The sequence below is a fragment of the Canis aureus genome, chromosome 18 (genome assembly GCF_053574225.1).
Source record: "Canis aureus isolate CA01 chromosome 18, VMU_Caureus_v.1.0, whole genome shotgun sequence".
NCBI lineage: Eukaryota > Metazoa > Chordata > Mammalia > Carnivora > Canidae > Canis > Canis aureus.
The window spans coordinates 37,415,091-37,928,207 of record NC_135628.1 but is presented as its reverse complement, the minus strand read 5'-3'; the positions used below and the strand labels follow the sequence as shown (position 1 = coordinate 37,928,207).

The window sequence follows — 513,117 nt, the reverse complement described above, 5'->3', positions numbered from 1 at the left end:
TCTGAATTTAGCTCTGGTTCTGTCTCTTATATGGGGACCTCAGTCTTCCATTTATGAAATGAGGGAGTGAATTTAATTAGCTATCAAGATCCTTCCAAACTGTAACACAAGAGCTAGGTTTACAGTGCTCAACATTCCGAGCTCTCTGTCCCAGGAAGATAGTCACTCAAGTGGCTTTATTCTCTTTATTTCTAGTTTCTACCTCGTGGTTATGACCTATGTTAAGTTGATGTTTACCAGTGCAAAACATACTGCAGAGAAGGCACTCCACTCCTAGACAACTAATAGGCTTCTCAGCAAACTGCCTCCAAGATAGAGTACCAAGCTGATCAGAGATAGCAATATAAACGTTCATGTCATAATTTATAATCAGCCTTCTTAGGAAAGCACTTTGACATTTACAGATCTGCTTATTGTAATAATAATAGCTTCCATTTTGTGAACACTTTACCAGGTTCGAGGCACTGTGCTAAGTGCTTTGTACACATTATGGCACTTAGCCCTCCCAAAGCGCCACCACCTACATACAATAAGTGTTGTAAGATTTCACGTTTTGAGGATGAGGATGTTGAGGATGAGATGAGTGAGGTAACTGTCATACTAATGCTAGAGAATGCCAGAATGATATCTTAACTCAGATGTATCTGACCCCTTAGCCTCACTTACAACAACTGCATCATTAAATTTCTTATCTGTGTGAATGTTCATGTTTTTATTGTCTCTGCACCATAACACAGTTTTTGAGGAACTGAGCAAATTTTGTGAGGCTTCATTAACAGAAAGAAAAAACAGTGGGTATCATGCAGAAGCACAAATGAAATTTCCCAAGAAGCAACCACATATATACTTAAATAGCCCATGAATGTTAGCCACACTTAACACTTTTGTGAAATGAGAATCCATGGACAAGGAAGTGCCATTTTTGTGGATGTTCATCTCTCTTTTTTCTTGGGGTAGAGTACAACCTCCTGAATAACATACCTGAAAGAAGCAAACAGGTAACTCCTGAAGGGGAGATATGGACTAAAGCCCTCCTGATTTGGAACTGTTCTGACTGAAGTTGGGGATGGGTTGGAGTCCTGCCTGCACATCCTTTTCCTTCCATCCCCCCAAGTCAAATAGGGTAACCAGAACCCAGAGTTTTCCTCCTTTCATTCTCGGAGTGGCAATCAGCACTAAGCTGATTAGGTAGATGACTCCAAAGAAAATCTTTTGTCCTGTCCATTTATATAAGGCAATTTGCTTTGCACCCAGAGAAACAGGATACCACGGGTGAATACTGCAGTCTTGAATGGTCTCAAATTAGTGTGCAATTGGACATACATAGTCCAAATAAGAATGCACAGATAATGATGATGATTCCAAGTCAACTTGGGGTCCATGCCTTTCTGACAGTTGTTCTGTAGCAAAGTCTTTTTTTTTTTTTTTTTTTTAGAGTCTTCGTTATGCCTTTATTATTGCTTACAGGGAGCCTACCTCCTTTATACACCCACTTGACAACATCTACCTTAATACCTCTAATTTTTCCCATTACTTGCAGTGTACAGTGTTGGCTATAGGAAAGTCTTCATAAAAGAAAAAAGAATGCTATTTTTGCTATTATTACTGTAATGGCCTAGAGTTTATCTTCGTGTTGCAGCTAGATATCTTTCATTAACCCTGAAGCCCCCAGGAGGATTCTTGGCCTTTGCACCATCTGGGCTTGTTGGCACAGCAGGACAAAAAGGAGACTGGTCCCTGGCCAAAAATTTATGCTTGAAAAATATGGATTTACTTTAGGGGCAAATGGCTCAGGAAAATTATCACGGGCTAAATCCCTGAATATAATGAGTCTCACAACCCACTGCATAATGCCTTGGCCATCAACAGCAACGTTTACCAATTGTTAGAACCCTGAGTTGGAGAACTTTCTCCTCCAGGTTTGGGTTGGTTTGCCTGAGTAACTGGGGATTATCACACAGATTTTAGTGACCTATGGTGCATGTTATTGGTACCTGATCAAAATATAGGCAGTAATATAAGAAGATATCATCATCTGTATGAATACATTTCAGAAACTCAACACCCATTTGAGTGGTCTAGTCAGCCCATTTGGGATTATTAAGAATATCCAAAAAAAGGAAAATTTTTAAATAATTATCAAATTTCTAGAACTTAAGTGTTTTCAAGAAGATTAAGTAACTTACTATGCCACATTATATCAACCGTTTACAACTCTGGTTTACACAACATTCTCCCTAATTGAGGTAAGAGAGCCATCTGCTTTTGAGTTACATCTAAATCATATAGTTTCTCCTGTGCAATAGTTTGTTTCTTCTGTCCTTTTAAATTCTTTACTAAAAGTAAACTATTCATGGATAAAGTTTACAGTGAAAGAGACCTGAGGTGAATTAATATTTTTACTATTTTGGGATATGAAAAATCTTTTAATCTAAAACTCTGCACAAATATATCTATTATTAATCATTATTTATTGTTTATATCCAGAACGATAGATTCTGAAATTACACCTATACAATTTTTAATGTACGTAATTTTAGTTAGATGTTTTCCATTATGCTAATTAACCAAATTCTATGCTAATTGACCAAATTCAGAAATGCCAAATACACAAACTAGGACAGACCCTGAGTCTTGAGGGACTATTGGTCGAAAAAAGATATTCGGGCACCACCTTGTGGGCCTTTGTGGAAAGACACAGCGTGAGAGTCCATTTACCTACTATCATTAAAAGATTAAAATTCTTAATTGCCTATGATTCTGAACAGGTAGAGTGTCAGTTGCTCTCTAAAAAATTTTCTGGGTCGAGGAATAAGAGAATAAGTCAAAGGTGTGACAAACTACTTTTATATATGAATCAAGAAACTAACATCTGATGAAATCTCAAATGCATTAACTCATATTTAGTTCCTCCTATATGTGAGGCATTGGATAGAAAACAACTAAGACCCAGGTCTCTTCAGCCCAGTGAAAGAGATAAGGAAGTAAAAGGCAATGGCAAATTTTACCAAAAATATTTGTTTAAGTAATCAAATGATGAACGCTGGTTAATGATACCATGTTGTTGTGTTTGGAGGCAAAGTGCACTGTTAACTGCAATTTGAATAAAGGCCTGGGTAGACAAATAAATACATGAGAGAGCAAATATGCCAGTTACAGACCGAGTGTTAATCATGGAATCTAATGGTGGATAGTGAGTTTATTTTATAAATCTGTCAACTTTTCTGTATGTTTGAAAATTTTTATGACAAAATATTGGTTAAAAAAAACCCAAACAAGGCAGCTCCGGTGGCGCAGCAGTTTAGTGCCTACCTTCAGCCCAGGGTGTGACCCTGGAGACCCGGGATCGAGTCCCACATCAGGCTCACTGCATGGAGCTTGCTTCTCCCTCTGCCTGTGTCTCTGCCTCTCTCTCTCTTTCGCTCTGTATCTCTCATGAATAAATAAAATAAAATCTTTAAAAATAATTTTTAAAATAAAAATAAATAAATAAATAAATAAACCCAAACAAGTAATGACAACAAAATACAGCAATATCTATAGAAGAGACATGTGAAGAGGCACCCAGTCCAGACTGTGACATGGAGTTTGGAAGTGCAGGGAGCAGAAGATAAGTAAGCATTTCTTTGTTGCCATGTTAAACGGTTTAGACTTTATCTTGAAAGCAACAAGGAGCCACTGAACAGTTTTAAGCAGAGGAGTGACATGAGCATATTTTCATTTTAGGGAAATCACTCTGGTGGCCTTGTGAAGAATTAATTGTAGAGAAGCAAGCCTGGAGACTGAGAGACCTACTAATAAATGTAGCAGAATACCAGTGAGAGATAAGACTCTCAAGTACCAGCAGTGGGGATGGAAAAAGTGAACAATTCTGAGAAATAATTGAGGAAGCAGAATCAAAAGGTTTAGTATCTAATTGACCTAGGAAAGGGAAGGAAATGAAAAAGCATGGTATCCAGTGATTTGCTGAAGAGTGTTTAACAATTGGTTCTCTGGAAAAAAGTGTGTTTGCATCTGTATACAAGTTCATATAAGTTTATTAAAATACTACTAATATAAAGAATGTGTGGTATTTAATTTACAAATAATAACAACATATACAATTTTCTGTGTTATAAATTCCATGTAGCAAGTTGATTCTCATGGAATGCTTTTTTTTTTATTATTTTTGTCAATTTTTTTGTCCTTACTCAATCTCTGGCTGCAGTTGATACATGACGGTAGTTCTGACAGGGATGCTTGCTAACTGATCTTTCCATTTTCTTTAACAAGGAAGTATGCCCTTGCTTTCATATTTCCATTGTACTTATGTGAATAGGTAACTTTTGGTATCTCTTTCCTCCCATTATTCACACCCCTCCATAAGAGAAGGAGTTAGATTTATCCTGAATGATGGGGGTGATAGTATAACGTCCACTGGTTCATGTTTCCTGTCTCAACATCCATCATCACAAAATAATATTTTAATAGTCTGAGCATTTACTTAACTTATACACCATGTGTGAAGGCTTCTCATGATATATAGTATCATTCCCTTTAAAGTATTACACATGTAACATACACTATCATATCCCATATTAGAAAAGTTCCTTTTTCTTAAGACTCTTACTACCTGACAACTGTCAGAATAATCACAACTCAGATAACCCTTCTGGAGACATTTAATGTACAGCCTGCAGAACTGTAGGCTTCAGCCCTGTGTAACAACACACTGTGCACACAATATTTTGGTATGGAGTCGCAAAATCTTTCTTGTAATTTATTATTACATTTTATAATTTTTATTAACTTATTAAAGACTTGAAACTTCAGTTGCATACAATATTTTGCTCACCCTGATTCCATTTGAATGTCACTAATCCATTGAAAAGGCAGGACTCCACAGGATGTATTATAAAACAATTTTATTTTACTCCCCACTGTCCCTTTGTCTCTATTTTTGAGGGTAGGATTTTTTGTTTTATTTATGTATTTAGGGCAGCCCTGGTGGCTCAGCAGTTTGGTGCTGCCTTCGGCCCAGGGTATGATCCTGGAGCCCGGGGATCAAGTCCCATGTCAGGCTCCCTGCTTGGGGCCTGCTTCTCCCTCTGCCTGTGTCTGCCTCTCTCTCTCTACTAGCTGTGTTTCTCATGAATAAATAAATAAAATCTTAAAGAAAATAAATATGTATATATGTATTTATTTATTTATTTAGCCACTTGGATGAAATCACAGGAAGGTGCATAAGTCTTTGGGTCAGTGTTTTTTATAAAAATCACTTCTTTCACATTTCATCATAAAAACTATGTGCTTCCCACAATTAAAATATCTATTCCCATGCAGTAGGCAATACTCTGCGCTTGAAGATTCTCCTCTCCTCGGCTGGGGCCTGCTTCAGGGCTGGAAGCCTGCCGTGGAAAAAGGAGCATAGTCAACTGTGCTCCATTTCCACTTTGTACCATTTCCCCACTTTGTACCTCTCTGCCTTTCACACTCTCATGCAGAGCAGTTTCTGACTCTTCCAGGTAGACCAGCAGGAAGGAACTACTTAAGTCAACTGCCTTGCTCTGACTTTAGAAGGTATTTAAGTGATCCCTTTCTCCATTGTGGAGCTCTCCCTCGTTCTTTGGAGCCTGCTACACTGGGGATCTCTCATCACGTTCTTTTAAAGCCAGCCAGGTCTCTTCTCTGGCGGGTGTCCAACTCCACCTTCTCTGACCCCAGCCTGTTACCAGTGGAACACTGCCAGTGTCTCTCAGCTGAGGTCCTCTCACTCCTGCAATTTTCTTATTTGACTGTGCTACACTGCTCTCTCACCCTTGTGGCCCCTATCCTGTCTGCAGGGCACTCCCAGGCATCATTCACCCTGATAAACTCCAGAAGTGAAGGTTTCCTCACCTCATCTTTCAGAACAACCAGCCAGCCTTTAGAGTTGTCCAGCACGGCTTAGACAGTGGACGGACACATTCTCTACCCACGTCTCTGTTCCAGCTTGCACAGATCAAGCTCCATGGACAACAGCACTCTTAGATCTCTCCTAGGATATTAGGAGTAAGACTCTTTGAAAATGAGTTTCTCCAAAGAACTCTCTCTCAGACTTTTCAGTTCCGAACTCTCTTCAGGAAGGTTTGGGGTCTTCAGGCTATAAAATCTGTTCCAGTTCTGCAGGTGGTAGCATCTCACTTTGGAACATGGGAGTATTCATCACCTATTGTTCTATTCCAGTCTGCTGGGGGCTTAACCAGTTACTACACATGGCCAATTCTATTTTTAACATCTTATTACTCAGACAAATATGTTGTATGAGCATGGATAAATCCTGAAAGAGAAACAGAGAAATGAAAACAGTGGTGCATGATAGGAATACCTAAATTTTAAGACATTTTCTTCAATATTGTTTTCACAATAATATTTTTAAATTTTTGAGTTGGAATGGTAGCATTCGTATATGTGTAATTTTTCGTCATGCATTTCTTATTTTGATTCAATAAATAATGGGGAGAACAATGATGACTACAACATGTATCCTATCCTGGAGGAATTCACAAACTATGTAAGTATATTGCAATGTAATAGGTAATAGCATTACTACAGTAGTGTGTGTGTGTGTGTGTGTGTGTGTGTGTGTGTGTGTGTGTGTAGAGACAAAGAGTCTGATAGAGGCATAGAAGACAAGGTGCCAAGTAGCTTAGAAAGGCAGACATTACTTCCAGCTATGGGCGGTATTAAAGAGGAACTGAATAATACATCCTGAGGGATGAATAGAATTTAATTTTTCTTGGGCAGCCCGGGTGGCTCAGTGGTTTAACACCACCTTCAGCCCAGGGCCTGATACTGGAGGCCTGGGATCGAGTCCCATGGTGGGGTCCCTGCATGGAGCCTGCTTCTCCCTCTGCCTGTGTCTCTGCCTCTCTCTCTCTGTCTCTCATAAATAAATAAAATCTTAAAAAAATAGTTAAAAGAATTTAATTTTTCTAATTCTTAGAGAAAGGCATTCCAGGAAAAAATTGGAACAAGTCATGTTACTGGGAGGTGGTTGTAGAATTCCTCAGTTTTGTCTTCTCAAAGGAAAGAATTCAGTCAAGAAACCCAGAAGAATGGTAAAGTAGCAAAAGTTTTTCATTTAGCAAAGTGAAAGTACACTTCAGAGTCAGAGAAGCAGGCTGACCCAAGGATGGGTAGCAGTGTGCTGAGTTTCTCACTGTATTCTTTTATGGGGTTTTATTTGGTCTCCTCCCTCTCCCCCATCCATCTTGCTATTATCACTCCATCCTTGGATCTGTCTTGGTTTCCTCCCCTCTAAACTTTTGGGCAAGTTTGTGTTAGTCCTCTTCCCATGAGTGACTAAGTACAACTCATGGGTTGGGGGGCCAAACCTCAGTGCAAGTGGCATTATAATGATGTTATAATAGCCTCAAGGTTAGTAGTGGACAGACAAGATCTTTTTTAAGAGCACATGCTTCAGGGATCCCTGGGTGGCGCAGTGGTTCGGCGCCTGCCTTTGGCCCAGGACGCGAACCTGGAGACCCAGGATTGAATCCCGCGTTGGGCTCCCGGTGCATGGAGCCTGCTTCTCCCTCTGCCTGTGTCTCTGCCTCTCTCTCTCTCTCTGTGTGTGTGTGTGACTATCATAAATAAATAGAAATTTAAAAAAAATTAAAAAAAAAAGAGCACATGCTTCAAAGTTGGGGAAATCCCTGTAGCCCGTATCTTCTGCTTATCAGTCTGTGCTAAAAAGCAAAGCAAAAGAGATTGACCTAAGGGAGATGGGATAGTTTCTTGGATGGAGACTGAATGGTCCCTAGCAATTGTCCATCTGTTATCCTCCATTCTCTCCTCCTGCTTATGTACATCTAACTGCCTACTCTACCAGGCATGATAGAAGAAAAGTGCTATGTAAAAGTAATTAGGAACAATTCAGTAGAGCTAGAGCTAGTATGGGTAAAGGGAACAAGTGGGAAAAATATATTGGGCCAGAAGGGGGACAACATCATGTTGATAACTTTTTTTTTAATATCCTAAAAGCTTTTATGCATGTTATATGAAGAGGAATATTCACTATTTATGTAACTTACTAATCTTTAAATCATTAATAGCCACTTTACCTCATTTATACAATACATTAAAAATATATTAATTCAATAAGCTAGATTTCCTCAAACTCATAAACATTGTTGCAAACTGAATACTTTTTTCCTAGTTTAGAGTATCAGATTCTTTTAAATGTTTTTCAGAAGAAGACAAAATACACTCCACTGTGCAATTCTAAAATTGATTGATATAGAAGTTTCAAAAGGGTTAGACCTTAGGAAGTAAATTTGTTTCCTCATCATTTCTATCCTGATTCTAATTCTGATTCTCTTTATACTTCTGATTTCTTACCTCTTGAGTTTTTTCCTGGGGTTGCAATTATACTTACTAAGAAAATCAGGGTTATGGGTGGCGCAGCGGTTTGGCGCCTGCCTTTGGCCCAGGGCGCAATCCTGGAGACCCGGGATCGAATCCCACGTCGGGCTCCCGGTGCATGGAGCCTGCTTCTCCCTCTGCCTGTGTCTCTGTCCCTCTCTCTCTCTCTGTGACTATCATAAATAAATAAAAATTAAAAAAAAAAAAAAAGAAAATCAGGGTTAGCTTCTCAAATAAGCTGCTGATGGTCCATGATTTAGAACATGAGATTCAAATCCATTATCCATTTGAAGGTTTTATTTATTTTATTTTATTTTATTTTTAAAAAAGATTTTATCTATTTATTCATGAGAGAGAGAGAGAGACAGAGACAGAAACAGAGGTACAGGCAGAGAGAGAGAGGCAGAGATACAGGCAGAGAGAGAAGCAGGCTCCCCGCAAGGAGCCTGATGCAGGACTCAATCCTGGACCCCAGGATCATGCCCTGTGCTAAAGGCAGACTTGCAACCGCTGAGCCACCCAGGCATCCCCGTTTGAGGGTTTTATAGTCACACATTATACATTACTTCAGAAACATTCCAAATTATTGATCAGTCCAATAAGATATGCTTTGGTTTTTCTGTGACCTGATCTTTTGCTCAAAATAATCCTGATTCTGAATGCATCACCTTCATAGTTAGAGATTTGTCTAACTTTCAGTGACAGTTCTGGGAATCTTTTCCTTATCTTACTACCAAGAGAAGTCTGCCTTTCCAATTGCTTTGGGCTTTGTCTGGCTTAGGTGATTCTAAAATTATTTTGATCCATTGAAAATACAAATTTTCTTTCTCATTGACTGTTAAGACTTAAAGAATTGACATCTTAACTGCAGACTAAGGAATTTGGATGCTGGTCTGTAGGGAACATGAACCAATGAAGAGGTCTACCTAAGAGAGTCACTTGAGATGTGCTCATGAAGATCAATCTAGCTACATGGGGGAGATGAAAAGGTAGGAACAGGGGAATCAGAGGTCAGTAGGGAGACTACTGTCTGGGTGAGCAGTAATTAAGACCAAAACTAGGGCAATGGCTATGGGAGCAGAAAGATTAGCAGAATTTAGCCACATCATCTGTTTCAAAAGCTCAAACGTGATTTACTCAAATCCCATCCAAGGAGACAAAGAGACCAGGCAGCAAGATAGCCTGCATTTCACTAGGATTAACAGTGCTGATCTGATAGTATTTTGATGGCTGCTGTTTTAGTGCTTCAGTGCTTATCAGAAGGGATGAACAAAGTTTCTCTGTCAGTTTGGGCTGCTATAACAAATTACCATAGATTGCATGGCTTGTAAACAACAGACATTTATTCCTCATAGTTCTGGAGGCTGGAAGTCTGAGATCAGGATACCAGGTTCTGATGAGGACTCTCTTCTGGATTTCAGAGTGGTGACTTCATTATGTCCACATATGCCAGGAAAGGGTTGCAAGAGTTCTCTGGGGTCCCTTTTATAAGGGCATTATTCCTATTCATGAGGGCAGAGCCTTATCTCATGAAGGCCCCATCTCCTAATATCATGACATAGGGTATTAGGATTTTGACATATCGATTTTGGGGGGGCACACACATTAATTCCATAACATGAAGTTACCCACAAATGAAACAGAAAGCCTGTGAAGAAGCAATGAGCAAAGCAGGAAATGTTAGCATCACTCGTGTTGCAGTTAACATCCTAGAATGGCTCCAGTTACTAAAACATTTAGTATGCTGCTTAAACCTTATTATTTCTGCCCTAACTCCATAGGTACAGGATTATGATGTTATCTATCACTATGGAATTTAGCATCCTGATTCCTCCACTATGCTCTTTAAAATGATATTCATTATTTTTTTCTCATTAAAAAATTTACATTTTTATTTTAGAAAACGTAGAAAAGTATAATGAAGATAATGATGACCACTTTTAAACCTACCACACAGAGAATCTACTAACAAAATGTTGCCATTATTCCTTCCAGCCTTTAAAAAATAAGGTTAGAATTATGTGTACTCTATTTGGTACTATTTTCTTCCTATAACAATAAACCATGAGTGTTTCTGGCATCTTTAAATGCTTTTCTAAAACAGAGTTTAGCAAACTAATCCAACCTGCCACCTGTTTCTATAAATAAAGTTTCCTGTAACATAGCCACATCCCTTTGTTTATGTTCTATCTACGGCTGCTTTTGCACTGCGATGGCAAAATGGTGTAGTTGTGATGGAGCCAGTGTAATTTAAAAGGCTGAAAATATTTACTATCTGACCTTTTACAAAAAAGTTTGACCACTTCTGTTTTAAAAGATTATTATTATTTTTTAAATATTTTATTTATTTATTCATGAGAGACACAGAGAGAGGCAGAGACACAGGCAGAGGGAGAAGCAGGCTCCATGCAGGGAGCCTGATGTGGGACTTGATCCCTAGTCTCCAGGATCATGCCCTGGGCTGAAGGCGGTGCTAAACCGCTGAGCCACCCGGGCTGCCCTATTTTAAAAGATTATTTTAGGAGACCGACGTTGAGAGAACGAGAGGGAAGGAGAGAAAATGATGTCTATGGATTACAGTACCTACAGCCAAGCTGCAGCCCAGCAGGGCTACAGTGCATACACCGCCCAACCAACTCAAGGATATGCACAGACCACCCAGGCGTATGGGCAGCAGAGTTATGGAACCTATGGACAGCCCACTGATGTCAGCTATACCCAGGCTCAGACCACTGCAACCTATGGGCAGGCCGCCTATGCAACCTCTTATGGACAGCCTTCCACTGGTTATACTACTCCAACTGCCCCCAAGGCATAGAGTCAGCCTGTCCAGGGGTACGGCACTGGTGCTTATGATACCACCACTGCTATGGTCACTACCACCCAGGCCTCCTATGCAGCTCAGTCTGCATATGGCACTCAGCCTGCTTACCCAGCCTATGGGAAGAAGCCAGCAGCCACTGCACCTGCAAGACCACAGGATGGTAACAAACCCGCTGAGACTAGTCAACCTCAATCTAGCACAGGGGGTTACAACCAGCCCAGCCTAGGATATGGACAGAGTAACTACAGTTATCCCCAGGTACCTGGGAGCTGCCCCATGCAGCCAGTCACAGCACCACCATCTTATCCTCCTACCAGCTGCTTCTCTACACAGCCAACTAGTTATGATCAGAGCAGTTACTCTCAGCGGAACACCTATGGGCAGCCGAGCAGCGATGGACAGCAGAGTAGCTATGGTCAACAAAGCAGCTATGGGCAGCAGCCACCCACTAGTTATCCCCCCCAAACTGGATCCTACAGCTAGGCTCCAAGTCAATATAGCCAACAGAGCAGCAGCTACAGGCAGCAGAGTTCATTCCTACAGGACCACCCCAGTAGCATGGGTGTTTATGGGCAGGAGTCTGGAGGATTTTTCCGGACCAGGAGAGAACCAGAGCATGAGTGGCCCTGATAACCGGGGCAGGGGAAGAGGGGGATTAGATCGTGGAGGAATGAGCAGAGATGGGCAGGGAGGAACACGGGGTGGAATGGGCAGCGCTGGAGAGCGAGGTAGCTTCAATAAGCCTGGTGGACCCATGGATGAAGGACCAGATCTTGATCTAGGCCCACCTGTAGATCCAGATGAAGACTGACAACAGTGCAATTTATGTGCAAGGCTTAAATGACAATGTGACTCCAGATGATCTGGCAGACTTCTTTAAGCAGTGTGGAATTGTTAAAATGAACAAGAGAACCGGACAACCCATGATCCATACCTACTTGGACAAGGAAACAGGAAAGCCCAAAGGTGATGCTACAGTATCCTATGAAGACCCACCAACTGCCAAGGCTGATGTGGAGTGGTTTGATGGGAAAGATTTTCAAGGAAGCAAACTTAAGGTTTCTCTTGCTCGGAAGAAACCTCCGATGAACAGCATGCGGGGTGGTATGTCTCCCCATGAGGGCAGAGGGATGCCACCGCCACTCCGTGGAGGTCCAGGGGGCCCAGGAGGTCCTGGGGGCCCCATGGGTCGCATGGGAGGCCGTGGAGGAGACAGAGGTGGCTTTCCCCCAAGAGGACTCCGGGGTTCCCAAGGGAACCCATCCAGAGGAGGAAACGTCCAGCACCGAGCTGGGGACTGGCATTGCTCCAATCCGGGGTGTGGAAACCAGAACTTCTCCTAGAGAACAGAATGCAACCAGTGTAAGGCCCCGAAGCCTAAAGGCTTCCTTCCACCTCCCTTCCCGCCCCCGGGCGGTGACCGTGGCAGAGGCGGCCCTGGTGGCCTGCGGGGAGGAAGAGGTGGCCTCATGGACCGCGGTGGTCCCGGTGGGATGTTCAGAGGTGGCCGCGGTGGAGACAGAGGGGGCTTCCGTGGTGGCCGGGGCATGGCCCCAGGTGGCTTTGGCGGAGGAAGAGGAGGCGGTCCTGGTGGGCCCCCTGGACCTTTGATGGAACAGGTGGGAGGAAGAAGAGGCGGGCGTGGAGGACCTAGAAAAATGGATAAAGGCGAGCACCATCAGGAGCGCAGAGACCGGCCCTACTAGACGCAGAGACCCCACAGAGCTGTCTTGACTACCAGATTTATTTTTTAAACCAGAAAATGTTTTAAATTTATAATTCCATATTTATAATGTTGGCCACAACATTATGATTATTCCTTGTCTGTACTTTAGTATTTTTCACCATTTGTGAAGAAACATTAAAACAAGTTAAATGGTAGTGTGCCGAGTTTTTTTTTCCTTCTTTTAAAGATGGTTGTTTAAAGACTAAACGATGAGAACCCTTGTGAGCATGCTCAGTATCATTGTGGAGAACTAAGAGGGCCTCTAACTGTAACAATGTTCATGGTTGTGATTTTTTTTTAAATAAAATTCCAAATGTTTATTAAAAAAATTATTTTAATAACACTTAGAACTGCATCAAGTGGCTATTCCATTTGATGGTTAGAAGCACAATGCTGGGGCCATATTGTCTAGGTCCCTAACCTCACTCCACCACTTAAGAGATATCCTGGGGGGTGCGGGGGGGACTGGGTAGCTCAGTCAGTTAAGCAGCTAAATATCTGACTCCATTTCGGCTTAGGTCATGATCTAGGTTTGGGATATTGAGTTGGATCAGGCTCCGAAGTGGAGCCTGCTGAAGATTCTCCCTTTTGCTTCCCCCCTCTCCCCTCATTCCCTTGCTTAAAAAAAAAAAGAGGGGGGGGGGGAGGGAGAGATCTTGGGCAATTTATTTAACATTTCTGTGCCTCAGTTCTCTCATTTGTAAAAGGGGAAAATAACAGTATCATCCTCATAAAATTGTGAGGATGTGGTGAAGTCCACGGTGCACCTCCTGGATGTCTCCTTTCAGTAATGAATAACTTAGTCTTTCAGCTGCTGGGAAAGTTGTCAGCAGATGGTCTTCAGCTGTCAGACATCTTGGGAGATTGCCTTGATAGAGGAAACTGCCTCACTCACAGCCACTTGTCCTTTGAGGGACAGGTCGTATCAAAAACATGTCTACTTCCGTGGGGTAGTATAAAGTCCTGGGTCCTTGTCCCAACTCAGGATAACTCTGGACAGCCAATCCAGTTTCAGAGTTTCTCATGGATTGGCTGAGGTCTTTGTTGGTACTGAATTACACAGCTCTGCTTCTCCCTCTGCCTAGTCCTGCACCTTCCTCCTTCCTTCCACAGGTCTTGATCCCAACACTCCTTTATAAATATCTATGTCCTAATCTCCATCTTAAAATATGTCTCCAGGACACCCAACCTGAGCGAGACAGTGTTAAGTGAGCTTATGTCATAAAGCATCTGTCACGTAGTAAAGGCTATATAATTGTTGATTATCAAACAAATAAGTAATTCTGGTAGAAAGTAAAATGGAAATACAAGATCAAGAAGAAAAATAGAATAATATAAAATTTCCTACAATTAAAAGAATAGCTTGGTCATAAAAATTTTAAATGAATGATTGTAAGAAACTCTCACTAAAGTATTTAAATTTCATGAACTACATTTTAAGTGTGATGCAACAGTTTTATTTACCATTTAAGTATTTTAAAAGTATTCAAAATCATATCCTTGGAACTATGTAAATTTATTATGACAATGTTAGATGTACTCCTCCAAAATATATGAATAAGAATATTGATTGACCAAACTGATTTGGGAGTATGCTTGAATACTTTTTGAAGACCACTATTTTAAGATATCTCAGATTTTCCCATCCACAACTTTTGTAAAAAGATTACCTAAGCCATGTCACATATTTCCAGGGCCCTATTTTCCCTTTGATGCCTAAAAACAAAACTTGCTCTCTGGTACAGACTTATTTTGTGCATGTAGAAATAAAAGGAGTTCAAATTAGCCAGTCACAGACTCCACAGAATATCCCAATAGTAACTGAACTGCTGCTGCTAAAGAGCAGCAGTAAATAAGGAAATGAGCAGTTTTTCCACTGTTGTCCTTTATTGGTTTAAAAACCACACACACACATACACACACACACACACACACACACACACAACACAAATTTTATCCTGGATTGCCACAATACAAGTGAAGCTTAGAAAGAACAATATCTTGTTAAGGACACAAAAGTTTAAATTAAAAAAAGAAAACAAAACAAAAAACCCATAAGACCAAACTATAGCAACTCTGGCATCCATCACAAAATCCCTATTTGATAAAGACAACTAGTGTATCCTCAGGGCAGCCTGCCAAATTCTCTGACACAGTTTAATCTTCTACAAAGTACAATGCACTTTCCCACTAAGTAGCTATTTTTGAATACATACCATGCAGCAGGAGCTACAGGAAATCCAAAGTTCTATACTACAAGTTCACTACTCACAAGGAAATGGATGGCAAGGAGCTTCTCTCCTAAGGAATCCAGGTTTACTAACAAGGAACACCATTTAGTAGAGAAGGGGAATGGATTTCCAAGTAGAATGGGAGAAGTGTCACTTACCTTTCTAGGGATTCTAGAGTGCAAGGTATTGGTAGCAGCATGAGAAGAATACACTTTCACCAAAGCTTATATGGGAAAGGAAGGAAAGAAAAATATATCAGCTGGAGGAGAGCATAGAGCAAGATATTGTTTCAGGATTTATCCAACAAATTTTTATTGAGTACATACCTGTTCTATGTACTTTTTAGGTTCTGGAGATTAAGCAGAGAATAAAAAGGCAGAGTTCCTGTGTATTAGAGAATAGGCCAAAGTGCCCTAACAAGTCCAAACAAACAGTAATTTTTTTTTTAAAGATTTTATTTATTTATTCATGATAGTCACAAAGAGAGAGGCAGAGAGGCAGAGACACAGGCAGAGGGAGAAGCAGGCTCCATGCTGGGAGCCCGATGTGGGATTCGATCCCGGGTCTCCAGGATCGCGCCCCGGGCCAAAGGCAGGCGCCAAACCACTGCGCCACCCAGGGATCCCACAAACAGTAATTTTTAAAAGAACACAGTTTGTTTTCTCTTGTGTAATGGTGCAGAAGTCTATGGTTGATCCAAGGGAGGAGGTAGCTCAGCTTTCTGAATTAGACTGGGATTTAGACTAGTGGGGCAGTTTTGTTTCCCATAATACATGGTCTCCATTTCTATACCATGTTTCTTTTTGCCATATCCCAGACAGCTGGAAGGGGAAAGAGGAAGTAGACGTCAAGCAGCTTCTCTTTTAAGATGAGAAGTTAGTCACTCCTAGCTGAAACGGAGGCCTTTCAAGGAACTGTCCTCTCTAATTGGCTCACCAAGCGCCTTGCTGACATCTGGGGGTGGAGGTGCAATGGAATGAATCCTGGGGTGTGGAGCATGTATTCTAGCAGGGGAAGACAACTATAGGCAAGTAAAGGGCAGTTTTGGGGGTGGCATGAAGGCCCAAGAAGAATAAATTCAAGGGAAAACACAAGGATGTAGGATTGGAGAGAGCCAATATGGCCTTCTCCTGTGAGGACAAAAATGAGTCTGATTTGAACATATGCTGAAGGCAAAGAAGCAGTAGAAATGGAGAGGCTTAAGACACATAGAAAAGGAGAAAACTGATGGTGCAAGGTCCCGGAAGAGGAGAAACCTATGCAGTCTCTCCTCTTACTTTGTGTCAAGTAGAAGAAGGTAAGAATGGGAGTGAATGATGATGTTGGGGACGGGAAAGAGAAGTAATAGGAGGCTGTGGGGAATTCCTACCTAATAGCTTTAATTTTTTTTGAAGTAGGAAGCAATGTCATCTCCTGAGGGTAGACTAGGTCTGTGGTAGGAGCGGATAAGGAAGAGACTTTTATTGATCTGGAAATTTGGGACCAGGGCCTGAACCATTGAGAAGATGGGCAAGAGAGTGCTTGAAGTGATGCATCCTATGGTATCTCCCTGCAGCTGTACAGCCCTTTCTTCAGCCTCCACTTCTCCGAAGGCAGGAATGGGAACCAAAAACCTAGAATCCTTTTTCTCCTTCACCGTCTTAAGCCAATCATTAAGCTCTGTTCATTCCATCTTCTAAATATTCCCTACACACTTCTCTCCATCCCTACTCTCCATCCCACAGGTAGTTTGGATTACCATTATCTCTCACTGGGATACAGACCCCGTCCTTCCCTTTTCTCCCTGAAAAACTGATCACACCACTTGCCTAGTTTAAAACCTTCAATGACTGCACCATGGCCTTTAGGAAAAAGTCCACCCAAACGTACTAACTTCGTTTCCAAATGCCTTTCTGGTACAGCTTCTTGATCTCCTCCCTCTTCCTCTGCTCATCCACCCATACTTCACTGTTTTCCCCATTGAGATGCCGTCCCTTCTCAGCCTGCACTTGCTCTTCCTCTGCTCTAGAAGGCTCTTCTCTTCCAGCCTCCTCCACGGTTCCCTTTCCCAGTGAATCCCACATTCATCCTTCCTGGGTGGCCTGGGGGTCCACAAGGTAGCGTTCCTGACACCCCGACACTAGGGGGCGCCCCTCCCACGGAGCACCGTGTCAGCCCCTAATACGGCATCACTGTTTTCTGCCGGGACCGCAGTCATTTTTAGTTCAATCTAGTGTCCCCAACACTCCAGCAATGTGCTGGGTACTCAAGACGTGTTTGTAGAATGAGTAAATGCAAGAATAAATGGCGAACCACACATTCCCTGGATTTTCTTTCTCCGTCGACGGCCTGCAATAAATTGTCAACGGAAATTGGAAGTGATCAAACGAGCTGAAGTGTCTGGAGGACTTGAGATAACGCGTCTCCGAGAGGCCGTGCCCTGGGGACCGTCCCGCAGGCTGCAGGGGCGCGGGCGCTGGGGCGGAGGGCGGGGCCTCCTGAGCAGTGGCCCCGCCCCCGGGGCGTGGCTACTCCCGGGCGGCCGAGGGGCGGGGCTCACGAGCGGGGGGACTCCCCTTCCAAGGCCGAGGCGCGCCGCGGTGGGGTCGCGGGTCCCGGCCGCGGGCCCAGGTCGCCCAGGTCGCCCGGGTCGCCGGTCGCGCCGCCGCGGCCGCCATCTTGCCCGCGTGCGGACTCCCACGGCGGGAGGGGCGGCGACCAGGCCGGAAGTGGCCGTGCGGCGGCCGCGCTGCCTCCTCAGGTCTGTGCGTTGCGGCTCTCGGGTGGCGACTCGGCGCTCCTGAGGCGGAGGCCCCGGGCGTGGGTCGGCGAGCGCTGCGGCCGCCGCGAGGGGCCCGGGCAAGCCCAGTCGGAAGGCCCGGGCGGGGACGGCCCCCGAGGGCCTCCTGGAAGCCGGGGCGCGGGGCGTCGCGTTCCGCGCTGAGGGCTGACGGCGGCGGGCGGCGGGCGGCGGGCGGCGGGCTGGGCCTAGTAGGGAGCCGCGGAGCTGCCGGCGGCGCCCGGGCGCGGGCGGACCTCGGCGGGGGCGCGGGGTGCGCGGCGCAGCCGCTCGGGCGGCGAGTTGGTGCGGAGCCGCGTCAGGCGTGGGACGGGAGCTCGGCCGGGTGTGTGGAGCGCGGGCGGGGCCTCAGGTCCTGAGGCGGCGGGGGTAGCAGGGAGCCGTGCTCTCCCCGCGCTCGGTCGGATCCTTCCTAAAGGGCCTGTCACGCGGTTAACTCGCTGTCTTTTCTGCCTGTACGGGTAAAGGAAAATTCCATGAGAGAATGAATAAAGTCTTTGACGAGTGAGTGCCGTGAGCATTGCTAAGTTGCTTAGCAAATGACTGCGTTTTACAGATTTTGAAGTTTTTACAAATTTCAACAAATTCCGAAGGGAAATTTATGCAGTGCATCGCCCTAAGATCGAGAGGCTGAAAATGTCTTTGAGCTGCTTGCTAACTTTCGTTAGTGTCATGGTAAGAAAGGTAGAAGACAACGACAGAAGGATGTGAAGGGGTAGTCGGACACCTTGCACACTTAGTATTCTGGATCTTCGCTGCCCAGTAGAGACGCGGGGTTGAGCCCTACTGTAAGTGCAAAATGCACATTGAACCTACCAGACTTGGCACCAAAGGAAAAAAAAATTCTCAATGACTTTTTTTATATTGGCTATATGTGGAAAAGGGGTATTTTTTTTTTTTTATATGTTGAGTTGAATGAAATATATTGTTTAATTTTCATCTCTTTTTCAGTGTGGCTGCTAGAAACTTAAATCATGGCTAACACTGTATTTCTGTCAGACAGTGCTGTTATATTCTGGTGAAGAATACAGAGTCAGCACGGCTTTCCTTTGCTCAGAAACCATTGATGGGAAGTGAACACTTGTTAAACTCGAAGGTGAGGATGTAAATTATGCTGTAATTATTGCAGATTTCACCCCCTCGCCTTCCACGGTTCAACATTTCCACCATTTGAAAACATTAACTTCCAGGGCTGCTAGTGATACAGCTGTGTGATGGGAAGAGCTCAGTTTGTCACGACTTTGTGAGATGGCAATAGGGTGGGTTCTATGTCTTCATAGTCTTGGTGTATCCACGGACTTGTTAGAGTCTAGCCGGTGAGTGGTTGGAAGTCTTCCCTCCCCAGGTTCAGTTTTCTTTGCTCTTCACCATATTCCATATTCATCTGTGTTCAGGAGCCAAGATCCATCTATACTGTGTGTTGGATTGTAAAGAAACACATTTCTTAAAAGGGCGTTTAGGGACATACTTCTCTATTCAGGGCCAGCTTTGGGTTGTACAGCCCATGCAGTCACATAAGGCCCATCATTTAAAAGGGCTTGGCACAGTTTATTGCTGTGTCGTCACTACTTTGAAATTCTTAATAATTTTTTAATAAGGGGGCTCTGTATTTTCATTTTGCAGTGCATCTTGCAAGTGATGTAGTTGGTTTTTTCTTTTGCTGTAATTTAGGATGGGAGTTGGGAGATATTGGACAAGAAGAACTAAGACATCTGGTCTTCACTTTACTCCTATGTGAATTGAGAGGTTTTACCAATCTCCCTCCAGTTTTGTGATTCTGTATGAATTACTATAATCAGATTTTGTGGCTGGTAATATAGACATTGTACATGCATAATTACATCAGAAGAAATGCTTATAGTCCTCCATTGAGAGTCATGCAAATCAAAGACTTTTTAAACTATAATAACACTTTATTTTTTTAAAGTGGATTTTTACATGTGCCACCAAGTTTTCTTATAGATTATCCATGTAAAGAATATAAATTATGAGAGGGAGGCTTCTATTGAAAGTGTGATTATTTCAGCATTTATCTTTTGATAAGATAGGCCAGATACTTCCATTTAAGAGGTTTCCTCTGTTGTCTGTGAAGACGTGTGTGAACCCTTACTTGTCAGTATCTGTTCTTCTTTTTGTTGTTTTAGCTACTATTGCATGAAGTGCCTCTTCCTTCTTATTCCTAAATTTTTAAATTCTTTTTAAGATTGGACATAACTTCAGCATTGGAATGCAGGCTTTATTAGACCAGTTTATTACTCTTCTTGGGCTGCCATAATAAAAGACCGTAGAGTAGGTGGCTTAAACAACAGAAATTTATTTTTTTCACAGTTCTCACAGGTTGGAAGTCCAAAATCAGCGTGCCAATGTGGTCTGGTGGTGGTGAGAGTTCTTGCCTTGGCTTATAGAAGGCTGCCTTCTCACTGTCCTCACATGGTGGGGAGGGAGCTCAGTTGTCTCTTCCTCTTCTAAGGGCACCAGTTCTATCAGTTTAGCACTCTACCCTTACGACCTCATTTAATTCTAATTACCTCCTTAAAGGGTCTTTCTCTAATACTGTCACACTGGGGATTGGGAGTGAACAATTTTGGAAGGACACAATTTAGTCCATAGGAACCAGGGAACTTATGTTTCTGTTCATTACCATGTTCTGAAAATTTAGAACAGTTTCTAGCACATATACTATGCCCAATAAATATTGACAGAATAAATGAAAGACAGGTATTAGAGTGATCCTCTCTTAGAGTAGCTCACTGTGGGCTCTTGCCCATCATTGGAACCAGTTATGACAGTGGACACTTTGCTCTTGACTGGAGCCAGTCTTTAGTTGAAAGGATGATGGGTGGAAGCATGAGGAGATTGGTAAAAGTTGGATATAGCAGTGTGAGAAATGTCAGCTGGAGCATTTAACAAATAATTCTTAAATATCTACTAAGGGCCTAGCCCTGGGGTGGGTATCAGAGGTATAAACGGAGAGCAAAAGGTACTTTTCTTGCTCTTGTGGCACTTATAATTTAGTAAGAGAGACAGGATGATTTAAAGGGAAGGAAAACTTTTCGCCGAGAGTACTAGTTAAGTAACCTGACCAGGGAGGGGATGGAGGATGTTTGGCATGTGTTAACTTGGCCAAGAAGGGAGGGAAGAATGCTCCAACCAGAGAGAACAGCATTTGCAAAGTAGTAGTGATGGGAGGCAAAGGGGGGTGGATTACATTCGAGGAACTGAAAAGAAGGAGTGTGTGGCTAAAACACAGCAAGTAGGAAAATGTGTGACTTGATGCCAAAGCAGTAAGTAGAGACCAAAGCATTTAGGATTTTATAGGTTATATTGAAGATTTGGAATTCTATTCCAAAGAGCATTTGGAAAGCATTAGAGGATTTTAAGTAGGGATTGTATAAACTAAGCTTGCATTTTAGAAAGGTCCCTGTGATACTACATAAAGATGAATTTCATAAAGGCCTAAGTATACACATGAGTAAAAGAATTGCTAAATTAACACCATAAGTCAAATGTGTTGTATACCTTAATTTCTTGTGGAATCAGTCATCAGAGATGTGAGACTTTGCAGCCTTTGTGGAGGAATAAAGAGTAAATAATTGGGTTGGTGTAGGCTTGGGGAAGGCATACCTAAAGTGGCAAAGTAATGAAGAAGTTGAGGATCTAGTAAAAAAAAATATACTTGAGATGACTGATCTTGAGCTTCAGAACTCTCAAGGAAGGAAATAAACCAGTATAAAAATTCTTAGAGGTTTTTCCCAGTCATCTAAATTGTATGAGTGTATTGAATTCTAGATTGATAATTCTTTACTGAAAGTTTCACAAGATTAGAAGATAAAGCAAGTATGTTTGAGCTGAGTTTATTTAGTGTATCTATATTAGGAGGCTGTGCCTGGCTCTACATCTGATACCGGGGATCAGGGGATGAATGGACCATAACTTCACCTTTTTAGAACTGAAGCATTGTTGTACAGAGGGGCACCTCGGTGGCTCAGTCTGTTAAGTGTCTGCCTTCAGCTTGGGTCATAATCCTGGGTCCTGGGATGGAGTCCCACATCGGGTTCCCTCCTCAGCTGGGAGTCTACTTCTCCCTCTGCCTTTCCTCTCCCCATTCTCTTTCTCTCTCAAATAAATAAAATTAAAACAAAAAAACCCATGGCTGTACAGATAGATTCCAGTTGCCATGAAGATACTAAAGGTCTTTGTCCTTTTTTAATCCAGACTATAACCTCTAGCCAGAACTGGTTAGAAACAGATATTTAAGTGTTTGTTAAGTAGCTTTTGTTTTTAAAATACCATTTTTTCTTTTCTCTTTTTTTTTAAGGCGTATGTATTAGAGAGAGTGTGTGTGTGTGCCTGCATGTGTGAGTATGTTGAGGGGCAGAGGGAAGGAATCTTCAAGCAGACTCCCCCTACTGAACGTGGAGCCCCAAAGTGGAGCTCAGTCTCAAGACCCACGAAATCATGCCCTGAGCCGAAACGGAGACGGTCACTTTAACTCACTGAACCACTCGGCTCCTCTAAAATACCATCTTTAACATAGCTGTATTTAGTTTGTGCTTCAGTGGCTATTATCTTTTCAAAATCATATGTCAATATTAAAGTTTATAGAGTCAAAAACTTTAGAGCCTTTAATGATCACTTAATTCAGTTTCCCAAATGCAGTATGTCCACTGATCATAAACAGAATGATTTTAGGTAAAACAAGCATTTTTTAAAAATTCCAATATAGTTAGCATATCAAGTATTTTAATAGTTACACATTTAATTTAATGTGTGTTAGAAAAAATATTTTTAACATACCATACTGTGATTCATGGACTTCATAATGAGGTTAATATCAATTTTATGATTTTAAAAATAGTCACTTTAAATAAAAAGATTAAATAAAAATAGGTGGTACATGATGAAGTTTAGGAAACACTAATCTAAACCAACTCTTGTTATGTAGATGAGAAAATAAAAGGACTCCTAATGACAAAGGCCTTTCTGTGGTATATAGCTAATATATGTCAGAGCTAGGGATAGAAGTTAACTTGGCTCAATACATGCTACTGTTTATTCTGCCCTATAGGGCTGCTTCTTATTGTTGATACTTGAGGTAGAGACCTCTGTTTTTATTTTTTATTTTTTTAAGATTTTATTTATTTATTCATGAGAGACACAGAGAGAGAGAGAGGCAGAGACTCAGGCAGAGGGAGAAGCAGGCGCCATGTAGGGAGCCTGATGTAGGACTCAAATCCAGGACTCCAGGATCATGCCCTGGGCCAAAGGCAGGCGCTAAACTGCTGAGCCACCCAGGGATCCCTAGAGACCTCTGTCTTAATAGTGGCATTGTACTTTAAATCTTCACTGTCCATTATGGTGGCCACATGTGGTTATTTATATATTAAAAATTAATGAAAAGTAAGATTTAAAATTTGTACTAGTGACATTTCTTGTGCTGGGTTAGCCACATGTGGCTAATAGCTGCCCTTTTGGCAGTACAGCTGGAGAACATTTCTATCACTGCAGAAAGTTCTATTGAATAGTGCTGCTGTAAACTATTGCTTAACATGATTCATAACCCTTTAAAGTTTTACCGCCTTCAAAGAGATGATGCTTATTAATTTGCTCACCATACTGAAGTTAATATTGACTCTGAGATTAATGAAATTACTAGTAACATGCAATTAAAAAAATTATCGTGGGAAATAAGGCTAAAATGTAGTTCTCAGAATCTTATACCTCATCTGATTGGGGGAAGGTCTTTTTCCCTTTTTAATCAATAAATTATGGTCATTAATTATAGCAATTAGAAGAAATATATTGAGAAATACAGTACTCATATAGAGAATTTCCTGACTTTCCAATAGTTTATTCATCTTAGAATTCTATTTTGTTAAAATTTTAAAACTTTTCATTTTAAACAGATTTTCAGTGAATGGACCTAACTGGACTCTTTGAGCATATCAATAAACATGAGCGGTACAAAACCTGATATATTGTGGGCACCACACCAAGTTGATAGATTTGTTGTATGTGACTCTGAACTGAGCCTTTATCATGTGGAATCTACTGTGAATTCAGAACTCAAAGCTGGATCTTTACGTTTATCTGAAGACTCTGCAGCTACATTATTATCAATAAATTCAGATACACCATATATGAAATGTGTTGCCTGGTATCTCAATTATGATCCTGAATGTCTCCTAGCAGTTGGACAAGCAAATGGTCGAGTTGTACTTACAAGTCTTGGTCAAGATCATAACTCAAAGTTCAAAGATTTGATAGGAAAAGAATTTGTTCCAAAACATGCACGGCAATGTAATACCCTTGCATGGAATCCGTTGGATAGTAACTGGCTTGCTGCTGGGCTAGATAAACACAGAGCTGATTTTTCAGTGCTGATTTGGGATATTTGCAGCAAATATACTCCTGATATAGTACCTATGGAGAAAGTGAGACTTTCAGCAGGTGAAACTGAAACAACATTATTAGTAACAAAACCTCTTTATGAATTAGGACAGAATGATGCTTGTCTCTCTCTTTGTTGGCTTCCACGAGACCAGAAACTTCTCCTTGCTGGTATGCATCGTAACCTAGCCATATTTGATCTTCGGAATACAAGCCAAAAGATGTTTGTAAATACAAAAGCTGTTCAGGGAGTGACAGTAGACCCCTACTTCCATGATCGTGTTGCTTCCTTCTATGAAGGTCAGGTTGCAATATGGGATCTAAGGAAATTTGAGAAGCCAGTTTTGACTTTAACTGAGCAACCAAAGCCCTTAACAAAAGTAGCATGGTGTCCAACTAGGACTGGTCTGCTTGCCACTTTGACAAGGGATAGTAACATTATTAGATTATATGATATGCAACACACACCCACTCCCATTGGAGATGAAACTGAACCCACAATAATTGAAAGAAGTGTGCAACCTTGTGACAATTACATTGCTTCTTTTGCTTGGCATCCAACAAGTCAAAATCGAATGATAGTTTTAACTCCCAACCGAACAATGTCTGACTTCACTGTTTTTGAAAGGATATCTCTTGCCTGGAGCCCAATTACATCTTTAATGTGGGCTTGTGGTCGTCATTTGTATGAATGTGCAGAAGAAGAAAATGATAATTCTTTAGAAAAAGATATAGCAACGAAGATGCGCCTTCGGGCTTTGTCCAGGTACGGACTTGATACAGAACAAGTGTGGAGAAACCATATTTTAGCTGGAAATGAAGACCCACAGCTCAAGTCACTCTGGTATACCCTGCACTATATCCTTTTCATTATGAATTTCATGAGATGAATCAGGTAGAAATGTTCTTAAAGTTTGCTGAAAGGTCAGTCTGTAAATTTTATTCTGAATGTTTTATATGCACATGCAAGTTACATAATGCCAAAATTACAAAGTAAAATTATTTAAAACTGTTGAACTTGAAATACTGCTTTACAGATTGTATAGAAGGAAGAAAAAAATATTTTTTTTTTGAAAAATATATCTTTACAATAAAGTAGAACCAACTTTCGCTGACACCTATTATGAATTGGCTCCAAATCAGAGTAAGTTTAGCTTTGAAATATATTATTATACATCGTCATTAGTATTTCCTATGCATTTAAATACTTATGAAGCAGTATACAGAAGATATGGATCAGAAGTCTCCAGGAAACAAAGGATCATTGGTTTATGCAGGAATTAAATCAATTGTAAAATCGTCTTTAGGTAAGAAAATTCTATTTTATTTTCTGAAATATAATTTTGTAGTCTTATTTTTCACCCATTATCCCCATCAGTTAGCTACTTCAGAATAGTGTACATAAATATTTGTTGGTTTTTTTGGGGTTCCTGGTTAGATATTTTAGTGAATTGTTGTTCTAAATGCATAATTTATATCCTTAATTCTTTTTTGGGAGGGGGTAATATCTTGGTTCTTTGAAGTATACTGTCTTTCTAAATCTATTCACTTATTCAATGTTATTTTTTTGAAGACCCACTTTGAGAAGTCTTCCATTAGATGAGTTATAGGATCCTGGTGGTTAGTTTGGATTTTATCACAGCATTTTGCTTTTTATAAAAGCTAAATGAAAAGACATATAATTGAAGGAGATCTCTTTTTATTGTCTTGCCCAAACACTTTGACTTAGCTATTTGATGGCAAGGTCTGGGTAACTACGTCATGAAGTATGACCTTACCTATAGGAGCCTTACTTGAGAGAGTCCTTGATGATTAAATGAATGTATGAGTTAATGTAGGATTAAAATTGATCAACTATTTAAGAATAAAGATGATAGAAGAGCTAAACTAAGTTTTTCACTGAACAGTTGTTCTTATTCATTTTTTTTTTTTTTAAATAGAATTGTGCATTATACTATAATCCTTTCCCCAACCTAGGATTCAGGCCACATTACATTCTCAGTTATTCTGAGGCTTATTATTGTTTTTGTTGTATTTTGATATATTTTAGGGGAAAACCTACAAACTGCCTCTGAAGAAAAGCAAGAGGAAAAGTAGAATATCTGTATATATATTTCTGGTGCAATAGAAACTGAAAGTCTTGAGTCAAGGATGGTCTTTACCCAGATTAAAAAACTACATTGGAATGATTTCCTCATTGCTAGACTTTCAGCTTTTTGTTTCGGTTTAGATATTTTTGTTTCTATAGCCCCAAAGTAAACAGTAAAAGAAATAACTGTCAAAGATGGCACATGTGGAATTCAGTTTTTTTATCTGGCCATACTTTTTTCTCTAATTGTATATCTTATGATTCAGCACATAGTAAGTCAACACATTGAGCCATCTTGCTCACAGTAATCCAATACACAGGTTTATTAGAGCTCACAGTGCAATTTTAATGATAGTGACAAATAATATGTATTGAATGCTTACTATTAATTGGATATCATGCTAGTTACTTTCCCCATGTTACTTTATTTAATTCTTATAATATGAGGTAAATTTATTCATTGAGCAAATATTTATTATTTGCTTATTATGTGCTAAGAATTGTCCTTGGAATAATAAGATATAACTTAAGCCTCTTCCCTCATAGAGACTGAATGTGGATATTACCCATGTTCTTGGGAAGTTTACATTCTAATACTATTTCAGAGTATGGACAGATAACTAGGCTATTTACCATGAGGAATAACAAACAATTATGTATAGAAGAATCCTAATCTGGGTGTAAGATTTGAGAGGGTTCCCTTGAGAAGGTAAAAGCAAAGACAAGCATGGTCCAAATAGGGAAGCAACATATGCAATTAACCCAAAGGAGAGGGAGCATAGCACATTTCAGTATTGGTGGAACTGTGTGAGAGAGGAAATGAGGAAAGAATGGAGACTAGAAAGGTAAGCAATGGGGTAACTCAGGACTTAGAAATCCTGAGAATTTAGGGAGATTTATCCTGTAACAAAGAGAAACCACGGAAATATTTTAAAGAGTATTGGCAGAATTAGATTTGTCTCTTATAGGTGTAGCTATGTGTGGAATGAATTGGAGAGAATCAAACAGGGACCTTATGCCCACAGTAGTTAGGGGCACCTGGGTGGCCCAGTCAGTTAAGCATCTGCCTTCGGCTTGGATGGTGATCTCAAGGTCCTTGGATCGAGCCCCACATCAGGCTCTTTGGTTCTCCTTCTTTCTTTGCCGTTTCTTCCTGCTTGTAGTCTCTCTCTCTCTCAAATGAATAAATCTTAAAAAAAAAAAAAAAAAGCTATAATAATTAGGCAAGACAATGAGGGTGTTCCTACCAAGGTTACTGGTAGAGGAGCTAAATAAATGTGGATTAAAGTGTGACAACTTAATGATTGAATAAAGGTAATGGAAGGTAAAGTGAAAGTACACATATATATATAGCTTACGAAACTGGGTTACTACTGGTACCAATTAATTACATAGGATTAACAGAGGAAGAGTTCATTTGAGAAGAAAAAAAAAGCTTGTTTTGGAGAAAGTTGAATTTGTGATAGCTGGGTAAAGATGTGCAGTAGGCAAGAAGTTTAGAGTAGGTTGAAGAAGTAAAGTCATCCATATTAAATAATTCTTCCAGGAAATTTGACTAAAGGAAGAGAAAAGGTTTATAGTAAAAGCAGCAAGTGAATCTGGAGGCATAGTAGGGTTTTTTTGTTGCTTTGTTTTTGTTTTTAACATGGGATTGATTTAAGTAAGTTTAAATGCTGATGTGAGGAAGCCCACACAAAGAGGTTGAAGATGCAGAGAAAAGGAAGTGAAGAGCAAAAATCCTAGAAATAGAAGAGAATCGGATCTGGAGCACAGGTGAAAAGACTAGTGTTAGCTAGGAGGCTGTACACTTTGTCCATACCGTCCAGAGGGAAAGGGGAAAGGTATACATGTTTGATAAGGTTCAGTGACTAGAGACTGAGGAGTTTCCCCCGATGGCTCCTCTTTTCTCAATGTAGTAGGTTTGCTTATTGAGAAGGAGCAGGGAGGTTGTAGAGAGAAGACACTGAGAAGAGGAGCCAGAGTGGTCTTGAGAAACAAGGGAGGATTGTGTGGCAATGTTATTTTACCAGAAGATAAAGGACAGTGGGGGGAGAGAATTGGGACACTGGCAAGAGAATGATTCATTTGTTGAGCTTTGGGAGGAAAATGACAGAAGACTGATAAGTAAAAATATGGGGGGCCAAGAGATTGTGAGGTTGAAAAATTTAGAAGTGAGATTTCTGGAAGGCTATATGAAGTTGTAGTAAGAAAGTAGTTCTTTTGAAAGAGGAACAATTTGTAGTAGGTCTGTGAAAGGAGTGGGTGAAATCTTGGAGGTGTGAACCACTGGAGATAAAGCAGCAAAGGAACAGAGACTAGTTTATTGGGTGGGCTAAGTGTGAAAGTCAACCAGGATGAGAATGCATGCTCTAAGGGAATATCTTGTACAGTCTTGTGGAGAAGTGTTCATGATGTTAATAATTATAGTTCTTTTGTTTTAGGATGGCAGAAAATTGTATAATAAACGTTGGAATATCTTGTACAGTCTTGTGGAGAAGTGTTCATGATGTTAATAATTATAGTTCTTTTGTTTTAGGATGGCAGAAAATTGTATAATAAACGTTGGTCAGCCTTCCAATATTTTTAGACTTAAGGGGTAAATTCTGTTCTAGAGAACTTGTCATTCAGAATTACTTTAATGAATAGAATAAATAAGGAAGTGTTTTTAACAACAAAATGTTCTTATAAACACTGGATAATTTTACTGCTTTGTTATATAGATGTAAAAATGCAACAAATTAATATCTACAGGTAGCATAGTGTCTGATTACTTGGTGTAGTATTTGAAACCAGTTTTTAAAAAATGTTTTTGAATGTCTAAACTGGTTTCTCACACTTGTCAATAAAATGTCAATTCTATTATCTATATATAGCACAATCTCAAATTTAGGGGATATAGTTTTGTCACTTTAATATTACATAACAAGCATAAATAGATTTTAATCTTTTTCAGATATAAATTTTAAATTCATGTACATGAATTTAACATGTACATGTTAAAAATGACAGTACATTTAGAAGTGTACAATATTATCATATTGCTTATTTGATAACCCTAATTAACCTGTCACATAGTTATCAAGCGATAGGAAGGCCTCTGGGCATTACAGACATAATAACCACATTTGACTTAAAGGGTATTTTTCTACCTCCTAGTATAAAACTCTTTGGAGTCCTATGTATTGATCTTTATTCCATGACACAGTTTCTATAAATAAAAACTCTAAGAAAACTGGAATATTATTAAGCTGTGAGAAAGTTTGAAAAAGGCTTTTTGTTCAGCTATTGAAAATTGTTATTTTTACCATTTAATGTCTTCAACTTGAATCCAAAATTTATAGGGGAGCTATGAAAGCACATACCTTATGTATATCTACAGCTTGTTCTACTTGAAATGTAATAACTCCATTCTCTCTAAATTTAAGTTTTTTACGCAGAAAAGTAATGTGTTTAAATTTTTAATATGCATGTTTTATTTTATTTTTGAGATTTTATTTATTTATTCATGAGAGACATTTATTTATTCCTAAGAGACACATAGACAGGCAGAGACATGGGCAAAGGGAGAAGCCGGCTCCCTGCTGGAAGCCTGATGCGGGACTCAGTCCCAGGCCCCAGGGATCACGACCTGAGCCAAAGGCAGACACTCAGCCACTGAGCCACCCAGGTGCCCCTAATATACCTGTTTTAAATTAATCATTTGTTATTTTCTAATAGTTCTTAAAATTTCACTTTCATAAGCTAAAAGTGATTTTGTCTTGAATAACTTTCCTCATGGTTGCAAATAGAGTAGCATGCTTCCTTTTTTTCCAATGGGCAGGTGGTTGTCTTAAGGGAAGAGAACTTTTCAGAAGTCTCCTCCTGACCCCTTGACCTAAACAGCGATGGTTTCAACGGTACAATTAAAAATAAGTAATTTAAAGTGTAATTATTAAACTGTTTTCTAAATTTCCAGAATTTTACAAATAATTCATCTTGAAACTTTTACATAAAGCAGTGATATATAGCTTAAAATATGTCCTAACATGAATAATATTGTAGGCTTTTGCCACAGCCTAACATCATATAATGAAACAAGCTATTTAAAAGTGTGAATTAGGTTTAGCAAGTTCAGACTTTGGCTATATACTGATTTTACTCTGTGCATGTATTTAGACTAAATGAACTTTAATAATGTGTTTTGCATTATTTATATATGTATATGTTTGCTTTGTAAATAACTGATTCAGTTGTTTTTTTTTTAAGATTTTATTTATTTAGAGAGTGCACGCACACAATGGGGAGGGAGAGGCAGAGGGAGAGAGAGAATCTCAAGTGGACTCCATGCTGAGAGTGGAGCCCAATGCAGTGCTCCATGCACTGAGAACATGACCTGAGCCAAAATCAAGAGCTGGACATTTAATCCTCTGAGTTACCCAGGCATCCCCTGGTTCAGTTTTTAATATTTTCTCAATTTTGCTTGTGCTCATTTCTTTAATGCCTTGATCAGATGAGTGTAGTTAAAAGTCAACTTTGGACAGTATATTAATTTTTATATTATGCATTTATTATCTTACCATTTCCATGGTCTGTGGAGTCTGGGCATGCCTTCACTGAATCCTCTGCTCAGGGTCTCACAAGGCTAAAATAAAGATGTTGGCTAGGCTTCTTGTGGTTGGAGTACTTATCTCAGTTCACATGGTTGTTGACAGAACTGGTTCTTTGAGTTAGAGGACAGAAGTATCCTTCCTGGCTGTCACAAGGGGCTGCCATGAGCTCCCAGAGGCTGCTGGTGCTTCCTTACCACATAACCTTCTTACAACAAAGTAGCTTTTCCTTCCAGTCCAGCTAGAGAGTCTCTCTCATTTCCTGGATTCTTTTAAAGGTATCACCTGGTTACATCAGGCCCACACAATATTAATTTCCCTTTGATTAACTCAGTTAATGGAATAACGACCTTAATTACGTCTGCAAAATGCTTTCACTTGTACTAATGTTATTTAGAAGCAAGTCAGATTTCACCTGTACTCAAGGGGGGAGGGGATTATGCAAGGGTGTGGTTATTAGGGGGCAAGAATCGTGGAGACCATTTTATACAGTTCTGCCTACCACAGACAAGTTGAATTATTTCTTAAAACCTATTTATTATTGATCTAGTTATTTACAAAGGTATAATAACTGTATTATATGTAAGTGGATAAATGTAGAATTACTCTAAGTTACTCCTAATAAAAGATGTTAGTAATGTTGGACATTCTTGCTGCCTAATTCATAATTCAGTTTTTTTCTGAAAAATAACAGGTAATTCTACAATGACAGTTTTGATGATACAATGTCCTAGAATGAGCAGCCCGAGTGGTTCAGTGGTTTAGTGCTGCCTTCAGCCCAGGGCCTGATCTGGAGACCCAGGATCGAGTCCCAAGTCGGGCTCCCTGCATGTGGCCTGCTTCTCCCTCTTCCTGTGTTTCTGCCTCTCTCTCTCTCTCTCTCTCTCTCTGTGTCTCTCATGAATAAATAAATGTAAAAAAAATCTTAAAAAAAAATGTCCTAGAACATTTAAGAATTTGAGTTGCAATTAAAAGTCAAATTTCATCTTTTTTTTTTTTTCATCTTTATTTTAGTTTTATTTAGTACCATTATGATCATCTGCCTTGATTGAAATCTAAGGCTGGAAGAATTAAATTCCTTATGAAAAGAAAATGAGAATATAAAGTCTTCTGATATTGTGAAGAAGAAAACTTCATATCATTCCCATTGTATTTTAGCTTTAGTATTTAATTTAAACTTTTGAAGTACTTTTATATATATGATCTCATTTTTTCATATATTTGCATATATGCATACAAAGAGGTAGCAAATGGAGAAGGAGAGAGAATCTATTGAATCTTAAACACTGGAGATAACCTTTCAAATAGAACAAGACGCCTCCCCTTTTGGAGCATATGTTCTAGCAGGAGAAGAGATAGGTCTGAAAATTAATAAAATATAAGAACTTACATTAGTTCTGAAGGAAGTATAGGAGACAGTCACATTAGATAATAACAGGTGCACTCAGATTAGGTGGTCAGGGAGGCTTCTCTGAAGCAGTGACTCAGCCCATCAAGCATTAATTGTTCTAGTAGCTTTTTTGGTATCTCAAGGAACTGTTGTATTTAACAACATGTAAAGTATGTTTTGTTTGTGGCATATTTTACACTTATGGTGTCACGAATTTGTGGTTAAGTAGCCAAATATTCAAAGCATGCTGTCGAAATATCTCTGTGTAAAATGGACTTATTTTTTAAATATATTTTTAAAAATAATAAAAAAACAACTAATATAAAAATGCTTCTCTTTTTAGGAATGGTGGAAAGCAGCAGACATAATTGGAGCGGTTTGGATAAGCAAAGTGATATTCAGAATTTAAATGAAGAGAGAATCTTAGCTTTACAGCTTTGTGGGTGGATAAAGAAAGGAACAGATGTAGATGTAGGGCCATTTTTGAATTCTCTTGTGCAAGAAGGGGAGTGGGAGAGAGCTGCTGCTGTGGCATTGTTCAACTTGGATATTCGACGAGCAATCCAAATCCTGAATGAAGGGGCATCTTCAGAGAAAGGTACTAGGTTATTATATTCTAAGATAATTGCAGTTTTTAGAATTCTTTAAAGAAAAGATACTGATAACTTTCAAATATTTAGTCAATATTTTTCTGTAAATTTTTTGAAAGACAAATTAGTACAGAACTGTATCTATGAAAGTAAATATTAGCCCATTCCTTTTGTTTATGCCTTGATTTATGTCTGTAAAGAAGAAAATGTGTCTTAAGGGCCATTTTTTAAAAAAGATTTTATTTATTTATTCATGAGAGAGGCAGAGACAGGCAGAGACAGGCAGAGGGAGAAGCAGGCTCCCCTCAAGGAGCCCGATTAGGACTCCATCATAGACCCCGGGATCATGCCCTGAGCTAAAGGCAGAAGTTCAACTGCTGAGCCACCCAGGCATCCCTTAATTGCCATTTTAATAATAATATAGTGAATATTCAAATGCATCCATTTTTAATGCATTTTCTTTTAAACATAGTTCACAGATTTTTGAAAATGTATTTTCTTGGAGATTAGGACTACTTCATTTTGCAAGCATTCTTAGGGCAAACATTTGAGAGTTTTTATTTCATCTTTTAGATGGTTATTGGCTGACTTTTAGGAAACTCTGAATGACACTATTAGACTAATGTAGATTATTATAAAACTTACACTTTGATCTGCAAAAATGCTTCTACTTGAGGCTGGTGATTTAAACATAGTTTCCCCCCAAAATAAATAAGTAAATAAACATAGTTTCCATTTAATTTTTTTTTAAAGGAAGAAAATACAAAATGTGATAAAGTTTTTACTCTGATATTTTGTAAGAGAATATTCAGGCAAATAAATCTCAATCCAGAAATTCAGTTTTTTTACTATCAGGGATATTTCACTTGAATAACTAAGATATATATAGCTATTGATGTTTAATACACCTAGCAAATTATTTCTGATAATAAGAATGCTTAATTCTTACTTGATATTGAAATCATTACAGTTCTGTTGTGCCATAGAGAAAAACATGAAATTAATTGTAATTATTTACTTGCAATAAGAAGTTGAAAATCTAATGTTTTGCCCAGATTGGCCTCTTTCCTTCACTTTTGCTCCAACATAAATCTTCCTTATTTGAGAGTACAATAGAAGATAAAATGATGAAAAAAAAGAGTTGATATTTAAAGCCATTTCTAACTATGATTTTGATATGAACTGGGAGCATGGTACTTCCCTGTCATGTATATGTGGAAAATTTGGTGTTAGATTTAAACACCCATATATCAGTAGGGGGAAAAGTATCTTTCCAGTGATTTTAATAAGTTTTTAAGGACTAAAGAAAAGATTTATATGTTCCTTCTACCTGGAAATAAATTGTTTTGAGCAGGATTCAGGAAGATATTTCTCTGTTGTGATGGTAGTGGTTGCTGTTAATCTTAAAAGACTTTAAATCCAATTTAATAGAGTAGGCAGAGGAAGCAAGCACAAAGCAACTTGAGGAAAGTGTTTATAGAAATGAAGAACAAGGCTATTTAATACCATAAAATGGGAAATGCTCTTTTATTTGGAAAAGAAAGAAAATGATTAGGACCCAGGAACAGAATAAGAACACTGCTATAATAAATGTACAAAATACTAAAGAGTAAAAGTTAAAGGTGAATTTAATTTTCTCTTGAAGGTGAACTTATATTAGAAGAAACCTAGGTGTAGTCCATGGGGTTGACTACCAGGTTAGCAGCTTATTAGTGACTATTTAAACTGCTAAGAACTAATGTTTAATAGACTATTGATAAATACTTTGTTGAAAATATGTCTAAATACAATGCTATGGTAATACTGGTAATTAATTTTGTCCTAGAAAAATAAAGTCTTATACTATGATAAGAATGGTGAAATACTGGTTTTCAGAACATACACTTAAGTATATGCATTATATATTTAGGAGTAGGAAAAGAAAGTGATTTTGAAAATTGTAGTACTGAGGTACAGTAATATTTACTATTGGTGCTTTGAAATATGTCCACATAAATGAACTTGATAAGACTGACAGTGATTCTGGTAGAATGGCATCACTTCTCCATTTCGGTCCTAAATAATAACATTGTATAGCAACTTGCCTGGAATGAGAACCTGAAAATTTAAAGATGTGCTCGTCCTGGACAGGGTTAGTAATATGGGCAAAAGTTTTATAAGAATGGAAATGTTGCTTGTGGTCCTTGCCAAATATTCCAGTCTGGATCAAAGCCCTTAATTCTAGTGGGCTTATTTTGCTGTAGGTAAACATGACCCTCTGATCTTTACTTTGTGATTTAAGAACTGGAAGAGGGGGATGAAGCTTTTGATCACTTTGATTAGCTGACTGTTTTTAATGTGCAGGTGATCTGAATCTCAATGTGGTAGCAATGGCTTTATCGGGTTATACGGATGAGAAAAACTCTCTTTGGAGAGAAATGTGCAGCACTCTACGACTACAATTAAATAACCCGTATCTGTGTGTCATGTTTGCATTTCTGACAAGTGAGACAGGATCTTATGATGGAGTATTGGTAAGCTAATTTCTGTTTGACAGGACTCCTTTAAGATAGTTTTATCTAGTCTTGCTAAAATTTTCAAATGTCTGTTGCCTAAAATACTATATTTTGATGTATTTTGTATAATTTAAAATAAAATATCTTAAATATTTTTGACAGCTCTTGAATGTCATCCTACAGTTAGCTGATAACAAACTTGATTTTTTAGATAGTTTTAACAATATAATTGACATAGAAAGTTAGGGTTTTATCCTTTATTAAGAGTAGAACTAGAATTATACAACTGTATAAGCATAAATTTTATATTGAAATGTAATTTTTTTAAAGTGCCTGTCTTTTTTTTAGTTAAGTAAGCAAACTTATTTGTGATCAGAATGACTATATATCTTGTCTGAGTTAGTATTTGCATTCTCAGACATTTACCAGTTTGGAAGATGGACGATCACACTACTTCTAGTGAAATACTTAATTTTTTCATTATTTAGTCTTTCATTGCTTTTTCCCTCCTGCTTTAACCACCTATAAGCACATCACCAAATAGGTTCTTTATCACAAAGTGGGGAAAGAAATAATGAAGTGAAGTGTGCTTGTAAGTTTTTTTTTGTTTTAAGCTTCACATTAATACAACTTTTTTTGCATTGTTGGACTTCTTTCTACCACTGACAAGAGCTTTCTAACATGAAATTTATTTCTGTGTTTGCCATTATAGCACTTCATATAAAGACACATTGTTTGAATAATTGATTTAAGTGTCTCAGTCCCTAAGAATTTATAAGAACCTGTATTTTATTGAGGTATCTTAATGAAAATTTCAATAAATTTTGTTAGCATCCATTTTGACAATTCCTTAATTTATATACTTTGTTACTCTTAGTAAATGAACTACTGAACTTTTCTAACCACTTCAGATTAGTATCTGAGAATATGTTGGGTTTTTTGTTTGTTTTTTACTATTACTTTTTTTTGTTAAACAGAAGACTTCAGGTGTTGCATTTTGAAGAAATAAAATACTTTCAGGAAGTAGTAAAGTATGGTGAAGACTAGAAAAAAGTGGATTGTTCAGATTTTAAATTGATAAATATTCTTTAAATATTATATTTATTTTAAGTTAAGTGACCTATTATAAATACTCTCATTTTCTTATATGTAAATTTGGGTTATTAGGTAGGTTATCTTACCTTGAGTAGGAAGTTCATATTTCCAAACTGCTTCAATAGTGTACCTAATTTTACTTCATCTGTAAATAATTATAATTAACATATCTTTTGTTAAAAATTGTTAAGTTGTAGTAATCTAATGAAAGTACTGAACTGGGAAATCAGAAGATGAAGGTCTGAGTCCTTGCTCCAACACAGTTACTTCATTCAGCTGGCCAATTAACTTCTTTGGGTTTTAGTTTTCTGAGCTATAAAATGGGACAGCTAATATTTATAACACTTTCCCCATCAAAATCGAACACTTGCACCCGAATCTAAAGAGTTAAATCCAGCTTGTACCAAACATGCTCCCTAATAAGGGCAGAACCGTATTTTATAATTGAGAAAACATGCTAGGATAGGTACCAGTTGAAGTGATCTTATGTTTAAGCAAGAAAACTACTTTTCATAGAATGACTTCAGTGGAAATAGGATCTTTTTCCCACCTTTAGACTGTTTTCTACTTACCACAAAATTAATTACCTTTTTACATTTATAGAAATTCAAAATAGTGTTTTACAATACTGGCAGGTATACAAAAATTTAAGTTATCACAAATACCCCTGAAATTTTGCCACAAATCACCTTTATAACAGTATTTTGCTCTGGCCACAAAGTGTGTCTTGTTGGTTTTCTTATAAGATTTTATTTATTTGAGAGAGAAAGAGCACATGTGGGGGAAGGAGTGGTGAGAGAGGGAGAAGCAGACTCCCCGCTGAGCAGGGAGCCAGATGCAGGACTCAGTTCCAGGACCATAGGATCATGACCTGAGCGGAGGGCAGATGCTTAACAGACTGAGCCACCCAGGCACCCCATGTCTTATTTATTTATAAGTGTATATTTTAAAACTTACCACTTTGTATTTAGATACATGTGCTGATAGTCTTTCCAAATTCTGTATTGGTATATTGATACTGGTATATTCACTGGTAATTCACAGATTTCCTAGACTTACTGATTAAGTTAGCATCCCAGAAAAGATTTTCTCAGTTTCTCCAAAATTAATTTCTATGTTGGAAGGATTACATGGCATCTTAAATCTAATAAACCATACATCATTGCTTATATTTTATGTTGCAGTTATATAAGACTGAAGTGGAATGTTTTACAACTGAATTGGTCAGTATTTAAGATGTAAATTTTTACTTTACAAGAACAATAATTTTAGAGCTGAGTTTCCAGAGGGATACATTAAGAAAGGCCTCTTAGGCTCTGCCAGTATATACACAATAACTTACTAATACATTTGAAAATAAAATTACTATTAGGTTAATAGTCTGCAAGAATTTAAAACTCCTAGCTCCCACAAGTAACTTCTTGCTCTTCTTTTCAGTATGAAAACAAAGTTGCTGTACGTGACAGAGTGGCATTTGCTTGTAAATTCCTCAGTGATAGTCAGGTAAAAATTGGTTTAATTCTATATTTGAAGTGATTAATATTTACTGTTACTGGATTAGGAAACTAATCTTCATGTACAAATATGTGTATGTAACATATAAATTCTTCTTTAAAAATAATTTATTAGATCAAGATACTGTAAACATGTGTATTGTAACCAAAATTGTTTAAGATTCCTGACTTAATATTTTAGTTTATTTTTGCTTTTGATCTAGAGATAAAGACATTAAATTCACCGCTTAGGGATGCTATAAAAAAATTCCTTCATTCCTTCCTAATACAATAAATAAGTATTGAATGCATATGCTGTGTATATAGTGACAGAGAAACGCCCATACACCATCAGTAATAAAAGGTGCTAAGCACTATAATAATGAGCAGGAAGTGCTGAGGGAACAGAGAGGAATATAGACTAGAATTTGGGGTGGGATGAAGTCAGAGACCTTACCAACAGATGATTATTTTTGATCATCTTCAAGTTCCCTTTCAACTCAGATTCTATGTTTCTATTACAATAAAACTTTGCAGAATACTGAGGGACAGTTCTCTTTAAATTTAAAATAATAAACCCTCTATAGTTCTTTTATAGAATAATTACTAAAATATAATGAATGCCTTTTTTAAAAAATATTTTAAATAACCAGGAATGCTACATTGTAATTTATGACAGATGCAGACTTCTTAAGAGATCACATCTAGATTTTTGCGAAGGCTTTGTTTTAAAATGTGTTCCATAAAAATAAAACTATTCCAAAAGTATAAGTTTTGAAGTACAGAGTATATAGTGAAACAAATTGCTTCAGAAAAATCACTTTGAATTTTCCAGTTAAATAGATATATTGAAAAGTTGACCAACGAAATGAAAGAGGCTGGAAATTTGGAAGGAATACTGCTTACAGGCCTTACTAAAGATGGAGTGGACTTAATGGAGAGTTATGTCGATAGAACTGGAGATGTCCAAACAGCAAGTTACTGCATGTTGCAGGTTAGTGCAGTGTGGTAGCAGCTTAAAGAAAAACAGTGCTTAACCACCTTCTTCCTTCATTGAGTGGGTATGCCTTTTGCTTGTTTAGGATCTTTATAAGGCATTTAACTTTAATTATTTTTACTCTAAATTTAGGTAATTAACATATAGTGCAATATTGGTTTCTATGGTAGAATTCAGTGAGTCATCACTTACATACAACACCCAGTGCCCATCACAAGCGCCCTCCTTAATCCCCATCACCCATCTAACCCATCCCCCACCCACAACCCTCAATCAACCCTCAGTTTGTGCTCTATTTTTAAGAGTCTCTTATGGCTTGTTTCTGTCTTTTTTTTTTTTCTTTTCCCACTTCCCGTGTTCATCCGTTTTCGTAAATTTCACATATAAGTGAGATCATGTGACATTTGTCTTTCTCTGACTGACTTATTTCACTTAGCGTAATATACTGTAGCTCCATCTGTGTCATTGTGAATGGCAAGAGTCCATTCCTTTGGATGGCTGAGTAATATTTCTGTGTGTGTATCTGTGTGTGTATGTGTGTACACACACCACGTCTTCATCAGTTGATGGAAATTTGGGCTCTCTCCATAGTTTGGCTATTGTGGACATTGCTGCTCTAGATGCTGGGGTGCATCTGTCCCTTCGAATCTGTATTTTTTTATTCTTTAGTTAAATACCTAGTGTAATTGCTGAATAATGGGGGATCATTCTATTTTTAACATTTTGAGGAACCTCCATACTGTTCTCCAAAGTGGCTGTATCAGTTTGCATCCCCACCAACAGTGCAAGAGGGTTCCCCTTTCTCTATATCCTTGCCAACACCTGTTGTTTCTTGTGTTGTTAATTTTAGCCATCCTGACAGGTATGAGATGGTATCTCATTGTGATTTTGATTTGTATTTCCATGATGATGAATGATGTGGAGCATCTTTTTATGTGTCTATAGCCATCTGGATGTCTTCTTCAGAAAAGTGTCTATTCATGTCTTCTGCCTATTTCTTAACTGAATTATTTATTCTTTTGGTGTTGAGTTTTGTAAGTTCTTTGTAGATTTTATTTTTTTTTAGGATTTTATTTATTTATTTTGAGAGAGAGAGAGAGAGAGGCAGAGACACAGGCAGAAGGAGAAGCAGGCTCCATGCAGGGAGCCCGACGTGGGACTCGATCCCAGGTCTCCAGGATCATGCCCTGGGCTGAAGGTGGCGCTAAACTGCTGAGCCATCTGATCTGCCCTCTTTGTAGGTTTTCGATACTAACCCTTTATCAGATATGTTGGCAGATACCTTCTCCCATTCTGTAGGCTGCCTGTAGTTTTGTTGATTGTTTCCTTCACTGTGCCAAACCTTTCTTTTTTTAAGATTTATTTATTATTCATAGAGACAGAAATCTCTATGAATCTCAGAGAAAGAGAGAGAGGCAGAGACACAGGCAGAGGGAGAAGCAGGCTCCATGCAGGGAGCCTGATGAGGGACTCGATCCCGGGACTCCAAGATCATACCCTGGGGCAAACGAAGGCAGGCACTAAACTGCTGAGCCACCCAGGGATCCCCTGGCTGAAGCTTTTTATCTTGATGAAGTCCTAATAGTTCATTTTTGCTTTTGTTTCCCTTACTTCTGGCAACATGTCTAGTAAGAAGTTACTACGGCCAAGGTCAAAGAGGTTTCTGCCTGTGTTTTCCTCTACCATTTTGATGGTTTCCTGTCTCACATTTGATCTTTCATCCATTTTGAATTTATTTTGATATATGGTATACGAAAGTGGTCAAGTTTTGTTCTTCTGCATGTTACTGTCCAGTTTTCCCAGCACTGTTTGTTGAAGAGACTTTTTTCCATTAGATGTTCTTTCCTGCTTTGTCGAAGATTAGTTGACCATATAGTTGTGGGTCCATTTCTGTGTTTTCTATTCTGAAGTTCTATTGATCTATGCATCTGTTTTTGTGCCAGTACCAACTATATTATCTTTTTTATTTTTAATTTTTTTTAAAGATTTTATTTATTTATTCATAGAGATGCAGAGAGAGAGGGGGGCAGAGACACAGGCAGAGGGAGAAGCAGGCTCCACGCAGAGAGCCTGATGTGGGACTCGATCCAGGGTCTCCAGGATCATGCCCTTGGCTGCAGATGGCGCTAAACCGCTGCACCACCAGGGCTGCCCCCAACTATATTATCTTGATGACTACAACTTTGTTATAATACCTTGAAATCTAGAATTATGATGCCCCCAGTTTTGTTTTTCAGAATTGCTTTGTCTGTTAGAGGTCTTTTGTGGTTCCACACAAATTTTAGGATTGTTCTAGCTCTGTGAAAAATGCTGGTGGTATTTTGATAGGGATTGCATTAAATGTGTAGATTGCTTGGGGTTAGAAGGCATTTAACTTTAAGCTAATCAGTTATTCTGTAGTAGACTTCTACCTTATCTTACTATCCCTCAGCCAGTTTTTCCTTCCATTTTGGGAAGTGTCCGTGTTGAATTTACATAAAGCTCAAATGGAGCAGAGAAACCTCTTTCTAGTTTCTCCAATTCACAAAACTACTTTCTATAAAAGAGTTGCCTTTCCCTGATCTGAACTATGGTCTCACTTGAAGTGCAGAAAGAAGTTATACCACAACTTCCTTCCTCTCATTTTACCTTTTTAATATTTGGGGTAGCCAGTTCATCAGTTTACTCTCAGTTTTTATTGTCTAACAGTTAAAAACAGATTTCTGGCAAAAGTTCTCTTCTTTACTTTTGATAGAAATATGGTGAACAGTTAGAGCATTTCCCTGAGATTTCATGTAGCCCTCCAGCTAATCTTATCTTCTCATGGTGTCCTCTTTCCTATCCCCATCTTTTCATACAGTTGATAGCATGCTGTATACTGGGTAAATGTAGTAAAATGCACCCTCGGATCCTACCTTCTTATGAACAAACAAACAAACACAGTATAAATTTACCAACTTATCAGGCCACTGCCTGTGGAAGAAAAGGTGTCTTTCTGTAGCATAGCACATCATTTTTTTTCTTACTGAAATGAGATTATATCTATTAAATCAACTGAGATTACATGTATTAAATCATCCCAAATCTCCCCTGTGTAAGGTTTCATTTTCCTTTGGGCTGCTTTTGATTTTCAGCAGTTTACCCTTGATGCTTAGTTGTATTTCTTTGTGCCCTGCTTGTGGTTCAGTGAGCTTCTTGGATCTGCAAGTCTGTGTTTTTCATTAGTTTTGCAAAGTTTAGGGGTGTTGTTTCTTTATATATATTTTTTTCTGCTTCAATCTCATTCTCTTCTCTTTTTCAGGCTTCTATTACCATACATTAAACCATTTGATAGTGTAGGTATCTTAAACCATTTGATACCTGTAGGTATCTGAGGTTTTGTTCATTTTCTTTCCATCCTTTTTTTCTCTGCTCCTCAAATAGGTTAAATGCTGTTGATTTGTTCATTGACTTTTGTGTCACCTGATACTAAGTTTTTCAGTGAATTCTTAATTTCAGTTACTGTACAATTTAGTTCTAGAATCTGTTTTTTATAGTTTACATTTTTCTTTTTCTTTTTTTTTTTTTTAGTTTACATTTTTCACTTAGATCCCTATCTGTACACTAATTAAAATACTTTTCCTTTAAGTCTTTGAACTTATATCTTATAGCTGCATTCAGGAAGTTGCCTGCTAACTTTGATATGGGCTATTTTAGACTTGGTTTCTATTGACTGCCTTTTTTCTTGACTTTGAACTACATCTACCCGTTTCTTTGTGTCTAGCAGTTTAATACTAGATGTTGTGTATTGTATATTATAGAGATCTGGGTTCTTATTACATCTTCTGGAGAATGTTGGTTAATGCTTTTGGAAATTCAGTTATTTACTGCTCACTTTGGTCTTAAGTTTTGTTACTATGGATCTTTGAGAAGCCCAAGTTACTTCCCAAGCCTTTCCAGTCTTAATCTTTGGATTGTTTCCTCTGCAGATTTTGTTGGAGCTTAATTTTAGGTTTATTTGGGGGCAGATCTAGAGAAGACTTAACAAATATGAATTGACCAAATTCTTTCTTAGTTTATCCTTACTACTGCCATGAAAGGAGAAAGAGTGGTATATGAAGATTTCTCTTTTTTTCTGTGAATTTTCTTTTTAAACTAGGGATTATACTCTACTTTAGCACTTAGTTCTGGCTAATTGACCATTATTAGGACCAGAAGAGATGTTTACTTTTTTAAGAAGTAAAATTTAAAGTTATCAGCTAAGAGTTTTTCACATATTCTTTTAGCTGATTTAACTCTGGTAACAGAAGTTAATACCTAATTAATAGGTGAAAGATAAGCTCATTCTGTCTTGATAAAATGTCTAAAGATAGATTGTCTAGTAGTTGTTACAGGTTTCTTCCCTTCTTCCATAAGTAAGATATATGCTAAGTTCTCTCTACATTTTACTTTTCTGTCTGGCCCCCCAAAACTGGGTTTCACATTGATGCTTATGGCATCATCAGAGGTTGAGACTTTCTCAACTTTCTTCATCATGTGAACTTAAGGGAGATATCATGTACAGGGCTAAAAGCATTCTATGAAAACCCAAAGCAAGCATAGGTAAAATGTGAAATGTCACAGCTGCCAGGGAAAATAAAGCTTTAGGAAGTCTTACTGGCAAGAAATTGAAGTTTTTATTGAGAAGAAATGTAAACTTGAGGTAAAGAAATTGTTGCTTTTCATTGTGGCCTAAGGGCAAAAGAATGAAGAACTTTTTTGATTTGGTTTTGGGATTTTGTTTTGTTTATTCTTTTTAATTTTTAAGGTGATAAATGTATGTTTTAATTGAGGGAAAGAGAATAGACAGGTTTAACTTTCAGATAAATAGGTATGCATAAATAGCAACTCTATTCACAGTATATTGGTAGATACAAAGGACAAGGCTCAGTATTTTCAATGTGATGAATCAATTTTGGTATGTATTTGAATTAGATAGTAAATAGATATTATGAATGCAGAAGTTTTAATTTAGGGGACAAAATATTCACATCAGTTTTTATTGTATTCAAGTAGGAAAGTGAATTGTTTATTTTTGGGTCCTTAAACTTAAATAAGAGATATGGAATTACACTTCCTGGCCAGGTATAATGATAATGTATATAGCACATATTTATGTCATTAGTAGAAGTCAATTTAAAGTAAATTCAAAAAAAACTTCTGTCAGTTATTTTATTTATATCCTCAATATGAACCAGCTTTTGGCGGAAAGGGAGCCTATTTCTTCTGTGTGACTCATACTCACATGTTACCTGGAATCCTCTGGCTTAGTCACAGAATTTTTAAACAACTGTATTAATTTGTGTTTTCTTTTTAGGGCTCTCCTTTAGATGTTCTTAAAGATGAAAGAGTTCAGTACTGGATTGAGAATTACAGAAATTTATTAGATGCCTGGAGGTTTTGGCACAAACGAGCTGAGTTTGATATTCACAGGAGTAAATTGGATCCCAGTTCTAAGCCTCTAGCACAGGTAAGTAAGTACATTATTTTGGAGAGAATCATATTGTAACATATACTTAATCCAGCCCAAAGGGAAGTGTTCACAGCATTATTACATTGGGTAAATTTAGAGTTCAATTTAATAAATTATCATTAGCTCATCTTTGCTTATATTGAGTTCCTCTTGATGTTTTTATACCACAGTGCATTTCATCCTTGACCACCCTGTTTTTTTTCAGTCCTGCCACTTCCTGACAGTCATCTCAGTGTCAGCTTTAGTCTGAGCTAGAGCAAACCATATCAGGCCTAGAGGGTCTTAGGCAACCTAAATAAATCCTAGGGCTCAGCTTTTCTAGTATATTCTAAGCCCTTTCGGAATCTAAACTATTATACTATCTTATAAATTCCATTTATGAATTAAATTTATCTGTACTACTTATGTGTAATAAAGCACCATTTGCTTTTTCTCTAATAGTATGTACATATATCTATATATCTAACTAAACATGGAAATTTTTTTCTTTTGGCATTAGTTCAAAAAACATGAGCTCATTTATCACATAAAGCACATGACATGAAATCACTATCTAAATTTGGACATTAAATACTGGGTATATCCTCATTGTGAGCACTGGATGGTGCTGTTTTCTTATTTTAGAAAGTTGAGAAATTAGTCATTATATTAAAACAACCTGAGTTTTTGTAAAATAGCACTGCATGATAATGTTTGTTGTTAATCTGTGTAAGTGTTTAAGAGCCTAGGAATTTAATGTAAAGGCAAAATAAACAGTTTCTGTTGCTATTATTCTAAAATCCTAGCTATTTAACATTATAGGGTCTTTAACTCCTTTTTATCTTTGGAAATGAATATTTTCTTTACAAGAAAATTTTGTTCAGGATATTGAATCATTGAACTTTAGATCAGAACTTATATTGGGTTGTTTTGTAATATTCCAATATGAATTCTAAAGTCTGTCATTTCTAAAATGTTATCTAACGTTTCTAAGTTTTTCTTCAGATGCCATGGTATTAGGAAGAATATAGGTAAAAAGAGGTAACAGAGAAGTACTCAGTGTCATTGCTAAGTGGAAATCCTAAATGAGAGCTACTCAAAATATCACAGATCACAAATTATTTTATAATAAAAAATAAAGTTTAAAAATTGTTTAAGAGTAACTTGTTAGGATTAAACTTTAAATTTATTTTCTTTATAAAGTTTGTATTATATTTATTCCTCCTTTCATTTGTTGTATAGGTGTTTGTGAGTTGCAATTTTTGTGGCAAGTCGATCTCCTACAGCTGTTCAACTGTGCCTCATCAAGGCAGAGGTTTTAGTCAGTATGGTGTCAGTGGTTCACCAACAAAATCTAAAGTCACAAGTTGCCCTGGCTGTCGAAAACCCCTTCCTCGATGTGCACTTTGCCTCATTAATATGGGAACACCTGTTTCTAGCTGTCCTGGTATGACATCATTCTATGATATATTTTTTGAGCTGAAATTGTTCCTACGTAACTGATTTACTGTTGTCAATAGAAGTCATACAGAGTTGAGTTTATATTATAACTAAGAGCAAGCCGCTCTGCTGGCTTAAAGGTTTTGTATTTCCTGGAATTTATTTTTATTTATTTATTTATTTATTTTAAGTTTTTTTTGGGGGGAAGAGAGTTTTCAGTAATTTTTATTTTTATTTTTTTAATTTTTATTTATTTATGATAGTCACACATAGAGAGAGAGAGAGAGGCAGAGACATAGGCAGAGGGAGAAGCAGGCTCCATGCACTGGGAGCCCGACGTGGGATTCGATCCCGGGTCTCCAGGATTGCGCCATGGGCCAAAGGCAGGCGCCAAACCGCTGCGCCACCCAGGGATCCCCATGGAATTTATAAAAATCAATACATTAAAAGTAAAATATTCATATCACAAGTAACCTCACAAATGCTGGCCAATTTAAAGTTTGTGAAAAGAGCTTAAATATTAAGTAACCCTATAATTATACTATTTTCTTACCATTTTTTCTAAGAGGGGTTCCCTCACAATTTATGTTTAAAAGTCACTGTGCCCTCATCTATTAACAAATACCTTATATGCATAAAGAGCTTTCGATAGTCTCAAAGAACTTTCACATTCTCTCTTTTTGAGTCTTCAGAATCTACCTGTGAAATACTTAAGAGAAAATGTTAGTTTAGAAATCAGGTCCCTTTACCTCCAAGTTTTGGTGCTGCTTCTGCTATATACCAATTACCTAGTGGATCTATGTATTTTTTTAATGGTTAGAAATGTTAGGATTATTGTTTACTACTTACAGTAAACATATAGGAAAAAATTTTGAAAATGGTAGATAATTGAATATAAAATATTCAGTGGCTGGAAATATTTGAGCTATTTATGTAACTTAAATCATACTATGGCAAAATTTTTAATTAAAAATGTTTGAGTATTAATTTAGCATACTGGTATTATCAAGAACTGGATCTGATGTCAGAATGCCTGTTTTATTAGTTCTACCTGTGTGACATTCAATCTGTAACACTGAGAGTTACATATATATGAGTTATATCTTTCATATAAGGTGTTGGACAGAGAATCTTTCTAGTTATGAAATTTTGTGATTCTATTCAGCAATTGGTTCATGTAAATAGTTTGTTTTATTTCATACATTAACATCTTTGAAAGAGGTTTGCCAGTATCATTGGATGAGTATTTTTCAAGTTAGATGCCTTTTTTTAAATAAAGGCAATATGTAATGTTTTCAAATTTATAATAATAGTTTTGATTTAAATTTTAATCAAGAATTTTCATTTTATATTGCATAATGATTACTTTTATGGTCCTGATACTAGTAAAAAAAAAATAATTAGGAATAAAAATCCACTACAGTGAAAGAACAAGGCAAAATATTGCATAAAAAAGTTATATATGAACTGGGATACATAAAAATAGTTAAATTCAATACATCTTTCAGACTATAAGCCCCAGGAAGCCATAATGGTCTGAGTGCTATTCCATTTTGCTAGATAATTAGCTTTTCAATCTTTTTTATTTTTGAAATGGGTCTGAAGAAAAAACAAAACATTTCAGCCTCTCTGTTATGGAGACTGTTAATTTAATGAATATTCAGCACTCAGGTTCATAAAATCTTAACATTTTCCCATATTTGCCTCAGAAATGTTTTTTGAAATTTGCTTCAGTAATAATTTTTTGTACATATTTGAACACTTGGCTTAGGTAAGACTGATACCCTGAGATGAATCAAAGACCCTTGTGGAGTTTTTAGTGTATAATGAGCACAGGTAAGAAATGATATATTAAAGAAAATAGTCCAGAATCCCTTATCTGTCATTCCAAAATCTCTAGAAAGTTCTGAAAATCTAAAGTTTTTGTTTTTTTAAATCAAATTTACAATAATTTCATATGACCAAAACAACAACAACAAAAACCTGTTCAGAATTGATTTGCATACAGAGTGCTGCCCCAGACTTTCCTGGAATTGTTATATATTGTTTGCTCATTATTTTTTTTAAATCCCAAATATTCTATGTTCTGAAACACGTTTAGCTCTTTGAAGTGAATAAGGAATGTTGTATAAAGAAAGTGTTAGGATTTTTGAAAGCAGGAATCATTACTTCTGTTTGAAGGGTATCTGGAAAACTTCAGAAAGAAGATGGCTGTTCAAACTGATCCTTTAAAAAAGTTTGGGAGATTTAAATATGTGAAGATTTTAGAGAAGCCTTTCCAGGTGTAGACAAGAGTGAAAAGCATGAACTAGGATAAAGAGATTGGTGAATAAAGTACAGAGAGTATATGGGAACTAGCAGTTGCATCTGCATGGTGAGGGCCTTAGGAAGTATACTGATAGAAAATAGTGTAAGAAAATGAGGGAAACCTGAATACAATCTTTAAAGGATTACTGAGCCAAAGTACAGTTACCCTTGAACAACATGGAAGTTAGTGGCACCAACCTCTGAATAGTCAAAAATCTAGGTATAACTTTTGACTGCCCAAAATTTAGCTACTACTAGCTTACTGTTGACCGGAAGCCTTACTGTTAACATAAACAGTCAATTAACACATATTGAATGCTTTGTGTATATTATATACTGTATTCTTACGGTAAAGTAAGTTAGAGAAAAAATGTTAAGAAAATCGTAAGGAAGAGAAAATATATTTACAGTACCATACTGCAAGAAATCCAGATGCAAGCACATCCATACAGTTCAAACTCAGGTTTTTCAAGGGTTAGCTATAATAAGCATATTCTTTTTTAGTGTATAAAATCATAAGGTTCTGAGTTCCAAAATAAGACAGGAGCTGATAGAAATAAAGTACTAGCTCAAGGCTGTAAAAGATTGAGGTGTACAAACCCCCTGATGCTTTGCCTGCAATTAGAGTTGTCATTCATCCATCACGTTTCATAATCCAAATGGCCAGAATTTCCATAAGCTTATTTAACTGATGGTTGCATATTTTTATACTCAGTTGTGCTTTAAAGATTGGAACTCTATTGAAACTTGGTAACACTTATGGTTATAAATGTTTGTAATTATTTATGAATATTTATAGCTATGTTTGGTTATAAACATTTAGTATTGTTTAGTATTTAGTATTATTGTTGAATAACAAGTATCTATTTAGCACCTATTGTCCTAAGTGCTAGGAATGTTACAGTAAACAAAACAGACAAAAATCCCTGCCCCTAGAGAGCTTAATGTATAGATGTAATACCTTTCTTAAAGTTAGATTATATATTCATTTCCTTCCTACTCTTCTTTTATTATTAATTATTATTAGACTGTGTGAAACCCTAGTATCCCTCAACTATTCTATAGCACTTTGTAATTCACTATGAATCTTCCAAAAGTTAAAATTATTTTTTAAAAAAGTTAAAACTATTTGATCTTTTTTGGCACACGGTATTACATAAGTTTCAGATATACAGCTTAGTCATTTGACAAGTTGGTATATTGTTCACCACAAGCGTAGCTACCATCTGTCCTGTTATATCGCTATTACAATATCAGTGACTGTATTCCTTATGTCTGCCTTTTATTTGTGGCTTACTCATTCCAAAATTGGAGACCTGTATCTCCCTTTCCCCTTCACACATTTTGCTTAACTCCCCATACCTCCCCTCTGGCAACCATCAGTTTGTTCTCTGTATTTATGGGTCTGATTCAGCTTTTTGTTTATTATTTATTTATTTATATTTTAGATTCCATTTACGAGTGGAATTGTATGATGTTTATTTTTCTCAGTCTGACTTATTTCACTTAGTAGCATGATAACTCTCTAGGTCCATCCATGTTGTCTCAAATGGCACAATCTCATCTGTTTTATGGCTTTGTAATATACTTGTATGTGTATACCAAATTTTCCTTTTCCATTTGTCTATTGATGGACACTTAGGTTGCTTCCATGCCTTGGCTATTGTAAATAATGCTGCAATAAACAGGGGTGCATATATCTTTTTGAGTTAGTGTTTTCATTTTCTCTGAGTAAATACCCAATATTGGGATCACTGAATCACATAGTAATTCTATTTTTAATTTCCTGAGGAACCTCCGTATTGTTTTCCACAGTGGTTACTCTGTTTGCATTCCCACCAGCACTTCACAAGAGTTCCCTTTTCTCCACATCCTCATCAACACTTGTTATTTCTTGTCTTTTTGATTCTAGTCATTCTGACAGGGGATATCTCATTATGGTTTTGACTTGCATTTCCCTGATGATTAGTGATGTTGCATCTATTCATGTGTCTGTGAGCCATCTGTGTGTCTTCTTTGTAAAAATGTCTATTCAGATCCTCTGCTTGTTTTGTAATAGGATTGTGTGTTTTCTGGTGTTCAGTTATATAACTTCTTTACGTATTTTGGTTATAAACCAACCCCCATCAGGTATATCATTTGCTAAAGCTATTTGATCTTTAAAAAGCCTTTTCATGTGGCAGTAGGGTAGACCTTAGTATTTTCAGCTTCATCAGAGAAACATAAGGAGTAAACTGTTCCGGATCCAGTCTGTTTTCCATGTGTTAGAAGTTATAAACACAAAATAAAAATCACTTAATGAACTATATGCAATACAGAATAATTTAAAAAGTCTGTATTTTCTTTCTTTTTGTTTTCTTCCTATCCCGTTTCATTATTAATCATTTTTATGAAGCTTTTAGGGAGAATTTCAGTGTATTTACATCTTAGCCACCTATACATCCTTTTTACTTACTATCGTTAGCAAAAACAGATAGGTATTTTAAGAAACTATTTGTAAGACTAATAACCCTGTGGTCATTAACTTGTGAGCAGCAGTAGTCTAGATAAAATTTTTAATGTAGCATCATGTTAATAGGTATACAACTGTGTAATTAAACTTAATATTTTTACTTATTTTTGTATTCTTGTCTCTAATTTTATTCAGTCTCAAAATATTTTAATTTGATCTGTTTTAGAACAAAAGAAAACATAGTAGGATGGCCAAAATTAATAGAATGAGCGTTTTTTTACTGTCACACACTTTGTTCCACTTTACTATTGATTGACACTTTGGTTGTCAATCAAACTCTTACTATTTTTTGCTATTTGACTTTTATTTTATGAACAGACTTTTACTATTATGAACAATGCTGTTATGAACATTTCTGCATAGGTCTCCTGTTAGCATGTACAAAAGCCTCTAGTGTATGTACTTAGAAGTTAGTACTAAATAATACTAGTTACTAATTTTTCCTTTGGATTTTTATGTCTGTTCAAGGAAAGAGATTGACCTATAATCTGCCTTTCTCAATCTGCTTTTGTGAGCAAAGTTATACTAGCCTTAGAAGTGCATTGAGGCATTTTCCCTCTTTTACTAATTCTTTGAAAGAGTTTATGTAGATAAAAATTACCTGTTCCTTTAGGACTTAGTAGAACTCACCTATATACTGGTCTTAGTATTTTCTCTGTGGGAAGATTTTAAACTGATTGTTTTTCTAAGGTTGTTAATTCAAATTGCTTCTTAGTGGGTTTTGATCATTTAAATTTTTCCATTTTTTATTGACTATTAAAAGTATAAGGACACTCCTCGTATCCAGTAGTTTTTCAATCTAAACTAGATCATAGCACTAAAATTGCTATTTTGATATGATGTGTAATTTGTATTTTGACATAGTTTTAGAAATATTTTTTAAGAAGCTTTGAATAAAATATTTTGACAGAGTTAATGAAGATAATTTTCTTTAACCCATAGGAGGATCCAAATCAGATGAAAAAGTAGACTTGAGCAAGGATAAAAAATTAGCTCAATTTAACAACTGGTTCACATGGTGTCACAATTGCAGGCATGGTGGACATGCTGGTCATATGCTTAGTTGGTTCAGGTAATCAGTACATTTCTTTTTATAATAGGCTTGAGTTAGAGGAGATAAGGCAGATGGCCTTTTAAATAGTTGAGGTATATATAGTGAAGGATAAATTTCTTCTTTGCTAAAAAAAAAATTCTTTTTTGCTGTCACTTGAGTTAGCAGAAGTGGTGTCAACACTTCTGTCATTAGATATCCTATGTAATCTTAAACTATAAAATTAATACTTATATATAGGAAACAGTTTAAATACTATATATGAGTTAAATGTTTGAATAGCATTATTTGGAGAGGAGATATATTTATAGTTTTTTTTTACAACTAACCTAATATTCTATCATAGTATATAATTGAAATTAGAAATTAAATGATGGAGTATACATATCAAACAACTATATCAATTATTGTCTAAATAAACTTGTTATATAGTAAGTAAGCACTTCATGCAATAGAGACTCAAGCCATATTTAACTTCTACTTTAAATAGTGCCAGTGGCTCTTTTGCTATAACTTTTATACTCCGTGTGTCTCATTGGCTTTAATTAAAACTCTGAGCACATCTTTGTCACTTTCATAACTATAAATCAGGTATCGTGTTATATATTTAAAAGGTAAAGCTATTCATTTTTCAGTAACTTTCTCCTTGATGGTGTGTGGGCATGAATGCTCATCAGTCATTTTTTATTTAGTTCTTTTCATGTTTTTTGTCTTTGGGTTTTAATTCCTGTATTTTTTCAAATACCATTGTGAAAATTGCATTCTGCATATAGATAGGTATATAGATAAATGTTTGTATGTATATGATTAATTTAGATTTTTAACTTTTACTTGACCTATTTTTTTTAGGGACCATGCAGAGTGTCCCGTTTCTGCATGCACATGTAAATGTATGCAGTTGGATACAACAGGAAATCTGGTACCTGCAGAGACTGTCCAGCCATAAAATGTTATCATCTAAAGAGAAACCTTCAAGTGTGGAGCTTTCTAATAGATGTCCTTCATAGCTCAAAAACGTACCTCAGAACAAGTCACTCATGACTTTCCTGTAATGGGAAAATAAATCATTCTATCAAATCAGCAATTTGATGTTTGAGTGATTTTGATGTGCTTCATAGAGACAAATGCTGCTGAAGTGAACATTGGTGTGTGGGCATGAATTCTGTTCAGTAGGTTGAAAAAGTTCATTTTGGAAGAGTTTTTTAGGGTTTGTTGAAATTATGAACACTATGCAAGCAGTTTCTGGGCTAACCCAGAGCAGACCTTGAACCTGTATCTTCTAAGCTGAAATTGGCTATCATTTCAGTAAAATCTGTATATTTTTTAAAATAGAATAAAATGACCAATTTTTTACCTTTAGAATTGGAGAACCCCTACCCCACAGTGGAGAATAAATTTCATCAAGGAATGGTTGGTATATATTTCTTAAGGAGTCTTTTCCTTCATACACTTTCATTTCAAGATAATAAATCTTTTGGTACAGGTCATTATTGTCTTCCTAAGAAAAACCAAAATTGAGAATGTATCTTACAACTTTTTCTCTTCTGAAGAGAAAAATATATACCATTTCAGGGGAACGTTTTATAAAATCACCAATTCTTCAGCCTTTCGTTTTCCAGTGTCTTTGTCTCCAAAAATTTCCTCCCTATTAATTCATCATTTTATGTTCATCATCTCAGAGCATTTTTCTGGGTGACTAATCAGCTTAATCTGCTTCAGTGTTTTCTATTGTCAGACTCCCTCCTGGCTTCAAATACTCTTGTTTTTTCTAAGGTAACCTGGGAGATGTTGGGGAGAACAGGGTCACTTTGGAGATAGTTATGCTTTAAATGTCAGTTTCTAAAAGTAAGTATTTTGGGGCCAATTCAGGAATTTTATTTAAAATTTTTATTTTCAAAAAAAATAAAATAAAATTTTTATTTTCTCTTTTCACAGCTAACCAGTTGGAAGAGAAATACAAAGGATTTGTAGCTTGCTTCTCTGTTGTCTGACATATATACAGAGTACTCAACTGAATTTTGTAGTTGAAGTTGTATTCATAAAGTTAAAAGTAAGCATAAAAATTTTTGAATAGATTTTGGAGAAAGAAATACCTTAAGCTAAAGAATTTTAGAGCTTTCATGTTAGTAGTTTTACTTGGCGGAATTAACATTGATTACATTAGTTTGAGGTGACTTAAATACCGAACAAAAGTAGATTCAATTTACTTTGATCTTCTACAGAAGGCCCTTTTCAGGTAAAACCATTGTATATCTATTTTATATCTACTCACCTAGATGGCAGTCTTCTTTTAAATTGAAAGAGTTAGGAATTGGTGTATTTTTTGTTTTTACAAAGATTGCTATAAAAGAGACTTTTTCCAGTTTTCTTTTAAGTAAATCTTCCTGACTTCATTTTACTAAAATATAACCTTTATCTTTACCTTTAAAACTGCTTCATGTAAAGTGTTCCTTTCCAATTTTCTGTGTCCTAAATATGCAAAGTCAGCTTTAAGTAATGTCAAACTATCATAATACATTTTCATTTCTTCTTAGCTGAAGTTTGATAAAATTATTGAATCTATATTTATAATAGGGTTATATCTAAGATATTTATAATTTTCAGAAATACAATATAATAAAAACAAAGTCTAGAATATAAATAATCTGCTTGTTTGTAATCAAATAGGGTGACATTTCTAAGATTGTTAATGCCTGTGTGTTTTCTCTGAAGCCCAAATACTCATGTCTGTTATATTCGTTTTGCATTTCAGCATATGTGGACTATGAAAGTAGATTCAAATTATTTTTCCGTTTTGATTACTGGTCACTGATATTTGGGATTATAAATTCAAGATATTTTACCTAAACATGTTTAATATAAATGTTTAATAAAAGTGTTTTTATTACTTTTTTAAAAATTGAATAAATTTGGGTTGAAGTCAGCATGTTTGATCTAGAAATTATCTTTGACTCTTCTACAAATAACCCAATAAAATAATATTAGTACTTATTTTGATGGCAAATTTGATACCCGATCTTAGAAGTAACATTTTTTAAGGCTCTTTTACAGTTTAATATGCTTTCCAGAATAGTTTATTCTTTAAAATGGTATATTTTAAAAGTAGCTTCCATTGTCAGTGGTATTAGAGTTAGAAGGGATATAATTCTGAATGTAATTATATGGCCAAATTTAAATTCAGGTACTCATTTGACTACAAATATTAGAAGTATGGGCTTTAAAATTTAAATTGTAATCCTAACCCCAGTGTAGTGGCCAAGTGACCTGACCTTTATGGGCCTCAATTTCCTCAATGTTAAACAGTTCAGAATACCTCCTAGGATGGTTAGAAGTGTTAAGTGATGAAATGAGAAGTACTATATACCTGTCACATAGTAAGTAAGGTAGTAGTTAATAGTTATTGTTACTTTAATCTTACTGATTAGTTATCTCAGTGCATTTTAATTGAATATGGTATAATTTTTTTTTTTTAATTTTTTTTTTAATTTTTATTTATTTATGATAGTCACAGATAGAGAGAGAGAGAGAGGCAGAGACACAGGCAGAGGGAGAAGCAGGCTCCATGCACCGGGAGCCTGACGTGGGATTCGATCCCGGGTCTCCAGGATCGTGCCCTGGGCCAAAGGCAGGCGCTAAACCACTGCGCCACCCAGGGATCCCGAATATGGTATAATTTAAATGAAGGATTTACATTTTTCTAAGGAGTGAAAATTTCCTAAGGGCTCATTTTCTGAAATCTGGGTAAGTTATAGCATTTTTTTTTTTTTGAGATAGAACTTAACTACTTTTGTTTATCCTATATTTAGAATAATACTTTTTGCTTTTTGAGGAAAAACAATAATACTTTTTGCTTTTTTGAGGAAAAACAATCAATTAGGAGTTTGATGTGATACAGGAGTGAACCCAAGGATTAAAATTAAATTTTCAGCACATCTGGACAGCTGACTGGTAACTCTTGAAAACTTGAGGTTTTCATATCCATATTCAATTCTTTTTTTTTTTCCATATTCAAATCTTAAATCCAGGTTGTTACTTTTCTAGGAGAACATATTTATCTCTGTGTAATCCTTCCTTTTCTGCTATTTCGTTACACTTAACGTTCATTTCAGTTAAAATGTTGAAGTAGTAGTAGTAACAGGAAGTATCCTGTGAGATTTTTTTTCTCCCTTGGGATAGCTATAATTAAAACAAGTTGGGCACAAATTAGTTGTATTTGTCAAACATTTGCTCAGAGGCATCAGAGAGGTGGGAGAGACATGTTATCTAATGGTGAGACCGGTTCAGCGTCCTCACTTTGTGCTTGTGATCCACTGGTCGTGGCAGAGATGGGGCTACCTGGACAGCTGATCTTGAAGTCCACCACTCTTAACTCCTTGCATTACATTATATGCCTGTTTTCTCTCTTGCCTAAAAGTTTTGAAATTTTTTTTGGCTGAGTATAAAAAGCAACACTTTATGAAAATGTTACTTTGTATAAAATATTAATTTTTCCTGAGTCTAGGGAGAGAAGGAAAGCTTCCCAAATGTTTTTAAAAGCTTATGAATCCAGGTATCAAATCACATGGATTGCCCAAAGAACTGCCTTCACTTAGGAATATACGTGATAAATTCCTAAGTAAAATGAATAATTAGCCCAACAGTCTATTAATAATAGTTACTGTTGGTGCCTATTCTGTGCCAGGTACTATGCACATTATACCTTTTGATCTTCACAGTAGCCCTGTGGGGCAGGTATACTATTACCATTACCATTCTGTACATGAGGTAGTTGAAGTAGCAGATCCCATGGTGTAATGGTTAGCACTCTGGACTTTGAGGCAGTTGAGGTGTAGGGAGGTGACATCACTGTGCTAGGTTATACAGCTAGTCAATAGCAGAACCAAGATTGAGGGTCCAGTAATCTGACTTCCCAATCTTCACTTTTTAGTTAATATTTTATACTTCTATGTACTAGTTTATGGGCTGTATATAAGATAATCCACTATAACAAAGAAAGGTTTATTATATTCAGTATTAATACATCAGAAGAGAAAAACCATGTCAACAGCTCATTGGATGTAAAAGGCATTTGATAAAATTCAAAAATTGATTTCCAGTTTTTTAGATTTAGTTACTACATGCAAAGGAAGTGTTTTTCCTCCATTGTTTCCCTCCTCTTTTACTATGTATCTCTAACAGCTGGCATCATGCCTAGTGGAGAAAATACTAAAATCCTTCCCATTTATGGGCAGGAATAAAACAAGGATCCTGTTGTTACCACTGGTTTTGCACACAGCAATGCAGAAGAGGAAAGCAGGAGATACACCTTACTGCTTTTCCAAGTCCTTAAAATTTGGTGTGGCAAAAATACAATAAACAGTTAAAGAAAAAAAAAAAAAAAACAGTTAAAGATAAGCATGATAAACTACAGCATGCATGACAAATACCCTTAACTCATAAGAAACATTCTCAAATCCATAAAGACACAACCAATGGATATAATTGATCAAGAATTATACAGCCAAAATAAATTAAAATGGCCAGTATATATAAATGTGCTGATTAAAACAACAGGATACTGTTCACTTGCCTGCATAGGTTAAAAAGAACAATGCTCATTTTCATGGACGTGGGAAAGGAGCATTCTGAGATAACAGCTTGTAAGAGTATATGTATTGGTACAAGTGTTCTCAAGGATTTGTGAGCAATATGTATCAAAAGCCTTAAAAAGGTTCACACCCTTTGACACAGTATATTAGGAATATTTTCTAGGAATAGAAAAGTGCACAAAGATGTATGTTTCTAGGAAGTGGTTTATCACAGCATTGTTTATAGTAAAAACTTTTAAACCTAAATAATAAGAGTAAAGAAATTATGTCCAGTTGACATAACAATTGTTACTTGACAATGTTCAAATAGCATATTTTTATTGATAAGGGAAGATTCATGATAATGGAGAGAAAGGCAAGTTATAGTACGTATAGCATATAAACATTTGCATGAAAGACTTGAATACAAAAATTTTAACAGTGGTCATCAAGAGTGGAATTTTAAGTGACATTTTTCTTCTTATTTGTATCCTCTAATTTTTCTATAATGTAAAAGTACAAATAAATGAATGCATATCACACATAACTGACTTTTATTAAAGTTATCCATAATATGGTATCTTGTTACTATCATAATTAACAAATATTGGGAGTTATTCTGTGCGGTAAAGAAACTTGCTACAAGGTATTATAAAAGTTAGTATTGAAATCTAGTTGGAAAAAAAATCTAGTTGAAAAGCATTTTTGTAGATTTCGTATTTTGCAGTAATATATAGGAATAACAAGAAGATGCAGATCTTTCTCTTAATATTATCTCTCTCATCATATTTTGAAAAAGTACATTTTGCCCTCCATTTAGCACATTGGGAAATACATCCACAAAATAATTCTGGTTTTCCTAAAGTTAGTGGTACATAATTAATTATTTCAATATTTCCTCTCCTAGATCTTTCTCACGAGATTTCCTAACTCCTCTGTTTTGGCTCTAGGCCTGTGGCAGGAAACATATCGTCCATGTTTAGAATTTAGTTGATTATTGTCCAGATCAGCCTAGAGTGCATCTTACTCATTTCCAGTAATGTAACAACTTGTATTTAAGCAATAATTCTGAGCATGCCTGTTTGTCCATGCTTCTAACTAGCAAGCATTTGTGTGCCCTGGTGTACCAAACACTGTGAAACGTTAGGATTTCAAAGGATTGATGGGCAGCATAGGTTGCCTTGGAAGTTCTGTGTATCTCATGGAAGAGGCAGTCATAAACATAGTTTCAGCAGACACAAATCTATTCAGGTTAATATTTATCCTTGCTGTAAAGTATTTTAGCATCTTTCTTATCTCTTTGGACAAGCCAAGAAAAGTTTAGTTTTCCAACTTTGGGCCTTCAAAAATTGTTGTCTAATTAGAAATAATTTAATGAAGTAGAGTTTGTCCATAACATTTTCCAAGATGTAATTTTCTTACTGATCTATTAATAGTCCAAAGTTTTCAACTGTCTTGTTAAAAACTTAATTTTAGGGTTAAAGTTATAGACAGGAATAAAACAAGGATCCTGTTACTTCTGGTTCTGCACATAAGAAGAAAGTACACCTTACATCTTTTTTAAGTCCTTAAGGTTTGGTAATATATGTAATGTATGTAATGTTGGAAGTAGCTGCAATAATATAATTCAGTACATGATGTAGTCTTTCATCATTCAATTTATGAAAAGTATGTTGCCTTAAATTTTATAACGAAATTGAGATGTAGGAATCTAATTAGTTGGGCTCTTAAAATATAAAGTCATAAAGACAAGGTAGTCTGGGAGCATATGAATAAATTAATGTGTCAGAAACTTGAAACAGACATTTGCATAAGAATTCATACAAATTTTTGGTCGTACTTCTTTTTATTTAGAGAGTATTAGCTCCATTTATATATACAAATATACATGTGGGGTAGGAATGTGCATGGATGTATATGCAAGAGAGTCTGGAGTTGGAAATAGCAAATGTCAAAAGTCATGTTTATTCAGATTTCTATCACATTGCAGCTACATATTTTGCTGATGACAATTTAAGAAGTTGCCACTGACAAATGTGAAATTATCCTTTTTAGCAGCAAGTAATTTGATAACCAATTATCTCAGTAAAAATTTGAATGGTACAAAGTTCTTGTACTACATATATAGATAGATAGTCTCTCTATCAATTTGGAAAGTTGTATTATGCATTAAGAAGGTATATTTAATATTTGTTAGTTAAACTAGGGGTATATATCTTTATGATAAGTAAATGTTCCCCAAGTAGGTAGATATATAATTAATGGAGCAAAACATTCAGCAACTTGATAGATGTGGGAGAAGTGACTCTTGCAAAAGTAATGCATTTTTTTCATCTTAAATCTTACCTTTCCCTTTCATTCTTAAAAAATGGAATGTTGGGGGATCCCTGGGTGGCGCAGCGGTTTGGCGCCTGCCTTTGGCCCAGGGCACGATCCTGGAGACCCGGGATCGAATCCCACGTGGGGCTCCCGGTGCATGGAGCCTGCTTCTCCCTCTGCCTGTGTCTCTGCCTCTCTCTCTCTCTGTGTGACTATCATAAATAAATAAAAAGAAATTTTAAAAAAGTTAAAAATGTAATGTTGGGTCAGTTGTGACTCTTAAATTACCATTTCTTAAGATCAGTAGATTTCTGAAATACATGATATTCCTTTCAGGAATGTGAATATGACTCTCAGTGAATGCTAATATACGACTGGCTTCCAAAAAAAGAATATTTTTCCAGGCAGAGAACATTATTTTCTACTGGAAATATTAGATAAATTGGAGACAGTAAGTTGGGGCAGATTCTTGAGGTCATTTGATATAACTATTCTTTTGGTAACATTGTTCACCTACCTTAGTATTTAAGTCTAGTTTATTGAATTCTGTTACACTGTCTTCAGAAATTGTTATATCAATTATAGAATATATTCCTTCTGGGGAGCTGAGAAATTAAAATCATGTATCATCCTTGCTGATAAAACATATCCTATAGGGAAAAAATGGCCAAAAAGTTATTCAATACCTCTCTTGGTTTGCCTTTTGTATACTTCTCTATTCTTTTAGAGTTCATTCCCAGTATGTGGAATTCTACAGATTTCTAAATAACTTTTCAAATATTCCCATGCTAGATTTTGAGTGGTATATATTTTCTGAGGCAGAGACATCTGAGCAGAGTGAAAATGAATTTTCATAGAACAAAATTGCCAAGCATATGTGACGGAACTGTAGGGAAAAAGAGCATAACTTTAATCTTCAAAGAAGCTTAAAAATAGCTCCGCTGTTATTATGCATGAGGCCTGACAATTGACATTTCTCATTTTGGCAGCATTCACCCACAGCCCCGTATCAGCAACTGAGCACATTTATCTCTGGGATAAATGATTAATGAGCTGCCTATCATTTCTACTTCTTTTGTACCAAGTGGCAGAGGCTTCAGTTGATCATATTGCAGCTATCAGCATCATTATTGAAATTGATTTTGCCACTAGAAGGTTGTGCTTGGACAATCGATTACCATTTAAATAAAGGAATTAAGTTATGGCATTTAAAATAACACAAAATCATCTCTTCTGAGTTGCTCTGTCACACCTGGTAAGGTTATTTTATTTAGCTTATCAGTCAGCATCATAGAAACTTAGATTGAGGAAGGAAACATGGTAGGCATCAAAATTCAGTTCTTGTTTTGAGTGGAGCCCACTAATACTTCTAAACTTCTGATTCTCTTTATTAATCACTGTCACATTGTATGAAATGTAAACTTAATGAAATTGTGCAATTTGCATGCAGTGGTGAGCAATAAAGTTGCCAAATTACTGACTTTAGAGAAAAAAGTAAAAGAGTAGAGTTAGACATTTTTGAAAGGCCAGAATTAATCAGAAAGGGGAGAAGTTGAAGGATCTAGATTGACAAATGATACTCAGTTACAGTGAAATTAAACATACTTTTCAGCAAGCAAATGTGAGAAGGAGGAGAAAGAACATCATCATTTAGATGTCTTGGTGATGTAGGCTGTACTTCTAAAACAGATGGCATCCGATGAGGGTCTGCACAGGCCTATGGAAAACTGCACTTTGGGAAAAGTGATACACCCAAGGCAAAAGGGCTTGAACTTAGACCTTTTTTAGCATTCTGCTCTCAGGATTCCTGTCAAGAGGTCTCAATGTCACTAAACTTAAAATCCCTTCCATCTACTTTTGTCTTGCAGCGTATGACACTCTTCTGTTCATTCCACTTACATTTTCCCATTGTTTCCTGTCTCTGCTTTCTTCTGAATTTCATGAGACCAACTGTTTAATCTCTCTGTAAATTAAGACAACTATCTGAACTACATTATATAGTTCACCCAAAGTACTTGTGTATTTTCTTCAGAGCTAGGACTGGTTATACAAAGAAACAGCCATCACAGCTTTTTCCCAGTCCAGCTCCTTCTGCCCTACACTTGATTAAGGTTCTTTCCAGATTCTAGTAGTCTGTTGGAGATGGTATTGTGAGTTTTCATTTTTCTGGTTTGTGTATATTTTTAAAAGGCTGCTTTGAGAACCACTAACTAGAGGACATTTTTACCCAAAAATATTTAATACAGATAACTGAGTCCTGTATTTTGTGTTTTGTTTTGTTATTCAAGTATGGTTAACATAGAGTGTTATATTAGTTTCAGGTGTGCAATATAGTGATTGAACAATTTTATACGTTTCTCAGTGCTCATCAAGAGAAGTATATTCCTTTTTTTTTTTTAAGAGAAGTATATTCCTTATCCCCTTTATTTCCTCCATCCCCCTGGCCACTTCCTCTCTGGCAACCACAAGTTTGTTCTCTGTATTTAAGAGTTGTTTGCTTGTCTGTCTCTTTTTTTTTTTTCTTTTTTTCCTTAAATTCCACATATGAGTGAAATTGTATCCTATCTGTCTTTTTCTGCCTGACTTATTTCACGTAGCATAATACCCTTTAGGTTCATACACATTACTGCAAATGGCAAGATTTCATATTTTATAACTAATATTCCATTTATATATATATATATATTTATGTATATATATATACACACACACATGCTACCTCTTCATTCATCTATCAATAAACACTTGGGTTGTTTCCATATCTTGGCTATTATAAATAATGCTGCAATAAACATAGGGGTACATATATCTTTTCAAATTAGTGTTTTCTTTTTCTTTGGGTAAATACCCAATAGTAGAATTACTGGATCATACTGTAATTCTGTTTTAATTTTTTGAGGAAGCTGTTTTCCACAATGGCTGTACCAATTTGCATTCCCACAGTGTACAAGGGTTCCTTCCTTTTTCTCCACATCCTTGCTACCACTTATTATTTCTTGTGTCTTTTATTTTAGCCATTCTGACAGGTGTGAAGTGATAATGTTGCTTTAATTTGCATTTGCCTGATGATTAGTGATGTTGAATGAGCATCTCTCCATGTGTCTGTTGGCTATCTGTATATCTTTGGGAAAATGTCTACTTAAGTCATCTGCCCATTTTTAATTGGATTATTTGTTTTTTTTTTTGTTTTTTTTTTGGTGTTGAGTTGTATAAATTCTATATTTTGGATATTAACTCCTTATCAGAGACATCATTTGCAAACATCTCCTATTCAGTAGGTTGCATTTTTGTTTTGTTGATGGTTTTCTTTGTGGTGCAAACCCTTTTTATTTTGGTGTAGTTCAGTAGTTGAATTTTGCTTTTGTTTCCCTTGCCAGAGGAGACCTATCTAGATAAATGTTCCTATGGCTGATGTCAGAGACATTACTGCTTATATTTCTTCTAAGAATTTTATGGTTTCAGGTCTCCTATTTAGGTCTTTATTCCACTTTGAGTTTATTTTTGTGTATGGTGTAAGAAAGTGGTCTAGTTTTACTTTTTGGCATGTAGCTGTCCAGTTTTCCCAAACACTATTTGTTAAAGAAAGTATCTTTCCTATTGTATATACTTGCCTCCTTTGTTATAGATTAATTGACCATAAAAGCATGGGTTTATTTCTGGATTCTCTATTCTTTTTTAAATTATTTTTAAGATTTTATTTATTGATTTGACAGAGTGCACAAGCAGGGGGAGCGGCAGAGGGAAAGGGGGAAGCAAGCTCCCCACTGAGCTGGGAGCCCGATGTGGAGCTCATTCCAGGATCTTGGAAATATGTCCTGAGCCACTGGCAGATGCTTAACCTACTGAGCCACCCAGGCACTCGTGGATACTCTGTTCTGTTTCATTGATCTCTGTATCTGTTTTGTGCCAGTACCTATAACCTTGAATTAAATCTTGAAATCTGGGATTGTGATACATCCAGCTTTGTTCTTTTTCAAGAGTGCTTTGGCTATTTGGGGTCTTTTGTGGTTCCATGCACATTTTAGGATTATTTTTGTTCTAGTTCTGTGAAATATGTTGTTGGTATTTTGATAGAGATTACATTAAATCTGTGGATTACTTTGGGTAGTATGGACATTTTAACAATATTGGTCCTTCCAACTCATAAATATGGAATATTTTTCCATTTGTGTCATTGTCTGTGTCTTTCATCGATGTTCTGAATTTGTCTGTTAGGTCCATCTGGTCCAATGTGTGATTCAAAGCCCTTGTTTCCTTGTTGATTTTCTGTCTGGAGGATTTATCTATTGATGTAACTGGGGTGTTAAAGTCCACTACTATTATTATATTACTATTAATTTCTCCCTTTATGTCTGTTAATAGTTGCTTTATGTGTTTGGGTATTCCCATGTAGCATGCATAAATATTTACAATTGTTAATATCCATCCTTTTGTGGATTGTTCTCCTTACCTTTATGGAGTGTCCTTCTTTGTCTCTTGTTACAGTTTTTGGGTTTTTTTGTTTTTGTTTTTTAAAGATTTTATTTATTTATTCATGAGAGATACAGAAAGAGAGAGAGAGAGGCAGAGACATTGGCAGAGGGAGAAGCAGGCTCCCTGCAAGGAGCCCAATGTGGGACTTGATCCCAGACCCTAGAATCATGCCCTGGGCCAAAGGCAGATGCTCAACCACTGAGCCACCCAGGCATCCTGACAGTCTTTGTTTTAAAGTCTATTTTGTCCAATATGAGTTGCAACTGCAGCTTTCTTTTCATTTCCATCTGCATGGTAAATGTTTTCCCATCCCTTCATTTTCAATCTGCATATTCTTCAAATCTGAAGTAAGTCTCTTATAGGCAGCACATAGATAGGTTGAGACCTGTGTTTTAGAAAGTGTCAGAATATGGTTAAAGTAAGAGTAAGCACTGCAGTGATATGAAAAATATACATGGAAACAGGAGTTCCACACGGGGACCCTTAACAGGCTTGATTTATATGTTAGAATTCCTCATTGACAAGTAACTCATAAGTTACAAAAAGGTGAACAGGTTAGGCCAAATTGTGCCTGATCTGGTATGAGGGAAGGACCCCACCCTTCTTTAAGACCATTGACACAAATTGCTTATTAATCATTTGCTTTTCCTCCAAACACTTTTCAGCTCAGTATTCAGGGTATCAGCTACCAACTGGTCAACATTTATCTTGTTTCAATAGATGAAATGGACCAGATAAATTCTTCCTTGTTAGTATGATGTATATTATATGAACTCAAACAGTGATTTTTTTAAAGCTAATTTTTGTTGTAAAAATGATGCAGGCTTGGGATCCCTGGGTGGCTCAGCGGTTTAGCGCCTGCCTTCAGCCCAGGGCCTGATCCCAGAGTCCCAGGATCGAGTCCCAAATCAGGCTCCCAGCATGGAGCCTGCTTCTCCCTCTGCCTGTGTCTCTGCTTCTCTCTCTGTGTGTCTCATGAATAAATAAATAAAATCATTTTTTTAAAAAATGCAGGCTTATGGTAAAAAAAAAAAGTTACAACTAAATGTAGAAATATATATCTTAGTTTTTGCTCCATTATCCCCATTATCTATGTACTACCTTCCAAAACTCCCAACTTTTATTTCCCAGGGGAAACTGCTTTAAAGTACTTATACACACAGAGATGTGCTATACATAGACTGCATCTCTCTGTGTGTCAGTCTTTGCCTGTCTGTTTTCACATGGTACTATATAAATTCCCTCAAATTGCTGTTTTTAATCTAAAAATATATCTTGCAGACTTTTGTTAGCTCATTTGTACCTATTTTTCCCCTTTTTTTCCTTAATGGTATGTAATCAAATATATATATATATATATATACACACACACACACACACACACACACACATACATACACACACACACACACTCCTTTTGGAAATGTAGGGTGTTTCCATTTGTTGTTTTTGCCATGTCACAGTGAACATCCTTGCCAGTATATCTTTGGGTATTTCTGAATAAGCATATCATCTGTCAGATAAAGTATTAGAAGGGGAATTGTGGAGCAAAAGCTGTATGTATTTTACATTTTGATAGCCATCACCAAATAGCTCTTCTATAAACTATAAATAAATCTATAAACTATAAATCATTGATACAGGAAATGCCTATTTTCCCTAACATCTTCAACTGCAGGCATTGTAAAATTTCTAATTATGGCCATTTGGGAGGTGGAAATCATAAAAATATTTTAAGTCCTATATATATATATATATATATATATATATATTCATTATATATTCATTCAGTTCTGAGTGAGGTTAAGCATAGAATTTAACTATTCACAATTTATTTACAGTGCGCTGCCTATTCATTTCCACGCTCAAACTTTTATGTTTACGTTTGAGAAAAAAAAATGATGGAAAGTTGTTAATTGGATTTTTTCTCTCTTTATTCATCTTTTCTTCTAAAATTTCAAAATTACCTTTGATGCATTTCTCTGTTTTCAGGGTTTTAATATTTTTCTTCCACACTGATCAGCCCCTTATGCCCCCTCACCCAAAAGAGAAAAATAATTACCTTCTCTTTCCTTTTGTCTTCCTTCAATTGGGATGGTTCCAGCATTGATCATATTAAAACATTAAATCGTTTCAACATTTGTCAAGGGATACAGTATGTGACAGTAGAGATCCTATTTTGAAGTCAAATAGAGGTGATGATTTTGACTATCATTCAGTAGCTATGCAACGTTAGCCAAATGAGGAAATACCTCCCAGCTTTGATTTTCTGATAGAGGGAGTGAGGGGCTTACACCTTAAAATAAAGGGCAGACAGCTCATAAGAAATCTATAAAAATGGTATCTGTTGCCATTTGTGTAAAGAAATGTGGAGCATGTAATGTATTTTGTGTAATTGACTTAGTTCAAAATAAGCAATATATCCAGAGTGTTTTTCCAGTTTTAAGTGTTTGGTTGCAGTTCGGATGAGGAGGACTAACAGTACTGCCAAAAGTCTCTGATCATCTTGGTTCAGAGATGATTTTTGTCATAATGTACTCCATCATCTTGTTACCACCTAGTGTGAGTTCTTAGTATTTATCTTCTAAATAAATACAGTGGTTTCCACTGTAGGTGACATTATGTGTTTAGGGTTAGCAGAATGTCTCGTTTCCTCTTTTGAGGATACCTTTACATGCTGACAGGCCAAAGTGACCGTACTTGGCTGATTTATTTGGAATGAGTCCTATTGGAAATTTTTCCTCCTGTTTACCTGAGAGCTAACTACTCAGAAACAAATCTCTATTGTGAACACTCTTTCATTTAATTTTTGAATAGGGAGTTTATTTACATGGTTCAGATGGTTTATTTTACCCTCACCCACTGTCTTTGAGTTTCTCCTACCCTATTCCTACCCTTTTGGAGTTAGAAATATATCAGGGAGACAGACGAGTTGCTAATAAAGTCTGACAGCATATTCGGGACCTTCTCATTCTTAGTGATTCTTGGTGGGGTTGTAGGTTTCTGGCAGGGAGGGTATTTCAGAATCCTGACTGAGAAGCTTCAGCCCAGGAAATTTTAATATTTATCAAAGGAAGACTTAAAAAGTTTGAGAAACAGTTAAAGGAATAAACTGCAAAGATGGGATAAAATGGTTCCTGGGCTTATTTCTTGGAATCTCTATTGCAGTAATTACCCAAGTGTGGCAACCGCCTAGAGGTTACTTATATGAAAGTGTACCCTGCAGTAGTTTAAATTTGGTACCTTGGCCCCTTCTTAACAAAATGCATGGGTGAAAACTAACAGTAATACTTTCATCTGTACTGAATCTAGTAGAACTTACCCATTTCCAGGTTGTAACATGTTGTCTATAATGTAACATTATTACAATTACATTCATAATATATAATTGTAACTAGTTGTATACTGTTACACAATATCATTGTGCAATGTCTATTGTAATATGTTGTAATATATCCAAGTCCTGTATGAGTAAAACTCTTATTTGCATGCCTACATTCTTATATTATGGAAATGAGTAAGTTTGTTTCTTAGTAACAAGTTTCCATAACTCATAAACACTAAAATATGTGTATCTAAAGTTTCTCATCAGCACTTTTGAAGTTTTCAACTAAACAAAGCAATCTGTCTTTCTATTTTTCATGAAATCATTTTTCTATCTTAGCATACATTCCTTTTTCATTTTAAAATCTGTAATCTTCATTATATAACCTGAAGACTATTTGAGTGAGGTAATTCACTCTTCCCTTTGCTGGAAGGGGGAATGTTTTCCGTGCCACCATGTAATTTGCTTTGCAACAATTATTGCTACTTGTAACCTGATACAGTGATCACAGGACACACGTAGCTAGATTTAGAATCTGTTGAAAACAGGGAAGGCAGTATGACTGTTTCTAAATGTCATTGACTTCATGATTTTAACTCATAAAAATTTTTAAAGTTCAGATGCATCAATCCAAATCGTTCATTTCTGAAATGTACTTTAGATAAATCCCTCAGTGTTCTGATGTTGCAAATGGCTGTCTTTATTACGTCCCTGAATCCCTGTAGTTTCCTAACCTCATTTCCAGTGAGATAATTTATCAGATGACATGTCTAGATCCTATTTTTAAAATTATAGAAGCCAAATGTCATGTATTCCAGGCAGTTTAGGGAGTCATACCTAAAGGCATATGGTGCATATATGCATATATGCATAGGTGTTGTATAATCCTTTCCAGGCTTTTGATCAAGAAATAGTTGATATATATGTAACTGATGTCTTTTACCAGTTGTAGATGAAATTTACAAATGTTTCTTTGGCTTTTTTTTTTTCTTTTCTTTATCCTTTTGGCCTGGTCTTCCTTTAAATAAGTTCTGAAAGAATCAACTGTGAATCAGATTAAACAGGGAGCATTATTTTTGTTTAAGCTATTTTAGGTATAGTTTTTGAGTTCATATGTACTGATAATGTATATTCTCTGTGTTGCTTAAAATGTTACTAAATTTGTACCTCAAATAGTTTTAAGTTATAAGATAAAAGCTAAAGGAAGAAAAGCAACATAGAACATATTCTATTCATCTTGGAATGTTAATTTTAAGTTTTCCTTAAGAAGGGTGAAAGCAGGATATTAGTGCCAGTTTTAGCAGATTAATGTTCCTGTGACAAATGACAGTAATCAATTATCTGACTGCCCCATTCTACCTCCACTAGTAACTCAAGTTCACATTTGGAAAAGTCATATTGTATGAATTTATGATGAGAAAACAGAGGATAGAAGCCTTTGCAGCTGCCTTAAATTCTTTTTTTAGAAACAAGTGGGATAGAAATAAATACCATATCTCATCCTGAGTTGTTTTCATGGCTTAATCATACTGCTGAGAGTGAAGGAAATTGTTCAGTGGGTCAATTCCTTTAGGTCACCAGGTTCCAAAAGAAAAGTCTACAAATTCCCCTGGTTTAGAAGCAATGGTTCCTAATGGCTAGCTCCTCCTTTGGTCCATATTATGTTCATCTGGAAAACATTTAGTCATTTCTGAAGAGATTCCAAAATGAGGCAGCCCCTGGTCCACTGTCCGCCTCTCATAAAAGGTCAAATATATGACTAAGGCATAACATTTCTGAGCCATATGAAAGAAATAACTGACTCAATGGGACCTGAAAGAGATGTATGCTCTCATCAAGCCCAATGTTTGCCTAATACTTAGAGCTTCTCAAAAGCTACAGAAAAATATTAAGATGTTTAAATGAAATGTGATTTTAATTTTCTTATGGTTATGCTAAATTTATTTGTTACAATTTGGCTTTAAATGCTCATTATGTATTAAGTGAAGTTGAATTAATGAAAGTAAATAGTGAGTCTAAATAATATTTAGTCCCTAAATAAATACCTAAGCTAAAAAATTAAATGACCTAGCATTTAAATCATATAATTACTCAATAGAAGAAATTCTCCTTGTTGATTATCTTTCAAGATTTAGAGTGATATCAAGATCTTTCAATGAAACCACTCATTTAAACCTATTATTATTCAATAAACTTTATCATAACATTTTATGGTGAGAGAATCTTAAGCAAAATAATTGGCTTATTTTCCTGGGTAGTATTTTAAACTCCTGTGAAAAATGAATAGTCTCTTTAAAACAGAGGCTAATTAAGTCACAATGTCATGTGTGGTCTTGCTAAAACTATTAAACTTACTGCTCATATATTTTCTTTTCTTTCAACTTGTGGCACCCACGAAGAACATTCTCAAAATTTTCTCAACTTTGCATCTTAACGCATTATATGAAATCCACAGAGATTGTTGTTCTTTAACTCCCCACCTACAGAAATAATCATGGTGAAAAATTTTTTTTTTTCATACATGAAAGCCACTATATTTCAGTCCAGATCTTGGAAAAAAAAAATGAGGAAATGCTATATAGAACATAGTGTTCTGCTTCTGGCATTTTTGTATTATTTAAAGAAAAAAACAATAGCATGCTAATGACGAATTTAACCCTGGCGGTCAGGATGAATGTATTACACTATAAATTGTTCATAGTTTATACCTCTGGTCTTAATTAGCCATCTCAAAACCTATGCTCTAAGTCAAGTGGGGTCATAAAGAACATAAGTGGCTTACCTCAAACCAACATCACAATTAAAAAGTAACTTAAAGCATATGCTTTATGATTACTCTGGATTCAGCATCATCTTTTTAAGAAAGATAACCGGTGGTATCAGATTATTAATTTTCTGTCAGCAACAGATGAGATTCAAATTCCATGTGAATTATATAAGGGAGGAAAGCAAATTATAGTTTCACCAAATAGAACCTACAGGATTTGGCTGTTTGTAATCATGGTGAATTTCTTTGAAACCTTAGACTGGTTAAATATTAAACAGCTCTGAGCCAGACACCTTTAGAGATTATGCTAAACTGCTACAGATTGACATTTCAGGGGGCAGGGACATTTTTTATATGTATCTCTCACCCAGGATTCAACCCAAAATGTTTATTGAGTATTAATACATATTGAGTATTAATACATATTAATACATGCAGTGGAACTTATGAATATTTACAGCAAATGAATACCTTAAAAGACAACTTCAGAATTCTATGAATTTAATAATACTAGTTTATCACTCAGACCGTTTAATTCACCCTATGAAGAGAGATGCTTTCAGAGTTGTTTTAATTTTGCCTTTGTCAGATGAGGAAAAAAAGATCATTTGGAGAATATCTGAAAAATTACTACTGAAGACTACCATGTTGTAGTTCATCATCCTTCACGTTCTATTCTATGTGATAATCCTTTTAGAATTTGATATTAGGGAAAAGTTTGATTATTAATGAGTTTAAGGCTATGAGAATTGTATGGCTTATTGTTCCTTCCTTTTCCTAGATTCCCTGGGCTCCTGGAGCTAAATATAATGCCTACATGTATTTCCTATTGAGTGCTTTTGTAGTTATGTCCTTTTTTGATGTTTCCCTTTTTATTTTTGTAGCCTACTTAGAAATAAGGGTGATATATGTTAGTAATGGCAGTGTTTTATACTTTACATTTTAAAGATTTATTTATTTGAGAGCTCACATTGGAGCTGGGGGAGGGGTGCTCCCATCAAGCCACCCTCCATGCTGAGTGCTGAGGGTGGGCAGGGGGTGGCTCAAGATCAGACCCAAGCAGAAACCAAGAGTGGGGTGATCAACTGACAGAGCAACCCAGGAGCCCCCTCAATGTTTTACCCTTAATCCTTATCTGTACTTGTTCATTGAGCTTTGGACATTCTTGACTTCTCTTTGAAATTCTTCTTCCTTGCCTTTCATGATACTCTGTGAGTAAATATTTATTGAGTGCTTACTAAGCGTCAGGCATGGCTGGGGTCCTTCTCCTGACTCAGTCATTCTCCCACTGCTGTTCCATAAATGCATAGTTCCCTTGTGTCAGTAGTTATGTGGTTTTCTCACTTTGTATGCCATCCTTTGATTTAGGAGCAATCCCTTACTTGGAACTCTTGGGGCCAGGTGTGCTTCAGAATTCAGAATTTCTGGATTTTAGAAGTCCCAGGTTGCATCTGCCCTATGTTTTTAACACCTTCCCCAGGGACGCCTGGGTACCCGGCTCAGGGCATGATCCCAGAGTCCTGGTGAGGAGCCTGCTTCTCTCTCTGCCTGTGTCTCTGCCTCTCTCTCTCTCATGAATAAATAAATAAAATCTTAAAAAAAAAAAAAAAACCACCTTCCCCAGAGGGCAGCACCCTTTAATCAAACATGTTAATATTTGTGCAGTGGAGCTTATGAGTATTTACAGCAAATGGGATAAAAACTACAAAGAGGCTCACTAAAATTCTCACCAGTTTTGTTGTCAAATGAGTTTTGTCCGAAATTTAGGGAAAAGCTGTTGGATTTCGAATCATTGTAGATTTTGAAATCACAGATAGGAAGATCTCTTAAAACTACTCTGCCTTCAGCTCAGGTCATGATCCCAGGGTCCTGGGATTGAGCCCTACATCAAGCTTCCTGTTCAGTGGGGAGTCTGCTTCTCCTTCTCCCCCCGGCTCCTCCCTCTGCTCATGCACTCACTCTCTCAAATAAAAATTTTTTAATAAATATTTTAGGCATACTGTCTCTGTTTTTAAAGATTTTATTTATTTATTATAGAGAGAAAGAACAAGGGCGGGCTTAGTTCCAGGACCTTGAGATCATGACCTAAGCTAAATGCAGATGATTAACCATTTAACAAACTGAGCCACTCAGGCACCCTTAGGCAGGTTGTCTCTTAAATCTCTGCCTGTTCTTACATTTCCAAGTACCTTCTGGACATCTTCACTAAAAGGGCCTATCAACTACTTAAAATTTGTATCGAAGTGAAATTTTTGCCTCCTTGCCACCTGACCTCATCCTTGCCTCTTATTTTGTTCAGTTCCTAGCATTGTCACCGAGTCCTATGGAATCCATTATAATATATTCTGAATTTCTTGCTTCCTGTCTTTGTCATCTCATCTATTATGACTTAGGTCTTCATTAGCTCTCCTCAGCCTGGGCCTCTTGCTTCTCAAACCAGGCTGGATGGACTAATTTATTCATATACTATGTTAGGCATTGAGAGATACCAGTAAGACAGATGTTTTAGCTACAGGTTTTTCATCTACAAATATCTCTACATTTTTGGGAAAACTAATTAGAGGACTGGTTAAACACTTGGCACCATGGATATTTTGCAACCATTATAAGGGATGAGATAGTTCTATATGTCATTTGCCAAGACACATAAATGGAGAAATGCATGTTGCAGAACAGTATATTGAGGTCCTACAGATATTTATGTAGTCAAAGTTCTGGAAAGTTATCTACCCATCCATAGCAGTGTCTTTGGAGAGACGCTAGGAACTTTACTTTCTGATTTTTGAAGTCTTTAAATATATATGCAGTAGATCCCCCTTACTCGCTTCACTTTCTATAGGTCCAGTCAGTTGCAGTCCAGAAACAAATGAGTCTACTTTTAATATATATTCTCAGGTCAGTAGTAGCTCAGGAAATTGAGCTCACAATGCCTTTATTCACCTCGTTTTATCTTACCACATAAGCATTTTACATCTCACATCATCACAAGGGTGAGTACAGTACAGTTAGATATTTTGGGAGAGACCACATTCACATAGCTTTTATTACTGTATACTGTTGTAATTGTTCTAATTTATTATTAGTTATTGTTAAACTCTTACTGAGCCTACCTTATAAATCAAACTTTATTATAGGTATGTATGTATGTATAGGAAAAAACAGTATAGTTAGGGTTTGGTACTATCTGAGGCATCTCCACGGGAGGTCATGGAACAGTCCCCATGGATAAGAGTGGGGTACTACTGTGTGTGTGTGTGTGTGTGTGTGTACATATATATATTTAATTTTTTTAAATGAACAACCTCTATAGGTTCCCCACTGACTACATGAGGTCTACACTTCCTTTTTTTTTTTTTTTTTTTTTAAGATTTTATTTATTAGAGACACAGAGAGAGAGAGAGGCAGAGACATAGGCAGAGGGAGAAGTAGGTTCCATGCAGGGAGCCTGATGTGGGACTCAATCCCGGGGTGTCAGGATCACGCCCTGGGCCTAAGGCAGGTGCTAAACCGCTGAGCCACCCAGGGATCCCCAAGGTCCACATTTCCAATTAGTGGTTGCACTTCACAATCTGACCATATCTCACCTCAGACCAAATCCTACTGTCCCCTTGAAATTACATTCATCCAGCACCGATCTTCTGTTCCTGGAACACACTAGGCCCTTTAAGATCTGGGTGCCATTGAACTTACTCTTTGCTTTGCCTAGAATGTCTGGAAAGGAAAACATTCTCTAAGCTTCCCTAACAGGCAAGCAGAGTTAGTTACTTTATGTTATATTCCTTTCTTTATACCTCTTATCAAACTTAACTTGCTCATAACCTTTTACATTTTCAGATAAATTGTTTATATATTGTAAAGATATAACATATTGTTTATATAAGTACATATGTTCTAAAGTTGATTAGTGTTTTTATTTATACATATATACATACACATATTCATACAGTAGTATATATACATACAGTAGTCCCCCGTATATAAATATATTAATATAATTAAATGTTAAATGCTGATGTTAACCTTGATCACTTCATTAAAGTAGCATTGATTAGGTTTCCCCACTGTAAGCTTCTCAGGAAGTTATCCCCTTTCCAAACTTCTTTGGTTTGTGAACTTTATAGTACGATGGTTAGAACTGATGTTAAATGCAACTGTATTAGCTGGGAAACCCAGAGAGGCTGGAAACTGGAAGGCCAGTTACAGTTAGTGCTGATAACAGTTCAAGTGAGAGATAACAACTGTCTGAACTTGCAGTGGCAGTGGCAGTGGAGAGGACTGGAGATACCCAAGCTTTTATGGGCAATGGGGTGGCTTACAGTAGCTTTAAAGGAAACAGACCAAAACCATAATGAGATACCACTTCATATTCAGTGGAATGGCATAATCAAAAAGTCAGATTATATTAAGTGTTGGTGGGGATATGGAGAATTTAGAATCCTTAAACATTGCTGCTAGGAATGTAAAATGGTACCGCCACTTAGGAAAGGTTTGGCAGTTCCTCAAAAATTTAAGCATATTTACCATTTAGTGCAGCAGTTCCACTAAATAGGTATATATCTAAGAGAAAAAACATGTACACACATAAACTTATACATACATGCTCATAATAGCATTATTCATTATATCCAAATGGTGGAAACCACTTGAATTTTCAAATGATGAATGGATAAAAAGTGGTATATTCATACAATGAAATAGTTGGCCATAAATAGGGATGAAGCATATAATAGATATAATAATGAACCTTGAAAACATGCTAAGTGAAAGAAGAGTCACAAAATATCACATGGAATTCCATTTCTTTGAAATGTCCAGAATAGGCAAATCTATAGACAGAAAGTAGATCAGTGGTTTCTTTGGGCTAGTGGGTGGTTGTGGTGGTGGAGGGATTGGGCATGATAGGAAAAAGTACAGGGTTTCTTTTTGGGGTGATATGTTCTAAAATTGATTATAGTGTTGGTGTACAACTCTGTGAATATACCTAAAAGCCACTGAATTGTATAGTTGAAATAGGTGAATCATATGTGAATTGTATCTTGACAAAATTATTTACAAAGAACACACAGAAGGCTGCACACATTCAAACTACACTCATTGAAGCTAAAGTGCTGGTGGAATATCTAGGTGCAGATGTTGAGCAGCTCAGAAGTGAGGTCAGGACTGGAGATATGGCACCATAAATAGAAAGGATTCACTTAATGGAAAGCAAGATATCCTATTCATTTAGTCCAATTTACTAAGCATAGTAGTTCAAGGGAAGGTTTTAAGTAGGACACCTTATTTATTTTAAAGATTTATTTATTCATGAGGGACACACAGAGAGAGGCAAGAGACACAGGAAGAGGGAGAAGCAGGCTCCCTGCAAGGAGCCCAATGTGGGACTCGATCCCGGACCTCGGGGTCACACCCTGAGCCCAAGGCAGATACTCAACCAATGAGCCATCGAGGCGTCTGAAAGTAGGACATTTTAACAGAATTGTCAGAGGTTAACACAACTTAGGACACAACTTTCTCTGGCATTCAAGACAACACTGTTTTTGAGACTGGTTGATGTTCTTCTTAAACCTAAATTTCAACTGTAATGGTTTTCACTTCCTATGTTTTACTATAAGTGGCTAATGGCAAGGTTCCTTAAGTAATTTGTAGAATATTTTGGGATAAAAGTTGAAATTGAAGATATTATCAATTTCAAATTTTGTATACCCAACGTGGGACTTGAATTTACAACTCCAAGATTAAGAGTCACATGCTCTACCAAATGAACCAGCCAGGTGTCTGTAAAGTATTTTTGGTATAACTTACAATCTAAATGGATTTAGAATTTGTTTATCCAGGGCACCTGGGTGACGTATTGGGTTAAGTGTCCACCTTCGGCTCAGGTCATGATCCCAAGGTCCTGGGATCCAGCCCCATGTCAGGCTCCCTGCTCAGCAGGGAGTCTGCTTTTCTCTCTCCTTCTGCCTGCCACTCCTCCTATTTTTGGTCTATCAAACAAATAAATAAAATCTTAAAAAAAATTATTTTCTCAGTGAAGAGAATGAGTCAAGTCATAAAACTCGACTGGCCAAATGAGTCACGTTATTCTGCTTTACTCTCTATCCTACACTTGCCACATCCCTACCTGCTCACTCCTAATGTTACTTTGTGGTATGAAGTATAAGAAAACAGGAATTTCATACTGACAGTTGAAAGGAAGAAAAGAAAAATTAAATGATTTCATCAACTGTTTTAATGATCAGATATCCCTTATTTGGCATTAGTAAATTCAGTTTTAAAATGCTGAGAAAGAGGTACTGTGATGGTTAATATATCAACTTAACTGAGCTAAGGGAAGTCCAAATAGCCAGTAAAACATTATTTCCGAGTTGTGTCTGTGAGGGTATTTCCTGAAGAGATTAGTGTCTGAAATCAGTAGGCCTTTACCAAATAGGTGGGTATCATCCAGTATGTTGAAAGCCCAAATAGAACAAAAAGGTGGGGGAAGAACGAATTTGCTCTCTTCCAGATCTGGGATGTCCACTCCTTCAGTCCTCAGATATTGGAGCTCCTGGTTCTTGGGCCTTCAGACTCTAGGATTTACACCAGTGGCCTCCCAGTCTTCAGGTCTGGGTCTGCCAAGTTATATCAGCTCCCCTGATTCTTAGACCTTGGAACTCTAACTGTATTACCCCACCAGATTTCCTGGTTCTCCAGCTTACAGATGAGTGATGCTGGGGACTCCTTGGCTTCCACAACCATGTAAGCCAATTCCTATAACAAATCTTCTCATATACACACACACACTTAAGGTATTTATGGTTCTTTTGGTTCTGATTCTCTGGAGGATTCTAATATTGATACTCACAAATTAGAAAAGATGTAGAATTCTGTTTCCTCTTGTAATTCATTTTTTTTTTTTTTTTTTAGAGTGTCAAGGAAGTAATTCACATAATGTAGTTTATGAAGTAGCAAGGAAATTCTTTACAGTCAGCCCGGGGTTTCATTTGGTAGGTCTAAGTTCTGACCTTACAGCTATGAAATTCCAAGTCTGTGTTTGAATACATGACTACATGACTAAAAGAATAAGAATGAAATTATCAACAGTATGTACCATTTCAGCTTTTATTAGTAAAACAGAAAACTAAATTCAAGGTGACTGCTTTGTTCTTGCATCTGATCTGACCATATTACTGGAGATGGGATTCTTTAGGAGGACTTAAGTTTCAATATACAGACAGGTTTCATCAAAAGTGGGATATTGCAGTACCTCATAAGGTTAGGTAAATGAAATAAAAAAGAGAACAAGTTAAATATTAAAAATCACAGAAATCTCCCTCAAATATCAGGGGTTTACTATGACAGTCTTCAATGTGCTCATCAAGATCAATCATATTGCACAACCCCCAAAGGAAAAAACTGAGGAAACTCATGGGTAATTTTCACAGCTTCATTGTAAAGGCCAAGATCTGAAAAAAACATTTTAGCAAACATTTAGCAAAGATGTAACATTTATTTTCTAAAAGATTTCTACCTATTTTTCTTTTCTTTACCTTTTAGAGATCAACTTATTATCACAATCTATCTTCTAAAATAGACAAGGATCAAATATTTATCTGTGGCTCTAAAAAATAAAAGACATGGGGTATAGGCAACTATTCATTTTGATATGCATTCTCCAGGCAGCTCTTGCCTGGTTTTAGGTGTTTTGCATTATTTGATGCTTTTGATACATATGTTAAAACAAACAAAAAACCATTAAATTTTTGTTTGCAATATGTTTTGAGTCTCCCTTCCCACAAAATAATCTTTACTGAGTTTCCTACATATACAAGCATTACTTAAAAGTGGGCAAAAATGTTCTCCCATTTTCCTCTGGGTTCAGAAGATTCCATAGAAATTGAAAGATGGGGACAGCCCGGGTGGCTCAGCGGTTTAGCGCTGCCTTCAGCCCAGGGTGTGGTCCTGGAGACCTGGGATCAAGTCCCACATCGGGCTCCCTGCATGGAGCCTGCTTCTCCCTGTGCCTGTGTCTTTACCTCTCTCTCTCTCTCTCTCTCTGTCTCATGAATAAATAAATTAAAACAAAACAAAAAAAGAACTTGAAAGATGGATGATAGGACCGAGACTCAAGACCAAGACATCTCAAGCTAAAAATAAAATAGTTTTCCTCTTAATTACATGAAACTACTAAATACTAGAATGCTTTATTTACCGAAAGGATGGTTATCTTCTTTAAACTGGACATATGATGCACACATAATGGTTGCCTTGGCCGTTACTCTTCCAACTACTTCCACGATTCCAGAGATTTCTTCATCAAGCTAACACACAAAGAACAAATTGTCAACTTGGTGTTGTCACATTTTTGGTTGATAACTGGGAAAATTGTTACAATTTACTAATTTTTCATTTCATGTGACAAAAACATCTTAAAATTTATCAATGCAAAAACTGAACCGTAAGTTGTTAAAAATGTTTGAATACTTAATGTCAGCATGTCCAGTCCTATTACCTTTAGCAGTAGCTTCAGGTCCAAAGATCCAGTTAAGTGTTTAGTTGAAGACAAAATCACTTAAAGATAGTGAGAATGTCCACCATTTCTACAAGGAATAGTTTGTTTAAAAGAACCCATTGAAAGGAAACTTCTATTTTCTATCTCTGTATTCTGTATATGTTAATCAAGTAGCACATGGATTTGTCTTCATAAAAAAAAAAAGAAAAAATTTTTGAGTACAATAAATGTAAAATCTTAGAACAAGTGATAACTGAAGGTACATGTAAACAAAAATAAAAAATACAATTTTAAAAATGTAAAATTCTTGAGGAAGGATAAAAGGATTTAAACAAAAGATTTTTTTAAAGATTTTATTTATTTATTCATGAGAGACACAGAGAGAGAGAGAGGCAGAGACACAGGCAGAGGGAGAAGCAGGCTCCATGCAGGGAGCCCAATGTGGGACTCGATCCCAGGTCTCCAGGATCATGCCCTGGGCGGAAGGCAGGCGCCAAACCAGTGAGCCACCCAGGGATCCCACAAAAGATTCTTTTAATGTGATTTTGTGGTCTTTCATAGGAATAGGAATTATCACCCAGTTAAGGGATGTATTAAAAAATCATGGAGCCCAAAGAATTACTGGTTAGAAATGTAAAGGGATATAAAATGTAAGAAGAGGAGCTAAGTTTAATTTTAGAGCAGAGAAGTTTTATAAGCTGGTCCTTTATCCATCTACTCCAAGAATCAGAAATATCAACAAGATACAGAATAAACTACAAGATACATAGAATTAATACTTAAACATACGGGCTCCATCAACTCAATGGTTCCATTTTTTCCTTCTCCATCAGAAAGAATAAACATTTTTCCAGTGGGATGAATCTAAAAGAGAAACACAGTATTAAAAAAAACCAACCACATAAACAAAACAAACTTTAAAAATCTCATTAAAATAAAAATATTAAAAGTTTGACAGAAGATAAGCAAATTGTCCCAAACATATTTAGTCAATGCATACAAATCAACTGTTTTTGAACAAAACCTGGGGCCCCTGGATGGCTCAGTGGTTGAGCCTCTGCCTTTGGCTCAGGTCCTGATCCTAGGGTCCTGGGATGGAGTCCCCCAGCAGGCTTCTCACAGGGAGCTGCTTCTCCTTCTGCCTGTGTCTCTGGCTCTTTCTTTGTGTCTCTCATGAATGAATGAATGAATGAATGAATGAATGAATAAATAAATCAATCTGGCAACCCTGTGCTAACAACAAATTAAAGGGGATCCATCCTAACGGTGGGATCTTCCAGTATTCATGAGTTAAACAGTATGTATTACACCACAGGGTGTGTTTTAAAAATTACACCTGCAGGGGGGTGGGGTGGGGGTGGTTCCTGCTTGGTTAGGTCCTAGAGCCTGGCAGTATTAACGTCAGGGTGGTGAGTTTGAGCTCTACCTTGAGGGTAAAGATTACTTAAAAAAAAAAAAATTAAGCATGATGAAGTAAAGAGAACTGGTTGTCAGAAGACTTGGGTTCTACTACAGATAGTTGTAAAGAGTGCGGTCAGATCTGGTTTGAAGCTGTGGCCTTAAGCAATTAACCATACACTACTCCTACCCAGTTTCCCCTACCTGCGGGGTCGAGCAACACCTATTTCGGATCAAGGCTGGAATGAGCTGCTAAGAGTTTACCCTAGATCCCCCCCGCCCCCCAAGCTTTCTCGGTTCACGGGTTCCCAAGCTTTGGGCCTGCCGGTCATCAGTCGGGTGAAGGTGCTGCACTCTAACACCGGCATAAGCAAACAGACTGCTGTGGGGTCTGGAAGGGACGATCGAAGAAAGTTCATGGCGAAGGGACTTGAACGAGAAAACGAAGTTTGAGGAAAGACAGAACTGCATGACGAGCAGAGCAGTTGAAACGTCTGGCTATCTAAGACACGGAGAGTCAGGTCTCTAGTTTTCTTCTCGTTATCTACAAAACAGGGGCCAGAGTGGAGGGCGCTAGGATTAGAACGCAGCGCTTTCGAAAACGTCACGACGCCGCGCCATAAAACTGGCGCCAAAATGGGGCTGCAGTGCCTAAAAAGAGCGCAAAAAGTCCCCTTGCGTCAAACGAAGCACCTAGGAGCGCAGCGATGCTCCACGGCCCGTCCTCCTGCACCCTCCCTTGCCACCCTCAGGCTGCCGCCCCGGCGGCCACGGGGCCCCCCTCGTCCCCCCGGTGCAAAGCAGGGAGCCCAGGGCAGCGACGGCGCGCACCTTTTCCAGCCTCCCCACGAAGCAGACCGGCTTGTCGATGAACTGAGCCAGCATGCTGGCATTGATGCGCGACTTGGGCAACTCCAGGATGTCCACCATGGCTGCGGCGCGAGCCCCGCGGCCGGCAGGAAACCGACGACCCAAGCGGCGCGCCCTGCGGCGACCAGGGGGCGCAGGACGCCGGCGCCAATCGGCGGGGGCCGGCACTCTCCCTCCACCAATCAAAGGCGCGGAAATTGCGATCGCGATCGCGCAGCCCCCGGAGCGGCCCCGGCAGGGAGGGCCGCTTCCGGAAGTGGGGATCGGCTGCCTAGCGACGCGCGGCGTCCCGGAAGTTGCCCGGGTCCTCCGCGGACTGGGCCGCGGAGGCGGGGCTTGGACGGGGCGGGTCGGCGGCTGCCGCCCGGCGAGATCCCGGAAGCAGGGTGTTGGGCTCCGGTGCGGTGGCGGCGGGGGACTGCGGCGCAGCCTCAGGTAGCTCTTCTCGCGGGACGCGCCGCAACCGCGCTGTTTCCCTTGCTCCCCGTCCGTCGACGGATGCGGAAGAGAGAGGCGGGACTCGGGTCCTGCCCTGCCGCGGCTTCCCGGTGCTGCGCACCGGCTCTTCGCGGTTCCCCGCCTCCCTCCCCGCTTCCCGGGTCTGCGTGGGGAGCGCGGGGTTCGTGCTGCAGTCGAGGGATCGGGCGTGTTTTGACACCGGCCCCTCCTGGGGACGGCAGGCGGGGTCGCCGGTGACCCGTCACTGCCTCTGTCGGGCTCCTGCCGCTCACCGGCAGAGGGTCTGTGACTTCACGGCTCAAGCTGCGTCACTTGCCCTTCTGTCCCTCACCTGTTAGCAGAAGGGCTCACCTGATTATTTCTACGACCCTTTCTAGCCCTGACAGCCTGGCCGCCCTAAGGACGTGAGACCTCCTCCGAGTTAGCAACAAACTAGCTTTTGGGAATGGGTTGTGGTTGGGGGCGGGGGGAGGATCACCGAGCTGGGAGAGGAGACGAATTTAAAGAATTGCTAGGTCCTGGACCGGTGAGCTCCTCCTTGAGATATGATTTCCCTATCAAAAAACGAAGGGGTTAGATAGCAAGATCGTTTTTGCAAAGTCCCAGCGAAGTTTTTGCCCATGTGGTTCACGGACCCGTCCTAACTTCCCGGTGATGTTCCCCCCGTTGCTCCTCGCGCCCCAGGACTTGGAGGCCGGGAAGGTCACCTGTTTCAGGGACATTCGGGAGGAGGGGGGATTCTTGAATCTGTCGCTGGTTCATGTTTTTGTTTTTGTTTTTGTTTTGTAGGTTTGGGGACTTTTTTGCTGGGATTGGTACCGCCTTGCCAGGAATTTTCTAGAATGAACGCTCATTAAAAAATGGGGGGAAACCAACAACTTTTCATTTGGAAAATGAGTGTGGATTTTCCTAAATCCTCCAGGTTGTCACTATTCAAATTTAGGTACTAGACGGAGTCTCCCAGGATACTCCCAATTTTGTCTCATAGTTGCCTTAAGCAAAGACTATTCTTTTGGAGACTTCATGCTGCAATTTAAGATAGAGATCTAAGCACCTTAATTAAATGATAGGCTCCCTCGGTGTTTATTTAGCTGAATATGTTTGTCTTTTAATTCCATGGTCACTAAAACAGATTTAAAGGATTCCGTTAGTACGGTGCATGTTGTTTGTTGCATTGCAAGAATGGTTGTATTTTGTACAAATCAATCGAGTCTGCATTTTTTTGAGCAAAGCCTTGACGTCTTTTGCACTTCGGAGTTGCTTTGGAAAACAAATTGATGTTCATTATATACCATAGATAGAGGGTACCCATGAATATCTTTAATAGCAGCCCTTAACCTGTCAGATGCTAATGTCATTATTTTATTATACTTAAAAGGTCACTTTTACATACCAGTGGCCTTTTCTTAAAATTAAAAAAACAAAGATGAAGACTTAGAAGATAATTTTAAACATCGTTTTTTGGATATTTTTTGAGTATTTTTTATATTGTTTTTTTTTTAATTTATTTATTTATTCATGGAGACAGAGGTGGGCGGGTGGAGAGGGGCAGAGACACAGGCAGAGAGAGGAGCAGGCTCCATGCAGGGGGCCGCACATGGGACTCGAATCCGGGACTCTAGGATCGCGCCCCGGGCTGAAGGCGGCGCTAAACCGCTGAGCCACCAGGGCTGCCCATGAGTAATTTAAAATGTATTATGCAATACGTAATGCACATAGACGAGTATATTATGTATCCTTTGCAGAGAAATTAGATGAACTCACATGGATCCCTCATTCATCTTAAGAAATGTAACTTACGGGCAGCCCTAGTGGCTCAGCGGTTTAGCGCCGCCTTCAGCCCAGGGTGTGATCCTGGAGACCTAGGATCGAGTCCCACGTCGGGCTCCCTGCATGGCGCCTGCTTCTCCCTTTGCCTGTGTCTCTGCCTCTCTCTCTCTCTATGTCTCTCATGCATAAACAAATAAAATCTTAAAAAAAAAAATGTAACTTAGCCAGTTAGTAGTTTGCACTTCTTCAGTTAAACCCTCCTCTAGAGGAACCACAAACACTATCTTGACTTTTTTGTTAAGCACCCTAGGCTTTTCTATATAGTTTTATCACACATCTCCGTATTCTTAAATGGTACGTTTCATTTTGCTGGGTTTGACCTTTATATAAATGGAATCATACCATATATATCCTCTGAATTGTTTCTTTTGTTTGTTTTGAGATTAATCCATGTTGAAAAAAAAAAAAAAGAGATTAATCCATGTTGGCATATGTGGGTAGAGTTCATTCTTTTCATTCAGCTATTTTACTCTGTTATTGGCTGACATTTTGCTTGTTTACAGTTCTTTTCTGTTGCTGTGAATGTTCTTGTACCTATTAGTTGGAGCAGTTGTGCAAAGGTATATTAGTAGAATTGCTGGAAGATACGGTGTGCATCTTCAGCTATACTAGTAAAATACAGTTAACCTTTGAACAACAGGTTTGAACTGCATGGGTCTACTTCTATGCAAATTTCTTCAATAAATATAGTACAGTACTGTAGATATATTTTCTCATGATTTTCTTTTTTATTTTATTTTTTAAATTTTTATTTATTTATGATAGGCACACAGTGAGAGAGAGAGAGAGAGAGGCAGAGACACAGGCAGAGGGAGAAGCAGGCTCCATGCACCGGGAGCCTGACGTGGGATTCGATCCCGGGTCTCCAGGATCGCGCCCTGGGCCAAAGGCAGGCGCCAAACCGCTGCGCCACCCAGGGATCCCATCATGATTTTCTTAATATTTTTCTTGGCTTACATATTGTAAGAATACAGCATATAATATGTATAACATACAAAGTATACATTAATCAATTGTTTATGGCTTCTGGTAAGGCTTCCTTTTAATAGATTATTAGTAGTTAAGTTTTGGGGAGAGTCCAGAATTATATGCGGATTTTCAACCGTAGGGGTGGATGGGATGCATGTACCAACCACCCGTTGTTCAAGGTCAACTGTACTGTGCTAGAAATAGTTGTACCAATGTATTCTTTTATCAGAAGTATAGGAGAATTTCAGTTGATCCATATTTTTGGCAACTCTTAAAAGTTTTTTTACCCCTGATCTGATGGATGTAAAGTGGTTTCATATTGTGGTCTTAATTTGCTTTCCCTGATTACTAAAAGATTGAACAGGGGCACCTGGGTGGCTCAGTGGTTGACCATCTGGCTTGGGCTCAGGTCATGATCCTAGAGCCCTGGGATCAAGTCCCACATTGGGCTCCTGGCAGGGAGCCTACTTTTCCCTCTGCCTGTGTCTCTGCCTCTCTTTCTGTGTGTCTCATGAATAAAGAAATAAAACCTTAAAAAAAAATTGAACAACTTTTCAAATATTTAATGGCTAGTTGTGTTTGTCATTTTGTTGTTATTGGGGTTTTTTTATGTCTTTTTTCCTTTCTTTCATTGGAAAGAGTTCTTTTAATATAGTTAAAATGCTTTTCCCTTTTGTTTAATATAGTTGAAAAAGTCCATTAAAAAAAATCTAAGAATAGGAACGCCTGGGTGGCTCAGCGGTTGAATGCCTGCCTTCGGCTCAGGCCGTGATCCTGGAGTCCCAGGATCAAGTCCCACATCAGTCTCCCTGCATGGAGCCTGCTTCTCCCTCTGCTTGTGTCTCTGCCTCTTTCTCTGTGTCATTCTCATGAATAAATAAATAAAATCTTAAAAAAAATTAGGAATGTTTTCATATTAAATGCATTATATATATTTATTTATTATTATTCTTTAAATATTTTATTTATTGATGAGAGACACAGAGAGAAAGAGAAAGACACAGAAAGACATAGGCAGAGAGGGAGAAGCAGGCTCCATGCTGGAAGCCCGATGTGGGACTCGATCCTGGGACCTCGGGATCACAACCTGAGCCAAAGGCAGACGCCCAACCACTGAGCCACCCAGGCATCCCGACATTATATATTTAAAACTGTAGTTTTGCCTTTCCTTTTTAAAAAATACTCCATCATTTAGAATTGCATTTTTGTGCATGTTGTCAGGTAGGTATCCAATTTCTTTTGTTTTTTTCATTTCCGTTGTCCCAGCATTATTTATTGATTACATCACCATTTGCAACCAACCTTTGGCATCACCTAAGTTTTCATCTCTGTGTGTGCTCCTCGGCTCCAGTTCTGTTCCATCGGTCTATTTGTCCCTGCACCAGGACCAGTCTCTTCAGTACTGTAGTCTTATGATCATTTTTGATGTCTGGGGGGCAAATTTTTTGTCTTGCTGTGTTCTTCAGGAGTGACTTTGTTATTCTTGTCTTTGTGACTGTCTATAAATTTAGCTTATTGAGGTCAACGAAAAACCATGTTGATATTTGATCATAGTTGCATCAAATCTTTGGATTGATTTCAGAAGTAACATCTTAACAACCACTCTTACTCTTTTTGACCTAATTAACATCCTTCCAAAAAATTTCATAATTTTCTATACAAAATTTTTGACTTTTAGATTAGATTTATTCCTAGCTACCTTGCTGTTGTTGCTAATATAAATGGTGTGTGTGTGTGTGTGTGTGTGTATATATATATATACATTTTTTTTTTTTTTAAGGTAAAGATTTTAACTGATTGTTGCAGGTACACAGAAGTGCATTTGACCTTTGACCTTTCTGGCCATCCTGCTAAATTTTTATTTCTAGTAATATACTATAGGATTCTTTTAGGTTTTCTTTTTTTTTTTTCTTTCTTTTAGGTTTTCTAGTCATATGTGAATAATTATAGATTTATTTCTTAACCACTCTTGCATATTTTATTATTATTATTTTGCCTTTACCCAGTTTAGAGCTTCCAGTACCATTTGCATAGAAGTAGTATTTCAGGTAAGATGGTGCTTGACTGTATAAGTCAAAATATCTTAAATACACAAAGTCTTAGTTTCACATGTTAAAAAAGTCCAGAGGCATGCAACTCAGCATACAGCTGTGTGTGGTAATGCCTCTAAGACATCAAGGACCCAGGTTCCTTTTGTTTTTCTTGTCTATGATTCTCAATATCTGGCTCCATCCTTAGGCTCACTTCATAGGCCAGGAGAGGTGCTGAGCACCAGCCATCTTGTCTCCTTTCCAGGCAGTGGAGAAGTGGGCAGGCAAAAGGGACACATCTCCCTTTAAGGAGCCTTTCTGAAAGTTCCTCACAACTTGAAGTTCTACTTATTAGGTTAAAGACTTTCCCTTCTATTCCTGCTTTGATAAGAGTTTTAATTGAGTGGCTGTGGATGTTTGATCAGAGCTATTTTTTTTCCATAATTGAGATGATTGAAATGAATATATTTTCCAGTATTAACCCACTCTTGCATTCCCAGAAGAAACACAAGTTGGTTATATTTTCATTTATTATGTATTTCTGGATTTGGCTTGCTATTGTTTTGTTCAGGATTTTTGTATCCATATACATGAGTGAGTAATTTTTCTTTATTGTATAGTCCTTGTATTAGTAAGGATATACAAGGATATACAAGGATATACACACCCTCATGAAATGAGTTGTAGAGTTTCCTGTATTCTCCAGGATTTTTTGTGAAGCTGGAATTATCTGTTCATTGACCGTTAGAATTCATGTTTAAAACATTCTGGGGGACAGCCTGGGTGGCTTAGTGGTTTAACACTGCCTTCAGCCCAGGGTATAATCCTGGAGACCCAGGATGGAGTCCCATTTCGGGCTCCCTGCATGGAGTCTGCTTCTCCCTCTGCCTGTGTCTCTGTCTGTCTGTCTCTCTCTGTGTGTCTCTCATGAATAAATAAATAAAATCTTAAAAAAAATAAAAAATTAAAAAATAAAACATTCTGGGTCTCTACCTATTGCTTTAGGCATATCCCACAAGTTTTCGTCCTATCAAGTTCTAAATATTTTCGAGTTTCCATCATGTTTCTTTTTTTGACTCATGGGTTTTTATTTCCAAATGTAGAGGTTTTATTTATTAAATTTTATTGTGTTCTTAATTTTTAACATAATTGCGTTATAATCAAATGAAGTGTTCTGATACTAGTGCTTTAAACTTATATGAGATTTGCTTTAAGGCTTATCAAGCACATGTTTTGTAAATGTTTCACATATGCTTAAAAAATGGTATTTTCCAGTTGGATCAAGCTTGTTAATTGCAGTATTCTTTTTTTTTTTTTTTTAATTTTATTTATTTATAGAGACACAGAGAGAGAGAGGCAGAGACACAGGCAGAGGGAGAAGCAGGCTCCATGCAGGGAGCCCGAGGTGGTACTCGATCCCGGGTCTCCAGGATCACACCCTGGGCTGCAGGCAGCGCTAAACCACTGCGCCACTGGGGCTGCCCAGTTAATTGCAGTATTCAACTATTTCATCTACCTTTTGTCTAGCTAATGTTTCAAAAATTGAGATTATTGTATTAAAAGTATCTTACAGGGGATCCCTAGGTGGCTCAGTGGTTTGGCGCCTGCCTTTGGCTCAGGGCGCGATCCCGGGATTGAGTCCCACGTCCGGCTCCTGGCATGGAGCCTGCTTCTCCCTCTGCCTGTGTCTCTGCCTCTCTCTGTCTCTCTATCATGAATAAATAAAATATTTAAAAAAATAAATAAAAGTATCTTACAGATAGTAGCAGTGGCAGTTTCTCCTTGATTCTGATGATTTAAAAAAATTTTTTTTATTGGAGTTCAATTTGCCAACATATAGCACCCAGTGCTCATCCTGCCAAGTGCCCCCCTCAGTGCCCATCACCCAGTCACCCCAACCCCCTGCCTACTTGCCCTTCCACTACCCCTTGTTCATTTCCCAGAGTTAGGTGTCTCTCATGTTTTGTCACCCTCACTGATATTTTCACTCATTTTCTCCCCTTTCCCTTTATTCCCTTTCACTAATTTTTATATTCCCCGAGTGAATGAGACCATATAATGTTTGTCCTTTTCCGATTGACTTATTTCACTCAGCATAATACCCTCCCGGTCCCCCCATGTCGATGCAAATAGTGGGTATTTGTCGTTTCTAATGGCTGAGGAATATTCCATTGTATACATAGACCACATCTTCTTTATCCACTCATCTTTCGATGGACACCGAGGCTCCTTCCACAGTTTGGCTATTGTGGCCATTGCTGCTAGAAACATCGGGGTGCAGGTGTCCCGGCGTTTCACTGCATCTGAATCTTTGGGGTAAATCCCCAACAGTGCAATTGCTGGGTCGTAGGGCAGGTCTATTTTTAACTCTTTGAGGAACCTCCACACAGTTTTCCAGAGTGGCTGCACCAGTTCACATTCCCACCAACAGTGCAAGAGGGTTCCCTTTTCTCCAACATTTGTTGTTTCCTGCCTTGTTAATTTTCCCCATTCTCACTGGTGTGAGGTGGTATCTCGTTGTGGTTTGGATTTGTATTTCCCTGATGGCCAGTGATGTGGAGCATTTTCTCATGTGCATGTTGGCCATGTCTATGTCTTCCTCTGTGAGATTTCTGTTCATGTCTTTTGCCCATTTCATGATTGGATTGTTTGTTTCTTTGCTGTTGAGTTTCATAAGTTCTTTGTAGATCTTGGATACTAGCCCCTTATCTGATACGTCATTTGCAACTATCTTCTCCCATCCTGTAGGTTGTCTTTGAGTTTTGTTGACTGTTTCTTTTGCTGTGCAGAAGCTTCAATAATTCATTTTGCTTTTGTTTCTCTTGCCTTATTCTGACGATTTGTATAATCTATTTTTGAAGATTCATTATTCGACACATACAAGGTACGGATTTTGAAGTAAAATGATGAGATGAAGTAACGACTATCTCAAAGCATGCTTTTCAGCTTGACTTTAATTTTGTCAGCTACTTCTATAGACACAGCTTTTGGTTAGAATTTGTATCTTTTTTTCCATCCTGTGCTTCACCAGGGGGAGACAGGGTGTGGATGCTCATTTCTTTCTCTCTCCTGTGGCCTATCAGAAAGCTGACTTGGCAGGTCTCAGCTTTAGGGAAGAATAGGCTGATAGCAGCCTGTGTGGCCCAGTGGTTCCCTTCCCTTAACAAGGCACTGCCTTCACTAGGAGGTGTCCATTGTGACAGAAGTGCCCAAAGGTGTGGGGCTGGATTCCTTTCTGTGGCAACACTGGTGTTTGGCAGATCACGAGTGCATTGCCACTTTTCTGTTATATTTTCTCGTGTAAAATATTCATACTGTATAGGGTGCTTGTATTTGGGTGTGTGTTGACCTGATAACTTTCAACTTTTCTATGTCCTCCTGTTTTAGATGTGTCCCTTGTAAACAGTGCATATAGCTGGAGGTTTAGTTTTTCTTTTGTCTATTTACATTGATTGTGGCTACTAATATTTTTAGATTTGTTTCTATAATCATTTTGTGCATCTTGTGTGTTCTTCTTTTCCTGTTGTCTGTTTTTTCTTGTCCTTTGCTTTCTTTTGACTTGCCTTTTTAATTTTTTTCCTTAATTCCATTTTATTCCTTTGTATTCGTTCAAATGTTGTGTATTGCTTTTACGTTTTTTATGGTCATCTTTTAATATGTCTATTAAAGTCTTAAGTTACTTTACTTTGTGTCAAGCAAAGAACCTATATCTCCATTTACCTTTTTCCCTATTTAAAAAAAAAATATTTGTGTATTTATTTTAAGGGAGAGAATGAGAGCAGGGAGAGGAGCAGAGAGAGAGGGAGAGAAAAACCCAAGCAGTCTCTGTGCTGAGGGTGGAGCTCCACTTGGGGCTTGACCTCATGACCCCAAGATCATGACCTGAAGCAAAATCAAGAGTCAGATGCTTCAACTGACTGAGCCACCCAAGCACCCCTTCCTATTTTTTAAAAAAGATTTATTTATTTATTCATGAGAGACAGAGAGGTAGAGACACAGGCAGAGGGAGAAGCAGGCTCCCCACAAAGAGCCCAATATAAGACTCGATCCTGGACCCTGGGATTACTCCCTGAGCTGAAGGCAGACGCTCAACTGCTGAGCCACCCAGGTGTCTCACCCCTTCCTATTTTTATGCTGCTGTCTAGAGTTTTAGTTCTGTCTTGATTTCTTATAACTCCACAAACTTGGCATCATTATTGCTTTATGCAGTTGCTGTTACTTGGAATTATTCACATATTTATCACTTATAACTTCGTTTTACATTTCACCCTTTTTTTCTGGTATTATTTCTCTTCTTTTTGAATCTTTGGTAATAAACTTTATTGGTCCCGTTTTTCTGAATATGTTTATTTTATCATTGTTCTCAAAAGATAAGTTTGCCTCTTCTTTCTGTGGAATAGAGTTCTAAGCAAACGGTTACTTTCTTTCAAAACTACTTTTGTGTTGTTTTACCCTTCTAATAGTTTTCCTTAGAACTGTGACTATGTTGTAAGCTGTCATGTCTCTTTATCTGCTTGATCCTCAGTTTGTCTTTGGCGTGATCCTTAGTTTGTTTTTGGTGTTCTGCAATTTTACTGTGTAATGTATCCTGATATAGGTTTCTCTCATTTAGTTTGCTGGCTGATATATTGTGCTTCAGGAATCTGATAATTTTTGTCTTTATCAGTACTGGGATGTTTTTAACCATCATTGCTTTGAACATTGCCTCTCTCCTATAATCTAGATCCTTCTGGAACTCAGAAGTAAGAAGAATGTTCTCATGTGCTGTTGACCTCTGTTTTAGGATTCATTGGTTTTGATTCTTTGTGTTGAATTCTGGATAATATCTTTCATATCTTCCAGTTTACTAATTCCTTATGCAGTTGTGAGTCATTTGCTCTATCTAAATGCCCTTATTTATTTATTTATTTATTTATTTCTCTTTTCTTTTCTTTTCTTTTCTTTTCTTTTCTTTTCTTTCTTTCTTTTCTTTTCTTTTCTTTCTTTCCTGTTTGGTTCTTTTTACAAATCTTAGTAGTTCTTATTGATATTCTTTTGTCATTGTTTCAGGTTTCCTTTTATTTCTTCAAATATTACAGAATATATGATAAATCTGTTTATAATTTAGTTTTGCTACCCAAGGTCTTTATGGGTCTCATTCTGTAGGGTTTTGGATTCTGTTGACTTTTCCTTGCTGTGACTTGTTTCTTCATTTGTATTGTAATTTTTGATTATGAGCTCATGTTTCTTGGAAGTTTTTGGTGAATTCTTTGAGATTTAGTTTGAGAGTTTGTTTCTTCACAGATTTGTGTTTCCTACTTCTCTAGGTGTTTGGGCCCCAGAGGTTGTCCTTGTCCCTGTGGAGCATGGGTCATTAAAACCCAGACTTTTGCCATCAGAAATCAGCAGTGGCCACTGGGTAAACAGTAGCTTTAGGACTTGCATATACTCCTGTGGATTTGTAGGTTTATATCCTTTCTGGCTTGTATAGGATTTCTTTAGTCTTTTGTTGGCTTGGGCATACATTAAAAAAAGGCATATTTATATTTAAGACATTACCACAAATACTCTTCATCCTTTCACACAATCAAAAACAAATATAAGCTGGTTTAGAATGTGCATTCATTAGATAGGATTTCAAAAGATATAAAATGTGTCAGGAAGCATAGTAATGAATTCTGGGTCAGTTGGACTTCTTGGTCCCTTTGATTGTGTGATTCATGGAAATTTGAGTCAGACTTTGACATATGGTTGACAGAGCTATTGCCAGTTTTTATCTTATGTTTCTTTTTGTGCATTTTGATGAAAACAGGAAGGAGGTAAAACAGCCAGCTTTCTTGTTTTCTCAGAAGTCTGAAACAAGTCTTAAGACGGATAGTACTTTATGACTAGACTATTAGCAACTTGTTAGGCACTTACAGTGTTAGTGCCAGTTTTACACAGGACTCAGCACCATGCTTTGTACCCACTGGCATGGGAGAGGTGATAGAGAAGCAGGTCAAGATGCAGCATCTAGACTGGGTACTTCTTCTTTTGGAGAAAGTGCCTTGTCTTTTTTTCTCCTCTAGGGTTTAGCACCATGCCTGGCTGGTATTTGGCCTTCAGAACATCTTGGTTGAATGAATTAAAAAGTGAGCAGTTGAAGAAGCAACTGAATTTTAGCAATTTATTTATTTATTTATTTTTTTAAGTAGGCTCCAGGTCCATCATGTGGCTTGAACTCATGATGCTAAGATCGAGAGTCATATGCTCTATGGATGGAGCCAGCCAGGCACCCCATAACAGTTTGCTTTTATTTAGAGATGAAGTAAAGACTTGTGATGATACATTTAGGTTGTTTTGAAAGTCAAAGGACCCCTTCTTTTTTGTGAGGGGACAGGGAGAGGACCGCCCTGTATGCACCAGGCAGCAAGTTCTTGCCAGACAGTGAATCTGCTGGTACCTTGATCATGAACTTCTCAGCCTCCAGAATTATGAAATATAAATCTACTGTTTGTAAGTTAAAAAAAGAGAAGAAAAGAAAAGAAAATGACAGACTTTTATAGGCAATTTTGGGAGTGAGTCCTTTTGGAAGTTGAATGTGTTGGCTCCTGTTGTATGTTAAATATATTTAAGTGAGCAGATAGAGCAATTTGAAAACCTGCCCTGAAGGTTTTATTATTATTATTTTAATCTATTTTTTTTATTCATTCTAGGTTTCCCTGTGCTGTAGAGAGTTGTAAAGAGGTATGACTTTACACCATTCTCCCTTAAGACAGAATTCTCCCATAGAACATTATTTAAATATGCCCCAGGCTATTTTTTTGTGAAAAGATGCTTTAAAAAAAAAGATTTTATTTATTTATTCATGAGAGAAACAGAGGGAGAGAGGCAGAGACACAGGCAGGGAGAAGCAGGCTCCATGCAGGAAGCTCGATATGGGACTAGATCCCAGGATCATGCCCTGGGCCAAAGGCAAAAGCTCAACCACTGAGCTACCCAGGTATCCCAGGAGATGCCTTTTGATAGAGTTGTCTGAAGTCTTTTTCAGAATGTTTTTCATTTCAGAGTAGCAACGTTGAGTACAGTGGTTAGAAATTCGTATTGTGTTACTAGAAATCTGTTATTTAAAGCAAAACTTAAGTAGTTTTGGGACACCTGGCTGGCTCAGTTGGTAGAGCATGTGAGTCTTGATCTTGGGGTTGTGAATTCGAGTCCAATGTCAGGGGTACAGTTTAATTTAAAAAAATCATTAAAAAAAATTCTTGAATGGCTTTTTTTTTTGGTGGCAGTTATATAGAATTATGTGGTAGCTCTTCTCAAACATAAAAATTTATTATTGTATCATTACATTAGAAGAGTCAGGGTAACACTAAAACTTGACTCAAAATTAAGTTCTTGGTCAGTGAATAAGATCCAAATGATAGAAATTCTAAGTGAAATTTGTTTAAGCTCTTGAAACGCAGCACCTTTATCTTCTAAATTTCTGTATCTCCCCATACTACTTAGCATCTTTCTTTAGAAAAAAATAAATCTATAGTTTTCACATGTCACCACATTAAAGAGGGAATTAAAAAAATAAAACCTCTTGAAATTAAGATGTCTGCTGACTGGAGTACATCACATGATTAGGTAGGTAATCACACCCATCTGTAGAGGAGCAGGTTATACTGAAGAATTATCTGGCCAAATACTAAGAGTGAAGAGCTTGAGAAACCCTGGTTTAATGTAATGGGAGATTTTACCTTCCTTCCTGACCCTCCCCGCCAACTGCCAATTTTAAATTCTAGTTAGTTAACATACAATGCAGTATTGGTTTCTTGAGTAGAATTCAATGATTCATCACTTACATACAACACCCAGTACTCATCATAACAAGTGCCGTCCTTGTTAGGATGAGCATTACCTACCCATGATGATATCCATCACCCATCTAGACCATCTCCTACCCATCTCCCTCCATTAACCCTCAGTTTATTCTCTATCTTAAGAGTCTGTTATGATTTGTTTCCCTTTCTCCTTTTTTCCCCTCCTCCCATATGTTCATCTGTTTTGTTTCTTAAATTGCACATATGAGTAAAATCACATGGTATTTATTTTTCTCTGATTTATTTCACTTAGCATTATACCTTCTAGCTCTATCCACATCATTGCAAATGCAAGATTTCATTCTTTTTGATGGCTGGGTAATATTCCACTCTATCTATCTATCTATCTATCTATCTATCTATCTATCTATCTCACATCTTTATCCATTCTTCAGTCAGTGGACGTTTGGGCTTTTTCCATAGTTACTGCTGTGAACATCAGGTGCATGTACCCCTTTGAATCTGTATTTTTGTATTCTTGGGTAAATACCTAGTACTGTAATTGCTGAATACTTGGGTCGTTCTATTTTTAACTTTTTGAGGAACCTCCATACCGTTTTCCAGAATGGCTACAGTTTGCGTTCCTACCAACAGTGCAAGAGAGTTCACCTTTCCCCACATCCTGGCTAATACCTTTTGTTTCCTGTGTTGTTAGTTTTAGCCATTGTGACAGGTATGAGATGGTATCTCATTGTGGTTTTGATTTGTATTTCCCTGATGATGAATGATATTGAGCATCTTTTCATGTGTCTTTTAACCATCTGGATGTTTACTCATGTCTTCTGCCTATGAATTGGATTATTTGTTCTTTGGGTGTTGAGTTTGTTAAGTTCTTTGTAGATTTTGGATACTAACCCTTTATCAGATATGTCGTTTGTAGATATCTTCTCCCATTCCATAGACTGCCTTTTAGTTTTGATTGTTTCCTTCACTGTGCAAAAGGTTTTTATCTTGATGAAGTCCCAATAGTTCATTTTTGCTTTTGTTTCTACTCCCTCTGGTGACATGTCTAATAAGAAGTTACTATAGCCAAGGTCAAAGAGGTTTCTGCTTGTGTTCACCTCTAGGATTTTTGATGGTTTCCTGTCTCACATTTTGGGCTTTCATCCATTTTGAATTTATTTTGGTGTATGCTGTAAGAAAGTGGCCCAGTTTCATTCTTCTGTGTGTTGCTGTTCAGTTTTGCCAACACCATTTTTTGAAGAGAATTTTTTTTCCATTGAATATTATTTCCTGCATTGCTGAAGATTAGTTGACCTTATAGTTAGTTGTGGGTCCATTTCGGCATTTTTCTCTTCTGTTTCATTGATCTCTGTGTCTATTTTTGTGCCAGTACCATAATGTCTTGATGATTACAGCTTTGTAATATGGATTAAAGTCCAGAATTGTGATGCCTCCAGCTTTGTTTTTGTTTTCAGTGTTGCTTTGACTCTTCAGGGTCTTTTATGGTTCTGTACAAGTGTTAGGATTTGTTTCAGCTCTGTGAAAAATGCTGGTGGTACTTTGATGGGGATTGCATTAAATGTGTAGATTGCTTGGGGGTAGTATAGACATTTTAACGATGTTTTTTCTTCTAATCCATAATTATGAAATGTTTTCCTATTTCTTTGTATCCTCTTCAATTTCTTTCATAAGTGTTCTATAGTTTTCAGCATAGAGATCTTTTACCTGTTTGGTTGGGTTTATTTCCAAGGTATCTTATGGTTCTTGGTGCAGTTGCAAATGAGATCAGTACCTTGATTTCCTTTTCTTTTTCTTTTTTATTGGTATATAGAAATGAAACAGATTTCGGTACATTGATTTATATGTCCTGTGAGTTTGCTGAATTCATGTATCAGTTCTAGCAATTATGTGGTGGAGTCTCTTGGGTTTCTACATACAGTATCATATTGTCTGCAAATAGTGAAAGTTTGACTTCTTCTTGCCAGCTTAAATGCCTTTTATTTCTTTTTGTTGTGTGATTGCCAAGGCTAAGATGTTCGGTACTATGTTAAATAGTAATGGTGAAAGTAGACATCCCTGTCTTGTTCCCAACTGTGGAGGAAAAGCTCTCCATTTTTTCCCCATTGAGGATGATATTAGCTTTGGGTCTTTTGTATATGGCCTTTATGTTGTTGAGCTAGTTACTCTTTCCCTACTTTGTTGAGGGTTTTTATCAAGAGTGGATACTATGTTTTGTCAGATGCTTTTTCTGCATCTATTGAGAAGATCATAAGATTCTTTTCTTTTATTAATGTGGTGTATCACACTGATTGATTTGTGAATATTGAACCACCCTTGCAGCCCAGGAACACATCCCATTTGATCGGGGTGAATAGTTCTTTTAATGTACTGTTGGATTTGATTTGCTACTATTTTTTTGAGAATTTTTGCATCTATGTTCATCAGAGATATTGGCCTGTAATTCTCCTTTTTAGTGGGTCTTTGGTTTTGGAGTCAAGCTAATGCTGGCCTTGTAGAAGGAGTTTGGAAATTTTCCTTCCATTTCTATTTTTTTTTGAAATTTATTTTTTCTTCTCAATTTGAGAAGAATAGGTATTAACTCTATTTTTTAAAAAAGATTTTATTTATTTGAGAAAGAGAGAGAGAGAGAGAGCACGAGCAGGGGAGGAGAGGGAGAAGCAGACTCCCTGCTGACCAGGGAGCCCAACACAAGGCTCAGTCCCAGGACTCTGGGATCGTTACCTGAGCTGAAGGCAGATGCGTAGCTGACGGAGGCCACCCAGGCGCCTCTTCACTTTTCTTCAAATGTTTGGTAGAACCCCTGGGAAGCCATCTGGCCCTAGACTTTTGTTTATTGGGAGATTTTTGATTATTGATTCAATTTCTTTGCTAGTTATGGGTCTGAATAGTTTTTCTATTTCTTCCTGTTTCAGCTTTGGTAGTTTGTATGTCTCTAGAATTCGTCCATTTCTTCCAGGTTGCCCAGTTTGTTGGCATATAATTTTTCACATATTCTCTTATACTTGTTCGTATTTCTGTGGTGTGGGTTGTGACCACTGTCTTTCATTTGTGATTTTATTTATTTGGGTCCTTTCTCTTTTTCTTTTTGACAAGTCTAGCTAGAGGTTTATCAAGATTATTGATTCTTTCAAAGAATCTGCTTTTAGGTTCCTTGATCTGTTACACTGGGTTTTTTGTTATTGTTGTTTCTATATTGTTTATTTCTGCTCTAATCTTATTTCTCTTCTTCTGCTGACTTCAGGCTTCATTTGCTGTTTCTTTTCTACCTCAATTAGGTGTAGGATTAGACTGTGTATTTGAGACTTTTCTTGCTTCTTGAGGTAGGCCTGTATTGCAATATTCTTCCATCTGAGGACTATTTTTGCTGTATCCCAAAGGTTTTTGACTCTCAGGTTTTCATTTTTATTTACTTCCATGTACTTTTTAATTTCTTCTTTAATTTTCTGGTTAACCCATTCATTCTTTAGTAGGATGTTCTGTAACTTCCATGTGTTTGTGGTGTTTACAAATTTTTTCTTGTGGTTGACTTCAAGTTTCATAGCATCGTGGTCTGAAAATATGGCTGGTATGATCTCAGTCTTTCTGTACTTCTTGAGGGCTGATTTGTGACCCAGTATGTATTCTGTTTTGGAGAATGTTGCATGTGCATTCAAGAGAATGTGTATTTGGAGAATGTGTATTCTGCTGCTTTAGGATGAAATGTTCTGAATATATCTGTTAAGTCCATCTGCCCCAGTGTGTCATTCAGAGCTATTGTTTCCTTGTTGATTTTCTGCTTAGATGATCTGTCCATGGTTTTAACTGTTAAAGTCTCCTACTATTATTATATTATTATAAATGAGTTTCTTTATGTTTTTTTTTTTATTAATTGTTTCATACATTTGGGTGCTTCCAAGTTGGCAGCATGGATAATTACAGTTGTTAGATCTTCTTAATAATAGTGGCCTTCTTCATCTCTTGTTACAGTCTTTGGTTTGAAAATTAGTTTGGGGGGTTCTGAGTGGCTCAGTTGGTTAAACACTGGACACTTGATTTCATCTCAGGTTATAATCTCAGGATCATGAGATCCAGCCTCACATCAGGCTCTACACTCAACACAGAGTCTGCTTAAGATTTTTTCCCTCTCATTTGCCCCTCCCCCATCTCTTCTTTTCTCTCTCTCTCACACACACAAATAATTAAAACAAAGAAAATCTAGTTTGTCTGATAAGTATGACTACTCTGGCTTTCTTTTGATGTCTGTTAGCGTGATAAATAATTCTCCATCTCACTTTCAATCTGAAGGTGTGTTTAGGTCTAAATGAATCTCTTGTAGGCATCATATAGATGGATTTTGGGTTTTTTTTTTTTAAGATTTTATTTATTTACTCATAAGAGACACAGAGAGAGAGAGAGAGGCAGAGAGACAGGCAGAGGGAGAAGCGGGCTCCATGCAGGGAACCCAATGTGGGACTCGATCCCACGTCTCCAGGATAATGCCCTGGGCTGAAGGCAGCGCTAAACCACTGAGTCACCAGGCTGCCCTGGATCTTGTTTTTTTTTTTATCCATTCTGATACCCTGTGTCTTTTGATTAGAGGATTTAGTTCATTTACATTCAGAGTGATTATTGAAAGATATGAATTTAGTACTGTTATATTACCCTTAAAGTTTGTTTTTCTGCTAGCGTTGTCTGTTCCTCTCTAGTCTTTGTTGCTTTTGGTCGTCTCTTCTCCACTCATAGTCTCATTTAATATTTCTTGCAGGGATGGTTTAGTGGTATGAATGTCTTTGTCTCTCTTCATCTCTCCTCCTTTTGTGAATGACAGCCTTGGTAGATAAAGTATTCTTGGCTGGATATTTTTCCCATTCAGCACATTAAATATATGTGCTGCCACTGTCTTCTGGTCTGTCAAGTTTCTGTGGACAGATCTGCTGTGAACTTATCTATCTTACCTTGTACATTAAGGACTTTTTTTTTTCCTCCTGATTTTAGGATTCTTTCCTTTTCAGTATATTTTGTGTATTTGACTATGATTCTTCTTGGTGATTGTTGGCTTTTGTTGAATTTAATGGGAGTTGTCTTTGCTTACTAGATTTCAGTGTCTGTTTCCTTCCCCAGATTAGGGAAGTTTTCAGCTATAAATTGCTCAGATAAACCTTCTGCCCCTTTTTCTCATCTTCTGGAACTTCTACGATATGAATGTTATTATGTTTTAAGGAGTCACTGAGTTCTGTAAGTCTACATTCATGATCCAATACTTTTCTTTCCCTTTTCAGCTTCATTATTTTCCATAATTTTATCTTCTATATCACCAATTCTCTCCTCTGATTCATCCATCTTCATTGTTATGGCATCTATTCACGTTTATATCTGGGTTATAGTATTTTTAATTTTGGCCTGACTAGATTTTAGTTCTTTTATTTCTAAAGTAAGGGATTCTCTAGTGTCTTCTGTGCTTTTTTTCAAGCCCACCTAGTGTCCTTATACTTGTTTTAAATTCTGGTTTAGAGGATCCCTGGGTGGCTCAGCAGTTTAGCGCCTGTCTTTGGCCAAGAGCATGATCTTGGAGTTCTGGGATTGAGTTCCACATCAGGGTCTCTGCATGGAGCCTGCTTCTCCCTCTGCCCCTCTCTCTGTGTTTCTCATGAATAAATAAATAAAATATTTTATAAGTAAATAAATAAATAAATTCTAGTTTAGACATCTTATATTTGTATTGATTAAGTTCCTCACTGTGACTTTTTCCTATTCTTTCTTTAGGGTTGAATTCTTCCATCTTGTCATTATGTCCAAGAAAAAAAAAAAAAAAAAGAGGAAGCTAGATCCTATGTGTTTTGATCAGCTTGTTAAAAGCAGCTGGATCCAAAAAAATATTTTAAAAAATAAATTTAGAAAATGAAAAATACAAGTAAATTAAGTAAAAAATACATACAATAAAAAGAAAATTCAAAAAAAATTTAAAATTAAATAAAATAAAAAACAATACAAAGGAAGGGAGATCCTGTTTCCCCTAGAGCTGAAGCTTTGCAGCACTCTGATCTGTAGACTTGGTGCCTGTGGTGTTCATGCTGGACCTGTTGCTCTGGTTCTCAGGTGATCTTGCCCTGTTGGAGATGGGCTCACAGCACACAAGGGGGCGGGGCCTGGTGTGAGCGGCTTCAGCCTCCACTAGGTGGTGCCCTTTTGCTTCCTGAAGTTTTTCAGCACTGGTGGGCGAGGTGGAAGTGGCATTGCCCTGTTCTCTCCTCCTAGGATGGGGAGCTGGCACCTGCCACCCTTCAGGAAGCCCTCCCAGGAGAGCACACAGCCACCTCTCCTGTGTCTCCTGTGTCATTTCTGTGTCCACCGTGTCTGTCTCTGCCTGCCAACTGGCACTGCACTCCCATGTTTCACCTCAGGCATGGACTGGGTTCCCAAACTCCAAATTTTAGAGATCCCGGTGGGCAGGACCCGTGCTGATCCCCTGGGGGAGGGTCTGGCTGCACCGTAGCTGCCCACAGGTTTGTCCCAGAAATCGGGTGTGCAACCACACAGTGGCTTGGAGTTTATGGCAAAAAGTGTAACAGAAAGGATACCAAGACTCGGTGCCTGTGTTCTGATGCTAGCCAATGGGGCAGCTCAGTGGTGCCCTCTGGGTACCTTGCCCCTAGAGAGGTCACAGCACCCCCTCTCTAAATGTACTCTAACTGGGGAACTGCCTCTCCATGTGAACCCAGGGGATCCTCAGACCTCCCTGCACAATCCTAGGTCTCTGTTCTCCTTACCCACCGGAGCATTGCTAAGACCCAGGCATGACCCTGGTGATGTCGCAGACCTCTGAAACTTCACACTTTGTGGCCTCTGAAACTTCACACTCTGCACTCCACTGTTTTTATAAAAACTTGCGATAGTCTACCCCTCTCCTTTCCTTTGCCCAGTCAGTGGTTTTGGGGAATAGTTTTTCTTGTGCAATTCTCTGTGTGCCCACTTCCACTCTTTCTCTCTCACTCCTCTCTCTGCAATTAGGATTCTTTCTCTATCGCAGCACCCACATCTCTTATCTTCCCCAAATCAGTTCTCTGCAGTTCCTACCTTTCATGATGTGGTGGTTTGGTTTTTTTGTTTATTTTTCAGCTCTAGTTGTGCATTTTTTACTCTTTCTCAGCCCTCTGATCAGTTGCTTGGGTATTCAGGATGACTTGATGGTTTTTTATCTAGCTGTGTTCCAGGGAGGAGGCAAGCCTTGGGTCTCCCTACTCCTCTGCTGTCTTCACTCCTCTAAGATTTTGCCTTCCTATATTAGTAGAATCAGGGGAGACATTATTATGCTGGTTTAATTTATTTTTATTTATTTTTTCATGAATAAGGACAGGGGAGGGGGAAAAAGCAGCCAGTACTTATCACTGCCAGGATACCAGTCTTGACTCTGAAAATAATAGGGTAGCTAATTAGAAGGGGAAAAAAAAAACAACAAAAATCCCCAAATCCAACAACAACAGCAATAAAACTACACAAAACCTCCCTTATGATTCTAACAGAGACTTTGGGGGTCATGTTTATTTACAGAGTAATGGAGGAGAGTAAAATTGTATGAGGTCAGTTTTACCCTTAGACTGTCTGTATGCAATGATGTAAATAAAAAAGATATGAGAAAGAAAGTTCTGTTCTAAAACCTTTTTGGGCCAACTTGTGACTTTTCAAGATGACTGTCATATGCTTGAAAAGTAATTCTGCTAAAGAAAATTCCAGAAAATTAGTAATTTCAGATTATGTAATGCTTCCAGGATAGCAGGGTTTTATTATTATAGCAACAGCTAATGATTGCAAACAGCTCCTAGTGGAGCTAATGAGTAGCTGGCAGTTGAGATTATCAGAGGAAGCCTCTGTGCTGTTCTCCATGGCAAGTAAAGCCAACTGTTAAAAGTCACTAAGTTGTGGAGATAAACTAGAAACACTCCCCAACCCAGATCAAGAAAAGAAACCCTACAAAATGAAGAAAAAAAATCCCAACTTGGCCTCTGTGTGAAATCTTCACTGTGAAGTTCTCTGGAGTTCTTTGCGCTCTTCCAGAATCCTGTTTTACCTGGTGCTGTATAATTATCAATTTGTAGCTCAAGATCTTCCGACTTTCTAAGTATTTTAGATATTCTGTTTAGGCCAAAAATCATACCTGTAAAACTTATCAATTTGCTAAAAGCAACTATATTAGTCATGTTAGGGAAGTGAGTTTTATTAAATCATTTCCCTTCAGTTTTTAATGGCTGTTATATATGCACATGATGTCATTTTCCAGTTAGGTGACAAGCGAAAAGGTTAAAAGTGTTACATTAAAGGACAGCTCTCTTCAAAATGAGATTGCCACCACTACTTTGTATTCATCCGGTTATGTTGTAAAAGCTGCGCTGCTGTACATCTCTGAGCTGCTCCAGACCAGCTGAAGTGGAATGGAAATACTAGTTCAAGGAGAAAAAAGAACAATGTAATATTTCCTACTGTTAAAAAATAACTTGTTCATGTGTTTTTTTAAATGGTTGATGGTGTGTATTAAAATGCTCTGGTGTTCATATTCCATTGGATAAGTGTAAAAGAATGTTATAAGTTTTATTTCAACATTTGAATAATCATAGTGTGCTATAAACTACATCCATTATAATTTTCAGTGGAAATTTTTAGATGTTACCTTTAAAAATGCAAGGGGGTACATAATGTTTGGTCTTTTCAGAGTTATGTGAGCACTGCAATATAATTAGTGGCTTTGAAATTTTTTGCCTGCAACTCACACTAAGAAATACATTTCATATCGTGACCTAGCACCAAAAGCAAAAGTTCATAAACCATTATTTGGCAAATGTGATAGTCTCTGATGATCTTTTTGCTTCCTTTCCCTTTCTCTTCATCTTCTTTTTTCTTTTTTCTCCTATTTCATTCCATTTAAAAATGTGAAAAAAAAAAAAATGTGGCCACGACCCATTAAATTGAATTTACTTCTACTAAAGGGTTGGAATTAGCAGTTTGAAAAATAGCTGTAGATCCAAGATTAAATTTTTTGTGTTTTTTTGTCTCCTGAGTGTTTTTTTGAGGGGGAGAGGTGATGGTTTGAGCATAAAATTAGAGAAGTGGAAATAAAATTTATGTTAATGTTCAATTAATTGTCTTTTAGACTTCCGGGGAGCTTGTTTATGACATCAGCTTAAAGGCCTTTTTCCTTGCTCCCTACTTGTTTATCCTCATATTTCCATACCTTTCCCCCATGACACCAATGTCACAAACGTTCAAAAAAAAAAAAAAAAAAAAAACCTATCTGGGATGACAAAACAAAGGCAAACCTTTGGGTAATCATTGGTAGTACAAAGTTAGTGGATAAATTTTAAGAGGTTAAAATCATCTCTCTCATAGTAATGTAAAATCTGTCAGACTACCAAACTCATCAAGGAGGGAACTTGCAAGATATTATGACTGGTTCAAAAGAGAACTCAAAGTATCACCACACATTTGTAGTCAAAGGCAGGAATTTTGAATTTATAAATGGATGCAAAACTGGTCACTATCCCACAGAGCAGTAATTAATGCATTTTACCAGATTCATTTCTGTGGACAGGAATTACTCACGTGACTATCCATTTTCTACAAGTTACCTCCTACAGAGTGGTGATATAACCTAGTCAAAGATGAAAGTTGGGTACGCTAGCCAGAATGTCCACTAAATTCCAAAGCCTTTCTCAGTTTTTCTTTATGTCAGTTAGGTTTAAGCTATTATGCACGTTCCTGGCCTAGGTTTAACATTTAACATAATGCAAATACTACAAAAGAACTGTACTGTGAGTATAAACTGGTCATGCATCTTGGTGACAATAGGTATTAGGTTTGGTGTATATTTTTCCATATTTTTGTTTTCTAAAGTATAAACATGCTCATCCCCTCTGCCCCTTCACACACAAAATAGAAATTACTTTTATAAATAGAAAGCCTGCTAGTTCTTTTTTAAGAAACAAATAAATTAGAACTATAGACAGAGTAAGATAGTATAAAACAAATACAGTAAAAAAACATACTGTAAAGAATATATAGATATTAAAACAGATTATTAAAGAATTATAAGTAAATCATATCAGCTACAATGATTTATTAAAAAAATGAGGAAAAATAAATCACTTCAGCTGAAAGGTTCTCTAAGAGGACTGGGCCGGCAGGAGCTGGAGTTGGGGGGCCTAGGATCCTAGTCCCACTCACGGGCATTAAAACAGGCCCTTCATAATGAGGCAGCTTTAGACTTTCAAGGCTGTGTTCCACTGAGCTTTGTAGATGCTTTGGGATCATCTGCTTGGGGGAGAGATGAGCTAACTACAGCTTCAGCCTGGTCCTGTTTGTGTTTCGTGGTTGTTTCTGTTTTTATTATTGTTTTTAGCTTGGCCATAGCAGTGAGTGAAACTGTGAGTCAGGGCTTTCCCACCTCAAAACCATCAAAAGCTCTTTTTAGCTGGTTCCTGGATCCAGCCCTCACAAGCCTTGTTTTGGTGAAGGGCTCCTCCTCGTGGCTCCCTGGATATCTCTCTTCCTCCCTCCGTCTCTGGAAGTGCCTGTGGGAGACTGGGCCGCTCTCTCCCCTTCTCCCCTATCTCCCAGGAGGCTGGCTTCACACAGACTTAGCTGCTTGGCATTTGAATTTACCACCCCGGGTTATGCTGAAGAGGCCAGTTGTTTTCTGCAGTTTTGAAACCTGAAACAATATAGTCGAGTTTAACATCTGAATCCTGATAAGACAGTCAATTATGTTTTTGAAAATAGTGAAGAAAAGCGAGTGTACATGCCACTCTGGTGACAATTAAGGGGATGCATTTTTATAGTATAATTTGAGATCTTAGAGATCATGACTTCAATTCCTGAGCTTTTACATTTTCCATTTGAAAAATCACTGATGTTCATGATTTCAGTTACCACTTACATGCTAACAAGTCCCGTTCTCTGGGTCACTGGGTCCTATTTTCCCAACTGTTTACATGTTTACACCTGGGCAAGTCTCGTTTCCCTACATCTAGTTTGTTCAAAACAGAATTCATTATATTTTCTTCTCTTAAAATGAGCTTCTCTTTCCTACTTTTCTTCATAATACTACTTCCGTCAGTCCCTCAGGCTTGAGATTTCACTCGCTTTGTATTGATTCCATTCCATCTGCATTTTGTAGAGCTGGGGAGTCACAAGGTCCTCCTCCACATTTCTGCACATCTTTTTAGTTCAAATGTCTCCTATCTTAATCCAATCCCATTTTGCTACAACTTTCTAACTTCTTGACTCTGCTCTCCACCAGCCTCTTCGGCTCCTTTCCTCAACCTCGTAGACGGTGCAGTAACATTAAATAGATCCTGATCCGCTACTGTGGATATTCTAACATATTCTTGATTTTTCAGCCCTCTCAATGATTGGTCTCCACCTTTCTTTTGCAGTTTCAATTTTCTTTAAAGATTTTATCTATTCATTGAGAGAGAAAAAGAGAGAGAAAGAAGGAGAGAGAGAGAATGAGCAGGGGCAAAGGGAGAGGGAGAAGCAGACTCCCCACTGACCAGGGAGCCCTATGCAGGGCTCAATTCTAGGACCCTGGGATCATGATCTGAGTTGAGATACACTCAACCACTGAGCCCCCCCAGGCACCCCTGCAGCCTTAATTTCTGCAGTTTATCCACATGCCTCTGTTGAGGTTAATCCCTTTGCTGTCCTCCAAATGCTCTGTGCTGTTTGTTCATAGTGACCCTTCTTACAGGAAGGGCCTTCTCCTTGTTTTGCGTCTGTGCCCTACCCTGCAGGTGACATTGAACTCAAGGCTACCTATTTGTGAAGTCCATTAGGGCTCTTCTCATTCTCACTCATCCTTCTGGAATCCTTCTGGAGCAAATATGAAGGGAAAAAACATATGTATGTGTGCATACACACAGGTATCCCCTTCTTTTTCAGAGTTCATATTATACTACTCTGCTCTTATGAAAGACATACCTTCATACCTGTTGTGGTTGACTGAAACAAGTCTAGAGAGGATTTTCCACTTGTATGAAAAAGGCAAAAAGTAAAAATAGGTCTCGGTGTTTGTTGGCAGCAAGCTATTACGGAGGCAGTGTGTGTGCTCAGCAGTGAGAGGGGCCCCACCCATCTCCTTCTGGGAGCATCTCAGCATCCAGCCCCCATAGCTCTCAGCTGTGTCCCTGAGCATCTGTGCTTTATCTGGATTTATTTTGTATATCCCTTCCTTAGCAAGATGTGTCCTAAGGTACCTGAAAAGCTTAAGAGAAGTTATTTTGGAGGCCTGGGAATGGTAAAAAAAATTTCCATACAGATTAGTGATGCTTTTTCACTTTCTGCCGTTTTGGCTTATAAAAAGCTTTTATAGAAACAGTCTACTTTCGGATAGCAGGGGAAACTTGTGTGTTATCCTCATTACAGTCAAGTAGCTGCTATTGATGAATCACAGATAGGAATGGCAGTGTTTTTGCATTTTTGCATTATCTAGTAGTCTGTTGTAATTGAAAGAAGACAAATTGAGAAAACCAGGTTGCCTTCATCCTTTTGTATTATACTTAAAGTGTAAGCTTTAGGATAATAGGGAAAAATAAATCTATTACTTGCCCTACCCTCTGCCCCTTCAGAGCAATGGGATCTGCTCTAGTGATCAGGCTAGCCTGTTTATATGCAGTCTTTGTATATCATTAAAAGTGAAGACACTGTCCTTTTATTTCTCGGTTTTGTGTGAATGCACAGAGAAAAGAAGCATTTTCTTTTCTACAAAGACTGTATCTGTAACACAGGGGTTTAAGAGATGCAAGACAGTTTCCTGAATCATGGTGAACTAAACATTTATATGACTTCTAGGATATTGTGCTAATGATGAATTTTTAAATTAATTTTATTGGGTTATTATTGACAAAATAAATTGCACATATTGAAAATGTATTATTTGATGAGTTTTTTTTATTTTTTATTTATTTATGATAGTCACAGAGAGAGAGAGAGAGAGAGAGAGAGGCAGAGACACAGGCAGAGGGAGAAGCAGGCTCCATGCACCGGGAGCCCAACGTGGGATTCGATCCCGGGTCTCCAGGATCACGCCCTGGGCCAAAGGCAGGCGCCAAATCGCTGCGCCACCCAGGGATCCCTATTTGATGAGTTTTGAGATAGATTCATGCTCCTGAAACTGCCCCCACAATCACTCTAATGAACATGTTCATCAACCCCAAAGTTTCCTTCTCTGTAATCTCTCCTTCCATCCCTCTGCCTTGCTCCCCATTTTTCAAACAACTGCTGATTTCCTTTCTGTCACTATATATTAATTTGCATTTCCTAGAAGTTCATATAAATGGGATCATACGGTATAAACTCTTTTTTTGTCTGGCTTCTTTCACTTAATTTTTTTTGAGATTCATGTGTGTTGGAGTATGTCTTAGGACTTCATTGCGTTTTTTTGCTAAATAATATTATGGTTATGCCACAGTGTGTCCATTTATTGATTTTGGACATTGGTTGTTTCTGGTTTGGGGCTCTTATTAAAAAAGCTGTATGATATTTGCATACAAGTGTGAACATATGCTTTCCGTTCTCTTAGGTGAATACCTAGAAGGAGCAGGTCTGGGTTATATGGTAGATGTATGTTTATGTTTTCAGGAAGCTGCCAAATGATTACTCATAGTGGTTGTACTTTATTACATGCCTACTGCAGTATACAAAAGTTTCAGTTGTTCCACATTTTTGCCAACACTTGGCATGGCAAACCTTTTAAATTTGAAATATTTTAATCGGTATCTAGTGGTATCTTACTGAGATTTTAATTTGCATTTGCTTATTGACTAAGGAAGTTGAACATCTTTTCATGTGACTGTTTGCTATTCACATATCTTCTTTGTTGAAGTGTCTGTTCATATCTTTTGCCCAGTTTTTATTTTTTTCTCATTATTGAATTTTTAGAGTTCTTTATATTTTCTAGATATGCATTCTTTTTATTTTATTTTTTATTTTTTTATTTTTATTTTTTTTAGATTTTGTCTATTTTTGAGGGAGAGAAAGGGAGAACATGAGCAGTGGTTAGGGGCAGAGGGCACAGGAGAAGCAGCCTCCTCCTTGCTGAGCAGGGAACCTGATGCAGGGCTCGATCCCAGGACCCCAGGATCATAACCTGAGCCAAAGGCAGATGTTTAACCAACTGAGCCACCCAGGCACCCCTAGATACATGTTCTTTAATGGATATGTGATTTGCAGGTATTTCCTCCCAGTCTGTGGATGGGCAGGTGAATTCTTCATCCCTCATCTATGTTCAGGTTGCTAGAGGATTCCCATATTTGAGAATTAGGAGACATTCATTCTGAGTTGGGCCCCAGCTCAGTCAGGCAAAAGTGTTGCTGCTGGCTAATAATGGATTTTTTAAAAAATATTTTATTTATTTGACAGAGAGAGAGAGAGAGAGCACAGTGGGCAGAGTGGGAGACAGAGGGAGAGGGAGAAGCAGACTCCCTGCTGAGCAGAGAGCTGGATGTGGGGCTCGATCCCAGGACTCTGGGATCATGACCTGAGCTGAAGGCAGACGCTTAACTGAGTGAGCCACCCAGGTGCTCCTAGTAATGGATTTTAAGAGTAAATATTGGCTTTTTTTTGTTGTTGTTGTTCACTTACTATAGACAATTTTTAAGATACTGAAAATTGTAAATAAGGAAATGAGATTGGAATATGCTTGGGAACTCGAAGCCAAAATCCAGCTGTCAAGGCCATGCACATCAGAAGCCTGGGTGCTTAGGTCACGATTCATTAGGCTTCAGGCAACAGGATTATTACCGACTTCCTCCACTTTGGGGATGGAGCTCTTAAATTACTCTTAAGTTTGCTAAGGACTGCCTCAGAAATATGGTGGGCTGAGGCTGCAGTTATTCTTCCTCCTGGATATAAGTTGGGTGCTGCATCTACAATGCTTGGTCTGTATCTGGCCTAAGCCCTTAATAGATGTTTATAAAATATAAATACAAAATAAAGGAAGTTCTTGAATATAGATGTTATGGAATTAGTTACGCCTTCAAAACCTAGAGCTGAGCAAGACTTGGGAAGAAGGGATTGATAAAGTCAGAAATGGAATTAATCAAATGTATGTGACTAATTCTAGGAAATATTACATTAAAGTCTAACACAAATGTCTAAGTGTTAAGGACTCCTTGCCTGTGCTGCTTCGTTCATGAAAAGCTTTCAGTTTAGTTGCAAAAGGACGTGGTTTAAAGTTCTAGCTCTGCTGTTTAGCAGCCACATAGACTTAGGCCAATACTTAATCTACTTTACTTCGATCCTTTCACTTACACATTGCCATTACTTAAGTGTACTGGACAAGGTGATGGAGATTATAGGAGATAGGGTACATACATAAGGCAATTTGGTAATAACGACTGACACAGAAGGAATTTAGTAAATGTTAGGGGTGTTTTAGTTGCTCCCCTTGCCTTCCTTGTTTCTAGTCATAGGTAGGACAACTCAGTCTGGCTGCTGGGGTGGTGATCTGCCCCACACAGCTCTCTCACCCCAGGAATAGTTCAGAGAGGGCAGATCTTAGAATGGTATTGCCAGCTCACCAGGATACATTTTTGCACTGCTGTGTGTGTTTTTCAATGATAGGAAAAAATGTCATGGGATAAAGATAATTAGGTCATACATTAGAGCATCTTTTCGTGCATGGAGTGATTTCTTAAAGATGTATGGTTAGACTGATCTTACATACCTGGTGGAATTAGACTACTAGTGTCAGCAGTAGTATTGGTCATACAAGGGAATCCCAGGACTTGTATTGTAAAATTGGAACCTTATTCTCACGAAAAAGCATCTTGAGGAAAGAGTCAAGGTGGTGGTCAGATTGATGGAGTGATGGGCATGAGGGTGACGGGTACTTTTGTAATAATTTTAGAGTTGTTTCAGATGGATATTTATAGTAAACCATTCTTTGCTGCCATTCTGAGTTCTTTCATTCTGTGTTGACTTCCTTTCTCTTACTCCTGGTCTGTTTCTTCCATGTCTGGAAGTTTCTTGACTCACGGAATCCATGTTATCCTTCCTTTTCTAATGTTTACAGTGTTCTAAGGGAAGGGATTATAATATGCATTGCCAATCAGTCACGCTAGCAACAAACAGATGCAGCCTGTATGTAGTTTAAATTAGAAGTTTTAAGTCGTGAAAAACTTAAATGCTTTACTTAATTACTTAAGTTATAAATTCTGTACCAAATACTTGAATTAAAGAAAAAGATTCTTGTACCACACCTGAGTTTGGTCTGGCTTTTATTTATTTTTATTTTTTTATTTTTTTGAAGATTTTTATTTATTTCAAAGAGAGAGCATGTGAGTGGGGAGGGGCAGGGGGAGAGGGAGAAAGAATCTGAATCTGAAGCAGCCTCTGTACTGATCATGGAGCCGGACATGATGCCACATGCTTAATTAAGATCATGACCTGAGCCGAAACCAAGAGACAGATGTTTTAAGTGACTGAACCCTCCAGATGCCCCTTGGTCTGCTTTTATAACAACATATTTAGACTTTGGGGGCTTGAACCTGACTTATCAGAACCACTTTTATAATTTCCATGTTCCATTTCTGTTTTGTGGCCAGACATGAGAAAGTATTGGAAATTTGAGTCCTTTTATTAGAAGGCTTTTCTATATATGTTAGAGCAGGAAACTCTTTCCAAAGGGCTTTTCCTTCTCTGTGTTCACAAAACTCCTTGATGTAGCACCCTAATGGCATGTGACACAGTGAACTAAGCAAGCTATGTGGCCACATCTCCCTCCAAGCAGGAAGCAAAACTACAGTCCTTTGTCTCCATAAGGCAGAGAGCCAGTGAACAACCCTTATGTTTCCATGGTTCTCATTTGTGGTCATCACATCCCCAGCTCTCCTCATTGTAGGCACAATAACCCACCCCTCCCCCAGAGCTGTAGCCCACACTGCCCATTCACATTCGAAGTCCAGTATCTCCATCAGGTCCAAGTGTGCCATCTCTTGGTCTGGAGACGGTGTGAATTAAAAAGACCCATCGCCTCCATCCCCTCCTACTCTGGGGGAACTGGAAACCATACTGCCCAAACCACTCTCAATCAGAAAGAGGATGAATTGGAGGTATTCAGTAGTTATGGAGTGGTAGTGATCCTGAAATGGAACTGAGCAGGGTTTTGGGGGGACCCCCACCTTGGGTTGGAGGAAGCCCATTAATTATGCCCAAATTCTTTTTCCTGGGAGAGGCCCCCCAGTCCTTGTCCTCCATGCCCATTGGCTCCAGCCTCTTGGAGTTTCTTCCTTTTCTAGTAACTTCCTTGGCTACCACTGAAGTGGGCACTGAGCAGTTTTTGGGGTCTGAGCAGTTCTCTCTGGCAAGTTCCTGTCTGTAGGGCTGTTCTAAATATCCACTAGTCATAGTCTTCCTTAAAAAAAAAAATTATTTGGGGGGTGAGGGGAAAGGGGCAGAGGGAGAGGGAAAGAGAGGATCTCAAGCAGACTCTGCACTGAGTGAAAGCCTGGAGTGGGGCTCAATCCTGTAACCCTGAGGTCATGACCTGAGCTAAAATCAAGAGCTGGCTGCTTAATCGGCTGACCCATACAGGTGCCTGGGTCTTTTTTTTAATCCAGATTGGTAGTAGTCATTTTGGCCATATAGCTCTCAAACATTTTGTTGGCTTCTTAGCTGTTTGATTATAATTAGCTTCATGTGTCAAAGGCCAGACCTACAATTTTTGGTAGAGATCTCTCAGATTTGCTACATTCCTCAGCTTTTCCACCCCACAGGTGCCCTCTATTTCCTTATTTACTTGGGGGTACCTTTTCTTTGCCAGGTTTCAGCTGAAGACTACCTTCTTCTTCTGTTTTTTCCTGAACCATTTTACCCCAAGTGAAGGAATTGACTACATGCCACATTGATCCGGGCTGAAGTCTTAATATCAGGTGTTAATGGTTGTACTCTTGATTTGATGCTTACTTGAGGTTGAGTTTTAATCAGCTGTTGTTTCTTCAGAGGCTTCTCCGTTTCATTGGGTTGAGAAGTTAGTTGCCTTTTCCAGTCTTTCAAGTCTTTAAATCTGAGCTCTATTTTTGTCCATTCTTGCTTGTACACCAACCAGTTCTCTGATACCATTTCCTTCTTGCAGGGGGTTCTGTTCATCTTACTCCGCAAAAGCATCTAATCTCATTTCTCACCAATCCTGTATGGCCCGTGTTTCCTTGTGCTTTGCCCAGAATGCCGAACTATTTCCAGACCTTTCTTTTGGACCCATCACTGTATCCTCTTAAGTGTTTTCTTTGAGGATTTTAGAGGCTGTTCCTTTTCCTTTACTGAACTATTTTCTTGATCACATGCCTTGTGTTATTCTCCAGTTTTTATTCCTTTAAAAGTAAAAGCAGCTAGATATGTTTTCTAATCAACAGATAAGCTCCATTACTGTCCCCACAGGTCCACAGCTCAGGGCAGGTCGACTTCCACAAACCCCAGTACAGTTCTCAGTTTCCAGAAGGCTTTTGCTCAGATAAAATCTTTACCCTCCCTGCTTGATTTTCTGGTATGGGTAGAATATATGAAACATAAAATGCGGAGCGCTTGCTGCTACCAGGACTTATGTTGCTTTGCTTATGGGGACTGTCCTCAGATGTGAGGTGTCCTCCCAGGTTCCCTCCAAATTCCTTCTCAGTTCTTTTCTAGGAATTGTTGTCCTTCCTGAATGTACAAAGATGGGAGGAGAAAGAGGAAAGTGGGGTGTGTGTGTTGGGGCACACAATCTTACCAACACAAAGATCTGCATTGATGGGCATTTAAAGTTGGTTGCAATGGATACAGTTGGTCCTTGAGTGTGTGAATCAGGTAACCAACTGCAGAGGATATTTCAAGTGCCTTCCTTTCTTTTTTCAGGTGGCCTCAGTTTTATTTATTTATTTTATTTTTTAAACATTTATTTATTCATGAGAGACACACACAGAGAGAGGCAGAGACACAGGCAGAGGGAGAAGCAGGCTCCATGCAGGGAGCCCGATGTGGGACTCGATCCCCGGTCTCCAGGATCATGCCCTGGGCTGAAGGTGGCGCTAAACCACTGAGACACCTGGGCTGCCCATGGCCTCAGTTTTAAAATGCTTAAGCTGGTTATGACACGGCAGGAAACCTGGACAAATTTTTATTTTGTTTTGTTTTTCCTCTCCTCAATCGAGTGTCCTCTATTTATAGTTAGTGAGATCCTTACATATTCAGGTGTGATCTTTTGATTTTAGTTTTACATGTATAATTCTTTGGGTTATTTCCTGCATGTTTAGTTTTACATGTATAATTCTTTGGGTTATTTCCTGCATGTTCAGATGTTACATGGTTCAAGGCATACATGATTTTGTCCTAGAAGTCCATGCCCCTTAATTTCTGGGTTCTCTTCTGACACCTGGAGAGGGCTTATGTTTTTAGGTCTGGTAATAGAATTCCTAAAAGTAATTATTGTGATATCTCTATGTTTGGCTTTTTATTAAAAAGTGTAAGAGTTAAAAAAAAAAAGTGTAAGAGTTTTACACTTTCATCTGACCTTGACATTATATAGTGTTTCTGTTTCAGACAGCGGCGATGTTTCACTTCTTCAGAAAATCTCCGGAATCTAAAAAGCCCTCTGTACCAGACACAGAAGCAGATGGATTTGTCCTTTTAGGTGAGTCTTTTTGAGAAACAAAATCCTAATTGGTTAAATTACTTTTACTTTAAAAGATTGCTTGAAACTTATGTGATGAATTTTAAAAATTATTTCCTACTAATTCCAGAATTCATTTATGTATATGAAATCTATAAAAATAGGGATTGCCTGGGTGACTCTGCAGTTAAGCGTCTGCCTTTGGCTCAGGTGACGATCCTGGAGTCCTGGGATTGAGTCCCACATCTGGCTCCCTGCATGGAGCCTGCTTCTCCCTCTGCCTGTGTCTCTGCCTCTGTCTCTCTGTGTGTCTCTAATGAATAAATAAAATCTTTAAAAAAAAAAGAAATCTATAAAAATATCTATAAAAATAAAGGTCATCAATCACTTAAAATATTATCATCAAGTCATATACTTCTTATATATTACTTTGGCTGTATACTTTAAATATATAAAGTCATCCCTTTTTTTCCCATATATGTTAAATGGTCAGCCTTTTTAATTGTGAAAAACCAAATGTCTTGAAGGATCCTTGATAGATTCAAGTTCTGTTTTATAAATAGTACCAAACCTTGTTCTTAAATTAGCATCTGAAATTAAATTAGGCATCCAATAAATAATTTACTGAATAAAGTATACTTTTAAAATATGTTAAATCATGTCTCCTAATGTTTGTTAAGACTGGTTTATTTTCTATTAAAAAATTGATACCGCTAGTATGATAATTTGGTATGATTTACGCTGCTATTATAAATTTTAGAAAAATTTCTTTCAAACAAATACTATGCTTTTTCCAAAGGGAATTCTGAAAAATAACATTTCCTTCGTGTTGTTATGTCTTTCCCCTGAAGAAGAGATTTGCAGTTTTTGTATAGTTCTTCCGAGAAATTCTCTCCCCAGAGGGTGGTGAGCCAACACCTAGTGTTCCCACATAGCACGCATCCTCTTCCACTCTGGACTTCCTCCCACCAAATTCAGTTCCTTTCCTGAGAGGATTTACATGAACTTTTAGGTTATTTGTTCCCTGGGATGTTTCTCAGGTATCTTTCTTTCCAGATTCTCGTTTCCTACCTATTATGGTCTTTTTTTTTTTTTTTTTTAAGATTTATTCATTTATTTATGATAGACACACACACACACACAGAGAGAGAGAGGCAGAGAGAGAAGCAGGCTCCATGCTGGCAGCCCGACGCAAGACTCGATCCCAGGACTCGAAGATCGTGCCCTGGGCCAAAGGCAGCCACCAAACCACCGAGCCACCCAGGGATCCCCCCTCTTATGGTCTCTATCTTAGTCCAGTCAGATGGGGTTCCCCTAGCACTGGCAAATGCTCTATATGTCTTGAAACATGGAGGATGGCTTCTTGGATTTAAGAGTGATCCTGAATTTTTTTTTTGGCTTTCTCAGAGCTAGAGTTCATACCATGCCTCTTTCCCAACACTTTTAGAAGTATAAATGGGCAGGTCTCTGCCTCTTCAGCCCTTCTCTTTGGGATCTGGTCTCTCACAGAAAGGACACAAGGGTTTCACCCATCTGGCCCTCTTCCATTTCTAGGCCTTAATCTCTGGGAGAGCAGATTAAGAGTTTTCTTGTGGCTAAACATTACCTTAGAATATCCCATCTTTTCCACAGTCAAGTTCTGGCAGGCCAGAATATGCAGTGCTGGCAAATTCCCTTTCCCTTTTGGCAGTTTTTCTGAATCTGCGTCATATGTTCTGGGACAGGGGCAATAACTCGGGTGGTCAGAGTTGTTTTCTCTCTGCCCAGATCCCCTACACCTGAGGCAAAATAGTGAGGCATTGTTTAACCAGGGCTGGTGGTTTTTCTGGAGAACTTTCTCATGGGTATAAATGGGAGTGCCTTGCACACGACTGCTTATCTGGCCCTTCTTGCCATGTCAGGTATTTGTGCTGTGGCTTCCAGGTCAGAAGTGACTGCATCAGTCCCAACTTCTGTTCCTTGAAAGCTGCCGGTGCTGCCCCCTCTTACCTCCTGGAATAGCCTCACTAACTGAACCTCAGTGATGCCGCTGGTCTGCTTCTTTAGGCCCTTTCATAAGAAACTCTTCTCTCAGAAATTTGCTTCAACAAAGCCTGGTTTTCCAAACTGTGTTCTGTATTCCTCTGTAGTCTTCACATATATACAGAGAACTTGGCTGTTTTCTGTTGTTTCATGACTAGAAATAAACATTATTCTTTTTGTAACCAAATAGCCATCAAAGGATTGTGAGTTTATGTCCAGACATCTTTGAGAGCACATGTGACTTTTAATGCTGGCCCTCAAAAACTCTTTATACGTCTTCTTCACCTCTCTGGCTCTGTGGCTTGCCACTTTGCAGCATATCAGGGGTGAGCTTTAATCACAGCTGAAAACGCTCCAGCTATTGCTTTTTCTAAAATCTCCAAGTGTCTGGTAGCTCGAAACATGTAGGTGCTTCACTTATAGTGAGCTAGACCAACGGGGCCCAGTTTCTGGGGTAGTTTGCCACAGCAGGTGAAACTTATTTGCTGTGGACCTTTTTCTCTTCTAGAAGAGGCTCTGGTTTAAACAGTGCTCTTTAGCTGAGTCTCAGAAGTCACAGAAACTTTCATATTTGTTAACTCATGAGGAAACTTCCAGCACTTTATTACTCTAATCTGCTTTCATGTTCTAGCTGTGCCATCCGATCTGCCTAAGCTCTTCCCCAAAGCTGATATGCTGTACTCTAAGGGCATTTTCCCAGGACCATGGGGGACTGAGTTGGGTAGGTTCTGTTCCTGCGCTGTACCTCACCTGCAACATTGGTGTCCCTGGCAGTCATGAGGAGGCCTCACGACCCTTGTAGTTCCAGGACAGCGGTGTGTTTTGAAATGCAGCTGGTGGTAGGCCCGCTTTCAAATGTTCCAAGCCAGATGAGTTCCCCACATGTCTGTTCGGCTCTCTCATCCTTCAGCTGCCATGAGTGTCCATGCTTGTCTGTGGTTAGCCCTATTTCCATCCAGGTAAAAAGCTCTACCCCTTCACCACTTGGCATGAAAAATCCCTGCGTCTCCCTCCCATTCTGTGAGCTTAGTCACTCTCTTGAAGTTGTGATAGCAGTCAGCCTCAGCATTGGCTCTCTCTTCCTGTGTCGTCTTTCTCTTTTCATCCGTCACAACACCTCCCTTCTTCCTCAGGAACACCTCAGAGGCACTGCAGTGAGGTGCGGGTAAGAATCCTGACTCGAGCCAGACACGTTGGCTCTGTATCGTGGCTCTACAGCTCGCCAGAGCCTCCATGAGAGGGGAGGCTGAACTTCTCCCCCTCCTCCTCAGGCCTCTGCGTAGGCCTGAGAAGCACATACACATAGGTCGTGTTAACAGCATAGAACGTACAGGTTTTTACAGGTACATGGGAGCCCCCCTAGGGAAATGAAGACCCAAACAAGTGGCCAAACCTGTGTGCTTATATACGAGGTTGAACAAAGAGGCCATTGTGGAAAAGAGAAGTGTGTGGGGAGACTAATGGAAGATAAGAGTTATTGTGACAGGGTCTGTTTGTATGAAGTTCTCTTGGCCTCGACTCTCCCCCTCCAGTGATAGGAATGTTTCTTCCCTCCTGGCATCTTCTATAGGGGGTTTTATCTCCTGCTTTCAGGAAGGAAGTGGGGTCAGAATGCCCTTCTTGCACCTACTGTTTTTCAAGTGCCTTGAGCTCAGAATAATCCTGATGCCAAGGTGGCATGTTTTGGGGTGGTATGTTTGCCACCCCTCACCATTTTGAGCAAGTTATATAACCTCCAGGGGTGGCAGGGCATTTAGAAAATGAGCATGATAATAGTGCCAGCCCATAGAGTTATTGAGAAGATTAAGTGGGTTAACATGCGTAAGGTGCTTAGAACAACCCTGTCAGTGAAATGGTAATATTATGTCCACTTATAGGTGAGGACTTAACTTTTCTGAGTTCCTCCAGCTAGCATATAGCTGATCTGGAATTACAGTCCAAGCAATCTAACTTTGGAACATAATCCTCTTAACCACTAAGCTACCCATTTTTTTAAAATGTCATAATATTTTAAATTTTAAGACATTTTAAGCTCTTTAAAAAATTTTGACATTGTGTTCCTTATTGTTTTAAAGAGCAAGTATTGTGTTTCTTTGTTTTTATTTTTTAACTAAAAGAGTTGGTTGTTGTTCATAAAGTTGGGCTTTAATTTTGGCTACCTCAAACTTTTCAGTATGTAATATTTTAAATATTTTTAAGTATTGCAGACAACTATAATCTCCTTAATGAGGTTGAGGTTGGAAGATGGTATACATATTTAGTTAGTAAAAAATGCTCTGACAGGGACTTAATTGATTTGACTAGTAAAAGTCAGGACAGATTATTAGGAATATAGTAGGCTGTCTTTAAAAATAGAATGGTAACCTCTTTTTTTAAAGCTGATTTGTTCTGCTAAGTTGTTCTATTTTATCATGTGATTGCATACTGACAAATGTAATACCTACTTTAGTCTCAGCGCATACTGTGTAAAATATTTTGGAAAATGCCAAATAGGGATCCCTGGGTGGTGCAGCGGTTTAGTGCCTGCCTTTGGCCCAGGGTGCGATCCTGGAGACCCGGGATCGAATCCCACGTCAGGCTCCCTGTGCATGGAGCCTGCTTCTCCCTCTGCCTATGTCTCTGCCCCTCTCTCTCTCTCTCTCTCTCTCTGTGTGACTATCATAAATAAATTTAAAAAAAATCAAAAAAAAAAAAAAAAAAAGAAAATGCCAAATAGGTCAAATGGTAGATATGAAATGCCCTTATTAACATGCCCCATACTTGCACACATATATTTTGGTTATCATATATCCACATAACTTTCTTTGTCCGCACATACAATAGATACATTGCTGGAAAATAAATGTGTATGGTGGACTTTGTGTATTTCGGAAGTGATATAACTAAGTAAAGATTTAGAAACAATTATATTTATGGCAACAACTGCCTCTTAGTACAGATTCTACAGAATTTGTTAGATTATCTTTGTATGTGGTCTTTATAACCTGTTGCTAAAATTATGTTGTTAAAGGTATAAAAATTATCTCTCTTCCTACTTGAGAGTAACTTTTATCCTAGGCAGGCCTTCCTGCTTAACACAAATTGGCTTTAGGTCATAAAGATTAGATGGCATCGCTGAGTTGCTAAAGTCAACACCCTGTGACTTGAAATTGAGGATCCAGGCAAAGCTAAGGCATTTTGTTGATAATAGGAATATCTGGGCTGTTCCTATACAATTAGCTCACTTTTAGACAGAAAGCTTTTTCCCTGTTAAGGTTCCTAAAGCTTTAACCTTTGTGAAATGTCGAGTGTGCTGAGTAAGAATAAGGGGGAAAAAAAGCCTCATAGAAAAACATCCTTTCCCTTGTAACCAGTTCCTATTCACATAGGAAGGTAATAGCTATTCGTTCATTCAGTAATGATGTTGAAGTAATCCTCCAGGGTACTCATTTTACACAAAAACAAATTGTAGTTTTCATTTGCATCACTGGGTGGCGATTTTTCTTAGTTTTATACTACTGTTTAAAACCCCAGCAAGCGTGGTACTATTTGTAATTACCAGGGTTTTCTCGTGTTATGACATGTTTAATTGTACTTTTAAGACGTTATCTTTAAGTTGATTACAAATTTACTACTGTACTGTGCAACCTCATAGTTATTTTAAATTAAGGAAAAGGGTATCTGTTGCCTAGATGTTGGCATATAATTCCTTCCAAAACTAAGACAATGGCATGAATTAGCTTATTATGTTATGGCAAAAAGAAGGAAAAATAACAGCAACACCCCCCCCCCAATATAAGATGAAAAAGAATAATTTAGATTACAGATGTTATGTTTGCTGACATTGCTGTCCTACTGAGTAGGACTTTGGAGCAGGTGGAGAGAAATCGGGCAAGGACAGCCCCTGAGATGGAAGGGCAGAGGTTATGGTACAACTATCATTCATCATGGTTTTCAGAATATTCAGGTGCTTCTGAAAGTGGGGGGCATGAGGACCCATAGTTTCCATCAGGCTAATTATTTTGTAAAACTGAATCGAGACACACGATTTAGCACTTCAGCAGCTTGGATTTCATCTTTTAAGGGTCGATATTGAAATATGTTACTTAGTCTCACTTTCTGTGTTCTGGTTGAAATGATAAATCAGATTTTGAAACGTAATGGGTTATTTTGAAGGTTGACTCCTATGGAATTCCTCTTCCTCAGAATCATTCAAACCATGTATACACACTAAAGTTAAACTATTCCATCTTTTTCTAAAGATTTTATTTACTTATTCATGAGAGACAGAGGCAGAGGGAGAAGCAGGCTCACTTAGTCTACTTTAGTCTCAGCGCATACTGTGTAAATATTTTACACAGGACCCTGGGATCACACCCTGAGCTGAAGACAGATGCTCAACCACTGAGTACCCAGGCATTCCAAACTATTCCATTTTTATATGGAATTTTTGGATAATCTCTCTGTGCTCCTTCTTTTATTTAAAAGTGGAAATGTAACTGTATACAGTAAAAATTTATATTCCATGGGATGTGGGACAATAAGTCACTTTGAATCTCTCTGGGACTGAAGGCTTTAATTAAAACAACAAAGACAAAATTGAAACAGATTTTTAGCATGTGCTTCCTATTTTTATTCCCTGTTCTTACAACAGAAGTATACCAAATCATTTACAAAAATCGAGTGTGGATTAAAAAAACAACTGACCCTATTAATATCTCTTTACCCATGTATTGTGATACCCCAAAAAACTCAAATTATGGTTACTTTACTTGGCAATCTTTGTATTTTTACTCTGACCTTCCAATTCTAAAACAAGTTTCAACTAACTTCATTATGCACTTGTGCATTTCCCCATTAAGAAATGTGGAGTTTGATGTCTAATGGATAACAGAACTTTCATGTTCATTGGTTCCTAATTCTGGTTCACCCTGTTCACCTACTGACACTTTGGAGTTAGAAGTGTTCAGGCAAGGCTGTCCTGGGTAAGGTGTACCCCCGTCTCAGTTCTTTGCATGGATTAGAAGGAACACCATGGGGCAAAGGAGAGGTGTGGACCATACTGAGAAGCAGAACTGAGCCCTCTGTTTCATACAATTAATTGTGAGAAAGTCATTCATTCGTACTGGGGCTCAGTATGTCAATCGGATGGTCTGTTTCTCTGCCTCCTTGATTTGAACCCTACTGTGCATTAGGGAGCACTTTGAAAAGATAATGGTGCTGGGGCCTCCAGAATCCCTGCATTCTGGTTAGACAGGCCTGGGGTTTGGCCCAGACAGGAGTTTTTTTGTTTGTTTGTTTGTTTGTTTGTTTTTTTCAGCATTTCCAGACACTACTAGTGTGCACGTAGGGCCGAGAACCACTGATACTTATTCTCTGTAATTTAGTGCTCTTACACCATCAAACACTTTGAAAAGGACCTCATAAAAATACAGGCTTACGGTTTCTCTTCCACTGTAGTTTGAACCATAAACAAACAAAAAGCAAATAAAACCACAACACTTCTAGGTTAAGCACACTTCCTTTCAAACATTAAATAGGTAAAGAAGCAGAAAGCTTCAAGTTTCTTAAAGTCATATATTTGGAATCTAAAATTTTTTTTTTTTAAATCAGTGGAGGAATTGAGAAGCATTTTATTAACCTAATTATACAGATGTGAATTCCACATGGCCTATAACTCTTTTGGTCTTTAGCCATAGCACATCTATTTGACAGATTAACACCTGTAATCTCTTTAGAACAACTCCAAGGAACTTTTTCTTTGAACTGAAGCCTTCAGGCAGCCATATTTGTAGTATAGCCATTTGGGGGTCATTGGCTGGTTTCCCCTGGTGCTGTTTCCCTGAGGGTACTTATTTAGTATGACGCTAGTAGGGAAACAGCTTAAGCACTCACACCGTATTCCATAAATGAGTTTCCTCTGGCATTTCCTTAGAGGCTTTCAGCATGCTTATATCTTCCACATTTAAGACTATTTAACTGAAAAATTGTGATAGTAGCTTTTATATTTGAACTTAAAAGTTTATCTTTCATTCAGTTGAGGAAATAATGAGAATGAGAATCACAGTAAAATGCACACTATGAACATTATACTTTGTACTGGTAATTCAGATAGGGTTGGAAGACCTGAGTGTTTGTTTTCTGGTAATTTTCATAATATGACAGTATTATTTCATATTTTAGTGGTTGTCTTACTCAGCATCTATTTTTTTTCCTTTGAACGCAACCAAAGCATGTTAAAAGGGAAGGATTATTGCTAAGGGTAAAACATTGATCTACATAAATGTGAATTTCTGAAAAATGTATCTTCTTCCTTTGTTACATCCTGATAGAATTATGGTGTTACCTCAGAATAGCATTATGTAATAAACTAAGCCAGAAGGAAAACATCTTATATTTGTGTGATGGAGTCCTCTTATAGTAGTGATCATTAATTGAATACTCTTGAGCACCTCCTCTGTCACGGATGCTTTGCTCCTTATTAAGAATGCTGCAGATTCCTAGGCCTACCCATACCCAGTGAAACAGAATCTTTGGAGCTAGCCTAAGAATCAGCATTTTAAAAAAGCAATGCATGTGACTTTTCTATGACAAAAGAGACAAGAATATACAATGGGGAAAAGACAAGTCTCTTCAGTATATGGTGCTAGGAAAACTGGACAGCAACATGCAAAAAAACAAAAGTGGACCACTTTCTAACACCATACACAAAAGTAAACTCAAAATAAATTAAAGATCTAAATGTGAGACCTGAAACTACAAAACTCCTAGAAGAGAACACAGGAAGTAATTTCTCTGACATCAGCTGTAGCAGCTTCTTTCTAGATACATCTTTCTCAGGCAGGGGAAACAAAGCAATAATAAACTTAGGACTATACCAAGTAAAAAGTTTTGGACAGCAAAGGAAACTCTCAACAAAACAAAAAGGTAATCTACTGAATGGAAGAAGATGTTTCCAAATGATATATTTGAAAAGGCGTTAATATTCAAAATATACAAAGAACTTATATAACCCAACACCAAAAAAATCAATCCAATTGAAAAATGGGCAGAGGACCTGAATAGACATTTTTTTCAAAGAAGCCATACAGGTGGCCAACAGACACATGAAAAGATGCTCCTACTAATAAGGGAAACGCAAATCAAATCCACAATGACATATCACTTTACACCTGTCAGAATGGCTGAGATCAAAAAGACAAGAAATAACAAGTGTTGGCGAGGATGTAGAGGAAAAGGAACCCTTGTGCACTGTTGGTGGGAATGCAAACTGGTGCAGCCACTGTGGAAAACAGTGTGGAGGTTCCTCAAAAAATTAAAAATAGAATGTGACCATATCCAAAGAATAGGAAAACACTAATTCAAAGGGATATATGCACCTCTAGCTTTATTGCAGCATTTTTTACATAGTCAAATTATGGAAGCAGCTCATGTCCATTGATAAAGAAAATGTGGGGTACACACACACAATGTGTGTAAAATGAAAACTTGCCATTTGCAACATATGAATGGATCAAGAGGGTATAATGCTAAGTGAAATCAGTCAGAGAAAGACAAATACCGTTTGATCTCACTCGTATGTGAAATTAAGAAAAAAAGCAAACAAGGGGTATCTGGGTGGCTCAGTTGGTTAAGCATCTGCCTTTGACTTGGGTCATGATATCAGGGTCCTGGGATCAAGCCCGAGTCAGGTTTCCTGCTCAGTGGGGAGCCTACTTCTCCCTCTCCCTCCACTCCTGTTCTCTCTTTGTCTCTCAAATTTTAAAATCTTTTTTTTTAATACAAATGAACAAAGAAAACAAACAAACCAAAATTCAGACTCTTAACTATAGAGAAGCAAACTGATGATTATCAGAGGGAAGGTGGGTAGGGGATGAATGAAATAGGTGCAGGGGTTTAAGAGTACATTTATCTTAATGGTCACTAAGTAATACATGGAATTGTTGAATCTCTATTGCACACCTGATACCGATATAATGATGTATGTCAACTATGTTGAAATAAAAAAAAAAAGAATTTCTGCTACACTGTGGTTATCAGTTAAAGTATAAACTGATATCCTACAATTGGTATTTTTTTTTAAGATACTATTTTTTTTTATTCATGAGAGACACACAGAGAGAGGCAGAGACACAGGCAGAGGGAGAAGTAAGCTCCCTGTGGAGAGCCTGATGCGGAACTCGAGTCCAGGACCCCGAGATCACACCCTGAGTCAAAGGTAGACATTCAACCACTGAGCCACCCAGGCATCTCCTAAAATTGATATTTTCATTAAAAAGTCATACTTTTATGATTATATATGCATATATTTTCTTTATGCATACACATATATACATTAGTCATTTTTAATGAGAAGTATTATGTATACTAAAGCCTTACATTACAGTATAAATGACTTAAAGGAGCCATTGTTCAGAATTTTTTTAGTATTCTAACTCAAATAGCTCAGTTCTAAAATTATGTAATAATTTATTTTTATTTCTGGCATCTATTATTTCCTGGTATGCAAGGTGAAAATATGCTTGGCAGCACCAAAGGAAAACGAACTCTTAAAATAGTTTGTTGATGGATTGGTTGAAAGAGCTGATAACTATGATAATCATCCATTGTCCCTGTTGGTCTCCCTATGTTAGGAGTTCTTAGCCATGACGACTTTGGGGGGCTGAGTGGAGTAGTTTGGCCTCCTGAAATTATAGGCAAAATTTTGTATTTGCATTTTTCTGAGAGGAAGGGTCTTTGCATTTCATCAGAATCTCAAGGGTCTGTAACCCTAAGAAGGTTAAAGAATCACTTTCCTAGATGTTGCTATATATACGAATGTTTACCAGCCCCTTGGACTGTGTGAGCTTAGGGAATTTTTATTTTAATGTCAGAGGTAGCATAGTCCTCATCAGAGGTGTGTCACATCTCATTGGCCACCTTTACTACTTTGGCTTCAGAAAATAGAATGAGCAGCTAAAAGAAAATTAGAGAATAATTACTATAATATAAGATAACACAGCAGATGGGATATCTGTAAGGAAGTTACAGCCTAAGTGGCAAGACCTACAAAGATAAAAATTAAGCAACATTGCAAAACAATACAATCAAACATCAAGTATTTATATCATTATGTACAGCTCATTAGTGTGTTGGTGTTTCTCTGTCTTGTCAGTCTGGTATGAGTATGTGTATACTTTTCCAGTGATGCATTCGGGACATGGTATTGCAATTAGTTTTTTTGTTAGAAAAACTAAAAGCAGGCAAATGATAATAGAAATGTACAGATCCCAGACTGTGACTGGAGAACTCTTTTACTTGTTATAGTAAACATATAATTAGTAATGAGTAATGACAGTTTACTCTTGATTTGCTTTTATATGGATCTGTCACCATTCTAACCAGGATGGTTTCTGCTCCCAGGCTTACAGGCCGGCATGTTCTTGGAGAGGATTTCTCACCGGTTTCACTTTGGATCCTGGTCAGTCTGCAGATCTCACATGAAATTCTGTCTCTAGGTCTCTATGATTTCTAGATAGCTCTCTCTTTGATCTTATAGTATACATTTTCTCCTAGCATTTGTTTGCTTCTTAATCACATAGTATCTTGTAGTAGCTCCTCTACCACCATTCTATAATGTTATTTAAACTTTTATTTTTATATGTTTTACTACTTGGATCATAACTTCCTCCTAGGCATCTTGTCTGCTGTGCGTCTTACCTAATACTTCAATGAGTTCCATAAAGCAGATCCTCAATCTACATATTGTCAACAGATTTTGGAATGACTTTGAGATCATTTAGTATTTGGTTAGAAAACTTTTTTTTTTTTTTTTTTTTTTTGGTAAAGTCTTCTATGAAGGTGTTTTTTTTGTTTAGTGGAAGTGGATCATTGTTGAACTTATGTCACCTATCACCTGGACTTAATTTACACTAATATTAATGCAAACCGAAATAAGCACTTAGAGCAGGTTTGCCTATTCCATATTCATTCCTTCTTCCACACTTCTGAGTATTCACTTTGTCTTCATGACCATGTGTTTCAGGAGAGACTGGCTTTATTACCAGCCCTGGGAGCTCAGTTCTAATTTGTCTAAGCCAGTCACCATGACGCAATCCACCTTGCCAGCAGTTAGTTTCCGAATGGACCCATGGCATTTTTGCCTGATTGGATGTGAAGGAAGGTCAGCTAAGGGGCTCAGAGGCAGACACTGGAGAATTGGCCTCTCTTCCCCTGGCAGCTATTTTATCTGGATGAGATGCCTGATGAGGTTGCATACACCACTGCCACCTTTGCTGAGGGGAGGTAGCTCAAGACAGAGAAGATAACATGTTGAAGATGGCAGAATAAAATGAGAAAGCAATTTGGTCCACGATGACATTGTTGAACCGATCTATTTACAAGCCTGGCATCTGTCAACCTCTGGACCTCTTCCTGGGTGAGATAGTAAATTCCCTCATTAAAGTATAAGCCACTTTGAGATAGGCTTCTGTTACTTGCAGCTGAGAATGTCTGGACTGATGTTTGACAGGTATACTTATAATGTCCAGACTCCTTTACCCAGGAGGGTAAATATAGTATACAATACACACACACAGACACACACACACACACACACATATATTTATATTTGTGTGTGTATCTTCATTTGATGTGTATATAAGAAAAGTTTGTATTTATGCCCTCCAAAGCTTAATTTTTAGCAAAACAATGTATGGAAATAGTCTTGAGTTTCACTGCAGATGAAATGAATAGGTTGTCAGAGTCACGTGTAAACATTTGGAAAGATACAGCTCATGGCATCAGAAAGGATGTGCATCCTGGATGTTGCTGATACCTGGGGAGGCTCTGTTACTGTTACAAAGCCACTGATTGATGAACAATCATTTTAACTATTTGGTGATCAGGAAACAAGTGTAACATAACTTACATAAGAGTTTGCTACCTCTCTGTGGGTTTTGCTGTATTTTAGGGAATTTGGTGGTAAATTTAGTTTGATGTACAACATAGTTTAATTTTTCCAATCGAAACGAAAGGGAAATAGGATTCCTGATGCATTTTCCTACAAGTCGAGTTTTCAGGAATGGATTACTTATGCTAGGCAGGAGATTCCTGTGCGAATCCAGACCAGCTATTTTATAAAGTCAGCAATCCTGCTAACGATAACAGTTTTAAACTTAATATAGTCTTAGAACAACTCACCTATATGACTCACATATCTTTATGTGTTATATATTTAGAAATGTACCATTTCCAAAAATGCTGAAGGCAATAAATGAAATCGTAATCCTTTTTTTAAACATGGAAATTTGGGAGGAAAATTAAAATGTATATGTTTCTTTTTATCATCTCAAATTCATAGTTCCAAAGGCACTATTTAAAGTTTAAAACCAATTATATATTATATTTTTACTTGAATTGCATGTCAATCATGCTCAGTGTGTCAAATTTTAAAGAGGAGTTTTTAAGAGCAATGAAAAAAGTTCATTAATCTTACTTTTAAATGTTTGCATTATTTTATTGTAAATTGAGCTACAATTTATTACATTTTTCCCATTGAAGGATGGGAATGATGCAGCATATAATTACTAGGTGTTGAAAGAGATTTTAGGGATAATCCTGAACAACCTCCTATGTAAATCTTTCTGCTTGAGAGTTATATATTCAAAATACTTTATGTAAGTTCTTTTGTTTGCTAAAGAGAGAAAGGAGGGTAAATATAGTATAGAAGCTACCTCATATAAAATACCGTATTACAGTATGAACCAATTATAGTAAAAGCATTCCCTTCACCGTGAGATATAAATGCCTTTCCAGCCTGTGGGCATCTTTTTATTGCTAACGGTGGTTTAAATTTACCACCACAAAAATTCAATTATGATTTCTACCTGTTACAAAAATATGCTAATGAATCCAGATATATTTTAGTATTCTGAGTTCAGATGTACTTAAATGTTTTCCATTCCCTAAAAGAGTGCAGTTTCTTTCAGCTCCTTTAGGTCCCCAAGGTTACAGGACTTTGAAGCATGTAGAGCTCAGCGTGGTACAAAGCCGTGTTTCTTGGGTTGTGTTCCGTGGGCACCTTCCTGGAACACAGGAGAAGTGTTACACTGACAAAATTGCATCATGGTGCTCTATGGGAAAAAATAAGCTGATGGAATTTCACATTTCTATTCTGAAATTTTCCTTACATTCTAGAGAGAACCACCATTGATTTTATAAGCAGGTACTAGGCAGTTAACATGTATGAGTGGGAACAAAGGAATAATTTGGAAACAGACAATCATATTTAATTCCTTGGCTGCTTTGTTCTTTGAGCATTTGTAGTCATAGTCACGGTTTTCTACTTTATTTAATAACCTATGAAATAAAATAAATTGAGCATTAACAGCAATTTAAACTTAGAAGAAGTAAACATTAAAATTTTGTCTAAAATTATAGTTTGTATGATAGAATTTAAAATATCAGTATTTCACAATGTTCTGCAGAGAACATTTTGACCTTCAGACACTTCATGACATTAACTATGGGGAGAGAGCACATTTTGAAGAAAATGAAAGCTCTGCTGCTTATTTCTTTTCTAATCTTACACAGTTCAGATCACTTTACTGGGACACAGATTCCTCATCTAGTGAATGAAAGAGGAAATAAGATTTTTATCTCCAATGTTTTTGTTTGTTTTTAATAGCCTAACATTCCAGTAATACTTTTTCTGTGCTATATATTTAAAGAGACTATGACAAATCCCTCAATTTATTCTAATCTCTGTCGGAATAAATTGATGGTACTAAAGTGTGTTCTGATGCATTGAGCTTTTCTTCAAGAGGGCAAGAAATCAGTGCACCTGTGAAACAAAAGTCAGTATGAAGATTTTTGTTGTTGTTGTTAAATTTTTAGCTAGCTAGTAGACGCAAGTTAACCTGACAAATCTTTTATTAAAATACTTATGAACACAGAGGAAAAAGTTTTATAATCATTACCAAAATTTAAAGGTGACAGGCAGCTTAGCATTATACTCTAGCTCTATCCATATCATTGCAAATGGCAAGATTTCATTCTTCATGACTGAATAATACTCTGTTATATAACATGAAACTTTTTCTTATATATATTTTATGTGATTAAAAATTTCTGTAAGGAAGAATGTTTATTTACCAATGGACCTTATGAATTGAGGTGATTTAATTTTTCTCTTTTTATTATATTTACAAATTTGACTAGTCATATTTACTGTAATGAACGTGTTGTACTTATAAAAACCCAAAGTCAAAAGGATCCTCAAAGAGATAGGTCTCTGAATTTAGTTCTCTCATCGAGTAGGTAGTTCTCCCAAAAATACAAGTGCATTTACTCTACTACTGAAATTGCATTGGGCATCCTGTATCCATGTTATAGTTCAGTTAATTGAATGTCTAGTGAGTAAATATAAGTACTTAGCTTCTCTTAAAATATTTCTATTAATAATTATATATATAATTTTGGTAGATTTAGGCCAGGGTATAATAATATAAGAGCATCTCATCCTAAACTTTTCACTCATTTGCAATAACTTAATAATTTTTAAATTAATTTTAAGAGGAAATTATATCTTGGGGAAAGAAGTTAATCAGCTTTTTGAGTTTCTCTCTCACATTTTCCTGGATGTTGACGATCCTCTTACACATGAAGGTATCCCTAAATACCTTCATGTGTATCAGGAACTTCTAGTGTATTAGGAGGCATCCTTTAAGCATGAAGGTCAATTTTAAGGTGACATTTCGTTGCATTTAAAAAATTGCTTATGTAAACTATCATTTTCACTGGATTGCATAAACTTGTACCCTATCTACTTTATTAAAGTCTACTCAGCAACTTTAATGACATGCATGTGAAGTTTTATGTTCCTTTTCTTCAATTATTTTTGCATGATTATTTCTCTGGAATTTTGAGTTTAAACTTTTAAACTTATACTGTGAAGATATATAATAATTTCTCCTCTGCAGTGGTTTTTTGTATTGATTGTTTAGTTAATAAAGTTAAAATCACATGTTATTTTTGCATGTCAGTTATTTTTAAAAGGTCTCCCTGAAAAAGAAGATACAATCTCTCTCTCTCTCTCTCTCTTTTTTTTAAATTGCCCTTATTGTCAGTTGATCTGGAATGTCTGTTGATTATGTCTTGGCTGAAGGCTGAGTTTTTATTTAATTTATTTAATTGAGGCATTAGGCATTTATAGCAAATATATCAGAAACTTTTATTTTATTTATTATTTTAGAGAGAGGAGAGCAAGAAGTAGAGGGAGAGAGCCTCTGGCTAACTCCCCGCTGAGCGCAGAGCCCAACTCAGTTCTGGATCCTATGACCCTGAGATCATGACCTGAGTGGAAACCAAGAGCTGTACACTTAACTGACTGAGCCACCCAGGTACCCCAGAAACTTTAATTTTAAAAGAAATTAAACCTTTGCTTTTTTTCCACACCCACAAAAGAGCACTATGAAGTAGTTGGAAGTTTATCTCTGAATGACATGTGAACATTAATGAAGAAGGAATTTGGCATATTTTCCAGGTAGAGGAAAGCACCGTTGCTCCCAAGCAGGCCAGGATACAGTAGTCTGTTTACTTGTCATCAGTATTTCCCCCACCACAGCCTATCTTGGACAGAATTTTCAAGCCCAGCCAATTCTAGGATTGATTCATAGCAAAGAATGGATATGGTCCATTAGTTAAGAAAGGATGTGGAGAGGGAAAAATATGCTAACTTTGTCCCTTCATCTTTTTCTAGACCAAATAAGTTGATTTTTATTTTGATTCTGCCCATTTAATTTTTGTTATATGCTTCTCAACCGTGCTCTTTCCTCGTTACTTTTAGGCATAGAACTTCCTAATAGTTAGCCTCAGCAAGAACACTCAGGCTTTTCATGTTCTTTGGCATTAGGAGGCATTGAATTTCTTTCTTTTTTTTTTTTAAGATTTTATTTATTTATTCATAGACACAGAGAGAGAGAGAGGCAGAGACACAGGCAGAGGGAGAAGCAGGCTCCGTGCAGGGAGCCCGATGTGGGACTCGATTCCGAGTCTCCAGGATCACACCCCAGGCTGCAGGCGGCGCCAAACTGCTGCGCCACCGGGGCTGCCCTAACACATTGAATTTCTGGCAGTGGAATTCTACAGACTCTGACCCCTTGCCCCATGGGCCTGAATAAAGAAACCTTGCTTCTGAGCATGTACATCTTGACAAGGACCTTCAACTCTTAGTTCTTAGTAGACCCAGTGTGTTTTATATCTACATGTGTTGGGAATGATCAGTCAGGTATCACCTATAGGTTCTTTATTTTTCCACATCTGTCTTCTCACATGATCATAATCATTGCTTATAAATTAAGTAACATTATTCATATTACATTTCATGCAGTCACAGTTGGATTTAGTAAAGCAAGAGTGTGGAAGAGAGATGGATCGTCAACCTTTCTATGAGTTCTTTTAACCTATTGTATCTCCATGTATTCCTGATAAAATTGTTATCAGTGTGATTGGTTTTCTGCTAGATTTCATATGAAACTCTTTTAGAGTTGAAATTGTTAAGAATAATTAGGTTAGGGATGCCTGGGTGGCTTAGCAGTTGAGTGTCTGCCTTCAGCTCAGGGCGTGATCCTGGAGTTCCAGGATCAAGTGCCACATCAGGCTCCTCACAAGGGAGCCTGCATCTCCCTCTGCCTATGTCTCTGCCTCTCTCTCTGTGTCTCTCATGAATAAATAAAATCTTTAAAAATTAATAATAATTAGGTTAAAAAACCAAACAACCAAATATGATCTGATTTGTGAATTATTGCAATAAAGATAATTTGGAAAAATTAGTTTATTATTAGATGTTTCTTAGTATAAAATTATAATTTTTCTAGAAAAAATACTTCTTAGAAAACCCAAGCTTATACATATAAAATCATGATTTTTTTAGAAAAAAATACTTCTTAGAAGACCTGAGGTTATTAGCCCCTGGAATTGGCCATGAGGCAAGATTTGAGAGTAGAATAATTTGTGGTATGAATTTGGTAAGTAAAGTTGTGGAAATTCAGATCCCATTTGATCATGGAGAAACATATTTTTCCCCAGCTATTAACTGATGTCAACTGCCTGAAATTTATCGATCTCAAGGCTCTTCCTCATTTGTTGCCAGTAACTCCTTCCTACAGAACAAATGACTCACAAGCTCAAGCTAAATAAAGTACTCTGTAAAGATTTTCTGCCTCTAGAACTGCTCAAAGTCAGCTTTGATTAGTGGGCACTGATCCTTGCCAACTAGTTCACCCTTAATAACTTCATGGGTTGGGCCTGTCAGGCTAGACTCCGATGTAGACTCTCCTGTTTTGTTTTGTTTTGAAGACTGCCCTTTTTAGACATTCCATCTGAAATCTGTACAGAACAGTATAAGACTGGTCACAGATTTATTGATTTTTCCTGGGCATTTGACTATGCAAAATGGAACCAGCAATGACCTAAACTTAGCATGCTCCATAAACATCGTTTCCTTATTCCACTTGTGTCTTACTGTGTTCCAAGCCAACTCTAGGAATGTTCTTGTGGTAGATCAGGTAATTTTCAGCAAGAGTAAATCAGATTGTTTTGAACTTCTTTCTATTTTTAAAAAATCTTACTTTTTCACCCATTAAAATCTTGATGAGCACGTGCCTCCTCTCAATGAACTGTGTACCTGATCCTTTGCTGGACTGAAGGGAGAGATTAAAATCTTCTACAACAGCACTGATTGTATAGATTTCTTTTCTTTCTTTTTTTTTTTTTTTGGATAAGTACCTCACTATCTACTTCCTTGTCTAATTTTTATCTGGAAGAACTGCTTAATATTTATTGCTTTAACATCAGAATCACCATGTTTGCCAGACAAGTTGCAGTGTTCAATTTGCTTATCTCTAAAAGACCTACGAATCAGATAACTTATCTATTTCATCTTAAAGGGTTTCCTTAAAGTTGTCTGCTTAAAACATCTTATGTGTATCCTTCAGAGACTTTAAAAAATGGCAAATGCAAAATCCAACTTGAACACTTACTATGGCCTCTCCATGGCAGTTCTGCTTGAACTTTTCTTCCAAAGTGCCCCAGTGATGAAGGAGCATTGACTATGAACCCCCTAAAGCTTTCAGTGCAGGCGCTTGACTTCAAGCACCCCCCTCTCCCCCACAGCTAGGGTTACCTTAAGCTCATGTGAATTTTGCACCCAGTGTACAATATAGCTGTGATTGTTTTAACATAAAATGCTTTAACTTAGGTAACATCAAATAATAAATTAGACGCTAAAAGATTTGCAGTGTTTTTCCTTTATCATTGTGTATCTTCTCATGTGCTGCATATAACTCCTGGGGATATTCATCCATCAGTTGGAGAGGAATCAGAGTTCATTGGTTTCTTAAATGACTCAGTTTAATGAGACCAGAAGTGTTTTGTGGGGAAATTTTGATGTGCCTTCAGCCCACTTTGTAAAGGCTGTTAAATGGCCTTTTTCTTGAGGAGTTGCCGTTGCTTGCAGTGGATTCCTTATCAGTCTTCCCCTCTGCTCATTTCATTGTCAGAACATACAGTTCTGCTTTTAATTAGAAATAGAGAATTTCTGTACTTCTAGTTCTATCCAGAAAATGTGTTATCTGGATCTTTTGGTTGTCAAGTTCTTATCAAAATCTCAGTAACAAGCAATATTAATAGTGGGCTGCCTGAAAGATAAATAATTCATCCATTACTCAAAATAAGCCATATCCTTTTTTGGATATGGACTGTATGAGTATCTGTTGAAAAAATACCCATGTACCCATGGGCCCAGTATTTCACCTATAAGTTCAGGAGACTCATAGAATCCTTGTTAACCATTCATGAATTTCCAGTAAGTTGATCATTTATTCAATAAATATTTATTGAGTACCTACTCGAATACTTAATTGAGTGCACATGGGCTAGACACCATGCTGGTGAAAGGATTTTTATTTTTTGTGAATTGCCTTAAGCTTCATCAAATCTTTTTTTTTTTTTTTTTTGTGAAGTTCATGAAGTAAGAGGTCAAATTTCAATGAGATGGTTGCAATATATAACAATTCTCATTTTTAAAGTAACTATGGAGACTTAATTCTTTAGTTAGTTTTTTTTTTTTTTAAATACATGTGGCTGCATTTCTGCCTCCCTCTCTGCCATTAGTTTCAACCAGATTGGTAGAAGTTTTAAATGAGAAATGTTTGTGAGGTCGACTTTCAATTTTTAGAACTTAGCCTTTTCTTTCACTATCACTTCTTGAACCAGATCCACATGATTTAACACAAAGGGTTTGAGATTGAATCATTGCAGACTTTAAACTGTTTGAATATTTTTCCTTTTTTGTGGTAGATCATATGATGGGAGATCCTGTTTGGGCAGTTGGGCCCAAGCTTTGGAGCTATCAGGTAGCCAGGTTTTACCTGTAGGTGCTCACGCAGCTTTAGCTTCCTGAGTTCTCTTGGTAGTGACCTCTCCCCTCCCTGCTTCTCTGGCCCTCATTATTCTTAACCACCTCTCTTCCTGAGAAATTATTTAATGGTGAGGTGAACGAGAATCTTGTATTAAATGGAACACTTCTCAAAGTGACAAGCAGCCCCAAAAGTAGACCTTGAATTTTTCTGCAGCATGTCAGTGATGAGTTTTGTGGTGTCAGTTTCCTCCAACATGATGGGGTGACTGACTTCACTGATTATGGGAAGGTCAGACCTTTCTGAGGGTAGTTTTGTGCTTCTCCTTCTTCTTAGGGTAATTTTGTTTTTAAGGTGATAGCATGAGTTTTTAGGCCTCTTAGATTCTTTTTCTGATGATTTGAAAGTTAAATATGTCTATGCTTCAACCAACCGTTCATAAACTTGGGTCTCCAGTTAAGATTTTGATTTCCTTAGAATTTTACAAGAATTTATGTATTCCAAGTATAGATTTGTTTTAATCTCACATTAAAATAGGATAATCTTGAACTGTTTAAAAATAGTGACACCAGAGTGACCTAAGCAGGAGCACTGGAAATTTTCACTTTAGAAACTCTCTGAATCCCTAGGGTGGTCTGGGGATGTGATGTTCCAATCTGGAAGGTCATCTTGGAAATAGATCTAGTTCTAAGTTTAGGATCAGAAAGACTACTTCCTTCCTCCAGGCTTTTCATATTTTGCCCTAAAGCTATGTTGAGGGAGGGCAGATCTATTTTTCACTTCCACAACTTTGGGGGAAATACAACTTGTGAGGCTCTACGATGTAAATGCTCATATAATACCTTGCAAATATTAGGTGTTCATATTAGAGTTCAGGGAGAGAGAGTGGATGAATTTGTATAGTAAAACCTCTAAACTAGGCCCTGGGCAATAAATAATACTATTTACATCCATGGAAATAAATCTTTTGCTGACTTCTCATCTGATTATATCCAGAAAACTATATTTAAAGATAGGGAAAGTTCTGAAGTAAAGTGAACATAAAAATAAAGTATTTTTCTTCCCATGAAAGGTGGTGATATTTTACCCACTTATTTATAAGCCTTTCAAAATATTTAGAGATGCTCACTGAAGTAATTCCTGGGGAGGGGGAGCCCCCAAACCCAAAAGTTTATAGTAAGAAAAAAATCATGTAATTCACAGTTGGATCTCTGCAGAGATTTGATTAACATTTCACTTGTGTGTCAGGCATTGAATTAGCATGTTCTGTTCCTCATGGAGAAAACTGTGTGAGGTAGAATGGAACCTATCTTACCTTCTAAATACATAATATATAATATAGTTTTAAATGAATGGACCAGAGAGTTTCCTCCCTCACTGTGGAGCTTTGGGGCCTGGAGATTCTCAGAAGGATGGAGTTGTGGCCCATACCTCAAAACCCTAAGGGGAAACCAAGGTTGGAGGCCTTCAGGTGGAGCTGTGTCTGTGACAGTTTTTGCACTTACTGAATGAAAGCAGTAAAGCGTGCTGAAGACAATCTGCCTGACATTTTACACAACTTCAGTAAGTGATTGACTGGAAACTGCCCTGCTCCTTTCCATTTTCACTGTGCTTTGTTTGGTAGGAACTTGCCCAGATTACTGTCTCCCATGCTTGTAAATTTGCATTGTTGCTTTGTTGAGGATAAAGTATTTTCTTTTTAAAAATTTTATTGAAAATGAATTAATTAACATATTGTCTATCACTAGTTTCGGCGCAGAATATAGTGATTCATCAGTGGCATATAACACCCAGTGCTCATCACATATGTGCCCTCCTAATGCCCATCAGCCAGTTACCCCATCCCCTACTACTGTCCCTCCAGCAACTCTCAGCTTGTTCCCTATAGTTAGGAGTCTCTTACGGTTTATCTCCCTCTCTGGTTTCATCTTATTTTATTTTTCCCTCCCTTCTCCTACATTCATCTGTTTTGTTTCTTAAATTCCACATAGGAGTGAAATCAAGTGGTATTTGTCTTTCTCTAATTTACTTATGAGGATAAAGTATGTATAAAGTAGCTTTTTGTTGTTGTTGTTGTTGTTGTTGTTGTTGGAGTCCCTACCCTCCTTCATTTAAATGTTTTGTGCCCTCCAGCTTTCCTGATTCAGGTGGACCTTATCTCCTGCCCTGCAGGTCCTGCTTCCTGATCCTGGCCTTAGAGAAGTGTGATTAGGATGATGACTAGAACACAAATAGGAGCTCCCCTCCCAACCTGCTTCCTCGCTCTGCTTCACCTGTCCATGGTTTTGCAGTTGGGGGTCTCACTGTGCTTCCTTCACGACAACTGTTCTTCCTGTGACCTGTGTTCCAATCCTTTGCCTTCTGAGGATACCTGTCTGTGTTTACTTTCTGCCACTTCTCTTTCTCTAAGATTTTGCTGTGACCATTTCTGCTGTTTCTTTGCTCTTGGCTCTACTCCCCTTTTCTATCTCTGACCTCTCTTCTTTTATGAATTTTCTCAGCAAGAGGAGGTCATGATTTGTAAAGCTGAAATTCGCATTGAAACTCAGGCAGAAAAGGTATATAGAGATATATTCCCATACAGTTGAATTTGAGGCAAGGGATCCCGAGGTAGAAGAGTGATCCCAATATGGGTGTCTCATCTCATTTTTCCATTCTTTCCATTATCATGATTGAAAGCCAGATTTTATGGATTAAATTATTCATAGCTTGGCTTTAACAATACAGCATTTGATAATATTGGTACAGAAATGATAGGCCACGTCACATTTTAAAACCCCAGCTCTGGGATCCCTGGGTGGCGCAGCGGTTTAGCGCCTGCCTTTGGCCCAGGGCGCGATCCTGGAGACCCGGGATCGAATCCCACATCGGGCTCCCGGTACATGGAGCCTGCTTCTCCCTCTGCCTATGTCTCTGCCTCTCTCTCTCTCTCTCTCTCAATGTGTGACTATCATAAATAAATAAAAAATTAAAAAAATAAAATAAAATAAAAACAAAACCCCAGCTCTCCATTAACTCACTCTTTCAAAGTTGGTAATATAATTGATATTCTTGTTCAGGGCCCAGTGGTCCTGTGCTTCCCAAACTGACTATCAAAGACAGAAATAGTTTAGTACGGTGTTAATGTTATGTATTTTATTATATCTTATTTTTTGCCTGTAATATATTGTGACAATTCTGGTCTGGGAAGCAGGAAAGCTGGGTTTCAGTCATACTCGAGTGGTTCTGATAGAAAACTCGGGCATCACGGAGCTTGGGTGGCTCAGTGGTTGAGTGTCTGCCGTTGGCTCGGGTCTTGATCCCAGGGTCCTGGGATCGAGTCCTGTATCGGGTTCCCAGCAGGGTGCCTGCTTCTCCCTATGTTTCTGCCTCTCTCTGTGTGTCTCCCATGACTAAAAAAATAAAATCTTAAAAAAAAAAAAACAAATACTCAGGTATTTTTTTCCACTAATACTCGAAACAGCTACTCTCATTTTGGTTCTTACTCCTTGCATTTCTCTCGGTGCCTTTTAAACATTTCTTAAAATTTCCAAATAAAGGGGCAGCCCCGGTGGCACAGCGGTTTGGCGCCGCCTGCAGCCTAGGGTGTGATCCTGGAGACCTGGGATCAAGTCCCGCATTGGGCTCCCTGCATGGACCCTGCTTCTCCCTCTGCTTGTGTCTCTGCCTCTCTCTCTCTCTGTGTGTCTATGAATAAATAAATAAAATCTTGAAAAAAAATCCAAATAAATAGCTCTCAAGTTTGAAAATGAAAGCCATGTATTTCTTAATGTATTAGGCAAATATTTTAAAGTAGTTTTTGAAGTGATTTTCTTTAAATTGAATCTTATTTTTCCACTGACCTCTACTATAATCTCTGTAATGTGTTCCCTTGAGTAAAATTTGATCCTAATTCAAGCTGCTAGACCATCCATCCTACCTGACGATGAGTACCTCGTTTTCTTTTCTGTAAAAAATGCTGACAGACAAGCTGAATAGTTTGTGTTGATGCACAGTTGCTAGGCCCACCTCTACAACTTCTCTGTCCTAGCTGCAGGGGTAAAGCACTCAGTTTTTACTTCTATTCATTCTTCAGTCCCTTTGGAATATAAATTTATTATGTGTTCTTTGAAGCCATAAGACCAGCCATAGCAGAATTTCAGGAGAATGCCATCAGCCGCTCTTCTGGTAGCGCTACCCTGAATTTACTGCCTGCTTTTAAAATTCTTCCTTGCCAAACTTTCAGTGAATGACTCTTCATGTAATTGGGCACAGCTGTAGTTTATTTTATTTGCCAAAAATAATTACCGTTGCCTACTAAAATGGCGATTAAAACCCACTCAATGTTTGTAATGCTTTTTGCTAAGGTTTTGAAAATGTGCCTAAAATGAGGCTTCTCCAAGAAGAATCATGTCAGTTCCTTGAATTACTGAATGACAAATTCCTGTTCTTGTGAAAGGTTGCTGTTTAAACTGGCCTTCTATCAAGAGTGAGAATAAAGAATCAATTATCATTCCAATTTATTTCACCTGTAGAATTTTTCATTTTTTAATGTGAAGTACCAACTTGTTAGAACTCTGATTTTTCACTCATTAAAGAAAAAGAAAAAGAAACTTTGTCCATTGTATGGATTTAACCGTATACATGGCAAGAAATAGCCCATTAATTTAAAAAAAAAAAACATCTTTTCTAACCAGTACTGAATTCCAGAGGTCCTCACTCAGGTTTTGAATCACCTTAGAATGCAGGTGCTTACAATACAGATAATCCCAAGAATTTGTCTTAACCAATGCAGAGGCTGAGGGTGAGCCCCTAGGAAGTTTTTTTGTTTTTTTTTTTTCTTAAGATTTTATTTATTTATTCATGAGAGACACAGAAAGGCAGAGACACAGGCAGAGGGAGAAGCAGGCTTCCTGCGGGGAGCCGGATGCGGGACTTGATCCCAGGACCCGGGGATCGTGCCCTAAGCCAAAGGCAGACACTCAACCGCTGAGCCACCCAGGTGCCTCAGAAGGTTTTTTTTTTTTTTTTTTATTTATGACAGTCACAGAGAGAGAGAGAGAGGCAGAGACACAGGCAGAGAGAGAAGCAGGCTCCATGCACCAGGAGCCCGACGCGGGATTCAATCCCGGGTCTCCAGGATCACACCCTGGGCCAAAGGCAGGCGCCAAACCGCTGCGCCACCCAGGGATCTCCCGGTTTTTTTTTTTTCTTACTTATTTCTTGTTTGTCCAGTAAGATGTTTTAATATATAATTACACAGACCTTCCTAGAATAGTAGTTCTCAAGGAGATACTTTCATGAAGGCCAGGACGTCTTCCTTCTTCCAAGTGCATTTCTGTGTGACCCTGGGTTTTAATATACTCCAGGCAAACAGTGGATCACAACAGCCTGAATGCAGAAGCAGATAGGAGAACCCAATTGTCCACTCTATTTTTTTTTTTAAGATTTTATTTATTTATTCATGAGAGACACAGAGAAAAGGGCAGAGACACAGGCAGAGGGAGAAGCAGGCTCCCCATAGGGAGCATGATGTGGGACTTGATCCCGGTTCCTGGGATCACGACCTGAGCTGAAGGCAGGCGCCCAACTACTGAGCCACCCAGGCATCCCTCAGCTGTCCACTCTTAATTCAGAAATTAAAGGAGATTTTCAAATATGTAAGATAATGCCTCTCTTTTCACTACATTTTTGTGTTTTTTAATACAGCTTTTTAAAATAAAAGCATGCTATTTATGTTAACATGCAAAACAATTTTATTTATTTATAAAAAGATTTTACTTATTAGGGAAAGAAGCGCACGTGGGTATGTACACGCAGAAGCAATGGAGAGGGGGCACCGGGAGACGGAGAAGCAGACTCTTTGCTGAGCAGGGAGCCCGAGGTGGGGCTCCATCTCAGGACCTTGGGGTCATGACCTTAGCTGAAGGCAGATGCTTAATCGACTGAGCCACACAGGTGCCCCCAAAACATAATTTTAAATGAAATCATAAATATATTTTAAATTTCTCAGTTTTGATTTCTAATATGATAAAATATCAATAACTGTCATAAGTGAGAGCCCTTTGAGGTCCTCAATATTTTCAAGAGTGTAAAGAGATCTTGAGATGACAGAGTTTAAGAACTGCTGCTTTGGAGAATTGCTTTTGTACCAGAATGTCAGTTTCATTTATAGTTTTTCATTACAAAAAGGTCATCAATGGAAAAAATAGTGCTCTGTTTTATTTGAGTAGAAAAATAGGGAAGATGGGGCCAATCCTGGATGGTTTTGTTATCTGAATGGAAAGTGATGTGGACTAACTCAGCATGAAGGTCTATGTCCAGAAGGGGGATGACAGCACAGAAGCCAGAGAACACAGGACTGCTGGCATTCTCTCTGACCTTGTTATTTTTTTTTAAATTTTTATTTATTTATGATAGAGAGAGAGAGAGAGAGGCAGAGACACAGGCAGAGGGAGAAGCAGGCTCCATGCACCGGGAGCCCGACGTGGGATTCGATCCCGGGTCTCCAGGATCGCGCCCTGGGCCAAAGGCAGGCGCCAAACCGCTGCGCCACCCAGGGATCCCTGACCTTGTTATTATTGTACATTGAAGGGAGCACCTCTTCTCACATCTTGTAAACCAGTCTTTATTTTTTTAAAACTTTCTATGCAATGGTGAGATCTCCACTTAGACCATAAAGTAAATATAATTGGATTGGGTCACATGCTTTGTGCAGTATTCATGTTCAGTGTGTCATCACAAAATGCTTAATACATATTTTATATACTCATCTGGCTCTAAGTACTATACTTAATCTATTACTTTGGTAATAGTCATTTGAGTGTTTCCATTATAAAGCAACAAATTCTAATTCAGGCTGAAGCCGTTGCACATATTCAAAACCAAAATGTATTTGTGCTCTATAATCTATTATTAGAAATCTTTGGTGCTGGGACACCTCGGTGACTCAGTGGTTGAACATCTGCCTTTGGCTCAGGTCATGATCCTGGAGTCCTGGGATCAAGTCCTGCATCGGGTTCCCCCCAGGGAGCCTGCTTCTCCCTATGTCTCTGCCTCTCTCTCTGTGTCTCTCATGAATAAAAAAAATAAAATCTTTTAAAAAAAAAATCTTTGGTGCTATTTTGTGTGGAGAAAACCTAGGTGAAATCGCTATTCCCTAGAATAAGCTATGAAAGTTGCCATTCAAAGTGTTCTCATGGAGTCTGGGTGTTGAAAAGAAAGTTGATGCTCATTAGTGTCTGTGTGTGGTTTGTGATTTGGGAAAGAAAAAGGAGAGATTTAGTGAAAATATGTAAAATCTGTGTTGAAGTAGAACAAAAGTCAGATAAAAAGATGATCAAAAGAGTCTAAGAAGTGAATTACTGATGTAGGGTTGAGGGAAGACTAGAAGAGATGCAAACAGAGAGGCTTATGTCAGCACAGCAGTCTAGCTCTGCTGGTTAGGGCGCTATGATGGGAGGAGTAAAGGATAAGTTGAGGAAATGCCAGTGGGACATAGGAAGTACATGATGTTTAGTGATTCTAGTAAGAGAAATTAAAACTAGTAAGAATGCTAACAGTATGTGTAAGGTTTTTGTCCTTTTATTTTTTAAAGAAATGCTTTCTTTTAAAAAATTAAAAAATTAATTCATTTGAAAGAGAGTGCAAGAGCATAAGTAAGGGGAGGGGCACAGGGAGAGGGAGAAGCAGACATCTCGCCTGAGGCGTGGCTCTATCCCAGGACCCTGGGATCGTGACCTGAGTAGAAGTGATGCTTGACCGACTGAGCCACCCAGGCGCCCCAGATTTTTAGTCTTTTAAAGCGTGCTCCAAAGCTTCAGTTGAAATACCTAGAAACATTAGGTATTGTTATTTTTTAGAGTTGGGGAAAATGAGGTATGCAAAGCTTAAGGAACTCCTCTAAAGCCACACACTAGTGAGTGACAATACGTGATCTTAACTCATTTTGTCTTCATAGCTGCTCTCAGAACTTAGTTCTGTTATCCCCAACTCACAGATGGGGAAGCTAATTGTGAGAGAAGTTGAGTAACTTGCCCAAGATTGCAGTTAGTAAGTGCCAGAGCTGGGATTTTCAACTAGATTGTCTTGAGTCTGTGCTCTTAACCAGTATGTTCTACATCCTGTGTGTTGTTTCTGTTATTTTCGGATGGACCATCTTAACTTAGATTTTAAAAATAATTCAGTACAGTGCAGACATTTGCAGTGGTGCCTAAGATCCTAGCAGTGGCCCAGGGAGGTGACAGTGAATCTTTCTTAATGCGGGGCTTATGTTTTTATACCATTCCTATCTTTGAAGTCAAATCATTTTTAGTTAGTCCCTAGAAACAGTAACATGACTGTGTCAGGGCACTTATTAATTAGTATTGAGGCATTGTTTTCTCATTAGAAGCACATAACGGTAATGATTGCGCTAGCATGCTTTGCATAGTAGGATTACTGTTTCTGCACATATTTGAGGAGTTGGGATAGGTAGGCAAAAATCAGTTTCTGTGGTTCTTTGTATTGTGCAGCAAAAACTATATCCAGCGTGGTAGTTGACCTGCCTGCAATGTTCAGGTGGAATAGATTTGGTCATCAAATTATTGCTACTTAGAAGACATGAGAAAATACCTGCGTGGGAATCAAGTTTGTAACTATAGCACTTTTTACTTGCCTTGAATGACTTCCTTGGAAATCAGAAGGCTTGTGTTCCGTTTCTAGCACCATCATCAATGTTACCTTTGGTAAACCATTTAAACATGCTAAACGTATGTTCCATTTGGCAGTGGGAATGCCATATGCTCCCACACTGCCTTAATGCGATTTTGCAAAAGCGAAATTGATTTTTGAATAGGAATATGTAAAATGATTCTATCACTTACTAAGTAGAATGCATTGTATGGTTCATAAATCTAACATAATAAAAGAACAGATGATAGTTTGGAACTTAAACAAAAAAAAAGACCTCTTTAGTTTTATGAGATCCAGAAATCAGCTTAATTTTGCCTTAAAACGATCCTTAGTGTTAACATCTAGTGCTTTTTAAAAATCAGCCAAGATATCTTTGGACATTGAAATTCTTTTTCTGTTCAGAAATGTCATTAACTTGAAATATAAAGATGCTTTCTAAGGAAACTGGTTTGCCTAGCCAGATCTTTTAATGTAGTTATTTTGCGATCTGAGCTGTAAAACCCAAACATTGGGGCTGCTCTCCACAATGCCTTGTTGCCCAGACAGTGATGTCATGTTTTAAGCATGTTTGGTTTGCAAAGGTCCTGCTTTTGATCCTTCAGTTGCCACTTTTTTTATGCGGCTCCTCCTGAATTACAAAGGTACTGAGAGTGATTTGCTTCATTAAGGTCTGTTGCTGACACTGTTGTATTTCATTCCTCATTCTTCTCTTCGCCTCCTTCATTAAGACCTTATTCAAATTTGGATCATGGTTCTACTGTGACATCCATGCCATTATCATCTAAATAGCAATTACATATTCAAAAACAACAGCTTCTCCTTAACTGTCTGTAACTTAACATTTTACATAGATTCAAGTGGGAATTAAGAGTAAAATGAATCTTTTCTTCGTGATTTACAACCCTTCCTTTCACCCTTGATTTACTAGTTAATGTTGAATAAGCTACTTGTAGACGAAGGAAGACAAAATTATTGATTGCTCAGCTTTAGTTCATAGAGGTATATATATTATAAATTGTTTCTGTACTGAACAGTTTACCCAAGTGACAGTGACCCTGATTTAATCACCCACGTATTTGTGACAGCATTTACCATTTTGGATATAATGGGACCAGGTTTAACACTCTATTAAGAAATTGATAGTTATCTTTTACAAACCTGCAGGCTTTATAACTTAAAACATTTAAAGGACACTTTTTAAAATGAGTCAATATATTTGTCCCTTGTAGAACTCAAAAGTAGATGCAAATTCTATGAATAATATAATAGTATACTTTTCGATGTTTTGGCCATCTTAAAATTGTATTTTACAATCAGTACATACTAAGCTAATTTGATTGAAATGAGCAACTATGGAAGCAGAGTGTTTCAATAGTTACAGTGGGCATAAATATTAAGGCTTTTTTTTTTTTTTTTTGCTGTGAAATGTTGTCAAAGGAAAGATAGTGCAAAATACCAAATACATGTGTGTATTTTGTGTAATACAAATGAAGGCAGTTATATTGTATAGATCTCTTTTAAGAATTTTTTAACCAACTGAAAGAGAGGAAGAGAGAAAGAATAGGAGGGACGGAGGGATAGGGGAAGAAAAGGCAAGAGAGAGGAAGAGAAAGAGAGCCCTAAACTCAAAAATGCTAATTAACTCTTCAAAACCCAGTCTTCTGGCACCTTGCATAATTTCTCACATATTTTACAAATTTCTTGTGATGGTTAAAGAATTTTCTTTCCTTTTTGTCTGAAATGAACTTCCATATTTTTTGTTTCTCTATCCATATTCTCAAGTATATCAGCATTATGTATGTGCTAATAATTATATAATGTCCAGGTTGTATCCAATGTAGACTTAAGTGAGATTAATTTTTGTAGATGTGAACAGTAGAAACTCGTTCAGTTCTGTATCTTCATCAGTGAAAGTCAGGAGGACTCATCCTTTGCCATCTCACCATCTTTTATGAAGATAAGCCCTGAGAATAAGGTGGAGAGGCCAGAGGTTGGTGTTCATTTCAAAAAGCACCAACCAAGGAGGGTAGAATGCGGAAAAACAAAAGAAACTCTGTAGAGAAGGTGGACCATTGAGAGACTTGAAGCTGACAGAACAGTCAGGTGCTGAGATTGCAAGGACAAAGTGAGGCTTATGGGTTGATTAGGGTTTGCTTAGAAATTGTTCCAAACATGGGTCTGTTGATGTGTCCCTGTATTATATTTTGTCATGTTGTCTGGTGACTAGCTGGGGGAAGGTCATTAAAGTGATAGATGTTACCAGATATGTTTTTTCCTCTTGCTTATGCTGTCTTAGTCCCTTTGGGCTGCTGTCATAAAAATACCATTAAGCAGGTGGTCCATTTTGAGTACTTTTTGTATAAAGTGTTAGACCTGAGTCAAAGTTCTTCTTTTTTTCCTACAAATGTCCAATAACAGTGTTGCTTTTAATGGTAGAACAAAACAAAACATAGAAAACATCCCAGATGTTCATCATCAGAATAGGTATATAATCTGTGTTATACTCATACAATTGAGTGTCATATAAAAATGAAACAACTCAGGGTACATGAAGCAATATGGATGAATCCCAGATATATGATGTTGAATGAGAAAGACAAACTGCTGAAGAACATCGTATGCACATTGTCATTGTGATTCTTTTAATAGAGGGTTCTGAAACATATAAAACTAAACTAGGGATATAAATGACTATGGTTAGCAATATTAAAGAATGAGAAGGGGCACCTGGGTGGCTCAGTCGGGAATCTGCCTTCAGCCCAGGTCATGATCCCAGGGTCCTGGGATTGAGCCTCATGGCAGGCTCTCTGCTTGGCAGGGAGCCTGCTTCTCCCTCTCCCTTTGCCTGCTGCTCCACCTGCCTGTGCTCTCTTTCTCTTTGTCAAATAAGTAAAATCTTAAAAAAAAAAAAAAAAAAAAAAAAAGAATGAGAAATACAGAATTTCAAGAAAATTTACCTCTGAAGTAGGGGTAAAGGAGCCTGAGATGGGGCAACTTCAAGGTTAAATAAATTCTATTTCTTACGTCATGGATACATGGGTTTCCATTACATTGCCATTCTGAAAATGTTTTCTTTTTCAAGACTGCATTTTCTGTTTGTTGCTAGCATAAAAACATGCAGTTGATTTTTGTAGCAACCATCATTCATTCATTCATTCATTTGTTTATTTTTAATTTATTTATGAGAGACAGAGAGAGAGAGAGAGAGGCAGAGACACAGGCAGAGGGAGAAGCAGGCTCCATGCAGGGAGCCTGACTTGGGACTCGATCCCAGGTCTCCAGGATCAGGCCCTGGACTGAAGGTGGCGCTAAACCGCTGAGCCACCCGGGCTGCCCCAGTAGCAACCATCTTGATAAAGTTTTTATTTCTAATAATTCATCTTTAAATTCTTCTGGAATGTCTAAGTAGGTAATCATGAACACTAAGGAGGTTGTTTCTTTCTTTGCAGTCATCATGGCTTGTATTTTTTATCTCATTGCATTATCTAGGACATCTAGTGTGTTGAAATGTGGAAGTAAGCATCTTTTTTCCATTTTTGATCATGAAGAGAATGTTTATAATGTTTGCAATGTTTAGTAAATACAGCATATACTGTTTATCAGGTTACTCCTAATTTGTGATACGGTTTTTAAAATAAAAATTGGCAGTGTTATTAAATATGCCTTTTTAAGATCTTGATCAAGTAATTTTTTGCCTTTAATTCTCATGTGTAAACAACTTTGCATTCCTGAAGTGAAGTCAAAGTATATTTTATTTTTGATATTTCAAAAATAAATTACTGGATTAACTTAGCTTATATTTGGCTTGAATTTTTGCAACACATTTTTATGAGTGAGATTTGTGATTTTCCATTCTTGAGCTCTCTTTGAAAAGTTTCGTTCAGGGTTATATTAGACTCATTAAGTGAAGTGGGAAGTATTATTTTTTAAAAAAAGATTTTATTTGTTTATTTGAGAGAGAGAGGGGAAGAGAGAGCACAAGCAGGGGGAGAGGAAATAGGAAAGGGACAAGCAGACTCCCCACTGAACATGGAGCCCTAAATGGGTCTCGATCCCAGGACCCTGAGATCATGACCTGAACTGAAGTCAGATGCTTAACTGACTGAGCCATCCAGAAGCCTCAGTATTCCTCACTTTGAAAACAATTTATTGGAAAAATTTGTATAAGATTTGATTTTAGTAGAAATCACTTGTGAAATGATCTGGGCCTCGTGTTTCTTTAGTAGGTAGCTTTTTATCTACTGAATGAATTTATTAATAATCATTGAGTAATCTATGGAGTCAATATGGTAAGTTATAGTTTCATAGGAGATTGCTTATTTAAAAAAAAAAACCTCACAGTTTATTGCCAGAGAGTTTTTAAAAATAACCTCTTCTTTCTTTTTTAATCCCTGGGATTTTTGTTGTTATGTTGTACTTCTCCCCCTAATATTGTTTATTTATTCCTTTGCTATTTTTCCTTAGCCTTTTCTTTTTCTTTTTTTTTTTAGTCTTTTCAAAGATGGACTTTAGAATTTATTGTTCCTCTCTGTTGAATTGTATATCCTATTTCATTGTTTTTTGTTTTTGCCTTGGGTTCCCTGCCCCCGGCCCCCCATTTTCTTTGGGATTTATTTGGTTAGTTTCATTCTACTTCTTAGGCTGGTTGCTTACTTTTGGCTGATTAATGTTTAACTTTTTAATATTCTAATGTAGTCATTAAAATGGTCTGTATTTCCCTTCAAATGCTATTTAGTAGCTTCCAATTTTAATTTGTATTATTTCCACTAGTTTTAAATTTTATATATTTTTCAATTTCTATACTTCATTCTTGAGTTATTTAAAAGTATTTTAAGATTTCCAAGTGTATGAGATGTTTTGTTTTGGTTACGTTTTTGGTGAAGATTTTTCTTCCATGCATTGTGGTCAGAGAATATGGCCCAAATGATAGTCTTTAAATGTATTGAGATTTGATTCACAGTCTAGTATCTGACATTTATAGAATATTTTGTGGGGAAAAGGATAATTTTTAAGTTTTGTGAGGATAAATTCTATTTTGGTGGATTTTTATATTCCACTTACCTGTTTAGTACTTTAGAGTATGGACAGCTTGTAAGAAAAACCTGCTGTTACTAAAGCTGTTTTTAACAGCTCAAGCTTTGTTACATCCTGGCTATAGCCTATTTATTGTCTTCTATACTTCCATCTCAAGACCAGATTTATTATTACTTAAGAACAAGTAATTCTGTATTTTTTTGTCTCATTTCATAATCTTCTGATATGTATGTGATAGATCATCACATATTTACTGTTTTTGTTTTATTATGAATGCTATTAATTTTGATATTTGATTTTTATTTCTTTAATGCACTTGATTATTACCTTCTTGTATTTAATTGGATTTTAGATGACTCCATTGCTGGCTTTTTAACATGTAGCTTAATATAAATATATATTTTACCTAGAATTAGTGGTGAAAGCGTGTTGTATATAAAATAGAGGACAAAAGGTAAGTAGGTCAAAAAAAGGTAAAATTGATCTAAAATCTTTCATATTTGGACATAAGAGAAGACAGTAATATTTGAGTTAAATTTGAAACATTAAAATTTACTATTTTGGGGGGATGTTAATAGTTGGTAAAAAAAAAAAGGAGACATGTGTTTAAATTAAGTTTGGGAAATTCTTGGCTTAAAATGTTTAAAGAAAAAGAAAAAATAAAATAAAATGCTTAAAGATATTTTGCAACAACTTTATAGCCTTAAACCTATTATTGTCTTGAAAATAACTACCTTGGCTTATAATATTCAGCATTTTCCATACTGGCATAAAACTCCTTTTTTCATGGATAATTTTGTAAAGCTGAATATTCTACTGAACCCATATTTATTAAAAGACTACTTAGAATAACTTTCAGAAAGGTAGCATTGTTGAAAATTTCAAAAAATCCTAAAATATAAATTTTGAGATTGTTATTAGGCATTCTTACTAATTAATATATACTGGTTAATTTTATGACGTAAGATTTCTTCCCAGTACTTTAAACATTTCAGAGCACAATGACATGTCTGATTTCATTTGACCTTCCAAACAGCTGTGTACTCTTGTGAGCTGGGTTTTTGGTTTTTTTTTCTGGGATCATTAAAGCCTCAAGTTAATATATCTATTCTGTGAATATTGCTAGAAATTCCATTCAGGAATTTTTAATTTTTGTTGCTGAAATTCTTTCTATCTTCATATTTCATTTTTGATTTGTTGAAGTAATACATTAGATGAAGCTTTTGTTGTTGTTAAAGAAAGAACAATAACCTGATCAAATTTAAATGGAAAACTTCTTGCCTGTTTGTTAGCATTTGTAGGTTCTTCTCTGCCTCTTACAGCTTTGTGGATAGTCAACATTAGCTATTTTAGTTTGGTAGAATTCTGGTTGTCAGATTTCATTATTAATGGAAATACAATATTGCCTATATCAAGATGGAAATATTGCATTTATTGTATATCTGATTTGAAAAATGAGTTTATTTCACTAAGTAAAACTTTCTATTTAAAAATTCTGTGGGGCTCCTGGGTGGCTCAGTTGGTTACGTGTCTGACTTTTGGTTTCTTTCTTTCCTTTTTTTGTTTTTGGGTGTCCCATCCATGTGTCACACACTCTTTGCTCCTAAACGTGGGTATTAGTTCCTTTAACTGCACAATTTAATTTTAAAAATATGAATGTAATGAAGAAGTAATTATTTCTATAAAATAATTAATAATTATTAAAGATTTTGTTTATTTGAGAGAGAGAGAGAGCATAAGCAGAGCCAGAGAGAGAGAACACAAGCTCCTCGCTGAGCATGGAGCCGATCTGGGGCTTGTTAGGGGGCTAAATGAGGGGCTAGATGGAGACCAGATGGGGGGCTCGATCCCAGGACCCTGAGATCATGACCTGAGCCAAAGGCAGATGTGTAACTGATCAAGTCACCCAGGTGCCCCCTATTCTTGGTTTCTGCTTAGGTAGTGACCTCCAGGTTGTGGGATTGAGCCCTTTGTAGGGCTACACTCTCAGTGCCAAGTCTGCTTGTTCTTCTCCCTCCCCCCTGCTCCTCTCTCTACTCTTGCCTGCTCTTTTTCTCTCTCTCAAATAAATAAATTTTTTTTTTAAAGATTTTATTCATTCATGAGAGACAGAGAGAGAGAGAGGCAGAGACACAGGCAGAGGGAGAAGCAGGCTCCATGCAGGGAGCCCGTCGCGGGACTCTCTATCTTGGGTCTCCAGGATCACACCCCGGCCGAAGGTGGCGCTAAACCGCCGAGCCATGGGGGGCTGCCCTCAAATAAATAAAATTTAAAAATTAAGATTAAAAATTCTGTGATTGACTCTTACTGTTTAATTATATATGCACCAATTTTTTCCCAGAACCTTTATTTAAAAATATAATGATGCATTGTATCTTTGAAGTAAAAATTGGAAGTATAGGATTGGTCCTTGACAAAGACTTGGAAAATCAAATTTCATTTTTAATTTCCTCCAAAATACTTTCATTTCCATTTCAGTGCCTCTTTTGTTCATTACTTTAAGAAGGGTCCCATGATTTCCTCAAAGAATGGTATAGAAGGGAAGTCTTAATTGACCTCCACTTAGGTGAGTTTGCAAATTGATCAATATTCTCCAACTTTTCCATGTAGCCCTAAATATTGACAGTGTATAGGCTCTTCTCTGGTGAGCAGACATGCTTTTGCTCATCCAGCAGAGTGGAGTGGTGTCCCATCCATGTGTCACATACTCTTTGCTCCTAAACGTGGGTATTAGTTCCTTTAACTGCACAATTTAATTTTAAAAATATGAATGTAATGAAGAAGTAATTATTTCTATAAAAACATACATAGTTCAATGCTTTGAAAATAATCCATAGTTTAATTGCTTTAAAAAAAAAAGAACTATCAATATAGGTGTGGCCGAGATAAGAAAAGAATGTAGGATTCTGCATTAGACTGATTTGCAAATATCTGTAAGATCGCATTTGCTACAAAACAGTCGGAGGCTCTGTACAATGAATTATGTTTTGGGCTTACTAAGAAAGGCTCAGAACTCTATTATCAGGTGGCAAATATAGGCCTTGGCCCCAAATCTTCCCTCTGTGGAATGTCAAAGCAAGTGACAGATGGGTGCAAAGTTGGGGAAAGTCAGATGTTGGGGTGTTGGACAGCTGTAGAGAGAAATTGTCTTCTGATCAACCTGTTGTTCAAAAACTCAAAAATGATATGTCTTTCTATTGATAATGACAGTTTTATTGCAGATCAGTTATGCCATGTAGTTGAAACAGTTCTCCAAGTTGATGACACAGAAAAGCAGAGCATGGGGCAGTAAAGTACCAAAATTCAAAGAGGGATTTACAGTTGCCATAGATAGCAATGCAGCTAGAACTAACAAACTACAGTTTTTGTTATAGGCAAATTCACAAATCCTAGAATTTTGAAATAATATATATTATATATCTTTTAGTGTTTTACCTAATGGACTCTCTAAATTATTTATAGGATTTTCCCCCATTAATATGTACCATCAGCATAGAAACACTTGAAAATAAACTTACCTGAAATGAATGTGCTCCCTGTACTTTCAATTTTTTCCCATCCTTCTCCTTAGGATCTTCGGTAAAGTGACCTAAAAGCCATAGTTTGCCATTGAATTTAATGTTCTTGCTGTAACCTTCAAATCAGAAACTTTGGAGTGTTTAAAGAGGAGATGTGAAAAAAAGTTTTGAATTTTAATTTGGAAAACGAGTGTAAGAGCTAGCAGTCATATAAAATAGATAACATCAAACATTTTTTTTAAATTGTAGGTATAATAAGGGCACAGAGCAAAATTTCCATTGAAGCATTTACTAAACTTTGGTGAAAACTATGACTTGAGAATATTCTGAATTGCAAGAGATACTGAAGAACATAGTTTGTTGTTGTTGTGTATGCGTTTTTAATCATCTCTGACAAATTGAAGGCTTTTGTCAATTAGTAAGACAGTAATGTATGGTAAACTGATAGCTTTTTTGTTTGCTTGTTTTAAATGAAATTATGGATGATGCAGAAACCATACAAGTTGTGACAGAAAAGGCTGGATCTAAATATGAAGAAGAGGAGGAAATAAGAGCAATCCACTGCCAAAAATTACTATGTCGTATTTACCAATGCTCTAGAAATAGTTTTCTGTTGTACTGAATAACAGCCTGAATCAACATTCAGTAAGATGATAATATGGAAAGAGACAATGCCAGGGAAAATTGTATTTCTTCTAAGTAACTTCAAATTATGTACTTTCCTAAAATGATATAATTTATTTGTTTTGAATTAAAATGTAATGGTGAATGTATGCATTTTTAAGTGATTTCCCATTTAACTGAATGCTTATTAAATAAATAGTTCTAATCACATTGGATAAGATGGCCTCTGCTTCATTTAATCTACCTATTTTCCCACCATAGGGCATCGACAGTATGACTGTTTAGGACACCTTGTGTTATATTTTGAAGAGATAAAATAAATATTAAATAACAAAGAAATTAATTTGTAATAGTATGGGTCAGAAACTGGGTCAAGATGAGAGAGTAAGTTTGAAATTTGACCTTAAGGTTTTATTTAAATCTCATCACTGTTCTGTATGCTTAAATTTATAACTGGCTATAAATAGTTGTCAGATTAACATATTCTGTCATAGGAAACTTTGCTTAGGAAAATTCGCTATTAACTAAACTTCATGTTTACTGGTTATTTTAAAATATTAAAACAGACTAACTGAAGCTACTGAAGATTCTATTTATCATAGTTGTGTACTTTTTAGACTTTAGGAAAATCCAGTTTTTAGAATTGAGACTGATTATTTTAGCACTGTGTTGAATAACCTGTGATAGCAGAATGTTTAACTTCATATTTCTATATAATAAACACATTCTAAATTTTAGATCAGATGATAAAGTAAAACTAACATTCATTTGGGAAAGAGAAATATTGCAGAATTTAAGAGTGATTTTTTTTCAAATAATGTGTTCACTGTAACTTGAATGTGCTATCTGTATCCCCCAGTGGTATTTTGAAATATACTGATGTGAATTTCTTGTAAGATACTTTATTTTACTCATACACCTATTTTCGTATTTTAATTTTTTAATAATATCGTACATGATAAGGTATGTGTGGTGAAGGCATGGGTTGTCTATTCCTGTTTACCACTTAGGTGGCATGAATGCATTAAGAAACAAGAGAGTAGAAATGCATAACCTAAAGTTTAAAATGTGTACCTTGAAAATCATACTTTTAAGTTATCTTGGAGAAAAAAACTATATGCATCTAACAAATTGAAACAGATGCCTAATAAGTTATGACTTCTTGGAAATTTGTGTTTTACCCCTCATCATTTTTGTTCATATCCACAGATATCCTCTTGGATCCTCTGGACTGATTATCTTCTATGGATCTGTGATGCTAGGATTTTCTTTCTTTTTTTGTCTTAAAAGTTCTATTTTACCCCATTTCCTTGTATAGACATCCTTCTTGACACAAGGGCACTTATTACATGTAGACGGTAACAGGCAGCAAAGAGACCTGCCTGAGATATGCAGAGACCCATTCTTTCTTTCTTCTTAGAAGCAGCACCAACATAAGCTTTATTTATAGATTAATTTGAAAAGAAACCTCTTTAAGTTATGACTCAGTGTGTTCAGTATATAGCTGGGGGGATCTATGGGTGTTTTTTAAAGCCTCTAGGGTGATTCTGATCATCAGTCAAATTTGGAAACCAATGACTAAGATTAAGTTCTGTAGTATCTGCTAGTATGTTTAATTCCAAACAGGGAAAAAATGGAATTTTTTTTAAACATAAAAAGTAACTTGTGAGCTGACAGAACTTTTATTTTATTAAAAAATGTTTTTTTTTTAATTTTTTAAGAATAGCTTTTCCTGCCCTTTTGTTGATGAGAGTCAGTGATGGCTGAGGTAGCCAAAAACACCTTTGGGCCGGATTCGGGAGATCCCGAAGGTACAGTGATGAAATACGATTAGCAGGCCATAGGGGAGGGTCACGAATGTGTGATTTTGAAATCTCTTCTGTTTGAAACCAATTTTCAGAGTCTTGAATTCTATCCAATATATAGTATGCTACAAGTGGAAAGATTAAACTGGAGCGGTATAATTAGGGTAAGCCCCGGCATCTGCACTTGTATCACAGCAACTGAATTTGAGACCAGCTGCAAACTGGTGACTAATCTCTCTGGCAAGCCCACATGAGCGTGTAGGACAATGAGGCAGCCTCAGCCTCATGAGCACATGTTTCTTCAACTTGCCTCTGAGCAGGTGATGGCGATGATGCAATCTGATTATACTTGTGAATGTATTCTAACCACAGTCAACAGTTGAGTCTCGCAAGGGATTTCACAAAAGACTTCAAACCAACGAAATAATTTTTCACGTAGTTTCAACTGTAGAAGGCCATGGAAACCAGTATCTTTTTTTTTCACCTTAGTGACTATAGTTCTTTATGGTACTTTATAGTCTTCAATTTGAGAGGTTTTAATTAATTTTGACATGTGAAATAAAGATGAGGAAAATAATGTGGAAAGAAGAAAATACTTGAACTTGGAGCTCTTATTCCGAATTGTTCACAACTGCTTCTACTGATCAATTAAAATCATTAGACTGTTCAGACTGTTGAATTCTGTGTAAGCAGGAGATGGTGAGTTGGTGGTCTGGGGAGTGTTTCAATGGAACACTAACCTTTCCATATTCAGAGATGTACCTCCTTAGCTATTTAACCTGTCCTGATGAGGTGATACTTAACAGTGTCTTGAACATTAAAGGTGTTTAATAAACACTCAGTTTGACTTGGATTTGAGCCTTTATTTTCATTTTTGAAGAGAATAATAGTTTCTTACAGTGTATTACTGAGGGACATGGTGAGGATGAATAAAGCCATCTGTTTGAGCATGTATGTCATCTCTGGGGGGAAAAAACTTCAACAGGACCTAAACTAGAGTCACGAGTATTATTTCGAATGAGTAGTTCAGATGTAAAATGCTTATAAACTGCTTATTAATATTAAATTTAAATTCACAAATATATACCTTGCAATAAAGAACATGAACTCCATAAGACCATTGAAATAGAACTTGCAAACTTTACACCCCTGAGAATAAAGGGAGGAAGAGGGTGAAAAAACCCTCACTGGCTGTGCTCATATATCACAGTCACTTTGGATGTTTGTCAGAAGTGCATATGCCTGGGCCTTATCCCCATTAACTCTGAATTTGTAGGTTAGCTGTGAGTCCTAGGCACCTATTTTATTTTATTTTAAATTTTATTTAAATTCATTTTGCCAACATACAGGATAGCACCTATTTTAATCATCTCCCTCTGTATCCCTCCCACATGGTAGGTAATTTTGATACAATCAAAATTTGAGAATTGTTGACCTAGACTCCTATGGTGTTATAGGATAGACTACCAAGTATAAATACACTAGTACAGTAGAAACTACTAAGCTTCCTAATTTGCAAAGAAAAGAAAACTTTTCATTAGCATCAGGACAAACTTTTCTCAGAGTAATTATAAAAAGACTTTTTGAAGAAACAATGATTATTGTGTTCATTTGTGGTTTTGTAGAAGAAGCCAATATATTTTTTCCTGTGTTTTTATTTATTTTTAATATAAAGAGAATTTTACTGTAGAACTAAAGCCTCCGGTAAAGTGAATTGAATGCAGGTATGCTGCATTCTGATAATTGGAATTTGTAGAAAAGTAGAGTTTGGACTACCTGGAGGAATGAGTGGTTAGCATGTATTGCAGTTTGACTAGTGTCTTCTATAGTAGATGTTGACTGAACTCGTTGTGGTAACTATTTTGTAATATTTACATATATCAAAGCATTATGTAGTGTACCTTAAACCAATACAATCATGTTGGTCAGTTATATCTCAAAAAAAAAAAAAAACTAGGGGGAAAGAGCAAGAAAAAAAAGACTTTCAGAGGTTAAGGGAAAGGTGTGGAGGTACAGATTTTTATATGCCTTTATTTTTTTAGGTTTTTTTTCCCCCCCCTCCTATCCTAGTAGCTGGCTACATTTCCAATTGATTATGGTGATTTTCCTTAGAGATACAGGTGTTTATTTATTTTTATTATTTTATTACATTATAGTTAACATGTTTATTTTTAAAAGTGAGAATATTGGAATACTTTCTTTAGGTCTTCCTGTACTAATTAGGATTTGTGTGCTTCTAAGCAACAGCAATTGAATATCAGCTAATGTAAAAAACAAATAAGGGAGTTTATTTACTAAAAAAAAAAAAAAAACCTATTAACTTCTAGTACCTATGAATGTAACCTTATATGGAAATAGTCTTTGCAGATGTAATCAGTTTCAGAAGAGGTCATACTGGTTAGAGTGAATCTTCACCTAATGGCTGGTATCTTCCTAAGAAGAGGAAAATTTGGACACAGAGATACACGTACACACAAACACGGCCATGTGATGATGCAGGCAGAGATTGAAGTGAAGAAGCTACGAGCCAGAGAATACCAGGGATTGCCAGCAACCTAGGAAATCCTTGGAAAAAGCTAGAAAGAAGCAAGGAAGCCTTCTCCCCTAGAGACTTCAGAGAGAACATGGCCGTACTGACCTTTAATTTCAGACTTCTAGGCTCTGGAACAGTGAGAGAATAAATTTCTATTGTCTTAATCCCCCAAGTTTGTGGTACTTTTTATGGCAGCCCTAGGAAAACTGATAAGGCATGCAAATGTCTCTCATTTGGATTTTGACCAAAACTAGGTTAGAAGAAAAATATGGAAGTTTCTTTTCTCCCATACTCTGTGCATCTAGAGGTTCATGTGCTTTGGATCTGACATTGTGGGCAAGTTGGAATTCTGTTTGCAATGTCAGGAGCCAGTTCAATACTGTTCCCAACTCAAAACCACTCTATTTCTACGTGAGCATGAGGCATGCAGGGCGTTCCTGCCACGAGAATCCAGTTTTTCCTTAAAAGAAGCTCATGTATTTGAGTAAGTAGTAAATGGTGCTTTCAGAGTTTTGTCCCATAAAATACGGAAGAGACTTTGTCATCAGCAGGAACTGGTTACCTTTCCTGAACTTTCACTGGAATGAAAACTCCCATCTCAAGGAAGATCTCTTCTTCCTTTGTGCTGTGTCCTCCTCTCTGATCTTTTGTGACTTCCCATGAGGATTTTGGCTACCTGTCCTCTCAGCGATTTTATCGAGCCCACCATCCAAATGTATTCTTCTCCATTGACCCAGTTTGCAACCCTTGGGACTTCCGTTCTAATTTTTTTTAAAGATTTTATATATTTATTTGAGACAGCACAAGAAGGGGGAGCAGCAGAGGGAGAGGGAAAAACAGACTTCCTGCTGAGCTTGATCCAAAGACCCTGGGATTATGACCTGAACTAAAGACAGACACTTAGCTGACTGAGCTACCCCAGGTGCCCCAGACCTCCATTCTTTTGTAAAATATCATGCTGAAAAGCACCAGCAGGAAGCCAGTCACAGTGATACAAGTTCAGAAATGTGCACACATCCAGAGTTGCTGTTTTGAGCAATAATTTGGCCTTAACTGGAGTTACATGGAAATAGAGTACCTCTACTTAAATCCTGGCTCTGGTACTTCTCTGGTGGGGGATAAGAGGCAAGTCATTTAATTTTACTGAATGCCGAATAAAATTGGGATGATAAAACCTATTTTAGAGGTTGATGTGTTGTTGATTAAATGAGTGGCTATATTACACACATAGGAAGCACTCAAGGAATGTTATCCTTGGCTGCTATAAGAATAGTATCAAGATTCCATCTCGTGCCTTTTCACTCTTCATTTGCATATCCATTCATGTATTCATTCATTCATTCAACAGCATTTATAGTGGGTCTACCATATGCCAGTTACTTTGCTAGGCATTGGGAGTAAGTGATGGATATGATAATGCAGTCTGTGCCCTCCTGGAACTGACAGTCCAGTTGGAGAGACAGACTTTAATTATATGATCACCTAAATAAGCTTGTAAAACTACAGCATTAATAGGTACTGTGAGAGCAGATGACCATGTGTGGAAGTTGGAGGAAGTCTTCCCGAAGTAACATTTGAGCTGCGAGTGGAAACATAAGAGTTAACTGAATGGAGAGAGGAGGGGAGGGAGAAGGTTCTAGATGGAGGGAACAAGTCATAATGGCTCTTTGGTGGGAGGGTAAATAGCTTTTTGAGAAATTGGAAAAAAGGCCTGTAGGCTGATGTGCAGAGAGCCAAGAGGGAGTTAGGCAGACCCTCACGCTAGACCTTGTGGGCCCTGCTAATGTCTTTATCTTCAGAGCTGTGGAAGCTGTTGATAATCATTAAGCTGTGGGTGAGGGTGACATAAACAAATACAGTTTGAAAAGACGCTGCTCCCTTTTCTTTCCTTTAATTGGGTAGATTCAGCTCTTTCCGACAGATGCTGCTCATTCTCACACATGTAGGACTTGGCTTCTGTGATCAGAGTTGTCATTCTGCTGCTGCCCCCTGCCATGTCAGTGTGTTTCTCTTCTCCATCATTAATAAGGACGCTATCTTTCAAACTTCTTACCACCTGCCATCTTCTGCTCGCTCTAGATTGTGCCCCAGACCTCCCAGGGCCCCTGGACTTGGCTTCTCTCCACTCTCCCAGCTCTTGGGTGACTCTGACATCTATGATGAAGCCCCAGTGACACCCTAACTCAATCCCTTGTTCCCCACAGACTCTCCCAGCCAATTATGCTCACCTTCTACTCTAGCAGTTCTCTGCTGTGGTCTTGCTCAACGTTATGTAATCACTCAGAATGGGGCTTCCACTTGAATCTGATATCCTAAACCCAGAAATCCTATTCTCTGAAATCAAGTTGTTCCTCTTGCATGCCAACATTTCTGCTTGTGTAATTGCTGATTATTATTTGCTCAGTCTCTCACCACTTCCTGACTTCTCTTCTTATCCAGCCTGGAGCCTGTGGTCAGTCATCTCAGGTCCATGAGATCAGGTCTCCTAATTATTTTGATCCCTGCCAGTTTTCAACTCTGGAAAAACCCAACCTTTCTCTTTATCTGCCCCTGCTCCCAGGCTACGAAGCATTCCCAGAGAAAATTGTAACTGTACTTACAGGAGCTAGAATATATGATTGCTTTCTAGTTATCTGAACTGTGAACCCTCTTCTTTGGTCCTTGTTCATCAGCTGTGTCTTCCCAGAGTGGATGTTAATTTTGCCCATTGGAATCACCTGGCAGTGTTCTAAAACCTACCAATGGTTCTACCTCTAGAGATTCTGATGTAATAGGCCTGGAGTATACTTCACAGGGTTAGATATCCCCGGGTGATTTTAAGGTGCAGCCAAGGTTGGGAACCACTGTGCTGATGTGCCCACAGAGGCCGATGGACATGTTCACTTCCCCTTGAGCTTTCTGCTAGCCCTCACTATAAGCAGGTGATCGTGTCTCATCCAACATCTCTTTCTAGCTTTAGGCCTCCTTACTTCTAATTGTATCCATTCCTTTCGTAGAGGAAAAAAAAAAAATATGCCCACTTTCTCCTCACTCCTGATCTGAGCCAGGTATCTAAATGATTAGGCTTAAGAAGTTAGGCATGTGATGATAAGCATGCATTTTCCCATAGAAACAGAACTTGGGAGAAATCAAACTCGAGTTTATGCAGTCGTAAGCAGAATATTGAAAAATGGTGATTTTTCAAAGCAAATAAAACCTGATGAGATACAGCGAGAAGTGATACCTGAAAGTTGATTGGGACTGGAGAGGGCGACAGTGAGAGTGGGAGTTAGGGCTTTGCCGATCCTACTAAAACTGGTGAACTTTGATTTTCAAATCAAACTTTGAAAGTTATTTTTCTTCTGAGTGGAAGGAGTAAAATAATCCAATATATGTTTAAAAAACAGAGCTGTGGTAGCTGTATGGGACATGGTCTGTAGAGGAAACAGGTTTGAGACACAGAGAATATTGGGAGCTATTTGTAATGGTCTAAGCAAGACAAAGTCCTGAGCTAGCAGCAGTGAAGATGAAAGGGGAAAAATAGCTTCTAGAGATATTTTTAGAGGTAAGAATCAAGAGGATTGGGTCATTTTTCATCTTAGAGTATTATGTTAAAGACCCCTGGGTATTTAATTTGCTCATGGCAATTAAATAACCCAAAAGACTTTTTGCTAAATCGCCTATCTATTTATAACCTACCTTAGTCTGCTTGGACTATAAGAAAATTACCATAAACTGAGTGGCTTATAAACAACAGAAATTTATTTCTCTTAGTTTTGGAGATTGGAAGTCTATGATCAAGGCACTGGCATATTTGGTGTCTGGCAAGGGACTGCTTCCTGGTTCGTAGATGGCTGTTTTTTAGCCATGTCTTCAGGTGGTGGGAGGAGTATGGGATCTCTCTGGGGTCTTTTTCATAAAGGCACTAATCCCATTCATGAAACTCCTCTATGACCTAATCACCCTCCAAAGGTCTCACCCCCAAAACCATCACCTTGGGATTTAGGGTTTTAACATATGAATTTGGTGGGGGTCAGGGGAGGACACAAACATTTATTCTGTAGCACTGTTCCAATAAAAGTGACTTCTTAGGAAAAAAAAAAAGAAATAATTTGTCTCTTTTTTGGAATGTAATTTTATTTATTTTAAAGATTTTAGTTCTTTATTTGAGGGGGGAGGGGCAGAGGGAGAAGTAGACTTCCCACTGAGCAGGGAGCCCATCTTGGGACTCCACCTTGGGAATCCATTGCAGAACCCTGGGATCATGAGCTAAGCCAAAATCAAGAGTCAGTGCTTAACTGACTGAGCCATCCAGGCGCCCCAGTTCTTGTCCATTTTAAGAAACTATTTATTGGCATTAGTGAACTGATATGTTTGACTTTTGGTAAACATACAAAAGTTGAGTCTCCTATGAAGTTCCAATTGAGTATTTTTTTCTGAAATTTAGTTATCATCCTTAACTGCTATAATCAGTAAATTCTGTGAGGAGAAAGAAGTAGCCAGAATAGTAAAGTGAAAGGAGAATTATCATTTTTTTCAGATCTGTGTTCTAGACCTTCTGTTTCTGACACTTCCGTGGATATACATCTGGGCATTAGCTTCCTTTCTGTTAATTACCAGTGTCCTAGTTATCTCTTGCTACGTCACAAACTACCCAGATTTAGTGGCAATAAACAACAATTTGTTTTCCTTTCTCATAGTTCTGTGGGTTGACTGGACATAGCTGGGCTGTTCTTGGTTGAGCTCTTTCATGTGGTTGTAATCAGGTGTTGGCTGGGGTTGCTGTCATTACAAAGCTGGACTGGGCTTGATGTCCAGAGCAGCTTATTCTCATGACCATCAGTAGATGCTAGGTCAAGCTAAGGCTGTGAAAAAGATTATCTATACATACCCTCTCCACATCACTTGGATTTCTCATAGAATGGTGGCTGGGTTCTAAGAACCAGTGATCAGAGACACAGGAAGTAGAAGCTGCCAAACCAGCTAAGAGCTACACCGGGGAACCAGTTTGGTATAACTTCCACAATGTTCTCTTGGTCAAGGAGCCTCAGGGTGTTCCCATATTCAAGACATAGAGAAAAAAATACCAGCTCTTGATGGGGAAATGTTGCTAAGGAACACGCGTGATGGGAGATGTTTTGGCCAACTCTGGAAAAGAAAATGTGTTCCAGTTAGCGGTTATAGGTAAGGTAGAGAAAAAGGTAATTACAGAAGGTACCAATATTCTCGTCACATTAAAACTAATAATCTTTTTACTTTGGAATAATTTTAAGTGTACAGAAAAATTGCAAAGATATTATAGAGCATTTAAAAAATAGTTTTCATCTACATCATACACAGCCATAGTAGATTTGTCAGAACTTAGAAATTAACATTAGTACAATAGTATTAACTAAACCACAGACTTTATCTGGATTTTACCAGTTTCTCTATAAATGTCTTTTTTGTTGTCATTCTGGGATCGAATCCAGGATACTACATTGCATCTAATCATGTTCTTTTAGCATGTTAACCAGTCTCTCTTATACTGATTTTTCTCTTTTCACAACCCATTAGGAAATGGCTTATTTACAAATATGCATCTTTATAAATAGTAGAATTTTTAAAATGTGGTTTAAGTCAATTGGAGAATCAGTGATTTCCAAAATATATGTTAGCCTTTTTAGGATGCTGTAAAACATTTTCTAATGAGTTGCTATTAGTCTTCTAACATGGGAAAAATAATAAAATTTCTAATAGAAATATATAACATCATAGCCATTTGGGGTGTTTTTAAAATTTCCATGTTAACTTTAAACCTTTGTCTTTGTTGTATCTGTGACAGAAAAAAATTTAAAATGACTTAAATCAGTGTGAATAAGATTTTAACATTGCAGTTTAAATTTATAGACTTCAACATAACCACCATTTTTTGGTGATCCAACATTCAGTCTGATTTTCCACCTCATTGAAAACATTCTCCAGCTGCTGCCGAGTGATTTCATAAATTGCATTCATGATCCTGGCTTGAAGTTCCTTTAAAGAATGTGGTCTGGATGAATACACAGCAGTTTTAACACAGTCCCATAAAATATAGTTCAGTGGGATAGGTCAAGTTTAAAGTTGCACAAGGATTTCATAAACACCCTGAGTAGATGTGCACTAAAACTTTGACTGTGTTATATGGAAAAACCTTATAAAGGATGCAGTGTTCCAAACGTAGATTGAGTTGGTCATCTATGAAACAATTCCTACTACTGATGGCTCTTAATAGTACCACCTGCTAGTTCTTTCATAGTAAATTGTGTGAAATAACACATTCTGTAAACTGATGAACTACTTATTTATTTAATAAATCCATCAATGAAAGAAACCTCTGTCATAAGAAATGGAGCTATTTATTAGACCCAAAAGGTCTTAAGCCAGAAATGTCAGGCATTTCTGTGGACAAAGAGTGTTGCAATCTGGCATTGTTTTTTTTTTTTTTAAACAGCAGCAAGTAACACACCATGCCCAGTTGGTATATTTGTCACTGATCTGGCAGGAAACTCCAGAATCTCCGGGTAGTCAGATGAATGCCAAGTTAAACCTTAGAAAGACATCAGTGGTCTTGGCGTGGAGTTCTGAAGATACTAGTAGGCTCTAAGAGTGCACTGAAGGCTGACATTTTGGGGTGTTTCACTGATGCATTTCCTTTGTCGATTGTATTTATTGGTTTAGTGGGAATATCTTTTACCCAGCCATGACGACTGTTATCCTAGAGAACAAAGCGAACCAATATAAATTTCATATTCCTAAATTAGAATTGTAGTCCTCTTGTTAGAATAGACATTGCTCATGTTTTGAAATTAATATGATTACATGAAATGGATGACACACAGTAAACATAACAATTTGTGGTAATTATGTCTACACAGGCTGGTATGGTGGCCAGACGTTGTGCAAAATTAATCCCAGGGCAGTGTTTACTACTAGCCAGTCATGTCAATTGGAGTTAGATATTCTGCTAAAATACTTTATTGATTTTCAACTTGTCACTGAACCTTTCTATAAATGTTTATGAAAACATGTGATTGTTATGCTTATCTATTTTATATGCTTAACACAATCTATTTGTATGAGTAGTGTGGAACTGTCTTGAATCCAGCTATCATACATCACGACAGATTTCCCCCTTACTGATAAAATTATCTATTCTGTCATGCATGGTACAAATATCTGTCTTTGGAGAAGAAAATATAAGTGCAATTTCTGGCTCTTTTTGATAATCCTGAACTTGTAATTTCTTTGCATCTTCAAAGGATTGTGATCAACCTTTTCTTTTGTGGTTATACTTAAGAATTAGCAGTATATGCTCCTAATTGTATAGTTTTATTCTTTCCCATCTTATAAAAAAAGGTTTTAATCCACATTATTATGATCAAAATTGTTATGAAGTTAGTGTAAAGCTATAGACTTAATTAGAGCATTCCTTTTGAGATATTGTCCTTAGTTCTCTAATCCTGAGGACACTGCTTATTCTCTCATGGAATCTCAGAGGTGAGTCTACTATAGTGTGATTTGGGAATGCTAGGTGAAATTAAGCCTTTAGATTTATCCTGGTGTGGATGTGAATCTCCCTCAGTTGCCAGAAATTCTCTGGTTCTTATACTGTGGTGTTGTAGCTAACTTTTATTTATTAAGATTTTTCATTTTAACTGAGGTCTGTGGATTTGAACCCTTAAGTTCATGAATATAGAAATCTTATGCTTTTGAAATTATCTTCTGTATTTAATTAAACTATATTTTGGTGCTTGTACTTTTCAAAGTTAAATCTCTCTTCCTAATTGGTTTTCACCTAAGTAAAATAGATTTGTTATTCTTTATTATATGGAGAACTATGGAATCATTACTATACACTTGAAGTTTTGTCATAAATACTTAAGATCATGAGGAATATGGTTAAAAGGAAGCCGTTCACCACACCATACTGAGAATAAATGCCTAGACTAAAAGGCTTTTGTAATCTTTCATTTTCTATTCATCCCGTCAGAATGAAATAGTTACCTATCATTTACATTAATTTGCATAATCACTTTATGAAATATCTTTTTGTTTTTGAGAAAAATGATATCCAACCTAATTTTAATTTTTCATTCAAAAAGCAATGTTTTTAATCCCAAGTGTATTAATTAAAAATGCTTTGCAATCTCCCACAATGCTCAGGAGATATGTAAGTATCTAACTATCTAAGACCTAATACTAAAAAAAGCATTTTTATTGGATTTGAATTGTATTACATGGTATATATAAGATTATAAAGTGTTTTATTTATACTCCTGAAAGTATACTTACTGATCTGTTGTGAACAGGGTGGTGTTATTTTAGTTATTTCAACCATGGAGCACTTGGGTTTTATAAAACCAATGGTGTAAAAAAACTTTCAGGAACATATAATATAAATTACTGTTTAATAGACAATGATTTGTCTGTGAAGAATGATTATGCCTTAAGTGAATATTGTTACAAGGTCAGTTGAAGAGAAAAGTTGACATTGGGTGATTGATAGCATAACACCCTTGAGGGCACAGATATTGTAGCTAGAGATAACCCATCATGGTATCAGATTTAAGGAAAAATAGTGTAATTTAAAGGTAATTTTTTAAGGTGCAATGATGTGTGTGTACACATGCATACGTGCACATACTGAAGGCTTTTGCAAACTTCCCATACAAGTCCACTTTTAGCTTATTATACACATTTCTTGACGAGGCAGTGAGAAAGATCCCACATCTTCATCTTCAGAGTTAAGCCCTATCAAGGCAGTTTTGTTTATGTTGATCCTAAAGTTTTAACTTCCCTAAGGGCTGCCTCATTCAATTTAGGAGGACTTGGGGACACCCATGAATTCCCTCCCATTCAGTTTTTGCCATAGTAGCTGTGTTCCTGCAATTTTGTGCCACCATTGGGAAGGGGTCTCACATTGTGTGTTCATGATTGGAGAATTGCTTCCTCTGATAAAAATCTTTACATTTCCTGGTAAGGGGGAAGTGGTGGTATTTATTACAAAGAGCTTTGCCATTTGGGGAGAGAGAAGGTTGTCTTTTGAATATTCTAGTAGAATAGGCCGAATGGATTTTTTTGCTGTCCTTCCTGATGACTTCAGTGCATTCTTTTGGGCTTTCCTGATTGAATTTGGGGTTTTCAGTGTTAGTTTAGGCTGCACTTCAGTCACTGATGTAAAATTAGTCCTTTCTCTCCTTGGTTCCCTGTATGAATCTTAACATATTCTGAGAAGCGTGGTCTTTGGAGATATCTGCTGGTCAGATACTCTTCCTGAGAATGATCCCTTTGGGTTTTTTGTAGTTCAGTTTTGAGATCACTACATTTCTTCTTCCTAAGTCCCAGCTCTTGTGCTAAACCACTGGTCTCCAGGTCACAGCTCTATTTTTCCACTTTCCAGTTTGATGAAGATGGATTTCTGTGCCTCTTTGCCTGCTGAGTTTCTGCATCTATCTTTTTATCTGGGAGAGTTCTGTTATCTGGACTGTTATCTGTTCACTCAATACTTTCAGATTTAGTGGTCTTTATTCATTTTATTCCAATCTACTCTTCAAATTATCTTACGATGCAGGCCTTCTGGTGTGTTATTTACTGTTTTTGTTTCACAGAACAGGTTTTTCTTTATCTAATCAAGTTCCTATCAATGTTTCTTCTGAAAATCTTATTCTTTTCTTTAAGAAAGGATTCTCTCTCTCTTTGAATCCTAAAATTGTTTCTCCACGTCTTTGTATAGAGTGACAGGGCAAAGCAAGTGACAGACTTGTTCCTCAGTGTGTTGGGAGTCACTGTGCTTCTCTGAATTGTTCCCATAGTTCAGAAGGCAGGTGTCGTCCCCTACCAATGCATCCAGCGTGCCTGGAGCCTGGCTGCCAGTGGCTGCCTAAAGTGATGGTCACTTGCCCCCTCCTTTTGTTAGGAAACGAACTGGAAACAACTGGGGTAGCCAGAGGTCATCAGACTTCTGATTTCCCCACAGACCCCACTGCTTCTCCTGGCATGATAGCTGCCTTGCTTCATGAAGGTGTTCCTTTTCTGGGCTTGGTCTGCAGTCCTGCCAGCCAGGGTCCGTAAAACTACATTTTGAGAATCTTGGTGTCTTTTGGAGAAAAAAGGAGTTAAGCTTACAAAAATATGTTTTTGGGCCGCCCCGGTGGCCCAGCGGTTTAGTGCCGCCTTCAGCCCAGGGCGTGATCCTAGAGTCCTGGGATCGAGTCCCACGTCGGGCTCCCTGCATGGAGCCTGCTTCTCCCTCTGCTTGTCTCTCATTCTCTCTCTCTCTATCTCTCATGAGTAAATAAATAAAATCTTTTAAAAATATGTAATTTTTATATGTTAATTTAGGGGACACCCTTATTGTCTAGTGAGTCAGACATCTGGATCTGAATCTCAGCTCTGTGACTTGCCAGCTGGGGCTTTGGTGAGTTAATGAACCTCTCTGAGCTTCAGTTTTCCTCAGCTCTGAAAGGAAGATGAAGACATGGTCTCAGTAGGGCTGCCATGATGTTTATAGCTGAGAATTTATGTAAAATGTGCCGCCCAGCTCAGGGCACAGAATGGGTGCCCCCCAACAGTGATTTCCCCTTCTTTCCAGCACAAAGCTTAGGTTCTGCCCAAGCTCACCACCAGTTTTTAAACTTGAGTTTTGTTTTGTCTGTGACTGCATCTCCAGAGCAAATAATCTTAGTCATGTTGTGGGATCAAAAGCCTGGAGAAAAACTACTGCCATAGTAGAAGTGAAAAAACAAAACCAATAGGAAATACTCAGTATTATTTGATTTATTTAACCTAGGACAGTTTTATTTTTATTTTTTTGATGGCACACCAATGTTGTACTATTATTTTAATATATATACTGATATTTATGTAGTTTTAGTTACCCTTATATTTTCATCCAACAGAAAATGATTGTTTTTGCTTTGTTTATCTGCAAGTTTTGCTAAATTGGTCTTCTTGAAGCTTGGTATGTTATCTTTTTATGTGTAATAATATAAGCAAGAGCATGAAATGTGGGCAGCTCATATAATTTTATAGTAGCCAAATTTTATGATAAAATGTAGAAGCACCCACCATATTATGAGGTTGGTATATTTGTGTCTTTTGAAACTAATTCTGAATATTTATTTCTTTTTCTTTTTTATTTTGAGAGAGAGAGAGAGAGAGAGAGCGCACATGAGCACCTGAGCACATGTGTATGTGTGCAGGTAGAGAGGGACAGAAAGAGAGGGAGGGAGAAAAATATATATATATATTAAGATTTTTTAATTTATTTACGACAGACACACACACACACACACACACAGGCAGAGACACAGACAGAAGGAGAAGCAGGCTCCATGCAGAGAGCACGACATGGGACTCGATCCCTGGTCTCCAGGATCACGCCCCGGGCTGAAAGCGGCACTAAACCGCTGGGCCACTGGGGCTGCCTGGGAGGGAGAAAATCTTAAGCAGACTCTACCCTTAGTCCAGAGCCCAAGGCTGAGATCATGACCTGAGCTGAAATCAAGAGTTGGACGCTTAACCCATTGAGCCCCCCAGACCCCCTTTTCTTTTTCTTGAAATCTGTTTCTTTGGCTTTGCCTCTCATCTCTTCTGCATGTTCTCAATGACCATCTATAGATTTGACTTAAATAAATCATCCTAAGGTTTAATTTAGATTTTCTTTACTGAGTGGTGCTTCATGCTTGGTAGGAGGTTAGCCTGAGTAATTCTCATGGCTGACTGGACCACATCATTTTCTGCATATTATCTGTGGTGAATTACAGGAAATCACAGGGAGAGACAGGCCACCTGAGTGACCAGGGGCTTGGCCTGTGACGCTCATTAGACCGGAATTCAAATCTGATGTATATAATATCAATTAGCTATTGGTCTTTGGGCAGATTACTTCCTATATGCCTCAGGTTCCCCATCTGTAAAATGGAATAATAACCCCTAATTTATCAGTTGGTTGTAAAGATAAAATGAGCTGGTACATATCAGAGGCTTAGCCCAGCACATGTATACACTAAGTCTTCAATAAACATGAGCCGTTATTATGAAATGGAAGATATAGTTTATTAAAACATTGTCTTACTAATTACCTTAAGCCAAGGAACAACGTAACCCAGTTTTTCTTGTTATCAACTGAGAAAATATATTCTGAAGCCAAGCTAATAAAAAGAAAAGTCATTTTGATGTATATAGGATTATAATTATTTTGAATTAATAAGAGTCTATAGAATATTAAAAAATAGCTGTTGAAAGAATTAATACATTTTCTTAGAGATGGTCAACATATGACCAAGGCCTAGAGTAGGCACTGGAAGGATGTTGTATATACTTTATGAAATTTTTCCAGTATGGGATCTGACTCGCTGAACTTGAAAATGAAACAAACAAAACAGAAGCTTGTTCTCCGTGTGCCTGTGGTGCCAAAAAATAAATCACTGCTGTATTCATCAAGTCATAAAATTTAAATCATCTCTATTTGAGTTGGATAGCTTAGGGTAATATTTGACGCTCAGCACTGGTTCAAGCAGGCTCTGGTGATATTTAATGGACTATTGTTCAAGGTCAATTGATACTAGGTTGTTGCCTCAGTGTTAAAGTATTGCAAAATAATATGGATGTAAAAAAAAATAATATGGATGTAAAAAAGTTTCATTAAGTAGTGGGTATAAATGAACTTTATTTTTTCTTCTAACCAGATATGTTACAGTTTATGCTTATGTTTATGCTTAATGCTATGCAGTAAGAAAATTTTCTTGCTTTAGCTTTACCAGTAATTTGCTTTTTCTGAGCTCTCAGGGCCGTGGCTACCTAGCAATGATACACATAGGCGCTTCTTTATGTGTGTCTCCTACTTTGGTTATTTTCTCTAGGCCAGAACCCCCAGCTTTTATCCTTTCTGAAATGCTGCTGATGCTCAAGAATGGCACTGTCTTTACCCTGGACAGTGAAATGCTAGTGTTTTTTTGTTGTTTTTACATCTGCCATGTTCAGTTGCCTTGGCATGGCTGCATTTGGGATTAGCTGGTAGTTTGAGAATGTGGAGCCACTGGCTTCAGGGCCAGTGTTCCCAAGTGAGCTGAAGTTCCCAGGTGAGACCAAGGATGGGCAGAGGAAATAAAATGGAGGGGGCAGGGAACGAAATCCTGTTGTTTGGATTCCTGAAGCAGCTGGCAGAGGTTTTAGGAGATAGAAGTAAGAAACAATTTTTACTTCTCAGCACCATTATTCAGGGATAATATCTGAATGAGCTATAAACTTGTGAAATAAAGTATTTCCGATGTTGCTTGTTACATAAGTATACCTTAAGTACTTCTAAACTAGGAAATCAGCGTAGTTTGTTAAAATATCCGATTTTTAATTTGACAGACCACAGATGAGGCCACATACATACTTAGTAACGGCCTGCGTCGGCAGGCATCGGGGCTTTAACCAGGCGGTTGGTTTCTATCTCACTGTCATTGTTCGGCTTGGCCTCTGTGAAGTTGACCCCACGTTGTCAGTAACTTGTTGTAACTTGAGGCGAGATTTGGAATTTCTCCCCCATTCCTACCATCTGCCCTTTTCACGTCGTGCTCAACAAAATAAAACAGCTCTTTGTAGCAGGCATCGATAGCTCCACTGGTGTTTCTTTGAAATGATTGATTATTTACTCTCGTGCGGTATGGCTTAACCTCAGTACCTGTGCTGTCTAGAAACAATCAGAAATATTGTCAAAGCTTCCATTCTTAAAGACCCACTTTTTTCTCAGGGAAGCTGACAGGTGTTTCTAATGATACCGCGAGTTGAGCAAAACCTTTAGAAATGCTGGATATTTCTATGAGGGTCAAAAGCAGTTAGTATTTCTTGAAATAGATGTGTTTAAAAAAAAAAAAACGGAAACTGAGTTTATAGTAATTGAAGTACTTCATGATCTTCTGAGAAACTATAGGATTTTCAGATTGCCAGCTCAGGGTGAGGATAAATTTGTGAAGAGTAGAAGAGCTGACCCAGCTTGCCACTGATTGGTTAGAGACACCTATAAAGATGTTCAGCTTCTATGTATTTGTCTGTACAAAGGGGAGCACAGGAAGGTTAGCCAGGACCTGGCTGGGGAGAAATCTGAGTAAGCTTCGCAGTTCCTGTGTCAATGGGGAAGATAGGAAGGCAGCTAAAATAAGTTAAGACTGTTAAGCATCTAATTACTAAGTGGTGAGCTCCCTTTGTTTCCCCGAAATAGAAGCGTAATTGTTCAAGGTTCCTGAAACCCTGGAATTACTCCTACTTTCAAGGCATGGGGCACATTTGAAATTAGGAACAGCAGGCTAAAACTTTCATTTGAAAACTGGTCAGTTGCAAGTTTTAATACGTTTTGTGAGAGTACCCTCTCTGTCACCTGTCACCTAAAACTATCACCTCAGTCCTTCAAAATGTATATTTAGCTTGACACCACTTTTTAGAAGATTGATGTTTTCTATCCACATTTTAAAATAATAGCCTATTCTTTTTAAATTGTTGCAAATTTTGAGTTGGTATTGCTTTTGCTGTAAAAATCTGAAGTTCTTGGGCAGCCCGGGTGGCTCAGCGGTTTAGTCCCGCCTTCAGGGCGTGATCCTGGAGACCCGGGATCGAGTCCCACGTCAGGCTCCCTGCATGGAGCCTGCTTCTCCCTCTGCCTGTATCTCTGCCTCTCTCTCTCTCTCTGTGTGTGTCTCTCATGAATAAATAAATAGAATTTGAAAAAAAGAAATCTGAAGTTATAGAATTTTGAAATTTGGCGAACAAGTTCAAGTAGGACATACCTTTTGTAACCATTCATAACGCTGTCTGCTCTTATAATCTGCTTTTGGCATTAGCCTTTCCATCCTGAAGATTCATTACCATTTTTATAGTTTATTACCTATAGCAGTCCATAGATTCTGTAATCATTTTCCTTTCTTTGGATTTTATCCAGTGCTCATTTATGTCTTGACACATAGCTATGAGAATTAAAGACCGTTTGAGAGCAGAAGTAAGTTGAAAGTCTTCCTCAGCCAATACTGAAATCCGGAATTCACTGTTTCTCTAAATCTTTGTTAAACCCTGACTTTTAGGCATAATTTTTTTTCTGCACTCCATTCATTTGATGGAAACATTAATTAAATTAATAGCATGGCAGCGTCTCCCACTGCCACTGTGAGTCCCTGGGCAGTGGTGCACATTACATTAATTTCTTCAGGTTATAAAGCCCCCATTTTGTACGGTGAAGCAGTAATTTCAGGGAATAGTGCTTAATGAAGTTTCCCCAGGTGTTTAACTTATTATGAGAACTTTGAATTCCTTGTAAGTGCAAAGAAAAAAAAAAAAACAAAGAAGTAGGTTTTTTTTTAACAAAATTTTTAATGCAGCAAATTAAAACAATTTGAATGATAGTTGAGGTTCTCTATGCTTATTTAGCCAACGTTAAATTGAATGGACATGACACTGTTGGCTTGCTGAGAAACAACTGTGAACTTTTCAGTTAGCTACAATTAATATGATAAGGACTGAGCAGAACCTACATTTATTCTTCCTCTGAAAATAGGACTATTAAGTATAAGGCTGTAAATCAACTTACTAAAAACTCAATACATTTGTTAACTGACAAAATAAAGTTATTATTCTGCTCCAAAAGTAACATTTTAGTTTTCTGATGTAGTAAAACCAACCACCTTATAATTAGAGTTTATTGAAGAAGTCTTTCTTACCAACTGCCTCTTAAAATTACCAGAGTGATAAAATTGTTGTCGAACAGTTCTTGACTGAGCCACCTCCATTGTGTAGCAAGGTCTGGTGCATAATAGGTGCTCAGCAAATGTTGGTTGACATGTTGAAGATTTACAGAGTAAGGGCCTCTTTCTGCGTAACATTTACTTTTTATAGTCAACAGGTTTTTTTTTTTTTTTTACTACATTGTAATTATTATCTAGGTTCTTCTATTATCTTTCTAAAACATTTTTATTAGATATAATTTAAATGTAAACATTTGTGCTAGGAAAACATACTAAAATATGCTCATGTTTGAACTCTTTCCGCTTTTTAAATTATTGAAACATACTTGACATAAAATGTTGTATTAGTTTCAGATGTACATCCTGATTTGACAGTTCTATGCATTACTTAGTGCTCACCACAATGACTATTGTCTGTCACCTGTACAACATTGCTACAATGTTAGTTATTATATTACCCTGTGGTCCTTTTCATCTCTATGGCTTATTTATTTTATAACTGAAAGTTTTTACCTCTTAATCCCCCTCACCTATTTCACCCGTTCCCCTTACCCACCTCCCCTCTGGTAACCAGCAGTTTGTTCTCTCTATTTAAGAGTCTTTTATTTATTTATTTGTTTGTTTTGTTTTTTAGATTCCACATGTAAGTGAAGTCATATGGCATTGGTCTTTCTCTGACTTATTTTTACTTAGCATGGATCACCTGGGTCCATCCATGTTGTTACAAATGGCAAGATTTCATTCTCTTTTTTTGTGGCTGAGTAATATTCTATCATGTACATATAGATATTATGGTATATTACATGGTATATGGTATATTATATATACCACATCTTCTGTATCCATTCATCTGCTGATGAACACTTGGCTTGCTTCTATATATTGGCTATTGTGAATGCTTTCCCTTTTAAACATATGTTTTCATATCTAGGAAGATAAAAAGGAAATTGTTACAATGGTCGCTTTCAGGGTCTGGGAATGGGATGTTGGTGGAGAAAGTATCTCTTCACTAATTAATTCAGCAAGTATTTATAAAGCACCCATTAGATGCCAGAAACTATGTAAAGTGTTGGCTGTGTTAAGGTCACCAAGACATAGTCTCTGTGTTTTATAACCTAGGAGAAGAGCCAGGCATTTAATTTATACTCACACACACACACACACACACACACACACACACACACATTTATTTATTTATTACAGTAATGAATGATATGAAAAAAAGCAGAGGATGCTATGAGGTAGAATTTGCAAGAAGAAACTAATTAAATGGGGGGATTTGTTTAGGGAAGCCTCTTAAGAGGTGTAATTTTTGAGTTGAACTTGAAGGATGAATCAGAATTAGCTAAACAAGGAAGTAAAGGAAAGAGTTCCGGGTGGAGGAACCAGAATGTGCAAAATCCCAGAGACAGTGAGGATCTTGGCTTCCTGGAAGAACTGAATGAAAGAAGACCAGTAATGCTGAAGTACAGGGAGGAACTAAAAGAACTGGAATGAAGATGGAAGACAGGTCAGACTGTGCAAGGCTTGGTAGTTTAAGTTTTGTTCTAAAGCACAAGGGGAAATCATTGAAAGTTTTTTAAGCAGAGGAGTAAGAGTATCTGGTTTGTTTTAAGTTAAAGATCTCACTTGTTGTTGGAGGGAAAATGGATAAGAAGAGGTCTAAAGCAACAATAAATAGTCCAGGCGCGAGAGATGGTGGTGACCTGGGCTAGGACAGCGACCACAGAAATGGAGAAAAGTGGACATGTTTAGAACATACTTGGGGACTTGGTGATGGATGAAATACGGGGACAAGGAGGTATCCTAGAGTGAATCTCAGTGTCTGCTGGCATGAGCTACAGGGTGGAGGATACAGAAGTCTAGAGAAGGAGTGGGTTTAGAGGGAAGATTAAGAGTTCAGTTTTTAGACAAAGTAACTTTTATGTAGAGGTGGAGGTTTATAGCAGAGGTTTGGGCTTTTAGTGTAAATTTGGGGATTACTAGAATGTACATGGTATTTACATCTTTGTAAATGGATGTGATTACATAAGAGGAGCCGGGGACCCAGCCCCAGGGAACTCTAAAACTTAGAGCTTGAGTAGAGTCAGAGAAGCTCACAGGAGACTGAGAAAGAACAGCTGGAGTCAAGAGGAATATTGAGGAGAATGGGTGTTAGGGAAGCTAAGACTGGAAATGTTTTGGTAAGAATTAGGCCCATCTTTTTGTATAAGTTTGTATTTTATAATTTATGTGCATTATACATCTATATATTTTCCCCTAGGAAACACCGTTTATTTATTGATATCCCAAAACCACAGTATAACTAAAAACGAAGCTAACCAGTGAGATGATCCTGGGTGGACTCTCTTTTAGACAGTTTTTTCGTAATATACAATTATAAAAGACAACTTCAGACACATGTACAAAATACATACAGAGTGGGGAATATACAACACTCAGAAGCCAAGTAAAAAGGGTTTTTTACAAAACCTGCAACCTATTTTCCATGTATTATCATTAAGTTGCTCTGCTGGCTGCATTCATAGAATTTTAAGACACATAAATGTTAAGGTTGAATTTAATTTCGTTTTGATTCTTTTCTTGTTTGTTCTTGTGTGCCAAAACTTGGCAAAGTAGGGATTGCCATACCTGAGTGTTTTATTTCTCCTTATCTGGGTAATGTAGCTGAACCAATCAGACCTCAGGAATGTGTCTGGTAGTTCCTGAGTCCTTTTGTAGTTGTAATAGCTGATGCTACTGAAACATCTTACTAAAATGATAGGCTGTTTGCTACTGGAAGGAAGACTGGTCTAATGGAAAGAGCATGGACTTGGATCCAGTCCCAGCTCTAATTCTTACTCCTGCAAATTTGTGCAGGTTACTTAATCTCTTAATCCTCCTGTGTGAAATGCCCATTCATAATGAATACCTACCTCATAAAATTTTTGTGAGGATTTATTTAATAAAGCTAAGTATGTAAAATGCTTAAAAATATCTTTGACCAAGCATGCACTTAATAAATGCATTGGTTTTTAAAAGATTTCACAGAAAATAGAGTTTCTGGGGTCTCCTAGCCCTTACATATAATGTCTATCATTAATTAGTTTTGTCATCTAAGAAGATGACCTTTCTTTTGCCAGTGTTCGTTGCTCTGTGTCTAAGGGTACCTTTTCTAAGTCACAACTTCTTAGAAGGATTAACTCTGTTAATTCATGAACTTATTAACACAGCCAAAATTTTCAGATAAAGTAATTTTCAAGATTGTTGATGGAAAAACAAATATATATATAATCACAGATGTGAGATTCTGTGTTCATTTATCTAAAAGAAGCTTGATTGATGAGAAAGTTACTATTTGACATTTACATTTTTCCGGCTTCTGATATTAGTGCTTTGCTTTGTCTAAAATGGCATTATGGTGGAATATGAGTCCTCTTTCTGTCATAATAGACTTGCTGTCAACTAAGGCCATCAGAGTGCTATGCATTCATAATTATATAGTTCATATATAATGTAAAGTAATCATTTGCAGTATATTAGTGAAGACTTACAGAGAAATATTTATTGTGAAGCACATAGATTTTACACTGCATGCACTAGATTGTTTTGCTTGGTCTGTATGTGTATATGTGCATTTACATTCCTTTTGAAACCTGAAAGAGGTGCCATATATATAAATATTCTCTTATTTTTAGTTTATTCACATTAGTATGTATTTCTGTTTAAGTATCTGTCTAGAACTGGTTCAGAAGCAATGTAATCAGATGTGGTCTGGCAAGTCAAAATGAAATGTATACAGATTTACAGTTTACAAATAAGTTGCTCTAAAATCAAAATAAGAGAGTAAATGCAGTGTGGAATGTTACACAAAATCCAGCCACACCATAATTAGCAAAGGATAGTAGAAATGTCATCTGTTGGGATGTCTGGGTGGTTCAGTGGTTGAGCTTCTGCCTTTGGCTCAGGGTGTGATCCCAGGGTCCTGGGATCGAGTCCCTGTGAGGAGCCTGCTTCTCTGACTATGTCTCTGCCTCTTTCTGTGTCTCTTGCGAATAAATAAATAAAATCTTTAAAAGAAATGACATTTGTTAAAACTTGAATTGTAACAGTCAATTTTCTTGCAACAGGAACTAGCAAAGCAGTTAAGAAATATCATCTGTCAAAAACAGTATTAAGGCAGTTTAAAAAACACAAATATAAAGTACATAAATTATAAAATTGAAAAAATGTTCAATAGTATTTGATTTTGATGTCCTTTATGGATTTTTGTTGCTGTTGTTATGCTGATTGGTTTATTTCAATAAATTTTCTAAAATCATGTTTAATACTTTCCCCCTGTATATGCATGGACATATAAAATTTTTTAGATCTAGGATTTTCCTACTTTGGACAAACTGAATCTACTTAGAGAAAGAATTTACTGATAATTAAAGTTGGGAAGGTAAGTTTTTTTCCATTCTGCACTGGTTTATTTTTTATTTATTTCTTTTTTCAAGGCTTTTTATATTATATTTATTCATTCTGTACCCTTTAGCAACCAGGTTCCATTTCCCCCCATTTTCTATCTCTCTAGATTGCCTATTCTGGACATATCCTATCAATGAAGTGATAGAACTGAATTTCTGTGACTGGCTTCTTTTACTTTTATGTTTTCAAGGCTCATCCATGTTGGAACATGTATCATTATTCCATCCCTTTTTATTGCTGAGTGCTATTCCATTGTGTGATTATACACATTTTATTTATCTGTTCACTAGTTGGTGGACATTTGAGTTGTTTCTACTTTTTGGCTATTACGAATAATGCTGCTATGAAATTTGCATACAGGTTCTGCATAGACAGCTTTTCTTTTCTCTTGGGTATGTGCCTGGGAGTGGAATTGCTGAATCATTTGGTAATTCTGTGTTTAACCGTTTGAGGAACTGCAGACTGTTTTTGCAAAGGAACTGGCCCATTTTACAGTTCCAGTAACAGTATATGGGGGTTCCGGTTTCTCCATATCCTGGCCAGGTCTAATTGTTACTGTCTTTTCGATCATAGTTCTCCTTGTGGATGTAAAGTGGTACCCACTGTGGGGTTTTTTCCCCCACTGTGGTTTTGATTTACATTTACTTGATGGCTAATGAAGTTGAGCATCTTTTCAGGTGCTTATTGGTCATTGATACATTTTCATTGGACAACTATCCAGATCTTTTGTTCATTTTTAAATTGGTTATTTGTTTTTTTAATTATGGAGTCATAAAAGTTCTTTATATGTCCTAGATATAAGCCTCTTATCAAATATATGATTTACAAATATGTTTTTTTCCTATTCTAGGTTCTTTTTTTGAGATTTGACTGTTTCTTCTCTTGGGTTTCTAATTACATTATGACTTTATTTGGCGGAACTTCTGAACTCTTTATGGGATGTGCATATCTGCAACAAGTCGAGAAAGGTTATACTTCCATTTCTCTGTGCCAATGAAGTCCATTTCCTAACTCTGCACTCTGTGCTGTGGCATTTGTTCAGGAGGCATTTATTTTAGTACTTGCTAACATGCTGGACCCTGGGACCAACTTCTGAGAGCTGGGGATAGAACTCCTTTCTCAGTAAGCTTACAGTCTAGTGGACAGGTCAGAAAAAGTTGTGTTGTCAGGAAAAGCATCGTATCTTTACAAACCAGGAAGAGCTTATTTTATTAGATTTATGATATAAACTTGTAGGGGATCCCTGGGTGGCTCAGAGGTTTAATACCTGTTTTCGGCCCAGGGCGTGATCCTAGAGTCCTGGGATTGGGTCCTGCATCGGGCTCCCTGCATGGAGCCTGCTTCTCCCTCTGTCTGTGTCTCTGCCTCTGTGTGTGTGTGTGTGTGTGTGTGTGTGTGTGTCTCAGGAATAAGTAAATAAAATCTTAAAAAAAATTATGATATAAACTTGTAAGTAGCTGAAGGAGACTTGAATATCACTGAGTGTATTTTACTTCCTGGTGTGTAAAAACTAGCCTAGTGTCGCGATTCCAACAAATGGTCTATTTCTCTGCGCTGTCCACTGCCCCTCATCAGAGCTTTCTGCTCAGCCTCCCTGAGCTCTGAAAGCTTCTTTTGTTGGGTTATTCTTTTTTGTCATTGCCTAGGTGGTTTCTTCTCTCCATTTACCCAAGTCTTATCTGATTTCCAAGGCCTATCTTGAGGTACCTCATGATGGTATCTTTCTGATCACTGATGATCTTTTCTTGCCTCCAATTAATGTGGTGCTTTTGCAGCTTACTTGTGTCTTATGTAGTAGTCCCATATTTGAATGCTTAGTTGTCCTCCTAGCTTCCAGGTACTAGAGTTTGGATCATTTCCTTCTTTGGGACGCTACCCATGGGGCTGAATGGAAGAAACAGGGGTTTCGGGCAGCCCGGGTGGCTCAGCGGTTTAGCACCGCCTTCAGCCCAGGGCCTGATCCTGGAGACCCAGGATTGAGTCCCACATCGGGCTCCCTGCATGTGGCCTGCTTCTCCCTCTGCCTGTGTCTGTGCTTCTCTCTCTCTCTCTGTGTCTCTCATGAATAAATAAATAAAATCTTTAAAAAACAAACAAAACAAAACAAAACGCCCCAGGCGTTTCCATTCTAAGTCTGCAAAATCACTTGGAAAAGTGATGGAGGGAAACAAAGTCTGGGAAAAATCAGATAGCAGTGGGTTAGCAGATGCTGAGTTGACATTCTTAATTAAACAAGCTGTTATGTTGAGTTAATGGTAACGAAAATATACAAATTCAGGTATAGTATAGGCTATTTAGCATGTTCCTCCCTTCCCTCCCCCGCTTCCATATTTTTTCATGGGATATGCACTTAGGCTGACTTGGAACTCTCATATGTTTAAAGTTTTCCATTTCACACATGTTGTCTAAATATGTGCACGTATTTTTTGCTTTAGCTACCGGCCTAATAAAAGCCTCTTGTGAATGCTTATCACCTTGTAAAGTAGTTACCAGAGCTACAGTAAAATTTGCCTGCAAGTGAAAAGGCATTGACTTCCCTAGAGGGAGAATAAAAACCATATGAGAGAAACAGCAGCAACTGAAATTATCTGGTGTAGAAAGTGGCAGAAAGCCAGCCAAATGCTCTGTCCCTAAAATGTTCAAAACCTTTATCTCAACTCACTAAAAAGGCCACCTTGTTTAAAGAACTTCAAAACGCAAACTTGGAAATGTCCCATTATTTTGGTACAATTTACACACACAATCCCCCTTTTTATTGCTATCTTCAGGTATTAAAGCCCTAAGAGTTAAAAGAATTTTTTAAATGTTTATATTTCTTCTTAAAAATGGTGTGTGTGTGTGTGTGTATAAATTGTTACTGGAAATTATTGCCATGTTTATTTTAGGTACTTCAATATATCTAATTAGAAATGATGTTGATTGTTAAGGAAGCAAAGTGGCTTCCGAGAGTGCATGGTGAGAAAGAGTAACAAGAAACCTTCATTAGCTATTAGGTCATGAGGACTTTTTTCTAAATAATAGAGATGGAACGCATTGATAAATCCTGCTGTTTTGGAGTTGCCATGGGAAACTAGACCATGTTATAATAGAGATATTTTGATGTCTGGCCTAGGGTGGGGGACAACTCTAAACTCTAGCCTTGTTTTATTCAGAAGTATTGGCATTTTTTTGAAGTTAATTTTTTAGAAAGTTCACTCAACTTTTTGCTTTATAATTCTTTAAATTCTTAAACCCAGAGAGTCCTAGTCCTGGAAAACCCAGCTATAGTTAAATGCTTTTTTCCCTGAATAATCACTATTATTTTTCCTATTACTATTAGTACCCCTCTGTTTGTTGAACACTTTCTTACAGAACATTTCATACATGCCACTTTATTTTGATTCTTTCAGAAATCCAATAAGGCAGGGCAAACACTTTTATATTGGTTTAGGGATGGGGGAAGCTGAAGTTCAAGCATACCACATAACTTGGTAGAGGTCACAGGCAGCAGAGGATAATTTTCTCTCTACTACTCCTCAGTGCCACTTGAAGAACTTCAAATCTGAGGGGTGACTGGCTGGCTCAGTTGGTAGTGCATGCTCTTGATCTTGGGGTTGTGAGTTTGAGCACCACGTTGGGTGAAGAGATTACTTAAAAATAAAATCTTAAAAAAAAAAAAAGCTTCAAATCTTAGGTTATTTTGATACTTCACAGTGATGAAATACATTTTTTGGCAAGAAATAAGCCATTTAATCAGAACTGCCAGGAAGGCTTCCATAGTAGTCACTCAAAGTAAAGATGGAAGTTTTCAGTCCTTTCATCTTTATCACTGAGCTCATTTGGTCAAAGTTTTGGAAAACGGGAAGTCTTCATTATCGTTTGCTGAATAACTCTGTTTCTCTGTATAACTGAAAATTCGACCTTCATTATTTTCAATTTAACAGATAATTTTCCTTAAAGGAAGAGCAGATTTGTTCTTGGAAAAAAAGTATAGTAATTAAATCTAAACCATTAAAATATTAGGTAATATGAGAAATGCTATTTCTGGGCCACAAAAAGGAAAACAAGGTGTAATCACCTAACAAAGCATATGTTTTGTAGTATTCATTATGTTTTCTTTTATATGTAAGTTAAGCATTTTATTATTTATATTTTATTATATATTTATGTAATACAGTTATATAATTCCTTAAACCAAATTCTGTTCAATGGATTAGAATATATTACAAATTCAGTACCTGTCCATAAATATATATTTATTTATTTATTTTTCCATAAATATATACTTAGAGAAACTTTATGGAACCAGCAACAACATTTTGAAATTACTGCAACAAAACTAAATGACCAGTCCTGGAATTGGAATATAAATTAGTCAGTTGGGGCACCTGGGTGGCTCAATGGTTGAGCATCTGTCTTTGACTTGGGCCATGATCCCGGGGTCCTGGTCCCCATGGGGAGTCTGCTTCTCCGACTCTGCCTGTGTCTCTACCTCTCTCTGTGTCTCTCATAAATAAATAAATAAATAAATTTTTTAAATAAATAAATAAATAAATTAGTCAATCAATCTTGTTAAAGCTGCCAGAATTATTTTTTCCCCCGTTGGATGGGAGTAGGTCAGGTGAGCTTTGGATTTCTATTTACAGCGAAGTATTAAACATCATGCTGTGGTGGTACATTGATAATACAATCAAAATGCTGATTCACCCATTTACCAAATTTTTTGTGATAGCTATTGCTTTTTTATGCCTGCTTAAATGCTATATATCATGTTTTGTTTTGACAGTAGTAGACCATTTTAATATATGAATTTAAAATTTTGTTCTATATTTAGAAAGAAATGGGGAAAAATGTAATATTTTCCACAATAATACTTTGGGATTTAGCTCTGCCCTTCTAGAGTCAGGCATGGTCATCAATAAGTGTAGGAACTACCAAGGTTCCCACATTCCGAATTATCTCTTTTTGTCCACTTTTATTGCTGTGTGACAGACATCCCATCACACATGATTTTCCTCTATTCTGGACTTCTTTTCATTTAGATCAATATGAATGCATTGATTTCTGTATTTGCTGTTTGGATTTTTCCCTCCTTTTGCAGAAATTTCCCTTGCCAGTGCTTTTAAAAATTCTAACTGTAGCCTTTCCATACTTGGTGTTGGTATTTTACAATAGATTTGAAGAAAAATTGTATGAAGTTCCAAGGCAAATATTTATCAGTTATTTTTTTGAAGTTAAAATGAAGGCTGTAACAATTCCACAATAAATACCGTGAAATTTAATGTGCTAAATTAATTTAAACAGTTTTGACATTTTTTCCTTGAAGGACTCCTTTCTGGGTTTTTATAATCTCACTAAGTGAGGATACAAGGTGGTTTAATTACTTTCCAGCAGCACGTGTTCTAACAGCCAACATTCCAAGTTAAAGCTATGTGTCTTCTTGGGGTTTGAACTGTTTCCACCTAATCCAAGGGAAAATATTTGAGGGACATTAGTTAATGCATTTTCCAGGAATGGGAATGGGTAAGTATTTTTTTCATAGCTTATAGAATATTTAGCGATTTGAGACTTTAATATTTAATTTTATAGCATTCTCGGTACTGGTGGCAAAGGCTTCCTCCAGAAATAGTGAGAAATTATGTGAACTCCCTTCTTGGTGTGTTTAGGAGGGCAAGTCATAAATCGTCAGCCCCATATTTTTCGAAAATGAAACTGGGCATTGATATTTGCTGTGATCTAATATGCAGATATAATGAAAAGGTTCATAAAGTAGTATAAAGATTTTTGAAAGTTCTCACTGAAGGTCATATAAATTGAAACTGTGATGCAGAAAACATCTAAGATTTAATTATTCTTTTCTATGATAGATTATCTAAGTTCTGTTAAAACCTTAATAACATTAAGTACTAATGAAAGGACCTTATGTGTCACATTTGCATTCATAAATATCCATGAAGGATCTCTTTCACCAGTGTTATTCAATCTTAGTCCAAGACAAGGTCAGACATTGATTATGTTTGACAGTCTTAACAAAAGTGAATAGGAAAGATAGATTTTCTTGTATTTTACTGCTAGAATGGTAAGAGGCAATGACGTTTAATATATAGTATAACACAATGGAATGATAACGATCAAGTGCAACTGTAACAATTACTATTTATTGAGCATCTGCTAGGTGCCAGGCCCTATAAGAGCTCTTTATATATGTTTCATATAATGTAATTTTCGCAAAGTTCTTAAATTCAGATAGTATTATACCCATTTGCCCAAACACAGAAACTGAAATTCCAAGAAATTAAATGATGTGTCTAAAGCTTCCCAGCTAGAGGCCATTTTGCATATACTCAACCCCACTGAGCCAAGCTGCTTGTTGATGTTTGGCTACCTTGTGATCAGAGACAGAGAATGTATTGATAATGTATAAATTATTTGGCTCAGAAATGTTTGTACTTTTAAATTCGAATTACCTGTCTTTAGCAGTTTGGAATTTGTAACATGATGGAAGATAGTAAAACTCCACTCAAATTAGTATGACTATTTTGATTTAAGCTTCTCTGATTACTCCCCATTTCATATTACACATGGATGCTTATTTTTCTTATATTTAATGTGTGTAAAACCCTGGTGTGTGTCAAATACTGCTCTCAGTATTTATGAAAATGAATTTATTTAATGCTCATAGCATCTCTATGGGGTAGGTTTTATTTTTATCCCTGTCTTACAGATAACTGAAGTACAGAGAAGTTACGTGACTTGCTCAAAATTACAGGTAGAAAGTGGCTGAGCCAGGATTTGAACCCAGTGTAACTCTGGAGTTTGTGCTTTTAACTGCCTCTATTTTTCAGATTTTACAAAACATGGTGAAAGCAATAATTGTTTGAAATTTATTGCTGGACTTACAAGTGTGTGTTAGGGTAAGTGGAAATAATAAATAATGTCAATAAGATATTCAGTAAGAAGTAATGACCCCCCAAAAGACCTTGGAACTCCCTAGATTAAAAATAGAAGATGAATTTGGAAGACAACTTTAATTGTGTTAAATGCCAGTTGAGGCTCCTACTCTGTAGATCTGTTTGATGCTGTGCACGCTCTTTATGGATATAGCCAAGCAGGATATTGTTTCCTATGTTGTAGCACTAGTTACATTACTTCCACTAATGAAGAAATATTGAGCTCTGTGATGACGATTTCCCACCCCACTTATATGTATCATGGCTTTAGCCCATATGTTATAAATGAGAAAGATTTCTTATGGACATATGGGACAAATGAGGCTTTTAGAATTGTTATGTTAAAACGGGGCTGATGTTTCCAGAGACTGAGGGGCTGGGGGTTGTTGCATCAATCAAAACAATGAATTGTTAAAACTGAAACTGAAGAAGTTTCTGAGAGAGGTTTTTGATTAATTAAGATCTCAACTTGTATGAATTTCAGTTTTGGCAAAACAAAGCTTAAGCGATTCTAGCTGTGCAATGTGGGAAAGTCAGGGAACGTAAATGAGAGTCTGCTATGAGACTTTCTAGAAGTATACTCAGCCTAAAATTGAATATTTATGTGTATGTGGGGCAGTGGAGTAACAGGTGGGAACACCCAGCTCCTCTAGGGGGGTAGATTAAGGACCTTTGGTTTAAACTGGATCTTCTAACTACTTTGTTTACCTGTAATCAGAGGCAAGTTTAGCAGGAGCTAATTTGCTAGATTTAGGTTTCAGGGCCCCTTCCTTACACCAGCCCCTTCCAAGGATTTGGGAGGCCCTCTGGCTATATATGGTCACATGGCCATATTGTTTTTGCAAAATTGGGAGAATTTTAAGATACTTAAACCACAGTTAGGACTGCTGTCTCTTTTCTACTCTGACCTTCCTTCCATCACATTTCCTCACATGCTGGATTGCTTTGGAGTGATCACAGGCATTCTTTGGATCTGGCTAGAAGGAAGTTGAGCTGGGAATACGTAACTTTAACTTCAGTTTGAAAGATGCTTTGGAATGTTTCAGTCAGACAACTGAGAAATCACAGATTCCTAATTTAGACAAAGATGAAGAGTTATTTTTTTCACCTTTATCTTTATTAAAGAACTGAGAAAACTCAGATAATAGAACATAAAATTAAAACAACCAAGGTGAATGATGAAATAAGTAGAAATTATTCTCCAAAAATATACTGTACAAAAGAAAATCGGATTATCCCCATAGCAGTAATTTATTGAGAAGAGGAGATACCTCTTGAATATAAGTAGTAAGATGGATTGTTTGAAAATCTGGTTATGGAAGAGGAATGAATCCTTTGAATTCCTTGGGAAAAGAGTTATGTTTCTTGCTGATTTGACCACCAAATACTAACATGGAAAAAGATAACATAAAACTTTATAATAATGTGTGTCTATAGTGAGCTTTATAGTTAACAAGTGTCTTCAATTCAAAGAATATTTAGGGATAACTCACCGCATATGAAACTGAAATGTCTTGAAATTTTGCAGCTTATATATGAAAGAAATTTTGTGGAAGTTTCTCCAAATTTGACAATGGTCCTAAAAATTGACCTGAGTTGTGAAGGTTAGAGCTTTCTACAACATATATTTCCAAACAATTGGTTTCTATATCTTCATTAATAGAAACACCAAATTATTGTTCAATTTTATGTGCAGAACATTACATTACAAAATTGCCACTTGTCAAAATGTGCACAGTAAAAAAATGTTAGGAAGAAAGCGTTATAGAAGTGTGCCAGATGATTGACTAATAAAAAGGGGGGTGGTATTTCTCTGATTTTGTGATGTTTGTGGTATTTTCAGTTGCTTAAAATTAACTTTTGGTCATTTTTCTTATTCTACATGCATTTTCACTGATCTAATGTTGTACTCCTGTTTGTATTCTTCATCTTTAAAGGGGCTCCAAAAGGGTTAAGACTCTACACTACCTGTTTGTAGTTAATAGTTTGTAATGTGAAAAAATAATATGTATATGTATATGTATATGTAAAAAAATAGTATGTGGCACACACATCCCACAATGCCTGAGGTAAGTAGAAGATCCTGCCCCCACTCCCATTTTGAATTTCAGAAGAAAACCTTTAAAGAAAAGTTTTACCTTTCCTGTGTATTTTCTACAGTTATTTAGATCTGTTTTGTCCAATAAAGTAGACACTCGCCACATGTGGTTATGGAGCACTATTAAAATGAGACGTACTGAATTTTTAACTTAATTTAAATTGTATTTAATTTCATTAAAATTTAATTTAATGAATTTAAATTGAAATTTGAAACTAATACCTAATGAAACATACTGTCAAGTATGTTTAGGACAACTTGGGCATGCGGATTTACTTCAGCCCTGAATTTTGGGAAATCTATAATATGACACTAATGTTCACGTGCCTCTCTGTGTGTATGTGTGTGTATGTGTGTGTGTGTGTTTGTGTGTGATGTGTATATACTTTTTTCCACAAAGGATCATACTCTGCATATACTATTCTTCATCTTGACTTTTTAGCTTTATGTTTTACACAGTAACTTACAGATTTATCTAATTTACTTATTAGCTGCATAATATTCTTTTCTATTCGTATGATCTTTTTTACATGGATGCTGGAGTGATTTTTTTAAATGTAAGGGAGATCATGTCACTCACTCCTATGTTTAAAACCCTCTCATCGCTTCAGATCTGTCTCAAATTAAAATCTCAAGTCTTTAGCAGGCCCCTAAGACTTGCCTTGTTTTGTCCCTTCATAATTTCTTTTCAGTTCAGGGTGGCATGTGCATCTCTTCATCTGTAATGTGAGGTTTAAACACAGATGCTTTATTCTTTTTAAAAACTCTTGTCAGAAATGTTACCAGTAAAGCAAAGTGTCTTCATTTACTAAATGCAAAGTCTTATTTGGTTTCTCACTTACCTGACCACCAGCAGCTCCTCCTATAGCAAAGAAATCTGGTTTTTCCTCACCAATAGCACTCAGTGAAGTAAAATAAACCTTGTTAACCAGAGTAAAAAACGTTGCAGGCACTCTCTAATCAAGAGCACATTTGAAGGAGGAAATGGCGTTATGGCAGATAACTGAAGTGCACTATGTCTTAAGAATTTGGTGCTTCTTTATTGCTAGATTAAATTTCAGAATTTTGAGTCTAAATTTTCCTTTTCACATCTGGTGACACTTTTTTTAATCAGTGTGCAAAAGGAGAAAAATCTGTCTGCCTTCTCTCCATGCCTCTCACTGCAGTCCAGCCTATGCCAGGCATAGGGAAAAGCCTTTCGCATTGGCAAGGAAACTCCAAAATGATTTCCAAGCCTATTAAAAGTAAAAGGAGAGTTTTGCAGAAAAATTTAAGATTTTTTTTTCTTTTTAATTGGAGTGGTACAAAATAAGAAGCAACTTTTAAAATTAAATAATGAAAAGTAAAAATGTGTTGGCTCAGAGTGTATGTAATGTTAGGCTTTCTGGGGCCACCAGTGTAAGGTGGACTCCTGTGATCTATTAAGACTTAAAATTTAGGAATGTAGTATTTTGGAGGATTTATGATTGACAACTAAAGGGATTATGAGGCAAGGTATGGTGATAGTTAGAAACACATGGACTGGCAATGGCACACATTTATTGCTGAATAAATGTATTGGATGAACAAATGAATAAACAGGGCAACCATGTCACTTTCAGTAGGTAACACGCATTAGAGCATTGTGCCCTGGGAGAAGGGGACTGAAGAAATCAGGAATAAGTGAAGGAGAGAGCAAGGAATATAAAGTGATTGCGGAGAAGCAGTGAGCTCTAAAACTGTGGGTGGAATGAAATAGGACCCTTGGAGGTGAAGACAGTTGTTGAGAAATAAAAAGATAGCCATTTATTTGTGAGTCCAGGCAAGTGGCAACTCCACTCCAAAATTATCAGAATTTTGTAGACTAAGGTTTTAATGAAATCAGGAATGTAAAAAAAAATCAGGAATGTGAGGGCATGTGGTAGACTGACAAAAAGCGAGCTTGTTGGTGGATTCAGAGAAGTTGAGAATTAAAGTATAAGTGGGTCTGGTCTGAGTATCTTTAAGACTGTTTATGAAGAAAGTGACAGAAACTCCAGCTTGTCCTGGCTTAACTGAAAAAGGGCATTTGTCAGCTCAGACCAAACAGCCCCTGTGTGGGTTGGGCTGACTTCAGGCATACCCGATCCAGGTTCTCTTGATGGTCGGGATTGTCTCCTTTGCTAAGAAGGGCTGATCCTCCTCTGGTGGCAGGATGGTATAGTTGTTGCCCTGCTCTCTGATGTATGTGCTGGTCACTTCTGTCTCCCACACTATGGGAGGAGTATCTTGATAAACAAGTTTTTAATTTTAATGTTGAATTTTACATTTATGTATAATGTTTCTGGGCCTTGTGTAAGTAATCTTTCCCAACCAAAGATCGAGAAAATGTTCCGTATTTATCTTTCAGACTCTATGGTTTTACCAATCAAATGTAGAATTATAATCTGCTCAGGACTCCTTGTAGGTTTTTCGGTGATTCTACTGTGTAGCCAGAGTTGGGTGCCACCAGGCTACTTGGTGCTGAGAGTCTTCCCAGGATTCCTGGGTCCCACCACGGTGCAGGGGAACTGCTCACCCCAGAAGAAATGACCAGTTTGGCTGAACACCTGCATGTTGACCTGTTCTGTGGCAAACTAATATGCATTAAAGCTTTTTTGTCTTAAATAAATAAGACTTTGTCTTTCTTTGAGAGAGGATTTACTACAGGTATTAAGAGATGAATGATGTGTATGTATCCGTTAGTAAAAACAAACAAAAAAACAAGATCTAAAGAGAGTATCTCTTCATAAGCAATGATCAATTATATTGTATAGTCAACATATCTTCTTAGATTCTGAGATCTTGAGACTCTTCCACTTCATGACTCTTACTCCTTTATTTTTGACACGGTTGCACACTATGAGGTATCCAAGATGTGAGAAAGTAAAATTATTCCAGATGGTGCTCCTTTTTAATTTTTTTGCAATGTTTCCATCTAATCCTCTCCCACAAAAGAAAAATTCCCCTTGGAATTGCTTCTGTTATTATCTGTATTCATTTTTAAACCTTGACAACCATGTGGACATAGTACAGGTGGTTTTGTAGAAGAGTGATCTATAAAGTTTTTTGTGCTGTGCTGCAGAAGGGGAACTACTTCAGTTGCCAAAGCAAAGCTGATGTAAAGTCATTGAACATGTTTCGGAGCCAGATGTAAATGAAGTAACTTTTTTTGAAGATGAGTTAATTTACAGATATCTGATCATTCTAATTTGGGATAGACAGAAAAGCAGAGTAACACTGATTATGTGTAACGATCTGGCTAGCCTCCTGGCTCCACCTCTTGCTAGCTGTGTGGCCTTGGCAAGTCCATTAGCCTCTCTGAAATGAACAAGATAGTAATCCCACCCTGTAGGGTTGTTGTGTAGATTGAATAGAGAATGCAGATAAAGCTCCAGGCTATCAGTGCCTGATACTCTATATGTGCTCACTGAATCTCAGTTGTGCTTGATCCTGCTACCACCACCTTTGCAGAGGCCACAGCAGGGTGTCTGTTGTGTTCAATACTGTCTCCTTTTGGTCCACCCAGAGTGAAGGCTCTGGGGTTGGGACCAACTCTTAAAAATCAACATGCAAAAACTGAGGGAAGGAGCTGGAAGATGATTTATTTTAAAGAAATTTAAGTGTTCGCTTACTTGGGGTTTTTTGTTTGTTTTTGTTATCTTATTTTGAGATAAGATAACAAAAACATCATAGCCTCACATCATAGCCTCTCCCCAGTGGTTTTGAACCCTTCTTGATTGCACAGTTATTTTTCTGTTTATGTAGAATTTTTATAGTAAATATCTCAAAAGACAAAAGTGGAAGAAAAATTTTTATGGGTCTCTTTAAAAAAAAAAAATTTAGGTATGCCTGGGTGGCTCAGCGGTTGAGCATCTGCCTTTGGCTCAGGATACGATGCTGGGGTCCTGGGATTGAGCCCCACATCAGGCTCCTCGCAGGAAGCCTGTTCTCCCTCTGCCTATGTCTCTGCCTCACTCTCTATGTCTCTCATGAATAAATTAAAATCCTTTTAAATTTTTTTAAAATTTTATTTCTTTGGGAGAGAGAGAAAACAAAAGAGAACGAGAGAACATGAGTGAAGGAGGGTGGGTTAGAGGGAGAGGGAGAAGGAGGCTCCTCATTGAGCAGGGAGCCTGTTGTGGGGCTTAGTCCCAGGGCCCCAGGATCATGACCTGAGCTGAAAGCAGACACTTAACTGACTAACCACCCAAGTGTCCCAGGGTCTCTTTCTTTTTTCAATCTTGCAATATTGTTATAAAATATTAAAGCTTTCAAGTTATAAAGCTTAATACATCATGCATCCATGTGCCTGCCATTAGCTTCAGAAACAGAACAGTATGGATGGATACCATGGAAGCTGCCTGAGTACAACTTTGACACCCAGAGAGGTAGCCACTCATCTCCATCCCATTTTCTTATACCACATATGATACATTTTTTTACAGAGAGAGGCAGAGACACAGGCAGAGGGAGAAGCAGGCTCCACGCAGGGAGCCCGATGTGGGATTCGATCCCGGGTCTCCAGGATCACACCCTGGGCTGCAGGCAGGGCTAAACTGCTGCACAACCGGGGCTGCCCCAACATACAATATGTAATTCCAAACTATGTTTGGTTTGGTTTTGCTTATTTTAAAAGTTTATATAAGTAAACTTTTAACTTCTTTGCATTCTGCTGCAATTTGCTTTCTTTATGCAATGTTGTATTTGTTGGATTCATCATATTGATTTTAACTTTCATTCATTCATTTAAACTGTTGTATGATATTTCTTTGCATGAAGATACCATAATTTATTTATCCCTTCTTGTGGTAGTAGACATTTCACTCTCGCTGTCTCTCTCTCATAGACCATGCTACCATTGATGTTTTATTACATGTTTTACTTCACAGATCTTTGTAGCTTCAGTTTTGTTTTGTTTGTTTTTATACAGGAAATGAATTAGTCTGGTCACATTTTGTGGCCCTCATTGTTTGCATCATCATAAGATTGCACTACATCTTTTATGTCTTTTCTAGCTCAAAATTATACTGTTTATGTAGGCTATTTAGACTAGATAGTTTGAATTATTGGATTTTAATTAGGATAGTTTCACAGTCCCATTAGTGTGTCTCTTCAGTACATTCTATAGGATATGGATTTTACATATGCAAGGGAAAGTTCCATTTTGAACATTTTTGAGAACAAAAATATATACAATATTAGAAATTATCATTAGGCATGATGACACAAGACACTAAATTTTTTCACCCAATTTTGTTTCTTTCCTGGAATCTAGAGTAATTACAAATGCTAATAATTTAAGATAAACATAACTATATGCATATGTAAAAAATGTTGTCTACATGTAGATCAGTCCCTGTACTTGATTGCACAAGAGTTCCGGTCACACTGAGTCTTTCATGTTCTCCTTAACCTAGAATGAAATTTCATACAGTCAAAGCATTCTGCTGTCCCCTTTGCTTCTCTCTCTGTCTCTCTCTCTCTCTTTTGCTTCTTACATAAATGAAAACCTAATATAAGATTATGAATAGGCAAATACTCTAATGAAGAAAAAAGTACTAGAGAATCTGAAGCAAGGAGAGATTACATCTGAGTGAAGAGCCTAGAAAAGCTTCCTGGAGGAAGAGGAATTTAAGCTGGACCTTAAATGTCTGTGACAGGCAGGAGGTGTGGGGACCCTCCAGGGAGCCCATCCACTAGCAGAATGCCGTGCCAGAGAGGCTGCTCACAGTAACACAGAAAAGAAGTTCTTAGCACTGTCCAGATTTCTGGCCCACAGACTTGTGAGGTATAATAAAAATCATCTTTGTTGTAAGTCATAAGTTTGGAGTAGTTTGTCATCACCAATAGTTCCTAGGAATGGCAGCGAACACCAGGGAAGGGAATATTTACTTTCTTTGTTTTTTATTTTTTATATTTTTTGCTTTTGTTTGGTTGGTTTTCTGCTTGCTGAAAACGGTATCTGTCCTCCTAAACCTCTCCCCCAGATACACTACGGCGTGAATTGTAGAGCTGCTAGCTGGAAGACTGAGTTGGGAGAGGATTCCAGGCAGAGGAAATGGCATGAACAAAGATGGCGTAGTAAGGAAGGACAGGATACAAGGAAGGCAGGCAGTGAACCAGATATGACTGGAAGCAGGGCCTGTCTTGGTGAGTAGTGACTGATGAGACTAGCACAGAGTAAGGACATGGTATGAAGGGCTTCAAGTGTGAATTGAAGAGACTGGATGGTGTAGAGCCACCAAAAACTTTTTGGAATGAGAAATTAGACTAGCGGGACTCATCTTTGGGAAACTTCTCAGACATATGTGGGATGGACTCAAGTGTGGAGCAGTTAGAGGATCAAGTTGGAAACTCTGGCAAGATGTCATATGTGTCTGCTTTATGGTGGCCAGAGCCATAATGAAGACAAGAAAATAGGCAGCAGTGGGGGTGTTTGGCTGGCTCAGTTAGTTAAGCGATTAAGTGTTAGATTCTTGGTTTCAGCTCAGTTTCATGATTCTGAGGTCATGATCTCAGGATCATGAAATCAAGCCCTTCATGGGATTCCATGTTCAGTACAGTGTCTGCTTGAGTTTCTCTCTTCTTCTCCCTCTGCACCCCCTGCCCTGTTCTCTCTCTCAAATAAATAAATAAAGCTTAAAAAAAAAAAAAAAGAAATACATGAGAAACATTTTGGGCAGGGCTACCACTAACCCACTCAGTGCATTCTGGGAATTAAAAAGATGCCCTGTCGTTAAGACCTCTTACTTCTATTTGTTAGAAAATTGTTGTAATATATTTATTTAATTAGAATAAGACACTTGACTGCCATCTACTGGAAAACTAAACATACACATCTATAGTGCGAATGCTCCTCCCTGCAGATGTGGCACTCTTGCACAGTATAAAACCTGTACTACCATGTCTGTGACCATAGTCATGTGCATATGACTGGTAGGACTTGGTAGCTGATTGCATTAGTTATCAGAGGGAAAAGGAAGAAACTTCAACTCTGGATGGTAGGGAAGTTGGTAATAACATTAATAGAACTGGATCTTATTCTTAGGGAATAGGCTTATAAAATATAATTGTTCTAAACATGGAAAATTCGAGAAGTTGGCCATTTTGTTCATTGATCTTAGTACTTTGCATTTACACAATTGGAATTTTATCTCTTCTTCTGGAGTCTCAGATTTCCACTCTCTGTGACATCTGAGAACGGTGACCAATCTCTCTTCTCTCTTGGATTCCATACCTTCCCCCTTCCCTCATATCTTTTCATTCTTTCCTGATCACTGCTTCTCAGTCTACTTTGCAGGCCCTTTTTTTCCTCAGGTTTTTATTCATGTGCCTTTGCATACAGTGGGTGCACAATAAATGTTTGTTGAATTGAATGACATTGCCTTTGAATGATCAGTCTCAGGTTTACCAGGAGACTGACTCATTGGTGCTAGGGACTAAGGGTGTGCCAGAATTTGGAAAGTAGAAACCTATCCTAAATACAGTCCCTTGTTTTAGGATCTATTTTCTACACAATGGGTCACTCTTTATTGGGGAATTCCTGTACTGTTGATCTGTTCTTCACTGTTCAGCAGTAGCAACACCAGGAGAACAAATTATTTATATTGGCTATGTCATACAGGCGTGTCTAATTCAGAAAATAGTTTCAAACAAAATAATGAAGCTTCCCTGTCTTCTAATTTGGGAAGAATGAGAAGTTCTTTTTTTTTTTTAAATTTCAACTTTTGTCCAAGTAGATTAGTGATGAGTTAAGTAAAATCCCATTTAAATATTTTCATTTGAGGTTATTTGCTAACATTCGTACCACCACCACCTCCTCCTGCTTCCCAACCCATTCACATAGGTTACTTTTGCTTTCATTTTTCATGGCGCTTGTATATCAAGGCAAACCCAAGAACTGTGTTCCTCTGACACGACTTTGCAAACATTTATTGTGGGGCTGCTTTGTGCAAAGTGCTGTGGGAGGCTTCACAGAAGATATAGAGGTTTCAGATTGCTTCTGCCCTTCAAGAGAGACTGGCTTAATGGGAGAAGTAGACACATATGTAACTGCTCCAGGGCAGGCGATGACAAGGGTCATAATATAGTGCAGACAGAGCCAGGACTCCCTGTGTAAACATCACTCTAAGACTGAGCCACCATACATGGACTTGCCATATTTCTTTTCTAAATTGCACACGTTTAACTCGTAATTTACCTGAGTCGGATTAGAATGTATTTTCTTCAAAGATTCTTCAGTCAAAAACCTGTGAAATTTAAGGTTTAGCAGAATTTAAACGAAAAATACACTGAATAACATTGATTCGATTCCTTTAAATTTGATTTTTAAAATGGTTCTAAGTTACTATCCAAAGAAATTAAAGAAAACTAGAGTGATATTAAATAAACAAGGATATAAAACAGGAGTTTTATGTTTATGTGAGCTCAATATTTAGGAAATAAATATCCTGAAATTCGCTTGCCAAATTTTATGTTAAAATATGTTTTGAGTACAGGAAAAAGAAAATTATAAACAGTACAGTAGGAAAAAATAAATATAACTCTCGTAAATACAATGAGGTAGAACATAAATACTGAATGGATCATTGCTGCTTTAATTAAGGTGCCTTTTATTTAAGTAAAACCAGTGCCATTTTTACAGTTATTGGAGAAATGAGGACATTTATTTGAATTTTTATTTATTTATCTTTTTTAAAATTATTTTTTATTTGAGTTTTTAAAATGTATTTAAGATTTGAAATTTAAACAAAATATTTTGTTTTTTAAAAAATAATTTCTTCTACATTAACTCAATCCCAAAGAAATCAATGAGTGAAATCAAACCAAGTACACACATTATACAAAAATAAATGCCACTGAAAACTCATTTTAACTTCTGTTTAAAGCTAGTCATAAAAGTGTTTAATTTGTATAAGTAAACAATTCAAGTTTACTGACTTAATATGATGACTTGTAACTTTTACTTAAGAAACTCATTCTTCTTAATATGAAATGCAGCTTTGTGAAGGCATATTTTGCCTAATGTATTTTCCTTAAAAATCTAAAATCAGAAATGTACAGTTTGTCAACCAATTTTATAGGTAATAGTAAATTGGGAATAGTATCTCAAATAGCGAAATAAGAGAAGCATCACAAAGATACCAAAAAGGTTTAAAAGTATCACAGGAAATAGAAAGATAATACATCTAAGAGCAAGTAATCTGAAAGAGATATTCAATGGGAGAAAATGCTTAGTAATGCTGAAAGGGTGCCAAAGTGATATCAGACAGCAAAGCAGGTATGAGGTTGCAATGGGATATGGCAGGGACAAAGAGCTATTGCCATTTGGGGAGTCATCTTGCAAACTCATTACAGTAAAAAGAAAGGAAGCAGAAATCTCTTACAAATTGACACTATCAAGAATGCATTTGTTTTATGCCAACCCAGGAACTTCCAAACCAGAAGCCACTGATATTTTGAGTAATTTGGAAAACAGAAATTACACTGTTTAGAGTAGGGGAGAATTGACCTAATAAAAAAGATTTTGAAAACAAAAGGTCTTGGAACACCTAGGTGGCTCAGTCAGTTAAGCATCTGGCTCTTGATTTTGGCTCAGGTCATGATCTCAGGGTTGTGGGATCTAGCCCCGCATCAGGCTCCACACTGGGTGTGGCATCTGCTTGAGATTCTCTCTCTCCCTCTGCCTCCCTCCCCGTGTGTGTGTGCTCTCACTCTCTCAAATAAATCCTTTTAAAAAATGTCTTATCTTTAAGTAATAAAACAGTGTGAAGTTATATGATGGATATAAGCAATTTGTTGAGGGAAAAAAATCGTTAAGATTAAATTGAGACCATGGAAGCTGAGAGAGTGTGAACACTTTCATAGGCAATTCTCAACATCTAGGCCAATTGTGCAGATTACAAAGAAGCATCTTAGGGCAGTGATGGGAACTGGATCACTTGAAGCAGGTTTTAAGTTCATGAAGAACTTCGTTAAGTAACTGTGCCAGAATTGATTGGAAACAAGCATGTTCTAACAATGAGGTAGTATTTCCACTGTTGTCTATACTGGTCAGATTACTCAGCCTCATTGTTTACAATCTGTGATTCAGTGTTTATACTCTAGGACCATTTAGATGTCTTTGCCAGGGTACACTGTCCTTTGTCTTAGCACCCTTTTTGATCTTGGCTTCTAGAATTTCTTTGGTTTAACCTCTTATCTCTGCAACTGGCCTTCTGTTTCCTTTGAAAGCACTTCCTTCCCTGTATATACCTGCTATTCTGTCTCAGAACTGATCATATTTGTCTTCACCTGTCACTGTCTACTACTGGTGATCCATCTTTGCTTTAATTCCTACTATCATTAATTCTTTTAAGGATACATCAAATCAGATGTATTGGCTTCTCATACTTAAATTATTGAAGCCCTGTTCCTAGTCTTCCCATTCCAGATCCAACAAACCCACAGCTTTTCACTTATGCTGGTGAGGACAGCATCTCACTGATCAAAAGACTGAATTCCTTCTAACCCTGTCTCCTGTGTCTCACTACTTTACTCTTTCTGTCCCTTTTCTTCTGATAGCCAATTCTTAACTCTGGTCTTGAGGTCTTTCTCTCAAAATATTCCCTTTGTTTCTTGCAGTACTCCAGTGCTTAAGAATAATGAGTGGTAATAATATTTAATCAAATGATATCATGGCCTCAGAAACTATTAGTGACTTACAAAAACTTCTAATTCAGATTAAATTTCTGTTTTGATATTTCCTTATTTAAACTCATATGAAAAAGGAAATTAGTTATATTAAGCAAATCTAATAATATTTGTAGCTTAATATTAAAGCTCTAGAAGTTGTTCTTTTAAAATAGAAAATGGCTGGGACACTGGGTGGCTCAGTCACTTAAGCACCCAGCTCTTTTTTTTTTTTTTTTAATAATTTTATTTATTTATTTATGATAGTCACACACAGAGAGAAAGAGAGAGAGAGGCAGAGACACAGGCAGAGGGAGAGGGAGAAGCAGGCTCCATGCACCGGGAACCCGCCGCGGGACTCGATCCCGGGTCTCCAGGATCGCGCCCTGGGCCAAAGGCAAGAGCTAAACCGCTGCGCCACCCAGGGATCCCAGCACCCAGCTCTTGATTTTGGCTCAGGTCATGATCTCAGGGTCGTGAGATCGAGCCCCATGTCAGGCTCCATGCTTAGCATGGGGTCTACTTGTCCCTCTCCCTCTGTTCCTCCCCTCTGTTCTCTCTCTCCCTGCCCCAATAAATAAATAATATCTTTTAAAAAATTGAAAATTGCTTAGGTCATTGAATTGTTATCTCCTCTTGAACTGTCCATTTTTGATTGGAGTTCCACCTCTGTGTCAGGGCTCAAACTAGGCATGCCCTGAGGATTATGCAGATTTGGGCCTTAAAAAGTTCACATTCTTATTATGGACAATAATTTTGGTTGAGCAACTGAGAAATCCCTCCTATGTTCAGTAAATACTTATTGAGCTTCCAACTCTATGCCAGGCTTTGTGCTAGGGAGTGGGGATACAGAAAGGTAAGCAAGATATAGAAGATCACAGGCCACATGACTTTCAATCAGCTGTGGAGATAGATCATTAAACAGTTAATTAGCTGGAAAGTCAAGAGGTGCTGTGTACTCAGGGACACTTAACCTAATAGATGAGCAAGCAGGAACTGTAGGAGGATGGAAGATGGGAGTGACATTGGGGGTGCATACTGCAGACCCCAGCATGCTCATAGAACTGAAAGAAGGTTGATGTGATTTTACTTTAGATTCAGTTGGAGAATGGTGAGTTTGACTGTTTAAGAGAGGAGAGAAGAGGTCTGGTAGCTGGAGAGAGAGCTGGGGTTCTCATGGGCTCATTTAATAAGCACGCATATCTATCCGAAGTTTTAAAAATAAAATGTCCTACCCAAGATTTTAGAAATAATTATCAACCCCCTATTGAGTATCTTTGGGATATTTTTATTAAATTGGTAGCCAAGAAATTATAGTGTGTGTGTGTGTGTGTGTGTGTGTGTGTGTATATGTATATACTATATATGAGTTATATATATATAGTATATACATATATATAAATGTTAGAACATTCTCCTCAGTCATAATTATTTTAATATATATTTAATATTTTAATTATAAATTATTTTAATAATGAAATAGCAGTTTTCTTTTTTTTAAGATTTTATTTATTTATTTGAGAGAGGCAAAGACTTGAGCAGGGGAGAGGAAGCAGAGAGGGAAGGAGAAGCAGATACTCCATCAAGCCGGGAGTCCAATGGGGGCTCGATCCCAGGACCCTGAGATCATGACCCGAGCCAAAGGCAGCTGCTTAACTGACTGAGCCACCAGGTGCCCCTGAAGTAGTAGTTTTAATCAGAATTACCGTTCTGGTCATTTGTTTGGCATAGACTTTTATGTTAGGATCAAAAGTTGGCAGTTAGAACTCAAATGTAGCAATTTTCTCATTTTAATAAAATTGCCATTGTGCAATGGCCTCAAATTATAATAGAACAACCTTGCCAAAAAGCAGCGAAATGTACTTGTCTTTTTTTTCTTCTAGGGTACATATGTAGTTAAACTAAATCAATTTTTAAAAATATTTTTTACTGCAAGTGATTGCTTATCTCAGGCAAACCCAGTGACCTGCTATTTGTTATTTCTATCTGCAGGCCAACAATTTATATTAGGAAGTAAAACTTTTAGTGTTCGGCATTAAAGTTCATCTGATTAATTAACTGATATTGCCTCAGGTTTCAAACTTTGTCGTGAATAAAATAGGTCCTCATGCAGTTAAGAAATAGTGCACCAGCTGCAAGTCCAGAAAACACTTGCTGTTACTCACATAATAAAAGAACCCCAAAGCCTTATAATTTATAGATTCATAACCATTTCTTGTTGAATTTATTCTTCTAAGTGGTGCAGGTGTTACTTTGGTTTAAAACATACAGCCCTCTTTAGGCAATCTAGAAGAACTCCGAGGTGCTTAATATTTTTTCCCTTCTTACATTGTGAGCTGGTTAGTGTTAAGGCTAACCTCAGCACTCATTTAAAGCTTAAAGGTGTGATTGTTTTAAAACTTACCTAATATTCCTTTTTTATCATTTAAATATATATGTAATTTCATACAGATGTGTAATTGATCATTTATTTAAGATTTGGACAGTTCATTTTAAACTATATCATTCACTTATGAAAAAATACAATGATCATGGCACCTGGGTGGCTCAGTCAGTAAAGCATCTGCCTTCGGCTTAGGTCATGATCCCAGGATTCTGAGATCGAGCCCCACATCAGGCTCTGCTCAGTGAGGAGTCTGCTTCTCCCTGTCTCTCTGTCCCTCCCCCCACTCATGTGCACACTCTCTTACTCTCACTCTATCTCAAATAAATGAAGAAAATCTTTAAAAAAATACTATGATCTTGCCATGTTTTGCACAGGTCTAGATATTAGTGAGTCAATGAATACAACAAAAGTCCCTGCCCTCATTCATGGACACTTACGGGTCTGGTGCAATTTATATTATGCTGCATTCTATAAGCATTGCCTATTCTGCATTCATAGAACCTCTGGTCTAATGAAATCTAGGCAACGATTTCAAGTCCTGTCTTTTCAAGTCCTTTCACCTGAAAACGATGACATGAGTGTATTGCTTCAGAGATGACTGTTACTAATTATTGTGAATAGTGAACATTCCAAGAAATTAAGCTGGTAACCAAAAGTAGGATTAAACAGTTTACATTGTTAAGTGCGTTTATTTTAGGTTTCAACTCTAGGGTATTAGTAGCTAGAATTATTTTATTAACAAAGCAGCATTTTCTCAGAGTTTTATAAGAGGATAAACAATTTTCCAGGAGATCATCAGTGGCTAATATGAATTCTGCAGTAAGGTACTCAGCTCCAGATCATAATAACAATTACCCCCTCACACCCCATAATAACAGTTTCACTTAGGTGCCAAGTACTGTTTTAAGAGCTTTACATAAATTTACTAGTCTAATCCTCAAAATAATGCTTTGAGGTAGATACAATTATTATACCTCTGTATTACATACAAAGAAGCGCAGACTAACTTGCCCAAGGTTACAAAGCTAGTGAGAGGCAAGGCTGGGATGAGATCCCAGGGAGTCTGAGTGTGTCAGCCTCTGTGCTCTCTGCTTCTCATACTTAAATAGTTGCCTCCTCATTACCCTTCTCACTTTTTTCTGTTCTAGTAATTTGCTTTCTCTCATATATATAAATATTGATTTGTGTAGCATACACATTTGTACTCTGAAAGTGAACATACTGGCTTTTTGTATTAGGATTTTTTCCCATGTTCATAACTATCCTATCTTACAAAGACTTTTTTTTTTTTTTTAATTCTAAGTCCGGCAGATATAACCTAAAGTTCATTTGTTTTGATTCTTTATTGAATTTGCTTGCTCATTTGTTCATTAATTAATATATCTGGCTTTGTTTTTTTTTTTTTTTTTTTTTTTTACTTAGTACCCTGACAGATTTCTCACATTTAAAATGAAAATTTAGTCAAATTCATTGCATACAAAATTTTATTTTTCTCTGCCTCTAGAGAACAATGAAAACAGAAAAGCAGTCTTTGTTTTCCCATAAAGAGAAGGAGCACAGTTTTGCCAGCCTCGTGTTCAGAGAGGGATTTCCTCTTTTCTCAGTGCAGTATTTTGGGTTCCTTTTCTCCCTTTGGGTTTCCTGCTGGAGCAAGTATTTCTGCTGTTCTCACTCTATCCCCTATTCTCCCCCCATGCCATTTGGTTCCTGGACCACCCTCCTCTCCCGCTGCATGTTTCTGCTCCTCCTCCAAGGTCAGCTGATGGCAGCTTCTGTGACAGGGCCTGTACTCTCCCCTCAATCTGGACGACTTGCTGCCTTCAGTTTGTCTGCTTCGTTTTCTTTGTTGGTTTGTTAACTAATTACACTCCTTGAGGACAAGTTTTTGTTTGTTTTTTTCTTGTTTTGTACACTGCTAAATCCTCAGCACTTAAAACAGTGCCAGATATATATTAGGTGTTTGAAACTTGTTGAATGAATGAATATCTTTTTTTGGCACTTCCTTTATTGTATTTAATAGTTTGTGCATGTTTTTCTCCCACCCCTTTTATTCATCTCTGTATTTTCCCCAGTGTCTGTAACTATTAGGTAGTTAGTAAATGTTTACTGAAGTAATGAATGAGCAACTAAATAGTACTTTCACATCTCTGTGGCACTGGATAGAGAGGACTAAATGGAAGGGCAATAATGGATAGCACTAAAAGGACTAGTGCATTGGAAATTTTAGACCTCTAGGGCTCCTGCATGGCTCAGTCGGTTAAGTGTCTGCCTTCAGCTCAGGTCATCACCCCTGGGTCCTAGGATCGAGCACCACATTGTTGGGTTCTCGGTTCAGCAGGGAGTCTGCTTCTCCTTCTCATTCTCCCTCTGCCCCTGCGCCTGCTCTTGCTCGCTTTTCTTGTTCACTCACTCTCTCTAAGTAAATAATTTTTTTTAAAAAAAGAAATTTTAGAACTCTGAATCAAGATAGGAAGAGCAGAAGCACCAAAACCAGATGTCCCCTTTCATTCATCTGTCCAGAAGTTTAGCTTTTTGCATGTCTGTAATTTGCACATTTGGGCCTACCAGTCAAAATGACTCCCAGATACTCCTTTGTCAGGGTAACAGGGTAAGGGAAGTAGTTCTGGAGATAGGAACCTCAGTGAAAACTCCATATATCTGCTTCTGTCAATTAGGGGAGGCTTAAGAGGTACTAACCTACATGAAAATCTAAAAAAAATAAAAAAAATAAAAAAAAATAAGCACCATCCATTGTCTTTTTTAAGACCTAGGGAACTTTAAGTATCATAATTTAAGCTTTAAATTGAGTCATGGAAATAAGGACCTCAGGAATAATATACAAGTTTATACTACGGGAAGCCAGGGGACATGAGGATACTCGTTATTCCCTTTTCACATGCCTTAGACAACCTGCTTCACTCACAGGATGGTTTTCCCTACAAATCATATGATGTTTTTACCAATCAAATGCTTGTAGAATGCTCAATCTGTGACCAGCTAATTGGCTTGGTGGCCTGCTGACCTTGGCCAATGACATTTATTTTGGAGTGTTCCTTTTTGTTTCCATAAAGAATAGAGGAAGGTGGGGAGGGGTAGAGGGAAGCATATTTATATAGAAGAAGCAGCATGGCCTCAGACAGACTTCTAACAGCAGGGCGTGTTCTAGAAATGGTACAGCATGTTCATGATGGTCAGACATAAGTTCAGGAGAAGAAGAGGAAAGGAATGGTCACTGGCCTTCAGGAAACAGAGTTAAATGGATAAAGGTGAGTATGGAAAGCTGTTGGGGACTTAAAACCCATCAGCACCATAATCATACTCTTCCCTGGTCTCCTGCCCACCACCTTTGCAACCAGCTTGCTGTGCAGATTGCCTCTGTACAGATTTATGATTTCTACCTTTAGCTCAATGCTCAAGATGACTTCTCTCTCTCTTTTTTTTAAAAGTTTTTATTTATTTATTCATGAGAGACACACAGAGAGAGAGGCAGAGACAGAGGCAGAGGGAGAAGCAGGCTCCATCCAGGGAGCCTGACGTGGGAGCGGATCCCGGATCTCCAGGATCACGCCCTGGGCCGAAGGTGGCGTTAAACCGCTGAGCCACCGAGGCTGCCCAAGATGACTTCTCTTCTGAAAATTTTTCTCCAACCTAATTCTATGAGCTGCATTTTTTATTATCCATAGTGAGTATTCTAAACTGGAACAAGTTTTCTTAGGAACCTCAGCTCTCATGACTTCCTCATTTTAAAGTAACAACTAATTGTCCTTGTCATTTTTCTGAGGAAATAGATAATATCTGGCATCTGCTCCCTCATACTGCCTTTCCTCCACATGCAAACTTATCTCCACCTCCAGCCATTTTTATTGTCTTTCTGCCTCAGAGGGAAGTGTGTATTCACCTTTTTTAGCTCCCACTCCTCCTCCGGTGCTCTGGAGCTTGCCTCATGCTCTGGGACCTTCCTCTATGGATCATCTGCTCTCTTATTTCTTCCTTATTACAGGCTCTTTCCTTTCAGCTCATAAACATTCTCAAATCTCTCCTACCCTTGAAAGTCCATTCTTTGAATTTTCTTTTTTTTTTTTTTTTCTCCAGATGTCCTGTGTTTCTCCTTATGTAAGCAAGAAAGGTGGTCTGAATATTTAGGAATATTAACTGGCAATGAGGTGGAGGAGGAAGTCAAGGAAGGCAAAAATTTGAGGAAAAGTTCGGTTACAAGGGTGTTGAATTACAGTGGTGACCATGGGGAGGAGCAGACAAGTTTGGGAGGTTTCACGGAGGTAAAATTGACCAGACTTTGAACGGGTGTGAGATTGGAGGGAGAGGGAGAAATTCCTAATGGCTCCATGAATTGAGGGAGTGAATACAGAAGGAGGAGCAAGTTTAATGAAGAAGATAACATATTCCTTTTGGCAGGTGTTGAGGTGAACTGCTCTTGGGGCATCCAGTTGGAGAAAGTGACTAGGCAATTGGAAATATAGGAAGTATGGTCTGTAGCTCAAGAAAAATGTTTATTCTTTAGAAACAACTTTGGTAAAGACATATTGGTATATCTTGAGTTACAGTGTTGGATGAGATCCCCTAGAGATGGAATAAGAAGAGAATAACCTGGGGGAATAACAAAGGAGGTAGAATAAAAGGAACCTATGAAAGAGCCTCAGAACAAGACAACAAATAGCCAGAGAGAAAGAAGGATAGAGACGTACACGTGTGTGTGCGGTGTGTAATTTTTGTTAATTTTTTTTATTAGCTCCTTGAAGACAAGGATAATTGTATCTCCTGCTTCTAGCAAAATAGGTCAAAATCGTGTAGACTCCATCAATATCTAATACATGCCATTATTGATAGAGCCTATTGAAAACAGCTCTTGGTGAGAGCTTCCTTTTCCTGAAGTCACATATTGCTGGGGTTTCTGGAAGGAACAAATTTGTAAGCCAGATAGTTTGGAAAGGTAAAATGTCAACAGGAGACACTCAGAAAAGTTGGGTGACCAGTGTGCTTGTGGAGTATAATTGCTGCAGCAGCCCCGGCATGTTATTTTCAATAGCAACTTGTTTGTCCCCGTAAGTGGAAGTGATTTCTGCCTTGTGTTAGAAATCATTGGTAACTTTATGCCAACAGTTTTGCCACTAAAGTGGAGGTTCTCAAATCTGAACATTTTCTTGTCTTTATCTCCATGATGTTTGATCACATTTACATTTCATTGCAACACTCTAGTCATGAGTCAGAATGAAAGCTGTTCTAAACTAGTTTATATCCTTATGTTTCTACAAAAAGTCTTCTTGGGGTTGGAGGTAGAAATTTACAGTAATCCAGTAATTTACCCAAAGCCACTAACAACCTACATTGGCTTCGTATTAGCCAGGGTCCACTTAGGGTCTCCACAGGAGGTGGAGAGGAGGTGTCCCATGCTACAGGAGTGGTGCAAGAGGGCCCCTTGGAGGTGTGCAAAGAAAGTCTTAAAACTTCTATTTATAAATTATTTCTATCTCCCCCTTAAGAAACAATTATCTCTTTTTGTGTATGTTTTCAGATATTCATTATCTGGAGATTGGTGTTTGTAAATAGGTAAATTATATATTGATATAAATACAGAGGAAGCTTGCGCTACGTTTTTAAATCGGTGTTTGATTGGAAATATACTCCGGAGACCTCAAGTTCAAGTCCTACATACTGTTTGAGCGTTGTCAGTAAATTGGGAACATTTAGAAGCGTCTTAACAAAATTCTGTCAATAATTTTAGCTTTTATCCAAGTCCAAAGAGTTTCCCTTGCAAATGCAGATGTGTGACTTAACTTTAATTCCACAGTGTGGATTTTAATGGAGAGCATTCAAAGGCAAGTTCAAATGCATTTGTTGCCCTTTCTGGGAGCGCGCCACAGTCTCTCATGAACTACCTAGCGCCTCTGCACACACGGTGTGCTCTTTACAGCCCTCCTTTAGTCACAGGCAGTTTAAGCTGTTAAATAGTATCTCGCTTTAAAAGGTAGGCTGATGGCGTTTCTATCTTCTGGTACATCTGGTAAGTTAATATATACAGTCTCTGCGAGTATCCTGCAGGGACCTGTTTTTACATGCATACGGGGACGTTTAGGCAGAAATCAAAGGCCATGAATCAGAAGAACACAACTCTTGTTTCCAGTGTACTGGAGGCTTAAAAAAATTGGCTTTGAAAAATTGAAAGTAGTGTGGTTTGTTTTTATTGTGGAACCCATCAGGAAGAACAATTTACAGTCATTGCCATTCTTCACAGCTGAATGGAGTAGAGGTGCCTGCCTCGTGAAATGGAGCAGCTGCGCCCGTTTTCTCTGGGCTCACAAAAACATTTGCTTTTTAGTTGAGAACTTGGATGGTGGGGTTCAGTTTGTTTTCATGATGGAAGTGGTCAGTTGTGCCTTACCAGACAGCTGTAGTGTAATTAAGAAAAACTGTGTGAAAGTGGATCAAATATAACAGAAGAAGCCTTTTTTTTAAGGAGGGGGGGTTCACCTTAAATTTATTCACTTTTCTTTAATGTTTAAAAACCAGAAATACCACCATAATTCTGCTCTATAAGGTTTTACTATTTCACAGTATCATTTAGCTCTAGGAGATATAGGATATATACCACCATAGAAAAATTGTTTGCTTCTGTGACAAATGCAAACTAAAAAGTAAGAGTTTTAAGATTTAGCTTGTGAGAGATCTGCTTTCAAAATAATGTTTACAATAAGGAACTGTACACTTATATTTATGTTGACTTTAATGCATTATCAAAGTCAGTGGTTTCTATTGTAGAGAAAAGGTTTTTTGAGGCTGCTTTTAGATTCACTTTGGACACAAGTTGAACATTAAGAGAATTATCTGTTTTTGATGACCAGAAACTATGAGAGATGAAAATCACATTTTTCTTGGTAAATTTTTAAATGAATTAGTCAAATAGTAATGAAGTAATCTGGTGATGTGTTGGTTTGTTGTAGTTAAATATGGAACATTAGGCTGTCAATTGGCTTTGAAAAGCATACGCTTATTTTAGGCAGCAGACTTTGAAATAAGAATAGAAATGCTTTAATTTGCATCATAGGCTACAGTAGGAAAATAACTGTTATAAGGTCAGAGGAAGCTGAATTTAAAATACTATTGTATTCACAAATAACCAAGATTCATACTAGACATTCATTGATTATAAGTTTTTATACTGATTGCCCAACACATTAAAAAACCAAATATTCACCTTAGGCAAAACAAAAACTTCAGGTTTACTCTAAGAGTTTATCCTATACTGCGATTTTGTAGGGAAGACTCTTGGCTTTTATTTCAGTTAAGGAAATCTGGAAAGCTGAGGGAGGGAGGGAGGGAGGGAGTGGGCTGGGAGTTACAGCCCAAAAACTCTAGCTGTTTTCACTCTCGAAGCCCTCATTCTTGGAGTTATCATAGGAGGAGGACTCTACACTGGGTGTTTTGGAGAAGAAATCCAACTGTCACTTCTCTACTCTCTGGATACCATTCTCTCCTGGATCTCTTGTGTCTTTCTTCACCAGAAGTCCTAAGAATACTGTCGGAATCAAGCCTGAGTTTATTCTAAATGACAATCCATGACTGTAGCTTAATAGTTGTTTTTTGTTTGTTTGTTTGCAAACTGAGCTCTCACATACACCAAACTCTTCTTCAGACTCCTACATCTGCAGAGCTTGGGCAAAGTTGAGTTCAGGAAGGTGAATGAAGGAAAGTATGAGGTGGATTAGAAAGGTAAAATGGAAGTTAAGAAACTGAGGACAGTTTTAAAGTAAGAATGGCAATGAAGGGCATTGCAGATAGCGGTGTGATGCAATGAATAAATTAATGGAATTGCACTCACTGGAGTTAGAATCAAAAGATCTAGATTCAAGTCCCAGCTAGCCAAGCATTTGGGGGAAGTCATTTTCTCAGGTTCTGTTTCTTCATGTGTCAAGTGGAACTGCAATACCTATTCTACATACCAAACAGGCTGTGAGTCTTAGAGAAGAAAGATGGCAAGAGACAATTTTGGGGCAGTCAAGTCCAATAGTGTAATTATGGGACCAGTTGGCCCATCTTTATCTTTTTTGGAGCGATGGAAGTGGGGAGAAATTCTTGGCAGCAAGGGAAGAGAATGCAGCAGACATAAATTTGATAAACACTGATTCTTTCTCTGAGTGTTCTCAGAGTTCTTCGAGAATCCCATTATTTATCTTTGTTCCCCAACGCACCACTTCCACTACAACGCCAATTCCAAACTCTTTCACCCTCCTCAAGTCCCAGTCAAGTTCTTAGTCTCTGTACACAGACTTCTCCCCTCCTTTGTATGGGCAACCCTTGAGCTTCGGCGGCCACCATCCCCAACCATCTCTATCCATTTCCTTCTCACTTTCTGTCTTCTCCTCACAAAAGGTAAGCTGTGCTCTTGACACATTCTCATCCTACTTCATCTCAAACTTTGCTTTACCAGTTATCTCCTATCTCCCTTTTTCTCTTTTCATCTCTCCCTACCTGGTTCTTCTCCATAGTCAAGAGACTGAGTTCAGTGTCATATGTGGGGTTTTTTTTTTTTTTTTCATTTTCATCAATGAAATTTTTAAGAGTGATTTGAGTACTTTCTTTCTTCATCATCCATGCTTGCTTTTGATCCATTTCAATCTGGTTTTTGTATGTCTCATATTGAAACTTGTGTGTCAGAAGCCACCAGTGATCTCATGGTCAAATCCAGTGACTATTACTCTGTTTGCTTCCGTTGGTCTCCATGGAAAGTTCCATGTGGACTTCTATGGCCTCACCTCTCCTAATTATAGCCCTCCCCCTCTCTGGCTTCTCTGTGTCAGTATATTCCTTCTTCTCTTCACTGATTTTTTTTCTCTTTTCCTTGACCTCTAAGAGTAGATATTCCCTAGAATGCTGTACAAAGCTCACACAATATAAAAATATTCATTCAAATTGGGTACAGACCTAAATCTAAAATCTAAATGTATAAAACTAATAACAACATAGAGGAAAATCTTTGTGAACTTGGACAAATATTTTTTAGAGATAACACAAAAGCATGATCCATAAAAGGAAATAGTCAATGAATTGGACCTCATTAAAATCAACATTCTGCTTTTAGAGAAGCATTATTAAGAAGATGAAAAAAGCCTCAGATTGGGAGAAAATATTCACAAAACACTTATCTGATAAAAGACTTGTATCCAGCATATAAAGAACTTTGAAATAAGTAACAAACAGCCTCATTTTTAAAAAATGGGCAAAAAGATTTAATAGATACTTCCTCAAAGAAGATATATGGACAGCAAATAAACACATGAAAAGATGCCTAACATCATTAGTTAATAGGGAATGTAATTTAAAACCACAATAAGATACCACTACACCCACTGGAATGACTAAAATCACAACTACTGACCATACCAAATGTTGGGAGGATGTGGAGGAATTATGGATACTTGCATATTATTGCTGGTAGGAATGTGAAATGGTGCAGCCATTTTGGATGTTTGACTGTTTTTTTTTAAAAGTTAAATGTAGACCTACCATATGACCCAGCCATTCCACTCCTAGATATTTACTGAAGAGAAAGGAAAGAACATGCTATATGAGTCCCTCTATATAAAAATCTAGAAAACCTAGTGATGGAAAGCAGAGTAGTTGCTTGGGGATGGGTGTGTGGCGTAGGAGGAATGCATTGCAAAGGAGCATGAGGAAATTTTAGGGAGTGATGGATATATTCATTATGTTGATTGTGATGATGCTTCCACAAATGTATACATATGTCAAAACTGATCAAACTTGACACTTGAAAATGTGCAGTCTGTTATACATTAATTATACCACAATAAAACTATAAAAAATTCATAGAACTACACACTGAAAAGGATGAATATTACAACATGTAAATTATCCCTCAATAACCCTGACTTTAAAAAAAAGCATATGGGAAAATGAAATATGGGGATTGACATTGCAAAAATAATTAAAAGCCAATCTGAAAAGATTACAGACCATATGATTCCATTTATACAATATTCTTCTATGACAAAGTTATAGAGATGGAGAACAGATTAGTGGTTGGTTGCCAGTGGTTGGGATCATAACCATGGGGGAAAACAAGGTGAAGGCCACATGGGAATTTTCAATACTATTTATGCAACTATATAATATGTAACTAATGAATCTATAATTATCTCAAAATAAAAATTTTCTTTATTTTAAAAAAAGCCCATTAGATATTTTTGTGTTCTCTGATGGGAAATCATCAAATTTTTTATGTTAAATCTATAATAATGTTTATCATACAAACACTAGAAACTGATTTCATTGAGATGATTACAACTTAATGTTGCATCGTTGTAGATGAAAACATAGCACGAATCATTTTCCAATTTCTGGTTCCCCATCTAAATATCAGTTACTTTAATTTTTTCTCAGAGATTGTTAAGTTTTTCTGACTAGATAATACATACAAATGGTTCAAAATACATAAAGAGGGAGGCAATGAAAATTCTCCCAAATCTGTCTTGCACTACACAGTTCACACTTCACGAACAGTAAACAACTATTAATTTCTTATGTATTCTTCCAGAATTTCTTTGTGTATGTAAGCAAATGTAAATATTTTTTTATTCTTCTCTTTGCTTTTACCCAAAAGATAGCTTACTATATTGAATATTTTACATATTTTACTTAACAGTGTATCTGAAATTTCCAAGGTGGTACACAGAGAGCCTCTTAATTCTTTTTTGATAGTTGCATAATATTCCACTATGTTTTTAAATATACATCTTCCACACATATAGAGAGAGACAGTTGCATAATATTCCTATATATATCCACACACATACATAACATATACTAGTTTATTTCTGGACTTCCACTTTTGTAAACAGTACTGCAGGAAATATCCTTATACATATGTCATTTCCTATGTGAACAAATATATTTGAATACATGAAATTGCCCATAATGACTTTTTTAATCTAGAAAAAATTTTGTATGGTTCAACCTAATATATGTAGAATACATTTCCAGATGTGGTAATTATTGGAGACAAAGTGTTTAGCATCCTTTGGATTTTCTGCTTCACTGCCAGATGTGTATGATAATTTGTGTTCTTAAAAAGGGAGTGGAGACCGACTGTGTAATAAGGGGGAAATGCCCATGCACATGCAAGGATATTTCTCAAAGTCCTCTGCCAGTGACTTTATTCAGTGACACATCTCACTCTTACCCTGATCCAGCTCTATCAGGTTTCCTTGCCTGTTTATGAAAGCCTTTGCTTTCTCCTTGTTAACAGATCTAAGCCTAGAGCTCTAAGCCCTTTGTCTTTCTCAAGGGGGCATTGCCCCAAATTATCTTCTTATCTGCTTTCAGTGTGTTAGCTTCCATTGGTTCTCCAAGTTAATGCAGCTTTAGTATTACATTAGGTCTTATGTGTTAAATCAGATTCTTTGAAAAAGGCTGACTGTACACAAGACAGATAGATGGAATGTACTGTACTATATAATGAGCCAACTGTTTGGAGTCTTGGTTTCTCCAACACTGATTTTGTACATGGATTTGTAGAGAGAGAAAGTAAATATGGCAAAACTTAACAATTGGTTCATATAGGTGAAGGGGAACAATCTAGGATGTACGTTGTACTATTTTTCAAAAAATTTTTCTCCAGCCAATGAAAGGGAAACTTTATTGAGGCCCCAAGACCTTGAGCCTTGGGCAGGATGCCGCCATGTGGGCAAAGGATCAAATTTTCTATAGATTTGACATTTTTTTTAAATAAAAAGTTGAGAGAAAACATATTCTTTGCTGAAATTATTTACCTTGAATTAGGTGGTCTGATTCCTTGCCTATAATGTTCTTGGTTTTTGTTTTGCTATTTCTAGATCTGAAGACCCCTTAGAAACTGCCCTCAGATTAAAAAACAGAAATTATAATTGAGGGTTTCCTCTGTGCCCTATGTCAGGCATTTTATGTGGATGATCTCATTTAAGCCTCTTATCAACCTGTTATTGTCTTTATCATTTTTCAGATGAGGCCACTCAGACTTGATGAGGTTAAATAACTTGCCTCAAATCACACAGCTCACATGCAGTAGAAATGCTACTTGCTGCCAGACCTGCTGTCATTATGCTTGACCTGGTCTTTATTTTGGCCTGAAGTACTTTGAAGTGAGAGATAGATTATCATCTGGCTGAAACTCTTTAACAATTTCCTGATCCAGATAATGTGATAATCTGAAGGCTTCATGAAAAATACAAGTGGATATGCCTGGAGAGGAAAATTGACAAGCTTCTTGACATATTAATTTGCAAAGCTCTATGAAAAAGGAACTGTTTTGTGTGCATATAGTAGTTAAACCCTTTCTACCCCTTTTTTGCGTTTGCTTCCTTTGTATATATTTACCAGCCTGCTAAGAAGCGTTATTGGCTCATTTTCAGTATATTTCCTGTACCTTTACCTCTCTATTGATTCTTTTCCATCAAAATTTAAACAGGCTCCCCACTTTACTCCACATACCTTCTGGCCACCACCATCTCTCCTCCAAACCAAGCTTTCTTAATAAATGACACCATAGGGGTCTTTTCCTGTTTTCCACCAGCTCCTTTAATCTTCCCCAACCCCTGACTTATTTACTCCTACTCCTGATTTCCCACTGGCAATTTTTCTGTACTATTCTTTAATTCACAAAACTGAGACTATGTCATGCACAGTTTTGCAGAATGACTTTCTTCCTACTTTAATATTGTGGACATTTTTTTCAGGTCATTAATTTCGAAACCTTTTTATTAGTGAATAGCATACATACAGAAACATACAATTTTTAACTTCAATGATTTTTCATATGTCATTACCATCTAGCTCAAGAAATAGAAATTATAGAATCCGAGAATCTCCCCCCAACCCATACCCACTTTCCATCACTTTATCCCACTACCCAAAGGTATCCTGACTTCTTAAAGCATAGATTGTTTTATGTGTATGAAATGCATGTAAATTCAATCATACATTATGTGTATTTTGTGTCTTGCTCTTTCACTAAAAATGATTGTTTCTGAGATTCACCCATATTATATGAGATGTAGTTGGTTTTTCTTTGTTATATAATAATTGTATTGTGTGAATATACATGAGTATGTTTTTAAACATAATGTTAATGGTTATGTATTATTCCATTGTATAGATATACCATAATTAATTTATTGATTCTCCTATTACTTTTGCCAGGTTTTTACTGTTTTAGATAACCCTACGATGGGGTACCTGGGTGGCTCAGTTGATTATGTTTCTGCCTTCGGCTCAGGCTGTGATCCCAATTTCTGGGATCAAGCTCCACTTCGGACACTGTGCTCAGCGGGGATCCTGCTTCACCCTCTCCCCTCTGCCTGCTGCTCTCCCTGCTTGTGCTTGCTCTTTCTGTGTCAAATAAGTAAAATCTTTTAAAAAAAAATAGCATTGTAATGAAAATCTTTGTGTTAATACTTAAACTAATATCTGACCGCTCTTTAGAATGCATTTAGAAGTGCATTTACTGACTGAGAGGATGTAAACTCTTTATAACTTCTTAATACATATTGCCAGGTTGGTTTTTGGAAAGATTATACCGGTTTACTTTTCTATTATCACAGTACCTGATACATAGGTATTCAGTAATATATCATTGATGTGAACTGAATGTACTAAAAATAAAAAGTTTTTTGTAGCCTAGGATCCATTTCTTTTTTTTAAGATTTTATTTGAGAGAGAGATCACAATCGGGGGGAGGGGTAAAGAAAGAAGTAGACTCCCACTGAACAGGGAGCCCAATGCAGGACGTGATCCCAGGACCCTGGGATCATGACCTGAGCTGAAAGCAGACACTTAACCAGCTGAGCCACCCAGGTGTCCTAGGATCCATTTCTGAGTTTTATGTGTCACTGATCTGCCTTCTTTCTGGTTCATTATTGTTGCAATTAATTTAGATTTTTAAAAATGTACTAGTGTATAGGGCACAAATTCTCTCCCTAATTCTTTTTGAAAAATTATCGGATTATTCTAGTGTTTAAATTTTTGCTAATACAGCTTTAAAATACATTGCTATCTTCAGGGGAGAAAAGTGAGGATTTCCTTGGAATTACCTTACTGGTATTTCTATAAATTTAAGTGGCAAGAATGACATATTTATATGTATATAATCCTACCCAAGGATGATTCTCCATTTATTCAAGTATTTTTATTAAATACTCCTCAGTACAATTTTATAGGTTTATTCACCTAGGACCTGGTTTTCTTTTTTTAAATTTTTTTTTTTAATTTTTTTTTTTTTTTTTTTTTTATTTATGATAGTCACACAGAGAGAGAGAGAGAGAGAAGCAGAGACATAGGCAGAGGGAGAAGCAGGCTCCATGCACCGGGAGCCCGACGTGGGATTCGATCCCGGGTCTCCAGGATCACGCCCCGGGCCAAAGGCAGGCGCTAAACCGCTGCGCCACCCAGGGATCCCTAGGACCTGGTTTTCAAAAAAATTTATTTCCACATATATTTTGTGGCTATTGGAAATTGGGTAATTTTGTTATATTTTATAACTGGTTATTTGAAAGCTATGGAGTTTTATATATTTATTTTGTATTTATCCTCCTTGTGAATAAATGAATAGAATCTTAAAAAAATAAAATAAACCATTTTCTCTAGCCTTATATTTTGAATGAAGTCACACAGTTAAAATTTTTTTTTAAAGATTTTATTTATTCATTAGAGACACAGAGAGAGAGAGAGAGAAGCAGAGACACAGGCAGAGGGGGAAGCAGGCTCCATGTGGGGAGCCCGGCATGGGACTTGATCCGGGATCTCCAGGATCACACCCTGGGCTGAAGGCAGAGCTAAACCACTGAGCCACCCGGGCTGGCCTACACAGTTAAAATTAATGAAATTTTTAAATGTGAAAATATCCTTCATTACATTAGGTAAATTATTCTTACAATGAAAACTACATCATTTACCATTTATGTTATTCTAAATTTTTTTTCCATTCTCTCATTAAAAAAAAAAAAGATTTATTTATTTTTATTAGAGAGAGTGTGTGTTTGAGTGCAGAGGAGGGCAGAGGGAGAGGACGAGAATCTCAAGCAGACCTGAGCAAGGAGCCCAACACGGGGCCCTATCTCATAACCCTGAGATTATCACCTGAGCCAAAATCAAGAGCTGAACACTTAACCAACTGAGCCACTAGGCACCTTCTCTCATTTTTTAAGCTTCCCTTTTCTTCTCTGTTTTCTGTTTGCTCCTCTCTTTCTTTTTAGGAACATAGTAACTTGGGAAGAAATTTTTTTTAATAGTACCAGAAAAAAAACCCCAAGTAAGAGGAAAAAGGAAAATATTTCAGTTTCTCTAATTTTTCCCCCTGTATTCTCCTATACGTTCTGTTCTGGATATTTCTCATTGTTTTCTGTCTCCTTCTACACCATTTATCTGAATGCTTGACATGTATGTATGTGTGAAATATACGTGTTTGTGTCACATGTTGTCTTTGTATCACCTCAGAGGTAAGAAAACATGTCTAAGTCATGTATATACATGTTATTGCATATTATAATAAAAGTAAATATTTCGTTAGTTTAAGTAGTTCTAATTCTTTAAACTTATAAATTTGTTGTTTTATTACTTTTTCTTCATTTTAAATTGTTGAGTTTTGTTTTGTTTTGCTTAATCTTAAGAATAGTTTTAAGTACACAGAAACTTGAACCACAAATGTAATCAGAAAATAATACTTTAATCCTAGTTAATCCACATTATTGACCTTCTGTGCCTACATCAGCAACAATAGCAGAATGTCTGGTACATAATCTCTTGTGTGGATAGCCATATCCACTGGCCAAGTCTGATCTAGAAATGAGATCCTCTTTTGAGATGATAGTTTTGCTGATTTTTAGGAAAATACCATCTAGGATCTCATTTAATCCTCATAAGAGACAGGATGGTTGTATTGTCTTAGCTCATTTGTCAAGTGAAACTAGGTCAGATCAAGTACAGATAGTTGTAACATGCTCTAAGTGTCTGTAAGCCATGGCTGGTCTTATTAAATACCTATTTCCTTTAGCAAAATAAAAAGAATTCACTATCTCTGTAATGACAGTAGAATTGGAGTATGATTAAGAATCCTGTCTTTTGTAGAATAGGAATTGTATTTTTAAAAAGGCAGATGCTGTAGGGTGTGTTTCTGTGGGTGTTTGTTAAGCTTTGTGGCCGGGAGGAGAGAAAGAAAAGGCAACAAGGAGACTGTGTTCCCCATCTCCCTTATAAAACGGGTTCCCGAGCAGGGATGGAGGGCAGCAGTCAGGATTAGCTCACAGGTCACTTCTGTGTCTTAGCTACCAGGTTTAGTTTAAAAAATGAGCTGTTGGAAACTGGAGAGGTAAAGTGATGGGCTTTCATTAGAGAGATGTAAAAACGGTTTCAAGTCCTTAAGAGAAAATGGAAATGAAACGTAAGAGCCAGAAATAATTACACCAACCACATAGTTAAAAAACCAACAACAAAACTCCTTCACAGGCCCCTTGTTCCCTGTGGTATTTGGTTTGTTTTGCACAATGTCATAAAAGTACACGGTCAGTGTACTTGCAGTTAAGCGAAGTGAAACCAGAAATAGACATTGTGCTCCGTCTACTCTAATTCAATACATTCACAAGAAGGAGGCAAAATAAAGAAGAAATTTAAGACGATAAATGGATCCAGTTTGCCTATGACGGTATGCCATTCTGAAGGTGGATATTGTTCATGGAGAGAATTCAGAGTAAACAGTTTCCTCTTATAATTATGTTAGAAAGAACATGAGTCTTAAACCCAGACAGAGATTAGTTTGAATCCTGGCTCTACCACTCAGGCATTTTGTGATGCTGGGAACTTTAAATTTCTTTTTTGTTATTTTCTTTACCTGTTAAGTAAGCAAAAGTATTCCTTCTTCATTGAAGTTGTTGTAAAGAGATAATCTCCCTTCGTGAAGATGTCACAATTTCCTTGGAAAGTAGGGAAAGAAGCACTTAAAATCTTTTAAGGAAGAGTGCCATGTGAGAAAGTAAACAAGACCAGCCTGTTTACACATTATTGTATCATCTGATTCTAGTTTTCAGTTAGTTTCTGCCCCTCCTCCTGAGAAAGAGGTTGCTCAATGGTCTGAACTATGTTAGAGTTTTTGTTGGGAATGAAACATCCCTGCGTGACTGTGCATACCACTGCTCTGTGTAGTCCTTTACAAGTGAAAGTGGTAAAAAAAAGTGGAGAGAGTAAAGGATTCCTTCTGGTTCTGCTGGTGGGTTAATGGAGCCACTGAGATCTCTATCTCTACCTCGACCTATACCTCTGTCTCTTGTCTATCTTTATATATCTATGTATTCCAACCATCCTAATTATTCTTATTTATTTTCTGTTTATTTTGAAATAATTTTGAACTTACAGAAAACTTGCAAAACGGAGCTTTTTGTTTTATCATTTGAGAGTAAATTAGCAGTATAACGTGTCTTCACTTCCAAATACGTTAGCGTGTAGTTGCTAAAAGCACAGATCTGTCCTACATCAGTCATCAAAATCAGGAAATTAACCATCGGAGCCATAGACCCCTATTTATATTTTGTTCACCCGATGTACTTCATAGCCAAAGGATTCTGTTCAGAATTGCATATTGCACTGAGTTGTCCTGTCCCATTAGTCTCCTTCAATCTGGAATAGTTCCTCAGTCTTCCCTTGACTTTTCAATATCTGGATACTTTTGAAGATTGCAGATCAGTTATTTTGTGAAATAGCCCTCAGTTTGGGTTTGTCTGATATGTCCTCAAAATTAGATTTCGCTGATACATTTTTGTTAGGAGCACCCCAGAAGCTATGTGCTCTCCTCATTGCATCCTATAGGGGAGTGCACAGTTCCTATTTGTTACATTACTGAAGATGGTTTACCGTGATCACAGACCTAAAGTCATGTCTACCAGATTTCTCTACTGTAAAATTACTCATTCCCTCTCTATGATCAGTATGTGGGGGGTTGGTGGTTTCAGACTATGTAATATCCTGTTTCTTATCAAGATCCCACCCACTAGTTTTAGCATCTATCTGTGCTTCTTGGCTGAATTAATTATTACTGAAAGTTGCCAAATGGTGATTTTCTAATTTCTTCATTCCTTCTGCATTCATCAGTTGGCATTCCACTGCAAGGAAAAGCTTCCTTCTTTTCATTTTTTATTTATTCATTCTTTCATTTATATCAGCATGGGTGCATGAATTCTAAAATTTATTTTATCATGTCTGGATATTTTTAATGGATTGTAATCTGTTGTTATTATTTATTTTGATGTTTAAAATGCTCCAGACTTGGCCAGAGGGAGCCTGTTCAGTGTGTCCTCCTCATTCTTTGAGCACTCTCTGGCACAATTAGATGAACCAGGCCCATCTTCACCCTGCTTGTATTTCAGGAGCCTGAAGCAGGTCATTGCTGCCACCATCTCCCCCACATCCTCTTCTCCTCACTTGGGCTCTGGAATCCTGCCACTGCCTTCTTGCTGAGACTCAATTCTTTAGGAGGAGAGAGAAGGAAGAAGAAAGACATGAATGGATGAATAGATGGAAAGATAGATGGATAGAGAGGCAAGCTGACTGATTTTTTTTTAAAAAATGTCCTGCCAGTGGATAATTGGGAAATAAAAATACTAGCTCATCAATTTGATAGGGAAACAGATACTTGGATAATCAGAAATGATGGATATGCCCAAATAATTTATTTATTTTAACTTTGGAAGATGTCTCAGTCTGTAACAAAATACTAGAGACTGGGTAGTGTATAAACAACAGAACTTTATTTATCACAATACTGAAGCCTGGAGAGTCCAAGATCAAAGCACCAGCATGGTTGCTTTCTGGCAACGGCCTTCTTCCTGGCTCAGAGCAGGTGTCTGCTAACCACCTGCTCACATGAGAAAGGGACTAGGGAGTTCTGGGGGGGTCTCTTGTATAATGGCACTAATCCCATTCTTGAAGGCTCTTCCATCATGACCTAAGTACCTCCCAAAGGTCCTCCATCATCTTTGGAGATTGGATTTCAACATATGAATTTTGAGGGACACATTCAGACCATAGACGAATGTTTCTGTTGTCTACTGATGTTTGAATATGGGTCCATTTACTGTTTTGAGAACCCAGGGCCTCAACCAACCCAAGTTTTTCAGCTCTTTATCTCACTACTTCTGTGTATGGTTTCCCTGTCTGAGAAACTTCTTACTAAGTCCACTATTTGTTATCATCTTAGAATAGGGCTTAAGAAAAAACCATATTCTTTATGTGTTTCTTTCCAATGTCTTTTGCTCTGTAATGCATAAGTAGAAGCATGGTCTACAGATGAGTTGGCTTTGTACAGAGAAGTAAGCATGGAGTATTTTCCTCCTCAGGAAGCCTTGTTAGGAGAGCTACTTTTTGCTCTTCCTCTTAGATTGGGATTGCCATGTGCTCTGGTTTCCAGGACCCTTGCTCTCACTAGAGTTGATATGCCTTCTAGTAAGGTGAACAGAGAAAATCTGATAGCCATAGGAGGGGGGTTTGCTTTATTAAGTCTAGAGATGGGTAAGGTGGGTGAGTAGGAGAAGAGAAGGAATTTGATTGAGACAGGTTGACTGGAATGAAGCAACTTCTCGGAGACAGTTTTGCATAACAGAGCTGGTTGGTTAATATATTTGTCTTTCTGTCCGTCCTAGTCCTTTAAGCCTTAAAAAAAGAGAAGCTGTTTGAGATTGGAACTTTTTTTAATGTGTTGCAATTAGGCACATGTCCAGATAAATCCTAATTTCACTAAACCCTTCCCTAGAAGACTAGTGAATTTATTTGAAATCACTGAATCGTGAAGATACAAATATATAGTGAGAATTTAATAAACGAACTCTGATTTCAAGGATATCCAATTCATGAAACTGAGCAATACTATGGAATTAGGTAGTAATAAACTAAAAAGTAAATTTAAAGCACATAAACCATATGCAATTTTCGTAACTTTAACATAGCAAATGATTTTACTGTTTAACTTGTCTTGAAATGAATGATTCCTTCTTTACCAACTGAAAGAACTGTAGGTTTCTTTGAACATTACAACTACTTTTAGACATCCTTTTTAATCACAAATATATTCATATGTATTCCAATGTGATACTACATATTTTGAAGGTTTTTTTGGTTTTGTTTTTTGGTACTGTGTTTTTTTAAAGAAGATATTTTAAAATTTATTAATACACATCAGTGGTAAAAACTCAAAACTACAGCATTAAATACAGTAAGATAAAAATATTTTATCAGAATTCTTTTGGAATCTCAGGTACCACTTTTATTTCATGCCATTCTCTCAAACTCATGTAACTACATGGAACCTGGTAAAATCTCTTCTCTGATTTTAAAGTCTCTATTGACTCTGTCCTTTTTGTTCTACCCTTAACAAACTGCTCGGAAGTGTGTCCAAGTATTTTACAGCTGATCTACCTCATTCTTCCTTATTGCTGAAATCCTGTCCAAACTTTACATTAGAGCTGCGCCTGTTGACTTCTGCTTAAGCCTTTTGTTCAACCTCTACCTTTTGCCCACTTCTCGGTGCTATGAATAAACCTGTTTCCTTTTACCAATCATGGTGCATCCTCTTCAGCTTCCTGTATTTATCCCATAGCTTCATCAGAAATTTCTTTGTCTCAGACTGTCTGCCACCTTCCTTTTGACAATGCCACGTTGGCCATGCTGCATCAGTCAGAAAACAGCCATTACATAAGGAGCTATCATGTGCCTACATGATGCCGGCCACCACAATAGATACTGCGAATATTGTGGCAAATAAACATGTCACTGCCTTGGTGGAACTGACAGTCTAGTGAGAACAATAGCTAATTAAACAAATGAGTGTGTACAATTAAATGACTGCAAATGTGCGAAGTGCAAATACGGGAGCATGGAAAGGGGCATGAGTTAGGGAGGTTGAAGCTGAGATATGAAGACTGAGTACCTATTAGCTGGTTGAGGCCTGGGTTGAAGAACATTTCAGACAAAGAGTGGTTTTTGCTCTTCTCACCATCACATTTCACCCTGTAATGAAGCAAATTCTCCTACTCTTTAGCCATGCCACCTGCTCACTGTCATGGATGCGTCTTCCTTCTTAATGGGTTTTTGCCTTTTCACCATTCTAGTTTTGTGCTATCAATCTATTTTGGAGCTTCTGAGGTCAGTGTTATTAGACTGGGATCTACCCGTAGCAGGCTCTTAAAAGTCTGATTTTGTCCTCTGTCTCCTACCCTGTTACTCTCCTTTTTTCCCTTCCATTAACTCCATTAATCCCAGAGATGGGATTTCTATGGGAAAGCACAAGCCAGCAGTGGACACCTTAGAATTGATTTGTTAATATTGAATCCCTTGCCCTGAATACCTGGATTTCATTATGTGCAACCTCTCCTCTTCATCCTAGTGACATCAAGGTTTAAGGTCATTGAAAAAATCTCTCTTCCCCAAAGGAAGTTTAGGTATTTTGCTTTAGATCATTAAAGGAGCTGCATACTAGCTGTGAAGTTGTATAATCTAAAATTATGTTTCATCTGTTTCATCTGGTCAAACTATTTCTTATAGCCACGCTTGTCATCGAGCCATAACCAATTCTGTGGCAGAGGGACAGCAAACACAATTTCCTTCACTTGATTTTTCTTTTTTCTTTAAATATATGTATTTATTAAAATAACAAGACTATGAACTAAAGACTAATATATATGAAAACATTTATTATAATGAAATTAAAATAAATTGTAAAATACAGCATTAGCCGTAATAGACTTATCTTTAACTTCTACCATTCCATTGTTCTCAATAGAGGATAACCTATCTTATTTTTAAAATGGTGTATATTTGGGGAGCCTGGGTGGCTCAGTTGGTTGAGTGTCTGACTCTTGATTTTGGCTCAGGTCATGATCTCAGGGTCATGAGATCAAACCCCTCATTGGCCTCCTTGCTCAGCAGCGAGTCCGTTTGAGATTCTCTCCCTGTCTCTGCCCCTATCTCCAACTCATGCTCTTTCTCTCCCTCTCCAAAGTAAATAAATCTTTAAAAAAATTTTATATTTAATTATGGCAAAAGACACATAAGTTATATCTTGCAAAACTTAACCGCTGGAACCTATTAAATATCTTTCCATTCCCCACTCCCCCCTGCCCTGGCAGCCACCATTCTGCTCTATCTCTATGAATTCGACTGTTCTAGGCACCTCATATAAATGGAATCAAAAAAGTATTTGTCTTTTTATGACTGACTTATTTCACTTAACATGTCTTCAAGGTTCATTCATGTTATAGCATGCATCAGAATTTCCTTCCTTTTAAGGCTCAGTAATGTTCCATTTTATCACATTTTGTTGATCGGTTCACTGGCTGATGGACACTTGGGTTGTTTCCACTTTTTGGCTCTTGTGAATGCTGTTGTTCTACTAAACATGGATGTACAGATATTTCTTTAAGACCCTGCTCCCAGTTCTTTTGAGGACTTATCTTACTGAGCCCCAACCTTAACACAGAGATATGGACTAAATATTTAAACAATGTGGGAGGGAGGAGATGAGGAGGGAGGGGACAGTCATTCCAAAAATTAGGCAGATGGTAATCTGTCAGCCATGTGAGGTAAGTCTGCTTCAGTGTTTCTCAAAGTGTTGTTCATGAACCAGCTGCCTTCGAATCTCCTGGAATGCTTGCTAAAAGTTTTGATTCTTAGGTGCTTCACCAGAGTTCACAAGTCTGAATGTCTTGTGAGACTCAGGAATTTGCACCCCTGGTGATTCTTACACATACTGAAATATGAGATGTACTGCCCTAGTGCCAGGCAGAGGTCTCAGAACTTGCTTCGGTTTATGCAGATGAAGGCTCTACTCCCCTCCTCTTTCAGCCCTTGCCTTACTTTGGGGCATATTCATCCCAGGCTATCCCATGATACGCTTTCTTTTCCACTCTGTCTCTGTATTGTAGCCCAACTAAAACTTTTATAAATGTACCAAAGGATGGTCAGGTCTGAGTTTGCAACCCTCAACTTTGGGGTTACAAAGGAAGGGTATCTGGGCCCTTTCTTTCTCAGGATGCTAAGGAACAATTCACTGTTGCTGAGTGCCTGCTTCAAGTCAGGGACCAGTGAACAGGTTAGGACTTCCTCCCTCAGCCTTGTGGCGTGTAGGTTTACCTGAGTTCTTAAAGGGACCACTTCTCATTTTCTTAAGTGAACGTTTTAAATATGACACGGTGTATTGCAATCCTTGAGACAGTAATTTATGCACTTATGTTGTATGACCAAATAACAAGTGTGGCATCTTCATTAAAACCAACCAGGTTCTTCTGCATTTTGAAATCAAATTATTTGTCTTCATCCAATTACCACATCATGCCACCTCATCATAGCTGCCATGTGTGGCTTTGCTTCTAATTGTGATCTGTGATTTGCAGGTGATTCTTTTATTTTTTTTTTAAGATTTTATTTATTATTCACAGAGACAGAGAGGCAGAGGGAGAAGCAGGCTCCACGCAGGGAGCCCCACACGGGACTCGATCTCGGGTGTCCAGGATCACACCCTGGACTGAAGGTGGCACTAAACCACTGAGCCACCCGGGCTGCCCAATTCTTTTTTTTTTTTTTTCAATCAACTTTTCTTCAAAAAATGTTGATGCATTTTCCAGAAATACTCTCTTCGCTCTTCAAGAGCATGTTTAATATTTGACATCCATTAAAACTAATGATACTAATGATACACTTTTTTTTTTAATGAAACGAGCTGTAGAGGGGGGAGGGGGGGCAAAGCCATATTAATGATGTTTGGTTCTATTATACCCCATCCACCTTTTTCACAGAATTCTCCATACAAATTTCTGTTCCTTAACTGACTGGGTGCCCCCATAATTTCTAGTTTTTGGCTCATTTCTACAGCCATTTTTGTGACTTGTGTTTGCTTGGTTGAAATGCCTTCTAGGGAAATGTAAATGATGTGAGGGCAAGGACAGGATTGCACTAGTTCACATAGTGCCCAGCATGATACATAGCAGGTATTTAACAAATATTTCTTGAATTAATGAAACTTAACTTGAGGCTGATTATATTTCCTATTTTGTTCTTGTTGGTGCTACAAATTTTCTTTGCAGTTTTCTGTTACACTAAAACCCTTTTATCAATCTAAAAACTCAATTTAAAGAGATTGAGAAGCTTACCTACCTCATATCTCTGATTGGACCAATTGATGCCATGTTTGAAACACACATTTGATCTCATGGGATCACTTATTTTTTTATGTTGAAAACGGACCGAGCAGAACTCATGACACCAACCAGTATTTTCACAAGTTAATTGTTGGTTGGAAAAGAAACAACACTCCTGACTGTGAGTGATGTGATGTCAGTACATCTCCAACCATAGGTTGCATTATTAGTGATAGATCAATGCCATCATTTTACCCACAACAGGCAACACGTTGGAGTCTGTGTCTCAGGATACCAGATAACCTAGGAGAGTGAGCCTGCTCTTTTCTATTTACCAAGTTTGGCTTCAAGCCATACACACTGAAAATCCTTTTTGTGTCAGTGCTGTTTGTTTTCACAGAGCCTATAGAACCTGTTGTCAGTGGAGGGCTCAGAGCGGCCCTTTATGAAGCTTTCTTTCAGCAGCATTTTGGGATTCAGAGTCAGGAATGGTCAGCCGAACTTACTCTCACAGTATATAAGTTTACTGGGATTTAGGAAAGATAGTAACAGAAATCCGTTAAAGATTTGTACAGCATGATGCAATAGTGTGCAAAATTACTTTAGGGGGAGTCTTTTGCATTTCTGATCTTGTAGTCCGAAAGTAAGAATGCCTGGGCTTAACTGTTTAACATAGTGTTAAAGCTTAATGGATGTTTTTGGTTGTTTGAAGATCTTTCAGAAAAATTATTACCCATAGCTACAACTACAAAGTAACAAGACTCAGACCCAAAGACATCTGTGGAATCCTATGACAAGTTAATTAAGAGCAGGCCGGTAGACTGATCAGTGGGTCTGACCCCAGTTGGATTTGCTGATATTCCTACTTTCCTGAGTAAACATGTTTCAGTATTCATTGTGCCCTTAAGCTTTTAGAGTAATAAGCAGGGTTTTAGCTGTGCCATTTTAATAGCAGTCGGAAAATCAAATCTAACACGATGCCTAACAATTGTATAGAAATATGTATTAAAATTAAGATCCACATTAATACAAAAAGTGGACTGTTTGTTCTATTGAACCCTTAATTTTTTTCATTTTAACATTCACTTATAATTCCTTTTTTTTATAAACTCTTAGTGAGTATGTGGCTAGAGCTGTCTTTCTTATATACCGCCCCCACCCCCTTGCCATACCTGCCACAGTCAAATCAACAGATGTTGATTGAGTGCAACTTCATTGTCAGAATGATGCCATTGCATTAGTGGTAGTCCATCGTTAGTGAACCTGCAGTGTCATAATTTTGGTGTGCTGATTTAACATATTCTTGGTGTCATTTTAATTTGCTTTTCTTTTATCCCTTGTCAGTTCAAACCTTTTCCCATTTTTGTTTGCTAACTTCATTGTTCCTGTTCTTGGCTCGTGGGGTTCTAACAATTGTCATCAAAATCCTGACTTGCCAGCATCAGGCTCCTGGGCAGGGCATATCGTCAGCAATTAGTACTTCTGTTTTCTGTCTCTTCTTCCTTTCTTTGTTAGAGGGGAAAATGGGGAGTAAAATGGATAGTATTGGAAAATGTGGGATGGAAAACTAAACTGAGCTGGAGGGGACTCCAATTCAAAGTGTATTGAATAAGTTGGATAACTCAAGTTTTGATAAGTAATGGGAAGCAGCATGAGATTATGTAATGACTTGGCATTGTCAGCGGACTTGGATCCCAACAGCAGGCCTGCCATTCTTATGTGGATATAATAAAGCCTACCTCACAATGCTGCCAAGAGCCCTCAATGAGATGACACATGAGGGCCTCTCCTGTCCTCTCTCCTTAGCAAGGGAACCTGCAACAGCCCCGTGACAAGGACAGTGGGTTGATGACACCAGCACTTAAGACGGAAGCTTTATCTTGCCCCAACTCCTCTCCCTCCTTCCCTGCCCTTTAACATGTTTTCTCCATTCGGTCTTCATAGTAACCTCATTATGTATCATTATTCCCATTTTTCGGATGAGGAAGTTGAGGTTCTGAGTGACTTGCCCAAGGTCATGGATTTGGTAAAGGATTTGGGTTGAGTTCTGTCAGATTCCAAAGCCATTCCCTTGCCTCAGTGCCAGCCTGCCTTGTATAATGAGTGTGTGACTGAAGAATGAAAAGGAGTTAATGGAGTGGCCATTCCACTGTTCTTTCCACTACTTCACTTGGTGAATAACTAATAAGCAAACACTCCCAGAGGGTATTTGCATTTTAAAAGAGGAGCTCATTAACCCTAATGAATTTCTAATTGGGGAATATGTGAGGGAGATATTTCTGACCACTGAGGCTTTCTCCTGTGTCTTCAAGGTGCCTGGCTCTCCTGTCCTCCTTCATGGATTATCAGCTGTTCTGGAATCAGAATTATGTAATAGAATGCAGTCCCATACTGCTTGTCCACCCCAAATGCCATTGAATGAATTGATAGGGCATTGTGAAAGGATAGCTAAAGGAACATAAGTGTAGGTTAGCAGTGTGGGAAATGAATGTTCAAAAGCTGAATAACAGATTTGACAATTTTGAGGGTCTTGTGAAGAATCGGGTAAGAAAAATATATTTCATAATCAATTTTAACTTCAGAAATGTTCTGTCAGCATTTCTCATAGTGTGTTCATGGACCTCTGCAAGTTGTTTAAGAGGTATCAGGTGAATAAAATGCTCCATAGTCAAATATATTGTGAAAAAAAAGTTTTATTTTTTTTAAAGATTTTATTTATTTATTCATGAGAGACCAAGAGAGAGAGAGAGAGAGAGAGAGGCAGAGACACAGGCAGAGGGAGAAGCAGGCTCCATGCAGGGAGCCTGACGTGGGACTCGATCCCAGGTCTCCAGGATCATGGCCTGGGCCAAAGGCAGCACTAAACCACTGAGCCCCTAGGGATCACCATGAAAAAGAATTTTTAAGTTTGTTTCCTTCCTTCCTTCCTTCCTTCCTTCCTTCCTTCCTTCCTTCTTTCCTTCCTTCCTTCCTTCTAGAGGGGGAGAGAGTGTGGGGAGGGGCAGAGGGAGAGGGAGAATCTTAAGCAGGCTCTATACTGAGCATGAAGCCTAATGTGGGACTCGATCTTAACACCCTGAGATCATGATCTGAGCTGAAATCAAGTCAGATGCTTAACCAGCTTAGCCATCTGGGTGCCCCTGAATTTTCTTTACTGAAAAATTTCTCTGAGCCTTTAATATGTTTAAGTGCATTGGAAGTCAACTGGAAGGGAATGTATTCTGCAGATTTTTCTCATACTTTTGACCATAGAAATCTTTTTTCCATGTGAATCCCTCAAAACTAGTGTTTTATAGACTGTATTCTGAGATACGCAGTTCTATATAATTCTTCTGACTTAAAACAGTTTTATGTATTCACAGCTTTTCATACTTAGGTAGGCTCCAGCCCTGTCCATATCAGCCCATTCCCACTCCTGTGTTAGACCCTAGGGCCTGCCAATAGTAACACCCCTCTTTTCCAGATAAGATCTAATCAATTTAGGGAGAAAACAGTCCTACCAAATAGAGACCAAGTTCTCATTTTTATTGTCTATTAAGCTGGTGTTAAAGAATGTGGCTTCCATCAAAGACCAAATGGATTCTGAACTCCAGAATTAGATTGAGCACCATCCAGTTACAGACCATGCTGGGCTGGGGTAGGCTTTCCCAGGTGGGAGGAGGTCCCTGTGGATGGTCAGAGCAGACAGAGCCATATGCTGCCTATGGTCCTCCCATTTTCAAGAGAAAGGGAAGAATCATGGGTGCAAAGCCCCCCAGATTACCAAGCCATTGATTAGAGAGTACAGGGAGGACTTGGGTTAATGATAGTAGAGCTTTTACCACATTGAAGGAGCCTAAGGAGTGAGGCTTACCCTACTTCCTCTCCTGCCATAACAAGTCTCCTCTGGGTAACTCAGATAGGCATTGGGGTTCCTCTCCCATCACTGGGGATTTCTCTCCTTCTCTCCTTCTCTTATACTGAGTGCTTACTCTTCACCACCATTTCTCTCCTCCATTGACCCAATTCACACAGTAGGATAGGATCATAATGATACTCTAATGGCCATCCCTTGCTTGTTTCCTCATATAACTCAAACATAACTCAGCCTTTTATCCTAGAAAAGGAAGAATACATATAGTCTCTAGAATAGGGATTGGGAGGGGCACTTGGCTGGCTCAGTTGGTAAAGCAAGCAACTCTTGATCTCAGGGTCATGAGTTTGAGCCCCATGTTAGGCATAGTGATTACTTAATAAAAACAAACAAACAGGGATCCCTGGGTGGCGCAGCGGTTTGGTGCCTGCCTTTGGCCCAGGGCGTGGTCCTGGAGACCCGGGATCGAATCCCATGTCGGGCTCCTGGTGCATGGAGCCTGCTTCTCCCTCTGCCTGTGTCTCTGCCTCTCTTTCTCTGACTATCATAAATAAATAAAAATTTAAAAAAAAAAAAAAAAAAAACAAACAGAGATCAGGAAACTACAGCCTGAAACTTGTTTTTGTAAATAAATTTTATTGGAACACAGCCATATTCATTAGTTTATATATTGTTTTTGACTGTTCTCAGCCACAAAGGTAGTGTTGAGAGTTTTGTGACTGAAACCATAAGGCCCATGAAGTCTATAAAATGCTTCCTATCTAGCACTCTACTGGCAAAATTTGCCAGTCTCTAAAATATGAATGACTTTACACTTCAGCTCCTGAAGTTCTGAAAGAGCATCCTTAGTATGTATATGTAGCCTTTATTATTTACTTTAAATAAAAACTACATTTGAAGCTAAGAAGATTACATGGTTGTATTATAAGAGGGATTGTTAAATTGTGTCTAGCCTTACAAGCTGCTGGAAAAGTATCAAGGGGACTGTATTTGCTTTGAAGGATGGGAAGGAAGGACAGAGGCTTGCTCTGGTCAGAAGTGTTTGGCATCATCAGTGGAAAGGGAAGAGAACAGATAATCTGTGGGGCTTATGGAAAATAAAAGGAGTAGAGGAAAATGTCTGGGGACCAGAGGGTTGGACCAGCACAAGATCCTGCATTCAGAGCTCCCTTTTGGATCCTTGGGTCTTTCTCTTCACTGTTCTCTAACTCAGATTTGATTCCTCCCTCTTCAGCCCTCATCCTTTGGAACCTTCTACCAAGCCAGATAGTCCCTAGAGATGTGAGAAGACTAGGTTCTGCTCCCACTGTGACAGCCTTCTACCTGGGAGACCTAGGGCATGTCACTCGAGTGCCTCTGCCCCTGGGAGTTCACTCTCTGTAAATTGGGAAGTGGAGGTGGATGGGGAAGATGTCTTACTGCACCATAGTGAGAATTAAATGTGGTGCTGTAAAGAAAAGCTTTATGAGATGTCAAGTCCTGTGAACACATTGGTTGTGTTTGTTGTTCTTTTTAAACAGCTGACTTGCAAATGAAAATTCTTAATCTATCCAGTGTATCGAGTTAACTTACAATTTGAAAACTACTTTATTTCATATTTGTCCATGCATCTTTATTTACTGTTGAAGTGTTTCAACTTCTATGTGGGTTTTAAAAAATTAGAGAAAATAACTCAGTTTTTCACATGATAAAATAATTCTTCAGTGGGAAGAAAAAAACCTTCAAAAATTATATTTCATTGTGACCTGTTCTTCTCTGTTTGCAGTCTGTGCAGTTTTCATTTTGTGGCTTTGTTTATAGAGAATAATCTTGCAGATGGCATTTTTCCTTGTAATCAGTTATTGTCCTATCTGAGTCATCGCCAGACATGGCATTTCAGTAAATAGTGATTCTACAATCGCTTCCAGGCAGATGTGTTGTGTGATGTCAGGAACACCGGCTGATAACCTTTCTGGTTATTCAAGCAATGGAGACATGGAGAAAGCTTTGTACAGACACACAGCTTGAAGTCAGAAAATGGCCAAGTAAGCGCCGACTTTGTGTTGAATGATTTTAGCCAAATATAATGTTTGTGTGGCTATGGGATAGGGCAATAATCATTTTAAAAAGGTAAAAACTCCCGAGTAAATGACCTTTCATATTGGACAATATATATTGTAAACATTGGGCATGGGCGTTTTTGAACATACTCTGACCTCCATGTACAGAGCCTTACATTATTACCTCAGCTACTTATGCTGCTGTGGCCTCATGTTGCTAAACTCATGTTGCATTGGTTTGGCCACCAGTAAACTGGGGGTTGGTGATCTTGTCCCTTCTGAAAAGTAGGGTTTCCTTAGATAGGCAAATAAATGGTCAGTTTAAACAATCACTTGAAAAATCAATCAAAATAGTTCGATGTGCTAGGTCACAAAAATAATGTGATGTAATTTTTCACTTAACAGTTATTAACTTTATTAGCCTATAGACATAACCTGAAAGTTCTTAATGCTTTTGTTTTGGTATGATTTTTTTCCCCTTATCAATCATGAACTGTTTTTGAAATCTAGTAAGTTATGCCACAGTTGTGGATCTCTAGAAGCAATACACCTAGTGGTACTTAATATTAGTTGCCTTTTAGGTTTAACAGATATGTTTTAGAAGGACATTAACTGTATGCTCTAATACAGCTTTTATTACGTATCATTTAATATTTTATCTTAGTTTTATGGATTAGAAACTATAAAGAGAAGTTCACTAATTTATTTAGCTAGTATTTATTGAACGCCTATTATGTGGTATGTCTTGCCCAGTGATAATAATGTTGCACCTAGCTGAGAACAGAGCTTATAAGCTGGAATATGCATTGATGTGCTTGCATTTTATTTTTTATTTCATCATTTAACAACTTATTTATTTATTTTAGAGAGAAAGCAGGGGAGAGAGAGAGAATATTGTAAACAAGTGCCACACCCACATGGAGCCCAAAGCATGCATGGCTCAATCTTACAACCCTGAGATCATGACCTGAGCCAAAATCAAGATTTGACCCTTAACCAAGTAAGCCACCGAGGCACCCCATATTTTTCGTGATTTTATAATTTAACAGGTTTATTTAATTCTTTAAAATTTCAATGAGGCTCTTCCTTGATTATCACCAATGGTATGCTAAACTTTTGTGTTTCATAAGAAAAGTTAAGCTCAGCCAGGACTTGCATACTTTGTTATCTCCAGTCAGGACTTATGACCTTCCTTATTAACAAATTCCTAACCTTTAGTGTTGGCCAAATCATCATCTATGAATTTTGTAATCTTCCCTGTTGTGAACATTCCTGAGCTGGCTTAATTTTATGGGTAGTGCAGTTTACAAATTACTAAACCAACTTCTCATTAATTGTTTCTTTACCTACCATGTGTAAATCACAGATCATTAGTGATAGCCAATAAATTAAAATAGTTCGTTAATTAATTAAATTATGCTTATACTTACCTATATTTGTATCTCTCCTATGTCCTTGGAGTCAGCATAGTTATCAACTTCATTTAGTAATATGACCAACCCAGGCATCAGCCTTAGGAATCAATATTAACCAAAGGCTAATTTATGAATTTGTGCATTGTTCTCCCTTCTATAAAGATTTTTTGACATTTGGTTAATTATTACATGCAAATATACGTACCTACTCTGAGGCAAATCTATAGACACACAAGTAAACACTTATAACGAGTAAATCTTATTTAAAAAACTAACTTGGAGGACAGTTATATTATAAAGGCTTTTAATTTGAAAATAACTTGCCTTATCTTCCTTAAATCATAAACTTTCCCAGTTTATTTGAAACATGACTTGATTTACAAAATGTTAATTCACTTGATTTTTCCAGAGTAAACCTCTTTAAAAGCAGGATATATCTCTGGTTTAGGCTGTGTATACGGATATGTATCTATGATTTCTGGAACCTTTCTAAAATTATCATTCTTAAAAGATTAACTTGTTTTGCACCAAAGGAAATAGTAATCGCTTCCATAATGTAAAACGTGTAGTAACAAAAGATATTTTAAACAAATAGAAGACGATTTGGCCTCAGTGGTATGCTAAAGGTTTTGTTTTTGTTTTTGTTTTTTGCTTCATAGGAGATGCAGCCCCTGAGCAAGAAGTGGCAGCCAAAGGTAAAACTTCAGAAGCAGAAGGCAGCCAACCTTTGGAGGTAAGTGAAACTCAGTAAGTCCTTTTGGGTAAAGCTAAAGTCAGGATGATTATAGATTCCTTTGAGGATCAATAGTAACTTCTCCTCTTGCCATGTAGACAGGTGCCTCGGACAAAGAATACAGGCGATCTGCTGCAAGTCAGGGATAGGAGCGCAAGCAGGGATTTTGCCAGTGATAAGCTTTTTCCAATGCTGGAAATGGAAACTGTCTTTTGAAAAAAGAGGAAAAGAGCACATAAGTTAAAACATTTGAACATTTTTTTAATTGAGTGATTATTTTCTAATACATTGGACTAAATAGATGATGTGTGAACCTATAAAGAACAGTTTGAAAATAACCTATTCAGAACTTAGGTTGCTGTTTTCAGCATCAAAGTGTACTCCTTGACATTGTTTGGTAGAAAGACCAGGGCCTTTGTTGTTTTCTGTGTGAGAAAATTATTTCTTCCTTGTGGCGACTTCAAAATGTAATTCAGATACTTCCGTGTACTATGTAGAAACATACCAACATTATGTAATTGCTAAAATAATAATTTTTAAGATTTAGGGGGAATGTTAATTATTAGGGTACAAACTGGGTGAATTTTGGAACTTTCTACATTACACACCCTACTTCTAGCACAGGAGGGTATTGCTGCAAACAACTAGAAAGAGGTCAGGGACTTGGCCTGTTTTGGTTTAGCCCTAAAGCCTAGCACAGAATAGGCAGTTGAAAAGATTTGTTAAGTGAATGAATGAATACAGTCCCATGGTTTTATATTCTGTGAAGAGGCGGATGACTTCCCAAGTATATCTCCATGAGACCTCTCCCCTGAGCTCCAGAACTGCCCATGTGCCATTACACTTACAAGTTTCTAGGCAGTTCAGCCTTTATGTGACCAAATAATTGTCCATTCCCAGCCCTCACACCCTGAAGGTTCTCTCTCCTCAGGTTTTCACCATCTCTGTGTAACAGCACCACACCCACTAGACAGTTTAGAATCAAAACCCCTGAGGTATCCTAGCTCCTCTCCTCCTCATACCCCGTGCAGCCCATCAGTAACACTGGTCACCTCCCCCTCTACATCTGGAATCTGACCCCCGCCCCTCTCAGCACTGGACTGTTAGAACCCTGGTCTGAGCTGCCACCTCCACCCCATTTTTCTCCCATAAGTCCGTTCTTCACACCGCTGATGGCAATACGAATCACAGCCTATCACTCCCCAGCTGAAAACTTGCCAGCTGACCAGTGTAACTAGGATAAATGCTGTCTTACAGTGGGCTACCAGGAGCAATACGTGCTCTCCCATCTCCTTTCTCTCCATACCCGCAAGCCCCAGCTTGATTTCCCGGCTACTGTTCTGTCCCTTGGTCACGTTAAGCTCCTTCCCACCTCAGCCTTTGCACTAGCTATCCCTTTGTTACTGGAGGGTCATTTAGGTCTTAGTTCAAATGTCACTTTTCATGACTACGTCAGCTATAGTGTCTTTTCCCCCCAGTTACTGTCAGATAACCCTGTTTTATTTCCTCCAACAAACTGATTACTGCTCAGATTATTTGTTTGTTTACTATCTGCCTCCCCTGGCCGGAACAAAAACAGACTCTTGTGAGCCTGGAAAAGTGTCTGTTACATGGAAGGTGCTCAGTAAATCCCTGTTAGTGATAATCTAGATTTCCCATAATGTCATCATCTGCCTGCCAAGTTAAAGGCCTCAACATGTCATTTTGACTCATTCTCCTCAGCCTCTTTATCAAGTCGATCAAGTCTTCTTGATTCTATCTCATAAGTATCTTCCAAGTCTGGTTTCTCATTCTCCAACTAGGTCTTCGTCTGTTTACTAACTGTTATTAGATGAAGTGGTTTCTTTCCTAAATCCCTTTCTGAAAACCAACAGCAGGTTTTGTCACTTCAGGGTCCCCCACATGCCTTGAAACCTGCAGAATAAAGCTTAAAGCTAAAATGCCATCCAAATGGCACCTCCTTGGTTAACTCTTTTCTCTGTACTCCCAGCCAGAAATAATGCCAGTGTCCTTGAACTACTTGTGTTGTCTTTTATGACTTCATATAGTGTCAACTCCTGGAAGGTGAAGCCTATACCTTCTACTATACTATACTTATACTGTACTTATCCTATAGCCTAGTCAACTACTTCACCCATTTACATACTGTCAGACTCATGTGGTATGACAAGGGTGCACTGCCAATGATTCTGGGATGGATAAATGAAAAACAAATAAGCCGTCCTCTGCAAATGCTGTCTTGGGAGTCTCTTCATTAAATCCTCTTTTTCCCCTTACACTATAAACACATAGGTTTTTTTTTTTTCTTTTTATCACTATAAGAAGTTTTCTTTTTTTGTAGGAGTTACCATAAAAGTCTATTAATTTATTATTTTGACCTTCTTACTACATTAGCAAGGAAAACTGTAATGATTTCAATTAGTTAAAAAAAAAGATAGACGTCTGATTAAGAAATTGGAACTCTTGTACCAAGCAGAAAAGATTCTCATTATTTTAGTTTTTAATGGCTATGTAAGAAATGTTGAAATATTACTTGTAATGAGAATATGTTTGATAAATTAGTATGATTCAATAATACCTAAAAACACTTTATATTGCCAAAGTAGAATTCCCTTTTCTAAGAACACTTTGGATAAGGTGGCTCTTAGTATATCAAAATAGGTTTATGAGATTGTCTGCTATTCCTAAGGAATTGTTAGACCTGGGATGGAGAGGTTGTAAATATACATACAACTCTTAGCTATATAAGCAGAAATTCTCAATCTATTCATGGAAAAATTAGAAAGCTCCACAAGTCACTATAATGTAAAATGAAATAAATAAGTTCCTTAAACTCCATAAATACAAAGATTAGAGATTTTATTAGGGAAGGAGAGTGAAGAGAGGCTTCTGGCACTAGGTGAGCATTGTACCATTAAAAGATTTGTCTTACTATTTATGTAACTAATTCCTATATGTGAAATTCCTTAATGAAATCCTTCAATAAGAACATTTTAATAAAAAACTTGGGGGGCGAGAACAATTTGGAAATACAGAGGCAAATCATGGTAGAAATGACTTTCCACACAGGAATCTCAATGACAGATGATAAAGGGTTAAGAAATGAATGTAACCGCGGCCTGAGCCACACTGTAGTTTTGATGGCAGTTAAAATGTTTTAAGTAGTCTGTGATATTTTTCCTTATACTTCATAGCCCAAATATACTTTAAAGATGTAAAAAAAAAAAATAAATAAATAAATAAAGATGTGTTCACCCTCCAAATAGAGCGCTCACCCAACATCATGGAAATTCTAGCATCTAGGCAGAATATAATGTGCAAAAATAGATCTGGTTTGGACATCAAATAAGTTCACTTTACAGAGTTGGATTCTGAGATATCTTCATATGTTTACACAAAAGACTATGAAAGGCAGGGTGTTTATTTGTATTAAGTGATTAGTGGGACTTTTTACTTTGTGAACTGGAAATAATATGACATTCTTTGCAGAAAAACATAGTTTCTCAGTGTACTTGTCTTCTGCAGTCCTCTTCCCTAAATATTTTAGGGTTTCTTTCAATGATGACTTCAAGTAGTTACTACTCTTTCTACCTTGGCACTCCCTCTATATGATCCCAAAGTATCATCACCTGAAACAGGATAACTTAAGGAAATACTGAACCATCTAGTCCTCAAATGTGGTTACTCTCACATTGTGCTGTAACATACATAGTCTATGTTTTAAGAGCCACTGGTAACTTTTAAGAAAATTCATGATGTTTTCGGTGTGTAGAGCATGGCCTGTGTTCGGGCTTATTGAAATGAAAGTCATTAGACACTGGTACTTGGGGAAGAGTTATAATTTGGAACTAATTCCAATTGGAGGATTATCTGTCTCCTTCTGTTCCTTCTTTTTTTTTCTTGTTGCCTTTCTATGTGAATTTTGGTCATGGGTTGTAATGATGTTGCCACCGCCTTCTGCCAGTCTAGGAGCCTGTTACGTACAGCTCGGGGGAATAGACCCACAGATTCATGAGGGGCCGTGTTTTGAGTTTTTGCCATTATGACTCATCTTTTCAGGGAATAAACATTACAAGTAAGCAGGTAATTAGTCATTATTTTCAAATCATCAGTCATGGAAACTGTTTTGTATTGTGAAAACTGGGACCATATTAGCTGCTAATATACTAGTGGGCCTATTCTTTTTTGGTTTTGTAGGTGTATTTCCAGAGCTATAAATATGGACATTTCCATGTTTTTAAAAATTATATCCAATTTTGGCAACAATTAATTTCAACCAACTTTTAGTAGATACTTTTAGATTAAGTGTGTATTGAGTTTGAATTTATTTGTACTACAAAAATTATTTTTAAATCTGCATTTTGGTTTCCAAGACCAAGGAATATGTTTATTTATTTAGTTTACTGGCCTTAAGATCACAAAACACAAAAACAAGCCAATAAAAATCTCCCCACAAAACCACAATTCTATTTATATATTTGTCTTGAGTGACAACTAATTCACATATGCATATGGAGACACATATAAAATAATAACTAACAGATGGTATAGCTGCAAAGTAGGATTTATAAAGATTATTATCAGCTGGTGGTATTGAGATACTACTGTGGTTATGCTGACAGAAGACACAAAAATTATTTATAATAATAAACTGTGACACTAATATCCCCCCCAGCTTCTGTTAACCAAAGTAGCTTATTGCATATTTAATATAAATTTCTTAATGACGACCTAAAACTATCTTACAGCCAATATGTGCTAGGAAATTTATTAGACAACAATTGCAAAACAGGAATTGAGGTAGCAACAACAAAATGCTTGCTAAAATTGTTAAGTACAGAATACTAGAATCCCTGGAAAGTAAAGTAAATATCTGGGGGACTTTGTTCAGCTCATTTCAAGCATACTTCTCAATCAAGTGTACTGAATTTGAATTTGTGTTTTTTTAACTTATGTATTTGAAAATAGTTGAGACAAACATTATATGGTCTAATTCATTTGGGGAATATAAATAATAGTGAAAGGGAATAGAGGGGAAGGGAGAAGAAATGGGTAGGAAATATCAGAAAGGGACAGAACATGAGAGACTCCTAACTCTGGGAAGCGAACTAGGGGTGGTGGAAGGGGAGGAGGGCGGGGGGTGGCGGTGACTGGGTGACGGGCACTGAGGGGGGCACTTGACGGGATGAGCACTGGGTGTTATTCTGTATGTTGGCAAATTGAACACCAATAAAAAATAAATTTATTATTAAAAAAAAGAATAAAAAAATGAAAATAGTTGAGTTACCTGTGGAATTCACAGCTGAGTAATTTAGGAAACAAAGGGTTTTTTTGTTTATTTAGAAAGGCATGGAATGCACATATAAATGAAATATGTCCACTTTTCTTCTAACTTGTTTTTATGCTTCCCTTAAGTTTTTTAACAGAGCAGAGGAGCCTTCAGACTCTGCAGGGACTAATTTCCTTGTTTTTACTTCAGATAGTCATTAAAATGAATGAAAATATCCTTAAGCTTTGTGAATTCCATTATGATAAATACTTTGGTTGCCATTTCTTAAAAGGGGACTAAGATGATCCCATTAGAGACTATGCTCTGTGTAGAGAAGAATCAGGGTCATGTGGTGCAGGAGAAGGGGAACTGGAAGGAGGGATTCTCCAGAAGAGTTTTAAGCATAGCAAACATCCCTCTACGGGATGTCAGAATTTCAGCTTTTAGAATTTTCTAGTATAACATAGTATCTAATTTTATTAAAGTGTTGGGATTATAAAGATGATTATGAAACTGTTTATTCTCACAAGATATTCATAGTCCAAATACTGGTAGAATGGGTATTGATACTGAAGGCCATTTAAATTGGTACAACCATTTTTGGAAAGCATTTTGGCAATAAGTATCAAGAGCCATAAAGACATTAATATATTTTGACAGTAATTCCACTTCGAGGATTCTGTTCTAAAAAAATAATCTTTTCAATCCCCAAGAAGTTTTACGTGCAAAAAAAAGATGGCAGTTCATTCAGTGGGATATTTTTCAGTTTTCTTAAATGCAATTTATGATTGGTTTTCAATAAAACATAAAAACTCTTGGCTTCATACTTTCAGTTAAAAACATGAGATACAAAATTGAATATTGGTGTTATGTGAAAACTGTGCAGAAAAAGATGATGTGGTACATAAAAGCATTAAGGGTAGTTGCCTGTGGGATGATAGCTGTATGGGTTAAATCATTTTTTCCAGTATTCTTATTTTCCAATTTGTCTGTAATGAGTGTATATTTTACATGCTAGTGAGGTTGGTGATGAGGAAACGATGTATTCACTCAAGGGCAGATTTTACTTTAATAGAAGAACTATTTTATATGGCAGTAAAAACAATGGAGCAAGCTATTGAGGATGATCTTTAGGAGGTATGTTGGGACGTTTTTGCCTTGGCTCATTTATATTTAAGATCCCTTAATTAGTTGATCACAGAGCACCACATCTGATCACGATTTGTCAAAACATCTGTCCTCTCACCCAGGGGTCTTTCCAGCAGGGAGAAGAGTGAGGTGACTTGGAGGTTATTCTTCACATCTCATTGGAAATCACACAGCCCAAACTTTTCTCGTTGATCAACCTGTCAATGTCATTGTATCAGCTATAAAGTCATGTTCCCCGCCCCCCCCCCCAAATATACTGTGGGCTATCGATTTAAACATGTATTTGTCTAAAAACTTTGTTTTTTCTTTATATCTATGACATTGAGGCACTTAATTAAATATAATTAGTTTTTCCCTTTATAATAATTAGCATATTAGAGTATAATTTTATTGGATGAGAGTAAGGATCTTTGTTTTTTGTTTTCCCTAATATAAAACCTTTTCAAATTTCTGATTTACTAGGAAGCAAAGCACAGTTGGATTATGTCATTTAAATGGTAAACTTAATTTTTTAATGTGTTTATCTTCTATACAAGATACCTTTTGGGAAGATTTTGTAGAGTGCATTTCTCTCATCTTTATTTTCATTTGAATTATCGCACCGTATAATATAGTGAAAAGTACATTTCGGGGGACTCCCTTGCTTACCAAATGGATCATCTGGGATTATGCTAACGTTCTCTTCAAATTCAATTCTCAATGAAATAAGTATGTTAGATGTGGTTTCTGAGATTTTTTTCTTCCTCAATAGTCTTGGCTCACCACTTTGGAAAGTGAATTGGGATTGGGCCACCAAATGCCAACCTTTATATGACTCTTGTGATGGTGGTGAGAGGGCGGTGATGGACGACGGGAAGGTGGGGATCTGCTGCATAATGAAAATTTTAGGCATTGATTAATCAAGCTTTTATGCTTGTTAGAAAGGAATAGTCCAGTAATCTCTGCTGGTAAATTGTCACACTGCAGAAACTAGGCTCTTGCTCTTGCTTATATGGTCGGTCGTGGGCCACTGGTAAAGAACAATTAAATCACTTTATTATTTTTGTAGATCTATGAACCTTTGACTTTTATATTTGACAGTCAGATTAGCATAGGTTATTGATTGCCTGAAACACCGGCAAGATGAATTAACTTGAGGCATGCTTATCAGAGTTTGTAAAGATCTTTTCTGAAACTTCAAATTTTTCTATTTTTGTTACTACTACATCTTTGTCCTAATTTCATTTTCACTGGAAAAAAATTATAATGAGAAGGTCATAATTCTGGCGTTTTCTGGTTTCTACTGGGGTTAACTAGCACACTGAAACATAATGTTCATTCATCCTAGTCAGGAAGGCCAAACTATGTGAGGTGTATGAGAGCTGCCCCTGTTTCCATCCAAAATGCACATATGGTGTGGGTAAGCCAGTAATGTGAGTTTTACGCAATGTTTCTGCTCATGTACACAGTCTGTTGCTCAGCACCAATTATGCTTTGCCAGAAACCTGCTAACCTGCTGCTTTTGTAGCTCTGCTTGATGAAGCTAGGTAGCTTAAAGTGACCACAATGATATTTTTTTAACTTTAGCAATCTTAGTTGGTTAAAGTTGTATAACTTTAACCACCTGCCTCATCTGCTGATTTATTGCAGTTGATTGCAATTAGAATCAAAGAACTGGAACCTTGTTACTGCATTGCGTGGAGCTGCATTAGATCCAATATGTGTTTGTTATATATGTGTAGGAGGAGGAACCAAAATGTGGAAATATTAGCTTTTTTCCTTAGCAAATCCAGTTTTATATCTCCAAATTAGAAAATATTATTTTAAAAAGCATATAGGATATTCTGTTTATATTTTGGTAGTCATTTTGTCATTTTTCCAGTTTTCCCACTTTTATAGTTTTAAAAACCACAAAATCAGCAGGGTGAGAGGTCCATGTTGGGAGAACAACTGTTCCCTATTTCCCATAGCCATCTTTTTTCTAATCCCCTGTTTTTTAATTAGTAACAAATGGTCCTTACTTTTTCCTCCTTCGGTTCATGTTACAGTCGTAACTTCTTGTGACTATATAGAGAGTTTAAATTAAAGCACAGCCATATTTATGTTGTCTTTGCACAACTAGAGATTCTTTTTTGAGAGCTACATTTCATCTGACTCTTTTGCAGTGGAAAAGTAGCATGCAGATATGTATTTGGTCTAATTGGCATTTTCTGAATATTCCACTTTGTACCTTACTGAGGACTCTTGTGAATATGCCATGAGGATGCACCGATATGAATGCATAGAAAACAAATACACTTCAGTGAAGCTCAATTAAATTTACATCGATTTTTACATTGCTTTCCAGACCTGGCAAGTGTTGTTCCTTACATATGTCTTTTTTTTTTTGTTAATGAACTTCTGTGTTCTTCTACCCTGTTCAATAATTAACATTAATTTCCACCCATTCAAGGACTGTTTAATGTCCACTTTTAAGATGTCCTATTTAGGAACATGCCTTTCACACATTGCTTTTTAAATTCGTTAAGAAATTATTATGGGTGTGAATTCATAAATCTTCTCTACCACCAGTTATATAATAGAAAGTATATATACTAGACCTTCCTAATGTAAAAGCCAAAAGCCGTGTGTGTGTGTGTGTGTGTGTGTGTATTTATGTATGTATGTATGTATGTATGTATGTATGTATGTAATAGCAACCTACATTTTCTCTGCCTTGCTATGCCATTTGGAGAATGATAAAAGACCGGCATATACTTTACCTATGAGCATCATGATAGTGGACTGAAGCACCGTTTGCATAGTAATAAAAAGCCCATGAAAACTTTCTCAGAACTTCTGAAGTGTGTGAACTGTTGCATCATCCTGCTCCTTACGCTGGTTTTGCTTGGAGAGTCATTGCCAGAACATGCTATTTGTTCACCTAGATGTTCTGGGATTCATTACTAGATCCAGCCAGTCTATCAAAGCATGTTTCTATCTCATTGCCTCACTCCTGCACAGATTGCCTGCCCTGAATTGTTTTTCAGCTTGACTGAATAACTGAGAAACTGTGGTGTGGAATACACTATGACATTTATCTGAGGGAATTACTCAGACATTGTCTACTACGTTACACAGTTTCCCCCAAGTCAAGTCCCACTTAGGTCTTCTAGTTTCTTATTGCTCTTGTATGAACTGAAAATATTTTGTTGCTCCTGAGGTGGTAATACCCCCTTTCTCTCGGGGCCATCGTGAATTCTGTACTCATCATTTTTTCTATTTTCCTTTGGCAGGAGGAAGCTCAGATCTAAATTTACAGCTCAGTTTTAGTAGTTATTTAGGGTCCTATAGAATGTATTTGTGTACTTTATTTTCCTCTTTTCTGTGCTCCAATATTTTTCCTGTGCATGGTCTTTAAATTTATTGTGGATCTTGTTAGCTGTTTCAAATTCATTGTGTAGAAGAAAGGGTTAAAATGTGCACACCTTTAAGTATATGTAATATTTATATAAAATAAGTACATTTAACGTGTGCTTTTTATTTTACTAGGTTATAAGAGATATACATACATACTAGGTTATAAGATACATATATATACACATAACACACATATACAATTTTAATTTTCTTTCATTCCTCTTTTCTCTTAAAAAATATGTGATAAAATTATACATGAGTTTTTATTGTGAGAATGTATAGACTTGGGGCACCTTACTTAATGTCTCTCCCATGCCTCAGGCTCACACACCGATTTCCAGTCAGTGTGATTTCAATAGGGTTGTTGTTGACTGGAGGACAGAGATAAAAGGAGCCTCCTTTCCGATTGACTTTGCCCAGGTGCTTTGGCAGTTTACCTTAGGCACCTGCAGCTCACCCTACTTGCTCCATCAACCTCCTTGTAGCCTCCTTCTACACATGCTTCCCCCCCGCCCAGGCTCTAGACATATTTTTTTTAATGGTTTCCCAGTTGCATTTTTTTTTATTTTTTAAAGATTTTATTTATTTATTCATGAGAGAGATAGAGAGAGAAGCAGAGACATAGGCAGAGGGAGCAGCAGGCTCCCTGTGAGAAGCCTGATGCAGGACTCGATCCCAGGACCCAGGACTCGATGCCAGGACCAAAGGATCATGACCTGAGCCAAGGGCAGATGCTCAACCACTGAGCTACCCAGGTGCCCCTACTAGTTGCATTTTAGATATAAGTATGGAAGACCTAGGAAAAGTGACTGACTAATTTGGAGACAGTCTTGGGAGTCACGATTCCTCACAGTTGTGAATTCATAGGACCCCTGCAGGAGCATGGAGCGCAGCCAGAATGTGAACTCTTATCACCAGACAGATGTGGAGCTTGGATCTTGATTTCACCATATATCCTTGTGATGCCTTTGATAATACTTAGCCTCTCAGATCTTTGTGTCCCCTTGCTGTAAAATGTGAATGGAAATACTTATGTTGCAGGATTACTCTAAGAATTCAATGAGTCCATATATAATTTTTATTTATATGTCTATATACACAATGTCTGACATATACTGAACACTTAATCAATGCTCATTTCTTTTTCATTTGGAAGGAATTTTGGCGAATGCCTTGAAAATCATTCTAAGGTAGGGTTGAAGGGATTCAATAAAGAATTGTGCTCAGGGATCCCTGGGTGGCGCAGCGGTTTGGCGCCTGCCTTTGACCCAGGGCGCGATCCTGGAGACCTGGGATCGAATCCCACGTCGGGCTCCCGGTGCATGGAGCCTGGTTCTCCCTCTGCCTGTGTCTCTGCCTCTCTCTCTCTCTCTCTCTGTGTGTGTGACTATCATAAATAAATAAATTTAAAAAAAAAAGAAATAAAGAATTGTGCTCAAAAAAAAAAAAAAAAAAAAAGAATTGTGCTCAGATGAAAGTTACAAACACCTGAAAGGCAGCAGCTTAAATTTAGGTCTTTCTCAATTTGTCCCATGTGATGAAAAATCTCTTGGAACGTGGTAGAAGCACTGTTTCAGCTCAAGTATGTCAAGACATGTCCTATGAGTCTTGATCTTTTCGTCATAGTTTGCAAGATGCCTACTGCAGTTCCATCCATCACATCCAATTTTTAGAAGTTGGAAAAAGGAAGGATAGTGAAGGGAGAAGAAAACTACCTGTGATCAGAAATGTTCCAAAACCTCTCTACCAGAGATTTATTGGCCCTAATGTGTCACATGGCTACCCCTAGTGGCAATGGAGCCCCGGAAATGTTTTTAACTTGGTACTTTGCTACCTCCAGCAAAATCAGGATTCATTACTGAGGAGGAAAGGAAAGATAAATATTGGATGGACTGCAACAGTCTCTGACATATATATCATCCTATTTTGCTATCAGAAGCTTCATTTTTCTAACAATAGACATCAATGTGTATGGGAGTGAGGGAAGTAGGGAGAAATACCCATTGATGATAACTAAACTCTGTCTGGAGGCAGGAGGTCTTTGAGTAGTAAAAGGGGATGGGTAATAAAGAAGGATATCATCTTTCAATCTATAACAGATTAGGCATGGTGCTAATAGGAATTTTACATATATTATCATTAATTTTTACAGATGAGGTAGGCTGTATTATCTATATATTTTATGGAGGAGGCAACCAAGTCTCAAGAATATCCATTTCCCAAGGTCACACAACTAGTAACAGTAATGCAGGGGGAGTCAGACTTGTACCTGACTAACCACAAAATCTTTGCTTTGCACCATATGGCTTTCCTGTAGAACTCTCAAGAAACCTGCTACTGTATTTGGCTCTTATTTTCCACAATGCATTGTACTACTGGGGTCTGTAATAACTGTATTTTGCCCTAATTATTTGTGTACAGAGTTGTAGACAGGTGGCTGGGAGAGGCATAGGTGGTGCTTCCCTTTCATCACTACCACTCAGAGGGTGGGGTGGGACAGCTGCCTCTGTATTTCTGCCTGTAGAGTCAGTAGCAGCTAGAAACATTCTTTTTTTTAAAAAAAATCTTTTTAAGATTTTATTTATTTATTTATTCACGAGAGACACACAGAGAGGCAGAGACATAGACAGAAGGAGAAGCAGGCTCCCTGTGGGGAGCCCGATGTGGGACTCCATCCCAGGACTGTGGGATCACGTCCTGAGCTAAAGGCAGACACTCAACCACTGAGCCACCCAGGCACCCCATTAGGAACATTCTTTAGGACAAAGGGAATGTGGCAAAGCAGCAGTGACCAATCTCAGGAAGCCAGAATCCAGAATTGAAAGTTAAAGGCATGACATGACATGGAGACAGGTATCTTCTCCATTCAGAACCAGGGAATTATCTTGACTTCTTCCTTTTCCTCCATTCTCAAACCAGTTGGTCACCAAGTCACTTTGCTTTTACCTCATTTACCTGCCCTTTCCTCTCCCCACCCACTTCAGCTGCAGTAGTTCAGGCCTTGTTATCTCTCACATTGACTATTATATTATGAAGAGTTCCTGAAATGGCCTCCTAATCCTCAGTCTTACCATTCAGTGCATTTGCCCACAGATCTGACCACGGAGCTGCCTTACCTGATGATGTTAGGGGCTCATCAGCTGCTTCCAGGATAAAATTCAGTAACTTTGTCTGAGTTGCACATCCCTTCACAATCTACCCTTGCCTATAGTACATTCGGGTCATTTTGTGTCACCATACAGAGTTTATTACCATACTGTGAGCATATTCTCTTCTTTAGAGTTTATATGTGCGATTGTCTCCTTTTCCTGGAGAGCCTTCTTTATCTTTTACCCCTCATGTTCACCTGGAAAATCCCCATTCATCCTCAGCCCTCTGCTCAAGTGTCTTTCATTTTTAATGCCATCTTTGCGTCCCTTAGGCAAAGTCCTCTCTTCTGCTTCCTCAATGCCTGTGTTCTAGCTCCTTCTGTCATGACCAAAGCCATCATAAAGTAGGGAATCCTGGCTGATTCAGCATTGTGTTCCCATAGCTAGCACTGTGCTTGGTACAGGTCAGCCACTTGATACATGTTTGGTGCTGGTTGTGTGCAGGAGTGCACATTTAGGTTAGACCTAAATAACTTGTCCAGTTTGTGATTCTAGCCCTTAGACACCATAACTTTAGGCAAGTTCCTTATTCTTTTAACGTTGGATTAACAGAAGTATATGTGTAAAATCACTCCATCTCTCTGCAATGAACTGTTTTCACCAAGTTCTTTCACAGCTTCTGTCAGTTTTTCAGGTTATCTTTATTTACTACTATTTTTTATAAGATTTTGTTTTTAAGTAATCTCTATACCCAACTCGGGGCTTGAACCTACAACCCCAAGATCGAGAGTCACATGCTCTACCAACTGAACTAGCCAGGTGCCGCATCAGGTTATCTTTAATCATTCCCATACGCCAGCTCAGGGATGATTCTGATTCCCAAATTCTAAAGGAGCTCTTAGCTCTATTATGCATTAGGCCTTTCCTCAAAACTCAATTGTGTATTCAGTGTTTTCCCACTATATTGACTGTTGTGGGCATCCAAATACATAATTTAAAAGGGAAGACACATTTTAAATTATATTTTTAAATGATTCAAAAACATTTTTTCCTCTTATTTTTTAGTGATTCCTAAGTATCTTTTATTTAAAGTTTTTAATTTGACTGCAGTTGACACAATGGTACATTCGTTTCAGAGTGATTTTGACAAGTCTATACATTATGCTGTGCTCACCACAAGTGTAACCTCCATCTGTCACCAGACAACACTATTACAGTATCACTGTCTGTATTCCCCATGCTGTACCTTTTATTCCCATGTAATTCCTAAATATCTTTTCATAATGTGTTTTGTCCCTTTTAGCTATTTATTTAGTACAAGACTTTCTTGCACAAAAATTAAGTTGACTAAGTAACATGATAAGCATCTGAAGGTTTCTTCAAACCATGAGTATTATTACTACTTCTTAAATTTTTAATTCTCAGCTTTTAATATGTCAGATGTTTACATTCAATAGTTCCTTATACTGTGCTGTATCTGACAAGGTACAGGTAATTACTGGAAGAATGGAAGGTTCTTGAAAGCTGCGATCTTCTCTGTCTTACTTATTGCTGACACCCCAGAGCCTAAAAACAATACTTACATGAAATATGTGTCAAATAAATAGTTGTTGAAGGAAGGAAATATGGAAGCAGTGCCATAGCATTTTAGTTAACCAGGGCCCGGGCAGCTCATACCACAGCAAGCTCAAGTCCAAGTCACACTTGTGCAGAAGGGCCACTGAAGCAGATCAAAAAGAGGTGTACTGTTTTTAGTTGGATAAATCTCCATGGGTGTACTTGTTTTTTAAACCTTTGCTTCATGCCTGTTGACATTGAGAACCAAAACCAGTATTCTGTGCTTTCAACTGAACTGTAGTTTTGCTCTGAAAGAAAAATGGATTCAGATTCTAGCATAAGGTTATTTAGTCACCAAAAGATTTTCTGGGTAACTTCGCATTGGCATCTTTATCATCGCCTAACCTGATTAGCCTGGTTAATAAATTATGATTCCCCAGCTTCTTATCAAAGAGCATTTTTGAACTATCAGACCATTTCATTTATTTCGATAACTATTTCTTGAACACCTGTTTTGGCCCAAGGCTCTGTTAAACATTGTTCTCTGTGTCTGAAGATTTCTGGGTTATTACTCTGTTGAAGATTTGTGGTTAAAAAAAAAAATTCTGTTGCACTTCTAAAAGTTCATTATTGCAAGATCATGCAAGGCAGTTGACTATAACTGAAGCCCAGGATTGGAGGCTATAACTATGGCTTTTAGAGGTAATTGTCACTCAAGCAAATTTTAGGGCATCACAAAGTTAACCATCATTTAACCAAATGAATCAGTTAAGCACTGCTTTCCTTAACCAAGGAGTTTTACTGATGCAGAAAGGTGGTGCCACAGGAGAGCATGGGATCTGAAAATGATATATTATGAGAAATATAAGGTTAAATTATATGTAAATTATGGATAAAAGCATAATATGAGAATGTTAATTTTTCTGATGTATTAATGTCATAAGTGATTTAGGGGACTACTCCGTTTGTATCTCAAGATCTTTTTTAGGTGTTGATTATAACATTTATAATTCTATTAACGTTTGGGTTTGGGTTCCTGATATATTGCCTGGAATTGTCAGTCAAATGAAAACCCGAACTTGAAATCAAAATTTTCTAGCTCACAAGAGAGAAGAAAAAAATGAACTGGCCTTCATTTAAAAAATATATATATATTACTCCTTTTAAATTTCGAATGTTCAGATTTGAGGATTAAATACTGGCACCTTGCTGTCACTTATTTTTCTACTAATGATCATCCCTGCTTCAGCTCTTTAAAATGGTTTGTTGGGTTTCAGTTTAACATGCAAGCCCTGAAGCTGTCTTTTGTCATTTCATAAGGGCCAAGAGCTTGTTAGCCTGGAATTTAGTGTATTTTGATAGTCATTTGTTTTTAGTTATTCTTTTCTTGATTTTTTGGACCTCTTTTCATGAGGAACCTCCACGACTCTTACCAATTAGTCATAAACCAGTTGCGATTTAGGAATTACATAATTTACTATTTGGAACACCACATTATTCTAAGACCAAATGGTAAAGATGTGAATATTTCACTGAATGTTGGATGATGTGGCTAATAATTAAGTCCTCAGAGAAAAAATAAAACTCCTGAAATTTGTGGCAGGATCAGAAATGGGGCCAGGCAAAATAGTTTAATACATAAATACTTGTTATTAGTGAAAATTAAGCATGGCCTTAGGATTCAGTCCCAGTTTTTAGTGGTATAGATTGTGTTTTCACTGTGTTCATTAACACAAAGAACAAGTAACCTCACTAGTGGCTTGAGATTTGACTCACAGGAAAACATTAGGTAGTAATTAAGAACAAGGCCTTTTTTTTTTTTTTTTTTTTTTTTTTAAGTTTGTGAAATCTTAACTATACTGCCAAATACGGTCACCACTTGCCACGTGTGGCTATCGAGCCCTTGAAATGTCCCTAAGTGCTAAAGTATAAAATACATACTGGCTTCCAAAGACATGATATGAAAAAAAAAAGTTCTTAAATATCTCAATAATATTTTATGTTGAATACATGTTATTATGATAATATTCTGGATATGCTAGGTTAAAAAAGAACTATAATTAATTTCAACTTTTTCTCTTACCTTTCTTATAAGGGCCACCAGAAAACTGAAAATCACATATGTGGTTTGCCTTTAATTTTACTGGGCAATCCTAGTCTAACAGGTTGAAAAACCCCTCAATTATATATCGTAAATATGACTTAGTAGCAGTATGTTTGATTCAGATTTTAAACTCTTGAAGAAACATTTTTTTTTGGCTGTTGGGGAAGCCCAATTGTTCTTCTGCTCTGTGCAAGGGCTGTGGGTGGAAGTGGCCATTCTTTGGACTTGCCAACCCTGTTCAGTTGACGGATGGCGATCGATAGATAGTTCTGGAAGAAATAAGTGCCTCTTTGTTGTTGTGCAACCTAAATGAATGAACTGTACCTAGTGTTTCTCTATTTTTCACCTCTCTTCCCCTGATGGCTTTGACATAGTTATTAATAATTGGTTGATATTTATAGTAACATAAGTCTAAATTAACACAGGTTTTCAAAGACCCAATTCATATATTACTATATGCCATAAATTATTATATGGCATAAATTATCATGGCTTATCATCTTATTTACAACCCTTGACTAATATTCTGTCACTTAATATATTATTACATACTATTGCTGATAATATCTAAAACCAAAAATGAATCTTTCATATCATGCTTTTATATGAAACCAGCTGAAGCAGAACATATATAGTGGGAACTGGGAAATAAGCATTTATTAATAATCAGCCTCTCTTTTCCAGGGAGGTTTAACTATTTCCTTTGTGGAAAAAAAAATCATATGAAACCCATGTGTACTTTATTTTAAATTCTTTAATTTATGAACTGTTTGACACCACCCTAAAAGGTTTTGGAGCCCTGAGATTAGTCGAATGAGGTCACATTATGTTAGGCAGAGAGGCAGTTGAATAGGCATTGATAATAATAAAACCTGTAAAGGTCATTCTGTGAAGATAAATGTAATACTTGAATTAGTCAGTCATTTATTTTCTCTAAAAAAGTAATAAGTTAATCTTGTTCCAAAAAAAACCCTCCAAGACTGGTAGTTTTCTTTTAACGCCTTTCATCTTAGGCAATCTTTTGTATATCATGCAAAGGACCATACAATTAGCATGAAATGAGAGAGTGCTTTTTAAATTTGATGAATAAGGGCTCTTTTTTCTCCAGCTGATATGCATGCAAGGTGGAGGTCTGTATCTCGCCAGCAGACAGACTATTTGGTATCTATCCTATAAGTAGCTCCCAGTTTATATCTGTGCCTTAATGAGGAAAGAGGTCTGGAAATAATAAAAGTGAGCTTAAAGTGCATTAAAAATAGCACAATGCTTTAGTGTAAATGCTGCAAGATTCCCAGATTTGGACAGTTGGGCTTTCCACCTTGCCCTGGATTCCAAAGATGGCCCTGTCATCCTATTTTTTTTTTTTTGGCAGTCAATTGAGGACATATTAGTAAGACCTCCGTGAGCATGAAAACCTTTTTTTGGTGGTGGTGGTGGGGGTTGTCTTTTCTGTCATTTATCACGAAAGCATTCTTTGTTAAATTTTTTTTTCCAAGTGTTACCTCTTTAGAAAAGTTTTTATGCCTCTATATTCTTGTGGGCTGTTTGCTCTTTACAAATACTTGTCTTTGAAGTTGTAGTACTTATAATATGTTAATGAACATTATTCTTTCTTTAAGAAGTGTTAATATACTGTTTCATTAGTTAGGAGTGGATGCTCCTGTCCTTGCTGTTTTAAAGGGCACAGTTTTAAGAGATTCCCAGCATTGCTGGGAAAGTTTTTATAACTAGTCATTTTTGGTCACATTTTTATCTTGTTGTGCTTCAAAATTCCCTCATCTGTAGCCAAAATATTTCCTATTGCATAAGAGAAGCCAAAATGCCACAAATAAGGTAAATCGGTTATGAATTGAGCAACTCTTCCCTCTTAAGGTACTACCATAATTAGAACTGCCAGATGTAGCGGATAAAATACTGGATGCCCATTTAAGTTTGATTTTCAAATAAACAACAGAATTTTTTGGTGTAAGTTTATCCCATGCAATATTTGGGTCATCCTTAGACTAAAAAATTCACCTGTATTTGATCCAGTGACCATAACCATAACTCAGCTTTCTTACTAATTCAGAGAACTCCAGAGTTGGGTTAATTCTATGCTTGGCTCTTCTGTACAATGCTGATTGCTGATCATCCTGCCACAAGCCAGTACTTAGGGATGTCAATAGTATAGGTACAGTTCTTCAAAGCTCAAAGTGCTTCAAGTATGTTTTCTTTTTATTTTTTTTAAAGATTTCATTTATTTATTCATGAGAGATACAGAGAGAGGCAGAGACATAGGCAGAGGGAGAAGCAGGCTCCTGCAGGAAGTCCGATACAGGACTCAATACCAGGACCCCAGGATCACGACCTGAGTCAAGGGTAGATGCTCAACCACTGTGTCAACCAGGTGCCCCCTCAAGTATGTTTTCTCATTTTATCCATATATTTGGGGGGAGGTAGAAAGGGGCGCACACTATTTTCATCTTGCCTACTTTCCATTTTAAAAAAGCAGAAGATGCTCTCTTGCAAAATGATGATACTGCTTCTGAAAGCTAAGAGGCCACCTATAGCAGAATCTGGATTCTCCTTCTTAGTCACTTCTATTTTGGGTTCGCTTAGTGAACTCTCTAGCAGTATAATTACAGATTTTAAAAACTTTAAAAAAGTGTCTTCAGAGAGAACATGCATTTCCTGTGTGCTTTATAAATGTGGAGGACAGGTTAAAAGTGACTCTTCCAAAGTGAACACTGCCATCCAGGTGAAAGATTTTGACCTCCCTTCCCTCTCCCTTCTCCTCCCACCTTGCCCTCCACGTAACAGATGCTGAGAAGAACCACTCAGCATGCACGTCCACATCCCTTGTCATCTGCATTAATACTAAGGTTTCCTAGGTGATATTTCTTCCTCCAGCCTCATTCCCTTCCAAACTGACAGCCAGCAGTGATTCTTCTAAAACCTAAATCTTACCATAGCACTAGCTCACTTTCAGTGACTACTTACTTATCAGAGAAAGTCCATGCTGATTAGCATGACATTCAATGCCCTTCCTGATCTGGGCTCTGCTTAATTCTCTTTCTTTTACTTCTTCCTTCGCACTTGATGCTACAGAAATAGCAAATACTTGAAATGCTTCAAATATGCCATGCTTCTCCATATCTCCAGCTTTTTGTGCATTGTTCTCTCTGACCAGAATGCATATCTCCTTTTATCTCCCTAGCAAAATCCTGTTCATCTTTGTAAATCCTCTCTAGGCATCATTTGCCCTGGGAGGCTTTCCCTGATCACCCTTCACTAACCTTAGAGTGAATTCTGCTCTCCTACTTCAACTTTCATATACACTTGTGGTATCACATCCACCACAGTGTATTGCAACGCTTTATTCACAGTGCTAAGTTTTCTGAGGACCAGCCATCATCATCATTGCTTCCAAATCCCTGGTTTCTAGCACAGAGCCTAGAAAATAATAAGCATTTGGAGACGTGTTTGAGTGTCTGAAATGACCATTCATCCACTAGATGAAATGTTAGGTAAATCCAGTCCCATTGAACTGGTCCTGTGCTTTAGCTGCTCCCTGCCACGGTTTTTTCCTTTCTTTCACAGCAACTAGCGGATAGAAAGGAGACTCAGTTATCTACAGAATGGCTAATTTACCAGTGTTGTTTATTAGTTAACTATGGGACTTTTTTTTTTGTAGGGTAAATAAAGTACTCTCATATAGAGGGGTGGTTGTGGGGAGCATTTATATAATAAAGAAATAGAAGTTTGCCTTCAGATTCTATATCTCCTTTTCTTTCTATCTCTAAGGCTGCCTATTAGTGTCTTTGGGTAGGAATGGAGTCAGGGGATGGACAGTGGGAGTGAGGGAGTGTTGGACAGGAAGGTGGCCGGACATTGCTCCTTTTCTTGACTAATTTTCTTAAAACTTATCTGTATGTTCTATCCCCTCAGGACTTACCTAATTATGGATGTTAATTAATAAATTAATTCACAACGAGATACTCAATTCTATTGATAGCTTAAAGTATCACTCTTCTTAGACAACAGTTGCATTTTAACAGATGCTTCTAATTCCTATTTCCAAAGAATGATTAATAATGGCATGATATACTTTATAGCAAATATATACTTTATAATGCCAAGGGGGAAAAGTGTGTATGAAAAAACTGGGGATCTTTTAATCTCCCTTCAAATAGAATTACCTAGGTGCGGCCTGTAATGTGTATAGACATGAAGGAATCAGGAAATACATTTGATTGCCAGTTATGGACAATCATTAAACTGGCACTTCAGACAAATCAGGGTTTGTCATGTAGAAATGTCCTGACTTTGGACATTTAATCAAAGGCTAGTAAGTATAATGGCTCCATGATACCATCAGTGTCCTAGAGAGAACTCTTTCTGCTCCACCACCCTTAATGTGTGACTTCCATACACCAGGTTGCTTCTTGATTACAAGATGGCTGCTGCATCTCCAACCATAGAAGGAGGGGACTGAAACAAAAGCAAGCCCCATTTAAATAGCTTTTCCAAAAGCCCAATTCACCAGCTTTCACTTGGCTCCCTTTACCAGTAAGGATGGTTGGGAAATATTAGCTGGGTACATTGGCAAAATACATACCTACAATTAAGAAAGAAGAGATGGGGCGCCTGGGTGACTCAGTCAGTTAAGCGTCTGCCTTTAGCTCAGGTCATGATCTCCAGGTCCTGGGGCTGAGCCTCACATCAGGGAGCCTGCTTCTCTCTCTCCTTCTGCTGTTCCCCTGCTTGTGCTCTCTCCCTCACTCTCACTCTCCCAAATAAATAAAATGTTTTTTAAAAAAAAGAAAAGAAAGAAGGGAAATAGCCCACTGATATAGAACTAGTAATCTTACAACCAAGTAGGGCAAATAATCTGTTATCTCTTATCATTCAAATAAAAAAATACTTAAAATGAAAAATTACCTTAATTTAGTTAATTTTATAATAGAATTTCCTTTAAGATGCAATGATTTTTTTTTATTAAAAAAATTTGTTTTACAATTTTTTTTTCTAAGCAGGTTCCATGCCCAACATGGGGCTTGAACTCAACCATCCTGAGATTGAGAGTCACATGTTACTGAGCCAGCCAGACGCCCAGCTCACTTAGCCAATACATGGCTCAAATTTGAATTCAGATATATTAGACTCAATCCAAACACTTAACTGTCAAGTCAGTGAATCAGAATTGGGAGCTAACACTCTGCATCAGGATTCTAGAGCCCCTAGTTCTGAGCTCACTGCAACTAGGTCAGCCCCCAGGGACCCCATCTCAGCTGACCTCTGTGTATACACTCACATGCCTGCACGTGGCAGGATTGAGAGGCTGCCACTAAAGCCTTTGATCCAGAAAGAAAGGTGATAGCCCCTGACCTGTCTTGCCCTCTGCCCTGCCTGTGTTCTTACCCATGAAGCCTTCCTGGAACCCAGCAACCCAGTGACCCTTGTCCTCAGCACCTGCATACACAGTGGTACAAACCCTCATACTTCAGGAATCACTGACCAAGTTAGAGGGAATTATGACTCAAAGGCAGTTGACCCAGGTCATCTAGGCCTTTAAAGGCCAAATCTCAAAATGTGACCTCTATTTTATATGGGATTAGGAGTTCACTGACTAGTAATAATAAGTAGATTAAAAAAAATCAGTGGTTTTCCTTCAAAACACAAAAATGGAACATTATTATAAAGGGTAATGTCACTTTCAAAGAAAACATTGTAAGTGCATTGCAATATCTACCAAACATCTTCTTGTTCTATCTATAGTGATTCTTAGCACTAGCACTAATGAGGACTTGGCTTTGGATAAAGCAGCTAGCAGTTTTTCATAACAAATTTGGTGATCAGGATATATTTTTTAGGAAATAGATTTTTGCTCTTGAAATTTTTAATTGTCATATAATGAACAGCAGCAATCATTTACATTTAACATGTAGTCTAATACTACCAGTAATAACAGGCTACAGATTTGGGGAACAGGTGATTTCTATTTGACTTCAAATTTTAAATTTATTCATTCAAGTAATTTTTAAACATCTGCATTGATCATAGTTTTGCATTATCCCTGGCAACATAGGAGAAATATATAAATATGATCAGTGAGTGCCAAGTCATTTAACTCTCCAGAAAAAAAATTAAAGCTCATTTTAGTTTTTATAAATGTAAGTGAACAGAAAGGGACAGATGCTGAAGTCTGAACTGGAAATATAACTACAGTGCTTTAGGTCTCACACCATGGTGCTGGCTGGAAATAACATTTCATTTTTACTTTAAAGGAAGATATACTTAATAATCTGTTACCATTTTGAAGATCAATTCTGCATACTTTTCAGTGATGAAAAATATTTGTGATATAAAGGTATGTTAATTTAGTTGACACTAGTCCTAATAAAACATAAGAAAAAGAAGCAGTGTCAGTCTTCTGGATGTCCTTGGTCAGGCAGGATTTAAGGGCTTGAGTCATGGACGACTCATCCTTTTCCTGGCATTTAATTATTCACGAAGTCCTGTCAGAGAGTCTCTTGTTTGTCCTCCCCTTTACCTCTCCCATGCCAAGACCAGAGAGCAGACCCTTATCATCCCTCATCTGATTTATTACAGAGCCTCGTGACAGATCTTTCTTTCTCTTGACTTTTGCCTTTCTGGTCTATTCTTGACACAGTGTCAGAATTTTGTACTTGAAAAAAAAAGGAAAAAGAAAGAAAAAAGTTGAATCCCCCCCCCCCCCCATCAAAAATATAGCATCACTTGTTACTTAACAGAAACAGGACAAAGCTTAGCACTGCTTTTGCCAGTGGGCCTGCAGCTCCTGCCAGGAGTCGTTCTACCCTGCACTTGAAGCTAGATTCTACTTCCAGTTCCCAAACGGGCCTCCTGCAGGCACGGCTCTCTCCTTTGCTTGCTGGGCACTGGGTGAAAGGCCCTTTCTGCAGCAGCTGCAATGGAGCTGAGCTCTAACTTTCAAGCCTAGCCCAGAATATAACTGTTTTCCCCTGCTTCCTCTGTTGGAAATCAGGTCTCTGTTTTAGGGTACTCTCATGCTATACTGTTCTTTACCTCTATAGGGCATTTAAAAATATTTAGTTATGTGTCCTAGTGTCCTTTTCTCCCTTTTTTCATCTCTCCCTCTCTCTCTCTCTGTCCCTCTTTCTTGCCTCCCCCCACCACATTTTCTGTAGCCTTTCTTTTACTCACATGTCTGTCTGTCTTCCTTTCTTCCTTTCTTTCTTTTTGCTCTGGGTACCTGGTAACTTTGGACCAATTCTGAAAAATAGAGAAACAAGTCATTCGGATTCTTCCTTTTAACATGTTTTGTTTCCCTTTTCCTTGTCCCGACTTCAGTGTGTTCTTTATTCCTCTATCAGATACTGCCTCAAAATCTTTGTAGGAAGACCTGTAGTAGGTCTTGAGTAAATGTAAATTAATCCATAGACTATATGTCTGTGAAAGCAGGAACTGTGCTGTGTCTTGCTCATCTTTGTATTCTCCAGCACTGTGTCTTCACCAGATAAGTGAATTGAACTGGAGCATATTTATATCTCTGTATCTTTCTAAATATCTGCATAGAGAATTTCTCATCAGTTTTCTGAGAGGGCTACAAGAATACTTTTTTAATGTAAAAAAGAAATCAGTTCTTAAAATGTATATTATGTTATTAAAAATGAACCCTCTTCCTATTTCTCTCATTTCTTAAAGAAAATATTAAGGTTACAGAAATACTAATGATATGTATTTATAAGGAAGTTTATATTTGTATTAAGTTAAATATTCCAGGCTTGTATAAATTGGGTGTCCTGACTAGTAATCTGATGTAAATTCACAACAGTTAGAAGTAAGGTAACATTACTTTTACTGTTTAGTCTCGTATCCCGTGTCTTTATGTCCAGGATGTCCTCAACTTACAGCTGCTACAGCCAGACAATCTCTTGTAGAAATTTACTCCTCTTACATATTTTTGACGCATTAGTACTATTCACTGGGGATGTGTTATGCGATTTTGTATACCCTTTTATCTGTCATATTTGATCATAAAATCAAACCAAGGAATAAAAAGTTCTACTTGTTCTATTTTTTTAATTGAAGTATAGTTGACACACATTACATTAGTTTCAGGGCTACAACATCACAATCGGACAAGTTTATATGTTATACTGTGCTCAACACTGGTGTAGCTCCCATCTGTCACCAGTAAGCACTACTATAATACAACTCACTATTTTCCTATGCTGTACCTTTTATTCTTGTGACTTATTCATTCCATAACTAGAAGCTGTATTTCCCCATTCCTCTGGCAGCCATCACTTTGTTCTCTGTATTTTTGGATCTTGTTTCTGCTTTTTGTTTGTTTTGTTTTTTAGATTCCACATATAAGTGCAACTATACAGTATTTGCCTTTCTCTATCTGACTTCTTCACTTAGCATAATACCCTTTAGGTCCATCTTTGTTGTCATAAATGGCAAGATCTCATTCTTTTTTATGGCTGATATATACCACATCTTTATTTGTTCATCTATCTGTGGAACCTTGGGCTGCTTCCATATCTTGACTATTGTAAATAATGCTGCAATAAACATAGAGGTACATATATCTTTTCAAATTAGCATTTTTGTTTTCTTTGGGTAAATACCCAGTAGTAGAATTACTGGATTATATGATGTTTCCATTTTTAATTTTTTGAGGACCCCCCCCCCATGCTGTTTTCCATAATGGCTGTACCAATTTACTTTCCCACCAGCAGTGCTCAAGAGTTTGTCTTTCTACACATCCTCACCCAACACTTATTTATTTTTAAAAAAATATTTATTTATTTTAGAGCAAGCATGAACACAAGTGGGGAAAGGGGCAGAGGGAGAGAATCAGACCCCCACTCCTGAACACAGAGTCCACTGTGGGTCTTGATCTCACAACCCTGAGATCGTGACCTGAGCTAAACTCAAGAGTTGGATGCCTAACTGACTGAGCCACCCAGGCGCCCCTATTTCTTGTCTTTTTGATTATAGTTATTCTGATAGGTACAAGGTGGTAATCTAATTGTGGTTGTGATTTGTATTTCCCTAATGATTAGGGATGTTGTACATCTTTTCATCTGTACCTGGGCCATCTGTATGTCTTCTTTGGAAAAATGTCTATTCAGGGCTTCCACCCATATTTTTTAAAGTAATCTTTAATCCCAACATGGGGCTCAAACTCACAACCCTGAGATCAAGAGTAACATGCCAGCTAGGTGCCGCCTCCACCCATGTTTTAATCAGAATATTGTTTTGATGTTGAGTTGTAGAAGTTCTTCATATATTTTGGTTATTAATCTCTTATTGGATATATCTTTTGCAAATATCTTTTCCCCTTCAGGTCATCTTTTTTTTTTGTTTTATTGATGGTTTCACTGTGAAAAAAGCTGTGAAAAAGCTTTTTATTTTGATGCAGTCCTCTAGCCTAAGGATACATAGCTAGAAAAATATTGCTGTAGTCCATGCCAGAGTAATTACTGCCTATGTTTTCTTCTAGGAGTTTTTGGTTTCAGGTACCACATCTTTAATCCATTTTGAGTTTATTTTTGTGTATTGGTTAAGAAAGTAGTCCAGTTTCCCTAGCACCATTTACTGAATAGACTATCTTTTCCCCACTGTATATTCATGCCTTGTCCTAGATTAATTGGTCATAAAAGTGTGGATTTATTTCTTGGCTCTCTATTCTGTTCTGTTGATGTATGTGTCTGTTTTTGTGCCAGTATCATACTGCTTTGATTACTGCAGCTTTGTAGTATTACTTGAAATCTCAGATGGTGATGTCTCCAGCCTCGTTTTTCTTTCTCAAGATTGCTTTGGCTATTTGAGATCTTCTGTGGTTCCATTAAAATTTTAAGATTATTTGTTCTAGTTGTATGAAAAATGCTGTTGGTATTTTGATAGGGATTGCATTGAATCTGTAGATTGCTTTGAGTGATAGAGACATTTTAACAATATTAATTCTTCTAATCCACGGGCATGGTATATTTTTCCATTTGTTAGTGTCATATTCAGTTTCTTTTATCAGTGTTTCATAGTTTTCAGAGTACCAGTCTTTCACCTCCTTGGTTAAGTTATTCCTAGGTAGCTTATTGTTTTGGTGCAATTGTAAATGGAATTGTTTTCTTAATTTCTCTTTCTGCTACTTCGTTATTAGCATGTAAAATGTGGCCGATTTCTGTATATTAATCTTGTATCCTGCAACTTTACTGAATTCATTTATTATTTCTAACAGTTTTTTGGTGGAGTCTTTAAGGTTTTCTATGTATGGTATCATGTTGTGAAAAGTTTGGAAGTTGTGAAAGTTTAACTTCACCTTACTGATATGGATGCTTTCTGTTAGCTCCATTCTTGATGCTATATTCTTTTGAGTAAAAGAAATCAAAGTAGTCTCTAAATCACAGGTCAGTTTTCACTCTTGTGAAACTTGATTACCTAGTTTTGCTTTGGTTTTAGCTTTATTTTTACTGATTATCTGAACCAGACTCCCCATTGAACCTCCTTAGTGACCTGGGCCTATGTTCAGAGCCAGGGGCTAGGAGCTCCCATTCCTTTTGTGGCTTTTTGACAATTACCTAACTCCTGTATTTCCTCATTGACACCATTGGGATAATCGCCTTTTCATACCTCATAGGAGTATTGTGAGATTAATTAATGTTTGTAAAGTGTTTTCAGGATCATGATGAAAGGTATTAATTTGTAAGCATGTGGTATTATTATAATTATTAGTAGTAATAGGGATGGTTGTTTAATGCAAATTTTCATCTAAGTGTAGTGTCATATTTTCAAAGGACAACCTCTTTCTTTGTGGCCAGATGTGGATACAATTAACCCTTTACCCTTTATTTTGAAGATACAATTAGCCAATTGTGTGTGCAATTAGACGTGTATGCAGTTTTTGCCAGAACAACTAATTACAGCCTTGGTAAAAAGTCCTTTTGAAAATGCTGGCCCTTTGAATCCTGACTGTCCCTATCTGTGTAATAAGCAATTTGTGCTACGCATATTTTGAGGCCATGGAGGCTCCTTGAATATTGAAGAATTGCTTTTGCTGTTACTGGAGAAAGATTTTATTTTCTTGAACCCATGGCATTGTATATTACCATCAAGCCTAAAAACCCTTTCACATAGTTCTAGTTTCAAAGGTTTTATTGATTTTTCTTAATCTTGACATTCAGCTGAAAGATTTTCCACAGACTGCATTTTGTGAAATAGGTTTTTCTTTTGTAAGTTTTTTTCTCCCTTGAAAACTCCATTTCCTTTCTGTCTCTAATCCGAACATATCTCATATTCCCCTTACTCACTAAATAGTGAGTAAGGAACAGATTAGTACTGATCCTCCCTTCCCAGATACAGTTTTGTGACACCATTTTACAAGGGACTTTTAATCACTATAATGTAAATTCTATTTATACAGAAGAGTAGAAAGAATACTGAAGAGACCAGGAAGATAATGTGTGCTATCCATGGCTATCCTGTTATTAAGTGAAAGGGAGATGTTCATGGCTTTTAATGAGAAATTTAAAACCTCGTCTTTGAAGATGTCTACTCTTCAACACTTCTTGTCACTGATAATCTTGAACTTTGTGCAGAACACCATCCTACCACCACGGGGATTCAAAGATGAGCAAAGCCCACTTGCAATCTTCTAGGAGCTTAGTAGAAAGTGTTGATGCTAAGAAGGGTGCTCAGGGTGATGCCTGGGTGGCTAAATGGTTGAGCATCTGCCTTTGGCTCGGGTCATGATCCCAGGGCCCTGGGATCAGGATTGAGCCCCACATCAGGCTCCCCGCAGGGAGTCTGCTTCTCTCCCTCTGCCTGTGTCTCTGCCTTTCTCTCTGTGTCTCTCATGAGTAAATAAATAAAATCTTAAAAAAAAAAAAAGTGCTCAGGTCTGTGGACTGCAGTAAGTGCTGTATAAACAAAGTGCTGGGGTAGGGTGTTCAGTGGAGGTGGGGAACCACACTGATCCAGGGCCTCAGAAGCTTCTTTGAAGCTGCATTTGAGATGGGACCAGAAGGACAAGTCAGTTTTTTGGTAGACAAAAGGAAAAGTTTGACAGAGAAGAGGAAACATTTGTGTGATCAGAGTCACCAAGCTGCTAAAATAGAGGCAGGTTTAGGGAAGAGTGATCACTTTTGCCAGAGTTGCAGTGACTTTGTGAAGGCAGTGGTAGGAGTTAAGACTGGAAAGGTAATTTGGGACCAACTGTGTAGGGCGGGCCTTACAGGTAGGAAGAAATGTTTAAACTTTGTTCAGCTGTCAAATGGAAGCAACTCTATGGTTTTGATAGGGTGATATGGCCAGGGCCAAGGTTTACAATGAAGCAGGCCCCAGCATGCCAGATGCAGTGCAGTGGGACAGTCTAGAGGAGAGGAAATGCATTCCAGGATGTTGCCAGAGTTAAGACCAGAGTCATCTCTGGGCTGTTAGCACTGGGAGTGAAGAAGGGAGCTATTAGATACACGAGGCACACTGCCCAGTTAGTGTTTCTTAATATTAGCAACTATCCTGACATAGAGGTGAAGGACAGGAAGGAGCTGGCTCAGAATGCCTGGGAAGAAGGGAGGGAGGTACCTTTCACAGAAATAAGGGGGACAGATTTAAGAGCACTAACTCTTGGTTAACGCTGTGGCATGTTTATACAAACAGAAAAAGATAGCAGGATAGAAGATTCATTCTCAATATCCAGAATAAGGTTTCCAATAAGAATAGTATAAAAGAATTATATTTTAGCTCCACAACAGCAAAATCAGCTTGTATTACTGGGGCACCTGATTAACATGACAAATGAGAGAATTAAAAAAGAAATTAAACAGAAATTTGAAAGTGATTAAAGAAATCTATTTCTTGGAGCCTATTATAAATATCTCCTTTATAAATTGGAGAGCTTATTATGTACATGCTAAATGGCCAAAGCCCAACTTTTTGTACCTGCTTTAAAAATATTTTTAGCCACTGAAAAGTAGCTAAAATATTGATGGTTACTTTTTCAAGTTTCTATTAAAAACATTTGATATAAAAAAAAAACAGAGCAAAATAGTAACCTCATATCTAATCTTAGGAAAGTCTGTTCCTCATCTCATTCTGTCAAACACTAGTTTCTAAGGAGGTTCTATGGGTAATTTATCATGCCATCAGCCTCGAGAATGTGGAGATCTACCCAAGTATCCCTAAAACCCCTAGATAACCTCTTATAATTCTGTCATCCATAAATTTCCTATCCTCTTTCCAGCCTTTTTACATTTTCAGGCTTCACCATGTCGTTGAGCAATAAATCTCATGATTCAGGGAGATATTACCAATTATTGAGGGGAAAAGAAAGTCTTCCCAAACTTCATTGGTAAGATGAAAAGTCTGTAATCCATATGGTAGATGCTCTAGGCATATAATTTCAGTTGCCTTTTTCCTCAAGTAATGAGACATTGTGGAAAGACTATGAGTTTTGGAATAATAACTAGTTACCTTCTGTATAAAATGCAAATAAAGAAACATTATCCTTCTGGTTGCTTAGGCTAATTGCTTAGCTCTTGAGTTCTGCTGATTCCTCCTCTCTCTCATACTTCCACCAGTCTACCAGCAAATTCTATTGGCTATACCTTCAGCTACATCCAGAATCCATCACTTCTTGCTCCCTTCAGTGCCACCTTGGTTCAAGTAAACATTATATCCTATCTGAATTATTGTAATAGCTTCTTAATTCCCTTCTTCTGTCCTTTTTGCTCGGTATTCTCCTCTCAACTACATAAAGGACGTAGTGATTCTTTTCTAACATAAGGCAGATGACTTTCAAGTACAAGCCAAAGTCTTTGACCATACATACCTCAAGACCCTACACAATCTGGTCTCCTCCTAGCTTCTTCTCCTATTACTTACCATTTCTTTTATTCATGCTCTTTCAGCCTCACTGCCTCCTGGTTTTTCATACTCCTACCTCAGAACCCTTTGCATTGGTTGTTCTGGCCTGAAATACCCTTCCCTCATTTCCTTTGTTCAGGTAACTTCCCATGCTCTGTATCTGCTTTCTGCTTTACTTTTCTTCGCCATCTTCTATTATACAATATATTTCACCTGATTTTAATTTTTTTTTTAATTTTTATTTATTTATGATAGTCACAGAGAGAGAGAGAGAGAGGCGCAGAGACACAGGCAGAGGGAGAAGCAGGCTCCATGCACCGGGAGCCCGACGTGGGATTCGATCCCGGGTCTCCAGGATCGCGCCCTGGGCCAAAGGCAGGCGCCAAACCGCTGCGCCACCCAGGGATCCCTCACCTGATTTTATTACACATCCTTCTCAGTGCTTATACAGTGCCTGGCATAGTGGAGATACTCAGAAAATATTTGTTAAGTGAATAAAAATAGCCATACTTTTACGTACTTATTAAATGCAATTATACATCAGAATAACACATATTTGCCCAATAAATGATACCTTCATTATTTTCATTTCTCAAGACACAGCACAAAGTTGCACATAGCATCCTGAAATCAAATGTAACATAGTTTTTATGCAGAAAATTTACCATTATTTAACCTGTGGGGCTGTAGAACTGTACTGCACTAGTGCCTTCAAAAAGTGCTCTTCCATTTTTCTGTTCACTCTCAGGCTTATGAGATGTTCCTGCAATTTATTTGTCTGTTTGAAATTGTATTGCTTAGAAGATATTAGATAAATCTGACATTTACAAAAACATTAAATCAACCTTAGTAATGGTTTCCAGATACTTAGACTTATAAATTCATCTGGATGAGAAAACAATTTTTATCTATTCCAAATTTTTATTTCAGTTCTGTGAATTATTTTTCTAGTAGTTTTTGGGGAAGAAAGTTTGTCAAAAGCTTATTTTTCTACCAATGGAATCTAGGTAAGTACTTCTAAGTACTGATTATTTTGATTAAACAGTATACATTTACTTGGAAAATACTTTGTTGAGTATAAAGTTTTTATATGCATACACACATCAAGGAGGTGAATTATTCAAATACTCTGTTCTTATTTATGTTTTATCTACCTAATCTATCAGAGATTATTAAAAGTGTATTAGGTAATCATCATTGTAATCCTGTGTCTAGCTGTAGTTCTCTTTTTGTTTTCTTTAATACATGTTGGTTCTGTTGCTTTATGTAGCAGAACAAGATTGTAAACATGAGAATTTACCAAAACATAATCAGATCTGCATAGTACTCAGATATTGGTTGGTATATCTCATAGATTACAAGGTAATTATGTTTATTGTATTTAAAGAATAAACAAACTTGGAAATGAAGACTTTTTAAAAAGATCAAGCATATTTGGAAAAGAAAACGGAACATTAGGAATTACAAATAGTCATTCAATGCCTTGGTTGACATTTAGCATATTAGACATGATGAAGATAGATTTTATGGGCTAGAAGACTGGGATCCAAATGAGTTACTTAGAATGCAATAGATACACACAAATGCAAAATCATAGCATAGAGGGTGCTTATATTATATGTTAAACTGTAAAATAATAGTTAATATAGTAGCTAATGTTATAGTGTAACATGTAATGAAATGAGGTCTAACATGCATCTTAATGGAATCTCAGAAGCAGAGGGGTCCAAGTTAGAGAATCGGGCAAAGACAGTATTAAAAAGATAGGAGTGAATAACTCTCCAAGAATAAGGGCAAATAAACTTCTTTTTAAATATAAAAAACCTGCAGGAATCTGCACCTCTCTAAAGGAAATTCTAGGGCAGCCGGGTGGCTCAGGGGTTTAGCGCTGCCTTCAGCCCAGGGTGTGATCTTGGAGACCCGGGATCAAGTCCCACATGAGGTTCCCTACATGGAGGCTGCTTCTCCCTCTGCCTCTCTCTCTCTGTGTCTCTCATGAATAAATAAATAAAATCTTAAAAAAAAAATAAAGGAAATTGTAAATGATATACTTCAAGCAGAAGAAAAATGATTCCAGATGGAATACCTAAACTGCATAAAGGAAAGTGGCCCATGTGTGAATAAATCTAAGCTAAAATTAGTTTATAAAACAAAAATAGTAATGGATGATAGTAAATAACTTGAGAGAGGAGTAGTTGAAATTAAAGCATTCTAAGGTCTTTGTTTTACGTAGGAAGTTGATAAAATCACTATTGATGTGCTCTTTATTAAGTATGTGTGCTAATATTTCTAGGGTAATTGCTAAAATAAAAGAAAATAGTGTAACTTTTAAATTAGTGGATACTTAAAAAGAAATAAAAATATTCAGTCAACCCAAAAGACAGGAAAAGAGGAGAAAAGAGGAAAATAGCACACATAAGAGGGAAATGTAAACTGTAAACATATCAGTCACTATAATATGTGTAAATTAATGAAATTCTCCTGTTAAAAAGCAATGTCTATTAGATTGATTGGAAGATAGACTAGCTTTAAAGAAAACTAAATACAGTATTGTGGTTTACACAAAACCCATGTAAATCCTAAGGGTACAGAAAGGTTTTAAGAAAAGGGATGACTTAACTAAAAATACAGTCAGAATAGCCTTTAAGTCAAACAGTATTACTAGAGCTTGAAGGTCACTAGATAATGGTAAAAGATGGATTTCACCAGGACAGTATAACGGTTCTAACACTATATGCCTCAACAACATGGACTAAAATTATGTAAAGTAAAAGTGGAAAAAAACACAAGGATAAAAAGAAAAATCTATCCGCAGGGTTGGAGATTAGACTATGCTTCTCTTAGTGATTGACTTATCAAATAGCTGAAGGATCAGCAAACTTACTGTTTAAGAGAGCCATATACTAAATACTAGGCTCCATAGGGCACATATGGTCTCTGTCGCATACTTCTCTTTGCACCATTCTTAGTTCACCAGTCATGTAGTAACAGACTAAAGGGCAGATTCGGCCCATGGGCTGTAGTGTGCTGACCACTGAAATACACAGCCATCAGGAAGGATGTGAATGATTTGAGCAATAGACATAACAAGGTTGATATGATCACACACATGTTATAGAATAAACATTATTTTCAGGGATGTATGGAATATTTATAAAAATAATTCACATACTGGATCATAGAGCAAACATCAAAGAGATTCTTAAATTGTTATAATCAATCAACCTCCAATCAACTAATAAAATTTGTAAGACCGCTTTTTTGTTTTTTTTGTTTTGTTTTAAGATTTGTTTATTTAGGGAAGCCCAGGTGGCTCAGCGGTTTAGCGTCACCTTCAGCCCAGGGCATGATCCTGGAGACCCGGGATCAAATCCCACATCAGGCTCCCTGCATGGAGCCTGCTTCTCCCTCTGCCTGTGTCTCTGCCTCTCTCTCTCTTTCTCTCTCTGTCTCTCATGAATAAATAAATAAAATCTTAAAAAAAAAAAGATTTGTTTATTTAAGAGAGAGAGCATGCACAAGTGGGAGGAGGGGCAGAGGGAAAGAGTCTCAAAGCAAACTTCCCCACTAAGTGCAGAGCCCAAAGTGGGGCTTGATCCCACAACTTATGAGATTATGACCTGAGCCAAAACCAAGAGTTGGACACTCAACCAACTGAGCCACCCAGGCACCCCTGTAAAACCACTTTTAACAATAATTTGTCATAAGTGATTTCTTTATGACCTAGCAATTCCACTTAGTTTATATATCCTAGAAGAACTCTTGCACACCATTGGATAAGTACAAGAATGATCACAGTAGTACAATTCATGATGGTAGGAATTGGAAATGATACAAATATCCATCAGGCATAGAATAATAAATAAGTAATACTTATTCACAAATGGAATACTCTAAGGAAGTGATAATAGACTTGAAACTGCTTCACATGGCGGTATGGATGAATCTTAACATACTGTTAAGAGAATTAAGCAACCACAGGAAAATGAATACAATTGCATGATGTTCAAAACATTCAAAACTATACAATATAGTTTAAAGCTATCAATATTTTACAATTATAAAGAAAAGCAAAGACATACACAAAATTCAGAATAGCATTATATAGAAAACCCTAGGAGCACGTGGGTGGCTCAGTGGTTGAGTGTCTGCCTTTGGCTTAGGTCATGATCCTGGGGGCCTGGGATCAAGTCCCACATCAGGCTCCCCACAGGAAAACTGCTTCTCCCTCTGCCTATGTCTTTGCCTCTCTCTGTGTGTCTCTCATGACTAAATAAATAAAATCTTAAAAAAAAACAACAACTAAAGATTCCACTAAAAAAAAGACCTGTTAGCACTAATAAACAAATTCAGTGAATTTGCTGGATACAAAATCAACATACAAAAATCAGTTGTGTTTCTATACATTAACAATGTGTTATCTGAAAAAAAAAAAGTGTTAAATCTTATTTACAATAGGATCAAACAATCACATACTTAGGAATAAATTTAACCAAGGAGGTAAAAGTTCTATACACTGAAAACAGTAAGGCATCGATGAAAGAAATGGATAAAGATATAAATTAATGGAAAGATATACCCTGTCCATGGATTAGAAAGACAATATTGTTAAAATAGCTATTTTACCCATAGATTTAATGCAGTCTCTCTAAAAACTTCAGTGACATTTTTCACAGAGATAGAACAATCCTAAAATTTGTACGGAATCACAAAAGACCCCAAATAGCCAAAGCAATCTTGAGAAGGAAAAATAAAGCTAAAGGTATTATACTTCCTGATTTCATACTATATTATGAAGTTATAGTAATCAAAACAGTATGGTACTGGCATAAAAGAGACACACAGTCCAGTGGAACAAAATTGAGAAGTCAGAAATGAACTCATACTAATATTTGGCAACTAATATTTGTCAGCCAATATTTGACAAGGGAGCCAAGAATAGTCAGTGGGCAAAAATCTCTTCAATAAATGCTGTTGAGAAAATATGCTACAAATGTTCACATGCAAAGAATGAAATTGTACCTTTATTTTACAGTACTTAGAAAAATTATGTCCAAATAAAGACTTAAATGTAGAAGAAAACATGTTATAAGCTCTTTGACATCAGTCTTGGTGATGATCTTTTGAATAGGACACCAAAAGCTCAAGCAACAAAAGCAGAAGTAAACAAGAGGGACTATATCAAACTAAAAAGCTTATGAACAGCAAAGGATACCACTAACAAAATGAAGAGGTAGCCTATAGAGTGGGAGAAAATATTTGAAAACCATATATCTGATAAGGGGTTAATATCTCATATACATAAGGAAATCCTACAACTGGGTAGCAAAAACCAAATAATCCAATTAAAATATGGGCAAAGGACCTGAACGGACATTTTTTGAAGGAAGACCAGCAAATGGCCAATAGGTACATGAAAAGGGAATCAACATAACTGATCATCAGGGAAATGCAAGTCAAAACCTCAATGAGATATCACCTCAAACTTGTAGGATGGCTGTTATCTAAAAGACAGGAGATAACAAGCATTGGTGAGAATGTGGAGAAAAGTTAATTCTTGTGCCCTATTGGTGGGAATATAAATTGGTGCAGCCCCTGTGGAAAACAGTTTGGAAGCTCCTCAAAAAACTAAAAATAGTATTCCATATGATACAGCAATTGTAATTCTAGGTATATGCCTGAAGAAAATGAAATCACTATCTTGGAGAGATATCTGCACCCCAGTATTTTTTGCAAAATTATTTACAATAGCCAAGATATGGAAACTAATTAGATATCTATTGACAGAACAGTTGAGAAAGAAAATATGATATATAGAGATAGATCTAGATGTTGTATACCTATGTAGATAGATCAATCTAGGTATGACATATAAATCAGTAGATATGTCAATTGATCAGTCTATCAGGGGCACCTGGGTGGCTCAGTCAGTTAAGCATCTGCCTTCAGCTCAGGTCATGATCTTGCAGTCCTGGGATTGAGTCCTGCATTGGGCCTCCCTGGTTGATGGGGAGCCTGCTTCTCCCTCTCCCTCCTGCTCGTGCTCTCTCTCAGTGTCTTTCTCTCAGAAAATAAAATCTTTTTTTAAAAAATCAATCTATCTACCTGTATATATTAGTTAACCATATATCTGTATACATCAATAGTTAGATCTATCTATATAGAAATAGATCAGTGGATATCTATCTATCTGTCTGTCTATCTATCTATCTGGAATATTACTCAGCCATAAAAAGAAGGAAATTCTGCCACTTTTGACAACATGAATGAACCCTGAGGGCATTATTGTTAAATGAAGTGAGTCAGTGAATGGCAAATAATGTATGATCTCACTTACATGTGGAATCTAAAAAAAACTGAACTCATAGAAACAGAGAATAGATTGGTGGTTGCCAAGGGTGTGGAAAATGGGGAGATATTGGCAGGAGAACAGAGCAATAGGACAGAGATGTGAATACTAAGATTTTTTTTAATAGATGTTATACTATATTAGATACTAATATTAGTGATCTAGTAGAGAAGTGAAAAGTCATAATGAGGAGAAAGAAAGGGTAGTCTGAAGAACAAAGTTCTTGAGAAGTGATGCCTTGCAAAAATGAATGGTTTGGCCTTAAGGATAGTTCATCCAGGTTAATGGGGATTGAAGGAGAGTATATGATACAATAGGTTGATAGATTTTTGGTGGGAAGTTGAAGATGATCTCTAGAAATCTTGAGCCATAAATTTAAAATGAAACCAGTCAGCATGTTCTGTGCTTTACTTTAACCTATAGCCCGCTGCTCAAGTGCATGCAGGTTTGCAGTTAGTATAAAATTGGGCGTAGCTGGGGTTGAGATTTTACTAGGTGAGAACCAGGTGTGAACAAACATGGCAACAGAACTGAAGGTGTATGCAGTGAGAGAGTTACAGTGATGAAACACAGTCCAAGCTGGATGAAAGAAAAGACATGAGAATGTTCTGGACAACGAAAGAGTAGCTTTGCCATTTTTTTTTGGCGGGGGGGGGGGGTGGTCACTGAGTTACCAGAATGCAGCATCTGGAGTGTGTGAGGTAGACTGTTAGGGAATGATGGTCACTGTCTGTGATGCGGGAAACAGAGTTCTGAAGTTAGGATTTTTATTATAAATCTCAAGGTCTAAAATGAAAATGGAGGTACCTGGCTGTTGTGGGTCAAACAGGAGGATTGGGGGGGGGTACACGGAACTGAAAGGATGGAGTATTGGGTGGGTTGTATATTCATGGTTTTCAACTGTGGCTGCACAATTTCTGAGGACCTTTCAAAGAATATTGATGCTGACCCTACCCCAGACCAATTAAATCCGGATCTCTGTGTGTGGTTTATAAGGAATTGCAATTTTTAATAGCTTGCCATGTGGTTATAATGTGCATTCTGGGTTGGCATTGTTAAGAATGATCATAAGAGAGGGCACCTGGGTGCCTCAGTGGTTGAAGATCTGCCTTTGGCTCAGATCGTAATCCCAGGGTCTTGGGATCGAGTCCCACATCAGGCTCCCCATGGGGAGCCTGCTTTTTCCTCTGCCTATGTCTCTGCCTCTGTGTCTCTCATGAATTTAAAAAAAAAAAAAAAGGAATAATCATAAGAGAACTGGTGGAAAAAAGTATGGTGAGCTGCAGGAGTATGGAAGGCAGGAGGGATGATCCAGAGGACCCTGGTGTCTCCTTGAAAGATACTTAGCTCAAGTCACTGCATATAGTGTGCGCCCTCAATCAATAGCAGCTTTTATTGTTATCATCATGATTATTGACAGTGGCAACATCAGGAGCATTATCCTGGGTAAAGAGTCCAGTTCTTTTATTAAATTCTCAAAGGGTTCTTAGAAGAGGTTAAAACCCACAAATTTTAGATGATCATCAAGGAGAGATCCTAATGGAGTATGGAAAAAAAAAAAGCATAGAAATTGGCAGCATTTTTGATTGACCTTCTCCAGAGTAATACTAAAAACAAGGAGGAACTCCAGCCTGTCGTTGCCTGAGGTGCCAGCTGGTTAGGAGCTGGATGCAACTCCCTGCCCTTAGGAACGCAAGCATCACCTTATACACTCCTATCTATTGTCAAACCTGCAGGGGAGGCAACTGATGAGAATTTAAAAGTCTTCAGTTGTGTTTCAGCATTCCCTTGGCAGGACTGGGAATGGGGAGCAGAGACAGACCTTAAACATTTAACACTTGATGTTTTCAAATTACTCTGTATCTTTTTACACTCTTGCCTCCTCCCACACAAAAGGAAGTGGACTAATCAGAATCAACAGTACTATTTAAAGCTAACGTGTACTTATAGGCGCTAAAGTGACTCCTCAAGATGTGGTCTCACCAAAAAATGCAAGAAATTCCACTAGGTACAAACTACAAATGTAACCTAATCTTATTTTTGTGTTACTGCCTACAAAAGCATGTTTTCATATAGATTCACCAAATCGCTGGGAAAGCTGGCAGGCGAACATCTTAGAAAAGATAATGTCAAAGAAAGAATTGGGAAATATTCCCATCTGGAACATTCCAGCTTAGTTCTATTCTAGTTTGAGGAAGAATGAGATACAGCTCTCTCTTTATATCCAACCAAATTTTAGTTTGCTAGAAAGAGACCTAGCCTCTGATGCTGTATTCCCAATCCTATCTGTCCTCCATAATAGTTCCCGTCAGCTTGTATCATAAATGAATAAAAGAGCTAATCATCTGATACAGGAAGGCATACACTTTTCTCCACTGCCCTGGGTAAATATAATGATGACAGGGCTCCAGCTCCTTTTCTTACAGTAAAGAATGTAATTTCTGTACAGTGTCTCTGTTAGGTAAGCAAAGACAGTAAACTAAACAAAAGTTTGTTTTATAAACCAGTCATCTTTTAAATACTTTCACTGTTTCTGTCCTTATTTCACACTGAAATTCTCAACTATTCCCTTACTACTGACAGGACACTGAATGACTTAGCTCTGCGTGCTCCAGTCCTGCCTCTGTAACATGAGGGTCACACACTTTCTCTTTCTCTTTCTCTCCTTCTCCCTCCCTACCTCCCTCCTTTTCTCTCTCTGTTTTTCTCTCTCTCTCTCTGCCTTCTTCACAGGAAGAATTTGTTTTCTTACTAAAAACAAATTGGGCGGGGGGCTGGATGGCTCAGTCAGTTGAACATCTGCCTTCAGCTCAGGTCATGAACCTGGAGTCCCAGGTCCGAGCCCCACACTGGGCTCTCTGCTCAGTGGGGAGTCAGCTTTTCACCCTGCCCCTCACCACCCTGCTCCTGTTCTCTCTCACTCTTTCCCTCAAATAAATAAATAAAATCTTAAAAAAAAAAAAAAGCAATGAGATTATGGGTGGAACCTTGTAAACTAGAAATTGCTACATGTAATGTTTTTTTGTCACCATTGTCATTTGTTTTGTTGTCATTGCTGTATTTCCACTGTAAAAGGTGGACCTCAAATGCATTTTGATAAGCATCAAAGACCTAGACAGGTTTAATACTTGCTTTGGCATTACCAATATGAGCATAGGAACTTAGGACATTTAAAGCTCTTTACTGGGGCAGCCCTGGTGGTTTGGCACTGCCTTCAGCCCAGGGTGTGATCCTGGAGACCCCGGATCGAGTCCCACGTCAGGCTCCCTGCATGGACCCTGCTTCTCGCTCTGCCTGTGTCTCTGCCTCTCTTTCTCTTTGTGTCTGTCATGAATAAATAAATAAAATCTTAAAAAAAAAAAAAAAGCTTTTTACTGTGATCAAAAATTTATTCAGGTCTGAAAGAAAAGTAGTATTGGGACACCTCGGTGGCTCAGCATTTGAGCATCTGCCTTTGGCTTAGGCCGTGATCCCAGGATCTGGGATCGAGACCCGCATCAGGCTCCCTGCAGGGAGCCTGTTTCTCCCTCTGCCTATGTCTCTGCCTCTCTCGTGTGTGTCTCTTATGGAAAATAAATAAATAAATAAATAAATAAATAAATAAATAAATAAATAAATAAATAAATAAGTAAGTAAGTAAGTAAGTAAGTAAGTAGTGGTGGTGGTGGTAGTAGTAGTAGTAGTAGTAGTAGTAGTAGTAGTAGTTGTTTTTCTGATAGCCTGTGGGCGTTTCCCTGATGGTATTACATAGAATATAGCATGGTAAATGAAGTTGCCTTTTTATTTTTTGGACTGCTGTTGTGTGACTATTTCACTGAGAAGAAAGTTCACTGTCTAAAGAGAACTGTTATTATTACCCTAGGAAAAAAAATAAGAGTACATCTCTTAATACATATCTTTCAGTAATCTTGGTTTCCAGAGGTCCATTGCTTTTAGCCCCTCCTGAAAAAAATTCTTTTTTTTTTCCATTATTCAACAAATATTTCCTAAGCACCTGTTGTATGCCAGGCATGCTTCTCAGGAATGGAGTTAGGGTATAATTATGAACAAGATAGGCATAGTCCATGGCCTCCTAGAGCTTTTAGTCTGGGGGGAATAGTTACAAAAAACCTTAGGGGCACCTGAGTGGCTCAGTCAGTTAGGCATCTACTTTTAGCTCAGGTCGTGATCCCAGGGTCCTGGGATCAAGTCCTGCATTGGGCTCCTTGCTCAGCGTGGAGTCTGCTTCTCCCTCTGCCTCTTTTGCTCTCCTCTCCCCTGCTAGTGCTCACTCTTTCTCTCTCTCTGTCAAATATAAAATCTTTAAAAAGTAAAACAACAACAACAACCTTCACCAAAAACTTAAACACTCTGTCCTGTGATAGGAAAGAGAGATCCATTGGCCATAATCTGCTAGGTGGAAACTCTTGCATTTCTTAAATATGATTCTGTTTAGGATGGTCCATCCCATGCTGTCAGCCCTTCAAACAGCAGTATGGATACACCTATTTAAAAATCTATTATATGAATCTACTTTGTAGAAACTAAATAAAGTCTTTTTGCCACTTTAAGAAAAACACAGAATGCTATTTTAAGCCCCCTGTTTTTAAAGCTGAGCACTTAACTACAAAGTTTGTGAAAGGCCAGTTGCTTCGGCATGCAGATTTCTCTCTCAGGGCCCACACTTGTCTGTTCTCAAGATTCACTGCCAAGATGAACCTCTTTCTTGGCCCAAACAATTGCTCCTTGGGTGGTTCTAGTATTAAAATGATTATTAAAGACTAACAAATTCTTCTGTGAGGAATGGTTAACCTTATTTTAAAATGAAAGATCTTCAGAACTTAGCATACTTCTCTTCTGATTGCTTCTAGCGCTTTATGTAAACCCCTATTTCTTCTAATCAGCATCTGCAGGGATTGGCAATGAAGAATACTATTCTTGTTTCTACATACAGAAAGTAAGTAAAAGAAGATCAAGTGCACTGCCTACAATTGTGATATTTAATACCATCTAGCATTTTATTGAGCTCTACATTTGAAGTCAGACCTATTCATGAATATGCAACTCATAGGCTGGAGATAACCTTAAGAACCTATAGAAAGGAAGACTTAATAAAAAGAGTTGCTATATTTTCTATAATGGCGATTCCTTACCACTTTAGGATTTGCAGATAAAATCCTTTTCATCTAGAAAAAAAAAAGTTCTGGCTCTGGACCAGACTAACCTAGTCTATAATTTCCATGTCCGTAATTTCCCGACTTGACATCACTTGTCCCAGGCCTAGTAGGGTCAATTCTACAACTCCTCAAAACCTTTCTACCCACCCCCAACCTCAAAGGAAGTCTCCACCAGCATATACACATACAACATTTTATAAGTCTAAGATTGAGATTTGCTTATAAGAATAAACTGATTGGACATAACTAATTCTTGGTTTATGACAAAGCAGTCCTTTCTGGCTCACCAGTGGGAAGGAATGAACACTTCCTAAATTCATAGCCTCCATCCACCTGACAGTAAAAATGCATGGCTAACATCACTTTGGTGACACAGGGGTTCCCTTTCCTCCTTCCTCATAATAAGACGCTGGCACAGCTTTCCCACTTATCCCTCATGCAGATACGATTCCTGCAGAACCTTCACCTGATTTTCAAAGTGGGGCACTGGTTGATAAGAGGGCACAAATTATATGCAGTCCAGATTTTTACCTTCAGCAAGTTCCATGCCCCAAACTCACCCTGTTTCTTCTCAAGGTGCTGCTCAAGGTTTGAATTTCATTTGTCAGTGAGGACCTGGTGGCTTTATTTTTATTTTTAAAATATTTTATCTGTTTATTCATGAGAGACACAGAGAGAGGCAGAGACATAGGCAGAGAGAGAAACAGGCTCCCTGGGAGGAGCCTGATGCAGAACTCGATCCCAGGACCCCGAGATCACACCCTGAGCTGAAGGCAGACGTTCAACCACTGAGCCACCCAGGCGTCCCAGGATCTAGTTGTTTTAAAGTGGCTTGCCTAACTGCTTTTTAAAAGTAATTCTTACTGTGTTTATTAATAATTCTTAGAGGAGCCTAGGTGCATAATACAACAGTGACTGCTAGTGTTGGTTCCTGTGACACATCAGTGTGTCACAGCTGCCACTAATGGATGTTCAGGTCAAAAGGACAGCCCTTCTTTTAGTGTGACTTCACCTAGCATGTGATTGTCTGGATATTTTTTCCCTTTTTTACCCTATTTTGCTTAGACTGTAAGAGTACAAGTCTGAATCATAAGTGGGTAAAATTTTTTCTTAGCTATCTATTGTTCATAGGTCTCATCCCTACTCCTCCTGAATCATGGAAGATGCTAGTGACCCAAGTAATAGTATACTCAAACAAATACACATCATGTGTTTAGGGCCCTTTAATTTACTATTTACAGCCCATATGCTTCTAAAAAGATTTTCACTTTGCACTAAGAGCTCAATTTGTCAGTGAGTTATCATCTATAATTTATACTGTAAAACATTGAGAAAAGGAAAAGGTTCATCACAGGTAAATTTTCAGATTTCTGTAGTTGGAGACCTTCAGTGCTGCCATTAAACCACACTGTGTGGACAGCTGCTTTTATTAAGTCTGAATTTCTGCTGGTGTGCCTTACTTTTATAATGGAATAATCCTGCAACATTTCACATGAATTATTGGAGAACAGACTTCATTGTCCATGGACATCTAAAACTACATACATGTAGCTACTGAGCACTTGAATGTGGGTAGTCTGAATTGAAATGTGCTCTAACTACAAAATACACACTGGATCTCAAAGACTTAATATGAAAAAGGAACCTAAAATACCTCATTAATAATTTTTTATATTGATTATTTGTTGAACTGACATCTTAGATGTATTGTGTTAGATAAAATATATTGTTAAAAATTAATTCCAACTGTTTCCTCTTCCTTTTGTACTGTGGCTAATGGAAATTTTTTAACTACACATGTGGCTATTATTAATTTCTTTTTTTCTTTTTTTTTTAACATTTTTTTATTTATTTATGATAGTCACAGAGAGAGAGAGAGGCAGAGACATAGGCAGAGGGAGAAGCAGGCTCCATGCACCGAGAGCCCGACGTGGGATTTGATCCCGGGTCTCCAGGATCGCGCCCTGGGCCAAAGGCAGGCGCCAAACCGCTGCGCCACCCAGGGATCCCCTATTATTAATTTCTATTTAACAGGACTGATCTATAAAGATCTTCTAACCCAACCCCTTCATTTTAGAGATAAGAAAACCAATAGAATTCAGAAAAATTAAGTGACTTGCTTTATGCTACATAGTATCTTGGTAGAATAGTAATATAAAGTTTGAGACCAGAAATTCCTCCTAAATCTTAAGACCAGTGCCCTTCTCAGTAACACCAGTTTTTTGTGACGCTGATACTTTTACTGTAAGAGGAAATATCTATCCTACAGAATTCTTCATTCAGTCTTTTAGTTAGAGGAAAGATTCTTTCTATAGTGAAAGTAAAAAAAAAAAATTTAAGTTTGAAATTTGAGTTATTAGCTTTTCTTAAGATGGAGGTGGTTTTCCCTAAGAAAACCTTATCAACAGGACACTTGCAGCATTGCAAATATTTAAGAAATAGATCCAGTAAATACCATACTAAAGTTTTCAATCTCATTGTACTCTTATGATACAATATATTATAAATTTCAGCTCTTTATTGAGTATGCTAAAGTCACAGTATCATGATAACATATAACCTGGAAATGATGCTAGTAAAAGTAAGGCCTCCTGACTATATATTTCCTTGGTAAATTACTAGGCAACTAGTTATTTTCTCTTGCTAAGCTTTAACACTCTCAGTGTTGGTATTGTGAGAATAGCTTATATTTGAGCTAAAGAATTGCCCATGTGTAGAAAAGTCACTCAGAGTTCAGGTTTTAAGAGCAGTAAAGAGCATAGTCTTCTGTGGTGTGCAAACTGTGACCTTAGACTCGTTATTTAATATCTCTGTGGCTCGCTTTCCTTGTCTGTAAATTAGGGACAATACCACTTATCTGTAGGGTGATTGTACAGATTTGAATGACACATAGGTAAAGCATATATAGATGGCATAATATCTCATACTATCAATTTTATCTTAGTATAAAGAAAAAATAAAAGAGCAAGTATTGGCTCTTATCTTTAAAATATTTTTAGCCACTTTCCTCCCTCTCTTTTCTATTACTATTGAAGTAAAAGTTCTTGGTCAAATCTGGTTATAAGAACATCTTGTTTTCCATGTAAAAATTCTTAATTATTGTCTGAGAGCTATCACAGTCCTTATAATACTTATGACTGGACATGCTCTCATTACATACATTTAATATTCATAAAATATATTTATGAAATAAAATGTAAATGAGACTGTGTTTAAAAGCTCATCTGGGGATCCCTGGGTGGCGCAGCGGTTTGGCGCCCGCCTTTGGCCCAGGGCACGATCCTGGAGACCCGGGATCAAATCCCACATCGGGCTCCCGGTGCATGGAGCCTGCTTCTCCTTCTGCCTGTGTCTCTGCCTCTCTCACTCTCTCTCTCTCTCTCTCTGTGACTATCATAAATACATAAAAATTAAAAAAAAAAAGCTCATCTGAATACCACTATTATTTTTCTAGTTGAATCAAAAAGAATAAAATACCCAGGAATAAATTTAACCAAAGAAGCATCATGTTCCCTGATTTCAAACTATACTACAAAACTACAGTAGTTAAAATAGTTTGTTATTGACATAAAACCAGACACATAGCTCAGTGAAATAGAACAGACAGTCCAGAAATAAACCCATGCATATCTGGTGAATTAATTTATGACAAAAGAGCCAAGATACACAATATACAGAAAGGGCAGTCCTTTTAGTCAGTGGCACTGGAAAATCTGGACAGCCACAGGCAAAAGAATGAAGCTGGACCACTCTTTTACACTAAATACAAAAATCAACTTAAAATGGATAAAAACATGAATGTAAGACCTGAAACCATAGACCTTCTTAAAGAAAACACAGGCAGTAAGCTCCTTGACATTGGTCTTGGCAATGAGTTTTTGGATCTGACACCAAAAACACGAGCAAAAGCAAAAATCAACAAGTGGATTACATCAGACAAGCTTCTGCACAGTAAAGAAAACAGTCAACAAAATAAAAAGGCAACTTCTGGCATAGGAGAACATATTTGCAGACCCGTTAATATCAAAATATATGCAGAATTACTACAACTCAATAACCCCTCAAAAAATCTGATTAAAAAAGAGGCAGGAAAAAAATTTTAAATTAAAAATAAGCAGAAGATCTGAATAGACATTTTTCCAAGAAGCTCTACAGATTGCCTGTTGAAAAGGTACTCAACATCACTAGTCATAAAAAAACCATATATTAAGGCCACAATGAGCTATCTCTTCACACCAGTCAGAATGGCTGTTATCAGAAAGATAAGTAGCACATGTTGGCAAGGATGTGCAGAAAAGAAATCTCTTATTTTTGCTTGTTTGTTGTTGTTGTTTTATTCATGAGAGACACAGAGAGAGAGGCAGAGACATAGGCAGAGGAAGAAGCAGGCTCCTTGCAGGGAGCCCAGTGCGGGACTTGATACCGGGATATGGGATTGCGCCCTGAGCTCAACCGCTGAGCCACCCAGGCACTTCGAAAAGAGATCTATTGTGCACTGTTGGTGGGAATCTAAATTGGTGCAGCCACTATGGAAAAAAATATGGAGGCTTCTCAAAAAATTAAAAAAATTTTTTTTAAATTAAAAATTGAACTAACATATCCAGCAATTCTACTTCCAGGTACTTATCTGAAGGAAAATGAAACACTAACTTGAAAAGGTATATGCACCCCCATGTTCATCGTAGCATTATTTTCGGTAGCCACGACCTGGTGCAACCTACATGTCCATCAGTGGGTAAATGCGTAAAGAAAATGTGTGGTGGGTGTGTGTGTATGTGTATGTAATTCAGGCGTAAAAAAGAATGTAATCTTGCCATTTCTAACAACATAGATGGACCTGGAGGACATTATGCTGAGTAAAATAAGTCAGAGAAAGACAAATATCATATGATCTCACTTAATGTGGAATCTAAAAACGAAAAAAATAAGGCTCTTTCAATTGGCTTTTATAAATCATGATGGAATTTTGATGATCTTTGGTTATGCTTTGGTAACTATACCAGATACTGTTAAAACATTGAATTGGGTTTTAAAACCTAAAGTCTATTGAGAGTTAGATTATTGAAACAAAAATTTTCAATAATAATTGTTCCCAGATTTCAAATATTTTAACTTGTAAGTATGGCAATTGAGTCACATAAGTTTACTTCACAGGGTTTTCACTTAAAAGAAAATATTTGATCACATGTGCAGCCAAAATTAACTTCTTGCACCCCTTCTTGCCCACCGCCCATCCCATTTCTTCTCATTGCCTGCCGTTCCTTCTTTATAACACTTTCCAGTTGTTTTCCTACTGTTTTGTCATATTTTCCCTTTCTACTATAATCCTGACTGTTTATTCTCCACTCTCTACTGCCAGGCATTGTGCCAGACACACTATAGAGACTCAAATATTTTTTGAATAGATGAATGTAGTTGACCTTCTGATTCCTAATTCATTTCTTTCCTCTGTATTATACTGCCTTAGCTTAGCCATTTATATAATTAGGATGCACATTTTTTAACTGCAAAAATGAAGGTCATTATTTATACCCATTTGGCTGAATTTCTTAAAGCCATTTGGTTTCTTTACATGTGCTTACAAAATTCTTAAAATATTTTTAGTAGACAATCATCTTTTGATGTATTTGAGCCAGTGTAAATTAAGCCCATGAGGAATTTTTTTAACTTATTACTAAATGAAGAAAAGAATTTTTGAAAGTTTCAGGTTTACCACTAGAAGCTCTTTTGAGCCAGTGATATATTATCTGGTATGTAATTTTTTCAATGATAATTTTTAACATTTGTTAATATTAATTGACTAAATTCTTGAAACCTTTCTCAACTAGTCATGTATTATTCCACAGTAACTCTAACTAAATTTAACAGAGTCTATTATGCTGCTAAATGTATCAAAATATACGTTATGGTCAATCTGCATTCTGTTTGCCATCTCAATACAAAATGACATGCAATTAACATTTTCAAAAGGAGACATTTTAGCAATTTTTAATGCATTCCAGTGCATTTGGTAATCGGATTGAAGTTACACAAATGTGTGGTTTCACTGCAGGAAGTTTCCAGTTCCTAACGTCAACAGTTGGTCTGGTGTCTAAAATGTTCACAGTTTGGTTAAAATTATGCTCAGTACCAAATGTATGACTTCCACCAAGAAAAGTGGGGTCAAATGACACATCTGGTGGTCTCAAAAATGACAATAGAGGATATGCTGAATCAAGCTTACTGTTACTGAAATACTTGTTAGAAGTTTTTTCCCTGAGCATTGTTAAAAGAAGAAAAAGGGAGAAATTTGTAAAAATCTTGACTGGAATAGTGCCTGGATCCATACCACTTGGGTTTGGAAGCCAGGAAATCATTATAAAAATTGTAATTGGCTCTTTTATTATTTAGTCCTCAAACTTAAGAGAAAAGACAACTAGAAAGTCTAGTCTACTTTTAGAATTATTAGGTCAATTATTAGTATTTCTGAAGGAAACTTTTTTTTTAATGCTATACATATTCTGGCAATTCGGTCATATTTTACTGCCAGCTTTATTAAAACTACTTTCTCAATTTGCAAAGATAATGATTTCTCATGTTATTTGAAAAACTCTATATGTGAAATTTTACAATGCTATTAGCCTGTTATTTAAGTTATGATTAGGTTTTACATAATACTTGAATTTCTTTGGATAATACTGAATATGGTAGACTTAACTAACATTTTCAAATTTCATTGATAGCTGACAAGGAAAAAACCCAAATATTTACTGAGTACTTAGCATGTTTCAGGAAATGTATTAATGCCAGTGTCATTTCATTCATTTGTCACAACATCTTCCTGAGTATGTTCACTTACTCCCATTTTACAGATGAGAAAATGGGGCATGTGAGGATTAAGTAACCCAGGTACAGAACCTAAAGTAACTTTTCCAAAGTAGCATAAGTTGGGGAGCCCTTAACCAATGTTTTCATATTGTCATTTCTACAGTTCAACATGGTTCATAGCAAAAAGCATTTGTGGGGGGTAAACACAGAGAAGTTCATCCAGAATAAAATTAAGGAGTATGGCCAAGAGGAAGAAAACAAGCCAGGGACTGTGGTACCAGTGGATTATTGGAGGTCTTGTGAAGGAAGCGTAGAGTTAACATTACTTTATTACTCAAGCCAACAACATTCATTCATTCAGCAGTATTTATTGTCTATTGAGTGCCAGCTATTCTGCTACTACACATACAATTAACTGGACAGGGACCTTGCCTCATGGAGCTTATATTTTAGTAGGAGCGACAGACCAAACACTAAGCTAATAAAAAAAATAGGCAAAGAGGGACACCTGGGTGGCTCAACGATTGAGCATCTGTCTGCCTTTGGCTCAGGTCATAATCCCGGAATCCTGGGATCGAGTCCCACACCAGGCTCCCTGAAGGGAGCCTGCTTCTCCCTCTGCCTGTGTCTCTGCCTCTCTCTGTGTGTCTCTCATGAATAAATAAATAAAATCTTTAAAGAAAAATAGGCAAAGAAATTAATATGTCAGGCCATGGTAATTATAGTGAAGGGCATAACCTATGGAGTGAGATAGAGAACAAGTTAAGGGGGGATCAACTTTAAAACAGGGTGGGCAGAGCAGACTTCTGCATGGAAATAGTATTTAGGATGAGACTTAAAGAATTAGCAAGCTGTGTTGAGAGTGAAGCAAGGAGAGAACTGGAGAGCAAAGGCAGAGTAGAATATGATCCCTTTTCATATTTGGATTGGAAAAGATTTTTTATAAAGCCTGACAAACACCAAGTTTTGGTGTGCTGTGGGGAAAGAGAGTCCTCACACCCTGTATAAGTCCAAACACCTACTCTAGAGAGCCATTTGGAGTATCTAGGAAATGTGAAAACAATTTTGTACATATACTCTAGAGCAGTTATTCTTAAGTCTTAAAAACAATATCCCCCCCTTACACATCTTTAAGATGTCAGGAAAACTTTCTATCATAACTTTAATTGTTGCAAAGGATGGAATTTCCCACATATTATAAATATTGGCATTTAAACATAAAACGATTACATCATTCTTTCAAATATATTCAGTGAAATTGAGATCCCAAAGCAATTTGGTACATGATATCACCCATTTAAAAAATACATGAACAAGCTCTTTAACAATCAGAAATTTCACATCATTCCTTTTTCTACCTGAACTCAGATTTCTATCCACTTCCCCCAAAGAATTTTATCCTTTATCTTGAAAGTCTTTTATTGATCACTCTACCGTATTTCCTGGCAACAAAAAATATTGGTATAAATTATTTTTAAAAATATATTTACTGGTACCCTAGTGCCAAGTGTTAGAAAATCTCTTCTGAATTATTATTTTATTAGTAGTATATAATCAAACTAGATAGATAGATAGATTTTTTTTTATAATAGACTTTAAAAGTTGGGTTTTTTTAGAAGGGCATCTCTTGGTGAGATGGAACAGCTTGTTCTTGTTGTTTCTTAATGACTTCATGCATCTGAAGATGACTATTACTAGAAGGAAGCTAACAGTTAAGTGAAGAGAAGATAGGGCCAGATGGGGGCTTGCAAAGATGTATTAGTGTTTTTTAAGTGCATTATATTGAGTATTATCTGTAATATTTCTTTCATCTAAATAATAGGCTAAATGAAATTTAAAATGAATACAGATTTATGATATTTAAAAATATGTGGGCAAAAGAGTGAAAATATTTATGAATCTGATTAAGTGATTGAGAAAATAAAAAAACACTATAACCAATATGTATTTCTTTTACTTGAAAATGTAGCTTCAGTCTGTTTAAAGTAATGTTGAACTTTTCACCAGTCATCTACTTTTTGTCTCAATAGATTTGCCTATTCTAAATATTTTATATAAATAGAATAATATGTGTTCTTTTGTGGTTTCTTTCACACAGCATAATATTTTCAAGGAGCATCTGTGCTGAAGCACGTTATCAGTACTTCATTCTTTTTTTACTCCTTTAATTATTGAATATTAGTCTATTATGTGAATATACCACGTTTTGGTTATCTGTTCATCAGTTGATGGACATTTAGGTTGTTTCTACCTTTTGGCTATTGTGAATAATGCTGCTATAAACATTCACGTACAAGTATTTTTTTGAATACCTGTTTTTATTTTTCTTTATATGCTGGGTCTTATAATAACTCTCTGTTTAACTGTTTGAAAAACTGGCCATTTTTGAAAGTGGCTGCATCATCTTTACATGGATGCTTTCTGATAACAGTATGATGGATCCAGTTTCTCCACATCCAAGCCAACAGTTGTTATTATCTGATTTTTTATTATATCCGTCCTAATGGGTGCAGAGAATCTCACTGTGGGTATCTTAACGGTTTTGATTTGCATTTTCTTCATCATGTCAATGATATTAAGTACTAATGATGTCAAGCACCTTTTCATATCTCTACTGACCATTCATACTTTGGAGAAATGTCTATTCACATCATTTGCCTATTTTTCAAGTGGGCTATCCTTTTATTGTTGAGTTATAAGAATATTTTTTATATATTCTAGCTTCAAGTCGCTTATTAGATTTTTGATTTACAGATATCTTCCCGCATTCTGCTGATGGCCTTTCCCTTTTTGGCATAGTATCTATTGAAGCATGGAAGTTTGTAATTCTGATAAGGTCTAACTATCTACTTTTTTTCTTTTGTTACTTGTGCTTTGGTGTCATCTTTAAGGAACTATTGCCAAATTTGAGGCTGTGAAATTTATCTCCATATTTTTTTTTTGTTTTTCATCCTTTCACTTTACTGGAGTTCAATTTGCCAACATATAGCATATCACCCAGTGCTCATCCCATCAAGTGCCCCCCTCAGTGCCCGTCACCCAGTCACCCCAACCCCTCACCCACCTCCTTTTCCACCACCCCTTGTTCGTTTCCCAGAGTTAGGAGTCTCTCATGTTCTGTCTCCTTCACTGATATTTCCCACTCATTTCCCCTCCTTTCCCCTTTTATTCCCTTTCACTATTTTTTATATTCCCCAAATGAATGAGACCATATAATGTTTGTCCCTCTCCAATTGACTTACTTTACTCAGCATAATACCCTCCAGTTCCATCCATGTTGAAGCAAATGGTGGGTATTCGTCGTTTCTAATGGCTGAGGAATATCCCATTGTATACATATACCACAGCTTCTTTATCCATTCATCTGTCAAAAGACATCAAGGCTCCTTCCACAGTTTGTCTATTGTGGACATTGCTTCTATAAACATTGGGGTGCAGGTGTCCTGCCGCTTCACTGCATCTGTATCTTTGGGGTAAATCCCCAACAGTGCAATTGCTGGGTCCTAGGGCAGATCTATTTCCTCTTTGAGGAACCTCCACACAGTTTTCCAGAGTGGCTGCACCAGTTCACATTCCCACCAACAGTGCAGGAGGGTTCCCCTTTTTCCACATCCATCCAACATTTGCTGTTTCCTGCCTTGTTAATTTTCGCCATTCTCACTGGTGTGAGGTGGTATCTCATTGTGGTTTTGATTTGTATTTCCCTGATGGCCAGTGATGCAGAGCATTTTCTCATGTGCTTGTTGGCCATGTCTATGTCTTCCTCTGTGAGATTTCTGTTCATGTCTTTTGTCCATTTCATGATTGGATTGTTTGTTTCTTTGCTGTTGAGTTTCATAAGTTCTTTATATATATATTTTAAAAGACTTTATGTATTTATTCATGAGACACACACACAGAGAAAGGCAGAGAGACGGGCAGAGGGACAAGCAGACCCCATGCAGGGAGCCTGATGCAGGACTCAATCCTAGGGCCCCGGGATCATGACTTAAGCCAAAGACAGATGCTCAACCTCTGAGCCATCCAGGTGTCCCTCATAAGTTCTTTATAGATCTTGGATACTAGCCCTTTATCTGATAGGTCATTTGCAAATATCTTCTCCCATTCTGTAGGTTGTCTTTTAGTTTTGTTGACTGTTTCTTTTGCTGTGCAGAAGCTTTTTATCTTGACTAAATCCCAATAATTCATTTTTGCTTTTGTTTCCCTTGTCTTCATAGATGTATCTTGCAAGAAATTGTTGTAGCCAAGTTCAAAAAGGGTGTTGCCTGTGTTCTCCTCTAGGATTTTGATGGAATCTTGTCTCACATTTAGATCTTTCATCCATTTTGAGTTTATCTTTGTGTGTGGTGTAAGAGGATGGTCAGTTTCATTCTTTTGCATGTGGATGTCCAATTTTCTCAGCACCATTTATTGAAGAGACTGTCTTTTTTCCAGTGGATAGTCTTTCCTGTTTTGTGGAATATCAGTTGACCATAGAGTAGAGGGCCCATTTTGGGGTTCTCTATTCTGTTCCATTTATCTATGTGTGTTTTTGTGCCAGTACCACACTGTCTTGAGGATCACAGCTTTGTAGTACAACCTGAAATCTGGCATTGTGATGCCCCTGGCTCTGGGTTTTTGTTGTTTTTTTTTTTTTTAATATTCCCCTGGCTATTCGGGGTCTTTTCTGATCTACACAAATCTTAAGATGATTTGTTCCAACTCTCTGAAGAAAGTCCATGGTATTTTGATAGGGATTGCATTAAATGTGTAAATTGCCCTGGGTAGCATTGACATTTCACACTATTAATTCTTCCAATCCATGAGCATGGAATATTTTTCCATCTCTTTTTGTCTTCCTCAATTTCTTTCAGAAGTGTTCTGTATGTAGTTTTTAGGGTATAGATCCTTTACCTCTTTGGTTAGGTTTATTCCTAGGTATATTATGCTTTTGGGTGCAATTGTAAATGGGATTGACTCCTTAATTTCTCTTTCTTCAGTCTCATTGTTACTGTATAGAAATGCCACTGATTTCTGGGCATTGATTTTGTGTCCTGCCACAGTGCCGAATTACTGTATGAGTTCTAGCAATCTTGGGGTGGAGTCTATATTTTTCTTCTAAGAATTATATAGTTTAACTAATTTCAGACTTTGATCCATTTTAAATTCATTTTGTATATAGTGTCATATAAAGGTCCAATTTCCTTTTGTTTGTGTTTGTCAAGTTGTCCTAGCACCATTTGTTCAAAAGACTGTCCTTTCCTCTGTTGAATGGTGTTGGCACTTTGTCAAAAATCAGTCGACCCTAGAGCAGCAGGAAGATGGTGGAATAGGAGGATCCTGAGCTCTCTTCATCCCATAGACAGACCAACTCAGCAGCTACCTCTGTACAACTAACCCTGAAAATGATCTGAAAATTGGTGGAACAGACTTTGTACAGCCAGTCATAGAAAAAAAAAAAAAAGACCTCATCAACAAGGCTAGGAGGGGCAGAGACATGATTGGGAGGAATTGATATTAATACAATAATAGGAGGGGGCTTTAACACCCCCATTTACATCAATGGATACATTATCCAGAGAGAAAATAAAGGAACAGTAGCTTTGAATGACACATTAAATCAGATGACCTAACAGATGTATACAGAACATTCTCTCCAAACCCAGTAGAATATATTTTCTTTTCAAGTGCACGTGGTACATTATCTAGGATAGATCACATGTCAGCCCACAAATAAGTCTCAATAAATTTAAAGAGACAGAACCATATCAAGCATCTCTTCCAACTACAATGGTTGAAACTAGAAATCAATTATAAGAAAACTGGAAAAAAAAATAACAAGCACACACAGGCTAAACAACATACTGCTAAACAACCAGGGGATCAATGAAGAAGTCAAAGAGAGAATCAAAAAACACATGGAGACAAATGAAAATGAAAGCACAAAGATCCAAAATCTTTAGATGCCACAAAAGTAGGTCTAGGAGGAAAGTTTATAGCAATACAGGTCTATCTCAAGAAATAAGGAAAATCTCAAGTGAACAACCTAATCTTACAGTTAAAGAACTAGAAAAAGAAGAATAAACAAAGCCCAAATCTAGGAGAAGAAAGGAAATAAAGATTAGCATGGAAATGAAGTAGAAAATTAAACAATAGAAAATAGCAGAGAACCCAAGAGATGCTTCTTTGAATAGATCCACAAAATTGACAAACCTTAGCCAATCTCACCAAGAAAGAAGAAGACTCACATAAATAAAATCAGAAATGAAGGCAGATGGGCAGCCCGGGTGCCTCAGCAGTTTAGCGCTGACTTCGGCCCAAGGCATAATGGGAACGAATCCCACGTCAGGCTTCCTGCATGGAGTCTGTTTCTCCCTCTGCTTGTGTCTCTGTCTCTCTCTCTCTCTCTCTGTGTCTCTCATGGATGAATAAATAAAATCTTTAAAAAAAAAAAAAGAAATGAAGACAAAGAAATAACAACCAACACCACAGAAATACAAAGGATTATGAGAGAATGTTATGAAAAATTATAGGCCAACAAATTAGACAACCTAGAAGAAATGGAGAAATTCCTGGAAACATACAATCTTCCAAAACTAAATCAGGAAGAAATAGAAAATCTGAACAGACTGATTATTAGTAATGAAATTGAATAGTAATGAAAAAACTCCCAACAAAAATCTAAGACCAATAGCTTCACAGGGCAATTCCACCAAATATTTAAGGAAGAGCTAATACCTATTTTTTTCAAACTATTCCAAAAAATAGAAGAGGACAGAAAGCTTTCAAATTCATTTCTGTGAGGCCAGCATTACTCTAACACCAAACTAGACAAAGACACTATAAAAAAAGAAAATTACAGGCCAGTAACTCTGATGAACATAAATGTGTGAAAATCCTCAACAAAATATTAGCAAATGAAATTCAACAATAAATTAAAAGGATCATTCATTACAATCAGGTAGAATTTATTCTAGAAACGCAAGTGTGGTTCAATATTTGCAAGTCAATCATTAGGATATATCACATTACCAAGGGGAAGGATAAAAACCATATGATCATTTCAATAGATGCAGAAAAATAATTTTTTAAAAGATTTTATTTATTCATTCATGGCAGACACACACAGAGAGAGGCAGAGACACAGGCAGAGGAAGAAACAGGCTCCATGCAGGGAGCCCGACGTGGGACTCGATCCCCGGACTCCAGGATCACACCCTGGGCGGAAGGCAGCGCTAAACCACTGAGCCACCCAGGGATCCTGCAGAAAAATAATTTGATAAAATACAACACCCTCTGATGATTAACAACTCTCAACAAAATGAGTTTATAGTAAACATACCTCAACATAAAAAAGGTTATGTATGACAGACCCATAGCTAACATCATATTCAGTGGTGAAAACAGCTTTTCCTCTAAGATCAGGAACAGAGCAAAGGTGTCCACTCTTACCACTTTTATTTAACATAGTACTGGAAGTCCTAACCACAGCACTCAGAGAGGAAAAAAGAAGGCAACCGAATTGGTAAGAAAGTAGTGAAGTGTGCATTATTTGCAGGTGACATGATGCCATACATAGAAAACCCTAAAGACTCCACCAAAACACTATTAGAACTGATAAGTGAATTCAGTAAAGTTGCAGGATACAAAATTAATATATAGAAATTGGTTGCATTTCTATACACTATAATGAAGCAGCAGAAAGAGAAATTAGGAAAACAAACCTATGTGCAACTACACCAAAAAGCATAAAATACCTAGGGATAAATTTAAGCAAGGAGACTTATACTCTGAACCCTATAAGGTACTAATGAAAGAAATTGAAAATGACACACACAAGTGGAAAGGGTATACCATGGTCACAGATTAGAAGAATTATTATTGTCAAAATGTCCATACTGTCTAAAGCAATTTACAGATCCAATGTAATTCCTATTAAAATACCAGTAGCATTTTTCACAGAACTAGAACAAATAATCCTAAAATTTGTATGGAACCACAAAAGACCCTGAATAGCCAAAACAGTCTTGAGAAAGAAGAATAAAACTGGAGGTATCCTAATTCCAGATTTCAAGATCTACTATAAAGCTATAGTGATCAAAACAGTATAGTACTGTATAGTACTGGCATAGCAATATACACATAGATCAATAGAACAGAATAGAGTCCAGAAATAAACCAGTGCATATATGGTCAATTAATCTATAACAAAGGAGGCAAGAATATACAAGGGGGAAAATACAGTCTCTTCAGTAAATGGTGCTGAGAAAACTAGACAGCTACATGCAAAGGAATGAAACTGGACCACTTTACACAAAAATAAACTCAAAATGGATTAAAGACTTAAATATGAGACCTGAAACCATAAAACTCGAAAAGAAAACTTAGGTGGTAATCTCTTGGACATCTGCCTTAACATATTTATGGATAGATATCCTCAGGCAATGGAAACAAAAGCAAAAATAAACTATTGGAACTACACCAAAATAAAAAGCTTTTGCAAAGCAAAGGAAACCATCAGTAAAACAAAAAGACAACCTAGTGAATGGGAAAAGATATTTATTTGCAAATGGTATACCTGACAAAGGATTAAAACTAAAATATGTAAAAAAAAAAAAAAACCTTATATAACAACACCAAATAAAACAAGCACTCTGATTAAAAAGTGGACAGAAGAAGGTGCCTGGTTAGCTGAGTTGGTTAAGCATCGGACTCTTGATTTAGGCTCAGGTCATGATCACAGGGTCCTGTTCTCATGGTCATGAGATCAAGCCCCGAGTCAGGCTCTGTGACAGTGTGGAACCTGCTTAAGATTCTCTCTCTAAAAAAAAAAAAAAAAAAAAAAAAAAAAAAAAAAAAAAAAAATTCTCTCTCTCTGCCCCTCTTTCCACCCAGCATGCTCTCCCCACCCGGCAAAAAAGTGAGCAGAGAACCTGAATAGACATTATTCCACAGAAGACATACAGATAGCTCACAAAAACATGAAAAGATGTACCTCAGCACTAATCATCAGAAAAATGCAAATCAAAACCACAATAAGATATTGCCTGACCCTTGTTGGAATGGCTAGAATCAAAAAGACCAGAAATAACAAGTGGTGTTGAGGATGTAGAGGAAAAGGAACTCTGTGCACTTTTGGTGGAAATATAATTGGGTGCGGCCATTATTGAAAACAGTATGGAGGTTCCTCAAAAAAATTAATAATAGAATTACAATATGATCCAGTAATTGCACTACTGGGTATTTTACCCAAATAAAGTGAAAACACTAATTTGAAAAGATAAATGCACCCCTATGTTTATCGTAGCATTATTTATAATAGCCAAGATACAGAAGCAACCTAAGTGTCCATCAATGGGTGAATGGATAAAGAGGGGTGTGTGTATCTGTTTGTGGGTGTGTATGAACAAACTCTTGCCATTTGTAACAACGTGGATGAACCTAAAGGGTATTATGCTAAGTGAAATAAATCAGAAAACAGAAAAACAAATACCATACGATTTCCCTTATATGTGGAATCTAAACAAAACAAAACTAAACAAAAACAGACTTTCTTTTGTCTTGAATTGGTTTTCACATTAAAATGTCTTTACCACTTTGCTAAGAATTCCTTTTTTTTTTTTTTGGTTTTAGTTTTTACTTTAATTGCAGCTAATATACAGTGTTATATTAGTTTGAGGTGTACATAGTGATTCAGCAAACACTTCCGTACATCACCCAGTGCTTTTCATGACAAGTGCACTCCTTAACCCCCATCACCTATCTCACCCTTCTTCTCCTCTGGTAACCATCAGTTTGTTTTCTGTAGTTAAGAGTCTCTTGGTTTCTCTCTCTCCCTCCCTTTCCCTTTGCAAAAACAGACACTTATGTACAGAGAACAACACCGGTGGTTGCCAGAGGGGAGTGGGGGGATGGGCAAAATAGCAATCAAAAGGTGAAAAATTCCAGTTATAAAGTAAACAATCATGGAGATGAAAAGTACAACACAGGGAATATAGTCAATAATATTGTAATAACAATGTAACAGATGGTGACTACACTTATTGTGGTGAGCAATGAGCAATGTCTAGAATTGTTGAATCAATATGTTGTACACCTGAAATTAATAAAACATTGCATGCCAATTATACTTTAATAAAAATAAAAGTTAGGCACCTATAAAAGTAGTTCATCATAGACACATAGGTTTATTTCTGGACTTTAAATTCTATTCTACTGATATATATGTCCTTATGCCAATACCACATTGTCTTATTTACTGTTGCTTTGTAGTAAGTTTTGAAATCAGAAAATATGAGCCCTCCAGTGTTGTTCTTTAATGATATTTAAGGATTATTTTTGCAGTCTGGGTACTTGGGAATTCTGTATGAATTTTAGGGCCAGCTTGTCAATTTCTACAAAGAAATCAGCCGGGATTCTAATAGGAATTGCATTGATTCCATATGTGAATTTGAAGAATACTGCCATATGAATAATATTGTATTCTGATTCACGAACATGGGATGTTTTTCCATTAAATTTTTTTAAAATTTCAACAATGTTTTGTAGTTTTCAGAGTATAAGTTTTAAATTTACTTCTGAATATTTTATTGTTTGATGCTACTGCAAATGAATTGTTTTCTTAATTTCATTTTTGAATTATTTATTGCATATGTAGAGAAATACAACTGATTTTTGTATATTGATTTTGTATCCTTCAACCTTGCTGAACTTAATAGTTCTAATAGTACTTAAATGGATTTCTTATATTTTTCTATATGCAAGTCCATGTCATTTACATATAGAGATAGCATCCAGGTTAGAAAGGAAGTAAAACTATCTACCTATTATTTATTTTTAAAATCTATTACTGATTAATTGCCTAATTGCTCTGGCTGGGACATCTAATAATATGTTCTAAGGAAGTAGACATGCTTGTCTTGTTCCTAATCTTAGGGGGAATGCATCTAGTCTTTCATTGTGAAATGTGTTTGCTTAGATTTTCTGAAGATGTCCCTTAATCAAGTTGAGAAAGTTCCCTTCGATTCCTAGTTGTGTATTTTTATCATGAAAGTGTATTCAATTTTTTTAAATTTTTTCTGAGCCTGTTGAGATGACAATGTAGTTTTAATTTGTTATTCAGTTGATGTGGTATATTTAATTAATTGATTTTCCCTAAACTCATGTAAACCATGCTTGTGGACATTACAAAGCTCATGCTACCAAAAAAGCATAATATTTTACATATATTGTCTGTATAGGTCTCTTTTCAAAAAACAAATTAATTTTTGGGGTTATGAGAAAGGAAAGTGAAGGAATAGCATAAATTGAGTAAATTTTTGTGCAAGTGAAAGTATTTGTTTTCCTCTCAGTGATTACCTGCTCAGAATTTTAAAATTGTTTTTAAACTTGTGATTTGCTTTACTTTTTGTACTGGTGATCCAGATATTTTTTATATCTTTTCAAGCAATCACCATGAAATTTATATTTTGAACCACATCACTTTAAATCAATTCTTGTTTAGGTTTTAGTTCAAAGCAATTAAACAAATAGGAAGTAAGAAACATACAAATCCTTTTAAAAATTAACTGTATGCTTTGAGCTTGAAAGCACGACTTTCATTTGTGCTACTCTGGGCATAAATAGTGATGATGTACTTCCCCTTTTTTCTACATTTAAGGGTCCACCCAGAAATTTGAAACTATATTGTGTCCCGGAAATGTTCTCATTCTCTTTTCTTGCCTGTGATATAATCTCCTAACATAGTTGGTTCAAGTCGACCCAGATCATGTGTTTGAGCCTTTTAAAGGCAAAGTTATCTTCTCTGTTTCCTGAGAACAAACTGTAGCCCAGGGCCCAGCACCTAGTACCTTCTTGCCGTTGCTCAGCAAGTGCCATAGACCAGGGATTGTGGGCAGTTGAATCCAGTCCATTGCTGTCACTGGACAGTGGGCCACAGAGGGCTTGTCTCAGGAAGTGTCATCACTTTGTGGTTACTTTACTTTCTTAAATTTAACTAGAATATATTTGGTTTAGGTAAAAAGGTTACTTTAAAAATATATTATTCAGACATCACAACACTGCTTTTTTTAGGGATTAAAAATGTCTAAATAGTCTATAATTTCAGGGTGTCTATGATCCACATAGAATTAGTATATCCAGCTGGATATAAAAATGACAACATTCAACGGTTTTCCCTTGTCTTTGGGGTTATTTTTCAAAAACTTGTTATCCTCCACATTACATGTGTTTGTTTTGAGAGGAAAAGAAAGCAGGATTTATTGGAAAAGTATTTTATAACCCTCTCTGAAGAAGAAAATACTTTTGAAACAATTTGCAAAAGTCTGTAGAAACTGCATTTACAAGATATGAAGCAAAGTTTCCTTAGACAGTGTCGGGTTTGCAGGGCAGCATAGAATAGTAGCTAAGAGTGTAATTCCAGAGTTAGACTAAATATCTTGTGTTTCAGTATTCCCCATCTATTAAATGGAGAAGAAAGTGGTCTGTACATCATAAACAAAAACTTAAATAAAGAGCTTAGAGCAGTGACTGGCAAGTAAGTGCCCCTTTACCTCTTAACCCACGTCTTTGGCGATAGATGTAGATACACTGTTACAGCCTTAAGACTGACTCAAAAAAGTTGATAGAATTAGTAATACTAATATGATTTACTTATTGATATATATATCAAAGCTCATCATCTCAATCCTTCTTTCTACTCTCACAAGCATACCATAAATTACTTCCTTTAATGAATTCCCGTCATCAGCTCACCTACAAATAGGCATAGGAGGGGAAACAGAAGCTCTGTTGGACTTTGAGTGTAGCTTCCACACATTTAAGAACACTTTTGGAAATTATAGGTGTTTGTCTTTAAGCCGCTTTGGTAGTTCAGGCCATTGCAATTATTTCTAGAAGGCTAAAAGAAGATCTGTATTAGGTTCTGAAACCTGACTACCTGGAAATACCAGACCATTGAAAACTAGTGCTCAGATGACCAAGAACCACCATGTAAATGGCTGAGTTCCAGAATGTTAACTGCCGCTGCTGCTTCCTTCCATGAGGCCTTTCTGTTCCCTAGTCCAGCCATCATAAACACCACACTGACCTATGGTGAAATCACTGGTTGGCCAGAATGCTCTTCCTTCTCCTAGTCCATCTTCCATTTCTATCAGCAGGTTAATTATATCCACATTTTGACTTCTGATAACCAGTCACTCCCACCTCCAGTGAATTGCTTTTTTGTCCTACACACACATCTTTCTTAATATCTTTTTACCAGGTGTTATCACTTGATCTACTTTGTTACCTTGCTATTATTTATGGGATTAAACAAAAAAATATTAACTGACAAACTCTCCAGATTCCTAGAGATATTTTTTTTAAGATTTTATTTATTTATTCATGAGAGACAAAGAGGGAGAGAGAGGGAGAGAGAGAGAGAGGCAGAGACACAGGCAGAGCGAGAAGCAGGCTCCATGCAGGGAGCCTGATGTGGGACTCCATCCCAGGTCTCCAGGATCACACCCTGGGCTGAAGGCGGCGCTAAACCGCTGAGCCACCTGGGCTGCCCCCTAGAGATATTTCTAATAAAAATACCTGATAGTGCACCTCGGCCAGCAATCTTTAGAGTACTCCAAAATACCTTGCAAATTCTCTACCAAAGTTCCGTTCCTACAACTATATTTGCTTTCTTCAAGCACTGACAGTCAAGATAATTTTAAATTGTTTAATCTGGCTTGTTACTCAGATTTTAATATTAATAATTTCCCTACATGTATTCATTGCAAATATATAGGATTTCATCTCTATTGTGGACTCATTGGTCTGACAAAATACATTCTGAGTTCTTAATAATTATCACAATGATTTTTAGGCCATGATTTGATAGAACAGTGGTGCCTACCCATATATATACACACACATATTTTAGACTCCAGAGTGTGCGATTTTAATGGAGAGAAGTGTAAAGTTAGGTCTTCTTCCATGATAAGAGTCCTTTTCTTATCGTTTGGAATGTTATTCTGAGTTATAAGTTTCTTCTCAAGATACATAACTATCAGTTGATACTTTGTTTCCATAGTTATTATTTTTATTAATTTAAGTGCTATTACCTTGAGAATTTTTACTAGTGCAGAAGATGTGGGAATTTGGGGTCTAAGTCTAGTTAGAGTTATAGTACTTTACAGCTGGATCATCTGGTCCAACTACTTCATATTTTCAGAGGAGTTATTTGAAACACAGAAAGCTTAAATGATTTTGTATAAGGTCAAATGGTTTAGGTGGAGACAGTAGTCATTGGGACTTGGATCTAGCGCTTTTTCTAAGCCTTGCAGGTTGATTTTCAACCTAAAGTCCAAGTAACAGTATATATTCTGATAATTAACTTCTTTATCCCTAAAAACTTAGGAATCCTGAAAAAGGATGTCCCTAAGAATTGGTTTTGTACTAACCAATTTTTCTGCTGTTGATCTGAAAGCATTTTTCAAACACAATTTGTATCTTCCTTTTGTTACTTTGTTGATACATTTACAATTTTTTTAAATTAAAATTTTAAATAAAAAATTAAGGTATGTGAATTTTAAATCTTCCTGTAAATGTGAGCATGATTGTGGCTTCTCATTTTTAATTGATTCTTAGCATTATTCACCCTCTATTTTGTTGGATAGACTTTCCCCCAAATCAGGTAATGACATCTCATACCCTTAAAATAACACACAAAGAATTACAGCATGGAGTTCCAGAGTGGATAGAAGGTCTTGGAGATTATGGTGCTGCTTCAAATAGGATTGAAATACCATCAATTATACTTGGATTTTAATCCATAAAATATTAAGTTGGCAAGGCTTGCTTTAATTATGATTTTTAAAGCTAAGCAAAGTGTGTATTATAGAAAGGTACATACAAATTTATTATACCTGAAAAAAATCACAATTTAAAATATTCAAGAAACATATTTTATGTTTCCCTCACTTCAGGCTCTTGCTTTTCTCCATGTACATAAATACTTTGTATTTCTATAGTCACTGAATCCTGACAGTCCTTTGAGAATTACTTCCTGATTTCCTACCTAGTTGATTGTGCTCTAGTCTAAAAATAGTGTCTTAATGTCTATTAACAGATGAATGGATAAATAAAATATGGTATATACATACAAAAGAATATGCGCCTCAGAAAGGAATGAAAAGTCTGATACGTACATGGTCTCCAAAAACATTATGCTAAGTGAAATAAGCCAGTCACTACAGGACAAACATTGTATGATTTCATTTATATGAGGTACCTAGGTAGGCAAACTGATAAAAAGATATAGAGGTTACCAGGGGCTGGGGGAAGGGAGGGATGGTGAGTTATTTAATCTGGACAGTCTCTGCTTGGGATAATGGAAAAGTTCTAGAGCTAGATGGTGGTAATATCTGCACAACACTCTGAATGTACTTCATGCCACTGAATTATACACTTAAAAACGGTTAGGACAATAAATTTTATATTGCATATATTTTACCACAATAAGAAAATACTATCCTGAGTTAGCCATAAAATAAAATAATAGGACTCTCCTTTGGGCTCTGAGTATATACCACGAAGGGACCATGCATCCTGCCATTCTGAGTAGTCCCTTCACTCTCACACTGGGGTGGAGAAAACACAGCTGTATTTATTTTTCCATCTCCATCTTCTATTTTGAAATACAACCTTTTTTGCAAATGAGAGCCAAGGTCAAGTGACATAGGACTCTACTCAGCCATTTCAGTTTGCCAAACATTGTTTTTCTAGTGGAGTGTGCTGGGTTAGGTGTGGCAGTTGTGGGTAATGCTACCACTCGTATGCCCTCTGAGCGGAATTTAATTCTGTACTCCCATTCGGTATGATGCGTTTCCTTTTACTTTTACCTCTCCATGAAAATAGACAGTTGTATATTCACTACTATAATATTTCCAAGTGTGTGGCCTATTCCACACATCAAATTCAAATTACAAAGAAAATGAGGTTTTTCCTATCCAATATTTTCCATTTCTTAAAAGATGTTTTTGTTTCCTGAGATTAGAAAGATATTTATATGCAAGGTGAGGCACTACTGAATTCTGGCTATGCACGCACTAAAAAGTATATATTTATGTCTGCACATAACAATAACATAAACTGACAAAATACAAACTTTTCAGTGTAAATTAAAAACAGAACAGATTAGCTGTCTTCAAACAATGCTATCGTGACATAATATCATTTTTATTGTTTATAATAACATCTAAATGTTTGTTCTTAAAAATATATATTATACTTAGGCTATAAATTTGTTAAAGGTTCATTCCATCAAAGAACATGCCAAAAAAACCTCAGCATGTAGTTACTACTTAATATTTTAGACTTACTTTCTTTTTGTATTTCCTACTCCTATCCTATGCTCTTTATTTCCAATCAATATCATATACGTTATGTCTATCTACTTATATAAAAAAGGAGTATAATAAAATGTTTCTGTTTCCTTACTATCTTTAAAAATAGTATTCCATTTCCTTTCTTATTGTCTATGCAGACGATTGAAGTGCTTTATTGTTTTACAAAATGAAAATCCTTCATTTGAGTGAAATTATTAGTGTGCTGAGATGTGCAAGATCATTTTTCATTGTTTTCCTTTGAAATTATCTGGAAAAAAATATGACCTTGCTGCATTACATTCTGAAGGAGCTGAATAGATATTTAAAATAAATAAAGCTATATAAATGGGAAGTTAAGTAGAATTTAGTGTGACTAATAAGGGGTATCAAATTCTTCAGACCTGTGGTATACATAATAGGCTTAAAGAATTCACATACAGAAGCCTAAGCCATTGTGTAGCCATGGCTGTGATCAGATGCTATAGTTTGGAAGCTATTACATATTGTATCCAGCTTACTAGATTTAAGCAGATAGCAAGATGCTCAGTTGTATCGATACTTTGAACTCTCTTCCTATAGTGGCACACTTGTCCATAGATTAATTGCTAAGTCCTTAAAAGAAACAAACAAAACCCGGACAAGCTAACTTTAAATTATTTCCCATGATGACGGCCTTTACAGTGAAGGCAGAGCATGGGGTTGTAAATCAGGAGATCCAAAGTACGCATCTCTGCCAATTAGTAGTGATTTGACCTCAGATGGTCATTAAACTTGGAGCCTCAGAAGATGAGAATTGCAGCAGTAACTTCCCTATCAAATGTAACAGGTTGTGAGGCTCAAATGCAATAAAGTATGTGAAACTACTTCTAAAACTGTATAAAGCACTAAACAAATGCCATTTTCCCAAGATTCTAATTAGAACTTTTCTTATCCCACAGATTTAACTGAATTATGAAATTGATAAAAATCATACCAGTGAGCTGTTTCACAGAGCATTATAGCACATGTTAAAGACCATTGGTTTGTTACAGCTTTAATTCCCAGATCATTTAACATCTGCACGACTCTGTTTTTGTTGATGTGGTCAATATGCCCCTCTTTTTTGGTGTAAATGGAGATGTGCAGGGAAATAGAAATTGATGGGGTTATAATGTCCTAATAAAGGGCACTCCTAATAAGGAGTCTGCATCCTGGGCCAATGGAGAAATAAGACCAAAGAGCCAGCAGACAGAAAACCAAAATGTCCCCCTTTTGACTAACACAGCCTAGGCTGAAGGAGACAGCTTAATGTGATAGCTGAAGTGGATTTCCAGGCTCCCGATAACCTATGTCTAGACCTGTGGGGAGAGTTTAAGTCAGCATAACAGATACTCTTAACTCGGGCAGCCTCGGTGGCACAGCAGTTTAGCGCTGCCTGCAGCCCAGGGCGTGATCCTGGAGACCCGGGATCGAGTCCCACGTCAGGCTCCCTGCATGGTGCCTGCTTCTCCCTCTGCCTGTGTCTCTGCCTCTCTCTCTCTCTCTCTCTCTCTCTCTCTCTGTGTGTGTCTCTATGAATAAATAAAAAATCTTAAAAAAAAAAAAAAGATACTCTTAACTCTGGTAACTTGGCTCCCCTGCTCCAAGTAGAGAGAGAAGAAAGAGACTTTCTCCAGGCCTCAGGACCTTAGATGGTTTAGTGTCCCTCATCTAGAAACATGGTATGGCCATTGTCCTCCTTGAGGAGGAATAGGGGGAATGGCAGACAGCCAAGGTGCTTAGAGAAAAATCCCTCTTTATGGAAAGCAGGAAAGTTAGAGAGAAGCTTTTCTCTTTAATAGAGGTAAACAGAATTTAAATTAGTGGAATTGACCCACCCATCCCCTCTCCTAGTCAGCTCTCATCTCTGAGGCATTCCTCCGCTTACAGTGCTTACCTAGTCCTGCCACCTGTTGCTGGTCGTGTTCCCCACACCCTTGCCACCAGGCATAGGCTCCTGGGGGAGCCCCTTCAGACTATACCAGAAAAACTAGCTCCTGAGAGAGAAGATCTGTGTAAGGCAGGTGGATGCTAGAGACTGACTGTACCCCCCCACCAACTCAATTCATGTATTGAAACCTAATCCCCTAAGTGAGAATATTAGGAGGTGGGGCCTTTGGGAGGTGATTAGGTCATGAGGGTGGAGCCCTCATGGATGGGATTTGTGCCCTTGAAAAAGAGGTCCTAGAGAAAGCCCTGGTCTCTTCTGCCATGTGATGTTTTAGGGAAAAGATGGCAGTCCAGGAACCAGGAAGTAGGCCCTCACCAGACACTGAATATGCTAGCACTTAATCTTGGACTTTCTAGCCTTCAGAACTGTGAGAAATACATTTTGGTGTTTGTAAACCATCCAGTCTATAATATTTTGTTATAGCAGCCAGAATGGACTAAGACACTTGATTAGAGGGAGTTTGGAGATGATAAGGTTAGCTTCTTCCTCTCTCTCTTGATGAAAGGTGGATCTATGATAAAAAAAAAAAAAAAAGTTGCCACAGTCTCTACATTGTAGTAGAACCTCATTGAACTTCCATTGGGAGACACATTAGTGAAGTTGTTCATTTGCCAAGTGAAGAACAATCCATCTCGTTCTTTAGGAAACTAAGCTAGTTTTAAGTTTGTTTGTATTTAATACCATCCATGGTTTACCATGTGGGTGATAATGCAGTGGGCAAAATCTTGTTAGGAAAAAAAAACAGATGTGGAAATCCAGCTTAACATAATAATTCCTGGCCTTTTCTGAATAAGTCTGAATATAAAGTTTGTGAAGAAACTGAAATTATTTAGTCATTCAATAATTATATATCAATCACCTGTTATGAGCCAGACATTGCTCTGATTGCCAGGGGAATGGAGATGAAGGCTACTGTCCCTGAGTTTCAATGGCCCATGGTATTATGAGGGTGACAGAGCATTCCAGTCCAGTGTGATTTGTGGCGAGAGAGAGGTATGCACAAGCTGTTGTGGGAATACATGGGCAGGCACTTGGCCCAGGTTTGAGGAGTTACTTGGGAAGCTCTTTCTAAAAGAGCGCTGGTGTGCATCCTGAAGGGCAAATTGAAAGAGGCAAGATGTAGGGAGTAGGAAAGAGAAAGATGTCCCAATTTAGGCAGAAGTAACCAAATGAGCCAAAGCTCAGAGCTAAAGGGAAAGCTTGGCATGTTTGGATAATTGTAAATAGCTTGGTGTGAAGACATTAGGGAATGGTAATGAAAGAAATCTGAGGAGTAAGCAAGGCCAGATCATACCTTTTGTTCTACAATAGGGAGTTTTTTTGTCCAAAGGCACTGAGGAGCATTAAACAAGGAAGAGCATGTGAGATACTACCAGCGAGAGGGAGAGAGGAGTAAGGCCATATATAGGAGACTCTTGCAGCATTCATGATACAAGACTATAGTGGCTTGCATTAAGAGAATTGATGGTGGGATTGATGAGAAATGATGAAACTTGGGGAGACATTAAAAACCTCAAAATCAGTAGGACTCAGTCACTTACCGGATAGAGGAAGTGACAGGGAGAGAGAAGTCCAAGATAATTCAGACTTCTGTGTTTGACAGTCATTGCACAAAAAATATTAGAAGAGCATTGGGTTGGAATAGAACTGGGAAGCCTTGAGAGTCAGGTTCAGAACATGTTGAGTTTAATATTTCAAAAGGAAAGATATAATAGGAATTGAACATGTGGGTCCAGAGCTCTAAATAGAAGTCTGGGTTCAAGATATGTGTGTGTGTGTGTGTGTGTGTGTGTGTGTGTGTGTGTACACATGCATGTATCTACATTCTTGTATCTACTTTGGGGGAGTGGAGGAATAGGGCAGAAGGAACCATGGATATGGATAAGCTCCTCTGGGGAAGTGTGTTGAGAGAGGAAGAATAAAGCAACAGAATGGAGAATATCCTTTCAGAATAGACAAAAAAAAAAAAAAAAAATCAGCTAGACAGATAAAGGCAACGCTAACAAGTGGCGCGGAAGCCAGAAGATTAAAAAACTCAGAGAGTCACCAGTCTGAAGTGCTACAAAGAAGTCATATATGGTTAGCACTTGAGAACGTCTTCTGAGTTTAGCACAGTGTGATTATTAGTGACCTTGGACAAAGTAGTGGCCGTACAGGGGCAGAGATAGAAGGCCGATTGCAGTGGGTGAGGAGTGAAACAGATGGCAAGTGTCAACAATCATCTCAGCCTGGCTGCGAAAGAAAGATAGTGTGGGCGTTCAGTGGGTAAGATCCGGTTGGGTATGAAAGACCTCAGGAGAACTTTCTGTGAATGATGAATTGACTTTATAAAAGATGAGCAATCAGGAGCCACCTCCTAATGGATGAAGCCGTGTCCTTCAAGAGTAGGGGCGAGATGGATGCGGGGTGCCAGGGAGGGATTTGCTTTGGGTAGGAAGAGGGCAACTTGCCTGTGGTGGCAGGAGGGAAGTATGGAGGGGTACAGACAGATGCAGAGAAGGTTTTTGGGTACAGTAAGTAGACGAGATCCTCCCCTGATGATTCCTATTTCCTCTGCAGAGTGGGATGCGAGGCACTCATCCCCATGGGCTGGCAGTGAGGAGCCAGGTGGTGATGGAGGGCTACAGGAGGGGAGAGCAGGGGTGAAAAGTGTGCTGACAAGAATGAGGGGGAAGGCCTACAGGAAAATATGAGATTTCTGGATAGCTTCAGGTCAGAGATGATGAGCTTCTATAAACTTCTTTTTCAAGTTTTTTTATAATCTTCTTTTTAAAAATGTTTTTTAAAAAAAAATCACTTGGATAGCCTTTTTTTATTTCACAAACCAGTATTAAACAGGATCCCATGCTGAGCATACTGTTTCTTGCTGGTTCCTTTCCTGAAATGCTTCTCTTTCCTCTTTCCACTGCTCCCCCACTCTAGTTGGCTGTACAGAAGATTTTCCGGCTTCAGTGAAGCCACTTTTCCAAGAATGCATGGAACAGATTACAGAAGCAAGTGCCAGCCTGCTGCTTACTTCCCTCTCTTCACTTGCATACATTCAGCTGGAGTTCTGAAAAGAGGAAGTCAGGAGAACTTTTTTTGTTGTTTTTGTTTTTTTGTTTTTTGTTTTTAAAGAAAGATGGAAGAAATGGGAAGCACAGGCAGGTGGAAAAACTGTGGGGGGTGAGGGGAAGGGAACAAATATTGAAAAAAATATCATAAGCTGAGATGTAAATTGAAATGATGTCAGAAATCAGAAAGGGAGCTAAGAAAGTATCTACTTTCTAACCTGGCCCCTTAGTTTGCTTTTTAAATATATGGCATCTTTGGGATCCCTGGGTGGCGCAGCGGTTTGGTGCCTGCCTTTGGCCCAGGGCGCGATCCTGGAGACCCTGGATCGAATCCCACGTCGGGCTCCCGGTGCATGGAGCCTGCTTCTCCCTCTGCCTGTGTCTCTGCCTCTCTCTCTCTCTGTGTGTGTGTGACTATCATAAATAAATTAAAAAAAAAAAATTAAAAAAAAAATAATTTCAAAATTTAAAAAAAAAAATAAATAAATAAATAAATATATGGCATCTTCAAACTGGGCCAAGCCCAGGCCCTATGGGAAACATGTTTGCAGTGAATTCAGCTTTCACTCCTGCCTAATTTATCTGTATCAGTGGTCAGGTGTTCTGGGCTTTTTTTGTTTGGCCTAACCCCCTCGATTTCAAATCAAGTCTGGGGTGCCTAGAGTATCTCAGAAATAAGGAGAGTGGATTCAGTGCCAACCAAGTGCCACAAGTGAGGCACTGGGTTATTGTTCTGAGTACAGAGGATCTGCAGAAAAGCAACAATCAGTCTCTACCTTTGCAAAATAATTTTTCCCTAGTGAAAGGAGACTATTGCTTAGAGCTTATGTAGGTATAAGAGACCAGTCCTCCTGCTTTTGTCAGCTAGCTGGACATTTATTAGCAACTGGCTTCTTAGAAAAATAAATAAATAAATAAGGAGCCTGAGTGCTGCCTTAACTGTGCCTTTGCTTCTATCACCTTCTAACCTCCTGTCCCCTGATACTTCTGACTCAGATTTGTCCCCCCCAACCCACCCCCACCAAGACACTGATGTAATGCAAGCAGATACCAGCTGAAGCCAGAATAGAATGGATAGTTATCTGGGGAGATAAAGTGACAGTGTTGCCTGTTCAGGCTATTGTTCAAAGGAACATGTCTTTTATTTATAGATGTTAGAATTTAAAGGCATAGACAGCCAGAGCTTGACATTACCTCTTCTTACTGTAACTTGTTTCCTAGAAATATGCTTTAGTGTATAGCTACCTTCTTTGCATGTAAATTGAATGTGCTAGATGTGTTTTATACCTGGTTTCATATTCTTCTAATAGGTTCTGTTACTGTTTTGTTTAAGGTTGGTTTCTAAATTTTAATGCTTCAATATTTTGCTTTTATGGGACACTATTTTATCTCTACTTATCTGAGGCATAGGTTGTCTTAAAATACAGGAGGGTTTTGTGGGTTTTTTTAAAGATTTTTAAAATTTATTCATTCATGAGAGACACAGAGAGAGAGAGGCAGAGACACAGGCAGAGAGAGAAGCGGGCTTCATGCAGGGAGCCCGATGTGAGACTCAATCCCGGGACTCCAGGATCACGCCCTGAGCCAAAGGGAGGTGCTCAACTGCTGAGCCACCCAGGCGTCCCAAATGCAGGAGTTTAAAAAGATGCTAAATATAGGTGATTTAATATTAATAAAATATTCATATTTTAGGCAGGTATGGCTAAGTAGATGAGGTCTCCAAACTGTTAGCGGGTTTGCAAAATTGGCACCCCTTAATAGATTTCATGGTGATTTGGGGGGCTTCTGTGCCAGGAAAAATGTAGTCTGTTCTTGAACCTGCATTTTCTTGCTTTCAAATACCCAGGAGTGAGGTTCACAGGATGCCACTAACCTTCTGTTGCTCCAGGGAAGTGACTTCATTTTTCTAAGCCTTTACTGAAAAGTGTTATGTGCCTTGTCTTCTTGGACTTTTTTTCTGAAGCTCTGAGAAGATTTTACAGTTTGAACCTCAAGAATCTTTACAGCCCCTCTGCAAAAAAAAAAAAAAAAAAAGGAATACTGCCTATAAACCTTTTTGAATTATTTGAAACAAAGATAATAGAATGTGAGGAATACAAGATAAACTTGGCCAGCCCATTTTTTAACAGGTTAAGTGATGAATAAGAATTATTAAACAAACATAAAAATAGCTAATTAATTCTAAACTTTGTTGTACTGATAACAATAAGGAAATTCATCTTCTCCCCAAGACAAAAAAAAATTCTGACATGGGATACTCATATTCAAGCCATGCAAGGGCAAACATTAATTTGAAAAAGAAGTATTAAAGCTAGATTATATGAAGGAACTTATGCTCAAGAACATTGTCATAGCAGCCCTTCTGTGAACAGGATTAATCACAAAAATAACAAATATGCTTTATGAACACAATATTTGAAATAATATTTTAAAATTTGGCTATTAACCATAAGGTTAATTGATTCTTTTCTTCTTGCTCCATTGTGATTAACATACTCATTCTTCTTTTTAAAGACCCATTTTATTATGCAAATGAAAAAAATTGAAAGACTGTGTGTGTAAGAGAGAGGGCTGCATTTTGCCGGGGAACTCATGCACCTGTTTCAGCCCTCAGCCCCCACCTCTGCTTCCACTGGCTGCCAAGCTAGACTTCGTGATCAGAGTAGCGGGTGTGGGGTCCTTGAATTTTGACTCACATTTTCTTTGTGACTTACTCTTGTTTTGCCTTATAATTTCTCCCCTTCCAGCTCTCAGCATGCCAACAGCAGCTGCATCATGGCACTCACCCTGCTGCCAACAGGGCAGGCAGCCTCCTTGGAGACTGCAATGTTGCACTCGAGCCAACTGTTAAGAGATAGATGTTGGAGTAATACATACAGCACAGCTGAAATTCAGATCCTTCTAGGAGGCATTTGGTGGAACACTTTGTCAGTGGCATTTTGAAGTTGATTTCATTTTTGGAAACTTTTTATTTTGGACAGTTGTCAAACATATTCAAAGGTAGAAAGAATACTGTAGCACCTTCCTGTGTACCTTCTATCTCTCCATTTCAACAATGATCAACTTATAGAGAATCTTGTTTCACCTTCCCCAGTGTTTCCCCATGGTTTATCCCGACTACTGATAAATTCATTCCAGGGGATAAATATCTCATAAATTATAGTTGCTTTCCTGTCCTTCTCTAGTCTAAGATCTGTCACCTTAATGATTTCTGCAATCCTTTCTTCCTAATGGTAGAAGATATTAGAGTCTTTTGTCCTTCTAAATTAAGCTAAAATATGCTCTGTTGGCACCTGTCATATTTTCTAATGTGGCCCTCTACATTTTCAGGGCTTTGTTCATTCAGCTCACCAGTCTGTCCACAGCATGTCTGAGGTGTGCGGGGTCTTCAAATGTAAAGCATTAAAGGTCACTGGGTTTGATTCTCAGTGTCACCACAGACTAGCTGTGTAAGCTGAGGACAACTTGCTTCACCTTTGGGTCCTTCCGTGTCCTCTGTTTTTCACATGGGACTAATAATGATACACACTTCACAAAGCTGTGGTAGGACTTACATGAGTGAGTACACTTAAATAGCTTGGATGGAGGCTAGCACAAAGGAAGTGCCCAGCATATGCCATGTGCTGCCATCCTCCTCCTCCTCATGATCATTTTTCACCCCTCACCACTCATTTTATAGACAATAGAAGAGAGGCCCAGGTGGATGAAGTATACAGCAGTTTTATCAGGAAAACTTGAACAAGGAATCACATCTCTCAATTCCTTTATTATCCAAGATTCAGTTTGCCAGAGAGTTAAACCTTAGAAGTTGGGTGTTTAGAAAGCAAGGCAGTATGGGTAATACCCTCTTTAGTGAGGAAGGAGAACATTCTATACATAAGAAAGAGAAGAACGTTCAAGCATAGGATGCTATTAACAGATCTAGGGAACATTTGTGCATGAGATTAAAAGAAGGCAAGATGTAAGAGAGGATGGTAAGGTAAGATGATTTGAACCACCAGTGAATGTCAAAACAAAAGAGGGTGCCTGGATGGCTCACTAGGTTAAGCATCCGACTTTTGATTTCAGCTCAGGTCATGATCTCAGGGTCATGAGATAGAGCCTTGAGTAGAGCCCTGCATCAGACTCTGCATTAAGTGCAGAGTCTGCTTAGGATTCTCTCTCTCTCAGGATGCCTGGGTGGCTCAGCAGTTGAGCATCTACCTTCGGCTCAGGGCATTGATCCTGGAGACCCGGGATCGAGTCCCACATCGGACTCCCTGCATGGAACCTGCTTCTCCCTCTGCCTATGCTGCCTCTTCTCTTTGTGTCTCTCATGAATAAATAAATAAAATATTAAAAAGAAAAAAAGGATTCTCTCTCTCCCACTCCCTCTGGCCCTCCCCCCACTTGTGCACTTTCTCACACTCTCTCAATCTCTGTCCCTCAAATAAATAAAATCTTCAAAAAAAGAGAGAGAGATGGATGGATCCTGAACTTTAAAGCCAAGTGGCACTGGCCATTCCTAAAGTTTTTGTTTATTCACTCACTTTAACATGTGCTAAGCTTATTCTACTTACTTACAAATATCGTTTCGTTAATCCTCATAGCAATCCTGTGAAATAGATACTATTATTGATCTCATAGTACAGCCAAGGAAACTAAGGCACAGGGAAGTTAAATAACTTGCCCAGGGCAATAAGCAAGAGACCTTGGATTTACGCCCAAGCAGTGTAGCTCTAGAATCTGTGCTCTAAACACTCTGTTGTGCTGCTCCAGGGTAACCAAAGCCTCAGTGCGTAGGTCATCTTGAGGAAAGCAGCGATAGATAGGTGATATCCTCTAAAGAGGCTAGAATTGTGGCATCATTGCTCACTGATACCTGTGCTCTCATCTGACCCAGGGATCCTTAGTATTTAAGTCACTCAGGTTTCAGGAGGCAGGTCTACATACGTGGACCTTTCTAATAAGCCTTGTCATAGCAGGGTGGGGTTACACTGTTCTATTTGCAATCCTAAGAAAGTATTCTGGTGTATTGTTTTCACGTGAAGTTAAGACAACTCTTGCCGGGAATGTGTTTGGTGAATTCAAAGTCATTTACTCAACAATGATTTCTTGAGGGCCTCTGTTCTAGGCGTTGGGGATGCCTTGTGAAGAGAGCAGTTCCTCTCCTACAAAATCATGGATTTTTCCTCTCTAGAGCTTCTCAGTACCATAGCAACTGCTGCCATTTTCTCTCAACTCAGAAACAAAAGAAGAATCAAGAGAAACCTCTCTTGATCCCACATCCCTTTCCAGCTACTGGCCCATATCTTTTTCCCATGTATAGCACAATGTCTACAAATGTTGTCTGTTCTCATATTTGTCTTCACTTGCCATCCTCTCATCATCCTTTCTTTTTAAAGATTTATTTATTTTAGAGAGAGTGCATGCACAAGCAGGGTGAGGGGCAGAGGGAGAAGAAGAGAAAAGCAGAGTCCACACTGAAAAGCAGAGTCCCAAGCATGGAGCCTGACACAGGGGATTTGATCCCATGACCCTGAGATCATGACCCCAGCCAAAACAGAGTCGGATGCCCAACTGAGTGAGCTACCCAGGCGCCCCACCTCCTATCATCTTTTATTTTATTATTTTTTAAAGATTTAATTTATTTATTCATGAGAGACACACAGAGAGAGAGAGAGAGAGAGAGAGAGAGAGAGAGTCAGAGACACAGGCAGAGGGAGAAGCAGTCTCCATGCAAGGGAACCTGACGTGGGACTCAATCCCAGGACTCCAGGACCACACCCTGGGCCAAAGGCAGGCACCAAACCACTGAGCCATCCGGGGATCCCCCCTATCATCTTTTAAACACAGCACTAAGCAGACTCTCTTCTCAAGATCTACCCCACCCCCCAACTCCAGACTCATATCAGATCCCCCTGCCTATTTACAGCTCCACTTAGATGTCTGTGAGACACTTGGAACATCCAGAACAGCTCCTCATCTTCCTGCCATACTTGCTTCCCCCTGACACTCTTTTCCCATCCCTGAAAAATGGAGACTCCATTCTTATTCCTCAAGCCACAGACTTTGGCTTCATCCTTGACTCTGCTCTTACTCTCACACCCCATGTCCATTCCATTAGGACATCCTATTGGCTTTCTTGGTCTATCCACAGTCTAACCATTCTGTCTCTCCATTAGTATCACCATCTAATCCACAATCTTTTCATTCCCAGCTGGTCTTCCTGCTTCCTTCCCTGGGCACAGTATCCCCCACTGGCTATAGTCAACACAGCGACCAAAGAGATTCTTTTGACATCAGTAAGAATACATCTCCTCTACAACAATCTGTCCTTCGAAAATTTTCTAAAGCCCACATGCAACAACATGAATGAATCTCATACATATAATGTTAAGTGAAAGAAGCCAGAAACAAAAGAGTTCCTACTGTATTATGACTACATTTAAAATACAGGTAAAACCTCTCTATACTGTTAGAAATCAGGATGATGACTGAGGGGCAAAGAGTTGGCTTTGAAAGCAAGCACCCCCGGGGCCTCCAGGGAGCTGGCCACTTCTCTTTCTTGATCTGGGTGCTGGTTGCTCACAGGTGTTTGGTCGGTTAAAATTTAGCAGGCTCTACCCTTATGATGGACCCTTTTCTGTGTGTATTTTCCACTTCAATAACGAGTCTTACAAAATTGCTGTTTCTTACAGAAAATCATTCTCTTCTATACTTAGAAGGAATTTATCAGCACTTATGACTATTAGGACGTGAGCTCCAACCAGGCAAAAATCATGTCGGTTTTCATCCATTCAACAATTGGTTATGGAGTGCTGGGCAGTGGAGATACAGCAGTGAACATGGGAAGTGAAACTCCTTAAGCTTCCAAGGGGTGATACCAGAATAAATTATATACCATGTAACAAGGTGCCAAGGGCTATGGAGAGGGAGACGGAGTGCTGGAGAGGGGGAAGTGAGGGCCAGGATACAGTTTAAATAGTTGGTCAAGGGAGGCCTCCCTGAGGACATGAGAGAAGGAACCTGGTATTTCTGGGAGAAGAACCTCTAGGGCAGAGGGACTGGAGAGGAAAGGGCCAAGGCAGAAGCAGCCTGGGTGTTCAGGAGCAACAATGGGAGGTAGTGGGATGAGAAAGAAGGGAGCCAGGACAGACTAGCTGAGGATCCTGTCAGAGGGGTACATGGAGCCAGATCAGGAAGGGCCTCGGAGGCCTCCATACAGACACAGCAGTCTTATTCTGCATGAGACCCAGTTGAGGGGGTCGGGGAGTCACATTTTGCCTAACCTGGTTTGAGGTAGGTTTCAGCTGCTTGGAGCAGCAGGTCGTTGGTTTCTCTTCAATTTTTTATTCATTCTCCTGTTGATGGATACTCAGGTGGTTTCCGGTTTGGGGCTTGCATAGAGTGTTGTGAACACCCTGGTGCATATCTTTTGGTAAAGTACTATGTATAAGGTATACCAGTCTTGAAGAAATTGAACAAAATATATCAGTTCCTCTTTAAAAACCTTGTGTAACATAACATGCTAGTTCCAGTGAAAGTCAGGCAATCAACCAATACTTATGGTTCGCATACTAGGTAAACACTCAAATATGTATTAGGGTATATGAGGCAGAGGATACACGCGTACATACAAAATACGCAAGGTAAGGCATGCAAGGTGGAGAATACAAAGAAATGTCAAAAAGATTTGTTGCCCTCAAGTACCCTAGAGTCTAGTTGGGGATAAGACCTATGCATATGAAACAGCCACCAGCATGGACACAAACAGGAATTGCCAAATAATATCCTAGGCAGTGTGCCCCATATTCTCTCTGAAGTGAGAAAGGTCACTTTGGACTGTGTTGATATAAGATTTCACAGGGAAGCTGGGAATTCCCTAGAGCCTGAAAGCATACATCAGATCTGTGAGCCAGACTTTGTAGACATTATCAGGCTAAGGAAATAGCAAGAATGCCAATTTGTATTTGAGAGGGCCATGGGTGGCCAGTCTGAGTAAAAGTAGGGTTTAGGATTCATTTCAAAGTCCAGTAGAGACTGAGATGGATGTATTTCTCAAGTGAAATAAATAATAGCATTCTGATCTAGGACTCTTTCTGTATCCCACATTTCACAATCATTTTGCTATATTAATGCCACATTTACCATTCCTAAGCCTCCAAGTCCACAAGGTCTAAATGACTTAAATATATATGTATTTTTAGACTGGCAAAGAAACCTCATCCAGTGTGACTGGAGCAGGCCCCGAGGTGGAAAATAAGGCAGGCCAGACTTTGGAAAACAACTCGTTAATGGCCGAACTCCTGAACGACGTGCCCTTCACCTTGGCCCCACACGTGCTGGCTGTGCAGGGCACCATCAGTGACCTTCCAGACCACTTACTCTCCTATGATGTCAGCGAAAATTTATCACGGTTTTGGTACGATTTCACCCTTGAAAATTCAGTGCTCTGTGATTTGTAATCTGTCTCTTTGCACCTTAACAGCTTGAAACAAAAGTTTGCCTATTTTATTTAACCTGTTTGATGTTCTTTGCCATTTCACTGCTTAAAGGTCCTTAGAAAAGCAAGGATCATAAAGCAAACGACATTAATGTTCATTACTCTATTTCTTAGAATATATTTGTACAAAGGTTGGACTTAAGCTCTACTTCCTTTCCCCCAGATAATAAATATAAAAATTAGGCTATCAGGGTTTTATGAAAGGAGCAGATTCCTTCAGCTGGTCTCTCAAAATATAACACCTCGAGTTTATCTTAGGAGAACTGTGAGAAAGAGCTGTGGCACTTTTCTTAGTTACCACAACTCCAAAATCTGTGCTTAGAATGAGAATGCTATCTCTCTTCTCTGGTTTGGAGGAAGCTTGAATTAATGTTATTCCCTTTCTTCCACAATGTTTATGAGTGAATTCAGAAAAACAGTGTCATCTAGTAGCTCAATCTCTTCAATCCTGATTTAGACAGCGAGGTAGAAATTTACAGCTTTTCCTAAAACGCAGTGGTAGTTTGCTGAGCCATGAATGCCATACCTGCTCTGGAACACCTTTTCCTTTGAGTGATACATTTCAACTTCCTCCCACCCATGGCAGCCCTTTCCACCGTGGATGGTCCCTGGATGCCTGCCTTTGTTTTCTGCCTCACTGCTACTTCAGAGCCTGTGCCCTTACCAGCTTTCCAGAGAAGTCCCCCTGCTTCTGCCTTGGTTGGCATTTGCTCCCCTTACCACATATGTTCCCAGTTTATGAAGAGATTCACGTTTCCTTTCAACCTCTCTGCCTCCTAAAGAAAAACATCTCATGATGATACATATTATTGCTGATAACACTCTTATTTAGAAATTTGTTGGCCACCGTACAGATGGAAATGTTTTACTGCTAGAAAAGCTGAAATCGACTCATTTCCAATTAGAGTGCAGGCAAAACACCTAACTATGACTTTTAGTTCTTGGCTATCCATTATTTATTCTAACTAAAGCAGTAAAGAACTGCCATTGGTCAATAAACTGTAAAGAGAAGAAGCAAACTGTGATGGAATATTTTCCATGCCATGGAAAATTTAAATCACATTTGTTTTGATTAGGAGCAATACACTTTATTGATTCTGTGCCAAATTTTAAGTATATTTTTTACAAAGATGGAGTGCCATAACAAAACTAGACTCTGTGCATAAAGGTACCTGAACCATTTAAGTTTTACGTGTTGTGCATGTTTGTTTAATAAATGTAGCATTGTCTTGATAAAAATGCCATATTATTTAAAAGTTAAATGAACATTTCTATTGACAAAAATGTGCTTCATTTACAAATAATGTTACCAAATGAGGGGAGTGATTACATTAAATCTCTACACAGTTTTCATAAAACATCAGTCTAGGAAATGTGAACTAACATGAATGTGAACATTTTATAGTAGTTTTTGTGAAAGCATACTTTTGAATATCCACGTTAATGTACCTTGAAAGTAAATGTTAAGTACATCATCAATTTGTCTAATATATTTGTGAAATTTTCTCATTTATATTTATGTCTACCATGTTATAAATATGCTTGTATTTTCATTTGTCTAAAATAATTGTTATATTTAAATAAATGTGAATTAAAATAAATCAATATTTTGATTATTTTCAGACCCAGAAAAAATAGCTTTCTTTACATTCATATTTGAATGCAAGTTATTAATTCTTTGTGAAGCAAATATTTAAGTATATAGTTTGTGAAGTGCCACAAAAAATGAAATTTCCACTTATATGTAAATTTAAGGGAATAACTTTGAAAGTGGTAAGATCACTAGTCCTGGCTTCACAGGACTGGAAAGATTTGGAAGAAATCACATGAATATCTAACTCTAGATAGATCCCCATCATCACAAAATTTAGCAAGGCCTAGTATTCGCAACCTTTTTTTAACAAAAACATTTTAGTTTTCTTAACCTTGTGTATGAATCAGTGTTACTATTTTAAAATTGGAAGAAACATTAGAAATCATCCAGCCAACTTCATTTACCCAAGAGAAACTTGAAGCCTAGAGAGGTTAAGTGACCTAACTCACCTGGTTAGTGATAAACATTTAATTCAATAGTGTTCATAATTTTAAATTACAACAAAGCTGTATGTTCTGGTGGAAAGAGTTTGGAGAGCCACCTCCCCCCCCCCCAAAAAAGGGAAAGAGTTTGGACCTCTGAGGCAAGCCAGACAGTCTGTAATGGCTCCCTCACTTACAAGCTGTGGGACTTTGGTCAGTTCCCTAACCTCTGGTTATCTTAGTTCCCACACTTGTTAAATAGTAATTGTATGCACCTTGCAGCGTTAAGTTTTAGACAGTTTTGTCAGATGTGTGACAGCATAAAGCTTGACACACCATAGGTGTTCTAAGAAAGGAAGCCGCTATAATTCTCATTACTTACCACACGTGCACATTAGTCTAACAAAATGCAAAATACATATTAACTGAACTGCTTAAAGAGTCATATAAAAAACAGCAACTTAACATTTATTATTGGTCTCTCCTGCCCCATTATTTTTTTTTCCATAGTAAATACCTAACTATAGGAAAAATTTCTAAAATATGTCGGTTGACTCTCTGCAATTCCTTAGTTAAGAATTCCCTACGGGACACTTTCTTTTCTCTTATTATCAAGAATCATGGCCATTTTCCTTAATACAAATTATCATTAGAAAAAGTAAAGTAGAGAATGTACAAATGCTTTTACTGAATCTTATTTTTAGCCCTAAAATATATTCAGGAAGTTGCATGTATTTTTCTCTGGCTTTCTTTAATGGCATTTGCATCTTTTCCTAAAAGCAGAATTAGAGAGGTAATTCTGACCAACTTATTATGGCTAAATTTTGATTGAACTTTTAAAATAGTACCACTAGGTATTAACAAAAGCACATTTCTTGTTAAAGTTCTGGAAATCCATAATAATTTGTTTTTTTAAGTAAACATTCACTGAACCAACACTTTTTTCCCCTTTTCAAAGGAAAATGACAAATTAGGAATAGTATGAAAAAAAAATCTTTTCTAATAGTCCCAGAATCCTAACGTCTTATAATTCTAAAGGACAGATCAGAGTAGCAAAGAAATAATCTCATCCATGTTCTAAAACAGTGGTACATCAGATCTTACTCCTTTAACTGCTATCATGATAACTGAGGGCAATGTTCATTTATTAATCATTTGTTATCAAGCAAAGAATGCTACTTTCAGAGATAATACATTGTCTTACTATGTCAGTAGTAACATTCACATGAATAAGTATATTTGGTAGGTGGCTGAAGGTGGCTTTTTTTTTTTTAAGCTATTTTATTTATTTATTCATGAGAGAAAGAGTCAGAGACATAGGCAGAGGGTAGAAGCAGGCTCCCTGCACAGAGCCTGATGTGGGGACTCAATCCCGGACCCTGGGATCAGGCCCTGAGCCAAAGGCAGACGCTCAACTGCTGAGCCACCCAGGTGTCCCAGGATGTTGTCTTTTAAAGCCATTGAGAAGAGTTTGTGGAGATTATCTTTTGAGCACTTGTGTCATCCTACTAAGGGCATGACTCAAATAGTATTGAAAAATCTGAAACTTTCAAAATAGGTCTGATTCCACTGATAGTACATTGTTCTGAAAGATGAAGTATTCTTATGTGTCAGGAAAACAATGCTTTATGCCGTATGGTTTGGTGCATCCATGTGGGTGAAAAAGACTCATTGATTGATGTGAAACTCTCTTACAGTCAATATAGCAGTATTTAGACATCATTAAATAAACTTTTTATGTTAGGGTAGCTTTAGATTTATAGAAAAGTTACAAAAATAGTGCAGGGTTCCTATATACCTCCTACTTAGTGTTCCTTTTGTTAACATCTCAAACTACTACAGAGCATTTGCTACAACTAATGAACCAATGTTAGTTCATTACTATTAACTAAAGTCCATACTCTATTCTGATTTCACAGTTTTCCCATAATGTTCTTTCTTCCCTTCTAGCATCCCAGCTTGTAGAACACATTACATTTAGTCATCATGTCTTCTTAGGCTACTTTTGGCTGTAACAGTTTCTCAGACTTTTCTTGTTTTTTTGACCATGACATTTTTCTGGAGTGTACCAGTCAGGTATTTTGTAGAATATCCTTCAACTGGGGTTTATCTAATGTGTTCACATAGTTCGATTACAGGTTTTTAGAGGTAGATTACAAAGATGACATGCCCTTCAATGGTGGTATATCATATCAAGGGTACATGCTATCAACATGATATTCCTACTGATATTATTAACCTTTATCACCTGGCCAAGGTAGTGTTTTTGCCAGACTTCTCCACTGTTAAGTAAACCCCTTCTCCACTTTTATATTCTAGTTTTTGGAAGTAAGTGATAAATCATAGCGCATATTCAAGCAGTAGGAAATTAAGTTCCACTTCTGTAAGAGGCAAGTAGCCACATAAATTATTTGGAATTCTTTCATATAAGAGATATGCCTCTTCTCTCCAATTTATTTATTTATCATTTTCTTATTTATATTGGGACTCATAAATATTCCCTCTTTTTTTTTCCACACCTAAATCAGTGGTAGCCAAGAGATATATTTACACCTTTATAAAAATTACTAAAAGAAAATTTGGCACATTTTCCATGGTGCACATGAATACCATTTGTTGTTGGATATGAAAATATATTCTATGATTTTCTCAGAATTCATCTCCCTTCAGATATATTTCTCCTTAACTTGTCATAACTATAACTGTATGCACAGTAGACTTTCCCTGAGAGCTACGAGTATTGCATTGTAAGTGGAGCCCTCTTCAATACTTGGCCTTTTCCTACCTCTCATTCCCATAATGATTGCATCTTACACATAAATGTCATTCTTCAGCAAGTGATGTAGAGGCAAAATTAGAGTGTAATCATTTTCCTCTCTAAAGAACCAAGATAACTCATGATGCACAGAGCTCTTCTCTACAATAGATGACTTTTTTTAGTAATCGCAAAAACAAAGTTACAGCTCCGTAAGTTTCTAAAGAAAGAAATGTTTCATTTTCAACCTTTAAGAAGTAGTTTTAAGAAAGAGTATAAGGAAAACTCAGTCTTCTTTTGGAGGGGGAGGTGCCCAAGAAACTCTTATTTTTACTTCTGATTAACCAGAACTGTGTGCTAAAACTTAAAGCGGATCTCCTCCAATTTCACTTGGGGAAAAAAAATCAGTCAAAGCAAAAAGCATCTTATTTTGTCCTTGGAAGAAACCTGAATATAGTTCTTTGTCAAGAATTTGCCCAGTCCCAATTTTAACCCCTACCAAGGAAATAAATCCTTACAATCAAAGGTAAGGCAAAGGATAATTGCATCCAGAACAACCCATCAGTAGGCTAACCCTGAACCAGCCCCACAGACAGCTTTTTAGTTCCTACCCAGGCCAGAGAGAGAGAGTCAGACAATAGACTGTTTCAGAGGTCAGTTGAGGAGACAGCCTCCCACTTAGGACTGCTGCCAGGGACGTACAATCCAGTGTCTGACATCTGGGTTCTGCAGCTGCCAAGTCTGCCCCTTGTGTGGCCACAGGTGTTGGCTATAACTCTGAGACACATGGGGAAGAAGGAACAGGGTAATGTCAGTTTCGCTGTATGTATGTGTGTTTATGTGTAGTTTTTTAATTTTGTTTTTCAAATGGTACATAATTTGTTTCAAAATTAATGTATTTCTACATAATGGCAAGGAACATTTGGAAGGCTAATGAAGAAGCAGCTTTTGTTCAAGAATAGGACCAAAACAAAGCCAAATTCTTATACCTGTCGGGTACACCATACACTCAAAGCTGCGTGTGCCATGTTTAGCTCAGTCATTTGAATAGGCCTTCTCAGGACCGAAAAGAAATAGAACGGATGCCAAGAAGCCAACAGGCAGTTGGTCTAAGATAAAACCTCAATACTTACCCTCTCCCAATAGCAATCCCCCGACCCATCCTTCTTTTGAATGTTCACACGAATTTGTGTTTATCAGTGTTTTGGAGCCTGGGACAGACTGCATCTAGTTTTCTATTTCACGCTATAGCAGTTGTAACCATCAGTTAACACCACTTAAAGACATAACACCAAGCTCTCCTCCTTTCAGAAGACTTTGCTCCTATTTGAGGGGCAAATCTAGAAGTTCCTACCTCAGGTAAGTATTTGAGGTTTCTAACCCTAAAGATATGGACAGTAAAAGAAATGAAGATGATTAAGAGAAAGGAATGACACTGGTAAGAACTATAAAAAAAACGAGGGTCAAAGGCATTAAAAATATAGATAGGTCTATACCTCCATAATTAAATATACACTCCTCCCTTGTTTTGCGTACTTCATAGTTTGAAATTGAATTTAATGGAGAAAGAAGGAATCTTCAGATTTCATCTTCTCACCAAATGTCATCTAAGAAGAAATGCTTGAATCCTTAAGCCAGTGTCTCTCTATTAAAATCAATATACCCCACAATTTTTGTTCACTGTAGCTCTTATATATTTTACCAGTAAGGAACATTTTTGAGAAGTTCTACTTTATATTTTCTATTACAAAGACAGTAGGTAAATTGAATATATTTTCTCAAAGTATGGCCACAATCCCATTTCCCTTAAGAATCAATGCTTTGTTTTTGACGTTCTGTTGGACTTATGCTTGGCACATAAATCCTCGATCAGGCTTTGTTGAAAGAATGAGTGAACCAATGAAATAAATCATTAAATTATCTAGAAATGAGCCTTTCCAAAAGCAAAGGAATAGAATTTCAAGACGTTTATAGTTTTCCAGTCCTCAGTAAGTTCCCCCAATTTATCATGCTGTGTTTATGCAGCTGAAAATAATGCTTAGTTTACCAAGCCTCTACAAATTGTGCCTTTTGTCTGTTTTGGGTATTCTCCATGTTTTTCAGGTTGTGTTTTCCTTTGCCCATAATGACCATGTATATTCTCATGATGAGTAAGAACTGATTTTAGACAATACAGTATATTTTGGTGCTGTGGATTAACTCATTTGAGGTTTTATCTAGCTGCCAAGTTTCCCTTGTGTGTTCTTGGTTATTTTTGCATAATTTCTGCCCCAGAACTTATTAATCCTATATGACTGACCCCTGAAAAATGTCTTCACCTTTCATATGCTTTCCCTGAGTACATGTGAGTATTTCGAATGCACTTGGTTTAGATAAAGACATTTTTCAAGGATCCTTAGTACACATTTCCTTTAGAACTGTTCTGTATCTCTGTCTTACATTTCCTACCCAACCAATTCTCTTTCCTCATCATAGGAACATGTTTAGATCCTTTCCCTCTAACTCCAGCTGTGAACTCTTTTTTCATCTATTTGGAGTCAAGTTTCGTGAGCGGCCTATACTTGTATCTCCACTTCCTCAGTTTCTGTTTTCTCATTATCCCTCTGTAACCTGGCTTCCCATCCCTGGTTAGAATCTCCACTGAACTGCTTCATATGGAGCCACCTCCAACCCGCCAAGTGCCTTATGCCTGGGTCTTTCAGGCAGTCCTCACGATCCGTTCATTCTACTGTCCTGAAAGTGTCTTCACCCTTGCTTGCTGTGACACTTGCCTTTCTAGATTCCCCTCCATTTCTGTGACCATTCTACCTTATACCACTGGGGACTTCTTTTCCTCATTCCACCCTAAAATACTGGCCCTCTTCTGCTCCCTGTCTTCTCCCCACACCATTATATTCATTATATTCGTGCCTGTCTGCTATTGTTGACACTCAAACTGATCTCTAGCACTGAACTCTTAAGTTCTGCATCTATATATACAGTGTGTTAATCAGACATCTCCCTTGACGCTTCCTCTCAGCTTCTCTAGCAAGACCACGATAGCTGCTGTTGTTTGCATCTGCTGCTCTACATTCTTTCACATCCCTCATCTTCTGCTTCCATTCACCGTAGGGAATTCCTTCTTCACTCCATATGATCTTGATGGGAAATAGCATACTTGTTACACTCCTGGACCCCAAGGGGCAGACACATATCCTGACCTGGTTCAGTCAGCATCCCTCTTACCGACTGATACTAATGTAAGCAGAGCACAGCACCTCTTCTTGCTGGAGTCCTGACAGCCATCCTTCCCTTTGTGTTTCCAAGTCCTGACCTATCATCTGAAGCCCTGGGTAACCAAGCAGGAACTATAGGAGTCTATTCATTTTTCCTTCTTACTCAGTAGCTCCATATTCAATTGGTGATAAATCTTTGTGAATTATATGTCATAAAGACTTGTTTCTCCAATGTGTCTCTCTTCTCCATACCTACTGCTCCTACTTCAGTCTCTGTCTTCATCATTTCTCCCAACTGATCTCCCTGCATCCCCTACACGATAGCCAGAAAGAACTTGTTAAAAAATAGATTGAAAACCCTCAGTACCTCTCTGATATCCTCTTGAGAATTGAAGCACCTTAAGGCAAAAAGGGGCCCTCAATGGTCTCTCTAGCCTCATCTCAGATCATGTCCTGTGTGCTCTTCCCTAGTGACCAGAACATGCCATACCTCCTTTACTGTCCTTATATTCTGTTCTCTGGGCTTGGAATGCCCTGACCGTCCCTTCTATTTTTGTTGTTGTTGTTGTTGTTGTTTTATCTTTGTTTTCCCAGTCATAAAATATTTATTAAGGCATACTTAAGGGAATATAGCAAATACAAAATGTAGGATAAATCTGATATGAAATAATTTCAATCCTCTCAAAAGTCAACACAGCCCTCAATGCTCTGCAGATGTAAAACCACCAGTGAGACTCACTGAAAGCAGTTTGACTTCTCCAGAAGAGGCTTTTCATGAACATTCACAACTCGAGCATCTGAAAACCTCTTTTAAGTGCAAAACCACACTACACTTACACAGCAGTCATGCATTCATATTGTTCTCATTAGTCATTACTAGTCAACTTGCCTAAAACACTGGGAAAAAAAGCACAATGGAGGCTCACAAAAATATGCTTATAAATGAACCTGTCCTTGCAAAACACACACTGTAACGGAAGAAGAGACATTAAAAAAAGTAGTTTGCATGCTGCAGGAGTTGTGTTCATTTAAACAATCTCCAGTGAATCAATCTGTGATTAAATTATTTTACAGGGTTTCATTCAAGTATCACCTCCTCTGGGAAACCTTTCCTATTCCTCCTAAGCTGGATTGGATGTCCTTCCACATTCCTTTTCCATCTTGTGGTCTCCTCTTTCAAGGTTCTAGACCCACAGTAGACATTGTTTGTCTACTACATAACTCTGTGAATGGATCCTAACCTGTATTTCCATGCTTAACATGATGCCTGACACATAGCATGTGCTTAGTATAAGTTGGTTGAACGGGCAAATCATTGAATCACCACTGATTTGAGGAAACATATAAGGTTCTTATCCCATCTACATTAGATTTTGCCCTTGAGTCTGTGTTGGAAGCCTTTAGGCAACCTTTTAGACATTCATATGCCATTTCCTTAATGTTCTCAAATTTGTATCCTAAATAATAGCTTCTTAAATTTTTTGAAAGTAGTTGTGTACCTTTTGTTTGGTTAACTGTATCAATAACAATACAATAAAACTATTTTGTATTTATCATAATCTTTTACACAGTGTTGGTTAACCCTTTAAATTTGGGGGGTATAAGTGACTATGACTGTTGTAACTTGGGTTTTATTTTTTGGCTTTCTTTACACATAGAGGGAACTTTCTTCTGCCTTCTATTAAATCAACATTGATTAACGCTAATTAAATTATATGGCTCTTTTTCAATCATGGATTTGTGTAGAATTAAACATATAACATAAAAATTGAATGCCTGATGTTTTAATGGGCTGTGGCATTTTGTTTTCATGTAACCTAACCTTACTGAAGGATTCGGAAATATTAATCCTTTTGACAGTGGTCCACATTCTTGAAGAACAGCTCATTTTACTTTTGAGAAAAAACAATTATCTGAGGAAAGAAGACTATCATGTTGATTTTTCATGCAACCAAAGTAGGTTCTAAAATATTCTTTAACCTATCCATTTATTTGGTAGCCAGTTTACTGCATGAATTCAACTTTTTAATTTCTGCAATGAATTAGAATGATTTTGTACATTAGTCAATTGAATTTCCAACCAGTATGGTCACGTTAGTAATTGCAACCTCTAAACTTCCCCATAGATACAAAGAGGCAGTTTTATATCATTTTCAAAAAACAGGGAATGCATTAGTAGCCAGCCTCTTAAAATTTTCATTTAGTCTATAAAAAGAAAAATAAATCCCTGTTATGTTGGCTAACAAAATTCTGCGTTTCTGTTGTCTAAATCACAACTTACAAATATTTTATAACATTAAGAAGTAACAAAATATTTCAGTAGATAGCTTCTTAGCAAAAACAGTCTCTAGAACTAAACTCAAATGAAAGTTCTTAACCTTTATTACCTTCTCATTCTTGATTAAAACATCTTGTTAAATGAGTATCAGGGGTCATTTCTTTCCCCGCTCCAACTGAAAAAACCTATTTGCTGAAACTATCTCTACTCATTTTAGGTTTACCACCCTATGATTTTAAGTGACTCTAAAGTTTCTACACTTGGCAATGTACACTTATCAGAAAGGGACTGTAGGAATAAAGCTCTCAGTAAGCAAAGCAGTTGTCTCTTGGGTGTGGGTTATTTCCATTCGGGCTTTTCTAGTGTTCATGGAGATACACTTGAGGCATTATTTCTTCTTTCATGTTGATTGTGATAAGAGCCTCATTTCCCAGTGCAATCTATCACTACCCTGCAGGTCAGAGACCACTGGGCTTGCTGCTTTTGTTGTGCCAGGGACAGCAGATGCGATATCCTTCGGCCTGGGTGTGCTTTGTTACGCTTGTTAAGTACAAAATGCCAGAAATGTACCCAGTGCTTGACAAAACATAAAACACAGAAGACAAGGGCTCTATCCTTACCACCTTTCATTCCAGAATATAAAATAGCAGGTAGCAGTAACAGAATCAAGTTGGCTACCAAAGACAGACTTGATTATCATGAATTGCCAGGTAAGTGAGCCAATTTAAATGAAAATTATGTAAAGAGGTGAATGGGAGGGCATGTGGTAGTTCTTCAGAGGAAGAGAACTAGTTTACTATTTTGAAAAACTAATACGTATTTACCTTGCTATAGTCTGTGCTATGAAATACATGATATTAAGAGACTGGGTGAGGTGAGAGGTGGAACAGAAAGAGAATCTAGAGCACCTAGAAATGAAGCCATATTCTCCTGTGACTAGCCTGGAAATAATGAGCTACTTAGTACTTGTGTCATTCCTGGCACCACTCTCACTATTAAACCTCATTTCCCATGAGTATCTAGTAGGCCAACTTCTACTGCCTACTCAGCCCCCTGCCTCCTTTCTAGTGCCATGGCACTCCTCTACTCATGCTATTTCTCTTTCTCTCACTCTTCTGTTCTGCCTATACACATTCTCTCTACTGCTCAGTGGAGCTCAATGTGTAGCTCCTTCATGAACGTTCCCCAAATGAGATCATGTACCATCTCAGAACCCCAAATGCATTTTTATTTTCTTGTGGGTTCTTACCCTTGTTTTCTGAGGAGACTATGGGTAGATAAGTGAATCTTAATATTCTAAAATCATTAGATATATCAGGGCAAACTGATAATTATATTTATTATAAAATCCATTTTACATAGCAAGTTCTCCATAAATACCTGACTTCCAAACATTGTTCCAGTTATTGATCTTAAGTGATTGACCATCCACACCTGTCTCAAGATCTTCAACACCAAAGTAAGAGGGCAGCCCATGTGGCTCAGCGGTTTAGCGCCGCCTTCAGCCCAGGGCCTGATCCTGGAGAACCGGGATCGAGTCCCACGTCAGGCTCTCTGCATGGAGCCTGCTTCTCCCTCTGCCTGTGTCTCTGCCTCTCTCTGTGTGTCTCTCATGAATAAATAAATAAAATCTTTAAAAAAAAAAACACCAAAGTAAGATATGCTGTCACCACTGTCATCAGAGATTTATTACCCTTTCTTCCTCCTTCACTTCTTTTCTACTTGCTGTTTTCGTGTGTTTTTCAGTATACAAACCCTCCCCTTACCAGATCTTCTCTCCCAAAAAGCTGACTTGCTATCCTCCTCTGCTGGGACATACCTTTAACCTCTATATTTGACCTTGCCCTATTACTTGGAGGGAAGAGTTTGTTTTTCCCACTTTTCTAAAAATGGGACTCTTCTTGTTACCAGCCATGACAGTTACTAGATGGAGCTGTTGTTTTGCACCTCTGTGAATGAAACCTTTAGTGCAAAGGATGAAAGTCAACAATATTCATGAATTGGTTTAATGGGCAGCCCGGGTGGCTCAGCAGTTTAGCACCGCCTTCAGCCAAGCACATGATCCTGGGGTCCTGGGGTTGAGTGCCACATTAGGTTCCCTGTGAAGAGCCTGCTTCTCCCTCTACCTGTGTCTCTGCCTCTGTGTGTGTGTGTGTGTGTCTCTCGTGAATAAATAAATAAAATCTTAAAAAATAATAAAAAGTACTTAGGAGGATGGGGGACTTCATAAGACATGTGTCTGATTCATTGATAAGTTAGACAACACATCCCAGTCCTAGAGAAATTTTTGAAGCTCATGATTGATTTCAGAACTGTTTCACCATCATCAGAAATGTTTATTAAGCGCCTCCTTTTCTTCTTCATTATTTGCAACAATTTAATCATATATCACTTTAGCTTAGAATTGAAGAATAGTATTTCTCCCACTTGAGGTGCTTAATACATTCTGAACAGATGGATAGAGGGATAGAAGGATGAATGGTTAAGTGAAAATGTCCATCATACCTGCTGATAGTCAGTGACTGACCAATGAGAGTACTGTTTGCTTTGAATTGTACAGTAGATCCTGATCATAGTTTTAACAACCAGTCCACCCACATACTACTGCATTCCTCCTTGGAACAAAAGACCATTGACAGGGTGAATGTGATGAGATGCTATTCAATGTGAGCAGTAATAATTTTAACTTACATTTCCTGAATTCTTCTTAAATACTAAGCACTCTTCTGAGTACCTTACTTTTTAATTTTATTTTACCTTTTAAAACTCTACTATTGCCAAAAGGTAGAAACAACTCAAATGTCCAGCAATAGAGGAATGGATAAACAAAATATAGATGCAATGGAATATCATTCAACCATAAAAAGGAATCAAGTTCTGATACATTTTGCAATGAAGATGAACCTTGAAAACATACTAAGTGAAATAAGCCAGACACAAAGGACAAATATTGTATTATTCCATTTGTATGAAATATGTATAACAGGCAAATTCAGAGAGATAGCAAGTAGATTAGAAATGAGCAGGAACTTTGGGGGTGGAGGAGAAGAGATGGCAGTTATTGTTTAATGAATACAATATTTCTATTTGAGGTGATAAAAATTTTTGGAAATAATGGTAATGGTCACATGGTTAATTGGTACCACTGAATGGTTTAACCATCCTTAAAAATGGTTAGTGGCAAATTTTATTTATGCATTTTTCCATACTAAGAAATTGTGGAAAAACCCTATTATTAATCTAATTTGAAATGTAACTACATCAGGAATATTTAAACAAATAGAAGTTATATATTCTAACATAACAAGAAGGATAGGAGGGTTATATGGCATTGATTCAATAGCCACTATCCAGGCTATTCTTTCAGCTTTCCCTAATGATAGCAACATGGCTGCAGAACTCTACATACTGCTTTTATGTTCAAGATAGATGAAGAAGGGGATGACAACAGTCTAATCTTTTTCTTGTATCAGTAAAAAACAAAAGCTTTTCTCATGCCCCCAGTAAATTTCCACCTATATCTTACTGGGCAGAACTGTGCCTCAGGCTATCTCTAGCAACAAAGCACAGGAAACTGTCAAAAGAGGCTTTCCAGATTCTACCAGGGAGGCAGCAAGGAGATGGGTTGGAAATATCTGTTAAGGAATGAATGTTATATGGCACAATGACAAAAATGAGGAGCAGAAAGTTTAAATCAGAGTTTCTCAACCTGGCAGTTGACATTTTAGACTGGATAATTCTTTGTTGTAAGGGGCTGTCCCATGTCTTGTAGGATATTTAGCAGCATCACTGGTTTCTACGCACTGGTTTCTAGATGCCAGTAGTTCCCTCCCCCCAGACCCAGTTGTGATGATCAGAAATGTCTCTAGACATCGCCAAATATCTTGGGGGAGAGAGAGCCCAAAATTGCCACCAATTGAGAACTTCTGGGTTAGGTGATTGGCCAAAGTCTCACTGCTGAAAGATGGTGGAGCTGAGGTTTGAACCCAGGACACCTGAATTTAGAGCCTTTCCTCTTGGCCATTCTTCTGACCAGCCTATGCAGTAGAGCAAATGGCCTTGGATCAAATGAATTAACTTGCCAAAGACCGAGTTAATGAGACACCCGTGAATTGCTATGCTGACTATCGACATGCTTTTTCTGAACACTTGTCATTTGGCCACAACCCTAAAGTTACAGTTACAATTTAGAAGTAATAGCAGGTATATGATGGAGAAGCAGGGATCAAGTAGCTATCCAAAACATTCTAAACAGTGCACTTTGGTTCTTAGGAAAGCAAAAATGTCTTGGATAATTAAATGGCTTGTGGCCCCCTAAAACTCTGCCCTACCCAACAGATATTATCTCTGTATTTAATTTCTCTATAAGGGAGTATTTACTTGTTTTCTCTTTGAGGGAGCATAATGGAAAAACATGTTAAGAAACACTGCTATAGCCTAAGGAACTAGGTGGAGCAAGGAGTATGTTCTAGAAAAGATGAGAAATACTATTACCAAAAATGAGATGGTGTAGAAGATCTAGAATGTGAATGGTGAGTGGATTTTAGGAATCCTGTTGGGTGTTTTCATTAGATGCATCCCTTTAGCTACTGTTCCAGTCATCCCAATTAATTCACTTTCATCCCAGTTAATTCACTTTCATGTCTCTCTGTTCATGAATATAATAAACTTTTATATTTATCTCTTCTTATCATCACATTAGTTTCATTGGGATATGCCTTTCCAACAAATGAATTCCCCCCTCTTCTTCATGTCTTCATTATTCAAAGAGGCATCTCTCTAATGTTTTTAGGAATAAAAGTGTCTAGAAATACACTCATGGTATTAAAATTTCTTTGAGTCATCAGCTAATTATTCACACCATAGAATAATAGGTGAGTATAGGGAAGCAAACAAGCTTAAAAGCCTAAAATTCAATAGATCTAGGTTTGATCCCTTGACCTTGAACAAATTATAGAATCTCATTGAATCTTCATTTTCTTCTCTGTGGAATGGGCATAATGTTTACTTCATAGTGTTGAGATGAGAATTAAAGGAGGTATTACATGTCAGCTGCTTGGCAGAGAGTCCAATGTATAGTCAGTGGCCAGTATGTGGCAACTCCTGGAATAGCATCTATAAATAATATTTAATAAATCCATTTTTTGCTAATAGAAAAAAAGGATAGCAGTAAAAGAAAGGACTGGCTCAAATCAAAGGGATAGAAAAGGTTCCTCTTCAACCAGTGTTTGGCTCAGGACAGGAAGGCAGGATTGACCGTACATGTTCTGAACCAAACCGTGGTTCTTTTCTAGCACAAAGACAAGTTGCCTAAAGTTCATCTAGGAGAAAGGCAACAGTGGGCTCTATTTCCCTGATATTCCTTCCCAGAGCTGATGCTGTCCAGTGCTTAGTAACCAACCACTTATCAACACCCTTCTTTAACAGATTTGGAATATGGCACTTGTCTCTCTCTCCTCATGACATTGTAAAGACCATAGCCATTCATTCATTTATTCCTATTCCATGTAAGGCAGAAGGCGGCACAGTCCTTATCCACACAAAGCTACATTTGACCCAATGCCAGAAGAGCTTTCTTATTTCAAACCCTTTGCTTAATGCTAAATACCCAGTACACACTCAAAAAATAACAATGGTTTATCTGTTGCTTTGTTATGCTCCAAAAAATATAAATTTAAAAATGTACCATAACAATGTAATGTGTTGACCTTAGGAAAGTGGGTGTTCATTGTTGCTTATCTGAAGTGGGTGGTTTGTATGGACTAGCTATCCTCCTGGATACACAATTTAGTTGTCTATTGATTTGGGATAATAACGTGTTCAGAGTATACTTGCTTTTTATGATGGATCAGATAGATTTAGAAACTAGATGACTTTTGAAAGTAACTGTTGTTTCTACTTTTTAAATCTCTTATGTGAAAATAACTTTACTATTTAGTTGAAACTTCTGTGAGTTACTAAAGCTGTAGATGGAGTTTTGGAGAAGGGATATGTAATTATTTTCCAAACCCTACTTTTGACACCTTTTCCAAGCTGTTAAAATAGATGTGAGCTATTAACATTAAGGAGATACAAGAAAATATTCCACAGCTTTATTTTATATTTATGACTTCATCTGGCTGTAAAGCAAATGGCTCATGGAATATTGTAACAGTCACTTTTATATTGAGAGTCCTGGTTTAAAATCACTATAGCAGGTACTACCAATGACTTTATTTGCTAGGAAAGCACATATTCCAGGCTAAATTTTGGCCTAGGGAACTGCTATTAACTCCAATACATGAAGAGTCACAGGATAATCTTACAAAATGTTTACAGCTAAGCACTGTTTTTTGTGTTCTCTGGGACTATACCAGATTCCTTAAACAATCCCTTCTCACATAGAAGTTGCATTTGGCCTGAAATGCTACTAGTCCCAGCTATTTGACTTAGAAATCTTACTTTTAGCCAAAAATTAAATATAAAAAAACAAAAATTATGTATATAGACTCATCTCTTCTGAAACATAATTTTCCTTCAAATCAACAAATTCACTTCTCCCATTCCCTCATAGCATTAATTTTATATCAGATCTTTTTTTTTTTAATTGCAGGAGTGAAATTGTCTAACTATAAAGTTGAAAGCACAAAACTCATGAAATGCTAGGGCTAAAGTTCTTCCAACACCAGTAATTCCTCCTTATGGCCCTTTCTGCATACTCCAGTGCTCATTTAATAACCCAGCTAGACATCCTCCATCCTTTATAGGAAAACATTAATTTTTGGTTTCCTGGCTTTGACATGATTATGTCAAGTGTTTCTTCTACTTTGGAATTTCTGGTTCATTTTTTTTTCTTTCTACCTTATCCCATTTATTCTAAGGCAGGATGGGTTTGGAGAGAATTTATATTGAAGAATATACAGCCCCAAACTGAAATACCATGGGATTCAAGGTAGGTTTTTTTAGATCCAGGAAGATGCTGTTTGTCTAAATTTATCCATCCCTTTTGATTTCTTAGGTATGGTAAGGAATTCTCATATCTCTGCTATTGGCTTTGTGATCCAGTGAATGAACAGAGATGCTCAGAAAATGTCTCTTAAATGAATCTAATAATAGGAGCGCCTGGGTAGCTCACTTTGGTTAAGCATCTGCCTTCTGCTCAAGTCATGATCCCAGGGTACTGGGATCGAGCCCCACATCGGGCTTCCTGCTCAGTGGGGAGCCTGCTTCTCCCTCTTCCTCTACCTGCTGCTCCCCTTGCTTGTGTTCTGTGTCAAATAGATAAATAAAATATTTTTTTAATGAATGTAGTAACAAATATTCTATAGAGTGTGTATTTTATCCCCATATCTCACCTCATTTGACATACCATACCAATTTGATTTCTGCCTGGTGGATGCTAGTGCCTGGGCAATGTATCATTCTGGTTATGACTTCCAGTATGCATGGGATCAACCAAGCCAGAGAGGAATTATAATTTTCTTCTATAAAACAGAACTTTATTGTAGCACATTAGTATAAATATAAAAGGAACATTCTATTTAGTGGGCCACCTGGGTGACTCAGTCAGTTAAGCAGCCGTGTCTTGATTTTGGCTCAGGTCATGATCTCAGGATCCTGGCATTGAGCCCCACATTGGGCTCCGTGATCAGCAGAGAGTCTGCTTGAGATTCTCTCTCTCCCTCTCCCTCTGCCCCTTCCCTCACATGTGCATGTATGCTCTCTCTTTAAAATAAATAATCCTTTTTAAAAAAGGAATATTCTATTTAATCAAAAATCACATAATAAAGCCTACACTCTACATTTTAAACACACATTTGGAAAAAAAAGTCACATGTAGTTGTTAAGGCTAAAGAAATACAGTTGACCCTTGAGCAACACAAATTTGAACTGTGCAAATCCAATTAACGTGGAATTTTTTTTTGTGGAATTTTTTTGTATACAGTACTGTAAATGTATTTTCTCTTCCTTATGATTTTCTCACAACATTTTCTTTTCTCTAGCTTACTTTATTGTAAGGATAACAGTCTATAATACATATATAAAATATAAGTTAATTGACCATTTAGGTTATCAGTAAGACTTCAAGTCAACTTAACTATTAGCAGTTAAGTTTGGCAGGGCGTCAGAAGTTATACCTGGATTTTCAACGGTGTGGGGTTGGGCACCCACCCTTAGCCCCCACAATAGTTCCAAAGTCAACAGTACATGCATCTCGGTTACCTCACTAACGTTAGCTGTTCAGTCACTGTGATTCAAATTCAGTATCTTCCTGGACTTTAGTAGATCCCAACCTAAGCCTTCCAGGATTTGTCCATCTGCATTTCTTTGAGGAGGTTTCTAAAAAGCCTTACATCTCTCCCTAAAAACAATGATCTCACCTGCTGGTTCTCAGTTTAAAAGGAAGAAGAATTTTATTTTTCACTCCAAGAATAAAGATCTATTTCCTCTCCTAAACTGCTACTTTCTCCTCTAACCTAAAACACACAGAAAAAGTTCAAAGAAAAAGGTGATACTACTAAACCTCATCAAAAAGAAATTTCACTGCCACTTCTCAGATCTCCACTTCTCTGTATCTACTTTGGCTTCAGTCTGCCTTATTTTTAAGACAAATCTCTTTCCTCAAAACCCCTTAAAAAAAAAAAACTTGCTCATAGACAACATTACAATATATTTAAGTAGAAATGGGAGATTGTTTTCCATTTGTTACTGTCATGTTTACAGAGCATTTTATCTGCCACAGTTATTTAACAGCTTATTAAACTTATCCTAAACATAGCTCCTTGTAAGGACATTAAGAACCTATCCTGGTAGCTCCTTCTGAGGAAATGACAGCAAAATTCCCCAAAATGCTGCCTGCTTGGAAATTCATCTAAAAGTTTTGTGCTGAGGAAGTGACATTGAGTGTTTGGCAGCTTTGAATGTGTTCCTCTCAAGAGGCTGCCCATGTGCAGAGTTGGCAGGAAGGGACCTGGACAGGCATCAGAAGCTCCTCTAGCCACTCAGAATTAGAGGTCTTGATGGGTAAGGGAGCAGTGAGAAGAGGAAAAGGGAACGGGTTGATTTCATGCTCTTCTGGCTTGCCTCTTGTCTCTAGGTACAGCCCAGAGATGCTCTGGCAGGAGTGGGAGCAGCTGGATATATTAAGAAAGGCCTTTGTCCTTGCCATTCAGATTTGGGTGACAGACGCAAAATAGGCAGGACTTCAGGCAGGTTCAGAATGATCTTAATATTCTGAAACTTATTTTTGATTAGCACACTTGAGGTTTTATTTATTTTTTTAATATTTTATTTATTTATTCATAGAGACACAGAGAGAGATAGAGGCAGAGACACAGGCAGAGGGAGAAGCAGGCTCCACACAGGGAGCCCAATGTGGGACTCGATCCCGGGTTTCCGGGATCATACCCTAGACTGAAGGCAGTGCTAAACCGCTGAGCCACCTGGGCTGCCGCACACTTGAGGTTTTAATTGTTTGGAATTTTTTAGACAGAAATAGGTGGATTTTCATTCATCCTATGAGTGTTTTGAGGAAGCCTTCATCCCCTCCTCACAATAAAACACTTAACTTTCATTTTAATACGTAATAGTATTTAATTTCATTTTTTTCTTTTAAAGAAAGATTATCATTAGGAATGTCCACAAGGAAATCACGGGAAATAACAAAATCTTTCAAAATCTGTTTTTATGTGCTGTTAGAAATAATCATGTGAAAATTTTTTTAACTCAATCATCCTGGAAAAAATTTGTGGCTAAGGATGATGTGGAAAACTTCAACATTAAAAATAATATGCTAAGTAATCCAAAAGGGAAATTAATTTTCGCTTCGAAGGTGTTCACTAGCACAAACACTAAAATAATGAGTGAACTGGGTCTCCTGAGAAAATGCCAACTGTTGCTGCTTCCCACCGGGCTCTAGGTGTAACAAGCTTCTCTCACTGGCCTAACTTCTGACTCTGTGTCAGGAGACTTACGAAGGACATCTCTTTCAGCAATTAGAAACAATCTATTGTGTTATTATACACCGACTTATCCCAGTGTTAAGTCTCTCAGAATTAGCTGGTTTCCTTAACAAGTGCAACTATCATTACTATTGAAAAATAACAATAGTAACACCAGGCAACTCAGACTGCAAAGGTTGTTTAAATTGATGGTATCCTCTAAGAGCAGCAAATGTGACAGAGTACTCATTCACACCCAGATGCAGAGACCAAACCCCTAGGGGACAGCTTTGTTGGAAGTTTCAGGGCAATAATTTCCCTTTTAGGCTTAGCAGATTATGTGTAGCATAAATAATTTAAGTTCTTCTTTTATAATGTTTCATGTTACTAGATAAAAGGTAGAATCTGAAAAAGAGAAACAAAGGCCTTGAGCTATCCATCAGAGGAATAATCATTTACTGAAAAATTAGAAATTGACCCTGGGAAAGCCTGTTACAGAGTTGGCTTGTAGAAACCACCTTCTTCTGTGTGCCCTTCCCTTCAGGTTACCTTATCTTAGTGCCTCCCACTATTTAAGGTGTAGGCATTGCCACTCCAAGCTCTACACCTCAACTATTGCCCGTAAAATTCACGAATATCTTCATCTGTTAGTGTTTTTCAAGAGTAGTAGCAGATGTGAACCATGCTGTGAACAACGTTAACAATACGGATTTGTAAAAGGTTCACAGTATCCGCCCCCATAAAAAAAACTCAGTATAATTATATTCAAATGAGTGTCCCATTTAACTAAAATAATACCTACTTTTTGGGGTGCCTGGGTGGCTTGGTTGAGCATGCAACTTTTGATAAGCGGAGCTACATGCCAGAAGTTTTCTGGGGGTGGAAGTTAAGGGTGGAGTATCAAAATCTAAATGGGAGAGAAAGTTAAAGGAGAAAAAAAACCCTCTAAGTACATTATATTCCCTTGCAATGTTAACTTAGAAATAAAAATTAAAGACACTAAAATGCTCCAGGGCAGGGGGTGGGGAATGTATGAAAACTTTAAAAAAGGGATATATAATGATTTCTTATAGCTAAGCCACCTCAAAAGAACTTTAGGAAACATCTCTTTACCCCAACCCTCAAAATATCTAAAATGAATTTTAGGACATAAACCTAATTGTTTTATGTTTAAAATACTTCTCCTAAAGAAAACTAATAAAATAGAAGCTATAAGATAGGATTGCAGAAATCCTAAGGTAGCTTCTAACAGCTATTTGTAACTTTGCTGGAATGTTGGTATATCAGATGTGTGCTTCTACTCCTTTCCACTCAGGTTCTCTGGTAACAGTCTCCCTTAAATTGAAATGACTGCTTTAGTGATTGTCTCTAGTTTTCCCCCTTGTTCTCCCTGGACTATATTATCAATTCTATGCTATGCTAAGAAACTGTTTATGTTGAAAAATTTCCTGAGGACTGTTATAAGCATTGCCCACAAGGAATCCCACTTTTTTTTCTCTTGGCATATTTATGTAATTTATTGTTTTAACCTATGAGTTAACTCAATGGAGAGATTATTTAAAAGGCTACTTGAGACATAGTACAATATGGATTACCATAGCTAATCCAAGTCACCATAATATTTACCAGAAATTATTTGCTTTTGTGAATAAGGGAAAACAAATGTTCTATGTGTACAATTATCTTGATCTTGAAGACCAGGCTTATTAGAGAAAGATAAGATTAAGATTATTAGTTCCCTTTAAAACTCCAAGGTATCTTCCTTATAGTCATGCCTATGTATATATTAAATTGCATTTATAGTAGTTTCCATATAGGCTTGGATTTACTGATGTATAGATGTGATTATAATAGATCTTGTTACAAAAAAAAAATAGATCTTGTTACAATATAAACAATTACAGGTAGAATTTAATATAACACCTCTTTTAAAATTAGACCTAAAGAGTATTAGAAGGATTTATTAAAAAGACTAGTGGATTAGACATTAAACATGATTTTTAGTGCCCCACTCTCACCTTATCACAAATTGAGTAAGTCATTTAACCTTTCTGAGCCCCAGTTTCCTTATTTGTAATTGAAAATACAAAAAAATTATTATAGATACTTGACCCTTTAAATCATAATAGGGAACCTTGTGCTGAGAAAACAGAGACAGAATGGCCAGCACGTGTATTTTATTTATTGAACTTCACAGATGAAGAATAGGACTTCCACTTCCAGCAGCAATGGTAGACAAGACACTCTCTGCTGGAAACCAATTAGATCCTAAATAAAACATTTTGGTTTGTTGCTGGACTCCCTGGAAGTAGGTAAAATAATCTCCAAGTCCAATCCTCCCGTTCCCCCCCACCCCCCGCCCCACTCTTCAAATAAAAGGAACAAGCTGAGTCAACACTGGAGCCTGGAGCAGTGAGCCAACAAATGTTCTGAGCAAGAAGCAGAGGAGAGAACTGTGTTATACTGAAGGAAAATACCAGAAGGATACTACAAATTGTAACTTAGGTACTGAACCTAGCGTCGACAGCAAGGAAGGGGAACTCAACCTGAGATCATGCATTAAGCCAGGACTCTCAAAGAGAGCTAATGTGACCCCAGGTGGGTAGTCTTCCCAACTTCTAACAGTAACCAAACCAAATCTCCATGGGAGAGCATCCTACAGTTATCCCATGAGATTCCCACAGTTTACAATCAGGCCACTATTCACAATCAAAGACCACTAGACTCACAAGGAGGTAAGCCATCTATATTTGAGCTGTCAGACAAAGACCAGCTGCTTATAAAGTACTTAAAGGAATACAGAACCAAAAGATTAAGCAGGCAATGGAAAACTTGTAGGAATGATCAGGCAGTTTTGAAAAATAACTAAATGGAACATCCAAATATAAAATATATAAATGATGAAAGAAAAACCAAACATGTTAAAAAGCATATTAGCCAAAGCTGAAAAAGCATTAATGATCTCAAACATAGAAGTGAATAAATTAACCAGAATACAATCCAGAAAAGAAAAGGACTGGGAAATATGAGAATAATTTAAAATATTGATGATGAAACGAGAAGGTCTAACGTATGTCAAATCGAAGCCACAGAAGGCAAGAATAAAGCTAATCAAGGAGTAGTAACAGGTGAGAAATTTCCAGAAATGCTAAAAACATTTTTCTACAATTTCAGAAAGCACAATATTCCCAAACAGGATAAATAAAAAGAAAATCATTGCCTCAGTATCACCAAGTAGTGACTCTAGAGCAACAAGGACAAAAGTAGAGAGGAAAGACATCGCAAAAAGATCATTTCATGGACAGCTGATTGCTCAGCAGTAATAACAGAAAATAGGCAATGAAATAATATTTGTTGCTAAGTTTATCATCAATAGACTTACACTAAAGGAACTCTGAATCTAAAGCTGACCTCCTTAGAAAGATAGTATTCTTTGATGACAATTAATAAAAAGGTCAATAGCAAAAGGGTATCTTTAAAGTTCTCACATCGAGGATCCCTAGGTGGCTCAGTGGTTTAGCGCTGCCTTCGGCCCAGGGAGTGATCCTGGAGTCCCAGGATTGAGTCCCACGTCGGGCTTCCTGCATGGAGCCTGCTTCTCCTTCTACCTGTGTCTCTGCCTCTCTCTCTGTATCTCTCATGAGTACATAAATAAAACCTTAAAAAAAATGAAGTTCTCATATCTTTGAAAAGATATTACTTATCCATTTATCAGTTAAAAATCATAATAAAGTTTAAATATTTAAAGCTAAATTATAATGAAAATATAACCTGTCAGAACTAATATTTTTAAAGGAAATTTATCAGTCATAATTAGAAAAGAAAGTAGTCTGAAAAATGAACTTAGCACCCATCTTAAGTATTTAGAGAAGAGCTACAGAAGAAAACTGAAATAAATAAAAGGAGTGAAACAATAAAAATAAGATAATTCCATGAAATTGAAAACTACAACAGAAAGACAAACATGAAAGTCAGCTTTTTAAAAAGACTTAAACAGACAGTCCTTTGACAGACTGAGGGAAAAGCACAAATCATACAAAGACTAAAAAGGGAATGAAAATATATATACAGCACAGATTAAAAGAAAATACTGTGAGCAATTTTCTGTCAATAAATCTGAAAACCTACATAAAATGAGATAATTCTTAGGAAATATGACTTACCAAGACTGACTTATGAATTAAAAAACTTGAATAGTCCTAAAGCTACCAAAGCAATGGAACCCATAGTTTAAAACTTCCCACAAGGAAAGACTAGGCTCATGTTAATTTTTTTTTAAGATTTTATTCATTTATTCATGAGAGAGACAGAGAGAAAGAGAGAGAGAGAGAGGCAGGGACACAGGCAGAGGGAGAAGCAGGCTCCATGCAAGAAGCTTGACGTGGGAATCGATCCTAGGACTCCAGGATCACTCCCTGCGCCAAAGGCAGGCACCAAACTGCTGAGCCACCCAGGGATCCCCTCATGTTAATGTTATTAATGAAATTACTAAGCATCCAATGTTAATTTTTGCCTTTTATAGACTTAAGCAGCAAATAGAAAAATAAGAAATACTCCCTAAATCATTTTGCATAACCTGGGCACCAAAAATAGCAGGTACATTCGAGAACAGAAATTATAGTCAGTCTCTGTCAACCTCATTCAAGAACCTAAAACAAAGTATTACCAGATCTGGTGGGGTTAAACAAAAAGTTTATTGTAACCTAGTTGGGTTTATCCCAGGAATGCTAGAAAAATTCAACATAAGAAGAATCTAGAATTGTGATCCACCATAATAGATTAAACGGGAAAACCCATATATAATCTCAATAGAAGCAGAAAAAGCATTGGATAAAGTTGACCATAGATTCAACATAAAAACTCTTAGCAAACTTTGGGTAGAAGAGAATTTTCTTTAATGTGAATGAAGGTATCTACCAAAACTTACATTCTTAATGATGTAAAGTTAAAAGCATCCATTGGAAATCAGAAACAGGACAGGTTTTCCCACTATCATGTTTTAAGCACAGTTCTAGCCAGATAGTAAGATTTAAAAAAGCAAATACAAACATAAAGATTAAAAAGGTATAAACCTATCATTTGTTGCCAATACTATGATTATATACATAGAAAATCACAATCTAAAAACAACTTATTAGTAATAATAAGAGAATTTAGCAAAGTGGCTGGCTCTAAGACCAATCAATTGCCTTTCTAAACAATGGTCATAAACATTTAAAAATGTAATATAAAAAAGACATGGTTTATAATTGCAATAAAAACATATGCTGGGACGCCTGGGTGGCTCAGTGGTTGAGCATCTGTCTTTGGCTCAGGGCGTGATCCCAGAGTCCCGGGATGGAGTCCTGCATCGGGCTTCCTGCATGAAACCTGCTTCTCCCTCTGCCTATGTCTCTGCCTCTTTCTCTGTGTCTCTCATGAATAAATAAACAAAATCTTAAAAAAAATACATGGCATCTGGGAATAAATTTAACAAAAGGTATACAAGATTTATAAAGAAAAAAATAATAGAACTTGATTGAAGTCATTGGGGTCCTAAATAAATGAAAAGATGTGCCACATTTATAGACAGCAATACTTAATATCGTAAAGATGTATATTCTCTCAAATTGACCTGTAGATTTAAAATCCCCGCAGGATTTTTCATGGAATGCACAAGCTAATTTTAAATTTGTATGGAAGAGCTAAGAGAAACTGAGTTTCTTCAGTTCTTCCAAAAGAACTGAGTGTGACAACTTGTAAAAGTATCAAGACTTTCTAAAAATTAAAAAGCTGTAATAATTAAGACAGTGTAGGGGTGCCTGAGTGGCTCAGTGTGCTAGGCTCTCCCTCTTAGTTTCCACTCAGGTCATGATCTCCTGGTCATGGGATGAGCCCTGTGTTGGCCTCCACATTCAGTGGGGAGTCTGCTTGGGATTCTCTCTCTCTCCTTTCCCCACCTTTGTCCCCCCCCCGCCTTCAAGTAAATAAACAAATAAAATCTTTAAAAGAATAATTAAGACTATAATTTTGGCAGATTGTTAGAAAAATTGACAAATGGAGAGCAACAAAATACAACAGAGAATAGACCCAAACATCTATGGAGACTTGATATACAATAGGGGTGGGATTTCAGAGCACTCGTGCTGAGACAAGGTATAAAAGATCAGGGGAGAAGGGAATTGGCAGTAACTACTGATAGGTACAATTTCTTGGGAGTGATAAGTATAATCTAACATTAGAAGATGATGATGGTCACACATTCTAAATATACTGAAAGCTGTTTAACTATATACTTTAAAAGGTGAACCTCATGGCATGTGAATTATGTACCAATAATACTATTAAAAAGTGCGCGCTGTATAGTAACACAAAACAACAGGGATGAATCTTTTAAAATATTATCTTGAATGAAAGACAGTTCCAAAAGATTATAGATACTGTGATACCATTTTTATGAAACAAAATGAGCCAAATGGCATAATATATTACTTACGGATTTATACACATTGATAAAACTATTTGGAATATGGCAAAGGAAGGATAAACATGCATGAGAGCTGCTCTCTCAGGGGAAAGTGAGGAATATAGGAACCCATGGTAGATGCAATGGTATTGGTGATCCTTTCAGTTCTTGAATTGAATGATTACTTTAAAGTTTTTATTTTGATTATGTATATTGTACATATTTTGTATATTGTACATATTTTATATTTGAACTGTTGAATGTGTCAAATATTATATTTACAAGATAATAAGAGAAGAAAATCCCTTTTTAAATTGGAATATTATGAGTATACCAGCAAAAAGTAAGTCACTTATAAAGGAGGAAACTAGGTTGACTCCAGACTTCCCCACATCACCCTCAAAATTAGAGATGGGGTAGCAAGGTCTACAGAGTTCAGAAGAAAATAATGTGACGTGAAAATTTTAAATCCAATTAAATTATCTTGCTGAGATAAATGCAACAGATAGATAGTAAGCATGAAAGAATGTAAAGAAATAAAAATTGAGCCCTATGTCAGGCTCCACACTCATCACAGACTCTACTTGAGACTCTCTCCCCCACTGCCCTTGCCCCTCCTCTCCATCCTTAAAATAAATAAATCTTAAAAAAAAAAAACTAAAACAAACAAACAAACTACTATATGATAAAATCGAGGCAACCAAGTAGATGAATCAAAGTGAAGAATACATAAATGGATGGGGTACCTGGGTGGCTCAGTGGTTGAGTGTCTGCCTTTGGCTCAGGGTATGATCTCAGGGTCCTGGGATCAAATCCCACATCAGGCTCCCTGCAGGAAGCCTGCCTCTAGCTCTGCCTTTTTCTGTCTCTCAGAATAAATAAAATCTTAAAAAAAAAAAAAAAAAAAAAAAAAAAGATACAGAAATGTAGAAGCCACAGCATGAAAAGTTCTGGTGTTGAGCACTAAATCATTTAAAATAGAATCAAGACTAAACAACTGCTTGAATTATGGTTTCAGAACAGGATATAAATGTTATAAACCAAACATTGGAAAGAATAGTAAAACAAAAAAGTGGAGTTAGCTGGGAAGAGGTGAAAGAAAGTAAAATGTGCGTTTTCTCAAATTTTATAAGGATATCAAGAGATACCATGCAAAACTGAAACATAATTTTTAAAATATATTGACTCTAAAAAAATAAAATAAAATAAAAATAAATAAAATATATTGACTCTACCTCAATCTTTATCACTGAGGGAACTATTGACACTGGGGGTAGGCATGTCTTTGATACCAGGACTGTCCTGTGCATTGTAAAATGTTTGGTTTCTCTGGAACCCAGGTGCCAGAATGCCAGGATCACCTTAGTTATTATGACCACCAAAAACATGTCCATGTGTTTCTAAATGTACCATAGGACTTGGCACTGCTTTGAATTAAGCTGTTCCAACCTCCTAAGGTTTTTCATAGTATTTTTTCCTCTTAAATTTAGAGTTATGTCAGAGAATTAAAATCTCTTGATTTGAAATTACTAAAGGGATCATTTACCTAATATTCATTCAATTTCAAATTGGTATCCACTTCTAGTAAATTAGATTAAAATAAATTTAACACAGAATAAGCCCTCTTATTCAATGCAACTATTTGTAAGTTAACTAAAAATACTTGCTAAAACAAGGAATCTGAAAAAAATATACATACTTTGCATATTTCATTTTGTTGCTGTGGTAAAATACAGATAACAAAACTTACCATTTTAGCCATTTTTAAGTGTACAGTCCTGTGACATTAACATATTCACATTGTTGTACAGCTATCACAACTTTCCATCTCCTGAACTTTTTCATCTTCCTTAGCCGCATATTTTAACATAAACCACATATATAGTCATTTGCCAATCTTTTGATTTGGGGCCAAAATCTCTACTTTGAAAGTGGTCCCCTGATTGGAATTCCCCCCGGCCATCTATTTTGCATGAACTATACCAATAATGTATTCTCCAGGATTTCCGGTCTCAGTTTTCTTTAAAATGAAACAAGAGCTGAAAGACACTTGGGAATGAATCTGAGTGCAGAATTCTTCTAGATTCCCCTCCGCCTCCCAATATTTTACCGTTGTGATGCTCATACCTAATATAAAAGCAAATTTTGAATTACTTTACGTCTGTGCAGTCTTCCTAACACACTCCATCTAGTCTTCATGGAAATAACAATTCATTCTTTTTACATTGGTATTGTATCTGTTTTTTAAAAAATTTAAGTAAGTTATTTATTTTTAAAAGTCTTACTTATTTAAATAATCCTCACACTTAATGTAAGGCTTGAACTCACGACCCGAAATTCAGTGTTACCTGTTCCTCCAACTGAGCCAGAAAGATGCCAGAAGTTATATGATTTTTAAGTTAGGAGTTAAACACAAACTTGTGGAAAGTATTCAACTAAACTGATGGGGACAGCAGTATAGGGGCTTTTAGAAAGCTGTCTGCTTACTGTGAGCACTTTAAATGAAGAGCATCACCTATGAAATGATCTGGCAAGTTGGATATAATTAAATTTGAAATATTATGTATACTTGAGATGATTAATTTTGTGTGTAAATTTGACTGGCCCACAGGGCACCCAGATGTGTGGTCACATGTTCTTCTGAGTATATCCCTAGTGAGGGTATTTCTGGATGAAATTAACATTTGAATGGGTAGACTGAATAAAGCAGATTGCCCTCCCTAATGTAAGTGGGCCTCATCCAATCAATTGAAAGACATGAATAGGGCAGCCTCAGCGGTTTAGCGCCGCCTTCAGCCCAGGGTATGATCCTGGAGACCCGGGATCGAGTCCCATTAGTCCCACAGTCCCACGAGTCCCACGAGTCCCATGTTGGGCTCCCTGCATGGAAGCCTGCTTCTCCCTCTGCCTGTGTCTCTGCCTCTCTCTCTGTGTGTCTCTCATGAATAAATAAATAAAATCTTAAAAAAAAAAAGAAAGAAAGAAAGACATGAATAGAACAAAAAGACTGAGAAAGGGAAACTCCTTTTGCCTGACTGCTTTGAGCTGGGACATTATCAGTTCTTTCCAGTCTTTAAACTTAAACTGAAAGATCAACTCCTTTTGGGTTTCCAGCCTGCCAGCTTTCAGACTGAAACAGTACATCATTGCCCATGGGGCTTACGTTGTTGACTGCAGTTCTTGGGAATTCTTAGCTTCTATAACTTTATGAGTTCATTTTTTATAGTAATTCTCTTTCTCCATACACACACACACACACACACACACACACACACACACCCTGTTGGTTCTGCCTCTCTGGAGAATCCTAATACCTGATAACCAAATGCAGTGTGGATCTTGGAACAGAAAGAGGACATTACTGGAAAAATTGGTGAAATTCAAATAAAGTATTGGGTTTGGTCAATAGTAATATACTAGTGTTGGTTTCTTTGCTGCACTAAATATACCATGATAATGTAAGATTTAACAGTAGAGGAAGCTGGATGAGGGGTTTATGAGAATACTCTGTAGTGTCTTTGCAGTGTTTCTGTAAATCTAAAATTATTGCAAAATAGAAACTGTTTCTAAAAATAATATGTACCATATTAACCCCCTTTCTGAAATCATTTCTGATTACTTACCTTCTATTTGTATTTATGCATTCTTTTCACCAAATGTTAGTCATCTGTACTTTGGGAAATTATTTGCTTCTTTCTTTGTACCTTTATTGCTTGATTTTTTTTGAATAATGGAGATACATATTATTTGACTACAATAATAAAATCATTCTTCAAAATGTTTTAGTCTGTTTGGTAAGGTGACTTCTAGAAATCATCCATGTTCTAAAAGCACTGTGATATTTGATTTGGTGTTAGTTTTTAATAACATGATTTCATCTATAACCCTCTCCTGGTAGATGCAAAGATAATTTTCAGATAAGGCTCCAGGATTAATACTATGTCACAGAACTAGGAAGATGACCAGGGGATGTTAGTATAAGAATATGTTGTTTCTGACCCATACATAGCTTAATGGTTTAGGTCTAGAGTTTCTTTTGCTTTTTGCCAACTGTAAGCATCATAAGGGAAGGAAAGACTTTTAGATGCAGTTCTGTGGTTCTGTTCAAAAGAGCAGTGAGAATAAAGAACCATCAGGAGTCCAGATCTTCAAATCAAAGCAGAGGTTGCCATTGAATAATTGGAGGGATTAAAAGCAAATTCTGAAATGTTCTAGTACAAATAAAACTGTTTCATGCTCACTCTTTCTATTCCTTTATCCCTTTCTTTCCCCTCTTCATCCTGTCTCTCGCTCCTGCGATCCAGCCTCTCCCTTTTGATTTGGCCTATGAGGTGCTCACTGCAGATTCTCAAGGGAGCCATTTATCTTTTTTTCACTCCAAGATTGTGAATTTTTGGTAGGCAAAGAGAATATCTTCTTCATTTCCATGTCCCCATCACCTAAGCACCATCCTCACCCATGGAACACGGTGAGGGCTGTTGAATGAATGACTTTGAGGCAGGAGGTAGTAGTGATATGTATGAACTTAGCTAGCTCTGCAGATGGAACCTCTGAGGTTTTCTGGGTCTACCTATTCACCAAAATTCTGTGTCTCTCTCCTTCCCTATCGTTTTCCTTCCTCAATTCCCTTCTTCTTGTAATATAGCTAGAGGCTATAAAGAGTATTGTCTTTATTCTACACCTTCTACATATGCAAACCCTAGGGTCATTTGCTCTTTGTAGGAGGCCAGGTCTTCCACTTAATTTTGGTTTCTAGAAAGTATTAATCCATTGAGTGGTTTTCAAAATTTATCAGGCATCAGAATCACTTGGAGGCCTTGTTAAAACAGACTACAGGGCTGCGCGCCAAGAGGTTCTCATTCAGTAAATCTGGGGTAGGGTGGGAAGATTTGCATTTCTAAGTTCCTAGGTGATGCTGATACTGCTAGTCCAGAAACTGTATTTTGAGAATCACTGGTCTATATATGACAGAAGCACTAGCTAGTTGTCTGATCCTCTCTGCCAGGGAGAAAAAAGAGATAGAGGCATTCATTGTCTAGAACTTCAGCATGATATAAAAATAACAGGAAGAATATGCATGTTTTGTTTTAAACGCAAGGTATAAAGGGTTTGTGTTTTTTTTTCTTATAATCGTCATTCTTTAATTCAAATCATTCCATAGACTGTATAAGTAAAGTTAAAACTGCTAACGTGGAGAAAAGACTATTGATATTTCTATCAGAGTATATAAAAAGGTTAATTATGGTGTGCACATCTTAAAGATCTCCTTGCCGTGTGAGCCATCTCCAGAAATACTTGCCATAGAACTGAAATAGAAATGATTATATGAGTAAATTATCACCCACACTCTTTGCATGCATCATTTCATACCGCAAGCCTTTTCTCTTTTCAAGGAATAATGGTTTTACATTTTACTTTGTGATGGCACTCTAATTGCTAAATATAATAGGGGCATTATGCTACAAAGTTAAAAGATTCCAAGTGAAAAGATAAGTCAAATATAGTAATCTCATCCAGCCAATGATTCTTTAAAGTGTGCTCCATTTTTCCCCCGGTTATCTCCCAATTCTGAATTCTCACACAATGATTTAAACCGAATACATGGCAGAAAAAAGGGAAAAGGGATCCTAGAATTCATCTAGCCCAGGCGCCTGCCACTATGACCCACTGGCCAAATCTGGCCCACTGCCTGTTTTTGTAAATAAAAAAATTTATTGGAGAACAGGCATGGCTGTTTGTCTACATACTTTTATAGGGCTGCTTTCACACTCCAATCACAGAGTTAAGTAGTTGCAACACAGACCATGTGGTCCAAAACTCAAAATATTTACTTTCTCACCCTTTACCAAAAACATCTGCTAACCCTGTTCCAGTCCAACCTATTTGTCTGGCAGGTGAAAAAATTTATCCTGAGAGAGAGAGAAAAGTAGCTCAGGGTTATACTCTTAAAGAGAAACAGGATTGCAGAACACCAGGCATGCCCTCAGCAGCTCCTCCTATAAGAACTCTGGTTCCCCCAAGAGTCAAAGATATCCTTCATGATGAGTAGAAAAGGGGACATTGGGGTAAGCTTGCATCTCATTACAACTTTCAAAGAGCCCTCCATATGACAAACCCAAAAAGAACAGTGTGACATAAGTGTGCTTTGATGTTAGTCCAAAATGTATAAATGGCATGATTTTTTTCACCCATGTACAAAACACATTAGCAGCCTAACATTTAGTCTGTTTCTAATGATGGGAAGAGTCCTTTTTCATCAATGGGAGAATCATTAGGATGATCTTGCCTTCAGAAAATATACTAACTAACATTCTGTTGTTTAATATTCTCCACATTATCCAGAACTTTCAGGAGAATGTGCCTGATAGTGTGAATTATTTTCTTAAGTAATTATTTACCAAATTGACAAAAGCATATGGGTCAGTGTATGTATTTGTGTGTGTGTGTGTGTGTGTGTGTGTCCCCCTAAGTGTTTTTATTTATACATCCATGCCTAAAATAAAATTATGTGATGATGCTTGGTGTCAGTTCTCTCCAGTCTCTGTAATTTGTATGTTAAGGAAATGTGTCTCTTCTGAAAATGAATCCAAATTCTATGGTTTTGGGTAAGTGCACAGAGTTGTGCAATGAATTGAAGTGTTTTCAGCAAAAGGGTGATTATTTTGCTTGTTCCTTCATCATTGTTTTATTAGGTATCTCCTCTATGCTGAGACTAAGAGTAGAGGATCTGACTGTCTGATGGGGGAGGTCATCATCTAGAAACATGTAGTATGCTATGTCTACAAATTTTACATGGAGAGACCACTGCATGAGACATTGGAGCAGAGCCCTGAAAGGAAGTAGGGGTTTGCATTAAGATATGCACATTCTAGGGAAATGAAAACTCAATTTTAGAGTTGTTACCTCCCTTGGGAGACTTTCTTGACTCCTCAGTCTTACTTACATATCCCTTTTCTGTGTTCCTATCTTGTACATCTATCCTAGGACTTTCCTCTCTGCCTGGCCTTCATTAGCTATTCAATAAATGAATGAATGAAGACTGAGTGAATCAATGAGTGAGTCAATGAACATACAAAAGGCAGAAGTGTGAGTCACTCTAGGCTGTTCATGGAACTGCTTATGTGGCTAGAGGATAGGACCTAGGGAAGGAGAGACAAGCCTACTGGGGAAAAAGGCTGGAGAGGTAGGTCAGGGTAAGGTAACAGAGGACCTTGTATATCACCCTAGGAATTTGGACCGTATTACCTTAGCAACATCTTGTTGGCTCCTATTATATACCAATCATCTGTTGGGTTCTAGAGGTACAAGATATGGCCCCTACCCCTGTGGAGCTTACTGATTCACTAAAGCAATATTAATTGTGGCTACAATGTCTCAGAGTTTCAGTTTCCTTTACTATTAAATTGAACCTACTTCATAATTGTTGTGATGATTAAAATGAGATAATACAGGGACACCTGGGTGGCTCAGTCAATTAAGCATCTGCCTTGGACTCAGGTCATAATCCCAAAGTTCTGGGGTAGAGCCCAAAGTCAGACTCCCTGCTCAGTGGTTATCCCTCTCCCTCTGCTCCTCCACTGGTTGTGCTCTCTCTCTTACGCATTTTCTCTCTCTTAAATAAATAAAATCTTTAAGAAGTAAATAAAATAACATAAATAAAACTCTCTGGCACATAGAAATTACTAAGTATCAAGTACACTTATTATTGGGAAAAACAGACATTGAACAAAGACTTTAAAGTGGTGTTGGAGAACTACCATAGGTGAGGCCCACAGTGCAATGAGAATTTAATGGTGGTGGATGGAATGGGGCATAGGGAAAGCAGACATGATCTGGAGATTCAAGGAAGGCCTGTCTAGGGAAAGATTGGATGGAAAGATGTCCCAGGGTGAGGAGCTCCTTATGAAAAGGGAAGAGCTCATTGTGACGGTGAAGTAAGAAGAACACCAGTCGGGCTACAGTATATGGATTGGACAGAGTGGGAGAGAAGAGTGGCTGGAATTGATCCTGGAGAGGCAGGCAGAGGCCAGTTTATGGAGGGTCTTATGAGTCATGGTAAGAATGGGGCTTTGTCCCAAGTTAGTGGGAACCACTGAAGGGATTGAACATAGGGATGACAAAACCAGAACCGTTTTTAAGAGGTGGAGAGAAGGAGACAGATATTCAAGAGGACAAGGGAGTTGACTTTATTGCTGATTAATTAGATATAAAATGTGAGAGAAAGAAAGGTATAAGAGGTCTCCCAGATTTCTGGTTGGATAGGGTATCATTTACTCGTATAGGAAGATGAGAGGAAGAGAAGACTTTCAAGGTCAAAGATGAGAGCAAAAAAAAAAAAAAAAAGATGAGAGCAGTTGAGGTTGCTGTACCAGCATGGATAGTGATGGAACTCAGAATATAAGGGAGCCCAAGAAACTGGGCATGGATGAGATTGCCAAGGAAAGTAGATAAAGTGAGGAGACAGTCAATATGGAACTCTGGGGAAAAAAATCCAGAGGAGACTGAGCAGGAGTGCTGAAAAAGGTTGGTTAAAAACTGGAAGATGCTGATATTACACAAACAAGGAAAGAGAAAAGAAGAAAAGACAAAGGCAGATATGGTTAACATTATTAAATGCAGTTTCATTTTTTTAAATAAGGACTGAAAATAGTCACATGGATTTGGCAATTAGGGTATCTCTGAACAGAACCATCTAAAACTCTCCTAAACTCCGAATAGGCTGATTTTTGGAGATCTTACCCCATATTGTAGCAAACATTAAAATGTATCAAATTCTACATTAACTGTATCACAAATGAATTTAGGTATACAGTATTTTTCCTTATGGAATTATCACTCTTTAAAATTTTCTAGTTTTCTTTTTGTATTTAAGCCAATCAATTTTTCCTATAGATCTCAAACACTTTGTAGATTCTCAAAAACCAAAATCATTTAGTTCCTATCGATGATGAGCACAAATAGAGTAGGCTACAGTGGATGATAGAGTGAATGATGAAGCAAAGAGCAAAAGGATGGGCTTCTCTTTCACAAGAATAAATGGGAAAGGGCAGAAAGAGAAAGAAAGAAGCAAAAAGGAACATAAAGTCCAGGGAGGGTAGGATTTATTTAAGATTAGAGCTTTTCACACAGTTTGGAAGAAAATAGTAACACAACAAAATGTTTTTTTAAAAAGGTTAATGATGCAGGAGATAGTAGGAATATTTGATTAAAATGCTACTTTCAGAGACAGCAGATAGGAAACAATCCAGAAGGATTCATCTTCTTAAAAATCCTCTTTCTCTGATTCCAGATGGAAGGAGAGGAGGACAATTAGATAGATGTTCACACCTTATACCTATTAATAATGAGATACATAAGTCAAGATTATCAAATAACTCCAATACCACCATTCAGTGTTATTCTTCTAAAGATTAGCAAATACAGGAGCAGCATGGGAAGCTTCAAGTGGTTAACAGCTCTGTGTTTCATAACTAATCCCAAAGTACTGTGATGTAGAATGCTATGTAGATGTCTGTGGGGGTTTGGCTCTTGTTCTTTTATGAGCCAAGAAGAGGCAAGTACAGTCTGCAAGAAAAATGCCCACCTGTGTCAAGCAAATTGATTCATCAAAGGCACCATCTGATAGATCTGATAGATTAGTTGATTTACACAGAGAAAGCAAGAGGTATATGGAAAGTGCATTAACCCTTTGGGGCCACTGGGGCAACATTAGTAAATCATTGCTACAGTCCTAAATGGTTCCCCTAATGGCCCCAAAGAGTAAATGCATCCCCAAAGAGGCTCAGATGATCCCAGGTGGTCATTTGTCCTCTGAGACTTGGAGTGATTACAAATGCTTTCCAAGAGCTGGGTCAGTGGCCCAATTCCCAATCCCAGGTAAGGAAACTGAATTTTATTCTAGGCTACTTAACCAGTTGCTGACAGAGCTTAGATTAGGTATTAGCCAGCTAAAGTGGTTAGCTAATAATTAGCACTGCTGCTCTACTACCAGTAGGTATTCCAGTGACCATCACCACAGTAAATATTTGTCATTCAAAATGTAATTGTTCACAGTGAAATACTCCACATTTATTACCATGGGGTAGGCAAGTGGTTCCAATAAGATGGAATTGAATGGTCTTTTGCAAAAATGTTTATTTTAGTCATGGCTTTTTGTCACCAGATGCTTGTTAGTTATTAAGCTCAAGCTAATAAAAGAGGTGGAAGTTTTTCATAATAGATATTGGTAGTTACCCCCAAGCTTTGTGAGTTTGTTTATCAGGATCATACATTGAAAAAATTGGATTATTTTTGGAGGCATTGCTCAAGGAATCATGAGTGTGTCACAGCTAAAAGAGCCTTTGAAATCCTCAACTTAAGGGTGCTTATTTTACAAATGAAAAAAATGGTTTCAGAGCGGCCCAGCTAGCCTTAAGCTGGTGAAATGAGAAGGTCCATTACTTGAAGACAACAGAGAAAGGAAGCCACAGGACTTCAAGTCCAGAGGCCATGTCAAGAGTGGTGGAGAAAGAGAACATTGCACAGGTCATTATTGGAACCTGGGTTTACTATAAGAAAAAGGCCACTGATTCTTTGCAAAACATACATTCAGTTACTAGGCCTTCTCCCTCTTTAAAGTAAATGATGGAGTATGTAGAAAATATAAAAGCAAGAAAGTTGACAAAGGATAAGCATGTAAAAATTTGAGCCAAGAAAATTCATTCCAGGGCTTATCTACTTCTACCCCTCAAAGCTTACTTGTATGGCCAAGGACTTCTAGAAATTTCATGACCAGAGGTCCACCTGTAAATTTTCTAGAAAGAGAAAAATAAAATCTACAACAATTAATTGTGCTCCATGAACACAGATCTTGATTGTTTTTGATGATGCTTCCTAATATATTATGAATGGGCTATTATAAAGCTTACATAGAATAGCAGTGGTCTGTGTAATTTTTGCCTACCATGGTAGCTTTTTGGTCAGTAGATCAGGGTTCTGGGATTGCATAGAATAGGACATTAGTTTTGTTTGTTTTGTTTTGTCTTGTCTTTGGTGATTAGATTTAGGACATAAGTGCCAATATTTTAATCAACAGTGGCACTTCCCTGTTGATGTCCTGGTGGAGTTCATTGAGTTTCACACACAAACACAGAAAAGGCAGACTTAAATATAGGGTGACTCAGAAAGGAAATTCAGCTTTCTTGCCTAAATAGGAGATACATGTGATTATTAACCAAAATAAATACAAGGGTCAAATAATTATAATAATTACATTGATCTTTGTGGATTTGAGACTTCTTTAATATCCATAAATTAAGAATCACTGTTAGTGAATTCATTAATTAATAATAATCTCTTGCAGTATATATCATCTTACACATTACAAACTGCCTTCACCTATTTGTTTTTGTTTTGTTTTGTTTTGTTTTTGATGTTCACAACAAATGTGACATGGTCAGGGCAAATGTTATTCTCCCCATTTAACAGATGAGCAGTTGGAATCTGCAGTGGGTCCAGAGCAATTTCCATTGACAACAATGCCTCTAAGGTCCTGTTAGCAGTCCCTTTTTGATGAATAATGACTTTTTTTTTTTCTCACCTAAGGGCTTAGCCTTCAAACAGGATGTCTTTAATATAAATGTTGACGGAAGATATGCCCTAGAAAAATGAGAACTGTGCCACTGACATGTCTTTGTGAAATTCAAGTAACCTCTTTCTAGCAATAAAAATTGAAATAAAAAGAGTGCAGATTATACAGGTTTTTAATTGGGGGTAGAAATGTAAAGAGGATCCTAATTAATGAATTTGTTAATAACTTTTCCCACTTTGCTGGATGTCCAGCTATCAATTCCAATGAGTTTTGGACTTTGGCCATAACATTTATCTATTTCTCCAAAAGCCAGTTTCATTCATACCCAAGTTAAGATCACCCAAGTTGCACAGTGTACTTTTGCCAGTCTGGTGGAGGTTTTGAATGCCTCCAGACTGATGTTCCCTAAGAATCTGAAAAATATTCTTTGCATACCAGCTGTCGTGCTCCTTTGATCCCTCAATTTGCATATGGTACATTACTCAACAAGAGTTTTTCTTTCTGTTTCGCCAAATGCAGGTGTGCAATCATTCTGTGAGAGCTCTCATACTTGGTTATGTAAATTACCCTCCAGGTCCAAGATCTGAAAAACTCAGTTTTTATGAAGACAATGAAAAACCACAATATTTGTACTCAATTTTTTTCTGTCCTCTGAAACACTTCTTCCTGCTCCTGGTAACCCCACACATGGCACCAGTCATTTCGGGAAGGGTTTTTTTCAGCTGGTGTAGGTTTGTAGAAAGATGTTCTTCCCAGGCTATAAAAAAAGTAATGAAATATATTTGTTCACTTTGCTTTCTAAAAAACCCACCAATTTTTTTATATTTATATCTAATATCTTCCCAAAAACTTAAGAATTCTTGGACTCTCTATCTTCTCAAGCATTACTTTTTTTCTTCTGCAGTCATTTTCTATAAAATATATATGTCTCACACCAAGAACACCAAACTGAAATACTCAAGTAAAGAAAAAAGGTTTTCTTTTTCCTCAGTTACGTTTATGTGCACAGATGCTAATTGGAGTGAAATAAAGGGACTATGAATGTTTAATTATTATAGAAAACCTGGGCTTATTAACATATGGAGTATCCTTAGCTGTAAGTCAGTATTACTGTAACCAGGAGTTCTAAGTACACATAAAAGACTGAATATTTATCCTATGTGAAAATCAGCCCCCAATACCACTATTTTATCGTGTAATTCTTTCAAAATGTCAAAATTTGTATCCTATATAAATAAAAATGTGTGATTTTCATGCGAACTAAGAATTTCATTAGTAACTCAGATTTTATTCACTATCAAATATAAGATGATTTTGAATTTACTGTTTCTCAGTAAGTATAAAATAAACTTTTATTGGTATAAATTGTTGCTTTACTCCAAATTTTCAGAATCATCAAATAAAAATACAGAGAAGGAACACAATCATTTTTCCCATATGACTCCTTTAGTTCTTAAGCTTTGTTCAGGACTTGGGCTCATTCTATGAAAGACCAAAAACAAACAAGCAAACAAGAACCAAAAGCAAACAAAAAGAAAACCTTTCTCTGCTTTTTGTTTAACTTAGTTTCCAAGTCAAATTTCAAATTTTATTATCATAATTACAATCACTGAACTTTTAAATGTTTACATTTTATAAAATGAATTAAGGAATATTATAGTAGGTGCCCTTTATACTCCAAGTAAGTCATAGTAGAGCCTTACATTGCTTGCAATAATTAGATCAGAAGAAAATGTATCCTTTTATATCATATAGTATTCTGATGGCTAAACTCAGACTGCCAGGCTCATGCCACCCACTTCAGCTAACCGGATGGATCATTTCTCTGTATGTTACAGAGGTAGCCCATGCTAGTAGAGTGAAGAACCCTGAGACAAGTAAACTCATACACCAACTTCAAGCTCAGACAGTTTTGAGAGGGTTCTAGTTTTAAAGGCTTTTCAGAAAAAAAAAAAATTTATGCCATAAACACAGGCAGTTTGTCCAAGTCCTTTCATCTTAATATGCCTTCTGGTCAGCTGTCTTTACTTTCTATTGATCAGGCCATTAGGAGAAATAAGAGGAGTTTTGCAAAATATTTGTCCTTCCAGGAGACCGCATTATGGGGGGTTTGAAAATATGTAACTTCTGTACCCTTTCTTAAGAGCCTACCAGTCATCTTACCTCACTTATTGTTGCCTGGAGCTCGAGTCCCAGGCTTCTTTTATGCAGGAGGCCGGTTTCTTATCCACATTAGATTGTGCCAACTTGCTTTCTTCAGCAGATTGTTGGTGCTAAATAAATGGTGTGATTTGTAGTAATAATGGTGATGATAATGAATCTTAAAACACCTAACTAATCCCGGTGAACTCTCTGTGATGTTAAGACTGTGGAACACATGGTTGACTAACAGTGATAATGACTGAAAATGAGGTGATAAATTACTATGCAGATTGCCAATGGCCTATAATTGTCTCAAAAGGAGGACATTTCATTAGAGACCAATCCCACTTAAATAAATATATGTGTAGCATTTAGACATAGAACTGCATCTGTACAATTTTTACAATAACCTGCTCCATAAAATACAGGGATAACTTGGACAAACACTCCTGGAGTCAAGGGACATAGGAGGTAAGACTTAAGATTGTGTTTGCTCTTTCTTGAATGTCACATTGTTCCTGGATCTGTAAGCATAACTTTAGAGGCTCCACCAATATAAACACAAAACTACCTAGTTATGAGCCTGTGTTTACACAGTCCAGATCAAAAGCCCAGACACTCAGGTTCATTTGCATTTGTTGCCAAAAATGTCCTGATTCTTCTTTTGAATAATAGCAATAATTCATATTTTGATGCCATTTGTTATCAAGATTCATTTATATTTACAAATCTTATAAAAGGCCTCATATTCTTTACCATGTTGCCAGTACTTTCTTTCTTTCTGGTAGCATTGTTCTTTTCTAAGGAACTGATTGTGTGGCAGATCGCAGGATCATTGCAGAGAGCGCAGATGAAAAGCCTGTTATTCCAAAGGATTAAATTACAATTCTTAGTGAACCATTGCCAAACTATTTTTTTCAAACCCGGGGAGGATTGGAAATAGGAAATGTTATGCCTTGAAAAGGGGTGGGCGCAGTTGAGTGGATGAAGAAGAATAACCATCTTGGTGTTATTAAATTCTCTTCAAGTAAAATCATGAAGCAAATAAAAATGAAAAAATCTATAAAATATCCAAATGATCTAGAAGAATAAATAAGAGTAAATAAGAAGTAATGATGATCATGGGATGGATTTTTATTGAATTATAAAGATGAGTAAGGAAAATAATCCGATACAGTATTTACATGTGAATACACAAAAACAATTAAGATCCCAACTGTATTACAGCATTTTCAGGAGCTCAAGGAATATGGGGGCAGAGGATCTGAGGTTTGCAAATCCCTCATGGCTTGCATATGAGCTCTCTTGGGGGGGATTATACAATATAGTGGGGAAACAAAATGAAAGAGATTCTCCACTGAGGGCACTTGGAACAGGATAAGTACAAAATCTGACCTCAAACCAGGAGGAGAAATCAGTTCTGTTTGAGATTCTAAACATCAGGGAAGTATCATATAACCTGGGAGGGGATGGGATGGGATAAATAAATTTGGGGAAGAAAACACCATAGAGAAGAAGCGTTTTGAAATTCAATTCTGAAACATATCTTCATGCATTTGGAAGAAGTTAAAGGAACTAGATGCCCAGTGGCATGGAGAGACTGAAGTGAGGAGAAAAGAAACTGATAATTACCCATGTGCTGTCACTGCAACAGGGAGTCTACAGGATGCCACTGTGGGTTCTTCTAGTGTATCACCATCAGAAACAGGGACAATCTCCACATGAAACACTGTAATAAAAAGTTCAAAAATATGCACTGAGGGTTTCCCATGTTTCAGGCACATATCAAGTATGATCCTAGGTGCTTGGGATAAAAAAATGGATAAGATACAATCCCTGCTCATTAAGAGTCCGTAGGATTTTGGAGAAAAGACAGACACACAAGCAGATGATCCCAGAACAACAACAACAATAAATGGAAAAAATACTACAATGACATTGAGTACAAAGGAAGCTGCAGAGCCAGCTGCCTGGGGAAATCAAGAAATGCTTTGGAAAGGGAGTCATGTTTGGACTGGATCTTGAAGAATGAGTAAGAGGTCTCCAGGAGCAAAGAAAACAGATGGAAAGAATAAGGCCCATGCAGTGTAGTGGGATGGGGTACAGAAGTTGGAGGAACTAGAAGATGAGGTTGGAGGATGGTGGAGACTGTGAAGGGTCTTCTGTACTGTGCTGAGGGGTTTGGCCTTACCCAGGTAAGTGCAAGAGAATATTACCAGCTTTAAAACAGGAGAATGACCTAATCCAATGCATGTCTCAGAGTAGCAGCTCTGGCTAGATAGGGTAAGGCTCAAGTTTGCAAAAAAGTCAGGAAGCCACTACAATGTAGATAGATGGAAGACAAAAGGGTAGATTCCATTGATATTTTGAAGATGGTAGGAATAGACCTTCACAAGCTATTAAATGTTAGGGGCGAAGAAGTTGAAGGGGACCACAGCTCCTGTGATGGTGATGCCATTAATTAAGAGAATACTGCAAGAGGAATCCACCATTTATATCTGTAGCAGGGTGACACCAAGGAGCACAGGAGAGTTTGGCAAATCTATTGTTAAAATCCTAATATATATAGTGAAGGAGACTGCAACTGAGAGAATCAGCTAGAAAACTATTTTCACTCTGCCCCACCCTACTGCATCCTTGAGGAGATTCAAGGGAACAGAAAATATTTCACTAGAATTTTACTTAATTTTTAACTATTACAGAACTATAGTTTTTAAAATAGGCACGTTCATGTGTGTCACATACCAAATGTCACTAACAATAGAGACCAACAAAGAGGCTTAGTTGTCTCACCAGGTAACTCTTGGTTCAGCCCTCTGAGCAAATGAAGCTCCTCCTCATTATTTGTAAATAGAATTGTATCCTGAGATTACAAGGCAACTTAAAAAAATATATATATATTTTTATATTTTTATCATTTCCAACACTTTACCTTTGTAATCAAGAAAATCTCAATACTATACAACCATTTAGAAATTGCCGATATAAATTGGCTGCTGAGGCTCATCTAAGATAATTGTCATCTAAGCTCCTAATTTTAATTCCTGATATTCATCAAAACAGCCTTGTTTTTCATTGAATTTCAACCAATGAAACGTTTACTAAAAATATTCTTATTTCATATATTCTATTACATATATGTGATTCTTCATAAGATTTCTTTTGAAAAGGGGTTCTAGCTCTAAGGAAGTTACTTTAAAAACTGAATATCAAGTGTATACTTTAGTGGGGCATATACTGCATATATTTCTACTGACTTTTATTTCTGAGATTGTTAAAGAAGTCTTCAATGTATTAGACTCACTTAAAATTCTAAGACCATTCTTTCACTCTCTCACATATTCATATTTTTCTCCCTGCTCCCAATTTCTCCCTCTGAGTTTGGTATTGGTCTAAGACAAGGACAGGGACAATCTGATTTGGCAGAACAATAATCAACCACAGTGTGTCTTTTCTGTTTTTCATTTTGCTTGATTATGACATCAAAATGCAAGAATGGGTGAACTATGTTGAAGTCTGGGTTTTGAAAACTCCTGTTTACTAATGTGGCTATGTGCGAATTTTCATATTTAATAATAATGGCAGCTTACCCCATCATTTTTACACTTTCATTGCAGAAACAGTGGCCTGCACATATCCTGGAAAAAATACATTCAAAGATTATGGTAATGGCTAAAATTTTCATGGAAGAATAAAAATGAGCATTAATACAATTTATACTTACTATATTAGTTTATACAATCTTACATAAGCAACAATCAACTCCTGTGTCATACATAACTTTTTAATGTACTATTTGAACTTCATCAACGGCTTCTTGATTGGGTCTTGAGCACTAATCAGACCCCTCAGTACGAGGGAGGCTTAAATATCTTGCATCTATCATGAAAAGTAAGTAGGATCCATAATGACTAATCACATTAGCATAATTTAAAAATGCAGAGCATGAATAGGTTTCCCCCCCACCCGCCAAGATTTGTAGTAAAAACTTACACACAATAAGACTGCAATGATTCATTACGCCATTGGCTTATTTATATTGTAACACATTTATGTGCCCAGCAGAATGAAACCATAAAACCACCATTAATGAGTAGAGAGGTTCTTTTTTTAACTGAGTTGCATGAATTCAGATGAATATATTAAAAATATCTATGTCTCAAGGAAGAGAAATTGCTATCCTCTTATGTCCTCTTAGGATGTTACAAAACCTAGTCTCACTGTGGATCTTTTTTAGTAATATACATTTTGTACTTTCCACTATGAACCAATTTCTGCCCATAAAGCCAGACAATGAGTTGCAGGAGAAATTACTGCACATCACAGACACACGATATGAAGGGAAAATTTATTCTTAGGGAAGAAAACCCCACAAAAATAAACCCATTTTGGGGGGAAGCTACCCCACTTATAAGTAGTATATTGCCTGCAATTGAGTATAATTTCACTTCCTCTCAAGACTTTGGGCTGGCTGCGTTAAGTTAAGGACTGAATTGCTCTGTTAAATATAAGCTACTGAGTGCCAGGCCCTTAGCAAGGTACTTTGAATGAAACTATGAGAAATGACAGTCTTTGCCTTCATAGGGCTTACCAGGGGGAAATTAGAAAAGGAATCAGACATTTAAGTGATAGTATCATGAGTTCTGTCGTGTAGGAATTAATAGCAAGGCATCCTGGAGGGTGGAATGACAGTGTTGATACCTGGAAGCAGGAGTTTACCAGGTGAAAGAACATAGGGTGCAGACAAATGTATTTCAGGCAAAAGGGAGCTGTTTATAAGGAATGTTTAAGGAACTGAGAACAGTTCATTTCATTACCAAATAATTATGGAATATCTGTCAGCTGCATATAGCTAAACCATAGATTACAAGGGAGAAAGTGGCAAAGGATGATGCTAGAAGGGATTCAGGGACAGATTTATTCACTTAAAAATATTCAGCGGGGGACGTCTGGATGGCTCAGTGGTTGAGCATGTCTGCCTTTGGCTCCGGGTGTGATCCTGGGGTCCTGGGATTGGGTCCCACATTTGGCTCCCTGCAGGGAGCCTGCTTCTCCCTCTGCCCGTGTCTCTGCCTCTCTCTCTCTCTGTCTCTCATGAATAAATAAATAAAAATATTTTTTTAAAAATATTCAGGGGTAAGCAATCTATCAGTGCACAAGATAGTCAAGGCATCTGCCTTCAGGGAGCATGTGGTTTAGTGGAGGAAACAGATAAAAAAAATATAATGAAATTAAGAATGTCAAACTGTGATCAATACAATGACGCAGAGTGCTATGAGAGCATAACAGGAAGAACCAACTTTAGGTGGAATTGGAGCAACATCTCTGAGGAGGTGAGTTTTGAAGAATGAGAAGAGGTCAGATCATGAAGGGGGTTGGGGTTTTATCTTGACAGCTACTACATTTAAAGATTTTAAGAAGGGGGATGATACCATCAATTTGCATTTTAGACAAATCCTTCTGGCTAACATCTGGAGATGAGTGAGACAGGAGGTAGGAAGATCAGTTGGGTGGCTTTTCCAGTAATCTGATTGAGAGATTATTTCCTACTGCCAGAATATTTTAGTAACAGTGGTATTAAGCAGGGACAATATTAAAATATTTAACAATCAGTTTGGCAAGAGCATTTGCTCCTCAGGATGGGTGCTAGCCTCAGCACTAAGCAGGGTCCAATGGGCCTGTCTCTGTGGGGCCAGGCTGGACAGACAGGTGGATCTCAGAGGTGGGGCTAGTAGAACTGGACTTTAGGCCAGTGGCCCTTTACAACCCATATGGAAGTATTTCAATATTTTAGCAATAGATGCAGCTGTAGCAGCCTAAGAATTAGATATAGGGAGGCAGGGAGAGATTCAGAAGATGATTAGGAAAGAGAAGGCTTATATTTGGGTAATGCATGAAGTGAGCAAAAGGGAGGAGTTAGGGATTAAGCTCTGGTTTCTGCTTGGGCAACCTGGCAAACTCATTTATTTATTCAATTGTACTTATTCAGCGCTTTATGGTTAGGACACCTGGGAGACTTGAAATGTCAAGTGGGCAATTGGTTATATGAGGAAGGAAAAGGAACTGGGGGGAAAAAAGCTGGGCTGAAGAAATATTTGGGGGTTTTCAGCATCAAGATGCTATCTAAAGCTACAAAATGGATGAGGTCCCAAGGGAAAGAATAGGGAAAGAAGCAACAGAGGCCCAGATGGAGCCCTGAGCAGCCCCAGCATGTAGTTTGTGAAGAGGAGAGGAGCCTTTGGTTACTGAGCAGTAGCTGCTGCTGTAGGGGAAAAAACAAAACAATTGTGTGAGGTTTCAGAAGCTGAGAGTGTTTCCAGGAGGAGGGAGTGGTTGGCTGTGTTGAAAGCTGTGGAGAGATTGAGTAAGAAAGAAAAGACTGGAGTGTCTATGAGATTTAGCAACACAGAGACTGCTGGTGACCTTGATAAGGACAATTTCAGTGGGTGGTGAGCATGGAGGTCAGATTGCCTAGCCCTGAAGGTAGATGAGAAGTGGGGAAGTAGACATGGGGAGGACAAGACAACTTCCTACAGTGATGTGGAGCTGCCTTTTTTTTCCCCCCTAGGGAAAAGACTTGAGCAAGTTTAATTACTAGTAGGGGAGATAGTAAGGTATTTTGATAGATTCCAGGGATCAGCAAACTAGTGATCCTGTTTGTAAATAAAATAGTATTAGAACATAGTAACTCCCATTCATTTTTTTATTTCCTAGGACTTTTTTCTGCTATGACAGTTTGCTTTGGTAGTTATAAGCAGAGAACCTATGGCCCACAAAACCCAAGATATTTACTCTCTGACCCCTTATAGAAAAAGTTTATCTGCCCATAGTTTGAGTATGACATGCTCTAGCCCATTCAATTTCTGCAGGAACTCAAATAACTATATACATAAATAAATGCATACATAAATACATAAGCCAACAAATTCCCAAGTCAAAAGTGCTATGAAACTGAGTAATGTATAGAATTGTTGAATCACTGTATTGACACCCAAAACTAATCTAACACTGTATGCCAATTATAATAGAATTTTAAAAAACAAAAAGTCCTGTGAAAAATCTCCCTAGTCAGTTTACCAGTTTATCAACAAAATGCCAAGAGACTTAGCTTTGCTCCTCTAGTCAAGTAAGGAGAGGAACCAGATGTGGTACTAGAATATTGCCTAGGGCAATTTTTTTTTTTTTTTAAGATTTGGGTAGTTAGCAGAGGATTCCCTAGGTACATGCACTTATATGGCACCATCCCAGTGAGGTCTTCAGTGAATCACAGTCCTCTAGAATTAATTGAGGAAGTAAGGGGGGATAAGTTAGGGAGATCTGGGCTAAAGCTGGAGAGTATCTTTGATGTGAAAACAGAATCACAAAGTGGTAGTTTGTAGTTTGGCAGCAGGGAAGGGCAATCTTGACAGTTCCTTATTTCCTGTGATGAAACAGGAGAAATGAGCTGAATCTATGTACAGTCCAAGCCAACTTATCCCTCAGGAATGGGCTGTTGGACCAGGAGTTAGGCTGTTAAAAAACAGGTCAAAGCAACAAATAAAAAATGGCATTTTCTACAAACATTTTGTTTAACTGAATACAAATAAGTATATATCAACTGACCAATCTTTTGACAGAGGGGTAAGGCCTTAACTTTGAGCCCAGGACATCATTCTTGAATAAAGCATACCTAGAACATATTCACTGAAGTTTAAAATAGGGATGTCTTTCTTTCTTTTTCTTTCTTTCTTTCTTTCTTTCTTTCTTTCTTTCTTTCTTTCTTTCTTTCTTTCTTTCTTCTTTCTTTCTTTCTTTCTTCTTTCTTTCTCTCTCTTTATTCATGAGAGGCAGAGAGAGAAGCAGGCTCCTTGTGGACAGCCGGATGCGGGACTTGATCCTGGAACCCCCTTAATCCTGAGTGGCTCACACCCTGAGCCACTCAACCACGGAGCCACCCAGGTGGCCCATAAAATAGGGATGTCTTTAAAGGAGAGTGAAAACTTATAGATAAATGAAAAGTAATCTGAGTATAGAATCCTTCTAGATTTTTTGCCACAATCTTTTGCAGCTATGTGCATTACTCACACTTTATGAAGCTTTCAACTTTTCATAGAAAAAACTCTTTTCTTTGTCTTCATATTTCACCTCTTTATGTAATATTTAATGAAATCACATCATTATGATAACAAAATACAACTGTCATAAACAGATGTAGGAAACAACTGTTTCTCAGGAAACATACAATTTATATCACTATAACCCACCAACTTCGTCCTGTGTGTGGGAGCATGAGGATACAAAGGGAATAGTGATTCTGGATAGCCCAGGAAAGGGAGGAAAGTTAAGAGTGTTTCTCTGTAAGGGTGTTACAAGCATGTTATGGGGCCCCAGCTGGTGCTCCTTGAGTCACTGTCAAGCTGCCAGCATGGCTGGGTCCCCTGAATATTGACTCAGGGCAGCTGTCCCAAGTCATCACACTCTAGGGATCGTGGAGTATTGTGTGTTGGAAAGCACGCATTAAACACTTGCTTTAGCTTCTTCTGGAATGTATGTGGAATAATAGATGACTCCTCCCAACAGTGCAGCTTCCAGAGAGTTACAACTGATGAGAAACTGGCCTTATATATCCCACAGCAGATCTAGCTTTGCAAGACATATTTAAAATTCTCAATATGCTGAATCTTAACAGAGAAGTAAAATCTCAGTAAGCATATTCTGGCAGCATGTCACCTGGTAACTAACAAAGAACACCCAAAATAGTAGACAGAGATCACTGAAAAATATAAAAGTAAGGAATCAAAGCAGTGCTTAATATATTACTGTGAATGGAAATTGGGGAGCCCTCATTCTGCAGCAAATGCCTAGCCAGCTTTATAACTTATTTTATACTAAAATTGGACTGAGAATCCTATTTTCTAATATCAATACTTTGGAAATGTATTTCCAATAGTTTAGAAATGAAGAAAATAAGATTGCTCAGTGGGAGTTTACTGTGAAATCAAGAATATCATTGATCAAATATATATATATGCAATATATCAAGAAAAGGGACTATCTCTAACAAATCTTTTATAATGCTAAATTTTTTATATCAAGATATTAATTGTAGAACTAGAAGAGGCCTAGAAGGTCCAAATGCCTCTATTGTAGATATGGATATTAAGACTCAGAAAGGTTACATGATTTGTTCAAGGATCCAAGGCTTATCCAGCCTATAACCCAAGTCTCCTATGTCCTAGTCTATTGTTTTTCTCATTATTACACCCTCCTTTTATATGGAATTTTCTGATTAATTAAGGTCACTCCATTCTTAGTGATCTGGTTACTAGCTGAGTAACAAATCACCCTGTAACTCAATGATGTAGAACAACTATCTATGGTGGTCATTGAGTCTGTGGGTCATAGATTCAGACAAGGTACTGTGGGGATGGCTTGGGACTATGATCATCTACAGACTCACTCACATGTCTGCTGATTGATGGTGGCTATCCCTGGGCCCTCAACTGGGGCTGTGGGCCAGAATGCCAACAAGTAGCCTCTCTCCAAGTAGCCTGAGCTTCCTCACAACATGGTGACCGGTCTCCAAGGGTGAGCATCTCAAGAGAGAGAGAACCAGATAGAGGTCATATTGCCATTTATGACCTATCTTGCAAATCCTGCAAATAGACTTCACCTCTTGATGGGAAGTGGCAAAATACTAGAACAGCATGTAGGACCAGAAGTATTGCTGTGGCCACTTTTGGAAGCTACAGTCTGCTACAATTAAAATTAAAAGCATTCTTTCACCAGAAGAAAACTGGCGGGAGAAAAGAGGCAGAAGAACAACTAACAAATCACACCTGAAGGCTGAGTGTGCCTGTTCCCATTTCTTTCCCTCTGGGGAGCTTTGCAATCTGTGCTTACTGCAAATTGAACAGGAATGAAGCATTTTAACTCAACATGATTGAAGCTCTTATTTCATTTAACTGTCTAGTTTGGTGTGTTGGAAAGTATGTTTATAGGATGTATCCCTAGCATAAAAGCCTTCACAATGAAGAAAAGGGGAAAAATTGTTTTAATTGAAGAAATTATTTTTTAAAAATAGATCATGTGCTAGACTATAAAGAAAACATCAATAAATCTCCTAAAGTACAACGTGCACAGACATATTCTCTGACCACAGAACAATAAAACTACAAATTAGGACCAAACATTTAAACAAAAATTTCCCACCCACTTGGAAATTTAAAAATACTCTTCTATAGATCTCTTGGGCATAAAAGGGGAAATGTGATTGCAATTACAGAATACTTAGAAAATAAGAATAATGAAAATACTACAAATAAAAACTCATGGGATAAGGCTAAAGTTCTGTTTAAGAGGCATATAAATTTGTAAGGAATGAATAATGACAACACCAGCATCAGTAGCAATGGCTGGCACTTCACGTGTCAGGTGCTGTTCTAGGAGCATTACATGCATCAATTCATTTAATCCACACAACATATAAATAGATACTGTTATTTTGCAGGGGAGGAAAATGAAACACAGAAAGGATCAATGACTTGAGCAGGATCATGCAACTAGCTTCTAACACATGATAAGCAATGTTCCAGGCATTGGGGTTACAACAGTGATGCAAGCAGATAGAGTTAATGCTCTCTTACAGGTCCTCAATACTGCTTGGCAAGAGTGGGAATTCTGGTTCCCCATGGGGCCTCCACTGACACCTTGGTGGCTAGAGGGGCAGAAGTGCCTCATTATTGCTGGATGGTAGAAAGCCCTGAAGTTCATGAGGCCTTCTCTGACAGCACCCCATCAGGGAGGGGAAAAAGGCTTTGCTAATGTCAGGTAGGGATGGAAGTCCAGGCTTCTTGTGTGGTCCTCACTGGCACTGGGGAGGAGGGAGAGGGGAAAATGTGTGTCATTACTGCCTGGTGGGGATGAAAATCTCAGCTCCCTACTTATCCTTCTCTGATGCCACCTTGGCAGGTGTTGGGGTGCCTTGGTACAGCCTTGTTGAGAGTTGAAGTCTAGGTTTCCCAATAGGACTTTGCTGGCATGAGTGAGAGTGGGGCCACAGCTTTTTCTGTGGTTTTGGCTGGGGTAGAGCACTTTAGATAATTTAAAAGTTTTCTATTTTGCTAGGCTGACACTTTCCTGGTCCTTTAGCTAAACAGAGCAGGCTTTTGTTGGGGCTTTTTCTGTCTGCCTATTGGTGTTTGTGGGCTGCCAGCTTTTTTTAGCTCCAAGTCTGGGATATATGAGGCAGGCAAACAAACAAACATTGGGAACTAACCACTGTGTCCCAAAGTCCCTAGCTGGTCTGCCTTCATCTCTTGCCTTTCAGTATATATACATAATACTATATTGAGAGAGTAATATGTAAGTGTTTTAGTTTTACTTAGCTGGAGGAATATGGAAAAATAGATCAACTTCATCTTCTCAGAAGAAGAAAGCTCCTGTTTTGTATTAAGAAAAAAAAAAAAACACAAAAAACCTGATGGCATGTGCCCATTCTTAGAGCAAGAGGAAAATCAAAATGACAGAAAATCACTGATAGTGATAGGTGGAGAGGAGAAGAAGGGGTGGGATCCTGCACACATGTGGACAGGTGGCCTTAGACATGAACATGGATAATTAATCCAGTCACAAGAAGGAAAGCTGAGAATATATTACAAATGCAGGGAGTTTGGTGGGTACTTGGATGAGGAAGCTCTCTAGTGTTAGATTCCATTGCCTCAGTGAAATAAGAAGGGGGCACCTGGGTGGTATAGTCAGTTGAGTGTCTGACTCTTGGTTTTGGCTCAGGATGTGGTCTCAGAGTCATGGAATCAAGCCTGCTTTCAGGCTCTGTGCTCAACTCAGAGTCTGCTTGAGTTTCTCTCTCCCTCTCCCTTTGCTCTTCTCCCCTCCCCCACCCTACATGCTGTCTCTCTAAAATCAATCAGTCAATCAGCCTTTGAAATAAAAAGGGAAGCCATCAACTGAGAGAGGGAGGTGGAGTCAGGGAAGGCTGGGGTTTGCAAATAAGTTGCTTTGAAGAATGGTAGAGGGATCCCTGGGTGGCGCAGCGGTTTGGCACCTGCCTTTGGCCCAGGGCACAATCCTGGAGACCCGGGATGGAATCCCACATCGGGCTCCTGGTGCATGGAGCCTGCTTCTCCCTCTGCCTATGTCTCTGCCTCTCTCTCTCTCTTTCTCTCTCTCTCTGTGTGACTATCATAAATAAATAAAAATTAAAAAAAAAGAAGAACGGTAGAGTGAACAGACTAGAGAAATACAGTAGGATTGCTGTGCACACTGAAGCCACATCAATTTAGAAGGAAACCAGTTGGCATAGTTGTTTCCTCCAGAGCTAGGTAAAGAGTAGGAAGATAGATGTGGGTTTAATCAATAACTGTTGCCAGATCAGATGTTAGAAGGGAAAAGAATCAAGGACAAGGAGGATATGGATAAGGGAGGGAATGTGATGATGGACCATGACATGACACAACTCTGGAAGACACTATTTACACAGTATTTTGCAACACGGGTACGCTTCATGAATTCTAATCTGAATGAGGTTGAACCTGAGAAAATGGACAGTAAAGATTTGGTAGTGACTGGATTGGAGTCCTAACGGGGTTGAATAGTTGTTCAAGTGGGAGTAATAAATTACAGGCACTCAAAGACAGGAGATCATAGCCATAGAGAAGATATTTGAAACTGAGATTTAGGAAGTGAAACAGGCATTAGAAGTGAAAAGATCTAGGGTATGAGAAAATATAGCTGAGGTGGAATGGATGGAAGACTACTGACAAACTAGATGCCCTTAACAGCCTTCTTACTGACAATAGCTAAAAATGATTTATAAAATTTAAAACTATATTTTTAAATGCACTAATGACATAATAACAAGGCAAGGCCAACATGAATTCAGAGCAAGACCCTAATAAGATGATTCAGCCACTGATGCTTGCTTTTGCATTGAGGACTTTCGACAATTCAGGGGATCTCGAGTTCCAGTGTTCACAGCCCTGCAATATATGGGTGATAGGTGACAAAGTCCAGGTCCAGCCCTAAGAAGGCAATCGAAAGACAGCATCCTACATAAAGCTCAAAACAGTACACTAGAAATAATATTGTGTCCATTCCAAACAATAAGGACATTTGCTCATCTTAAAATTGGCACTGGGTACAGAGAAAGGAAAATCTTTCTTGAAAATTTATTAGTAAAAGTTAGCCCTTATGGGTGAGTTTTGATGCCTGAGTTGCACAGCCTAGGTGGTCTAGGAAAATTTTAAGCTGAGAATTTAGTGTAAAGAGGCCCTCCTTCGTGATACCCATGAGCACCTGGCAGAAAAAAAAAAGCAAATCGTTTTTAAATAAACTCCCTTCAATCTATATCTCAAAGAATTTCCATAGAAATAGTGATCCACATTATAAAAAGAAAAGCAGGGGCTCCTGGGTGGCTCAGTTGGTTAAGCTTTCACCTTCGGCTCTGGTCATGATCTCAGGGTCCTGGGATGGAGCCCTGCACTGGGCTTCCTGTTCAGTGGGGAGTCTGCTTCTCTCTCTCCTCCCCACTGTGCTCTCTGTCGCTCTCTCTCTCTCTGTCTCTCAAATAAATAAATAAAATCTTAAAAAGAAAATAAGAAGCATAAGTGAGACCCAACAAAAACAACAAGCAACTATCACCCATAGCAATCAGGTATTGGACACACCAGATGGTACAAAATCTACATACAATTTGTAATGATTAAAGAGGCAAAACTAGGGAGTCATCACTTGCAGGAGATAAGATTTTTTTTTTTTTTACATAGAGAATATAAAAGAATCTATATATAAATCAGAATCCAAATATTTTAGTAAAATTGTGACTTGCAAGGTATTTTTAAAATGCATTTCTATATAGCAGCAATTAGAATATGTAATAAAAATATCGTTTATAATACTATCAAAAATATTAAATACCTAAGAATAAGTTTAACAAAATATGATTAAGACATGTATATAGAAAATCATAAAATTGAAAAAAATTAAAGGGAACCTAAATAAATGGGAAAAGATATTATGTCCATGGATAAGAAGAGTTAATATTATGAAGTTGTTGCTCCTTTTGAAATTGACCCCAAGGTTTATTTTATTACATTTAAAATCTCAAGAAGGTGTTTATTTTGGCAAGTGGGCATTGAGGAATAGATAATGGAACTTGGTGAGTTGATTCTCAAGTGTACTAGAGCTGACATTGAAAATCAGTTGAGAAAGTATGGGCTTTAAGTACATGATGCTGAGACAACTGGTTATTCATACTGAAAAAGAAAAAGAATCTGAAACCCAACCTCACACCACATGCAAAAATCAATTCTAGGTAGATGAAAGGCTCAATATTAGGTAGAGCTTAAAACCTCTTGAAGATAAAATAAGAGAATACCCTTTACAATTAAAGGAAGGGAAGGATTTCGAAAGCTAGACAGAAGAGCCGCACAAAGAGTAAAGGAAAATGTTACTAAAGTCAGCTACATTAAAATTAAGAATTTCTGTTTATCAAGAGATATCATAACAAGTAAAAATGAGATTCATAGACTGGAAGAGGGTATTTGCTTTACCATGTGACAAAAGGTTAGTATCTGGACTACATAAAAACTGTAAGCCAATAAGAAAAATACAACCTAATTTATTTTTATTTTAAATGGGAAAAAAATTTGCATGGGCACATCACTGAAGAGAACTGAAATGGTAAATTAACATATGAAAATATATTCAACTTCATTTGTAATCAGAGAAATGCAAGTTAAAACCACAGTGGTATACTATTTCAATCTCAGCAGTTTGACAAAAAGTTTTAAGTGTGAAATACCAAGAATTAGAGATGTGGAACCAATAAATTCTCATACAACTGCTGGTGGGAGAATAAAGTTATTCCAACCATTTTGAAAGATAATTCAGCATCATCTATCAGGTTGAAATGTATATGCTCTTTGACTCAGAAATTCCACTTTCTGATGTTTGGCTTATAGAAACTAGTATACATGTATTGAGAGATAGGTACAAAAGATATTCATAGTAGCATACTTGTAACAGCAAAAGCTGGAAATAACCAAAATAGTCACCAACACTAGAATAGATTAAAAATTATGATATGTTCATATAATTGAATACTATACAGCAATAAAAATGAATGAATTGTAGTTATTTGCAAAAACATGAATGAATCTCAGGAACATATTATGATGATTATTATTATTTTTAAAGATTTTATTTATTTATTCATGACAGACAGAGAGAGAGAGGCAGAGACACAGGCAGAGGGAAAGGGAGAGAAGCAGGCGCCATGCAGGGAGCCTGATGTGGGACTCGATCCTGGGTTTCCAGGATCACGCCCCGGGCCGAAGGTGGCACCAAACCGCTAGGCCACCAGGGCTGCCCAGGAACATATTATTGAGTGGAAAAAGCAAGTCACAGAAAGATCCATGTAGCAAAATTCAAATTATATGAAGTTAAAAAAACATGCAAAATTGATTACATATTATATGTTCATGTATATATGTACATGTGATAAAACAGAAATAAAATAAAGGGAATGATAAGAAAGGAAGGATAGAATTGGAGAGGGACACATGGACTTAAATGTTTTATGTCTTTTTTTTTTTTTTTTTTTTATTCATGATAGTCACACAGAGAGAGACAGAGAGGCAGAAACACAGGCAGAGGGAGGAGCAGGCTCCATGCAGGGAGCCCGACGTGGGATTCGATCCCGGGTCTCCAGGATCGCGCCCCAGGCCAAAGGCAGGCGCCAAACCGCTGCGCCACCCAGGGATCCCTTTTTTTTTTTTTAAAGAGAAGAGACAGAGCATGAGGTGGGGGTGGGGAGGGTGGGCAGAAGGAGAGGAAGAGAGAGAATCCTAAGCAGGCTCCATGCTCAACATGGAGCTGGACACAGGGCTCTATCGCACAACCCTGAGATCATGACATGAGCCAAACTCAGGAGTCAGAGGCTTAACCAACTGACCACGCAGGCACCCCTTAACTGTTCTATGTCTTAAATAGAACAGGGTGTATACAAGTAAGAGATCATTGTATTGTTACTTTTTTACCCTTAAACTTTTATTTACAAATATTCTCTTGCATATATTCAATATTTAATAAAAATAAAATTTCAAGGCTCTTTGGAATTGGGGAGGTTAAAAGGGGTTTATCACAGCATGCTTTTATGCTGGAAAGTTGGAAACAGCAAAGGTCCCCAATCAGAGTCCGGTTAAATAAAGTACATCTGTATAACACCGATGAAGAATGAGAAGTTAGAAGTGCACATACTGATATGAGAAGATGTTCCTTGTAGAGTAGGTGAAAGAAGTTACAAAACAATGTAGTATCCCACTTGAATAAGAAACATAAAAATGCACATACATAAAAATATATAGGAAGTGTTTAATCAGTACACCAAAAAGTTAATAGTGTTGAGATCTGGGTGTTGGCTATTAGAATAATATATGAAGAGGTTTTTTTCCTTATTGATCGATCTTATTTTTTCTACCAGAAACATATATTACTCTCATACTGGAAAACTTTTTTTAAAAAGTCAGAGAAAGATTAACAAAGCATATCTAAGATACATCAGATAGAAGAATGTAAATATAAAATAGTTGGAATTGGACCTTCACAAACTATGTATGTTATTTAAAGAAAGTGACTACGCTTTTCCTAGAGTTAAAAAGATTTGAAGATTGGGATCCCTGGGTGGCGCAGCGGTTTGGCGCCTGCCTTTGGCCCAGGGCGCGATCCTGGAGACCCGGGATCGAATCCCAAATCAGGCTCCCGGTGCATGGAGCCTGCTTCTCCCTCTGCCTATGTCTCTGACTCTCTCTCTCTCTCTCTGTGTGACTATCATAAACAAATAAAAATTAAAAAAAAAAAAAGATTTGAAGATGAATGGATTTATCTATGAAGTTTCTGGCTAAAAGACTAAATAAAGATTTAAATTCTTCCCGATTTAATTTACAGGATTAAAACTATCCCAAACAATTATCAAACACAAATTTTTTTGTAACCAGGTTATGGTGACAGATGTTAACCAGACTTATTGTGATGGTAATTTTGCAATATGTACAAATATCGAATCATTATGTTGTATACCTAAAACTAAAAATATGATAGGTCAATTACAAGTCAATAAGAAAATAAAATGTAAAAATTCCAAAAACAATCTCAATTTTTAATTGATAAAATGGTTGTAAAGTCAATCTAGATGAATAAATATGTCTATTGATAAGAGAATTCTGCAAACTAAGAATTAAAAGGTTAGACTTGTTCTAATGGATGCTAAAATGACAGATAAAGTGACAACCACTAAACCAATATAAATGCAAATAGAAAACTCTTAAACAAATAGTAGAAAGTGCTCAAACATCTCTTTGTGCTTTTAAAAACAGTATTTGATGAAGGATATAATGGTAACAGAATGTGATGAACTATTAAATAAATGATGCTGGAATAATGGCTAAGAAAGGGTAGCTAATTTTTCATCTTAAAATGTATTTTAAAATAAATTTGACTATATTCATATACATCTAAAAGAAATTCTAGATAAATATAAAAAATAAAGCATTATAAAGAAAGGAACACAGAAAATATGTAACAGTTCACAAGAGGGTAAGTCACTAATCCAGTGATTTTGCAGAACCAATTGATAATCTTGACTACAGGAAAACAGGAAAACCCTGTTTTCCTTCACAGTGCTTCCTTTGGCTTCTATGCACACACTGTCCTGATTTTTCTCCTACCACTTACTTTGGCTACTGCTTCTCCAATTCCTCTGCAGGATTATCTTCCTCTGGAGACCATTAAATGTTTGAGTTCTTCAGGGCCCATTCCTTCTCTATACTGTCTCCCAAGGTATTTGCATTCATACCCATGGCTCCAATTACAACCTCTGCCCAGGCAACTCAAATTTAACTCTAGCCCAACCATTTTCTTACCTATCAGTATTAGTCAGGATTCCTGAAAGAAATAGGTAACACACTCAAAATGGGTATAGTTAAGGAGATTCTAGTTACAGGAGCACTTCAAAGGGTTTAGGGAAAGCAACGAAGGATGGTGATACAGTATCTCAGGAAGCTATTATTGCCTTAGGCCTAAAGAAACAAGGAGATAGAAATTGTTACCTGATGAGAGACAGAGAGAGAGAGAAAACACACAAGAGAAAAAAGAAATAGGAGGAAGAAGGGCAAGAGAAGAAAGAGGCAATAAAAGGAGGGTTTAGAGGTGAGGAAAGGAGGGAGGAGAGGAAGAGAGAATGCAAGATGTAAATAATAAGGAATAAATACTCTGCTCTCATTTTCTTCCTTCAATTTTCTGTCTGTACCTCCCATTCGCCAAACCCAACTAGAAGCCATGGGAGCCAGGAGCATTGAGCATGTGAAATCCTAATGCATTCCACACAGCTCAGTATCTTTGGACACAGAGAGTAGAGAAGGGTAGAGAGTGGCTCTAGATGAGCATACAGAAGATACCTACCTAATATTCACCTCCTACTTGGCTTCTTCTCTAGGACATCCCATGGGTATTTCAAATGCAACAGGTCCAAAATTGAACTCACAAACTGCCCATTTCACACCTTCACCTCTCCAAAGTCAAACTAACAACAACAAAAACAAACTGGTCCTCTTTCAGCATGCTTTGTGTCATCAAGTGGTATGAAGGTATGGTATGGTACATGGTTTTGTAGCCATGTAGGAATGGAGTGGACTGCGACAAAGGTAGGCACAAACAGATCACTAATATGGCTATTCCATTAGTCAAGGCAGAAGTGATGATAAAATGGAATAAGAAAGTATTGGTAATGGTGGAAGGAAGTAGGTGGATTGAAGCAGACTGGAGATATTTAGAAGACAAAATTCATAGGACTTGATATTGGATGTTGAAGGCAAGGGTAATATGATTGTTAAAGATGACACCTCTAATGATTTCCTGTAGATTTTAGGAAGCAGGAACAACTCCTTATCACAGACTTATTGGCTCTGCATGGTCAGCATCCCCCACCCCTCACTTTCCACCCCCCACTCTTCATCTTCCATCTAGCCCCTCTCGAGATGTGGGCTATACTACATTCTTTCAATCCTTCATATTTTTTGTGCTTGCCCCTGAGCAGGACCTTTGCACCTGCTATTTCCACTGCCTATAACATTCTTACCTGGCTACCCAACTTCTTTATCATTCATAGCTCAATCACCACTTCCCTAGGGAAGCTTCTCCTGATTTTCCTAAGTAGATCTAATCCTATTAAAGTTCTTATATATTTTGTCTTTCCTTTTGCGTGATCTATCCATTATCAGTTCATATTCATGTGTGTGGCTTTTCAGTTAATGTCTAACCTACTCTCAATCCCCCACTAGAATACAAACTCCGTAACAACAGAGACTGTGTCTTTATTGGCTTTTTCGTATAGTCTATTACCTCTCATAGGTTTTGGCATCTTGTAGTTCACATATATACATTCTTGAATGAATGAATGGATAAAAGTAAAAGCAATGGAATATATCACAAAGAAAAACAGTGATGAATTTAATAGACTTAAATTACAATCTTCCGTACATTAAACAAGAGTAAATGATAAGTGAGAAATTAGAGACATATTGATAATATAAGGATTATACCCTCAGTAGAGTTCTTGCCGCACCAAGAATAAAAGCACAACAGGAATCGACAAAATCAAAACAAAACAATCCCATAGAACAGAAAGAGTTAGGACAACTTCTCACTGCAAAAATCAAAACACCAAATCATACTGACCTAAATAATAGAGAAGTGTACTATTTCATGTAGCTAGAAAGACAAGATGGCTTCTCTCAGGATCATAAGTGGATACCCAACTAATACTGGGAGCAACATGCTTTCATATTCACATCTATCAGGAAAAAAAAAAAAAAAAGAGAGACATAGTCGCTTCCCTAGCAATGAAATCCAAGACCTTCTCTTCAGCCTTATTGAGTCAATTTAGGACCATGCTGGATCAAATGTGCTGTCAGAGGAATGCCATGTTCTAATTTTGAGCCATTCACTAACTAGCAAGAGAAATTGGATTGCCATGCTTGGCTTATTTTAATCAGGACCCATTCCTGGCACTGGGGTCAATTCCAGAAACCACACTGGTGTTGAATCAAATATAATGTCCACTAGTACTGGCCACAACTGTGAGAGAGAAACGGTCAACCTTAGGAGTGAGGAAGATACAAAAAAATAAAAATAGCAAAGTATCATTGTTCAACTCCAAAATTTAAAGTTTGCTTTTTAAAAAATTCTATTACTTACTGAAAGTGGGTTATAAATTGACATAACCTTTCTGGAGGGCAATTGGTCAATATACAAAAACATCTCAAACATAATAAGTTTCATAATATATATGTGTGTGTAGAAATAAAGAGGAAACTCAGAAATGTTCTTGTGGTTGTCTCTGGCTGGTACAAATATGGGTGCTTTTTATTTTCTTTTAAATATTTTCCAAATATTATTTAACAACCTAATTTCATTTGCTTAAACACAAAGAACATGAAGTAACCTGTTATTTCAGAACATGGCTAACTTTTTTTTGGTCAGGATTCTGGAAGCTTAAGTACTGGTAGCAAAAGTAGTTTCAGGGATTTGTTTGCTATCTTAAAATGATAGAAAGAAAGTAGCAATTTGTCTAAATCAAAGATCTGAGTTATGGAAGTCTCTGCTTCAGGAGTTCTAGGTGATTAGCCCAATTGGCCTAGAATGCAGGGAAAAAAAAAAAATACAAGGCATAAAATCCTGTCGAAAGATCTGTAGCTACTACTGATTTAGCATAAAGCTTGTCCTTCTAATTCAACCTCTCACTCAACTTTATAGTCCCTTGCCTCTTGATCCTAGTGGGTAAACAGTGAAGGCCACATGCCCAGATTTAGCTTGAATTAATGTCACTTTCATTGAGAAGAGGCTGGACATTTAAGAAAAATATGAGCATAGGAAAACTTCCAAACTCACTTTTAAGTTAAGAGTCTGAACACCTAGGGTAAAGGAATGTATGTTACTGAACTGGGGATTTCCAACAGATATTTAACCCAAGGCGAGGATGTTAACTAACTCCATTTTATTCAGTGATGATGTTCCTTCTCCAGATTTAATTTTATAATTTCCCCCATTTATTCTCAAACTATTTATTCCTTTAATTCTCTTCCTGCCCCTACCATTACCTCTCTGAGTAACCTTGGATAAGTCATTTAACCTCCGCTGTATCTTTTCTGAAAACAGGCCTCTGTCATCGATTTCCCTCTGCCTAAACATTTCTAAATTTCACTGAAGGGAGAGATCAGCAAAATCACTCTATGAATTTAGGATTGCCCTTAAGCTAATGAGAGAATGTTTATTGTATTTTACACAAGTAAAATACAAGTCTCCTTTATGAGACTTAAAAACAGATCTTCCACTTAAATAAATTTAAGGGAATGTGCCAGCAGCAGATCCTACCCTGTCCGTTCCCCCAGCAGTTACAGCCAGCCAGCGGCTCAGCCTGCACCTAAATTGGCCATGAACAGACAAGTGAGGACAGCAGAAAGGCAGGAAATGGGGTTAGGTTGATTTCCATCTATTAGCAGCAGCTTAAACTGGCGTGCTGGGCAGCTCTGTCTCCCATTGGCTACAGCTGCTGAGAGCAGCAGGATGAGGGTTGACCTATATCTGTCGGGTGTAAGTCAAACCCTGAATCTGTAGCAAACTTCAGTGTTCCAGAACGCCAAGTTTAACTTACGCCCAACCACACACAATATTTTTATCAGGAACTGTGATACTCTCCACCTGCGAAGAACTTACATCTGTGGGTCCCCCCTCCCCCCTGCCCCAACAGATTCTTTTGCTTTCTTTCTCACTGCCTCTCCCTCCTGTCATCCTCTTACCATTTTTGTTCTTCTGCTTCTGTGTCATCCTCTGGCTGAGAGGGGTTGTTATGGTCACAGCTGTGCTCCTTCTAGCAATCACAGTGACACCGGCCCTTCCCTGCCTGCCCCAGTTTCCATCTGACCATGTCGTGCCCCTGCCTAGCCACTGTAGCTGTTACCCCAGACTGCCACTGCTTCCAGCCCACATGTGCCCTTCTGGGCCACCAAAAGTTTCAGAATGTGTCAGTTGCTAATGCAACTGCAGCTGTGGACAGAAATATAGTATAAACAACATTCAAAACATGGGTCCTTCGAGTTCCTAAGCGGTAAATGTTACTTACTCATTTTTGAAGGCCAAGTAATTTTTTTCTATTTTTTTTAAATTTTTTCTATTTTTTTTAAATGTTTAGACCCAAAACATGGGTCCTTCGAGTTCCTAAGTGGTAAATGTTACTTACTCATTTTTGAAGGCCAAGTAATTTTTTTCTATTTTTTCTATTTTTTTGAAGGCCAAGTAATTTTTTTCTATTTTTTTTAAATATTTTCAATTATTTGGACATTTCTTTTCCTAGCCTAGGGAATAAACTACTTGAACTTCTCATTTATGCGACTACCATCCAAATGTGGCAAAGCTCCTTTCCCTTTGTCTTGAGTCTCAGTCGGTTGTACGTTGTTTTGGGTCTCAATCAGTAGGCGTAGGTACTTCTGCTCGCTGACGTCACAACGCAAAACTTAACCTAGTCAGTTCTGCCTTCACGCTAAAGCATCAGTAGGCTGCAGGCTTCTATTTAGAATGCAGAAACTGCTCTCTGATACCTATTATTTCTTCACTGAGGCCCTATAGTAACAGAAAAGCAGCCCAGGTGATGGAAAATTATTCTAGCAGCTCAGGTCCCCAAGCACATAAGCCACATCGCAGTAATTTGAGATGGAAAAGACCTATTAAGTCATCCCACTGATCCTCTGAGGGCATGTGGTGGTTTTTCCCCTCTCCAATATGCTGATCTACTTTTTAGTGCCTTTTCCAATTGTAAATGGCAAAAGTGATGGGGCTTCCACACCTCCCGGGGGACAGGGCAGCACAGTCTATAATAGATCTCTCCATTAGGGCATGAGACTTGCTCAGCCGCTTAAATCATCTTTGTTTTGACTTTCATTTCCATCATTCGTCCTCCTGACCCCTTGGACCACACTAAATAATGTCTCTCCATTCCTGCTATGTACATCCTCCAAGTACTTAGGGCTGATGAGCCAGTCCCTGCTAGTTAGAGCGGTGGTCAAGCTGGGAGACTTGTCTCTTTCATCTTCCTCTGAAGGCAGTCCCTCAGGCTTATAAATCATATTTGTTGCTCTTCAGTGAACACCCATCAGTTTCTCAATAATTTGCCTCATTTCTTTGTCATTCACACTGGTCAGGAAATTCCCCTTTGTTTGTCTCTGTTGCCACAAAATAAGACAATGGTAGTAGGATCTCTGCTTACAGAAAACAGACCAGATCCTTTCAGCCACCACGGATCTTCCTACCCCTGGGATACTGGAGTCATCAAGTTCTTATCTTCAACTTTCTTACTTTACTTGGGGTGTGGGACTATGGTGTTCACAGGACTTCGGTGTGTACAGTGATAGGAGGAGTTGATCTGTATTCCAGCCAGCCAGCTTTCCATGTGGCGTATTCAGTTAACGCCCATTAGCTGTTTAAATCATAGCTCACTGCCCATCTCAATTCCCAGTTGGAAGAGCTTCCCCGAATGTCTTCAAGAGAATGTTAACCTCCTCTTTTCCACAAATGATCCCAGATTTACTGATTAAGGAGGGCACATGATGTGACAAGCACTAGGTTTTAGATGCAATTAATAAATAGTTGAACATTACATCTGGGACTAATGATGTGCCAACAACCACATCAGACACCTTTGCTAGAGGGGAAGTTCCTTTACTAGGAAAAGAGATGGGCTAGACCTCTCTACCTTAAACCAGGAAATTCTGGAGTTGGATTTGTAAGGCTAGGGTCAACAGTGTTCAGTCTGTCCCCAACCTCTCCAGTTAAGGTAACCCTCAGTGCTTAAAACACCACATTTAATGAGGCCTTTCCTAACATGCTCAAGACTCACATTTATGCAATCCTAATAGTTATCGTATTTTTTTGCAAACTGTTCTCCTCCAACAACACCAACCTTCTTAATAGTCAACCACCTTGTGAGGAAGGAATCTCTTATTTTACCAGGGAGGAAACTGAGGCTGAGAGGTTCCACTACCCAGCTTCACAAATATTTAATCAATTCTCCTTTCCCTTCTCTTTCATTCCTCCCTCTGAAGTCATTACAAAGAATGCTGCCCTCTGAGCAATAAATGAAGAGGTGCTAACTCTGTGTGGATTCCTTTTTTTAATTTTTTTTTTAATTTTTAATTTTTAATTTTTCTGTGTGGGTTCCTAGTCACCGAATTACTGCCCATCACATGATATTTTTCTGTGACTTAGCTGGCAAAAATACAGTAACCAGACATCATCCACAGTTTGAACGGAGTCCCATGGTTTATCGGTAGGATAATTTGCGTGTTATTCGATGACAGAAAGAGTATATTAAAATTTATAAGAAACAGCCTGCTATTTCTAACAATAATGTAACATTATTAGGGATGAGAAAAAAGTGAGCTTATCTCGTCAAATACCGGTTCAATCCTTAAGAGTATCTGTTTTTCCTGCAAAGCTGATAAAATTACATATACCTAAGATGAGGAAAGAACTGTATGTCAGAAAGTAGTAATAACACAATTTGAGAAAACAAAGAACCTGAATAATGCTGACACTTTTTGAGTAATATAAAAAGCAGAAATATAATTTTCTACCCAATGTGTAGTAAAAGAAGCATGGTGTCCTAGAACTGTGCTAACAGCTAAGCAAAAAAAGATGATTTATTACATCACTTATTTTCAAATATGGCTTATCAATATATTTAACATGGCACAAATTTGGTTATAGTAGGATAAAGACATCTTCTGAAGGAGGTTTATGCTCCAAGGACTGAAGTAGCTTCCAAATAAAACTCTTCAGGTGCTGTATTTTGAAAAATCAAGATTAAGGGCAGCCCTGGTAGCTCAGTGATTTAGCTCCACCTTCAGGGTGTGATCCTGGAGACCTGGGTTCGAGTCCCACGTCGGGCTTCCTGCATAGAGCCTGCTTCTCCCTCTGCCTGGGTCTCTGCCTCATTCTCTCTCTCTCTCTCTCTCTCTCTGTGTCTCTCATGAATAAATAAATAAAATCTTAAAAAAACAAAGAAAAGTCAAGATTAAGAAATTTATCTAAAATTTTTAATTGAATTGCTCTTTCTGTGGCCTGGCTGGAGAAAGCAGGTTGTACATGTATACTTACACTGTCGATGCATAAAATCATGAAGAAGTTGCCATCTCTCAAGTTATAGGGCAGAATTCTTCCTTTTGCATCAGTCTGTGGGCCCTCACTATCTTCTGTGTGACTGTATATTTTTGTTTAAAAACAACAACAACAAAAATCAGTTTACCCATCTTTCTCACTTCCCATCCCCTGGTTCCTGCAACCACCAATCTGTTCTATCTATGAGCTTGGTTTGTTTCAGATTCCACATATATGAGAGGTCATACAGTATTTGTCTTTCTTATTTCATATAGCATAATGCCCTCAGGGACCATCCATGTTACTGCAAATGGCAAGATTTCATTCTTTTTGTTGGCTGAATAATATTCCAATTGCATATATGCAACACAATTTCTGTATCCATCCATTGGTGGACTCTCAGACTGTTTCCACATATTAGCTATTGTACATAATGCTGAAATGAACATGGACATATATATATATCACTTCAAATTAGTGTTGTTTTCTTTAATACCCAGAAGCGGAATTGCTGATTATGTGATAGTTCTATTTTTAATTTTTTGAGGAAACCCCATACTGCTTTCCTTTGTGGCTGCACCCACAACAGTGCATAAGGTTCCCTTTTCTCCACATTCTAACATCTGTTATTGCTTGTCTTTTTGTAATAGGCATTATCAGGTGTGAGGTCATATGTCATTGTGGTTTTGATTTGCACATTCCTGATGATTAGTGGGGTTGAGCATCTTTTCATATACCTGTTGGTTATCTGTAGGTCTTCTCTGAAGAAAATGTCTGTTCAGATCTTCTGCCCATTCTAAACTGGATTTCTTTTTATTGCTATTGACTTGTTTGAAATCTTTGTATATTTTGGATATTAGGCCCTTATCAGATTTATAATTCACAAATACTTTTCCTGTTTGGTAGGTTGCCCTTTCATTTTGTTGATGGTTTCCTTTGCAGTGCAGAAGTTTTTTTAGTTTGATGTAATCCTACTTGTTTATGTTTGCTTTTGTTGCTTTTGCTTTGTGGTATCAGATTAAAAAGAACTCATCACCAAGATCTGTATTAAGGAGATTATCACCTATATTTTCTTATAGTTTTATGGTTTCAAGTCTTATGTTCAAGTCTTTAATCCATTTTGAGCTCATTTTTGTGTACGGTGTACAGATTCCACATAATAGTGGAATAGTGGTCCAGTTTCATGCTTTTGCATGTGGCTGTCTAGTTTGCCCAACATCATTTATTAAAGAGACTGCCCTTTTCCTATTGTATGTTCTTCGCTCCTTTGTTATAAAGTAATTGACTATATATGCATGGGTTTATTTCTGGGCAATCTGTTCTGTTCTATTGAGTGATGTGTCTGTTTTTATGCCAATACCATACTGTTTAAATTATTCAGCTTTGTTCTCCTTTCTTGATTGCTTCAGCTACTTGGGGTTTTTGGTAGTTCCACAGAAATTTTAGAGTTGTTCCTTCTATTTCTGTGAAAAATGCCATTGGAATTTTGATAGAGATTGTATTGGATCTGTAGATTGCTTTTGGTAGTATGGACATATTAACAATGCTAATTCTTCTACTACATGAGCATGGTATATTCTTCCATTTATTTGTGTTTCCTTCTATCTCTTTAGTCAATGTCTTATATAGTTTCAGTGTATTGGTCTTTTTTCCTTGTTAAATTTATTCCTAAGTATTTTATTTTTTTCTGATGTAGTCGTAAATGGGATTGTTTCCTTAAATTCTCTTCTTGATACTTTACTATTAGTGTGAAGAAACACAGCAGATTTTTGCAAATTCATTTTTGTATCGTGCAACTTTACTGAATTGTTTATTCCAGCAGTGTTTTGATGGACTTTTTAAAGGGTTTTCTATATATAGTATCAAGTCATCTGCAAATAGTGTCAGTTTTACTTCTTCCTTTTCTTTAATTTCTTTTTCTTGCCATTTAATTGTTCTGGACTTCTAATACTGTGTTGAATAAAAGTGGTGAGAGTTGAATCCTTCTCTTATTCCTAATCTTAGAGGAAAAGCTTTCAGCTTTTTACCATTATGAGTTTAGTTATGGGCTTGTCATATATGGCCTTTTTATGTTGAGGTATGATCCTTCTATATCTGTTTTGTTGAAAGTTTTTATCATTAAAAAATGTTGAATGTTGTCAAATGCTTTTTTAAAAATATTTACTTATTTGAGAGAGAGAATGTTGTGGGGGGCAGGGGTCAGAGGGAAATGGAGAGAGAATCTTAAGCAGACTCTGCAGTTAGTATGGAGCCCAAAATGGAGTTCAATTACACAACCCTGAGATCATGACCTGAGGCAAAACTAAGAGTCCAACACTTAACTAACTGCACCACCCAGGCATCTGTCAAATGCCTCTTTTTTTTTTTTTTGTATCTAATGAGATATTCATGTCATTTTAATCCTTCACTTTGTCAATGTGGCTTATTACATTGATTTGCAGATGTTGAACTATCCTTGCATCCCTGGAATAAATCCTATTTGATCATGGTGTAGGATCTTTTTAATGTATTGTTGAATTCAGTTTGCTAATATTTTGTTGAGGATTTTCACATCTAAATTCATCAAGGACATTGGCTTATGTGTTTGTGTGTGTGTGGCATCCTTGTCTGGCTTTAGTATCAGGGTAATGTTGGCCTTGTAAAGTGTGTTTGGAAGAGTTCTTACCACTCTTCTATTTTTTGGAAGAGTTGGAGAAGAATTGGTATTAATTCCTCTTTGAGTGTTTAGTAGAATCCACCAGTGAAACTATTTACTCCTGGACTTTTGTTTGTTGGAATTTGATTACTAATTCAATCTCATTACTAGTAATTGGTCTGTGTTCAGATCTTTGGTTTTTGTCATTATTTAGTCTTGGTAGGTTGTACATTTCTAAAAGTTTATCCATTTATTCTAGGTTGCCCAATCCATTTATTCTAGGTTGGCATAAAATTGTTTATAGTCTCTTACAGTCCTTTCTGCTTCTGTGGCAATAATTACAGCATCTCCTCTTTCATTTCTCTGATTTTTATTCGAGTCATCTTTTTTTTTTTTCATGGTGAATTACTAACTTGGACTTTGTGACTGGACTGGATGGCGCCTGTAACTTTTTTGGATGAAATTATTCAGCAAATGTATCCTTGAAAATGCACCCTTGAAGATTTCAGCTGTACTTTAGAGTATCCATTGTTTAATTATAAAAAAGAAAAAACTTTACTGCTTAAAAAAACCACTACAAATACACTTACTGTGGCAAAGTTTAAAGATATTGATAAGGGGAAATAAGGAGAGTTTTCATTCAAAAGTAACCACTTTTGGGGATCCCTGTGTGGCTCAGTGGTTTGGCGCCTGCCTTCGGGCAGGGCGTGATCCTGGAGTCACGGGATCGAGTCCCACATCGGGCTTCCTGCATGGAGCCTGCTTCTCCTCTGTCTGTGTCTCTGCCTCTCTCTCTCTCTCTCTCTCTCTCTCTCTCTTTCTCTCTCTATGTGTGTCTCTCATGAATAAATAAATAAAATCTTAAAAAAAAAAAAAAGTAACCACTTTTACAGGCCCGCTAACAGCCTTATTTACATCTCTATACCTCTTTTTTTTTTTTTTTTTTAAACAGTGAATTGTTGGCTTTAATCTTCAATAATACTGACCGCTCACTTTATTCCCTTAAGATCTAGGGAACATTTATGGAAGAACTGATGCTATTTTAAGATCCTCTAAAGAGGAAGGGGAAAAAAAGATGATCTAAATAGGGTGACAAAAATGCTTTAAAGATTTTAAAAACACACTTACTTTCTATGAGTCTTATGAGGTTCTAAATCTTTTAGAAGTAGAAGACATCTTCCATAGTCAAATTTTGGATAAAAACCTAGAAAACATATCATACCTACTATTCTGCTCAGTATTAGTATTAATCTTTCTCATGGGTTCTAGCATACCAGAGATCTCTAACATCACCAGTGTTTTCATTAGGCTCATTTTCTTTGCTCACTTACCTCCTCCTGACCATGTGTATCATCTTTGCTCCCAGGCACAGGCCTTCTCTGGAGCATTTCTTCAGCAATTTCCAGATTACTCTTAAAATAAGTCATAAATACTAACACATCTTTGAGATCCTTATGACTCTAGACAGAGTTTTGCATTTTAAACTATACTGAAAACTAACTTCATCAGATATAAGACACCATTCACTGTAAGTTGTATCACTATTTGTGGTCCTAAGAAGAAAGATGCTGCCAATTAAATTATGGCACGCCATTGTTTCAAATTCTATGTACAATTAAAAAAGGTTAAAATGGGAAAAAGTAGTTTATAACAAATGAACTATAGCATTTACTTAACACCTACACATTGCATAGAGAATATTCAGTCACATAGCATGAACAGATTTTTAGCACACACTACACATTAGGTTATGTACAGAGAAGTTTAAATTAGAATAGACATTTTTGACATTTAATTCATTTATTTATATTTGGATTGAAATCAAAGCAAAATGTTAAAATATGAACATTTATGTTTCTATAGAGAATATTCCTTTTTCAGACTTGACTTTACAGTCTCAGAGTGAGAGCAGAGGCTATTCATGTGATGTTGAATCTCCTTAGCTCTTTGTAATTTGTCCTGAGAGACAACAGAATTTTAAGTTCGACCACTTCAAGAAGCATGCATGACTTCTTTCATCTTTAAGATTCCAGTTAGTCACTTAATTTAATCCTTAAAAATCCATTAGGCTTGGAAAATGCAGATTTATTCCAATTTATGTTTATTATATCTTCTGTTTGGCCAGTTTAATTACCAGACTTTACAGTTGTAAAAAGGAAGACTCAGGCCACTTAACTGATTTGTCCCTCAGCATGTAAATGGGTTCTTTCCTGTCCAGGGAAGTCTGTCCAACACAAAGTTCAATAGTTTTCACACTTTAATTTTACTGATTCAAACATTTTTTTCAGTTGCTTGAGATATTCTCTTCTGAAATGAAAATTCATATTTCTGTCACCTTTTTAATTATTCTGTCCCATGTTGGCAGATGCTGCCTTGTATCCAAATCCAGTAATATAGTTTCCCCTGGGGGAGAGAAAGACACATGCCCTATTTGTCCAAAAGAGTAATTTGCTATCCAGAATATAAATGTAGAGCTCCTACTCAGTAAAATATGAATTAGCCCTGAGGGGGAAGAGTAAGGGAACAACTAACTTTTCATAAGCTCCCATCGTTTTTCCTTTGAATTTTTACCTTATTCTCATTTTCTTGCTTTAAGATAGATTTTATTTATTTATTTATGAGAGACACAGAGAGGGAGGCAGAGACATACACAGAGAGAGAAGCAGACTCCCTGTGGAGAGCCCAGTGTGGGACTCTCTGTCCCTGGACCTGAGGATCAGCCATGAGCCAAAGAGAGACGACGCTCAACCGCAGAGCCACCCAGGTGTCCCAAGATAGATGGTCTTTAAAGCACATGATAGAAACAGAAAGAAACATAAAAATGCTTAAAATGTAAAACTTTGATGAAGTTAAAAAATCACACTGGGAATATACAGGGAAATAAAAAAAATCTGTGATCTTTGGTGGAACTAATTTACCTTACTCTGTACTGAGTAGTGATGGTATTTTGAACCCCTTCAGGCTCCTCACCCTCTCTCTCCTTTTCCTGCCTCCTGGAGCCAAAACTAAACCGGTTAACTGGAAAACAAGCTAGATGAGGCTGAGCAAGGATTGACATGTATCACCTAGGGCAAACTTTCCCCTCCAAAAGCAGAAGCAGCCTCAATCTGTAGGGAAGGTAGACCCAAGAAGGCATTAATTAACCAAGGTAGTGGAGGGAGTCATACAAGGGATTTGAGAGAAGATGGTCAGAGAATGAGGGCTGAGTTAGTCTGTGATGGTATTTTAGAAATGGTTGCATTTGGCAAAAGACATCCACATTCTCCAAATAACAAAAACATTTGCATCCAAGTCATCTGGATATTTTTGCTCCCCTATGTAAATACTTCTGGTGGTATTTACAAATAAATACTTCAATCAGTGTGGGAGACAAGTCTAATTGTTTAAAATTCCACTTTATTTCTTTATCACTTCATATCAGTTATAACTGTAGCATCTTTCACTTAAGAGGTTACTGAGGTTTTTATTCTTAATCTTGAAATGTGATGCCAGACCAGGCCATATTATTTTGTAATCACTGGGTTAATGTCTCTCTACAAATCTAACTTCTACTAAAATGATTTCCCTTAAAAAATGTGGGATATTTAACCATTCCAATTTTGCCTAATGAAGATGACTAAAATACATTTAAACAAGTGTGTGCCGCTGCTATAGAATGAATGTGTTCCCTCAAAATTCATATACTGAAATCCTAACTTCCAATGTGATGTTATTCAGAAGCAGGGCCTTTCCAACAGACACATGAAAAAATGTTCGATATCACTTGGCATCTGGGAAATACAAACCAAAACCACAATGAGATACTACTTCACACCTGTCAGAATGGCTAAAATGAACAAATCAGGAAAAAACAAATATTGGCAAGAATATGGAGAAAGGGGAACTCTCTTACACTGTTGGTAGAAATGTAAGCTAGTATGGCCGCTCTGGAAAACAGTATGGAGGAAATTCCTCAAAAAGTTAAAAATAGAGCTACCCTATGATCCAGCAATTGCACTATTGTGTATTTATCCAAAGAATACAAATAATTGTGATCTAAAGGGGCACCTGTACCCCAATGCTTATAGCAGCAATATCCACAATACCCAAACTATGGAAAGAGCCCAGACATCCATTAACAGATGAATGGATAAAGGAGAAGTAGGATACAAATACATATACATATACATATACATATACATATACATATATATATACACACACACACACTTATATACATATATATATATGCACTCACAATGGGAATATTACTCGATTACTCGGCCATCAAAAAAGATGAAGTCTTAGCATTTGCAATGATGTGGATGGAACTGGAGAGTATTATGCTAAGTGAAATAAGTCAATCATAAAGATATCATATGGTTTCACTCATATGTGAAATTAAAAACAAAACAAAGGATCATAGGGGAAGAGAAGGAAAAATAAAATAAGTTGAAATCAGAGAGGGAGGCAAACCATCAGAGACTCTTAACCACAGGAAACAAACTGAGGGTTGCTAGAGGTGGGTAGGGGGATAGGCTAACGGGATGATGGGCATTAAGGAGGGCATGTGATGTGATAAGCACTGGGTGTTATATGCAACTGATGAATCATTGAACTCTACATCCAAAACTAATGATATACTGTTAATTAATTGGATTTAAATAAGATATAAAAAAAAAAGAAGCAGGGCCTTTGAAGGTGATTAGGTTATGAGGGTGGAGCTCTCTTAAGTATGCTTACTACCCTTATGAAAGGGACTCCAGAGAGCTCTTTTGCCCCTTCCCCCACATGAAGACACAGTGAGAAGATAGCTTTCTATGAACCAGGAAGCAGATCCTCACCAGATTTTAGACTTCCCAACCTATGGAAGTGTGAGAGAACAATAATAAATGGAGTCTTTGGTGTTTTTGTATATGGCATTTTTGTTATGGCAGTTTGAACAAAGACAGTCTCCAAATGGATGATAGCATTTTCAAAGAAGAATTTTACAGGTATTTTTTGTTTGTATTTATATAGTATAGGATGTATCTAAATTCAGAGTTATTTTTATTTTTATTTTTTTTTTATTTTTTTATTTTTTAAATTTTTATTTATTTATGATAGTCACACAGAGAGAGAGAGAGGCAGAGACACAGGCAGAGGGAGGAGCAGGCTCCATGCACTGGGAGCCCGATGTGGGATTCGATCCCGGGTCTCCAGGATCGCGCCCTGGGCCAAAGACAGGCGCCAAACCGCTGCGCCACCCAGGGATCCCTCAGAGTTATTTTTAAATCATAAATAATTTTAAATGCAAGCAAATAAAAATGTAATTATAAGGTGGTAATATTTTCTTAATATTTCAATCATTTTTAGTAATATAAATACAAGCAAAATGATGAAAGAAAAATTTAATTATATCATAGCTTCATTTCCTGTTTTCATTACTCATTAAACCTTGACAAGTGTGGTAAATGAAATGTACTATATAATTACAGTGTGCCACAGATTCCTTTGGACACCACCTACATTAATTGTAAGGCTATTTTAAAATGAAACATGTATAGTATGCCAGGTGGCTGATATGAACTTCTAAGATCATCCACCATCTTCCTCTCTAAAATTATTCTGTTCTTTAGCCTATCAGTAAAAACATAACCACTGAGATCGCTAATATTTATTCAGTTTTTACCATGTGCTACATACTCTGCTAGGCACTTTAGAAGTTATTTTATTTAAATCTTTTGAGAACCCTGTAAGCTAGGTGTGATTATAATCTCCATTTTACACACACAGTACCATATGCTTAGCTATGTATTTTCTGTGTGCCTTCTGAGTACAGGTTTTTAGGAAGGGGCTAAAAGAACCCTGGTGGTTATAAATAATAATTTCAGCATAATAAGAAATTACATGTAGGGCCGATTTTATTTCCAATGATGGTATACTGACAGTTTGCTGTCACCAAGGGGCTTAATGCTATTTAATAATTTGCCCTTATCCTACACATAATTGCATTCATAATATGTTATTCTATTTCTAAGTTTTTAAAAGTTTTCAGAAAACTGTGGTGTGTAAGCCGTTCTTTCTAGTAATATATGTAAGGCTCATTTATTCTAGAAAAATGTGAGACCCAGAGATAAAAATAAAAGTTGTTATCCCATTTCCCATAGGAAACCACTGTTAACATTTTATATATATTCTCCCATTTGTTTTTATCCATGCATATGTAAATATATACATTTAAATTCAATTGGAAACATACTTTGTAGCTTGGTTTGGTTTTTCTGATTTTTACAATTTATTTGATCATATATCAAAACATTTTCTTACATCATTAAAATTTCTTCCACATAATTTTAACCATAACACAGAATTCTGTTGTATGATTATACTCTAATTATTGGACCAATTCTTTATTGTCAGACATTTAAATAGGTGGAGAAAACTTTAAATACTTAGTCTTATTCAAGTTTTAGGTATCAGATCTTTGATGATTAAAAAATAATAACAATATGCCCAGTAAAAGCCTTGAGCTAAATCTTTCTTGATCTAAATTTTAATCTAAAAGTACAGAGTTGAAGGCAACCTCAGAGGAATTTAGCCCATCTTCCTATTCCTGGAGAGAAATATATCACTATCCCAGATACAGGTCTCTAGAAACTATTCTTGAATTTAATGAGGGAAGCAAATTCCATAACCCCTTCCAATGTATTATTACAGAGTTGGTGTCAAAAGCATAAACTTTGGAGGTAAACAGACCCTGGGACCAAATATCAGATAAAGGACTTTGATCTTGGACACTGACTTTATTACTTGCTCTCATTTTCAGTTTCTATAATGATTCCATCATGAGGTTTCTGCAAGAATTCCATGAGATAATATAGAGATTGTCCAGCAAAGCTTAAGTGTTGAACATATGCCAATTCTTTTTGTTTTACCAAATCTGTAACATTTCCTTGTGTTCTTTCTACAATGAAAAAATACCCACACATCAATATTTATGGCACTAAATATACCTGAAGACCCTTACTAAATCCTCTGAACTGCTTCTCCAAACCAAACTAATTCATTTGACTTTTTCTATACTCTTCTTTTGTAATTCTTTACACATTCAGACTCCTAAATTTTGCGACTTTCAAATTAGGATATATCACCATTGGTCTGGCTAGTAATGCAGATGGTAAGGAATTCCCCTGTACCTTCTATATTGTTACATTTGTTGCCACACTCACAAGAACTTGCTGAATTCTTCAGAAGTTATGATGTAATTAACTCAGGTTCCACTTATAAGGCCCTAACCACTGCTTCCTTGTGCTATACACACACTGATTCGTCATCTCACTTGAAGCAGTTCCATCATTGTTTCAAGTTGGGTTCATTGACTTGGACCTGTTTTCCAATATCAGAGTATTTGGTTTTAATCAAATGGTCTTGTCATCTACACATGTACTTTAGCCTATTTTTAAATTACTGGTGAAAAAAAATAAATTGGTAAAATTTAGAGGCAAATGAGTTAATACATATCCCATAGATAATGAGTTAATACATACCCCATAGTTAATACAACCATTACACATCAATGTGGCAGAGGATAGCAGTGACATAGAATTAATGGGTACCTCTTTTGTAAGCAGGTTTCTTTTCATGTGAGTCCAGTAGCACTGAAATTTTCTCCAGTCTTCTATGTTTGAGTAGATTTTAGTGTGTCATCTGTGTGGATTATGAATTTGTAGGCTTTGGCTCTAAAAGCTGTAATTACCAATGCTTGAAAGACATCTATCTGTGAGGGTGAGGACATGAAGAAGATAAACCAAAACCAAGATATATAACTACCACACCCCACCTTCCTATCAGAAACTTTGTATGTTTTTTTTTTTAAGATTTTATTTACTTATTCATAGACACACAGAGAGAGAGAGAGAGAGAGAGAGAGAGAGAGAGGCAGAGACACAGGCAGAGGGAGAAGCAGGCTCCATGCAGGGAGCCCAATGTGGGACTCGATCTCGGGTCCCCAGGATCACACTCCAGGCTGCAGGCGGCGCCAAACCGCTGCACCACCCGGGCTGCCTGAAACTTTGTATGTTTAAAGTACATTAGGACCTTTAGACAGGCCCTTCTATCTGGGTGCATCATCAGGTTGCCTGGATTGTACATTATCAATCTCTCAGGCAGTAAATGTCCTCTCTCACGTACACTATTAGCTCAAAGGTTCTTCAAAGCCTAAAGGTGGAAAAAAACCAAGCTTCTTTATTACCGAGTGATCATATTCTTGACAATGATTATAAAAGCAATTTTTATAATGAGGGAGAAACACTGGGCCTAGAGGCAGGAGACTTCATTTCCAGTTCTGAATCCCTCATGCGTTAACTGTGAGCCCAGCGGAAGCTTGCCTCAGTTTCTAAGCAAGCCTCAATTTCCTTATCTGTAAAATGGACAATGGTTCACAGAATGGTTGCATACAAAAAGATCACAGATATGAATATGCTTTAAAAATACTATGAGATTTCTATAAAACTCAGGCTATATAGCAGGGGGAAAAAATAAAAGTCACACTATTTCATTGGAAATATGGACAATGGTTTCTGCTTTCATCTATGACTAAATACTGAACATATATGTTTTTAGTATTTCTGAATTTGTTGAAGGCATATCTATGCTATGAGTAGCTATGACTTGGAAGTGTTGTGAGAAATGACACTATTCTTGTCATTGAAAATTAACAAAGCAACTAATCCTTTCAAAGGTAGAGGTAGCTTAGACCTGACTCATAATACTTGCATTCTGTCTGATTTTCTTAGATTTTCTTTAAATAAAACTTAGCAGTCTTCTAAGAACAAATGAAATGAGACTAGCCCTTGAGTAAAAACAGTGGGTGGCTAACGCTTCATTCCTCAATAACATGTTTGAGTCCCTTGTTTATTTTTGTGTTATTAAGTGACACTTAAATAAATACCTTGTTGAGTAATGATGCTGTGGCAAACCTGAAATCTTTTTAAGACACTGCTCTGCCTAAGGTGAGCGATTAAAGCATGTATATAAACTAAGTCCCCTTTGGCTCATCTAGTCAACCCATAAGTAGTACTAGAAATGAAAAATTGTGTGGGGCTTATGACATGGCCAGAGGGAAGAAGGGGAAGGGCAGGAGAAGTCTCCCTGGAAAAATGAAGAAAGTGTAAAGGATGGCAGGGAAACTAATAACTAAAAATTGATTCTGACTATAGATACCAGTATATTAAGTTGATGCAAATTAAGGTGGCATGAGATTTGCTTTTTTTTTTAAAAAAAAAAAAAAAGCGTTTTCCCCGTATAGTATAATAATAACCACTTTATTTTAAACGTAGCCAGGAAGGGCTATGTTTGCTCATGTGATCAGGTTTCTGCACTTCCCACACCTGGGGAAGTATCAGCTAATATTGATTTAGCACTAATTTATACCTGATGGTCGGGGCCAACTAGAATAGAAGAGAACTGGTACAAATTAGTGGGGCCCTGGGGTCCCAGAAAGAGGCCTGGGGCCTGACTGTTGTATATCAATACAAATCACCCTTTCTGGGAGGGAATGGAAAAATATTTTAAAGGACCTGAATCTGGTGTGCTAAAGATTCCCTTTAAGAATGCTGGGAATGGATGAAATCAAGTTACATTCTTAGATTGTATTAAGTTTGTTCATTAATCTGGGAGCCAAGCAAACTAGAAGCAGAACAGGCTTTAAAATATCTGACTCATTATTATATTATAAAGAATATTAGCCAGTCATATACCTATTCCTCTATGAAATTCCCTGTTTTAAAAAATCTCTAAACTAGTCTTACATTATAAAGATCAGTGGAGATTTTTTTTTTGAACCATAGAATTAGATACTTATTCTTTGAAAACTGTTTTCTTTGGGTAATTTCCATGAACACATGTTAGTTATCAACATTTTTGTGTTTGGCTAAAAAGTGAAAAAATATTTGGGGCTTGGAATTAAATTTGGTGAACTTTTATTTATTTCTAATCCATTGTCTCCCAGATTTGCCTGATCATAATGATCACCTGGGGAAGTTGTTAAAAATTTTATAGTCCTACCCTTCTAGCTCCCAGACATGCAAAATTAGACTTTTCAGGAAGGCAGGCTAAAATCTATAATTTAACAGCAAAGACCTCAGCTACACCTCATGATTTACATATTTGAAAAATACAGTTCTGTGTCCTTGTCCTATTCCTCATGATGTCAGAGCTCTTCAAACCCCCCATATCTCACTTTTCCTCAGTGACTGCGGGCTTCTTCCTATTCCATCCCACCTAAGCAATAAGGCGCATTCCCATCAATCACTGTGGCCTTCGGTAGCAATGAGTCTCTACTACAGTGGCAGTGGACAGCATCTATAGTATTGGGCAAGGAGATGATGGAGTAGAGAGAGGGAGGTGTGGTCCAGAGAAGCATTTCTAGAGACTCTGACCCTCCCCCTGACAACCAGTTGTAGATGACTTTGCTGCCTCCTGAAGTGGCCACACTCAACCTCCCATTGTGCTATGTAAAATGTTTTTTTACCTCCACTCTCCTATCTCCTGTAATGGCAGAGGGGGGGTGTCATTGTCCCTTTTTGTGAAACTTGTGCTCCTGATCAAATTCTCTACTGCCTCATGAAAGCTAAATCTATGAATCCTTCTCCTCTTTCAGACTTTGCTTTTTCATTTTTTTTTTCTCCTTTGGCCTCTTTGGCTTATAGGTGTATAAAAAGACATGTCTTCCCTATTTTTTTTTTAAGATTTTATTTATTTATTCCTGAGAGACACAGAGAGAGGCAGAGACACAGGCAGAGGGAGAAGCAGGCTCCATGCAGGGAGCCTGACGTGGGACTCGATCCTGGGTCTCTCAGGATCTTCAGGCTGAAGGCGGCACTAAACCGCTGAGCCACCCAGGCTGCCCCCCTATTCTTTTTAAACTAAACCAATACATGCCTTCTTGGTCTCTGTTGAACCCCAAGATCCCATTTTCATCCTTGCTTTATTTTTACTGTCAAATTTCTCAAAAAGAACATTTTACATCAATCATATTTTACTTCTCAATCTTTTCATGAACCCAACTATAACCTGGCTCCCACAGAGCCATATTTTATAGATCCTGTTGGTTTGAAATTACTTGTGTTCAGATCCAATGACTTTTTGTGTAGTCCTTAACCTTCTTAACCCACTCAGTAGCATTTGATATTGCTGATAATCCTATTTTTTTTTCAAAACTTTATCAATTAGTGATCATTTAATCATAAGAGCAGTAATCTATTCAAACAATTAAAACAAGGGGGATTTTAATATAAGACCTCAGGAAGCTTTCCCACAGAATGCATAATTAGAGAAGGATTGGAATCAGGAACTGGGAAGCTATCTGTAACCAATAAAGTTTTAACAAATGATTATTGATCACCTGTTATATTCTAGGCACTGGCTAGGTGTTAAGTGATCAAGTACTGAACAGAATAGACAAGGTCCTGACCTTAGAGACTTTACAATCTAGTGGAGGAGGTTAAACATAAGCAAGCAAACAAATGTGCATTTACAACTTGTGATGAACATTACAAATGAACCAGATTTGCTTAATGATAGATTGTTATAGGGTATTAGTGACAGGCGAGGACTCACAAAGGATACTCTGAAAACATGACATTTAAACTGAACTATGAAGAATGTGAGGAAGCCACTCAGGGAAACTGAGGAGTGTGAGGGATGTGGAAGGAGTGTTTCAGGCTGAAGATAACCTGTGTGAAGACCCTGCAGTAGGGTTTTGGAGTAAATGAAAGGAGACCATTTTGGCTGGAACTTAAAAGGTGAGGCAGAGAACAGAGCAAGATTAGTCTGGGGAAGGAGGCTGAAGCCAGATCAGGACAGGCCTTTTAAGCTATTTTAAGGAATTTGGATTTGATTGCAAAGTAATTGGAAGATATTGAACTGATTTAAGCAGCAAACAACATGGTCCAATATATTTCTAGGTTTATTGCAACTGATAAGCAGAGAATCGATTAAAGAAGGCAAGAGTAGAAGTGGAAAGACCAGTTGGCAGCTGTAGCAATAATGTAGGTAAGAGATGATGGTAGTTTGTGAGCTAATGGAGTAGCAGAGGACATGGAGAGAAGGGAATGGATTAGACATATTTTTGTGAAGAGCAAATGAGAGGACAAGATAATGGGTTGGATTGGGGAGGGAAGGAGAGTGAGAAACTTAGAATATTACTCAGGTCATGTTATTTAGAATAACTAGGTGGATGGTGATACCATTTACTGAAGTGGGAAAAAAAATATAGATTGAATTTTTTTTTTGATGGGAGGGGAAAGCAAGAATATAAAAATTAAAAGTTTAGTTCTATTTCAATACATTACTATCAGATATTCATGGAGACTTGACACATCAGATAGGCAAAGGAATGTTGAATTTGAAGGAAATGCCTGGGCTGGAGATTCTGATTTGGGAGTTGCCAGCATTTTAGAATACTTAATGTCATGGGAATGGTTGAAATCACTAAGAAGAAACAAAAGATAGAGCCCAATTTATAGAGGGGATTGGAGGAAGAAAAACTCCTGAGGGATACTGAACAGGAGTGGCTAGAAAACTAGGAAGCAGAAATATGTACTTATCAATAGTTATTTGAATGTAAATGGACTTAACAGTCCAATCAAAAGACATAGGGTGATGGAATGTATAAAAAAGCAAACCCATCTATATGCTGTCTACAAGAGACTCATTTCAGATCTAAAGACACATGCAGGGGTACCTGGGTGGCTGAGTTGGTTAAGCAGCCAACTCTTGATTTTGGCTTTGGTCATATCTCAAGATCCTAGGATCAAGCCATGTATCAGACTTCCCACTCCTCAGAGAGTCTGCTTGAAATTCTCTCTCCCTCTCCCTTTGCCCCTCCTGCTGCACTCTCTCACACATACTGTCTCTAAATAAATAAATAAAATATTTAAAGACACACGCATATTGAAAGTGAAAGGATGGAGAAACATTTGTTATGCATACAAATGTCAGAAGAAAGCTGGGGTAGCAATACTTTTATCAAATAGTCCTTAAAACAAAGATTGTAACAAGAGACAAAGAACACTATATAATAATAAAGGGGACAATCCAACAAGATATAACAATTGTAAATATTGATGCACCCAACATGAGGGCACCCAAATATATAAAACAGCTAATAACAAACATAAAGGAAATAATTGATAATAATATAATAATAGTAAGGGACTTTAACACCCCATTTACATCAATAAACTGATCATCCAAACAGAAAATCAAAAAGGAAACAGTGACTTTGAATGATACACTAGACCAGATGGATTTAACAGATATATTCAGAACATTCCATCCTAAAAAAATAGAATACACATTCTTTTCATGTGCATAGAGAACGTTCTCCAGAATAGATCACATATTAAGACAGAAAACAAGTCTCAACACTTTCAAAAAGAGCGAAGGCATGCCATGCATCTTTCCTGACCACAACACTATAAAACTGGAGGTCAATCACAAGAAAAAGTCTGGAAAGACCACAAACACAAGGAGGTTAAATAACATGCTACTAAACAATGAATGAGTTGACCAGAAATCAAAGAGGAAATTTAAAAGTACATAGAGAAAAATAAAAATTAAAACACAATGGTACAAAATCTTTGGAATGTACCAGCAGCAGTCCTAAGAGGGAAGTTTAAAGCAATACAGGCCTATTTCAAGAAACAAGAAAAATCTTGTTTAAAATAAACAACCTAATCTTACACTTAAAGGAGCTAGAAAAAGAACAAACAAAACCCCAAAACAGCAGAAGGAAGGAAATAATAAGGGTTAGACCAGAAAGAAATGATTTAGTTTCTATTATAGAAACTAAAGAAACAATAGAACAGATCGATGACACCAGGAGCTGGTTCTTTGAAAAGATCAACACAATTAATCAACCTTTAATCAGTTTCGCCAACAAACCAAACCAAAACAAAACAAACAAGGGAGGACTCTAAATCACAAATGCAAAAGGAGAAATAACAACAGACACCACAGAAATGCAAAGGATTGTAAGAATATTATGCAAAATAATATGCAAAAAAATTGGACAACCTAGAAAAAAATAGATAAATTCTTAGAACCATATAACCTACTAAAACTGAAGCAGGAAAAAAATAGAAAACATGACCAGATCGATTACCAGCAATGAACAAAAGTCCAGGACCAGATGGCTTCACGGGTGAATTCTACCAAACTTTAAAGAATTTATATCTATTCTTCTCAAACTGTTCCAAAAATAGAAGAGGAAAGAAAACTTTCAAATTCATTCTATGAAGCCAGAATTACTCTGATACCAAAGCTGGATAAAGACACCACAAAAAAAGAGAACTGCAAGCCAGTATCTCTGATGAACATAGATGCAAAAATCCTCAACAAAATATTGGCAAACCGAATCCTACAATACGTGTAAAAAACCATTCACCACCATCAACTAGGATTTATTTCCAGGATGCAAGGGTGTTTGAATATTCACAAGTCAATCAACATGATATATCACATCAATAAGAGAAAGGATAAAAACCATAAGATCATTTCAATAGATGCAGAAAAAGCATTTATCAAAGTACAACACCCAATCATAATAAAGACCCTCAACTAAGTAGGTTTAGAGAGAGCATACTTCAACGTAATAAAACCTTATATGAAAAACCCACAGTTCACATCATAGTCAAAGGGGAAAATACCTGTTTTTCCCCAAAGGTCAGAAACAAGAAAGAGTGTCCACTCCCACCACTTTTATTTAACATAATACTGGAAGTCCTAGCCATAGCACTCAGACAAGAAAATGGAATAAAAGGCATCCAAATTGGTAAGGAAGAAGTAAAACTTTAACTATTTGCAGAGGACATGATACTAGGTATAGAAAATCCTAAAGACTACACCAAAAAACTACTAGAACTGGTAAGTACATTCAATAAAGCCATAGGATACAAAAATCAATGTACAGAGATACATAATATTTCTATACATGAATAGTGAAACAGCAGAGAAATTAAGGAAACAATCCCACTTACAATTCTACCAAAAATAATAAAATACCTAGGAATAAACTTAACCAAAGAGGTAAAAGACTTATACTCTGAAAAATATAAAACACTGACAAAAGAAATTGAAGAGGACACAAATAAATGGAAAGACATTCCATGCTCATGGATTGGAAGAATATGGTTAAAATGTCTGTACTACCAAATGCAATCCACAGATTTAATGCAATTTCTATCAAATATCAAGAGCATATTTCACAGACCTTGAACAATCCTAAAATCAGAAAAGAATCAGAAAAGATCCAAACAGCCAAAGCAATCTTGAAAAAAAAAAAAAAAAGCTGGAGGTATCACAATTCCAGACTTTAAGTTATATTACAAAGCTGTAATAATCAAAACAGTATGATACTGGCACAAAAATAGACACTGATCAACAGAACAGAATAGAGAGCCCAGAAACAAACCCAGAGTTATATGGTCAATAAATCTTCAATGAGAGATACAAGATTATGCAATGGGAAAAGACAAACTCTTCAACAGATAGTGTTGGGAAAACTGGACAGCTACATGTAAAAGGATGAAACTGTACCACTTTCTTATACCATACACAAAATTACACTCAAAATGGATTAAGGACCTAAATGTGAGACCTGAAATCAGAAAAATTCTAGAGGAAAGGACAGAAAGAAATTTCTCTGACAGTGGCTGTAGCAACATCTTTTTAGGTGTGTCTCCTGAGGCAAGGGAAACAAAAGTAAAAATAAACTATTGGGACTACATCAAAATGTAGCTTTGACTACATCAAACCTTCTTCACAGCAAAGGAAATAACAAAACTAAGAATCTGGTCCAATCAAGAATGGGAGAATATATTTGCAAATGACATATCCCATCAAGGGTTGTATCCAAAATCTATAAAGAACTTATAAAACTCAACACCCAAAAACCAGATAATCCAAATAAAATATGGGCAGAAGACATGAACAGACATTTCTCCAAAGACCACCTACAGATGGCCAGCAGACACATGAAAAGATGCTCAAAATCACTCATTATCAGGGAAGGACAAATCAAAACTACAATAAGCTATCACCTCACACCTGTCAGAATGGCTAAAATAAAAAACTCAAGAAATAGCGTTGATGACAATGTGGAGAAAAAAAAAAAAACATCATACATTGTTTGTGGGAATGCAAACTGGTATAGCCACTGTTAACGATAATATTCAGGTTCCCCCCCCAAAATTAAAAATAGAACTGCTATAATCCAGTAATCACACTACTGGGCATTTACCCAAAGAATATGAACACACTCATTTGAAAGGATATATGCACTCCTATGTTTACTGCAGCATTATTTACAATAGCTAAATTATGAGAGCAGCCCAACTGCACATCAACAAATGAATGGATAATGGAGGTGTAGTATGTATATACAATGGAATATTATTCAACCATTAAAAAAGAACAAAGTCTTGCTATTTGCAGCATGAATAGAGCAAAAGAATATAATGCTGAGCAAAAGAAGTCAGAGGAAGACAAATACCATGTGATCTCACTCATAAGTGGAATTTAAGAAACAAAACAGCAAACAAAGGATAAAAAAAAAGAGACAGCCCAAAAAACAGATTCTTCACTACAGAGAACAAATGAATAGTTACCAGAGGGGACGTTGGTGGGGGGATGGGTGAAATGGGTGATGGGGATTAAGAGTATACTTATCATGAAGAGCACTGAATCATGTATAGAATTGTTGAATCAGGGAATCCCTGGGTGGCTCAGCGGTTTAGCGCCTGCCTTCGGCCCAGAGCATAATCCTGGGGTCCCGGGATCGAGTCCCACATCAGTCTCCCTGAATGGAGCCTGATTCTCCCTCTGCCTGTGTCTCTGCCTTTCTTTCTCTCTGTGTCTCTCATGAATAAATAAAATCTTAAAAAAAATTGTTGAATCACTACACTGGAATTAAAATTTAAAAATAATAAGTAGGAGTTAAAAAAAAAAAAAGGAAAAAAGAAAAGTAGGTGGTAGATCAGGCAATTGAAGTTAGACTCCAATAGGAGAGTTCTTTTGTCAAGAAGTTGAGCCTGACCAACTATGTTGAAAACTGCTAAAAGTTGGATTAGGATGATATCCAAGGAATATTGATTTGGTCTGGCAATATGGAGGCTGTTGACAACATTGATTAGTAGTTTTCAGTGGCATGTGCAGGTGGAGGCCAGATGAGAGTATATTGAACAACAAATCAGAGTTAACTTGTAGACAATGTTCTCAAGAAGAGTTGCTATGAAGGAATCAGGGAATTAGGGCTGCAAATGGAAAGGGATACAACAAGAATCTTTGCTTTGCTTTTTAAAAATGTTCCAATGGAGCTTGTTCATACATATTGGGAATAATCAAGCATTGGATAATGGACAAGAGGGAGGGGAAGTAAGAAAGGGATTTAAATCACAAGTAGAAGAAATGACTTTTGGTAGAAGAGGAGAAAATGTACCACTTATAAAGGAAAGAGAAATTGGGCCAAATGTCAAAAGATTTGTAGACTTGATGGTAGGGATATACTGCAGTTGTTTGCGGGGGCAGGGGGTGGGCAGGCGGGCAGGTGTAGGGATGGCTTTAGATGATTGAAAAAGAAAAGGGGTAAGACATAAAATAATCATCTTGCAGAAACTGAACATTCTGCCAGGTTCCTTTCTCTCCCCCCCCCTTTCTATTCTCCCTCCCATCAAATTTATTTTCAGAAACACCAAACTCCATTTGATTAAAGATTGCTTCTTTTCTGCCTTCTTTTCTCGTTTATTTTGTCCTTGATTCTCTTGTTCTTTATTCCTACATTCTTCTCCCTTGTTCCCCTCGCTTCAAGTATTGGATATATGTGAATACCCCTAAATCCACATCTCTGCTGTTCTCAACTTCACTATCATTTAAAAACTACCTTCAAACATTTTTTTCCTCTTTTTTCTTCTTGTATCTATATGAGATGGTTGGAATCAACTACACTTATTGTGGTAATCATTTTGAAAAATATATATGTGAATCCAATCCTTGTGCTGTGAATCCAATTCTTGTGCTGTATATACCTTAGACTTATACCATACTGTGTATCAGTTACAGCTTAATAAGACAAAGAAAAAAACTGCCTTCACTTGAATATCCTCTGGTTCTTTTATTTATAGCTGAATTCATAATTATCTTCTCATCAAATCTACTCATTCTCCTGGCTGCCATGTCGAAGCCACTACTATCCTGCCAGCATTACAATCCTGAAGCTTCAGAGTTGTCTGACCTACTTTCAAAGTCCCTCAGCTGAGAAGATCTATCAACTTTCATGTTTTCCTCTCTACATCCTCTGTCATTCCCCTAACTCTCATTACATAAACTCACATGGATTATCACCCAAGACTGCTAAATCATCTTCCAGTATGCAATCTCCTATCCAGGTTGAAAACTGTCCTTGCATCAGTCTTCATGAAGCATAGCACCACTCATGTTCTCCCTACCCATTTGAGAGTCTGATAGCTCCTCACTACATACTCTATATAAAGTACAGGCCTTGCCCACTAACACCCATGACCAGTCATCCACAGATCCAGGTTTGTCTTTCATCAATAATCAATCAAGGTAGACTGTCCAATTATCTCGTAACATATCCTGTGTCTTCCTAAAGACAAGACTTCCCCATATTTTTCTTCCTGGTGCCTTTCCTCAACAGTGATCTTTCCCTCTCATCACTTCCATGTTCTTTTATTTACACCTCTCCTCTTGAAGACATATGTTTAGAAATCATTTTTGCCTCGATTTGTAGGCATAGCTTTTTGCCTCTGATAGACTACAATTTACCAAAGTGTGAGAACGGATGTGCCCTACAGAGTATACAGCAGTGTCTGACACTCTGAAAACATTTAATAAGGAACTTGATGAGGCCTGCTGCCAGTAATGTGTTATTAAATCTTCATATAGGCTAATTAGATGTATTAGTACAGGCTTTTTCAATAAGATGCTGAATAGGACACTGAAAGTTATGTGCTACAAAAAGCTTAAAATAATAACAAGAAACTTCTCTCATCAAGCACTGATGAATTGATTGCACTTTAACAACAGTGCCTTAACTCACTCATGTAGTAAAAAGTAAAATTCAGACACATAAGAGGAAATTAATCCAGAACACATTTTAATCACTCTGAAATCTCATAAAAAAACAAAGTAACACTATGATAATCAAGCATACTCTCTTCATAGGATTACTGCTGCTCTCATGCATTGTTGACACTGTGTTCAGAGCTAAAACAAATACAATGCCACAGCATGAAAAGAGAATATCTGCAGTTTTCTTTGGTCCCCACATCTTCAGCTTCTGAATGTCCTGGCTTTGTACAATATAGTCTTTTAGTTAAGTGATAAAAGTCAGCTTATATATCAGCTTAGGGAATGTGCCCCTGGCATCAGAGTTGGCTATAGAAATTGCTGTGGAAATGAAAGCTGAAAACCTGGTGGTCCTCATCACTGTTTTCTACTCTTATTTTAGATTTTATTTATTTATTCATGAGAGACACACAGAGAGAGAAGCAGAGACGTAGGCAGAGGGAGAAGCAGGCTCCATGCAGGGTGCCCGATGTGGGACTCGATTCCAGGATCCCAGGATCACGCCCTAAGCCAAAGGCAGATGCTCAACTGCTGAGCCACCTAGGCATTCCTGTTTTCTATTCTTGTAGGAATACTTACATACTTGCTCTTTTGATATTTACTCTTTAAAAATTAGATAACCCCTATTTCTATTGCTTCTTTTGGACTTCTTTTAGAAAAAAGCATTGGGAAAAAGTTCCTTGACATTGGTCTTAGCAAGGATTTTATGGATACAATGCCCAGAGTACAAGAAACAAAAGCAAAAACAAACAAGTGAAACTATATTAAACTAAAAAGCCGGGCAGCCTTGGTGGCTTAGTGGTTTAGCACTGCCTTCAGCCAAGGCGTAATCCTGGAGACCTAGGATCAAGTCCTACGTCGGGCTCCCTGCGTGGAGCCTGCTTCTCCCTCTGCCTCTCTCTCTCACTCTCTGTATCTCTAATGAATAAATAAAAATTAAAAAGAAAAAAGCCTTCTACACAGCAAAGGAAATGGGCAAAGGATCTAAACAGATACTTTTTTCAAAAAAGACATTCACATGGTCAACAGGTACATGAAAAGATGCTCAACATTATTAATCATCAGAGAAGTGCAAATCAAAACCACAATGAAATACCAACTCACACTTGTTAGAATTTCTTTTTCAGAAAAGACAAGAGATAACAAGTGCTGGTGAGGCTACGCAGAAAAAGGACCCCTTGGGACACCTGCGTAGCTCAGCAGTTGAGTGTCTACCTTTGGCTCAGGTCATGATCCTGGGGTCCTGGGATTGAGTCCCACATCACACTCCCTGCTGGGAGCTTGCTTCCCCCTCTGCCTATGTCTCTGCCTCTCTCTGTGTCTCTCATGATTATATAAATAAAATCTTAAAAAAAAAAAAAAAGAAAGAAAAAGTACCCCTTGAGCACTGCTGGTGAAAATGTAGAGTGGTGCAGCCACTATGGAAAACAGGATGGAAATTCCTCAAAAGATTAAAAGTAGAACTAGCATATAATTTAGCAATCCCACTTTTGGATATATTTCCAAAGAAAATGAAATGAGTAGGTAGGTCAAAGAGATATTTGCAAACCCATGTTCATTGCACATTTATAATAGTCAAGACATGGAAACATAGAAATATAAAATATACACAATACAATGTAATATTCTTTAGTCATAAAAAGAAAAAATTCCTGCCATTTGTGATTACATGGATGAAACTTAAAGGCATTTTGCTAAGTAAAATAAGTCAGATGTAGAAAGACAAATACTAAACATTCTTACTTATATGTGGAATCTAAAAAAAATAAATAAACCTGAACTTATCTAATAGAGAACAGATTGGTGGTTACCAAGGGCAGGGAGTGGGGAGTGAGGGAAATGGGTGAAAGTGGTCAAAAGATACAGACTTCTAGTTATAAAATGAATAAACTCTGGAGCTGAAATATACAGTGAGATGACTGTAGTTGACAATACTATACTGTATATTTGAAAGTTGCTAAGAAAATAGATTTTTAAAAGTTCTCACCACACGCATAGGTCATGGATGTGTTAAATAACCTTATAGTGTTCATCATTTTGCATTATAGACCTAGATAGCCCCAAATCATTATTAAACTTACACAATCTTATGTCATTATATCTCAATAAAACTAGAGAAAAAAAAAGCAAAATTTGTATTATTTACATGAAATGTTCCTTTCTACTTAAACACATTTTTTTTTTCAGTTCCTTTATATAGGCCTCTTGAGAATAGCCGTTCTTAACAGTGAGAGAGAACTGTCTACAAGTCGGCAGGATGTCATTCCCTAACTGTCCTCAACTGTGCTTCTCTGTCCATTTCACTTGGTTATTTTTTTTTTCTGCAAATGTCAACTGCCTGTTTCTCCATCACCAATTTCACTGTCCATTTCAAACCTCTGATGAGCCTCCAATATCCACTAGGGCTAATATTTTTCACTTTGCCTGTATACTCAGCAGAATATAATTTATGCTTTCTTTTTGAACACCAATTCCAATGCAAATATCTGTGTGGTTTATAGGAGCTGCATGGCACATTTTTTTCTGCTTTGTGGCTATGTCTTTTCAGCAGATCTACCTATGGTCGTATGTATTTTTTCTGATAAAAGGCACAATTTGAGTTCGACAAGCACTTGTTAAAATTTGCTACTCTTTCAACAATATTGAGCATATATGGATCGTCTACCATGTACCAAGCACTGTTATGAAGATTCGGCAGTTGTAAAACAAAAAGTCTTGCTTTCATAGTTCTTATATTCTAGATGGACAAAACAAAAAAAATTATAATAGGTTGGATTGTGATAGGCTTTCTGGGGGAAAAAAGTAGGATACAGATTAGGAAATGCGTAGGGGTGTTTGCAATTTTTAAAGGGTTTTCAGAAAAGCTCTCATCATGAAGGTGATGACTTCTGAGTAAAGAGCTGGTGGAAATTAGGGAGCAAACCATGTGAATATCTGGGGCAAGAACTTTTCAGGCAGAGGGAGCAGCACCCAGTGCAAAGGCGCACGCAGGCTGTCACAAGCAGTAAGGATTTTTATTGTAAGCATCTGCCAGGGACAAAAATTCAGGCAAGGCTTTTTTTGTTGTTGCTATAAAGAATCTACCTACAACAGAGTTTAATCAGCTTAAGATGAACATCAGTGCAGATCTGTTTAGTGTTCTTTCTCAGCCATGACCTCATTGCTAATACTGACAGCCTGGACTGCCTCTTAGATTTGGATGAACCTTGGACATGCAGCCTGGCAAACCTGGATGAAACCAGAAAAGAGAGGTTTGATTGCTCTGTAGGCCCGATGCTCCTTTACCTCATTTTCTCTCTACATGGGGCCGGATATTAATCATATGTAGCCATTGATTCCAAGTTTTAATTTAACCTAAAACATGTCCATTACTATATATGAACTAAGAAGATAATATACTAGAACTCTACCTCAAATGAGCTAATGGTAATTTCTGTCCCACAGACAGCCAAGACATAAGGCTACTGAGAGCAAAGGTGGCTCCCGTGCCATCGAACTGTTTTTTCAATGTTATTTTCTTCTAGTCAGGGCAACATAGTAAGGAGGTCATTACTAACATTAAGTCTCATATAGAATTTCCAGAGATTGTCCCACTTATATTCAACCAATAGAAATAATCTGCCCTGGACCTTTTTTTTTTTTTTTTTTTTTTTTGGATTTTATTTATTAACAAGAGACACACAGAGAGAGGAAGAGACATAGGCAGAGGGAGAAGCAGGCTCCATGCAGGGAGCCCAATGTGGGATTCAATCCTGGATCCCAGGATCATGCCCTGAGAGAACGGCAGACGCTCAACCGCTGAGCCACTCAGGCATCCCATGCCCTGGGCCATTCTATCCTAGCTAACACAGTGGTATAACAGTGCTCTGCTACTCAAGCTAGCCACACCTCCTTCTCAGGATTTTCTAATTTACTGAGGAGAACATTTTCCTAAAGCTTCTGTGATGCCCTAGGAGCCTACTCTCAGCCTTGATGAGGATAAAGCATTATTAAGAACTCAACACATAGACATTTGAAAGCAGGTTTAGTTTATTTTAGCCCACCTTTGATTTGTTTGGAGACTGAACTCCTTACACAGGAAGATCAGTACTTATTTCATGAGAATAAAGGCTTAAGAGACAACCAAGATTTCTTTAGCAAAGAGAAGCTGATTGAACATCTAAACAGGTCATGATGACTTATAAGTAACTAAAAATAGGATTTTAGGACATTAGTAGTTCTCTGTGTGGGTCATTTAGATTTGCTTTAGATGACTGATTTAATTGGCTATGGTAGAATTTGAACATACACCGAAAACCTTTACAATATGGCTAGGTATGCGGTTTTAGATCCAAATCAAGTATTGATCATTATGACTGTGGCTTGGTATAAATTTAGAATTATTGTAATCTAATGTGTTGAGGTTGTTCCATACTTATATTTAGGAGAGGCCAGAGAGGATATTTCTATAATGAAACTATGCTGTAATCAAATCAAAACTTAGTAATTTACTGGCCTTTTTCTTTATTTCACATATTTTGATCTGTTAAAGTTTTTGTTTCTGATATGCTAAAAAAGTCACAGCAAAGAAGCTACTTACTTTTTCCCTCATGAAAGAATGCAATTTCCTAATTAATGAAGTCTTTTAGGTGGAAAAACTAACACAATAGATCAATTACACCAAATTTGAAAGAATAAAGTTTTTGCTCTATGTATAATTAAAATATATGTTATTGTGGAAAGAAAAGCATACGTAGTAGGCTATCTTCACTTGTAAAATTTCTTTTGAACTAATGGGAACTTATCTCATACAGGAGATTTGTGAACTGTTTGTAAATTCTCTACCAATCGTATACTCCACAGCTTTATGCTGTGATGTGCTAGGATAGAGGGCTTATAGATTCAAGTTAGTTTACCTAAGTTGGATTCTAAGCTCCCTACTTACTAGCTGAGTAATCTCAGACAAGACTTTTAGCTTTTTTGTGCTATAGTGGAGAATGTCATGGGGATAATAATAGTATCCACCTTGCAGATTATAGGAGAACTAAATGACATAACACATAAAACATTCTTAGGCCAGTGGCTGGCATGTGATGAACGTTCATTAAATGTTAGCTATTATTCTAGTGTTTGATAGAGTGAGGAACTACCACCGGTCTTAACGGGAAGTACTGGATGCAATTCCTGTATTTTTTTTTTTAATTGGGTTTCATCTTCTTTTCACAGAAGCTAGTATGCTTTTTGGTCTGAGAGCACAAGGAAACAGAGACGGATGGCTCCTCTAAGTGAAACTAACCCCTGAACATAGTGTCTAAAATCACAGGAAGCTTGTCAGTGTGGGCGGACACCAAGAGAAGACCGATTTGATAACCCCCTTCTCTCTCCATCTCTGTCTCTCTCTCTCTTTTTTAATCTCATGGAAATTAATGGAGAGAATCTGATGTATACCTTTAATTGTTCCCGCATAAGGTTTATAACCTTGGTCTGCTATAGGGGTAAACTTAGGTTTTTGATAGGCATCCAAAAATCGTTGTATCTCTCCAGTTTCACTGCAGAATAGAAACTAAATTTACCACAGTGGACTGTTCCATTAAGTCTGGTATTTATTTCTCCCAAGAGGCCATCTGCTTCTGGGGAAAGGCAACGGGGTGCCCTCCATGAATATAACCAATTGATGGTGTAAGGATGTACAATTCATTGTTGACCCTTGCAATTCCGCTATTGTCTTGGAATGTAAGATTTGCTTCTCTTTTCACTGCGTAACTACAAACGTTAAGGGTAGACTTTCATAAAGACCATTGGCCCGGCGTTCGATCCAGCTTCTAGACTTTGCTTTTGATGCCCTGAAGTTCTTTTGATCAATCAGCCCACTAAGCCACGAAAACTCAGGTTACTGAAGCTAGAGGGGAAGGGATGGGTTCTTCTGGTTCCACCTCTAAAACGTCCCAAAAGAGCAGGTGTACTTGCAAAGTTAAAGCAGGGTCGTCGGTCTCAAGTTGCACAATCGGCGCAGGAGGGTGGAGCCCTCGCAACTGGCTCACCCCAGTGTGTGTGTCTGTGGGTGTCGGGGCACGCGCAGGACACACACGGACGCACTTTCCGAGGGCAGCCCAAACTGCTGCCCTCGCCTCAAAGGCTGTCAACTCTCACGCCTCTCCCTGCGGCGCACTGCTGGCCCCCTCCCCACGCCTCTACTCCGTCACGCCCCGCCCCCAAGGTAGCATGCACCACTCTCATTGGTCACTGCTCCCCTCACTCCTACGCCGCGGCCAACCACTCGAGAGCTGGTGGAGCGCGGCGGAGCCAATGGGAGTGCTCGTTGCGGCCGCTGCCGGGTCCGGGCGCCGGGAGGCGGTGCCGGGGGCGGGGCGCGGGTGGGGAATCAGTTGCCGTTTGGAGTGAGGAGCAGGCGGAGGCGGCGGCGGCGGTGTTTGCGGTGGCGCGGGATCCGCGGGGAGCGAGACCCCTCCAGGCCCTTTCGTCCTGCCCCGGTCCCCAGAGGCAGGGGTCTGGGCCCTCCCTGCAGTTGGCGGGCGCTCCCGCGCGCGCAGCCCTGCGAGGCGGCGAGCGGCCCCTGAGGCGGCGTGAGCCGGACTGTGGTCCCTCTCCCCTGTCAGCGCGATGCCCGGGGCGGCGGCGGCGGCGGCGGCGGCGGCGGCGGCTCCGGCTCCGGGCTCCTCGCGGGCCCGGCCGTGACCGCCTCCGGAGCCCGGCGCGGCGGTTGGGGCCGTTGGCGTTTGTTGTCGCAGCCTTCCCCTCCCCCTCGCCGCGGCGCCGAGGCTCGGAGGCGGCGGGGGTGCGCGTTGGGAAGGGGAGCGGGAGACTCCTCCTCCGGCCCCCGCGCCCCTCCCCCTTACACACTCGCACGCACTGCCGCGCCGGCTCCCACACGCTCGCGCGCCTCCCGCTCCGCGCCTCGGTGTCGGCGGCGGCGTCCCGGGCCTGGGAGCCACCATGTCCACTGCCTCCTCCTCCTCCAGTTCCTCTCAGACCCCTCACCCCCCGCCGCAGAGGATGCGGCGCAGCGCCGCGGGCTCCCCGCCCGCCGCCCCCTCGGCCGGCAGCGGGAGCGGTGCGGGCGGCGGCGGCGGCGGCGGCGGCGTGGGGTGCGCCCCGGCTGCGGGAGCCGGCCGGCTGCTGCAGCCCATCCGCGCCACGGTGCCCTACCAGCTCCTGCGCGGCAGCCAGCACAGCCCCACGCGCCCGCCCGCCGCCGCCGCCGCCGCCGCCGCCGCCGCCGCCTCGCTGGGCAGCCTCCCGGGGCCCGGCGCGGCCCGCGGCCCCAGCCCGCCCAGCCCTACGCCGCCGCCGGCCGCGGCCCCGACCGAGCCGGCGCCGCGGGCCAAGGGCCGCCCGAGACGGTCCCCCGAGAGCCAGCGGAGGAGCGCCTCACCTGAGAGACGGAGCCCCGGCTCGCCCGTGTGCAGAGGTAGCGAGCCCAACCCTTCCGTCCTCCCGGGCGGCGGCTTCCCCGACGGTTCGGTCCGTGGAAACTCCAGCCTCTCCGGGCTTCTCTTTGCTAGTGCATTACCGAAGGTGTGAAAGTGGCTTTGGGAACCTCACCTCCCTGCGGTCGCCGCGGGGCTGCGGGGCTCGGAGGAGCGAACTGCAGAGCAACTTTTACTTGACCCACATGCCGCCCCTCAGATTTTATCTTCCATCACTCGCCTGCATCGAAAGGTTTTTTTTTTTTTTTTCCTTCCAGTTTGTGAGCTGATTAGCTCACTCACGTACGTGTGTGCTGTTGGTCGCGGGGGAAGGAGGAGCTGGGCAAAACACTTAAAAACACACGCACCCAAACTCTGGCAGCCCGATAAGGTAGCGGGTGGTAATCTGCAGCCTCTTTGTGCTTTCCTGCGAAGTTCGTCGCAGTGTCCCTGAGACTACTGGGATATGTATGAATATATTTCTCTTTTGGAAGGGTGATCTGTTGGGTGTGTAGGGGAGACAGTTGTGAATGTGCAGTTGAAGTGTGTTGTATAGTGTGGTGGTGGTGGTGGTGGTGGTTGGATGGTGGGGATTTTTCTTTTTTTTTTTTTTTTTGGTCTCCCTCTTTTCTCTACTTTATATAGTCATATGCATCACAGCAGTACCTCCCTGGAAACCGTCTATGCCCAACTCGGGATTTTCATGGTAAATTTCTAAAGACCTATTTGTGGAGTGTGCTCACTTTTTCCTTCCATTTTTAAGTACACTTAACAGTTCAGTTGAGCTGTTAAAGGATCTCAAGTTTCTTTTTTGTTAGGTGTCAAAGGTAATGGTGAGCTAGTGGATGCTGTCGGCTTCCCTTAATGTTTTGTGTTTTGGTTTGGTTTTGTTTATGTCTAGGGACACAGTGCATGATCTAGTTGAGTCCTGGGGGAGAAAAGGAAGATTAGCCAAAACAGGGACTTAAAGCTCATAAGGGAGAGTGGAGTAGCTAATATAATTAGATGCCAGGCTAGAGCTACAGATGCTGCTGCTGCTGCTGCTGCTGCTGCTCCTGCAGCAGCATTGTGGAGACAACTGATCATACCGAGTGGAAAACTCTCTGCTTGGAAGGGAAACACTGTGGAGCTCTCTGTACGTTTATGTGGTATGTGGAAATTTTTTTAATGGAGTTTTGTTTTTAAACGAAAGACTTAGAGAAAAGTGATTGTGTTATGATGATGGATTGCAGTTTGGCTGGTTTTTGTTTTTGTAAAAAAATATTTCTGGCTGATAAATTAGCATGTTGCTAAGGCACTTGTTTTCAGACCACTTGATGGTGTGGCAGAGTAGGATGTAGTGCAATGGTATGTGTACAGGAGCACCAAGAAATACCTCCTGTAATCTGTATGCACCAGGAGGAATTTGCTCCCCCACTCCTCCCCCAGGTCAGGCCAGCTGCTGCAGAAACTGACATCCTCCAGCAAATCCTGAATGAATGAATGAAAACAACGTGATCGCCCTAATAATGACCACAACCGAACACAACATCTTTGGCTGTATTTTATAGAAAAGGCCACCATTTTCTAACAGATTAATGCCATATGCAGCTCCCATGCACATTTTCTGGAGCTATATGAAATGAGAGGTAAAGGAATGAATAGAAGGCAGCAGTTAAGAGAAATTTTTCAGTGATTTAGCTTCAACAGTACATAGATTGAGTTTTGGGATTTTCTTTTAGGGACTAATGTAACAGCCATAAAATAACCATTTCAGACTGTGTACACAGGGTTTTGTGGGCAGAGTAAGAGTAGTTGCTGCAACAATTTAATGGCCATCCAGTGCCTCCTCCCCTTTTGTTGATAAACACTAACATCTTACAACACATCCTAGTACAACTTGTTTTTCTGTATCCTTCAAAAGCCTTAATTGCTGAAGAATTACATGGTCCATCATAAAGTAGTTTTAATGAAATTTGTGATCAGGCTTAAGCTATCCTCTTTGTTGTAGTGTGGCGTATCCGAGTTAAATGCAATTTTAATGTAATCACGATGAAAACACTTTTCTGAGTCTGGTTGTGCAGCAGACAGATTTGCATCACCAGAGAGCTTGTATTGGGAATAGAAGAGGCTTTTCTGCTGTTTTTAACACCAGGTGCTTTGTCAGTTTCCTACATTTAAGGGATTTTGAATGCAGGCTCTTCAGCCCCCAGTTCCCTGATTATATTACCTTTATGTTACTTCTCCACATCCTGCCTTGCCCCTCTCTACCCAAATTAAAACTGTGCAACTAATCTATTCTGTTTAGCTGGCCATTTAAAATCTGCGCTATGAACAGTTGAACAATCTTTCAAACATTATCTACTCAGTTTCTTTTAAATTCTGCAAGGTTCTGACTTCAGTGGATTTTAGCCTCCACAGGTCAAGGCTCCTGCTGCCGCCGCTGTTGCTGCTGCTGCTGCTGCTGCAGACACTGACATCACTATACTGCATGAATGAAAAACAACAACGTGCTCCATTTCTTGCTCTCCACCTCCTTTTCTGCACACTTCTGTGTGTGTGTGTGTGTGTGTGTGTGTGTAAGAGGTGTTATGCTGCATTTAAAACTACATTTAAAAATGTTAAATTAAGTGGATGGTGGCTCAAGGGATATGTATTTAGTATAGAGGCATATTGTTTACAAAAAGCTTCAAGTGCTATGAGCATTTGGGCTGGAGGTGACATAACTGAGCCTTCAGTATTTTTTTAAATCTGGACTGGTGGTTATGGAAGAAAATACAGAAGCTTTAAACACTTTTCTTTGTAACTGTTTTACCAAGAAGAAGTAATGAAACAACATGATTTCCAAACATGTTAGGTTATTATTTCCCTCTTAAACATTCTTAATATGTATATTTATAGGGTTATGGCTGTAGTAATAAAGAAATGACACTCTGATTATTTCACAAAGCTGAGGAAAAGCTGATTTTTGTAAAGATGCAATCAAATTTTAATAATTTATAAAATTCAACAAGATGGCAATTTATTTTTGTAGCACAATTTTAGATGATTTTAAAGGGTATCATAACAGAAGATACATAAATCTTTACCTTGCTCTGTATAAGGATATGAACTTTTACAAATTAAAACTATCTTGTTTATGCATGTGGATCATACTCTTGTTTGTATTTTTAAAATTTCTTTTGTATTTTTAAAACTTCAAGGTTTGTTATTTATATTCATTTCTTTACTTCTGCCATTAGCAAAATGTCACCCTCCCCCTTGTTTGGTTCTGAAGGGTCTTGAAGTGGTGAATGACAAGCTGCTGAATGCATCCTCAGGCTCCCTGTGATGTGTTTGTAATAGATGTAAAATCATAAAGTATTATGCAAATAGTTATTTTTTTGTAATGGTAATACATAAAGTCTACCTTTGAGATAAATAGAACAACTCAAATGAGAATATAACAGGATGTTAGTGTTAAAAATTAATAATCCCCAAATCATGAGTAATATCCAAAAGAAAATAAAGTTGCTTCTTTCTGAAACCTCAGAGCAAAACCTATGGATTTAGAAACATTACAAATGCTCACAATTTTACTGTGTAAGCTAAGATAGTAAGTAGCAACTGCAAATCCTTTTGTGGTTTTTTTTTGTAAAGATTGAACATTAGGATGAATTACAAATTCTAAAAGATATAAAAGCAGTTGCATTAGAGTACTCCGGATGGAGAATACTGCTTATTCTTAAGTGTACTAAATCTAGTTTAAAAAAACATGGAAGAGCTTGTAATTTATATGGCTCCTTTTATGGAAAATAGCATGCGTTGATTCCTGATTTAACATAACATTTATTTAGGCCTAATGTGCTAGCAGATTACTGACTCTAGAGTGAAATTTGATTAGATTTTTTCATGATTATTATTGAGAGCTTTATTGTTTTATACATTAAAAAGTTATGATTACATTTTAAAAGAAAATACAAAGCCAGCCAGCATGTAATGTTGAATGACTTCATGTAGTGTGCGTGTATGTCTTTGTGTTTTAATCAATTAATTTGCTTTCAGTTTTTTAATCTTTTCATTAAATTTCCCTCTTTGAGTCATTTTTGTGCTATGCCCAGTCTGTAGAATGCAACATTTTTAATTACTTTTTTCTCCCCCTTACTTTTTAGAGATACTTAGGCATTGTCTTCATATAAAGTTACTTCTCAGGCTGATATTCTTAGAAATTAAGGTCCTTCTAATGGCCCCCCTCTTTTAAAATTAATTTTCTTAGAGTGCTTACAGGACCTTGTTTCAAAGCTTTCCTATACTTGAGTAAAAATAGTTAAAAGTTGTGGGGGTTTTTGTTTTGTTTTTTCCTAAAATGGCAGGTTTCAAACACTGATTTTTGGGAAAGGTTATAGGCCTTTGAGAACTACACTAAGTATCAGCGGCATTGATTATTTAGCTTTTCCCATCAGTTATGGTGCATAAGATTTCTAGTTCAGTGAATTCAATAGAAAAGTGAATTTATATAAGTTATTCTTAACTGTCTTACGTTTAAAGATTGTATTCTCAAATAAGGTATGCTAAGCCTATTGAATATCATACACCTAAGATACATAAAAGCACCTTTGTCAGTTTAACTCTATATATAGTTTTGTGTGTATATATTGAGCTAAAAATTATTTCATTATTTACAGTACTTTTTACAGAAGGACATGTCTTTCACTGCAGTCTACATTTCTTCAAGGATTTGATGCAAATTAGGATTTATGCATTGGGAAATGCTGAAGGGTAATGACATCCTTGTGGTCTTTTTTTTTTTTTATTTGTGATAAATGCAGACTAAATGTGAACAAGGAAACAAAGAAATAATTGGGCTCCATGGCAATGCATAACAATGGAAATAAATGGCAATGTTCAATAAATGGCTAATAGGAGAAGGCTTTTCCTATGTCTGAAATTTAAACAAATTTCTAAAAGTCTACTTTACCAAAACTTTCACATGTAGTGAGCTAATAGTCTGCCAAAGAATAAATGCTAATGACCATGATATTCTTAATTTTAGTTCACTCTTTTCTCCAGTGCTAAAAATTGCCAGACACTGCCACCAAGATAGGCTTTTCCATAGCACCTGTGCCTGGTGCTGTTATCTTTTGTCTTCAGTATATAATTTTGTTATTAAATGATAAAGCAAATCACCGATGCTGTTTCTGTCCTTTGTACTTTGTATTTTAGCAAGAGGTTGAATTTGAGACCGATAGTCTTTTAATTGAGTTTACCAAAAGTGGAGTAAAGAGAACACTACTCATCTATTAATTTGGAAAGCCTTAGGAACTGATGGAAGAGCCAGAAGTTACCTCCATTTCCTTCTGCCCTTTATCTGGACCCCTTAAACTGACCCTATTCCACCCGTCATCCAAATGATTCTAAAAGAATAAGATTTGTGCTTATTCTGCAAAACAGATTTGTAGTAATTCTGAAGAAAAGATTTTATTTACATTATGAACAATTGCAGAGAAAAATATTTCTCTAGTATATGCACTTAGTAGGGACAAACATGGCAGATACCTTTCTTTAAGCAGTGTTGTTTACTTCAAATGAATGTAACGGGAGAAGGTAAGTCCATGAATACCTGAGTACCTTCCCCTGTATTATGATGTGTCTTTAGCTGTAGGTAGGTAGAAAGGAAGAAAGCGTTTTAGTGTTTATTATATACTAGGCAATGCGTATATTCATTTATCAAGAAAGTGCATTTGAAGTGCAAATCTTCTGATTTCAGATCTAGTGTTTATTCAACAGTACTATCCTGTTGCTCCTAACTCAGAACGACTCTGAAGTTGGTGACCAGCTGTGATTTCTGAGCTAAAAGAATTACTAAAGAATAGGTTTTCTGTTGTTTTTACAGCACTCTTATGCTAGGATGTGCTTTGACATTTTCAGAATGTCTAAACATGTGAGACAGGATGGTGAATGTAACTAGAATGAATGTATACATGGATCGGTCATATTTCTCCATTTGTTCTTAATAGAAAAGTCTTTAAGTGTCTGTGAGAGAGAGCAAGAGAGTGAGAAATCCTTCTTCCTGAGGGCTCAGGGATGTGAACTTGACTGTTTCTGGCCCTCCTCCCACCTCAGATTTGTGCTGTCCTTGAATCATAGTGCAAAGTACTTTTCTCCACGAATATTAAAAGTTAGTTGCACATGGTGGTGAACTAATGAATGCTGCAGGTATCACTAAGCAGAGACTAGTCTCAAGTGATTGTCTCAGCAACTGGTACTAGTTAATTCAGTCCTCCCAAGAGCTAGCACGTTATCACTGCAATTTGTGGGTTTGAACTGTGAATGTTTGTAACTTAACGAAATGCCACCGTGGTGCACCTTAATGATGGCTCACCAAAAATAAGGATGAATGAAAGCAACCAGTAAAACCCATTATTGTGTGGCAAGGTCAGTGTCCAAAATTGTCTTACAAGTCATTAGAATCAAGAAATCTACTAAACATCTGAATGTGTTTCGTAAACTGCTACAACTTGCTGCCTGGTGTTACTAAAAATCAGATACCAACCACCTACTGACAGTAATGACTCCTTATTTACTCAGTATGACTACAGGGATAACTTTTGTGGATAGTCCATATAGCTAATTTTAACATTTAGATTACTAAATTATTTGATGGAACCTTTTTCTAAAGGTATTATGCAGTTTTCTTAAGCAGAACAAACAACATAAGTGAACTCTTTTGTGGCTTATTTAGCTTTATCAATATTTACATACCTAACAAAATGATGATTACAGATAGTATTGAATATAAGATTGAGGGATCCCTGGGTGGCGCAGCGGTTTGGCGCCTGCCTTTGGCCCAGGGCGCGATCCTGGAGACCCGGGATCGAATCCCACGTCAGGCTCCCAGTGCATGGAGCCTGCTTCTCCCTCTGCCTGTGTCTCTGCCTCATTCTCTCTCTCTCTCTGTGACTATCACAAATAATAAATAAAAATTAAAAAAAATATATTAAAAAAAAAAAAGAATATAAGATTGAGCATTAACTGACAACTAGAGTTGCCCTATAACCGATTCTATAAATTTGCTTTTGGGATTGTCTTATTTTTAGAGAGAGAGAGAGAACTTTAGGCAGGTTCCATGTTCGATGTGGACCCTGATGTGGGGCTCAGTCTTAAGACCCTGAGATGAAATCAAGAGTCAGATAAGAGTCAGATAGATGCTTAACTGACTGAGCCACCCACGTGCCTTAGGATTGTCTTTTTTTCTGATGAAGGTGGAATGAAGCAATGTGTGGCCACATTATTCCGTAATAGAATAATTTAGCTCTTTTTTTTTTTTTTTTTTTTTTCAGAATTATCCCATTAAGGGCAAACTTATTTTCTAAATGGTACTATAAAAGAGTCTCAGAAACAAGAAGGTATACTGGAAAATACTAGATTCATAGCTAAGAGACTTGGGTTCTATTTCTAGTTTTAACATTTGACCTACAGCAAATCACTATCTCTTGGTATCTTGTTTTCTCTATCTTTACAGTGAGAGGTGGGATTTTTAAGATTTTGGTTTAGGTAGAGAAAAAAATTCTACTGAAAGGGAAAGTAAGTTTATTAAACTAGGTAATTTTTTAAAATATTCCCCCCCCCAGCTTTTTTGAGGTATAACAGAAATAAAAATTGTGTATATTTAAGGTGTACAGTATGATGATTTTATCTAGGTGTACATTGTGAAGTGGTCACCACAGTCAAGCTAATTAATAACATCCATCACCTCAGATAGTTACCTTTTGTTTTGCTGTGTGATGAGAACATTTAAGATCTCCTCTTGGCAAATTTCAAGTATACATTATTATTAGAGTCACCATGCTGTACATTATTCCTCATTATTCACCCAGAATTTAGTCGTCTTGTAATTGAAAGTTTGTACCTTGACCTGTATCTTCCTATTTCTCTCACCCGCAAGCCCCTAGAAACCACCACTCTACTCTCTGCTGCTATAAATTTGACTTTTTTTAGATTCCACATGTAAGTGAGATCATACAGTATTTGTTTTTCTGTGTAGTACAGTGTTCAGGTTCATCTGTGTCACCAGTAGCAGGATTTCTTTCTTTTTTTAAAAAGGCTATGTAATATTTGTGTGTGTGTATATGTGTGTGTGTGTATGAATGTGATATTTTCTTTATCCATTTCTCCATCAATGGATATTTATGTAATTCTCATATCTTGGCTATTGTGAATAATGCAATGAATGTGGAAGGGCAGATATCTCTTTAAGGGACTGATTTCATTTCCTTTGGATGTATATACCCAGAAGAAGGATTGCTGGGTCATATGATAGTTCTGTTTTTAATTTTCTGAGGAACCTCTATACTGTGTTTTTTCTCCAAGATTTTACTTAAATTCAAATTAGTTAACGTATAGTGTAGTATTAGTTTTCAGGAGTAGAATCTAGTGATTCATTATTTACATATAACACCCAGTGCTCATCGCAAGTGCCCTCCTTAATGCCTGTCACCTTTTAACACATCCCCTGTTCCTTTCTCCTCCAGCACACCTGAGTTTTTTCTCTATCTTTAAGAGTCTCTTATGGTTTGCCTCCCTCTCTGTTTTTACCTGAATTTTTATTTCCTTTCTCCTATGTTCATCTATTTTGTTTCTTAAATGCCACATGAGTGAAATATTGTTTTTGTCTTTCTCTGACTGACCTTTTTCACTGAGCACAATACACTCTTAGTTCCATCTACCTCATTGCAAATGGCAAGATTTCATTCTTTTTGATGGCTGAGTAATATTCTGGTTTTTTTGTGTGTGTGTGTGTATTCATCAGCCAATGGACATTTGGGCTCTTTGCATACTTTGGCTATTGTGGACATTGCTGCTATAAACATTGAGGTGCATGCGCCCCTTTGAATTTGTATTTTTGTATCCTTTAGATAGATATCTAGTAGTGCAATTGCTGGGTTGTAGTATAGTTCTACTTTTAACTTTTTGAAGAACCTCCATACTGTGTCCCAGAGTGGCTGCACCAATTTGCATTCCCACCAGATTTGTTCTTTTTCAACATTACTTTGCTATATGCAATCTTTTCTAGTTCCATACAAATTTTAGAATTGTCTGTTCTAGCTCTGTAAAAAATGCTGCTGTTATTTTGATAAGCATTGCATTGAATGTGTAGATTGCTTCGGGTAGTATGGATATTTTAACAATATTTGTTTTTCCAGTCCATGAGCATAGAATGTTTTTCCATTTCTTTGTGTTTTCTTACGTTTCTTTCATAAGTGTTCTATAGTTTTCAGCATACAGATTTTTCACCTGTTTAGTTATGTTTATTCCTAAGGATCTTATGGTTTTTGGTGCAATGGTAGATGAGATTGATTCCTTGATTTCGCTTTTTGCTGTTTCATTATTGGTGTATAGAAAAGCAATAGATTTTTTTTTAAAGATTTTATTTATTTATTCTCGAGAGACACAGAGAGAGAGAGGCAGAGACACAGGCTGAGGGAGAAGCAGGCTCCCTGCAGGGAGCCTGAGGTGGGACTCCGTCCTGGGTATCCAGGATCACGCCCTGGGCTGAAGGCAGCGCCTAAACCACTGAGCTACCTGGGCTGCCCCAAAAAGCAACAGATTTTGGTACATTGATTTTATATCCTGCCACTTTGGTGAATTCATGTATCCGTTCTTCCTTTTTTTTTTTTTTTTTTTTTGTGGAGTCTTTTGGGTTTTCTACATAGACAGACTGTTTTCTGTTCCCAGAAATTTACATTGCCACCAATGGCATACAGGCGTTACCTTTTCTCCACATCCTTGCCAATACTTTTTATCTCTTACCTTTTGATAATAGCCATTCTAGCAGGTGTGAGGTGGTAGGTATCTGATTGTGGGTCTAATTTGCATTTCCCTGATGATTAGTGATGTTGAGCACCTTTCATGTACCTGTTGGCTATTATATTTCTTCTTTGGAAAAATGTTCAACTCCTTTGCCCATTTTTTAATTGGATTTTTGTTGTTGTTTTTGCTATTGAATTGTATGAGTTCCTTATATATTTTAGATATTAACCCCTTATCAAATGTATGGTTTACAGATATTTTCTCCCATTTTATAGCTTCTTTTTTCATTTTGTTGATTTTTTCCCCTTTGCTGTGCAGCAGCTTTTTAGTTTGATGTGGTCCCACATATTTATTTTTGCTTTTGTTGCTTTGCTTTTGGTGCCATATCCAAAATGTCATTGCCAAGACCAATGGCAAGGAGGTTTTTCCCTATTTTATTTTCTCCTAGGAGTTTACAACTTCGGGTCTTATTTTAAAGCTTTAATCATTTTGAGTTAATTTTGTATATGGTGTAAGATAATATGGTTTCCTTGTTTGGCATGTGTATATCCATTTTTCCAACACCATTTATCGAAGAGGTTGTCCTTTTCACATTGTGTATTATTGGCACCTTTGTCAAAGATTAGTTGACCATATACCTATGAGTTTATTTCTGGGCTTTCTGTTCTATTCCATTGGTCTCTGTGTCTGTTTTTTTTTTTTTTCTTTTTTTTTTAATGCCAGTATCATATTGCTTTGATTACGATTGTGTTCTATGGATTAGATAATTACTAGTAAAATGATCATTTATTGATCATTTTTATGTCAGCCACTAGTCTTCATTGAAACCTAATATAGAGTACTTTTATAATTTCTCTTCACAGATGAGTAAATGACATCCTGACAAGTTAAGTAATTTGCCCAAGGTCAGGCAGCATGCACATAGGGCCCAGATGGTCCATTTAACTCTCTTAAGTCCCGACTTGAAGTTAGCTGAGAGTTGCTTTTGGAACCCGGTTCATTATGGGACAGGAAAGCATGCATAATGGGTCATCCAATTGCTTATATAGTTAAATCATAGAGAGGCCAAAAATAGCATTAGAGGGTTGGGTTGGGTGAAGAGAAAGCTAAATGGGAGTAGGCTCTAGGGTCATTAGAACCTAAAATAGCTGCAGTATTCCCAATGATTCAGGCCTCACGTATGCATATAAGAATGTCACAGCATTTCAAAAGTTTATTATGCCGTTAGTAAGTCTTCATCTTGGTCCTTAAAGGATCTACCACTGTGTTAAAGCAGACTTTAGATTTCATTTTTTAAAAAACTGCCTTTCATATTGAAATCTCAAAATCTGAAGATGTGGTTTATGTATACAATGGAATATTACTCAGCTATTAGAAATGACAAATACCCACCATTTGCTTCAACGTGGATGGAACTGGAGGGTATTATGCTGAGTGAAGTAAGTCAGTCGGAGAAGGACAAACATTATATGTTCTCATTCATTTGGGGAATATAAATAATAGTGAAAGGGAATATAAGGGAAGGGAGAAGAAATGTGTGGGAAATATCAGAAAGGGAGACAGAACGTAAAGACTGCTAACTCTGGGAAACGAACTAGGGGTGGTAGAAGGGGAGGAGGGCGGGGGGTGGGAGTGAATGGGTGACGGGCACTGGGGGTTATTCTGTAAGTTAGTAAATTGAACACACACACACACACAAAAAGAAATCTCAAAATCTGGATAGAAGAAGGTCTTTTGTATTTGACAATTTAAACTTTACATTTCTAATAAGGATCCATTCATCCCTAACATTCCTTACTCTTGCCATCCTTTGATATTTTAGCATTCAAAATGGTACCTTTTTATGTATCACTCTTATGGCAAAGCAGCAAGGTCCACTATCTTCTCAGCTTAAAACTGCCTGGGCTCTTTCACTTTCCTGGGTTAGCTGATATCCAGAAAAGATATTCTGAGCTCCATTTTAATAATTTCTTCTGTGGTGCTTTGCTTTTTTTTTTTCCCAGTGTCACTTGTGTTTATTGTAAGCTGTCTTGAATAGTCAGTGTGGAACATGAGTTTTTTCATAGGTAACATTAGAAATTGTATTTTTATTGTTACGATATTGAAAGTTTTGAATGTATGTGATGGATGAAGTTTTCCATGACAGTTCTTCTGTTACTAACTTTTCTAATTAAATATATCAATTTATAAGTTGAATTAGTAAAGTAATTGCTCTGTCTTAGAAGATGTTAAAAACTAGCAGGGCTCAGTTGCTCAGGGTTACATCGAGTCTAGCCATAAAAAAAAAAAAAATTGTATTTTTTCATGTATACCTATGAAGTGATCTTTCCATGAAGGTACAAAAAGAGAATGAAATACAGATTGCTCTATATATGAGCTGGTAGTGTGTAAACAAAATATATTCACAATATATTTGAGAGTTCTATGACAATTTGATATATTGCCATGAAAAAGAATCAGCTGTAAGTTAGATTATTTAATTGTCTAGCATTTACTAAATAGAGGTTAGCAAACATTGCTAAATGCAGTTTGATTAGTTTCATAGAAGTGAGGAGTTAGACTGTGCTCAGAAATACAGTTTTCTGAAATAAGCTACAATATTCTGCAATATTTTGATCAGATAGCTTAAAAATTTTTTTTAAACCAGAATGACCCATTATTTAAAAAACAAAAATAAAACAAACCTCTAATCAGTGGCATTTGCTTATTACTCTTTGGCTTTTTGGTTAACATATGGCCAGAGATTAGTGAAGCTTTAATGTAATTTCCATAATAACTGTTCATTCATTCAAGAAATGTTTGTTTCAGTTACCGTACTAGTTGTTGGCAGTATGTTGGTGAGTAAAACTAATGGAATTTCTCCCTCTTTTGCACAATAAATATTTGATGAATTTGTACACTATTTGAGGAACTCTGTTTGACCCTTACAGAATACATATTCTAGGTGCAGTTGATGTGCTCACATTCATATTTCTCAACAAAGTCAATTCATTTAAAATCTGCCAAGATTTTAACCCACTATTTTCTCTGAACTTTCGGCTTCACATATGAAGTATGTTCCTTTGCTCGCTTTTCTAAGTTGAGCTTTTGGGTTGAATACCAAATATTCTACTTAAATGTGTTTTTCTTTCATTAGATTAAGCCTAGGAGAGCTTCAGTCTGTGGCTCCCATAATATATTTAGGTCTGATGTATAATATTCTGCTCTAGTTGGCCTAGGATGATGTCATTGACACTTTCTCCTCACACAATATACACAGATACCCTCTCAGTATTCTGAACTTTATTGTTGGATGTGTCATCTTGGGTAGAAATGTAGTAGTAAGTAGTAATGATGTGTAGTGATATCTGGACATTGGTATCTTGTGAGACTGTTGAAATGAGTACAGCTTGGTTTTGGCTAAATATCTGCTATTATTGAGCTAGAATAGAATGGAAAAGGAGTTTTTCACAGATTGTTACCATTAATATCTCAGTTGAATTCACAGTGACTTAATTTGTCTTTACTATACTCTTTACTGAATTTAGTTTTCATTTTTACCTACTCATTAAAGTTTTTATCCTAAAGAATTATTAGCATTAAAGTCTTTAGTATTAGCATTTGGTTATATTAGTTAATCTTTAAGACAGTTACCGTGTTCTACTTTGTACCAAGCCAAGTGGTCAAAAAATAACATCTTTTTACAGATAGTCCCATTTAATGGAATAAGTATTACACTTACTCTCACGGTAAAACAGATGTTAGGTGAAGTGTATATTCTGGATTGGCTTTTTTTTTTTTTTTATGTCGCTTATGGAACATTGAAGAAATTCTTATAATAAATGATCTAAAATAGCATATAGGAAATTTAATTATCTATTTATTTATTTATTTATTTATTTTTAACGATTTATTTATTCATGAGAGACACAGAGAAAGAGAGAGAGGCAGAGACATAGGCAGAGGGAGAAGCAGGCTCCTTGCAGAGAGCCTGACATGGGACTCAATCCTGGATCCCAGGATCATGTCCTGAGCCGAAGGCAGATGCTCAACTGCTGAACCACCCAGGTGTTCCAAATATAGGAATTTTAGAAAACTGGAAGGCACAGGAAAAGTAATGAAATAAATTATTGTTAATATTCGCTGTGTCATTTAAAAATATTCTCTTCTTGAATTAAGTGCTTCAAAATGTAAAAGAAAGTAAATATATAGTATGGTAGCTGGAATGTTTTATTAGACTCACTGTATTAGTCCCATAGTTAATATAACAATACTAGAACCTTTAACAGTTGATTTATGAATTTCTCATCTAAACATTGTCTTGGTACTTGTTACTCTGTATTCCAGGCAATTTTGTTGGATGTGTGTGCTTCACCAAATAGCACCTTGTCATTTATAGTGTTCCAGTGTCAAGCATGGAGGCTGGTTGCTTAGAAGGCCCTACAGCAAACACTTATTTTACCTTTACATAGGGTTTATAAGAGATTTGTTTTAGCTATATGTGTTCAAATCACTGAACAGTGATTATTATGACATGCAGTCTTATAAATCTCTGACAAAGATGAAAATTAATAGATTACATTTGTGTTGCTATTTTCTAAAATACCTAAGTGTTTAGGTAAGTGATGGCTTTTATTTTCGTTGAGGGCCTACCACTCAATGGTAGTATACAAAAGGTTAGAAAAACAGTGATTTAAACCTTCACGTGAAATAGGAGCTGGGTGCTCCTGCTGGTAGAAATAGGTGAAACAGGGATGGATGATGTTAGGACAGTCCACATTTTGAAAGATGGAGAATATGTTTCTACAGAGTGAGTTTCTAAGTTACATTTAGAGTTCTCTTAAGTGAATTTTGCCCTGTCGAGGCTCCATGGAATCAGCTTCTAAAGCTGTTAAATTTAGAGAAACTAAAGTTATCATGCCCCAAATTCAGTGGGCTTTTTCACTTAAAATTCTAAGTGTTTTTATAGTCTTTCATAAAGATCATGATTATACTAAGCTCCAAGGAAGGAGAATGTAAGTTACATATTAGTTTGTGCTTCATTATAATGTTAAAAAAAATTAACTGTAGAATGGATTTGGGTATAGTTATTTGCTTTAGAGAATGTCTAACTTATGTGCAAGTAAAATTATTCAATTTACCAAAGTGTTATTTACACAAACTTTTTAGGAAGTCAGTTACACAAGGTTGAGGTTCATCTGAGGTTGTAAAAACATATTACTGAATAGTGTAATTTCTCATTGCGGCATAAAATGTTCTACTGACATTTAGCAGAATTAACTAATATCCTAAGAAGTTGTTACAAATTAGCATGAATAGATACTTTCCATTCACTTTTTAGTTTTAATTTAAAGATTCCAAGAAAAGTGGTATTCAACTAACCCCCAAAAGGGAAAGAACTCCTATATACTAATGATTTTATGTCTCACATTTCTCTGTGGAAAGATATGCTTTTAAATTAGATAACTATTCCAAGGCTTTTTCTAGAATATTGGTCCTTATAAAAAGAAGTTATTCAGTTAGAGTTTCCTAGCAAACTGTTTCTAACCAGCTCCATGGAGGAAGTATTTCTTCCTTCATGAAAAACTTTCCCAGAAACTTCTACCATTACTAATGTCAGGAAGACAAAGCAATAAATAAAGCATAATTAGACTAGAAATATGATTCATGCTGTGGATTATGATTTTATTTATAATTGTATATTACTGTATGCTGATTTTAACTTAAAGTTTCTCTGTATACCTGAGAACCAGGAAATTAACTGGCCAACTAATATATTTATTCCTAAGGTCTATACAGTATGGATAAGGATGTACATGTGAGTGTGTGTGTGTGTGTGTGTGTGTGAGTGAGTGTGAGAAAGAGAAAAGTCCCTAAGGTTCACATTCCTTTATCTACAATTACTGAGGAAGTACTGGCTCCTGATACTTTCTCCATACAGAGTAGGGATTCATGATCTTCTTTTCATAATACTTTAGGTACTTTGAATATAATGAGTGGTAGTGACTTAGAAACTTGGTTTATCTCCTATAAGATGAAAGCAGTGGACATCTAACTAGGTATAATTCTTAACGTCTTCCTTGATATTATGGGGAAACTTGCTGTTTATCATGTTATAATTATATTTCCTTCCTGGAGGCACATCTTAAATGCTGACTTCTTTGACTAAACTGTTTACTTCAGGGTCATTTGGTAAAAAATAAATTTGGATTGGTTTGGAGAAAAAAATTAATCAGCCCAAATACAAATTCCCTTTTCTAAATCATCTAACATGCTTTAGAATGCCAACCCAGTTACATACAGTTTAGTTTTATTAACAAATGTATGATAATTTTCTCTGCTGAAGCTGGCATTGTGATTTTTGAGCAGAAGATTATGTTGGTATTTAAATGCAAAGTTTAAACAAGCACTGAAAGGTGTAATTGCATTTCTGTGGCCAAGAGAATTCTTCTAGGTGGTACCTGTATACAGCTAATTAAAACAGACATTATCCATACCTTCTACAAATTGTCATATCCAAATATTTTAAATATCATTATTTAACATCTTTGGATGTGTTGCTCATGCTCTTTATCTTCTTGTTAGTCTAATTACCATCTGTAGAGAAGGTTTTATTTTAAAGTGTGTTCAACCTATGTTTCACAGGGTAGAATATATATCATACTCTCTTAGTTAACATACTTTTTAAAAGTGGCCTATTTTTCTATGCTACTGAGACAAAAGGAATAATTTATTAATAACTTTTACCCATTATAATTCCAAATTTGGGTCATGTGCTCTGATCATATATAACAAGATATGATTAGGAGTACAGTTATCAAGGTATCAAAGAGTATCAAAAGATTGAAGTTGAAAAACTCAGACTTGGTACAGAAATGGAGTTGAGTGGTTTCTTTTCTTTGCTTATTGGCACTACAGAACACGACCTTGATTAAGACTTTCAGACCCAAGGCATCATGTGTTGAGTTCTTCCTTCCTAGCAGCATAATCATTGACTTTTCCTCCTCCCGTATTTCTCCCATCCTGCTCATCTCTACATCTTGTCCCATCTGCTCCGATTATGTCCTAAATCTGATGGCTTCTTTCCATCCTTTCCATGTCTTAATTATAGTTGTACTGTTGTGGTTTCCCCTGCTAAAGCCTCTCATCTTTAATTTAGGCATCATATAGCTATAAGCGCAGTCCTTCTTTAAAAAAAAAAAAAAAATCCGAAGTTTAAATCCTCCATTGTGTACCTTGTGTTCTTTGTGAACTGAACTCACTTATTGATATGCTTTATCCTTTATAGCTCCATACTTTGAATACATGTTCCTTGTAAGGGTAAGGTAAAATAGATTACCTTAAATTAGATTAAGTTAGATTACCCTACTTGTGGTGACAATTTATGATAATAATTAGTGAGATAGTAAAATCTGGCCCAAACTGTATGGTAGGATAATTGTAGATGCTAGTGCTACCAACTTTACTGCATCTCAGAGTTTAAAGAAAGGTGGTCCACCAACTGTTACTACTAGAACTACTTTGAAAATTCACTTTGGAAGACCTACTCTCTCTTCATCTGATTCAGCACTTTGGCAAGTGGGGTTCATTGTTACCAGTACTTCTGCGATATGCGAGAGAGATACTGCACCAAGTTTGATTGTGTGATCTTGGTAGAATGTATTTTTATATAATTTGCTTTGTATTCTCACTAAGTAAAGATCCTATAACTACTCTTTGATTACAGTTTGAAAAGACCATCTTCAAAATAGCTCAGCGATGTTTTCAACAATGGTAGCCTTCTAAAATTAAGTCAATGATCTGCCAGGATGCTTGGCAGGACAAGAAGTATAGTGTATTTGTTAAATAGCCTTACTTCATATAAACATAGTTCTTGCATGTACACTATAGGAAGCGTTTTGTATTGAATGAATATATTTTAATTACCCATTTGTGAAATATATGAGCATAGAAACTATAGTCTTTTATATAAATGTGGAAAATAGATGATAGTAGGACCTGAATTCAAGTTAGTTGTCACTGTCTTGTGCTTTTTTCACAATGGCTTTAGATGAGCCTCACATATAGAATATTAAAAAAAAATATATGGAGCTATTCTATTTGAGGCTTTTCTAAAAAGTCTTCAGTAAAGAGGTCCAGAATACATGCCAGATGATTTCCAGTTTTTAAATATTTATTTCGTAAAGGCTAGGGGAAGATGGATAAATTATATTTACAAGTTCAACAGATGTTCCTTGAGTAGTTGTGGTAGGTATTAGAAAGACAGACAGACAGACAGAAGCCTTACTTTAGTGGGAAGGACTCAATCTCTGGTAGATAAGTCTTACATTAATCATTTAAGTATGAACTCAGTACAAACTAAACAGATTAGTGAAGAGTATTGGGTTTTTCATTCCTTTCCTTAAGTGAAAGTACAATAGCTAAAACATAGGGAGAAAGAGATAAAGGAAAGTGAGGGACTTGACATCTCCATGAAAAATAAGTTAACTGCATTATTCATAATGTTTAAACATATATTCTTCAGTACTTGTATCTCAACACTACATTGGATCTTAAAAATTCTTTTTTTTTTTTTTTTTTTTTTTTGAGAGCAAGTGCAGGAGCAGGGGAGGGGCAGAGGCTGAGGGAGAGGGAGAGAGAGAAGCTTAAGCAGGCTACATGCCCCACAGTGAGTTGAACACAGGGCTCAGTCTCATGCTGATGAGATCATGACCTGAGCTGAAATTTTGATTTCAGTCAAATGCTGACTGAGCTGTCCAGATGCCCCAGGATTTTAAAAATTCTAACCAGAGGTAAAGGGAAAGAATGTAGAGAGGGGAAATGTAAATGTAAACCCAGGTGATCCACCTTTTCTGTGTAATTTGCTTAGTGTGGCTTGGTTTTCCTCCCATATTGAGATCAATCCCCAGTCTATCTGGAGATGTGAGGGTTTTGATTCCAAACGCCCCAACTGTTCTGTTCGAGTATTGTTAATGATTCAACCTGTATCCAAAACCAAAGTCTGTTATTTGGGCATTTGGTTGGAACATTGTTCTTTTATCATTTGAGGGGGAAAAAAAATGAATTCAGATCTAACAAACTCTGAAACTTTGTGACTCTGTTCCATTCATAGGTCCTAGGCAGTGCCATTTTGACGAACTACACAGTTCAATCAATATCAATAGACTATTTTTGACTAAGATTATAATGACTAATTCTATGGCTATTTTAGAAGAGTAAAATATGATGCTATTTGAAAATATTTTATGACACTTTTCCCCTGCACTTAGTCATGCCACTAGTAGTTTTATTTTTCCTTAAGTTGCTCTCAGTCCTTGGCAGCATTTCCTGGCAACCTTTTATGCACAATATTTGTAGAATTGTTGAGGTGGAAGGTGTACTGCGTATGCAAACACAGAACTGGTTTTTACCGTGTTCTGTTTTACTCCGTGGCCTCCACAAAGGTGTCATTTGTCTAAGACATTTTCCTTCAGGATGTTTCCTGCAGCTTTTGGCCATTTCCAACTTTAATGAAGCATCCAATTTTGGATAAACTACTGCTTCACAGTTACACATTTGATTCTTTGGTGTCAATATTTAGGAAAGTGAATGCTAGAATAAACATCTGTGTTTCCTTATTTCTGAAGCCTTCATTCTGTTCAGCCTATTGGTTCTGGTTTTATAGAGAAGTGTAGTTAGTTGTGTATTTGCCAGTCAATGACATGTTCACCATTGCTGGATTGGGGGACACAATGTAGGGGAAAATAAAGCTCATAGACTAAGTTTAATTTATTAGATTCTTTTTAACTAAGCAGATCAGTAGTAGCCACACATATTCCAGTGCAGATTTCCATTTATCATTTGCCTATGATCAGTAAATTTGCTTGACTGGCAGTCCTATCTTACCTTGTCCTTACCCTTGAGGGTAAGCAGTTAATTTTCTTTCTAGGCTTTTATTCTTAGCTTCTACATTTAACCGTGGAGTTAACTACTTCTATTATTATGCTATATTATGAGCTTATCTATAGTTATTATTACTGAAGCAAAGTATTTATAGCTTAGACTTAGGTGCTTAAGTCTTAACTTTGTAAATTGTATGGTAAAATATATTTGGATTTAGAATTCTTACAAATTCTCAGTGTAGATATCATGAGAAGAAATATTTACTTGTCTAGGAGACTGTAGTGCTTTTTGAGTCATATTCATTCATTCTTCAGATAAGGGGTAAGAATGCTGATAATTTTTTTCAGAAGCTTTTTTCAGAATCAGAGGAATTACAGTTGTCCTACAGATTTCTAAAGATTTCATTTTATATGGTATAATTTCTTTTTTAGTAGTGATAAGCCCTTGATCCCATAATGGTAGTAGTCATAATCAATTCTTTCTCAGCCTTGAAGATTATTTTAAGACTCTTTGTTCTTTATTTCCTCCCTTGTCCTTTCAAACTTACTACCGGAGTGGCTCATACCTCCTATCACTTTTTATATTAATTCCTTTCCAAGCTGTTGGTTGTGTGAAGCTTAGTCTCTGATAGGTTCTTTAGGAAGAACTCATGGAAACAATATTCCTCATGTTCTCCATACTTTATGTAGCAAGAACTCAGCTATAGTTTTTTTATCTGTGCTTGAATATTTGAAGATTACGACATTAGCTTTATTAAAATGTGTTTGATGTGGGCTGTTCTGGATAATTTTCTCCAGATACACACACACACACACACACACACACGCACGCACGCACGCACAGACACACATACACTTTCAATATGTAATTTCAAGTTATCTTTTATTTTAGGAGAGTTTTTTTGTTTCCTGATATCTATTTATTTAGAGAGAGCATGCATGAGGAGGGGAGGGGTAGAGGGAGAGGGAGAGAGAGAGAATCTCAAGCAGACCCCGTGCTGACTGCAGAGCCTGATATGGGGCTCAGTCTCACAACCCTGATATCATGACGTGAGCCAAAATCAAGAGTCGGAAACTCAATCGACTGAGCCACCCAGGCGCCTGTATATTTTTTTGTTTAGTTGCTTTGGTTTCCTTCAGGGATGCTTATTGAACACGTAGGACCATCTTGCTTATGGTACATATTAATCATTTTCTCTTGAAATCTTGAAATTATAAAATTTGTCTTGTGTTCAATTTCTGTTTCTGTTAAGGTGTTGCCCATTGTGCTTTGTGTCATTTAGTCTTCCTGAAATAAATTTTTCTTACGTTTCTAAGTCTTTCCTGAGTTTGGTCCTTCTCTTCATATCCTGCTTGCCCTCAAACACATCACTTCTGAATTTTTCTAATTCTGAGTCTTTTCATTGCTTCTGTCATTTAAAAAAAAGATTTTTAGGGGGAATCCCTGGGTGGCTCAGCGGTTTAGCGTCTGCGGCCCAGGGCGTGATCCTGGAGTTCCGGGGTCGAGTCCCACGTCAGGCTCCCTGCATGGAGCCTGCTTCTCTGTCTGCCTGTGTCTCTGCCTCTCTCTCTCTCTCTCTGTGTCTCTCATGAATGAATTAATAAATAAATAAAGATTTTTTAACTGGTTTAGAACTATTATTTTACAATTTTCATCCTATATGGGCATGTCTTTCTTGCATGCTTTCGTTATCCATGGACCATCATACTTATTCCTTAGGCTGTTTTCTTTTATAATTATGTGGGATTAATTTGCTCTTCTTTTCTTTTGGTCACATTTTAAGTGAAATGAATTTTCCTGTGCTTTCAGGATAGCTTTTCTAGCTTTAGAACTCTAGTATTCTCACTTCTCTTGTTTTTATAAAATGACTTTAAAATCTCTTCCTTCCATTACCACCCTCCTTGACTACCTTCCCCAACTTTATCTCAACTTAACTTTTGCTTTGCTTGTATCGTTCCTGTTATGTTCAGCTTGGATTGGACTCCTGGTAATTTCTCTTTTGTGTGTTGGACTCTGTAATGGAAGCAGCTTTTGTTAGGTTTGAGACTAGTCACATAGTTCCAGTACTTCAGATGTTTTTCAGTTATGTCCTCTTGCACTCCTCTAGAACCCCCTCCCAATTTTGACTCCTGTGTTCAGATTGGCTCTTTACATTGAGCCTGTAGTGATTGGTGTTCTTTTGTTACCCTGTAGTGATTAGTGTTTGGTGATCTTCAGAAGCCCACATACTTTCCTTATGCTGCCTCTCAGACAGATGCTGAAAACATGATGGTCAATTTCTGAATCTTGTCCCTCTACTAACTTCTATTTGAAGTTTTTGTGATGCTATTTTGTGACCTTGTTATGTTACAGATGTTGTCACGTGGTCTTTGGTTTGGCTAGTTTCATTTCTCTCTTATCACAGGGAGCTTTAAAATCTTTTCTGCTACCATCTTTTCTTCTTTTGGAATGTTTTGTCATAACTTTTATGTGAAGAACCGTCTTGAATTTTGACTTACTGCTCTACCTAGGGTAGAAAATTCTATATAGGTTAGAAACTTCCATAATGTTAACATAAAAAAAGAGGTTGGTATTATGGAGTGAAACTGTTTCCTGGATATATATAGAGAAGGCCAGTGTGTGTGTGTGTATTACTGTATGTATGGACATACATTCCAAATAAAAGCAGCTGAAAAAATACTAGTAGTATCCACTTCTAAATGGGTGTATTTTTTTTTTTCCTGTTTGTGACTTTTTCCCCCCCTCATTAAAAGGTAAATATTGAGGAAAAATGCCTTTGTTATATATCACAATTTGGGGGAAGTTATTCCCTACTTTAAAAGTCAAAGGTTTATCAGTAATATTGGTTGTCATACTGTGGTCAAGATGTGACCCATTCTGTAGCCTTTTTGCATTTTTTGTTTGTTTTTCACTTTATAACGTTTATTTTTCTTTTTCCCCCCGTTTTTTTTATTTAAATTCCAGTTAACAATGTAATATTAGTTTCAGGTGTAGAATTTAGTGATTCATCACTTAATACAGCACCCAGTGCTCATCCAACAAAAAAACAAAAAAAGAGGCAAGCCAGAAGACAGACTCTTAACTATAGAGAACAAACTGCTGTTACTAGAGGTAGGAGTGTGGGAGGATTGGTTAATTAAGTGATGGATATTATGGAGGGACTTGTTTGTTTCCCTTAGAATTAGATATATAATATCTAATTAGAATATTTTAAATTAGAATATAATAGTGAATCCACCTCATTTGTTTAAAAATTTTCCAAGTTCTACCAATGCTTTAACTGGAAGTTTGCTCTTTGAAACAAAATTTTATGGAATATTCTCTCTTCTGATTACAGAGTATTTCGTTTCCTTTCAATTACAGTATTACTTTCCATCTTTGACTATCTTATCTTGGCTCTTTTATAGCTTCTAATACTTTGTGATTATTTCTTTAATGTCTGATGAGCCCATTAGTCATAATGGATTTAGGTATTTGGAATCTCTGTGAATTGAATTCATTGGAAGTTCATAAGCATATGAACCTTCTACTTATTAAGACTTTGCCTGGGTTCTTTAAAGGACTGTTATTCTGCCACCAGAAAAACAAAACAAACAAACAAAAACAACGAACTAAAACATCTTTAGCATCTTATCTGACATATTTAATTTCTTTGCAGATGTATTCCAAATGTTGGCACTCCATCTTACTTTGTTGTGTATCCTTCCACTGCTTGTCACCAGGCTTTATGGCAATCTTAGTGAGGTTTTCTTTATAACCTTGATTTTAAAAGATACTCCCTTGGGTTTTCTCTGAGAAACAAGCTGAAGACTTTTCTCCAAATGTCTTACCTCAACTTATGTGCCATTTGAGACAAATTTGAGTGAGCTATAATCCCAGACAAGTTGTTCCTAAATGGCTGTGTGACTACAATTAAAAAAAAAAATTGTTTTTCTTGACAGACCTCAGGTTACAGGCTATGTCAGGCTTGGTTTGGGCAGAAGCATATTTGCTTCTCTTGTCAACTTCTTGATTGGTTCCTTTCCAGATTTCTGCAGGGTAGCCATATGGTCATTTCTGCATGCTTTCTAGATTGCCTCTGTGGCAGACTTCCAGGTCTGGTCCATTAGTGTCTCCGACTCTACCCATACTTGGAGGGCGTCAGTTTTTGCCCTTTAGTTTGATTTCAGATAGCATGTTCAGATGTGGTGTCCCTCCTGCTTCTTATCTGAAGTTCATTTAATTTTGATGATTTTATTTTTTGTGGCCAGTGTATTCTCATATTCTTATATGTCAAGGAAGAAAGACCCATAAAGGCCATTAGTAAAGGCCTGGACTAGGCCTGGAAAACTGAATCTAGTAATAATTCTACAAGATGACCAATAGTGATGTACATTAGATGAGCTAGAGAAGTACACTAGTCTCCTTTCTACATTTTTAAGTTATTGGTTGTACAGCTAAAAAACTTTTTTAGTGATTTATTTTGAAAATCATTTCTCTCTGTCAGGTAAGGAGAAAATTACTCAATGCTAGTGAGTCAAAGAAAAAATTATGAGACTTGTTAAAGAAAAGTTAGGCAAACTTTATTCAGGGAGACTGTCATGATAGGTGTAGGGACCACTGCGGTGGAGATTTGGAGTGGGGAAGAGAGATTGGGCTCAAACTCTGAATACAGCACAGATTAGTTGGGGAGTTTTGGCCAAGGAGCAGGGTGAGTAATAAATGAAAAATTACTATGAGGAAGGAAACATTGGTGTAAGGAGGGATTCTGGCTAAACAGGCCTCACAGAATTATTGTTAAAGGCAGGCCAGGGTGGGGCAGCCCCAGTGGCTCAGCGGTTTAGCGCCGCCTTTGGCCCAGGGCCTGATCCTGGAGACCCGGGATCGAGTCCCACATCAGGTTCCCTGCAAGCCTGCTTCTCCCTCTGCCTGTGTCTCTGCCTTTCTCTCTCTCTCTCTCTCTCTCTCTGTGTGTGTTTCTCATGAATAAATAAATAAATAATCTTAAAAAAATAAAAAAAGGCAGGCCAGGGTGATCAGATATCACATGGGGGATGATGGAGGTTGAGGAACCTGATCAGATATCGAGGGTGATCGGATATTGAGGGTGGGGGATTCTTTCTAAAATTGGACAGTGCAGAGATAAATATGGAAGACAAAAAATTAGGGCCTAGTTGAGAAGAGTTCAGAGGAGCCTGATTAAAGTTTGATCAAGGAGAAACTCTTTGATAGTGAAAATAATTTAAAACTATAACTCTTAAGGAAGAGCTCTCATTACAGAAATAGTGAAGCAAACCTCTGATAACAGAATAGATCTTCAGCAAAATTATGGTTAACCTCAGTGAGCCAATAGGAAGAATATTTCCAACCTGTATTTATTTATGGTTGTTCTTGATCTCCACTAGATTAGGAATTGTATCATCTCAGGTTGAAGGAAAGCAATTTAACATCTTTAGTCTTGGCTCAATTAATTTGTTATTTTTATTTCAGTGATGAAGATTGAAATTATGAGTAAGTTAAGTTAGACATCATGAAAAGCTCATTGATTTTCTGTTAAAGGTAGAGGTTTGATAAACTCAGGCTTACATGCTTTAATAAAATTAATTATTAAAATCTAAATTTCACTTTGCTTATATATTCAATTTTATTTTGCTCTGGCACTTTCATTTTATAAGGGAACCTACTTAATATATTTTTTCAGACTTCCTCATATTTTTCAGGAAGTAAATTTTATTGTACTTAACTTTTATTTGCATGCAAAATGCCCCATTTGGGTGATCTCTGTCCAAAAGAAGCTGTACTCAACTTGGTCATCTCATCTTTCGGGCAACCCTAAGCATTCTGCCTAGAGTGCTCTGTATTAAAATTTGCAAGTTCTTATTTCGGCTGGCACTACGTTTAGAAAATGATCTTTTGAAGGAGATGATGAGTGTTTAAACTTTTAGATTCTAGGGGCGCCTGGGTGCTCGGTTGGTTAAGCATTGGACTCTTGATTTCAGCTTAGGTCATGCTCTCAGAGTCGGGAGATGGAGTCCCCGGCTCCTCACTGAGCATTGAGCCTGCTTGAGGTTCTCCCCCTCTCTCCCTGCTGCCTCTTCCCCACCCTGCCACTCATGCCCAGTCTTTCTCACTCTCTAAAAAAATATAAATTAATAAAAATAAAAATGATTAGATTCTAGAAGTTTACCTGCTAGGAGCAGATTTCAAAGAGTTGGTTGATATTTTTGCAGTAGGAAATTTCCCTAGGTATCATAGTCAAACTTTCAGTGCCTTTAAATGGGAGTAAGTTATTGTCATTAAAGGATTTTATTCTTGAGCACCTATAATTCCAAAGGATGTAGTACCAATCCTTCAGACATAGGTTCTTAAGCTTTTGGTAGCAGTAAGAATCACCTGCGATGCTTACTAAAAATTTAGATTTCTTGATCCCGGTGCCAGAGAGTCTCACATGGCTGATAAGAAATAAGGCACGGAAATGAGCATATTTAACAGTCTTACACTTTGAGAAGCATTGCTTTAGGACTTCAGTGTTTCCCAACTGTAATGACATACCTGAATCAGTCTGATTTGTTTTAAAAACAAAAAATGCTAATACCCAGTTCCACCGTGTAACTTCTTAATTAGAATCTCTAGGAGTGTGGTCCAGTAACTTGCATTTTTAACAAGCTCTCTAGTGGTCCTTATAACAGAAAGCCACATAGGATCCCATCCTTGAGTTCCATTGCTTAGTCCACCACTGAATTGCCTGAGGGCCTTGTGTCTTTATATTCTGGATCTCCTAAGGTCTGAATTCTAGATAAAATACTAAAATACTTTTACTTCTCGGATATGCCCAGGTGTTAACGTAGTGGCTGAAAAGCATTGCCAATTTTTTAAAGCGTGTTTTAATATTGTTCTAATCAATACTACTAGTTATTTTAAGGCATATACATACACATATACATAATGGGACTTAATTACTGCTTGCACTTTGAATGTTAACAAAGTTAAGTGATAAACATGATTACTTTTACTATGATAACTGAAAGGATAAAAAGATTTTATACACTTCAGGAGCTTAAAGTCAAGGCAAAATAACATTATATATTATATACGTATGTTTTGAGCTCACTGTTGGTGAGCATTGTTAATGTGACATTTTAAAAATTAATTATTATGAGTTCCATGATACAAACAACTGGAAAAATTGGTCTTAGTGGTTAGTTGTCTTAAGCATTTTGTTCCATTGCATGCTTTGAAGATTCTTTATAATTGTAATCAATGATGGATTTTGAATGAAGTAAAAAAAAAAAAAAACTTCATAGTTTATTCATGGTGTTATAAAGGCTGAATTTCATTCTAGTCATTACACAATGGTTAAGGGAGTAATAGCTCTTTTTCAAAAAGTTTTAAATTGTTATTTAAATGCTTTTATTTTAAGTTTAGATGTGCTTTGGTAATAAGTGTAAATAAATGAAAAGCTTTGGCTAATCATTAATTGAGTGCTAACCACAGAGAATTGACTATTTTTACTTGCTTATGTAGATTGGATGTGGTATAAAAAAGGTTGGAGTGTGTTAATAGTCCAAGAAAGGTTATGAGTACTTTTTTTATTTTGTGTGTTGGTTTACATTCTGTTTGGCTGTATTATGGCACTCAAAAATACTGTATCATCTTTGCCAGTTAGTAAGGTTAGTTTGAAGATGTGCTGCCTTGTTTCATATTATTCTGTAGCTAAAGTTCTTTAAGTTTCCAATATTCAATAACTTTTTTTTATCTTGTGGAAGTTGTACTGTTTTCCACTGCGGATTAGCTTCTTAATTAAGGTGTGAGATTTCCAAACTCACTAGCCAGTCAATCCTCAGGCATTGCCACTAAAGTAAAAATTGTTGGGGACAAATTAATTAATGTCATGTTACATTGCTCTGGCAGTTAGCTATTAGGCATGTTTTATCTGTTTTGAACAATGCTTAGTTTGCTCTTTAAATTCAGGGTTATCTAATATTTAGCTTCTAACCTTTAAACCTGTTTCATTATTATTACTTTAAAGTTGAATTTCCAGTCAGTTGTTAGCAAGAATTATTTTGTACAATCCTTAGTGAGTACTCAGAGGAGCCCCAGGCTTACCAACTGCTACTGCCACATGGCTTTCTATTCAGGGACGAGAGGATGGTCAGGAAAGCACAACCTTTACAGGAATGTAATGAGGAAGACTTTTTTGCAGACTCTTGCTATCAACAGTCTTTTTCTGGTTCTAATATAATGATGATAGTACTGGAAATAGATGTGATTTTTTTTTTCTGAAGTTAGTTATTCTGTATTTTATCCTCAAATATTTGAGTAAGGGTATTGGCAACAGGACTGGTAAGTGACATGGCAAAGACTCTCACTGTTCGTTTGGTGTAGTTAGCATCATTCTTGCTGTCTGCTGAGCAATTTATTTTTTGTCTTGTTTGCCTTCCTATCTTTCATTGGTGTGCATTTGCCATTGATATACTGCTTTATATTCTAGTTTAATGATAGGTATCATATCTTTCCCAGACAGTATATAAACTCCTTGAAGAGAGTCTGAAACTTATTTTGTAATTTCCCTTGGTACATGTAACAGTACTTTCATATGGTAGACATTTAGCAAGTTTTCTTTAGTAATAATGATTACCTGGTTTCACCACTGAGGAAGGTACTGTTTTCCTGATGCCTGTTTACCTTAAGTAATGATAAGTATTTATTTAATTGATTTTCTTTCGTACTTTACATAAGTATATTTATTTTAGCAATTCTATTAAGTTATTCAAGCTCTTCTAAATTAATTCAAAGATTGCCTGTAATAATGCCTGTTTCTAACTCATAAGGTATCCTCTTGTTTGATCTACGTGAATTGAGGTAATTTTGTAATAATTAGTAGAGAAATGCTGCGATTTTGCAATTCAAAACTAAAAACATTCTAATCACAACTGTAATCATGAAGTAAACAGTTTAGTGTGTTGAGTATATAAATAATGCAAAACCAGTGTTGATTTTCATTATTGCACTATATTGTAAAGCCTGAATTGGTGGGAGATAATACCATGAAGTAAATAAAAAATTTGTCAGAATCAAGGCTTAGATGTTGAGGTAGTTAAAGACTCATTGCCATGATAGTTTGGATAATAGTAACAGGTCATCTTGTTGAAGTAGAATTGCATTGTTTATGATAAACCTTTTGTTAAATCTAAATGTATAGTTGTCTTTGATAGATGGGGTTATTTATTACAGCTAATTATATCCTGAAAAAGTACTATCCTTGCCAATTTTCAAACCTATTCTGAATTTTTATACTTAAGATAATTTGGAAATTAATAATTTCCTGTCTTTGAAATTTTCCTGGTTGTGAGAAGTGGTGAGAATCTTTACTTTAAAGGATATGTTTGAAATAGGGCTTTTCAAGAATATTCGCCTTGTATACTTTAATTTCTTAAAAAGAATGATGACTGGTAGAGTGAATTTTGTAACAAGATATGGATACTGTGTTGTTCTTATTTATTTTTTTTAAGGCATACCTTTTGTTTGTTTCTTCAGTGTTGGTAATGTTTGATGCTTGTCTCCACATTCGTAACACAAGCAGTAGGGTAATATAGTGAAATTAGCCAGAGCTGAGTGGCCAGTCTATACATAGAGTCTAGCACTCGGTTTCAAGTCCATTAAAGTGAATGCTGAGATACAGGGAGAAAACATCATAACTTCTGTTTTTTATACATGTATATTTTAATTTTTCATTCCATATCATAGATGTTTGTTTTTATAATATTTAGCATACTAGTAATATAGTACATACTACATTTATTAGATAAGTAACTACACATGTTGCTACATGCTTAACTATATACCGATTGGAGTACTTAGGCAAAATAGCTTGAAGACCCAGTTCCAGCAAAGTAGCTAATCATAGAGAATGGACACTAAGAGGAGAAGATGTGATCTTTTGAGAGTGATAGTCAAAGGTCCAGTGATAAAATATATAGTAAGTTACTAAATATAAATTAAAAAATATAGATCGAGGGGCCTATTTATATAGATTCTTCATTATAAAACATAAAAATTGTCCCCATTGTTTTTGAAGTTAGGGGAAGTTTTAGTAGCTGTAAGTAGAGTACATACAACATTTTAATAGTTTGGAGCAGTTTAAATTTAGGTACAGGTTTTTCACCTATAATGATTCTATTTCTGGTTACAGCTGACCTTTATGTAGGATGTTTTTTAATTTAGTGGTGGACTACTATAAATGTTGGCTTTTTTAGAGGGATAACTTGCTTTTTTGTGTCTTCCTGGTAGAGGGAATATAAAGTAACTTCTAAAAATTTCAAACAAATGACAAATTAGATTATGAGAGACATGTTAATTTTCTCTGTCTCCCAGAGTTGCTAATATTTGTGGGTATTGCTTTTATAGCCAGAAAAGAAAATTGGAAGAATTGATAAAAGACAACTTCTAATACTAAAAATAGTCTACATAGATACTAGCTATGACAAGAAGAGAGAAGGAAAAAAAAAAACAGTGAAACCGAGGAAAGTAGCAAGCAAGGAAGTATTACGAAAAGGAAGAATAATGTTACATGACAAGTTAAATTTATTATAACAACATACAGAGTTAAATTTACCTTCTACAAGAAGAAGGCTTACTACAAAGTTTTTTTCAAAAAGCTTAGTTATATACTATATATAAGAGACACACATGAACAGAATGATTGAAAGAAATTTAAAATAAAAGAATAGGCATACCAGGTAAATTATAATAGAGAGCACAAGGAGGTCATAATGTTTACTTTGACAGAGTTTACAAATTGATACACAGGAACAGATTATAATGGTGAAGTGTGCAAACCATGATGACCTCATGGATCAGTATGTATTAAATTACAAAGAACTAAAATATAAATGATAAAAATTTGCAAGAAAGAGAGGTGCCTGGGTGGCTCAGTTGGTTGCGTGACGGACTCTTGAATTTCAGCTCAGGTCATGATCTCAAGGTCCTAGGATCAAGCCTCGTTTCGGGCTCCATGCTCAGCACAGAATCTGCTTGTCCCTCTCCCTCTGCTCCTCCCTTCTGTGCTTGTGCTCACACAATCTCTCAAATAAATAAATAAATAAATAAATAAATAAACAAACAAACAAATTGCAAGAAAGGAAGAGAATTACTAGATCTCAATAGTATTTTAGGAATTTGAAAGTTCTTCTCTAAACCTGTGACGTATCCAGCTGGTAATTGTATTATTCCTGTATTCTATATTTTTATTTCAGTTGATGTACAAGACAAAGATCTATATATTCTGAAAACAGAAAATATATCTTCTCCATGACTCATGAAATGTTTATAAAAATTGACCATGTTTTTGATCACAAAGAAAATTTCAGGTAATTGCAAAGAGTAGATAGAAATAGGTCATCCTAGATTCTCTGCCCATGGTGAAATGAAATTAGAGCTAAGTAATAAAGATAGGGAGGAAATTTGTAATTTTCATATCTTCTCTAACTCTCTTGGGTTAAAGAAGAAACCAAAACTGCAGTTTTAAGATATGTAAATAATAGAGCACCTGTGTATGCTGTGTTGCTGTTTTGTCTGATAAAAAAAAAAAAAAGCCTACTTATGTATTCTGGTTTCAAGAAGATAGTTAAAGGACAGTGTTCAATAACAAATGTTTCTTGACTGTCATGTGCAACGCGTTTTAGTTTCTATGTGAGATGTAACCCTGAATAAGAAGACCCTGAGCTTTGGAGCTTGTAATTCAAGGGATTTTATTATAGAAAGCACATTGGTGCTAAATTACTGGGATGTCTATATGAAAAACCTTCTGTAATCTCTTAATTATAGAAATTGTAGAGTTCATTATTTTCATTTTAATTTTCAGCAGAGGTACTTAACAGTGGCCAAATGGAGAGAAGTATATTGTTGTAGATTGATTAAACGGTATAGAATGTCTGGAGATCGTGCTGTTTACCTCTCCCTCTTGTTAGCAATTCTGTTTCATTGGACAATTCCATTTTATCCCTCTGGGCTTCAGATTCTTCATAAATGAAGAAATTGAATTAAAATATAAAGTTCTTTATACATGTTATTTTTGTGTAGCTGTGAATAAATTGATTAAATAGGTATTGAGCATTGACTCCTTTTCAGTCTGTAGAGACTAAACTTATGTACTGACTGGGGAGAAGGGCAAACCAATTGCATGCAAGCAGAGAGGGACACATGTCTTAAAACAATGGTGCAGAAGGAAAAGCACTGGGAGAGGTTTCATGGAGTTGGTGTGATACCTGAGTTGGTCTTGAAGATAAGAGTTTGTCAAATGAACAATAAAGGAGAGAATTGTAGGTTCAGTAAATAGGAGCATGGATAGAGGCAGGGAAGGGAGTGTCTTACATTTGGGAACCTGCAGTTTGTTTGGCACTTCATAGCAAGGACTTACAGAGGACTAGCAAAAGCATCAAACACTGAGATATATGGGGGTCACACTGTAAAAAATACAGGCTTTAAGTCAGAGACAAAGATTAACCATGGAAATGTTTCTTTAGTGGTGATGAGAGGTAAGCCCTGGAGGATTTGATTGAGATGGATGCAGAGAGATAACAGTCAGGAAAGTGGCAGTCCAGGTGAGACGTTGAGAGAGTCTTGATTAAAGTTATGGTAATGAAGGTGGTGGGCAGATTTCAGAATGGGTGGGCTTCAGGGCGTCTCTGACAGCCCTGGAAGCATCTACAAGATTTAATATATGAACGTGTTCTTCTTCATAGAAGGTCTACAGATTTCATCGGGTCACATCAGAGAGCTAATAGGGTAAATACATATTGTAGGGAAAATCGACAGGGTGACATTGTACAAAGTATGAAGTTTAAATGATTTTAAATTTTATATAAGTTGTCAGTGACTAATTTCATTTTTTTTTTTCACTTTTTATAGTGGACAGGCCAAAATCTCAGCAAGTTCGAACCTCTAGTACAATAAGGCGAACCTCTTCTTTGGATACGATAACAGGACCTTATCTCACAGGACAGTGGCCACGGGATCCTCATGTTCATTACCCTTCATGCATGAAAGATAAAGCTACTCAGGTAAAATGAGTAAATCAAAATCAGTTTTATTATCCTGCAGTTATTCTGTTTTGAACACAGTAAAGAAAATGTAATTTCATCAAATTTTTCCAAAATTGAAATATAATATATTTAACCAAAGAAGGAAGCCATTTCTTTTAATAAACTTTGGGCTAATTATTTTTTGTCATAGGAGTTTTAAAAGTTTTAAAATTTAATAAATAGCACGCCAGTCTATATTACATGGTTTTTGAGACATAGTTTTAAGACTTGCTTAACAGAAAGTAATATAATAACTAGTATCTATATAAGAACATATAAATAATTTTTGGAGAAAAGTTTGCACAGTTCTATAAAGTATTAACAGATGGTTTGTCACACCTTTTGTACGTGTGGAAGGTTCCCCAACCTTTTTGATTTGAGAAGCTTTTCCTTGCAAGTTAGGGAAAAATCTGAGATCATCTTAATTTATGATTTCTGAGTTCTTGACCATAGCCTCATAATAGTAGTCAATCAGCATTATGGAGAATACTAAAGATTTAAGAAATGGTTGTTGGCCTTGAGGGACTTACAGCATAGTCAAGAAGATAAGATGTAAATTTATGAAAATCAGTAACAGAAGATAGTATATAATCAGATGTTTGATGAATACAGCACTTAACTGTGAGAGAATCCAAAGGAATGAGAAGATTTTGGGTTTCATAGGTTAGGGAAATGGATTAGTTTCATGTCTGAAGGAAAAAAAAAATTTGGAAACGATCTATGAGAATCTTCTCAATTTTTTTGTAATTTTCTCAGACAAGCTTGAAACAATGAAATTAGCTTCTTAACATCCATCCTATCAATTTGGTCTTTGTAATATTTTATCCTATCCCCAGTCTTTTTGCCTTCCACTCTTCATTTTGTGAGGAAAAGGATCAGTTTGATATGGTAGGCAGTGGGATTCTCAAGTAGAAATAACTAGCCAAACCTAAGAGATGTGGTAACCTGGGTGGCTCAGTGTTTGAGCAATTGCATTTGGTTCAGGGCATGATCCTGGTCTGGGGATCGAGTTCCACATCAGGCTCCCTGTGAGGAGCCTGCTTCTCCCTTTGTCTAGGTCTCTCTCTCTCTCTTGTATCTCTCATGAATAAATAAGTAAAATCTTAAAAAAAAATTTAAAAACTAAAGAGATGTGGGCCTGGACACTTAGAAATGCACCCAGTTAATTCAAGACCACCTTTCTGAAGAAGTTGGGTTTACACAAGTGTGATCAAGTGTAGACATGGAATACAAAGAAAGAAAGCTAAGAGACCAAGAACTTAGTCTTTGGAAATGCACAGAGGGAAAGCTAATGTATTCAGCTGGAAGCAACAAAAAGAAGAGGGGGTTAACATTTACTATGAATCATGTGCAGTGTGTTTTATGTCCTGAGTTTTATTTAATTCTCACAAGAACGTTATAAGATGACACAGACAGGGAAACAGAAACTCAGGGAGGTTAAGTGACTTGCTCAGGATCATAAAGCTAGAAATACTAGCTAGCCAGCTTTCTAATACAAGTTAATTTGTCGATCATTCTGAGCTTCAGTTTTATGGTGCTGTTAGTTTACGTAGTAGAATACTATACATGTATTCTATGCCTGTATCCTCTACTAAGTAACTGGCACTGTACTTAAAGATAATAGCTCTACTTTTTAGATTAAAAACATGATACTTTTTATTGAGCATATGCTTTATGCAGACACTATCCAGAAACAGAGGAGCCAGAAAAATAGCAAAAGCTAAGAGAATAACTAAAATGATCTAGTCTTAAAAGCAAGGGAAACGGGGGGTGGGAGTGAATGGGTGACGGGCACTGGGTGTTATTCTGTATGTTAGTAAATTGAACACCAATAAAAAAAAAAATTGAAAAAAAAAAAAGCAAGGGAAAGATGTTCTAAGGAAGAATTGTTAATACTATCAGGTGCTGAAAGAGAGGTCATGGAGAATAAGGGCTGAAGTTAGGGATTCAGGGTACACTGAGTGTAATATTGACAATATATTAGATGGGGAAACTTAGGTATTCAAAAGTTAAGGAGAGAGTACTATAGAGTTAGAAGGATTTCTTAAGCTTTTTTGTTTCTTTATCTGCATGACAGGGTTAGTGAAACCTAATGTTACATGACTAAATACGACAATATTTGAAAGTGAAGATATCAGTACCAATTAATAGTAGATACAGATGAGTTCATTTGTAACATTTGCAGTTTGGAGCAAATATAAATGAAGACCCACATACATTGTGTGTATACATTAACAAACTACTACATAAAATATGTTTTGTCCTCCCATTTTGACAAATAAACCTTCATATGGACCTTGACCTTCAGGTTTGAACTAAGAAGTTGCACTCTTCAGGCTTATGTGCCATGTCTGCATGCTTTGAGCCCATCCTGCCTTCTGAGTCTGACCTGTATCTCTTCCCACCCCAAGCACTATTCTCTTCTCTGAGGGGTGGCTTCACACATATATTTCAATCCCCCAGTCCTCACATCCACACTTCATTCATATTCTTTCAGCCAGTGAGACCCAAGGATTATTAGGTTCTTTCAGACCTTAGAGGCAAGGCTACTCTGTTTAGGCAAGGAATTCTTGGCTCTAGATTACCCAGGGCATAGACTGTGGCCGAAGTGTGGACTCATGTTATGTATGTCCTTTTGGACCTATGGTCTCTTCACCTGTGAGGAGGGGTGTGACTTGAAAAGGGCCAGAGCAATTTTCCCCAACCCACTTGAGTTCCAGAGCAGAGGTCTGCCTGGATCTCTATGTAGATCATTTATTTGAGAAAGTACATTGAAGGGAAGGTAAAACATAGGCCTCATTTTACAGTTGAGAGACTGAGGCATGGAGAAGTTAAGTAAATTTGTTGTTTATATAGCTAATAAATGAAGAGATTTGAACCCAGATTTGGTTGATTCCAAAGCTTTTGCTTTTTCTCCAGTCTCCCACTGCCCCTCTCAGTAACCACCAAAGCATGTGGCACTTAACCTAGTGCTTGCTTCAGAAGCATAATAAATGGTCTTACCCCTAAGCCTCTTTTGGTTTAATTGAAGATAGAAAAGAGATGAACATATGAAATGTTTTTCTTATTGTCACATCCATTCCTCTTAGGTTAACTCTTGAACTCTTAGGGAGGCACATAGAAGTTTTTATTTAGGGGAAGTCAGTGGTGAGAACATGGTACAGACCACTTACTACAGATACTAAATATCAAGGCTGTCTGGTTTTGGTGGAGGGTTGCTCTAGTGCTTTCTTCCTTTCATGTTTCCATATTTCAACATCGTAATTATTGAGAGGTAGGAATAAAATTCTTAATTTTTTTTTAATTTTTATTTATTTATGATAGTCACACACACACAGAGAGAGAGAGAGGCAGAGACACAGGCAGAGGGAGAAGCAGGCTCCATGCACCGGGAGCCTGACGTGGGATTCGATCCCGGGTCTCCAGGATCATGCCCTGGGCCAAAGGCAGGCACGAAACCGCTGCGCCACCCAGGGATCCAAAATTCTTAATGTTTAATATGCTTAAACACTGCGCCTTTTAGAAAGAAGTAGCATAGTGTTGTAAAAAACACTGTGGACTTTGGAGATGGATTATGTGGTCAAGTCAAGACCCAATATGAGAGAACCTTCTGGGATAGCGGAAGTTTTGTATATCTTGATGATAGAGGTTTCAGTTATATGGGTGGATATGTTTATTAGAACTTGTATGAGTATACACTTGTGTATTTTACTATATAACTTCATTTTTAAAATATAGAACAATAAACAAGTTTTGTGCTCTATTCAGATGTTTAGAGGTAAAGTATACTGCTATCTGCAGCTTACTTTGAAATGAATAAAAAATAAGATCAATTGATGTCTATATGATGAAGCAAATAAAGCAAAGTGTTACATATAGAATCTGTAGACTTTATGAGTGCTCACTATGCAGTTTTTTTCAGTAAACTGGTATGTTTGAAGTTTTTTACATAAAATGTTGGGAAAATAATCATGGCCCAACAAATTAACTGTCATGTGATCCAAACTTCACTTTCCTTTTCTATAAATTGAAGTTAGTAATCCCCGATTTGTAGAATCGCATATTTATTCTGAGAAGTGGAAGAGATGGCTTCACATGTTTCAGGCCAATGAAGAAATGGATCATTGCCAGCTTATTAGAATAATCCATATAGATTAATGGAAATAAAAACTAAAAACCATGTGTGGAATTTAATATTACTTTAATACATTGGCCTTGCAGATACAACCTTTTTTTAAACAAACAAACAAAAAAATGTGTTTAAATTTGCCAACTCCTAAAATTGAACTTGCAGTTACAGTTATCGGACAGTAATATTCTTTTTAGTTTTCAGCATACAGTCTAAAACTTCATCTCTGGACACATTTAAAATTCTGAATGTGAGCATGTTTTTAAATGAGAAAGTAATGCATATAGTTTTTATAAAGTGGTCAAACAATCAAGAATCTGGAGCAATAATAAAAGATGTTTCTTCTGAATTCCCAGGTATAGTAGTGATAAAGGCTCCTCACAAATACATACATTCTCTCCATGGCACGTGGTAGGATTTTACTTTTCTGCCCACTTTAAGTTTGGCCATGAGACTTAATATGGGAAGAAGCTTTAAAGAAAGAGCTGGTACACCAAAACCAGACAGGGACACTACAAGAAAAGAAAATTATAGGCCTATATCCCTGATAAATTTAGATGCAAAAAACCTCAACAAAATTTTAGCAGACCTAATTCAACAATACATTAAAAGGATCGTACACTGTGATCAGTGGGATTTATTCCAGGGATGCAAGGATGGTTCAACAGCTGCAAATTGTTCAGTGTGATCCACCACATTAACAAAATGAAGGATAAAAAATCATATAACTTTCTCAGTAGATGTGGAAAGAGCATTGGGCAGAATTCAACATTCATTTGTGATTAAAAAAATTTCAAAAAAAATATGTATGGAAAGAATGTATCTCAACACAATAAAGGTCATCTGTGACAAGCCCATAGCTAACATCTTAGTCAGTGGTGAAAAGCTGAAAGCTTTTTCTCTGTTATCAGGAACAAAATAAGGATGCACACTCTCACCACTTTTATTCAACACAATATTGGGTGTCTTAGCCAGAGCAGTCATGCAAGAAAAAGAAATAAAAGGCTTTCATATTGGAAAGGAAGAAGTATTTGCAGATGACTTGATGCTATGTATAGAAGATCCTAAAGACTCCAAAAGGCTCATAGAACTAATAAATGAATTCACTATGAAGTTGCAGAATACAAGATCAATATACGGAAATCTGTTAATGTTTCTTTATGCTAATAATGTATTAGAGATTTTAAGAAAATTCCATTTATAATTGCATCAATAGAATAATATACCCAGGAAATAATCTAATCAAGGAGGTGAAAGTTCTGTATGCTGAAAACTATATAATACATTGCCTAAAGAAATTGAAGAAGACTCAGGTAAATAGAGAGATACTCCATGCTTATGGATTGGAAGAATTACTATTGTTACAATGTTCATTCTTCTAAAAGCTTCATGCTTTTAGAAGTTCATGCTTCTAAAAGCAGTCTACATACAGATTGAGTACAATCTCTGTCAAAATTCTGGTGGCATTTTTCACAGAAATAGAACAAACAATCCTAAGATTTATATTGAGCCTCAAAAGACCCCGAATAACTAAAGCATCCTGAAAAAGAACAAAGCTGGAGACATCATAATCCCTTATCTCAAACTATATCACAAAGCTTTATAATCAGGGTAATATGGTACTGGGTAAAAACATACACATAGATCAATGGAATAGAATAGAGAACCCAGAAATAAACCCATGCATATGTCATTATTTAAAGTATTACAAAGGAGCAAAGAATATATAACAGGGAAAGAACAAGTCTCCTCAATAAATGACATTGAGGAAACTGGACCACTATCATATACTATACACAAAACTTATCTCAAATGGACTAATGACTTGAATGTAAGACCTCAAACTATAAAAAATTCTAGAAGAAAATACAGCTCCTTGATATGTGTTGATGATGATTTTTTGGATTTGACATTAAAAGCAAAGGCAGCAAAAGCAAAATTACCAAGTGGGACTACATCAGACTAAAAAAAGCTTTTGCATACAAAGGAAGCCATAAACAAAATGAAAAGGCATCCTATTGAACAGGAGAAAATATTTACGAATTATATCCCAGATAGCAAAGAACTCCTATAACTCAACACCAAAAGAACACACAGTCCAGCTAAAAAATGGATAGAAGATCTTAATACCCATTTTTCAAAAAAATACATTTGGATGACCAGAAGGTACCTGAAAAGATGCTCAGCATCCCTAGTGATCAGGGAAATGTAATCAAAACTACAGTGAGATATATCACTTCCTACCTGTCAGAATGACTGTTAGAAAAAAGACAAGAGATAACAAGTGTTGGTCAGGATGTGGAAAAAAGGAAACACTTTTGCATTGTTGGTAAGAATGTAAATTGGTAGAGTCATTATGGAAAACAGTATGGAGTTTCCTCAAAAAATTAAAAATAGAGCCACCCTATGATCCAGCAGTTCTACTTCTGGGTATTTATCCAAAGAAGACAAAAACACTAACCTGAAAAGATACATGCACCCCCGCTATGTTCATTGGAGCGTTATTTACAATAGACAAAGTATAGAAGCAATCCAAAATATTCATCAACAGATGGATAAAGAAATGGTGTTATGTATATACAATGCAGTATTCATCCATAAAAAAGAATGAAATCCTGGGCAGCTCAGCAGTTCAGCGCTGCCTTCAGCCCAGGGCCTGATCCTGGAGACCCAGGATCGAGTCCCACGTCGGGCTCCCTGCATGGAGCCTGCTTCTGCCTCTGCCTGTGTCTCTGCCTTTCTCTCTCTCTCATGAATAAATAAATAAATCTTTAAGAAAAAAAAAAAAAAAAAGAATGAAATCTTGCCCTTAGCAGCAACATGAATGGACCTTGAGAGCATTATACTTCACCTAAGTGAAATAAATAAAAGACAAACATGATCAAACATGATCTCACTTATATGTGGAATCTTAAAAAAAAAAAAACAAGCTCACAGATACAAAGAACAGATTGATGGTTGCTGGGAGTTGGGGGTGGGTGGGTGAAGTATATAAAAGGAATCCAAAGGTACAAACCTCTAGTTCTAAAATAATTTGTCTAGTGGATGTAATGTACAGCATGGCAACTATAGTTCATAATTCTTTATTGCGTATTTGAAAGTTGCTCAGAAAGAAAATATTAAAAGTTCTCATTACAAGGCAAAATTTCCATAACTATTGAGTGACAGTGGTGTTAGCTAGGCTTATGGTGGTGATCATTTCACAATATATACATATATTGAATCATGTATACCCGAAGCTAATATAATGCTATATGTCAGTTATATCTGAATAAACTTAGAAAAAGAGCTGGTGCATTCACTCAGACAGGAGTAGCATCAAGCATACTTAGTTTACTAATTGTTTTTCTTCTTAAATTGGAAGTGATTCTTTACATGTGAAATTCCATTTCATCGTTGAGATGAGTATCTTGTTTTGACCCATAACCTGTAAAATGGTGAATTTCTTTAATAGATTACTTAATTAGTTATAATTACATTTCTAGAATAAATGCTACTAGGGAGTTCTTTTTTAAAATATACAGTGGCAAATGAAGTGTTTGTTAATATTTATATTTGTTTCAAAATTCAGAAATGAGGTCTGAAATTCTTTTCTTTTTCATAATGTAATCCTTAGATTAGTGTTATACTTACTTCATAAAAAGATTTTGCAAGATTTCCTTCCTTTGTGCTCTGGCACAAATGGTGAAAATATCATCCCCAATTATCTGTTACTTGGGTCAGAAAAAATTTTACCTATGAAGCTATCTGAACTCTAGTAAAATCTCAGTTTTTTTCATGGCTCTTGGTTTCTTTCTTTTTTATTTTAAAAGATTTTATTTTTATTTATTTGAGAGTGTTCATACATACAGTGGGAAAGGACAGAAGGAGGGGGAAAAATAGTCTTAAGCAGACTCCTCACTGAGCACTCTGCACTGAGCACAGAGCCCAACATGGGGCTGGATCTCAGGACCCTGAGATCAGGAACTGAGTGGAAACAAGAGTTGGATGCTTAACCAACTGTACACTCAGGCTTCCCTTTGGCTCTTGGTTTCTTTTAGTTTCTATTTCTTTTGTTCAATATTTTCATTTGAATATAATCCATTCATCCAGCTTCTCAAGTGTATTTGTGTATCTTCACAAAATATTCTTGAATAATTCTTCTAATTTCTTGTATATTTGTACTTATTCTTTTCACTTATAATATTACATATCTGTGTTTTGAGTCATTAAATTTATTAGGTTATATAGTATTAAATTTATTAGGTTATATAATATTTTTTAAAATTAAAGGTGTTGAAATTTGTTTTCCTTTTATTCTTTTTTCTGGTTTATTGTTCTCTGACTTTGCCCTATCATTGCTTTTCTTCTCCCTTCCTGGAATGTATATATTTTTTTCTCAGTTTTAGAGATAAATGCTTAATTTTTCTACTTGTGATATTTCTTGTTTAGTAATATAGGTGTTTTATGCCAAGATTTATCCTCTGAGCTCAGCTTTGGCTAGTATATGTTTCCATTATTTATAGTTGCAAGATACCATGTAGTTTCAGTTTTGATATCCTGTTTGGTGAGAGCTTTTTGTTTTGTTTTTAATTTCTAAATGGTTAAAATTTATTTTCCTAGTAAAAATTAAATTTCTAACTCTAGTGTATTTAGAGTATGGAATTACACATCGGTGGAAATGTCATTGAGATTTTCTTTGTATACTAATAGAAGATTGGTTTTTTCTTAATGCTCTGTGGATATATGAAAACAAAATGTAAAAAAAAAAAAAAAGAAAACAAAATGTAGTCTTTACTTTTAGATACAGAATTTTTACATATTAATTCAACCTTATTAATTATGTTACTCAATTTTTATAAAGCCCCGTTATGCCATAGTAAGCTGGCATTATGGAATTAATTTCTGTTGATGTATGTTTCCAGTGGTCATTGCTTTATATATCTTATTAATATAGATGTATAAAGATTTATGTCCATTATATCTTCCTTTTGGTTGGTATTGTTTATTATAGAATACTCTGTAGCTTAATAGTTTTCCCCTGAATTTAACCTTTTCATGATATAAATCAATATTGAAGGTAGTTATTTATTTATTTATTTATTTATTTCTTCCATTGGTCAAGCACTCTAGTTCTGGATTCAGACTGACTTTGAATCTTGGCTCCAGCATTTTCCAGCTTTGTAATTCTGGGCAAATTACTCCATTGTTAATGGGATATTGTGTACCTCATAGGATTATCATAAGGGTTAAATTGAATCAATGCATTTAAAATGCTAGGAGTAAAAAATAATAATAATAAATAATAAAATAAAATAAAATAAAATGCTAGGAGTAGTGACCTACACATTAGGTGTCAATAAATAATTGCTATTATTATTTACATGTACTAGCAGAGAGAGGGAAAGTTAAGTGAATGTTTGGATAGTGGCCTTGGCACTGTAAATACACAGTTGGAGGAATTTCAAAAGGGAATTTCTTCCTCCTTTCTCCTACCTCTTTCCCATGATTTTTATTTCTTTGTTTTGTCTTTTGTCTTTCCATTCTGGTAAATCATGCTTAATGCTAGAAATAATTAGCTTTTTGCTATTTATTTATCTATGTATCTATTTATTTATTTATTTTAGAGTCATCTGCCATATTTCCTATTAGGGAAGAACAGTGTGGTGAACATGGCAGTTTTTAAAAAAAATTTCTGATGGACAGTTGAAGAATAGCTTTTGCTGTGTATAAATCTTTCCACTTTGATGTCCTATCTACTCCCTCACTCATTGTCCCTCTGAATTTGGTATCAGAGAATACTTGAAAATTGTTCTTATTTACCTTTTATATTCTTTGAGGAGTAAGAAATGGGATAGTTAGATCCTAAGTGAAATTCTGTATACGCTGCTTTTATTTTCCAGATGATGTTTTTGACATTTTATTGTTTAAAGTTAATTTTCAACATTTGAAGTATGTATGTTTGTTTGTTTGTTTGTTTGTTTGTTTATGGAGTGGAGGCGGTCAGAGAGAGAGGGAGGGAGAAAGAGCTCCATGCCCTACGTGGAGCCTGACAAGGGGGCTCGATCTCACAACCCTGAGAGCATGAGCTGAGCTTATGCTTAACCAACTGAGCCACCCGGGCACCCCTGTTTTTATTTATTTTTGAGAAACAGATATGTAATAAGTACTTTACATTTGGCTTTAGCCACATTTGATAAAGTCAGCAATTCTGAACTAAAATATATAAATTTATTGCTTTTGGAATTACAATTAAAATAATCTCTCCTTTTCCTCCCTTTGTGAAAGAAGCTGGGTGGGGAGGAATTTAATCAAAGGAGTGGATGATATACCTCAAATAGCAATAGATGTGAAAGAGAACTTTCAGTTTTACCACTCTGATCAAAAACTCATTTCCTGACCAAAAGTCGTGCTTAATACAGCTGTTTGGGTTTCCTGTGTCCTTGTTAAATAAGTTTGTTTAAGAAACAGCAGTGGATGGAACTATTTTGGGGAGTGGGAGGCTTCTCTGGAAATGGAAACAAGTCTTAAGATTTGGCCATCTTGGCTGCTTAGATTGTATTCCAGGGACTTAAAGTGTTATTTTTATTGAGCTGGTTCCTAACTGGCTGTTGAATGAATGTATAAAGATTCCTTCCTGTTGAAGATCACCTTTACTTTCTCTTTCAGCTATTAGCTAAAATTCAGACACAGAGGATAGTATAATTTAGAGCTTAACAGTCCTCGTGAAGGTAGTCCTATTCCTAAGGGAGTGATATTTTTGGTTGCCAAAATTGATGAGAAACTTAAACTCATGACAAATATTTTAATATTTTATTTATCATTTTCAAACGCTATCTCTGAAATTATCAGAAACTTAAAATTCTGCTTATTTGTAATAGGTAGTATATTTATTTGATTCAAAAGTAAGGGATTTTTAGCAGAGAGCCTTCCTCATGCTCCTGTTTACCATGTACCTGGGTTTCCTTCCATTACTGGAAATATTTAACAGATAACAAAATTAACCTGCTTTTCTTAGTGTTTTCCCCCATACCTTTACCCCTAATTAATTTAGCTCTAGGTAAAATTGTGAAATAGCTTATATTTATTTGGAACAACCCTCTTCCTCCATCATCTTGACCTTTGTTGTCTGATACATTAATTCTCATCCTTTTATATCTTTTAACCCATCAGTTTTCTGTTAAAAATCCTATAATAATAATAAATAATTAGCATTTACTTAGGCATTTGTTAGTGATATTAAGCTTTGAGAACTTAAGAATTAAATCATAGTTAAGGGCAACATGCCTTTCTACTTATTAATAACTGCTTTGTATAAATGAATGATTGGGATAGGATATATCACATTCCTAGGAAACAGTATGAATCGAGTGAAAACAGTTTTCATTGCTGTTGGAATTCTTATAACTTTTAGAGAATAACACTGGTACCTATTGCAGTGAGGATTATATAAAATAATCCATGTTAAGCTTCTAGTACAGTATCCAGGACATGATCGATATTGGTAAATACCAGTTGCCTTTGTATTAGAATTAGAATCTATAATCTATTAGAATTAGAATCTATAATCTATAATCTATTTTGCTGTCAGGAGGAGGCTTACATATAATGATACTGAATTAAGTGACAGAAAAAGTCATTATTACTAATGTCAACAATTGACATGCAATTATGAGCATTATATCTGAATTGGTAGGAAATGGCATAGAAATTATACAGATAACTCTGCAGCATGATAGGGGTCTGAAACTCAATAAACAGTTCCTGATAGGTCACAATTCACTCAGTCCTAAGTAGCTATTGCTGTCTATCCTGCAGTCTTATAAATAAGAAATGGCACTTCAGATTTTTGGGTCCAAGTATAGGAAAGTGAAGATATATAGTTAAAGAAACTCCTTCCTTCCTTATCACTTAGGTATCCCATTGATGATATTCATGGCATCAGTTGAGCACTTTAGTCTTTATGACTTTGGAATGATGTGGAAATATTTTTGGAAGGTATCTCATAGTCACTTATGTTGCTGATTTTCTGTCAGGAATGAGAGATTTTTTTTAAATGCTAAAGACTATCAAGAAACAAAGGTAGTTTATCTCTTGGATAATTCAGAGGCAGTTATACTCCAGTGTGATTGTTAAATATATTATTTAAAGTGTTTGGGAATATTATTTTTAAAAAAGTAAAATTGCTTTTACTTTTTTACATGTAGAATCAATTTTTTGAAACCCAGCAACCAAGGTTAATTATAATTTAAAAGATTGTAACACCAAAGATTAATATATTCTAATATTCTCTAAAAACTGAAAATTAGATCTCCTCATTTGATTTTAAATCTGTTCCCAAGAGTAGTGATAGAACTTATCAGAAAGGGTATTGTTAGGTCTAAATACCAAGTAATAAATTGAAATATTTTTTATACTTTTAATTCCTTGCATTACCATCACCTTTTGATTAAAGCAGAAGCTGGTTATTTGTCAAGAGTCTATTAGTAACTGTGTAAGAAGCCACAGAATAGTATTTTCATTATATATGTTACATCTTTAATTTTTTTATTAAATGTTCTCAGCTTGACTTGAGAAACCTAACTGGATAGATTATGAATGTGCAGTCCCTCCTGGCCTCTTCTATTATTATACTTGACTAGTTAGTGCCTCAGTGTGATTTGAAACTTGGCAAGAAGAGCATGACAAAGAAAAAGAAATATCAGTTACTTTTGAGAAAATGCAAATGCTTGAGACTTTCAGGTTCAGCAGTACATGGCTTTCTTTTTTTTTTTTTTTAAGATTTTATTAATTTACTCATGAGAGACAGAGAGAGTATGGCTCTTTTTTTTTTAATTGAAAAATGAGACTGATTTATAATTGCCTCTTTGGCTTAACTATTTTTAGTAACAGTTTTATTAAGATAAAATTTATATACCATACAGTTCACCTACTGATAGTATACAGCTCACTGGTTCATAATATATTCAGGGTTGTACAACCATTGCCACAGTCCATTTTAGAATATTTTCATCACTCCAAAAAGAAACGACTGTGCCCATTAGCAGTCATGCACTGTTTTCCCCCAGTCCTCTCTCCCTCGGCAATAGGCACCCACAGATCTACTTTCTGCCTCTGTAGATTTGTGTATTCTGAACAGTTCACATAAATGGACTCATATGGGGCTTTTTGTATCTGGTTTCTTTTACTTAGTATAGTATGTCTAAGGTTCATTCCTATTGTGACATGTATCAGTTCTTCACCCCTTTTTATTACTAACTAATATTCCATGGCATAGACTAAAATTTATTTATTTATACATTCATAAGTCGATGTGCTGCTGTGACCATTTGTGTACAGGTTTTTGTGTAGACACATGTTTTTGTTTCCCTAGGGATTGCTGGATGATATGGTAGCTCTGTATTTAACTTTTTCAGGAGAATATTTTTATAGATATTTTTTCCTTTACATAATTAAAGTATACCATGAAAGGCATATCTAAACTGAATTATAACTCCTGTCAGTATCCTAATCAATAACTTTCCACTAATATTTCTGAGTATTTGATATTTCAGTGAACTTCACTTTTCAGTTATTCTAAACACTTAAATGTTCCTGCTTATCTGAAGTTTCCCAACTCTGTTCCCATAGCCGATAGTTGGTGATCTCTGTTTAGACCCTTACTGTTTGGAGAAAAACCCTAATCCCCTAGTCAAAAGAAACTGGTCTACTGAAAAATATTTTATGCAATATATACTGACATTTTAACTTATATGTGACTTGTATGTAATCTGTCTTCCAAAATAGATTTGACATTTGTGTCTGAAGTTAGGAGGGCTTTTTCATTGTCAATATATGCCACACTTACCAATTCTATAGCATAGCTATATTATTTTTTTAAATCCTGTTTCTGATTTTGAAAACAGTAGTCATTGTAGAAAATACCAAAAATCACAAAGTAAGTTGTCTGTATTCCTAATATCCAGACATAGCCATTTTTTAACACTTTGATATATATCCTTTTACATTATGATTATTTACATTTAAAAAATAAAAATAAGACCATTTTAAAAAGAGAATTTAGATATTATAGGTAGTGTTTTGTACTCTTTTTTAAAAAGTCATAGCATTTTCTCATGAATTAAATATGCCTAAACATGGTTTTAAATCCATTTTTCCTGATTTTTTTTTTCTTGTTCGGCTAGGAAAAAATTACGGATTTACTATTGCATTATCTAGAATTCTCACTATTCAAACTATAGTTTGAAATATCTCTCCCTAGTCTTTTTCTGTGTGTATTTGCTTACTAAAATGGGATTGTAGTCCATGTGCAGTGGTTTTTGTATTGTTAAGAATGTGCCACAATTTTTCATTTCCCTACTGATAGATATGTAATTTATTTCCAGAGCATCTCTGGATGTACATCTCAAGTTAATTCTTGGAAATAGAATTACTATGAATATTGTTAAGGTTGTTGGCACATTTATGATTGCTTTTTCTCAAATTAGCATTTCTTACAGAGTAAGGCAGATTATTTCACTTTATCATGTGGAACACAGATGCAATAGTTGATTTCTGTGGTATTTCCTGTTTTTAGAAATTGCAATTCACCAACACCCACCCTCCCCCTTACCTTAGGCTTAAGAAATACAGCTTTTAATGTCTTTTGAATAAGTTCCTTGGTACTAATCTGGAAAATCACAAACCGTTACTTCACAGATTATCATTCACTTGTGTTTTGAGCACATTGAGGCCTAATTAGATATAGATTTTATACATTTTACTTATATACTCAGGCGTGTTAATCCTTGCTAGGGACTACTCTTTAATGTAACTCAGTAAAGAAAACTTTCTGTCAGTATTGCTTCCCACATGGCTCCAAATGATAGTTACATTAGCTTATGTTAATTTCCAAAGATGTAATTATATGCAGACTGATCTTATACTTGTTAGTGGATATTAGCCTACAAGAAAAATGAGTGGGTATATGGTCAGCCCGGCACCTTGAGTTTGGAATCTGTTTCTTACTCATTTTTATTTCCTTAGTTAATAATGGTTTTCAAACTTTAGCTTGCATCACAATTATGTGGACAGCTTGTTAGAACATAGATTACTGAACCTATCTAAGAATTCCGGACTTAGTTATTCTGGGATGACCCTGAGAATTTGCATCTCTATCTTGATCTCAGATGAGGCTGATGCTGCTCATCAGCAGACCACACTTTGAACTGGTCTAACCTAATGAGCATGTAACTTACTGTATAGTTGAAGTGTGATAAAAAATTTGAGCATGTAACTGCTGCTGTCCCTGAATTCCTAAAGCTTGTTCAGATGAACTCTTTCTTTTCTACATCATTTGTTAATAAGTGAAACAGTAATTTATATTTATGCTTAGTTATAAAACTATACTTGTATACTGTTATCAGAAGAACAAGGGATAATAGTAGAATCATAATCTTTTTGTGCTCCTTTTAATGCTTTATCAGGATAGACTTTTCAAAATGATCTTTTAAGTTAAAAGTTTTTTTTAAAGTTTAACCATTTTTTCATCAGTGGAAAGAAACAAAACTCAAATTATATATTTATAAATAATGAAGGGTTTTTAATTGTTTTAAAGCTTTTTATAATTTAAAATCTGTCTCTAGGGATCCCTGGGTGGCGCAGCAGTTTGGCGCCTGCCTTTGGCCCAGGGCGCGATCCTGGAGACCCGGGATCGAGTCCCACGTCGGGCTTCCGGTGCATGGAGCCTGCTTCTCCCTCTGCCTGTGTCTCTGCCTCTCTCTCTCTCTCTCTCTCTCTCTCTGTGTGTGTGACTATCATAAATAAATTTTTTTAAAAATTTAAAAAAATAAAGTAAAATCTGTAATCAATTATTTAAGTATCATTGATTTTTATGTAATTCCATTTCATTTCTTTTCAGGTTGATCAGTACTTTAATACTAAGGATCAAAAAAAAATACTAAGGATCACCTCTCTAAGTACTGTTGTAAAATAATTAGTAGTCAGTAATCATATTTCTATTATAGATTATAAATTACATTAAATTCAAAGACCAAAGATGAACTGTACAAAAAATAGATTTTTCAGTTTTACAGAAGAGGTGCCTGGCTGGCCCAATTGGTGGAGCATGCAGCTCTTGATCTAGGGATCCGGAGTTCAAGCCCCCACGTTGGGCATAGAGCTTACTTTAAAAAAAAAAAAAAAAAAAAGAAGTTTTACATAAGTTTTAAATAAGATGATGAGAGTTTTATGAAGTGATTAGTTTTTTTGGTTCTTGTGGGGGTTTTGGAAGTGGCTTTGGCTCTTGCATTTCAAAAAAGGAGGAATCATGGGACGCCTGGGTTGCTCAGTGATTGGACGTCTGCCTGTGGCTCAGGGCATGATCCTGGGGTCCTGGGATCGAGTCCCACATCGGGCTCCCTGCGAGGAGCCTGCTTCTCCCTCTGCCTGTGTCTCTGCGCCTCTCTCTCTCTCTCTCTCTCTCTCTCTCTCTCTCTCGTGTCTCAGGGCATGATCCTGGGCTGAAGGCAGGTGCTAAACCACTGAGCCACCCAGGCATCCCCTAAAACTTCTCTTAGAAAATTGTCTTAACGAGTGTTAAGTCCCTTGCAATAGAACTGTTTTCTCTGTATTTCACTCATAGGAAAAGAGGTCCTCCCATAGGAAACCAAGGGGTAATAGATGGACCTGAGGGTTGGAGAGAAAGTTATTTGGGCGGGACCTTGGACAAATCTGAGAGGTGAAAATAGAAAATGATCTTTTTTAACCCTTAGGTATCCTTATCATGTAGAAGAATTTTTTTTTCCAACTACTTTTTTGTCAACAGTCTTAGAGATGGCCTTGGTTCAGCTTTATTCAAGTGTACAAAAGATTTATTTTCTCTTCTTTGGTAGTGTCGGTGGAGGCAACTAGAAAGGAAGAATCCCCTAAGTGTGGTGAATGAAGAGCAGGCAATTATATACAATACAAACTATTGAGGATTATATTTTTTCCTAAGCTTTCTATGGAAGATGTTAATAAAACTACTTGTACAAGAAGTGTTCTGGGGTTATATAATTAAGAGAAAGAAAGTAAAGCAAGTTTTTAATAAAGTGTGTGTGTGTGTGTTTGAAATTTTGAAATGCTCATTGCATTGTACATGTAGTATGGGAAGGTATAAAATACAGCATTTCCCAAATTAATTTAACCATCAAACTCTTAATCTGTATTCTTACCAACACCCAGGAGCATGTTATAAGTGTCACAGTTTATAAAATTCTACTGTAAATCAGTGGACAGTCTAGTTGGAAGGAATTGCTTACTTGTATGAAAGGAAAGAACTTTTGCTGCTTTGTGTTATCTAATTTAAGTAGTAAAGCATTTATCAGACACTCAGATTTAATAAATTAGATGCAAATTAGTCGTCTTCTGTGACTTCACAAGCATGAACTTTACATAGATGTAATAAACTGAGTAGCTGTCTTTTGGTTTTGCTTCGACTAAACTAACTTGTTAAACATCTGTGATTAAGTGTATAAAACACTGCTCTCGATAGAACTTTCTGCAGCTATGGAGACGTTCTGCCTCTGTGCTGTCTTGTGTAGCAGCCAGTAGCCACCAGCTACATGTGGTTATTGAGCATTTGAAATGTGCTAGAATGACTGAGGAACTGAGTTTTTAGTTTTATTTCATTTTCATTCATTTGAATTTAAACTTTTGCATGTGACTATGTAGTCTGCAGAATATATTTGCAGACTAGAGCATTTTTCATACTATTTATTTTAAATTGATGTGATTAAAATGAAATTACCTTTTTTGGAAAAGTTCATAGTATGATGAATATATTTAAACAATGTATATGCATGTAATTCTGTAGCCACATGACTGAGAAGTCTCTTCTAATGGTTTTACACTCTTAAAAGTGTAAAATCTAGCTATTTTACTAGCTAGATATCAGGAACATAAATATTCCTTTGTTGTTTTTATTTCTTTTATATAACTAACACTACATTCTGAAATAATCAAACAGGTTTTCACATTCAGTTTTAAGAAAAGAATGATAATGTGAAGAAAAAAGATCTGTGAAATAAGAAATCTCAAATGTAGTTCCATTTGCCAGTGACATGCTTGGCCAGTATTAAGGCAATTGTTAAAGTTTTGTGGCTATTTGTTTATCTCTAAGTTGGAGATACAGTTTATGTAAATGTCTTTTGAAAAAGTTGTATGACAATAATTCCTCTTATAAATGTAATTGTGAAATAATTATGAAACATATCAGAAATTTCACTCATTTTCTGTGAATGTACTTTTGAATTTTAAACATTGTGATCCTTAATCATTTGATCTTTGACAAGAGTAATGCTTATACTTGGTAGAAAAATAAAAGTAAATGAGGCATATAAATTCTCAAAATAAAAGTTTGATAAAGATAAACTCATAATTGAATAATTTTAGAATAGTTGATTATTAAAGATATGACTACTTGGTGGAGGGGGTGATAAATTTTTTCAGTGAAATTTGACTTGTCTAGGCCTGAACTTAGGAAATTTTAATAACTTAGTTCTTTGCAGGCAGCTCATTTAATATAACAATATACCTTATTCTTGAACTTGTCAACTGAGTAAACTGTTTTGCTCTCTGTTACTACTAAATACTTTCACTTTGGTATTTGAACTGGTTAACCAGTTTATTTGTGTTTTTATTCAACTAGCATTTAATTGTTGGTTTCATTTTGGAATATTATTATTTTTAAGAGGTGGTAATTCAAAAAGTTGTTCATAAATATTTTGAATTGTATAAAGTAGAACTGATGTCTTCTTCATAAGAAGTCATGGAGCATCACCTCAACATAAGGATTATTATTATTATTTTTTTAGTATTCAATAAAATAATTTTTAAAGCTATATATAATTATTGTGTTAATCATCCTTAGTCTGTATTTAGTGGTTTTTGCTTTCCCTAATTTGTATTATACTAAGAGTTTTCTCCTATCTTGAAGATGATATTTTATAACAACTCCTGAATAGTCTTACTATTTGATTTAGTGTTTTGTGTTACAATGGGTATAGTGTCTATTACTAGTTAAATTATTGGAAATGAGGTTTTTGGTAAAAACAATTCTCTTTTCTGACATGTAGCTGAAGTTCTTTCTTTAAAAAGATGTATTGCTTCAGATTACAGTAAGTTTATTCAGTGTAATGTTTTTCATTTTTAGAATTTTATATTTTCATTTAAAGATGCGGAATGTTTTTCAAAAAAGATTATTATTGCTAACACTGTTATCTGAGTATAGGAAGAATAGTACAATAAGCCCTTTATCTTGCTAGATATTTGACATGTAGGTCATATGTAATCCCACTGCTTCTGAGCTAGTTCTGTTAATCTCATTTCCATCTATTTTAATTAGTAGAAATGCCATTTTATATTTATTTGGCAGTTCTCTTTAAAAGCACCAATATGTATATCTTCATGGTTCTCTTTGATAGTTTCAAGTTATTAATGTTAATATCAGAAAACCAATGTTTTGAATAATATCACTTGGATATGTCATAGATTGATCATATCTAATTCAGAATATGACAGTGTTTTAAGCCTTTTACAGGTCATGAAAATCTTAGCATTTAAGGGATTTTAGTATTTAGTATAACCCTTTAACTGGTATGTGCTAATATTTTGAAATATGTTTGAATTGCTGTGAGATTTAGGAGTAGAGATAGAGTTCCTTATTTTATTATTTTTATTCTTCTTCTTCTAATTTAAGACACCTAGCTGTTGGGCAGAAGAGGGAGCAGAAAAAAGGTCACATCAGCGTTCTGCATCATGGGGGAGTGCTGATCAACTCAAAGAGGTAAGTTATTGCTGTTTTCAGCTATAACCTGTTTTAATCCCAGCAAATTATCTTACTGTTTCCTGAATATAGTGATATTTTCTTTATTTGTATTAACCTTACCTCTTTCAGAGTCTAAGGCTTGCCTTCCAGGTTTGGGTGAACAAGTCTAAGTTTACTTTACTTGTGCCCTTCATATCATTTATAAATATTTGTTATGTACACTTTCAGCTTGAGCCTTTTCAGAGTGAAGTCTGGTTTTTATGTAAGTCTCTATATCTTGTTCCCTTTAGCTATCTTCTGTTTCTGCTTCAGCTTTCTTGTTTTTGAAAAGTTATAGCAACCAGAACTTTAGATCATAGATTTGTACAATGGTAGGATACTGTTTCCTGCTTCTAATAGCTTTTTTGTAATATCCAACATATTGTTGCCCTTTGAGATTCAGTAGTGCAGTAGAAGAACCCATGTGTTTTAGGAATAGTTTTTATGACTCTTTCCTTTATTATCAAAACTTAAATTATGATCATCTTTATTTATACTTGGGATTATTTTTCATGATCATGTTATCTTTTATCCACTTAAATTCTTTTATATAATTATTTTTATAAACTTACAGAGTTGAAAGATCATCTAGCTCGTCTCCTAAACAAACACTTCTTAAAAATGTGGTCATCTAGTCTGTTATGCTCATTCTCAGTGAGAGAAGCTCATCACTTTACAAAAGGACCAAATGAGTTCAGTTGTTTTAGCTTAAGTTATTAAATAGTTTATTGGGCTCAAAATTATTTCCCTGAATTTGATTCTGCCTTTTGTATCAATATTGAGTAAGTCTACTTTCTTTCTTTTTCACTGGCATTGCAAGTTTGTATTTGGAATTTAATCCACAATCTACAAGTTATTTACAAGACATAAAAATGGAAAACAGCACAAAATACGATTGAGGTATAAGCTGAGAGCACAGTATGTCATGTTTCAATAAATATGATTCAAAATTTGTAAACTAGTGACCAGATAGATGAGTCTTGTTTTATAGTAAAATTATATAAAATATTTTACATCGGATAGAGGACAGTTTTGTGTGTCATGTGATGTGTAAGTCTACTTTAAGTATTTGAAAGACTAGCAACATGTCATTTTTTTTTTTCAGGCTAAAGATTGACTTTTCTCTCAAGTACTTTTCATATGTCATAATTTCCTTACCTTAGTGTTATTTTCATATACTGTAAGTTTATCAGTATCTCTCAAATACTGTGAGGTATTCAGTCTACACTGAATAGATATAGTCTGTTAGCCTGATTTCACCTGCAACCATATTATATTTTTAGTAGCTATTTTATTGCTGTAGAGAAGTTCTCAACTTTTCTATATACCCTGTACAAAAGCACATATGCCCAAGTTGAGTTTTTCCCAGAAGCAACAAAAAAGAAAGGAAGCTAAGACACTAACATGTCTAGTCTAAAATAGTTGCACATCTGTGCATAGAATATGAATAACAAAAAAGTGAACTTACAGTTTTATCTCAGAGGTAAATATACTCTCAAAGTTATAGTCAAGATTTGGTGTAGTTAAATTTTGGACTACAGCAGCATGTAATATATGCTATTAATACAGAAATGTCTGAGGTGACTGAGAGATATTTGCTCACTTTCTCCACAAAGCCACCATAAAGCTGTACAAGACTGCCAAAATAACTAATTCACTGGTCTGGAAATCAACCAAACAAATTGAGAAATTTTTTTCATGAAAAGCATTGAACTCAGAGTCTAAGAACAACACAGATTTGTGGTGTTATCTGGTGCTACTCATCTCTTCTTCCTCATCCCCAGCTTTGTTGGTATGGCATTTCAACCAGGATGGGGCAAGCCTTTAAAACTGGAAGCTTTGTAGCTGGAGAGAGAGTACTTGATAGGAAATATTGTAGATTAAAATAGTAACCTTAGTTACAAACAAACAGCCATTGGTCCCTATCAGTGGCTTCCCTAGTCTAAGGTATGGTTCAGTTTGTGGCAAATAATAGACTTGTGAAGTAGCAGGATTTTATAGAGTTCTAGGGGTTAAGATAGTCATGGGGGATTGATAAGTTCATGACATATCACAGATTGACTGAAGACTGTAGATAACAGCAGAAAATGAAGTGGGTGTAAGTTATCCACATGTCATTGCTCAGTGGAATCTAGGAAATACATGGAGAGGAGATTCAAGCAGGCCTAATGGTAATAAAATTTGGGGCCATCTTTTGAAAGGCTCAGACTTTGAATGTACTCTTCATTCCACACACAAATCCCTTCCTGGGAGTGGAAGCCTTACTGGATTGAGATAGTTGAATAAAATCTCTGATGAGTCTTCAGCCAAACACTATAGTGAACACTGGAGACCAGCTTGAAAAGGTCTTAAAAAGCCAGACTTAAAAACAAAAATGGGATCAGGGTGAATGGAGAGGAGGAGAGACATCAGTGGCCACACAGTGCAGGGGAAACAGACTTATCAAGATACTAAAACACAGATAAGACAACAATCACCAAGGAAAATCAGAATCTAGAATTGCTACAGTGCATTGTTTAAAGTGTCCAATATTCAACAAAAAATTTAGAGATATGCAAAGAAACAAAGTATGACCCATACTTAAGAAAATCACTAGAAATTATGTCTGAGTTTCTCCATATGTTGGATTTACCAGACAAAAACATTAAAGCAGTAATTAGAAGAATGTTTAAAAAGCCAGAGAAAATGGTGTTTAAGGCATTAAAGGGAAGTAGGGTGACAGTCACTCAGTAAATAAAGAATTTCCACAAAGAGATAATTACTATAAAAGAGAAACAAACAAAAACTCTAGAGTTAAAAAGTTTAGTAACTAAAAGTTAACTCAGTGGGCTCAATAGCAGATTTAAGATATCAAAAAAGAATTTGTGAATTTGAATATAGGTCAATATATATACCTTGAAGAATAGAAAAAGATTGAGGGAAAGTCCATAGAGCCTCCAAGACCTGTGAGAAAACATTAAGTAGATACACATAAACATAATGGGAGAGGAGAGAGAGAGAGGAGTTTAAAAAAAAATATATGAAAAAATAATGGCAGAAAACTTTCCAGATTTAATGAAAAATCCCAAGTTGGAAAACACAAAGAAAATCCATGTAGACATACCATAGTTAGATTGTTGAAAGCCAAATGGAAAAAAGAGAATCTTGAAAGCTGGAAGAAAAAAAATGACTTATTACACATAGGGGATTGAACTAATAATATCTTTAATGGAGGACTTCTCATCAGAAACAGTAGAGATGATAAAACTTGACATATTCAAAATGTCAAAAGAAAAAATTGTCAAATAAGTATCAATATCCAGAAAAACTAGCTTCCAAAATAAAGGTTAAATTGTTCTCAGATAAACAAAGATTGAGAAAATTGCCTGCTGCTAGACGGTCTTATACTGTCTAAAGGAAATTCTTCAGGCTAAAAGGAAATGACTCCAGATGTTAATTCAAATTCATAGGAAGAAATTAAGGGTGTCGAGTACAATAATTGTTTGGATAAATATAAAAGAGTCCATAGATATATTTTTCTCACTTTCCACATTTAAAACGCATATAATCATATAAAGCAATAATTATAATACTGTTATATTGGGCTTATGACATATGTACATGAAATATACATATGGAAAAATACAAAAAAAAGAAAAACGACACTAGAATACTTTATAGTATAGTACTAGAATATTTTCCATTTTTGGAATTATTGTTTTGAGGTAGTGTGATAAATTAAGATATAAATTATAGTCCCTAGAATAATTGCTAAGAAAGTAACTGAAAAAAATAGAAAGTAAAAAACATTAGAGGGATTAAAATGGTACGCTAAAAGTATTTGTCACAAAAGAAAGTAATAAAGGAGGAATAGGGGAATAAAAAAAGGTGTAACCAACAATAGAAAATAACAGGGACGCCTAGGTGTCTCAGTGGTTAAGTGTCTGCCTTGGGCTCAAGGCGTGTTCCCAGAGTTCCGAGATCAAGTCCCACAGTGAACTCCCTGCAAGGAGCCTGCTTCTCCCTCTGCCTATGTCTCTGCATTCTCTCTGTGTCTCTCATGAATAAATAAATAAAATCTTCAAAAAAAAAACAAATAAAAAATAACAATGGCAAAAGTAAATCCAACCATATAATTAATTACATTAAATATGACTGGACTAAATGTTCTCAAAAGGCAAAAGATGGTCAAACTGGATAATAACACTCAGCTATATATTGTCTATAAGAAGCATACCTAATTATAAGAAAGATTAACTGACAGAATAGACTTTAAGACAAGAAATATTAAAAAAAAAAAGACAAGAAGTATTACTGAGGTCAAAGACATTTATTTCATTATGATAAAAAAGTCAATACATCAGTAGGGCTTAGTAATCATAAATTGTGTATACATCTAACAATGATCCCCGTATACATGAAGTGAAATTGTGAAAGGAGAAATAAAGTTTCTACAATAATAATTGGTAATTTCAATATCCCATTTTCAATACTTGATAGAACGACTAACTAGACACAAAATAAACAAGAAGATAGGGACGTCTTGGTGACTCAGTGGCTGAGTGTCTGCCTTCAGCGAAGGGCATGATCATGGGGTGCGGGATCAAGTCCCCCTTGGGCTCCTTGCAGGGATCCTGCTTATCCCTCTGTCTATGTCTACCTCTCTTTCTCTGTCTCTGATGAATAAATAACTAAAATCTTTAAAAAAAAAAAAAAAAAGGCAAGAAGATAGAAGATTTCAACAACATTATCAATCAACTTGACCAAACTGACATACAAAGAAAATTCCAGCCTGTGACTACATTCTTTTCAAACATATGGGAAACATTCTCTAGGTTAGATATGTTTGCCGGTTGCCCATAAAACAAGTCTGAATAGAGTGCAAAAGATGAAATCATGTAACAGAAATCTTAGAAAGCCCCAAATATTTGTCAGTTAAAAAGACAAAGGAAATTTTAAAATATTTAATGAATGAAAACAAAAAGACAACTTAGAATTTGTGTGTGCAGATAAGGTAGTGCTTCATGGAAAATTTATATATGCATATCTAAGAAAAGGAGAAAATTCTTAAATCACTCCTAAACTTCTAGCTTAAGAACCTAGAAAAAGAAGAGCAAACCAGACCAAGAACAAGCAGAGGAAGGAATTAATAAAGAACATAGCAGAAGCCAAAAGAACAGAAAAATGTTAGCGAAAAAGCAGTGAAACTAGAAGTTGGTTCTTTGAACAGATCAACAAAGTAGACAAACGTTTAGCTAGACTGACCAAAAAAAGAAGACACAGATTAGCCAGATCAGCAGTGAAAGGCGTGAAATTACTACCGACCTCACAGAACTTGAATGTATTATAAAGGAATATTATGATCATTTTTATGTCATCACTGTAGAAACTAAGATAAAATGGATGAATTCATAGAAAGACACAAGCTATTAGAAAGACCAATTGCGAAAATTGATTTAAGAACAAATAGAAAATATAAATAGACTTCTAATAAGCAAATAAATGGAATGAGGAATTAAAAACCTTTCCACAATAAAAATCCCAGGATCACATTCGGTGAGTTCTATCAAATATTCAAAGAACTAATGTTCATTCTTCACAGACTGTTTCAGAAAATAGAAGAGAAGGGAAAACTGCCCAATTTGCTTTGTCAAGGCCAACGTAATTGACTCCAAAGCCAGGCCAAAGACATCTCAAGAAAATAAAATGGCAGATCAATCTCTCTTGACCAAAGAAGCAAAAATCCTTCATAAAAAATTAGCAAACCAAATCTAGCCACATATAAAAAGGATTTTATACCATGAGCAAGTGGAATTTATTCCAGAAGTCCAAAGATGATTTAAGATCCAAAATTCAGTTAATGTGTAATACACTAATAGAATGAAGACCAAAACCATATAATCATCTCGTAGAGTCAGAGAAAGCATTTGCCAGACTCTCAACACCCATTTGTGATTAAAATCTTTTAACCAGGAGGTAAAAAAAAAGAACTTTTTCTGCCTAATAAGGGGCATTTATGAAAAAAACCCTACAGATCACATCCGATTCATTTTTTTTAAAGTAGCCTCCATAATCAAAATGGGGCTTGAACTCATAACGCTGATATTAAGAGTTGCATGCTCTACTGACTGAGCCAGCCAGATGCCCCATCATATTCATAGTCATTCATTTCAGTTGTGAAAGCCAGAATGTTTTCTCCCTTAAGATCAAGAACAAGGCAATGTCCTCCACTGTCACCTTGTCACCACCTCTTTTTGGTATTGCATAGTAGATTCTAGTCAGTACAGTCAGGCAAGAAAAATAAAGACATCCATATTGCAAAGGAAATGGTAAAGCTGCCTTTATTCACAGATAACATGTAGAAACTATATTTAGAAACTGATAGGAAATATGCAAATACACAGTACTAGAACTAGTAAACATGCTCAACAAGATTGCAGGATACAAGATTAGCATACAGAAATCAGTTATACTTCTAGATACTAGATGGGAACAGTCCAAAAAATAAAACAATTTATTACAGTTGTATCAAAAAGATGAAAATATTTAGGAATAAATTTAGCAAAAGCAATCCAAGATTTGTGCACAAAAACAACAAAACATTGCTGGACAAAATTAAAGATTTAAATAAATGAGAGATTTACTTTGTTCATGGATTAGAAGATTCCATATTAAGATGGTAATTCTCCCCAAATTGATCCATTATAATCCCTATTATAATTTCATTTATTTTGTTTTTGGTAGAAATTGACAGGCTAATCCTAAAGTTTATGTGGAAATGCAAAGGACCTAGAGTAGCCAGAGTATATATATTTTAAGGATTTATGTATTTGTTTTAAAGAGAGAGAGTGGGGAGGGGGAGGGGGAGAGGAGCGGGCTCCCTGCTGAGTACAGAGCCCAAGCATGGGGCTTGATCTCACAAACCCGAGATCACAACTGGAGCCGAAATCAAGAGCCAGACACTCAACTAACTGAGCACCCAGGTGCCCCCAAAACATTTTTGAAAACAAGATATTTGGAATATTTATATTATACAGTTACAGTACTTCTTATAGATTTACATTAATGAAGTTAGCAAAAGAAACACACATAAGGAAGTGAATCAAAATTGTGAATCCCGAAATAAACCTTTATATTTATGGTGGTTGATTTTTCACAAAGGTACGAACACAATTGAATTGGAAAGGACAATGTTTCCAGCAATTGGTGCTGGAATAATTATATTCATATGTAAGGGGGGAAAAAAAACAAGTCCTTGGCTGTCACATAGAGAAAAATTAACTCAAAATGAATCATAGTCCTAAATGTAGGCTTAAAACTATTAAACTTGTAGAAGATCTTGAATTAATTGGGAAGCCATTTTAGATACAACACCAAAAATAAAATCATAAAAAATAATAATAATAATAAATTCATTAGGTTAAACATTTATGCTTCAAAAGACGCCATTAAGGGAATGAAGAGACAGGTTTCAGACTGGAAGAAATATTAGGAAATCCTATATCCAGAATATATAAAGAACTCTTAAAGATCAATTAGCAGAAAGACAACCCAACTTAAAAATGGAAAAGGCAATTTAATAGAAGTTTTTCACCAAAGATATACGCATGGATGGCAAATGACCACATGAAAAATTGTTCAACATGATTAGTCACTAGGCAAATGCAAATTTAAACCATATACTACACCTACACGCCCAATACAATGACTATAATTTAAAAGATGACAGTGCCAAGTATTGGCAAGGATAAAGAGAATCTGGAGCCCTCAAATGTTCTTGGGAACATAAAATGGTACAGCCACTTTGGAAAATAGTTTGGTTTCTTTTAAACTCAATCAGAAACAGCATACAGCCCAGCAATTCAGTGCCTAGCAATCTCTATAAGAAAAATGAGAACACCTGTCTAGATTGAGACATGTCACAAAATGTTTATAGCTGAATTAGTTTTATGAATTTAGTTATTATGAATAACTAAAAACTGTGGGACACCTGGGTGGCTCAGCGGTTGAGCATCTGCCTTTGTCTCAGGGTGTGATCCCGGAGTTCCAGGATCGAGTCCCACATCAGGCTCCCTGCATGGAGCCTGCTTCTCCCTCTGCCTATGTCTCTGCCTCTCTCTGTGTCTCTCATGAATAAATAAATAAAATCTTAAAAAAAATAAACCTGGAAAATGTCCACATATGCATGGATTGGTAAATGGAGAGACAAAATGTGGTGACATACTATTCAGCAGTGAAAAAGGAGCAGTGCACTGAATGTTGACATATGCTATGATGCAAACGAACCTCAAAGATGTTTTACTAAGTCCAGAATCAGCAAACTTTTTCTGTGAAAGGCTAGATAGTAAATATTTTAGGGTTTGTGGCCATATAATCTTTGTTGCAACTCTTCAGCTCTGCTGTTGTAGTTTGAAAGCAGCCATAGACAATATGGAATGGACTTCGTTATGCCCAATAAATTTTATTTACAAAAACACATGACAGGCTAGATTTGGCCTGCAGATTATGGCTTGCCAATCTCTGCTAAGGAAAAGAAGTGAGATGGCTAAGACTGCATATTATATGGTTGCATTTAATTTTGAAATGCCAGAAAAGTCAAATTTATGGAAGAAGGAGAAAGTCCACTTGTGATTGTGTGTGGGGCTGGAGGAGTGGTGATTGGCTACAAATACAGACTCAAGGCAGATTGCGGGCAGGGTGGGGAGGGTGATGGAAAAGGTATAAAACTGCATTGTGATTAGTATTGTGCAACTCTACAGAGTGATTAAAACTTCCTGAATTTTTACCCTTACAATGAATGAAGTTAAGGGAATATAAATTATACTTCAGTAAAGATGAAAAAGGAATAGATGTAAAAGACTGGTGGATTTTCCATGGTATATCATGAAGATACCAAATGCTTTATGATATATAAAGAGGCTACCAAATGATAAAAATACATTAATAAAGACAAAAAGTTAAAAAAGGAATAGTTATAATAGATGACAGAATTGGAATTTGAGAAAATTATGAAAAGCCAAAATTATTATTGAAAGTCGTATTTTTAAAAGTTGAATACTGCTAAAAAATTTTTTATTTAAAAGATAACTTTTGAGTAAAAGCACCTGTATAATCTGCCTCCACTTTGCTCCAAGTTTATGAGAATGTGATGTGAAAATTTTTTTTTGATGTGAAAATTTTTTAAAGAAATAGGCAACTATAATGTAGTTACATTTGAGACCAAGAAAACCCTTGCAGACCATGAGTAGAGAGGAAGCCCTTAGTAATGAGTGGATATGATGCTGTCTGGCTCACAGAAATCTGGGTCATGTGGGCTGAGGCTTAAAAAGTGGGTTTGTAAGCCAAATTTAAGAGAGTGTAGATTGCTTGACATTTTAAGAATGCCAAACATGTCTTAAAAATGGTAAGAGTTTGGAACTGGGGTGTCTGCATAAAGCAGGGAACTGGGACCATGTTTCTAGGCCATAAAACTAGACCTGAAATAACTCTACTTGACACTGTTGGCGTTTTCCTGTGGGCCAAAGAGGCAGCTGTGCAAAAATGGGAATAGTAACCATATGTTGTGTGTAGATGTGGCATCTGGAATAGAGCTCTAGCCATGTGGAACCAAAGCCCCCAGCCTTTCTAATTTCAGACCTTCTCTGGAGCTATGCAACTCCAGAGGGATAGTCTGAGCAACCATGAAACAACATGGCAGGAAAGAGCTCACGAAGGATAAAACTTCCACATAAGGTGTGTCTGTAAGGAAGTATTTTAGGACATGTAAGGAAATCTGTTACCATAAGAGACCGCAGATACATTAAGTTAGATCATTTACATCCAAGGAAATAGAAATAAGAACACAATCTCAGAAAAGCACTTAAAAATAAGAATGTTTAAGAATTTCAAGTGAAATGGTAACTGGCAATAAGGAAAGGAATAAACAAGAACGAGCAGAATGATAAAGCACCAGTTTACAAATCTTGTAAACGACAAAAATTGATGAAATTAAAAATAAAAAATAAAAAAACCTCTTTGGTAGATTAAATTCACATAACAGAAGAGAGAATTAGTGAATCAAAATCTTAACTGAGAATTGCCAGTGTGGAAGAGCAAATCTTCTAGAATATAAGACAAAAAGATAATTTGAAAACATGAAAGAGAAGCAATGTGGAAAATAGACCGAGTTAGGAGTTCCAGGTGGTAAGGATATTCTGTAATCATCAGGAAGAGAAAAAAATTTTTTAAAGGTTGAAAGTTTGCTATATTTGGAGAGCAATTTAAAAAGTCCACCAGTTTCAAGGAGGATAAATTAGGAGAAAAAAGATTTCCACCTTTAGGTATAGTATAATAGAATTGTAGATCAAGGGAACACACATACACTTTCTTGCAATTAAGACAGAAAAGCAGGTTCGCTACAGCAGAAATGGCAGATTATCAGTAAATTTATCAGATATTACAATTGATACCAGTGTACAGTGAAGTTTGTGGGTTGTATTCAGGTTAAGGAAATGAATCCAAGTGAGGCATTTTCCTTTATGAAAAAATTACTTTTCCTCTTTTGAGTTATGTTCACTGGAGGGTTGTCAACACAGCTAAGCCAATGAATGTGCAAATGTACTTTTCTATTTGTTAGAAATGTGGTTCCCTGCTTATAAAACACAATTTATAAAGTTCACCTCCTGCCTATGGTGCCAGACTAGGATCCTATCACTCTTACACTCTAGTGTTCCCTTTGAGTGAGCATGCTAATTTCTTACAGTACTCAAATTCCAGCTGCTTTTACAGGTTCTAGCTCCTCCCCTTGTCCTAGCTAGGGCTTCCAGTGGTGGGGTGACTTCCTTGGTGAAGTGATCTGGGAGTTTCCTTCTGTTTCTTACCACCTTCCTCGCTCCTTAGCTGCTATTTCTGACTCCTCTGGAGTTAGAGCTTAGGGGAAAGAGGAGGAGGTTATGGGGAAGAGAAATGCACCTCCTTGACTGACACTATTGTAAGATGCCTTTACATTCCCTGGGCTTGACAGATTTTTAAAACTGACTTTCTTTTGTAGAGTAATGTCATGGGGTCTCTGGAGATCCCTTGTTGTTATACATCTCTTACCTACTGTTCTGTCTTTCTGGGTTTTTGAGTCCCTTACTCTGTCCTTAGCCTCTAGAATCATAGAAATAACAATCAGTTTCTCAGGTGCTAAGTCCGTTCTCCCTTCTAAATAGCCCCCTTATGTAGAACCAAAGAAAATTCTGCACAGCTCTTGCACTCAGATTTCCTAAGTGGATCCTGGTAAATTTTCATCCTTTTCTTGGGGGGTGGGGGTGGTTTCTGGTGAATGTCCAGGAGTTAGGCTGATTCTAATGCAACAGTAAATCTCTATCATCCTTGCTCGACATTCAAGTATCTAGAGTGGAACTCAGATACTAGTCTGTCCTGTCCTCTTATCTGTAGGGAACATAAATCGATCTTTCCAAGTTGCTTCATAAAAATTCCTTTCTCTTCATTTGAGGCAAAGGAGGAAGTATTCCCTCTCAGGTCTGGGATTTTATTTTTTCCTACTTACAGTGTAATAAATTAGCCTTTTACTGTTCGTGGATGCTGGCAGAAGGCATGAAATGCCTGGATTAGAGACAGTGGACTTTGTTATTCCCAGCACAGCAAATATCAAAATTATCAAGTTTGCCTTATTTCTCCTGAACCAAATCCCATGGGGTGATGGGGAGAACCCAAATGGATTCATGCACATAAAGTAGATCACATTATAGGAGAGGAATACAGAACTTTGGGGAATCGACTATTTTTATAGTAAGCAGTTAGCAAACCTGCTCTTTATCCCAGAGGGTGCATTATAAGAAAGAGCATAAATAATATTGTTGTATTGTTGTTTTGATATATATATACACACATATATTTTTTTTTCTGTTTTACTATTTCTGGTTTTGATAAAAAATTGAAAAAGGTGGATTTGCCATTCTTAAGACCTTCAGTGGAAGTACGAAAAAAGCATGGGTTGTTTCCTTATCTCACCAATAAGCTTTTCTTTGATTAGTAGGATAGCTTTTCTTAGATGGAACCATCTGGAGTGGTAAGTGAAATGATTAGGGATGTTTCTCACATATAATCAAAAAATATAAATAGATATTATGGATGTGGTCTTCCTTTTTTATTTTTTTTTATTTTTTATTTTATTTTTTTTTTTTTGGTCTTCCTTTTTTAAGTAAGCAAAATAGTTTCCTTATATACTTTCTGCCCCAACATTTTGTTAATTTTTTATATTAAAAATTTTCTAACATAGTATACCAGGGAGAAATAATTGCAGTAATGTTTTCTCTGGACCTAAAAGACAAGAGTCTGAAGAATTTTGATTATCCCTTTGAACTCAAAAGAATTATGTGATAAACTTTTAAAAAAATATAAATATTTATCCAATAGAGTCTAAGTCCATATTAAATTGAATTAGAAAGATATCTTTTCATTATTTAAAATTGTCTCCAATAAGAAGAATTTTAAAGGTCATACAAACTGCTTGTCAAAACAATAGACACTGATGAGTAGGTTAGTATGTTAACGGCTTCATCAAATTTTTGTTCATCTTGCAATTCTTCAACATTAAGAAAGGAAATTACTTTGGAAAGTGGCTGTAGATTATGAGCTAATACATAGGGACTGGTAATTACTTGCAGTTGAACATTAACATAGAATTACTCCCCACAGTGTTGGTAGGTAATAGGAAGAGGTTATAAATTAAAAGCTAGAGGACTGAATCTGCCACTTATTAGCTGTGTTACATTACATTGGGAAAGGTACTTTATTTTTGAGAATGTGTCCTCACCTGTAAAGTAAATACAATAAACTTATGGGATCAGGCGAGTTTGTGAACCAAATGTTTTTTAATTGTTAGTCTGGTATTGTTATTAACATGCCTCTGTTGACAAATATTCCTTATTGGTGGCTCTAAGTATAATTCCGTATTAAACCTTACACGTAAGGTCGCAAAGCTAGCTGTATCTGGGGATGAATTTGTATGTGGGAGTATCTTTGTCTGTTCCTGGGTTAGCGGGTTTGTGTAAGTCTGCACATGGTGGGCGAGGCATATCTTGTCTATGGGCATGCAGGGGTTGAGGTTCATGCAGGTGACCTATCCATGTATACATTCTTTGCTTGTATCTGTGTTCCTTATTATATATGTTTGTGCATGCATATGCCTGTGTTCATTTCATTGGGCTGAATGAATAGGAATTAGTCCATTAGGGTCTGCCTATTGGCACTTTGAAACAACAGAAAATAACTAATTATTTGTATTTATGGAAAGATTGTAAGAAGTTCTAAATTTTTATTTTTAGTGTTACATTAGGTACTATTGCATTTTAAATTCCTTTGAACACTGACAAGGGATGTAATACATAAAATTTGTTTTTAGATTGCAGAACCTTTGTTTTGAGACATTTGATCTTTATAAACACTAAAGTTTGTCACATATTCCTTTGTTTCATATAAAAGGGAATGACAGCTTGAAATTCATGACTTCTCAAACTATATTTTCAGAAAAAATTGCTGGGTTAGTATCTTTTGTAGTTGCCGCAGGTTTCTTTTGTTGTTGTTAGGTTAGCTGTTGTCACATTTTTCTAAGATTTTGTTGTCTCCCTGTAAGTTATTAACTTATTTCTTTAGGCAATAGAGAATAATGGTTAGGAGAGCAGACTCTGGAATTCTACTTCCTAAGTTCAAATATTTGTTTCACCACTTAACTGTGTGACTTTTAGCAATCTTTTTAACTTTCTACCTCAGTTTTCCTCATGTATAAAATGGGGATAATAATAGTACCTATTTCATATACTTTTATTTTAAAATGAGATGATTTACGTAAAAGCAAGTGGCTTCTCATTTTTTTTTTCTTCTTTTCCCAAAGCCCCAGGACACTGCTTCCTTTCCTACTGCTACCTCTTAGTCCTTTTAAGTTAAGATTTCTCATTTCCCCAGCCTACTCTGAAGTAGAATTCATTGTGAGAAATCTTTCTTTTCCTTTCACTATCAGAGGCAAAGGTACTCAAACCCGTCTTTTGAGGCTGTCTTGTTTTATTTTGTTTTTAAATTTAACAATAGTGGGGGAAACTAATAGGACAGAAATAGCAAATGAATAGGGGTGATGTTAACTAGGTTTCCAAAAATTTACAATGAAATGTATTCCTAGTTCTCAGATTTTAAGAGGGGTCTGAGTTTTCTTCATCTAGTGTCACAAATGTTTTAGTCATTTCTTTGTATTTATGCTAATTCTTCTCTCTACCCTTATTATTTCTTCTTTGCGACCCAGGGACACTTATTCCCTGGCTTTTTTAAACTTTGGAGCTCATGTGCTTGAAACTCCTTTCATGTTTAAAGAGGTTCCTCTCTCCTTCCCTCTTTTTTTTCTTTCAGCTTTAGTGAGCTATAATTGACATATAACATTGTGTAGGTTTAAATTATATACGGCATACTGATTTGATACATGGATATATTGCAAATGATTATCACCATAAGCTTAGTTAACACATTCATCACCTTGCATAATTACAGTTTTTATCTGTGTATTGAGAATTTTTAAGCTCTATTCCCCTGGCAACTTCCAAATTGCGGTATTGTTGACTGTAGTTACCATGCTATACATTACATTCCAGAATTTACTCATCTTGTAACTGGAAGTTTGTACTCTTTGACCACTGTTGCCCATTTCCTGTCCCCTATCCCATCTTGGGCAACCACCAATCTGCTCTTTGTTTCTATGAATCTTTTTTTAATATTCCACATATAAATGAGATCAAACAGTATTTTTCTTTGCTGATTTATTTTACTTACCATAATACCCTCAAGGTCCATTCCTAATTTTTTTCCAAGGCCACAGAGTAGCTAATTAATATTTAGAAACACAAAGTTGGATGATGAATCTACAGTTTAGTTTAAGAAGTCCAGTCAGTAGAACTTAATGTAAATGAAGGTTGTGTGGGCATTTCATCAGAGTGACCCGGGGTGGGTAGGTCCACGGAAGTGAGGACCAGGAGCTCCTGTGCAGTGTGATGGGATGTGGGCCTGCAGAGGCTGTTTTGGGCTGAGCTTCAGAGCTGTGGATGAGGTGGGGTGGGTGGATGGATGTGTGCGGAGTTGGGGGATTACAGTTTCCTTCTGCCCCTTCCTCCCAGAGACGACTTTGTGTCTACTTCCCCCTGGTTCTCAGGTCAGCTCTATACTGGCTTCAGATGGCTGTGGGCTCTTGAACATGACAAAACTATGGAATTTGAGAGAGTTTGGAGTTGTTAGGTAGGTCTGTCTGTCTTCCAAATGTGGTTGTAAACAGCACAGGAACCACCTTGTTCTGAAGCAAAGGAGGACTTCCGGTATTTGGCTTTCATTTTACATAGTTCTTAACTAGAATTTGTAATCTGAGTAAATACGTTTAGGAAGATGGTTCCCTTTTACCCTAATCTCTACTACATTGAAAACAAGAATGTAGCTATGTAATATTTCAGAGATGGGTAGTATTCTGTGAAAAGTGTAAGGTTGCACAGTTTAACTGGGTAATCCAGACAAAATAAGGCATATGTGTACCATGGTGGATGCTGTTTGTTTTCAGAGATTTGTTAAGACAGTTAAGAACAAAAACTTTTCTGGCTTATTTTGCTCTCTGAAGGCCTTTAAAAAAAAATAGGGTGATTAGGATTGATCAATTTTCAGATTATTGTTGTTTATTTCTGAAGATTATTTTAGAAAGAAAAAGTACAAATTGCCTTGATTAATCTCTAGGCATTATAGGCTCTTCTGTACAAGCACTTGCCAGTTTTGAAACAACACTGAAACATCATTAATATTCAGAAAGCACTTAATTTTATACCTCTGTCCTAATTAAATGACTTGTACAATTTGAAATCCTATTTACTTTTTATCATAGAGAATAATATGTCCTGATTTATGATTACCTACTAATTTTGATTCCTTTTCTCATGAAAATTAATGTTCTCTAGAAGAAAATTGTGTTATTTCAACAGAGAACAGGGAACACAAACATTAACATGGATAATCTTACTTGTGTATCTTTGCAACAACATTGCATGAGAGATCCATAAGCTACAAAGAGCTTTATAAAGCTGAAAGAACCTAAACAACAACAAACACAACCAACAACTGAAGGAATCTAAGGATCTTAATATAAAAGAAAGGACATAAAGCATTCCGTCATAAAGATGCTTTATTTCCTTTCACGTTGTTTGTCTTCTGTTTGCCATTGGTAAAATGAGGTTTTCTAGCAACCTATATACTTTTCCTCTTGAGCATTTATAGGCTTTAGTAGCAACTGTCTGTTTTGCTCTTTATTGCCATGGTTATCCGAGGTAAGTATTTAGCTAATATTAAAGTACACTGTATTTTTCCTTTATGTCCTTGAGGAAATCAATATATTCTACAGACTTGACTTTGTGTTTACACTTTGCCCAAGTAGGTAAGGTAAAACTGAGCTCATTATAGGTGTTCAAGAAATAGCTGTTAGTTGATTGATGTCATCTTTTCTACAAAGAAAATAATGCCAATATTAAATAATTTCCTCCAAGTTGCTAATTATTCCCTTATAAGATGCTCAGGCATGTTTTATTCCTGGTCTGGTATATTTGAAGCAGATTATACATCATCTAAAATATATTAGTTTCTTTGAATTCCAGCAAGGTAGGTGTTTAATATAAATTGATTGTTTGAAATTTACCCCCTGGCAATACTTATGTTTCAGTTTTTGAACTTATATTTAATTTTGAGGAAGTTTATTCTGCCACAATAAGTTCTCAGGAAGATGGCTCACAGTGCTAGGATAGAATCCTCTTATCTGCTAATATTGGCTTTGTGGGCTCTGCGCAGTTGGAGATGGCTCTGGGGGTTGCATTTTTGTAACTGCACTCTGGACCAAGGGCTTCTAAATGCTGATGCATAGAGACTATACAGAATCACAAAAATCAGTCTGGGAGAGACACAGAGATCTGTGTTTGTCAGGACTTTGTGAGTTCAAGGGATTTTTTGTTTTGTTTGGTGGTGGTGGTGGGGGATTTGTTTCGTTTTTAGTTTCACAGATGATTCCAACGGACTTTGTGTGGGGGGCCATTGCTCCAAACCAGAAATGGGCAAAAATTCAGTACACCCTTATCACATGCCAGGCACATGCATTTGACTGCATATGTGATCTTGTTGTTTTTTTTTTAATTATTATTTCTTTCATCATGATAACTATACTGTTTAATTCCCATCTCCCGTTTTTCTTATCCCCCAACCACCTCGCCTCTGGTAACGATCAGTTTGTTCTTTATATTTAAGAGTCTGTTTCTTGATTTGTCTGTCTGTCTGTCTCTCATTCTCTTCTTTGCTTGTTTCTTTTGTTTCTTAAATTCCATATATGAGAGAGATCATATGGTATTTGTCTTTCTCGGACTGAGTTATGTAGCTCAGTATTATATTCTCTGGCTCCATCTATTTTGTTGCAGATGGCAAGATTTCATTCTCTTTTATGGCTGAATAATATTTCAGTATGTATATATACCACATCTTCTTTATCCATTAATCTATACACAGACACTTGGGCTACTTCCATAGTTTTGCTATTGTAAATAATGCTACTATAAACATAGGGGTGCATGTATACCTTTGAATTAGTGTTGTTGTATTCTTTTGGCAAATACACAGTAGTTTAATGAATTTCAAGCCATATTGCAATAATGACTTTTCTCTTAAACCTGGGAGTCTTACCATTCCACTTAGGAGAATACACTCTAAGTTATATTTGTTTTTAAAAGTTATAAGCCAGTGTCCATCAACAAATGACTGGATAAAGAAGATGTAGTATATGTGTATGTGTATATATCTCCACTGTAATGTTATTCAGCCATGAGGAAGAAGGATATCCTGACATTTGTAACAACAAGGATCAGTCTTGAAGGCATTAGGCTAAGTGAAATAAGTGAGGCAGAGAAAGACAAATATTTTTTTTAAAAAGACAAATATTGTATGATAGTACTTGTATGTGGGTTCTAAAAAGGTTGAAATCATAAAAACAATAGCGTGCTGGTGGTTACCAGGGGTTGGAGGGTGGAGGAAATTGGAGTTGGTCAAAAGACACACACTACCAGTTATAAGATGAGTAACTTCTAGGGATCTAATGTATTGCATTTTGATTATACTTAATAATACATAATACTGTATTGTATATTTAGAAGCTGCTAAGAGGGTAAATCTCAACTGTTATCACTACAAAAAAATAATTATGTGGTGGGGTACAGGTATTAACTAAATGCTGTAGTGGCATCATTCGCAATATATAAAGATATCAAATCAACTCCTGTGACACTATGTCAAAATTATATCTCAATAGAGCTAGAAAGTAAAATAAAAGTTGAGTGATGAAAGAGTAATATGTACTAAGATATTCAGTACAAGTAAGTTGCTAATACTAAATACTTTGATTTTCCCCACGACCAAAAGATTTACAATTTTGAAATGTTTAGTAATTGATAATCCAGGTGCATTTTGTTTGTGTAAGATGGGAACTTAGAAACTAGTGTCTTCTCTGTATTAATATATTGGCTTTGACTTTAATCAGTTGATATGTGAAATACTAGTTTTTTGCCTTATAAAAAGTGTTTAAGGGAGAAGATATTCTGGGTGTACAAATCTGAAATAATGTGGTTAAGGTTAGTCTACATGTTTACCAAAACACTATTTAAATTGTACAAGTGAAGCATTTGTAGCCTATTTTTTTATTGAAGTATAGTTGATATATTAGTTTCAGTTGGACAACATAGTGATTCAACATTTATATACATAATGAAATGATTACCAGAACAAGTGTAGTTACCTTCTGTCACCAAAAATAGTTATTACAATATTATTGACTGTATTCCCTGTGTAGTACTCTACATCCCTATGACTTATTTATTGTATAACTGGAAGTCTGTACCTCTTATTTCCAATAGTTTTAATCCTAGAAACTTGGAAGAATAAATCATGTAGTGAAATATTCTCTTTTGAAACCTTTGAGGGAAAAATTATTTATTAGTATCCAAAAAAATAAAATAAGAAGTACTTAAAAGCTGGTATTCACTTTTGTTCTCATCTTATTTCTCCTCCCCTCTCCCCAAAGCAGATTGCCAAACTGAGGCAGCAACTACAACGTAGTAAACAGAGTAGTCGGCACAGTAAGGAGAAAGATCGTCAGTCACCTCTTCATGGCAACCATATAACAATCAATCACACTCAGGTAGGCTAACTTCTTGTCCACATTTGAATAATTCCTTTTAAAGAGTTCATTATAAAGGAGGAATCCATTATTTTAGGATTAAAAATTAATAATATAAATCCCTAGCTCTACTAAATTACTACTACTTGTTAAATTTGTTGCAAGAAGTTTTCTCCTCCTCTATGTATGTCATTTTCTTTTAATAATAGACATAACAGAGTGTAGTCGTCTTAAGGATGATTGCTACTAAAATCCTAGCTCGTTCATGTATTAAGCAACTATGGGCATGATCTCATTTAGTCTTCCTAATAGTACCTTAACCCATTTATATCTCTTTATATATACTTACCCCTATTTTACATAAGAAATTGTGGATTAAAGTTCTGTTGGGGGTCCCTTCCCTCTTCCCTCCCCCAGGAACACATATTTCCTGTGGAATAAGTTTGGGAAATGCTGTTCTAGGCCAAATTCACTTAAAATATTGATATAAATTTTAGCAAACCAAATACAGTAGTATAGAAAAAGAAACCCAATTAGTGAATCAAAACAAATCTAGTCAGGGTGTTTCAGAAACAGAAGGATGATTCAGCATTAAGAGAGGTGTTAGTTTAGTTAATTGCCTCAGAAAGTCAAAGTAGAATAACACTTGATAAAAACTCAGTTTTCCTATGCGATAAAAACATACTGGGTAAAAATAGGACACTTCCTAATGTGACTAACTGCAAATGTAGGGAGATCTTAACAATAAAATAGTGAAAGCATTTCTGTTAAAAATCAAGTCATAGATGCACATAATTATTGATATTACTTGCTAATAGTTTAGAGGCTCTAGACAGAGCAGTAAGAGAAGGAAACAGTATCTGCATATGATGTGATTATATATTTAGAAAATCAGAGTGAATGAACTAAACCATTAAAACTGATAGGATAACCAATACCAAGTGTTGGTGAGGATGTGGCTCAACTAGAACAGACATATGTTGTTAATAGGAACACAAAATGGTACCACCACTTTGGAAAACAGTTTGGCATTTTCTTAAGAAGTTAATAAATGTACACTGAACATGGAACCCCCAAGTTCCACTCTTTGATATCTAGCCAAGAGAAATAAAAACATGTCCATACTAACACTTCTACATCAGTGTTCATGGAGGCATTATTTCAAATATCTATCAGTTGGTGAATGGATAAAACAATAATTCATAACATCCATGCAATACTCTTCAGCAGTAAAGAGGAAGGAACTACTGATACTTAGAAGAACATGGTTGAATCTCAAAAACATGCTAAGTGAAAGAAGTCAGAAGCAAAAGGCTACATAGTGTATGTTTTGTTACATTAAATTCTTGAAAAGGCAAAATTATAGAGACAAGGCGTTATCTTTTCTTCTTAATCTGGTAGAAACAATGTATTATTCTTATAACTATTGATTTCAAGCACCTTTTTTGTCAGAACCCAGGGCATCTATGGAAGACCTCTGACCTAACAAAAAAGACTTAAGCAGATGTTTCTAATTTATATTGAATTTTTGGGATTGTAGTTAGGTGTAAAAATAATTTTCTGCCATACAGATTGCAGTATTTGTAGGTGATGTATGAAGTATAGAATGTGCTTTAAAATAAGAACAGAAGAAAAATGGATATTTAGATGAAGCAAAATTGGCAGACGTTGGTAATTTTTGAAGCTGAATGATGTGCACCTGAGAGTTCATTATGGTACAGTGTTTAATTATGTTTATGATTATAATTTTTTTAACATTTTATTTATTTATTCATGACAGACAGAGAGGGAGAGAGAGAGGCAGAGACACAGGCAGAGGGAGAAGTAGGCTCCATGCAGGGAGCCCAATGTGGGACTTGATCCCAGGTCTCCAGGATCTGGCCCTGGGCTGAAGGCGGCGCTAAACCGCTGAGCCACCTGGGCTGCCCCTATAATTTTTTATAACAAAAAGAAACTGAGAACTTCGTGAGATGATTAGATAAAATGTAAACATAGAAATCGGTAGTTTTCTCTCATACGAATGAAGGTAAACCACTGAACCCTCTATGTAGAATACTTCTAGCACTGAATGTGTGGGAAGTTTTCCCATACCAACCAACTCTCCCGACACCAACTGAGCATCTTAGAATTCAGTTACAACACTAACTACTAGAAATTGGCACGGACCCCACAGTTAAGGGCTTAGCCGCACAAGACTGCGCCTCCCCCCCCCCCCCCCCCCCCCCCGCAGGATGCCAGTTTCAAGTCTCAGATTGTCATCTGTACTTCTGACCATCTGGAATTCCCAACAACCACTTCAGGCTCAATAATTTGCTATAATGGTTTCAGAACTCAGGGAATCACTTATGTTTACTGCTTTGTTATAAGGATATAATAAAGGGTACAGATGACAGATAAAGAGGTACATAGGGCAAGGTCTAGAAAGGTCGCAAGTGCAGGGTCTTCTGCTCCCATGAAGTTGGGGTGCTGCCATCCTTTTGGCACGTAGATACATTTTCACCAGCCTGGAAGTTCTCTGAACCCATGTTTAGAGATTTTTGTGAAGGCTTTATTTATCACATTGGCATGATCTACTATTAACTCACCAGCCCCTCTGCCCTCTCCAGAGGATGATGTGTGTGGCTGGGAATCCCAACCTATAATCATAGCTTGATCTTTCTGTTGACTAGCTCCCATCCTGAAGCTATCAAGGAGCCCATCAAGAGTCACCTCATTAGAATAGAGGACTCTTTCCTTCTATCACTCAGGACATTTCGAGGGATTTAGGGGCTCTGGGTCCCATTCCAGGGTCAGAAACAAAATATTGGTACAAAAGATGCTCCTAGCGTACCTGTCATTGAAGAAATGACAAGAATTTTAGGAAATATGTGTCAGGAACTAGGACAGATGCCAAATTAATTTTTCTTGTTATGTTACAATTCTTAATAACATGTTAGTATATATAAGAAAAATACTAAATGCTTCAAATTAGACTTAAAAGAAATATGCTAATTATAAGACTTTATTGAGAATATGAACTAGAAAATCGAGACCTAAATGGGAAATCTCAACACATTCATGTATAGGAAGGGAAGACTCAGTATTTTTTGAATAGCAGTTTCCCCAAAATTAATGTGCAGGTTGAGTTCCAACGGAATTTTAAGAGGAATTGTTTTGTTACTTGAAAAGTTGTTCTCAAGGGTCATATGGAAAACTAATGCAAATTAATAAAAAAGAAAACTTGAAAAGGCTTTTCCTATAAGATAGCAACATGTACTATAAAATATCAGCAATTAAAGTCAAGCTTTGTGTAGGGATTATCTGTTAAGAAAGAAATGAAATCAGAATCAAATCTAATATAGAACTCCATAAGAAAATCAAATATAGAATCATAAGTGTTGGCAGTTTGATTACTCTCGTAGGTAAAAAACAAAACAAAAAACAAAAAACAAACAAAAAAGAAACACTACCTCACACCATACACAAAAGTAAATCATGTTAGGTTAAATATTTAAATATGAAAGACCATAAAAGTACTGAAAGAAAGATATCTGCTACTAAAGTAAACAGCACATGCATGACAAAGTTAAGTTAGTATGAAGACATCTCGTGCATCAATAACAAAGGATCTTAGCAGGCAGCAGTTCACGGAGGGCAGAAGCACAGCAGGAAATAGTATTCATGTGTTAATAATTAGCCCACCTGATTATGAATCCTATATAACAACTTTAATCAATCAAAATAAGATGGTGATCATATATTGTTTTTATTTTTACTTGTTCATCTTGATTTTTCTTATTTCCTTTCTGTGGTCTAAGTTCCTTGAGCATCAAAACATTTGTCTTACTCTTAACCATAGAGAACAAACTGATGGTCACCAGAGGGGAGGTGGGCAGATAAGTGAAACAGGTGACGCGGATGAAGAGTACACCTGCCTTGATGAGCACTGAGAAATGTAGAGAAGTGGTGAATCACCATACTGTACACCTGATACTATTGTAACACTGTATGTTAATTCTACTGGAATTAGGAAAAAAAAAAGTCTTGCCTTAGGCTTTCTGGTACCCTCTGTGACTGCTGTGAGAGGTGGTTAATTCTTGAGAACTTCCTCCAGAGGACTTTTGTAAACAACCTTAAAGCTGTTAAGTGAGTGTTATTGAACTTGATACATTGTTGCCATTATGAAATGGTTGACAAAATGGAAGTAAAAATACTAGAAGATAATTGTAACAGTGAAGGAAACAAATCTTTTAAATATGGGCATGGAGCTGTCCAGTAAAGCCACATGATACAGTTAACTGACTTGATTTCGACTTTTTACTGAAAAAAAAACAGCAAAGGGAGAGAGAATTAAACAGTGTAGAAGATTCCGTCTGCCGCCCTACTGAAAAAGTGTATATGTTATGCCATTAAATACCTTTACACTTTGACATAAAGGATTATTTGGACTCTATAGAGTTTTTACCTTCTTACATGAGAACCTAAATTTCTGTATGTGAATCTGAATTTATAAATTGTATTTGAAGTGTTGAAATAACTCCATTCATTTGAGTTTCCATTTTCAGGTTTACTGTGCTCTTTGATTTCTTCTGTGTTTTTTGTTGTTGTTGCTGTTGTATGTTTGGGGGTTTTTTTGACCACAGAGAATCTGACACCATCTTATCTTACGTTTTGTAGGCTCCTGGATCAAGATCAGTCCCTATGCCGCTGTCAAATATATCCGTGCCAAAATCATCTGTTTCGCGTGTTCCCTGCAATGTAGAAGGAATAAGTCCTGAGTTAGAAAAGGTATTCATTAAAGAAAATAACGGGAAGGAGGAAGTGTCCAAGGTAAGGTTATGTGCCATGTTTGAATTCTCTTTTTTCCCTTTGATATTCAGAACTAGTCTTAAAAGTCCTTTTTTTCGGTTACAGCCTTATTAGAGCTACTTTGCATATCTGTAACTTACCCCTGTGAAGTGTACGACTCTTTGGGGTTTGTAGTGTATTCACACTTGTGCAACCACCACCACAGTCCATTTTACAGCATTTTCATCACCCCAGAAAAAACTCTGCATCCGTTAGCAATTAGCCCTCATTTCCTTCCAGTTCCCCCAGCCGTCAGCAACCACTGATCTTTGTTCTCTGTCTACAACTTAGCCTCTTCTAGACATTTCATAGAAGTGGAGTCATGCGATACTTGGCCTTTTGTGACTGTTTTCATTCAGCACAGTGTCTCTAAGGTTCCATCCATGTTGTAACATTTCTCAGTACTTCAGTCCTTTTTATTGCCAAATACTCAATGTATGGATTTTATTTAGCAGTTATCAGCTGATGAACATTGTCTCGTTCCTACTTTTTGGCTATTATGAATAATGCTGCTACGAAATTCATATACAAGATTTCATGCAAACATGTTTTTCCCTTGAGGATATACCTAGTTGTGAGACTGCTGGTGTGGGAGCTCTTTTTTATTATAGCCATCCTGTTGGGTGTCCAGTCGTATCTCATCATGTAGCTATGCATTTCCTGAAGGCTAAAGATGGTTAAGCATCTTTTCATGTACTATTGGCCATTTGTAGATCTTCTTTGGGAATTTGTCTATTTAAATGATCATTTACTCCATTTTGAAACTGGATTGTCTTTTTACTATCGTAGAAATGCTTTAATAAAGTGTTTATTTTCTAGATAAAAGTTTTTATTAGATGTATGATTTGAAAATATCTCCCATTCTGTGGGTAGTCTTTTCATTCTACTTTCTTAATGATGTCCTTTGAAACACTTTCAGTTTTGATAAAGTTTGATTTATTGCTTTTCTTTTAAAAAAAAAAAAAGATTTTATTGAGAGAGAGCATGAGTAGGGGGAAGGTCAGAGGGAGAGGGAGACACCCCCCCACACACACACCCTCTGCTGAGCAGAGGGCCCTACATGGGGCTCCATCCTGGGATTCTGGGATTGTGACCTGAGCCAAAAGCAGGTCTGCTTAACCAACTGAGCCACCCAGGCGCCCCTGTTGTGTTTTTATTATTTTTATATTTGATGTCATATTTAGGAAACCATTGCCTAATCTTAAGGTCTTCTTAGATTTCTTGTTTTCTTCTAAGAGTTTTTAGTTTTAGCTTTTTCTTACAGTTAGGTCTTTGAACCATTTTGTTTTGCTTTGTTTTAAAGATTTTATTTATTCATGAGAGACAGAGAAAAGCAGAGACATAGGCAGAGGGAGAAGCAGGCTCCATGCAGGGAGCCTGATGTGGAACTCGATCCTGGCACTCCGGGATCACGCCCTGAGCCGAAGGTAGACGCTCAACTGTTGAGCCACCCAGGCATCCCTGAACCATTTTGAATTCGCCAAAAATGCTTTATAAATTACCTCTGTCCCAGAAAAGAAATCTGGATATTGCTGCATGTGAGCCTGTATTTGACCACATTTTAAATATATGCTCCACAAAAGAAAGCATCGGGTAGCCTTTGACTTAACTATCTCTGAGATTTTTTTTTGGAGCCAAAATAATGATTTAATTTATGTCAAATATGTGTCTGATTCCTTTAAATAATGTGCAGGTTTTTAAACCGATTTAATTTCAAAATCCAAACAGTTCAGTTTTATATTTATAAAATTAAAAAGTAAGACTTTCAACTCTCAGTATTGCTTAGCAAATATGAGCATTATGCATTATTTCTTGTATATCATTCCTGATATGTGTGTGTATTCTAATACGTAGTGAATCATTTTATGAATATACCATAATTTGGAAATCCCCTGTTGACAGGCATTTAGATTGTTTTCAGTTTTTGTCATCATAAGTAGTGCTTTAGAAAACATTGTGTACTCTTGAAGATAATTTTCTGGCAGTGAAATTGCTGGACCAAAGCAATTTAGGTATGTTTTAAATTTTGATGAATATTGCTAAAATTATCCTCCCAAAAAGTTGTGCCATTTTACTCTTCCTAGATGGTCCATGTTAAAATTTTATCTTGTATTTATAATACTGTAAAGGAATTCTTTGGAAATTATGCCATCTCTTAGCTCTTGATCATTAAAATGTTTCCTTAATACATTAAGTAATGTTTAAAAGCATTAATGTAAGGAAATTTTTCAAAAAATTTCACTTTAGTGAAAAATCTAATTTTTTGAGGATGAAAGAATATCACATATTTGCTGATTCCTTAAGAACTTCAAAACAAAACTGTACTAGGATATAAAACTTACTAACATAACCTCGAGAAAACAAAAGCACTAATTCACAAAGATACATGCACGGCTTTGCTTATTGCAGCATTATTAACAATAACCTCGATATAGCAACAACCTAAGTGTCCATTGATAGATGAATGGATAAAGATGTGTATTTACTATGTATAAACAATATATAAAATAAAATATATGAAAAGCATATATAGTTATATAATGTACACATACACAGTGGAATGTGACTCAGACATAGAAAAGAATAAGATCTTGCCCATTTTTCACAATGGGAACGGACCTAGGGAATATTATCCTGTGTGAAATAAATCAGAGAAAAACAAATATCATATGATTTCACCTATATGTGGAATCTAAAAAAAAAAAAACAAAACAAATAAGCAAACAGAAACAAATCCATACATACAAATTGGTGGTTGCCGGAGGGGAGGGGAGAGGAGGTGGGGGATGGGCAGAATGGGCAAAGGGGAGTAAGAGGTATATGCTTCTAGTTCTAAAACGAGTAAGTCACAGAGACGAAAGGTACAGCAGAGGAAATATAGTCGATGGTATTATAATAGCATTATATGGTGACACATGCTAGCTACATTTGTGGTGAGCATTTCATGATACATAGAGTTGTCAATTCGCTAAGTTGTACACCTGAAACAAATGTACATTGAGTGTCAGCTATACATAAATGAATAAATAAATTAAAAGTTTATGTAGTTCTGCTTTTTAAATAAATTGGATTTTAATTTTATAGTGGCCATTTCAGAATTACTTTAAGCTAACCCTCACACTTAAAACTAAAATACTAATTTTTAGAATTTTTTCGATTGGTAAGTAAGTGTGCCTCAAAGTTTTAATAAAATGTCACATTAATTGAGCAGCCCAGGTGGCTCAGCAGTTTAGTGCCGCCTTCAGCCCAGGGCATGATCCTAGAGATCCGGGATCGAGTCCCACGTCACTCCCTGCATGGAGCCTGCTTCTCCCTCTGCCTGTGTCTCTGCCTCTCTCTCTCCCTCTCTCTCTCTCTCTCTCTCTGTGTCTCATGAATCAATAAAATCTTTTTTTTTTAAATGTCACATTAGTTGGGATTCCTGGGTGGCACAGCGGTTCGGCGCCTGCCTTTGGCCCAGGGCACGATCCTGGAGATCCGGGATCGAATCCCACGTCAGGCTCCCGGTGCAATTTTTTTTTTTTTAAAGGGTGTTGTTGCTATCTGTTTTACAGAGAAGGAAACCGAGGCACAGTGAGGTTTATTTTCTTTTTAATTTAATTTATTTATTTATGATAGTCACAGAGAGAGACAGACAGAGACATAGGCAGAGGGAGAGGCAGGCCCCATGCCAGGAGCCTGATGCGGGACTGGATCCCGGGTCTCTAGGATCACACCCCGGGCCGAAGGTGGCGCTAAACCTCTGGGCCACCAGGGCTGCCCTGAATTGATATTTACATAATTGAATATTCTCTTTATAGTAGTCATTGTCAGGTTGTGAAGATGCTCTAGGTTTGATTTAATAGCATTGTATAGATAAATGCAGTTTTTGTTTCAGTAGTTAATGGTTTCAGCCTTCACTTGGTTGTTACAGAAAAAAAATTATATATTTTGAATCTTGCCTAATTTTATCATACTCCATTTTTCCCTCTGACAGTGTTTCTAAAAACTCTGAAACAAAGCTCAGAGTAAAAACAGTAAATAGTCAAAATCCGTTGTAAATAAGAGTATATTTGTTCTTTTTCTTAGCATTGCAGTCTTGCCTAAGTGATTAATATATAAAATTTTATTTGTTGATCTTATTTGTTGGCACACAGATTAGGAAAATGGAATAAGATTTATCTTTACGGCTGAAGCAGAGTATTTAGAGTCCACTGTGACAGAAGCTCTGCTTCTGTTTAATTAGCATGACATCAGAAGCACTAAACTATAGGTTCTTTATTTGTTTTTTTTTAAACTTTTTTAAAAAAAGATTTTATTTATTCATGAGAGACATTGAGAAAGAGGCCGAGACAGAGGGAGAAGTAGGCTCCATGCAGGGAGCCTGATGTGGGACTAGATCCCGGGACTCCAGGATCACGCCCTGTGCTGAAGGCAGATACTTTACTAAACCACCCAGGCATCCCTAGGTTCTTTATTTGTAAGGACACTGGAATAATGAGCTCTAAGGCCTTTCTGGGTCCTAAATACGGTTTCTGTGATGATAGTTTCATTTCTATTTCTTATTTTTGCCTCTCAAAACAATGCATTAGAACCAAGCCAAGTAGTCCTACAAAGATGGTTACCAAAACAGTTTTGAATTCTATTAACATCCTTTATGGAATAGTTTTGAATTACATTTTGAATTATATTAATATCTTTTATAGGATGGTAATAGAATAAATCTCTTTATTAGAAGTTTTGGGGGGCACCCAAAACTTTTGGGGTTTAGCGCGGCCTGCAGTCCGGGATCTGATCCTGGAGACCCAGGATCGAGTCCCGCGTCGGGCTCCCTGCATGGAGCCCGCTTCTCCCTCTGCCTGTGTCTCTGCCTCTCAGTCTCTCTCTCTCTCTGAATAAATAAATTAAAAAAAAAAAAGAAATTTTGGGTAATCTGTAAAGGAAATGGAAAACATGGTTCTGTTCCTGATCTCAGAAAAACTAAAATAGAGAATGGACAGAAAAATCTATACCTGCGAGTATGTGATTTTACTTTTCTTACTAGCAAGTCAGAGTCATTTCTTTTTTTTTTTTTTTTTTTAAGTCAGAGTCATTTCTTGCACAGTTTGATCACTTCATTCAGCAAATGTTTGTTGGATGTCTGCTATGTGCCAGACACGGTGGGAGGCACTGGGGACACAGTGTTTAAAAAAAGCCCCACCCTTGAGAAGTATTATGGGAAGTGCTAACCTCGGGATACATACAGAGAGCTTTGGAACTTGTAAGACAATTTTTATCCTTAGTAGTTTGAAATAAGTTTTTTGTTCAGTCGAGACAATATGCAGAAATCAAGACAAGACTGGTATCTTTATTCTCTGAAGAATCGGGTATAATGAGATAGTAGTGGAATGTGAAGACAAGGACCATGCCACATGCTTCTGCACGAATCAGGGGTGTGCACTGACACATGCACACGTAATGCTTGTTTGTCTTCCAGCCTTTGGAGATCCCGGACGGTCGAAGAGCCCCGCTTCCCGCTCACTACCGAAGCAGCAGCACGCGCAGCATAGACACTCAGACTCCCTCCGTGCAGGAGCGCAGCAGTAGCTGCAGCAGCCATTCACCTTGTATCTCTCCCTTTTGTCCCCCCGAGTCCCAGGATGGTAGCCCTTGCTCAACAGAAGATTTACTCTATGATCGTGATAAAGGTGAGAAGGAAATCATCCGCTTAGACAGCGGGTTTGTTGTAGGGTCTTGCTCATTATACTTTCTTTGTCTTAGACCATTACATCATTTTTTTTTCTTTTGTTGAACGGTGGGACTGTAAAGGATTGGTTAATCTAGGTTCGTTCGTTGGTTTCCCATACCCTCCCTTCTTTGTGACTCTCACAAACATCTTCCATAAATGTGTCAGAGAAGCACAGCGCATGGTTCTAACAGCTAATGAAAGCTATCAAATGGAGTGCATACAGCTTTACATCATATAACACACAGGTTTTTCCTCGCTATTGTCCAGAGCTAATGATGGTTATGGTAGAGTTTATATTGCTCATGTCTAAAGGTAGATTTTGTGACCAGATTGACTTAGGAGGAAGTAATTTCTAGATAATTTGGTTGGAAGGATGGGTATATTTTTTAACCAAGCAGGTAAAGTTTAATAAGTACCTACCAAGATTATCAGGGGTTGTTATGGTATGTAAATGAAGTATTAACTAACACCAATAAGCGGGCAGGACCTCTGAGATTTCTTGTTCCTTGCCAGGCCTCAGCTGTCTCCCCTTACTCTCCTGTCCTTGTGTCAGGCACTGGGCCACCACTTACCCTCTCCTTTCAGTTTCTGGCCTCCTCAGACCTAGACACAGAAGTCAACAAAGATGGCCCAGCTTCTACCTTCCCAGTTGCTTCCAAAGAAACACTGAAATTATTTAATCACTCAGTTACTGCTTCTCACCACAGAAAGAAATACACCGTAGGTGACTAAAATTTTAAAACTTCACCAGGTAAAGTTTACAGAATCTTATAGGAATTTTGTGGTCCTTGTCCTGATTTGACTGTCATTCCCGCTTATTTGTTTTATTTTGAGGTATTATTACATTTAAATTGCCAGATTTTAAGTGCTCAGCCCAATGAATTTTTACATATGTATGCACTCACAAAACTACTACCGAAATCAAGACACATCATTTTTAGCATCCCAGAAGGCTCCCTCAGGCCCCCTTCCTCTCTCCATCTGGAAGTAACCACTGTTCTGACTTCCATCGCCATAATTTAATTTTTCCGTGTTACTGTATTTTACAGAAATGGAACGGTGCGTGTGTATTCTTGTGTCTGGCTTCTTTCACTCATCATTATGCCTAACTCTCTGCTGAGATGTTAAATAGAAGTTACTCTGGACTTTGTCTTCTGCTTTTCTTTCCGTGGGTGGATCTCAGCAATCTCTGCTTGCTTTTCACCCTCTCATTATCATTATCGACAAGCCTTGTGTGCTCCCTTCCTCCGTTCAGGATGTACTGAAGGCAGTGCCATGCCATAGGCATCTCTCTGCTTTGGGCGGGAAGTCTCCATTTCGTAGAATGTCAGACTAGGAAACTTTTTATTTCACCAAAGCTTGCTTCTACTGGAGCATATGACTCTAGTCACTTCCTCACAACATTTACTATGGATGTTTCACAGGAAAGCCAACAAGAAAACACCTTGTATCTAATGGGATTTCGAAGATAATCGGAGATACTTAAAGAATGGTTCTATTCATTTAGGCTACACAGGTGGTAGATGGCAAGTCTGTCTTAATTCCAAAACCTGTATTCTGTGTTCGCTGTATCAGTTGCAAGGATAAGCACGGTTCAGGTTGACCACTTTTGCTATTTATTAGCACTTGTAGTTGGGCAAAGTCAAAATAGCAGTAATAATAAGGCTAGGCAATTAATTTCTGGAGTTTTGTTTTCTTCTTTCTAAATTTAATAGTGTGAATGATTGAGAGACATTGAACCAAAAAGGAAGTGTATAGGGAGATGATAAGTGAGTTCCACTCTGGTTAACTCGGAGATTGCCTTCAGGGCCTCTGGATGACGATGTTCAATGAGGCAGATAAATACATGGTTTCTGCATTGTAGAAAAGGTACTCACTTAGATCCTAAGTTTAAAACAGTATATGTTTTTACATAGAACATAGAACATATGTACGTTTAAGGTGTACAGTGGAATGATTCGATATATGTATATATCTGCAAAATGTTTACCACAATAAGATTAGTTACCATATCCTTCACCTCAGGTAATTACCATTTTGTTGTTGTTGCTATGGTGAGAACATTAAAGTTTGACTCCCATAGCAACTTTGAAGTATGCAAGACAATATTATTAACTACAGTTACCATGCTGTACCTTAGATCCCCAGGACTTATTCTTCTTATAACTGAATGTTTGGATCCTTTGACTATCATCTTCCCATATTCTTGGCCCCCTGGCCACCACTATCTTACTCCCTATTTCTATAAGTTTGATACTTTTAAGATTCCACATGTGAGGTCATACAGTATTTTTCTCTGACTTACTTCACTTACCATAATGCCCTCAAGGTCCATTCATGTTGTTGTAAATGGCAGGATTTCCTTTTTTACGGCTGAACAATATTCATGTGTGTGTGTTTTATTTTCTTTATACATTCATTCATTGATGGCCACTTAAGTTATTTCCATGTTTGGACTAATATGAATAATACTGCAGTGAACATGGGAATGCAGGTGTCTCTTCAAGATAGTATAATAATCTGAATTCTGACCATTTCTTAGGTAACTTAGACCTTGTTCTAAGATTTTTCCTTTTTTTTCTATATTTTCCTTTGTGTCTTCTTATTCTTCCATACAGGATACTTGCCTGCATAATGTAAATGTATTTTTTTCTTATGTTCTTCTTGTTTGTTTTTTTTAATGTAAAATGAGAACATTGGTCCAGATTATCTCTAAGGCCAACTGTTTTTTTCTAATAATTAAAAAATATTTATTAGTAAAGTAGGGTGATAATCCCTACCTGATATCATTATTGGGGTGAATGAGATATTGTAGCAAAGTACTTATTAGCACAACCATTGGTCCATAATAAACAATAGATTGTCCTGGGCGTGGCTAAATATGACTTTGAAAAAAATCTCTGCAGAAATTAAGGAGATCTCAGAATCATGTTAGACATTTTTCTGTTTTTACAAGACTATTTCAGTTTGGGAATTAAAACACTAATTTCTTAATCTACCATATTTAGCTTTGAGCGTTACTTTGTGATTAAGATTAAGCTGAAAATTAAATGATCTTATATTACAATGAGAAGTTCTTAAATAAATCAAGTACTCTGTAAAGAAAAAATTAAAATAACATCTGCTTTTATATATACATGTATGTTTATATGTACACACATGTATGTATTTTAGGATCAGGAATGGAGGCTTATGTATTCAACCAAGTTTATACTTCCAGTTTAAAAAACATTTGTTGAACATAGACTGGATGTCAGGTACCCCACTGAGAGTAGAGAAATAGAGTTGAGTAAGATGTGATATCTATCTGTCTTTAAGGAATTTATGGTCTAATACGGAATAATAGCAGTATAAACAAATGATACACTATTATATAAGTGTGTATACAAGTATGTTCAGAATACTAAAGGTACAAAAGAGGGAGTTGTTTGATAGTTTCTGAAACCTACATATGTCATTTAAACTATAGAAGAGTCTCTTGACTCATTACTGTTCGAATTTTGTGTTTTCTTTAAAGATACTAATTCAGTCTTATAATTTGCACTTTCCAAAAAGAAAAAAATGGAAGTTATAGATTTTGAATAGGTTGTATTATTAACTATGAAAATAGAATTGATACTGTAATTTTGTAGTCAACTAGAATATATGTGGAATACCTACATATTTTGCAGTTATGCTAGAGAAATTTTTTTCTGTGCTAGAAAAGCTAGTTCAGACATTGTTAGGCACCTGGATAGGTATGCTCGAGAGGAGAGGGGGATAGCCATTATGAATGCATGCTCCCATGAGAGATGTACTGCTGGGCTGATTATTTTTCTATCACTCATCTGCAATATACTTATCCTTTTTCTGATTTTGCTAACATTATTTCTTCCTTTTCTTCATATATATTCTTTTCCATGAACCATATATAATTTGAGACCTATAAAATAATTTTAGTTAATTAGCATATTGATTTTTCTTTTCTTCTTTCTTTTCTTTTTTTTTTTTTTTTTTTTTTTTTTTAAGTATATTGGTTTCTCTTTGGCTATTTCAATTGCAGTACTAAGATGAAAACATTCTGACTATTGAGAAAGGTCCAGCCATTAAGAGATTATTTTCAGGTTTGGGATTCCTTTTTTCTTTTTCTTTTTTTCTTTTTGGTAGGTTTTTCCAGTAACCTACAGACTAGAAGAGTAGCCTGGTCACATGTATAAGCTTGTCAGATTCACTAACCTAGTAACCACCATATTTCCTACATTATGATCCATGTGGAGAACTCAGGATCCAGAATAAGAACTCTCATCTTGACATCCTCAGAATATACCCTAAGAGTTAAGCTAATTTTTTTTTTACATTATTGTGCCCAAAATGCAAGGGAGAAAAATAGTCCTTTATCTAATACAGATGGCAGCATCAAAATACTCTTTTAGCAGCTCTGCCAGCGTTCCTAATGGTAGTCAGAGTGGAGCTGGGCAGGCCACAAGATGTAGACTTGAGCCTGCCACTTATAGTTGATCTTTGGCACAGTTCACTTTGGCGGTTCTCAAATTCTGCAGTTTTGCAAGATATTGTGGAAACATTGATTATTCTAATTATGAAGTCAACTGAACCATTCTACTCAGGCCAACTACTAACAGTTATATTCCAAGAGTTCATAAATTGGGTACTTGGAACTTAAACTGTATTTTCCCACAAGAACAACGTATGTTATGTGGATGGAGATTCCCAAGGCCGATGCATAGAAACCTATTTACCTCATACCATGATTAACTCATAAATGTTAATATTCCCAAACTTTGAGTGTTAGGACTGAATACCCCCTGGTTGCAGGGGAGAAAAAAAATAAAGTATTATCTTGTTTTTTCTGGGTCTAGGACTGCCCCTAGTCAGACTTTTGAAAGAGACTCTTTTTGACATCATCTTATTCCTTTCTACTTACATTTTAATTTGATTTGCATTTATCTCTAAGGGCTCTTCTTTGACCTTTGCCCTTAACAGACTTTAACCCTCTATCTTCTAGAGAGCCCGTAATCAGCTGAGATTTTGTGGTACTTTTCTTTTTGTGTTTTATATTGTGAAAAGATATATGTTGGGTATACTTTTAGCCACTACATTTTAAAATCATTGCTTTTGAGACTGAGGCTATTTCTCTATCAAAAGATTCTCCTCGTATAGTTCTAGGATGCCTTATTATTCTAGAACAACCTCTTGGCTGTAAAATTACAAAGAGTATAGAGATAATAACGCTGGAATTATTCCATAGGTTAATGATGACCTATTCCAGAATCCTGTCCCTACATCATCTCCGTGTTTCTCTCTTTCAAGATAACATGTAAAATCATGTATATTCCCATTGGCTGACAGCACATGAGAAGCATCCAGTGAATTCCTGCTCCCATCCTTTAGGGAAATCTTCACAGTTGCACCAATGGCAGTGCTGTGCTAGCACTCTGGGGATGATGAGTCGTTCTTTATAATTCAGAACGAATTAATAAATATATATCTCCATTCTAATAGTTATAACCCAGAGTCTAGAATAGAAACAAACCAAACATGTATTAACATGCCTGCAAATGTATATTTCACATAATCTACTATTATCTACTTACTAGAATATAAGCTCCAGCAGGATCGGGTAACTTCATTTTGCTCATTGTTTTATCCTCCACAAGTAGAGTAGGGCCGGGCCTACTAGCATGGGGTGTGCTTAGCAGGGATTCTTTTGAATATTCCTTTAGGACATTTTTTTTTTACGGTATGTCCATTTTTTAAGGGTATACTTTTATAGCTGTGTTGAACATCAGTATCTTTGTCTTTAGGTTGTTAAATAATATGTGTTAGGCTTTTGAATGTTCAGGAAGGGCATGATAAGGCCCTCCTCTGCTCCTCCTCCTCCTCCTCCTCCTCCTCCATCGTCACCAAAAAAACAAGACAGGAAAGAGAACTAAACAACTAAGATTAAATAATCTTTAATTAAATTAATTAATTTAGTGATAGGCCTTTGGTGGGGAGGAAGCCATGAAGTTCTAATTCTCTGTTGAAATTCTGGGAAAAGAAGTAAGTGCTAAAATCCATCTCCTTTTCCACTCTTATCATGACTAGGGAGCAAATAGGATATCAACTAGGCCAGAGGAAAGGGGGAGGTATTTATTTTTTTCTCCCTGTTATCTTCTCTGCTGAGGAAATATCAACACATATGGGCTGTCCTTACACTGTATCTCCTTGTGAGGCTGATACAAGGCAAGCCTAATGAAGCCATTAGCTGAGCTGTAAGATTTTAATTAGAAGCATGTCATGTTAGACTGGAAGGAACTTGATTGATCATCTGGTTCCCTCCTCCTATCTCCAGTGAGAGCACTAGAGTTGAGATCAATCATCAAAACTTAGTGAGACAGAGAGCCTAACCGTAAGGAGCTCCAACTCTGGTGCAGCCAGGTGGAATCCCTGCTCTGCCACATACTAATTATGCACCCTTGGGGCAAGTTACTAAACCTCTCTGCATCTCAGTTTCTTCATCTATAAATTAGGGATAATGATGGTACCTGCCTCATGGGATTGTTCCAATGACTACATGTGCTCAGGTGATTTGACTCTTGTCATTTCTTGTAATATCACTGCAATCCTGTGAGTAGGGACAGTATTAGTGTTTTTAAGAAAGGGCAATCTGAGGCATAGAAAATGAAGTAACTTAAAAAAAAAAAAAGAAAATGAAGTAACTTTCCTAAATTCTTTGGAGTTCAACAGTGATCTTCTATAGGAACCTCATATGACTACTTGCTGCCCTTGCAGAAGGAATAGCCTTATACAGGCATTCAGCTGTGAAAGGGCCTGGTGTGTGGAGAACAGTCAGAAACTGTGTGGGTTTCTGAGGTGCGTGGTGGGGAGTAGAGAGCAGTCAGTAGAGAGGTAGAAAGGCCATTGTTTCATAAGGGACCTGGTAGGCCTTGCTAAGAGAAATGAAGGATCAAGCGAAGATCTTTGTCAGCTAAAGGGATGTGACCAGCTGTATCTTTAAAGGGTCCCACGCAGGTGGAACTACGCACGTGGAGAGAAGCAGCAGAAAGACAAGGTGCTGTTTGAATAGTTCATCCTGTGGTCTCCAGACTTGATTTATCACCCGCCTTTTCAGCAGTTTCATCTGTTTGCCTGTTTCTAAGTTATGTATGTACTTAATTCAAACCACAAACTAAATATGTCCTAGCAAAGCATACTTTATTCTCCAAGATAGAAAGCAAGTATATAGGAATGTTCTAATATTCCTGCTGTCAGCAGATTGTTCTATGCCCCCATATTGGGAAATCACAGTTGCAGGGCAGAGCAAGATTGGGGGTGCAGAGGACTTGTGGGACAGGGACTAAAGAGGAGTCCACAGCACCTGGTGCCTGGTAGATGGAACGAGGTGAGGGAGAATGAATGAATGGCAGGTTCCAGTAGCATTCTAGTTTAGGAGATGGAGGGCACTGAGTATCAGAGAATGAACAGGCTCTAAGGAGAAAACAGGAATAAGTTTATGATTCCATGTTGGTTTCTGCCTCAAGACATTATACCATTCTTCTTTAGCAAGAATTGGGGTGGCCGAGTAAATACGGAGTTTTACATAATACAGTACGACAACATTTAAAGCATTTTGCTTTGCCTTCTATTGTGTACATAGTTAATTTTCAGTAAATATTTAAGTGAGCATTTAAAGTCACAGTGATTTTATTAGAAGTGTTTATTTTTCCCTGTTAGGATACTTTTTAGGAGCAGATTAATGTGAACAGCATATTTTAGTTTTTTGAAAACTAATGTCCCTGGAAAGATTTCTGTTTAAAAAGCTCAAGAATATGAAAACTAAGATTATGTCAGAATGATTTTCCTTAGATCCCTAATTATTTTTCAAGATATAAAATACTCTGTATTATCTGAAATTTATTTTCAGCTTAACCACTGTGATTTATATTTACAAGACACAGGATTTTAATCCATAAATTGGTTTGAGGACTGTGTGCAATGAAGTACTTTGCTTTCATTTTTAACTGCCATGTCAGATAGTCAAATTCAAAGTAAGTATCAATGACTCCAAGTCACATTTGGAGGTAATAATAGGTCCTATTCTGCATATCAGGATTATGATTGTGAAAGAAGTATTTATTGTGAGTACACAAAAATAAAGGATTATTATTATTATTATTAAATAAATGATTTGTTTGCTTAATTTACAAATTCTTATCAATTCAGTGATTACTTGGGGAACAATAAGCAGTTAAAACACCTCCCCCCATATGACAGATATCCAATTAATGGCACCAGACGTTTGGAATCTAAGTTAAGCCCAGTATTCAGAACACAATCTTATTTGTGCAAAAATATACATAGTGAAGGTTATGATGGTAGTTTTCCCTCCTTACCCATTACTGAATGCTGGTCTAAGGGAGATCTCAGCTATAGCTGGTAGTCTTGTTTTATTAAAATTTTGTAACCCTCTCATAAAAGGTTGACTTTGAAATTTTAGAGACACCTTAGAGACTATTTGTAAAAGCCAAGTTTTCTCCTCACTCATTCCCAATTTGGTCTTGGAGTTAACGCATCTTCAATACAATCGTAATAACAACTGGTTCCACATTCTGTTGCCAAGAAAGGCTATGCAGTTTTGTGTTCCCTCCTGATTTCATTAGGCCATCAAACCACACTACAGCTCATAATTTCATTTCCTGAAGGAAAAGAAGTAATCTTAATACTAGAGTAGTAATTGTTTAGGTCCTATTTAGTCAATCATATTTCTAATCTAATTCTATTGGCTAACCTTAAATTATACTCCTCCTCTGTCATGGAGTATAGTTTTGATGGAACTCTACCCTCACTTACCCAGGCTCTTACTCTACTGTGAAGATAGAATAAGAAGGACATTCTACTGGTTAGGTCTCTGTAGAGGAATCCATAGAATCTGTGCTTTAGGCATTCATTTCATTTTCATTTCCAGATAATAGATTTCTATATGCTATAGGACGTCCTTATAAACTGGCAGAGTTCATGCCAGGCAGTCTAAACTGGGGAATCTGATATTGCAAATATTACCCCACTTCCCCACCAGATACAGAATCTTACCTTTATGTAGCCAAATAGAAGTAGAATGTGCAGATCTATTAAAAATAACTTTCCTGATGAGAGAAGGTAGAATAGGCACTTAATTTCTGAATGGTTCACCATTTTAAATTTGCAAACTAGGAATGGTATGTTCTTTCTACTGCTACAGTCATTTACTGAGAGCTCACTGTGTTTCAGGCACTATCCTAATTCTTCTACACATATTTTTCATAGCTATCATACCAGTAGTTTCATTTTACAGTTCAAAAAAGGGATCAGACTTTTACCTAGGTCATGGTGTTAGGCCTGGTAGAAAGCAGGCAAGGTAGCCTGACTCCAAACCAGTGTTTTGACCTTTTCGTGATTGGTTCTCAAATCAGGCGTTGCTTTAAAAGCATTTGGGGTTTTACAAAAAGAAATAAAAATAAAAATAAATTTTAAAAAAGCACATGCTGGGGAGGAGCTCTAGAGCTAATTAAATCAGCATATCTTAGGGATGAGGTCTGGACAATAGTATATATGTTGGTATTTTTGAAACATTTCTTGATGAGTCTAATGTGAAACCAGAGTTAACTGCTGCTCTATAATTACAGAGCTTGTTTTAGTACTAATTTCATTTAATTTAAGTGATCTGATAGTAGGAGATAAAGCACATTGGAAAACTTAGGGCTAAAACTGAACCATGGCAAAGATTTTACATACCTACCCACAAGATGACTTATCTGATTTTTTTTTTTTTTACTGGAATTGTGGGCCAGAAATATTTAATATACCAGAAATAATGAAGGCCATTATAAAGGAGAAATTTAGAAAACTCTTAAACTATAAAAGTACATGTAGTTAAAAATAACTGTTTTTATATGGAATTCCATTATTTAAAACGTCTAATTTTCTTCCAAGCTTTATTTCATTATCATGAATTTAAAAATATTTGACAAGCTGCTTGTATTTTAATGGTAAATATGATATATGTGTATAAGTATGATCTGTTAAAATAGCCAATAAAATATTTCTGTACCCCTGATTTTCAGAGTTGGGTGATTCTTTATAAAGATAGATAAGATTGTTATAAATACAGAAATAATCTTCTTTGTTACATCTAATTTTATTGACATTGGCTGTAATGTTTTAAGAACATAAAGTAACATTTAATGTGAACTACATGTCTAGTTATTTCCTACTGAGAAATAACAGAATGTGAAAATTTATCATGCTTGTGAACAGAAGGGATTGAATTAAGATTACCGTGAGACTTCTCATTTTGAATCTCCTGAGTGGGCATCTTTACCTCACATTTCTATTCCTTTACTGAAAGGTTTATTAAATTCAATACAGAGTTCTAAATGAATCAGATTCCAAGTCTGAAATGGATAGAATAGATTGTTCATGTGAGTTGTTTTTATTTATTTTTTTTAAGATTCATTTATTTTAGAGTGTGAAAGAGTGTAGGGGGAGGGGCAGAGAATCTTAAGTAGACTCTGCGCTGAACATGAGGAAGAAACACTAATTTATTGTAGATGTTAATAGGAAGATAATCAGTTTTGTAGATTATCAGGGCTTGACCTCATGAGCCTGAGATCACAACCTGAGCTGAAACCAAGAGTCAGATACTTAATGACTGTGCCACACAGGTGCCCCTATCTGGGGTGTTCTTAAATCATGCCATTTTGTAAAGCAAAATAATACCTTGTATGTTAGAACCCTTAAAAATGTCACAGAATTTTAGTTAGGAGTGATAATTCCTTTAGTTATCTAGAAACTCAGAAAGGCAGTTGTGTTCAGTTATACAACTAGTAACAGAGCTGAACCCACAGATGAGGTGTCTCCATTCCCTATTCCTCTTTGTCCTCTTCCAGATTGCATACTTATCTGAGGGAAAAACTCCAGTTGGACAAATCTGTTGATGGTTTCAATTTTTTTTTCAAGCCTTTTTTTCTTTCCAGACCACCAAGTGTTCAAATGTGTATGTGTGTGTGTGTGTATGTATGTGTGTGTGTGTGTGTATATATATATATATATATATATATATATATATATATATACTCAACACCACCACAAACTCCCAACTTTTTTAACTGAACAGTCATATAATAGTACTGAATACTGTCTTTCTAGGATAGCAGCATGTTTATTTTTTATCTAACATGAATCAGCACCACCCCCCCAAAAAAAAAGAACAAGAGTGTTTAAGTGGGTAAAACTCTGTAAAAATATAAGCCTCTGAAATTAAAAAAAATTTAGGAAGAAACACTAATTTATTGCAGATGTTAATAGGAAGATAATCAGTTTTGTAGATTTCCCATCTAGCTTTAAATTCTGCGAGAGCCTTGAAGCTATTAATAAAGTCATGAGAGGAATCCTGCGGTAGGTCTTGTGACGTCATAGAGTAGAGCCCAGAAGACTGCAGCTGTGGCCAAGGTGACTTTTCTGACTTGCTCCTGAGGCGAGTCCTCACGGCTGTCAAGTCCATGGCTTCAGGCTAATTGTGCCCTCCCTGGGGACTGCTGTCACCAACAGGAAGGTCCACGGAAGCGTCATGGGTCACCTCCACTTGGTCTCGCATTGCCTTTACAGGGCTTGTTGCTGCTCGGATGGGAAAGCGCAGCTGGGGTGTATTTTTGTATTACACGGAGCTGAAGGCCTTGTTCTCACCACTTTTTGATTGTGGACCAATCTTTTTGGTCTAGTCTCCCTCGAGTATAGAGCAGCAAACTCAGACTCTAGGCCAGCTGATGAGGTTTTGCATCCACCTAAGAGAGAAAATTATATTCTCCCTCTTGCCTACCCTTTAAGCGATAGAAGGCAAATGTCAAATCTAAGAAAATCCTTTAATCTGAATGGCACATGAAGAAACCGAATTTAATTTTAAGAACCATCCCTCCCAACAGACTATGTATAATCTGTAAGAATGCACGTAACAGTAATGATGGAGGAACTGAGTGGTGGTTTTCTAGGTTTCACAGTGATGTGGCCTTGTTATTCTGTAGGCAGTGGTTTCCCAGCCAGAATTATTGCCATATTTAAACATAAGCACGCATCTCCATTCCCAAGACTAACATAGATGCTCTTTGAATCATTCACCAAATACTCTAAGTGTGCCTCAAGAGTCTACTTTCTGAGCATATATTACAGTTCATTAATGATGATAAAAACATCCCTGTTACTCAGATTCTGAATGTTGTGCTGTGTTCTGTAGCCTAAACTAAAGCAACTCATCAAAATGGTGACAAATGTAATTATGGTGACCAATGCCATCTTTCAAAAATATACATAAAAATAATACATCTCAATAGATCGTGTGCTTAGTATTTTAGCAGTAGGGATTGGTTTGCATTAGGTCAGAATTTGTTTAAATGGGACTTTTGTATTTATACAGGTATGTTACTGACTTTAACAACTTGGCATCTTACAAAGATAATGACACATTTTGGTGGATTTGAATTTCCAAAATCCTTTGCCAGGTAGGAAAGGGAGAAATTACATATAGGTTTTATGACTTTTAATGAATAGACCATTTTCTTGGTCAAAAATATGAAGAAAACATGTTAGGTAGAGATGCTTTTAGATTTCTCATGCTTCTAGTAGCAAAAAGTACAAACTGCTGGAAAATTATTTTACATGAACATTTTAAAGGCAAAATTCTGAGCAAATTCTGTTTTTCATAGTGGGCTAAGGGAAAAGGACATTATGTGTCATAAACCTGTTTTGTCACCTGCATACATTTATTCATGGTGTTTAGTAAAAGTAAGGTTTCTGCTAAGAACATTTGTAATGAAGATCATTCCGCGTACTAAAATTTTCAATTAAATTGGTTGGACATTGAGAAAACATAGAGGAGCCTGTATTATACTCTCTTGTAATTCTTTTTGAATGATTTATACATATTACCCCATTCATTTACATTTTGAAATACATACTACTGTATTTGTTTTCAAGATTATAGCCCTACCTTATTCAAAATGCAGTTACTCGACCAAAATATCCTCTTTTTATGTTCTGTGGTACAGCAGATTACTGTTGCATCAAAGCTTTTATTTCTTAGAAATGTACTACATGAGAGTGTTAGTAATAGCTTTGCAATAAAGGAAGCTCTGTGGTGGAAGCAAAGGGGCCATAGTGGATAAACTGTGCAAAAGGCTGCTTGTTTGGAAATCAAACTTAATTTAAAAGAGCTTTCAATCACTAGTTAATATAACTGCTTTAAATTTACAGACAGTGGGAGTAGCTCACCGTTACCCAAGTACGCTTCATCTCCCAAACCAAACAACAGCTACATGTTCAAACGGGAGCCCCCAGAGGGATGTGAGCGAGTGAAGGTCTTTGAGGAAATGGCGTAAGTAATGTCTTTTCTATCAGCTGGGATCTGCAAAGCTGTAAAGCTTTTTATTGAGACCAGTTGATTACAGATGAATCAACTACTCCATCCAGCTGATAATGTGTTTCAAAACCAAATTATGAAAAGAGAATTGAATAGGCTGAAGGGATCTTAGTGGAGTATTGGAAATACATAAGCTAATACAAAGAAACTTGGAAATTCTTCCCTGCTGCCTAAAAGATCTATTTTTAATCACTAAGACTTTTCCTTTCAAAAGCTCTATTAATCTGGATGGCTAACAAGAAGGCGTTTAGCGGCAGTTAACATCCCGAGTGTGACTGGCCTTAGGACAGCGATCCCACAAGCCAGAAGGAAATGAACTTGTCTCCCTGTAGACACATGCAGCATGTGTGCTCCTTTAATGTAGACTTCTCATTCACAGATTTTTTTTCTTTTTGAAATGAGGTGTGCATAAATTAGAGATTAAAGGAAAAGAGGTTCATGCTCTAAATACCTGGCAGAGTAGCTAAAAAAAAAAAAGACTGTATGGCTCTTGGACTCACTCATCCCTTTGTCCCAGTGCACGACTGGGGGAGGCCGCTGTACTCTTGCAACCTGGGAAGGGACAGAGACCGGTCTTGCAGGAGTTGATGGCTTAGTTCCTGGGAATGAGAGGAGAGGAGAGGCTTGAGGACTCTGCTCTGTTGGGCTGACTGGCTCTTGGAAAACTATAGAAACTTTTTTATTTTTCCCTGATCTGTTGTTAGACGTATGTATAGTAATACAGAAAAAGGAGGAAATGCTTAAAACCAAATCTATGGCTGGGTAATCCCTGTCCCATTACACTTTTCCTTAACAGAAAAGGTCATTGTAACCTTGCATAATCCTCAACTATAACATAGGACATTTTTCCATCTTCCTAAATGATTGAAAGCAAATGAATGGTCTCTGAAAAAATGTGCCCAGTCTTTTTGAAAATCCTTTAGTCTCAAATACCACTCAGTGCTGTGTACATCAGTAGTCTGTCAGCTGACTTGTGCTATGGAAGATGTTTACCCCTCTGTCTACACTTAACTCATTCCCTGCCATTCACATCGTAGCCGTTGTAGAGAACTCCAGCTAAGTCAGAACGCTTGGAAATTTTGAGTGATTGTAAATGTCATTTTGTTTTATGGTTTTAGGTCTCGTCAGCCTATCTCAGCCCCTCTCTTTTCATGTCCTGACAAAAACAAGGTTAATTTCATCCCAACCGGATCAGCTTTCTGTCCTGTAAAACTTCTAGGCCCTCTCTTACCTGCCTCTGACCTGATGCTCAAGAACTCTCCTAACTCTGGCCAGAGCTCAGCTCTGGCCACTCTGACCGTCGAGCAGCTCTCCTCCCGGGTTTCCTTTACGTCTCTTTCTGACGACACCAGCTCGGTGGGCACCATGGAGGCCTCTGCCCAACAGCCATCCCAGCAGCAGCAGCAGCAGCAACAGCAGCTCCTGCAGGAACTGCAGGCCGAGGAGCACCTCTCTGCTCAGAACTATGTGATCATCTAAAGCAAAGGGGGAGCTGGCCTCTACCCTACCTTCACGGATTAGGAACTAGACCTCAGACATCTTATCTGCATGGAGTGACAAACTTTCTGAACACCACCACCACCACCACCACCAGAATACTTATCAGCATCATAAAGTATCTCTCAACACTGATCTTGGCAGGGACGGAACTCCTATTCGGCAGTTTTTGTGGAAAGCAGTGATGCTTGCAAAATGTGTGTGTCATTCAGCATTCTCAGTGGAGACTATGCATTTCATAGTATGTCTGACAGATTAGTACCGTGTCCTGTGTTTTGTTCCAGATTCTTCAGTATAAATAAGCTCTATATCAAAAAGTTGCCTGTCTAAATAGAAAATGTCTTGCTGTGTTTTGTCCTATGGAAAATACTGTACTTCAGGATTATGTTTACAATTGATCCAGGTGTTTGTTTCTAACTTCTGTAATACATACAATGCAAAAAATAATAATAATAATAATAATAATAATAATAATAATAATAATAATAAATGGCCACAACAGTTGCACAGTGCCCACCCCTATGGCCTAGCTTCAGGTACTTCAGTTGAAGTCTAAACTCAGGTAACTTGGAATGTATATCATATTGGGATATTAAATATTTCACAGCTAAAAAGCTAAAGAGGGAACATCACTCTTTTGCCTTTCCTTATTTTATGCATTTCCCTTTCCTCATTACATTCCACATTCTTAGAATAAGAAGTGCATTCAACCCTAGGAGAACAATAATCCTGGACATGGGTGAACATGAGGAGAACCAGCAAATCTGTGGTGTCTGACATCACTTTTGTCATGAGGTTACGAGTTAAAACAACTGTTTAATTCAGCATTTCAACATGTGTAAATGTGGCTTTTTTTTTTTTTAAACAAGTTCAGGTGTTGCTCAGTTAATGACTGTTACAACGTTGCAAATGAAGTGTCTCCAGTACCAGGCTGTACATAAACATTCCAATTGCGTGTGATGGAATTTAACAACAAGAAAGCCTAGGTTTAACAACAAGAAAGCCTAGGTTAGATTGCAAAACAAGTGAACTTTCACGGGGGATGGCTGAGATTTTTTGTTGATGTTGGCCACCAGGGTCATGAAATGCTCTCATTTTAGCTAAAGGCATATTGATGTTCAGTTTCTCTCTCGGAAGTTCTTTAATTTGCAGGTTTACAAATAACACACTTTTGGTTATTGTTTTCCTTAAGCAGTGGAGGTGCATGAGTTGCGTTCATGTGGAGAGAGAACATGTGGTCTCAGAAGTAAGGCAGCACAGGGAAGCAGGTTGCTTGGTGACTTAGAAAAGCAGTAGTTTGCGACTGCCTCTTCAAGCCTCTCCTCACAAGATCATGACTGGTTCTTAGTATTTCAGATGTCTAAAGTAAAGCATAAGCTCAAGTAAATTGCCTTGAACTTGCAGACTTGACCTGAATTGTCAACAGCGTTGTGTGAAGAGAGCCCCAGATATTCCCCCCCTCCCCCCCCTACCGACTGGTCAGTGGAAGAGCCCAACTCTCAGACTTTGTTATCTACAGCACAAAGAGAGTCTCCAGAAGCAAAGGGAAGTTTTTGTATCTTTATTCCATTGCTTTCAGTTCAATAAAGCATAGAGTTGTTTCATCTGTACCTACAGTATATGGCACAGTTTTCTTAAGAATTAGGGGAATAAGATGCCTACAGTTACAGGAACGTTTCAGTTCCCTTCAGTCATTCCTCGGGATTTCTTTGTTTTATTTTCTAAAGAGGTTGAAGAAGGAAGAGGTGATAGAGAAGAAAGCAACACCATTGATTTTTTTAAGAAATGATATATATATATATATATGTATGTATGTATATGTATATGTGTGTGTATGTATTCTGTGTATTATTTTGTCATGATCCCAATTATCTTCTTTCCACCAAAGTTTGCAGTAATATTCTCTCCTGAAGGTGCATTCTGGCTCCTTTAGTCAGTGTTATATTGTAGGAGACTGTCATGGAAAAGGACTCAGTTTACTTTTGCCATTTTCACAGGGGAACCTTTTAAAACAATCTCTTCAGCAGCAGACACCTTTAACCCTAATAATCTCAGGCCTTGATGAAAATACTATATTTTGTAGATTATGGTTAAAGGGAGAAAATTATTAGTTCTGTAAGATAAATATGAGCTCCATTAACTTCTGATATCTGGTTTAGCATTACATAATGTGTTGATCTTAAGCTCTGCTTTTGTCCAAATACAATGCAATAGTTGATATCAATATCAATTTCTGAAAGATGGACTGAATGCTTTTTTGGTGATGAAATCTGATGTATGATATTTATAGTGACATGTGCTTTTATTTTCTCATGAGAAACTAAATATTAATTGTGTTGTACATTTGTTCTTAGCATATATTAAAGTTTTGAACCAAATGTGTTAAAGCTTATGCTTTGCCATGTAAATTTCCCAGAAGTTGTTGAGCTCAAATGTATCCTACATCCAGCTGTAGAAATTTGTCAGAAATTGTTTAAATTTTGTATATAGTTGTACTGTTTAATTCTAGCCACTGCGCTGAACAGTATTCGAGTTACCATACAATATGGCTTTACACAAGGAAATGTGTGGCTTTTGTTTTGTATTTTTTCAGTATAGAAGTTCCTGTGTCTTATTTAAATAAAGTTATTAGTAAAACTGGAATAGTCCACATATGTCTTTGGAATGACTGGGTCGTTAGCCCCTTGCCTGACAGAGATGGACTCCAGTCAGGGTGATGGTGATATCCAGTGCTCACTGAATTCTGACCTGCATCTCTGGCACTAGAGGGATTCTGACTGCATCACATTCCCACAGCCTGGTTGCCTCTTGACATGTCATTTAAACACTTTCCATCACAGGATAAGAAGCTGGGTGACTAAAGTTCCCAGTAACTGTCCTCACATCTTTATTTTATACCGAAGAATTCTTTATGGAAGTAATTTTTTTTTTTTTTTTAGGATTTTCATCTATCTATTCATGAGAGACACACACAGAGAGAGAGAGGCAGAGATATAGGCAGAGGGAGAAGCAGGCTCCATCCAGGGAGCCCGATGTGGGACTTGATCCCAGGACTCCAGGATCATACCCTGGGCCGAAGGCAGGCGCTAAATCACTGAGCCACCCAGGGATCCCCAAAGTGGGGGTATTTCTTGCAAAGAAAACTGCAGCAAAGATTTTTAAAGATGTTTTGCTCTTTATTTTGCTTTAGGTTCCGGATAAGAGGAAGAAAACCTTAACAAAGGAATGTTGATGTTATGCCCAGTTATCCAAATAGGGTCATGATAGGCCCCATGATGGCCTGAGAGCGAAAACAAACCACTTTGAGAAGTAATTTACTAGCAGAGTGTTGTTCTTCATTTCTGAAGCACATCTCATCAAAGAGGTTGATAAGATTTTTCCTTTAAAATTAACCTAAAAATGACAAGTGGCTGTGTTTGGGGCTGGAAAAAAAAAAAAAAAAAGCAAAGCATAACTTTTTAAATGGTAAGATTTATCAACCATCTTCTGGAGGATGATGCATAATTTAGGCAGAAAACTATGCATCTTCGATTAAAAGTTCCATTGCAGGGGGCTGTGAAAGGAAAGTGAAATTCTCAATTCCATCTCTGCTTGACTCGGTAGCAGCAGCTTAATATGAACAGCCCTGGGGAACAAGTCAGTATCTGCAACACTACACCTAAAGAACACGGAGGGAGAAATATATACATTATATATATATGCTTAGCCTTATGTTAGTTGAAAATAATCACTTGAAGTTTATTTATGAATATTGCAAAATAAACCATCGCCCCCACCCCTTCCAGCCCTGAAGTTCCATTATTCCTACACATTCCCGCACTTCCTGCCTTCAACCCCCTCTGAGGCACTCACAAGTCTTTTTTTCCCCTCTACACACCTTTAGCGAACTCGGGGCTCTTTGGGAGCTTTGTGAAGATGGGTCCTTTTATTCATAGCGTTCCAGACCCAGAATGCTATAATCTAGCCCCACAGTTCTGGTTATGTAGAGGACGTTTCCTCTCAGACTTCCCGCCTCCTCTCTGCTTCCTTGATGAACTGGAATGAAGACCCTGTCTTGTCCCGTGTTGTACCACATCAGCTTTTTTCCTTTACATTCCGATTCTTCCTTTTTTCCCAGAGGACAGCTGGGATTCTAGGTCCTCAAGGGTTTCCCGCTACCTAAATCTCTCAACATTTGCCTGTCTTCCTGTTACCTCGCTGCTAAATTTCAAGCTGCAGGTCAGACAGCTATGTCTGATGGATGAATTTCATTCGAAATGGGATTCTGATGCCATGGAAACACAACCGTGTAGCACGCTAGACCAGGGGCCAGCCAACTCCTGTCTGTGGCCAATTCTGCCCCACGCCTGTTTGTGTAAATAAAATCTTCCTGAAACTAAGCCACACTATGTATTGCCTATGGCTATTTTGCAATACAGGGGCAGAGTTCAGTAGTTGCAATAGAGACAGTCTGGCCCACAGTGCCTAAAATAATATTTTACTCTCTGGTCTTTCACAGAAAAAATGTACCGACCTTTGCCACAGACCAAAGAGCAAACTGGATATAGGTAACTTGCACACGCGGTTATTGTTAAAATATGTCCACAAATTCTTTGATACCCCTCTCTTTGGTAGAGCTTCATTTTTCTCCCCTTGAAGTTCATGGGCAGGACTTGCTTATGAGTGGGATAGAGCAGTGATGGGCTGTCACGTCCAAGGTCAGGATGTAAAGAGACAGGCTTGTGTCCTGGGTGTGTACTCTCGTGGATCCCTGGCTATGGGAGAAACTGTGTTGCAAGGACACTCAGGAAGTCTGTGGAGAGAGACCCACGTGGCAAGTAGCTATGGCTGCCAGCTAACGAGGAACTGAGGGCCCTGCCAGCAGCCGTGTGGGTGAGCTTGGAAGCAGATCCTTCAGCCCCGGTTGAGCCTTGAGATGACTACAAGCCCAGCCAGCAGCTTGGCTCTGCAGCCTCATGGGACACCGGGAGCCAGGCCTGCTAAACCACGCCTGGGTTCCCGACACTCAGAGACCGTGGGAGATAAGTAGTGCGTGGTTTCAAAGTGCTGAGTCTGGGGGTGATCTGTCACATAGGCTTGGACAACGACTACATCGTGGCGACTGCCCTGTGTGCCTCTCCCCACGCACGTCCACCTGTTAAAGCCAGCAACATCACCTAGGGTCTTCCTATGCCATCCTGTCCCCTGAGTTCAGAAAACAAAGCTTTTCAGAATGAACACTTACTGGGGAAAAAAGCCCGGTTGGACTAGGTTGAAGACGAAGCTTCCTCATGCAGGATTTTGTTACTCAAACTCACAAGGTAAGTATACTATATGTGCCTAAAAATTATCTTGTCTAATATTAAACCATCTTATCTAAGACAACTACTGGGGAAAATTAAACCCTTGCGGAAAAGCACCCCCTATGGAAAATGATGCAAGAAGAGGTGAGATAGGTGATCAGCTTTCAACGCTGGGAAAAAAGAAAAAGCAGAATCTCAAGAAAATGAGAAATACTTCCACCTCGATGGAAGGCTGGTGAACCATTGGTTCTGAGATGGCCTATTCCATTTCACAGGCGTTTGCATCTCCCAAAGAAGAGAGGAAAATTGTTTGAAAGGTTCCAGGTCAGTTTGGTGACGGCCCCTCCCATTTAAAACAGCCATTTTCTTAACACTAAGATTTTGAATAATTAGATCACTTTTCCTACAAATGATTTTCTGATAACAAGGAATGGGTTCCCTTTCACACTATAAATTCAACGCAAGTCTTGGCATCAGTTTTAAGAATGACTTTGATGACATTCCTTTAGCCATAATTGAGTAAGATCCCATAGGCAGTGGATGTTATTTCAAACCACTGTCTGGAAGCAAGCGGGATAAAAGGTGGATGTACGGCTCCACAAGGACCTGTTAAATGGGGAGGAGGGTTCATGCGGGAAAGGCAAACCATTTCTCAGGTTTTCTATTCCACTTTGTAAAGGAAAGGGGTTACACTCAAGGGACAAAAGTTAACAAAGGACACTGCTCATGTGCTGCAATAAACAGCCTGCCATTTTTCATATGGACTGAAATCAAGGCAGACAGGGTAATCTTAACTCACTCTCCATCTGCCCATTTGATTACAGACAAAAACCTGGTGTGGTCTCTCCTGCTTCCCTTCCCTGTGGCCACCCTGGGAGCTATTGTATGGTTCCTTTTCCAATCCCCGATCCTTTCTCCCTATCACTCCCCTAAGTCTGTGACCATTGTAGCCGGTCCTGCTGGAAGACAGTCACATGGGGAGAGGGCCTGAAGATGGTTACACCTGTGAAATACGGCCTATGGGAAAGGGGAAGAGAGTGCCGAGATGAGCTTTCACAATAATGTGTCCTTTTGAAATATCTACTTTTCTTTTTCTGGCAATGAGTATGTATTCCTTTTGTCACATTTCATAAAAGACAAGCAAGCAACATGACCTTCTTTCTGCAGCACGGCTGGCCATCCTCTTCCCTATGTCCACACCCACCTTCTCACCAACCATCATCATCCAGTCTGCCACAGAAAGTGGATAGGACTGACTGCTTCTCATAGTCCCTAATAAAAAGGCAAGGCAAAATTCAAGGGAAGTGATCAACATCAAAATAAATGTTTAATCTCACTAGTAATCAAAGCAATGCAAAATTAAAACAATAATTTGTTGCCTTTAAATTGGCAAAGATTAAAAAGAAGGAGGATATTCGGTGCTGAGGGGGTGGTAGGGGTATTACAGTCACTCTCACATCTATTAGAAGAATAAATTGTTACAACCTTTCTGAACAAGAACTTGGCAGCATGTACCCTAAGGGATGAAAAGCCCGTTACAAACCCATGTGACCTCTTAGTTTTGTTAAAAAAAAATATGTGAGTAAAAAAAGACATGAAGAATGTATAAAAATTAATAGTGGTTATGCTTGGGTTGTGGATAATTTGTCTTTAACATTTGCATGTCTGTTTTCCTAAGTTTTCTTAGAAACCTTATAATTTGAGAGAAAATGCACCTTAATTTCTAGATATCAAGGGGGGGGGGAGATAAAAGGAAGGATATGGCAACAAAAGATTTCGTTTTAATAGAAAGGAGCTGCAGATCTCTTAAAATCAAGGTAGCTGGAGTGAAGGCCTGGTAGAGCAAACTCTGGTTCAATGAAAGAATCCAAACATACATTTAGTATCTTTCCCTTGCCACTTTCCCAGAAAAAAAAAAAAAAAAAAAATGGGCCCAACACCCTCATGCTCAAGTATATAGGATTAAATTATTTAAGCCTCAAATGGCATTTGGGTAAGTCTGGAGTTGTAGTCAGAGGACACAGCATTCCCTCCTGGAGTGTGGCCCATGCTATCTACCCTCTCCTCAGTTGAGATGGATTTATGAAGTGGGCACCAGAGAGCACAGAAATCTGTATTGTCACTTATACTTCTTTTTTTTTTTAATATTTTATTTATTCATGAGAGAGGGAGAGAGAGAGAGAGAGAGGCAGAGACACAGGCAGAGGGAGAAGCAGGCTCCATGCAGGGAGCCCGATGTGGGACTCGATCCCAGGACTCCAGGATCACGTCCTGGGCCAAAGGCAGGCACTAAACCACCGAGCCACCCAGGGATCCCCTCACTTATACTTCTTGAACTGCCTCATCTAGAAAACTGTAGAAACCTGAAAATGGCCAAGAGATTCTTCTTGAATGTGATTCAAATTTTTCAATACACTCTTTATTGAGAGTTGTTTAATCTCGTTTTACAGAAATTGCCTGAGGTGGATGCATGTGAGGTGGATGTTGACCAGCACTGTATTAGAGAAGATTGGGGATCTAGGCCCTAGATGAGCTGCAGTAGATTCCTTGGCTTGAGAATCACCAGGGTAGGATTTGGCTCCTCCTATGATCTTTGAATCTGTAACTGGCATAAGCCCGTGGGGCAGGAAGCAACTTGAAGGTTCAGACATTTGCTTATTTCTCCTTCTTGGTAAGTTTCTCCCCCTTACTCACCAAATTGAGTCTCAGCCCTTTGCCACTTGTGATTTCGGTCAGCTGGCAGGCCCATCTGGGTAGAACCCTGTCCCTCCCGACCGCTGGAAGCCAGAGGCAGTGTAGCATAGGGGAATATGGTCCAGGTCTGACCATCAGACAAAATGATCCTAGAAGTTTCCATTTGTAAAACAGCGCTAAGAATTCTCAGCTCTTGCCGTAATGAAACAACCCAGGCTGGGGGTGCTTAGACAACAGAAATTTATTTCTCGCAGTTCTAGAGAAAGGAAGTCCCAGATCAAGGTCCAGCAGCATCTGGTTTCTAGGAAAGCCTTTCTGTCTTGCAGATGCTTTGTCCTCACGTGGTCTTTCCTCTGTCTCTTAGGACACTATCCTGTCAGATGGGGCCCCCACCCTTAGCACCTCATTTTACCTTAATGCCCTCCCAAAGCCCTGTCTCCAAATACACTGAATTTTGGGGGTTTACAATATATGAATCAACAGCTCCAACATCTGAATCTTGGGGGAGACACAATTCAGTGCAGGGCAAATACCTACCTTTCATTAGGAAAATGCAAATTAAAACCACAATGAGATACCACTTCATGCCCACTACGATGGTTATAATCATAAAGACGAGTAACTACAAGTGTTGGTGAGGATATGGTGAAATCAGAACGCTCACATACCGCTGCTGATCCTGTAAATTAGTGCAGCCACTTTGGGAAACAATCTAGCAGTTCCTTGAAAGGTTAAGAATGTGACCAGCAATGTTCTTCTTGGTGTAGACCCAAGACAGTAAGAACTTATGTGTACACAAAAATGTATACACAAATGCTCACAGCGGCATCATACATAATAGCCAAAAAATGGAAAGAATTCTAATGCCCATAAATTTAATGACTGGATAAATGTGCTAGAGCCATACAACTGAATATTAGTGACAAAAAGGAATAAAGTACTAATATGTGCTACAATGTGGCACATTTTCACTAAGTGAAAGAAGCCAGTTACAAAAGATCATCTATAGGATTCCAGTCATATGAAATGTCCATTACAGGCAAACCCATAAAGGCAGAAAGGAGATTAATGGTCACCAGGGTCTGGGGTAGGGCAGAATGGGGAGTCATTGCTAATGGGTACAGAGTTCCTCCTGGAGGTAATGAAAAGTGTTCTGGAATTGGATAATGGTGATGGTTGTGGAATCTTGTGAATATACTAAAAAATCACTGAGTCATATACCTTAAAAGAAGAAATTTTAAGGTATTTGAATTGTAATTCAAAATTAGAACTCAACATGGCAAAAAAAATTCCTACTCTGTAGGGTAATTAAGAGGATGAAAGGGACTTATGTGTCCCTAGCACAGTGCCTGGCATAAGGCTCCCCATGGATAATAGCTGTTTTTATTTTCCATAGTCCATGTGGCATAAGAAATGTGAAGGTGATAAAGCCATAAACATGGTTCCACTGAGCCTAAAATCTGTCTCTAATGTCCTCAGGGACATTCAGTGGATGGCCCTACTTCTTCCTCTGCTGTTCACTGTCATTTCATCTGCATCTCTCCTCACCTTCAGTAGGTGGGTCAGGCATCCACCCCCGGCTGCCAGGCAGAAAACCCGAGTGTGTGCCTCCCACCTGGTTCTCCCAAAGCCTCCACGTCTTCCCTGCTCAGCGTGCACCTATGTTCCCAGCTCCCTTTGCTTGCTTACCTGGAAAGGCGAGGCCAGAAGATCGGACACTTCAGGCTTCAGCCTGGGCCCGCTCCCATCTTTTCCAGGTGCTTTGTCTTTAACCACAGGCCTGGTTTATAGGGCGGAAAAACCAGCCTGTTTGGTTCTGGGCTTCTCTCACCCCAGGCTCGCCATTGAAGCCCAAGCTAAAGAAGCCAGGGTTCCCCCTGGGGCTGGTTCTGAGGGCAGGTAACAGATGGGTAGCAGAATGCAGGTAGCAAGAGCTCGGGGTAGTGGTGGTCAGGATTTGTTCTCTCCCTGCTAGCTTCTTCCTTTCCAGCTGGAGCCAAAGTCACAGCTCACCCAGGACGGCAGCTCCTTTTGGCAGGATAAAAATACCCCTCAGTTTGACTGCTGAGGCCCTCGCATGGCCAACTCAGCCATCCAGGGCCAGGAGAGAGGAAACAGTCCAGGATGGTTGTGACTTCCCTGCAGGGAAAGGTGGCCAGAGGAACCTCCTGCTCACTTACACATGCATGAGACAGGCTTTTAGTGCTCAGAGGAAGTTCCAGTCACATCCACACCACCTGCGTCAGCCTGAAACCTGTGATTAGCATGATTCTGACTTTTATTGTTTATCGACCCCTTTGAGAATTTATGGAAGCTCTGGACCATTTCCTCAGGAAAAAAAAAAAATCCACAGAGGTGCATTTTCACACGCAAAAATTACATATCTCGGAGGATGAACAGAACTCTCGAAGTTAAGAGGTCCATAAATTCCTGGACCAGAATAGAGTTTATAACAGGGATGAAAGAGTTTATAACCCAGCCATCGGAATAGCAATGAACTGTAGGAAGAGAATGGAAGCAAGGGTGTTGATCTGTCAAGTGCTGAGTCTTGAGAAAGCCTTCTGTCTGTGCCGGAACAGGGGTATGGCAAACGATGCTCTAACTGTGGTAATGACCCTTGGGGCACCACAGATCAGGTCCAGAAATACCAGCAAGGAGACACCCCAGACCAAAATCAGTAAAAGAGCTCCCTGGGAAGAAGCTGAAAAAGGAAGCCTCGGCTGATACATAATCCGGCCTCTACTGATGAGGCATTTCTAAAATCAACTGCCTCTTCCTTGGATGGCAGAAGGGTCTGGATGCAGACCTGTGTCCGATTTCAGAGGTTTCCTGAGCACTTTTCATCGGCAATCTGCTAGGGCAAATTTTTTAAAAGTTGCTTACCCTATTGCAAAGGCCAGCCAGCAGTTATCCAACACGGATCTTTCCCTGGGGGCATAGCCCAGAAGTGGGAGAAGGTGCATCTCATTGTGTTTTTGGTCGTACCACGGAAGTGCTGCAAAATGTCAGGCAGTAGGAGCAGGGAAGAAAGGAAGAGATTGATCAAGAACCTGTGGATCAGAGTTCAAAGTTAATCACGTTCTCCAGGAGAACAGCGCTTCAACGAGCACAGCCAAATGCTTGAGAACTCTACAAATGCAAGCATTTGGGCATGTTGAGAACAGTAGGGCCCTCGGGTCAGATTTCTACTAATTAATTGTCAGAAGGCAGGATAGGTATTTTAAGGCCAAAAGTTCTATTTTCAGAGGAAAATACAAAGTGGTGCAATCGACTCAACAAGTTTGGAGGAGCAGCAGCGGAGCAGGTGCCCGCGCGGACGAAGCGACTTGGGCCGATTCTGTGGTCTGGCCGCTACCGGCCTTGTCCTCTGCTCCACTGTGGATTGGTCCATACCGGACGTCTTGCCTGCTCGGTTCCTGACGGCTCAGGAGGCTCCCGCCACTTTACAGGAACCGTGTGCGTTGCTTCTGCGAATTCTGGCGCGGATGCTTTGGTAACTGACATTGTTTCATACCGTCACCAGCTGGAAGCAAAGGCGGGAGAAGCCGATCAACTCGGACTCCCCTGTGGGTGAGAAGCTACTGCGCCGGGCCTACCACCCCGGCTTCCCGAGCTAGTCAGCCCAGACCAGGGCGTCCTGCCGCTTAGGGCTGAGCTCCTAGCGAAGACCACGTCGCTCGCAGCAGAGCGGGAGCCGGGACTGCGTGGAAGGGCCCGCGAGGGTGTGTGGACAATACCGCTCTCCTCCGCACCCCCACGGAGCTGTCCTCGTCTCCTGTCAGAAGCCAGAACCGCTAGTATCACGGGACCCTTGCCTTCCAGAAAGAAAATTAGATAATCCATTAAAAAAAAAAAAAAAACCCTC

At 37.3% G+C, this 513,117-nt stretch overlaps 4 protein-coding genes, 1 long non-coding RNA gene and 1 pseudogene across 27 annotated transcripts; 4 read left to right on the top strand and 2 right to left on the bottom strand.

Annotated features, from left to right (window-relative positions):
- The first annotated feature begins 10,817 nt into the window (after positions 1-10,817).
- LOC144288857 (RNA-binding protein EWS pseudogene) lies at positions 10,818-13,140 on the top strand (annotated as a pseudogene).
- A 4,617-nt stretch (positions 13,141-17,757) lies between these two features.
- Positions 17,758-52,913, top strand: MIOS (meiosis regulator for oocyte development). 9 transcript variants are annotated; one of them, XM_077856794.1, is made up of 12 exons: positions 17,758-17,906; positions 18,897-19,041; positions 23,852-25,193; positions 25,544-25,642; positions 32,744-32,998; positions 35,334-35,503; positions 38,018-38,083; positions 38,909-39,067; positions 44,385-44,537; positions 45,762-45,966; positions 51,721-51,850; positions 52,679-52,913. In XM_077856794.1, the coding sequence occupies exons 3-12, from the start codon at positions 23,900-23,902 to the stop codon at positions 52,773-52,775; spliced, it is 2,628 nt and encodes an 875-aa protein (XP_077712920.1). In that variant the 5' UTR covers positions 17,758-17,906; positions 18,897-19,041; positions 23,852-23,899; the 3' UTR covers positions 52,776-52,913. The 9 variants fall into 9 exon arrangements, with proteins under 9 accessions (XP_077712920.1, XP_077712922.1, XP_077712924.1 ...); XM_077856796.1 differs by having other exon boundaries at positions 17,761-17,906; positions 18,949-19,041; XM_077856797.1 differs by having other exon boundaries at positions 17,776-17,906; positions 18,945-19,041.
- A 24,454-nt stretch (positions 52,914-77,367) lies between these two features.
- On the bottom strand, positions 77,368-81,274 carry RPA3 (replication protein A3). The gene is made up of 4 exons (XM_077856792.1): positions 81,001-81,274; positions 79,561-79,635; positions 78,472-78,580; positions 77,368-77,725 (listed from the first exon to the last, which is right to left on the bottom strand). Exons 1-4 carry the CDS (start codon positions 81,097-81,099, stop codon positions 77,643-77,645), a joined length of 366 nt encoding a protein of 121 aa, XP_077712918.1. The 5' UTR covers positions 81,100-81,274; the 3' UTR covers positions 77,368-77,642.
- UMAD1 (UBAP1-MVB12-associated (UMA) domain containing 1) lies at positions 80,930-310,916 on the top strand. Of its 8 annotated transcripts, none has more exons than XM_077856786.1 (6): positions 81,345-81,474; positions 93,002-93,032; positions 113,657-113,747; positions 230,686-230,759; positions 309,020-309,234; positions 309,902-310,916. In XM_077856786.1, the coding sequence occupies exons 3-6, from the start codon at positions 113,666-113,668 to the stop codon at positions 310,110-310,112; spliced, it is 582 nt and encodes a 193-aa protein (XP_077712912.1). In that variant the 5' UTR covers positions 81,345-81,474; positions 93,002-93,032; positions 113,657-113,665; the 3' UTR covers positions 310,113-310,916. The 8 variants fall into 8 exon arrangements, with proteins under 8 accessions (XP_077712917.1, XP_077712909.1, XP_077712911.1 ...); XM_077856790.1 differs by lacking the exons at positions 81,345-81,474; positions 93,002-93,032 and adding exons at positions 81,751-81,902; positions 82,288-82,441; XM_077856783.1 differs by lacking the exon at positions 93,002-93,032 and having other exon boundaries at positions 81,317-81,474.
- On the bottom strand, positions 300,151-404,431 carry LOC144288853 (uncharacterized). 7 transcript variants are annotated; one of them, XR_013356861.1, is made up of 9 exons: positions 403,976-404,427; positions 353,246-353,293; positions 351,288-351,384; positions 350,412-350,514; positions 349,677-349,786; positions 347,949-348,270; positions 303,545-303,674; positions 302,704-302,841; positions 300,151-300,829 (listed from the first exon to the last, which is right to left on the bottom strand). It is a non-coding gene; the product is annotated as an uncharacterized LOC144288853 (long non-coding RNA). The 7 variants fall into 7 exon arrangements; XR_013356864.1 differs by lacking the exons at positions 300,151-300,829; positions 302,704-302,841; positions 303,545-303,674 and adding exons at positions 384,684-384,840; positions 385,071-385,231 and having other exon boundaries at positions 347,203-348,270; positions 403,976-404,431; XR_013356865.1 differs by lacking the exons at positions 300,151-300,829; positions 302,704-302,841; positions 303,545-303,674 and adding an exon at positions 384,684-384,840 and having other exon boundaries at positions 347,203-348,270; positions 403,976-404,424.
- GLCCI1 (glucocorticoid induced 1) lies at positions 403,339-503,919 on the top strand. 2 transcript variants are annotated; one of them, XM_077856781.1, is made up of 8 exons: positions 403,339-404,011; positions 436,527-436,678; positions 456,526-456,612; positions 475,724-475,840; positions 480,476-480,628; positions 486,102-486,312; positions 499,614-499,734; positions 500,898-503,919. In XM_077856781.1, the coding sequence occupies exons 1-8, from the start codon at positions 403,537-403,539 to the stop codon at positions 501,256-501,258; spliced, it is 1,677 nt and encodes a 558-aa protein (XP_077712907.1). In that variant the 5' UTR covers positions 403,339-403,536; the 3' UTR covers positions 501,259-503,919. The 2 variants fall into 2 exon arrangements, with proteins under 2 accessions (XP_077712907.1, XP_077712908.1); XM_077856782.1 differs by having other exon boundaries at positions 403,342-404,011; positions 475,727-475,840.
- Positions 503,920-513,117: the final 9,198 nt, after the last annotated feature.

Bases quoted from the DNA above. Each gene is read 5' to 3' on its own strand.
- RPA3 (XM_077856792.1), bottom strand. From the start codon at position 81,099: ATGGTGGACATCCTGGAGTTGCCCAAGTCGCGCATCAATGCCAGCATG. The intron at 78,581-79,560 runs GTATGTTTAAGT...TTTGTGTGTTAG, and splicing joins CCATTGAGTTGATGGAGCCC to CTTGATGAAGAAATCTCTGG. The intron at 77,726-78,471 runs GTAAATAAAGCA...TGTTTTTTTCAG, and splicing joins AGAAGATAACCATCCTTTCG to ATCTTGGCCTTTACAATGAA.
- UMAD1 (XM_077856783.1), top strand. From the start codon at position 113,666: ATGTTTCACTTCTTCAGAAAATCTCCGGAATCTAAAAAGCCCTCTGTA. The intron at 113,748-230,685 runs GTGAGTCTTTTT...TTTGCTTCATAG, and splicing joins AGATGGATTTGTCCTTTTAG to GAGATGCAGCCCCTGAGCAA. The intron at 309,235-309,901 runs GTACGATTTCAC...CACCCATGGCAG, and splicing joins GAAAATTTATCACGGTTTTG to CCCTTTCCACCGTGGATGGT.
- MIOS (XM_077856794.1), top strand. From the start codon at position 23,900: ATGAGCGGTACAAAACCTGATATATTGTGGGCACCACACCAAGTTGAT. The intron at 32,999-35,333 runs GTACTAGGTTAT...TTTAATGTGCAG, and splicing joins AGGGGCATCTTCAGAGAAAG to GTGATCTGAATCTCAATGTG. The intron at 45,967-51,720 runs GTATGACATCAT...TTTAACCCATAG, and splicing joins ACCTGTTTCTAGCTGTCCTG to GAGGATCCAAATCAGATGAA.
- GLCCI1 (XM_077856781.1), top strand. From the start codon at position 403,537: ATGTCCACTGCCTCCTCCTCCTCCAGTTCCTCTCAGACCCCTCACCCC. The intron at 436,679-456,525 runs GTAAAATGAGTA...TTCTAATTTAAG, and splicing joins TGAAAGATAAAGCTACTCAG to ACACCTAGCTGTTGGGCAGA. The intron at 499,735-500,897 runs GTAAGTAATGTC...TTATGGTTTTAG, and splicing joins AAGGTCTTTGAGGAAATGGC to GTCTCGTCAGCCTATCTCAG.